Consider the following 558083-nt stretch of genomic DNA (forward strand, 5'->3'; position numbering starts at 1 on the left):
CTTTGCTTCCCTGGAGAGAGAAGCAGTGCCAGTGATAGAGGGAAGTCCACTTCCTGTGACCACAAGTCAAGACAGAGGTCAGTGAGGACCCAGGCAGGTGCCCTGCACAAAAACGGAGAGCCTCGAGTCGGGAGCAGGGCACGATGCCCCAGCTGACAGATAATCAGAGCCTCTGCCGGCACCACCTGGCCAGCAGCTTCCCCATCAGAGCTTCCCCTGGACTCCCCTGTGAGGGTGAGGACGCCTACCTGATCCTCCTCTCCAGTCAGGCTTTGCTCTGATCCTCCTGCGCCCAGCTGTGCCCCCCAAACCTGGGCACCAGGCCGTCCCTGCTGCCCCCTGGGAATTCCCACAGCACCCACCCACCTGGATGGGCATATTTTTACTGCATGCCCTCTTGGTGCTAAAAGTCTCCAGGGTATCTGATTCTTCCCTCCAGGGGAGGAAGCCCCCTGAAGGCTGCATGTACTCGTTTCCTCCACTGTGTCTAGAATCAGGCCTGGAAAACAGCCATTTTTGATACATGTATACTGAGTATGGCTGAGTCCTTTCACTGTTTAGCTGATGTTATCACAACATTGCTGATCGGCTATACCCCAATACAAAATAAAAAGTTAAAAAAAATAAAGGTGAAAAAATAAACAAAGCCATTTTCTCACTCACTCAATGTTAGTGAAGATAATGTGAGAGCAGGACCCCAGTAGATGAGAAGGATTGCCAGGAAAGAGGTGGAATTGGCAAGAGTAACCATCAATTATCAAAAGTAACTCAAAGGAGGTGGGGGATGTTGAGTAACTTTGGAAGGACCCAGCCAAGTGGGTGGGGTTAGAAGCAAGAGGACCTGAGGAGAAGGAGCTGGTGGCAAATTTAGCTCTGGGTGGGAATGGGTTAGTCACTGATAGGCACAAAAGATTTAGAGAGAACTTTATCCTGTGCTCCAGGCAAGAGCTGGGAAAAGCAGCTTTGGCAACAGCACCAGGCAGGCAGCAGGCCATTCATTGCTGGAGGCTGGATTCCTGCAGCAAAACTCACATAGTCAGTGCTTTGCCCTGTGAGCGGGAGAGAAGGAACAAGGAGAACCTGGGGAAGGGATTTCCCACTGGACAGTGGCTAGGACTCCACACTCCCGAGGCAGGGGGCTCGGGTTTGATCCCTGGTCAGGGAACCAGATCTAAGAGTTTGTATGCTACAACTAAAGATCCTGATGGCTGAAACTAAGACTCGGCACAACCAAATAAAATTTGAAAAAAGCAAAGCTGGTGAACATTGCATTTACTAGTGGTCCCCCTCCAACCCTATTCAAAGACATTGTTCCTAAAAGTACCCCAGGCTCTCTATCTTGGAGACCCCTTGTTGGTGGTCTCCTCTCTGCGGAAACTGAAGGGGCCAGGCCCTCAGCCCCTCACCTCGTGCAGCTAGGGGTGGCTTGTGTCGTAGGTTTGACCCAGCAGGCCCTCTCTTGCACGATGTTGACACCCAAGCAGGAGACTTTAGGACGTGGGGGAAAGCGGAGATCATTCCTACTAAGTCACTGGCAATGGGGTCACAGAGCTCCAGAGCTTCCTACCAAGCCAAACCTGGTCCCTCAGCCCCCAGTCCATTCTGGGAGCCATGGCTACCACCACCTCCAGTACCCTTGCACATGCTCACAGCCATGAAATTCCTCTCTGCTTTGGTTAGCTGGAGTCAATCTCTATGGTTTGCACCCAGGAACTCTGACAAGCTGAGGGTTTCATCCTGTTAATTAAAGGCTGAGAACGCTGTCAGGCTCCCATGCAGATGCGGAATCCGTGGACGAATTTGGAAGGATTGCACTACGGTTCTTAGTGCCAGGTGCTGTAGTGAGCACTGGGCGTAGAAAGACAAGCACAGCCGGCCCTGGTCTTCACGTAAGCAACTGTGTCTGTCTTAGTTTGAGTTCATGCTAAGTTGATTGATTCATATCCGACTCTTTGTGACCCTATGGTCACCAGGCTCCTCTGTCCATGGGATTTTCCAGGCAAAAATTCTGGAGTGGGTTGCCATTCCCTTCTCCAGGGGATCTTCCTGACCCAGGTATAGAACTCACGTCTCTTACGTCTCCTGCATTGGCAGGTGGGTTTTTTACCACTAGCAACACCTGAGTTTGAGTTCATCTGGAAGCACACCTTGAGACAAAGATTCAAGTATAAGTTTATTTGGGAAGTGGTCCTGGGGAGCCCAGACAGGGGAGGAGGATGAATAGACAAGGAAGGAAAGAAGACCCTTAATAGAGGGCCTGTCATCAAAACCACCGCACAGGGGATGTCTCTAGTGGCCCAGTGGTTAAGAATCTGCCTGCCAATGTAGGGGACATGGGTTCAATCCCTGGTCTGGGAAGATTCCATATCCCCTGGGGTTACTGGCTGCATGGTGCTGGAGCGACTGTGAGGAGATACCCCATGTCCAAGGGCAAAGGAGAAGCCCCAGCAAGATGGTAGGAGGGGCAAAATCATGTTTAGAATCAAACCCCATCCCGCCAGAGACGCTCAGAGGGCTCAAACAAACCTTGTGCACACCAGGACCCAGAGGCCCCATAGAGACTGAGACAGAACTGTGTTCGAGTATCTCCTATGGAGGTAGGGGTCAGCAGTGAACTGCTCCAGAGGCAGGGGCTCTGGGCGCAGCAGACTTGGGTATGGCATAAGCCCTCTTGGAGGAGGTCGCCATTAACCCCACAGTAGAGCTGCCAGAACTTACCCAGGACTGGGGAAGTAGACTGTTGGAGGGCACAAACAGAACTTTGTGTGCACCAAGGCCCAGGAGAGGATCAGTGATCCCACAAGAGACTGATCCAGACTTGTCCATGAGTGTCCGGGAGTCTCCAGCGGAGGCGTGGGTCGGTGGTGGCCTGCTGCAGGGTCAGGGGCACTGAGTATAGCAGTGCATGCATGGGACCTTTTGAAGGAGGTCACCATTATCTTCATTACCTCCATTATAGTTTGGCCCCAGGTAAATGAGAGGGAGGGAACACAGCCCCACCCATCAACAGAAAATTGGGTTAAAGATTTACTGAGCATGGCCCCATCCATCACAACAAGACCCAGTTTCCCCCTCAGTCAGTCTCTGCCATCAGGAAGCTTCCATAAGCCTCCTATCCTTCTCCATAGAGTGCAGACAGACTGAAAACCACAATCACAGAAAATTAACCATTCTGATCACATGGACCACAGCCTTGTCTAACTCAATGAAACTATGAGCCATGCCATGTAGGGCCACCCAAGATGGACAGGTCATGGTGGAGAGTTCTGACAAAATAGGATCCACTGGGGAAGGGAATGGCCAACCACTTCAGTATTCTTGCCTTGAGAACCCCATGAACAGTATGAAAAAGCAAAAAGATAGGACACTGAAAGATGAACTCCCCAGGTTGGTAGGTGCCCAATATGCTACTGGAGGTCAGTGGAGAAATAACTCTAGAAAGACTGAAGAGACAGAGCCAAAGCAAAACCAATCCCCAGTTGTAGATGTATCTGGTGATGGAAGTAAAGTCTGATGCTGTAAAGAGCAATATTGCATAGGAACCTGGAATGTCAGTTCCATGAATCAAGGCAAATTGGAAGTGTTCAAACAGGAGATGGCAAGAGTGAACATCGACATTTTAGGAGTCAACAAACTAAAATGGAGTGGAATGGATGAATTTAACTCAGAGACCATTAAATCTACTACTGTGGGCAAGAATCCCTTAGAAGAAATGGAGTAGCCATCATAGTCAACAAAAGAGTCTGAAATGCAGTACTTGGATGCAATCTCAAAAATGACAGAATGATCTCTGTTCGTTTCCAAGGCAAACCATTCAATATTACAGTAATCCAAGTCTATACCCTGACCAGTAATGCTGAAGAAGCTGAAGTTGAACGGTTCTATGAAGACCTATAAGACCTTCTAGAACTAACACCCAAAAAAGATGTCCTTTTCATTATAGAGGACTGGAATGCAAAAGTAAGAAGTCAAGAAATACCTGGAGTGACAGGCAAACTTGGCCTTGGAGTACAGAATGAAGCAGGGCAAAGGCTAATAGAGTTTTGCCAAGAGAACACACTGGTCATAGCAAACACCCTCTTCCCACAACACAAGAGAAGACTCTACACATGGATATTACCAGATGGTCAATACCGAAACAGATCAATTATATTCTTTGCAGCCAAAGATGGAGAAGCTCTATACAGTCAGCAAAAACAAGACCGGGAGCTGACTGTGGCTCAGATCATGAACTTCTTAATGCCAAATTCAGATTTAAATTGAAGAAAGTAGGGAAAACCACTAGACCATTCAGGTATGACCTTAATCAAATGCCTTAGGATTATACAGTGGAAGTGAGAAATAGACTCAAGGAATTAGATCTGATAGACAGAGTGCCTGAGGAACTATGGATGGAGATTCCTGACATTGTACTGGAGGCGGGGATCAAGACCATCCCCAGGAAAAAGAAATGCAAAAAGGCAAAACAGTTGTCTGAGGAGATCTTACAAATAGCTGTGAAAACAAGAGAAGTGAAAGGCAAAGGAGAAAAGGAAAGATATACCCATTTGAATGCAGATTTACAAAGAATGGCAAGAAGAGATAAGAAAGCCTTCCTCAGTGATTAACGCAAAGAAATAGAGGAAAGTAATAGAATGGGAAAGACTAGAGATCTCTTCAAGAAAATTAAATTTATATGCAGAGTACATCATGAGAAATGCTGGACTGGAAGAAACACAAGCTGGAATCAAGAGTGCCTGGAGAAATATCAATAACCTCAGATATGCAGATGACACCACCCTTATGGCAGAAAGTGAAGAGGAACTAAAAAGCCTCTTGACGAAAGTGAAAGTGGAGAGTGAAAAAGTTGGCTTAAAGCTCAACATTCAGAAAACGAAGATCATGGCATCTGGTCCCATCACTTCATGGCAAATAGATGGGGAAACGGTGGAAACAGTGTCAGACTTTATTTTTGGGGCTCCAAAATCACTGCAGATGGTGACTGCAGCCATGAAATTAAAAGACGCCTACTCCTTGTGTTAGGTAGGTAGAATAGGGAAAAGGAGTCCAAAATGGCGGTGGCTAAAAGACAAGGAAGGTCAAAGAAAGGTCCGACGACCACAGTGAAAACTTCAGGCAGAACAAACAGCACTCCTGGCTAAGCCCAATTTGCATAGGGCAGGCCCAGGTGGAAGAAAAAACATATAAAAGGAGGAGCCAAAGCGCTTTCTCTGGGACTCTCTCTCCCGCGTGCATGCGCGGGCTCGCGCTCTCTCTCTCTTTCTCTCTCTCTCTCTCTCTCTCTCTCTGTCTCTTGTGACGAGACAAAGAACGGAGGAACATACACTTGCGTGACACTTGGAAGGAAAGTTATGACTAACCTAGACAGCATATTGAAAAGCAGAGACATTACTTTGTCAACAAAGGTCCGGCTAGTCAGGGCTATGGTTTTTCCTGTGGTCATGTATGGATGTGAGAGTTGGACTGTGAAGAAGGCTGAGCGCCGAAGAATTGATGCTTTTGAAATGTGGTGTTGGAGAAGACTCTTGAAGAGTCCCTTGGACTGCAAGGCGATCCAACCAGTCCATTCTGAAGGAGATCAGCCCTGGGATTTCTTTGGAAGGAATGATGCTAAAGCTGAAACTCCAATACTTTGGCCACCTCATGCAAAGAGTTGACTCATTGGAAAAGACACTGATGCTGGGAGGGATTGGGAGCAAGAGGAGAAGGGGACGTCAGAGGATGAGATGCCTGGATGGCATCACTGACTTGATGGACGTGAGTCTCAGTGAACTCCAGGAGTTGGTGATGGACAGGGAGGCCTGGCGTGCTGCAATTCATGGGGTCGCAAAGAGTAGAACATGACTGAGCGACTGAACTGAACTGAACTGACTGAGGGAACATTTCATGCAAAGATGGGCAAAATAAAGGACAGAAATGGCATGGACCTAACAGAAGCAGAAGATATTAAGAAAAAGTGGAAAGAATACACAGAAGAACTATGCAAAAAAGATCTTCATGACCCAGATAATCACAATGGAATGATCACTCGCCTAGAGCCAGACATCCTGGAATGCGAAGTCAAGGGGGCCTTAGGAAGCATCACTATGAACAAAGCTAGTGGAGGTGATGGAATTCCAGTTGAGCTATTTCAAATCCTAAAAGATTTGTGAAAGTGCTGCACTCAATATGCCAGCAAATTTGGAAAACTCAGCAGTGCCCACAGGACTGGAAAAGGTCAGTTTTCATCCCAATCCCAAAGAAAGGCAATGCCAAAGAATGCTCAAACTACCGCACAATTGCACTCATCTCACACGCTAGCAAAGTAATGCTCAAAATTCTCCAAGCCAGGCTTCAACAGTACATGAACTGTGAACTTCCAAATGTTCAAGCTGGTTTTAGAAAAGGCAGAGGAACCACAGATCAAGTTGCCAGCATCCGTTGGATCATTGAAAAAGCAAGAGAGTTCCAGAAAAACATCTACTTATGCTTTATTGACTATGCCAAAGCCTTTGACTGTGTGGATCACAACAAACTGGAAAATTCTGAAAGAGATGGGAATACCAGACCACCTGACCTGCCTCTTGAGAAATCTGTATGCAACAGATTAGAACTGGACATGGAACAACAGACTGGTTCCTAATCAGGAAAGGAGTACGTCAAGGCTGTATATTGTCACCTTGCTTATTTAACTTATATGTAGAGTACATCATGAGAAATGCTGGCCTGGATGAAGCACAAGCTGGAATCAAGATTGCTGGGAGAAATATCAAAACCTCAAATATGCAGATGACACCACCCTTATAGCAGAAAGTGAAGAACTAAAGAGTCTCTTGATGAAAGTGAAAAAGGAGAGTGAAAAAGCTGGCTTAAAACTCAACGTGCAGAAAACTAAGATCATGGCATCTGGTCCCATCACTTCATGGCAAATAGATGGGGAGTCAGTAGAAACAGTGACAGATTTTATTTTTGGGGGCTCCAAAATCACTGCAGATGGTGACTGTAGCCATGAAATTAAAAGACGCTTGCTCCTTGGAAGAAAAGTTATGACCAACCTAGACAGCGTATTAAAAAGCATAGACATTGCTTTGCCAACAAAGGTCTGTTTAGTCAAAGCTATGGTTTTTCCAGTAGTCATGTATGGATGTGAGAGTTGGACTATAAATAAAGCTGAGCACTTAAGAATAGATACTTTTGAACTGTGGTGCTAGAGAAGACTCTTGAGAGTCCCTTGGACTACAAGGAGATCCAACCAGTCCATCCTAAAGAAAATCAGTCCTGAATATTCATTGGAAGGACTGATGCTGGAGCTGCAGCTCCAATACTTTGGCCACCTAATGCAAAGAGCTGACTCATTTGAAAAGACCCTAATGCTGGGAAAGATTGAAGGCGGGAGGAGAAGGGGACGACCAAGGATGAGATGGTTGGATGGCATCACTGACACAATGGACATGAGTGAGTAAACTCCAGGAGTTGGTGATGGACAGTGAGGCCCGGCGTGCTGCAGTCCATGGGGTCGCAGAGTCAGACACAACTGAGTGAATGGAACTGTGGGGCTGCTGAGGCAGCGTGCCCTAGAGCCTGTGCTCTGTAACAAGAGAAAGCACGGCAAGAGAAGCCCACACATCGCAACGAAGAGTAGCCCCCACTGTTGCAACTGGAGAAAACACATGTGCAGCCACGGAGGCCCAGTGCAGCCACAGATAAATTAAAAAACAACAGCAACAAAAAAACTACCACAGAGGGCCACGGAGGTCAGCCTGGCTGCGGCCTGTGGGAGATGGTAGCCCAGGCCTCATAGTGTCACCTACCCACCAGCTGCCCCCTGTCATTGGCTGAGCGCTGCCTCCAGGGGCAGTTCGCAGCCTGGGCAGCCCCCCAGGCAGAGGTACAGAATGGGGACTGCCCAGGGGCTGTGGGCGGGTGCCCTGTCCAGGACAGCAGAATGCAGTGGAGAGAAAGTTCTAGGAGAGAGAGAACTAGGGCAGGCGGCACCTGAGGAGAGCTGTCAGTTCCCAAAAGAAAGTGTCATCAGACAAGCAATGTCCTTCGCTAAGGCTTTCTAGGCATGAGGGGCTGCAGGGGTCTGCAGGTGTGTCAAGGCATGTCCTCTGGAGAGAAAACCCGCCCCAGGGTCCCACCCCAAAAGGAGCCAGCCTGGCTGGAGGCACCCGCTGAGCTCTGACGAGAGTGAGTGGAGGCCAGAGGGCGGCAGCATCTCACCAGACCCCCTGTTCCCAGAGGACCCCCCGCTGCCACCATCTGGTCCCCACCAGCTGCTAGAGATGCTCTCTAAACCATTCACGTGTACTGAGGGCCCAGCCCTGTTCCGGTCTTCACGCTGATCCTAAACTCCCCATGAGGAGGTGTGACGTTTACTCTGCTTCAGAGACTGAAGGACAAGCACTTGGTCTTACCTAAGGTCACATGGCTTGAACAGACAGAACTAGGGTTTGAACCCAGATAACAGGGTTCCCAGGCCCGTGTTCCCCAGGCCAGCCTCCCCAGAAGGATGTACCGACCAGGCGGCACAGTGGTAAAGAGTCCGCCTGCCAATGCAGGAGACACGGGGTCAGGAAGTTCTCCTGGAGAAGAGAATGGCAACCCACTCCAGTATTCTTGCCTGGGAAATCCCATGGACAGAGACTGGCGGGCTACAGTCTATGGGGTTGCAAAGAGTCGGACACAACTTAGCAACTAACACCACACTTCCCAGAAGGATTATTTAAACGTACAACCAGGGCTTCCCTGGTGTCCAGTGGCTGAGAGTCCAGGTTCCCAATGCAGGGCGCCCAGGTGCGGTCTCTGGTCAGGGAACTAGATCCCACGTGCTGCAACTGAAAAAAGATCCTACATGCCTCAACTAAAGGTTCTATGTGTTTCAACTAAAAGCCAGTGCAGCGAAAACAACGAAAAACGTAAGAGAGCAATGCTCCCGCTCTGTTAACACACAGATGGCTGAGTGTGCAGTGAAGGACAAGTGAGGTAAAATGAAGTTCTCAGAGGGCGGGTGGCTGCTTTGATGGCTACAGAGCGATGGTCAGGCACGGGTGGAGTGTGGGGCATTGTGAGGAGCATTCCCTGGGTGCTGGGCACAGCTACAGGCTGGGGGATGAGACATGTCACGTGACGTGACTGAGGAGGCAAACTGGGGGTCACCGTCAGACCCCCAGCATGCACGAAGTTTGCAAAGGCCAAGGAAGGCCCTGCCTGGCGTCTCTCTTAAACAGAACCACAGACCAGTGGAGGAGATCAAAAAGGCCACAACAAATGCCAGAGGGAGGTGACAGCTGCCACGCAGGGCGTGACAGCAGCCTGGGAGGGGAGGAGGACCCGGGAAGCAGGAGGGCGGTATGGTATGAGTCCTCCTCCAGAAAAGCAGGCCCTGCTCCCCGCCCTCCCCCTCCATATACCCGCTCCGTCCTGCCTGCCAGCTTCCGTCCACCCAGCCCGCAGGCTAAAGGCACCTGCCCCCTCCAGGCCCAGTAACCACAGTTGCCTGCCCCCCACCCACTCCGTGCAAGTTTCAGCAGGCTGCAGGTGACACCAGAGCACTACAGTTAGCAGCTGGAAAATGCCCCCACGCCCCACCACCCGGATGTCCTCGGATCAATGCTGGGCATGGGGATGTTGAGTTTCAGGCAAGGGGCCAGCAGCAGCATGCTCTCAGGTGCCCAGCCGCGACCTCAAAGCTCACAGTTTTGTGACAAGTCTGAGGACACCAATCCCTGGGATGAAGTCCTGAGCCTTTGCAGCTTAGCTGTGCCTGGGGTGACGCTATGGCTCTGTAGGTGCTGAGATGACGCACTCACAAAGCTGAGCCTGGTGGGGCGATCTTCTGGAGCTACTTCCAACTGCCCAGCTCAAGCTTACTTTCCTCTTGAGGTTCTCCAGGGTAGGCATGAGGCAATGCTGCTAAACTGAAGTTCTGCTTCCTTCTGAGAGAGAGAACGAGAGCTCAGCCAGGGGGCCAAGGTACCTTGAGCTCCTGCAGCAATTGTGGTGGGATGGGTGGTGGGTTTGCAGGGGCTGCAGCCACAGGCCGGCAGCAGAAGGGGGCCTCCGCTGTGAGAAGCTGCTCCCTGCCTAGGACATACGACTCTCTGCAGTGGCCCCTGCACCTGAGGGACTGGAGCGGAAGCTGCCTCTAAGGGAGGAGAGGAAGGAGGTGGGGCAACAGGGCAGGCTTGTCTTCGAGTCTCAGGCAGCTTATGTGACTGGAGCAGATGCCCCAAAGGGGGTTCAGGGAGTTCCCTTTGGTCCAGTGGTTAAAAATCCACCTTCCAATGCAGGCGACGCAGGTTCAATCTCTGGTCAGGGAGCTGAGATCCCACGTGCTGCGGGGCAACAAACCTGCGCCCTGGAACTAAGCCTGCGTGCTCTGGAGCCCACACGCAGCAACTAGAGAGAAGCCAGAGCACCGCAACAAAAGATCCCGCAAGCCGCAGCAAAGACCTGATGCAACCAAATCCATAGATGTATCATCGTCATTGTTCAGTCGCTAAGTCATGTCTGACTCTTGTCGTGCCCATGGACTGCAGCGAGCCACAGGCTCCTCTGTCCTTCACTATCTCCTGGAGCTTGCTCAAACTCATGTCCACTGAGTCGCTGGTGCTTTCTAACACTCTCATCCTCTGCTGCCCCCTTCTCCTGTTGCCTTCCATCTTTCCCAGCAACAGGGCTCGTTTCCCATGAGTCAGCTCTTCGCATCAGATGACCAAAGTAATGGAGCTTCAGCTTCAACATCAGTTAAAGATAGATAGATATATATATATATAGATATAGATATATTTAAATTAATCAAAGTTGATGCCTGGATAAATCCTCAGAGTTGGCTGCTGCCGCCTTGTTGCTTCAGTCATGGACTGAAGCATGGACTGCAGTCCGCCAGGCTCCTCTACTGGAGTGGGCTAGTCATTTCCTTCTCCAGGGGATCTTCCCCACCCAGAGATCAAACCTGAGTCTCCTGCATTGCAGGCAGATTCTTTACCGTGTGAGCCACTAGGGAAGCCCTGGACTTGCTGGATACTCTATTACCTATGCCAGGGCGGGGGACCCATATTCTTTCAGCTGAGAGCCCCTAAAGACTAACCATCAGGGTCTGAGCAAACCCCCCTGTCCAACCTAGATGGCAAAATGGCTGAGGGCAGGTCCCAGAGGCTTGGTGACACCCCTGGTGACATCCCTCAGTACAAACAATATTTATTGAATGCCTGTGGACTGTCTAAAGCCCGAACTGCTCTACTTTCAGGCAAGACAGATAAGATGGGTGTAATTCACACATACTTGTGAAATTCAAGTTCCCAACTGCAGCAAAGACCCAAATGAACCCGCAAGAGACCTCCTGAAGTTTAAACAAACAGACACTGGCTTCAGACAATGGAGAGGTAAACAACCCCTAATGGGTTTGCTCACACATTCTCACTCTCGCTGTGCCAGGTCTGCCAGAGCCCAAGTTCCCTTGGCCCAGGAGTCAGGGTCAGTCAGTTATCCAAACACAGTTTGGAATCACATCTAAGCCCTTGGTCCCAGTGAACTCAATTCGGAGTCCCAGGGCACGGCCCCGCCCCTGGGCTGACGGCCTGCCTGAGTGACCCTGGTTTTTAAGGGCCCAGGACACCAGTTCACTCCTCCCAGGGTCTCTGGGTGTCCAGCGGAGCTGCTCCCAAGGCTCTTCCAGCTCACTGGCCCCTCTTCACACCCCATAGCGGGCCTCCTCAGCAGAAAGGATTATGCAGGTATCAAAGGCCTGCCAGGGCAGGGCACAAACTGCAGGGCTCCTGTCAGGGAGGCCAGGGCATCTGCTGGGGACAAGACAATAAGACACAGCTATCCACCGGCCAGAAGCGGCCCTGATCCCCGGACCACCTGGCTACAGCCTCCCTATATGTTGTTCAGTCGCTAAGTTGTGTCTGACTCTTTGCAACCCCCACGGACTGACACCAGGCTTCCCTGTCCTTCACTATATCCCAGAGTTTCCTAAAACTCGTGTCCATCGAGTCAGTGATGCCATCCAAGCATCTTATCTTCTGCCACTCCCTTCTCATGCCTTCAATCTTTCCCAGCATCAGGGTCTTTTCTAATGAATTGACTCTTCGTATCAGGTGGCCAAAGTATTAGAGCTTCAGCTTCAGCATCAGTTCTACCAATGAATATTCAGGGTTGATTTCCTTTAGGATTGACTGGTTAGATCTCCTTGCTATCCAAGGGGCTCTCAAGAGTCTTCTCCAGAACCACAATTAGCCTCCTTCTGCCTCTGGCCAAAATTCTATCCAGATCAGCCTTACGGGGCAGTGGTCTCTGGTCACCTGTGCATGAGGCTGGGCCCTGGCATGGGGCATTGTGGTGGAGGTGAGAGAAGAATTTCAGGCAAAGCCAGGTAGGATGGGGGAACCCTGGAGAATTTCTGCAGCTGGGCTGAAGACGGAGCGGGGCAATGCAAGAGCCACTGGTGGGATGGTCTCTGTTGCGGCATTCGGGATGGGCTTCTCTCCACTTGTGGCGAGCAGGCTCCAGAGTGTCAGGGCTCAGTAGTTGTGCCACTTGGGCCTAGTTGCCCCATGGCACGAGGAATCTTAGTTCCCCAACCACTGATTGAACCCGTGTCCCCTGCGTTGGAAGGCGGATTCTTAACCACTGGACCATCAGGGATGTCCTGGACTAATTTTTAAATAACCTTTTTATTTTAGAAACTGTATGTTATATTAACAAAGAATAAGATCATACAGAGAATTTTATTTACACTTGCATCTTGTTTTCCCCCGTTAGCACCTTATATTTGTCTGTACAAATATAAGGTGCATTTGTTACATTTGGTGGCTCAGACGGTAAAGCATCTGTCTGCAATGCAGGAGACCCGGGTTCGATCCCTGGGTTGGGAAGATCCCCTGGAGAAGGAAATGGCAGCCCACTCCAGTATTCTTGCCTGGAAAATCCCATGGACGGCATAGCCTGGTAGGCTACAGTCCATGGGGTCGCAAAGAGTCGGACGCGACTGAGCGACTTCACTTCACTTCAATGAACCAACACTGATACATTAGCAGATTTCCTTAGTTTTACCTAATATCTAATACCTAATATAGGAGACGGAGAAGGCAATGGCAACCCACTCCAGTATTCTTGCCTGGAAAATCCCATGGACGGAGGAGCTTGGTAGGCTGCAGTCCATGGGGTCGATAAAAGTCAGACATGACTGAGCGACTTCACTTTCACTTTTCACTTTCATGCATTGGAGAAGGAAATGGCAACCCACTCCAGTATTCTTGCTTGGAGAATCCCAGGGACAGAGGAGCCTGGTGGGCTGCCGTCTATGGGGTCTCACAGAGTCGGAAACAACTGAAGTGACTTAGCAGCAATATAGGAGAAGGCAATGGCACCCCACTCCAGTACTCTTGCCTGGAAAATCCCATGGACAGAAGAGCCTGGTGGGCTGCAGTCCATGGGGTCGCTAAGAGTCGGACATGACTGAGCGACTTCACTTTCACTTTTCACTTTCCTGCATTGGAGAAGGAAATGGCAACCCACTCCAGAGTTCTTGCCTGGAGAATCCAAGGGACGGGGGATCCTGGTGGGCTGCCGTCTATGGGGTCCCACAGAGTCCGACACGACTGAAGCGATTTAGCAGCAGCAGCAGCAATACCTAATATATCAGTTTTTACCTTTTTATCTTTTTCTATCCCAGGGTCTCATCCAGCACACCACACGTTTGGCTGGCTTTTTTTTTTTTTTGGCCACGCTGTGCACTTTGCAGTTTATGAGATCTTAGTTCCCCAACCAGGGACTGAACCTGGGTCCTTGACAGTAAAAGCGTGGAGTCCTAACCACTGGGTTGCCAGGGAATTCTTGGTTTTCCTATCTCCTTGGGCTCCTCTGTGTTGCAGTTTCTCAGAGTTTCCTCATTTTTGATGACCTTGGCAGTTTTGAGGACAACCTCTCAGATAGCTTATGAAATATCTGTCCACTGGGGTTTTTTCTCATGATTAGGTTAGGGAAGGAAGATCATGGAGGCAAAGTGCTTTGATTAATTTTTGTTATAAAAATAAAATTATTTCCCAAATTGTTCATTCTCTCTCGCTTCCCTCCCTTCCTTCCCTATTTCCTTCCTTTCCTTTTTCACCCTGGTGCCTCTGCTTTGCTGCTCCCGCCCCCCTCCCCCCCTCCCCCCCTCCCCCCCACCGAGTGCTTCCTCTGTTGGTCAGTGAGCCCTGAGCCTGGCAGCACAGCTCAGATGTTGAGAGGCGGGGCACTCAGTGGACCGGAGAGCTCCAGGAAGGCTGCTGGGGGCAGAAAGGGGGTTGGTGTATTGCAGCAGTTGAGATCATGGAATTCCTGGAGATTTGAATCCCAAGGAGCTTTGCATTCCTCACTTCTCTGTTAAAGAGAACCCTTGAAAAGTGAAAGTGAAATTTGCTCAGTCCTGTCTGACTCTGCGACCCCATGGACTATAGCCTGGCAGGTTCCTCTGTCCATGGAATTCTCCAGGCCAGAATACTGAAGTGGGTAGCCATTCCCTTCTCCAGGGATCTTCCCAACCCAGGGATTGAACCCAACGCTACTGCATTGCAGGTGGATTCTTTACCGTCTGAGCCACCAGGGAAGCCCAAATATGGAATTCTTTAGGCAAGAATACTGGAGTGGGATGCCATTCCCTTCTCCAGGGGATCTTCCCAACCCAGGGATCGAACCCAGGGCTCCCACATTGCAGACGGATTCTTTACTCTCTGAGCCATTAGGGTTGCTGGGAGCACTGGGAGCTGGTAGAGAGTGGCCCCCCAAAGGGGGTGTTCAAGGTGAGCCCTAAACAGTCCTGGGTGACTGGAGTGGTGGGAGACATGGAGCAGCATTCCCACCCACAAAGACCCCTCAGTAGCTGGTGTTAAGTGATGCTGCAAGCTCAGCTTCTCTGTGCACCCGTGCTGAATCAAATCTCAGGGACGGGGTTTTGGGTGAAGTAGAAAAGGATAACTTTATTGCATTGCCAGGCAAAGGATGACACAGTGGGCTCATGCCCTTTAAATATCCCCACTTGGGGAAGATAGTGACAAGTTTTATAGAAATTGTTCAAAGAGGGTGTGATCAGCTCCTGGACACTCTTCTGATGGCTTGGTGGTGAGGTCAGCAGGAGTCCGCATTTTCAACCTTCAGATCCAACTGGTTGGGATCTACATCCTTGTGGGCAGTTAGTCAGTTCGGTTGCTCAGTCGTGTCCGACTCTTTGGAACCCCATGGACAGCAGCACGCCAGGCTTCCCTGTTGTTCACCAACTCCTGGAGCTTGCTCAAACTCATGTCCATTGAATCAGTGATGCCATCCAACCATCTCATCTTCTGTCATCCCCTTCTCCTCCCGCCTTCAATCCTTCCCAGCATCAGGGTCTTTTCCAATGAGTCAGTTCTCCGCATCAGGTGGCCAAAGTATTGGAGCTTTAGTTTGAGCATCAGTCCTTCCAATGAATATTCAGGACTGATTTCCTTTAGGATTGACGGGTTGGATCTCCTTGCAGTCCAAGGGACTCTCAAGGGTCTTCTCTAACACCACAGTTCAAAAGCATCAGTTCTTTGGCACTCAGCTTTCTTTATGGTCCAACTCTCAAATCCATACATGATTACTGGAAAAAACATAGCTTTGACTAGATGGACTTGGTCAGCAAAGTAATGTCTCTGCTTTTTAATATGCTGTCTAGGTTGATCATAGCTTTTCTTCCAAAGAACAAGCGTCTTTTAGTTTCATGGCTGCAGTCACCATCTGCAGTGATTTTGGAGCCCAAGAAAATGAAGTCTTTCACTATTTTCCATTGTTTCCCCATCTATTTGCCATGATGTGATGGGACCAGATGTCGTGATCTTCATTTTTTAAATGTTGAGTTTTAAGACAGCTTTTTCACTTTCCTCTTTCACTTTCATCAAGAGGCTTTTTAGTTCCTCTTCCCTTCCTGCCTTAAGGTTGTGTCATCTACATACTTGTGGGCAGTATATCATCATTAATCATTAACTTCTCCCATCCCTTCTTGACCTTTTGGCTAAAATCAAGTGTAGTATGAAGGCTTTCCAGGTTGCACAGTGGTAAAGAACCCGCCTGCCAATGCAGGAGATGCAAGAAAGGCAGGTTTGATCTCTGGGTTGGGACGATTCCCCTGGAGTGGGGAATGGGAACCTACTTCAGTATTCTTGCCTGAAAAATTTCAAGGACAGAGGAGCCTGGTGGGCTACAGTCCTTGGGGTCGAAAAGACTTGGACTTGACTGAGCATACACATACCTGGAGGGGGTTTCAGTATCTGCAAAATAGCTCAAAGACATTGTTGTGTGTATCCTTTGATGGGGAAACAAGATCTTACCCCAAGGCTGCTCTTGACTGTTTCTACCCCAACCCCTCCCTTCCCTGATTAACAACTGCTTGGATCTGCCCATCAGAACTCAGGGAAGGTCATGGAGGCTGAATGAAGGCTCTTCCCTATAATCAAAGACATGGGGGACACAGAAAGGGCCTGTGCCCAGGAGCCCCACAGGGCCCTCCACAGTGTCATAAGCTCTGCAGCAGAGCTGCCCTCTGGGTTGGCTCTGGCCTGCAAGATGCCAATAATGATGTCACTAATCACACCCACTGGGCTCATCTGCTGCACAGTCACTAGGCTGGGAGTTATGACCCCTTCCAACCTGTGAGCCAGCAATGGTATTACCACTGCCCCTTCACAGAAGAGGAAGCCCAGGCATCACCCATTTAGTTAGTCACTGTTACTAATCTCGATCTGACAATGAATCAATGTATCTGAAACCAAGAGTGTCATAGAATAATCCAGAAAGAGTTCGTTTACTGATTCCTGGATCCCCGTTAACAATTCTGAATAAAAACCTCGCTAGCACTTTGATGGAACAGAGCTTCAGTCTGAGGAGTCACCCCAGTCCTTCAGGAAGACCTGTGTCCTGTTGGTACTGTGTGATCTTGGGCAGGTGTCCTCACTTCTCTTCCTTATTAGCACACTGGGGTGTGTGCATGGGTGTGTGGGGAGTGGTTCAGAGCCCTTGATTGATTAACTGCTGTCGTTCAGTCCATCAGTCATGTCCAACTCTTGGCGACCCCATGGACTGCAGCACGCCAGGCTTCCCTATCCTTCACCATCTCTTTGAGCTTGCTCAAACTCATGCCCATTGAGTCAGTGATGCCATCCAACCATCTCATCCTCTGTCTTCCCCTTCTCCTCCTGCCTTCAATCTTTCCTAGCATCAGGTCTTTTCTCATGAGCTGGCTCTTGGCCACATCAGGTGGCCAAAGTATTGAAGCTTCAGTTTCAGTATCAGTCCTTCCAATGAATATTCAGGGTTGGTTTCCTTTAGGATTGATTGGTTTGATCTCCTTGCTGTCCAAGGGACTCTCAAGAGTCTTCTCCAACACCACAGTTCAAAAGCATCAATTCTTCAGCCCTCAGCCTTCTTTACGGTCCAACTCTTACATCCATACATGACTACTGGAAAAGCTATGGCTTTGACTATACAGACTTTGATTGGCAAAGTGATGTCTCTGTTTTTTAATATGCTATCTAGGTTTGTCATAGCTTTTCTTTCAAGGAGCAAGTGTCTTTTAATTATGTGGCTGCAGTCATTGTTCGCAGTGATTTTGTAGCCCAAGAAAATAAAATCGGTCACTGCTTTCATTTCTTCCCCTTCTATTTGCCATTAAGTGATAGAACTGGACGCCATGACCTTAGTTTTCTGATTGTTGAGTTTTAAGCCAGCTTTTTAATGCTCCTCTTTCACTTTCATCAAGAGGCTCTTTGGTTCCTCTTCACTTTCTGCCATTAGAGCGGTAGCATCTGCCTATCTGAGGTTGTTGATGTTTTTCCTGGCAGTCTTGGTTCCAGCTTGTGATTCATTCAGCTTGGCATTTAGCATGGTGTACCCTGCACAAAATAAGCAGGGTGACAATATACAGCCTTGACTTATTCATTTCCCAGTTTTGAACCAGTCCTTCACATGACTTAACGCCTTCAGCTAGGAGGAGATCCGGAAGAAGAGAGTCAGCAACTCCACTGTCTTTCCTCAGCGCTGTCCCACCCCCTCACAGGGTCTGGGTCTCCTTGTGGGCTGGTTCTCCAGCAGGAAGGACCCCAGGAGGACCCCAGTTCCTCTGGATTCTCCCCTTCCCTCCTCCTCTGGCCAGCCCCCAGGCTGGTTCTGACTGCAGAGGTGGGGAGGGCATGCCCCCACCTCCTGACTCACAGCACCTTACTTTCTGGCAGCACTCCCTGGTGCTACCTTGACATTCTTAAGGGTTTTAAAAAGATATTTATTTATTGATTTGGTTGCTCTGGGTCTTGGTTGCAGAATGCCAGATCTTCGATCTTTATTTCACCATGAGGGATCTAGTTCCCTGACCAGAGGATCAAACCTGGTCTCCCTGCTTTGGGGGTGTGGAGTCTTAGTCACTGTACCAACAGGGAAGTCCCAACATTCTTAAGTATTTTAATCATCTCCTGAACTATAAATTCTGGGTTGGGATCAGGGGTGAGGAGGGCAGACAGGAGACCCCTCAGTTCCAAGCCGCCTCCCCAGGGGTATCACAGAGGAGATTAAATGGGGCTGGGTTACATGTCCCCATGGGAAACACGTTGCTTCGATCTCACTCCAGCCCATGCACTCAACTATAATCCTGTGAGCAGGATCGGGATTTGAATCCTAGGTTCCGACCCTAGAACCATGACAGACTCCAGACAGCATCACTTTCATTCTAGTTCTGCTCAGATTGGCCAAATGCTCAAGTCACATGGCCTGTCTGAGCTTATCTTTTCTTCACTGAAATGTTAGGATCCGTCCTGTTCGGTGGGCGGTGGCTGGAGGGAGCGGTGTGCCCCGAGGCAGGAGCGGATGAAAGGTAGCTCTCCGCACCTGGCCTGCCCTGCGGACTAGTCTCCTCTCCCTGGGCCCTGCTGCCCTCTGCTGGTCGAGGTCCAGCTGCCTGGCCAGTGCCCAAGGGGTGGTCAGGAGCCAGGGCTGGGAGTTCCCATTCTATCCTGCCCCGTGTCCAAGTGCCCAGCTCTGCCACTCACTGCTGTGGGTCCCTCTTTCCAACTTCCTGAAACTGTTTCCTCAGCTGCAAAGCGTGGGCTTGGAAGTGCTGACCGGGGGAGGACGTGCGGTATGTCACGTACAGCGCCTGGCCAGACAGGACTCTGTGATGCTGATCTGGTGGGCAGACAGGAGCAGGAGTTCCAGAACAACAGCGCGGCAGAGGCGTGGGTGCAAGAGGTGAGCTCTAGTGTCTTTCGTTCATTGATGCCCCACCCCCGCCCTGGAATCCCCAGCTCCCTTCCTGTTTATCTCAATGGCAGGTGCACTCTGCTCGGCAAACTTGGGACACTCCCCTCCCCTGCTGCTTGTTCCCGTATCCCGCTCACTCCCTCACCCTCCTCTTGGTGTGCAATGGCTGGAACAGGGCCTCACGTAGTAGACAACCAGTATTTCCTAATCCAGAAAAGCTATGACAAACCTAGACAGCGTATTCAAAAGCAGAGACATCCATTTGCTGACAAAGGTCCATAGAGTCAAAACCATGGTTTTTCCAGTAATGTATGGATGTGAGAGTTGGACCATATGGAAGGCTGAGTGCCAAAGAATTGATGCTTTTGTATTGTGGTGCTAGAGAAGACTCTTGAGAGTCCCTTGGACTGCAAGGAGATCAAACCAGTCAATCCTAAAGGAAATCAACCCTGAATATTCACTGGAAGGACTGATACTGATGCTGAAGCTCCAGTACTTTGGGCACCTGATGTGAAGAGCTGACTCATTGGAAAAGACCCTGATGCTGGGAAAGATTGAGGGCAAGAGAAAGGGGCGGCAGAGGATGAGATGGTTGGATGGATGGCATCATCAACTACTCAATAGACATAAGTTCGAGCCAACTCTGTGAGATAGTGAAGGAGAGGGAAGCCTGGTGTGCCACAGGTCGCAAAGACGGAACATGACTTTGCAACTGAACAGCAACAATCCAACACATGGAGCGTGTGCCCTGCCCTCAGTCCTGGACCAGGCTCAGTGTCCCCTCAGCAAACAGGAGCCGAGGAGGAAATTCTAACCTATCTTCGGGGCTCCCCTCCGAGGGTCCAGCCTGCCCTGCCGAGAGCCGTCTGCCGCGTACACCACGTCCACTCCCCTCTGAGGCTGCCTGTCCTTGGCATCGGGATCCCTCTCAGGCCTGGGATCACATTGAGAAGAGGGGACAGACACCCATCTAACACTTCCATGCTTGCCCCTGCTTTACAGCCTCTGCAACAATGTTGTATAGCAAATAACCCCCATGAGTGCGTGCTAAGTCGCTTCAGTTGTGTCTGACTCTTCGTGACGTCATGGATGGTAGTCCACCAGGCTCCTCTGTCCACGGGTGGGTTTTCATTTCTTTCTCCAGGGGATCTTCCCAACCCAGGGGTTGAACCCATGTCTGTCATGTCCCCTGCGTTGGCAGGCAGATTCTTTACCACGAGTGCCACCGATCACTCTAGTTAGTAGTTAACACTGACTACTGAGTGAGTAGGCAACAGCTGAGCGACTTCACTTTCACTTTTCACTTTCCTGCATTGGAGAAGGAAATGGCAACCCACTCCAGTGTTCTTGCCTGGAGAATCCCAGGGACAGAGGAGCCTAGTGGGCTGCTGTCTATGGGGTCGCACAGAGTCGGACACAACTGAAGCGACTTAGCAGCAGCAGCAGCAACATTAACTCACATAATCCACCTCCCGGGGGGAGGACCTCCTCTGCCCTTCATTTTGTTCTTCACTTGTCTAGTCGTGTCTGATTCTGTGGGACCCCATGGACTGCAGATGGCAGCTGGCCCTGTCCTTCACTATCTCCCGGAGTTTGCATAAACTCCTTTTACAGATAAGGAAACTGACACAGAGACAGCCCTGGTGACTCCTCCAAGGTCACAGAACTGGTAAATCACAGAATCAGAATTGAAAACAAGGGAAATCCCTGGCTTTCCACAATCTGACCGATTTATCAGAGGCATGGAGCTTGGAGATCAAGCCCAGGAATGTAGGGTGGGTGGTCAGCTCTTCCACTCTGCTTTGGATCTCTCTGCCCCTCTGTCTGGTCTCAGGCTCTGTTGGAGCCCTAGCTAGTGGCTTCGGGGTGACTCCCGGGGAACTGTGAGTTTTCGATCCTCCAAAGGAGGGGCCCCCAAGAGCAGGAGGCAGGAGAGAGCAAAGAGGGTGGCCTGAAGTGGCTGATCAGCCAGCCACCAACCCCCTCCCACGCCCAGATGTGGGGCCCCGGGGGCGTGTCTTGGGGGGGAGCGGAGAGTAAAGCTACGTGACTCAGAGAGTGTGCCCCACCCTCCCTGCCCAGGGATGCCAGGGAGTGGCCCCTCCCGGGGAATATGACTTGGGGTCCCCACCCCTTCCCCTCGCCTTCCCGGCAGACACCCCCAAGGCTGGGTGGAGGCAGGGTAGAAAAATGAAGACACTTGATTGTCTATGGCTCCTGGCCCCAGCTGGCCTCCGGGCTGCACCTTCCCCAGGCTCCCACTCGTCTGGCCGCGCCCACCCTGCCAGGCGGGTTGGGAGGAATTGAAAGCCTGGCTTGATGGGTGAGGAGGAGAAAGAGGCGGACAACCCACAACAACAACCCCGGCTCCAGGGATGCCCCGCACCCTGCCCCCACCCCGGGACCCCTGAGATGGCTGGCGGGCTGAAGCTAGAAACCAGCCGCCCGATGGTTCCCACCTCTGGTGGTTCCCACCTCTGGCAGCCGCGCAGGTGTCTCAAGCTGAGGGTGAGGCCTGCATTCTTCCCTAGCTCTCAGCATCCCCACCCTCCCCGTGGTCCACCCTCCTGGCAGCCATGGCTTCCCAGCCCAAAAGTCCCCCGGCCTTGACTTGTGGTGGCTTGTTCCTCGTGTCTGGGTGTCTGCAGCTGCCCAACTGGGTCCTGCTCCCGCCTCCGCCCTCCCGGCCACCCTGCCTGGTCCCGCCACCAACTGCAGGATCCTAAGGCATCCAATCTGGCCTCTCCCACTGCATGGGGAATGAAGACCCAGTTCCTTCACCCAGGGGCCCACGCACAGACAGCACACGCTCTGGTGTGCAGGCGGGTTCGTTTGAGTGCAGTGAAGCAGGAGCCGGGAAGCCAGCAGGTCCACCGGTGTTCTGCAGAAGGTGGCCTCTGAGCCGGACTCTGAAGGATCTGGGGGTAGAGGGGGGCTTGGAACAAGCAGTGACCGGGAAGAAGGGTGGGCCAGGGTGGGGAAAGCGCTCCAGCAGGAGACTTCGAGGCTGGGCCAGCTATCAGGGTGCGACTGGAGCATCAGGTGTGCTAGGCATAAGGTGGGGAGGGTGGGCTTCGGTCGGGTGCAAGCAACCTCCCACGTCCCCACCTAGGAAGTTAGACCTCCTCTGGGCAGGGGTGTGCAGAAGGCTCAAGCGACTGGATCCATGCTTTGGAAGGTGTGTGGTGGTGAGGAGGATGAAGGAGGCTGAGAGGCTGGAGGCTGGGAGATGGGAGAGGTCCAGGCAGGAGCAGCTGAGGTCCCGAAGTGGGGCATTGCTTCGCGGCATCCGTCCATTCATTCATCATAGATTTCTTCAGTGCTTCCTCTATGTGAGCGCTGGTGTTTTTTACTTTTTTTGAAGTTTCTTGGCTGTCGCTGGGTCTTTGTTGCCGCGGGAGGGCTTCTTGGGGGTCTCTCATTGCAGGGTGCAGGCTTAGTTACAGGCTTAGGATCTTGAGGGCTTCCGAGGTGGTGCTAGTGGTAAAGAACCTGCCTGCCAAGGGAGGAGACAAGAGACGTGGGTTTGATCCTTGGGTGGGGAAGATCCCCTGGAGGAGGGCATGGCAACCCACTCCAATATTTGCACCTGGAAAATCCCCATGGGCAGAGAAGCCTGGTAGGCTCACAGTCCATAGGGTTAAAGAGATTTGGACATGACTGAAGCGACTTAACACACACACAAACACGTGGGATCTTAGTTCACTGACCAGGGATGGAATTCACGTCCCCTGCACTGGAAGGTGGATTCTTAACCACCTGACCTCCAGCAAAGTCTCCTTGTAAGGCATTGTTTGAGGCACTGCATTGTGCTGAGTCGTTCAGTCGTGTCCAGCTCTTTGCGACACCATGGATTGTAACCTGCCAGGCTCCTCTGAACCGTGAACTTCCTGATGTGCAAGCTGGTTTTAGAAAAGGCAGAGGAACCAGAGATCAAATTGCCAACATCCGCTGGATCATGGAAAAAGCAAGAGAGTTCCAGAAAAACATCTACTTATGGTTTATTGACTATGCCAAAGCCTTTGACTGTGTGGATCACAATAAACTGTGGGAAATTCTTCAAGAGATGGGAATACCAGACCACCTGACCTGCCTCTTGAGAAATTTGTATGCAGGTCAGGAAGCAACAGTTAGAACTGGACATGGAACAACAGACTGGTTCCAAATAGGAAAAGGAATATGTCAAGGCTGTATATTGTCACCCTGTTTATTTAACTTATATGCAGAGTACATCATGAGAAACGCTGGGCTGGAGGAAGCACAGGCTGGAATCAAGATTGCCGGGAGAAATATCAATAACCTCAGATATGCAGATGACACCACCCTTATGGCAGAAAGTGAAGAGGAACTATAAAGCCTCTTGATAAAAGTGAAAGTGGAGAGTGAAAAAGTTGGCTTAAAGCTCAACATTCAGAAAACGAAGATCATGGCATCCCGTCCCACCACTTCATGGGAAATAGATGGGGAAACAATGGAAACAGTGTCAGACTTTATTTTTCTGGGCTCCAAAATCACTGCAGATGGTGACTGCAGCCATGAAATTAAAAGACGCTTACTCCTTGGAAGGAAAGTTAGGACCAACCTAGGTAGCATATTCAAAAGCAGAGACATTACTTTGCCAACAAAGGTCCAGACGTCTAGTCAAGGCTATGGTTTTTCCTGTGGTCATGTATGGATGTGAGAGTTGGACTGTGAAGAAGGCTGAGCGCCGAAGAATTGATGCTTTTGAAATGTGGTGTTGGAGAAGACTCTTGAAGAGTCCCTTGGACTGCAAGGAGATCCAACCAGTCCATTCTGAAGGAGATCAGCCCTGGGATTTCTTTGGAAGGAATGATGCTAAAGCTGAAACTCCAATACTTTGGCCACCTCATGCAAAGAGTTGACTCATTGGAAAAGACACTGATGCTGGGAGAGACTTGGGGCAAGAGGAGAAGGGGACGACAGAGGATGAGACGGCTGGATGGTATCACTGACTTGATGGATGTGAGTCTCAGTGAACTCCGGGAATTGGTGTTGGACAGGGAGGCCTGGCGTGCTGCGATTCATGGGGTTGCAAAGAGTTGGACACGACTGAGCAACTGATCTGATCTGAGGCTCCTCTGTCCATGGAGTTCTCCAGGCAAGAATACTGGAATGGGTTGCCATGCCCTCCTTCAGGGGATCTTCCCAACCCAGGGATTGAGCCCATGCATTGCAGGTAGATTCGGTACCATCTGAGTCAGCAGGGAAGCCCATTGGAGGCACAGAGGATCCCAACAAATCCAGCCTGCGCTCTCAAGGAGCTGGCAATTCAGTGAGAGACCCGATTGCATCAGTGACGAGCTCTCCAAGAACACAAGGGAGTGCAACCCAGGGTAGGGGGCTGGGGTCTGGCTGGAGAGAAGTGGGTATATGAGCTCTGGACCAAACTGCTCCCTGGCAGGGACCCTCCTCCCCAGTGGCCCCATCAGACCAGGCACGTGCCCTCTCCCCTCTCTCATCAGGCCAGGAATGTGCCCGCTCCCCCCCTCTCATCAGGCCAGGTACGTGCCCACTCCCCACTCTCATCAGACCAGGCACGTGCCCGCTTCCCCCTCTCATTAGGCCAGGAACGTGCCTGCTCTCCCCCCCATCAGGCCAGGTACGTGCCCACTCCCCCCTTTCATCAGGCCCGGCACGTGCCCGCTCCCCGCTTTCATCAGGCCAGGCACGTGCCCGCTCCCCACTCTGTGTGGTGTGGCCCCAGGAGCCCTTCCCCTGCCTCTGCACACCTGTGGCTCTCCCACCTCCTTGACCCCATTCTGCTTCTGCTCTGCCTACGGAAAGCAGTTCTTCCCAGACCTTGGCCTCCCAGCCCATGTCCTGGGCGAAGTGCAGCAATGGTCTGAGATGAACTTCAGTCCTCTTCTGGCCATGTGACCCTTTTCTTCAGGAAACCTCAACGTTTGAAGGCCTTCCACTGATTGGATGAGGCCCACACAGGTTATGCAAAGTAATCTATTTTACTCAAAATCTACTAACTGAAAAGTAATCACATTGAATAAATACCTTCACAGCCTCTAGACTGGCATCAGCCCTGTTAACCTCATCAAGTGGACATTTAAATTTTTGCTTTCTGGGTGCACCGAGCAACATGCGAGATCTTCATCCCCTGACAAGGGGTCACGCCCGGGACCACAGCAGTGAAAGCGCCGAGTCCTAACCACTGGACCGCCAGGGAAGTCCCAACACTGATTATTTAAAACGTTTTGTAAATTGTATTAATTTTCGACTGTGCTGGGTGTTCATCGTTGCTCAGAGTGAATCTCTACGCTGGGTCTTAGCTGTGGCCTGAGGGGTCTATTCTCCTGACCAGAGATCGAACCCAGGCCCCTGCATTGCGAGCGCTGAGTCTTATCCACTGGGCCACCAAGGATGTCCTAACAAGGCAGAATTTATTCTTCCTATTTATCAGGTGAGAAGGTTGACTCTCCAGGACCAAGCCCATCAGTCCATCATCTTCTTTTTAATACTCTCAGCCTCCTTGTCCTGAGTCTCTTGTCTGCCTTGTAAAACTTCACACAGCATCTGATGGACTCTCAAGGGACCACGAGGCACTCATTGCCTCCATGCTCACTGGGCAGTCTCTCTTTCCAGGGAAGTGCCTTCTCTCTCTTGGTAGCTTCCCAACCACCCTGCATGCTGGAGTTAAGATGCCGTTCTCCATGGCATTGCACACAGACTTGGCTTTAAGGGCACAAACTGTGGGTTCCCTGTTACACCCGTAGTTCTTGTCATGGTGCTGGGTACCTCATAGAGCTCCCTGGACACCAGGCTGTTGAAGGCATGGATGATGGAGCCTCTGGTTATCCGAGGGAGGGAGCATGATCCAGACATCTTGTTCAGTATCTCGCTGTCCCGTAAAGAATATACTGGGCAGCCCCACCCTACTCCACACGATCAGTCCATGTTTCCTCATTCCTCCTTTATTCCTGGCACTGTGCTAGGCATCTGACAAGCATTTTGCCACTTCACCCCCACAGCAACCCTCTAGGGTGGGCAGGATGCTCTCTGGCTGCCAGATGGAATTGTTAAGGCTGGAGGAGTGTCACGCTTATAAAATCACCTGGCTCTGGAAAATGATGGAACTAGGATTCGAACCCAGATCTGAGACTGACTCCAGAGACAGAGCACTCTGCCCGTCTGCAATGCCAAGGGGCCAAGCCACATCCCCAAGAAAGGGATGAGGGAGACAGACAGCCTTCTTCAGGGATGCCCAGGTCTGGTGCAAAAAGTCAGTGTGACAAGCTTCTTTGCAAAATAACTACCAAGGGTTGCAGGGACTCACATTTCGGGAAATCAGAAATGTGCGAGCTGGGCTTAGCTCACTGGGTTGGGGAGGGCAGGAAGGGGAGAAGAGAAAGAACATTCTGGGCTGGAGTGGGCTTGGGGGAGGAGCAACCAGGCCAGAAATCTAGGCCAGGAACAGTTGTTTCCTACTCCTGAGCAGCTTATGTTAAGACCCTGGAGTAGAGCCTGTAATCCAGGTGGGGTTTTCTGAGCAGATCCCTAACATCACTCCCCCTGTCTCAGCTCAGCTCTGTAACCTGAGCCAGGAGCCCTCACCTGGAGGAAGCAGTCCCACCCCTGGAGCTGTTTCTAATGAAACTGAGCGGGTGGGCTGTTAGTGGCTGGTTCTGTGTGGGTGGACCGCACACAATCAGTCAAAGGTCTTAGAAGGTCTTAAGAGAAGAGACTGAGGTTTCCCAAGGAAGAAGGAATTCTGCCTCAGGTCAGCAACACAGAAACCCTGCCTGAAATTTCCAGCCTGCTGCCCTTCAGAATTCAGACTCAGGACAGCAACATCCAACATCGACCTCCAACCTGTCCTACAGGTTTCGGACTTGTCAGTCCTCAAAATTGTGTTTTTAAGCCGATTCCTTAAAATCACTCTCTGAATATATATCCCATTGGTTCTGTTTCTCTGGAGAACTCTGTACAATATTATAGACTGTACTATGTACATTACACCCATGGAATAATATCTATTGTATTTATCATAAATAAAAGCGATACTTGTGAACCTTTTGTGAGCACCCTCTGTGTGCCAGGCACCCGCCTCTTTCACAGGCAAGAGGCCCAGGTAACTTGCCCAAGGTCCTAAAGTGATAGCCTGGTTTGGATCCAGGTAGTCATACTGGACCCAGTGCCTACACAGGGTGTGCTTTTATCCCCCACATGGAACACGTGTGTAAAGGCATTTCAAAACAAGAGGCATGATGCAACGGACAAGTGATGTCATCTGAACGTGTTTACCGCTGGGATGGGCAGGGTGAAGGAGGGGGTGGGTGGGGTGGGTACAGCCCTAAGAAGAGCCACAAGGTGGCGCCAGGGCACACAGGCGGCTCCAGGATGTGTGGTCCAGGGCTGGGAGATGGGAGTGAGTCAGGGGTCTCCAGGACCAGCCCTCCATAGGACTGGTGAGCCTCGGACCCCCCTTCCTCAGGCCTCAGAGGGGTTTTGCTGCAATCCAGGATCCCAGCCCCAGGGTCAGGGGGGCTGGCCTCAGGGGTGCCCATCTGTTTGAGGTATAGTTCGGTGGTCACAGCCTGGGGACTGGGTCCGGCCCAGCCAACTGGGCAGAAGGTCAGCAACCAGCTCCTTCCTGTGCTGCCAGGGCAGTCGGGCGGGGAGGGCCCCAGGCCCTCAGGTCACCACACAAAAGCTCCGGGTGATCCGCCTCCAGAAGTTGCGACCGCGGCTGCTGAGGGCCACCTCGGCTGCCTCCTGGAAGACGGCGTGGACGTTCTCCTGGAGTAGAGCCGAGCATTCGAGGTAGGCCACGGCGCCCACGGCCCGCGCCATCTCCTGGCCCTAGCAGAGAGCGCGACAGGGCTGCTGTCAGCTGGCCACTGCCGGGGGCCTCGCGTCCAGCCGCCCCCTCCCCCACCGGGCCCCTTGCCACCCTAGACGTGCTCTCCTAGGGCGCCCTCAGCTCCTGCCCCCTGGCCTGACCAAGCACCCTGATGGGTTCACACAGTTTCCTGCCTCAGTTCTCGGCCAGGTCTCTGCCTCTCCAGGTACCAACTAATTACCTTCCCAGCCTGACCCAGGCGCGCCACAGAGAGGGGCCTGCAGACTAAAGAGTTGGAGGGGTCCCCCTGGCTGTGAAGTAGGGGGGCAGGACCATCTGATGTGCACTCCACTTGCTCTCCATCCTCACTGGAAACTTCTAAGCCTGGCAGTTCTTGACCACGTCTGCTTCCCAAACACCCCCCACCCTGCTCCACATCCTGTGTGTGCTGAGAGGCTGGGCCAGAGTGGCATCCTCCCAGGGGTGCCCTCTCCTGCCCCCCACCCCACCCCACCCTAGGCTGCGTCTCCTACCCTGTGGTAGGTCACAGGTTCCAACCCGTTTTTCCGCAGCTTCTTCACCAGCATCTTGTCCTTGCGCAGGTCGGTCTTGCAGCCCACGACGATGATGGGCACCTCCTTGCAGAAGTGATTCACCTCTGGGTACCACTGTGGGGAGAGGGGTGGTGAGGACACGTGTGTGAGCCATCAGGGGAGTGGGCTGCTGTCCTGAACTCCGGGTAAACTCTGACAACGATACTTAGCACAGCCAGCTTAGGGAGCACTCTTGGCGCTAGTGGTAATGCAGTGCCGATGCAGGAGACATGGGTTCAATCCCTGGGTCAGGGAAGATCCCCTGAAGAAGGAAATGGCAACCTGCTTCAGTATTCTTGCCTGGAGAATTCCATGGACAGAGGACACTGGCGGGTTACAGTCCATGGGGCTGCAAAGAGTCAGACATGACTGAGCGACTGAGTAAGGGAACAACTCACTGGCACTAAGAAGACAAGGTACTCCAAGCCAGGCTAAGACTTTACACATAATGAGCACACGAAGCCTCTGTCTCTGTGAGGCAAGTTCTATCATCAGTCCCACTGCACAGATGCACTCACTGAGGCGCAGAGAGGCTCTGTAACTTGGCCTTGGTCACAAGACCGGAAGTGTTAGAATTTGAACCCAGAGGTTAGCGCCCAGAGCCCTGTCCCCACCTACTCTAGAATCCTACCTCTGCAAGGTAAGGGGTCCCAGGACCGTCTCCCCAGTGGGGCAACATTCATAAATAAATAGTGAGGCTCTAAAACTAAAGCAGCTCACGAAATGCTTGCAGCAGCTGTTGGCCTTTCGGAGGGGGCACTCCTGTCCTGCCAGCTGCTCTCTGGAATGCGAGGCCTCACGGCTGGGTTATTTCAGTCTGGACTATAACCCAGGAGCCTGGAACCAGCAGCGCACGCCAGCTCAGTTTCGGGGAAAACCGGCATCAAACTGTCTGGCTTCTGGAGACATATGGGGCCTGTTTGGGGTCCCAGCGACCCTTCCATCCGCAAAACTGCCCTTGACAAGGGTCTTCTCTCTGACGCTGCTTTGCTAAGTCCAACAGGGCATCTCATCAGACCTCGTCCTAGCTAAGCCCTGGCATCAGCGATCATGCCATCCTCCGAAAGCTGGTTGGCATGGTGCCCCAGGGCCCCACACTCCTGGTTGTCCTCAGGTCTCCAGGTGACAGCTCCCCTCCGCCTCCCACCCCCAATCCACAGCTCTTCCCCACCAGCAGCTCCTAAATGGATCTGCCCAGCCCTGTCCTCTCTCAGGAACCGCAGACTCAGACTTCTGCCTGCCCCTCCACCGGGATGTCCAAGGGGCCTCCACTGCCCACCTCCCTGCCCTCAGCCTGCTCCTCCTCGTCTTGGGAAACGGCAAGTCTACCTTCCAGGTGCTCTGAGCAAGTGTCTCTCTCCCACCCATGTCCAATCCATCTGCAAACCCTGGTGGTTTGGTTCTACCTTCCAGATTTGGTACCCACTCACCTCTCACCATCCCCTCTGCCGGTACCCTGGTCCCAGCCTTGGTGCCTAGAACAGTCCTGGCACATAGAGGTACCTTCCAAATGCATACCAGTCTGCATGGAGCAGACTGGTTCAAGTCCCAGGGTTACCACCTTAATAGATGCGTATCTTGGAGCAAGGGCCCCAATCTGGGAACGATAGTATCTGCTCCATAAATTGTTTGTTTTTGTTTTTTTCCACTTTTTGGTTATACTGTGGGGTATGCAGGATCTAAGTTCCCCAACCAGGGATTGAACCTGCGCCCCCTGCAGTAGAAGTGCAGAGTGTTAATCACTAGACCACCAGGGAAGTTCCTTTGTAACATTTCTAGGTTAGCTGAGTAAGTATGTCAGTGCCCAGAACTGCACCTGCCCGTATTAAGTCCTCAGTAAACACTGCCATCGTTGTGGTTATTGTTACTACAGCTGTCACTGGTTGTGCTCTGATGGACCCTGGAGCACGCCCTTCACACACGCCTGGAGGCGCTGGCGGTAGGAGCTGCTGGCTGGAACAGAGCAACTCCAGGGACCATGTCCCCACCACCTGTGAGCAGCCCTGGGGACCTCTACCGTGATCAGCGGATGTCCTGGGCGGCCACTGGGAGCCAGCGGTCACGTTGCGGGAGGCTGGCAGTTCCTGTGACCTCGGACAGGCCGGGGCTGGGGAGAGGCAGGGGTCTCTGGGTTGCCCTGCATCCTTAGGCAGAGTCATGGTGGAAAGGCCTCAGCATTTTGAGTCTGCAGCATGGGCAGGCAGGAAGTACTGGATGGGGAGTCAGAGTCTCGTCCAGACCCTGCCACCAGATCCCCGTGGGACCTTGGGTAAGCCGCTCTGGACCTCCGTTTCCCCACGGTTACGCCAAACACATTGGACCACACATCATCCAGGGCCTGCCAGGTTCTGACAGTCAGCTGGGTCCAGGGCAGGGGCGGAGCGGAGTGGCCTGGCTATGGGGCTTTGCCTCCCTGTCCATCCCCACCTCCACCCCGCTGCCACCTACCCGGTTAGAGATGTTGTCGAAGCTGTGTGGACTGGTGACGTCAAAGCAGAGGAGCAGGACGCTGGCATCAGGGTAGAACAGGGGCCGCAGGCGGTCATAGTCCACTTGCCCTGGTAGGGTGGGGGCCGGTCACTCCCTCCAGATCTCCTGCCCACTGTCAGCACGTCCCCAACATCAGAGCGGTCACCCCAACCAAGACCAGGGGAGGGTGTGAGCTGAGCGGGTGAATTAGACCAGGGCCTAGTTCGTGCCTCGGAGTCCAGCCCGTGAATGATCCCCTTGGGGCCGTGTCCCCCTGGCTGGCCTGTGGGATGTGCCAGCCCCCGCCTGGGTGAGACCACTTGCTGAGAGAGCCCTGCTCTGGCAGAAGTAGGGGGTTTCTGAGGCCCCCACTCAGAACCTGCTTTGCCCTAGGCTTGGGGGAACTGGGGGAGGAGAAGAAAGAGGCAGGCGGGACCTGGGCCAAGATGTCACAGCCCAACAAGGTAAGGGGGTTGTGGGATTCCCTGAGTTTGGCTTTGAATTCTTTTTTTTTTTTGACCTGTGGGATCTTAGTTCCCTGACCAGGGATCAAACCCAGGCCCTGCAGTGGAAGGCACAGTCGTTAACTACTGGCCTGCCAGGGAAGTCTCCTAGCTTTGAGTTCTGATGTACTTGACTCTGAACCTTCTTGTGGGCAAGGTCAGGAGGCTGGGGGTCAGAAGTCAAGGTCGAACAATCTTATAGGAGCTAAAGCCAGGGTGGAACGCTCAGGAGGCCAGAAACAGTCTGCCTCTTGAGAGCCAAGAGTTCCGCCTTGTCTCCAGGACCCCGTTGGCTGCTCTGGGTCAGGGGGCTACAGTGAGGAGGGTTCAGGCCAACACCCGTCCCCTGGAGACTGCTTGGCCTCCCTGGTTCAGAAGGAAGGGGGTGGGGTCCCTCCTGCCACCCTGCCCCTCCCCCAGCCCTGCACCCACCTGCCGTGTCCCAGATTTGGAGGTGGACGGGTTTGCCCTTCACCTGCAGATTCACGCCGAGCCGCTCAAACACCGTGGGGGTGTAGCTCTGGGGAAGAAGGGGTTGGGGGTGGTTAAGAGGGCAGCTTCTGAAGGGCGGTGGTCCTGGCAACCAGGTCAGAGCCCACGAATGCGCGCGGCACAGCCCCTTTGGCAGTCAGCAGAGCGGATGGTTTCTGGGAGGGAGCTGGCTGGTGGCGTTGCGGCCACTTTGCAGCTGAGTGCCCCCTGCCCCGTCGAGGCACTGAACCTCCCTGGGCCCCTCCGAGACTGTAGAGTGGGTCTCCTGGAGCACCCACCGCAGGTGCTGCTGTAAGGAGCTTCACATGGAGCCCCGAGCCCAGGGCCTGGTACAGACTAACATTCTACAGGTGCCAGGACCGCTATTTTTATCTTTGTCCTTGTCCAGACTGTCCCATTTCCGAGCCTTCCTTCCTGCTGTCCCCGCCTCCTAGAATGACATTAACCTACGTTTGTTCATTCACTTATTCATTCATTCATTCACAAGCACCTTCTCCGGGTCTGATTCTGGACATTCAGGAACAAGTAATAGAGACTCACTGCCTAGCCTGGGGAGCTCCTAGCTTTCGGGGGTGGGGGAGTCCCCTCTTTTGCCTCTCAACCTCTCATAATCCAACCAGGATGCTCCCATTTCTGTCTCTCTTACCTGCCCTGCCTGGCCCCAGGTGGAGGTCACCTGCCAGGGGCCCCTCCACCCCAGGCCCGCTAAGCCTGAGCTCGCCCCCTCCCCACAAAGGCCAGATGAGTGGGAGCAGGAGGGGCTTTTACACAAGTGCAGGAAGGAAGAGGGGAGCTTGTGCAGAGGGGAGCCGAGCAACAGGGGGCAGGTTTTCACACCACAAGCCCTCTGCACCAAGCGGCATGCTGGCCCCCTTGCCTTCTGGGTAGCCAAGTCTTGCCCCCTTGCTCAGGGCTGGGCAGTGGGACCATAGCCCGGGGGGACCCTGTTTTTCCCTCTTCCCATGCCAGGTGGGGCCCCCACCTGCCCGTGACTCAGGAGGACTTCAAGGCTGCCTGCGTGCTGGTCCTCTGAGTCAGGGCCTGGCCACTGGGAAGGGCAGTCCCCTAGCAGAGGGTCAGCAACGTCCTTCAAGGGCACTTAGGAAGCGGTGGTGGGGAGGGTGGGAAGAAAGGTGGGTCACAGAGCAGGCAACCAGGCAGGATGGAGAAGTCAAGGATGGCCCTGGGGTCAGCCACCCTGGACTCTAGTCACTGGCACTTCCTCTACTCAGATTAGGGCTGCCCCCTCCTTCCCATGCCCCCTCCTTGCCCCCTCCTCTCAGGCCTGGTAGGGGACAGTGTGACATGTGCCATGGTGGCTATGAACGCTGGCTTTCTTTTTTTTTGGCTGTGCCACACAGCATGTAGGATCTTAGCTCCCCAACGAGGGATCGAACCTGCACCTCCTGTGATGGAAGAGGAGAGTCTTAACCACTGGACCACGAGAGAAGTCCAAGGAGCACAGGCTTTGGAATGAGATGCACCTGGCTTAGGACGGGCTCTGGCACTCACTGTGTGACCTTGGGCCAGTGCCCTCGCTGGTTAAAGGAGGCGAGTATCTGTGTGTGACAGCGAAGGCCGGCTGGCAGGCGAGGTCAAACGCCCACCGCTTAGGAAACTGGGCGCCAGGGGCAGCATCCACCCCTCCAGGAGGTGCCCCTTCCCCAGCCCCTCCCCAGCCTGTCACCATGGAGGTGCTGACATCTGTAGAGCTCCCAGCTGGGCTGCCCACCGTGGCAGGACCCCTCCTGATCTGAGGCGCAGGGCGACCTGCCGTGAAGTTCTTGGGAGCCACGCTTCTGGACTCTGCAAGTGTCTGTGGAGATAACACCGTCACCCACATTCTCGAGGGATCTGCTCTGCGAGGCTCTTTACCTGCACCATCTCTGATCCTGGTAACCTTAGAAAGTCGACACTATCCCCATTTTCTCTTTTTTGGCCTCACTCCACATGTGGGATCTTAGTTCCTTGACCAAGGATTGAACCTGCGTCTCCCACAGTGACAGCGTGTGGTTCTAACCACTGGACCGCCAGGGAAGTTCCCCTCACCGCGTTTTCCTGTTGAAGACACTGAGGCCCAGAGAGGGGAAGTGACTGGCCCACGGTAACATACTAGACAGATGGCTGAGGATGGGGCCAGGTCTCTCAGGCTCCAGGAGCTAGGCTCTGACCCTCCTTACCTGTCTCTCCTGAGGTCACCCACTCTAGCCCCTGGCACCAGAGCTGAGCAGGAAAGCCCCATTCACGGAGTGGGACTGGGTTCTCCCCTCTGGAATGTCATCCCGCAGACTCCATCGACACCTTCTGTCTTGTTCTTTGGACCCCCCCAGGCAGGGTCACTCTCTGCCTGCAGGACCAATAAGCACCTAATCTTATCTGCGGCGTCCTCCTGCAGAAAGACAGGGCTGGACCCAGCTAGACCAGGGCAGATGACTCATGCTTGGGTCTGACCGCACAGCGTTCACAGACAGACAGATGGACCATTATAGCATGGGAGACACAGCTCCAGAGAGGAGACCCAGGAGTTTCCCCGGGGAAGCACACTCATGGGAGTCCCTGCCGGGGGCCAGGAAGAACTCGGCTGGCCCTGGAAGGTCAGCTGGTGTGCCCTGCCCTGTTCCACCCTGACCCTGCTGTGGGGGCCCTGGGCTTCTGGCCCTGTGGTTGTGGTTGTTGCCCTAAGTGTCAGGGGCCAGTGCCCAGCTAGGAGTCCCCCTGCCTCGGGAGCTTTCTCTCTACTCTCCAGCCCTGAACTCAAGGTCAGGCCACAGCCAGACAAGGCTCACTGAAGCCCTCCAGACCCCCGAGGCCCTCCAGATCCCAGCCTGCTCTTCACTGCAGGCAGGAAGCCTGGCACGTGGGATCCCAAGTCTCCTAGCTGTTGGCTCCCCGGGCTTGCAGGGCTGTCAAGAGGAGGCGTCCAAGGCCAGGACAGGAGGAGGCTGCTCTGGCTCGCAAAGCTCTGGGCTGCGGAGGATATCCTGATCACGGCCAGGAAGACCTGGGTTCTAGGCCAGGGCTCTCACAGGCGGGCCCTGTGCCCCGAGGCCAGACTCTTCTCTCCGGCCACTGTCTTTCCAGCTATAAACTGAAGGCCTTTTCCGCTCTCAGATCTTGTGCTTCTTTAAATGAAGTGTTTCTCTTGTGCCTGGAGGCAGACGGGTCCCTGGGAATGCGGGTCTCCAAACGGGAGGACCGGTGGCAGGCCGGCCCCCTGGTGACAGGCGTGTGCTCCCTTTCCCTGGCCACCCCGAGTGTCCTTCACCCTTCAACACACACTTCGTTCACATCAGCCAGAAATGCCTATTTCCACACTGCAGCCTCTGCAGTCGGGATGGGTCTCACCCTTGAGGATGTCTCAGAGCCCAGGACAGTGGCAGTGAGGTACCCCCACCCCCTCACCCCCATCCATCCAGGCCCCTCTCACAGGCCCCTTTCCCAGGCCTCAGGTCGCCCAGCTTCTCTGTGGAGCTCCCCGCAACTCTGCCATAATTGTTGGGTTTGGGTTCTCACAGGCAGCATCTGGGGGCCCGGAAACACATCCCTCCCCCCAACTAAAAAAAAAAAGTGAGTGGCCAAAGGACATGACGTCAGCTCCCAAAACCACACAGCAAGAGTTGGCTTGATGCTGCCACAGTGGAAAGAAAGGCTGACTCCGTTAGCAGGCCCGGTCTCCTCAGCCTCCCCCATCCAACTCCCACCCCCCTCCCCGTCCCCCCGGGTCGGAGGGTGCAGGGATCCACTGGAGGGGGCGGTGGTGCTGCAAGGGGACCCATGGGCTCCAGGGGAACTGGGCTGAGGGGGCGCACAGTGGGTGGGTCTCACCCTGCCCTGGGGCTGACAAATCCGCCTGGACAGGCAGTGGGCATGCTGGTGGGGGAAAGACAGTCCACGTGCCCAGGCATCGACGACATGCCAGGTACCACCCGGGGCCATGTCTTAGCCTTGCCTTAATGCTACCTCACCACCACCCTTGGGTCTCTCCACCCAGGGAGGTCTCATGAGGGATTGGAGGCTCACAGAGGCTGAGCAAGGCACGGTGGCCCCCAGCTGGGGGAGACTGAGGTGCCAACCCAGCTGTCTGACGAGGTGGTTGTGTTCTGACCCTCTAAGGCTGAGCCCACAGGACAGCCATCGTAGGGGCAAGAGCTGGGTGAAGACGTGATGTCTCCCAAGAAGAACGTTTGCCACTTTTCAGTGGGTCCTTCCTGCTGCAGCTCAGCCCCTGACTTGTGTGAACTCACTCATCGCTGCGACCCTGAGAGCTGGGCACCACAGCTATTCCTATTATGCAGTTGAGCCAACAGGCACAGAGAGGGTAAGGGGCCTGCCTGAGGGCACACAGCTGTGAGTCCCGAAGCCAGGATTTGAAGCCAGGAGATCTAGCTTCACCACCCCAGAGTGGTCAGTCCTCTTAGCCAAGGGGTGCCACCGAGGGTTCTCTTAGGACCCACAACGTCCCCAGGCCGCCCAAGTCATTCCCCCCGCACACCTCCCCCGGGTAGGTGCCGTTCTTGGCACTTTACAGACGATGCCACTGAGTCACTCCTGGGGCCACGGTGAGAGCTGCCTTGGACCCCAGGCTCTGCGGGGAGGCAGGATGGGCGCCTGTCCCTCCCTCCTCGGGGGGCAGGAGGCGCCGGGGGCCGCACTCACCTCGGGGAAGGCCCCCTCCGCGAAGACCATCAGCAGTGACGTCTTCCCGCAGCCGCCGTCGCCCACGAGGACCACCTTGACCGACCGCGCGCCGCCCGGCGCCTCCTCGCTCGGGGCCTGGGCCGCCTTCATCGCGGGGCGCGGAGGGACGGAGGGAGGGAGGGAGGCAGGGCCGGGGCGCGCGGAGCGGCGGCCGCGGGGCCGGCGGGGCAGGAATGTGGAAGGGGCGGGGCGGCGGGAGGAAGTGCGGGCGGCGGGCGGCCCAGGTGAGGGGCCGGCCGGGCACATTCCGCGGCCCTGCCCCTCCCGTCCCACGGCCCGGGACCCAGGCGGCCCGAGACAAACTCTTCTTGAATCTCTGCTCTGTGGGGCCCTCAGGGTGCAGGAAGTGGAGGACCCAGATCGGCCTAGGTCCCTCAGGAGCGCACCCCGGTCTGATGCGGAGAAGACTCGTAGTTGGGCAGTGACCCCATGGACGGGGACAGACGAGGCTCCTGGCCCACTTCTCGCCGAGCAGGGAGGTGGGGGTCAGCCCTGTTGGCCCACCAGCTTGGTGGGGGGCAGGGACGGGGTCCCTAGTGCCTAGTCTCTGCGGGCCCGGAGCAGGAACTGGTGACTTTTGGTGGATGAATGAATGAGTGAATGAATGAATATGCATCCCTTCCCCCCATCTCCCTGGAGACAGAACACCCCACAGCCCTCCTGCAGGTGTTCCAGGAAAGGTGGGAAGGGGGTGACCCGGGCAGGCCCTTATGGGCGAGTCCGTGGCACTGCCAGCTGGACCTCCCCTCCCCCAGCCAGTACCAGGAAGTCTCACTAGCAGTGGGTCTCCCCTCTGCCTGGGGCATGGCCTGGTGAAAGCGATGGAACCTTCCATCTGTAAAGTGCTTAGAGCAGGGTCCGGTACATGGTGGTGATGCCATGTATAATTCTTGCTATTTCCTGTGCTCAAGGGCTTGGGGACCCTGAACTGCAGAAGCTCAAGTCTCTCACAGGGACTTCCCTGGTGGTTCAGTGATTGAGAATCTGCCTTCCAATGCTAGGGATGTGAGTTCAATCCCTGGGTGGGGAACTTAAGATCCCACATGTGGGGCGACTAAGCCCCTCGCGCCACAACGAAAGACCCTGCATGCTGCAACTAAGACGTGATGCAGACAAAAAAAAAACGTCTCTCACAGCCTAGAACGGGAGACAAGCGGGACATATTAGTGTGATGAGAGCTCCAGCCGTGGCAGGGACAGGCAGTGGACGAGAGGAAGAGGGGCCCCACACTCAGGCTGGGGGTGGTTTGAGAGAGGGGCCAGAGTCTTGAGGAAAAAGCGAAACGCAGTTAGATGGGGGAAGAGAAGAGGGTTCCAAACTGAGGGGACAGCATGTGTAAGGTATAGAGGTGTGTGTGGGGGGTTGTTTGCAGTGGCCGGGGCGGGGGGCAGGGGGTGCTGCAGTTCTTCCCTATGATGAAGGGTGAGGTTGGATGAGGGAGCTGGTCCTGGGGGTGAATCTGAGGATTAAATGGGGCCTGGATAGTGGAGCACTTTGGGTGCCAGGAATTAATACCGAATTGAACTGGAAACTCCCTGTCACCTGACCGCCTACTCCAGTTACGCGTGCTCAGTCACTCGATCGTGTGAACCCATGGACTGTGGCCCGCCAGGCTCCTCTGTCCATGGAATTTTTCAGGCAAGAATACTGGAGTGGGTTGCCATTTTCCTCCTCTGAGGGACCTTTCTGACCCAGGAATCCAACTGCGTCGTCTTCTGGATTGGCAGGTAGATTCTTTACCACTAGTGACATCTGGGAAGGCCTCCTACTCCTATTAGCAGCCAGAATTGAAATATATATTTATAAGATGGGCACAAAGGCCGCCCCAGATCATGGACTGTTTCCACTGAAGCTCAGAGAAACAGAGGGCAGGAGTCTCGGGGTTTTTCACCTTCCCCCACACAGGTCATGACATCATTCCTCAAGCAGTTCAAAGCCAGGAGGTGAAAAACCACTCTCAGCCCCCTTAAACCTCACCATGGCCCAAAGAGGCAGCTAGGTCAAGAGTCACCACCCCTCTGCTGAGCAGCAGAGTCCAGGCCGCTGACTCCTGTTCCAGGCTCAGCCAGGGCCACAGTCAGCAGGCCAAATGAAGCCTCACCTGGATGGAGCGAGCACCCCAGGACATCCCCTCCCACCTGTCAGTTGCCCCTTCCTCCCCGAAACTGCCAAAGGGCTGGGCAGTGACTTGGCACCGGACTGGGTGTGTAGCCACTGATCAGGGCTCCCCGCCCCAAGGAGTGGTGGGGAGGAACCCCACCCCCAACAATCAGCTGTTGGCCTCGTCATCCCCTAGGCTCCCCTGATGACTGCTGTCATCAGGCGTTGGGTGGCAAGGCTGGGAGGCAGGTGGGGCCAGACTAGGGGTGGAGGGAGCTAAGAGTCAGGCAGAGGTGTTTGGCCTTTGTTGCTATGGGGATAATCACTCTAATGACACTCTTGATGTGTGTCATGCTTTAGAGTTTCACTGAACATTTCCTAATAGTAACAGCGCCCATCAATGGACTGCCAACCGTGTGGAGGCTCTTCTGTCCCCTAGCAGGTGGGGAGTGTTAGCCCCATTTTACAGATGGGGCACTTGAGGCCCAAAGAAGTTTAAGCTCTTGTCTAAGATCCACAGCCAGTGTGAGGCAGGGCTCTAACAAGAACCCGGTTCTGACTGCAGAGCCGGGCTTTCTCCCAACATCACACCTCATATGCATCATTTCCTCTAGCGCTCAGACTGTGAGCGGGGCAGAGTGAGGGATTGGATTCCCCCATTCTGCAGATCTGGGAACTGAAGCTCAGAGAAAGGCAGTGGCTTGTGTCAGGCTAGCACGATCCTGAGCCAAGATTTCAACCCACGTCCCCTGATGTTAAACCCAGGGGTTCACTCTCACTCTATGCTCCTGCTTCTGCCAGAGGGAGATTTAGTCACTGGCCAGAGAGTCTGCCCTGCTGCCAGGGAATTTCCCCAAATCTCAGACATTGCTGGACCCAGGATGGTGCTGTTTTCTTGGGGCTTGTTTTGGATGAAGAGGTGGCCCAGGTCACAGTTGGCCTGAAAAGGGTACTGTTTGCTGTTTTACAGTTTTCTGTGGCTGCTGTTCACCACCAGCTTGTGGGTGACAGCCCTTTGAGGCCCAGCAGTCCCAGGCCCAGAATCCTCCAGCACCCTGCTCAGTGGGTCATTGACCTGCAGACCCCAGGTCCTCGGCCTGAGGCGGAAGTCCTTCCTTCAAATGTAATAGCCAAGCAGGCTCTCCCAGCCGAGCCCTGAGCACCTCAGTGGCAGGGACTGAGGCCCACCCACCTCTGTCCCCTAGATGGGAGTCCTGCCCCAGACTGGAACCTAGCCGTGGCTCAGGATGTTATGTCCAGTTGACTGGCTGGACAAACAGGGAAAAGGAAGGCAGGTGAAGGAGCAAGGGAGAGACAAGGAAAGGAAGATGGGCTGATGCAAAAGAATAAACCAAAGAAATAAATGAAGGAACAACAGTTGCTTGGCTGAGTGAATTCAGAACATGACCTGAGCGCGGGGTCAGCAGACAGGTGACTACCCTCCGGCCCCCATCTGCTCCAAGGACCCCCATGGCCCTGGCCCATCTGCCCCATTTTCCGACGTCCCACCCCCATCCTCAGTGAGACCGGAACTCCCTGCTGTCGGGGCCGAGTCTCTGCTGCCCCCGTGTGGCCACTCTGCTCCCTGCACCGACAATACGCAGGGCTGCGGGCACTGCTTGGTGTTCCTGGCTTGCAGTGTGGGGCGTTCATGGAGCCGGGTGGAGGCACCTGGAGTGGGTGCCAGAGGAGGTGGAACTTCAGAGGCGTGGTCCTGCGTCCTGCCCTTTGGGATGTCTTGGCAGGGGACACAGATGCTTTGCTCTTCAAACCTCCCAATGTACCCCCCGCAAGTCCTTTTCATCCCAAACACCAGATCCCAGAGCTCCAGGACCCCTTCACCCAAAGCCTTGGTCTCAATGTTTACTGAGCATCCACTGTGTGCCAGACACTTGACCTGTCGCATTTCATGAGCTTCCTATGTGGCTCAGCTGGTAAAGAATCCTCCTGCAACGCAGGAGACCTGGATTCGATCCCTGGGTTGGGAAGATCCCCTGGAGAAAGGAAAGGCTATCCACTCTAGTATTCTGGCTTGGAGAATTCCTATGAAATGTGTTTAATTCCTATCCTCCTTTGATGAATGAGGAAACTGAGGCCCAAAGGAGACAGATAATTTGCCCAAGATCCCACAACTGGTATGTGGGGGTGCGGGTGCCTTCAGAGACCTTCTTGACCAATATGCCCATTCTTCAGATGGGGTAATTGAGGCTCTTGAGGGGAAGGAATTTGTCTCACAACAAGTAAGCAGCAGACTCAGTCTGTGGCACGTGGAACCCAGAAGGGCTTCTTGTCCTAAGTTTCCTTGGGTCTGGCCTCCCCAGACCCACACAATTCCGGTCGCCATTTAACTGAAGCTCAGGGCTGGAGGCACAGGCCTCTCGTCCCTGCTTTGCTATTACTGATCCCTCTGGCTGGGACGGGAAGGTTGATAGTGGGGTGGGAGGGGTGGAGAGTGAGGCAGCCCTGTGGCCCAGCCCGAGTGTGCATTTGGCTTTTTGGTCTGCCCTTCAGGTGTCTGCAGGCGTAGGCGACAGGGCGGAGAGAGGAAGGGAGAGTCTGAGCCGCTGTCACCCGTGGCTGCTGCCGGCTCCTCCCGCCCCTCCCACGTGCAGGCCTGGCCCCCCACTGCCGCTGTCAGGCAGGCGACCTGCACACCTGGCCTCTTGGGTGGGGCTCGGCCTATCCCTGAGGGCTCCCAGACAGAGGGGGCTTGGCACCCTTGAGGCCTGGGGCTGGAGGAGCAGGGGAAGGCGGGGTGGGAGGGGAGGAAGGGGCAGGAAGAGACAGGAGGATCGTGGTTTGGGCCCTGCTGAATGACCTAAAAGCAGTGGGGAGAGCAGGGCTTGCTCACATTCCTCTTCATGACCCCCAAAGCTGCTTAGGGTGCCCCGCCCCCGCCCCTGGTCTCCCTCCCTCTGGCCCGCTCCCGCCCAGGACCTCACTGCCAGCTGGCCAAGGACATTCAGACTCACCCTGGACAGGAAGCCTCCCCAGCTCAGCCCCACCTGGCCTTTCCAGCCCCAGCTGGCCGTCTGGCTCCCCAGACACCTGCGCAGGTGGTTTCCCTGCCTTGAGGCTCTCTCCCTCCTCCACGCGCTCAGTCCTTCCCACTCTGCCGTCTCCTCCAGGAAGTCTTCCCTGATTTCACTCTTTCTGAGCTCCTGCAGGGCCTGTTACCACTGTCTACTGGGCGTGGGGGGGTGGGGGGCAGGAATTCTACAGAAGCTCTTCACTTAGGCCCTGAGGTGGGCAGGCCTCCTGGGAACCCTCCCCCAGTGCCCCCCTTCTGCTCCCTGGCCCAGATTCTCCTTCTCCCATGCTTGCTGTGATCTTCCAGGACAGGAGAGGGGGAAACCAGAGCAGCCTGGGATCCGGAGGGGCGTCTCTGCTGCCCCTCAACCCCGCCCTTGAGAAGCTGGGGAAGGAGGCAGTGTGGTTTAGTAGTTGAGTCCTAAGTTCAAGAGCCAGAGAGCTTGAGCTCGAACCCCAGCTCTGAGATGCTCTGGCTGTGTGACCTTGGGCTAGTTACCTAACCTCTCTGAGTTTCAGTTTCCACATCTGCAAAAAAAAAAAGAAGAAGAAGAAGCAGACAACAGTCCCTGCCTCTTAAGTCTGCAGGGTTGCAGGCCGGGCACCGGCGCTCACTGAATGCACCTGGCCCATCTCCCCTCCAAGCCCTTGCTCTGGTTCCCTTCTCCCCATTCTCCCTGAGTTTGCTCTAGCAAGGCTGATAAGTTGACCAAGGTTTTTCCACTCCTGCCCTTTTCCACATGCTGTTTCTACTACCAGGAAGGCTCTTTGGGTCTTATCCACCTTTTTTTGGCCTTATTTCTCTTGCCAGGTGGTGCTGGTGGTAAAGAAGAACTCGCCGGCCAGTGCAGGAGACATAAGAGATGTAAGCTTGATTCCTGGGTCAGGAAGATCCTGTGGAGAAGAAAATGGCAACCCACTCCAGAATCCTTGTCTGGAGAATCCCATGGACAGAGGAGCTTGGCAGGCTACAGTCCATGGGGTCGCAAAGAGTCAGACACGAGTGGAGTGACTTGTCCCTCTTGCCCTGAGGGACTTGTGCCCTCTTGCCTTGATCTTGCTGAGACAGCTTAGCGACACTCCTGAGTGGCCTTCCTTGAGACTCCTGACGGCCATTCTCCCGGCCAGGGGGGCTCAGGGCCCCTTCTCAGAGCCGCCCTGACAGCCTGAGGGCATTGGTCCTTGGGATGACCTCCCCATGGGGGAGCCTCCTGCTCCTCTGGCGTCCAAGCAGCAGGGGAAGGCGTGCTTTCAGCAACCCTCACGGAGGCCTGAGTGCCTGATTTCCGGAGACAAAGGTGATTTGGGGCGAGCGGGGCTCCCTGGCAGCCCCCTCCTTCCTGCCCCAGCTTTATTTTGGTTCTAGAATCATTCCAGTCAACATACTTGGTCCCCACCACGCCCATCCAGGTGCAGAGTCAGCATTTCATGCAGTTAGGGGAGGGGCGGAGGGGGTCCAGAAGGGGGGGTACATGACACGGCCTGCAAGGCAGAGCCACTGGGTTGAATAATGGAGGGTCTCCCAGGCTGCAGGGGCTGGCCAGCTGCGTGTCCCCAGGCCCTGGGCTGGCCTGGGGCACGCAGACCTCCACCCAGTGGACGGCCTGGCCCCAGGGCTGGGCCACAGCCGTGTCAGGTGGGGAGAGACACTGACTGGCCTCCAGTCCTGTGACCACCCCGGGGCCCCCCAGCCTCACTGGGGGCCCCTCAACCTACTTGGGTGAGCCTGGGTCTCCAGAGGCAGCCAGCCGGAGAACCCACCTCTCACCCGAGGGTGGGCCCGGGGGCATGTTTCCTCCCCCTCCATCCCTGTGGCCTGGGGGCCCCTCCCCACCCCTCAGGGCAAGAGGCGCACCCCCCCGCCTGCTTCTCTGGGGCTGCCTTGGTGACGCCTGGAAGGCACGCCTCCCCTCCAGCTAGGGTAGGGTAGGGTAGGAGCTAAAGACTCCTGTGAGCCTGTAACAGCCCCACCCTGGCATCCAGGCTGGAGCCCCCTGGGGTGCCATCCACACAGCAGAGCACCCCCTCCCCACAGGGCTGAAGCTGGGCTCCCCTGAAGCCACAGCCTGCCGGCCTCTTCTCTTGCCCCAGAGCTCCGTCCTGGCCTTAAATGTTTCTCCTGATGGCTCTCCCCCTGTCAACCCCTTGCCTGAGAATCTCAGGGTCTGCTTCTGGAGCTCAGCCTTGGACATCTGGTGTTCTGATGGTTTGAACTGGGCTCCAGAGCCACCTCCTTCCTTCCCTGGGCTTCAAACCTGTCCCCCCACTCCATCCTGACCCCCTTCAACGTCCTCCCCGACCACCGCTCCTGCCACCCCTTCTCCAAGGTCCCGCCCCGGGGACTCCACCTCGTCCTCCCAGGAACCTGTGCCCACAGAGGCCTCGCCCAGGCCCCCAGCAGTCTGTATTTTGTCCACCCCATTGCCCCCCAGCCCCTCTCAGCCGAGGCGTCTCTTTTCCCCACAGGGCCTGGCCTGGAGGGACGCCAACCAACATGGTGGAGCCGGTGCCTGATTTGTGTGGGGCTAGACACAGATCTTGGGTTGCAAAGAGTCAGACACGACTGAGCGACTGATCTGATCTGATCTGAAACACAGATCTGGGTTGAAAAGAGTGGAGGGTGTCCCAGGCTGCAGGGGCTGGCCAGCTGCATGTCCCCTGGCCCTGGGCTGGCCTGGGCTGGGGCTGGGCCTCTTTGGATCCCTGGGCCTTATGAGGGTTATGGTTATAGGGATTAGATTTCACAGAGGATGAGGCTGGAGGCGCTGTGCCAGGTGGCCTGCGGGCCACCGCTTGGCCTGGTCCCTCGGTCCCTCCTCCTGCCCAGAGAGAGGCCCTTGTGTCCACGGCAGCAGGTGGAGGACTGCGTTTGTGGCGCGGTCACAATCCTACCCAGCTAGGCCAAGGCTGGGCTGTGGCCCGGGACTCAGCTCTCTCCCTGCCCCTCCCAGTGCAGCTCCCATGTTGCCCCCCACTCCCCCCGGTCCCTCTGAGCCCTCCACAGGTCCTGGTGGCAGGGCCGCCATCTGCACCGAGCAGATCACCGGGGCAGGGGGATCTCGTTCACGTCACCCCAGCCTGTGCCTCGCACAGCATCTGGCCCCCAAGACTCACAGGGTCCCTGTGCATGGCTTCCCAGCAGGGGTGGGGTGTGGGGAGCTCTGAGAGGCCAAGGCCCCTGCAGGCCGAGGGACAGACCTGCTGGGGATCTGAAAATGGGAGCACAGGAGGCCGATGCCTGGCTGTGCTCCCAGGGTCCCTGCCCAGCCACAGCCGGTCCTCAGTGGGAGACAGCCCTGGGTCCCCTGACATCCAGCCAGGCCAGTTCCTCCACCGCAGCCTGCACAGAGGGATCATGATGGCTCACGGGGACTCCACCAGGGACCCCAGCGTTCATAGTTCCAGCCGGATGACAGAGAAGGGTGTCAGAGCTCGGCTCGTGCCGGTCTCCAGTGCCCGCCCTGGCCCTGCCTGGCTGTTAGTTTCGCCGGACGGGGTGCCACATGGACACGGGCCTGCGCAGCGTGGCCAGCATCTGGTTCCAGTGGGTGGTGCCCATGCCACTGGCTGACGGCCCGATGATGACATGGCCCACGTTGTCCCCACGGCCGTCACTGCCGCTCTCAGCCACCGTCACACGGAGAGACAGGTCCTGGGGAGGAAGTGACATGGGTGTTGGGGACCAGGGGCGATGCCAGAGGTCCCCCATGGCCCCCAGACCCCAGCCAGGTGCCAGGCACGGCTCCCCTGAATCTTCACCTCTGACCTGTCTGACCCCACAGCCCCGCCCCAATGCCTGCTTGGTGGGTGACCTTGGGTAATGACTTGGGCTCTTTCTACCTCAGTTTCCCCATCTCTAAAACGGTGGTAATCATAGTTCCTATCCGTTCCAGGAACAAAACGAGTTAAAAGTGTACAGTCAGAGCGTTATGGATGTCTGATGTTGTGCCTGAGATAATATGTTGGACTCATAATTTAGGAAGGGAGGAAAGAAGTTGCTTGAGATCAAAGTAGTGAAGCTGAGACTGGAACCCAGCCGGACTTCTCTCCTTCCTCTCCCCCAGCCCTCAGCACCCCCTCACCCCGCTTTGTCCCAAGAGTCAGCCCGCTCCAAGAGGCTGTGAAGCAGGAGAAGTGTCAGGATGACCTCCCAGGGGAAGCAGGGGGCAGAGGGGTGGCCTGCCCCAGGAGAGTGGAGGGGAGGACCAGCCAGGGACACTGAGATGTCTGCCTGGATTTGAAACACCCAGAGTGAGGCAGAGTTCTGGGTTTTCAAATTCAGACAGTGTCCCAGGAAGGGAGACCAGGGGATTTCTGTATAGCCCCAGGGCCAAGGGGCAGGTTTGGGCTTAAGGCACAAAAAAAGACGGATGGAAGGAAAGAGTAAGAGAAGGTGATGAGCTCCCCGTCCTCTGCGGCAGGCAAGCCAGCTTACCAGCATGGCCCAGGCCACATCCTCTGCAGTCCTCCCACCCTTGGTCTGGGATATCTGTGCTGGGAAGGGGGTCTCCCTGGAGAATATTGCCTTCTGAAGGCCAAGGGCCTCTGGGGAGGTCAGCCAGGCCTCGGTAGGCAGAACCTCAGGAGACTGGGGGCCTGACCTCCGGGCCTTGGCCCAGCCCTGGCTCATCCCTAGGGCTCCCTGGGAACTGTCTTCCCCCAGATCTCAGCTTAGCTATCCCCACCTGCCAAGCCGAGCCTGACTGCCAAGGTCTGGGTGTTCCTTGTGGGCTGGCACTGTCTGGGGACTTCCCTGCTTATCCGCTGTGAGCTCCCAGGAAGCTGTGCCCGTATCCCCGGCACCCACCAGAGGGCAGGTACCTAGCGGGTGCTCAGTACATGCTGCTCGACTAGAAAGGGGATGACTTAGGGCCAACCATCACCGCCTGCAAGAGGCCTGAGGATCGAGGCTGGAGGGAGTGGAGGGCCCCTCCCCTGTGCTATCCCCCCTCACCTGGAGCACAATGGCTGGCACAGAGAAGATCATGGCTTCATTGAACACTGGGTTAGGGTCGTCCCTCTTCACAGCTGTCTTCTTTTTGCTCATCTTCCTCCCATCCTGCAGCAGGTACACCTTGACAAAGGGATCTGTGGGTAGGGAGGGGGTGGGGTGAGGGCCAGTGGCACACTCACTTGGCATAGACCTGCCCATTCACGGCAATGCACTGGTTCCAAACTCCCCAAGCATTCACCATTTTTTTTTTAAACAAAGCTCTTTGGCTGTGCCAGATCTTAGTTGCAGCAGGCACGATCTTCAATTTTCTTTGTGGCCTGTGAACTCTGAGTTGCGACATGTAGGACCTAGTTCCCTGACCAGGGATCGAACCTAGACCGCCTGGATTGGGAATTCAGAATAGTAGCTGCTGGACCACCAGGGGAGTCCCCCCAAACCTTCACCATCACCATTCTCTCCTGAAGTTCTGCCATCAGTCCTTGATTTCTTTCCTATTTTACAGATGAGAAAACTGAGGCTCACACGCACGTCAAGAGAGGAGCTGAGCTTTGGACTCTGGCAGCCTGCATCCCAGCCCATGTGCACGCTCCCCTCGCATGATGCTGGGGGAGCTCCTCAGAGCCATCATTTTTCACTCTATAAATGGCCCAAACGCAAACGTCAGCTCTGAGTCACCCGGCGCCCAATCAGTGGAGCCTGACTCAAGGACGTGCGGCTCTGGAATAACGAGTCGCTATCTGCTTGTCACTTACCACCCACTGGGTGTCCTTGCTACACCTGCCGGGACCAAGGGTCCCCCAGGCTCCCAGTCAGGCTCCTGCAGCCCCTAGAGACGTCAGGCCCCGCCTGATACCCACACCGACTCAGTGGCCCTGGTCCCCGTTTGGGATCTGGGATGCAGTCCAGCCTCTGGGATTGCCCACTGTGGTTTCACAACCAGTGCCCCAGCCTCCTGCTCTCAGAGTCACATCCCTCCCCCAGGAGCTCCCTGTCCCCGTCCATGGGTCCCATGTTTCCTCAGCTAGATTAATCTTCCCACCATGCAGAGCTCCTGAGCCCAGCCTAGGCCAGAGATGGTGAGCCTGGCGCTGGGCCCTACACCTGCTGATGCCCCCAGGTGCCCAGGGCTTAGCAGCTAGGGTGCAGCTCCCACCTGCCACACAGAGGAGGAGCCAGGCAGCCAGCGGGGCCTTACCTGCCGTGGTCTTGTCGTTGGCCCAGATGAGATTCTTGGCTTTCACCACGACCACGGTAAGGCGCTCGGCTGTTGGGAGGTAGCTGAGGGACAACAGGATCTCGCCCACAGCGTCAGCAGCCTGAGGACGAGTGTGTGGCTCAGAGGGCTTCCGCCCTTCCTTCTCCATTGAGAAGTTGCTGCTCTTGGGGCTCTTTACCCCAGGGCACCAAGCTGGTGGGATTGAGAGAGGGACCCCTCCCCTACTGCATGGCACCCTCCCCACCTCCCACAGGGTGTGGTCCGGCCTTGGAAGGAGGACCAGAGGTTGCCTGTCAAATGTAGCAACAAACGCATTCCCTCATTCCAGACCGAAGAAATCATTCTGTGGTGGTAGCGCTTAGAGGGTCCCAGTGGACTGGAATGAGCAGATCCTTTGCTTCAATATTGGCTCAGATGGTAAAGAATCTGCCTGCAAGGCAGGAGGCCTGGGTTCGATCCGTGGGTCAGGAAGACCCCCTGGAGAAGGGAGTGGCAACCCACACCAGTATTCTTGTCTGGAGAATTTCATGGACAGAGGAGCCTGGCGGGCTACAGTCGATGGGGTCGCAAAAACTGAGCGACGAACGCTATCACATTCACTTGCTTGAATAACAGTGATGCTCACCAAGCACTACTACACTTAGGAAGTTGAACTTCAGCTTGGCCTGCGTCTGAAATAACTCACTGGAGGGCCAGAGAGCTACTTCCCAAACAGAACCTCTACACGAGTAGAGCTTCTTAAGGTTTGGTGGTAGGAGCAGCAGAAGAGCTGTAAGCAGTGGTCAGGGAGCCATTCATTTGCACGCAGTAACCTGAGTTTCTTTGAATGTTGCTCTCTTTCTCTAATCTCCTAAAAGTGAAAGTCTCTCAGTCGTGTCCAACTCTTTCCGATCCCATGGACTATAGTCCATGGAATTCTCTCAGCCAGAATACTGGAGTGGGTAGCCTTTCCCTTCTGCAGGGGATCTTCCCAACCCAGGGATCGAATCCAGGTCTCCCGCACTGCAGGCAAATTCTTTACCAGCTGAGCCACAAGGGAAGCCCAAGAATACTGGAGTGGGTAACCTTCTCCAGCGGATCTTCCTGACCTAGGAATTGAACTGGGGTCTCCTGTGTTGCAGGCAGATTCTTTACCAACTGACCTAATCTCCTAAAGATGCTGGCACTCAGGCTGTTTTGAGGACAGTGGATTCCCTCATCTAAAGTATACACCCGTGAGGCCATCCTGGCACATGCAGGTGGGCAGACCAACCTTGTTCTGGTCCTGCAGGTAGAGCCAGCCGCTGAAGGGCTGTAGCGGGAGGTCGAGGACAGACAGCTTCAGCTCCACCACCCCCGTGCTCACATTCCTCTCATCTTCATCGATGCCAAACACCGAAAACCGCAGGCTCTTCTCCTCCAGGGCTGCGGGGTCCAACGGGATGGAGAACTTCTCATCGAAGAAGATGGAGTAGGCATTCCTCTGGATCTGCAGAGAGGAAGGGTGGTGGAAGGAGGTCTGATGCTGGGGAAGAGGCGGCAGAAGATGCCAGAGGGGCCATGGTAGGGAGAGAGCACTGGATGGGGGAGTCCGGAGACCTGGGCTACCATCAGGCTCTGTTGACCCCACACCTCATTGTCAATCCTTTCTTTGGTGGCTCAGCCCTGATGATATAAAAGCCCCCTGTCTTCCTCTCAGAGGTGGGCATCTCGTGGGCTTGCATTCAAAGCTTGACAAGCTGACCCCAACTAATTCCCCTCCTCAGTGCCCATGGCTCCACAGAACCCTTGCCAAGTGCCAGCTGAGATGGCCATCTTTTTGGCACATGTTCAAGTCCAGCCCTGGGGCCAGGCATACAGTGAGGAGGGATAACTGTGAAGCTGAGAGCCTTAGATGTCCAGCCCCCATGGGGCCTGGCCCAGGATGGTCTGAATGTCATGGGGCAGATGGATGGATGGAATGATGAGGCCAGGCTGGGAAGACTCTGTTTCTAAGCCTAGTCCTGCCTGGTGGGCGCCACTGGCCTCCTCCCAGGAAGCCGTGGGAAGTCCCCCGGGCAGGTGCATGAGCAGGCCCTGCTCCCCACTCCGTGGGGGGCTGCCTTAGTCACTGCCTGGCGATATTTTAAGAGAGGAGCTGTCATCCCTGGTACCTCGCCTGAAGCCGGGGAGCTGCTCCTCTATTCACTGGGATTGGCTGGGCTGGGGTGCTAAGGCGCCTGCATTTCTGGGAATAAACCTGTCGGCACCTCCAAGTGTCCTAAGCCACACTCTCTGGTCACGCTCTGGGCTGAGGATAGGCTCTTACACCACCCTGGGAGCTACATCCTTGACCCGGTCACCTGCTCAAGCATCAAGGGCTCCTCCCCAGTCAGACAAAGCCCACCTCCTGATCCTGACCCTGGCATTCAGGCTCTCCATGATCTTCAGCCCTAAATTCCTTCCTCTGGCCAAACCAGCCTCTTGATTGTCCCCTGCCCATAGGAGTGCAGGCTCCCTGATCACCCATGTACTCTATGGGAATGTAGATGGAGAACTCTGGGGTCGAGTTCTGGATCTCCAGCTCACTTGCTGGGGTTCTCGTGGGCAAAGGACTTCCATGAGCCTCAGTTTCCTCATCTGTAAGATGCCCTCAATCCATCCCCCATCCCTGGGGCTAATGAGAGGGATGCAGATGGGCCGGGTGCTGTGGACTAGGTTCTCAGTGCACATCAGGCTGTGGCGGCAGCTGTCAACCTGTCCCCTCAAGGGATGGACCCAGAACCACCCAGGGTCCTCCAGGCAGCTGAGGCCACAGGCAGCATGGCTCTGGGCTCAAGAGAAACACTTCACGGTCCTGACAGACAATCCATGGAGAGCTGACCAAGGAAGGAAATGACAACCCACTCCAGTATTCTTGCTTGGAAAATCCCATGGACAGAGGAGCCTGGCAGGCTATAGTCCATGGGGTCGAAAAGAGTCGGACATGACTAAGCACTGTATATATTTGGCTGTGCTGGGTCTTAGTTGCAGCGTGTGGGATCTAGTTCCCTGCTGTCAAACCCAGGCCCCTGCTTTGGGAGCACAATCGTAGCTGCTGGACCACCAGGGAAGTCCCAGGACTTTGCAGATATTAATGCATTCCTTCCTCAAACATGATGATGCCCATCTGACAGATGGGGAAACTGAGTCACAGAGTGTTGAAGTGACTCACTCCAAGTCACACTTCAAGGAAGCAGAGAAGCAGGATTTGAACCTAGGCAGTCAGGCTCCAGGGCGCTGCTCCTAACCATCCCCTGGACTGCCTCTTTGAAGCCGGCCTCCCCTTCTCAGCCCTACGTTGGTTCTAGACCCTGCTGGAGTGAGGGGGCAGGGTGGGACAGGAGGGGAACGACAGTCTTCACCGCTGAGCACAGGAAGCAGGACTGGACACTGGGCCCTGGACCTCAGACTCCTGCTGTGGTCAGAGGCCGTGCTGGGCTGACCTTGTCCGCTGGTGCCAGGCAGTATGGCGGCTCGTGTAGACCTCGCTCTCTCTTGACAAGGCAGGGTGCCATCTGGAGCGGAAGCCTGGAGCAGGTTGCTGGGCCCCTCTTCGTGCCCTTTCCAGCTTACTCTGCACCCTCCCCCCCACTGCTTTCAGCCCCAGGAGCTGACCTCCCAGGGCTACATCGGCAGGCTCCCTTGGGGTTGGCCAGGAGGGGTCACTGGAGGGAAAACAGAAGCTGGAGGGAGGTCAGGGTGCTTATTCCCCCAGTCCTTCTCGGCAGGATGGCTACGAGTTGGCCACGCCCCTTAACCAAAGGACATAGTCCTTATCCAGATGGCCCTCGGCACACAGTGGTCTCTGGGTAACTTCCCCTGCCCCCATCCCCTCGGACCAGGGTACCACGCCATCCGGGGTCGCCCTACATACCACCACAGCTTTATAACAGTCCTGTTACCAAACCCTCCCCAAATGAGCCAGCATGAACCTGTCATCCCTTCCCTGCCAGGACCTGAAGCTGACACAATTGACAAATGGACAATTACACTGGATTCCTGTGGTAGGTTTGCTGGAGGCCCCAGACTCTCCGGTCTGTCCTCCCTATAGCCAGCACCTTCCACTCTGGGATCAGCGTCCAAACTCTCTAGCGCCCTCCTCAGATCCTGCCTGGACCAGCAGCCCTGCCAGCCTGGGCCCGACTCCTGCGAGCCCGGGGGCACACCCAGCCCCGCCCCCACCCTTTGCCCCGCCCCCAAGCCTCCACTCACCCGGGAAATGCCCACGATCTGCTCGTCCGGCAGCAGGCTGACTCGCATGAAACAAGACTCGAAGCTGGCTTCCTCCCGCTCCAGGAGGTCCTTGCCTTGCAGCACAGCCACGTGGAGGGTGTGGGAGGCGGCGTCGTAGTCCATGCTCACCTCCACCTGGCCCAGCGTGAAGTCCTGCCCGAAGTTGTTGCTCACGGAGGAGACGGAGTTCAGGGAGTCGGCCGACTGGGATTTCCGGAGGGTGCCGTAGGGGGCCAGGTCCAGCTCCCGGCCCATCAGCTCCAGGGGCCCCAGCTCGCTGATGCTTTCAAAGGTGTCCTCGATGCTGAGGCTGCCTTTGCGACTGGGGGGCCCCCTAGAGCTGGCGCGCTGCGCGTTCCAGGCCGGCACTCTCTAGGGCGAGAACGGGCATGGGAGCATCGGGGGGCAATAGGCTTGGTCTTGAAGACATGTGGTTAGTCCCATTCACGCAAGACACCTCCTAGCTCTCCTTTTGCAAAAACGGGGCATGCCTTAGAAACATCCTTCTTTAATATTATTTCATGTTACTTAGTTTTCTCTCTCTATCCAAGATACAAGAGAGCCTTTTCTCAAAATGTTTATTTATTATATGAACTGAATTTCATTAATAAAGATGTTCACTGAGATGATGTGTATGAAAAGGAAAAATAATTAGCAATCTAAGTGTCCAGCAGAGGGGAATGGAGAAGAAAACTAGACACAGACACTCAACAGACAATGGAGCAGCCTCCAAGGAAGCTGAGAAAAAGTCCACCATAAGAGAAAGCTTTCATGCTGGATAACACTAACTCTAATAGACAAATTTTTCTTTTCTCTAAATTGATCTTGGGATTTGAGAAAACAAAAGCTTGTGTACAGTAAGTATGTCCCTTGGTGGTGGTCCTCGTTACCGTATTTTTTAATGGCTCCATTAATTTGCTGTTAAGTGGGTAGCCATAGTTTATGTTACTATTCCCCTACTGCTGGACATTTATCTTGTGTTTCACAGACGTAAACCAGGAAGCACTGAATAGCTTTCTTAAAATCTCAACTTAAAGGACACAGTCCCTTTGACAGCTTTTGACACATGTTTCCAAAACGCTCTTTGAAAAAGTTGTGCCAATTTACAGTCCTCCCAACAGAGTAAGAGAACATTCCTTCCAAAACCTCAAATGAGTGAAGCATGAGGGGCCCTTGTCTGGTAACAGGTTCTGGCTGTGCTTTCTGGAACTCTCCATGATGTTAGCAAAATCCTCTGCCAAGTGTCAAGTGATGAAATGTTTAGCAATATGTAGAGAGCCCTAAAAATGTTTACACTCCCTGATACAGTAATTTCACATCTGGGCATCTTTTCAAAGTACATAATTCCACACGAAGACAAAGTTTTACATATAAACCACTTACTGTATTATTTATGGTGGCATTTAGTAAATCATGGCACATACATAAAAAAGAATCTTATGCAGTCATTAAAATGATGTTTTTGATCAACAATATGAGAAAGTGCTTCAACTTTAAGTGAGATGAAAAGAGTAGGGTGTTAAATTCTACGGGGAAATGACATCCATTGTATAAAAACTATGCATGGAAAAAAGATTGGGGCGGGGCCTAGATTTAAAATATTGGAAAATAATTCACAGTAGCCTGCCTCTGGGTTGCGGCTTTTGGGGAGGTTTTTCTTGTTTTTATTTTCCTGTATTTTTCACAGGATGGTGGGGAGGATTTGTTTGGGGGTTTTTTGCTTTGCTTTTAAAATTTGGCCACACCGCATCACTTGCGGGATCCCAGATTACCCAGTTTACGCAGGCACGCAGGCCGGGGGAGTGAAGGCACAAACTCCTAACCCCTGGCCCACAAGGGAATTCCCAGGGGTGTTTTAAATGGAAAGCATTCATTCATTCACCAAGTATTCATTGATTACCTAGCTGGGCTCTGTTGGAGATGTGGAGGAGGACAAAGGACCCTGTCACAGGAGGAAATTAACCAGCAGCGAGTTGGGGAGGGAGTGAGGTCAATCCTGAGAGTGGATGGTGGAGGCGGGGGCGGGGGCTGTGCACCCACGAGCACAGAAGCCTCACCTTCTGCCTGGCCTCCGCGTAGGTCTCGCCATACTTCTGCTGAAGGTATCTGTAGTCATAGTTTGGGAACGGGGAGGGGCTGGGGAAGCTCCCCGACGTCCAGAGCTTCCACAGGCTCACGGCTGCAATTCCCAGCAGAGCCAGTGCCCCAGCGGCGTAGACACCCACCTCCCAGTCAGGGGGGCTCTTGATGACTGAAGGCAAGAGCAGAGTAGTCTCTCATTAATGGGCCTTGGGGCCTCTCAATCATTATACATCCCCACCAGGGAGTCCCCAGTTCAGCACCGACTTGCTTATTCATTGAATATATATATATATATATATATATATATATATATATATATATTTAGTCTTTATTGAATTTGTTATGATGTTACTTCTGTTTTATGGTTTGGTTTTTTGGCTTTGAGGCATGTAGGATCTTTGCTCCCCAGTCAGGGATTGAACCTGAACCCCTGCAGGTGAAGTCTTAACCACCAGGAAAGTCCCTGAATAAATATTTATTTATTCAGGTTTCGTGCTGGCTGCTGGGGGTCCAGTGTTGAACGAGATATACACTTTCTAATTCCTGCTTTTGGCCACTCTCCACAAAAACATGTTTCTAGCAGGAGCGACACTTGGTTAGAGCAGGTGAAGAGCTGCGAACAATAGTTAAATATTCCTTAGGCTTTACACGGATAGGGTTGTTCTTGCCTCTCTGAGTTCTCTCAACCTTCAGAGGACTGCTGCTTCTGGATAATCAAAGCAGAGTTTTGGGATCTGGGGGGAAGCGGAAGGGGGCTTGGGGGAGAAAAAGAAATGATTCCCCTTTATGCCTCAACCTTCATCAAGAAGAACCCAATGTCTATCAGTCGATGAATGGAAAAATAAAATGTAGTACCTTCTTACAGTGGAATATTATTCATCAATAAACAGGAATGAAGTACTGATACATGCTACAACATGGATGAACCTTGAAAACATGCTGAGTGAAGGGAGCTAGTCCCAAAAGACCTATGTTGTATGATTCTATTTCTATGAAATGTCCAAAATAGGGAAATCTCTACAGACAGAGAGTAAATTAGTGTCAGGGGCTGGTGGGGGACGGTGGGGGGTGTGGAGTATGGGGATTCTTTTTGGGGTGATGAATATATTCTAAAAATTGATTGTGCTCATGCTTGCACAATAGACTACAGCCCACTGAACTGTACCTTTTAAGTGAGTGAGTGTACGGCATGTGAGTTTCATCTCCATAAAACTATTACTGGAAAACAAACAACATACAAATACAAACACTCCAGCCAGAAGTGAGAGGTGGCTGTACGCTGTGCAGGGCTCGGGGACAAATCTAGATGCTCAGATGCTTTTTGTGCACTGGTGAGTCAATAACTTTCCTTATCTGAGCCTCACTGTCCCCAAATGGTAATTAACCACCCCCTCAGCTGTGCTGGGCAGGTCCTCACCTAGCACAGTGCTTGGCCCATGGCAGAACCATAAATGTTAAGTCACTCTACTGGGAAACCTGGCTCTTCAATCCCCCAGAGAAGTCAACGAGATAGTAAGGTTCATTTTGCAAAAGACTGAACTGTTGGCAAACACAATCCTCTAAAGCATTCTCAGTGTTGCCTCTACACTGGATTCAACTGGGGACACCCAGGCACACAAGAACTTGCCCAAGGTCACAGAACCAGGAAGGGGTGATGCTGGGACTCCAGTTCTGGCAGCCAGACTCCAGAGCAAGCATGGGTAACCATTGCCCACCCGGCCTCTGCCCGCACAGGTCCCCAGCAGCAGGGTGCAGAGACGTGAGGAGGGTGTTTCAGGAGTGGAGGTTTCTCATCACACAGCTGTTGAGCACTTACTATGTGCGAGCACCCCCTGGAGCCCCAGGCTCAGTCCCTTAAGTGGGTCACAGTCCCCGGGGTGGGCAAATCCATACAGGACAGTGCTGGGTGTCATGATGAGAACAGCCCAGGAGGGTTTTGCAAAGAGGGACGCCCAAGCTGGGACATGCAGGAGCAGCAAGGAGTGTGCAGCCAAGGGACTTCCCTGGTGCTCCAGTGGCTAAGCCTCTCCGCTCTCAATGCAGGGTGCCGGGGTTCGATCCCTGGTTGGGCAGGAGGCCCGTGTGCAAAGCTCAGAGAGTTCAGAGCACCGGGTTAACAGTGAGGGAAGGGGGCGTTTGGGGCGGAATCATGCAGCGCTGGGAGGCCCCAGCCCACCCTCGCTGTGCTGAACCCAGCCAGCTCCACCAGAATTTACAACACTCACTCCAGAGAAGGGCAGGGCCCAGCCTTCAGCCCTGGCATTTATCCAGCTCTCAGCACCCTACAGGGTCCCTTCCTCCACTTTGGGGATCTTCCTGACCCAGGGATTGAACCCAGGTCTCCTGCACTGCGGTCTGATTCTTTACCATCTGAGCCACCTGGGAAGTCTCTAGAGGGGAACTGAGGCTAACAGAAGCTAAAGAACACATCTATTAATATTTCTGGGCTCAAGGCCACTGGGGTGAGAAATGGAGAGTCTGGTGTAGGTGCCTCGGCTCCCGGAGGCCACCTCGCCTCCCTGGCTCCTGTCTCCTCATCCAGAAAGAGGGCATGACACCAAAATCACCCACCATCTGGTGCATCCGGTGGTCCCCCTTGGGGGTGGGGGCATGGTTATTCTAAGGGAAAAATCTCAACAAGTTTCCTGTCTGCAGTGAGTCAGCGAGTCTGTATTTATAACAGCAGAAATCTGAAAACAGCCCCAAGGTCTGACCGAGGGGGCCAGTGGGGGCCGGTGGCGCTGTCTCAGGAGGGACTGTCAGTGGGCTTTGAGAATGACAATTGAGGTCATCAGGACATCGCCGTGGCAATGCAGAGAACTGTCTCAGGCATTGTTAAGAGAAGAAAAAAAAATCAATCCCCGACACGGTATAACCACATGATTTTGATGTAAAAATCACACAGCGTGTAGGCAAGGGCTGGGCAGACCAGAGAGAGGACAGAAGAGGCAGAAGAAACGCAGATGGAGAGACAGCGAGCAAGCCTGTGTGCTCCTGACTTCTGTTGTGAGAATGCAATTTGTGGGATAAATAAAACCACAACAAGGAGCTACGGAGGGCCCAGAGCAGGCCAGGCTCTCAGGGAGTCCAGTGAATGGGGGAAGGGAAGGGGCCGGACCTGGTGACTGGAGGGTGAGGGGTGTGTGTGTGTGTTGGGGTGGGTAGCGGGGGGCGGGTCTCCCACGCAGACGCACAGGCAGCCCAGCAGGCTCACTGGGGCCTGGGTGCTGGCAGGGGGCGGACACAGTCCACACAGGCAGTGGACACGGCAAGGGGGCTAAGCATCACCAGGCTCCCCTGAGAGTGAGGATCCCGGGGGCTGAGGGCCTGAAGCCAGCACCCTGGTTGGCACAAATGGAGGGCAGGACAGACAAATCCCCAGGAAGCTGACATGAAACTATGACAGTTAATGCTCATTTATTTATTAATTTTATTGCGTACCAGGACCGTATGGGAAGAATTCCCCTGGTGAAGTGAGGTCTGAGCTGAGACCAGGAATGAAGAGAAGCAGCCTTAGGAATAATTGTTCCCTCACTTTGCCAGGCTCTGTTCCAAATACTTTCTGTATATTAAACCACTGAGTCCTCAGAACAACCCTGAGAGGATGGTTCTATTATTATCCCTATTTTACAGACTGGGAAGCTGAGAGATAGACAACCTGGCTCCAGCTCTGTGCTCGTAATCTCATACGGGTCTTGAGCACTCAGCCAGGCAGAAGCAGCGAGCGCTCCAGGTGAAGGCACAGCATGTGGGGCGAGAGCTGTGTTTGCACAGTTGGGCACTTCACACATGTTAGCTCACAGAGGCTGGCAGCATCACCCCCAGTTTACAGATGAGTAAGTAGAGGCTCAGAGAGGTTTCATCACTCACCGAAGGCCACTCCAGGGCCTGGGCCAAGGCCTGTGAGCCTGCAGGTGGAAAGTGAAAATTCCTGGCTGGGAGTTGGGAGAGGTGGTCTGCCCTTCAGCTCTGCCCTGGGCTGGCTGGGGACTGAGCTAGGGGCTGAGCTAGGGAAGGAGGTGGAGGGATAGGGAGCTGTGGCCTGGGAGACCTGGGTCCATGTCCTGGGTCTGTTACTTGGTCACTGTCCCTTTCCTTAGCCTCCCTTCTCCCATCTGTAAACGGGCAGGGGAACAGAAGGAGAAAATATGGCGAGTGCATTTCCGCTGTGACACCATCCGCCATCAGCCTGAGTGCGTCTGGTGTCTTGAGGCTGTTCCCAAGGGAGCTGCCTTTGCTCGACAGCAGACTAGACTGGACGACCACTGAGTTCAGTATCCTATGCATCTAATATCAGCCTTCCTGGTTTTCCCTGCATTTGGCTCCAGAAACGGCCCTAGGGCAGTGGGTTCCACACGGCAGGCTCAACCTTAGGGAGCAGCAGGACAGGGGCCTCCTGGGGGATGCCCTCAAGTCCTTCCACAGGAAGGCAAGCGACTGGAACAGACAGAAGAGACCTCAGACTGGTCCCAATCCAGTGTGAAAGCGATAGTGTCAGTTGCTCTGTCGTGTCTGACTCTTTGCAACCCCATCGACTGTAGCCTGTTAGGCCCCTCCATCCATGGAATTCTCCAGGCAAGAATATTGGAGTGGGTGGCCCTTTCCCTTCTCCAGGGCATCTTCCCGACTCAGGGATCGAACCCAGGTCTCCCACATGGTGGGCAGATTCTTTACCATCTGAGCCCCCAGGGCTGTGTGACCTCGGGCAACTCTCTGACTATCCTTGTCAGTAGAACGGGGCTGTTACTGGGGTCCCACTGACACCCCTACCCCTGGCCTGGCGGGAGGGTCCTGTGAGATGGCTCACTGGCCGCTGGGACTCACCGCTCAAGTGATACTCTGCCACGTCCACGGCCATGCCGCCTGCCGCCGGGGGTGAGACTGGAAGGGAGAAGAGAGTCAGTGGAGGGGGCTTCAGAGGGTCACCACCCCCCCGCCACGCCACACATGCCCAGCATCCAGTGCTCACACTCAGGTGGAGGGGGCCTGGGCAAATGTAGTGGGCTTTTATTTATTTTCAACTTTTATTTTGTATTGGGGTATAGCTGATGAGCAAACAATGTTGTAATAGATGCAGGTGAACAATGAGGGGACTCAGCCATACATGTACATGGATCCATTCTCCCCCAAACCTCTGTCCTATCCAGGCTGCCACATCACACTGAGCAGAGTTCCATGTGCTATACAGTAAGACCTTGTTTGTTATCCATTTAAAATACAGCAGTGTGTACATGCCCATCCCAAACTCCCTAACTATCCCTTCCCCCGATCCTTCCACCCCCTGGCAACAATAAGCTCCTTCTCAGCAATGGCAACCCACTCCAGTACTCTTGCCTGGAGAATCCCACGGATGGGGGAGCCTGGTGGGCTGCTGTCTCTGGGGTTGCACAGAGTCGGACACAACTGAAGTGACTTAGCAGCAGCAAAGTCTATGAGTCTGTTTCTCTTTTGTAAATAAGTTCATTTGTATCATTTAAAAGTAGCAGCTTTTTAAAATAGCATTTTATTTCTTTTTGGCCACTCCGTGTGGCTTTTCAGATCTTAGTTTCCAGACCATGGACGGAACCTGGGCCCTCCTCAGTGAAAATGTGGAGTCCTAACAAACCACTGGACTTCCAAGGATGTCTCTAACAAATAGCATAGAAAATGTACCTTAAAAAAAAAAAAAAAAAAAGTAGTGTTTAAAGCACTTTTCAAGCACTCTGAAACCTCATTTCAGAGTTCTTGTTGTTCAGTCGCTAAGTTGTGTCTGACTCTGCGATCCCATGGACTGCAGCACACCAGGCTTCCCTGTCCCTCACTATCTCTTGGAGTTTGCCCAAGTTCATGTCCATTGAATCGGTGATGCTCTCCAACCATCTCATCTTCTACCACCCTCTTCTCCATTTCAGGGCTGCCAGACGCAAAAAATGTAAGATGCCCAGGGACATGTCAATTTCTGATTGATTGTTGGTAAAAGTATGTCTAAATAGTGCATGGGACATGCTTATACTAAAAAAAAAAAAAAAAATTCCCTATTTATCTGAAACTCAAAAGCCACCAACATCCCATATTTGTATTTGCTAAATCTGGCAACCCTATTTCATTTCCATCCTACCAACAACAGGCTGACCATCAGCGACTTGGTTACTCATTACAGCGGCCCCCTCAGGTGTTCCCCAGGACTGAGTTCAAATGCTTTTGTTTAAATTGAACCGGAAATACTACATTTCTGCAATATTCTGTTATCAGTCCTTTCTCTGCTTAGGACAGTTTCCTCCCCATCCTTTACTCTCAAGTTTTACGAACCACTGAAGGTTTGATTAAGTTATTCTAGAAAGGTCTAGAAGCTCATACAACCCATTACCTGAAGCCAGGCGACTGATCATGGTTTTATTACTGTGTTTGCTAACAAGTAAACTGGCTCGCAGACAGGTTCTAAATGGGGTGGGGGTTTGGTAAAGGAAGGCTGGGGTGATCTGTAAGGATCTCAGCTCAAGGGACACGGAGGACAGGATAGTTTCCACCCTCTGCGTTCCTTTGGGGTTCTGAGAGGTGGTTACAAGCAGGTGAGTTGGGGTGCCTGCGGGTCGGGGGGTGCGGATGAGGTGGGTGGTCAGACCTTCAGAGTGTCTGTCTACCCAAGGGCAGCTGCTTTTCTGTTCCCACAGGAAAGCCAATCTAGCCTGGCTAGATCTTCTGAAAAGCCAGATAATGGTATTTGTTTAACGTGCAGTTTCTTGATTTTTAAATGTTGCAAACAATTCACAAAAAATCTAAACACCATTCAGTAGAAAGTAAAAGCTCCTGGGTGGTAACCTGTTTACAACTCCTCAAGGATGCTGTGGGCTCCCATTGGGACTGGGGTCCAATCAGGGAGTGAGCATTTTCTAGAATCCTAGGGTTCTCCCCAATTTGTAGCTTTGAAGTCAAGAAGCGGGGTGCCTTGATCCAGACAGGGTATTCCAGCACATGTAGAAGTGCAATGGGTCCCAGGGCAGGAGGCCTAGAGAAGTCGGGGAGGATAGGGCTCTGGGGCGAAGCCTGCCCAGGTCCACAGACAGCTCCTTGGTCCCTCCCAGTTCCCTGACGATGTCCCTACTCCCATGGTGAGATGTAAGTTGTCATGGTGATGGGAGGGCCATAGTAACCAGGAAGGGCTTCACCCATGCCAGTTCAAGTGGAAGCTCATTCCTGGAACCTGGGCTGGAGATGGTGATAAGGACCTTGCCAAGTACTTCTTATACTCAAGCGGTAAGCACTTTGCATATACATTACCTCATTTAATCCTCTAACAACCCCTTGAGGTAAGTACTATTATTATCTCTGGTTTGCAGAAGAGAGCCCTGAGGTAGGGAAGTGAAGTCATTTGCCTAGGCAACACAGCTAGGAAACTGTTCAGTGCAGGCCATTCTGTTCCGCACTTGCTCCCTAACCCCTGTGCCTTGCTGCAGGGGGCATATTCTTTCAAAAGGTGTCTGAGAACCTGCCGGCCAAACCCGGCACTGTGTACACGCCCGAGGTACACAAGAATTAGGTACACGCCCTAATTCCTGGCAGAAGGGGTTCTGGGTATGTTGAAACACACATGTTAATATGAACACTCATGTCCCGGCCTGCCTCTGTCTTGCTGGGAATCTGATCATATTATCGGCTTTAGTTCCCGCTTACCTGGCCCAAGCTGACTTCCTGCACTGGGACAGCCCATGCCAGCAGCATATTAGAGTGAGCTGAGGACATCTTAGTGGCAAGTTCCTATAGTTGGGGACAGAACCCTGTATCTGCCATATTGGGCGTCTGACTGTCAAGAAGAAGTCTTTCTGAGGCTCCCACATGGCCCACCCTTCCCCCTCCCCTAATCACAACACCCCGGGAGCTGTGCATTCACTGAAGGCACCAATGACTCTAGGCTCAGCCAGGCCAGAAGGTCACACACAGAACCCCTGTGAAGGGGCGGAGGCCAAAGCACCTCTGCCTGAGAGGAGGGAGGAGAGGAAACAGAGAGGCTGAGGTTCTTGGGAGGAGGGCAGCCTGAGAAAGCTTTGAACCCCAGATTTTCCCCCTCACTAGCCCTGAGCCTCAGTTGTCCCATCTATAAAATGGGGTTTATGACTGCCTTATCAGGGTGTCAAGAGGGAGGAAGGAGAAGGAAGTGAGGTGGGGTCTGGCAAACCTTAGCTGCTGTGATTATTAGCCTGTAAATCGTCCAGTGAAAGTGAAAGTGTTAGTTGCTCAGTTGCGTCCGACTCTTTGCGACCTCGTGGACTGTAGCCCACCAGGCTCCTCTGTCCATGGCATTCTCCAGGTAAGAATACTGGCCTGGGTAGCCTTTCCTTTCCTCAGGGGATTGAACCCGGGTCTCCTGCACTGCAGGCAGATTCTTTACCATCTGAGCCACCAGGGTCCAAAAGGCCCCCAAGCCCCCTACTTTGAGCAGTGGAATCGTGTGGGCAGCACTGCCAGCCTGCAGATGGGGTATGTTTGTCTCAAAGTGAGTTGGCAGCATTCAAACACTGGGGAGAGTTCCCATTGAAAAATGGGTTTGTTTACAAGAAAATAGATTTTCAGCTTCCCTTTAAAAGTTAGATTTAGGAATAATGGGTCTCAGCCTCCCCCACCCCAGAGCCAGAGCCGGAGCTGAGTAGGCTGCGCCCTTCAGATGGGGCATCTGCTCTTTGGACCTGGCATCTTCTACCCTCGCATTCACTTCCAGAACCTGCTGGCCCCTGGAAGCATCTCAGTTCATGAGCGTGGTAAGCAGGCTTTTGGATGAGTTAGGGAAGGTTCAGAAAGGTTAAGTGACTTGCCCAAAGCTGCACAGCCAAGAGGGATGGAGCTGTGCCTGCCATGCCGTCCAGCACCTTGTCTATTAGTAGCCACAGCCCCGTATGGACTTCAAAGATGCCCTCCCCATGGCCTTGCTCAAAACCCCTAGGGAGCAGAGCCTGTCCTCATTCCCACTCCACAGAGGATGAAAGTGAGGCTCAGAGAAGGTCAGTGACTCTGCCCAAGGTCACCAACCAGTAAGCAGAGAGCTGAGACCGAGCCAAAGCTGGCTCTGCAGCCAGCGCCCTTCTTAGTGGCTTTACTTACCACTCCCAAGACCCTCTGACCCCATCCCACCCACTACGACAACCTCAGCAGACTCCTGCTGGCAGCCTGGAGGTTTGTCAGGCAGAGGGGCTGCGGCTCCAGCTTGGAACAAGATGCTGACACGGCACACCCGAGGCCAGGGCAGCCCGTGACTAGAGCTGCCCTGAGTTCTGACACGCAGGAAATGGGGCACAGCGGGGGTGGGTCAGAGCCATTCCAAACCCTCATTTGAACCTCCTTCTGACACCCTTCGTCACTCCATCCATTCATTCTGGCCCCAACTCTCCAAAACCTAAATTGCAGGGAGCTTGCTCACTGAAAACCCCTCTAAGTTCAAATGCAGTCTTAATTATACCTACCCAGCAACACCTACCTTTTGCTGTAAGAATCAGACATAGTCCATGCTAACTGCCTCCCATGGTGCCTGGCTCGTCGTATGCAAGTGATATAAACCTGACCACTGAATGGGTAAACGGATCTCCCTTTGACAGATGAGGAAGCCAGGCTGGAGTCACTCAGCCTATGAGTAGCAACACTGGGACTGACTCCAAGGTGCGATGGATCTGGGCCTGGGCTCCTGGCCACCATGCCACCTCCTAAGCAGGCCTTTCAGGGGTGGAGATGGGTGGGAAGACCTACCACGAGACTTACTGGAATCTGACCACTAGTTGAGGACCCCTCCTGGGCTTATCAAGATGTGGCTTTCCAGGAATTTGGTGACTCTGGCAGGGGAGGGGCTCCCCCTCACCCCATGTCCTTGCTCAGTGCCCTGAGCTAGCAAGCTTTTGGCTCCCTTCACCCGGAAGCCAGCAGGCAATGGGAAGGATCAGGGGGTGGGGACAGGGGAGCCCTCAATCTCTAAGACTGGGAGCCTCTTTAGGAGCTCCAGGCTTGAGATTCTTTTCAGGGGCTCCCTCCCACTTTCTGGAATAACCATATCCTGCCACCGTCCCCTCCCTAAAGCCCACAAAACCACAGTACAAACAGGAGAGGGTGGTGGGAGCTGGCATTTCCTGGGCACATTTGTGTGCTGAGTTCTGTACCAAGGGCTCACCAGGTGTTATTTCAGCACACCCTCCCTGCTGCCCTCTGAGAGGGCTGCTCCTCTGCCCAAGGCACTGGTAAGAGCACTGAAGGGCAGGACGCTACTTGCCCGTCGTCACGAGCGCTGACGAGAAGCAGGGTCCAAGCTGGAACCCCAGGCTGGGAGACCCCACTCTCCCCAAGTTGCTTGGGGAAGGCTTCAGATTTCAGGATGGGGAGGCCGGGGACTTGGGTCTTGACCCTTCTCCAGACTGGCTGTGTTTCTTTTGGTGAGTCTCATGCCCTCTCTGAGCCTCAGTTTCCCTACTTCCAGTAAGAGGCATAGCTGCTGCTGCTGCGGCTGTCCAACCTGTTACCCACTCCCTAGCTTCGGGAAGAGGTGCACATTCCAGGGTACAGGCTTGCCAGGTGCTTTGTGGGGAGGGTAGCCTCATTGGCTGAGGGGGGGGGGCACCCAGTCCCTCTGCAGCCCATGGAAGAGGGGTCACTAGGATGGCTGGCTAAGGGATCCTCCACCCACAGGCCTGGCTCCAGGTACCCCTGTTTGGCCCCAGCTCGCCCCCACCTTCAGCCCAAATCTACAGCCCCAGGACCTCGAGACTGGCAGGCTTCCTCTCCCAAAATGCAATGGCATCAAAGGTTGGCAGAGAGACCCTGGACAGCTCCTCACCCAGGCTGGTGATAGCAGACAGAGGCCGAGGATCCTCTTGGTTCCCCGGGGGCCTCCTGGCAATGGGGTGCGACATGGGGCATTTCCTGAAAACCCAGCACCTATGCTGCGGGGACCCCCAGGATATTTGGGGACCGAAGTGTTGGGGGGGGTGACCCTGGAGCTGGGAAGGAGGTGCGAGGCGGGGCCGGGGCAGCGGGGGCAGGCAAGGCGCTGGGAGCGTGAGAGGTGTGCGTGCAGCGCGGGCGCCGGGGAGGCGTGTAAATGGCCGAGAGAGCCGCGTGTGTGCACACGCGGGGCGGGCGTGCGGGGCGCGAGGCGATGCGCAGTGCGCGGAGTGGCCGGGCCGGGGAAGGGCGCCCGGCGTGCGCTGTGCCGGCCGTGTGTGTGCAAGCGCGGCGCGGGTGTGCGATCCGCGCAAGTGTGCAGATGACCGGGGCGCGCGGAGCCCGGGGGGTCCCCGGCGCTGCGAGGGGGCACTGCGTTCATCCGCGCTCGGGGCGCGTACTCACCCGGGCTCTGCGGAGGGGCCGCCGCTCCGGTTCGGGTTCAGGCTCGGGCTCCGGGCTCCGGGCTCCCGGCTCCCGCCGGCCTCCCGCAGCGCGCACGCACCGGCGCCAAGCCCGGCGGTCGCCGGCGGAGCCACCCCTGCAGTGTCGCCCCGCGCCCGCCTGGGAGGAGCGCGGCGCGGGCCGGGGGCTCGGCCGGGCCGGGGCGGCAGTCGGGAACTGCGCCGCAGTCCGGGCACGCTCCCAGGAGCCCGTCGCGCGCTCCCTGGCGCTCGCCCGCCCGCTCTCTCTTTAATTTAAAGTGACAACCCCGAGCGCTCTCTCCGCTCCCGGGAGCTGCGCGGCGCTTCCGGGGTCTGAGCCGAAGATCCCCAAGCGCTCCCCGGATCCCAGGGGTCGTGCGAGGCCGAGACCAGCCCCGCGCTCCCAGGCCCAGGATGAGTCGGAGTGGGGGCTGGGGATGTGCTGACCGTGAGCTCCGGGAGCACTGGGCTCCGAGTCCACAGGCCCCGGTTCTAGCCCGAGCGGCCGCACCCCCAGTTATCCTGTTCCCTTTCTAGGGCCTCAGTTTCTTTTTATGTAAATAGGACTTGATACTGTGCGCCTCCTAAGTACCGGTCAGAAAACAGGAAGCTGCAGGTGGCCCCTTCTCTGAATGGTAAAACGTCATCTCACTCCTCACAATGACCTAATGGGGTCGTGGTCATTCCTCTCTCTCTCTCTCTTTTTCCCCTTTTTTAGCAGAAAGAAACAGCCTCAGAGAGGTGAGATGACCTTCCCAAGGTCACAGAGCCAAGAGTCAGCTAAGATTTGAACCTAGGTGGATGTGACTTCAAAGTCCATACTCTTAGGACATACCACTTAGGGGTCTGTGCTTTCTTTCCAAAGGAATGAATGAATCATTCAGGAGATATTTAGGACGCCCCCGCTGGATGCTAGGCACAGTGCCAGGTGTGGGCGATCTTCCATCTTCCGGGAACAGGGGGACAGGTCCCTCTCTGCCGGCGCAGTCTGGCAGGGAGGCGCACACGCATTAGAAAGGGCTGGGATGTGCGCTGGAAGGTGCCACGTGCTGTGGGTGCAGTAACCCTGAGAGCAGGCTGGGTGCGTCACTGGTGGGGCTTCTCAGGGGATCTGTAGGATCTGGGGTGGGATGGGGTGGGGAGGGGGCAAGGTTCTCAGGTGGCAAGCCAGAGTGCTAAGGCAGGAGTGGTTTCTGGATCATCTACCCTCTGGGACTTAGAGACTGAGAGCAACCTGTGGGGTCCAGGAGCTGGGTCTGTGCTGGTTTTGGGGCAGGGAGGGGACACCCTTGATCTAGAAGGCAGGAGGACCCCGGGAAGCCAGGGAGGCAGTTTCACTCTCACTCACAGGGGGCACCCTCTTTTCAGTTCATTTTATGGATTCTGAAGAAAAAGGAGACAAAGGGCATTCATTATGCTCCTTGGAAGGAGGAAGGGCCATGGGCTCTCACTGACATTTCTCATTTAACTTAATCTTCATAGCCAGCCACCTGCAGTTCGGGATGACTGACCCATTTTCCACATGAGGACACTGAGCCACTAAAGGGTTCCCGATTCAGGAGGGAGCATTGAATTAAACACACCATCAGCACAGAAAATGGCATACCCTGATACTAGCTTCTGTTGGAGCAGCAAAAAGGTGAGATTGGTCAACAACAACAACAAAAAATCCAAATAACCCAATTGAAAAATGGGCAGAAGACATTATTAGACATTTCTCCAAAGAAAACATACAGATGGTGACCAGTAGACACATGAAAAGATGCTCAACATCGCTAATTATTAGAGAAATGCAAGTCAAAACTACAGTGAGGTACTACCAATACCTCACACCAGTCAGAATGGCCATCATTAAAATAAGTCTACAAATAACAGATGCTGGAGAAGGTGTAGAGAAAAGGGACCCTCCTACACTGTTGGTAGGGAGTGCAAGTTGGTACAGCTACTATGAAAAGCAGTATGGAGGTTCCTCAGAAAACTAAAAATAAAACTACCATATGACCCTGAAGTCTTACTCCTGAGCATATACCTGAACAAAACTATAACTCAAAAAGATGCAGGCACCCCTATGTTCATAGCAACATTATTCACAATAGCCAAGACAGGGAAACACCTAAAAGTCCATTGACAGACAAATGGATGAAAAAGCCATGGTACGTATATACAATGGAATACTATTCAGCCTTAAAAAAGAATGAAATAATGGTATTTGCAGCAATATGGATGCAACTGGAGATTATCATATTGAATGAAGTAAGTCATAAAGAGAAAGACAAATACCCTATGATATGACTTATCTGTGGAATCTGAAATACGGCAGAAATGAACCTATCTAAGAAACAGGAACAGACTCACAGACACAGAGAACAGACTTGTGGGTTGCAAAGAGAGTGGGGAGGGAGAAGGATGGACTGAGAGTTTGGGCTTAGGAGATGAAAATTATTACATTTAGAATGGATAAACAACAAGATCCTACTGTATAGCACAGGGAACTATATCTAATCTCCTGGGATAAACCATAGCAGCCAAGAATGTTAAAAAAGAATGTATACATGTGTATATCTGAGTCACTTTGCTGTAGAGCAGAAATTAGCGCAACATTGTAAATCAACTACACTTCAATAAAAAGAAAATGTTTGAAAAAGATGAAGGGGCTTCCCTGGTGGTAGAGTGGTTAAGAATTCGCCTTGCCATGCCTGGGACACCGGCTCAATCCCTGGTACAGGAAGATCCCACGTGCTTCCAGGCAACTGAGCCCGTGCTTCACAGCTACTGAAGTCCGAGTGCCCTAGGGCCCGTGCTCCGAAACAAGAGAAGCCACCGCGACGAGAAGCCTGCACACCACACCTAGAGAGTAGCCTCCACTCACCAAAAGTATGCACGCAGTAATGAAGACCCAGCACAGCCAAAAATTTAAAAAATAACAAAAGGTGAGGTTGAAGCTGGTCTGCTTCTGGTGTCAGTGTGGCGGGCTGATGTGGGAACTGGAGTCTGGAGTGAAGTTGAAAGAAGGTCTTGTCAATTTCATGTTAAAAAAAACCTTTCAGTGACCAGAAAAAAACAGAAGTACAGGCACCAAAGACAGGGGTTACAGGTGCCTGCCCACAGGTGAGCATCTAAGTGTGCGGTGGGACAGCCACGGCGATGCACTGCACAGCAAAGAGAGCCACCACCATCTGCAATGGGTGGATGAGTGTTACTTGTAATGTTGAGCGAAAGCAACCAGTCATGGGAGATCACATAGTGTATGGTTCCATTCACAGAGAGCTCAAAAAGCAGGCAGAACTACCCTCTGCTGTTAAAAGTCAGCATGGAGGTTACCCCGGGGGTGGTGGTGCCTGGACGGGGGATTCCAGGGTGCTGCTCATGTTCTGGTTTTGATCTCAGAGCTGGTTCCACACCCCCATCCCCCACTCCTGCTCTGTTGTGTGTGTTTGTGTGTGTGAAAATTTGTGGCACTGCACACTTCTGATTAGTATGCATTTCTTTCTTTTTAAAAATATTTATTTGTCTGGCTTTGCAAGGCCTTAGTTGCGGCCTGCAGGATTTCTCTGGGGCATGAGGTGTCTTTAGTTGCAGCGTGTGGGACCTAGTTCCCTGACCAGTGATCAACCCAAACCCCCTGAATTGGGAACACGGAGTCTTCGACACTGGACCACCAGGGAAGTCCCTGATCCATGTACTTTTCGACATGTGTGATACACTCCAGTACGACTTACAGAAACACCCGAAAACCTTGTGTGGCTGCCCATCACACTGGAATAAAAGCCAAACTCCTTTCTGGGGTTTACAAGGACCTGCCACGCTCTCCTCGCCCTCCGATCTCCTGCCTCTCCGCCTTCTGCTGCTCCCAACACCTGCCAAGCCGTTGCCACCTCAGGGATTCTCACTTGCTGGCCTCTCTGCCTGGAAAGCACTTTCCTTGCTCTTGCCAAGACTGTTTCCTCCTCCGTTGGCACCCCAAAGAAATCACCTCCTCAGAGAGACCCTCCTGACCACCCCACCTACTCCTCCACCCACAGCACACCGTTTATTCCCTGCAGAACACCAGCCATAATTGGCAATTATTTTATTTGTTTACAGTTCATTTTATGCATCTACCATGAGACTAATAACCACAAACACGCAGCACACTTACCATGAGCCAAGTGCTTTTCGAGCGTTGTATTAAGGCATCGAATCTTCACCCCAACTCCATGGGGAGATACTATTCTTAGCCCTATTTTACAGTTGAGGCAATTGGGGTTTGTAATACTTGTTCATGGTCACACAGCTGGAAAGTAGCAGAGCCAGGGCTTGAACCCCCTGGCTCCAGAGTCCTTTCTTTTAACTCTACACTTTGACAGATCTGTTTTATTCCCCTGTAGTATATCTGATACAGTACCTGGCACACAGTAGGTACTTAATAAATGTGTGGAGTGGTCCAGTGGTTAATGATCCGCCTTCTAATGCAGGGGACATGGGTTCGATCCCTGGTCAGGGAAGATTCCACATGCCTCAGAGCAACAAGCCTGTGTTTGTTGGAGCCCACATATGCTGAAACAGGAGAAGCCTGCGTGCCACAACGAACACCCAGCAGCAGCCAAAAGAAGATGTTCTGTGCATGAATGAGTGAATGGAGTGCTAGGGAGAGGCGGTGGCGGAGGGACGGGTGGATTCCGGCGTGGGTGTTGAGGGGAGGGGTCGTGTCACAGAATCCGGAGTCCCAGTAGCAAGATAACCGGGGAACTGACAGCAGGCGGAGGTTCCCAGACAGCTGGAATTAACTGCAAGCAGCAGTCAGGGCCCACGTCTTACCTGGGTCTGGACACATCTCCTGCTCAAGGGCAGCCCACCTTCAGCCCCCACTATAAACCCTACGAGACATATAGTCATTCATGGAGCGGGGTCTGCCTTGAGGGCATACACCTTATCTGGGGTCCCTTGCAAGATGTAAGCCCCCCAGTGAGTGATGACCCACCAGGTGCCCGGGCTGGGGTGGCCCTGGGGAGAGGGACACAGCTCACATAAATCACCTGCCTCTGGCTGGAAACTCTCTGGACCTTAGAACCTCCCCAGGAATGAGAAGGTCCCGTGTGACTCAGAGTCTAAGGTATGGCTACGGGGCCAGTTGGTGAAGGCCACATCCTGCTTCATCCTCCCTTTGCACATCACCCTAAAGAGGTCACCTCCCTTGAGCCTGTCATGAAGTCCCTGCACCCTAGTAACTGGAGCCAGCTGCATCACTGGTTCCCCACCATCTTCTCCACTACCGGGTCCTGAAGGAACTGCCATGGCTGTGGGCTTGCTCACCCTGTCTCCCAGCAGGGACCCTCCACATTCTTCATCAGCCCCTCGGACAATTGTGACCACTTCCTGAAGATCCAAGGGCGTCTTAGTTGAGGAATCACCCTGAGGTCGGTTTGGCCCAAAGGATGCTGCACCTCTGGGATGTTGTGTGTGGAGTCAGCCCGTCTACAGATCAAAGAGCTAAGACCCAGAGAAAGGAAGGACTGGCCCAGGCTGCCCGGTGGGGGAGCTTCGGAGACAAGTTGGAAACCTGGGCCCCGAGGCCAGTGCTCCGGCGGCAACTCCACATTCTCCAGGCCCTGGCCAGGAGCTTGTCTGCTCTGCGTCTTGAGGCTTGTTCCACCTGCAGGCCCAACTCTTCTGTGTTTGGAGGCTCAGCCTAAGTCTCGTAGGCATGAGCTCTGAGGTCAGGCAGAATTGAACCTGAATTTCCATCCCTGACAAGTGGTTTCACATCTCTGAGCAAAATGTCCTGGTCAGTAAAATAGGGATGAAGCTGCTCTCAGCTCACAAGCTTTGTTGTTGTTCAGTCGTTCAGTCATGTCTGACACTTTGCGACCCCATGGACTGCAGCACACCAGGCTTCCTTCACGATCTCCTGGAGCTTACTCAAACTCATGTCCATTGAGTCGATGATGCCATCCAACCATCTCATCCTCTGTTGCCCCCTTCTCCTCCTACCTTCAATCTTTCCCAGCATCAGGGTCTTTTTCAGCTCTTTGTATCAGGTGGCCAAAGTATTGGAGCTCCAGCGTTAGCCCCAGTCCTTCCAATGAATATTCAGGGTTGATTTCCTTTAGGAGGGACTGGTTTGTTCTCCTTGGTCTCCAAGGGACTCTCAAGAGTCTTCTCCAGCACCACTATTTGAAAGCATCAACTCTTCGGCGCTCAGCCTTCTTTATGGTCCAACTCTCACATCCAGACATGACAACTCACAAGCTTGGAGGAGTATTAAAGGAGCTGGTGGCCGGTGCACAGCAAGTCCTCAGCGAACGGGAGCTGCCTCTACTACCCACTCTTTCTCGAGCTCTCTGTTCAGGCCTTCCCTCTTCTGCCTTCACACCGTTGTTCTCCAGCCATGAGCTCTCTGGCCTCCCTTTGGTCTGTCCCACCCAGCTCCCTTCTCCTCCCACCCTCTAGAGGTCCAGAGCCCTTCTTGCCAGCAAAGGAGGTCGGGACCACTGGACACTTCTGTGTTCACAGTTCTTTTTTTTCCTGGTGACGTACAGGAAGGGACTTTTTAAAGATCAGAACATTAGACACAAAGGGATTCTAGCAGCAAAGCCACACAGCTGAGATCTGTCAGGCGTGTTCCAAAACCTCTTTATATTCATTATCCCCGTTGATCCTGCCAGGCTGCTGCTGCTATTGTTTTGCTGATGAGGAAATTCAAGTCCAGGAGAGCTGAAATCACGGGCCATGTCGAGCCCACGAGTCCTGGCCCCAAATCCCAAGCTCTTTCTGTCTCCAAGGAGCCCTTTAACTTCTCTTTGCTTCCAGTGGGGACTCCCATCACCCCATCACCTGAGGGCACCCACGTTGCCTCATCCTACCTGCCTCCCTGATCTATGCCAGGTAAGGAAGTGGCCCCTTGAGCAATTGCTACCAACACAGTTCCTTGGAGAGTTGTCAACTGAGATGCGGAGAGCAAGAGGCAAGAGGCTGGGCAAGTGTTGATGAGGGTGATCTTGTGGGGTGCCTCGTTGTTCAGCCACTAAGTCATGTTCAACTCTTTGTGACCCCATGGACTGTAGCATGTCAGGCTCTCCTGTCCTTCACCATCTCCCAGAGTTTGCTCAGATTCATGTCCATTGATCAGTGATGCTATCTAACCACCTCATCCTCTGTCGTCCCCTTTTCCTCCTGCCTTCAATCTTTCCTAGCATCAGGGGGTTTTCCAATGAGTCAGTTCTTTGCATCCGATGGCAGAAATATTGGAACTTCAGCTTCAGCTTCAGTCCTTTCAGTGAATATTCAGGGTTGATTCCCTTTAGGATTGACTGGTTTGATCTCCTTGCTGTCCAAGGGACTCGTAAGAGTTTTCTCTAGCACCACAATTTGAAAGCATCAATTCTTCGGGGCTCAACCTTCTCTATGGTCCAGCTGGGCTGCCTCCTTCCCCTGCAACTAAGAGCTCCTTGCTTGCGGAGGAAGCTGCCACTGGCATTAGGGCAGAGGAAACCTCAGAAGGAGCTGTAGCTCTGGATGGAGGGGCCCCCGCCCAGCACATGCTCAGGGCGACCTGTCTGCCAGCCCCTTCTCTGCTTCTGGGTCTCAACCTGTCCACCTACCCCTGAGGCTCAGACGCCCAGGGGTGCTGGGATTGTCCCCACCTGACTGTCAGGCCCATCAGCTCTCCGGGTCCACATTCAAGGGCTGAGACGGTCCCTCCATTGCTCCCATCACTGCCTTTGGCAGTCCCAGCCTCCAGGGAATGCCGGGAGGCCACGAGGATCCCAGCTGCCTGTGGGGGCCAGGAGAGGACACTACCCGCATCCGTGTCCTGAGACTCCCAGGTCAAAAGCCTTGTTGCTGCCGCCCCCCATCCTCTCCCCTCCCCCACCCCCTGCTGTAATTCTCCAGCCTGGGTGCTGCCCACAAGGCCCCAGGTTCTCACCAGGTCCCAGTTGCTGGGGGCCAGGCTGAGCTCACAGCTCAGCCTCAGTGCTTAGACACAGGGCAGCCAGGCCTTTCCTCAGTCCTCTCCAGAGAGGCTGGTGCTGCGGGAGGCAGGGATGCTGGCCTGCGGTATCTGTGGTCCCCTTTCATCCACTCCATCCGCCGAGCCCCCCAGGCATCTGTTCTGGGCATACTGTTTGTACCCCCAGTCACTGAGTCCTGTAACCAACACCTTTTCTGTTTCAATGAGTATTTTCTGTGGAGATGTGTAGGTGAGCTTGACACCGTCGCTGACCCCTGATGGGATGATGTGGTGGGATGAATTGTGTCCCCTCCAAAGAATACCCAAAATATATCCAAGTCCTTATCCTGGTACCTGTGACGGCAACCTTATTTGGAAAAATAAGGAAATATATTTTCTGAGGTAATTAAGGACCTCAAGGTGAGATCACATTGGATACAGTTACTGTTGTCCAGTGGCTCAGTCCTGTCTGACTCTTTGTGACCCCAGGGACTGCAACACGCCAGGCTTCCCTGTCCTTCACCGTCTCCCGGAGTTTGCCCAAACTCATATCCACTGAATCAATGATACCATCCAACTCTCTTATCCTCTACCACCCCTTCTCCTCCTGCCCTCAATCTTTCCCAGCATCAGGGTCTTTTCCAACAAGTCGGCTCTTGGCATCAGGTGGCCAAAAAATTGGAGCTTCAGCATCAGTCCTTCCAATGACTATTAAGGGTTGATTTCCTTGAGGAAATCACAGTCTTGTAGAGGAGGTCGACTTATGACCAACTTACAAGATGATGTGATGAAGGGAGTACAGAGCACTGTAGGAACTCAAAAGAAGAGTGGCTCATCCAGTCTAAGTAGGGAGGGCTTCCTGGAGGAGGTGACCTTTTAAGTCAAAACCTGAAAGATGACCAGGTATAGGCTAGGCAAAGGGGGCTAGAGAAGGCATCCCAAGCGGGAGAAACCGAAGATACCAAGGAGCTGCAGCTTGGTAGGCGGTAAACTCCGGAAAAGCAGGGAGGGCATCTGATCTGACCAACCTTGCATGTCCAGCACCCGGGAGGTGCCCATAAATACTTGCTGAGGGAATGAAATTCACTTGGGGAGGGAAAGGAGCCACGTGGGTTTGCGGAGGAGGGGAAGGGCCAAGCAGGGTCTTGTGGGTCCCAGAGTTCGGACTTTATCTCGAGGGCTTAAATGCAAGTCGGAAGTGTTTCTTCTGCTGGGGTGAGACGGTGGAAGCAGAGGGGTGTGGGAAGGAGATCTGGGGGCTTTGCCACCCGCATGGGTCCCTGGGCCTCAGGTCCACGCTCCTAGCCTGCTGACCTGTCCAGCCCTGGGGCCTCCTTCCCGGGGCCCAGGCTTCCCCCCAGCCCGTTCTGTCCCTGAAACTCTGTGCCCTTCCGGTGCTGCGCCCACCCCTCAGCACAACCCCAGACCCCGAGCCTCTGTCCCTACTGTCAGCCCTGCTGCTGAGGCAGTGCGGGCTCCCTCTGTCTTTTGCAATAGGTTTCTTTCTTCTTCTTCTTCAATATTTTTTGTTTGTTTGCTTTTGCTATTGTCACTCTCTGTAAATCCATGAAAGTGTTTATAAGCAATTATTTATTTACGTATCTTTGTGCTGAACTTCGTTGCTTCACACGGGCTTTCTCGAGTTGGGCCGAGTGGGGGCTACTCTTCACCGCGGTGCACCGGCTTTCCATCGCGGTGGCTTCTCTTGTAGTGAAGCACAGGCTCTAGGCGTATGGACTCTGGTAGTCATTAATGCTCGGGTTCTAGAACTCAAACAGTGGTTGCAGCCCACAGGCTTTAGTTACTCAGAGGCATGTGGGATCTTCCTGGACCAGGGATTGAACCCGTGTCCTCTGCATTGGCAGGCAGATTCTTATCCACTGTACTGCCAGGGAAGTCCTGTAATAAATGTCTTGTCACTAGGGATCTGACGTAAGAACCTCAGTGTTCCCATCTGTACAATGGGTGTTCCCCGTCCTGTCTCTCTCACAGGCTCAGCACGAGGAGCAGTGAGACGGTGCATCTGAAATGAACGGAAGCACAGACTACACAAGGTTTTCATTTTTCCCCTCTCACCATTGGAGCAGTCAGACATGTTCATGAGAGAAAAATCCTAAAACACTAGTAAACACGAAAACAAAACCAAACGTGATTCCCTGAAGTCCTGTTACCCAAGCGGAACATCTTGGTTTCTGCCTCGAGTGTGTGTTGTGACCATTCTGAAGGGGGACCCAGCCCCGGGAAAGCACGGGGCAGGTCAGGCCAGCCCTCCCAGCCCCGGGTCAGGTTCTCCCCATCTCTAGACCTTCTTCCAGGAGGAAAGGGTACAGGGAAGCCAGGCAAAGTGCATGTACTAAGCACCCACTGTGTGCTGCGTTAGACTGGGAGACAAGTCCCTCATTTTTAGTGAGAATGTTGACTTCCCAGGTTTGTCACTAAGGGTGGGATCGTGCCAGGGGCCACTGGGAAGCTCAGAGCGGGAGGCTCCAGAAGGCTGAGGGGTTGGGAGCTTCTTTGAGAGGCTCTTCAAAAACAGCCTGGGTTGGTCCTTCCCTGGAGGGGCAGTGGTTAAGACTCTGTGTTTCCACTGCAGGAGGCATGGGTTCAGTCCCTGGTCAGGGGACTAAGATCTGGCATGCTGCACAGAGAAACCAAAAAGATAGGGGAAAAAAAAAAGCCTATTGCCTCCAACCTAGTTTGGCAAGGGCCCTACAACATCTGACACCTGGGAAAATTACTGCCTTCAAAATAAGGAAAGAAAATCAAAGCTAATATTTGATCTCACAGAAATATTTTGTCAACTAGTAAACTGCAGGTCAATATAACATGATAAAGAATTCTATTTACTGTCAAGAGTAGACCCATTTTGTATGATGTGTTGGTATGTGGCCTTCAGGAGAAACAGGCCCTGGGGCCTAAAGTCTTAAATGGGCCTGGTCCTCAAACTCCTTCCCACTGCCCCAGGCCTGGAATTGTCTTGGCTCAGCCTCTTCTGAGGCTTCCCTCATAGCTTCTTCCCTCATAGCTCAGCTGGTAAAGAATCCGCCTGCAATGCAGGAGACCTGGGTTCGATCCCTGGGTTGGGAAGATCCCCTGGAGAAGGGAAAGGCTACCCACTCCAGTATTCTGGCCTGGAGAATTCCATGGACTGTATAATCCATGGGTTGCAAAGAGTCAGACAGACTGAGTGACTTTCACTTTCACAGCCTCTTCTAGGGATTGAGACCAGAAAAACATGGGCACCATTGCCAAGAAGTCCCTGCTAATGCAGGGCAAAAGAGGAAATTCTCTGGCGGTCCACTGGTTAGGGCTCTGCACTTTCAGTGCAGGGGGCATGGGTTCGATCCCAAGTCCTGGAACTCAGATCCCACAAGCTGTGCAGCAGAGCCAAAAAAGAAAAGAAAAGAAAAAATAGGGCAGAAGAACCACAGGAATGCATCTCTTGATCACTGCTCCCCCCACCCCCAGGGCCCTGAGATGCAGCCAAGGCTGCCCTCCCCAGGGAACACCCGGTGAGGGGCATAGGGGCCTTATGGAAGTGAGCAGGGTGTGGGGTAGCTGCGGAAAGCCTTTGGAGGTGGTGGCAGGTGTCACCAGGGGGATACTGGGCAGAAGCCAACAGAGAACTGGAACCGCCCTGGTGAGACGAAAGGGGATGAGCTCAGTGTTGGGCACGGAGCCCAGGAAGGGCTGGACACTCACTGTCCACCTCCAGCTCCATCACAAAACCTCCTGTCTTGACACTGGCTCCCACTCCCCACTTTGCTATAACCTGTCCTGCCCACCCCTCAGAGACCAGCAGTCAGAGCTCCAAAACTATGCCATGCCCTCCCCCTCAAGGCAGCCTGGGATAGAGCTGGCATGGATGCTTCCATGGAGGAGGAATGAATGACTGAAGATTCTTCCTCAGGGTAATTCTTAAGACTTTGCTCTTTCTTTTTTTAGCCTGGGAGGTGGCGGAGTATTTTCTCTAAATATCTCAGTAAGGCAGAAATCAGGTCAGATATTTTCATTGTATTTTCTCACCCATCATTTCAGCCTCTTGTCTAGTCCTCATCATCCCCTCAGGCCACACACTAAGCTTCATCCATGATGCCCTACTATTTCCCAAACACACCAAGGCCTTTCTTGATTCCAAGCTTTTGCTCAATCCAATTCCTTTTCCCTGAAATGCCCTCTATTTGCTTTGCTCCATGTGAACTCCTCTTCATCCTTCAAAACCCTGTCCTGTGAAGCCTTCTATGATTGTGCCAGCAGGTCAGTCAGTCTCCTTGCCCACAGTGCCTGGACCCTCCCTCTACCACATCACATAGAGTGCCTTTCCTGGAAGTATCTCTTTCCATGCCTGTCCCTGCTGGATGCTGGCCACTGTAAGAGTAGAAGCCATTTCTTAGTCATCTCTCAATCCTTCAGGCCCAGCCTATAACCCTAACCCTAACTCTTGTCAATATTTAAAAATCAAGAACTCATATTTTCTAAAACATGTTTTGATGTGGACCATTTTTAAGGTCGTTATTGATTTTGTTAAACAATATTGCTTTCTATTTATGTTTTGTTGTTGTTGTTGTTGTTTTGGCTGCAAGGCATATCCATATCTTAGCTCCCCCAACAGGGATCTAACTCACACTCCTTGCATTACAAGGTGAAGCCTTAACCAGTGGGCCACCAGGAAGTCCCAAGAACCCACATTAAAGAAGGTCTCCAGCGCCAGGCACAGGTTTTGGAGCATTACACGTGTCTACTCATTTAAGCTTCCAGCACCCCTACAGGGTGCTTCCCGGGTGGTGTTAGTGGTAAAGAATCCACCTGCCAATACAGGAGGTGCAAGAGACATGGGTTCTGTCCTTGGGCCTAGAAGACCCCTTGGAAGTAGGCATAAGGAGTGGGAGCGACCACTCCAGTATTCCTGCCTGGAAAATTCCATGGACAGAAAATCCTGGTAGGCTACAGTCCATGGGGTCGCAAAGAGTTGGACACAACTGAGTGACTGAGCACAGAACTCCCCTACAATAAGGACTGCTTTAGCAGTCCCAACTCAGTGTATTCAGAAATACAGGCATAGAGAGGTTAAGAAATGTGGCCAGCAAGATATGGAAATAAGCTAAGTGTTTGCCAAGGGATAAATGATTAAAAATGTGATAGCTATATACAATGGAATGTTATTCAACCATGAAAAGGAAGGAAATCCTGCCATTTGTGACAACACGTATGAAATCCAAGGGCATTATGCTAAGTGAAATGAGTCAGACAGAGAAAGACAAATACTTTATGGTACCACCACGTGTGGAATTAAAATAGTCAGACTCATAGAAGCAGAGAATACAGTGCTGATTACCAGGGCCTGGGGGAAGGTGGGGATGAGCGGGAGATGTTGGTCAAAGGGTACACACTTTTGGTTACAGATGAGTAAGTTCTGGGGAGTCTAATGCACAACATGGTGATTATAGCTAATACTACTGTATTCTATACTTGAAAGCTGCTGTGAGAATAAATCTTCAACATTCTCACCACAAAAAAGAAATGGTAATTACCTGATGTGATGGAGTTGTCAGCTAACTTTGTGGATCACTGGCAATACATGAGTGTATTAAATCAACACCTTAAATTTACACAATGTTATATGTCAATTATACTTCAGTAAAGCTGGGGAAAAGCTATTTTTAAAGAAACAGAATGGTTTCTGACAAATATAAATGAGACCTGATGAAGGCGTTCATGTATTTGATGCTCCTATAATTAGATTCTACTTTTATCTGGTGGGGGGTGCTAATACAATAATTTTTCTACCAAAAGAAAGAAAGGAAGGAAGAAAGAAGAAATATGACCAAGAACAAACACTAGCAAGAGGCAGAGGTGGGATTTCAAAGAGTAACAAGTTGCAATAATATTACAATAAGTCACGAGTTGATGAATGAACACACGGAGTAAACGGACTGAAAGCAGGAGAAAATCAAACAGGAGGCTGACCTCAGGATCGGGCGAAGCAGTCCCCTTCAGATATGCAGAGAAACCTTCTGATCCAAATCCTTTAATAAAGAAATATATTCTTCCTTCTCTGACTCCCTCCTATTATTGCCTCCCACTCCGGAACTGAGAACTCTCATGTAAAAATAGCAAACCTGAAGGAGTGTGAAGGAACTGCTCAGCAGAACACCCCACCAGGAACTCCACTCTCCTATCATGTCATCCACTCCCTACTTCTTGCTCAACCTTCAGGGCTGAGCTGAATACCTCCCCCTCCTCTGTGAACCCTTTCCCAGAAAGTAACAGAAACTCAAGAAAACTACTGGAAAGCAAAAGAGGGTAATTTAAGAAAAAGATCCAGTGTTTCAAGGCATCTCAGGGCATCAGTGGTACCAGAAGTCCATAAAGAACAAGAATCAGAGACTGAAACACTTCTCACAAGCCCTAATGGCTCCCCTCTGTGGCTCAGCATCTGTCTTCCTCTTCTTTCTTTTCTCAGCCTATTTATGGGTGAGAAGACCCACCCACACCTACCTGGTTAACAGAATCTTTAGAATTTCTATCTGGGCCACAGTCTCAGGGAAGAGCTCTGATTGGCTGTTGTGGATCAGGTGATCAGCCCTACTCCAATCCCTTTGGCCAGGAGTGCCGTCACATGGTACAAATATGGCGGCTGGAGGCCTGCCCTCAGAGACTGAGGGGAGGAGCCAAGGGTGTTGAGGACATCTCATGGAGGTGTCTCTGCTGCCTGCTCACTCATCACCCTCACTCTTCCTGAGGAATTACTCTCTCTCTGACTGTGCTTCCTGCACTTCCTCTGTAATTCCATTTAAGCTCTGATCACGTTCTTCTGCTTGCTGAGTTGGTGCGTGTGTAGCTGTCTCTGTGTAAAAACCCACAGGAAGGTGCCAGCATGCAGTGTAGGCTGATCCTCCACCCCTGTGTTACTTTAAGGCCTCCATGCTGATCCTCTCTTCAGGCCCAACTTCATGGGTGTATAACCTGTGCCTGGTATAATATCCAGCTTTTGCCCTCTTGAAATGCTCAATAACTTTTTTTTTTTTTTTGCACGATAATTTTTGAATTGAGTCCAGGGTTTTCGTGTTGCATAAGGCCCTGCAAATTAAGTTGCTGGGACTGTGTCTCTTCTTGCCCCACCTTGAGCTCTTGCTCCCAATCCATCTAAGTCTCCTTGGGCTGCAATAATAAAATGCCACAGACTGGGTGACTTAAACAACAAAAATTGACTTTGTCATATGTCTGGAGATGTTAAGTTCAAACCGAAGTGTTGGCAGGGTTGGTTTCTGGTGAAACTCCTCTTTCTAGCATGTTTAGAGCTGCCTTCTAGCTATGTCCTTAGTGGCCTTGTGCCTATAGAGAGACAGTATGTGCTAGTGTCTTATAAAGGTGCCAGAGACTTTCCTGGCAGTCAAGTGGCTAAGACTCCACACTCCCAATTCAGGGGTTCATGGTTGACCCCCGCCCCAATCAGGGAACTAGATTCCACATGCTGCAACTGAGTTTGCATGCTGCAAGTAAAGATCCTGTATGCTGCCAATAAGACCTAGCACAGCCAAATAAATAAGTAGATATTAAATATTAGCTACTATATTGAAGGTTTCCAGCCTCTCGGATTAGAGTCCACCCTAGTGACCTCATTTAACTTTAGTTACCTCGGAATACAGTCACACTGGGGGATTAGAGCTTCTGCATATGACTTGTTGGGAGACCCCGTTTTCTAACACAACCTTCTGACGCGTCTAACACGGAGCTTCTTGCGTCCTGGTCCCTTTGCCCGAGCACAGCCTCATGCCTGTTCCTTGGACCTGCTTAGTGACACTGTCCCTTGGAGTTGGCTCTGGCTTTCCTCTTTAGTGATGACCCACCTTCTCTTGGATTCCTCACCCTGGGACAGCACTGTGCCCTATCCAGTCTATTCCTTTTTTTGGACCTACCAAGTAGGCTCTTAGTTCCCCAACCAGGGATGGCACCCATGCCACCCTGCATTGGAAGTGTGGAGTCCTACCCACTGGATCTCCAGGAAGGTCCCTTTATTTTCAGCCTACTCCTGATCTTGTCTGTTACCACCCTTTAGGGCCAGGGGATTCCCCAGGCCTGGAGGAAGGTGGAGTCAGACAGTCTACTCCACCAGGTGGGGGGCACACACACCCTTCAGAGACTTAGTCAACTGCCTGGATGGTGCTTTCCTACTTGCCTAACTCATGCGCAACCTTCAGAATGTGCCGAGAGCCCTCCTGTTCTTGCATGCTATTTCTGCCCACCTCCCTCGGTCCCCATGGCTGGGATCTGATTGGAGTTCAGACCCCATTGGAGTTCCCACCATGTCGCATCACAGTGGTCAATACCTATCAGTCCCTTTCAGGTGTCTTGGCAATGACAGGGACTCTTGTCATCATCTTCACCCTGGTGCCTTGCACAGGTTGGCACAGAGCGGGTACAATAAATGATAAGCTCCACTGAAGGCAAGGCTTAGGCTTGTCACCTTGGATGGTTTCCCCCCAGATCCTTTCTGACTGTACCCAGGAGGTGTGTAGGAAGGATCACGTGCTGGAACAGAGAGGCAGTTGGCCACTTCTAGGTCAGATGAGAGACTGATCTTTTGGATTCTCAATCATTTGGCTTTTAAAAAACTCAATCAGTCAAAACCCCAGATAATCTAAAGACTTTGGTCCTTTTTTCTTTTTATTTCCAGTCATGATAGCCTTTAAGAAATACATGCGTTGTTTTTTTTTAATTAAGGAAGACATATAATCAAATCCTCCCTGTACAAAAATCAAACAAATGGCTGTAGTTTAAGATCTGAAGGGACTTCTCTGGTGGTCCAGTGGCTAAGACTTCACAATGCAGATCCCAATGCAGGGGCCCCAGGTTTGATCCCTGGTCAGAGAACTAGAGCCTGCATGCTTCAATTAAGAGTTTGCCAGCTACAACTAAAGCTCCTACGTGCTGCAATGAAGCTTGAAGATCTCACATGCCTCAACTAAGACCTCTGGTGCGGTTAAATAAATAAATATATATTTTAAAAAATATTTGAAAATTGGAATTTGGAAAATTTGTACCAGTTGAAAATTGGTACAAAAAAACTCTGCAATAACTGAACTCAGTTCCCTAGCCCACAATTCTGATCAGTAGCAGCAAAATCCCCAATAGTGTCAAGTTTACCACTGGGCACTTTCCATGTACACAAGTTTGTCATCTTTGAGAAAAGTTTCTCTACTATCTTTGACCTTGGTCAACAGTAGGAAACTCATTGCAATTTGGAACCCAGTGCAACGTTGGATCAATAATCAGGAGCAAAAGTTTCATAAGATAAAACCTGATCAGAGGGATGGTATGGGGAGGGAGAAGGGAGGAGGGTTCAGAATGGGGAACACATGTATACCTGTGGCGGATTCATTTTGATATATGGCAAAACCAATACAATATTGTAAAGTTAAAATAAAATAAAATTAAATTAAAAAAAAAAACCTGATTTGGTACTCTCTGATATTTTCTATCCTGTTTCTATTTTCTATTCCATTCTGTGTTGTTTTATTTGATTCTAGTCTGTTGTCTGACTTACTGAATTTTAAGAACCACTGATGAGTAATAAGCCAGTTTCTCCCCCTGTCTTTTTCCTCTTCTTCTAGTGTTTCCTGAAAACCAAGTTTGCCTCTTGATGGGGATTGAATCAAAAGACACAGCCAAGCCAAAGATCAGGAGAAGGAAGGATTTATCACTTGCACCAAATGATGAGAACAGGAGAGATCTTTTCCAAAGCAGTATCTCCCTGAACAGCAAAATTAGGGAAGTTGTAAGCTAAGCATATATACATATTCATGAAGGGGGCTTGAATGATGTATGCATATTCATGAAAGTATTTGAATAGAGGAGAATTCAATACAGAATTGAGGCAAAGGTTGACAGAGTCCAAGTCTTAGTTGACTGTTGGAAGGTCAATGTCATCATTCTTTAGGTTCCCAACAGTCTGGTGTCTGGGGTATTAGCGTGTAGTTCACAACTCGAAGATGTGTATCAGAGTGTTGCTTTTCTTTCTTTTTTGTTTTGATTAAAGTACGATTGATCTACAATGTTGTGTTAATTTCTGCTGTACAGCAAAGTGATTGAGTTTTATAAATAAACATATAATCTTTTATATATTCTTTCCCAGTACGGTTTATCACAGGATATTGTATATAGTTCCCTGCGCTATACAGGAGTATGTATTGAGGAAGGAGACAGACGCCCCCCATCCCCCAGGGTAAAGGGATTGGAGGTTCGTTCCCTGTGGATTGAAACTCCAAGATGAGAATGCTGCTGCTGCTGCTAAGTCGATTCAGTCGTGTCCGACTCTCTGCGACCCCATAGACCGCAGCCCACCAGGCTCCCCCGTCCCTGGGATTCTCCAGGCAAGATCACTGGAGTGGGTTGCCATTTCCTTCTCCAAGATGAGAATAGCAGAACAATTAAGACAGGAGGCTAGGCCTTGCCCAAACCACATATTTTTCATTCCTGAAGTCAGGAGAACTCCCCGACTACACATGCACAGAAAGGCTTCTTGAGGGTCAAAGGGCAGTGATGTTAACTAATGCCAGGCTACCCACAGGCCTCTTCCGTAGAATCCATCTTGGCTAAGAGATGCCTGTGCACCATGGGAGGATCCTGAGTTATACCAAGTATGGACTGTGAACCAGGCAAATCAAAATTATTGGCCAAAGGAAACAGGGAAGAAATATCTCATAAAAGTAGTTCAAACTGCCATGAAGGCGCGACTCAGCAACTCTCTCTCCCCGAGTCTTCGTGTGTCTATACACACGTACTGTACTTTTTTCCTTATAACAAATACTTCACTTGTCTCACTACTTTCCATCTTTGTGGGAACTCTTTTCCACAAAGCCAAAGGGCCAGGATCTTTGTCACTGACCACTGGCCTAGTGGCTAGGATCTGGTGTTCTCACAGCCACCACCTGGCCTCAATGGCTGGCTGGAAGCCCAAGTCCCGCTCCAAGCTGCTGCAGGCCCAGGTCACCTGAGGTCAGTGTCAGATTGTTCTGTGTAGCCCTTAGGAAGGAGCTGCTGCTGCTAAGTCGCTTCAGTTGTGTCTGACTCTGTGCGACCCCATAGACGGCGGCCCACCAGGCTCCCCCGTCCCTGGGATTCTCCAGGCAAGAACACTGGAGTGAGTTGCCATTTCCTTCTCCAATGCATGAAAGGGAAAAGTGAAAGTGAAGTCGCTCAGTCGTGTCCGACTCTTCGAGACCCCATGGTCTGCAGCCTACCAGGCTCCTCCATCCATGGGATTTTCCAGGCAAGAGTACTGGAGTGGGGTGCTATTGCCTTCTCCAAGGAAGGAACTGGGACCCTTTAATCGCTGAACTGTTGTTTCTTGACTGCTTTGACTGCTTTTCCTCCGTTTCTGCATTCCTTGGTTCCCGTAAGATCAGTAATTACTGAGAGTTGCTCAAGGGCAAGCACTGTGGCCAGGTTTAGACTGCAAAATGTCTTAGGCCAAAATTGGCTTCTCTTATGTCAAGAAAGCCATGACTGGTTCTCTTTCCCTGGGGACCCTCTGTCCTATCTGCTTACACCAGGGCAGAGCGAAGCTCTGGGTTTGGGTATGGCGCCAAAGCCAGGAAAAGTATGCCAGGTCCCCACTTGGCACCCTTCTGTCTCCACCTGAGGGAGGCTTGCCCCGCATCTCCTGGACCTCGGCCGCTGTCTACTGTTAGCTGCCGCTGACCAGGGCCTGACCAGGCCTCTGTCAAGGGGCCCAGGGGCTCAGGGCAACCTCCTTGCTGGTCTCGTGCATGTGTGCATGCTAAGTGGCTTCATTCATGTCTGATTCTTTGAGACCCTATGGACCGCAACCCGCCAGGCTCCTCTGTCCATGGAATTCTCCAGGCAAGAATACTGGAGTGGGTTGCCATGCCCTCCCTCAGGGGATCTTCCTGACCCAGGGGTCCAACCTGAGTTTCTTTTGTCTTCTGCGTTGGCAGGTGGGTTCTTTACCACTTGCACCACCTGGGAAACCTGGGAAGCCCCCTGGTCTCACCTGAGGCCTCACAGCTCTCCTGGGAGGCGGGGATGGGGGCAGGTGGAAGCCCCCTGGTCTCACCTGAGGCCTCACAGCTCTCCTGGGAGGAGGGGATGGGGGGCAGGTGCTGGGGAGGTGGGCAGCAATGGAGGTGTGTGTGGGGTTGGGGCCTGTCTCAGGCCCCTAGATCTGCTCTTTCTACCTGCTGGGCACATGGAACACCCCCAGGCCCCTCTTTCCCACTGCAGAAAACTTTACTGTGAGTCCTCCAAGGCCTGAAGCCCTTCTTTTCTCAACAAACCTCTTCTCCCACAGAAAGCTCCACAATAGAAAGCCCCTTCGGGGAGATGCTTGTATTATTTCTGTTGTGAGTTTTGAAAAGTCTAATTTGAAACCTAAAGCTGATCGAGGATTTCTTTGTTCCTCTGCACCCACCTCCCACCCCCCACCCCCACCCCCACCAGGAATTGGTGCCAAGGAGCCAATTCCAGAGGTCAGTGTGGAGGTGGTGGGAGGGGGGAGGGAAGAGTTAAATGAAAGGGAAAACAAAAACCACTGCAGGATCAAATACACTCTACTACACAGATGGAGTGGATGCCTCCCCCACCCATCCCCCATGCTGCTGTCTGAAGGTAAGTATCTCCATCAAGTGTTGTTTATATGTTTGCATATACATATATGCACAGGCTTCCCAGGTGGCTCTAGTGGTAGAGAACCTGCCTGCCAGTGCAGAAGACATAAGAGGCACGGCTTCCATCCCTGGAGGAGGGTGTGGCAACCCACTCCAGAATTCTTGCCTGGAGAGTCCCACAGACAGATGAGCCTGGTGGGCTATAGTCTATGGGTTGCAAAGAGTCAAAATGACTTAGCATGCACACATGCACTTATGCACACAGATTTGTGACTGTACATGTATATTTTGCTGTTATTTTTGTCATTTAGAGCCAGCCTGCTTGGATGCAAATCCTCATTCTGCTATTTCCTCAAGTGTTACCTTGAGGAAGTTACTTAATCTCTCTGTGACTCAATTTCCTCATCTGTAAAATGGGAATAGCATTATAATTAACCCAGATGACATTTAAGAGAGTCAAATATGCGATGAACTACACAGTGACTATTACACTCAATGTGCAATTGGTCTACTTCATGCTTTTTCTTTAAAAAAAAAAAAACAACAAACATTTATTTATTTGTCTGGCTGCGCTGGGTTCTTAGTTGTGGCTTGTGGGATCTTAGTTATCTGATCAGGGATCCAACCCAAGCCCCCTGCACTAGAAGTGAAGAGTCTTAACCATTGGCCCACCAGGGAAATTCCCACACTTTTTCTTTATTGCAGAATATTCCATTGTGTGGGTGCACCATGTTGCTGTTGCTTCTAAGTTGCTTCAGTCGTGTCCGACTCTGTGCACCATAGTCTCCTATTAAAGGGTCAAATTTATTCTTAAGTTTCGTTATTACGAATAATGTTACAGTGAACCCACTCAGCACTGGCATTTTTATTTTAAAAGTTACAGCCCGAGGGACTTCCCTGGTGGTCCAGCGGTTGAGACTGTGCTTCCAGTGAAGGGGGCCCAGGTTTGATCCCTGGTCAGAAAACTAAGATCCCACATGCCTCAAGTAAATGTGCGTGCTGCAAGTAGAGAGCATGTGTACTGCAGAGAAGAGCCCTCACTCTGCAATGAAGATCCAGTGCAGCCAAATCAATAAATAAAAAGTTACAGCCCAATTGCCTGCACCAAAGCTTGTACCAATTTATACTCTGGCCAGCACCACGAGTTTCCCTACACTCTCATCAACACCGGGCACCATCTGTTTGATAGGTGAGAGGATGACGTGGTATTGGGCAGGCTTCTCCACTGCCGAGTTACTTTTTGTTTCCACATCTCTTGTGGCATCTCTTGTAGCACTGGAGGTAAAGAGCCCACCTGCCAATGCAGGAGATGTAAGATCCCTGGGCTGCGACGATCCCCTGGAGCAGAAAATGGCAACCCACTCCAGTATTTTCACCTGGAGAATCCCATGGACAGGGGACCCTGGTGGGTTATAGTCCACGGAGTCACAAACAGCCGGACACGACTGAGACTGAGCACACTCTTGTTCGTGAGCGGTGTTTATGGTGCCGTCCATGGGGTCGCTAAGAGTCGGACACGACTGAGCGACTTCAGTTTCACTTTTCATTTTCATGCATTGGAGAAGGAAATGGCAACCCACTCCTGTGTTCTTGCCTGGAGAATCCCAGGGATGGGGGAGCCTGGTGGGCTGCTGTGTGTGGGGTCGCACAGAGTTGGACACGACTGAAGTGACTTAGTAGTAGTAGTATAGATATGTAGCAAGCATTCCTGGAGCCCTTAGCCCATCCTAAGAGCTTCTGCAGGTCACCTCCCCGATTTCTGAGAACAAACTGTCACGCTGGCCCCCTTATTGTCTCCATTTCATGGATGAGAAAGCAGAATCATCCCTGCAATGAGCCCCACTGGATTGCCATGCCCTTCTCCAGGGGGTCTTCCCAATCCAGGGATCGAGAACCCTTGTCTCAGGCATCTCCTGCATTGGTGGGTGGGTTCTTTACCACTAGTGCCACCTGGGAAGACCACACCAGAGCGAGCAAGTGGCAAAACCAGGATTCCTACCTGATCTGTCTGACCTGCACATAACTGCTTAGATGTAGAAACTGAGGTCCCGGGGGGGACGCTTAACTGAGGCCACCCAGCAAGTCGGTGGCGCTGCCCAGGCCCTCCCACACCGCCTAAGCCACTTCCGACCCCACCAAGTCTGCGACTGTTTCACACCCACCACGCCCTGCCCTGGCCTCAGCCCACCCCACGCTGCCAACTCTAGACCCACCTCCAGTTTGTGTTCTTTGGCTACTGTGGCTTCTAGCACCCCCAGAGGAAGGGACCCAGACTTCCCCGCAAATAAACACCGCCCACAGATTTCCAAATATACAGAGATAAGTGGTCCCTCCTGCCTTGGCCAGGACGGTCTGGAAGTCCACACATCCGGCCCTTCTTTTCTGCTCCTCCTGGTGTCAGGTTCAGGGTCTCAGTCCTAGTGGGAAGTAGCACATGTCTTCCACCGTGTGGGGGAGGGGAAGCCTGTACCAAGCCTGTACCTCGGGCATCACCGTCATCAACAATAGCAGAGTAGCTAACAGTCACATCCTGCTTTGGATACATTTTCCAACGTTCACATTTTATGAAACACTTGGGAACAGAGTCTCCCCAAACATCTTGGACAACAGCGTCTTTGTCACCAGACATAGCCCTTTTGAGAGCCATCTACCAGGCTGTCACTAGCACCCTGCCCCCAGCCTCACATCCAGGAGGGTAAATTGGGGTCCAGAGCTGTTCAGGTACGTTAACCATCTCCATGTGGTCACCACTTACACAGAGGACTGCTTTTCAAAAACTTGATTATAAAGACTCTTGAAATATACAAAATTAAGCAGAACGCCCACCCTCATCCAGTCCCCATCACCCCAATTCACAATTATCAGCTCAGGGCTGATTTTGCTTCATCTTCATTCCTGTCCACTTCCCTCACCTTTAAAGTAAGTAATGTATCATTTTATCCACAAAAGGTAAGAGTAATCTTAAAGATGGAAAGTCTTTTGTCAGTATATCTATAGTATCATTTTCACTGCCAAAAAAGGAATTGTTCTCAATGTCATTAAAAATTTGGTCAATATTCAAAGTTCCAGATACTTCATAAATCTTTTCTTTCTGTATAGTTTGGATTAGTATCCAAATAAAGTGAATATGGGACTTCCCAAGTGGCTCAGTGGCAAAGAATCTGGTTGAAAAGGGCTTATGAAAAATAACAAAAGATGCTCCTAACACCTCTATCACTCAGGAAATCCCTAGGGTTTTAGGAGCTCTGTGCCAGGAAATAGGGACAGAGACCAAATATATATTTCTTATGCCACACCATCAAATTCAGGGAACATTACAAAGATGGCGTTCTATTATGTAGTGTCTTGACCATACTCCAAATTTGCCAATTGTCCTGTGTTACTTTTTAAAGTGATTTTAGGGAATTCCCTGGCAGTCCAGTAGTTAGGACTCTGAGCTTTCATTGCTGAGGGCTCAGGTTCAATCTGTGGTCAAAAGAGAAATCTACATTAAATGTATTTTTTCATTTATTTCATTTTTTAAAAATTATTGAAGCAATAAATGTACTTAGTTCAAAAAATAGAAGTCTACACTTATGAAGAGAGTTGGACCATAAAGAAGGCTGAGCGCTGAAGAACTGATGCTTATTTTATTTTTAAACTTTACAATATTGTATTAGTTTTGCCAAATATCGAAATGAATCTGCTACAGGTATACCTGTGTTCCCCATCCTGAACCCTCCTCCCTCCTCCCTCCCCATACCCTCCCTCTGGGTCGTCCCAGTGCACCAGCCCCAAGCATCCAGTATCGTGCATCGAACCTGGACTGGCGACTCGTTTCATACGTGATATTATACATGTTTCACTGCTATTCTCCCAAATCTCCCCACTCTCTCCCTCTCCCACAGAGTCCATAAGACTGATCTATACATCAGTGTCTCTTTTGCTGTCTCGTACACAGGGTTATTGTTACCGTCTTTCTAAATTCCATATATATGCATTAGTATACTGTATTGGTGTTTTTCCTTCTGGCTTACTTCACTCTGTATAATAGGCTCCAGTTTCATCCACCTCATTAGAACTGATTCAAATGTATTCTTTTTAATGGCTGAGTAATACTCCATTGTGTATATGTACCACAGCTTTCTTATCCATTCATCTGCTGACGGGCATCTAGGTTGCTTCCATGTCCTGGCTATTATAAACAGTGCTGCAATGAACATTGGGGTACACGTGTCTCTTTCCCTTCTGGTTTCCTCAGTGTGTATGCCCAGCAGTGGGATTGCTGGATCATAAGGCAGTTCTATTTCCAGTTTTTTAAGGAATCTCCACACTGTTCTCCATAGTGGCTGTACTAGTTTGCATTCCCACCAACAGTGTAAGAGAGTTCCCTTTTCTCCACACCCTCTCCAGCATTTATTGCTTGTAGACTTATGGATCGCAGCCATTCTGACTGGCGTGAAATGGTACCTCATAGTGGTTTTGATTTGCATTTCTCTGATAATGAGTGATGTTGAGCATCTTTTCATGTGTTTGTTAGCCATCTGTATGTCTTCTTTGGAGAAATGTCTATTTAGTTCTTTGGCCCATTTTTTGATTGGGTCATTTATTTTTCTGGAGTTGAGCTGTAGGAGTTGCTTGTATATTTTTGAGATTAGTTGTTTGTCCATTGCTTCATTTGCTATTATTTTCTCCCATTCTGAAGGCTGCCTTTTCACCTTGCTAATAGTTCCCTTTGTTGTGCAGAAGCTTTTAAGTTTAATTAGGTCCCATTTGTTTATTTTTGCTTTTATTTCCAATATTCTGGGAGGTGGGTCATAGAGGATCCTGCTGTGATGTATGTCGGAGAGTGTTTTGCCTATGTTCTCCTCTAGGAGTTTTATAGTTTCTGGTCTTACGTTGAGATCAGAACTGATGCTTTTGAACTGTGGTGTTGGAGAAGACTCTTGAGAGTAGAGTCCCTTGGACAGCAAGGAGATCAAACCACTTAATCCTAAGGGAAATCAACCATGAATATTCATTGGAAGGACTGATGCTGAAGTTGAAGCTCCAACCCTTTGGCTATCTGATGCAGAGTCAACTCACTGGAAGAGACCCTGATGCTGGGAAAGATTGAGGGCAGGAGGAGAAGAGGGTGGCAGAGGATGTGATGGTTAGATAGCATCACTGACTCATTGGATGTGAATTTGAGCAAACTCTGGGAGATGGTGAAGCACAGGGAAGCCTGACATGCCGTAGTCCTTGGGGTCACAAAGAGTTGGACACGACTGAGTGACTGAACAACAAGCTTATGAGGATTCGAGCATTTCTTTGCTTTCTCCCACTCCACTCCCCAACCCCACCCCCCACCCCCCACCCCCGACCACACACACACACACAGCTTCAGCTTGGGTAGGTGTTTCCTCTGGGATTTACCTCTGGATTTCTAGATAATATGCTTTTCTGGCAATTTCTTGGTTTTTCAAGTGTAGACATCATCCCTGGGCTTTCTACAATGGAAGAGAAGCCCTTCTTGATCACCTCTCAACCACCCTCCCAGTAGAGTTAGACCGCAAACTGTGGTTAGATGTGCATTGATTACATTGTTTTTATTTTGTAACACTTCTTTATTTATTTGGCTGTTCTGCGGGGTCTTTGGTTGCAGCACGTGGAAACTTCGATCTTCGTTGCAGCCTGCAGAATCTTTAGTTTCGGCATGCGAACTCTGAGTTATGGCTTGTAGGATCTAATTCCCTAAAACCCAGGCCCCCTGCGTTGGGAGCGCTGAGCTGTAGCCACTGGACTCCCGGGTAAGTCCTGGTTACATTGTGTTGACTCTGTCAATACTGTCCACGTCTGAGCCACCTCCCTCCCTCCAACACCCCTGAGATTCTAAGCTGTAATGTGGGAATATTTGGTTTGCTCGCCTCCGCATCCTCCCAGGATCACAGGGAATGTCTCTATGTTATAGAAGCCGGTCCCGGCTCCCTGGGGCTCCTCAGGTGGAGTGCCATCCCAGGTCCTTTGAGCCCTCTGCCTTGTCTGTCTGTTCTCACCTCCCCGACCCCCTTTTCTCCCCAGCAAAACTGAGTCATGCCTGATCTCCAAACGCTCCATCTGGTCCAGGTCTCCATGCCTCACATGTGCTGTTCCCTCTTCCTGGCACGCCCTGTCCAACCCTCCACGGGGGTGAACCACACTCAGCTCTTCTGTCCCCTATTCAGGAAGCCGGCTCTGATGCCCACCTGCCAACAGCTAACCTCGCCTTTCTCTGGGCACTTCTGCTCCCTAGCTGGCTCTGGAGTGCTGGATCACTGCCGACTGTCACCCCTGGGGGCATGGAGGGCGACGCGTGTCATCCTTTCCGAAGTCCTCGCAGGAGCAGGGCTCCGAGTGAGCCTTGCTGAGTGTTGGTTGAATGGATTGCTTGTCCCTGGTGCTCAGAGCTGAGAGCCACAGCCTGGCAGTGGGTGGGGGCAGGAAGAGTTCAGCAACAGCCACAGTAGCGGGTGGGGTGCAGTGTGCAAGGAGACAGGCCCTCCTCCCACGCCCATCTCAGCCCTGGCGCTAAAGGAGAGCCCACCTCCTGGGAGGCCCCAGGACGGCCGTCTGGTCTGCGGTCGGGCCCACGTTCTTGGATCCTGACGCCGGCGGGCCTGCCAAGGTCCGTCTCAGCCAAGGTGAGCTGAGGATACGCCAGGCTCCTTGGACTCTCATGGAGAGGGTGCTTCTGTGGCATGGCCCTGGGCTCAGGGTGTGTGTGCTTTGACCCATCTCTTCCCCAAGACACCTTGAACCAGGTGTTATTATTAGCATCCTCATTTCCCAGAGGAGACTGCTGAGGCTCAGAAAAGGGACCTGCCAAGGGTCACACTGGAAGAATGTCCTGGAACTTGCTACTAAGAACCAAGGGCTACCTGCCCCAAGTGCTTTACATGCATTAACTTGGGTGAGGGGGGACCGTTACTATTTCTGTGGAACAGATGAGGAAACCAAAGCACAGAGAGGTTAAGTCACTTGCCCAAGGTCACACCAGTATCACGTGGCAGAACTCGGGCATTTAGCCACAGAGCGTTTACACGCTTTGCTCTCAGCCTGACGATGAGGGTGCTGAGCAGGACGGTGATGCTGGCATTCCCTCTCAGGACACGACACACTCCAGTTTGCAAAGATTTTGCACACTTGCCACCTCCCTGCCATTCAGCCCAAAGAAAGGCACAGCGATCATCATCCGCATTTTGCAGAGGAGAAAATCAAGGCCAGAGGAGGACTGGAGTAAGGTCACAGAGGAAGTTAGTTGCTGGATAGGGGCTTGGGTCCCAGGTTTGACACCAAGGCCTGGGCCTTCCCTGGCCCCCTGACTGGCTGGACACACTGAGTTTGGAGACCCTGACGAAGGGGATTTGGAGCACAAAGGGCAGGTGGGTGCAGAATTCCCACCTGGCAGTTCTAGAGGGGAGCCTAAGTCTGGCCTCCAGCTTGCTGCGGGGTCCCTTGGTTTCCTCATCTGTAAAGTAAACAGCCTGGACCTCTGTGCCCCCGAGGCCTTTCCAGCCTGAATTCGCTGCCTTCGCTCTGAGAGGTGCCTGGGGATACAGTGTCCCCTGCTTTCCCCATTAGTGCAGTGGCCGCCCCATTTTAGCTGCAGGGTAATCTTTCCCGCCTGCTTGCAGCCTCCTCCCATCTGGTGTGGCTGCAGGCCTCAGGAAGCTGAGGGAGAGACGTCCGGCCAAGCCCAGAGCGCTTCACACTGGTTCAGGAATCAGGGCCTCCTGCTCAACCTGCCTCACCACCCAGCCCAGGGAGCACTTACTCAGCTCTGCTTTGAAGCAGAGTAGCCGGTCGTCTGTCTGTTTCCCTCTGCCTCAGGACTGCGAGCCCCTTGAGGGCAGAGGTCACGTGGAGAGAGCAGAGCTTGACAAGCAATGAGCCTTCCAGTTCTGGGAGCAGGCACAGAGAGGCTGCGTGTGGCAGGGATGTTGAACAGGAAAGGGAATGGAGCTGGGTGTAGAGGTGAAGGAAATCAGGCCCCTTCAGTTCCAGGCTCGGGCTCTGAGACCCCTGTGAGCACGGGAGAGGCCTGGAGGCTCTGCCCTCTGGGGGCAGTGGGAACAGAACAAAGAAGCATGAAATTGACTCAGCAAGGATGTCTTTTATTTTTTTCCCATGTAAAATTTCCATATTGTATTTATTTATTTTTTTTTATTAAAAAATTTTTTTTAACTTTATTTGACTGCTTCCAGTCTTTGTTACATTGTGCAAGATCTTTTGTTATGGCACGTGGGCTTAGCTGCTCCAAGGCTTGTGGAGTCTTAGTTCCCAGACAAGGGGCTGAACCCACATCACCTTGCAATGCCCTGGACCACCAGGAAAGTCCCTCGGTGAGGATGACTTTCTGTGATCTTTGGGCAGATGCTGGCCTAAGGATGGATAGACTCGGAGCCCCTGGGCTTCTGCCCTTCTGGAGTCCCCTCTCTGCTTGGGCCACGTTGACTGCCCATGTCGGGAGGGCTCCCTGGGGAGCCACATCCCTCCATGAATACCCATGATGTGGGCAACGTCCTCTGGGGTCTGCTTGCCAATGGCCTGCCCAGCTGGTGATAGTGAAGGCTTCTGTGCTGATGAAACCAGGATGGGCAAGGCCTGGTACGTCAGGGGAGACAGGCAGACGGGGAGGCGGGGGTGGGTGTTCGTTGCTCAGTCGTGTCCGACCCCATGGACCACAGCCCTCCAGGCTCTTCTATCCGTGGAATTTTCCTGGCAAGAATACTGGAGTGGGTTGCCATGGAGGGGGACCATTTGCTGTAAATACGTGTAGAGCCAAAGCCAGGGGCACCTGCTGTGTCCTGGCCCATTCACATGGTCTAACCCTCTGACCGTGAGGCCTTCGCCCAGCCCTCTTCCTCCATGGAAACACTCATGCCCTCTCTTGTCTGGGCTAACTCCTACTCATCCTCCAGGTGTCCGTTTCATAATTCGACAACTGCTTCATGAGACCTACAATAAGGTGTAGCTGTTGGCGGTGAGTGAATAGTCCTGCCTTCTCCGAGTTTCCAGGAGATGCTAATAGGCGTGACGGTAACAAGTGGCCTCCAAATCAGTGGCTTAACCCAGTGAAGGTTTATTTTGCATTCATATCACAGTCCAAATGAGTGGTAAGGGGGCTCTACTTCAGTGCCACTGCCACCCCGAGCCTTGGCTGGGGTCCCATTGGACGCTCAGCATCAGGCCGGCCGATGAGGAAAGACGGAGAGCTTGGAGGCTTGGTCTGGAAAGGCGGGACTCTCTGGGACAAAATTTTGCCAGGACCGTTCTTGTTCCCGAATGGCCCTGCAGGGTTCCGGGCTCTGGGGAACAAGGAAGCCTCCCCTCTGTCACTTGGGCCCTCAGGTCCCCCCTCCACCCCAGGACACACCCAGGCTGCTTACAGCTGCTCCCTCACCTTGGACCTTGGGTCTACTTGACCTGGGAGAGCCCCAGGGACCCCACAGGAAGTACCAGTGTCTCTCAAGGAGCTTAGGCCCTTTGGGGTCAGACCCTCCCCTCGGTGTGGCCCTGAGTGGGCCCCTTGCCCTCTCTGATCCTCAAGGTGAGCCCTGCCTCGGGGGTGAGCGCAAAGACAGGGAGCTGGCGAGATCTAGGCCCTCCGAAGCTGGCCTGAGGTCAGCACAGGGAGAATCAGGTTAAGACAAGTAGCAGCTGAGGCCCAGCCTCCTGGAGACCACCCCTCCCCCGCCACTCCCACCCCCAGGGCTTCTGCTCTATCCTCTGGGAAGCTCTGGACACCACCTGCCCCCAGGGGGTTGGGAGAGCACTGGGGGCCAGTTCGTCAGCAGGAAATCATTTACTTCAGCTCGGCAACCTTTATTCCTGTGTTCAACGCAGTGTTGGGCATTGGGTGCGGGTGTGGCCCGAGATGCCAATGGCAGCAATCCCTTCCCCTATCCGGGCCTTAGTTCTCCCCTGTCAAGCAGGGAGGGACTTCCTTCATCGGGAGACTGTGAGGAGAGCGACAACACGTGACAAGACACAGGCCAGACGTGGTCCTTGCCCTGGGGAAGGGCTCACCGTTGGGGAGGGAGGCCCAGGCCCCACCCACCACTGGCAGCTGCTGAGAAGGGTGGGTCGGGCATGGCCCAGTGACCAGGCGATGTGCCAGAGCTGCTCAGCCATGGGTCTGGCTTCACCGAGCTCTGTCCTGGTGGCGGAGGCCTGGGCGTGCCACTAGGGAAGGCGGGAACAGTCCACAGAGAGGCGGTCACCCCATCCACACAGTCCAGAGGGCCACGGAGAGGTAGGGCAGCAGGCGTGCCATCTCATCTGGGTGCAGCGAGGGTCCCCACCGCTCGTGGCCTCCTTAGCTGGTGGTGCCCAGCGGGGGCTGTGGGGAGGCTGACCGGCTCAGGGTCACGTTGGGGAAGCTGGTGACAAAGCTCTCCCACCTTCTCCTGATCTTCTGGAAGACAGAGGAGGGGTTGCGATCAGAGCCCACCTGAGGGGTGGGCTTCAGGTGCTGTTCCACCTATAGCCAGGAGGGGGTGGTAGACCCCAGAGACAGAAGCCCCTTCACTAGGCACCCTTTCTCCCGGAAGGCAGGAGCCCAGCGGGCAGCGCCCACCCAGGGGTCCTGATCCTCTCTTTTCTGGGGTTAGAAGGGACCACAAGATGTAACCCTGGGGAAGCTGTACTGACTCATCTCGTGCCTCCAGCAAAATCCACCGTCCAACACACTGACAGACTGGTCATCTCAGAACAGCTTTGACTATATCACCCATCAGCTCCAAAACCTTCCCTGACTCCCCAGTGCCCACGGGATAAATCCCAAATACCTTCAGACCCCTCTGGAATACCTCTCTCTGCAGCCGCTGCCCCGACAGCTCTCTGTCTTCTTGGTCTATAGCCCCATCCGTTTCTCCCTCTGAGCCTTTGCTCCCCTGGGTCCCTCTGCTTGGGATCTTGCCCCTTCCCTGTCGTACCCCTCCACCCACCAGCCCTCAGCCAAACCTGCTGATACTGCCTCAGCCACCTCTGGCTGCCTTCTTGCTCCGCTTGGATCAGCTGCTCCGTGTCCCCCAGGCTCCCGGGCAGCCGCTCCTGACCGGGGGTGTCCAGCCATTCTGGGCCTCCATCTGAGGACCGGGACTTCTCACGGCCCTGCCTGAGGCTCAGCGCCCGGCGCAGTCGGCCTTCCGTGGGCCTCCCCCAGGGCTCCTGGAGCTTGCCGTAGGAGGGCCGTGGTCCTCGCAAGGACTGACTGCGTAGCCCTGTCCCCATGGTTCTGGAGGCTGCAGGTGCGTCTGCTTCACCCTTCGGCGAGCCACTGGCCTTCTGAGATGGCCTGGTGCCCCCACCCACCTGACGGGAGCTCCCTTGGGGACAAAGGTTGGTGCTGGTGAGGTGGCTGTCGTAATCCAAAGGGCAGGCCACCAGGGTCAAGCATCCCTGAGTCACCCACGCAGCACACTCTCCACCTCCCAGGGAAGCGGGTACAGGCTTCCTCTCCTCCTTCCCCCTCTTCCTCCTCCACGCAGCCTTTCCTGACTAACCCATCCTAAAGATCTTAGCCTCTCCTGAACTCTTGTAGCCCTGGCTGTCCAAACATTTTGTTGACAGTGAGAACAGATGGCCCAACAGCAAAACAGACACGGGCTTTTAAGAAACAGGACAGCTCCAACCTAGAATGGTCAAATTCACAGAGACAGAAAGTAGCATGGTGGTCGCCAGGGCCTGGTGGGGTGGGGAGGTGGGAGGATTGGGGGAATGGGGGCGGTGGTAGGTTGTTTAATGGCTCCAGGGCATCAGTTTTGCTAGGTGAGAAACTTCCGAAGTTTGGCTGTACAGCAATCTGAATGAATATAACACTCCCGAATTGTACATGTAAAAATCTAAGGTGGTACATTTTATGTTTCTGTATATTTTTACTACAATCAGAAATTTAAAAAAAGAAAGAAAAAAAAGAGGCTAGTTCTGGGGCTGAAAGTTCGGAGTGTGAGGTGTTTTCCAGGTCTAACTCTGCCCATAATTTTCTACGAGAGAATAGGGTTAACAGCTCAGGCTCTGAGGACCAGCTGCTCCTAGGAAAACACTGGTTCCATCACCCACAGCTGTGCAACGCTGGGCGCCTCCCCCCGCCTGGTTTCCTTGTCTGTAACAGGGACGGATAACTCATGTGTTGTCAGGAGGACTAAATGCAATGACGCTGTGCCAAGCCCAGGGCTTGGCCTGCAGCAAGTGCTCAATAAAAGTAAGCCAGTGTTAGTCAGTACTCGAGGCAAATCCTTTCCCCTCTTTGTCAGTCTTCTCATCTGTAAAGTGGGTTGTTGTGAACAGTAAATGAAATCGTGAATGCAGGTCCCTCCAAGGGCAAGACTACCAGGAGCAGCTCTTTCTCCTAAGATTGGTGGGGAGGAGAAAGGTACTTGGGCTGGGCCAGCCAATCCTTCGCATCCTAGAATTTCAGGGTTGTGAGGGATCTCACACATCTGGTCCATGCTCCTTTTTGCTTTTACCACTATTTTTTGAGCATTTTTACTGGTTCTGGAGCTAATTCCTCCCTATATTTCCTTTAAACCTTATGATAGTCCTACAAAATGGGAATCATTATCTTCATTTGCTAGCTCCCCATTTTGTAGGTTGGCAAACTGAGGCTCAGATTAAGCACACCCAGTAGGCAGCAGAGCTGGGCCTCCTGCTCTGGCCAGCCTGGCTTTAGAGCCTGTGCTCCAACCACTCTGCTCTCCTGTCCTGGTGTTGGTAGCAGGGGCAGATGTCCTGCGTCCTCTGTGTCTGGGGTGATGCTGGGGTGCCCTGTCTGAGGTCAGGGAAGTGCTGGCTGCAAGAGCTCTTGTTGGCGCATCCCATACCCCTGGTCTTGCTCCTTCTCCTCTCTCAGAATTTCTAGGCCTTCCTTGCGTTCAGGATCTCTTGCTGTCTGCCAGGCTCGCTCCCCACCCTCCCCCCCACTCCCCGCCAGAGGAGCCAAGGGAGGGCCAATGTGAAGAAGGGAATTCATGAAAGGGACCCTGACCCTCTGCCCAGCCTGTCTTAGAGGTGGACTGTGACCATCACTGCAACCCTACCCACACCTCTAGCGCCTGAGCCACAGAGCAACCCTGACCCTGGTTAAAAAGCAACGGAACCATTACACAATCATCAACACCTTCCCTGCAGCACAGTTAGGTCGGATCCTCCTGTTCACCCCAGTCTGGGCTGGGAAGAGCTTGCCGATGACTCACAGGCTTCTGAGACGTGTCAGGGTGAATCACACGCTCTTGCGTCACGCCTATAGCTGCCAGATACCCTCTTGCCAAGTGTGTAATCTTACAACAATTTCCCAAATCCACAAATCCGTGGAGGACCAGGAGAAAATATATTCTCTTCCTTCCCTCCCCTCTGCCTCCCTGCCTCTGTCACCGGGTGGGTGAGCTCTCACCTTTCCAGAACCTGCTGGTTGGCAGCTCCCTGGAAGCGGGCCTGACCCTTCAGCTGGGTTAGGGAGGCAGCCCCCTTTCTGGCCCTCCCAGTACACATGGTAGCAGCAGTCACACCCTGCCACGCTTGATATCCTTTGACAGCTAGGACAACATCTCTTTTATCTCTGCCCCAAGACATGATAGAGTCAATGCTTGGCCTTCAATATCAGAGATTATTATGCGTCTATTGCTCTGTAACTATCTACCCCCAAACGTGGCGGCTTAAAGCAGCACTCAGGTATGACCTCACTTCCTGTAGGTCTGGGATCCAGGCACGGCTTAGCGGGGGCCTCCGACCCAGGGTCCCTCGCAGGCTTCAGTCAGGAGGCTACAGTCACGTCCAGGTTTGACTGAGGGTGGATATACTTCTTTGTGAGTTGTCGTACTGAGGGTCTTAGTTTCTTGCTGATTGTTGGCAGTTACCAAGGATAACTCATATCACAGCAGCTGGCTTCAGTGGGAGCCAGCAAGTGAGAGGGCTAGAGATGGCAGGTGGGCAGAGGTCGGATTCTTTGCAGAATTTAAAACTTGGAAATAACCTCCCATCACTTTTGCCGTGTTCTGCTCCTCCAAGGCAACTCACCAAGTCCAGTTGGTACCCAAGGGAGGGGACCCACAAGGGCATGAACACAAGGGGAGGCTGGGTCATGGGGGTCATCATAGTGGCTGTGACAGCTATGTGCTTTTTTACAAAACTGTTTATTTATTTGGCTGTGTTAGATCTTAGTTGCGATACATGGACTCTTCCTTGAGGCACAGGGGCTGAGTTGCCCTTAGCATGTTGGATCTTGGTTCCCCAACTAGGGGTCAAACTCACGTCCCTTGCATTTGAAGGCAGATTCTTAACCACTGGACCACCAGGGAAGTCCTGCTAGGTGCTTTGAGTGAGCAGCTTAACCTCATGCGCCTAGACTTACTCAGCTATTAAAAGGGATGCTATTTTATCTCATCAAATCTAAGATGGTGTTGATGGAAAGGTGGCATTATTTTATACATCAGTAAGAAAGGATATCCACTGCCCATTCATTGAAGATGTAGCCCCGTTTTAGAAGTCGAAGTCTGTGTGTACTGGCGGGGGGGTGGTACAGAATGTATGCCTTAACATGAAACACAGTCTTCCCTAAGGTGGTCTGAGACTTAAATGTCTGGTGTCATTTGAGGTTGCTGTGAGGTTTAGATACATGCAAGGCTGCAAACTGGGGCAGGCTGCCTAGTTCTTTCTTACTACTGATCTAGTGAAATTGCTCCAAACCCACACACTGTGAGCAAGATCTTGTTTTGATGATGTCTAGGCTAGAAGGGAGGCCAAGGGGAGCAGGGTAGAACTTCCACCCCCAGAAAAGGAGGAATTCTCATGTACATCAGGAAGGTACCTTAAAACAGACAGCCAGTGCTGAGGGAGCACAGAAGAGAATGGGAGACCCTATCTGGTTTGGGAGAATCCCGGCAGGCTCCCTGGAGGAGGTGGCAATGGAGCCCAGCCTCAAGGGCGTGGAGGACTGTTGCAGTAGAGATGCGGGCAGGCTCCTGTGGGTGACCAAAGCCTGGGAACAGAAGAAAGAGTTACCCTTTGAATGGGAAAAGCCTGGAAAGGCAGACTGGCTGCTGCTCTTCCTTCCAGGGCCAGGAAGAAGAATCTGACTGATCCTGAAGACAATGGGGATGGAGTGGGCCCTCCACTCCGGGAGCTTTACCTCTGTGATCACGGTTTCAGATGAAATAACAGAGGCTCAGAGAGGTGAAGAAACTTACCCAGTGAGACACAGTCAGTAGTGGGCCCTGAATGCAGTCCTGCAGAGTCAGGTCAGCAAACAGAGTCCTCAGCAAATGTGCGTTCCACCCCCATCGGCCCCCATTTTTCACCCGTCTTCATGCACCCTTCAGGATGATCAGACAGAACCGTGAGCCTAATGGTTAGTGCCACTAGACTTTTCCTTGAAAATGTGATGCCCACCAGAAACAGGGCAGGGGGCTGTGCAGGTATACATTTGTTGTTTGCTTGTTGTTTTAGTCGCTAAGCCCTGTCCGACTCTTTTGCGACCCCATGGATTATAGCCTGCCAGGCTCCTCTGTCCATGGGATTTCCCAGACAAGAAGAATTAGAAGGAATACATTTCCTTCTCCAAGGGCATCTTCTTGACCCAGGGACCAAACTGTGATGTCTGCACTGGCAGGCGAATTCTTTACCACTGAGCCACCTGGGAAGCCCACAGATATACATATTTAATTTTAAGTGTTTGCGTGTGTTTCAACTGATAATATAAATTATTTCTTTGCCTGAGCAGGTCTTGTAATACAGTACATTTGGGGTGGGGACTAGTTCTTTTACTTCAGAACAATGGTCTATTGTTTTGGTCTTCATTTCTCCAGAGGAAGCTGGAATGCCAGGGTGTTAGGTTCAACAAGAGATTTTGGTCAATTTAGCACTTGGAGAAATCAGAGAAACAGAAGGATAAATATTAGCTTGGCCAAAAAGTTCATTCGGGATTCTCCATGCCATCTTGCTGCTGCTGTGGCTAAGTCGCTTCAGTTGTGTCCGACTCTGTGTGACCCCATAGACGGCAGCCCACCAGGCTCCTCCATCCCTGGGATTCTCCAGGCAAGAACACTGGAGTGGGTTGCCATTTCCTTCTCTAATGCATGAAAGTGAAAAGTGAAAGTGAAGTCGCTCAGTCGTGTCCGACTCTTAGCGACCCCATGGACTGCAGCCTACCAGGCTCCTCCATCCATGGGATTTTCCAGGCAAGAGTACTGGAGTGGGGTGCCACTGCCTTCTCCCCGTACCATCTTACCCAACAGTAAAAACGCTTGCAAAACCTCCCGCACTCTGAGCCAGGCATGGCGCTTAGGGCTTTGTGTATGTGGTCCTGGCCTCATGCCGAGGAATCAGGGGAGGATTAATCTCAGTTTCCAATTTTATTTATTTATTTTGTCTGTGCTGGGTCTTCATCGCTGGGTAAGCTTTTCCCTAGTTGCGGCGAGCAGGGGCTACTCTCTGGCTGCAGGGCATTTGCTCACGGTGGTGGCTTCTCTTGGTGCAGAGCACGGGCTCTGGAACGTGCGGGCTCAGAAGCTTCGGATCCCGAGCACTGAGCGCAGGCTGAGTGGTGGAGCACAGCCTTAGTTGCTCTGCAGTGGGGGGTCTTCCCGGATCAGGATGGTACCTGTGTCTCCTGCATTGCCAGGTGGATTCTTTACCACTGAGCCACCAGGGAAGCCCCTAGTCTTAGTTTAGACAAAGCATGTATCAATAATTGCAGGGTCCCAGCGCTGGTCACATGGGTGCTCTTGCATTTTTTTCCTCCAAATATGCAGGACCTGATGACTATCAGTGGTGGGTCTGCCCCTTCTCCTGTCTGAGCCTGTCTCCTGGTCTGTAAAATGGAGCTGGGCGGGTCTAGCTAGGGTACCTCAGACTTTCCTTGTTGAAAAAATACCAGTTGCTGAGCCCCATCACAAGCCCCTGGCATAGACAGGTCTGGGCAGTGGCCTGAAAAGCTGTCTGTACAATCACATTCCAGGAGATCTATTTCTCCTGGGAAGTCTTGGAAATATTATTGCTCAAGGCCCTCCCCCCTCTGAGGACTGTGATCTTACGAGTCAAATTTCAAACCAAAGTTCTTCCTCTGAAATTTGAAGTCTAAACATTTTTGTCTTCTGTTTTATACCGAGGTGGCCAGTGGAGCAGAAAGAATACAATCTGGGGGTCAGTGAACTGGAGGTTCCATCCCAGCTCTGCCTCTGAATAACTCTGTGATCCAGAGAGGCATCGGTTTGTTTCTCCGAGCCTCAGTATCCACACCTGCTTTAAAATGGGTACAGCCTACCTGTTCAGGGATGGTGGGAGGTCCAGGGGAGTATGGCTCAGAGCTAGGAGGAGGACCTTACCCTTCTCTGCCTCAGCCTATGGGCAGAGCCCTTGATATGGACCTGGAGAGGTGCTAGACCTGGAACTACCTTGGCAGGTGGAAGGTCTGACTGACTTGTAGAGACCCTGTAGAGACCGACTTGTAGAATCCCCCTGTCTGGGGGATTCATCACAAAAGCGTGGGTGGAGTGGCCTGGGCCCCTTGAGGATTCGGGGGTGGTGAGGCGAGGGAAACTTACAAAGAAGAACAGAAGAGCTACTCCTAAACCATCCCCAGCCCATTGAGGGTTCCCTGTTGCCTAGAAAGAAGACACCATCCAGCCTGCAGAGAAGGGCTGTTCTTCAGGCAATGAGGGGGCACGTTCTTCACAGCCTAACGCCCCACCCTGTCTTTCCATCAGTAAGAGTTTATCCTGGGATCTCACCAGCCGTGAGGCTGGGTTTCAGCTCGAACTGCTAGAATTTAATTAAAAAAAAAAAAGTGATTTTCTTGTGTCATCTCAGGACAGGAGATCTGGGACATCCAGGTTGTCCTTGTGAGCTCTCAGGGCAAATCTGGCTTTCTGAATAGAAAACACAGAGGGGTGGGCTGTTTCTGGGTTTATAGTGACTGCTACAGTTTGAGGGGTTCATGGCTTTATCTGGGAGCCCCCACTGACCCGGATGCTTCTGCTTACCCAAGCCTTCTCAGTCCTTCTCTTGGCCTTCCCCACAGGCCCTCTCAGGTTGCACTTGCTGGCGAGCTGTCCTCGCTGACCCTCTCCATGCCTTGACCCCAACATGCTGCCCCTCACCTTTGCTTGGGCGATGTGTGGGGTCCTTTTTATCAATATCTTCATCTGATAAAAGCTTGGTTTATGTGTGTATGTATCTGTCTAGCTATCAACTTTGCCTCCCCCAGGAAGTCCTCCAAGCCTCCTCTCATGGAGTAAGGAGTTCTTTGGACGGTCAGAGCATTCTGACCATTATCTCTAGAATAGCACCAGACTGTTTTGAAATGGAGTGCTTTGAGTTTTGTGTGCCTTCACTGGTCTGGGAGCAGCCAGGGGATGGGAAAGTACCTTGTTCTCACTGTATGTCTCTTGGTGCAGCTAAAATGACTGTGGAGTGAAGGAATCGCACTGTCCCCATCACCTCATTTTCCTTCCTGGCCCTGTTGACAATCCCCTCCTCCCTGTTAGCCCGTGCCTCCCTCTCTCTAACTTTCCCCTTCCCCTTAAGAGTGGTGCCGTCTGGACTCCCCTCTCTACCGGACTCTACTCGGCCTCTGGAGATGGTCCCATTCCCTCTGTAGTTTCAAACACTACGTGTGGGCTGATGATTTCCATTCCTTCATTTGCAAACTATATATTAAGCATCTACAGTGTGCCAAACTCATCTTTTGTAGAAGTGATGTTCGAGTGTGAGGAGGGGATGGGAGTACAGAAGATAAAAACCAAGAACTTTCCCAAAAGTAAGTTACTTAGGAACACTAAAGCAAGCGATTTCCTGGTGGTTCGCTGGTTAAGAATCTGCCTGCCAATGCCAGGGACATGGGTTCGATCCTTGATCCAGGAAGATCCCACATGTAGGGAGCAACTAAGCCTGTGCCCCTAGAGTCCATGCAACAAGAGAAAGCACTGCAATAAGAAACCCATGCACTGCAACGAGAGAAAGCCCCTGCAGCAGTGAAGACCAGCACAGCCATAAATTAATAAAAAAATAATTTTTAAATTAAAAACAAACAAACGCCGGAGCAGACATGCTCCCAGACTAATAGAAGCCTTGAGCTGCTCTGCAGTTGCCCCGGGACCACTCCCTCCAGAGGCCTGTGCGCCTCCCGGCCAGCCCTCCACAGGCTGGTCTCAGCCTGTCTCTCCCACATCATCTTCCCCTGCATCTCCCAGGAACTCAGCCAAGTTCCCCAAGCTTCCTAGGCCTCAAGAATCAATTTCACAGGTTGTGGTTTGTTTAAAAAAATAAACTAAATAGATTCTTGGGGCCCACCCTGTGACTCAGAATCCAGAGAGGCCTGGGGTCCAGGAATCCCTTTCATTTTTAAAGAGCCCCAGGGGATTCTTATCACCAGGGAAGTCTGGGTAATAACTTCTCTAGGTCTCTCTGCGAGTCTCAACACTGACCCACATTAGAGCCATTTGGAGAGCTTCTAATACTAGCAATGCAATATAGAGGATTCCATTCCCTAGAGAGGGACTTAAGTGGTGTCAACTACAGACTGGCGCTTGCCAAGGGCATTTTCCGTCTGCTTCGGAGGAGACTGAATCCCGTGTGGCTGCAGCTGCTGACCATCGACGTGCCCTGAAAGGAGTCCAGTGTGGAGAAGGAGCACTTTGTGCTCCAGGGAAACTGGTTCAGGTCTTTCAGCTCAGTTCAGTTCAGTCGCTCAGTTGTGTCTGACAATTTGTGACCCCATGGACTGCAGCACACCAGGCTTCCCTGTCCATCACCAATTCCCAGAGCTTACTCACACTCATGCCCATTGAGTCGTGATGCCATCCAGCCATCTCATCCTCTGTCGTCCCCTTCTCCTCCTGCCTTCGATCTTTCCCAGGGTTTTTTCAAATGAGTCAGTTCTTCCAATCAGGTGGCCAAAGTACTGGAGTTTCAGCTTTAGCATTAGTCCTTCCAATGAATATTCAGGACCGATTTCCTTTAGGATGGACTGGTTGGATCTTCTTGCTGTCCAAGGGACTCTCAAGAGTTTTCTCCAACACCGAAGTTCAAAAGTATCAATTCTTCAGCACTCAACTTTCTTCACAGTCCAACTCTCACATCCATACATGACTACTGGAAAAACCATAGCCTTGCCTAGATGGACCTTTGTTGGCAAAGTAATGTCTCTGCTTTTTAATATGCTGTCTAGGTTGGTCATAACTTTTCTTCCAAGGAGTAAGCATCTTAATTTCATGGCTGCAGTCACCATCTGCAGTGATTTTGGAGCCCCCCAAAATAAAGTCTGACACTGTTTCCACTGTTTCCCCATCTATTTGCCATGAAGTGATGGAACCAGATGCCATGATCTTAGTTTTCTGAATGTTGAGTTTTACGCCAACTTTTTCACTCTCCTCTTTCACTTTCATCGAGAGACTCTTTAGTTCTTCTCTTTCTGCCATAAGAGTGGTGTCATCTGCATATCTGAGGTTATTGATTTCTCCTGGCAACCTTGATTCCAGTTTGTGCTTCATCCAGTCCAGCATTTCTCATGATGTACTCTGCATATAAGTTTAATGAGCAGGGTGACAAAATACAGCCTTGACGTACTCCTATCCGATTTGGAACCAGTCTGTTGTTCCATGTCCAGTTCTAACTGTTGCTTCTTGACCTCCAAACAGGTTTCTCAGGAGGCAGGTCAGGTGGTCTGGCATTCCCATCTCTTTCAGAATTTTCCACAGTTCGTTGTGATCCACACAAAGGCTCTGGCAGTCAATAAAGCAGAAGTCGATGTTTTTCTTGTATTCTCTTGCTTTTTCGATGATCAAGCGGATGTTGGCAATTTGATCTCTGGCTCCTCTGCCTTTTCTAAATCCAGCTTGAATGTCTGGAAATTCATGGTTCATGTACTGTTGCAGCCTGGCTTGGAGAATTTTGAGCATTACTTTACTAGCATGTGAGATGAGTGCAATTGTGTGGTAGTTTGAGCATTCTTTGGCATTGCCTTTCTTAGCAATTGGAATGAAAACTGACCTTTTCCGGTCCTGTAGCCACTGCTGATTTTTTCAAATTTGCTGGCATATTGAGTGCAGCACCTTCACAGCATCATCTTTTAAGATTTGAGATAACTCAACTGGAATTCCAGCACCTCCAACTAGTTTTGTTTGTAGTGATGCTTCTTAGGGCCCACTTGACTTCACATTCCAGGATGTCTGGCTCTAGGTGACTGATCACACCATCATGATTATCTGGGTCGTGAAGATCTTTTTTGTATAGTTCTTCTGTGTATTCTTGCCACCTCTTCTTAATATCTTCTTTCTGTTAGGTCCATGCCATTTCTGTCCTTTATTGTGCCCATCTTTGCATGAAATATTCCCTTGGTATCTCTAATTTTCTTGAAGAGATCTGTAGTCTTTCCCATTCTATTATTTTCCTCTATTTCTTTGCATTGATCACTGAGTAAGGCTTTCTTATCTCTCCTTGCTATTCTTTGGAACTCTGCATTCAAATGGATATATCTTTCCTTTTCTCCTTTGCCTTTTGATTCTCTTCTTTTCACAGTTATTTGTAAGGCCTCCTCAGACAACCATTTTGCCTTTTTGCATTTCTTTTTCTTGGGGATGGTCTTGATCCCTGCCTCCTGTACAATGTCACAAACCTCTATCCATAGTTCTTCAGGCACTCTATCAGATCTAATAAACAGGTCTTTAGATAGATACTGTCAGGAAGTGATTTCATGACCCCAATCCTTGCATCTCCTCATATCTGTGTGTGTTGGTCACTCAGCTGTGTCTGACTTTTTGCAACCCCATGGACTGTCGCCCACCAGAATCTTCTGTCCATGGGATTCTCCAGGCAAGAATACGGGATGGGTAGTCATTGCCCCCTCCAGGGGATCTTCCCAACAGGGATCAAACCAAGGTTTCCTGCATTGCAGGCAGATTCTTTACTGTCTGAGCCACCAGGGGAGCTTATCATATCTAGAAAAGCACTAAATCCCTTCATGATGACATCAGCTCTTCATGACAAGCAGAAAACTTTTTGTAAGATAAGTGCTTGATTGCATTGAACTCCCCGTTCACCAAAATCTTATGTTGACTTAAAAAAAAGATGTATAACTTGAGAGTGGTGAGTTAAGTTTTATTTGGGGCAAAATGAGGACTGGAGCCCGGGAGGCAGCATCTCACATAGCTCTGAGAGACTGCTCCAAAGCGGCAGTGGGGGAAAGTCAAAATATAAGGTTTTGGTGAAGATACCATGAAGCACTCAATTTACAAAAGGTTTTTTGTTAGTCATGAGGATCTGATGTCACCATGAAGGGATTTAGTGCTTCTCTAGATATGAGGAGATGCAAGGATTGAGGTCATTAAATCTGTTTCTAAAAACATCCAACTATCTAAAGACCTGTCCACCAGATTCCCTGGAGCACAGAGTGCCTGACTCCACCCTGAACTCCCTTGGGGGTTTTTGAAGGTCGACAGTTATAGCAGCAAGGGATTCAATCTCATAGAGGCAGATGGCAAATGCCTTTGTTGTTCAGTCATTGGCAGTGTTCTTGGTAAGTGGCAATTTGTAGTTGACACATATATTGACCTCCCCCCACTAATTCTTTGGAGCAGTTTCTCAGAGCTATCTGGGGTGCTGTCTCCTGGGCTGCAGTCCTCATTTTGCCCCAAATAAAACTTCACATGCAACTCTCACTCTGTGCATCTTTTTTCAGTTGACAGTAATATTGTGCTGGAGATTCTAAGACCTCTGAGTTGGTGGATAATATGCGTAAGAACAGTTTGGGGTGGGAGGGAAGGTGGGGGTTCAGCAGTCTGTGTTTCCCACCAGCACCTTGTCCAAATTAGATTCTGTCTCTAGTATTACAGATGCCCGCACGGAGGAATGCATTTTCTAGCCACGTTGGACTCCCCACTCGGGCTTTTGCCTGGGCCGTATTCTCTATCTGGGGTAGAACACCCCTTCCAACTTCGGCCTCCAGGGGAACTCAACCTGGAGGTAGGAGAGAGCCTGGATGGAGGAATGTCTTGCTTCCTAACCAGACTTCAACTCATTTATATGTCTGAGCTAACTGTCCAAAATCCATACTACTTTTGTTCACAGCAGTCCATTTTCTGAAAATGGTGCTTTCCTGGGGGCTCAGATGGTAAGGAGAAGGCAATGGCAACCCACTCCAGTACTCTTGCCTGGAAAATCCCATGGACGGAGGAGCCTGGTGGGCTACAGTCCATGGGGTCGCTAGGAGTCGGACACGACTGAGCGACTTCACTTTCACTTTTCATTTTCATGGATTGGAGAAGGAAATGGCAACCCACTCCAGTACTCTTGCCTGGAGAATCCCAGGGACAGAGGAGCCTGGTAGGCTGCCGTCTATGGGGTCGCACAGAGTCGGACACGACTGAAGCGACTTAGCAGCAGCAGCAGCAGCAGCAGATGGTAAAGAATCTAGCCTACGCGGCAGGAAACTGGGTTCAATCCCTGGGTCGGGAAGATCCCCCTGGAGAAGGGAATGGCAACCCACTCCAGTATTCTTGCTTGGAGAATTCCAGAGGAGCCTGGCAGGCTACAGTCCATGGGGTCGCAGAGTCAGACACGACTGAGTAACTAACACTTTCACTTTGTTCACAGCGGTCCATATCTAGTTCTCAATTAGTTTCTTTGTTCAGACCTCCACCTGGTGGTATTGACATGAGATTCACCTGAACCTGAGCGAAGCCATCAGACTCAGAATTTCACAGGGACCAGCCAGCACTGAGCCCATGTTCCCTGAAAATGGGGTCCATCTCTTGGTTCAGCCAAAAGATCTGGAGAAGGAAGAATTTATTACTTGCAGCAAGAACACTGGGGATTTTTCTCAGAGTGAGTGATGTATCCCTGAACAGCAAAATTGGGAAAGCTTTAAGCTAAGGGTACCTACATATTCATGAACTGGCTTGGGTCGTATATGCCTGTTCATGAAGGGGCGTGAATGGAGGGGAATTCACCGTAGAACTGGGGCAAAGGTTGACAGCTTCCAGTTGATCTACTGGTTGAGCACCTGGGGTGGTGAGGTGGGGCAGCGGTGAGGTGTTAAATCCTGCAAAATAGCTCGGGAAAGTGCTTTAGGCTAATCTTTATCATTGAAACAAAAGTGGAAGTTTACAACTGATTTATTTTCTTTGCAGTTGTTAATTCTCTTACCTGATAACAGTGTTTGCGCCCTTAAGAGCATTATTGCTGAGACCTGTTCAGGGCCGCACTTTTTTTTTAAGTCATCTATCTTCTCTCACTGGCAGTAATTTTGGTTTGTTTTGGTCACTTTTGCATCCTCTGGTTGGCACAGAGCCCCATTTTGGAAACTTTCCGTTCAACCAAGCCAACTCTCTAGGTCCTGAGTGGCCTCGATTTACAGACTAGGAAACTGAGGTTCAGAGAAGGGAAGTCACTTGTCCAAGGTCACACCGAGATTCCTCCCCATCGCCATCACCTCCCACCACCCCCCCACCACCACAGCTGCTAAAAGACACAATCACATCAAGTCGTGTGGCACAAGCGCCATTTCCTTCCTCCTGCCCTTCGCAAACCCTTTTTCTCCGACTTCTCCTCCACCCACTAGCGCATATCTGAGTGTACCCGAACCCAGAGCCGGGTTGCTATCTGTTATGCTTGCGGCTTTGGGAGACACGTGCTACTCGAGTGAATGAATCGCATGGCCCCACCCCCGCCGACAGCCAATCACAGCCTGTCAAAGCACGGCCACTTCCGCCTATTGCGGGACGCGGCTGGGGCCTTGCGGCCCACGTGGGGCTCTGGAGACAAGGGAGTAGGCGGTGGTGTACCAGAGGCGGGCTCCCCCAGCCTCATCACCAATCAAGTGGCCCGCCGGGGACGCGAGGGGCGGGGCTAACGTGGGGCGCCAAGGCTTAAACGTGACGGGCGGGCGGGCGTAGGGAGGAGTCCTGGGCAGGGAGCGGTGAGTGACGGAGGATGCTGTCCAATAGCAGGAGGGGTTGGGCTGCCTGAGCCAATAGGAAGTCCGTAAGGCGGGACTGGGCCTGCAGCAAGTTCGGTTGCGCGGAGACCGCAGCTGTTCCCTGTCAGTGGAGGCAGCGGCCGTAGAGGCGGTGGCGACGACTTGCGGCGGCAGCGAGGAGGTGAGTGCCGCCGGCGCTGTGCATCTCCCGCTTCCCGCAGCGGGTCGGAGCGGGTGGGCGTGCGCCGGCGCTGCCGCGGGGGACGCTTATGTAAGGGTCGCGCGCGCCAAGGCGGCTCGGGCTCCACGAGTGACGGCTGGAGGAGACGGCGGCGGGCGGCGCGCGACGCGGCGCGACGTGCGCCGCCCCTCCCCTCCCCCTCCGGCGGGGGACTGCCTGCGCGAGCCCTCCGCCCAGCCCTGGGACCCCTCCTCGCGGATCCCTCGCCCCAGTCCTCCAGGCTCGCCAGCCGGCGAGCATCTTCCCCGCGCGGGCACCGCCCGGCCTTGTCCGCCCCGCGCCCAGGGGGGCCGCTGGCGGCCTTATTCCTGCTCTCGGGCCCATTTTGCAGATGGAGAAGCTGAGGGCACGGAGCCCTCAGATGCCTCGCGCGAGGTCCCTGAGGGTTCGAACCCAGGTCTGTCAGAGTCCGGAGCCCAAGTGTCCCCCATCATACTGGAAGTTGCTCAGCTCTGAAGAAAGCCGCGGCGTGTAAGGAGAGGGTTTTCCGTGTTCCGAGTGCCTGCACTCTGCTTCCCGTAGGATCCTCCTAGTAACCCCTGGGGGGCATTCTTAGAATTCCACTTAGTTGCAGAGGTGGAGGCCTGGGGCGCCCAGGAGCAGTGATTAGGAGGAGGTGGGGCTGGGCTCAGTCCGTTATTTCTACAGCTTTTAGCAGTTTACGAAGTGCAGTGAGTAGCAGCTGGGCCTGGGGAAATGCCCTCCTGGGCATGCAGGCTGAAGCCCCGTCTGGGAGGACCTCCCATACAGGTTTCTCCCAGCTTGTCCTGAATTGTGTACTCTGAGTGAGTTCTTTCACTTCTGGGGATTCCTTTCCTCATTTCACAAGTGCTGGGGCCAGGTCAGGTCCCTCGGCCCCTGGCACCTTTGAAATTCTTACAAATCTGATTTTTAAGAGAGAAAGAGTAGGCCAGGAATCCCCATTCTTTAGCTGAGAAAACTGAGGCTCACAGAGGTGCCAATATTTGCCAGATCATAACCAGAGCCTCCCCAGTCTTTACCAAGAGGTCAACCTTCCGCTTGCTCCCTCACCCCCTGCACCCACAGCCTTGGCTTCCCCCTCACTCTTCCCCTGCCTGTGTTGCAAACACTTACTCTGGGATGGATGTGCTCAGCATTTCTATCTGCTTGCAGCTACGGCTTTTCTGCTTGCCTGCTCTTCATCTAAACTCTTGAACCCTTGCTCGCATTCTCTGCACACTTGTCATGTTCAGAGCCCTAGACTGGGTGCTGCATGAACCAAGACCTGGGAGATGAGGTGCCCCAGGACTGCCAACAAACTGGTTGGGGGAGAGGAAAAGAAACAGAACGTAAGCAGCCAATCAGCATGCCGTAGATGTTTGTGGAGAGTGGGTGTGGGCGAGGTATGGCCCAAGGAGGACGTGGAGGAGGAAGTTTTGTAGAGGCTGGCACACCAGGGTGAGAGATACCAAGGCCAGGGAGAGGATAACTGGACTGGCTGGGGGCTGGATGGGCATGGATTGGGGAAGGCTCCATGGAAGAGGTGAATTGCGAGCCTGAAGAAGCAGTGATGGATTCGAGCGGCCAGGGTTTTACGATGAAGTAGAGGTGAGTGTTAAGTAACTAGAGCCTACCAGAGGAAGGCTGAGGAAGGTGGAAGGAGAATGTGGAAGAAACAGGTTCCCAGTAGAGTGAGACGCTTGGTTGGTCCCCGAGCAGAGACCTCTGCAGGAGACGGAACAAGGCGAGGGCGCTCCCTAAGTCAGAAGTGAGGTTGGGTCCAGAGGCGCCAGGGGGCTTGGCTGGGCTCTGAGGGCCCAGAAGCAGCAGGCCTGAGCTACAGTTTGCTATGTTTGTATTCTGATAAGCAACCTGTGAGCAGGCGTCCTTGTGAGAAGTTTCTTAGTGGCTGCTCGGCCTGTCCTGAAGGAAAGGGCTTTGCTCACTGTAGTTGCTCAATATCTGTTGTTTAAATTAGGCATCCATTCAGACTTTCCCCAGCTTGCCCCAAGTCCCCTCTGCACCTTATGTCTCTCTCTTTCTCTACTGAAGCCTGCTGCAGCTCGATCGACTCTCACCGCCAGCATCACCCCTCAGAGGGGTTTGCCGTGGGGTTGTGAGCCCAGTGGATCCCTCCTGCCTTTGATGCACCTGTACAGGCGGCTTGCCTTTTTCTTCCTTTCTGGTCCGCTGCCTTATTTTCTTCTGTCTCACTTCCAGAGCCCTGGGTGCTGTGCTAGGTGTCTGTCCTGACACTGGCGTGGGGAGTAGGGCTCTGCGGGACTGCAGACCGAGGTCTCGTTCCAAGTTGCAGCCCATTCTGGTGCTGCAAGAATGATTGTCACAAATCGGAGGATCTGGGCGGAGGGCCTGGGCAGCCCAGGGCCGTCCACATCCCTCTCCAGCACCCTTCTGTGTGAGCGGGACACCTCACGCACCTCGGCGTTGCCCTTGAGGATAGATGGGCCTTCTCTCTGGCTGCCTCCCAGGAGCACCTTACTCTTCTGAGCGGGGCCTCCTCCCCCGGTCCGGAAAGTGTGCCTGTTCGGGGGCTAGTTTCTCTCCTGGAGACGTCCTTCACAGAAGTGGGGCGTTTTGCCTGCTCTCTTGAAGCTTCACCTGGGCCCGCTTGACCCTGTCTTCCCCTCTGTCCTAACTGCCTCTAGTCTCAGCTGTGGAAACTTTGCCAAACTGTCAAAGGAGTGGGGCCTGATAGTGGAGGGTGGGAAGATGACGAAAAGAGGAAACCATGTCCTCTTACTGAAGGGAAAGGTGGGACCCCACCTCCTGGGCTTTTTCTTCCACTTGGCCCGCAGGTACCCTCTTCTGCCTCAGCCTCATCTGAGACGACTCGCTGTTGCCCCCTCTTCTGCTTTTATTCCTCGTGACCTTGTTCTCTGCAGGCCTTTTCCTCTTATCTTGTCCTGGCAAAATTACTCTTCAGACTTTTCTGCATTAAGCCTTGCTGAATCTATTGAGTTGGACCTGGGTTCTCTCTTTTAATCATAATGATGATAAATAATGATTTCTCGTCATAGTAAAAGCCAGCCTTTGTTGAGCTCTTACTACGAGGTGGCAGGGACCTTGCTAAGCCCCTTTTATGAGTTATTTATCACAACAACCCTACAACAAAAGTACTGTTAGCTCCTTGTTTACAGATGAGGAGCTGTGGGTGCATAGCTCCCCCAGAGCCACACAGCTAGCAGAGAGTGCAGCTGGGGTCCGCTGCACACCGTCAGGCTCAGGGTACCTGCTTGGGTCCCTCTCGTGTGTTATCCTGTTGTTAACCTCTCTTTGCTCGCCTCCAACAACCTGCTTTTTGGCGCTTGGGGAGCAGAGCCTGTGCCTTCTGGCACGGTGCCTATGCAGGGTATGTGCTCAAGAAGTATTTTAATAAATTGAATGGCCCAAATATTCATTTTTAGTCTTGACCTAATCTACCAAGGCAATTGCTTTTCTCGGAATACGGACTTAGTTCATCTGATGGTGCGTTGGCCTGTGTCTCCATTTTGCTCTTTCCTGGCTGGTAGTTAAAGCTGACGGACAGGTGTGGTCATTCAAAATCAAGCAGTCAGTCTGTAAACTCCAGAAAGTGGTCAGGAGCCACTGTCTGGGCTCCCATGGGCCTGAGCACAGAGTGTGCTCTTCGTGTGTGTGGAGTGGGCGGGGGAGGGGTGCTGCTCTCTGCAGGAAAGGATCTGAGGACCTAGTCAGTGAAATAGGAGACGTGATGGCTTCTTCCTTTGGGTGTCAGGTTGCAGAGAAGACAGGAACCAGGCTCAGAGAACCGGACAGGAGGCAGTGCCTAGGGGTTGGAGAAGGCTCTGCAGAGAAGATAGGCCTGGGGCTAGATGGAGTGGGCAGGAGGACCAGGCACTTCAGATCAAAGAAGAGAAGTTTCTGGAACTTCTTCTTCTTGTGTAGGGGGTGCCAGAAAACTTGCTTAAATGCTTCTTACTGGGCCCATCGGCTAAGATCTGAGCACGTCCTCTGTACCAGGCAGGGTGCCAGCCCTTGGAGCGTGTGTGGCCTCCTCAGCAACCCTCCGGCCTGGGTGGAGGTGTCGCTCCTATTTCACGGAGGAGGAGACAAGCCTTGAGTGGTCCTGGGAGTGGGTGGCCAAGCAGCGGAGCCCAGGCAGTTGTATGGCAGAGCGTGGGTGCTCTTGGCCATGTGTGGCCTGGTGTTCCCCCCAACTCCGCCCGCCCCCAGGTACCCCTCCCTGAGATCAGGGGGCAGGCCCGGGGCGGCGGGGCAGAAGCACAGCAGCAGGTCTGCTGTGGGTTCTAAGTGTGTGCTTCTGTCTCGCCTGGGTTCTCTGGGGAGCACTTGGAGAGAAACGAGGTAACACTGTCTTCTTCTTTTATTTAGATAGTGCCTGCCTCCCAAGAGCCGACAAAACACTGAGGGTAAGTCTGTGCCTGGATCCAGGTCAGTGGGATGTGCGTGGGTCGTCTCCAGGAGCAGCCGCTGTAGATGTTAGCAGCCCTGGCACGTCAGTGATCAAGCGCAATCAATAAAAAAGGCCAAGCAGTCCGATTTTTGGAAAATATAAGCAGTCTTTGTCTGTTCCCAGCGCTCTTGGTTTTCACAAGACCGTGGTGTCTGGCTCCCTGCTGGCCCCAGTTGGCAGCTAGCCTGCCTCAGCAGGAGGCCCAACTTCTGGAAGGGTGTGGCTTGGGAGGCCTGTCAGGGGGAGACGGGTGTGGCTCCTCAGGACCTCAGGAAGCCCCCCTGTAGGGCCAGGCAGCCTCTGAGGAGACCCCTTGAGTCCATGTGGAGGGCAGGCAGCTGGGCAGAGGGACCTGGGGAGGCTGCAGCCGAGCACAGGGGTGGCTCTGTTGGCTGGCTGAAGCAGCACCGGACGCGTGTCCCCAAAACGATGCAGGCGGGGGCGGTGGACTTGCCCCCTTCCCCCGGTGGCCCTCCGTGTGGCAGCACAGCCCTTGACAGCCTCCTGCTCTTGAGGTTGCCCCCCCTGCAGGAAACGCCACTGATTGCACCGACCCTGGCGCCTCTCCTCAGCCTGAATTCCGAGGCCCCTGATGGTCTGAGAGCGCGCCCTGGCCGGGCATGGTCCTGGCTCCATGCAGCGGCCCGCCTGCATTTCAGACGCTGATATGCCTCCCTGCTCCACCCAGAGGCTGGCCAGCCGCTGCCCCCGTTTCGCAGCCAGGTTCCTGGCTCAGGGACTGCGTTGCCCAGAGCTCAGGCCAGTGCTCAGCATGGGGATTCCTTTGCCCGGGGATTTTTCTCAGATGACCCTTCAAGACCCATAAGCTCTTCTCCATCCTGAGATTTTTCCATGTCCTCACATATCCTAGGTCTTGGGCCAGCAGTGGCTGTTTTCCACCCCGAGATGGCATTTGCTTGGGAAAGCAGGCCGAGTGTAAAGGCAGATGGCATGAGTGGAAATGCCCCTGGACCTTTGACAGACTCCACCCTCCTCAGACTCCATGGCCTGTCCTCTCTGCTCTCGGCCTCCCGTCTTGGCTGACAGAGTGAATGTTGTCACTCTTACTGGCATCCCTGTGGGAGAAGAGGGGCAGCTGGGTGACGGTCCCAAACCACCTCCCTTATGGAACTGAGAAACTGGGGCCCAGAGGAAGCTAATGAGCAAAATCCAAGATTCCGACCCCTTTCCTCTCCCTCCCAAACCCCCACCAGACTGTCATCTTTTATTGTGTGTCTTCCCTAAATCCATCCGTTGGAAAGGAAAGTTAGTCGCCAGGAAGGGCCTTCTCCCAGATCATCTAATTTGTTAAAGCTTGCTTGGCTTCTCAGTCCCTGCATCCTTCCTGAGTCCCCAGAGCTTTGCTTAGTTACCGTAACTAAGACTCTGCCATTGAAGGTTCCTGCCCTCCCCTGTCCTCCTCCTCTCTGTCTCCTTGGTGATCTGGAGGGAGGTGGATGTGGCTTTTTTTTTTAATGCCAGAAGGCATAACTCCTGGTCATCTCCACATGCCACATTGCTGCCATTGCTCACCCCTCATCCTGATTTGCCTGCAGGCCAGGGGCAGGCTGGGGCAGGCTGGGGTGTCCAGGGCTGCTTTAAGTACATGTCCACCAGCTGTGTGTTGCAGGGGCCAGATGCCATGCCGCAGCTCCTCTCCTTATTGACATCCTGGCTGACGCCTGGGGAAAATTCCACGGTCTGGCCGTGCTGAGTCATTGCTGAGTCATGCTTTGTCTCTGAGGATGTGAGCGTCACCTCCTGCAATGCCTGTCACTGGTCAGCCCAGGATCTGGCTGCAGTTACTATATACTGAGATCCGTGTTGCTAATCTTTTCGATTTGCCCATCACTGTATGCTTCTCCGAGTGCTTTTTCTAACGTGCTGTTTTATCAATACAAAATTTATTAATCTTAAATCATTCATAATAAGTAGATTCTTTATCCTGGAAAACATTCCTCTCATAAATGAGGAAACTGAGGTTTGGAGAGACTAAGTGACTTGGTTAGTTTTGGGTGATTGGTGAGTGGCATGTTGGGGTGAGTTTTTTTTATCCCCTTACCCTGGATTTCCGTGTAATGCAAAGATTTTTCAGAAGTAACTTTGGTTGAAAAAATTGAGTTTCAGTTTGTTTAAGTCACAGACTCAAAAATCTCATTCTTCCTTTAAGGGCCAGTCTTTTACATCTAACTTTGAAGTGTAGCCTACAAATCTTTCTGTTCTATTTGTGATTCTAGAAAATGTTCACAATCATTTTAAGGGGCCTTTGGGTTAACACTTGATCCATTTGCAATCTTAACTCATATGAAGATTTTAAATTGAGTTTATGAATTATATTCAGTGTCCTTTAGTTACTGCAGTTTTCTGATTAACAAAATCTTCCATAGTCCTGTAAATCTAATAAACTGACTCTTAAATTTTCTTATACATTCCTATACTGTCTTGTCTTATTCTTTTTACACAGCTTGATTGAGGTATTTTTAACATAAAAATTGCACATTTGAAGTGTATGATTTATATTTTGACATATGCATGCTCTTGTGAAATCATGAGCACAGTTAAGATAGTGATTGTCCAAAAGTGTCCCTTGGTTATCCCTCCCAGTCACTCCTCTCTGCTTCCGCCATCTCCAAGTAGTCACTAATTGCTTTCTGTTGTTATAAATTAGTTGGCACTTTTTGGAATGTTGTGTAAGTGAACTCGTATGGTATGTATTCCATTTTTGTCTGGCTTCATTCACTCAGCATAATTATTTTGAGCTTTGCCCGTGTTGCGTGTTTCCACAGTTCTTTCAACGGCTGAGTAATATTCCGTTAGTGGACATCCCACGATTTGTCTGTTTACCTCTTGTTGGTCATTTTAGTTGTTTCCAGTTTTTGGCAATTTTAAATAAAGCTGCTCTGACCCTCTGTGTACAAGTCTTTGTATGGTCATATACTCCTTTTCTTCTGGGCGCAGGCGTAGGAGTGGAGTGGCCGGATGGTGTGGTAGGTGTGTTTAACTTAGACTGCCGAGCCGTTTTCCAAAGCGCTCGTGTCATTTTACAGTCCTGCCTGCAGCGAGTGAGCTGGTACCTCCATCCTCACCAACTCTGGAGATGGTCAGTGTTTTGCATTTTAGCCATTTTAAAAGGTATGTAGTAGTATCTCATGGTGGTTTCAATTTGAATTTCTCTGGTGACTAATGATGTTGAGCATCTTTTCATATGCTTACTTGTCATCTGCTAATACTGATTTTAAACAGTAAAATTCCAACTTAAGAGAGGAAAATGTGCTCCACTACAGGGCAGGGCATTAAGTGGCAGAGGATAGTTGACACCTAAGCCTAAAAAAATACATTTGACATGGCAATTTCAGCTCTAAAAATGTCACCTAAGCTATAATGGGACAAGCACACAGACATACCCGGCTGTTCGGACCAGCACTTTTATGGCAAAAAGAAATGTGAAACTGGTACTTCCCTGGTGGTCCAGTGGTTAAGATACTGCACTTCCAGTGCAGGGGTTGCAGGTTCAAACCCTGGTTGGTTTGAACAACCAACATGCCATGCAGCCAAAAAAAAAAAAGACTCTTTAAGGGCTTCCCTGGTGGCTCAGTGGTTAAGAATCTGCCTGCAGGTGACAAGGGACACCAGTTCAACCCCTGGTTCTGGAAGATTCCACATGCTATGGAGCAATTAAGCCTGTGTGCCACAACCACTGAGCCCACCCCAATGAGAAGCCTAGAGAGTAGTCCTTGCTCCCCACAACTAGAGAAAGCCCAAGTGCAGCAGTGAAGACCCAGCACAGCCCATAAATAAATAACTCTTTTTAAAAAAAGTGAAACCACCAAAAGGTACACGAGAAAAGAATTGCAACATGTAATCTTTTATTGCCTCATACAGTGCAGCTTTAGAAATAGCCCACATACCTTATCAAACTGTGGCTCTGATCTGTTCCCACAGAACAGGAGCCATGATGCTTTTACTCGAGAAAGGTAAAACAAGGTGTATAACACCTTACTTTTGGTTATCTGGGAATGTCAACACCTCATTTGTTACTTGGAAATGTTATTCCAGTTTTTTTTTCTGGATGCTGGGATTATAAAATTATGTGTTTAAAAAAATTTTGCTGTGTCTTTTAAATCAGAGTTTTGAAAAATTTAGAGCAATATGGCATTTATAACACTATTTGGAGCTTAAGATCAAGTATAGAGTATTTAAGTATCAGCCTTCTTTTACCCATATATATTTCAAAAAGTTGTTTGTGGGGATGAAAACCTCTTTAAATGCCATATGAGATTTAGATTCCTGGGGAATGGTGTAATAAGGACTTCTGAAAGATACTCCTCTGTATAAGAAAAGAAAACTGGCAATAACTGGCAAAATCAACTTGTTCAGAACTCTGTAAATTAACCAAAGGCTTGCAGCAACCCAAGGTACATTTATTCAAGAAAAATGGCTGAATCTTGTTTTCAACAAAAAATTATGAGGCATGTAAAAACAAGAAAGAATGGCATGTACAACTGGAAAAGATGCAATCAGTAGAAACCATCCCTTGAGGAAACTCAGACCTTGGACTTTAAGCAGAAGATTTTAAATCATCTGCTGAAAAATATGTTTAAAGAACTAAAAAAGTATGAGAACAGTACCTCATCAAATATGATCAGTAAGTGATAGAAATAAAATTCTGGAGTTGAAAATTATGGTAACTAACGTGAAAAAAGTCACTAGAGAAGCTCAACAGCACAGTTGGGCAAGTGGAAGAAATGGCAAACTTTGTTTTGCCCTTTTTTTTTGTTTTCTTTCTTAAAGGCCTTGCCATGCAGCTTGTGGGATCTTGGTTCCCTGACCAGGGACTGAACCCACACCCTTAGCAGTGAAAGTGTGGAGTCCTAACCACTGGACCGCCAGGGAACTCTCAGGATCAGCAAACTTGAAGATAGGTGTATTGAGATTAAACACTGAGGAACAAAAGGGAAAAAGAGTGAAGGAAAACAAACAGAGCCTCAGACATCTGCAACATATACATGATGGGAGTCCTAGAAAGAGGGTAGAGAAAAAGGAGAAGAATGAAGTTTGAAGAAATAATAGCCCCAAACTTCTCAAATTTGATGAAAAATAATAATTTAGGTACCCAAGAAGCTCAGTGAACTCCAAGTAGGATAAAATTAAAGAGATTCACACACAGACACGCCATGATCAAAGAATCTTGAAAGCAGAAATAGATAAGCAATTCATCAGAAGGGTTGTTTTTTTTTTTAAATGATACAACCACTTTAATTAAAAAACATTTTGTCGTCATTCCACAGCTTGTGGGACCTTAGTTTCCTGACCAAGGAACATGTCAATATAGTCCCTGAATGACAATTACTCAAGCTACTTTCATACTTAACCTGTAGGAATTCTTTTACCAAGTTCTCTCTGCAAGTACTTTTAGAAATACCTAAGGAGTGCTTTGGAGAAGGCAATGGCACCCCACTCCAGCACTCTTGCCTGGAAAATCCCATGGATGGAGGAGCCTGGTGGGCTGCAGTCCATGGGGTCGCTAAGAGTCGGACAAGACTCAGTGACTTCACTTTCTCTTTTCACTTCAGGCATTGGAGAAGGAATTGGCAACCCACACCAGTGTCCTTGCCTGGAGAATCCCAGGGACGGGGGAGCCTGGTGGGCTGCCGTCTGTGGGGTCGCACAGAGTCGGACACAACTGACTCGACTTAGCAGCAGCAGCAAGGAGTGCTTGTTGTGTGTTCCACCAAACCTGGACATAGTTGGGGCTCAAAAAATATTTGTTGAATGAAATCTACCTGGATTACTTATTTTCCTGGCCAGCTGTCTATTTACTCTTCTTCATGTAACCTAGTTCTACCCGTCTCAGCTGTGTCCTCTTTCCTCATACTGTTGATATTTTGCGTTCAGATCTACGCAAACAGATCTATCACATAACTTCTCAAAGTACATCTTTTGAAAATACTATCAGATATTTCACAAAGTTTTACTGAATGCTTGGGAATAGCAGAATGGAATTACAACACAGGAAAGAAAACAAAAGTTTGTTTTTTTTTTCCCGTAAAGGTGAATTCAACCTTTACCTCTAGAAAAACGGAACAACTACTATCATATGCTAATAACAGCCTCACTTCTACCCGTTGGCCATCAAGTTTCAACAAATACTGGGGTCTAATCTCAGCGTACCCCAGGATGCTATGGAACCAACTGCTGATGTTCTGTTGCTTTTGTTGTTAATAATATTCCTTATAGTTTTATTCTTTATTGGACATTTCTCCCTGGGACAGGTGAAGGTCATGATTTCATTGTCAGGGATGATGGATCAGAGGTTCGGAGGGGTCCAGAGACTTATGTAAGAGGCAGAGCCATGTTTCAGTTCAGTTGTTCAGTCATGTCCGACCCTTTGTGGCCCCATGAATCGCAGCACACCAGGCCTCCCTGTCCATCACCAACTCCCGGAGTTCACTCAGACTCAACGTCCATCGGGTCAGTGATGCCATCCAGCCATCTCATCCTCTGTCGTCCCCTTCTCCTCCTGCCCCCAGTCCCTCCCAGCATCAGAGTCTTTTCTGCTGAGTCAACTCTTCGCATGAGGTGGCCAAAGTACTGGAGTTTCAGCTTTAGCATCATTCCTTCCAAAGAAATCCCAGGGCTGATCTCTTTCAGAATGGACTGGTTGGATCTCCTTGCAGTCCAAGGGACTCTCAAGAGTCTTCTCCAACACCACAGTTCAAAAGCATCGATTCTTCGGCGCTCAGCTTTCTTCACAGTCTAACTCTCACATCCATACGTGACCACTGGAAAAACCATAGCTCTGACTAGACGGACCTTTGTTGGCAAAGTAATGTTTGGGAAGCAGCAATTCTGATTCCTGGCCTTGAGTTCTTCCTGCTGTCCCAACAGAATATCAGAGCATGATGTCTCAGTGTCCCTGCGCACAGGTCTGAAAAGACCAACCTGAAACTCTCCGACTTCCTATTTGATCTCCTGATTGGTGATCACTTGGGCTGTCACTTGGGCTTGTGGGAGTCTTCACTCAGGGCAGGGCTCTCCCCCCTGCCATGTTGCCTAAGACCTTACGGCTTTCCTCAGCCTTTCTGGATTTTGACTATTTTATTCTAGTTGGTTGCTAAACAGCTGTTTTTGTTTTTGCTGATCTGAACCATCTTTCCACCCCTTTTTACTTCTGGTATTCTTAAATGGCAGTTTCAGTATTTGGCAGAATAAATCTCCCGTGATCTAATCCTGACTTTTTGCAACTGACTGAATGGTTTAAGAAAGGCGGAAGTTGCTACTGTGCATTATTCCAAGGAACCGTTTGTCCCCTCCTCGAGCCTTTGCTGAGCATCTGTGGCAGGCACAGCTGCTGGATGCTGTGAGGCCACAGAGCATCTGACGACATGGCCCCGGCCGAGGTGGCTTGTCCTGTGGTTGAGACAAGGATGTGTGTGCCGAAACAGAACTCACGCTCACTCTCGTGGTGACTGGTTGAGAACAGTCACAGTTGCCATTTACTGAGCACAGTTTCTGTGGCCAGTGAGGTGCTCCATGCAAAGATGAGTGTAGAAAATTACCAGGGAGGTGGTATAGCCATAGTTGAGTCAGGGAGCTTGGGCTTAGCCTTTTACCACTTAGCCTGTCACTTCTGGCAAGTTCGGTAGGCTCTGCGAGCCTTGGTTTCCTCATCTGTAAAATAGGGGCAGTAAGACCTTCCTCATGGGCTGTTGGTGGGAATGTAAATTGGTACAACCACTATGGAAAACAGTATGGAGATTCCTTAGAAAACTAAAAATCGAGTTATGATACGACCCTGCAGTCCCACTCCTGGGCATATGTATCTGGAGAAAATCATGATCCGAAAGGATACGTGCACCCCGCTGTTGATTGCAGCACTGTTTTACGATAGCCGAGAAATGGAAGCAGCCTAAAATGTCATTGACGGAGGAATGGATAAAGACGATGTGACACGTAAACACACAGTAGAATACTAGCCATTAAGCAGAATGAAATAATGCCATTTGCAGCAACTCGGATGGACCTAGAGAGTGTCATACTGAGTCCAGTAAGTCAGAAAGAGAAGGAGAAATATATGACATCCCTTATATGTGGAATCTAAAAAAAAAATGATGCAAATAAACTTACGAAACAGAAAGAAACTCATAGACTTAGAAAACGAACTTATGGTTGCCAAGAGAAGGGATAGTTAGGAGGTTTGGGAAGGTCATGTACACACTGCGGTATTCAAAATGGGTAACCAACAAGGACCTAGCAGATAGCACAGAGAACTCTGCTGAGTGTTATGTACCAGCCTGGATGGGAGGGGGATTTCGGGGAGAATGGATACATGTATATGTACGGCTGAGTCCCTTCGCTGTTCACCTGAAACTACCACAGCATTGTGAATCAGCTATTTCCCAAAACAAAACGAAAAGTTTAAAACTTGAGAAAAAAAAAAAAAGACCTTCCTCCAGGGGCTTATTGGAGGGATATAGTGAAATAATGTGAACCAGCACTTAGTGGACGCGTCCTGGTGGTGGCTATGGGGATGGGGCCTGTGAGGGACAGTTCTGGGAGGATTCACTGTGGAGAGCAGAACATGTGAGGCCAGGGGCCTGTGGGTTGCAGGGACTGGGTGGGAGGAGGACTGGTCAGGAAGAATGTCTTGGGAGAATTGGCCCAGAGTCACATCTGGGTTGGTGGAGAGGCAGACACGGCACCCAGGCAGTGGTGCAGGGAGCAAAGTCATGTGCTGAGAAAAGCCAGGCTTTGAAGGGGTGATGCTCCCAGCCTCACTGGCAGGAGGCAGGCGATGGATGATCTATGAGGATGGAGATTTGTGTCTGCTTTGTTTTCCGCTGAACCCGCAGGACCCTGGCACTTAGTTGATAGAACGGATACTGTTGAGGAGTAGTGAGCATCAGGGCTGGGGGTTCTGTGTGTGTCTAGCTGCCTGTTGGCATTTTAGGCGAGAAGCCGTGGAGATGCTTAAGCTGGTGACCACTGCCCACCCCCACCCCCCGCCAAAGGTGAATGGGGTTTTGAGAAAACTCTGGCGGCAGTGTACTGGTTGACTTGGCATAGGGAGAGGCAAGAGGTCGGCGGGGGAGGGGGGAACCAGTTCTGAGAGGCCATTGCTGCAATTCAGACCTGCTGTTGCTGCGTGCATGGACCAGGGAAGGGGTGGCGATGGGAAGGAGGAAGCGAACACAAAAGAATGGTTGTCGTGGGGCAGAGTGGAGAAAGGACTTGGAGAGCTCTAATTTGCAACTCTGCCTCCATCCTGAAATGCTAAGCAGGAAAAGCAACCCATTCATACAGTCAAAGGACTGACGTCAGGGGAAGAGGTCATTGCTGCTGTTCAGTCACTCAGTCATGTTCAACTCTTTGCTACCCCGTGGATTGCAGCACACCAGGCTTCCCTCTCCTTCACTGTCTCCTGGAGTTTGCTCGAACTCATGTCCATTGAGTCGGTGATGCCCTCCAACCGTCTCATCCTCTGCAGGGGAAGTGGAAAGGCATAGAAATAGGGAGTTGGAATGGGGTGCCATCTTTGGAGATGAGCTATTAAGCCCAACTCAGAATTCCCTGAGCAGACTGAGTTTTCTTGAGACTAAGTTAATCTTGAGAAAACTCACCTGGAGAAAACACTAGAATAGACCAGGGTGGGGAGTGGCATGCGTGCTGATGAGAGGGAAGTGCACGGAGCCTGAAGTCACAAGTTAGAAAAGGTCTGGGTCTAGTCCTGTGGTTGGCCTGTCTCTGTAGTTTTTACAACCCCAGTCAGTTTTCTTTCCCTTCATGGCTCGCTTCTCCAGCTGGAGAGCACGCACAGCTTAAAGAGGCTTTCTCTCCGGTGGGCGGATGAAGGACGTTTCTGGGGCAGAGGGTTTTGGATTTGGAATGTAGCTGTTTCTAGCAGCCGCATGGCCCCAGAGGGACGATTCAGTCACTGCCTTTTTGAAATTTTTGTCCCAGATCAGCCAGCCCAGCAGAGTAAACCCAAGTGGCTGATGGGATCCCAGTCAGGGATCTTTGATGGTTTTTAACCTACAACATTTCAGACACCAAATGTGTGCTGTTTTTTCCAAAGCCAACAAATTCTCTGACATCAACTGGGTGATCTATACTTGAGTTTGGTTCTGATACTAACCACCTGGAGTTAGTGCAGATACCACAGGTTAAGGGTTCAGTCCCACAAGACTGTCCCTACTTCAGCCACCTGTATAGTAGCTACTACCTGTATTTCTGACCAACCGGTTATAAATAGGGGATTCCCACCTAGGTTTGATAATTTGCTATAATGGCTCACCAATTCAGTTCAGTCACTCAGTTGTCTCTGACTCTTTGCAACCCCATGGACTGCAGCATGCCAGGCTTCCCTGTCCATCACCAACTCCCCGAGCTTGCTCGGACTCATGTCCATCGAGTCAGTGATGCTGTTGTAGCCACACGTTCCGGGAAACAAACTCACTCAGCAGGACAATGCAGATAGTGGAGTGCAGTTTATTACACCGGCGGGCCCAAGGCAGTCTCCTCTTAGCCAAGGATCCCGACCAGTTTTTGTGAAAACTTTATATACCCTAAGTGTACTTGCTCAAACCCATCTCCCCAGATTCCTTGAAACTAGTCTGGACAAGGTAAAAGAGAGATATGATCAAAGTTAACCCATGATTCATGTGTCACAAGACTAGGTAAACAGTGGATATTTATCAACAGGCCTGTGGTCATATCCCGATAAACATAATGGAATTTATGACTTTGTTCTGTTACAGAGATAATTAGCATATTCTTTTAGGCAAGAATAAAGGAGAGTCCAAGTCCTGAGGTTCTTTTATCTGGGGTTTTGATTTTCCATTGGTATGCCATTTCTATAGACACCGGGCACAAAGTTCAGAGTCCGCTGGGAGGGTGACCATGTGTGTAGCCTAATGTTCGCAGCCTGGCCTACGATGGAGTCCAGCTCTGTCTGTTTCCTCCTTCAATGCCATTCAACCATCTCATCCTCTGTCGTCCCCTTCTCCTCTGTAATGGCTCATAGAACTCAGAAAAGCACCTTACTTATATTTACTGATTTAATTTAAAGGTTACAAATAAACTGCCAGATACAGGGGTACTTTAGGTGAGGTCTGGAAGGATCCAGGAATAGGATTTTCTGTCCCCATGGAGCTGGGGTGCCTCACCCTTCTGGCAGTCACCAACCAGGAAGTTCCTAGAACCCTGTTGTTTAGGGTATCTATGGAGATTCCATTGTGTGGGCATCATGGCCATTGGTGCTTAACTCAATCTCCAGTTCCTCTCCCTTTCCTAGAAGTCTGGCGAGAAGGGCGGAAAATTCCAGTCCTCTAGTCACGTGGTTGCTTCCTCTGGCAACCTGCCTGCATCCTGAAGCTGTATCTAGGGGCTCACCTAGAGTCAGTGTGTTACCATAAATGCAGGTGGTTGAAAAGGAGTTTTGCGAATAGCAAAAGATGCTCCTCTCACCTCATCATGCAGGAAATTCCAAGGGTTTTAGAAACTCTTGCGCCAGGAACCTAGGACAAAGACCAAACATGTATTTCTTATTATATCACAACATCACAGGATCTTTGTAGGATTCTGGGTTTGGATGGGCTGGAATTGTACCCTTGCCATGAAATCTTGTGAGATGACAGAGGACCTTCCACTCTGAAACCTGAGATTTGGTGAAACAGTTACTGATAAGGCAAAGGAAGCTCAGGTGTGACCCAGGGAACAGCTTTAGAGGCACCACACGTGGACCTGGTAGTTTTTTAACCGGTTACCAAGCAGCAACCCAAAGGATTAGGACTTGACTTTAAAAAGTTACATATTTTAGCTCAGTACTACTTGCGCCTGGTACAAATGTCTAAATGTAGAATAATCTTTTGCTTTCTCTATCTTATAACCTGGTTCAGCTCCTTAGAGCTGGTTAAAGTGTCGTATCCTTTTAGAGATAATGTGGCCATTTAAAATAGAGTATATTTCCGTTCTTTTTTCCCTCCTGCGTCCTCTCTGCGTGTGTGCTTTTCATTAATCAGTGTGTCTTGGAGATCTTCCCATATCAGGACAGATGTCTGCCTCACTCTTTAACAGCTGTGTAGCATTCCATAGTTTTTTTTTTCTTTTTGTCGTATGTTTATTGCAAAATATATCACACAGAAGACTTTTTTTTTTTTTTTGGCCATACCACTGGGCAAGTGGGATCTTGGTTCCCCAAATAGGGATGGAACCCACATCCCTTGCATTGGAAATACACAGAGTCTTAAGCACCAGACCGCCAGGGAAGTCCCCAGAAGACATATGTTAAACAAGTACACACACACACAACAAAATGATACAATGAACATATATGTTCCCTTCCTCCAAGTTAAGGAATAAAAGGTTATGACCACAGAAGTCCCCTGAGTGCCCTGACCCCCGAGACTGTTCTGCTTTTGTAGTAATCATTCTTTTGATCTTCTCGCTAGTTCTGCCACTCATGAACAATTTCTAGATAATGTATTATTTAGCTGTACCTGGCTTTGAACATCATAGACCTGGAGTTGTGCTGTAGTTTTCGCGTTGCGTTTGGATTCCCGTCCAGGAACACGTGTGACTCCTTTGGTTTTCATGGCCATGCAGCTTTCCTGAGTGAGTGCACTGCGTGCGCCCATCCTTCTGCTGCCGGGAAGCCTGTCGGCCGCTCCCATGGGTTTGCTCTTAGGAGTAACCCTGCTGTGCACATTCTTATGTGGTTTCTCCAAGTTGTAAACCGGAAGTGGAATTTCTGCCATGTCTAACTCTTCCTGGTTATGCAAAACTCTATTTGTGGTTGTACTAATTTATGCTTCTTCCCACCAACAGTATAGAGCATTGTTTTCTGACCACCTGTGTGGTGGGAATTTGAACCACAAATCTGTGATGGTTGTCTTGTGATTGCAACTTCTTAGGGTGAGTTTTTTTGTTTCTCCAACTGCTCAGTGCCCAAGAGAGAGACACTTGATTTTTCATGCAGGTAGCTTTTGGGGGTGAGGAGGAGTAGGTCAGATTTATTTCTGCTTGCCTCATTTTCTGAGGGAGCACCCTTGGCAGTCCCAGCTTCACTGGCGTAAGGTCTTCTTTGACTTCCCACCTTGGGTGGGCTCTGGGCTCTGCCCATGTGCCCTTTGACACTTTGAAAGCTGAATCACAGGTTTGCCTTGATTCTGCCAGTGCCCTCAGGGCAAAATATCAATGTTTACTTGCCTGTCTGGGTTTCTGTCTCTGTTCAGATTTTGGTCCAAGTGGTGTTCCTTAGGTTCTTGCTAACTTGTCTATGCTTTTAAGAAATAAAAATTAAATGTATATATATAAAGGTATTTTAGATACCTTTAGATAAAAGGTATTTTATCTAGCATTTTTAGTTGTTTTTAGCAGGAGAGATGAATGGTTATCTAGCCCAGGTAGAACATCTCTTGTTTAAAGTAGTGATTCTGAGATGGAGTCCCTAGGGATATGGCTTCCATTCCCATGGGTCTTCGGGTTTCACATTTGAGAATAAGACCACCAGCATCACAGTGATATTTTGGAGGTGGTTTGGGCTGTTTCATCAGAATTGCAGTACATTGATGCTGGGGTCCAGCCAGGTAATCTGACTCACTCGTTTCAAACTCACATGACACTGATTTGTCCAAGAGGCCACTTTGTGAGTTTATAATGGACGATGGAATCCCTAGGGTCTGCCCCTCCTGGTTTTGTAGACATTTGAACCAGAGATCAAATTGTCAACATCCGTTCGATCACAGAAAAAGCAAGAGGATTCCAGAAAAACATCTACTTCTGCTTCATTGACTACACTAAAGCCTTTGACTGTGGATCACAACAATCTGTGGAAAATTCTTCTTCTTCATTCTCTAAAGAGGTGGGAATACCAGACCACCTTACCTGCCTGCTGAGAAACCTAGATGCAGGTCAAGAAGCAACAGTTAGAACCGGACATGGAACAACAGACTGGTTCAAAATTGGGAAGGAGTACATTAAGGCTGTATATTGTTACCCTGCTTATTTAACTTATATGCAAAGTACATCATGAGAAACACTGGGCTGGATGGAGCGTAAGTCAAAATCAACATTGCCGGGAGAAATATCAATAACCTTAGATATACAGATAACACCACCCTTATGGCAGAAAGTGAAGAGGAACTAAAGAGCCTTGAAGAAGGTGGAAGAGAGGAGTGAAAAAGCTGGCTTAAAACTCAACATTCAAAAAACAAAGATCATGGCATCTGGTCCCATCACTTCATGGCAAATAGATGGGGAAATATTGGAAACAGTGACAGACTTTATTTTCTTGGGCTGCAAAATCACTGCAGAAGGTGACTGCAGCTATGAAATTAAAAGACGCTTACTCCTTGGAAGAAAGCTATGACCAACCTAGACAGCATATTAAAAAAGCAGAGATATTACTTTGCCAACAAAGGTCTGTCTAGTCAAAGCTTTGGTTTTTCCCGGTAGTCATGTATAGATGTGAGAGTTGGACCATAAAGAAGGCTGAGGGCTGAAGAATTGATGCTTTTTAACTGTGGTGTTGAAGACTCTTGAGAGTCCCTTGGACTGCAAGGAGATCAAAACAGTCAATCTGAAAAGGAAATCAACCCTGAATACTCATTGGAAGGACTGATACTGAAGCTCCAATACTTTGGCCACCTGATGCCAAGAGTCTACTCATTGGAAAAGACCTTGATGCTGGGAAAGATTGAAAGCAGGAGGAGAATGGGACGACAGAGGATGAGATGGTGGGATGGCATCACCGATTCCATGGGCGTGAGTTTGAGCAAGCTCCTGGAGCTGGTGATGGACAGGGAACCCTGGCGTGCTGCAGTCCATGGTGTTGCAAAGAGTCGGATACGACTGAGCAACTGAACAACAGCATCTGTACCAGGTGGGTCTTGCCAGGGGCTAGGTCCACTCTAGCATTCACTATGTAGATAGAGCTGCTTTTGATAGCAGGATAGCACAGTTATTAATGGCACAATGTATTCAGTGATTTTCAAAATGAAATTATCCTATTTCAGTCCCCAGTCCCCTTTGACTCTGGCTGCAGATTCCTACTTTCACATAGATCTTTTTTTTTTTTTTTTTCCCGCCTTTGCCCTCACATAGATCTTTTTCTAACTATTTTGGCCTTCCCATTTCTGAAATTGCCCATAGTTCATACATTTTTTGCATTCCTGGGGAGACTGAATATCCTGCTGTCATTCTGCAACTGCCAAATTGATCTTTCAGGCTGACCTCAGTCTTGTTTGTTTTTGTATTTCTTAAAAACTTTTTAATATTGTCCTTTTGTTGCCTGGGGTTTCTCTGATGGCTCAGATGGTAAAGAATTTGCTTGCAGTGCGGGATACCTGGGTTTGATCTCTGGGTCAGGAAAATCCCGTGGAGAAGGAAATGGCAACCCACTCTAGTATTCTTACCTGGAGAATTCCACGGACAGCCAGACAGTCCATGGGGTCGCAAAGTCAGACGTGACTGGGGGACTAACACACACTATGTTGTCTGAATAAGGCTACTTATTTATTTTTCCTTTTTTTTTTTATTGTGGTAAAATACATACAAACTTTCTCCTCCCACCCATTTTTAAGTATAAAGTTCAGTGGTATTAAGTCCATTTCACATTGTTGTGCAACCGACCTCACAATCTCTCCCCATTAACTCTTTTCCTCTTGTAAAACAGAAACTCTCTCCATTAAACAGTAACTTTCATTTTCCCCTCCCTGCCAGGCCCTGACAACTGTCATTATACTTTCCATCTTTTCATGTGCTCATTGGCCATTTATGCATCTACTTTGAGTAGATGTGTATCCAAGTCCTTTACCCATTTTTGAATTGACTTGTTTGTTTTTTGTCATTGAGTTTTAGGAGTTTCTCTCTGTATTCTGGTTGCATGCATGCCCAGTCATGTCTCTTTGAGACCACATGAATTGCAGCTTGCAGGCTCCTCGGTCCATGGAATTTTCCTGGCAAAAATACTGGAGTGAGTTGCCGTTTCCTACTCCAGGGGATCTTAACCCAGGGATCTAACCCACGTCTTCTGTGTCTCCTGCATTGGCAGGCGGATTCTTTACCACCCAACCACCTGATTATTAACCCTTTATCAGATATATGATTTGCAAATATTGTCTACCTTTCTGTGGGTTGCCTTTTTATTCTGTGAATAATGTCTTCTGATACACAAAATTTTAAAATTTTCATGAAGTTGAATTTGTTTTTTCTTTTGTTATTTGTGAGTTTGATGTCATATCAGAGAATCCAATGTCCAAAGTCATGAAGCTTTTGTCCTGTTTTCTTCTAAGAGTTTTGTTGTTGTGGGTTTTACATTTAGGTCCTTGATCCATATATGGTATGGGTAGGGATCTAACTTCATCCTTTGGGATATGGATATCCAGTTTTCCTCACACTATTAGTTGAAAAGACTGTCCTTTCCGTGATTAACACTCTTGAGACAGCCTTGTCAAAAATCTTTTGACCATACATGTGAGAATTTATTTCTGGGCTCTCTATTCCCTTCCATTGGTCTGTATGTCTTTCTTTATGCCAATGATGCTGCTGCTACTGCTAAGTCACTTCAGTCATGTCCGACTCTGTGTGACCCCAGAGACAGCAGCCCACCAGGCTCTCCCGTCCCTGGGATTCTACAGGCAAGAACACTGGAGTGGGTTGCCATTTCCTTCTCCAGTAACACACTGTAATTGGTTACTATAGCTTTGTGATAGGCCAGTTTTATTCTTCTTTTTCAAGATTGTGTTGTCTATTTGTGGTCACTTGAGATACCATTAGGATGGGTTTTTCTATTTTTACCAAAAAATATGCCATTAGGACTTTGATAGGGATTGCTTTGAATATGTAGATTGCTTTGGGTAGTATTGACATTTTAACAATATTAAGTCTTGAGAATGAGACGGTTGGGTGGCATCACCGATTCAGTGGACATAAGCTGAGCAAACTCCAGGAGATGGCGAAGGACAGGGAAGCCTGGTGTGTTGCTGTCCTTGGAGTCACAGAGTCGGACACAACTGAGCAACTGAACGACAACAACAAAAGTCTTTCAATCCATGAACATGGGATGAGTTTCCATTTATTTATGTCTTCTTTAATTTCTTTCAGCAGTGTTTTATAGTTTCCATTGTACCAGTCTTTCACCTCCTTGGTTAATTCCTAAGTGTTTTATTCTTCTGGATGCTATTGTAAATGGAGTTGGTTTTGTAATTTTCTTTTTAGATTATTAATTGTTCATGTATACAAATACAGCTGTCTTTTGTGTGCTGACTTTGTAAGCTGAATTCATTTATTAGCTCTAACAGTTTTTTGGTAGAACCTTTTGAATTTTTATATGTAAGATCATATCTGCAAACATCTTCTTCCTTTCCAGTTTGGAGGCCTTTAATTTTCCTTTCTTTCCTAAATACTGTGGCTAGAACTCCTAGTAACTATGTTGAATAGGGTGGAGAAAGTGGCATCCTTCTTGATTTTAGGAAAAGCTTTAAGTCTTCACCATTGTGTATGGTATTTGCTGTGGTTTTGTCATGAATAGATTTTATTATGTGGTGGTATTTTACTTCTATTACTATTTTGTTGAGTGTTTTTTACTCTGAAAGGGTACTGAGTTTTAGTAAATGCTTTTTTGCATCAATTGAGATGATCGTGTGGCTTTTCTTCCTTTTTGTTAATGTGGCATATTACATTGATATATACTGAGCCATCCTTACATTCCAGGAGTAAATCCTACTGTGTTCTGGTGTATAATCCTTTTAATATGCCTCTAAATTCTGTTTGTTAATATTTTTCTAGGATTTTTACATGAGTGTTCATAAGGGATATTGATCTGTAGTTTTCTTTTCTTGTAGGGTCTTTTTCTGACTTTGTTTTTAGGATTGCGCTAGCCTCATAGAATGAGTTAGGAAGTGTCCCCTCCTCTTCAATTTTTTGGAAAGTTTTAGGAGGATTGGTATTCCTTCTTTAAATGTTTGGTAGAATTCACCAGTAAAGCCATCAGATCTAGGATTTTTTTTTGTTGGAGATTTTTGAATACTGAGTCAATCTCCTTACTAGTTATAGGTCAATGCAGATTTTCTATTTTTTTGTGATTTAATCTTGATGATTTTATGTTTCTAGGAATTTATCCATGTCATCTAGGTGATTCAGTTTGTTGGTATACTGTTGTTCATAGTTATCTGTCACAATCCTCTTTATTTCTGTAGGATTGGTAGTAATGTCCCCCTTTTCATTTCTGATTTCAAATAATTTGAGTTTTTGTACTTTTTCTCAGTTCATCTAGCTAAAGGTTTGTTAATTTTGTTGATCTTTTTCTAGGAAGCAACTTTTTGTTTCATTGATTTTCTTTATTGTTTTTCTGTTATCAATTTCATTTATCTCTGCTCTTAATCTTTATTATTTTCTTCCTTCTGCTGCTTTGGGCTTAGCTGCTCTTCTCTTTTTTTTTTGTTCCATAAGTTATACAGTTGGAGAAGGCAATGGCAACCCACTCCAGTACTCTTGCCTGGAAAATCCCATGGACAGAGGAGCCTGGTGGGCTGCACTCCATGGGGTCGCTAAGAGTCGGACACAACTAAAGTGACTTAGCAGCAGCAGCAGCAGCAAGTTATGCAGTTAAGTTGTTGATTGAGGTCTTTCTTGTTTTGTTTTTTTTGGAAATAATTTTGTTTATTTATTTTTGGCTGTGCTGGGTCTTCCTTGCTGCACTTGGGCTTCTCTCTCTTTGGAGCAAGCAGGAGCTGCTCTCTGCTGCAGTGCACAGACCTCTCGCTGCGGTGTGTTTCTTATTGTAGAGCGCGGGCTCTAGGGGCTGGGGCTTCATTACTTTCAGTACGTGGTCTCAGCAGTTGAGGTTCCCAGCCTCAGTTGTTATGGTACACGGGCTTAGTTGCTTCGTGGCATGTGGGCTCTTCCTGGATCAGGGATTGAACCGAGGTCTCTTGCATTGGCAGCTGGATTCTCTGCCACTGAGCTACCAGGGAAGCTGGTCTTTCTTGTTTTTTAATGTAAGCATTTGTAGCTATACATTCCCCCCAGTCCTGCTTTCACTGCATCACATAAGTTTTGGTATGTCATGTTTTTGGTTTCATTTGTCTCTGCGCATTTTATTTCCCTTGTGATTTCTTCTTTGAATAATGGATTGTTTAAAAGTATGTGGTTTAATTTCCATAAATGTGTGAGTTTTCCAGTTTCCCTTTTGTTATTTTTAACTTCCATCTTGTTATGGTAGGAGAAAATAACTTTGTATGAATTATTAACTGAGTATAAATTATACTGTTATTAACTGAGTATAAACCAGTTGAGACTTAATCAGTGTCCTAATACGTGCTGTGTCCTGGAAGATGTCCCACGTACACTTGAGAGAAATGGGTATTATGTTGTTGTTGGGTAGTGTGATTTTTATGTCTATTCCATCTGCCTGGTTTATTGTGTTGCGTAAGTCCTCTATGTCCTCTGGTTGGTTGTTTTATCTCTTGCTGGTACTGAAGTCTCTAACTATTATTGTAGAACTCTTTACATACCTCTTCAGTTTTGTCAGTTTTTGCTTCACATATTTTGATGGTCTCTTATTAGCTGTGTAAATGTTTACAATTGTTATATTTCCTTGCTATATTGAACTTTTTATTAACATATAATATCCTTCTTTGTCTTTTAACTTTTTTTAAAATTTAGAGTCTGTTTTGTCTGATATTAGAATAGCTACTTCTTTTCTGTTTTGGTTACTATACATGAAATATCTTGTTCCCATCCTGTCACTTTGAACATGTTTGTGTCTTTGGATCTCAAGTGACTCTCTTATAGGCTGCATACAGTTGGATCATGTGTTTTTAATCCATTCTGCCAATTCCAGTCTTTTGATTGAAGAGTTTAATCCATGTACATTTAAAGAAATTACTCATAAGGAGGGACTTAAATTTCTATCATTGTGCTGTCTGTTCTCTATATGACTTATACCTTTTTTGCCCCTCATTTCCTGTGTTACTGTTTTCTTAGTATTTAGTAGCTTTTTGGTAGTGAAATGTTGAAATTCCTAACTCATTTGCTTTTGTGTGTATTCTGTATCTATTTTCTTTATGGTTACCATGGAGATTACATTTAAAATCCAAAAGTTGTAACATTAATTTGAATTTATACCAGTTTAACTTCAACACCATACAAAAACTGCTCCTTTATAGCTCCCTTCCTACCACTTTTTAGTTGGTTTGTCATAAGATTACATTTTTATATGTTGTGTGCCCCCAAACTTAAACTAATAATTTTGTAATTGAATTTGTCTACTAAATTATGTAGAAAACAAGATTTGATGTTACAGAGTTACAGTAATACTAGTTTTTTTTCACTAATAATTTTCTTTCTTAAAATGTATTACAGTTGACCCTTGAACAGTACAGAGATTAACCTGTGTGTAACTTAAAGCTGGCCCTTTGTATCTCTGGTTCCTTTGTATCCATGATTCAACCAACCATGGACTGTGTAATATTGTAGTTTTTACAATTGAAAAATATTTTTATATAACTGGACCCATACAGTTCAAACCCATGTTGTTCAGGGTCCATTGTAGTCTCTTAAATCATGTAGAAAAAGAAAATTATAGTCACAAACTATTGTTAGGATAGTACTAGATTTATAATTGCCAGTGTTCTTAACTTTATTGAGATCTTGATTTCTTCATATGACTTTGAGTTACTGTCTAGTATACTTTTATTTCATCTTGTAGGATTTCCTTGAGCATCTCTTAAAAGGCAACTCCAGTGGTCACAGACTTTTTCAGCTTTCATTTATCTGGGAATATCTTAGTTTCCCCCTCATTTTCTAAGGACAGTTTTTCTGGATATAGAATTTATGGTTGATAGGTTTGTTTTGTTTTTTTAGCTCTTTGAATGTATTGAACCACTGCCTTTGGCGCCCAAAGTTTCTGTGTGAGAAATCTGCAGTTCATCTTATTGATGATGCTTTGTATGTGACAGTTTGCTTCTGTCTTGCTGCTTTCAGAGTTCTCTTTGCTTTTTGAAAGTTTGATTACAGTGAGTCTTGGTATGGGTCTCTGACTTGATCTTATTTGGAGCTTGTTGAGCTTCTTGAATGTTTATGTCTTTCACCAAGTGTAGGACATTTACAGATATTATTCTTCAGATGTTCTCTCTGTCCTTTTCTCTCTTTTCCGTCTGAGATGCCTACAGGGTGTATATTGGCATGCTTGAGGGGGTCCCACAGCTCCCTTACCCTCTGTTCACCTTTATTCAGCCTTTATTTATTCTTCCTGTTCATCAGGCTTGATAATTTCCTTTGCCTTACCTTCAATTTCAGATTCTGTCCTCTGCTGAAATCTACTTTGGATTCCTCTAGTGAGTTTTTCATTTCAGTTATGGTGCTTTTCAGCTCCAGACTTCTTTTGTTTGTTTCTTTTAAGGTTTTCTGTCTTTCTTGATATGGTATTTTCATTTATTTTTTGGCTTTCTCCACATATTCTATTAGTTCTTTGAGCATCTTTAAGACACTTGTTTTAAAGTCTTTGTCTAGTTTATATGTACATATGTACATCTTTTTCAGGGACAGGTTTTATTAGTTTTTTCCCCTTTGAATGGGTCATATTTCTTCTTTCTTTGTATGCCTTGTGATTTTTTAGTTGAACACCAGACAGTTGATTCTAATAATGTAGTAACTCTGGAAATCATTCTCTCCTTTTCCCAGGGTTTTCTGTTTTTATTTGTTTGATTGTTGTGGGCTGTCTCTGTGCCAAGCATCAGCCTTAGGTGTAAACCAAAAGTCTTTCCAGATGTTTTCCCTGGAAAAGCCCTTTCCCTGGGCATGCACAATCACTTTCTATTTTTTCTTGTAAATACAATTTAAAAAATTTCCTAGTCTTGAATGTCTGGCTCCCAAAAGAAGAAAGAACCAAAAATGAAGTAGGGGAAAAGACGGTGCAGGCTCTTTAAAATTCCCTGGCAGTCATTTCAGCTGGAGGAGGAGGGCCTTGTAGCAGTGGGGCAGCGTTGAGGGGAGTGGGGGGTGGGGGGGTGGGGGGGGTGGGGGGGTGGGGGGGAGTGGGGGGGTGGGGGGGAGTGGGGGGGTGGGATGCAACGGCAATGGCTGTCTGCTGCTTAGCCTGCACCTCTATGATAAGAAGCAGCAGTTGTAATTGTCCTATCCTCAGTATTTGGAGGACAGAGTGCTTTCTACCCACCCTGACTCCATAAGCTCTGTGCAAGGTACTGCAAGAACAATGGCATAGTTGCCTGCTTTTGGGGTGGGTAGATACTACTGTGCTAGGAGCTGAAATTCACCACAATTGGGCTTTCCCGATGGCTCAAGAGTCAGACACGATCTGATCTGATCTGATCTGATGGCTCAGCAAAGACCAACATCTATTGGATTATAGAAAAGCTAGAGAATTCCAGAAAAACATCTGCTTCATTGACTACGCTTTAGCTTTTGTCTTTGTGGATCACAACAAACTATGAAAAATTCTTAAGGAGTTGGGAATACCAGACCACCTTACCTGCCTCTTGCGAAACCTGTATGCAGGTCAAGAAGCAACAGTTAGAACTGGACATGGAACATGGACTGGTTCCAAATTGGGAAAGGAGTACTTCAAGGCTCTATGTTGTCACCCTGCTTATTTAATTTACATGCAGAGTACATCATGTGAAATGCTGGGCTGGATGATGCATATGCTGAAATCAAGATTGCCGGGAGAAATATCAATAATCTCAGATATGCAGATAACACCACCCTTATGACAGAAAGTGAAGAGGAACTAAAGAGCCTCTTGATGAAGGTGAAAGAGGAGAGTGAAAAAGCTGGCTTGGCATCCGGTCCCATCACTTCATGGCAAATAGATGGGGTAAAAATGGAAACAGTGACAGACTTTTATTTACTTGAGGTCCAAAATCACTGTGGACAGTAGATGCAGCCATGAAATTAAAGGACGCTGTTCCTTAGAAGAAAAGCAATGACAAATGTAGACATTGTATTAAAAAGCAGAGACATTACTTTGCTGACAAATGTCCATATAGTCAAAGCTGTGGTTTTTTTCAGTAGTCACATACAGATGTGAGAGCTGGACAGCAAAAAAGGCTGAGTGCCGAAGAATTGATGCCTTCAAACTGTGGTGCTGAAGAAGACTCTTGAGAGTCCCTTGGACAGCAAGGAGATCCAACCAGTCAATCCTAAAAGAAATCAACCTTGAATATTCATTGGATACTGAAGCTGAAGCTCCAGTACTTTGGCCACCTGATGCAAAAAGCTGACTCATTGGAAAAGACCCTGATGCTGGGAAAAATTGAGGGCAGGAGAAGGGAGTAACAGAGAATGAGATGGTTGAATGGAATCACCAGTTCAATGGACATGAGTTTGAGAAAACCCTGGGAGATAGTGAACGACAGGGAAGCCTGGCATGCTGCAGTCCATGGAGTCACAATGAGCTGGACATGATGAGCAGCCAAACAACAATAGGAGATTCGGTTCAACCCCCCCGGTCAGGAAGATCCCCTGGAGGAGGAAATGGCTACCCACTCAATAATTTTGCCTGGAAAAAAATCCATGGACAGAGGAGCCTGGTAGACTACAGTCCATGGGAGTCTCAAAGAGTCAGGCATGACTGAGCAGCTAAGCACACATGCAGCATGCGTATGATCGAGTCTAACCACAATTGACCAAATCTAACTGCAGTTTACCCTGTATGTATACAAAATAAAATAAGTAGGAGGATCCTGGGAAGGTTCCCATCTCTCAATGGTGCGTTCATAAGTATACAGGTATTATTTCCCACGTTTATATTACTTTCTGTAGAACTCCGTTTTATAATTACATAAAAAAAGTAAAAGACAACTTTCCTCTGAAATACCTGTTTCTTTTTCATCTTCTCCTTTATTCATGCTCCTTTATCCGCCTCCCACTTTCTTCACATGAATTTTGCATTTTTTATTGCCTCAGTTCTATAAATTGCCTTCCGAGTTTCGCAGTTGTAGCATCACATTTCTGGCATGTTCCGGGCTGTGGAGCGTTGCCTTTTTCAGTCATCGGTTGCCCTCTCCCTTGTCCTGCCTGCAGGGGGTCTCATTCCCCCACTGGGTCTTAGCTCTCCAGCTCCCTCCCCTCTGGCAGGGAGAGGCCCCAGAAGCTCTCATGCCTCCTCAGTGGTTCTGTCCCTCTCCAGGTGGTCCTCTTTGGTCCCTCTGATGTCTGCCTGTCGTGCTGTGCTCACCACAGGCCATCAGTCTGTTCTCTGGGCCATTGTGGACATAGGTCCTCATGTTTGTTGTCATTCTCTTAGGCTTTCCCCTTCCTGTTTCTTCACGTAACTTTCTTCTGTTCTTTCTGAGTCCTAATTCTACAAACATTTCTATTTTTTCATGCTCTGGTTTTCCTGCCTTCCTCACCACTCTTTCATCTTAAGTAGGTTTGACATCATCCAACTCTTCCAGATGGGCAGAGCAGAACCCAAAGTTAGCACCCTAAATTCTATACTTTATTATGAACAGATGAGCCTTCACTGAAAGCCTATTGTGTGCTGGAGGTTGAGGAAGCACTTGCCCACCTGTCAGTCCTTGTTTCATTTAGCAGCATGAATACGCATCACAGCTTCATTGTTTCATCAGAGGACCTAAAAGGTCAGCCCGTGGAATTTACCACTGATTATCTGTAAACTCCATTCTGCTGGGTCGTGGGGACAGGAAGGAGTGCAGTCAAGTGGTTTTCTATCCATGCTGTGGTTCTTCACGTTTGTAGATCTTTGACAATGGCTTTTAAATTTCCGAGGCTTTCCTCTGCCAGCTAGCCCATTTCTGGATTGCTGTTACCTTCCAGATCAGAGAATGAAAATGAAGGAGTACAGTGGTGTGATTGGGAGCCAAACTCTGGAGTGACTATAGGGTTCAAGTTCTTGACTAATTAAAGCATAACTAGGGAGGCCAGCCTGGATGGTTAAAATGTCTTTAAAATGTATTTTAAAATGTCACATATGCATGAACGTTCAAAGTAGCATTATTCATAGTAGCCCCAAAGTGGAAACAGCCTGGATGTGTATCAGGTGAGGAGTGGATAAACAAATGTGGTCTATCCAGAACTGATGGAATGGTATTCAGCCAGAAAAAGGAATGATACATGTTACAGCCATGATGAACATGAAAACATTATGCTGCATTAAAGAGGTCAGACACAAAAGGCTGCACACTGTATGAGACTTACACGAAATGTCCAGAATAGGCAGGTTTATGGAGACAGCAAGGAGACTGGTGGTTGCTAGGAGGCGGGGAGGTGGGGAGAATGGGGTGAAAGGTACCAGATGTCTTGGTGGGTGATGAATGCGTTCTGGTTGCACAGCCTTTTGAATATACTAAAAACCACTGAGGTGTGTACTTTAAAGTGGTTAAAATAGGGACAGAAAACTAAGAAACGGTTCTAAAGTAGCAAAATGAAAGCCTACTCCCGTCACACTGGACTGACCCCTGCTGTTTGGCAGTGCGCCTGTACGCTTTACACGCGCTTGTACTCACTTTTTATGTACATTTTCAGGCCCACGTGCTAAACAGTTCTCTTTGGTCATGTGCTGTCTCTGACCATTTCAATTTACCATGATTCAATACAATTTTTAAAAAAAATTCTACTTCCCCTACCTTGCCAGGCACTTAAGAAGTATGCTATAAATATTTGTTGAATTACCTATGCTTGCTATTCCCACTTCATTAGTGTGGGCAGTTGCACGTTAGCTATAATTACCTATTGTTCCAGATTGTTTCAAAATATAATATCCCCTAAAGTATGCGCCTTTGAGTAAGAGCTCTACATGTTACATTTGTAAGCTGTGTATATTCTTTTTTCCTGGCTTGCCTTTTCTGATCACAAAGGTAGTATCTAATGATAAGAAATTCATATCATGGTCTTGCCTGGACTGTGGCCTTTAGCTTTTAGAGGCCTCCAAACAATTCCATATATCTGCAAAGGAGCTGCTGCTTTTTAAAAAAATGTTATTGATTTATTTATTTATGGCTGTGCTCGTCTTCACTGCTGTGCAGGCTTTGCTCTGGTTGCGCTGAGCCGGGCCTGCTCTCTCGCTGAGGCCCACGGGCTTCCCTTGGCTTCTCCTGTCGTGGAGCACGGGCTCCAGGTGCGTCGGCTTCAGTAGCTGGAGCACCCGGCTCAGTAGCTGCGGCTCCTGGGCCCTAGGGCACGGACTCAGTAGTTGCAGCGCGTGGGCTTAGTTGCTCCACAGCGTGTGGGATCTTTCTGGACCAGAGATCAAACCCGGGCCTCCTGCATTGGCAGGACGATTCTTTACCACTGAGCCACCGGGGAAGCCCAGGAGCTTCGACTTGAAGTCTCTTTGCCCTGTCATTTTCATCTTCTTCCCCGCATCTGGAGTTTGCTTGGTTTCATCATTTCCTGCCAAAACTTCTCGCTCACCTTCTCCAAGGCAGGAGCCTAGGATGCATCTTGCCCGAATACCTTGTCTATCTTTTGCAAATAAGAAGGGAGAAGAGTGTTAGCTTTTCTCCTGCTAAGTCAACATCCCTTTAATTCCTAACTTTTTTCTTTCTGTCTCTCTCTCACTTTTTTTTTGGCCTCGTCATTTTCTGAATTCCAAAACTGTGTGCTTTTCTGTGACCCATGTAAAACCACCTGTGACACAGCTCTTGCAGAAAGGAAGTGGGAGGCTTCTAAGACGCCTCCTTTTCTCTCTGTGCACGGCAGAGACGCTCACCGGTCTGCCTTCGCAGTGGCAGCCGGTCCTCTTGCCCCGTTGCCCCGTAGCCCAGCAGCCTCGAGCTGAGACCTGGTAGCAGTGATTGGCCATTCTGTCTGTGCAGCTAATGCCATTGACCTGTGCCTTGCTTTTCTCTTGGGAGTTATTTTCTAGGCGTGAGGATGCTGTCATACTCTCTGCATCCTTGTCTGAAACGCCCTTTGTAGATAACAGCAAACTTGGGCAGGACAGTTCTTCAGAGTGAGGGGAGAACCCAGGACCTGGAGTGAAACTAACAAGTCTCAGTGATGGAGAGGCCAGTGGCTCTCGGCTCCCTGGGGACAGCAGATGATTCACGCCCATGTCACCTGCAGCCAGGTGGGAATGTGGGCCGGAGACGGGAGGTGAAAGGGTGGAGCAGAGACCAGGCATTTCTCCCTGGGGGTGTGGATGCAGGGGCCGCAGAGCTGATGGCCACTGCTCTTCCTGCCTGAGCTGGTGAGCAAGAGGACGTTTTAATCGTCGGATGAAGCAGTTGTGTTTTGAATGAAAATACATCTCTCTATAGCTGCCTCTTTGTCCTTCTTATCATTATTTTGTTTATTTAGATTTCAAGCCCCAAAGCCTATTTCTGTCCTTTCCCCTCTGAGTTAAATTAATACTGTCTGAGGTCCTTTTTCTTCAGAAAGTCTGTTCTGGGGTTGTAGATGCTGGGTGGGCTTTATGCAGACGAAAGGACCCCCAGCCTCATTCACAAGCACAGAGAAATTATAATTAAGAAGATGGTGGGTCTCTTTTTTTCCTATTTAACTGAGCTGGGGGTTAGGGAACAACCCCATTTGTGAGTGATGTAGAGGGGGGTAACTTTCTCTTTGTGGAGCCTTGTCAGGCTAAAACTCTCAGGGAGAGTTCCTAAGTGTGGGCAAAATGAGGTCAGAATTCTTGGGTGATTTGTATCTGCGGGTTTATTGTTTTTCCTCATTTAGAACTTAATTTATATAAAAGAATACAACAGTGAAATAGTAATGGCAACTCCATTCATTCCGCTCTGCTCTGCTCTCTTCTGGAGGTAGAAGGTGTTACCTTCAGGAAACTGGGACTCCAGGGGGTGAACTACTTGCCCAAAGTTGTCCAGCCACGAAGCGGCAGAGCCCAGGTTCAGACTCGCCTCTCTGCCCGTTACCCAAGCCGTGCCCTGGCGCTGGGCACTGCCAGCAGGACACAGCACTCCCTGCCGCGGCGTGCTGCGCGTGGTATGTTCCCCTTGATCGTTGCTGTGCTTTGAGTCCTTCGCAAAGCCTGTGGCTTCCTTTTATTTTCCCTCCCCCAATGCCCCAGCCTCTGAGTGATGCCTGGGGTCCTAAAGCAGGGTTCTCTGCTCAAACATCTTGGTTCTCATCTCTTTTACAAGATCATCCTTGGCCTCTGTTCTCTTTTGCTTTTGTCTCCTTTCTGGAATACTTCTTTTAGGCCATAACAAAGATAAAGATAATCCTGCCCAAGGGCTTGAAGAAATGGAGTGGAGAAATTTTCTTAGCAAGCAGCTGAGGTTTCCAGCTAGGTTCGTGGTGGCCACAGTCCTCGATGCCCTGGGGGTCGTCTTCCTCAGAAGCAGAGCGGACAGGTGTATAAATGTACGCAGGTGGGGGCCAGTCGTGCCAAGGACTCAGTACGAGGCATCCTGCCCACACTTCCTCTATCTCATTTCTCTGCACTGAGCAAAGCAAATGTGAGCCCAAGGCCGTTCCCTGAGGAGGTCAGAATTCTGACCCAGGTAGAAGGAAGACAGCCAGTTGGGCGAGGCTACCTACAGGACGGTGGGATGAAGACAGGAGGGGCTCTGAGAGGCCCGGGATTGACAGGAAGCCGTCGCTTAGAGCAGCCCCGTGCCTTTTCTGAAGTTGGGAGACAGGCCTTCTGGTGACTGCCACTTTTGTGCACGCGGTTTTAGGTCCGTGCCATTTCTGCCAGTCTCTTGTACTTGTCCCAGCCCCATATTCCCAGAGCTGGGGCTGACGGCCCTGCTGGTGTGCAGCTGGGCACCTCTCTTCAGGGCGTCTCCTGAGCCAGCTGGGGTTCCCCTTGTTGGCAGGTAGAGCCCACAAGCACCTCTCCCTTGCGTTTCCCCCTCCTCCTCCCCTTCACTCTGTGCCCCAGCTGCGGGCCTAGGGACGTGAGGGGTCCTGGCTCCATGGTAAAATAAGCTTAGTTGTCCCTGATAATTCTGCATACACACCCTCTTTCTGCCTCTGCTGCTCTGACTATTCCAGACAGAACCAACCTCAATCCGAATTCATTCCCCACATGGTATTCATTCAACCAGCGCCAGGCACTGTGGTAACCTACGTCCTCACGGCTGTATCTGATGTGGTCAATCCAGTATCACATGCGGAAGTTTGTGTCACCGATCTGCCTTTGACCTAATGCCTGTTTTATAAACTCATTTTCCTCGTGAGTGACACAGTCCTTCTTCCCCAAAGGGCTGAGGCCTAGATTTCAATTTTGACCTCAACTCCAGGGGGAGCAGGGACCAGGCCCCTTGCTGCCAAGTCTCATTGTTTTCTCGGTGATGGGAGTTAGGGCCTCCTTCATCTGTCTCCTTTTCCTAGCAGTAATCCTCAGGATCGGCTGTCCACTGCCTCTGGCCAGGAGCCCATTGGGCTGTTGTCACTACCTTGTCCCCCCCGCCCCTCGCTCCTCCCCCCGGGCAACGGCTCCTCCTTCCTTCCCACCTTGTCCAGCTGTTGGAGGTCTCTGGAGAGTCCCTGACTGAGCACAGGAAGACTCATCCAGGGTTCTGCACAGATGCCCTTGAAGGGTGTGAGTGAAGGGGAATCTGAAAATAGGAAAAGCATCTGCATGTATTTACCTGTTGAAGGTCTAGCGGTTTTGTTTTTGTTTTGGCTGCGCCGCGTGTTAGCTGGGGCACACAGGATCTTCACTGCGCATGTGGGGTCTAGTGTCCCACCCAGGAACAGAACCCAGGCCCCTGCACTGGGAGCACAGAGTCTTAACCACTGGACCACTGGGGAAGTCCCGCCATTCATTTATTTTACCTGGTGGCTTGAAACAGTCCACTCCACTGCCAGCCTTGTCTGAGTCTTTCGCAGGGACTCTCCTGAAGTTCTCTGGTTTCTGTGGGTGTTGGAGGCCCATGTGGGTGCTGGAGGCTTGCGGGGCTCGGCCTCGCTCCTCTCTGAACTGCTGTGTTAGAGGCGCTTCTGGACTGGAGAGCTTGTCCTGGGCGCTCTCCATGTGGTGGGGGCTCTGCTCTGAGGCCAGGGTGAGCAGATCATGTGGAGGCTTAGGGGGCCGGGAAGGCTTTTATTCATACTCTTACTTATTTGTTCTTTTGCCTCTCATCTTCTCACCCATCACATCTCTCCATCCCCGAAAGAGACTAGAAGTATTAGCAGCAGAGCAGGCTTTTGTAGACTCAGGCCTGGTGGTTTATTTACCTCCCTTCTACAGGAACTGCAGGTGGAAACAGGAGTTCTGATTGCCTTACGAGAATTTTCCTTTAATGGAGAAGTACTCAGGAGGAGGAAAGAAGATTTTACTTGCTATTTTCCTTAACCACCTAGAGAGCTCACAGGCTTTAGAGACTGGGACATTTTGACTCAAGATTTTTCAGAGGAGGCTGGGCACTCACAGGCGGACAGGAATACGTGCTAACTTAGGGGAGAGCTGCCAGGATTCCTGTTTCTCCTCTCCCTTAGCAAGAGGTCCTCAGACCGTCCCAGGCTCTAGGCAGCCCTTCCACCGACCTTCCCCACCACCTGCCCTGGGCTGCGAGTACTGCTGTTGCCTGGAAGGTTGAGGTGGGGGTGGGGGTGGGGGCTGAGGTGCCCCAGGTCACCCAAGTTCAGGCCAAAACATCATCTCCCTGGTTATACAGAATGCCGACAGCTTTCCGGACCCTTTCCCTTTGTCAGCAGCTTCCTTATTTCAGAGCAGTTGACGTGAATTTATGTAGGTGTTAGATTACTCTGAAGCTTAGGTCTAGCTTAGGCAAAACACAGACATACCAGACAAAGCCTGAGAACAATGTACAAAGCAGCAAACACATCAACCACTAGAAAATGTGATCAGCCCTTGCAGGCCTGGTTCCTGTTTTCCTTGCAGCTTACTTCTGGAATTTCAGACCTGACCTCTTTTCTTGGCTTATCAATTTTCCACATCCTGGAACTCCTTATCCCAGGTAGGAAAGGGGGAGGGGCCATCTCTGGAAATCTACACTGGTTTGAGTTGGCCTTTACTATAAGCAGGGGACCCATGACATTCCTCAGGGGGTCAGGGAGCTCATTTTGCAGATGGTTTGCCCGAGGTCACAAAGAACCGGGCCTGGGACCCTGGTGCTCTGCCACCATGTCTTCCGTACATTCGGAGTGCCGTGTTCTCTTCTTTCAGGGTTTATTTGTTCTCTAAACATTTAGCCAGTGCCTGCCCGGGTTCCTGCCCTGCTGGGCTTGGGATACCAAGATTAGTAAGCCATGGTCTCAGGCCTGGCTGTGTAGGGAGCTACTCGCTGCCCATGACCAGCCACATCAGTTGGGGTGTCAGGCTTCACTGAACCGTCTTTGGAGCACAGACTGCATGAATAAATGTGCTTGGCAACCAGCAGAACAAGTGCTCCATCCGTAGCCATGAACCTGACCTGCCCATCGCCAGGGAAAGACAGTGGGCTGGGTGGGGTGGTGGGGGCACTCAGGAAGGATTCAGTGAATGAGATCTGGGTGCCTTCCCTGGAAAGCGGGGCCCATGCACAGAAAGCCTAGGGGCTGACGGGAGAGCGAAGGAGGCGGTCTGGGCCCCTCAGAAAGCTCATTGGTTTTAGCCTGTCCCACCGGCCGTAGGGGGAGTTCTAGCAGAATCTATTGGTGGCTAAAAGCAGTGCTGGTTGATGTGTTAGTTTAGGGGATGAGGAACAGGAGCGACTGGAGCAGAGGTGGATGGCTACTGGTATGAGAGCATCTGGGAGAGACTGAGCTGCTATGGGGAGGAAGGGTGGTTAGCACTTAGCTTGAAATGCTGAAAGATGAAGCAATAGCTGGTGCCTAGGCGAGGGCCGAGAAAGGAGAGTGAGCTGAATCTGGGGTCTCGGTGGCCCAGAACCATCCTTACCCCTCCCCTGTGCTCGCGTCTCAAGGTCAGGAAATCCCACCTGATCACTCACGTCAGTATATTTGTCACGGAAAGCCTCAGAACCTGGCCGGTGCCTCTCGAAGAACTGTTCCCCACGAGGCCAGCTGAGGCCTACTGCCCTTTCCCACCAGCCCCCATGGAGGGGAGGACCCCTGCACTGGGCCCTGAGTTGTCAGCAGCCAGCCCCAGCTGCAGGGGCCACTGTGTAGCTGAGAGACTTGCACTTGCTACCCAGCGGTTTACCGAGTGCTCACCCTCTCCTTGGCCCCTTGCTGCTTGCTGGAGTCACAGCAGGGAACCAGAAAGACGACCCTGATCTCCTGTCCTCAGGGAGACAGACAAGAGGGCCAGGAGAAGCCTCCCCCGCTGTGCTGTTATCTGCTTCCCAGCAGGCAGCCTCTGGGTGTGGATCTTCCCAGAACACGGAGCTGTGGGCAGGTTTCATGGCTCAAACTCTCAGTGAACCGGAGTGGGGGTTCACTGTGGCAGCCACACCCTCCTTGGCTGGAGCCACGCCCCATCTCTGTCTAACCGATCTGTCTTCCAGGTGAGCCCCTTACCTTCCCGCGCACCCTAGGACCCCGGGTTACTGCTTCTAAGCAGCCCACGGTATTGCCATGGTATCGGGTGAAGGTCCTCTCCTTACATCAGGGCTGCAGTTACGCAGCAGCTGGCCTTCTGTCTGTCTCCCTGAGGACAGGAGATCAGGGTCGTCTTTCTGGTTCCCTGCTGTGACTCCAGCAAGGAGCAAGGGGCCATTCCACCTGATGGTCTTCTCCAGTCCTTTAGCAGAGACTTTGGGATATTTGTCATGGAAGCCTTAGTACTTGGCTCAGTGCCTCTCAAGGAATTGTTCTCTGTGAGGTAACATTCCGAACCCAGACTGGGATCCACATCAGTCCCTTTGTGGTGCTCTCAACCCTCTACCCTGTGCAGGGACAACCAGATGTCCTGTGGGGTTGTCCCTGGGCCCAAAGTCCAGTCTCCATTCCAGGAGGGCAGCTTCCACTGCTGACCACAGTATTTCATATGTAGGATTGTGTTAGGTTGCGTGGCCAAAATAGTTTTGACATACTCCTTTTGAGTGACTCAAGTTTTTTTATATAGTGTGGGGAATTTCCCCTGCCCCCTCTCCACCCCCCCCACCCCCCACCCCCGCTCCCAAGTATTTGCCTCGGACTCCACGTATCCTAGGGCAGCTGGGGGCTTCCCCTCAGGGCTTCCAGCTCTGCCTAGCTGCTCTCAGCCTGGATTGGAAAATAGGATAAAGGCCTATTGTTTGTCCCTTGGGCCTGAATGGCACTGTTTTCTTCTTTCAGCTCCCAGGCCAGCAGCTTTTCTGCCGCTGCAGTTCTAACAGTCTAGTCACAAATGAGAAATCCGTTCCCACCCTGACATCACATTGTTTTACTGGGATCCTGGGAGGATAAGGCTTTGAGCCAACATGCCGTCTTGTGTTGGTTGCTGCTGGGTGGGAGCGGATAGCTAAGGTGCTGAGAGGGGGGCCTTTCCTACCAAGAGACCTTAGTTTGCAGAAAGGAAAAGGGGGAAAACCCTTCTGTTCACGTTGACCTAAGGGGCTGGTTGGTAGGAATCTGGGCTAGCTCTGACTGGCAGGAAGGGGCTGGGAGGGAATGCAGAGAACTGGTAGGAAGGCCCCCCTGCCAGGTGAACTGGGACCGAGGGCAGCTGGGCAGAGTCATGGTGATGCATTTGCTGCCCTCTTGTCTTTCTTCTTTGCCTCCTGCCATCCTTCCCCAGCCGCACGCATCCTGCTTCACCCAGTCTAGTGCTGAGCTGGAGAACAATCCTAAGACTGAAGGCACCTCTTTTGTGTCGAGGGCAAAGGAATGAAAAAGTGGCATGGGGCCGAGAGAAAACAAGCAGAGAGTTTGTCTATGAGACTTTGAAATCACAGGAAGCGATCTGCTCAGCTGCAATGCTTTGGCCCTTTAAGCCTGTCAAATATAAGGTACTGAGGTCAGCCCTCCTGCCCTGACCCAGTGCGGGAATCACAGCACTGCGCTGACCTCTGCTACCTCCTCTGTCACAAAGTGAAGAATCCTGTTTGCTTGATTTTAAAGTTGTTTTTCCTTCTCTCAGTCCACAGGGAGTGGCCTCCTAGACCTAGTTCCTCAAGTGGGGTCCCCAGGTCCCTGCTGGTCCTCAGAGGGGCCCCTGAGTCAGATTTTCATATAATACTAGGAAATTACTTGCCTTTTTCACTGTGTTCACGTTTGCACCAATGGTGCATAAGAAATGGTGGGTAAATGGCTGGCGGCTTGAGAAGAATTGGGGTGGATCTATTCACCTCCACACACTTGCAGTTCAAAAGAGCCAGCTTATGGGACTTCCCTGGCGATCCAGTGGTTAAGGCTTTGCATTTTCAATGCAGAGGGTGCGGGTTTGATCACTGGTCAGAGAACTAAGATCCCGCATGCAATGTGGCGTGGCCAAAAAAAAGCCAGCTTCAGTTAAGACTGGTCTTGATGAAGCAGTAAAATGAACACATTTTATTACCTCTGTATGCTTTTGTGCAGGTCTTTGACATTCTGTGTGTTGAGATGGGAAGTAAATGAACTGTATTCGTTGGCTCAAGGGAAAGCACTTCTGGGGTTTTTGAGTTACAAGCTGAAAACTTGTAACTTTAGTTCAGCTTGTAACTCAAAACCCCCTTTTTCCAGGAGATGCTATTTTTACTTGCAAATAACTAGTAGCCATGGTTATTCAGACTTGGGTACTTGACAAAACTTTCTCTTGAAAATGAATCTAGTGAGTCTGTTGCTTCAAAGAAAACAACTAACAGTATTTGTTGCCAATGGTAAAATTAGAGCTTTCAAGCCAAAATTAGAATTTTGGAAAGCTTATATCCATCCTCTTGAGCTTGACAGCTTCTCAATACTTAAAAGTTTTCTGATGAGATTGGTGATATGACACCTATGACATCTTGGCATTTTATTATAAAGTGTGTCAACATCTTGAAGATCAGCATAATTCAGTAAACTGATGTTTTCCAAATGACCAGGATATGAATTTACAAAATTACGTTGGGAAGAGGCCCGCTTGGAATTTAAGAAAAGCCAGTGGATTTTAACATAACAGTAAAATTCATAGGGTTTCATATTTCACACTATAATTTAGTATTTGTCAAGTTTTGATATAGTACCAAACATTGGTATCCACAATTGTCTGAAAAAGCTATGAAAATATTGCTGCTGTTATTCAGTCGCTCAGTGATGTCCTACTCTTGATGACCCCATGGACTGCAGCATGCCAGGCTTCCCTGTCCTTCATCATCTCCCGGAGCTTGCTCAAACTCACGTCCATTGAGTCGGTGAAGCCATCCAACCATCTCATCCTCTGTCATCCCTTTCTCCTGACTTCAATCGTTCCCAGCATCAGGGTCACTTCTAATGAGTTGGCTCATTAGCATAGTCAGTGAAGCAGAAGTAGATGTTTTTTGGAATTCTCTTGCTTTTTCTATGATCCAGCGGATGTTGGCAATTTGATCTCTGGTTCCTCTGCCTTTTCTAAATCCAGCTTGAACACCTGGGAGTTCTCAGTTCACTTTCTGTTGAAGCCTAGCTTGGAGAATTTTGATCATTACCTTGCTAGTATGCGAAATGAGTGCAATTGTACCATAGTTTGAGCATTCTTTAGCATTGCTTTTCTTTGGAATTGGAATGAAAACTGACCTTTTCGAGTCCTGTGGCCACTGATAAGTTTTCCAAATTTGCTGGCTTGTTGAGTGCTAATTTCCAAATTAGCACGTTCACAGCGTCGTCTTTTACAATTTGACATAACTCAGCTGGAATTCCATCATCTCCAGTAGCTTTGTTTGTAGTGATGCTCCCTGAAGCCCACTTGACTTCGTACTCCAAGATGTCTGGCTCTAGGTGAGTAATCACACCATCGTGGTTATCTGGGTCATGAAGATCTTTTTTGTGTAGTGTGTAGTTCTTCTGTGTGTTCTTGCCACTTCTTAATCTCTTCTGCTTCTGTTAGGTCCATACCGTTTCTGTCCTTTATTGTGTCCGTCTTTGCATGAAGTGTTCCATGGTATCTCTAATTTCCATGAAGAGATGTCTGGTCTTTCCCATTCTATTGTTGTCCTCTATTTCTTTGCATTCTTCACTTAGGAAGGCTTTCTTATCTATCTTTGTTATTCTTTGGAACTCTCTGTTCAGATGGATATGTCTTCCCTTTTCTCCTTTGCCTTTGGCTTCTTTTCTTTTCTCAGCTATTTGTAAGGCCTCCTCAGACAACCATGTTGCCCTTTTGCATTTCTTTTTCTTAGGAATGGTTTTGATCACCACCTCCTGTACAGTGTTATGAACCTTTGTCCATAGTTCTTCAGGCACTCTATCATATCTAATCCCTTGAATCTATTTGTCACTTCACTATATAATCGTAAGGGATTTGATTTAGGTCATACCTGAATGGGCTAGTGGTTTTCCCTACTTTCTTCAATTTAAGTCTGAATTTTGCAATAACGAGTTCATGATCTGAGCCACAGTCAGCTCCCAATCTTGTTTTTGCTGACTGTATAGAGCTTCTCCGTCTTCAGCTGCAAAGAATATAATCAGTATGATTTCAGTCTGATTTCACCTGTATTGACTATCTGGTGATATCCATGTGTAGAGTCATCTCTTGTGTTGTTGGAAGAGGGTGTTTGCTACGACTAACGTGTTGTCTTGGCAAAATCTCTGTTAGCCTTTGTCCTGCTTCATTTTGTACTCCAGGGCCAGACTTGCCTGTTACTCCAGGTATGTCTGGCCTTCCTGCTTCTGCATTCCAGTTCCCCTTTTATGAAAAGGACATCTTTTTTTGATGTTAGTTCTAGAATATGAAAATATTACTTCCTAAAAAAGGAAATTACTCCCATTTGCATTTTCTTAAGACTAATTATATTAAGCATCTTTTCTCATGCTTACCGCCCATTTGTACGTCTTCTTTGGAGAAATGTATATTCAAATCTGTTGCCCATTTTTAGTTGTGTTGTTTTTGTTTTGAGTTATGAGAGTTCTTTATATATCCTGGATATCAGACCCTTATCCGATTATGTGATTTATAAAACTATTCTCCCATTCTGTGGTTTGTCTTTTTCACTTTCTCGCTGGGGTCCTTGAAAGCACACAAAAGTTTCATTTTGACAAAGCCAGTTTATCTTTTTTTTTTTTTTTTTGATTGCTTGTGCTTTTGATGTCATAGCTAAGAAACCATTGCTTAATCCAAAGCCACAAGGATTTATATTTGTTTCTAAGATTTTTAGACCTTTGTTTCTAAGTTTTAGACCTTAAATTTAAGTCTTTGATTCATTTTGTGTGAGTTTCTGTAGATGGTGTTAGATAGGGGTGCAGTTTCATTCTTTTGCATCTGTATATCTAGGTGTTTTCCAGCACCATTTGTTGAATTGTCTTGATGCCCTGTTGAAGATCAGTTGACTGTAAATGTGAGAGTTTTCTGGACCCTCATTTCCGCTCCACTGATCTCTGTCCATATCCCAGTTCCACGCTGTTTTCGATTACTGTAACCTTGTAGTGGGTTTTGAAATTGGCAAGTATGAGTCCTTCAACTGTGTGCGTTTTCATTATTATTATTATTTTTTTTTTTTGCTGTTCTAGTTCCTTTGCATTTAAATGTGGATTTTATTTTTTTTAAGAGTTTTTTTTATGTGGACCATTTGAGCTATTTAAAATCTTAAAAGATGATTCTGTGAAAGTGCTGCACGCAATATGCCAGCAAATTTGGAAAACTCAGTGATGGCCACAGGACTGGGAAAGGTCCATTTTCATCCCCATCGCAAAGAAAAGCAATGCCAAAGAATGTTCAAACTACATACAATCGCGCTCATTTCACATGATAGCAAGGTAATACTCAAAATCCTTCAAGTTAGGCATCAGCAGTACATGAACTGAGAACTACCAGATGTTCAAGCTGAATTTAGAAGGGGCAGAGGAGCCAGAGATCAAATTGCCAACATCTGTTGGATCGTAGAAAAAGGAAGGGAATCACAGAAAAACATCTAGTTCTATTTCATTGACTATGCTAAAGCATTCAACAGTGTGGATCACAACAAACTGTGGAAAATCCTTAAAGAGATGGGGATACCAGACCTCCTTATCTGTCTCCTGAGAAACCTGTATGCAGGTCAAGAAGCAACAGTTAGAACCAGACATGGAACAATGGACTGGTTCCAAATTGGGAACAGAGTACATCACATCTCTATATTGTCTCCCTGCTTAGTTAACTTTTATGCAGAATATATCATGCAAAATGCTGGGCTGGATGAATCACAAGCTGGAATCAAGGTTGCTGGGAGAAATATCGACAAGCTCAGAAATGCAGATGATACCTCTCTAATGGCATCAAGCAAAGGAGGAGCTAAAGAGACTTGATGAGGGTGAAAGGAGAGTGAAAAAGCTGGCTTAAAACTCAACATTCAAAAAACTAAGATCATGGCAACCAGTCCCATCACTTCATTGCAAAAAGATGGGGGGAAAGTGGAAACAGTGGCAAATCTTATTTTCTTGGGCTCCAAAATCACTGCAGGTGGTGACTTAAGCCATGAAATTAAGACACTGGCTCCTTGGAAGAAAAGCTATGACAAACCCAGTCAATGTATTAAAAAGTAGAGACATTACTTTGCTGACAAAGGTCTGTATGGTCCTTTGGTTTTTCCAGTAGTCATGTATGGATGTGAGAGTTGGACAATAAAGAAGGCTGAACATCAAAGAATTGATGCTTTTGAACTGTGGAGTTGGAGAAGACTCTTGAGAGTTCCTTGGACTGCAAGGAGAACAAACCAGTCAATCCTAAAGGAAATTAACTCTAAATATTCATTGGAAGGACTAATGCTGAAGCTGAAGCTCCAGTATTTTGGCCACCTGATTTGAAGAGCTGATTCATTGGAAAATACCCTGATGTTGGGAAAAATTGAGGGCAGGAGAAGGGGGCAACAGAGGATGAGATGGTTGGATGGCATCACTGATTCAATGGACATGAGTTTGAGCAAACTCAGGGAGATAGTGAAGGATAGGGAAGCCTGGCATGCTGCAGTCTGTGGGGTCACAAAGAAGAGTCAGACATGACTTAGAAATTGAACAATGACAGTTTTTTTAAAGACTTGATTTGAATTTGTTACAATATTGGTTTTGTTTTTTATTTTTTGGCCAAGCAGCATGTGGGATCCTAGCTTCCCAACCAGGGATCAAACTCTTGCACTCCCTGTGTTGGAAGGCGAAGTCTTAACCACTGGACCACCAGGGAAGTCCCCTCATGTAGATTTTCTAATCGTCTTGTCAGTTTCCAGTAAAGTCAGCTGTTGTTTTGGATAGAGATGGCAGGCATTGAAACTGTAGATCAATGCGGGGAGTATTGCCATTTTAACACTTAAGTCTCTGATCCATGAACGTGATGAGTTTTTCCTTTTGATTAGGTCTCTACAGCCATTCAATGATACTTTTGTAGTTTTCAGCAAACCAGCCTGCATTTCTTTCATTACATTTGTTCCTCTGAATTTTATTCTTTTTGATACTTGTCTTACTGTGTATTGATTTACCTTTATCTTGTTTACCCCTTATCCCCACTCTCTCCTCTCAACTAGGCTGAGTCTCCATAGGGCCTGGCACTTGGGTAGCACAGTGCACTGCAGTAAAGGTTTTATGGTTTATTATTTTTTAAAATCCACACTGCCTTTGTGAAGGAGGCGTGGTTATTACTATCCCTGGCCTAATTGGTTGAAGAAACTGAAGCCCGGTATGCAGTGACTCTCAGCCCAACACTGTTAAGGGTAGCAGAGGGAGGACCAGGGTTGTTCTGACTCACAGCTCCTTCCAGTCATCATCCTGCGTGAGACTGATGCTCTGTTCTTGGCTCCCAGGCTTGTTTCTGTGTCACTGCCTCTTTTATCTTGAGCCCAGGATGTAATGAGAAGAGAGAAGGATTAACTCTGATATTATAAGGACTGACCCTTGGGATCACTTTTCTGGTCATCTCTAATGTGCCAGGCTCTCTAGGCATTTCAAAAACCCATGACCTCATTAAGCCCTCAGAGTAGCTTTATAAGATGACTCAGAACATTCTGCGTTTTATAGATGAGGAAACTAAGGTTCGAAGGGTCATGTCAACTTTTAAGCCAAAGTGGGAATTACGTGCTGGAGCTGCAGCTCAGCACAGTTCCCAGAGCTCAGGGTGCGGCGCTGGGTGAGGGGAGGTGTGGTGCTGGATGGTGTGTGCAGTGGAGGAGGAGGAGAATGCGGGTTTCATGGAAATTGTGAGGCTCTTTAACACTAGTGTTGGGTTAGGTCCATCCAGAAACATTTGCTCATTGGCCTAGAACTGACATCTCAAAGTGGTGGGTTTGTCGAATCCTTCCGAGGGTGTGAAGAGCTCACAGAGGCCTGGAGACAGCCCCTGGGACCTTACGCCCTGTGGTGTAATCCATCGTGATTAACTGGTGGTGGAAGCTCGTTTGCCACGTCTAGGTCTTGTCTCTACCTTCCGCATGGTGAATTCTTAAAGTGCAGGGGTCATCACCTTCTGTCTTGGTTTCTCCATAGCACGTAGCACTGTTTCTGTTACCTGGTGGGCATTCCTTATTAGCTCTCTCTCTCTTTTTCTTTCAAACTTTAAACTTTTTGTTTTGTGTTGGGGTATAGCCAATTAACTATGTCGTGGTAGTTTTAGGTGAACAGCAAAGGGACTCACGTGTATCCATTCTCCCCCAAACTTCCCTTCCAGCCAAACTGCCACAGAACAGTGAGCAGAGTTACTGGATACTGCGCTATCCAGTAGGTCCCTGTTGTTACCCATTTTGAAAATAGCAGTGTGTACATGACCCGACTTCCTCTTTGCATAAGTGGAAGACAGTCTGTCTGCTTGCTTTTGCTCCATAGACGTCGCAGACTTGCAGTGCCTCTGTGGCTGGATTTGGTAGAGAACAGGGGACCAAGGCCATTAGCCATACAGGGGCCCAGCCGCTCTGGTGGTACGAGACAAGAGGCTTGGGACGGAAGCAGGATCTGCCTCTTGTTGCCCACCTTTCCGCATCCAGGGAGCCGAGTGCAGACCAGTGTCTTTCCTCTGTAGAGTCCCTGGTGGGAAGTCTGTCTGTCACACCGTGGTCAACAGCGTTGTTTCCATGTCCGAGCAACCCTTATGAACCAGAGCAGCAGTGAGTAACTTTGCCATCAGTTTACCTGAGGCAGACCCTTCCTCCCCTCCTCCACTTCCGTTTCCTAAGTTAAAGAAAACAGCCATGAAGAAGTAGTAATTGGTGGCCTTGGTGGTGTTTCACAACTGCGTAGGAAGTTAGTTGCTGCAATTTCCAGTGCTGGAAGTTCTGTTCCGCTTAGACTGAAAACAGCAGGAAGGATGATTTCGTGTCTCTGTGATGCAGGTGAGGTGGGGGGGAGCCCGCCTTTCTCTCCAGCCTTGTTGTGGCAACTGGTGTCCCTGCCACACCAAGCCGTGCGTGGCTTGTGAACTCGTAAGGCCAGGTGGCCTCCCCGTCACAACTCTCCCTCTTCCCGGAACACTTCTTCCTGCTTCCCTACCAGGCCACCTGTCAGCCTCTTCCTTATCCTCCAGGGTTAGCTCTGGATCCCTTTCCTGCTGCTGTTGAATAGAACGTGGCTATTCATAATAACCAGATCCTTTGAGCTCCCACAAACAACTGTGCAAGGTATGTGTTGTTAATCCCCGTTTTACAGATGACGAACCATTTTTCTGTTCCCAGACAGAGCCTTTCACTGGAATGTCATTCCGGCCTCATCTCCCAGGATCTCCAGCTGCCTATAATTTGCAGGGTCTAGGAGTGGTTCTCACCCTGCCTTGGTGGGCTGGAGGGGAGTCACGAGGCTACTTGTTGTCAGCTCTGGAGAAAGATGGAGAAGAGGTGGAAACAGAAGTACCTGTGTGGGTCAGGATCTGGATCCTAGAGGAGTGAGCAAGCTCCCTGCCTCTCTGTGCTTTCACTTAATTTGTGGGCTCCTGGAGGCTCCTGCGATGTGGACCTCTGCCTGACGTAGGGGCCAGCGTGCCCCCATTTCATTAGCAGGCTCAGCACACCACGTTAGCTGGGCACCACTCGCCATGACACGTGGAGTCAGAGAAAGCCCTCTCTGACTAATTAACCTTGGGTTCTGGACACTAAGCAAAGTGTTAGGACAGTGAGTTATTGACTCTGCTTCCTCCAAGAACGCGGCAGGGCTGAGGCCGGTTTGTCTGTTGTTTTGGTGGTAGCGGGTGGCGCCCAGGGGGTGGGCGCTCTGTTCCTGTTCTTGATTGGCCTAGTCTTGGGAGAATAGTACCTTAAATGGACTGGCCTGGGTGGGCTCAGTAGTGTGGGCAAGCATTTTAAAACCTTGCTAAGGGAGTTCCCTGGTTGCCTAGTGGTTAGGATTCGGTGCTTTCACTGCTGTTGCCCAGGTTCAATCCCTGGTCGGGGGCAAGCTGCACGGTGTGGCCAAAAATTAAATTTAAAAATTAAAACCCTTGCTCACACCAGGTCAACAGCCCGTAAGAGCCACGAGGTTGACATATGCCCTTGCGAGAAATCCAGTCTCCTGGCCACATGATGTCACCTGTTCCCAGGGGACAGCCTGAGACATCCCGAGGACTCAGCAGGAGGAGAAGGACATTAGATGCCTCAGTTTTTCTTCTCCCGGGGGATCCTCTGCCTCTTTTCTTAGGCCAGAAGGTCCCTCTCCTGCCCAGCTCTCCATCCCTGGCCTGCCCCTCCGCCCCCTGTAAAACCCAAACACACTGCCCTTTAATCCTTCCGCCAGAACCCTCGGGCAGCGGCTTTTCACCGCCTCCTCCCAGCTCACCCCTGACCTGATTTTGTGTTTTTTGCCTTTTCTCAAACAGTCTGTTCAAGGTCTAGTCATGAGCTGGAGGTTGGCTCATAAGCAGCCTCTCTCTCCCCTGAGCTGTAAGGGAGGGGGCAATTCTGGAAAGTCATTGACAGAGGCTTAACCCAGAACGTCACTTATAAACAGGCAGCGGGCAGAGGGCCCAGACTTGGGTGTTCGCTCCGGCACCGAGGACAGTGTGGCCTCCCTGGGCCCTGCGGACCAGCTGCTGCGGTAAGGGGACCACCCTCAGCACCTCCAGGTTGCTCTCCTGGGGGGGCGTGCATGCACTGTGGCCGCCGTTTCTCTCCTCTCTAGAAGTTGGCAGCCTTCTCATACTTGGGAAAGGAGACGGCAGGTGGGTTCTGGGGCAGGAACCCGGGAGGGCTGGGCTGGACTGGTGGGGACACTGGTCAGGGGTGGGCAAAACCGAGGAGCCCGAGGAAGACAAACCCTACCGACGGTCAGAAGGGGTTCTGCCCAAGACCTAGGGACAGAGGAAGATGGACCATGGGCCCTGGAGCTCTGGGCTAGAACGCCTTTGTGTGGTGGCTGCATTTAGGGGAAAGGCCACCTGGTTCCTTTGCCTGTGTCCCTTGCGGAGATGGTGCAGCTGGTGGCAGTCAGGGGGAGCGTCCGCTCTGAGCACAGCACCAGGCCAGGGGCCTGAAGCAGACACATGCTGAGATGCACGTCCTTGGCTCACTCGGGTCTGGATGAAGAGCGCTGGAGCCCCGAGCCGGAAGGCCTGGCTCTCCCTTAGGAGCCTGGGAAAGATCAGCTCTCCTCTGGACGTGAGTCTGTGATTGTATCCTAGACAGCAATGAATGGAAAGCAGGTGGCACCGCTTCCTGGGAGGCCAGCTTTCTGGCGTTTGAGCAGACTCACAGTTTAGGTGTAAGCAGGGAGGACTTCTCCCATTTGCTTAGAAGAAAACCTTTCCCTCAGTTTACGGGGAGGAAAAACAGAAACGGGCCCCAGATGGCTTCTGGTTCTTATCTTCAACTGCAAACAGGCCAAACTCTCCTCCAGGTCACAGGGTAAAGACTCATGGAGAAGGGAGACACTGGCTGTGTGTGGTGTGTTTGTGTTTCAAGGAATAGATGAAGGGGACGGACATGCAGTTCCCTTTGTTTTGTCCCGAACTTCCCAGGAGCAGAAGTGAATAAGGAATGTGCCTTTTCTCCCTAGTGTCCTGGACCAGGGATGAAGGGATGTGGTTCCTCTGACTTTATTCTTGGTCAGGCAACTCGAAGAGACGCCTGTCATGAGGAGGAATCAGAGATGAGGCCGTCAGTACTTACTAATCTGGATGGATCTGGAACAATCTTGTTTGTGTATTTGGTCTCCTGACTGGAATGAAGTGTCAGTTTCATGATGGCAGGGACCTCTTCTCTCTGTCCAAGTGCCTGCTGCTACTGCTGCTGCTAAGTCGCTTCAGTCGTGTCCGACTCTTTGCGACTCCATAGGCGACAGCCCACCAGGCTCCCCCGTCCCTGGGATTCTCCAGGCAAGAACACTGGAGTGGGTTGCCATTTCCTTCTCCAATGCATGAAAGTGAAAAGTGAAAGTGAAGTCGCTCAGTCGTGTCCGACTCTCAGCAGCCTCATGGACTGCAGCACACCAGGCTCCTCCATCCATGGGACTCTCCAGGCAAGAGTACTGGAGTGGGGTGCCGTTGCCTTCGGCGTGTTACAAACTCTCAATCAATAGCGAATGAATGAATGAGTGCCTTTTCTTTGCTTCTCATTTCACTGAACCTCTCCAACTTCATTTTCTGTTGATTCCATGCCAGACTTTTCACTTGATCAGCATCTACTTGGTGATGCCTGACCCTGACCCTAAACTAGTCAGGCTTGCAGGAAGAGGAGGCCCACCAACACCCCAGGTGCCAGGTGCTGCAACCTGCCAGGACCTCTCGAGTGGATCCTTCCTCTGAGCACGAGTCAAATCCCCTCCCCTGTGGCACCGTACCCAGCTCTCCTTAGCTGCCTTCCGCCACCTCCTTTGCGTACACCAGTGTTAAATAGTTCTTATATTTCAAACGTACTGGTCTTGTCTCCTCGCCAGACAGAAAGTTTCTTGAAGACACAGGTCATGTTCTGTATTATCCTCTGTCCATCGAGTATGTGTTACAGGCAATCAGTGCTTGATAAACACTTGATGGCTCTGGTTGTATGAAATCTAATCATTGAGGACATTTCGCAGTTTACACTTTATGAAACCGAAGGGATGGCCTGCAGTTTCAGATACAACAGGTCACTCACTCATCAGCCTTCTGTGTTGGGCAGATTGTTGTTCCGTCGCTCAGTCGTGATCGACTCTTTGCGACCCCATGGACTGCAGCATGCCAGGCTTCCCATCCTTCACCATCTCCCAGAGCTTGCTCAAGCTCATGTCCATTGAGTCAATGAAGCCATCCAACCATCTTATCCTCTGTCATCCCCTTCTCCTCCTGCCTTCAGTCTTTCCCGGCATCAGGGTCTTTTCTATGTGAGTCTGCTCTTGGTTGGGCAGGTAAGCTTGCTTTATAGGTGGACTGACGGGTGTGAACTGCTTTTCACTCATAACACTTCTGACATTGAATATGTGGGGTTCTCCCCTGTACTAACCAGTTCTCCAGTTCTCTGCAGACATCGACTAGGTATCCTCCCATTCAGTTCAGTTCTGACACTGAGAGTTGGTGCCGGTGCCACAGGCGAAGGGCTCAGTCACACATGAAGCCCCTGCTTCAGACACTAATTGTAAGAGCTGGCCTTCTGGATGTCCAGCCAGCCAGCTGTGCATCAGATTCCCCTGACTCCTCCTCAGGTTCCGTAATTTGCTAGAACTGCTCACAGAATTGAGAAGAGTACTTTGCTATTAGCAGTTTTACTATAAAGGATGCCGTGAACAGTCTGTCTGAGGTGCACAGGACGTACATAGGGCAAGATCTGAAAGGATGCGGGGTGCAGGGGCTTCCGTCCCACGGATGGGGGTGCACCACCTCTTGGCACACGGGTGGATTCACCAACCTGGAAGTTCTCTGAAGTCCATGGCTTGGAGTTTTTATGGAGGTTCCCTTACACAGGTCTGGTAGGCCAGTCCCGCCCCTCCCTGTAGGGGAGTAGGGCCGAAAGTTCCCTTCTAATCACAGGGTTGATTCCTCTGGCAACCAGCCCCCATCCTGACGCTGTCTAGGGGCTCCCCAGGAGTCACCGCATTAGCATAATCCCAGGTGTGATTGAAAGGGGCTAATTATGAATGAGAAAAGTTGCTTCTGTCTCCCCTGCCACTCAGGAAATTCCAGGGGCTTTAGGAGCTCTGCCCTCTGGAACCTGGAAAAAACAACAAACAAAAAAACACCCAGGTTATATGATTCTTATAGATTACAGTATCACACAGGTGCTGAGAGGTCGATTGATCCTCAAGGTTATATGGTGGCAAAGCTGGAAATTGAACCTGAGTTTTCTGACTGTCAGACCTTGCCCTTTGCGTGGAATCAGGTGGTGTTGGGTCCACAGCTGGTGTATGAGGGTGTGTGGGCCCCGCCTTCACTTCACCAGGGCTCTGCCCTCAATGCGGGGAGGCTTCTGCCTGACTTCACCCAACTGTCACCTACTCCCCCTCGCCCCCAGATCCTGGCTGTTTTTCCCCTTTATCTTGCCAAAGCTCCAGCTCCCGAGGTGCTGGCGCAGTGAGCAGAAATGGTAAGTGGGCTTCAGGACAGAACACGGAGGCAGTGCTGGAGTGAGGGGGCAGATGGGGCCAGAAAGGCCATTCTCCTTGACTCGAAAATGAAACTGTGAAGATGCTGCTGGCCATTCGGCTAGTCAAGGTTCCTGTTAGTAGCAAATGAGAGCGTCTGAAAGTGAAAGTTGCTTATTCATGTCCGACTCTTTGCGATCCCATGGACTGTACTGGACTGTACGGTCCATGGAATTCTTCAGGCCAGAATACTGGAGTAGGTAGCCTTTCCCTTCTCCAGGGGATCTTTCCAACCCAGGGATCGAACCCAGGTTTCCCACGTTGCAGGCAGATTCTTTACCAGCTGAGCCACCAGGGAAGCCCAATGGGAGTGTCCATTAAAGTACTTTAGGAGCTCGCCTGGTGGCCCAGCGGTTAAGGCTTCACCTTCCGAAAGGGGTGTCGGCTAGATCCCATGTGCTTTGCAGCCAAGAAACCAAACCACAAAGCAAACGATATTGTAACACACTCAATAAAGGCCTAAAATATCGCCCACATCAAAAAATAATCTTAAAAAAGATAAAGCACTTTATAAACTGCAGAGAGCTATAAGAATGTTGTTAAATGTGATTATAGTATGCAAGCTGCTGAACAACAGCAACAAAGTTGCCACTCAGTAAAGTTCCAGGTGGGATAACGCCCACCTCCTAAGGTTCGGGAGAGCTGGCTGCTGCCTCGTCCGGACCTGGCACTTGTGCGTGCTTAGTCGCGTCCGACTCTTTGCAACCCCATGGACTGTAGCCCGCCGGCTCCTCTGTCCATGGGATTTTTCAGGCAAGAATACTGGAGCGGGTTGCCATTTCCTCCTCCAGGGGATCTTCCTGACTCAGGGGTCAAAATGTGTCTCCTGCGTCTCCAGCATTAATCCATTGGCAGGTGGGCTCCTTACCCTTTTGCCACCTGGGAAGCCCAGCAGACACTTGTAGCTATTATTATTATTGTTTTTGTAATTATCGTAAGACATGACGTCTTCCCTCAGAGAGGGATGGGGGGCACTGAGAGGGCCTCCAGGAGAAGGACCTTTAGGCTGGGACTGAGAAGGTGGGAAAGGCAGTCTGTCGCCCAGGTTTTCGTAATTCATTTACTACCTTAGGTCCCCAAACTGTTTTTCCATGAAGTCTAAAGTCCTCAGCTGGAATGCTTCTTCCTCCCTGGAGGATTTTCAGCAATCTAACTTCTCGATGTTGAAGGAGACACTGTTATCTTCAAGGGATCACGCCTGCTGCTGTTGGAGGGCAGAGAGGGAGTCTTGGTTCCTCAGAACCTGCCCAGTAGGCAAAAGGGCCTGCGGTTGTAGGGGACCAGCTGGCGGCCGCCCTGCCCCCTCCCCTCCCCGGGCGTGCCCTGCAGGGTAAAGGCCGGTGTGTGGCTGTAAGCCTGTGGCCATCGCTGCAAAACTTCAAAACAACCCGGGGGAGGTTTCCTGCTCTGCTCAGCTGGGTGCTCAGTCAGGCTTTCACCACCAATGGGCACAGGACCAGTGGGCACAGTTCGCCTGCGGGAGAAGCTGTGCTGGAGGGACGACGCGTGGGTGTGATGCTGGCCCGGCTGGTGGGGGAAGCAGCCCTACCTGCCCACAGTGAGGGAAGCGTGATGGTCAGGGAGGAACAGTTTGGGGGTGGCAGGCAGGGGCGAGAGAGGGTGGTGACGGATAATCTAGGGAGGATGGTAGATCTTTTTACAAAATATTTTATTTTCATTATTTTTTATTTGGCTGTGCTGAGTCTCAGTTGAGGCATACAGGATCTTTAGGTGCGGCATGTGGGATCTGGTTCCCTGACCAGGTATTGAATCCTGGCCCCCTGCGCTGGGAGTGCAGAGCCTTAGCCACTGGACCGCCAGGGAAATCCCAGGATGGTAGACCTTAAATCTGTCCACAGCAGACTCCTGGGGAGCAGGGCCACGACTGAGACACGGCTTAGGATGATGGAAAGAATGGAAGGCGAGCGCCTTTGAGCTTGGAGACCATGGCCAACCTACTGAATCTTGAGTTTCTGTTCCCTTACTTACATAGCTGGGGCTCTACTACTCACTCTACAAGGTTCTCAGTGGTTAAATGAGGTAACCTGAAGCTCTTAGTGCCATGGCTGGCACTCGGCAGCAAGCCTGCACAAACGGTATCTGTGCTCCTGACGCTTTGCCAGGTGACTGTGGTCATTAGCATTAAACCAGCAGTAGCGGATGCCTAGGACTTGGTCTCTGGGAAGCCTCTGGACAGTTTTTGTGCTCAAATTCCAAAGCAGAGTGAAAGGTCAGATCAAGGGGCCGCAAAGGAATATCTTTTCTAGGGAATCAAGAAAAAGGAGAGAAAGCAGCAGCAGCCATAGTCAAGGTCATGTCCTGTCTGGGTTGCTGTTCACTTTCCTCCTTCCAGGAACGGAAGCTTTTTGCCACAGAATTCCCTCACCATCTCCTCAGCTCGTGGAGCCTGCATGTTGGTGATCAGTTTACCAGGGAACCAGGTTTTAACACTGAGCGAGGTTCTGGGCCTCCCTCTGTAGGAATGTTTGGGGTGTGGGTGTTTAGCAGAATAGCAGTAAAGGCTGCCGGGAATGGTTGATGGTCATGCACTGATTCTGAGAAACTGAATTAATCAGCCAAGACAATCAGGAACCCAACAAGGGAGGTTGAGGCACCCAGGGACGAGCCACAGTGGGAAGTCATTGCAACCTCTAGGCTTGGTTGGGTCGGAGAGGAAATCGTGAGTGTTTCCTCCAGCCTCCGGGGCGGGTTGACAGTGTGGAGGCAAGAGCGCCCAGCCGGGACTGCCAGAGCAGCTGGATGCATCCCGAGTCAGGACTGTGGCATCAAGGGCAGTAAAGACTGGGGAAGATCAGAACCCATGTTTCTCTGCTCCCAGGCTCCTTTCTCCTTCAGGCCTCCCATTGGCTGAACCTGCAGGATGCCAGCCAGTGGGGGGACCCAGGTGCCTCCATCCACAGGCCTCAGCTTCCCTGGCTTGGAGCAGAGAAGGGGGATACAGGGAGGTGAGAGGAGAGGAACCAACCAGGAAACCTCCCAAAGGCTCGTTCCTGGTGGAAACAAATCAACAGGTGTGACAAGCAGAGTGTGGCCCTCCTAAGGGTCATGGCAGCTGCTGCCCTTTGGGCAGAGGCTGTCTCCAAATCAAAATTAGTCACCAGTTCAGATTTAGTCATTAAGGGCAATTAGGAAAGATAATGAAATGAAAGGCATACAGATTGGCAAGGAAGGAGTAAAAGTATCTTTACAGCTGACACAATCTTATATAGGAAAATCTAAGGAAGTCACTAAAATCTTTTAAAGCTAATAAAGGAGTTCAGCAAGGTTGCAGGACACAAGGTCAATACACAGAAGTCAATTGTATTTCTATATAGAGACAGTCAATGGGAAAGGAGGAAAATTCCATTTATAGTATCATCAAAAAGAATAAAATATTCAGGAATAAATTTAACAAGTGAAAAACTTCTAAGCATATAAAACATTATTGAAAAATGAAAGAAAACAAATAAATAAATGGACTCCCTATGTTCATGATGAGAAGGCTTAATATTGTTAAGATGGCGACATTCCTTAAATTGATCTACAGATTCAATGTCATATTTTTCACAGTTCCAGCTGCCTTTACTTGCAGATGACAGAATGTGCCGAAAATTCACATGGAAATGCAAGGGAACCAGACAGCCAAAAAAATCTTGAAAGAGAACGTAGAGAACTCACAGAAAGCTTACCACAAAGCTACAGTAATCAAGGCACTGTGGCAGTCACATAAGGACTGACATACAGATCGATGGACTAGAATTGAGAGCTCAGGAACAAACCCTTAGGTTTATAGCCAGCTGAGCTCTAACAAGAGCCCAATTAATGCCAAGATAATTTAAAATAGGGAAAGAATAGTCTTTTCAACAAATGGTGCTGAAACAGCTGGACATCCAGATGCAAAAGAATGAAGCTGAACCCCAACCTCATACCACACATGAAATTCAAGGTGGATCAAAGTCATAAATGTAAGAGCTAAAGGTATAAAACTCTCAGAAGAAAACACACTCATAAATCTTTGTGATATTGGGTTAGGCAGTGGTTTCTTAGATACGACAGCAAAAACACACACAATAAAATTTTAAAAATAGATAAATGAGGCTTCATCAATATTAAAAACATTTGTGCAGCAAAGAACAGTATCAAAGTGAAAAGGCAGTTCAAAGAATGGGAGAAAGTTTTTGCGAACCATGTATCTGATCGGCACTCGTGTCTAGAATATATATTTTTTTAAACTCTTACAGCTCAACAAGAGAGATATAAATAATCCAAACCCAGGGACTCAGAGTAGACATTTTGCCAAAGGAGATGTCCACATGGCCAGTGTGCTCAACATCATTGGTCATCAGGGAAATGTAGATCAAAACCACACTGAGATATCACTTCATACCCACTGGAATGGCTGATCACAAAGACAGATGGCAACAAGTTTTGGCGAGGATGTAGAGTTGGAGCACCTACATGTTGCTGGTGAAATAGAAAATGGAGCCCCAACTGTGGAGAACAGTCTGCCTGTTCCTCAAGTGGTTAATCATAGAGTTACCATACCATCCAGCAGTATATACCCAAGAGAGGGAAACACACGTGCGCTTGAAGCTTGTACACCAGTGCTCACCACGGTGTTATTCATAATAGCCAAAAAGCAGGAACAACCGAATGTCTACTCAATGGGTTGGCAAAACGTGGTGTGTCTGTACAGTGGGATGTTCTTTGGCAATTAAATGGACTCCTGTTACCCATGACAACACGGGTCAACCTTGGGAACATTGAAAGAAGCAGTCACGGAGGAGCACTGTGTCAGTTAGGGGCAAGGCCTCGGGCCTCAGGTGTCCCTCATGCTGCCTTCATCACAGGTTCACCCAGAGGCCGCATCCCATCAGTGGGCATACTGGCTCGGTTCTCCCTCAGGGCCCCTGGAGGAAGCGGCCCGGGAAGCGGCTCTGAGTAGTCCACGCCTCACTTGGTGCCCCCTCTATGTGCTGCGCTGCGGGCACCTCTGCCTTCCTCTTCTCACAGCTCCTGCTCCCTTCCGGCCTGTTCGCCCCTTGTTTGGGGTGGGGGCTCATCCACAGCAGCTCCTTGAGAAGCATCACCTGGAGGTCAGTCGTAGCAGCCCTGTTCTTTCTTTTTATTTCACCTTCACACATAATTGATGGTTCTGCTGGATGGAGAGTTTCAGGCTGGAAATCATTTTCCCTTTGCAGTTTTGAAGACTGCTTTGTACCTTTCTATCTTCCCAAGTTGCTGTTGAGAAATCCCAAACCTTGCTGATTTCGGGTTCTTTGTGCCCCCTTTCCCCCACTTTCTGAAAGCTTACAGCGTCTGACATGTCACGCCTTGCATGGTGTGGGTCTGCATGCGTCCATCCTGTTGGCCCAATGCATACTTGCGTGTGGAAACGTGACCTCCTGTCCTGGGGGTGTGTTGAATTATTTCTTCCCCTGTGTTTTCCCTGTCCTCTCTTTCTGAAACTGTTATTTAATTTTTGGATCTCTTGAATGGCCTCACATTTTTCCCCCTTTCTTGCCTACTTTCCATTTCTTTGTCCTTTGGTTTCAGTCTCTAGGAGATTTCCTTAACCTAATCGTCCAACCCTTCTATTGATTTTTTTTTTTTTTGTCTTTCCCATCATATTTTTTCTTTCCAAGAGCTTTTCTTGCTCTCTGACTAGGTCTTTAAAAATATATGCAAGCATCCTATTGTCTCACCTGTGTAATCTCTTGCTTCTTTGAGGATATTAGTACTGTGTTTAAGTTTTTTCCTCCTTGCATTAACTGTTTCCTCCAAATTGCTTTTTTTCTGCTGCTTTTCTTTGGTCTCTGTCTTTGAAGGAATCTGTTTTCAGCTGCACAGGGATCTTTGGTTGCCTGCTCACAATTAGTAGTAGGGGCTAAAAACTGCCTGGGAGTCCAGCTTCCCGCATGCACAGTGGTAATGAGGCATGCTGTTTGTTGGGGAACCTCAGTGGCAATATCCTGAGGTCTTCCCTCTTGGGCTGGGTCAGGTATTGGAGGAGGGGAAGGGCTGGTTGCTTGTGCTCTAGGGGCTGAGGGGGCTAGGGGACGGGATGAACAGGCTCACTTAACCTTCCCCTCCTGTTTCTGACAGAGTACCCCGGCCCTCAGATGTGCGTTGCACCCCCAGTGCAGACCCTGAGCTTTGCTCTCTCCAGAGAGCAGACCTCTGTTCTTCAGGAGAGGGCAGGGGAGGGTGGTCTCCAGCAGCGTGAGGATCTAGGGACTAACTGCTTCTCAGAAGCTCTCACCAGCTTCCACTGTACGTATCAGCCCGTTCATCCCAGGACCTGGCTCACAGTTCCCTGCCCTTTCTTGGATTCTGTGGTGGACACTGGTAGATGATCAGCCTTCCCACTGCCAGGTAGGGCCATGATGTTCCTGTGGTCTCCCCTCCTGGTCTCCCTGTCTTTGGGGATTGACAGCTTAAAAGACAAAAACCTGTTGGGACTTCCCTGGTTGGCCATTGGTTAAGACTTTGCCTCCTGATGCAGCGGGTGTGTGGGTTCAGTCCCTGGTTGGGGAGCCAAGATCCACCATACCTCAGAGCCAATAAACCAAAACATAAAACAGAAGCAATATTGTAACAAATTCAGTAAAGACTTGGAAAAACAAGTGGTCCAATTTAAAAAAAAAATCTAAAAACAAAAATCTCTTTTACTCAGTCCATCCTAAAGGAAATCAACCCTAAATATTCATTGGAAGGACTGATGCTGAAGCTGAGGCTCCAATTTGGCCACCTGATGTGAAGAACAGACTTATTGGAAAAGACCCTGATGCTGGGAAAGATTGAGGGCAAAAGGAGAAGAGGGCGGCAGAGGAGATGGACATGAATGTGAGCACACTCTGGGAGATAGTGAAGGACGGAGAAACCTGGTGGGCTACAATCCATGGGGTTGCAAAGAGTCAGAAACGACTTAGCAACAACAAAGTTTTGGTGGGATTTTGGGCGGGAGAGAAAAAAAAAATTACCCAGACAGGAGCAGGCTTTGTGCAGAGAAAAGGGCGTCCAGGTGGGGAGCGTCTCAGGGGAAGGAGTGCTCTGATGGGAGACGGGAGCGTGCTTGGACCACTTGGGAACGAGGAGGAGGCAGTTTGGCTGGTGTTAGGACCCCAGAGGCTGAGGGATGGTGGGAAGTGAGGCTTGATAGGCAGGTGGGACTAATGACGGGAGGCAAGATTCTTACCGGTGGGCAATAAAGGTCATAGCAGGGTTTTTTAAAAAGAGAGTGAAAGGAATCCTGCATTTGGGGTGTTCTCCCTGGTATACAGCATGAATTGCTAGCTAAAGCCAGCCAGTGGCAATGAATGGTCATGGATAGGGGGCTTTTACAGTAGTTCAGGTAGTCAAAAGGGTGCCATCAGGGTGGGTTAGTGGAAATGAAAGGAAGGAGGATGTGAGTGACTTCAGAGGAAGAACTGATGGGCCTTCTTGACCGGATGTAGGAAAGGGAAGGGCAAAAGCGAACCCAGACTGAAGCCCTAGTTCTCTGGGGACAGAGGACAAGGGGTATTGGGTTTTGGGAGTGTGTCATCTGGGATGGGGGAGGGACAGGGTAAGCTCTGTTACAGAATCGACATTTGACGTGTATGTCCAACAGCTGATTTCATTTCAACCTGCAAATGCCTCTGCTGCTTAAGAGAGAGAGGAAGGGGGGGTGGGGGTGGGGAGGGAAAAGATATCGAGGTTATGTGAACCAGGAGATCAGTTCCCTAAAAAGCAAGGACTCATTTTCACATTGTTAAATGAGATTACCAAAGGAATCTTTATCGTAATGTTCTCACAGTTTCATTAGTGTTGCAGAATGGTTTCTGAACTGCCTTGAGTGTAGGGAGAGTTTCTGATTCATTTCTTCCTTAGCTCATCCTCATGTTTTGACCGAATTAAGCACTCTGTACAAGAGACTTTTACAACAGACACAGAGGCCTCTTTTTATATTTATATATGTATATATTGGAGTATAGTTGATTTGGGCTTCCCAGGAGACTCAGAGGTAAAGAATCAGCTGCCAAGCAGGAGGTGCAGGTTCAGTCCCTGGGTTGGGAAGATCCCCTGGAGAAGGAAATGACAACCCACTCCAGTATTCTTGCCTAGGAAATCTTGTCCAGGCTCCTGGCCAGAGGAGCCTGGGGGCTGCAGTTCCTGGGGTTACAAAGAGCTGGACACACCTCCGCTTCGAAACAGCAGCGCAGCTGATTTACCATGCTGTGTTAATTTCAGGTGTTCGGGAAGGTGATTCAGTTATACACGTACATCATCCACTCCTTCTAGCTTCTTTTCCCCCATAGGTTATTACCGAATGTTGAGTAGAGTTTCCTGTATTGTACAGCAGGTCCTTGTTGATGGTCTAGTTTACATATAATAGTGTGTCCTGTGTTAGTCCCAAATCCCTGATTTGTCCCTCCCCGCGGCCTTCCCCTTGGTAACCGTGAGTTCGTTTTCTGTTTTGTACATAGATCACTTGTATCATTTTTTCAGATCCCACATATAACCAGTATCACATGATATTTGTCTGACTTACTTCACTCAGTGTGACCTCTCTAGGCCCAGCCATGTTGCTGCAGATGGCATCACTTCACTCTTCTTACGGCTGAGTAGTATTCCCTGGTGTATCTGCGCTGCGTCCCTTTCGTCCGTTCCTTGGCAGATGGGCATTTGGGTTGTTTCCGTGTCCTGGCCGTTGAAAGCAGTGCTGCAGTGGACGCTGGGGTGCACGCGTCTTTTTGAATTGCGGTTTTCTGCAGATGAATACCCAGCAGCGGGACTGCCGAATCATCTGGCAGCTCCGCGTTTCATTTTTTAAGGACCCTCCGTAGTGTTTTCCATCGTGGCTCTGCCAGTTTACGTTCCCACCCCCAGGGTAGGAGGGTGGCCTTTTCTCCATACCCTCTCTAGCTATGGTTTCTAGATTTTCTGATGATGGCCATTTTGACCAGTGTTAGGAGGCATCTCACTGTAGTTTTGATTTGCATTTCTCTGGTAATTAGCATGATGGACAGGGAAGCCTGGTGTTGCTGCAGTCCATGGGGTCTCAAAGAGTCGGATATGACTGGGTGACTGAACTGAACTGATGATTAGTGATGTTGAGCATCTTTTCATGTGCTTTTTGGTCACCTGTACATCTTATTTGAAGAAATATTTAGATCTTCTGGCTTCTCTGTGGCTCAGATGGTAAAGAATCTGTCTGCAATGTGGGAGACCAGGGTTCGATCCCAGGGTTGGGGGATCCCCTGGAGGAGGGCATGGTGACCCACGCAAGTATTCTTACCTGGAGAATCCCCATGGACAGAGGAGGGTGGCGGGCTACCGTCCATGGGGTCACAGAGTCAGACACGACTGAGTGACTAAGCACAGCACAGCACACAGCCAATTTTATGATGGGATTTTTTTATATTGAGCTGCATGAACTGTTTGTGTATTTTGGAGATTAATCCTTTATTGGTAGCTTCGTTTGCAAATATTTTCTCCCATTCTGTGGGCTTTTTAGTTTGTTTATGGTTTCCTTTGCTGTGCAAAAGCTTTTAAGTTTAACTAGATCCCATTTGTTTGTTGTTATTTTCATTATTCTAAGAGGTGGATCTGAAAAGATATTGCTGTGATTTATGTCTAAGAGTGTTCTGCCTATGTTTTCCTCTAAGAGTTTTACAGTATCTGATCTTATATTTGGGTCTTTAATACATCTTGAGTGTTTTTGTGTGTATATAGTACTGGGGAATGTTGTAATTTATTCTTTTACAGCTAATTGTCCAGTTTTCCCAGCACCACTTATTGAAGAGACTTTCTTTTCTCCATTGTATACTTTTGTCTCCTTTGTTGTAGATTAATTGACCACAGGTGGTGGTGGTTGTTCAGTCGCTAAGTCGTGTCTGACACTTTGCAACCCCACAGACTGCAGCTCGCTGAGCTCCTCTGTCCTCCATTGTCTCCCAGAGGTTGCTCAAATTCGTGTCCATTGAGTCAGTGATGCTATCTAACCATCTCATCCACTGCTGCCGTCTTCTCCTTTTGCCTTCAATCTTTCCCAGCATCAGGGTCTTTTCCATTGAGTAGGCTCTTTGCATCAGGTGGCCAAAGCATTGGAGCCTCAGCTTCAGCATCAGTCCTTCCAATGAATATTCAGAGTTGATTTCAACTCTTCTCTAAATATTTGATAGAATTCACCTGTGAAGCCATCTGGTCCTGGACTTCTGTTTGTGGAAGTTTGAAAATCACGGTTTCAGTTACAGTACTTGTGACTGGTCTGTTCATATTTTATATTTCTTCTTAGTTCAGACTTGGAAGATTATACTTTTCTAAGAATTTGTCCATTTCTTCTAGGCTGTCCATTTTATTGGCATACAGTTTCTTGCAGTGTTCTCTTATGATCCTCAGTATTCTGTGGTGTCACCTGTAACTTCTCCTTTTTCATTTCTAATTTTATTGATTTGAGCCCTCCCCCCCTTTTTATGGCTAAAGGCTTATCAATTTTGCTTATCTTTTCAAAGAACTAGCTTTTCGTTTCATCAACCTCTTCTATTGTTACCTTTTCTATTATTTTTCATCTCTATTTCATTTATTTTTACTCTGATCTTTATAATTTCTTTCCTTCTACTAACTTTGAGTTTTGTTTGTTCTTCTTTCTCTAATTGCTTTAGGTGTAAGTTAGACTGCTTATCTGAGAGTTTTCTTGTTTCCTGAAGTAAGACTGTATCGCTATCAACTTCCCCCAGAAGCCTCTTTATTTGAGTTCTGTAGCCTAAAGGGAAAGTGGAGAAGGGTACCCCTCACCCAGGCCACGCTTAATGCCTTTCTTTAGGTCACTGTGGGATGCTTAGCCCGTCTGGGTGTTCTTTGAACTGTGGGTCCCAGGGAGGTGAGGAAAGGGCCCTAGTTGTAGCATTTGCCGATTTCTGTCATGTACAGACGCCCACTGGGGTCAGTTTCACATTGCCAGTTCACTGTTACCGAGCCCAGCGTTGGAAAGGGCAGCGCCAGGGAGCCAGTAGGGCCAGCAGCACCTGTGTGGACGGCTCACAGGTCTTCACCCAGAGGATGTGCCTGAGTGGGATGACCTCATTTCTTAGGTGGTCCAGCTTGCTTTGACTGAGGAGGCTATGGGGGTCCGGTTGTGCTTCAAAGCATCGTCTTCACAAACAAGGTGCTTCTTGCATAGCCCGGCCTCACCCGGCTGCCTCTGGTGCCCCTTCACGACCCCAGCCCCGCCTACCTCTGCCCATCAGAAGCAGGGCCAGTCCCCACTTCAGCCTCTGTACTGCTGATGCTGAAAACTGACATTTATAATAAAGGCCAATTTATGTGCCAGACACTCTTCTGAGCCGCTACACACATTAACCCGTTTGATCTTTGCACGCAGGCTGTGCACATGACTGTCATTAATGCTGATTTTACAGATGAAGAAATCAAGGCCTGGAAGTTATGTAGCCTGCCCAGAGCTAGGTGGGCTTGGTGGAGCCCCGATTGGAACCCAGGCTGGTGGACCCCTGAGGTCTTCTTGCTGTGTTCTCCCTGCCCTGTTAGGTCACATCTGGGAATTCTCTTCACATGTTTTTTTCTCAGATCCAGTCAGGGTCTCAGCACTGCTGGTGCACTGGGGTTGCCAGATAAAATACAGGCTAGCTAATTAAGTTCAAATTTCAGGTAAACCAGTAACTTAATACTGTAAGTATGTGCCGTATATTGCATGGGATATACTTGTACATTTTTCTAAGAATGCAGTTTAGTTGAAATTCAAATTCTCACTGAACAGTTTGCATTTCAGTTGGCTGAATCTGGAGGCCCTTAGCTCAGTGGCTTTATCTTGGTTGAGAAGAGAGTCAGGTGCCCAGGAGGAGACTGAAGTAATCAGTCTTGCCACTCACATTTCTCTGCCAAGGTTGTGCTAAGAACTACCAGTCTCTGACTCACGTACACTTTATTTAAATTATTATTATTTTTAATTTTTTGGCAATGCACACGGGATCCTGGTTACCCAATGAGGGATCGAACCCATGCCCCCTGCAGGGGAAGCATGGAGGGAAGTCTGTCATGGCACATCTTAAACTGAAATACATTCGTGCTTCAGGTGTGTCCAACTCTGTGTGACCCCAGGAACCGCAGCCCACCAAGCTCCGCTGTTCATAGGATTTCCCAGGCATGAATACTGGAGTGGGTTGCCATTCCCTTTTCAGGGGGATCTTCCTACCCAGGGATTGAACCTGTGTCTCCTGCATTGGCAGGCAGATTCTTTACCACCACACCACCAGGGAAGCCCAAAGTAAAATATACTTAATATCTAAATTCCAAATATATCTAACTTTTGCTTTTCTTCTTTAAAGAAAGAATATTAACACAACCTGTTATAGGAAGACGCCAAGATACAGCTAAATCACAAGAGAAACTTAAGAAATCTCGTGGTGTGTGTGTGCTCAGGTGCTCAGTTGTCGGATACAACTGTGGACATCTCTTAAGTTTCCTGTATTAGCAGGCAGATTCTTTACCACTGGTGTCACCTGAGAAGCCCAAGAAATCGCATAAATCAGTCTAATGTTTTGTTATTCCAGAAGACGCACTTGACCTAAATCAACTCATTCAGAAAAAAGTTTTAAACCTCCTCAGAGGGAAATGTCATTTCTTTTTCTAATCAGTCTCTTTTCCTGACCTGACCAGCCAGCTATTTTTCTTAAAGCTTATCTCATCCTGTCTTTATTAAAAAGACTTTCTTAAAGTCTCATCCTGTCTCTCGGAGCAGCCGTGGCTAACCAGGAGTTCGGGTGTGAACAAGGAGCACACTTCAGGTCCAACTGCAGGTCCACCGTCCCTGGGCTGCTCCTTCCCTGGCTGTGCCTCTCAGAATGTGATGTCTTAGCCTAGAGAGCTGGGACACAGAAGCCACTGGTCATTTCAGCCTTTGGCGGGGTCAGTGCCTCAGATGGTCCCCTGGGTCCCAACCAGCCACACCCTCCTGGCTGCCCACGGCCGTCACCGGGTTGTTCTACACTGGGACTCAGAGCAGGGGGCGCTGTTCATCCAGTTCAAGGCCCGTCTTTCACCTGAGCGGAACTCCTGGGGGTGCTCCGTCCTTTAACTCCTCGTAGCCCACCCTCCTGTCTCCATACAGCATTGGCTCTATTTCCTGAGCTCCTCCTCTGCAAGGTATGCTGCTGCTGCTAAGTCACTTCAATCGTGTCCGACTCTGTGTGACCCCATAGACGGCAGCCACCAGGCTCCCCTATCCCTGGGATTCTCCAGGCAAGAACACTGGAGTGGGTTGCCATTTCCTTCTCCAATGCAGGAAAGTGAAAAATGAAAGTGAAGTCGCTCAGTCGTGTCCGACTCTTAGTGACCCCATGGACTGCAGCCTACCAGGCCCTCCGTCCGTGGGGTTCTCCAGGCAGGAGTACTGGAGTTGGGTGCCGCAAGGTATAGCCTGCTTTTACTCCCACCCCAACAGCTCACTTTCCCTGCCCCACTCCTTCCCGCATGGTCATGTAACCATTTTAAAGTGCACTTTCAGTTTTAACCTTATTAAAATGAAGTAAATTTTGACCATTGAGACCACTGAGTGTATACATGATAACACTTCCCTGTACAACTTCTGTTTCCCTGAGTTACTTTTTACCTCATACCTTCTTCCCCAGACCAGCTGTAACTTGCCACCTCCTCCGTGTTCTTTCAGAGATATCAGGTAATCCAGCCTTTTGGTCTGGTGTAGAGCCCCCATCCCCCTTGGAGGAGCCGCACGCCGGGAAGCTTCCTGGCCTGTGCTGTTGTCTGGAGCAGCCGTTCCCGCAGCCGCCGGGGCCTGCGTCATCCCCTGAGGACCCCGGCTTCCTTCCGTGCCCCCCAGGCCTCTCGTCTTGGTTTGTGTACTCCCTTGGTTCATCAGCATGCGTCCCCCAGGGACTTCCTGGACAGACGCACACGCGGGTGGGAAGACTTCCTTGGCCAAGTCCTGTCTGAACACACCTTTGTTTTGCCCCCACACTTGATTGACAGTCTAACTGGGTAGAGAATTCTAGGTTGGAGAGTGTGTCAACTTTTAAAAGATGCATATTGTGAGAACTGTGAGTTAAATTTTCTCTGGAGCAAAATGCGGACTGCAGCCCTGGAGACAGCACCTCAGGTGGCCCTGAGACTGCCATGAAGAGTTGGAGGGAAAGTGTGATTTTGGTGAAGGGGGATTACATGCAATGAGGCACATACTTTCCAGAAGGTTTCTACTGTCTCATAAAGCTTTGCTAGTCAGGAGAAACAGTCGTCACCATGAAGGATATTAGCCCTTTTCCAGATATGGGGAGAATTGGGTTCATAAAATCAGCTCCTGAAAATATCTAACCGTCTGAAGACCTGTCCTGCCAGTTTCTCCTGGAGCACAGAATGCCTCATTCCTGTTCTCCACCTGAACTCCTTTCAGGACATGTTGAAGGTCACCAGCTGCAGCAGCACACGATTTCATCCTTGTAGAGGTAGATGACAAATGCCCGTGGCAAGTGCCAATTTATAGTTGATAAGAGTTTCCCTCAGAAGTGTCTCCGTGCCACCACGACCTCCTCCTTGTCTTCGGGAGTCTAGTGTGCTGCATGGTGGCCCCTAGAGATGTCCAGGTCATCACCCGTGGCACATTAGCAAGGAGAAATGACCAAGTGAAGGATTCTGACAGGGGAGGTGACCCTGGCTTATCCGGGGACCATAAATGCCGTCTCAGTTGTCCTCAAAAGAGAGGTGCGGTTCTAGGAGACACACTGCGGTTCTAGAAGTGATGACAGAGGCAGAGACAGGAGTGATGCAGCCACAAGCAGAGGTGCCCGGAAGCTGGGGGAGGCGAGGAAGGACGCTGCCCTGCGGCCTCCGGAGTGGGTGTGACTGCCTGCGCCTCGGTCTGGGCCCAACGGAGCAGATGCGGAACGTCCGGCCTCCAGAAGTGAGCATCTCGGTTATTTTAAGCCACCGAGAATGAATACAGGAAGCTAACAGGATGCCCCAGTCTTACTCGGAGGCAGCACTCTTCGCGTCGGCTGGGGCTCAGAGGGTCTGCGCCACCCAAGGGTGCGTCCCTCGGCTCCAGGAGGCGCTGCCGGCTGACTCTGCCCTGCATCCCCCATCAGGGGCTCCCTGAGAGTGGGCTCCCTGGACTCAGTCTCCCATTTTCTCACCTCACCTCCGATTTGCCACGTGTCAGTCTTTTTGTAATACTTTCTGGGTGATGTCCTCGACTGTCTCCTGATTCTTCTATTTATTATGTTTAAAAATGTCTGCGATGCTATTTTTAATCCCCTAGAGCTCTTTCTCGTTGCCTTTTTAAAATAGCTGCCGCCTCTTAATGCAATAGCTTCTCTTACTTCTCTGAGATTAATTATAGTTGTTTTTTTTTTTCCACTCCTCTAAGTATCTGCTCTCTCTATTACTTTCTCTTCAGAGTTCCGTGTTTTTATTCCCAATTTGTTTTCGGGGGTTTTTCAGCTCTGTCCTCAGACATCTGATGACTTGGGCTGTCCCTTCATGCTAAAGCTGATTGGAAAGTCTGGGCACGGCGGGGCTTGTGGACCAGTGGTCCTTACCCTGAGAGAAGGCTGCAGGCCACCCTTTCTTCGGGCACCCAGTGCATGACAGTAGCCACGGGACGTCCACCCTGGGCTGGTGGGCTCCTGGAGAGGAGCCCTCAGGGTGCTCCCTGGCCATCCGCGTGAGAGCCGCTTTGTAGAGTGAGGACTCTGTGGTCTACCCTGCTATCCTCGTCCGTGAGGTACCCTTCTGGGTCGCATGCCACGGGGGTGCCTTTCCAGGGACCCAGTCTCTCTTCTTCTGAAAGGCACCGGTGCCTGGTGGGTCAGGAGTAGGGCTCTGGATGCCTGTGACCACTCCACCCAGCTCTGAACTTCCTAGCAGCACGCCCTGGGCACGTGACTCCATCTGTCCTGCCTGAGTCCCAGTGTCCACAACTCTAGACTGGGGAACGCAGGTGGACAGTCGCAGGGGTCGATGCGAGGATTCAGGGAGTGACTGTCCCAGACTCAGCAGGGCTGAGGCCGTTTGCTGTTCCTGTGGCTCTGCTGGCACGTGGTGGGGAGGGGGGTTCGGGCCCCTCAGCCCCTTAGATTATAGCTACATGTGAAAGGGAAAGTCGCTCAGCCGTGTCTGACTCTTTGCGACCCCATGGACAATACAGTCCGTGGAATTCTCCAGCCCAGAATGCTGGAGTGGGCAGCCTTTTCTTTCTCCAGGGCATCTTCCCAACCCAGGGAATGAACCCAGGTCTCCCGCATTACAGGTGGATTCTTTACCAGCTGAGCCACAAGGGAAGCCCGAGAATACTGGAGTGGGTAGCCTATCCCTTCTCCAGCAGATCTTCCTGACCCAGGAATCGAACCAGGGTCTCCTGCATTGCAGGTGGATTCTTTACCAACTGAGCTACCAGGGAAGCCCTTCGACCCAGTGAATCCTGAGCCTCCCAGGCGGCTGCGGCTCACATTCGCTCGTGCTGTGACTGCCTCTGCATGCTCCCCACCCCCTAGCTCATTGTCACTTGCCCACATGCCGTGCATCGTCCAGTTTCACGGCCTCTCTTATCTGCTGCCCTGGGCTTTCCCATTCTTTATCCTTGAGGGTTTGTACTGTTTAAAGAAAGATCCTTTGGGGACTTTCCTGGCGGTCCAGTGGTTAGGACTCCACTCTTTCACTGCCGAGGGCCCAGGTCTGATCCCTAGTCGAGGAACTTAATTTCCCACCAGCCGCACAATGCAGCACACAACAACAAAAAAGATCCTTCCGCTGATGGGCTTCTCTGAAGGCTCAGCTGGTAAAGAATCCGCCTGCACTGCGGGAGACCTGGGTTCGATCCCTGGGTTGGGACGATCCCCTGGAGAAGGAAAAAGCTACCCACTCCAGTATTCTGGCCTGGAGAATTCCGTGGACTGTATAGTCCATGTGGTCGCAAAGAGTCGGACACGACCGAGTGACTTTCCCTTTCACTGATGTTTTAGTGGGATTGCAGAAGGGTAGAAATGAACCCCTGTGTTTGATTCATACATTCACCAGACCTAACTGTTACCACAGAACTTTAAGTCAGTGAAGGGATAACAGTTTATTCTGGGGTTATCGGTCTTATATTACTGGCTATATTGTCTGTATTTTTCAAATGTTTCATAAAAGAAAGAAAAAAAAGGAAAGTGTCTCTTGATCCTAGTACCCTCTAGCTCATCCTGCACCTCTCTTCTTATTTCCACCTTCCTAACATGTTTGTCCAGACATTCAGTTCAGTTCAGTTGCTTAGTCGTGTCCCACTCTTTGCGACCCCATGGACTGCAACATGCAAGGCTTCCGTGTCCATCACCAACTCCTGGAGTTAACTCAAACTCATGTCCATTGAGTTGGTGATGGCATCCACCCATCTCATCCTCTGTCGTCCCCTTCTCCTCCCACCTTCAATCTTTCCCAGCATCAGGGACTTTTCCAATGAGTCAGTTCTTTGAATCAGGTGGCCAAAGTATTGGAGTTTCAGCTTTAATATCAGTCCTTCCAATGAATATTCAGGACTGATTTTCTTTTGGACGGACTGGTTGGATCTCCTTGCAGTCCAAGGGACTCTCAAGAGTCTTCTCCAACACCACAGTTCAAAACCACAGTCCAGACATTGAGGGTTTGCAGTGGACACCACCTCGCCTCCCACTGACTCTTGTTGCCTTAGACACTGAACGTTCCTCGGAACCCCAGCTCTCGCGACACCTCCGTGGACCTGGCTGGTCCCAGTTAGCGGGTGTTTCTGGCCACCCCATCCGTCCATCCTGCTCTCTTCTACCAGCAGGAGGGCCCAGACCTTCTCCTGCTCAGGACGCGGCAGACTCACGCCTAGCAGCCTCTTTGGCTTCCCCAGCTGAAGAGCTCGCGGTTAATTCCAGCTCATCAGGGTCAAAGTGGAAGTTGCGTGCCTCTGCCTACTTCCGCGTCTATGTTCCTTAACTTGGCATCGCCCCTGTTCACCCCTCCCCTTAAACAGGAATCGAGAGCCATCCTCGCCGGTGGCCTCTTCACTGTTGTTTGACAGGTCCAGAGGCGATACCCTCAGTGTGTTTCTTGCCCTCATTTTCTCTTGCCTGTGTTAGAATGGCTTCCCTGGGGGCTCAGACGGCACAGAACCTGCCTGTGATGCAGCAGACCCAGGTTCAATCCCTGGGTTGAGAAGATCCCCTGGAGAAGGAAATGGCAATCCACTCCAGTATTCTTGCCTGGAAAATTCCATGGGCAGACGAGCCTGGTGGGCTACAGTCCATGGGCTCGCAAAGAATCGGACATGACTTAGCCACTAACATGCGTGTTAGAACATCTTCCTTGTTCCTCCTCCACCTCTAGTCTTTCCTCCTCAAATTCAGGCTCCTCAGAGCGGCCCCTCTAAACTGCAAATCCCTCCTCCCCTGCCTGGCCTCCTGGGTCGTATTCCCTGACGTTGAGGGTGAGTCTGCGCCCCTTGCTATACATGCAGGCTGGTGACCTGGAGTCCGAGTGTCTGCCCTTCATCTCCAGGCTCACTCCCTGCCTCTGGCCTCAGTGGACGCTTGCCAGGCTGTTTGCTCCTTTGCCTTTGCTCCTGATGTCCCCATGCCTGACCTGCCTCCTTCCTTATCCTTTGGTTTATCCCCTTGGTGTCTTTCTTCAGGAGGTCTTCCTGCCGAGTCTGCCCACTCTCAATGCAGCTGTATGTTGGCATCGGCACCGTTCAGCACAGACTCGTTTTTGCTGCCACCCACTCGGCCTTCCCTGTCCCAGAGGGGGTGCTGATCACAGTCCTAAATAGCTCCATGCTCTGAAGGCCCCTGCTGTGACCTGCTTGAAACTGAGCAGGTGAGAGAAGGGTTGTTTTTTATTTTTTGGCTGTGTACCTGTCAGCTTGTGGGACCTTAATTCCCTGACAGGGGTGGAACCCGTTCCCGCTGTGGTGGAAGCCCAGAGTCCTCACCGCTGGACCTCCGGGGAAGCCCAAGGGGGCATTTTTAACACAGCGTGCTCCCCAGTCCCTAGTTTTAGGGTCTCTGCAGGTTCCAGTCTTTTGTGGGCAACACGGGTCTGTTTGTTTCCCTGGGCTGCCTTAGCAAAGTACCAAACCTGGGATGGCTTCCACCAGCAGAGATGTGTGGTCTCAGTCTGGAGACCGGAAGTCCAAAGTCAAGGTGTCTGCAGCGCCACGCTCCCTCTGACAGTTCTAGGGGAGGATCTTTCCTTATCTCTTCCAGCTTCCGGTGTTTCCCGCAGCCCTTGGCATTCTCTCCAGGCACGAGGTTGTCTTCTCGCTGAGTCTCCACGTCTTCACCTGTGTCTCTCTGTGTTCACATTTCCTCTTTTATAAGGGCACCAAGCAGACTGAATGAGGCCCACCCTAACAACCTCATTGTTGTGGATTACATTTCCAGCGAGTCACCTTCTGAAGCTCTGGGCTTGGCACTCTCACATATTTCGGGGGGAACAAAAATTCAGCCCAAACGCTGGTGTCTACTTTCCTCCACCTTGAAACTGGGGTGACCTCGGTGAGCGAGGGGGGACAGAGGGGGTCCTCTGTGACTCTCCAGCTGGGGTGAGTGTGCCATGGAGGTGTTGGGGAGTTTTCTGGACCACCTGTACGCCTGCTGTGCTTAGGTGTCTCCCTGCAGAGCATTGTCCAGCCATGTTTAGAATCTAGGCTTTAGTGCCTGTCACCCCACTCGGCCCTGAAACACTGTCCTGGTTTCCACTGTCCGTCTGGGAGCTATTTTGTTTGCTGACCTTGTCCCTTTGACCTTCCTTGTCAACACTTTGGGCTCTTATCTGTGTCAGGGACAGTCCCAGTGGCTTGCATGTACTGCTCCCAGGAGGGGCCATGCCTTATTTATCTTCGTCTAGGCGCTCACATTACTCTGCAAGTTCGTGTGGCCTGGAGTACTCGTTCATTCATTCACTCATTCATTTCCCAGACAGCTCATTTTGGTGTCGGGCACTGAACAGGGTGCTAGGGAGACAGTGAGGGGCAAAATAGAGAATCCCGTCCAGGAAGTCCTCACAGCATCTGGTGAGACGGTCAGTGAATTGTTGGAGCATCAAGTTCCCAGACACAACCTCGCCGAGAACGCACACAAGCCAGAGGACGGTGGATTGTGGCAGGGAGAGTGACCGAGCTTTGCTCAAGACGAATGGCCGCCTGAAGAAGGGTATCTGAGCTGTCTGGGGAGGTGGGGGTGTGCAGGAAGGCCTTCCTGTGTGGTCTGGAAGCATGTGGAGAATTTCAGGCGACTGCCTTCCCTCCGTGAGCCAGCCGGCGTTCGGGTGCCTGTGCAGGTCGGCAGTAGCGCTCCTTTCGCACCAGGGGGCAGTGTTTTCCCTGCAAGTCTGCATGTGTGCGTGGTGACTCTTCAGCTGTGTCTGACTTTGTGACCGCATGGACTATTGCCCACCAGGCTCCTCTGTCCCTGGGATTCTCCAGGCAAGAATACTGGGGCGGGTGGCCATGCCCTCCTCTGAGGGATTTTCCTGACCCAGGGGTTGAACCCGCGTCTCTTAGGTCTCCTGCATTGGCAGGCAGGTTCTTTACCACTAGCACCACCTGGTCTCCCTACCCACATATGAGGCTGGGACGGGGCAGCCTCTGCTGTGCCCACAAGCCCTCTCCTCACCCTCGCCTGCCTGCCGGGATCCTCAGAACCTCTCCCTGAACCTCCCCGCTTCCCCGTCCACAGGCCCCTTTGGCCCAGACGGGGCCCGTGGTTGGTTGTCACTGTACGGCCCTCTCCCCTCTGCCTGCCCCCTGACTCAAAGATTGACCAGGGCGATACGGAGACACGGTGGCGGGGCAGCTTGGAACTGCCTCTCGGGGTGGGGGCCGGGCCGTGCTGCCCCGGGCCCTGTGCGTTTCCGCTCCGCGTCTGCTCCCGCCTTTGGCATCCCCACGCCCCTTTCTTCTTCTGTCACCTTCCCTGTTTCTCGGATCCTCCCTTCAACTGCCCCTACTCCGAAATCGCAGCCTCGGTCTGTCCTCTCGCGGGTGCTTTGATGTCAGCTGCTGCAGCCTGGCAGCTCAGGCGGTCTTCCCCTTGTATCTGTCCCGCTGGCCGCCAGCCCGGGGCCTCCATCGGACACAGTTAGGACAGCACGGAGCTGCTTGGAAGGAAGGCTCCCAAGAGCGGGCCCCATCCGTCAGCGGCTCGCTTCTGCCACAGCGTGGAGCCCTCTGCCAAGAACTCTTTTTCCGGTTCTGACCTGCTTTTTTGCTGGCAGCCAGCCACTGGGGGCCTCTGGGGGCCGGGGACAGAGCCCGGTGGGGGTGCCGGTGTAGGGGGCAGGGGGTAGGAAGTCACTGTGTGGGAAGGGGCCTCCTTAATTAATTTTGAGATTCCGGGGTCTGTTTCTGACCCACTCTCCCCTCTGCCCCCTCCCCACCTCCCGTCTGGCGCCTCCAGCCCCTGTCTGAGGTGGATATGCCGAAGGACTTGTGGCCTGGGGGTGGGCAGGGCAGGCTGTGGGCTTCCAAAGCTGACACACCAGCTAGTCACCCCCGGAGCAGGCCTGTGGCTCTCCTTTCCTCTGTCTGCCGCCCACAGTTGCCCACGGCGTCTGCAGGAGATGCTGTGTGAAGAACAGGGGTATTTAGGGCGGAAGTAATACAACCTCTCTGAGGAGCACTCCTGGGCCCGCCACTTGGCCACAGCGGTCATTCAGGTGGCCGCTGACCCTGACCCCAGCGTGGCTGCCCTAGCCCCGCGGCCGTATTGTCTGGACCACCATTTGGGTGGTGATGGCTCAACAGCGGAATTTTTCACTGCTCCTGGTTGCAAGAGGCAGCCTGGGAGATGTAGTTTAGGTTACGACATAGTGGGACTTCTAGAGACATCTTGATGATTTATTGGACAAATTGAAACTGCCCTAGCTCAGCAGGGACACACCGTTGCCAGCGCCGTTAGCCTGCTGTCTGGTGGGAAGTGCTGAGACCGCTGGGATTCCTGCCCAAGTTGAGGCAGTGACACGTTTTCATCAGGAGTGGGCTTTTGGCTTTTGGTTTTCAAGTGCCTGCAGGCTGTGCTTCTGATGAAAGCCATGACTTCCTCCCTTAGTGAGGTGAGGACTCCCTCTGCCCTGACACAGCTGTCCCCAGTGTGTTCGGCACCAGGGACCGGTTTCACGGAAGACAGTTTTTCCATGGACGGGGTGTCGGGGGCTGGTTTCAGGATGATTCGTGTATCGTGCACCTTATTTCTATTAAGTCCACTTTACCTCAGATCATCAGGCATCCGAGCCCGGAGGTTGGGGACCCTTGCCCTAAAGAGTCAGCACTCTTGCTCTGGAGGGAGGCGTACACAGATCGGGGTCAGAACTGGCCTTGCTGGGTGACCTGGAGCGTGACTTGACCTCACGATGTCTGGTTCCTTCTGTTAAAGCTGTGAGGACGACCTGGTTCCTTCTGTTAAAGCTGTGAGGACGACCTGAGTGAGTACATGCAGATCCCAGGGCCTGGGAAAGAGTAGAGACCCTTCCAGCTGTGCTGATCCCCGCGCCGCCTGGCACAGATAGAGGTGGAGCTTGGCCAGCGTTGGAGGCCGTAGAAGCCGCAGGGGCAGGTCAGCGCAGAGCAGGTCAGCAGGCCGGCCCACGAGGTCGAGACCTCCCCCGCCTCGAGCCGCAGGTTGTTGTCGGCACGCTCCTGACCGGACCGTCGGATGGATTGTCGCCGTTGTTCCTTCTGGAAGGAGAACACTGAGCTGATCCACCCAGTGCCGGGGAGGGACTGAGCTGGAAGCGAAGCCGACTGTCTGGGGAGTCACGCTGAGCGGAGCAGGGGAGAGACGGGTGCTCCCAGCTCCCCGCTGCTCTTGCTGGTCCCAAGTGAGAGTCAAAGCCGCCTCACTCCCTGTCTCTAACTTACACGCCCGGGGCCAAGGAAAGGGATCTGTCAGCTGGCATTTGCAAAAATAGCAGACGGGCCGCTCTGGGCCTGTCGGCTCTCTGGAACGGCAGCCAGGTAAGGGATCTTGGGGCCGTGGCTGTGGCCTTCTCTTGCTTGTCACTCTCCCACCTCTGAGATCAGAAAGGGAGATTTTTCACTCAGGTGTATCCCCAGCACTAACCGAGGCCATGTGGTGTCCCTGCGGCAGGTGACCTGAGGCTGGCTGGTCCCTGGCCACCCCTGAGGGTCCTCTCCCTGCCGAGAGACCCAGCCCGTGAGGGAGTCCCATCTGCAGCAGCCTGGGGAGGGTCCACTGACGCGATGGAACACCAGGGCTTCCCGAGGCGTCAAGTTTGGTTAACGGGGGCCTCGGAGTTTTTGTTTTTTTTTTTAATTTTAATTGGAGGCTAATTACTTTACAATATTGTATTGGTTTTGCCATACATCAACATGAATCCGCCACTGGTGTACATGTGTTCCCAATCCTGAACCCCCCTCCCACCTCCCTCCCCACTTGGAGTTTTTTAAGGACAATTCTCCACTAAACTGTCAACGACCTTGAGGACTTTTGGGTTCCCATCCTGTAACCAAAACCCCAAAGCAAGGTGCCGTGTGGCTCTGCAGTGAGCGCCTGGCCCTGCCCACACCGCCCTCCTGTGACGGGGGCCGCCACCGGGTCCCTACCCTGTGGTGAGGTGATGAGGATGCTCTCGGAGCGGTGCTCGAGGGGAGGCCAGTGCGCTGAGAAAGTGGCGCTGTGAGGAGAGCCTGGTACCAGGTCCCTCCAGGGTGCCAGAGCCTGATCTCAGTCTGGGAGCCCCTCTGAACACCAGAGGCAGCTCCTGCCTCTAGAACTAGGGGAAGGGAGTCGGTGCCCTGAGGCCTTCCCCACTGTTCCCTCCCCCGCAGGCCCTCTGTTTCCATGCGGGTCTCACCAGGTGTTGAGTCTCAGCAGGTGCCTGGCTTCCTGCCTTGCCACCCTGAGCTCTGTCCACCCGGCTCCTCCCGTCAGCCCAACCCACACCCCCAGACTCAGCACACCCCGAGTGAACCATCACACGCTCAACCCACGAGGGACCCACTTCCCAGAAGGGAGACCTCTGGGGCGGCCCAGTCTGTCCTGAGGTTTTCTCCCAGCTGGAGCTGGTTTAGGAAAGGCCTTCGGAGGCGCCGGGCAGCCGGACCTCCTGGGCCTCAGGTCTGGGAGGCGAGGGGGATTTGACGCAGGAGAAGGCTGGGTGCTGGGTTGACCAAGTTCTGAGATGTTCTGGGAACGCAGAGGTGGTTTTAGTCACTGTTATGTCCTCAAGACCCAGGCCTGGCTTTGCCGGTCGGGTGTGGGGTCGCGTGTGGCTGAGCCGGGAACTGAGCTGCAGGGCTGCGTCCAGGCTGCGAGGGGCTGTGACCCATGCCCTCTGTCGTCCACGAGAGCCCCATCCGGCCAGCCGCCCAGACCCGCTCCGCCTGCAGGCTGACCCCCACCGCTAGCCTCGGGACGCCTCCTCTTTGGTCTGTCCGGGTCCCTGGGGATAGAGGAGCTGGGCCTTGGGCTGCGAAGCTCCTGCTGCCCGCGTGACCCAGCCTCCCTACCTCCCCTGCGCTCCCAGGCATCTGACACCCCTGCTCCGGGCGCCCCTTCCCCCAGTTTCAGCCTTGGCAGCTGCCCCAGCCTCCGGCAGCCTGGGCGGGAGAACTTTGTATTCTGGGCCAGTGACCACCTCAGGCAGAGCAGAAGCAGCACCAGTCCTGGCTGGTGAGGGGTGAGTGCTCCGGGCCCCCTTGTCGGCTGGCGGTCTTCCATGTGTCTGCGTGTATGCCCTTGTCCAGCGAGACCCCCTGGGCCGGTGCTGCCTTGCTGGTCTGGATGGGAATGAGCACCCTGCAGGGTGGGCAACAGAGGGCCTTCCTTCACGCACCCCACACTCGTCTGGGAGGAAGGACCAGGGGGGAGATGGTGATGGTAGCCCCTGTCAGTGACCCCCAGGTCGACCTGCCCAGTTTGGGGGTGGTGTCGCCCTCTTTCACAGAGGACGAATTGGGGTGCCTGGGTCTCCCAAGGTCAGATGGCGCGGGGGCAGGCCCAGCTTGCTGACCCCGGGTTCACGCGGGGTTGCCGCCGGTGGACGTGGCTGCCCCCTGCCCACTCTCAACCACCACTCTGACTTCAGCGAACGATCGTGACCTTTCCCCTTCTGCAAACATCTGCCTGCCTGCCCCCGAACCCCAGGTCAAGTCCAGGCCTGTGCTTGTTTCCCTCTGCACGGGACACAGGGCGCCAGGGCGTTCAGAGGCCCCCCACCTCCAGTGCCCAGAACCCAGGTTCTTGATTTGTAAAGCAGGACGCCAAGGAAATCCTTGCTGTCTAGAGCACGTGTGAGGGTCAAATGCAAAGAGTATGAGAGTCTTGGGCTGGATGGTTCTTGTTTCCTGACTGAGCTGGGGAGGCTCTTGGTCCTCCCTCCCCACCCCCACCCTCTGACCAGAGCCTCTAGGGATCTCTCTTTTCATTGGAAAAGGGATCAGGAAGTGTGTGTGGTAGGGGTTGGGGGAGAGTATGACCTATTTACTCATAAGACATGCGTAAGTGCCTGATGGTCCGAAGGGATAAACCCACCCACGTGGAAGAAAAGAGCAGGCCTCCCTACCCAGGATGACATGTCCCTGGGGATGGAGAGTCTCCGTGCCAGTGGAACCCGCTGTGAGGCTGCTCACCTGCAGACAGGGAGGAAGACCTGTAGCAGGCTTCCCTGGCCAACCGGTGAGGAAGATGCAGTCGGCGGTGGGATGAGCCTTCTGGGAGGCCGGCCCCCCCAGAAGGGGTTGTTTCACAGGATGGAAGCCAAAGCCAGTCACCTCACTGAGAGGGATGCTTCAGGAACTCCTCTTGGCTTTTTTCTGTAAAGGTCTTCTGTTTCCTCTATATATTTCTTTCTTTTCTGATTATAAATAATAATCCCCACTGGAGAAAATACAGAACGTATCAGTTCGGTTCAGTTCTTAAGTCGTGTCCAACTCTTTGCGACCCCATGGACTACAGCACGCCAGGCTTCCCTGTCCACTATCTCCTGGAGTTTGCTCAAAGTCACGTCCGTTGAATCAGTGATGCCATCCAACCATCTCATCCTCTGCTGTCCCCTTCTCCTCCTGCTTTCAGTCTTTCCCAGCATCAGGGTCTTTTCCAGTGAGTCGGCTCTTCGCATCAGGTGACCAAAGTATTTGAGCTTTAGCTTCAGCATCAGTCCTTTCAATGAGTGTTCAGGACTGATTTCCTTTAGGATTGACTGGTTTGATCTCCTTACAGTCCAAAGGACTCTCAAGAGTCTTCTCCAACACCACAGTTCAAAAGCATTGATTCTTTAGCACTCAGCCTTCTTTATGGTCCAACTCTTGCATCCTTCGGAGAAGACAATGGCACCCCACTCCAGTACTCTTGCCTGGAAAATCCCATGGATGGAGGAGCCTGGAAGGCTGCAGTCCATGAGGCCGAGAAGAGTCAGACATGACTTAGCGACTTCACTTTCACCTTTCACTTTCATGCATTGCAGAAGGACATGGCAACCCACTCCAGTGTTCTTGCCCGGAGAGTCGCAGGGACGGGGGAGCCTGGTGGGCTGCCGTCTATGGGGTCGCACAGAGTCGGACATGACTGAAGCGACTTAGCAGCAGCAGCTTGCATCCTTATATGACTACTGGAAAAACTGTAGCATAGAACATGTAGAGAAAGAGAAGGAATAAGGAAGAAAATAAATACCTTGCCAATTCTAGAACATAGGAGTGAGTGAATGCTGAGTTCCTGCTAGTTATTTTTCTTGCTCTAAATAAAACTTCATGAGATCGTATTATTTGTCTTTTTTTAAAAGCATCATATTATATCATAAGCATTTCCCATGTCATCAAAACTCTGCCACCATTTTCCATGGTTATATAATGTCCGTTTGTATTGATGCCCTAATATTGGCTCTTTAAGTGGCTTCTAGTCATTTGCTATTGTAAATAATGCTGATCTGAACATCTTTCTGCATCCATCTTGGTTCCCATTTTAGAATATTTTGGGGTTGGATTCCTAGATTGGTAATGGCCTGACCAAGGGGCATACATATTTTAAAGGCTCTTGGTAGGTTTTGTGAATTGCTTTCAGAGAGCTGCCCTGATCTCTAGACCTCGCCTGTGGGCCTGCTTCCCAGTGGGCTGTTGTTGTTGTTCAGCTGCTAAGTTGTGTCTGACTCTTTGCTACCCCGTGGAGGGCAGCACACCAGACTCCTCTCTCCTCCACTATCTCCCAGAGTTTGCTCAGATTCGTGTCCATTGAGTCAGTGATGCTATCTAACCATCTCATCCTGTCGTCCCCTTCTCTTCCTGCCTTCAGTCTTTCCCAGCATCAGGGTCTTTTCCAGTGAGTCAGCTCTTCGAATCAGGTGGCCAAAGTATTGGAGCTTCAACTTCGACGTCAGTCCTTCCAATAAATATTCAGGGTTGATTTCCTTTAGGATTGAGTGGTTTGATCTCCTTGCAGTCCAAGGGACTCCAAGAGTCTTCTCCCCACCATAGTTTGAAAGCATCGATTCTTCATCACTCAGCCTTCTTTATGGCCCAACTCTCACGTCCGTACATGACTCTTGGAAAAAGCATAGTTTTGAGTAGATGGACCTTTGTTGGCAAAGTAGTGTCTCTGTTTTTAATACACTTTGTAGGTTTGTCACAGTTTTCCTTCCGAGAAGCAGGCATCTTTTAATTTCATGGCTGCAGTCACTGTCCACAGTGATTTCTTGAAGCCCAAGAAAATAAGGCCCAGAGGCCTTAGCAGCACTAAATCTGATTGTTCACAGCTCTGTTGCTAGTTTCATAGGCACAAGCAACACCCCCTGTTCCCCTTTGAACGTGGTGATTTCTGGTGAGGTGGGACTGTCAACAGTTCGCTAGCCACTTGTATCTGCTGTTCACACTTGTCCCGGAGAACACTTTGCCTTTCTTCACTTGACCCTCATGGCCATTTGGGCTCTTTCTGCTCTGCCTCGTCCCACAGATTCCTGCCTGCAGCCCTGAGCAGAGCAGGCATCTGGTGCCCAGGATGGGGGCAAGATCCATCCCCACACTGGCTCCCTGGGGTGTGCGCCATTGACCACCAGGGCCTGCCCTCTCCAGGCTGCTTTGCCGGGAAAGCACTTCCCTCCAGCTGGGTGGGCAGCTGAAGCCGGAAGCTGGTGCAGCCGGTGCTGCTGGTAGACCTGTGAGGGGGAGCTGACAGGAGAGCGTTGGAAGCTCAGTGGTTTTCAGGAAGGTGTGGAAGTCACATGTCCGAGGCCCAGCTGGTACTTTGGCACTGACTGTGAGCAGATCCTGGGGGCTCCCGCTGTGATCTCCTCCACTGGTGTCAGCTGGACCTTGGCTTATTTCCCTCGGACCCACAGACAGGTTGAAGAGGTGGCCCTCGAGTCCTTGGCCGTGGCTGTTACTCTCCTGGGGTGCGTGCCCTGCAGCTCAGATCTGGACGTGGCTGCTGCTTCCCCCGTTCAGGTTCCTGCCCAGTAATTCGCCAAAAAATTACCTGTTTTCTTGCCCATGAGGCACTAATCGTGATCTGAAAGGACCTATTTCTGTCTGGTTTTGCCCTTTTCTTTTCTCCTTCCCGGGGTCAGCCTCCTGTGAGAGCTGAGACGTTCCTGCCCTGGCCTGGTGCTGTGCCTGGCGCGGTTGATGCTTGAAGGGCTGCCTTCTCTCCCCCTGGTTGAAGGGCTTCCCTCTTTTTCTCTTTCTTCTATTTATCTCATTTCTTTTCTCCTCTTTTCTTTCTACTTGGTCTTTATTTCCCCTTCTCCATCTTGTTGGCCACGATATGACACTGTGAGGTTTTAGCAGTATCTGATTTATTGAATAGATTTTTATGTTCTTTGGTGGTGATTTAGTCGCTCGGTTGTGTCCGACTCTTTTGTGACCCCATGGACTGTAGCCCGCCAGGCTCCTATGTCCATGGGAGTTCTCCTGGTAAGAATACTGGAGTGGGTTGCCATTTCCTTCTCCAGAGGTCTTCCCAACCCAGGCATCAAACCTGCATCTCTTATGTCTCCTGCATTGCATTACAGGTGGAGTCTTTACTACCTCAGCTACCAGGGTTGCTTATTGTGTTTCTTACTTAAAATGGATGAGTCAGGCATTTAAACTTTGTGAAGAAATAGATGACAGGCTTAGCTGGGTGGAGGCCCTGGAGCAGGCGAAAAGGACCGAATGCCAGTTTGGGCTCTGCTGTAAAAGCTGTGTGACTCTGACCACATCTTTTAAAGCTTTTCCGGGCCTTGGTTTTCTTCATTTGTGAAATGAGGGGTATGGTCTATCTCTGAAGATGTTTTGCATTCTGGGAGGGAGATTGCCCTGTTGGCTTTTTAAAAATTCTTTTCATTCTGAAAAAATGTGTGTGATGTAATTTGCTCTCGTAACTGATTTTAAGTGTATAGTTAGGCCAGTGGCGTTACATCCACTCACATCTTTGTGCAACCGTCACCTCTGGCCATTTCCAGAACTTCTAAATCTCACAGAATGGAAACTCTGTCCCCTTTATTATTTTTTAATGAATGAATGAATTAATCTGTGGCTGCGCTAGGTCTTCTTTGCTGCACGTGGGCCCTTTCCAGTTGAGGTGAGAGGGGGGCTCTGCGTGCGGTGCGTGGGCTTAGCTGTCCTGCGGCACTGAAACCCTGTCCCCTTTAAACACTAACTCCCCCACCGCCCGCCCCTGGCCCCCACCCTCCCGCTGTCTGCCTCTGTGAATGTGGTGACTCTGGGAACCTCATCTAAGTGGAATCACGCAGTATTTGTCTTTTTGTGACTGGCCGGTTTCACTGGCCCTCAGCTGGCTTTCATGACTAATTTACTGAGTAGCCCTTGTAGAAAGGACAGTTCCTGCAGTTTGAAGAAATCTGCATTTTATCTGAGCAGAGGCTGCGCTTCCGGAGGGCACATTGTTGCAGCTTCTCTCCTGGGGAGCTCCACTGTCACCCTCCCTGCCCAGCCAGACAGACCTTGAGGGAGGGCCGAAGGGGTCAGTGTGGGGCCGGAGGTTCTAAAGCCCGGGGCAGCCTGGACTGACACTGGCCTTACACACCGCAGTCACGCAGGGCTGCTTGCTGGCCTCTGAAATTGTTGTAAAAGTTTGAAGTGTGGTGCTTTAGGATTCAGAGTACGAGAGTATGAGGGTGAGCTTGGGATGCAAGTTGGGGATGACTCTCTTCCTTCGCTATGGCCGGTCAGCCTTCAGGAAATGCTGGGTCTGGCCAGGAACTGAGGCAGCGGTGGTGCTGGCCGCCGTGGGGCTGCTCTAAGCAGGCTCTGACCTCCCTCCCTAGATGCTGAAGTTTCAGACTGTCCGGGGGAGCCTGAGGCTCCTGGCTATCCGCCGGACCTCCACCGCAACCGCTGCCTCTCCCAATGTCCGGCGCCTGGAGTACAAGCCCATCAAGAAGGTCATGGTGGCCAACAGAGGTGAGCACGGGGGGAGCCTGCCCTAGCTTCCTGCCCCTGTTGCTGCGTCTCTTGGGACCCCAGGATCACTTCTTGTCCTGTTACCCTGTGCCCACCCCCAGGCGAGATCGCCATCCGTGTGTTCCGGGCCTGCACGGAGCTGGGCATCCGCACGGTGGCTGTCTACTCGGAGCAGGACACGGGCCAAATGCACCGACAGAAAGCTGACGAAGCCTACCTCATCGGCCGGGGTCTCGCCCCGGTGCAGGCCTATCTGCACATTCCAGACATCATTAAGGTCGCCAAGGTGAGGGGGCTAGGTGGGGATGGGGAACTCTTGAGAGCTGAGACTGGGTCCTGTGCCTGCCCAGCTCTCCCTCCCATTTCCAATGCTCTCTGGCCGAAAGTCCCTGTGAAAAGGTGAATGAATGAGTGAATGAATGTGTGAGTGACTACATGAATGAGTGAATGAGTGAATGAATGACTGACTGTGTGCATGGGTGACTAAGCAAATGAATGAGCAAATGAGGGACTGAATGAGTGAGGAATGAATGAGTGAATGAGTAAATGAGCGAGTGAATGGAGCGAGTGAGGTGAGACAGGTGGGAGGGCCTCAGGGCTGGGGGGCTGTGTAAAGGGCTTTGAGGGGTGCTCATCCCTCTGACCACCCCCACCCGCCACCAGGAGAACAACGTGGACGCTGTGCACCCAGGCTACGGGTTCCTGTCGGAGCGGGCCGACTTTGCCCAGGCCTGCCAGGATGCTGGGGTCCGGTTCATTGGGCCAAGCCCCGAGGTGGTCCGCAAGATGGGCGACAAGGTGGAGGCCCGGGCCATCGCCATCGCCGCAGGTGAGGGTGGGGGCTGCCTAGCTCCCGCGAGGGGCTGTCTGGGTGGGGCTGGCAGGCTGTGGCCTGACCTGCCTGTCTGCCAACAGGAGTGCCCGTGGTGCCCGGCACAGATGCCCCCATCACTTCCCTGCACGAGGCCCACGAGTTCTCCAACACCTACGGCTTCCCCATCATCTTCAAGGCCGCCTACGGGGGCGGGGGCCGCGGCATGAGGGTCGTGCACAGCTACGAGGTGAGCGGAAGCTGAGGCTGGGCGGCCACCTGCCGAGGGGCCGGGGGAGGGGTGCTGGGGGAAAGGCAGAGCTCAGGCCCCACCGTCTCCTGGGCCCCCGCCTGCCCTCCCAGGAGCTGGAGGAGAACTACACCCGGGCCTACTCGGAGGCTCTGGCCGCCTTCGGGAACGGGGCGCTGTTCGTGGAGAAGTTCATCGAGAAGCCACGCCACATCGAGGTGCAGATCCTGGGTGAGTAGGGCGTCCGGGGGCGGCAGCATGAGGCAGTGGGGGCCCCTGGTCTTCCTGGGCTTTGGGAAAGCTACCGGAGCTCTCCCTCTGTGGGACCTTTCCCAGGAAGGTGGGCTGCGGGTGCCGGGCTGGTCAGACCTGAGGCCTGGTGTGCTGTTTGGAGCCGCTGCTGAGCCACCCTGGGAGCAGTGCTGAACAGCCATGGTGCTCTTCTGGAGATTGGGGTGTCCAGACCCCCCGGGGCTGAGCCCGGCTTACCGCATCCCAGGGGACCAGTACGGGAACATCCTTCACCTCTACGAGCGGGACTGCTCCATCCAGCGGCGGCACCAGAAAGTGGTGGAGATCGCCCCGGCTGCCCACTTGGACCCCCAGCTGCGCACCCGGCTCACTAGCGACTCCGTCAAGCTTGCAAAGCAGGTGAGGGGCAGGGGACAGAGCTGAGAGCCACGGCGCAGTGGCCTTCTCCCCACGTGGAGACAAGGAGCCTACTCCTGGCTCGCTTTGAGCTCCCGCGGACACAGCCTCACACCTGGCGGTCACGGGGGGCCCAGGGTGGCCAGCTGCTGCAGGGCAGGGCGGCCCAGGGTGACCGACTCCGGAAGGACAGGAGGCGGAGGGCTGATGCCAGGCCCTTGGGATCTGTGCTGTGCGGTCGCGGAGGCACTGGGTCCAGAGGCCTGGCCTGGAGACTGGAAGGGCCGTGAGGAGGAGGGGGAGAGAGAGCCGCTGGCCTTGCCTCAGTGCCCTTCAGCACAGACCGAGCTTCCGGGGGGCAGCAGGGGCTTCCGTCAGGATTAAGGAACGGTGTTCAGGCGTTTCTTCCTCACTCATGCCCAACCGTCCCCGGCATCCTGTCTCCTGCACCCCGTTCACGCCCCAGGGCCGCCGCCTCCTGTCTGCACTCTGGGGGCTGCGGAGTGAGCGCCCATGGGCTGGCCAGGCTGGAGCAGGGGCCCCGCTCTCTCTTCTTCTGGTACCCCTGACCCCAGCCCTACTCAGAGGCCAGGCACCCTGCCCCAGCCTCGGCCTCCCAGAGCCCTGAGGGGGCGTATTTTCAGGTCCGCCGTCCCCTCCGCCCGGCGGGCCCCTGGGCCTCTCTCCTCCAGGGCTGAGCCCCCTCAGGCTCCCGGGAAGCCCAGGCCCCAGACTACAGACGCTGCTGGGACCTTCCCCAAACAGAGAGCCAGTGAGGCTCCAGCCATGGCTAACATGAGGCGTTGATTAGGGTCTGATTATAGTTGAGGTTTTGCTTCCTTCATAGGAGTTTTCTTGCCTTGAGTTTGGTCTTATTTATTGGTTTATGAAGTGTCTCATTCTAGAACAGATTTGAGGGAGTGAAGTCTAGGGTGTGGTTTTGGTGGGACTGGAAGTGAAGCTAGAATGAGGCGTGCGTTTTGAGGTACAGCCTCATCTGTCGATGAGGTCCCTCTCAGATGGCATCTCTGGGTAGTAACCAGAGGCGATGGCGGAGTAAAGCTGAGGGGAGCTTTCTGAAGACCCTCTAAGCGTCAGGAAGATCCAGGAGAGGCCAGGGTACACACGGGTGGGGCCCATGTCCCAAAGCTGAGGAACCGCTGGGGGCGAGGGTGGCGTCTGGGCTGGTGGGAGCTCTGCTCAGGTCTCACCTGGACAAGCTGGGTGCAGCCTTCAGAGGCTCCCGGGAGGCCTGGGGAGACGTCCAGGCCGGGCCCAGCTGCGGGGGCTGGGCGCTCACCCCCCGGGGGCAGGGCTGGCCCTCTGCCTGCCGTCGGGTGGGGTGGGGTTGGCCAGTCTGTTTTACTATGGAAGCAGCCCAGTGGGTGAGCCTGCGCCCCCACTGGGCGCTCACCACAGACCCCTGCTTAACGAGGCCGCCCCACAGGTGGGCTACGAGAACGCGGGCACCGTGGAGTTCCTGGTGGACAGGCACGGCAAGCACTACTTCATCGAGGTCAACTCGCGCCTGCAAGTGGAGCACACGGTGACCGAGGAGGTCACAGAGTGAGCAGGGGCGCGGCCGGCGGGGTGGGCGGGGCAGGCATGGGAAGGGCGTCTCCCACATCTTGTGTAAGACCCGGTCGCGGGTTCCTGGGGAGCTCACTGTCCACTGATGGAGAATAGTTAGGGACCCGTGTACTTTGTTTTTTATGAAAAGTATTATTATACAAGCATCACATGCCATTGTGAGAGTTTGTACAAGGGAGCAAACGAACAGGCCTCAGGCCCCACTGCTCAGAACCAGGACGCTGGGAGGCTCCCAGCGGGCGGCTCTGTGTGCTGCGCATCCCCAAGGCATCAGTCAGCCCCAATTTCAGATGACAAAACCGGGGCTCAGAGAGGTTAAGAGAGTGGCCCGAGGTCGCACAGCTGGTCCTCTCAAGCCCTGTGCTGTATCTCCTAAGCCCACGCTAAATCGTTTGGTTTCTTTCCATCTTTATTTACTTAACTGTATAAGTAGTTTGACACAATTGAGATGTTTTGTATATGACTTTCATTCTACGTTTCAAATGTCATATTTGTCTAAGGCATTCCCATTATTTTTTCAATTCTTGGAAGTGGCTGCACACTGTTCCATCTTCTGGGAGGTTTCCAACTGATCTCCATAGTCCTCTATTTTTAAACAATCAGGTGGTTTTTTACTTTTGTGGCTTTTAAGGGTGTGTCACTTAACATCTTTGGGCCTAAATCTTTGCCCACCTCTCTGAAGAGTTCTGAGGACACGCATCTTTAGTAGGATTACCTGAGCGATAAATAAGCAACATCTCACCTAGAGAGAGAGTGAAGGAGAGGGAAGCCTGGCACACTGCAGTTCATGGGGTCACAGAGAGTGACCAACTAGTGGACACTACTTAGCAACTGAACAACACCACCACCTAAAGAGCTTTCTAGATCACCTGTACCGATTGGTCCTCCCACAAGCATTGCGTAGAGACATTTCCCCAAAAAACCTGCCCATTTTATAAACAATTAATATGGCCTCTCTTCGTTTCAAAATACGTATGTTGAGTCGTCGAAGTGTTATGCCCTGGCCTTGGGCCAGTCCCTCCCACCATGGAACTTTCCTGACAGCTCCTTCTTCAACCTCTGATCCAACCTGAGACTGAGGATGCTGCTGGGGCACCTGCCCTCACCTGGTAGGTGTGAGAGCCCCCAGAGTCCTCCCTGTCTCCAGGTCAGGGCTGATTGACCACATGCTCCAGCCTCACCCTCTGGCCCCGTGAGACTTTCCCCTTCACGATGCTGGAAATTTTTCGTCAATCTTGAGCCTGCCCTGAGCCGGTCCTGCTAAGGGTCAAGCTCTTTGCTTGCTCCCAAGCAGAGGTTCTTCTGTGTCAGAGAGACACAGACTCGGGCGCAGGTTCTTCCCAGGTCACGAGCCACGTAGAGCTTGGTTGGGCTGCAGCCTCTCTGACCCTCGGGCTCGTCCTCTGATGGGATGTTGGCGGCTCTCAGAGCATTTCTGTGGAGGTGAAGCTTGGGAAGGGCACAGCCACAGTCCACGGCGTGGATGCGTAGCGATGCAGTGATCATCATCGCTGCTGACGTACAAACACTGAGGAAGGTCTGCCAACGGCGTTTCCCGGCTGTCCTTACCACAAGCCTCAGTGACAATAAATTTAAAACCCGGGCTTTTTTAACAGCTGTTCCATTTGAATTTGTTGCTGTCCTTAGGAGCATGGCAGTCAGGGAGGGTGTGCTTAGAAAACCAGGCTCGTGTGGAGGTTGTATTCTGAGATCTTCTCTGGGGCAGGGTGGGGGGTCTTGGGGACAAGCCGAGCTGCAACGCAGGTCCTAGGAGGGTGGCACCTGACCACAACGATCACAAGTGTGGAGCCTCCATTAGCTGCGGCCCCATTCATTCATTACAGACCTGTTCTCTGGCAAACCGACCCCCACCCCACCCACCACATACAGAGTAGCAGTACCGCTCTGAGAGGGAGGGTCTGACCTCGGGAGGGTCTGGGGGAGGCAGGGGGACAGGGAGGGCTCAGGGCAGAGTTGGGGGAGGAGCTGGGGGGCAAGCCCAGGGCGCTGCTAACATCTCAGCTGCTCTTCCAGCCACTGTCCTCCTCAGGCGGACCCTGCAGGGCTCCCAGCCGGGCATGGTCAGGAGGAGGCTGGTGAGGGCCAGCAGGCAGGGCCAGGGGCCTCATGCTGTTCCCCTCCCCGTCCCTCCCCCCACCTGCAGTGTGGACCTGGTCCACGCCCAGATCCACGTGGCCGAGGGCCGGAGCCTGCCTGACCTGGGCCTCCGGCAGGAGAACATCCGCATCAACGGCTGTGCCATCCAGTGCCGGGTTACCACCGAGGACCCCGCGCGCAGCTTCCAGCCCGACACCGGCCGCATCGAGGTAGGCTGCCTCCGCCGGAGCCCGCTGCCTGGCTCGGTCTGCGCGAAGGCGCTTCTCTGGGGGGCATGAGGGAGCCTGTGGGCCCAGCAGTGAAGGGGGGCGCCTCACTGGAGCTGATCGGAAGCTGACTTAGAATACGCGGGAGCCAGGCGCTGTCCAGCACTAAAGGGGAGAGTATTCCTGGGAGAGGCTGCCATGGAGGCCAGAAAGGCCACCGGCTGGGACAGGGAGGTCAGCTGGGTGGAGCCAAGTGCGGGATCCCTGGGAACAGAGCCCAGGGTCCTCGACTCGTCTCACAAGGACCCAAAGCTTCGCTGCCCACTGAGCAGTCCCGCTGGCTTCGGCCTTCAGCCTGGCGGAGGAGCCAGGCGCACGAGGGATGATGACCCGGAGGTCTCAGCGGAGGGGCTGGGCTGGGCCAGGGGACCCGTCAGGGATGCATGCGGGAGTCCGGGAGATGGTGGGGACAGGGAGGAGACCGAGCAGGGGCATGGGGGGCCAGGGGCTGAGAGGGGGCCTGGGGGGCTCCCCCCACCCCCACCTCTGGGCTGGCTGGGGCCCCTGGCCCCTGGCCCCTGGCCCTGCCTCACGCCCCGGCTAGGAATACCTCTGGCCCCAAGTCAGCACTCTGCGGCCCTCCCGCTGCCCCCTCTGCCCAGGCCTCTGGGGAAGCAGACCGGCGGGGGGACAGGAGGGTGATTCTCAGTCACTGAGCCCGAGAGGAGAGACTGGGGCGGCCGGGTGGGGTGGGGCGGGGCGGGGAGCAATCTGGTTCTGAGAGTCGCATCAGCTGCTCAGCTTGAGGCAGAGCTGCCGCCAAGGCTGTTTCTGGAAGGATCCAGGTCCACAGGTTGGGGCCAGCTCCCAGGCCAGAGCGCTGTCCAGCGGGCGCCCCCATCGAGCCTGCCCTCGGCGGGCAGGGGCAGCCCCGCTCCAGCTCCACCTCCGAGGCCTGGCTCCTCCGAGCCTGGTTTACCACAGAATATTTTTAGCTGACAGTTCCTGCTCACAGCTGAGTGTTCACGCTTAAATATTTTATTAAGTTCCTTTTTATCGAGCACAGGCTGTGTCCCTTAGACGCGGAAACGCGGTGCAGTGCGTGTCCCCAGGCCCCCTGCTTGTCCCTCCCGCTCCCCGTCTCCCTGGCCGGTGCTGCTCACGAGGCCCCCACCCCGGGCATTCACAGCCAAAGCCCCTTCCCCCACCCTGAGTCTCTACCGTGGGACTCCTGGGAGCCCCTGAACGTGCCCTGAGCCGCCCTCACTTCCCTGTCGGCCTGTGGGCTCACGTGCGTCTCCTTGCGTCTGGTCCCAGCGTTTCTCATCGGCTCACTGCTCCTCCGTCTCCCTCTTGACAGGGAGGGGAGGCGGGGACCCCGAGGCCTTCCCTGTCACTGGATGTTAAGGGCTCCTCGGCCTGCCTCCCCTGCCTGGCTCCGTCCTGCCGCACCCTGGTCACTCGTCTGTGTATTTCCTCCTTCATCTGTCCCCTTGACCCGCAGGCTGGGAGCCCTGCTCAAGCAGGGCCTCTGTTTTAGCTGCTGTGTCCCCAGTGCCTGGCGTGAGGTGGGCACACACGCTGTGGACTGAATGAATGAAAAAATGAATCTGAAAGGCAAGAGGGCTGGTCAAGCAGGCGGGTGGCAGGTCTGGCCCATCCGTGTCCTGCTGGCTCCGCGTCAGCCCTGTGAGCGGGGCCTCGAGCCTGGGGCTGGTGGAGCCCATGCTCCCCACCCTGCCAGCTCTCTCAGAGAGGAGGAAACCGTGACTGTGGCCCTTAGAGCCGGTGGGGTGCCCCTCGGTGGGGTGCTGGCAGAAATGAAGCAGAACTCCTCAAACCAGAGTTGGGGGTCACCTTTGCGTGACTCTTGGCGCCCTGCCGGCCCATGCTGGTCCAGCCTGGGGCCACGGGGGTGCCGCATCTCGACTCCGGCTTCAGACCTGGACCTGACTGGGCCACCTCTGCCCGCAGGTGTTCCGGAGCGGGGAGGGCATGGGCATCCGCCTGGACAACGCCTCTGCCTTCCAAGGCGCCGTCATCTCCCCCCACTACGACTCCCTGCTGGTCAAGGTCATCGCTCACGGCAAGGACCACCCCACGGCCGCCACCAAGATGAGCAGAGCCCTGGCCGAGTTCCGAGTCCGAGGCGTGAAGGTGAGCGGCTGCAGGCCCGAGATGCCCCTGGCCTCTGGGTCGTCCTTGCCACTCGCGTCCATAGCTGGAGGTGAAGTCACTGTGCAGGCTGTCTGTGTCTGAGGCCAGTGCCTCTGCATAGCCGTGGGCCTGCCCTGGGCATACGCCACTTTAGACCTGCTGCAGGGCCGGGGGCAGGGAACCACACTGCCCAGCCCACGGTGGGGGAGCTGCCCCCCAAGTCCCCACACTGCACACGGCACCCCGCAGCCCCTGCCTTCTCAGTGGCTCCCGCTCTGCTGGGTCCAGGCTGGGCACCGGGTCTGGGCCACGTGGGCAGCGCTGTCCTCGCTCAGCCCTGCTCCATCCCCTTCACCTTTTCAAAAAGCAGGCGGGAGGGAGGAGCCCACGGGGCAGTGGCCCCTCTCAGCCCGCCTCACAGGACAGGGCTGTCTCCCGGCGCTGGGGCACCTGTGCTTCCGTGAGGAGCCTTCGGGCACCCAGTCAGGGGCTGTTTCCTGCACATGTGGCCAGAATGTGGCATGGTGGCAGGCCGCGTCTGGGGCTGCTCCGGGCCAGGTGACTGGTGACTGGGGGGCCCGGCCACCCCACCCCCCTCGCCTGCCCACCCCTGTGGTCTTGTCCTGCTGGTGACCCCGGGCCAGAGGACTGTCCACCCATCCGACAGGCTAGGGGGCTCCCAAGCTCCCATTGCCTTCACGCCAGAAGGTGGAGGAGGGAGCCAGGGCCACAGAGGCCAAGGAAGGTGGGAGGCTGGCAGCAAGCTGGGGCCCCAGTGCCCCCCGGTGCGTGCCCAGACCGGGCACCGGCCCTGCCGCCCTCCACACTGCCCTGGCACGGCTCATGCTCTCCTGCTCCTCTTGGCTGAAGCCCTTGTTTCACTTTATTTAAACCAGGATCTCTCTTGGACCACATCCAGGTATGTGTTCCGGGGCTGGGCGGGCAGGCACACGTGTGTCTCAGCGCCACGCACACGTGTGTGAGCTCAGCCAGCACACGCGTACACGCGCACCTTACCATACCAGCTCTCACCAGGCTGCCCATCAGAGGCACAGCAGACCTTAGGCAGAAACGTGCACCACCCCTCAGCACAGGTACAGCCCCGTGGGCCGGGGTGCCACACCCCCCTCCACAGCGGGGCCCGGGCACCTGCATGCTCTCAAAGCGCCTGGGTGCTCCTGGCACCAGCGGAGAACCACGCGTGCCTGGGGTGTGTTTGCAGCTTCCTCCCAGCCGACGCTTGGGAGCAGTGGTTGTTTGAAGGCTGCTCCCAGAGGAGGCCGTCTGGGCCATGGGCTGGTGGGGACGTGGGCCTGGAGAGGGTGGGACAGGGCAGGGCACGCCACCCCGAGCCTGGTTCCTCAAGGTGGGGACCAGAGCTGTGGCCATGGGGGCCTGGTACCCCCTGGTGTTTGCCCCGGGGTGTCCAGCAAGAGGGGCGTCGGGAGCAGCTGAGAGCCAAGGCCCCACTCGGGGCCTGCACCCCCGACAGGAGCCCTCCGGGGGTCCCAGACCGAGAGCAGGGTGGTACGATTCCAGCCCCTTTGGTTTGACATTACAAATCCTGAAGGCACCTTGGCCAATGGGGAAAGATGCTGTCACCAGCAGGGGCCAGTGGGGACTTTCTGAGTTACCAGCCCAGGTCCCGTTGCCCGGAAGAGCTGGGCCGTCCCCCACGGGCTCCCGCTGCTGCCCTGCATGCTCTGATGCCCACGCCAGGCGAGCGTCCTGGCTGCACGCTCCAGGAAGGGGCGTCCTCTGCATATAGATGTGGGCACATAGCCGCCTGCTCTCTGGGGCACCCTAGGGCCCGCAGGCACCCAGGCTGCTGGGGCCGCCTCCACAGGGCTGGGAGCCCCTGCCTGACCCCGCTTGTCTGTGCTTCCACAGGCCCCTCAGGGAGCCGGGCAGGACAAGACCAGAGACTAGCACTGAGGTGACCCCAATAATTTTATTATAAAGACAAACAAGACTTCCACTTGGCGGCTGCAGCCCCCGCTTGGAGGCCGTGAGCACCTGTCACAGAGACCTGTCCTGTTTTGCCTGACTGGAGGCCAGAACCAGGGCAAGGGCCCCTGTCCTGCCTGAGGCACCGAGGGGAGGGCCGGGGGGGGGTGCTCTCTGGCCACGCTGACCCACCAGGCCAGGAGGCCGCCCGCCTGTACCCTCCGCCCCCCAGGCAGTCTCCCAGCCCTCAGACCACGCTCTCCTCCAGCCGCTCGGCGCTGCCCCCCGCCCCCCGGCCCCCGGCCCCGAGCAGCCCCCCGTGCACAGAGTGGCTCCGTCGGGCCCAGGCCCCTCCGAGGCGCCTGGCATAACCGTAGCACCCGCCGCTGTCCCCCAGGTCCAGGGAGCAGCTGCGCTGGGGGCGAGGCGGCGGGCTGCGTGGGGGGTGCGCCTTGGGTGTGGGGCTGGGGCCTCCGTTGGTCTGCGACTGCACGTGGCTGAGCTTGAGGGGGAGACGGCCGTTCCCGGCCCCCCGGCCCCGAACCAGCAAGGCCACAGTGAAGACCAGTAAGGCAGCCACCAGCACGCCCCCCACGGCCACAGTCAGGGTCCCGCCCAGCACGTGGGCCTGCAGGGCGCGGCACAGGGGTGTGGCTGGCAGCGTGGAGAAGTGGGCACAGCCCAGCAGCCGGGTGGCAGTGAGGTCAGAGGGCCCAGCGGCGGGTGTCAGCGCCAGCAGACAGAGGTCGTAGTCGGCACCCGGGACCAGGTGCTTCAGCAGGAAGTGATGGCTGGAGGCTGGGACGATCCTGCAGGCAAGGGCAGGGGATCAGAGAGCAGGCCTGGGGTCCAAGCCCCCGTCCCCGCCCCCTCCCCCTGCCAAGGGCCACAAGGCCTTGAAGCTCCCTTCACTGCCCACTGCCCTCCCCCAACCACACGCCCCCAGGTCCCAGCTCTGAAGAGCCTCTTCCCTAGGCCCACAGGAGCCTGTGTGTTCACTTCAGAAGGCAGAGAAAACAGACAGGCACGTGTGGCCCTGGAGATGGTGCAGGGCAGACAGGTGTGCCCGTCAACACCCAGGCCTACCCCGGGCCGGCCTCAGAGGCTGTGAAGAATCACAGAGCAGTGCCCGAGTGGCTAAGCCCGCGTGCCTAAAACACAGACGCCAGCACCCTGGGCCCCGCCTGCCAGCCTCGCCTGAGACCATGCAGGGCACAGCCTCCCCCCTTCCCCCCTCCCCTCCCCCTGCAGCCCCCACGACCCCCAGGCAGCTCGGAAGCTGAGAAGGGGTACATGGAAGCCCCAGGAGAGAGCAGAGGCAGGAGAGGTGGCCAGCCCTCCCTGGAGGGGGCAGAGCCAGCTCAGAGGAGGGCAGCTCCCGAGCTGGGGGCCCCGGACTGCAGAGCACCCCCTCACCGGTAGATGAGGGTCTCGTCCTCGCTGCTGTTGTACTGGAGCTGGAACATCCACACGGGGTCCGCTGGCCGCCCCGGCCCCCAGCTCACCAGCCCCGAGGTGGCGGTCACCTCCGTCACCTGCACGGCCGGCTCCGACTCGGGCGTGCCCTCGCCCTCCGCGGCCGTGCGGGCTGAGGCCGCGATGTCCGAGGGCCCCGGGCGGCCCCTCTCGGTGCTGCCGTTCCCTCCATGGGGCAGAGCCAGCACCCGCAGTTCGACACGGGCCGTGGCCTCACCGGCCGGGTTGGTAGCAATGCAGGTGTAGGCCCCCGCGTCCCCGGAGCCCGTCACCCCGATCTCCAGGGTCCCGTTGGGAAAAGCCCGGGCCCGGGAGGAGTTGCCCACCAGCCGGTCATCGGGGCCAACCCAGTGCATGGTGGGCACTGGGTCGCCAAGGGCCCGGCACCGCAGCGTGGCCCGCTGGCCCTCCAGCACCCAGAGGCGCTGCGTGTGGCGGGCGATGAGGGGCGGCTCACAGGAGAACTCGCCCTCGGGCACCGTCCAGAAGTAGCGGCCAGCCAGGCCGGGCGGGGAGGCACAGGTCTCCAGGTCGTCGGGCCGCGCCAGCCGCCGCAGCCAAAGCAGCTCGCAGTTGCAGTGCAGGGGGTTCCCACTGAAGCTCAGCACCAGCGGCGCAGGCGAGGCCTCAGCGTGGCGGCCCCGGGAGAAGAGCGGGTCAGGTGCCAGCGTGGCCAGGCGGTTGGAGGTGAGGTCAAGGCGGGAGAGCTGGCTGAGCTGGGCAAAGGCGCCCGGGGGCAGCGCGTCGATGAGGTTGTGGTCCAGGTTGAGGGTGTGCAGGGCGGGCATGGCGCCGATGCCGGCCCAGGGCACCTGCCGCAGGTTGTTGTAGGACAGGTCCAGGTCCTCCAAGCTGCCCAGGAAGTCGTCGAAGGCGCCCGGCGCGATTCGGCCCAGCTGGTTGCCGCTGAGGATGAGGTGCTGCAGGTTGGCGGGGCCCCGCAGGCTGCCCGCGCCCAGCTCCGCCAGCCTGTTGCCGTCCAGGTGCAGGGAGCGCAGGCTCTCCAGGTCCCCGAAGGCGCGGGCCCCGATGCGGGTGATGGCGTTGCGGGACAGCGTCAGGTCCACCAGCCCGGTCATGTTGCGGAAGTCCGGCGGCCCCAGGGCCTGGATGAAGTTGTCGGCCAGCCGCAGCTCCACCGTGCGCCGGTCCACGTTGGGCGGCACGAACAGCAGGCCTCGGTGGGCACAGAGGGTGCTGAGCGACTCCGACAGGTTCTGGCAGATGCAGAGCAGTGGGCAGGCGGCCGCTCCACTGGCCAGCAGCAGCAGCAGGAGTGGCGGGGCCATGGCGAGCGCCCTGTAGGAAGGGCCACAGCCCAGGCACAAGTGGGGCTGGCACCACTGCCCACTTGCCCCCAGGCCGATCTTGGGTGGGGGGGGCAGCTTCCAGAGCCTGGCCTGGGGGTGGGGTCAGGGTCAAAGGCCCAAGGGGTCCCCCAAAGCTGAGATCAGGCTGGGGCCTGCAGAGCCAGGCCCCCCGAATAAAGGTCACATTTCCCGAGCCGTGAGAGGGAACCCAGGCTCTGGGGACAAGGTGAGGCGTGAGCAGGAAGCGGAGGTGGCCGGGAGCGCAGGGAGGGTCCCGGAACTTCCTTCCCCTGGCGTCCCCTGGACTCGCCAGCATCCCTTCGGCGCCATCCCCTCCCCCGCCGGCTAAGGCGCCTCCCCAAGCCCTCCCGGGGCCCCCGCCCCTCCCCGGCCGCTCCCCACACTTCCCCCCACGGCCCCTCACCTGGTGTCCGTAGCTCAGGGGGCGCGGGCCGGCCTCCCCGTGGGCCCGGCCGGCCCCTGCCGACTCCAGGCGGCTCTCCCGCGGGGATGAGGCCCGGGGCTGACCAGCCGCGCTCCGCGCGCCTTCCGGCCCATGGCGCTCGGGCCCGCGGCCCCGGCTCACTCGGTTCCCGGCACCTTTTCCCGGAGCGATTCGCGGCGGCGGCGGCGGCAGCGACAGGCAGGCGGGTGCGCGCCAACGAGCACGCGCACCGCGGACACGCACGTGGAGAGCGGACGGGGAGGGGCGCGCGGGGATCCACCCGGGTCCAGGCCGGCTCCCGAGGTCACGCGGACACGCGGCCACTGCAGCGCCCACGGGTGGCTCCTGGTCACGCCCGAGGCCCGGGCCGGCGCGGACCCGCAGCGCAGCCCCCCGGTGCTGCCGCAGCGCACTCACCCGGGCACAGGCGCGCGCGCCCCCGGCCACCCTGGCGCCCCGGCATCCTGCACCGCACGGGCGCCTGCTGCCGCTGCGCGAACCGTCACTCTGCAGACAGGCAGACAAAGCGCCAGCTCGCGGGCCCCTTCACCATCTCCCAGAGACGAGAGTCTTTGTCACATGTCGCTGGGCACCCTCCCCAACACACCCACACATGCCCACACTCCCACACATCCCCGCACCCACCGGCAGGGCCGGGTGCAAACCCGCACTGTTGCTGGGACCCTCGCGTTCACAGACACACGGTGAAGGTCATAACCGTTCTGCATCACCAAGTCACGTGGAGGGTCCCCAACAGGCACGGGCCCTGCGGGGGGAGGGGTGGGCTGGGCGATGCCCCCCGGCCGGGCTCCCGCGGGGTGGGGCGGAGAGGGCTCGGCCTCGGGCTGGCGCCGCGCCCCGCCCCCGCTGCCGGCCCCTCCCTCCTCGTCCCAGGCTCCCCGCCCCACCGGGCGAGCTCGGGAACCAACCGGTCTCCGCCTCCGGCCCGATTGGTCTGCGCAGCGCGCTTTCCCGGCAGGCCGGCGGTGGCACGCCGTTTGAAGCTGTGCGTCAGGGGTCCTGGCCTGGCCCGCGGCCCCTCCTTCCCCTTCTGTTCCTACCGGGCCATTTCCGTGGAAGAGTAGCCCGGAACGAGACGGGGCTCCCGCGGTGTGTCGGGGCGGGGTCGAGTTCCCCGCTTTTTGCCTCCGAGATCCGGGCTCGGCTGGGAGCGCTGAGAGCTCTGAAGCAGAACGCGCACCCTCGTCTTTCGTCTGGGCCCAGCAGGGAAACAAGGAAGTTACCACCTCCCCCAAGTATCTCCTAGCCCTCAGGCTACTCAGGGAAACAGTGGTGGTGGTTTAGTCGCTAAGTCGTGTGCAGCTCTTGCGACCCCATGGACTGTACCCCGCCAGGCTTCCCTGTCCATGGGATTTCCCAGGCAAGAATACTGGAGTGGGTTTCCATTTCCTTGGATTTCTAATCCTGCCTGGTACACCCGGTCACCTTGGGCAAGTTCTTTAACCACTGAGACAGTTTTCTTATTCAGGCTGAGGAGTGTTGATTGTTGGCGCTTCATGGGGTGAGAGGGGAAGAGAGGAGGTGACCTGTGAGGGGGCTCAGGCAGCTGGAAAGCATGCTTTTTGTTGCCACTCCTCAGACCTCCCCGGCTGTTGAATTTGTAAAATGAAGGCGCTGGATCCTTGCCCAGGTCACCTCTTGCTCAGTGGCATCAGATACTCCCTTGTCCTTCTCCCCATCAAGAACGTTTTTATTCACTCTCAACACGTTAATGGCATCCACCACGTGCCACTCGGCGGGGAGCTAGGATAGATCTGGAACCAGAGGGGCCTGCCTGCCCTCATGGAGCTTACTCCCCCACGGAGGACGGATGGCGTGACATCCTCCAGAAATTACAGAGGAGGAGGGGTCTACCCAAGGGAAACGCAGGGTGGGACGTGGAGGCCTCTTAGCATCCTTGCCACCCCTAGGATGCGCTAGGTTCTTTAGCTGGTTGAACTGGTTTTCTTGTCTCAGATTCCATGCCTTGGCACAGCTGAAATGTCCCCATTTTAGGAGGAGCACAGACTAGTCTCAGGGACAGATAGGCAGGCTGGTCACACCCGGCAGGCATGAGGCAATGTTGGCCAGCCCCAATGTGCGGTGGCTGCCATGGATGCTGGTAGGGGAGGAGACGAGAGCCCTGGGGACAGGAAGAATCTCTCAGAGCAGCCTCAGGGCCTGGGGCCTGCTGGGCCTGGGCTTCCTATCGAAGGTGCCAGAGGATCGCGCGTGTGCAACCCACAAAGTTGCCTTGTCTGAAGTGACAGCCAGGCCACAGCCGCAGGCACACACACATTGAAGTCACATCCACTAACCTCGAAGTCATGTCCTGGGGCAGCTCCCGCGGCGCGGGCTCCCAGGCGCTCCCACCCCACCCCTGCTTGGCCTCTAGGTAGGGCTCAGCCCTGCCGTGGCTTCACGCTGTCACCCAGCTGTTTAATGAGCAGAATGGAGGGCCCTTGTGCGCAGAGCACGTGGGCACCAGCCCCTCAGATGGCACCCCTGCCTCTAAAGTGCTCCCAGGTCTGAGAGCATTGCAAATGACAAGGCTGAGCGAGGCTTTCCCACAGCTGGTCCTGTGGAGTCCTAGAAAGGGAGTGTCCGGCTCCACGTGAGGGCGGGAGATGAGGACCGGGAAGGTCTTTGAGTTCAGGCCTCCAGGAGGAGCTCAGCTAGCAGGCGGGGCGGTGTGAGCGCACAGAGCAAGTCTGGAGTGACCAGAGGTGGCCGTGCCGGCGGAGCCCGGCAGAAGGCACGGCCTGAGGCCGAGGGGACACGGAGTCCAGAGATGGCTGTGATAGGGTCGTCTGGTGTGCCCAGTGGCACAGGAGTGGTGAAGGCGATGAGCGCAGGTGTTGGGAACCGGGTGGGTGGTGAGGCACGCAGCGGAAGGTAGGGGAGGCCTGGGGGAGACAGGCCGACTTGGGACTGGAAGAGCTTGTGTGAGGAGCACTCGGGAAGAGGTGCCCAGGAGGCACTTCCACGTGGGGTCTGGAGCTGGTGGCCAGGACAGGCCACCCCGGGACAGAGTGCTGGGTGAGGAGGAGGGGCCGGGTGACAGCCCCCGTCTTGCAGGGGTGGGAGGAGCCCCGGGGGAACCAGGGAGGAGGCAGAGGGGAGCGAAAAGTCTTGGAAGCTCAGGGAGAGGGCATCCCGGCGGGGGTGACTGGCAGGAGGAAGGTGGATTTAACTGGAAGCGGGGACGCGTGCTGCGTGTGGTGGTGGGGTCCCTGGAGGTTGGGGCCCCTTTGAGGAAGCATGGCGGGGAGGGGTGGTGCTGCAGGAAAGGCTGAATCCAAGGATCCCTGAGGAGTGGGGACATGGGACTCAGCACAGGCTCCAAGGCGAGCAGGGTAGGGGGGTGGGCTCAGGCCCCTGACGGCCTGGGGGCTCCGCCAAGAGCGGGGTGGGGTGGTGAGGCGGGGCAGGACCGCCACTTCACGGGGAGGCTTGCGCCGCAGCCTGGGGAGCCCTGCCCCCGGGGCGGCACGTCCAGCCCCTCCTGTCCCTGGCCAAACTGCATGGTGACACCCTCCCACCCGCTCTGTCCTGCAGACCAACATCCCCTTCCTGCAGAACGTGCTCAACAACCAGCAGTTCCTGGCAGGCACCGTGGACACGCAGTTCATCGATGAGAACCCAGAGCTGTTCCAGCTGCGGCCCGCACAGAACCGGGCCCAGAAGCTGCTGCACTACCTCGGTCCGCCCGAGTCTCCCTTCTCTCCCCACCAGATGCCTTGCTTCCGCCCCCACCCAGAGAGCCGCCTGGCCGCCCCACCCCATCCTCAGCCTGGCCACGCGCCTCCTCCTCTGCTTCATACCCCGACCCCGACCCCGACCCCGACCCCTCGCCCCTGCTCCTGATCTCAGAGGCTGCTTCTCCATCTGTGTGGCTGTCACTAGGTCCCCACTGCCTTGACCCAGGAGGCCCTGGCTCTGGAGAGGACAGGGGCCAGCTGGAGGACCCGGGGTCCTGGAGGAGTGCCCCCAGCCCCAGGCCCAGCCACTCTAACTTCTGCCCTTGACTCAGGCTTGGGCCAGCCTGCCCTGACCCTCGCCCACTCTCTCCCCAGGACACGTCATGGTGAATGGCCCAACTACTCCGATCCCCGTCAAGGCCAGCCCCAGCCCCACGGACCCCATCGTCCCCGTGGTGCCCATAGGTAGGTGAGATCCCTTCTGCCACCTCACAGCGGTGACACAGAGGCCGCCACTTGCAGGGTGGGTGCTAATGCCCCGCTCTGCCCTAGGCCCACCCCCAACGGGTTTCAGAGACATCCTGCTACGGGAGGGGCCCGAGGGCTTTGCTCGAGCGGTGCGGAACCATGAGGGGCTGCTGCTGATGGACACGACCTTCAGGGACGCCCACCAGTCACTGCTGGCCACTCGAGTGCGCACCCACGATCTCAAAAAGATCTCCCCCTACGTTGCCCACAGCTTCAACAAACTCTTCAGCATAGAGAACTGGGGAGGTAGGCTGGAAGAGGGAGGGGTGTGGGCCCCACAGTGCAGGCGGGTCACTCTCTGGGACAAGCTGGAGGTGGGAACCCTGGGGGAATCCGTGGGAACTGAACAAGGCAAGGCGTTCGCGGGTTTAGCAAATGGTGACCCGTGTCCCTTCTCCTGGACCTGGTGCCGGACCTGAGGTCACAGAGCTGAAACCCTGGCAGCTCAGGGTGAGAGAGGAGATGCCAGCCTGTTGGCGCGCTGTGGCACAGAGAAGGGGGGTAAGGGCTGTGAGGGGGGCGCAGAGAGGACACTGTGAGCCCGAGTGGTCCCAAGGGGCCAGCAAAGGAAAGTCTGCAGGGGTCAGGGCCAGGATGTGAGGGACCCTGATGGGCAGGGCGCTGTTAAGACCGGAGTCGCAGGCTGCAGGGCGTGGTGGGGCCTCCAGGACGCGAGGGACCCTGATGGGCAGGGTGCTGTCAGGACAGGAGGCCCAGGCTGCGGGGCGTGGCAGGGCCCCCAGGATGCGAGGGACCCTGATGGGCAGGGCGCTGTCAGGACTGGAGGCCCAGGCCGCGGGGCGTGGCGGGGCCCCCGGGACGAGAGGGGCTGACCTGGGCCTCTTGGTCTCGGTGCAGGAGCCACCTTTGACGTCGCCATGCGCTTCCTGTACGAGTGCCCCTGGCGACGGCTGCAGGAGCTCCGGGAGCTCGTCCCCAACATCCCATTCCAGATGCTGCTTCGGGGGGCCAACGCCGTGGGCTACACCAACTACCCCGACAATGTGGTCTTCAAGTGAGCCTGGGCGGGGTGTGTCATTCGGGCCCCGGTGCGAGGCCTGTGCACCCCACAGTGGGCCGGAAACCAAGCCTCTCAGTAGCTGTGCCCAGCCAGGGCGGCAAACGAGAGAACTGGGAGGGCTCCAGGGAGGCCCCCGGAGGGCAGACGAGCCCCAGCGCACGTGTGCAGAGCTGCGGCTGGAACCCAGGCCTCCGTCTCCTCAGCCTGCCATGCCTTGGCAAAGCAAACAATCCCCAGTAGTCCTTCTGACTCGGGCAGACGGAGCTGCACTGCACGTGACTGGCACCGGGCGGCTCTGCTGCTTGCCGGATGCTGCTCGGGTGACCCCCCCTGGCCCAGGCTGCCCCAGAGAGGCTTATCCACGCCATGGACATGCCCTGGTGCCCCCGCCAGACCCGGCCCTTATCTCACTCCCCAGGGCCTGCAAGAGGGCCAGGAGCCGGCAAAGGATGTGCTGAGGGGGTGGGCTGGCGCTAACCCTGAGCACTCCTACCACTCAGGTTCTGCGAGGTGGCCAAGGAGAATGGCATGGACATCTTCCGGGTCTTTGACTCCCTCAACTACCTGCCCAACCTGCTGCTGGGCATGGAGGCGGCGGGCAGTGCTGGTGGCGTGGTGGAGGCCGCCATCTCCTACACGGGTGACGTGTCCGACCCCAGCCGCACCAAGTACTCGCTGCAGTACTACATGGGCTTGGCCGAGGAGCTGGTGCGAGCCGGCACCCACATCCTGTGCATCAAGGTGCCCGCCCAGCCCACCCCTGGGAGCCTGCCCCCTGCCCCGCCTCCCCGCTGTGACGCTCCTCACCCCCGCCGGGCACACTGCGTGCCCGCCCCTCACTGTCTCCTCCCCGCTCCCCTCAGGACATGGCTGGGCTGCTGAAGCCCACGGCCTGCACCATGCTGGTCAGCTCCCTCCGGGACCGCTTCCCTGACCTCCCGCTGCACATCCACACCCACGACACGTCAGGGGCGGGCGTGGCAGCCATGCTGGCCTGTGCTCACGCAGGGGCTGATGTGGTGGATGTGGCGGCTGACTCCATGTCTGGAATGACATCACAGCCCAGCATGGGGGCCTTGGTGGCCTGTACCCGAGGGACACCCCTGGACACAGGTAGGCACAGCCACAGCCCTGCCCGTCCTGGAGGTCAGGGTGGCCTCTCCAGGCCAGGCCTTCCATCACCCACGTCTGCGATGGGGCCTGATTGACCTGGGGCCCCAGGAGGGGCCTCTGGGACTCAGCACACCCGAGCCTCCCCCTCTGGTGTCCCTGCAGGCGTGCCCCTGGAGCGTGTGTTCGACTACAGCGAGTACTGGGAGGGGGCCCGGGGGCTGTACGCGGCCTTTGACTGCACAGCCACCATGAAGTCTGGCAACTCGGACGTGTACGAGAACGAGATCCCAGGGGGCCAGTACACCAACCTGCACTTCCAGGCGCACAGCATGGGGCTCGGCTCCAAGTTCAAGGAGGTCAAGAAGGCCTACGTGGAGGCCAACCAGATGCTGGGCGACCTCATCAAGGTGAGCCAGGCGCGCCCACCCTTGCCGCGGGGTCTCCGTAAGGTGCCTGGCCCCCTAAACCCAGGGGTCCCCTCTCCTCAGGTGACGCCCTCCTCCAAGATCGTGGGGGACCTGGCCCAGTTCATGGTGCAGAACGGGCTGACCCGAGCCGAGGCTGAAGCGCAGGCAGAGGAGTTGTCCTTCCCCCGCTCGGTGGTGGAGTTCCTGCAGGGCTACATCGGCATCCCCCACGGGGGCTTCCCAGAGCCCCTTCGCTCCAAGGTCAGGAAGGCCCGGCTCCATGGTGGGGGGCGGCGCAGTGCAAGGGCGTCTGGGAGCCAGGCCTGACCATCCGCTCTGCATCCCAGGTGCTGAAAGACCTGCCGAGGGTGGAGGGCCGGCCAGGAGCCTCCCTCCCACCCCTGGACCTGCAGGCGCTGGAGAAGGAGCTGACGGAACGGCACGGGGAGGAGGTGACCCCGGAGGACGTGCTCTCAGCCGCCATGTACCCCGACGTCTTTGCCCACTTCAAGGACTTCACTGCCACCTTCGGCCCCCTGGACAGCCTCAATACGCGCCTCTTCCTGCAGGGACCCAAGATTGCAGAGGAGTTTGAGGTCAGTGGCTCTGGCACCTACCTGCGCTGCACAGCGGCCACCCCTAGGGACCCCAGCACTTCCAGGGTGCCAGGGCTCTGATGTGCCTGTCCCTTGGCCTCGTGAGCTGGGGGTTCACACAATACCCTTAAGAGACTGGGGAGCTAGGTCTTTACAAGTGTGGAGCTCAGACTCGGGGAGGTGGGCGGCCTGCCTGGGACTGGGTCAGGGGCTGCTCTCCTCGCCTGCCCCTTGCCCCGCCCAGCTCTGAGCCTCCTGGCGGCCTCCCTGCAGGTGGAGCTGGAGCGAGGCAAGACGCTGCACATCAAAGCCTTGGCCATAAGTGACCTCAACCGGGCGGGCCAGAGGCAGGTCTTCTTCGAGCTCAACGGACAGCTGCGGTCCATCCTGGTCAAGGACACCCAGGCCATGAAGGTACAGCTGCCCCGGGCCAGCCAGGTGGTGGGGACGGGCAGGGCTGAGGCCTCACGTGCTGTCCGCCCTGCCTGCAGGAGATGCACTTCCACCCCAAGGCCCTGAAGGACGTCAAGGGCCAGATTGGGGCACCCATGCCCGGGAAGGTGATAGACATCAAGGTGGCAGCAGGGGCCAAGGTGACCAAGGGCCAACCCCTGTGTGTGCTCAGCGCCATGAAGATGGAGACTGTAGTGACCTCGCCCGTGGAGGGCACTGTCCGCAAGGTCCACGTGACTAAGGACATGACGCTGGAGGGTGACGACCTCATCCTGGAGATCGAGTGACCACGCTGAGACTGGCAGCCTGACCATCCCCGCCCCTGCCTTCAGGACACTGTGCTGCCAGGGCAGGCCCAGGCCGGCCAGTGCCCGAGGCCAGGAAGGCCTGGCCCTGCAGCTCCTGTCCGCGGCTCTTCACGGCAGGACAGACTGCCTGTGGCGGTCCATTCCCACCTCCCACCATCTGTGCTTTCCCTGCGGTCGACAGTCGCTCACGTATTCATCTCCTGCCAAATAAGGGTCCCCTCCTTGCTGGAGACTGCAGGTGGGCGTGCAGGTGGGCCTGGGGCCCGTGGGAGCAGACCTAGGGGTGCTACCTCCTGCAGGGGAGACCTGAGGCCCAGGTTGAAGAACTTTGCTCAATAAAACTGGCTTCCCCGCCCTCCACTCTGGGTCTTAGTGCCACTGAGCACAGGCAGCAGGGCTGCCCCAGACGCGAGTGGGGGGCTGTCCCCTCCTCCTAGGAAGGCGCCGAGGACACCAGTGACGACTGTCAGCCGCTCAGTCATGTCTGCCTCTGACCCCACAGACCGTAGCCCACCAGCCTCCTCTGTCCATGGGATTCTCCAGGCAAGAATACTGGAGTGGGTTGCCATTACCTTCTCCAGGGGATCTTCCCCACCCAGGGATCAAACCCTGGCCTTGAATCAGGTCTCCTGCACTGCAGGTGGATTCTTAAGTGCCTGTTGTATACACACCCCAAATGGGGTGTTAGCTAGTTACTAAGAGCCTGGGCTGGGCAAGGGGTTGTTCTACATACTTAACACCTATTAACTCAAGGAGTCAACTTTTGCCCATTTTATAGACGCAGAAATGGAATCACAGGCAGGTTAAATAACTTGTCCAGGACCCACAGCTGGTAAGAGGCAGCGTTCAAGCCCAGGCTGTTGGTAGACTTGCTTCTCAACTACACACTGCTTTATTCCCCTGGGAAGCAGGGACTAACTTCCCATCCGATTCAGAATTAGATGCAGATGCGCCTTCTGGAGACAGACAAGACCCTTGGGTGTGGGAAGCTCAGGAGCACTGGATTGAGCCCTAGGGTCTAGCCCTGTCCACACCCCCCACAACCAGGCCTCAGGAGACCCCCGAGCCCATCCCACAGTGCCCTCACCTGGGGGGGGACAGCAGCCCCGCCTGCCTGGGTCACTAATGTGCCCCCACAGGGAGGTCAGGAAGTGAGTCGTGGTGGGGTGGGGCCCGGGCAGTTCCTGAGCAGACGTGGAGGGACAGCCCCAGCCTGACCTCAGGGCCCGGCCCCTGCCAGCACCTGCCAAGAGTGCTGAGGGCTGCTCCGAGGCTCCGGGCTGGGCCTGAACTGCCTCTTCTGGACTCTCAGATCCCAAACATGCCCTCTGAAACCCGCCTGTGCACAATTCCTTGGCTTCCTTGACAATGGTTACACAGGCTTGGGGAGAGAAAAATTCACGAGCGAGGTCAGTACACGCCTGTCACAAGGCCCGTTCAGCGCCAGTATAGTCATAGCCAACCTGGGGGCACCCTGGGGAGTGACGTACATCCAAATCCTTTTCTTCAACTGCCAGCCTCAGGGAAGGGGACTCACGACAACCTCAAGTCTAGAATGGGACCTAAAGAGATAATACTCTATCACGAATGTTTTTAGAAAGTGTGTGTGGCGGGGAGAGGTGTCCTAGAGGCAGAGGAATAAGAACATAAGGACCATTCTAAAAACAAGAGGAAGAGCAAATAAAATACTGCCAGGTTCTAGAAAGAGCCCTGAGTTACAGCGTTGCTGGGCAGGGCTGCGCATGCTCTCTGGGCCTTTGCTCTGGGTTCCTCCAGGGGCCAAAGGAGCACAGCGCGTGGCAGAGTGAGGTGGAGAGCGCCAGAAGGGCCACCCCTCCCCGCTGCCTGGGCGGACTCCTCTTCGGGTTAGACTTGCTTCCTCTGTGGCGTGAGGCTGGCAGATGCCGGGAGGTCCTGGTGGAAGGCCCGCAGTGGACGATCCACCCTCTGAGGCTGGAGGCTCCATCGCTGGGGGCAGGGCACGGGCCCAACTCTGACCCGGGTAGAAGGCAGTGGCCCAGATGAGCTGAGCCTGCACGTGCCACCTAGTCCCGCATGGTGAGGACCCGGGGCCTGGCTCAGGAAGCACACTGCAGACTGAGGGCAGCCAGAGGCCCCCATCCTGTCCAGGGCTCCAGGGACCCAGGCACAGGCGGACCTGCCTAGAGGTTAGTGTTCAGGGCAGGCTGGGGGCACGGGGCATATTCCCAAGACTCCACACAGACTAATCCCCAAAGGTCCAAGGCCATGTTACCCAAGTTAAATCTCTTTAATATCCCAATACAAAGTCCTGATGCAAAAAGACAATGAGAAAACCCTGGGAAGTTGGGGGGTTTCTGTAAATTCCACCCCCGAGCAGCTTTTCAGAGGCAGGGGGGACAGAGCAGCTCAGGGAAGCAGCAGTCCCAGGTGAGGCAGGAGTGCTCGGCTCCAGGGCCCAGCCCCGTGGCCCCTCACTCCCGGCTGCTCCTCGACCCTTTCAGGAGGGGCCACATCCTGGGATGTCTGCTCCTTTCTCTTGGTCCCTGGGATTCAACTAGCTCTGGCTTCAATCCCCTACAAAAATTCCTGAGTTCTCGGGGCCTCCCGCCAGCTCCTCCCCTGAAGTTCCCCTTGACGGGGAGGGGCTGGGAAGCCTGTGAGAGTTCATAGGAGTGTGTACGGAGCGTGGGTCAGGAGCACAGGGGAGCCTCTGAGTCCCCTGCCCGCTCCAAAAGCACACAAAGGGGAAGGCTGCCGTAGAGCTTAGGGTCCGTGAGGGGCTGGAGCAGAAGCAGGAAGAGTCCCACACCCAGGGCATAGCCTGCCAGCAGGGGCCGCCTCTGCGGATGCTCCAGGGCTGCACACACGGCAGGAAAGCCCATGTAATTGCAGAAGGAGTGGCAGAGAACCGGCCCAATCAGGTGTCCTGGGAAGGGGAGACAGAGAAGCTCATGGAGCAGCCCCACTACCTCCCCAGGCCCTTCCAGGGCTAAGACCCTCATCCCCCGAAACAGGAGATCAACAGCCACCCATCCACCCTCACACACGGCCTCTGCTTCCACCTCTCAAACCGCACCAGGCAGAGGACCCTGGCTCAGCCTGTCTCAAGGACTGTGGGAGAAGAAAACTTGTTGCTCCTAGAACAAACAGATTCCCGTTTTCCCACCCACTCCTGTGGGCCCTTGAGCCCCAGGGGACCCGTGAGAGACTGAGACCAACCTGTGCGGATGAAGAGGAAAGCAGTGTAGGCACCGAAGACAGCTGTGTAGGAGAACTGGAACGCTGGAGACGGGGAGGCCTCGAGTGACCACACCTGCATGCCCTTCCTGCCCCAGCACTGCACACCCATCAGCCAGAGACACCCCCTTCCCCTGGCTGCCTGCCCCAACACCTAGGCTGTTCTTTACACCCCAAGCCCGTGGTCAGCAGCCCCTCCAATACTAGAGCCCTCAGTTCCCAACTCTTCCTCCAGAGTGACTATCAGGGGCACCCTCACACACCCAACCCAGGACTGCCCCAGGCCAGCTCTCTAGGACTCACCTGCAGACAGAAAGATGCTCCCCACACTGCTCTGGCGGAAACGAAGCTGCTCAAAAATGTGGTGAAAATGGGCTGAGAGGAAGATGAGAACCAGGTCACACTCCTCCCAGCCTGCTGGACAGGCCCTCCCCTGGCCCCCATTTCCCATTCTTGGTTCCCTGCTAGGACCATCTCAACAGGACCAGGCACAACAAACTCACCAACTCCAAAGAAGAGTGGGCAGGTGAACACAGCAGGGCCCAGGCCTGTGCACGGCGCTAACATGGGCAGCATGCAGGCCCGGAACACCAGCTCCTCTGTCAGGGGGGCGATCACTTGGTTTCGCAGCCAACGCATGTCTGTGAGGCAGCGGGCCCAGGAGCGAGGGGCTAGGGAGGGGATTCAAGACAAGCCATGAGAGACTAGCTGTTGAACCAAGTGACCCAGAGGCCTCAAGGGCCCCTCTCCCACAACCTTCCCTGGCCATAAATACTTGGGAGAACAGATTAACATTCAAACTTTATCAGACCTAGTATAAAACAATATCTCAAGGAAAATGAAAGGGAAAAGCAATAGTAGCTGAGGCAAAGTGTCCTGACAGTAAATTCTGGAACCATCAAAATTTGCCCAAGACCAGCTCTCTTTTAGGAAACCAAGGTCAAGGGAAGCAACGGACAAGCTTTCTTGTGCATCCCAAATACTGCTAGGGGTTCCTACAGGCTTCACTGGACATTAGGAACTAACTCCTAGAGGCCACCCAATATGTGTTCCCATTTTACTGGTGAGAAACAGAACATCTCAGGTCCCACCATAGTGCACTGATCCCTTCTCGTCATTATCCTGGACTGCCTACTTTTTCCCTTGGCCCTGAGGACTCACCTAGGACAAACTTCAGGCCATCTGCCAGGTCACAGGGGCAATCCATGGAAAGCTGCATCAGTGGGCCCAAGAAAACATAGTGCACTGATCCCTTCTCCTCATTATCCTGGACTGCCTACTTTTTCCCTTGGCCCTGAGGACTCACCTAGGACAACCTTCAGGCCATCTGCCAGGTCACAGGGGCAATCCATGGAAAGCTGCATCAGTGGGCCCAAGAAAAGGATCTGAGGACAGAAAAACAGGAGCGATCAAAGGAAAGGCTCATAATCCACTGCCCTTGTGGATTGTCCAGACACAGCCTCAGATTTCAAGCTTCCTGTTTTCTGCCAGGATTTCCCACCTATGCATACCCGAGGGCCCTGGGCCATCTCACAATTCTTGTCTCTCATCAATCAACAGCTGGGCACAATCAGGATTAGGAAAAAAAGGAGGGTCTCACTAACGAAGAGCAGAGAAGGAAAGATACAGCACGAGCACTCACCATGGTCAGCAGCAGGGGCAGCAGCGCTGCTGGGAAAATGCCCTCCAGCCTGAATCCCATCAGGGTGAGCAGGGATGTGCCTGGCTGAGCCACAGGAAAGGGGGCATCAGTCTCGCTCCCTCCCCTAGAGTCCCGAGATCGCTCGCCCGCCGCCCTCTGCCCCGCCTCCCTCGCACCTGGATGCCTGTAAGTTCCCTCCAGAGTAGCACGCAGAGGGGCGAGAGACTTGACACCACCAGGACACTGGTGAAGCGCCGCTTTATGACTGCAGGATGGTCCCTAAGAAGGAGGCAGTAAGTTCAGAGGACCCACGGCCACCCTTGAAGGCGCGGCCCCGCCCTCTGTCCGCCAAGTCCCGCCCACAGCCCCGCCCCGTGGAGGCGCGGATTCCGGCAGCGCGCGCAGCCCCCGCACCTGGGCAACTCGCTCTTCCAGACGTAGAGGCTGCCCACGTAGGAGCAGGCGAGGCTGAGACAAGAGAACACAGACACCCAGCAGCACAGCCCGGGGCCTGGACCGCCCAGAGCCGCCGACTCGGGCTGCCGCTCTGGCCGCGACACCGACAGCAGGCGAAACCCGTCCCCGCCCAGCGCCGCCATCGCGCCTGGACCCGCGGCGCGCCGCAGTGACGCGATCCCGCGCCTGCCGGAAGCGTGGCTGACGTCATCCGACGGCGCGGTCCCCGGCCCCGCCCCCGACTCCGCCCCCACACTGAAGCAGAAGCTGCGCGTGCGGAGCAGGTTTATTGAAAAACACAGAACAGGCGACCCGGGTGGCGGCTGGGTGGGCGTGGAGGCGCGGGGAAGGGGGCAGGTTCAGGGCCCAGGCCCAGAACTCAGCCATTCGGACAGATTGGAAATTTCCTGCAGCCATAGCGCGTCCTGCAGGAGGAAAGGGGACCCGGGTGAGGACCCCTCGGCCGTGGCCGGGTCCCCGCCCTCCCGACTCGACCTTAGCTCGGTTACCTCCAGGCCGCTCCCGGAGCCCGTCCTGCTTCTGCTAAAGGTCAGCGGGGCCGCGGTGGGCTCGGCGCGGCGCGAGGCGGCCTCTGAAGGGTTCAAGGCCCCAGCAGAGCGGAAGGCCCGCGTCGCCTCCATGCCTTGGCTGCCTCTCTTAAGCCTCTTGTTTTCTGTTTGCTCGCCGGTCCCTAGGAGAAAACAAACCCGCTCATCTCACTCCCCTGTCCTGTGCTTGGGGAAACCTGGGAGAAAGGGAGGAGTTAGATTCAGACTCTCTTAGCTCTCCCACCTCAGAACCCTTTCATCTGGTCCTGTCCGCATTAAAACTTGGCAGCACCGGGTCTACAGGATCAGGCTGAGGCTGCACATTGGCTTCGGGTCTCCCTGTCCCCACAGAGCTGGGCCTGGGAAGACATCTGGGATTGAACCAAGCCCTTACTTGGGGCTCGCACCAAGTCGGTCACTTGACACGTTCCTCGTGGAGTCTGCACCATCCAGCTCCTCCCTACTTGCCGGAAAGCCTGGCCTCACCTCTCTCCCCCTTTGTTGCTCAGGCTTCAGTTGGCAGTGCAAACTTTAAGTTTGCATCTATAGCGTTTGGATCTATAGCTTCTTCCTGAGCAGGTCCTGGGAACGTAGATCAACAAGCTGTTCCCTAGGTGCAGCTCACAGGTACTAGGAAGGGTGCAGTAGTGTGTACAAAGTCCAGGGGGTAAAACAGAAAGAAGCTGTTAACCATCTCTGTAAGTGAAGAATGGTTTCCTTGAGGAGATGTCTGAGCTGGGTTTTGAAGGATGAAGAGAAATACACTGGACTGACAGGTAGAGGAAGGGAATTGGCTGAAAGAGGCAAACACGCAAATGCATTAAGCAGTATCCTACATAAAATGCAAGATGGGGATTCAAGGAGATGAATCTGAATGGGTCAGTGGGAATCAGGGCAGGCTAAGAAATGGATTTTTATTTATAGGAAACTGGAAGGCAGTGAAGACTTTTAAACATGAGGTACATTGTTAATTTTGTATTTCAGAATGATCATTTGTCAAACATGTGGCTTAGAGTCAAGTTAGAGGAGGGAAGACCTCAAGAGCCCAGAAGTGAAGGCAGTGAGGATGGAGGAGTCAGAAGTATTCATAAGGCTGAATCGACAGGCCTTGGTGGTAGACTGGATGTGAATCATTAGAATGAAGGCCATCTCACATGAATCTCAGGATTCTAATGTGAAAAACTAGATATGTCGACTGTGGTGCTACTAATCCTGACACAGACTAAAGAAAGAAGAACTGATCTTGGGTGTGTGTGCAGAGGGCAAGATACCAGGAGAGAGGAAGTTGACCATATGGGCCACCATATGGAGCAGACAGGTCTCCATCTAAGGCTCAGGAGAGACCTGGACTTGTCATACCAACTGATGAGTCTCGTTCCCAGAGGCAGCGGTCAGTGCCTGGGATGGAAGAGAGCAGCTAGGGAGGGGGTGTGGTGTGAGCACTGTTTGGGGGTGGCCAGAGGAAGCTAGTCAAAGAGAAAAGGTAAGCGATGAGGAGAACCTGGTGCATCACAGTCTCACAGTGCCAAGTGCTGCAAATAGTCCAGGTATGATACAGATAAATGCACAATCAATTTGGTAATTAAGAGGCCTTCCCAAACGAGAGCCGTGCAGTTCAGAGGCACAGGAAAAGCAGTGCCCTGGCTTAGAGAGGGAACAAGAGAGAGAGACGGAAACAGAATGCAGCTTGCTCCTTTGAGAATCCTGATTGCGGCGTGAGGGGATGGTGGGAGAAGGTCAAGATCAGGGCGATGTCCTTCTGAAGATGGACCTCCTGATGGAGAGAACTCAGAAAAGGAGCTGAAGGTGCGGAAGGAATAACTGATGGCACCAAGAAAATAGGAGTAATGCCCCCTGAAGGGGTGGGCCCTGTGCTGATAAGGGTCTGGCAGTGGGCGGAGTACAAGTTGGGTGAGTTTCATGCAAAGATGGGTTCGATAAAGGACAGAAATGGTATGGACCTAACAGAAGCAGAAGATATTAAGAAGAGATGGCAAGAATACACAGAAGAACTGTACAAAAAAGATCTTCACGACACAGATAATCACGATGGTGTGATCACTGACCTAGAGCCAGACATCCTGGAATGTGAAGTCAAGTGGGCCTTAGAAAGCATCACTACGAACAAAGCTAGTGGAGGTGATGGAATTCCAGTTGAGCTATTCCAAATCCTGAAAGAGGATGCTGTGAAAGTGCTGCACTCAATATGCCAGCAAATTTGGAAAACTCAGCAGTGGCCACAGGACTGCAAAAGGTCAGTTTTCATTCTAATCCCAAAGAAAGGCAATGCCAAAGAATGCTCAAGCTACTGCACAATTGCATTCATCTCACACGCTAGTAAAGTAATGCTCAAAATTCTCCAAGCCAGGCTTCAGCAATAGGTGAACCGTGAACTTCCAGATGTTCAAGCTGGTTTTAGAAAAGGCAGAGGAACCAGAGATCAAATTGCCAACATCTGCTGGATCATCAAAAAAGCGAGAGAGTTCCAGAAAAACATATATTTCTGCTTTATTGACTATGCCAAAGCCTTTGACTGTGTGGATCACAATAAACTGTGGGAAATTCTTCAAGAGATGGGAATACCAGACCACCTGATCTGCCTCTTGAGAAATTTGTATGCAGGTCAGGAAGCAACAGTTAGAACTGGACATGGAACAACAGACTGGTTCCAAATAGGAAAGGGAGTATGTCAAGGCTGTATATTGTCACCCTGTTTATTTAACTTATATGCAGAGTACATCATGAGAAACGCTGGACTGGAAGAAACACAAGCTGGAATCAAGATTGCCGGGAGAAATATCAATAACCTCAGATATGCAGATGACACCACCCTTATGGCAGAAAGTGAAGAGGAACTAAAAAGCCTCTTGATGAAAGTGAAAGTGGAGAGTGAAAAAGTTGGCTTAAAGCTCAACATTCAGAAAACGAAGATCATGGCATCCGGTCCCATCACTTCATGGGAAACAGATGGGGAAACAGTGGAAATAGTGTCAGACTTTATTTTTTTGGGCTCCAAAATCACTGCAGATTGTGACTGCAGCCATGAAATTAAAAGATGCTTACTCCTTGGAAGGAAAGTTATGACCAACCTAGACACCATATTCAAAAGCAGAGACATTACTTTGCCAACAAAGGTCCGTCTAGTCAAGGCTATGGTTTTTCCAGTGGTCATGTATGGATGTGAGAGTTGGACTGTGAAGAAGGCTGAGCGCCGAAGAACTGATGCTTTTGAACTGTGGTGTTGGAGAAGACTCTTGAGAGTCCCTTGGACTGCAAGGAGATCCAACCAGTCCATTCTGAAGGAGATCAGCCCTGGGATTTCTTTGGAAGGAATGATGCTAAAGCTGAAACTCCAGTACTTTGGCCACCTCATGCGAAGAGTCGACTCATTGGAAAAGACTCTGATGCTGGGAGGGATTGGGGGCAAGAGGAGAAGGGGACGACAGAGGATGAGATGGCTGGATGGCATCACTGACTCGATGGACGTGAGTCTGAGTGAACTCCGGGAGTTGGTGATGGACAGGGAGGCCTGGCGTGCTGCGATTCATGGGGTCGCAAAGGGTTGGACACGACTGAGCGACTGATCTGATCTGATGGAAAAAAGAGATTAGTAAGTGAAGTAGGAGGCTAAGTGAGGAGGTTGGGTAGAGGTTGGGTAGATTTTTAAAAGAATGGAGGAGCCACTGAGGAGAAAGCCAGGAAGACTGGGAAGCACTGACAAACTGAAGGCTCTTCAGGGAATGGACCTGAGGCATCACACACTGTTGATCTTCTTCAGCATAGCTGCCAACGTGGGACACAGGACTCACGGCAACTAGAGTTGAAGCTCTGTAAGGCAGAGCAGCTCAAACACTCTTCTGGGTGGGTCCACCAGAGCATAAATACTCAGTAGAGAAAGCATGGGCTTTAAGGGCAGCAGGCTGAAATTCAGATCTTCCTCCTGCTAAGTACATCAGTGTTCCCCACCGCAAAGCGTCACTGTGAAAGACTGGTAACTAAAAGCTTCGCATCTCCCTGGGTCCACAGAAGGTACTGAATTAAATGTTAATTTCTTTCTTCTAAAGAAAGTGAAAGTGTTGCTCAGTCGTGTCCCACTCTGAGACCCCATGGACTGTAGCCCGCCAGGCTCCTCTGTCCATTGGATTCTCCAGGCAAGAGTACTGGAGTGAGTTGCCATTTCCTCCTCCCTGGGATCTTCCTGACCCAGGGATTGAACCCGGGTCTCCCAAATTGCAGGCAGATTCTTTACCATCTGAGCCACCAGGGAAGCCCTCTTTCTTCTAAGGAAACTTACTCTTTTATCTTTTCACTGCACAAATACTGACTTGTATGTGGTGAATACTAAATTGTGTTTGGTGATACACTTCCATTCTTTTAAATTGCCAAATCTAAATTTATACAAGCCTTCACTGCACAGTTCTTTTCAGGAGGAATAGCCCCCACATTTAAAATATAATTCAATAGAATGATTCAGAAACACATCTTAAGACCTTAGCATAGACACCATGCACCATGTTGCTGTTAGCCTGGCAAGTTTCACCAACAAAGCACGATGCTGAAACCAGTCCCCCAGCTCCCTCAAGCCTAGGCACTGTTTCGTCTGACAGTACATCCCCACGGGTCTGGCTCTGTTAGCCAGACTAGGCTGGCTGGGTTCGAGTTCTGGCTCTGTCATTTACAAGCTGTGCGAACTCAGGTAGGTTTACTGACATCTCTGGGCCTCAGCTTCCTCATCTGTAAAATGAGGATAATAATAGTACCATAGTATCATTTTGAGAATTAAGAGCATTACTATATATAATACTTTCAGAATTCAGACTAGTGCCTGGCTCCTGCACCATACAGGTTCAGACACCAGTGGCTAGGATTCTTTTCACAAGCACACCTGCTGCTGCAGGCCCTGAGGGGTAAAGACAGTAGAATCATTGCTACATCACACACACGCTCACCTCCCCCATAACATTCATGGAGGTTGAGGGGGTGTCTGCACTCAGGAGCAGATTCCATAGCCCTAAACAGAGTAGTAACCCAACCAGGGAGAGCCACAGTATCAACACGAATGACTGAGAAAAGACACAAAAGAACTGACTGCATTGAGGGCCTCACCCCATCGTGTGCAGCTATCTGTAACTATGCCAACAAATTTCCAGACCTATTGTACCAGCTTTCGGTACAATAGCCGCTGCCCCAAAATACCCTACTTGTGGGAGCCAGCCATGTCCTGGAAGACATGTGGTGTAAGGCACAGTCTGAAATTCTGAAGTCACGTTTTTTACTTCCCAGCTTTGATCCAGGGCTCCCCTGAAAAGCTGGAATCCTACCTGCAAGGAGCTCCAGGCTGCTGTTCTCATGTGCCTCGTCTGTGTTCTGCTCTGCCTCATTTTTCTCTGGGAGCAGCTGCTTAAAAAATTAGAAGTCCTAGGTGAGTTCTGCAGAAGCATGAACAAGCCCCAGTGAGGCCTGGTGGCTTTGTGGACCCCAGGGGCTTTCCTGCCTCACCTGGACCCTCTCTTCCTCCTGGCTCGTGAACCCCCTCCCCAGCTCCCACCATCAAGGCTCCCTCCTTCCTTCCGAGCTCTCGCAGCTGACTCCAGGCAGTTCCTTCCTCCCTGAGGCCCAGTCGCTCATCTACTATCTGCTCTGCTCCTTGGGCTCTGAGATAGGCACTGCATGCCCCCTTTCATCATTTTACGTGTTCACGTCCATTTTCTACATCTTAAATTCCTTGAAGAGTAAGGAAGTGGCACCCCACTCCAGTACTTTTGCCTGGAAAATCCCATGGACGGAAGAGCCTGGTAGGCTACAGTCCATGGGGTCGCAGAGTCAGACACGACTGGGCGACTCCACTTTCATCACCTCTGTATCTCTTAACGCTAGCATAGTGCCTTGCACAGGCCAAGTGATAAACGAATGACTGACTGAGGTCAAACACGGGAAGCCACAGGGCACATTTTATAGTCTTGTATAGCCTGCAGTGCAGGAGACCTGGGCTCGATTCCTGGGTCGGGAAGATCCCCTGGAGAAGGAACTGGCAACCCACTCCAGTATTCTTGCCTAGAGAATCCCCATGGACAGAGGAGGCTGGCAGGCTGCAGTCCACGGGGTCGCAAGAGTCAGACACGACTTAGCGACTAAACCACCACCACCACCATAGCCTTTCAGAGCCCTGCTATTTGGTTCAATTTGGACAGGGAAACAAAGGTCAGAACCCAATCCTCTGAGCTACTTGTTTTTCAATACAAGTATATAAAAACAGGTATCCTCTGCATCAAAATTAAAAACTTTTGTGCTTCAAGGGACACTTAAAGGGAAGTAAAAAGTCAACACACAAGAATGGGAGAAAATATTTGAAGATCATATCTGATAAGGGACTTGTATCCAGAATAAAGAACTCCTAGTTCAACTGTAAAATAACAACCTAATTTAAAAATGGGTTTGACAAAATTTGAATAGACATTTCTCCAAAGAGAGGTAAATGGCCAATAAGCACATGAAAAGATGCTCAGCATTATTGTTCTTTAGGAATATGCAGATCAAAGCCACTATGAGGTACCACTTCACACCCAGTGTGATGGTAGTAATAGTAATAAATAATAACTATTGATAAGGATGTGGAAAAATTGGAACCATTATACAGTGCTGGTGGGAAAGTAAAGTAATGCAGCCAGTTTGGAAAACAGTTTTGAGTTATCATGAAAAAGTGAAAAAAGTGTTAGTTGCTCAGTCGTGTCTTGACTCTTTGCAACTGCATGAACTGTGGCCCACCAGGCTCCTTGGTCCATGGAATTCTCCAGGCAAGAATACTGGAGTGGGTAGCCATTTCCTTCTCCAGGGGATCTTCCCCACCCAGGGATCAAACCCAACGTCTCCTGCACTGCAGGCAGATTCTTTATTGTCTGAGCCACCAGGTTATATCATATGACCCGGCAATTCTCCTCCTAGCTATCTGCTAAACAATTATAAACATATGTCTACACACAAAAAATGTTACAGCAGCATTATTCATAATAGCCAAAAAGTGGAAATAACATGTCCATCAGCTGATAAATGGATTTTAAAATGTGGTATGGACTATTACTAAAATGAGTAATGGACTATTACTCAACTGTAAAAAGGAACGAAGTACTATTACCTGTTATAACGTGGATGATGAGCCTTGAAAACATTACACTAAGTGAAAAAAGCCAGACACAAAAATCCACTCATTGTACAATTCCATTTGTATGAAATACCCAGTATAGGCAAATCCATTGAGAGAAAAGTAAATTAGTGGTTCCCAGGGGACAAGAGATGGGAGAACTGAGACTGACTACAAATTAGGTACAGTTTATATTTTTTTTTTTGGTATGATGGAGATGTTCTGGAATTTAGTGGTGATGGCTGGAAAACACAGTGAATATACTTAAAATCACTGAACTACTGAATTTGTATAAATGGTAAATTTTATAGTATGTGAATTATAGCTCAATGCATTCCATCATATATTGTTTACTAAAGCCAGTTTTAATTTTTAAGTAATTATACTCCAAGGAACATAGAAGAGTTAAAGATGGCCTTAAAGGTTTGAAAAAAAGAAATAGTATTAGGAAAATTTCCAAACATTTTTTTCCTTCTTTGAAAGAAAGCTTATTCTACTTCACTCCAGCCTAGAAAATCTCATGTAATAGACAAACCTTTACCTTATCTTGAAACTGGTAACACCAAAGAAATATCTAAATTCAGATATAAATCTCAGAGTTCCAGGGGAATCTTGCACACCCCCCATTCATCATCAGTTCCCCAGGTGAGGCAGCCCTCTCCACAGGATAGACCTCCTTGAATTTAACACTCTATCAGACATTATTCTGATCTACCACCAGGAAATGATACCTTTCCTTAGAAAGTTCTTCCTGCTACTGCTCCTATTTATTCTGGATTTAAGTTTTTAGTCCCCACACTCAAATGTGACAGTTAGCCCAAGATTACTGTCTTGTCTCATGGCCAGCTGTCCTCTGTTCCAACACCGAGGCTTAAAATCTCCACTCCTGGAGTGACCTTTCCACAAGTATCTTCTATAAGACTCTAAATATTCTTTGATTTCTTCCATTTCTCCATAAACGACACAATAACCATAGATGGTTTCATTCTGTATTACTCAGAGGTCAGCTCTTCTACTTCGCCTGCTTAGAAGTGGAAACTGAGGGACTGGTCCAGAGGTAAAAGAACTGGACCTAGCATCATCGTTCTTGTAGTTCTTAGCCATAGCCACTAGGTGCCACTCGTGTGCCAGTAACAAGCTGTCACTAAATGGCCATTATCAGAGGGAGCAGGTAACGATCTTGAGTAAAGTAGTATGGATTCTACTTGATGCCTTTGGTCACTGTTCATCTTCCCAGGCTTGTGATCCAGTCCTATATGGTAAAAATGTTACTAGGCTTCAGATCTAGGAGCCCTCATTATAAATCCTAGACTTGTCACTTACTGACTGTGTGATTCTGGGCAAATTAGAGAAGTTGTCTAACCAGTTTCTTCATCTATAAAATGGGAAAACTACAACCTACCTCATAGGGTTTTTGTGGAGACTAAAGTGGAAATCTTGGCACAGATTAGGGATTCAATGTTTCCTCCTTCCAAGACCTATGACTACTGTGTAAGACTAGCCATCTGCCAAGTTTACTGGGCTATAAATGGCCCTGAGGCTATGAGCCATCACTATAGCAACACAAAGGGGCAAAGGAGGTCAGATCATCTCCTTTTCAGATCTCACTGGGTTATCAGAGAGACCCAAGCAAAAGGACTTCCCAGGCTGGAACACTTTTAGATCTTGCCTGTTTCCCAGGTGCCGTGATAATGCCATACACCTTACCCTCGATCTATGCCTAGAAACTTGAAGCTGTGGATGGCTGTAGTGAATTGAGTAGTGGCTCCCCCAAAGATATGTTCAGGTCTTGACCACCAGTACTTGTGAATGTGACCTTATTTGGGAAAAGGGTCTTTGACATAATTAAGGATCTCAAGATAGGATCATTGTGGATTTACAGAGGGCCCCAAGTCCAATGACAGGTGTCCTTACCAGAGAAAGGCGGAGGGATGTTTGAGAGACAAAGAGGAACAGCCATATGGAGTTGTGTGACCACAAGTCAAGGAACAGCTGGGGCCACCAGGGCTGGAAGGGGTAAGGAAGGATTCTCCCCTTGAGCCAGTGGAGGGAGCGTGGTCCTGCCAACACCTTGTTTCACACTTCTGGACTCCAGACTGAGAGATAATAAATTCCTTTTGTTTTTAAGTTCCCAAATTTATGGTAATTTGTTACAATATCCATGGGAAACTGATAGAATGGGTAATAGCCTTTATTTGCTCAGGTTGTGGGCAGCAGTTTCCCAAGTTGCAGGGAAACCAGAAAGAGTATTTGCAGTGAACCAACTGATGCTTTCCTAGGAAGGTGCTTCGAGCCGGGATGTACAGCCAAGAAAACCCAGTGTGGTGAAGGCGGCTCTTAGAGGGGCTTCCCTGTTACAAAGCAGAGGAGGGTGGGCAAACCCATGAGATGCTGCGGTCTCTGGGTGTCTCGGTGTCTAAACCTTCCCATCCGATCGGGCAAACAGGAGAGGGAGAGAAGCAGAAGAGGTGTTACTCTCTCAGAAACAGTGTCTGTAATTTTTTTTACAGCAACTCTACTGAGATATAACTTGCATACAAATAATAAATTGCATCTTTATAAAATACAATTTGATAGGTTCTGGCATATGTATTAATACATGTGAAACATCACTATATCAAGATAATGAGCATATCCATCACCCTGAAAAGTTTCTTCTGCTCTTCATAACTCCTCATTCCTTCCAACTCCTATACCTCCCATCTGTAAACAACCACTGGTCTGTAACTATACAGTAACAGGCATTTTATAGAATTGTGTATAAATTCAGTCAAGCACTATGTACTCTTGTATTTTCAGGTTTTCTCATTCAGCATGGCTGTTTAGAGATTCATCCAGCCTACTGTATATCAAAAGTTCATTCCTTTTATTGCTGAGTAGTATTCCATTGAATGGATATGCCAGTTTGTTTATTCATTTACCTGTTGACACTGGGTTGTTCCCCGTTTGGGGCTATTACAGAAATGGCAGACGTGCCGTAAACGCTGGTGCAGACACTTCTGTGTGGACACGCGCTCTCATCTCTCTTGGGTGAACACCCAGCAGCAGAACGGCTAGGCTGTGTGGTGAGTTACATAAACCTTTTCAAGAAACTGCCAACTGTTCTTCAAAGTGGTGGTACCATTTTTCATTCCTACAATTAGGGTATAACAGTTCCAGTTCTTGTTCCTGCACATTCTTGCCAGCACCTGGTATGGTTAGTCTTCTTATTCTAAGTACATGTGAAATGTTACTCAGTTGTGGATTTGATTTGCACGTCCCTAATGACTAATAATGGCACCCCACTCCAGTACTCTTGCCTGGAAAATCCCACGGACAGAGGAGCCTGGTGGGCTGCAGTCCCACCGAAGAGTCGGACACGACTGAGCGACTTCACTTTCACTTTTCACTTTCATGCATTGGAGAAGGAAATGGCAACCCACTCCAGTGTTCTTGCCTGGAGAATCCCAGGGACGGGGGAGCCTGGTGGGCTGCCTTCTATGGGGTCGCACAGAGTCGGACATGACTGAAGCGACTTAGCAGCAGCAGCAGCAGCAATGACTAATAATGTTGAGCATATTTTTGTATGTTTATTTGCTGTGATATATCTTCTTTTGTAAAACGTGTGTTCAAATATTTTGCCAATTAAACAAACTGGGTTGTTTATTTTCTTACTAGTGAGCTTTGAGAGTTTTAAAATAATCTGAATATGATGGTAAGATTTTTAACTAAAAATTCAATTTCTTTAATAGTATAAAGCTACCAGGTATAGAAGCTTTTTCTTCTTGTGTGAACTTTGGTAATTTATATCTTTCAAGGAAATTTCCCTTTAATCTAAATTGTCAAATTTATTGTAATATTCATAATATTCCCTGATAATTCTTTTAATATTTGATGCCACTTCTCTAATTTGCGATATTAGTGGCAATTTGTGTCTTCTCTCTTATTAATCATCTTTCTCAATGAATCACCTTTATGTTTCATTGATTTTTTTTCTCTATTGTTTTTCTATTTTACTGACTTCCAACTCTAATCTTTTATTGTTTCATGCTTCTCTTTATGTTTAATTTGCTCTTCGTATTCTAGTTGGAAGCTTCACTGTATGTCATTGTTTTTATTTGTTTTTAAGGACACTTATTTGTTTTTTTTTCATATTTGATTTTTGGGACACTTTTGTTGGATAAAGAATCCTAGGTTGACAGGTTATTTTTTTCAGTATTATAACTCCATTTTCTTCTAGCTTATACAGTTTATGACGAGAAACTTGCTGTAACCCTTATCTTTGTAACAAAAGAAGGGTTTTGGTGTTTTGTTCTTGTTGGGGTTTTTCTGGTCTCTGTTTTTAAGATTTTCTTTTTACCACTGGTTTTAACCAATTTAATTATGATGTACCTTGGTGTAGTTTTCCTTGTTTCTTGGGCTTGGTTTAAGATTCTTTGATCTGTATAATTTATACATTCCATCGAATTTGGAAACATTTCCACCATTATTTCTTCAAACATGTTTTCTGCCTCTGCTGCTTCTTCAGATTCTCTAACTATACATGGGTTAGGCTATGCAAAGTTACCCTACAGCTCGCAGAGGCTTAGTGCTCTATTATTGTTATTTTAACCTCTGTGTCCAGTTTCAGTTTTTACTGCTATATGTTTTCCTTAAGTAATGTGCCGCTGATGCTAGTGGTGTAGTCAGTATAATTTTCACCTTGGAGACATTAGCTTTCACTTTAGAATTTGTTTGGGGCCTTTTTTATACCATTCATATCTCTAACTAATATGTTGAACCTTTTATCTAGCTTCCTGAGGTCTAACTAATATGTTCAACCTTTTATCTAGCTTCCGATCATATGGAATACAATTTTAAGAATAAATGTTTTTTTACTAATTTTATCTTGCATGTCAGTTCTGGATCAGTTTTGACTGACTGATCAATCCACTGAGTTTTCTCTTCATGTGGGCTGTATTTTCCGGCTTCATAGCATGCTTGTGAATTTTTTTTATCAGATTCAAGGCGGTATGAACATTATCTTGGTGGGTGCTGGATATTTTTGTATTCTTATATTCTTTAAGAATACATTCATTTGGCTGCGTCGGGTCCTCGTTGCGGCGCGTGGGATCTCCCTGTGGGACGTGGGCTCCAGCGCACACGGGCCTCAGCAGGTGCAGCGCTTGTGCTCTCTAGTCGTGGCACAGGCTCTGGAGCACATGTGGGCTTGACAGCTGCAGCAGGGCGTTATCTGCTCTGTGGCTTGAGGGTTCTGAGTTCCCTGACCAGGGACTGAACCCGTGTTTCCGCATGGCAAGGCAGATTCTTAACCACTGGACCATCAGGGAAGTCCCCCTTATAAATATTTTTGAACTTTTCTCTGAAATGCCACTGAATTAGTTGGAAACCACTTTATCCTTTTAGGTCTTGCTTCTGCTTTTGAGCTTTGTTAAGCAGAACCAAGGAGTGCTTATTGTGGATGTAATTTCTCTCCATTTCTGAGGCAAGACTATTCTTGGCATTTTACCTGTGTGCTAAGTTGCTTCAGTTGTGTCCAACTCTTTGTGACCCCATGGATTGTAGCTGCCAGGCTCCTCTGTCCATAGGATTTCCCAGACAAGAATACTGGAGTGAGTCGCCACGCCCTTCTCCAGGGGGCTTTCTCAACCCAGCCATCTCCTGTGAGAGAACCCACATCTTCTGTGTCTCCTGCACTGCAGGCAGTGTTCTTTACCACTGAGCCACCAGGGAAGCCCAGTATCTTACCTGGTGCTTATAAATTATAAGACTTTCCTCTCTGGTTGATGGGAATAAGCACTATTCCTGGCCCTGTGTAAACTTTGCTTATTGTTCCCTTTAATCCTTCTGAGTGGTTCTTTACCTGGACAGTTTTTTCACATGAATGGACTGACCAGTATTCAACTGAATACTCAAGAGAGGAACCTCAGTGAGCTCTCTCTTCTCTGCTACTCTGCCCTGAAAACTTGAGCTGCACTGGCATCCCTGGATCCCCAGCTTCATCTACTCAATTCAGGGAGACCATTGGGCTCTGCCTGGATTCCTTCTCCCTGTTCCACGGCCTCTGTGCTTTCTCTAGGTGGTGTGTGAGGGCAATCATAAAGCTCAATTCATTTGCTTTCTGTCTCTCAAGAATGACTATCCCATCCATTTTCTGAGGTCCAATGTCTTCAGAACCATTGTTTCATATGTTGTACTTTTTGTTACTGTCCAGATTTTTGGTTGTTTCAGGCAAGAGGGTAAATCTGGTCCCTGTTACTCTATCTTGGCCAAATGCCACAGCATAATAATTTCCCCCTTAATCTCTTTTATTTACTCATCTTATACTTCAATTCCAAAAAAGTCAATACTGCTGATTATTGCCAAGAAAGTCAGAAAGGTGGGCTTCAGCTTGAACACTATTACTACCTACACCTAGAATCAGAAAACATAAAATATCCCAAATATGATTTCTCTTCACTCAGTAGAGAAGCCGGTAACTATTTGACCCCCCTGAGGGCAGAAACGCCAACTAATATAATTCTATATCTCTGGTATCCAAAAAGGTGAACAGATAAAAGTATGTTTTTTATTTGGCAAAACTAAACATAAGAATTCCATCATATCATCATCATCATAAAAGTAGCTATATGCTGGTAGTTCACATAATTCTCTTATTCAGACCTTACAACAATCATTTTAGGTATGCATCATTTTTATTTTACTGCTACAGAAACTGAGAGTTGGAATAAATAGCTTCTATATTAATACCATGCAAACTAGGTAGTGGCAGAAATGGAATTCAAGTGACATTGCTAATCATGCTCTTAACCTCTATGTAATACTATGTTCTATGAAGTTTTTCTAAACCACAGGCTTCCTTACTGAAAGGCTACCCTCAGACTGTGCAGTCTAAAGCAGTACACCTAACCCCTGTGTATTCAGGTTTCTCATATATCAAATGGGAGATTTGCACCAAAGTACTGATTATTACTTTAGACTTACCTGCTTCACCGCCTGTGAGCAGTGGTAAATAAATCGGTGCTGGGTGACCTCATGAAATGATTTATGCAGCTTGGTCCCAAATTCCTGTGTGTCAGCTGCCTAAAAAGGGCCAGAAATAGAACATGCTGAGTTCCACTACTGGCAACCAAAGGGTGAGTACCCACAGGAAGTTTATACGGGGAGAGGACGAGACAGATAGAAAGGCAAACCAATGACATCCTCATGTTGTGTTAGAAGTTTCCCTAGTTCCTGTGGACACAGGGTAAGCAGAAGGAAGGTTGGGGATACTTGACATGGGACAGGCAGTTGTGGCTCCTATATATCTTCCAGATTCTGTTACCTAAGCGAGATCGATCACACAAGGTCTTTGTTCTCCTATCTCTATAGGAGATTATATATCCCAGAGAGCCATCTGTCTGTGAAGAGGTTATATAAACTGCTTTCCTCTAAAACAAGTTCCAAGAGAGCAAAGGTATCTACTGAACAATGAAGGCTGATATAGGAACTTTTTCCCCCAGATAAATCTTTCAGGGAGGAAAGGAACAGTAATAAGTTTGCATCTATAAGGAATGGGTAACAACCTCAACTTTAGTATAGAATTGTAAGATATTAAAGGGGACCTGAGTAGTCTCCTAATACAACACACTGTAATAGATGAGAAAACTGAAATTCAAACAGGAGAGGTGACCTACTTAAGATCTCATAGCCAGTTAGTATGAAAGTTAGGGCTAACTTTAGGACTGCCAGTATAGTGTCCTTCTTAATACCTTGTGCTACCTACATGACCCAGAAAGGTGAAGCTGTGAGAAGAATCACTAGATTATAAAGGTGTTATACACTTTGACCCATTAATTCCATTTATAGAAATTTTTTCTAGGAGATGATTCAAAAGAAGTAAGATATCACATACAGGTATTAACTGAACTATTTATTGGCAGAAAGAATGTAAACAGCTTAAATATCTGTCAGTAGGGGAATGGTTTATTAAGTTATATTAAACCAACACAGTGGAATAGTGGTTAACCAGTATTTAAGACTGTTGAAACAAGGGAAAAGGTCAAATTATATATTAATATAGAATACTTTGGCTATAATTATATAATATATATGAGATAAATATGCAAAAGTTAAGTGATAAATTTTATTAATTATATTACACTATTTTCTCAAGAGAAAAGTACACAAAATGAAGCAACTGACACGGAATGAATGTGTTACCCCACTGATAATACCAGTTGGTCAACACACATTGGAAGGGAGGAAGGGAGGAAAGAAACCAACATTTATTAAAGAATCTACCATGTGTTACACACATTCACATTTAGCCCTCAACTTCATAATAGCCCTGTGACATACTACTATTCTAATTTGTAGATGAACCACAGAAAAGTCCACATAGCTAATAAGTAAATGAGTCAAGATTTGAACTCAGGCCTCTGATTCCAAACCTTGTTACATTATTCCAAACTGCCAAACATATGTAATGCTTATCGTTGCTCAGTTATTTCCAATGTATTCTGTCACCATGATGTAATAGAACACTCTTCAGTAAGAAACTGGGACTCATGACCTAATCCTAGCTCTGCTTGTAACTATCTGTATGACCTAAAGGAAACAGAAATCCTAAATAACTTGTTTTCTCATTTATAAAATAGTATATACATCACTCTCTATTCAATGAACACATCATAAAACACTTACTTAGGTAGAATCATAGTAGGATCAAAGTAAATAATGTTTCTAAGAGCACTGCACATATTACGAAGAGAGGCAGCAGAATGTCATTAAAACCCCACACCTTTAAGCATCTCCAATCCTTACCAACCTGAAGCGTCTGGAGGCAGGTCTTCCGGAAGGTGCTATTTGTGCTTCCAGTCATAATACTCATGATGGAATCCACAGCCACTGACAGTGAGGCCTGTAGTTTCTGATGAGCCTAGGGAACGAAACAAGAAGGGGGAGACCATAGTTTATAATAATCCAAAACTGCTGGTTCAGAGAATCCTAAAGGGACCAAATATTTGAGTCAGAGCAGGATTTCAATAATGCTTCCCCTTCCACCAACAATACTTACTAAGATCGTGACATATAAAGGACACTTAAGGAATTTAAATACATTAAAAATGTTATCTCCTTTCACAGAGGTGACTTATTGACATAGATACATTCAGAAAAGACAAGCAGTAAGACACTGAGCAATAAAGCAGATATACTTACCATTAAAAAATACAACGCTTCAAGCTTTACTCTTAGTGTGGTTGTTTTTTGCTTGAAAAGGAGGGAATGTTAAGTAATAAATGTGTTACCAAAAGTATACAAGATGGAGGAATTCAGAAAGCCAGATATGAAGACAAAGTGATGCTATAAAGGATTAGCAAATGGAGGGAGAATTTAAGATTTACTGAAACAGTAGCTCTAGAAGCATGTGTGAGAAGGGGAAATATAGATAAGAGAGAGGTGCATTGATGTAAACTTTTATGTATAGAATAGATAAATAACGAGGTCCTACTATATAACCCAGAGAATGATATTCAATATCCTGTGATAAACCATAATGGAATAGGATTTTTCTTTAAAAAAGCATGTATATGTATGTATAACTGAATCATTCTGCTGTACAGCAGTAATACAACCTTATAAATTAACTATACTTCAGTTAAATTTCAGGCTAAGTGCATGCATGTGCTATCAATTTGTCTAGAACTTATGGTTAGAATAATAAAGCACTTTGGTGTGTGAAAGAGAGAAGACATTAATGGCACTATAAATTAATATACAATGACAGTTCAATGTGTAGAACTACCTAAAATAAATATTCTAGGGCCCCTCTGGTAGTTTAGACAGTAAAGAATCTGCCTGCAATGCAGGAGACTTGGATTCAGTCTCTGAGTTGGGAAGATCCCCTGGAGAAGGAAATGGCAACCCACTCCAGTATTCTTGCCTGGAGAATTCCATGGATAGAGGAGCCTGGCAGGCCACAGTCCTTGGGGTCACAAAGAGTTGGACATGACTGAGTGACTTTCACTTCACTATGGTTAGAATAATAAAGCACCTCAGTGTGTGAGAGAGAAGACATTAATGGCACTGTAAGTTAATATACAAGTTAGTTCAATGTGTAAAACTACCTCGAATTAATATGGAGTCCTGAGTTCAGTGTGTACTGTTCCTCCGTTATAAATGTTTTCCTGTTCCCTGGCATATAGGAGTGCTGAAAACCAACTGACAGGCAGGCAGAACCAAGCCCGTTCTGCTTGTGAAGAAACACAATGAAGTCAGTCACATGTTCCAAAAAGAACATAAAACTTGCTCTCAAAAAAAAAAAAGAGGTTTATTGTCAGTCATTTTCCCCGTCTATTATTTTGCCCCTCTTTACTCAAACTCACCTACAAGGAGGTAAGACTAAGCAAGTGGTTACAGTGATCGGTCTAGACTAAAGCCTGAGTTCCAAGGCTAGAGGCAGTTTATAAGATCAGCCTAGGTGACAGAAGAGGAAGAAGCATTAAGGGAGGAAGGGCTCTCAGCCCCTGTCTGCCAGATACTCTATCTTTCTCTGAGAGAGAGGAGGAGAAAGGGAGCTGTGAATTTCTTATTACCTTGACAGCCTGGTGATGCTGCTCCAAGGCCCGGTCCACAGCGGCCTGGATGCAACCCTGAACCACGCTGTGGCTCTCCCTGAGGATGGCCCTGAGATGAGTTGAGAGCAAAGTGTGGACTCCTAAGGAGAGGGAGAATGTTGGTAACCTTGAGTGAGAATGACCACTTCAAGACTGCTGTTCATGTGCTCTGAGTCAGGGCTAAGGATGGGAAAGAGGCCTCTTCACAGAAGAGGCCACTTCCACCCATACACAAATAATTCCTTTTTTAGACACACACACACACACACACACACACAAAACCCCAAAACTTACAAACCTACCCAATTTCCACTTACAAAGGACAGAAAGTTCACTAAAAGTGCAGAATATTATGTTTTAAGAATCAGACGAAGGATCCTCTTTAATTCACATCAGAAACAGAAGTATACACCACATACTCTAAACAGTGATACCAGTGACTCCGAAAGGAAAGGCAAAGCCTCCCGGAGAGTATGTCAATTCTATTTAGAGTGTCGCTGCTGGTGAGCACCACTGTCACTGTCAGGGTATCAAAGATGACTCCGAGAACTGCCGGTATAGTCTTTTTACTTTTTTTGTTTTGTTTTGTTTTCAGCTGGGTCATCACTGATGCGCTGCTTTTTCTCTAGCTGTGCTGAGTGGGGGTTACTCTTCGTTGCGGTGCACCAGCTCTAGGCACAGGCTTCAGTGGTCGCAGCACATGGGCTCTGTAGTTGTGGCTCCCAGGCTCCAGGGCACAGGCTCAGTAGTCATGGAGCATGGGCTCAGTTGCTCCACAGCAAGTGGGATCTTCCCCAACCAGGGATCAAACCTGTGTCCCCTGCATTGGCAGGCAGATTTTTAACCACTGGACCACCAGGGAAGTTCTGGTATAGTCTTTTTAAATGGTGGATTATCTCTGATAAAGTAACCACAGGCACCATTGCTCAGCATCCTTCAGAAAAGCTAACACGTGAGGTTGATGGGCAAAATACATTATTAAACAATACTTTAGCATTGATGATCCTGATATAGAGGAAGAATATAATAGAGGAAGACAAATTTACTTTTCAGGGTATCTGGAGAAAATGCTTCTTAATCTTTCTTTTTTGGTGCTTTTCTACTCTCTGGATGGTCTGCTCAAAAGTAAGGCTGGCGTGCTTTTCTCAGGGCTGTGTTTAAAATGGAAGTCAGAAGGAACATTTTCTACCACAAGGCACCGTGATGCTTTCCTGGAGGGGAAGGTAGTATGTGCTGTGCTCAAAAGGGGTCTGGAACTGGAGTCAACACAGACTCCACGGTCGATTCTACCACCAACTAATAGTGACCACGTCACTTCAAACATTTCTCATTTTATTGCAGAAAGTGGCTTTTACCACTTGCTATCATGGGTATTCTGTGCAGATAAACTGGGATAATACATAGCAAGTGTTTTGGGATGTACATTGCAATACTCAGAAAATACCACTATTGCTATGACGGTATCATTTGGATTACTATTTTCTATAGTTTGGTCCTAAGAATAGCCTTAAGAAATCAGTTAGACCTCCTTTGAAAGCAGTCATTTAATTGAAAAGCTATAGTTTCATTCCTAAAACTGCTTATACCACCAGATGCCTTTAACACTGTGGCAAAATAATGAGTTAATCATAGAAAAGTTACCATGACAAGGTAGGCAGAAGGCCAATTCAGGGATTTTTTTTAAGATACATGGAAACAGACTGTAGTTCTGCACAATCTGTTTCCTAAAAGGAGCTCTGGAGAAAGCTTTCAAGGATATGAAAAAGAAGAGGGGGAAAAGAAAATAAAATCACTACATAATCTATAAAATTACTACATGTGTCTATATCTACCTGCCCTTACAGTGCATCTTCTTCAAAAGCTAGTCCTAAACTCTCAGATGTCTAAGGAAATTTTATTTATTTTTAAAAATTTATTTTTTGCTGCACCCCATGGCATGCAGAACTTCCCTGACCAGGGACTGAACCCCAATCTGCTGCAGTGGAAGCACAGCATCTGAACCACTGGACCAGCAGGGAAGCCCCAGGAATTTTAAGATAATAACTGCTCTGTTTACTGATGCAGTGATGAATTTCAATTTAATCTAATACTTAGTACAACTACCTGAAATGCTGCAGGCCTTCAGAGTCAAGCTAAACAGAGGTGTGCAAACCAGTACAGTTCTAGAAGAACGATAGGTAACCCTGGTTTCTGAGGAAATATGTTTAATAGGATTCAGAATGGGGTACCAGGACTTTATGTCATCCTAGGGAAGGCTGAACATAGCAGACCTAAAAAAAAAAAAAAAAAAAAAAGCCTAAAAATACTAGATCTTACATCTTAAGAGGGTCTTTAGACTTGGAAGTGCTTTGATAGCACCTCGCCCAACAATCTCATGTTAAATATATGAAAAGGATCAGATAATTCATGTGACTTGCTTCCCAAAAGTCATTAAGGAATTTGATAGCAGAACTAAAAATTAACCCCAGGTCTCTTGATTGTACCCTGAAGTCCTTTCCACCATACTTAGCTGCTTCTTTTAAGAGCCTCTGTCCAGGCGAGCAGAAGCAGGTAACCAACAGCCCTAGGCATTTTCACGTTTGACCTCCTAGTTGTAAGCCTCACAGACTGCTCTATGTTTCCATTCCAGCATCTTAATGAATGGAACAGTGGGGCACCAGGGAACACCAGCTCTTCAAAGAGCTGCAAGCCGGAGCCCAGGAAAGCAGTGCTTCTCTCCTAATGAATATCTACATGGTGGGGAAAAGTAGGAGAGGCATGGAAGCTTGGCAGCAGGAAGAATCCCACAGGTTCAACAAATAACTGGCACCAGTCAATGTCAGCTCTTTTGATCTGGGGTTGTAAGCTGTCTCATTTCTCTTATGACTCAGTGGGAACAGGGCCACACCAAGCAGCACTGGAATGCCTAGAGAGTAAAGTCTTAAGAAAAAACACTGGCCCACAAAGGAAGGATAACACAGAAACAAGTCAGGAGCCCTGAAAGGGAGGCTTGTGAACATTTCCCCAGACATTCAGAAGCTCCACTTCTTGCTACTTCCTTCAGAGTTTCCGAGGGCACTGAGGAACACTTAACTTTATGTCTCAGACTTTACTGGATTCAAATGCATAAGCCACTCTTATTTGTTCAGTCACTAAGTCATGTCCGACTCTTTGCAACCCCATGGACTACAGCACGCCAGGTTTCTCTGTCCTTCACTATCTCCCAGAGTTCGCTCAAACTCATGTCCACTGAGTTACTGATGCCATCCAATCATCTCACACTCTGTCATCCCCTTCGCCTCCTGCCCTCAATCTTTCCTAGCATCAGGGTCTTTTCCAATGAGCTGGCTCTTCACATCAGGCAGCCAAAGTACTGGAGCTTCAGCTTCAGCATCAGTCCTTCCAATGAGTATTCAGGGTTGATTTCCTTTAGGATTGACTGGTTTGATCTCCTTGCAGCCCAAGGTACTCTCAAGAGTTCTCCAGCACCACAATTCAAAAGCATCAACTCTTATATTCAGTGGTTTTCAAATTGTACCATGTTTAGGAATCACCTGAGAATTTTGTTAAAAACATATTCCTGAGCCATACAGATATTTACATTAGCAAAACTGAGTAAATCCTTGCCCGGGAAGCTGCACATTTTCAAATACTCCAGGTGATTCTGATGCACGTGTTTCATGGAGCACAAAACAGGATGTAAATCACAGCTTTAACAGAGAGAACCTTCTGATAGCAGGTTATTACCTATCTGTTAGATAAATGCCAAAGGCATCTGTATGCCTGAACAAGGACTCTTTGTCCTATTCCAGAAGTCGATGTGGCAATCCCACAAAGCCATTCATACCAATGCACTCCCACACCTCGTGCTGAATTTGAGATGTTGCGTTAAGGCCAAGACTGATAGCTTTTCTTGATTGTACTTGGGAAAGCAGGAGGATGGTGAATAGTACTCCAACCTGAGAAGCTTTAAAAACATACTGATACCTGAAGCCCACTTCAGTCCAAGGAAACCCAAATCTCTAGGGATGAGACGTGGGCATTTTTTAGAAGCTCCTCAGGTAATATATTGTGCAGCTGAGGTTGAGAACTACCCGTCTAAGGTAATACACTCTGTAGGGACCAACAGGAAGTGTCTGCTGATTTCTGGTCAACCAAATCTGGGATTGTCATCATCTAGGTGATGCTTCAAGATATAGATCTTTCTCACAGAGCATATAATTTAACTTATTTAAGTTTTTCACTGAAATGTGTTATTCTACAGAAGCACATCTATTCAGATTTATGCTTCATGTAAAGTCTCCTTTCTTTTAAAAATATTTTTATTGATTTATTTGGCTGCACCAGGTCTTAGCTGCAGCACATGGGATCTTTGATCTTTGTTGTGGGATCTTTAGTCATAGCATGTGAACTCTTAGTTGACATATGTGGGATCTAGTTCCCCAACCAGGGATTGCACTGGAGAGTTTAGGAGCATCGAGTCTTAGCCACTGGACCACCAGGGAAGTCCCCAAGTCTCTTTTATTTATTCTCTTAACATTTAAGCACATCCAAGGTGGCAGCCCCATTCTTCTATACCTACCCCAGAGTTCCATTTTCTGGCCTGGAAATTCTCTGTGGAAATCCACAAAGAGAAAAAGCAGCACAGTTTGTCCCTGGGAGCCCATATCCTGAGACTGATCTTCTCCCTCACTGGATTCCACCTGATAACTCACATCTGGAAGCACCGAACCTAGAGGATGAGATATTACAGAATATCCTAAGATAGGTAAAGCCCTCAAAAAGCTAAGTGAATAAACAACCCATGCTTCAAACAAAGAGGGGCCTGAGACAGATCTAAATTTGAACACTCCCTTCTCCTCCTGAATCTGTTTCTCTACCCACATGATGGAAGCAAATAATAGTGACTCACAAGAAGAACATCAAAATAACAACTGGGTGTGTAAAATGCAAACCGAACAGCATTCCTTAGAATTTACTGAGAAGCATTATATAATCAATTCATTCATTCCTCAAGTTACTTTCTAAGGTAGGTATCAGCAGTAACAGGCTAGTAAGATGTGGGTATCACTAGTAAAAGAGCTAACTTGTATTGAATGCCGACTTCATGCCATGTACCACATGAAATTGGCGTGAACTATCTCAACATTTAGATTTCACCACACTATAGTATGGGACCTAGTCTTAGGTTCTTTTACGGACAAGAAAAGAGGCACAGATAGGTTAAATACATTGCCCAACATGAGACAGTAGGTGATGGAACTGTTTAGACTAATCCCCAAATCTCTGCTCTTAACCACAATGCTATCTGATATTTGTATTCCCGTGTAATCTGATCCCTACAGTCACTTTCTAGCACCTTAATCTTTTAAAGTACAATCCAGGTGGTCCAATTCAGTTTAAATAAAAACATTAACAGACAATAACACATGTCATTCATTCACTTGCCTCACTTTCAGAGGAACATGAATCACCATTCAAGTTACTAAGACCCCCTAACAAGGGTCAAAGCCAGGAAGAGAAAATGGAATTTGGACTCGGGTACCAAGACAGCAGAGAAAACCCTTCACCCCCACTGATGGCGTTATATAAGTGCTGCCAGAGGTCTGAGTTAGTGACAGAGGCCATCGTTGTCATTTCTTGGCCAGTTAAACATAATGTCTTCCTCAACGCCTGGGCACCTAATCTTCACCTCCACTGTTAGCTCAGTGTCTGTGGCCTTTCTTAATATAAAAAACAAGAGCCAGCCCACAGTTGTGGCCACAGCCTTATTAAGACCAAACATTCTTTCCTCACGAAACCACTTACCTACAGGAGTCCAAGGATACCTCCTTTCATGCCACCCTCTGGAAAAACTACCTACTCAAGAGAAAAGAGCCTCACCATGAGGCCTTCTTCCTAGATGAAGATTCTTTCTCTCAGAGATACATCCCTGTATCAGGAAGCTTCAATCTTCTCATACCAGTTATAACTCTAGAATAACTCCTCCCTGAATACCTCTTCCCTACTGGTGAAATTCCTCAGGATCCAGTTGAACAGACTGTCTTTTAAATATCAAAGGATTCTGGCTAACAACAGTCAAGTTCAAGAATATAAAGCTCCTAGACATCAGCTTATGGTTGCATATTCCTACTTCTCAGTTTCATTTGTTGGTCGAATTATTAAGTATCCAATTTTCAGCATGGTTCACCCAAAGCCAATGTGGTTAGGCTCTATATGAATAGGACAGTCAGTTTCCCAGGTATATTACTATACGGCTGATACTTCTGCCTTGCCTTTATGTATTATTATATTTTTTCTAAGTAATTTTATATGGATTTTTCTGATTTCATTGGGAAATGTTTCTCTTCCACAATAGGTCAAAGATGTGACTGCAACTTTAATAACCTTTTTAAAACTCCAGAGTTGACAGATTAAGGTACAACAGAAACCTTCTGAACAAATCCCTAGAAAGTAAAGGCCCATTGCCTACTTCAAGGAGACCAGGAATAGAGGAGGCAGTAGAAATGAGAGGGGAACCAGCATTAACACGTAATACCAAAACAGTTAGGCTCTGGTGGGGCTTTGCCTGTTGACACCTGTATGACTCACTTCACATGGACTCTCAGACTTAGCCAGACTCCTACCTGTACCCTCAACCTAAGCCATCAGATCACTAGGTCCTATTCTTATATATATTTGCTATTTATATTTTCTTGCATTTCTCTAATATTTTACAGAGTTCTTTATTCCTATGCAAACAAAGACAGAGAGAGAGATTTACCCCTGTCTAAACTGAGATCCCAATTGGGCACCATACACAAGTGGTGTTTCTTCCAGTCAATGAAATAAGAGGCGTCTTTGAAGACAGGAGTAGTTGGCTGCTCTGAATTTGGAAATATCAGAGGCAGACCTGAAGGTCCATACAGAAATATGTATAGTGGCTAAAGAAAACTCCAAAATGTTAGTTTTTTGTGATTATGTATTCATTTGCAAAAAACAAATGCAACACTGACCTGGTTCACACTCTCAGAAATAAACTAGCAAGCTAGGCAATTACATATTAAGCCCTTTCCACATTAAGGATAGATGTGAGTCACCAAAGATTGAACCACTAGAATCTTCAGAAATCTATTCCACGTTTAACGAGTGTGAGGTACCAGTACAGTATTGGGACAATTTGTTTATTTATTGATCCTACTCATTAAATCATAGGTTTGAATGGTATTAATAACACAGGCTAAACACAATACTATACTAAATTCTGGGGATACAAACATGAATATACAGATTTAACACCTACCTTCAAGTCAGATTTACAGTATGGGAGATACACATAAAAACCAATAAACTGTAATACTATGTGATGCATCCTAGATTAAAAACATATACCAAAGAATATTTTCCAGTGAGAATGAGTATGTTCAGATTGAGAAGGAAATGCTTCACCTTCTCCAACCTACTCTCTAACCAGGACTAAGAAAGACAGGCCCCTAAAATGGTTTCCTGCCCTTGACTTTCCAGTCCCACCCACACCCTCCCTATAACCCAGTGTTTCTCGACCTTGGCACACTGACACTCTGGGCCGGATGCTTCTTTACTGCGGGGCTGTCCCGTGCACTACAGGATGCTCAAGCAGCATCCCTGGCTTCTACCCACTCCCACTAGATGCCAGTATCACCTCTGCCTCCACTCATAAGGATCAAAATGTCTCCAGACATTGCCAGATGTCCTCTGAGGGCAAAAGTACCCAGTTAGGAACCACTGCATAAGCTTTTTTTGTCCCCCTGGACCAAAGCTAATAAGCCCAGAATATATATTTTCTTTCATCTTTCTGTTTTAATCCTCTTTTTAATAAGGTAAACAGGAGGCACTAAGTGTGAAGATTAAAATCCAGTGGGCACGGGGACATTATTGAAAGTCACAACAGAGCAAAGGGAGGGAGTGTCTATAAGTGAAGTCTCCGTCACAAACTCAAGAAGGCGTTAATGCACGAGCTGAGGCCAACACATTCGCTGTTTAGAGCCAGGGAGCTTTGAAGTGTTGCAAACTAAGAATAAGGGTGGCGTATCTGAACAGTCAGGATGTGTGAATGTCTTTTAATTAATTGGGTTGTTTAAACTATTTACATTTAATATGAATTCTGTTATGGTTGCATTTAAATCTATCATCTTGTTATGTATTTTCTGTTTGTTCCTTGTATTTTATTTCCTTTTTCTTCTTTTCTATTTTTGGATTCTATTTTTGCTTGGGTATTTTTAATAATTCCATTTTATCCCCCTTTTTGACTTACTAGTTATAACTCTTTGTGGTATTAACTTAGGGATTGCTTTAGGTTTTATAGTACACAACTACACCTTATCCAGTCTGCCTTCAAGGAAAAGAAAATAAAATACAAGGAATAAGCAGAACACAGGTAAGGAGATAGATTTAAACTCAACCATAACAGTATTCATAGTAAATGTAAATATCACTTAAAGTTCACACACTTATAGTGTGAGAATCCTTCAAACAATATACTTGTTTACTCCTGTGTCATTCTAGCCATAGCATATACTATACCATAATCACTCACCTATGGAAAAAACACTGAGGCTCTATATCTCTAAAAATCTGACCACTTCCAAATTCCAGACCAAAATTTCTATATGGCTATTTTTAAAACATGTTCTGCAGGCAACATAAATGCAACATATGTAAAGCTAAACTAATCTTCTTTACTCCTCAGATCTGCTATTTATAATTTTCATCTTGTTGCCAGCATCATTATTCTGTCAGCCATCCATGGAAATCTTTTCCAACAGCTTTACTGAGATTTAATTTACATATCATACAAATCACCCATTTAAAGTGTACAATTAAATTGGTTTCAGTATATTCAAAAAGTTGTGCAACCATCACCACCATCAGTTTTAGGATATTTTTTATCACCCCCAAAAGAATCCTTCCCCATCTATTTTCTGTTTCCATATATCTATATCTCCATATATCTATATCCACCCTGTATCTTCTACATATAGGGCTGTTGACAGCAACTTTAGCTACTTCTTGCCCCTAATCTCTCCCTAGCCAAAACGGGGAACTGGTTACCTCGTTTTGTTGATTCCTTCCAGTGATAACCTCTCCTTTCCATGCTCATCACACCTTTAGTTCATGCACTTAATATCTCTCACCCAGTTCACTTACTTATGTACTTAGTGATTACTGACTTTTCTCTCCCACCCACCCTGTACAAGGCTGCTGGCGATTCCTAAAACATTAACTGGTTTCCCATTATACACACAATAAAATTCACATTCCTTAGTGTGGCACTCAAGATCCAAAATATTCAACTCCAAACTACTTTTCCAGCCTCACTGCTCCTACTTGCATCATTCACTCCTGCTCCGGTCACACTGGACCGTAAGAAAACCGGGTGGCACATGCGTCATATTTTATAGTTTTCAGTTTCTTGAACAAATTTGCAAGCTTAGCTTTCATATTGGATTTTTGTTTTTATACAAATCATACCAGCTTCTACATACAGAGTTTATGTTCTAGCAGCTTTCCTAGGATTGAAATATAAAAATCCATTTTCAAAGACAAGGAATTTGAAAATTTTCATGGACTCTGTCATCAAAAGGATATGGAAACGGAAGAGATCCTGTTCAGCTGGTTGGAAAAGACCTTCGGGCAAGGACACAGAGCCACGGCTGGAGTCAGCGTCAGCTCTCCCAACAAGCCCATTCCTACCACATCATCAGGGATGAAGAGCATCACTGGGTGTCCCAGCACAGGATGGATTCTGCTGCAGGGTAATTCAGTTGTGTCAAATTTTGGTGTACTGTCAAAAAAAAAGCAGATAAGACAAATTTCGCCTTTTTCCCTCTTAAGAAATTATTTTAAAGGGAATTCAAGATTCTTTTTATAACCTCTAGCATATGCATAACCATATAATCCACCACATAAATTTTGCTGGAATAAGTAACTTGTGTCCCACTCAGTGAATCACAGGCAATGGAAAAAGTAGACAAATTGGCATTTCAGGAATTGCAGCGTGGCTCCTGCTTTTGCTCAAAAGTCTATTTCCTCTACTAAAACTACTCTGTGGTTCTGAGCAGAAGTTTCCAAGATAATTCAAAGATCAGCATGGTGGAGGTGGGGTATGGGTCAGCGGTCCCTGAATCACAAATGGCCTAAAACTGGCCTCGTGATTCTTAGATGTCTGCTTTTACATATGCTGCACTTTCCCCTGAAGAAGTCTTAGGTTACTATTTGGTAGGAGTGATGAGAAAAAACTGGAACATCTTCCACTCCTAGAAAGAATCTTGTGAAATCTGGTATTTGCTTACTTTCTGAGAGCTCTTTTATAAACAGAAAAGAAATATTAATAAACCTTTCCCCCTTTCTCTAATCAGGTCACCCAGGGAAATATGTCCACAAACACTGGCTTAGAGGCTTAAACTCTTTCAGTAAATCTATGATAGCAAGCTGTCTACCTGCAGGGATTGTACGATGCTAGAAGATTACTAAAGAAAGATATGGGATGAGGGTTTTATTTCCTGCAAATATTAAAGAATAAACATATTCTAATTGGAGAGGTAATTTTGAGGAAGAGTAAGAAAACAGATTGAGAAACCACAGGCAGCCTCTTCAAGCCTTAAGATCCTATGGCTACCAGTATTGATTCAGGGGATAAAGCAGAGGCAGAAACTACTGAAGAAAGAATAAATTAGCTGGACTTAAACGTAAGTTAGGCTTAGTCTTGCTATAAATTGGACAGCACAGGAAGGCAAAGCACAGGGTTCTATTCCATTTATTTTCCACCTCCTCCATGGATTTTTTCTTTTTTTTTTTGTAGTCTGAAAAAGGTGGAGGTGGGAAGAAAGATGATTTCTAAGTCTATGTAAAATGCTAACACACAAACAATAACATACAAAGAATTCCTTTGTATTCATAGTATCTCTCTACCCAAGAGTGCAAGTAACCTTTTAAAGTAATTTCTCTCTTCTCATGCCTAAATGGAATTGGAATTAGCAGTTTGTTTTGATTTATTCACAGAAGAAACTAAGGCTTGGAGAGAAGAAGGAACATGCATGCCCTCAGGTAAATAAGAATACATTCAAGGAGCCAGGAATAATAACAATTTTCAATACAGATGGCTTAAATTTTTTTACTTTCACTTTTCTTACAGAGATTCTGACACTTGGCACTAAGAATTGACAACTGAGACCATTTTCAATTTCTTCCCACATTCATACTCATAATAAGAGTAAAACATGGAGCGGGACAACAAGGCTTTCCCCTTCACCTCAGGTAATGCTGACAGTTTACGACAAGAGCAATTCCATTCGACAGGTTCAAAGTAGGTTCCTTCTCTGCCCTGCAAAGTAAAGAAAAGCTAAGCCATATATTAAAGACTCTAAGACCAATTTCTGCCTGATACAAATTTAGGTGCATTAGTACCAATTCCAGAGATGACTGAAATTTGGTAACCAATTAACCAAGGGGAAGGAGCTTCCCTGATAGCTCAATTGGTAAAGAATCTGCCTGCAATGCAGGAGACCCTGGTTTGATTCCTGGGTCAGGAAGATCCCCTGGAGGAGGGATAGGCTACCCACTCCAGTATTCTTGGGCTTCCCTTATGGCTCAACTGGTAAAGAATCCGCCTGCAGTGCGAGAGACCTGGGTTCAATCCCTGGGTTGGGAAGATCCCCTGGAGAAGGGAAAGGCTGCCCATTCCAGTATTCTGGCCTAGAGAATTCCATGGACTGCATAGTCCATGGGGTTGCAAAGAGTTGGACACAACTGAGTGACTTTCACTTCACTAACCAAGGGGAATGGCGCAGTGGTCTGCCAATGCAGGAGACTCAAGAGATACAGGTTCAATCCCTGGGTCAGGAAGATTCCCTGGAATAGGAAATGGCAACCCACTCCAGTATTCTCGCCTGGGAAATTCCATGTACAACAAGTTTGGCTGGCTACAGTCCATGAGGTCACAAAGAGTTGGACACAACTGAGTGACTGAGTGCACACAACCAAGAGGAAATGGTTATTTTTAAGTTTACTCATTCCAGTGACAGGGAAAGGCATGAAAGGTTTAATCTACTTATTCATTAAAAAACTAATCTAGAAAATAAGAAAATGTGGGGGTCTTGGAAAATAAGTTTCAAAGTGACTTTGAGTCAAGAAATCAAACTGTGAACCCACTGGAAATAGGACAATAATAACAGAAAAACTGTAGAACCATTGCATAAACTTAAGTCAGGGATTAAGGACTTACCCAAAGATCTCCATGGAGAGGATTCCATTTACCTTTACACTGAAATTAAATCTAATCTGCAAAATAAATGGGGTGTGATATTTAACATGAACCAGAACAAGGATTAAAAGCTTCCATACTCAATTCCTAAAGAAGATACTCTTTATATCATCTTCCCCTCCTCCACTGCAATTTCCCTAAACATAGTTAACACCTGTCTGTGTTCAAATTCTGAATCCTAAATACACTGAGTTCTACCTTAGAATTCTAATTAGTCACAGATTATGTACATCATGCAAAATGCTGGGCTGGATGAAGAACAAGCTGGAATTAAGACTGCTGGGAGAAATATCAATAAACTCAGATATGCAGATGACACCACCCTTAAGGCAGAAAGTGAGGAAGAACTAAAGAGCCTCTTGATGAAAGTGAAAGAGGACAGTGAAGAAGTTGGCTTAAAACTCAACATTCAGAAAACTAAGATCATGGCATCCGGCCCCATCACTTTATGGCAAAGAGATGGGGAAACAACGGAAACAGTGAGAAACTTTATTTTCAGATCAGATCAGTCGCTCAGTCGTGTCTGACTCTTTGCGTCCCCATGAATCTCAGCACGCCAGGCCTCCCTGTCCATCACCAACTCCCAGAGTTCACCCAGACTCAGTCCATTGAGTCAGCGATGCCATCCAGCCATCTCATCCTCTGTTGTCCCCTTCTCCTCTTGCCCCCAATCCCTCCCAGCATCAGAGTCTTTTCCAATGAGTCAACTCTTCGCATGAGGTGGCCAAAGTACTGGAGTTTCAGCTTTAGCATCATTCCTTCCAAAGAAATCCCAGGGCTGATCTCCTTCAGAATGGACTGGTTGGATCTCTTTGCAGTCCAAGGGACTCTGAAGAGTCTTCTCCAACACCACAGTTCAAAAGCATCAATTCTTCGGCGCTCAGCCTTCTTCACAGTCCAACTCTCACATCCATACATGACCGCAGGAAAAACCATAGCCTTGACTAGACGAACCTTTGTTGGCAAAGTAATGTCTCTGCTTTTAAACATGCTATCTAGGTTGGTCATAACTTTATTTTGGGGGGCTCCAAAATCACTGCAGATGGTGACTGCAGCCATGAAATTAAAAGACGCTTGCTCCTTGGAAAAAAGCTATGACCAACCTAGACAGCATATTAAAAAGCAGAGACAATACTTTGCCAACAAAGGTCCATCTAGTCAAAGCTATGGTTTATCCAGTAGTCATGTATGGATGTGAGAGTTGGACTATAAAGAAAGCTGAGCGCTGAAGAATTGATGCTTTCAAACTGTGGGGTTAGAGAAGACTCTTGAGAGTCCCTTGGACTGCAAGGAAATCCAACCAGTCCATCCTAAAGGAAATCAGTCCTGAATATTCATTGGAGGGACTGATGCTGAAGCTGAAACTCCAATACTTTGGCCACCTGGCCAACTGATGCAAAGAGCTGACTCATTTGAAAAGATCCTGATGCTGGGAAAGACTCAAGGCGGGAGGAGAAGGGGATGATAGAGGATGAGATGGTTGGATGGCATCACCAACTCGACAGACATGAGTTTGAGTAAGCTCCAGGAGCTGGTGATAGACAGGGAAGTCTGGCGTGCTGCAGTCCGTAGGGCTGCACAATTGAACTATTGAACTCAACTGATGAGGAAATATTACCCTTTGTCCTCTGCTGTTCTCCTAATGTATTTCTTCTCCCCTTCTTAAAGAACTATCCGTTTCTCTCTCTATTGCTTCCATTGTTTTCATATATGGAAATTCCATGCTTTTTTCTTTGTTTTTTTTCTCCTATCCCCATCAGACTCTTATGTTCTCCCTCCAGTTTACTTTACTGTTGTAATTATTTTCTACCTTCAACCTATACTTTTTCTTTCTACATAATATCATGGGTAATAAGAGACTCTAGGGCCAGACTGTATCCTTTCAAATTGTGGCTCTGCAAGTTATTTAACTTCAGCACCACAGTTTCCTGGGCTGTAAAATGGGGATGATGATGATAAAACCTACTTCACAAGGGGTACTGGGAGAGCTGAATGAATGAATATGTGGTGAACACTTGGAATAGAGACTGGCTAACAATAAATACTGAATCTTGCTTAAGACAGAAATAGTAGGAAACCTGCAAGAAAAACCGGGAAAGTTATACAGCATACTTTATTGCTGTGACTTTATGAACATTTCTAACTACAGGTAATAATAAAAATTTTAGCTCTCCTGAGTTTAAAGTCAGAATTTCCTTATTTACTGTTATAGTCACTTTAGAAAAGGAGGAGATAATCAGCAGTTTATTATCCAGGTTTAAAAGAAAAAAGAAGCACAGAGGAGGGAAATGAGGTATTCAAAGTGATACAATAAAACAGTAAGGCAGTGAAAATATGAATCTAAAACAAAGTTCTCTCTATATCCACAGGCTCTCAAAGATGTCACATGGCCAATACCAAGCCTGCCTTAGAGATACAGGAACCAAACCAATTCAATATTAAAACTTTTAATCACTGTCATAAAAAGAAAGAGAACCAATCAGATGTTCCCATGCCCTACAGAGTAGAGGTCTCTTAAAAACACATGACTTAAACAAGAGAATCATTATTGTGCAGAAAGAACAGCTTACCTTGGGGAGCACAGTGATGACTTTGCGTAAAAAATTCTTTATAACCAGACTGTCTGTCATCAAAGTCCTGGGCTTTACATCAGCCTATAACAAAAACATCCACCACATAAGCACAAACTCAAGGGCACAAATGAATTAAATTATGATATTTCTTCTTATAAAAATAACTACACCTCAGACATCCAGGGGGAAAAAAGTAATTTAGATTGGAGCTGAGAAGAGTAATCCTAGCTTAACTCTACTATCCTAATGAGGGTCAATCTGTATTAAGAATTTCAATGGGGCTTTCCTGGAGGCTCAGTGGTAAAGAATCCACCTGCCAGTGCAGAAGACATGGGTTCAATCCCTGATCCGGGAATATCCCACATGCCATGGAGCAATAAGCCTGTGCACCACAACTGTTGAGCCTGTGCTCTAGAGCCCAGGCACTGCCACTACTGAAGCTCATGTGCTTCAGAGCCTGTGCTCCACTCCAACATAAGTCACCGCAGTTAGCCCACGCACCACAGCTAGAGAGTAGCCCCTGTTTGCAACTACTAGAGAAAAGCCCATATCAGCAATGAAGACTCAGCACAGCCAAAAGTTAATAAATAAAATTTAAAAAACCAAAGAATCTCAATGGAGTCAAAGGAGCAGACATTAAAAAGACCCTATTTTTAAACCTTAATCTGTTCATCCATTTATTTTTAAGGAAAAGCTGTAAAGCAGAAGCTCATAAGTCAGAAGGTCTGTGTTCTGTGAAAGTGAATGAAACTAGGATTGAACCAGGTCTCCCACGCATAGAAGATGGATTCTTTACCAGTTGAGCCACAAGGGAAGCCCTCCATAAAAAAAAAAAAAAAAAAAAAGGTTCAAAGAGATTAAACAACCTTGCCAAGGTCTTGCTGATCTGGCTCCAAAGCTTTAGCTTTAACCACTTTCCTACACTACAAGCCAGTGATCAAATTCGGGTCTCCCACATTGCAGGTGGATTCTTTACCAGCTGAGCCACAAGGGAAGCCCAAGAACACTGGAGAGGGTATCCTATCCCTTCTCCAGAAGATCTTCCTGACCCAAGAATTGAACTGGGGTCTCCTGCCTTGCAGGTGGATTCTTTACCAACTGAGCTATCAGGGAAGCTCTTTACATTTAATATAATGTCCTTAAAACCATAGTTAGAAGGTGTCTCCTAAAAACTAGAGAAGTTAATGAAGAGGAAATAGAGTCAGAAATCAGTAAGTTTTTATTAGTGGCTCAGAGAATACAAACTCATGTACTAGGTACATATTAAAGGAGAAAAAAGGTCCCAAATCTCAAAATCTCAACACAATAAAGAAAAAACATGTAAATAGCTAATAAAGAAGAATAAATTATTATAATACTTTTTTATAAGTTCACTGAAAAAAGATCAATAACTGTGCAATGGGTGGGGATGATTAGAATAACTATTATAAAAATATTTTAAAATATTAGAAAAATGGATGGGGATTATTAGAAAATTTGGAAGCAAATCTAGGATTATTGACATGTGTAAGTAGTAGTAAGTAAACACTAACTGTAGCATACATATCAGTCATATCCTTATTTTTAAAATGTTTATTATAAAATGTTCAAATGCAGAAAAGCAATGGTCTCTTTAAAGCATTTTCCATACTTAACACTTCAAAAACAACTTCTTGGAACAGTTTCAAACTTCTGTAACCTTAGTGATTATAGGGTGTATCATATAAAGGGCTTAATTATATCTAGCAGTAAGGCAACCAAACAAGTGAAAGTTCCTTGAAAAGCTACCAGGGAGGGTCTACCATTAATAATGATGGGAACTATCATTTACTGAACACCTGCTACATGCCAAGCAGTTTACATACAAGTAGAAGATATCCCCATTTTATGGGTGAGGATAATGAGACTAAAGAAGTTAATTAATTTGTCCAAGGTCACACATAGCTAATTAGCTCACAGAATTGGGATTCAAACCTAGATCTGAGAACTCCAAAGCCCACCTTTCACTATACAATGCTACCTCTCCAAGAAAGCTCATTTTCTGTACATAGCTATCTGAATCAGATATTATGTAATCTATCATTATTTCTTATGGAACCTTATGGGCAATGCTTACATATGATTACTGAATATGTATATGTATTTACTCATTGATAAAACACTTAATGTTTATTATGTGCCTAGGTTTACAGAGATAAGTAAAACCATCTCTAAATTTGAAGAGGTTACACTTAAGTAGAAGAGAAAGAGGAAATAAATAATTTATATGATAATGTGAAGAAGCTTTATGATTTAAACATATAAGAGAAGCTAAAAAAATACACAAGAATGATTGGCACCTAATCCAGACTGAGAATATAAAGTGAAATAATGTCAGGTCAGCAGAGGATAGTTAACACAAAACAAATAGCTCCTTTTAAGACCTACTGATAAATTATTGAAAGAGAGAGATGGGGGGAGGGAGGAAGAGACACTACACAATCTTTTACAGCCAGTACCCAGGCCTAATGTACCTTCAGAAACAGTGAACTTATATGTTATCAGGAAAAAAATATGCTGCCAGTCCTGGGCAGCAGAAATTACCACTGAATCATATGTTTCAGTCATTATCCTTAAATACAAGTCTAATCATATGATAGATTATGGGAGGGATTTTATATTTTTAAATATAAACTTATGCAGTTATGGGCTCTATATGACTTTGTAAGAGAATATCAGTGTCTCTTTCTTTGCTTAAATAGGTAAGTACCCAGATGATGGATAATAAGAGAAACACAGAGATAGATGTTTTTATGTCTACATGTATATCTCTAGTCATTGTATCATTTACTATTATAACAAAAATGAATACAAAAATGGATAAATCTGTCAAGATCTTGCAAAATCAAATTGTTTTTTGAAGGACATATCACCCAGCCTAATGGACTCCAAGGTGCAGGACTGAGCATAAACACAAACCCAGCAACCTTTTTTTTGGCCACCTGGCACTGCATGTGGGATCTCAGTTTCCAGCCCAGGGATTCAATGCACGGCCCCTGCAGTGGGAGCACTGGAAGTGCAGCGTTTTAACCACTGGACCACCAGGGAAGTCCCACCAGCATCTCTCTTAAATGAAGTTTTCCCTCAGTCTTCCCTGGAATTAGCTTTCCCCACATGCCCAAAGCAGTGGATCACTTGTTACTGCCTTTTCACGGATGTCTCCATTCACTAGCCTTTGCTGTAAACCTTGCTACCTGGCCCTTCTCCCCACCTGAAGTATACACGTATGATGAAATCTTTTCACAACCTCCCCTTTTCCTCTCCCCATTCTCTTCATTCAAGTATCAAAGACCATCAGATAGAACAAATGCTTTCAGAAATCCTTGTTCCTCTGAGGTTATACTACTCTTACCTCTCCCCACCTATCACCAACTGATTACCTGGCACTAAGCACAGCTGTCCTCTGTACTCTAAGTCCTGTCATCATCTTGGTTGACTTCCACATCCAAGCAGATGACCAGTCTAAGTGAGGACTTGGTCCCAAAATTCTCTGACCTTCTCAACTCCAATGACCTTGACCTCTACTTATTTCCAATCACCAATTTCCACAGCCAGACTGGAGGTGTACTGTTCTGGAAACCTTAAACTGAAACATCCCATTCTTATGTGAAAAGATATGAACCCAGACATGCACCTTGATTAAGTCAAATTATCTGTGCTCTCAATGTACACTTTGACTTGCTTGAGAGAAACACTGCTTTTGCAATAGGGAAAAAAAAAGAAATTTTATCACTCTGATGATAATTTTTTATTCTTTCATGAACTCCTTATACCCAGAAAAATCTCTATTACACTGTATTGTAATTATTTGTTTACTTATCTATCATTTCCTTGATATTCCAAGATTGCAAGTTCCTTGGGATCAAGTAACATCTTGGGACTCTTTCTAGGACAGTGAAGCTATCGTGAACAAACAGAGGTATCTAACGGAATGAATAAATATTGAAACAGCACTAATCAATATGAGTAAGGCTTTGATTCAGATTCTGTCACTTAACTATGGAATGACCTTGGGAAAGACAGTCAAATTCTCTGAAATTCTTGTCCTAGCCACTTCACAGAGTTGTCAGGAGGCTTAAATAATACATATGCTAGGTGTAAGAATGATCACTTTTTGTTCAGACTGAGTAAAACACATGATTTCCTTTTCTAGCACTGTTTTCCTTGGTTCACTGGAATCAAGTGGCTTTTTTGGGTTTTTTTTTTTTTTGCTACCTGACAATAATGGTTTTATAACTGTTGTTGTTCTTCTTCAGTAGCTAAGTCCCCTCCGATTCTTTGCAACCCCATGGACTGCATCATGCCAGGTTCCTCTGTCCTCCACTATCTCCCAGAATTTGCTCAGATTCAAGAAATGCAATAAGGCAAAGTGGTTTCCTGAGGAGGCCTTACAAACAGCTGAGAAAAGAAGAGAATCGAAATGCAAAGGAGAAAGGGAAAGATATACTCATCTGAATGCAGAGTTCCAAAGAATAGCAAGGAGAGATAAAAAGCCTTCTTAAGTGAAAAGTCCAAAGAAATAGAGGAAAACAATAGAATGGGAAAGACTAGAGATCTCTTCAAGAAAATTACAGATACCAAGGGAATATTTCATGCAAATATGGGCACAAAAAAGGACAGGAACATCAAGGACCTGACAGAAACAGAAGATATTAAGAGGTGACAAGAAAACACAGAAGAACAGTACAAAAAAGGTCTTAATGACTTGGATGACTACGATGGTGTGGTCATTCACCTGCAGTGTGAGGTCAAGCAGGCCTTAGGAAGCATCACTACAAACAAAGCTAGTGGAGGTGATGGAATTCCAGCTGAGATATTTCAAATCCTAAAAGATGACACTGCTAAAGTGCTACACTCAATATGCTAGCAAGTTTGGAAAACTAAGCAGTGGCCACTGGACTGAAAAGGTCAGTTTTCATTCCACTCCCAAAGAAGGACAATGCCAAAGAATGTTCAAGCGAAAGTGACAGTGAAAGTCCCTGACTCTGCGACCCCATGGACTATACAGTCCATGGAATTCTCCAGGCCGGAATACTGGAGCAGTAGCCTTTACCTTCTCCAGGGGATCGTCCCAACCCAGGGATCGAACCCAGGTCTCCCTCACTGCAGGTGGATTCTTCACCAGCTGAGTCACAAGGGAAACCCAAGAATGTTTGAACTACCGTACACTGTGCTCATTTCACATGCTAGCAAGGTAATGCTCAAAATCCTTCAAGCTAGGCTTCAACAGTACATGAACTGAGAGCTTCTAGATGTACAAGCTGGATTTAGAAAAGGCAGAGGAACCAGAGATCAAATTGCCAACATCTGTTGGATCATAGAAAAATCGAGGGAATTCCAGAAAAACATCTACTTCTGCTTCATTGACTATGCTAAAGACTATGCTAAATCACAACAAACTGGAACATTTTTAAAGAGATGGGAATACCAGACGACCTTACCTGTCTCCTGAGAAACCTGTATTTGGGTCAAGAAGCAACAGTTCGAACCAGACATGGAACACTGGACTGGTTCAAATTGGGAAAGGAGTATGTCAAGACTGTATATTGTCATCCTGCTTATTTAACTTACATGCAGAGGATATCATGTGAAATGCGGGGCTGGATGAATCACAAGCTGGAATCAAGATCGCCAGGAGAAATACCAACAACCTCAGATATGCAGATAACACCACCCTAATGGCAGAAAGTGAAAAGGAACTAAAGAGCCTCTTGATGAAAGTGAAAGGAGAGTGAAAAAGGTGGCTTAAAACTCAATATTCAAAAAATGAAGATCATGGCATCCAGTCCCATCACTTTATGGCAAATAGATGGGGAAACAATGGAAACAGTGATAGACTTTATTTCCTTGGGCTCCAAAATCACTGCAGATGGTGACTGCAGCCCTGAAATTAAAAGCTCCTTGGAAGAAGAGCTATGACAAATCTATACAGTGTACTAAAAAGCAGAGACATCACTTTGCCAACAAAGGTCCATATAGGCAAAGCAATGGTTTTTCCAATAGTCATGTATGTATGTGACAGTTGGACCATAAAAAAGTCTGAGCTGATACTTTTGAACTGTGGTGCTGGAGAAGACTCTTGCGAGTCTCTTGGACAGCAAGATCAAGCCAGTCAATCCTAAAGGAAATCAAGCCTGAATATGCATTGGAAGGACTGATGCTGAAGCTCCAATATTTTGGCCACCTGATGGGAAGAACTGACTCACTGAAAAAGACCCTGATGCTGGGAAAGACTGAAAGCAGGAGAAGAAGGGGCGACAGAGGATGAGATGGTTGGATGGCATCACTGACTCAGTGGACATGAGTTTGAGCAAACTCCAGGAGGAAGTGAAGGAGAGAGAAGCCTGGAATGCTGCAGTCCATGGGATTGCAAAGAGTTGGACACGACTAAGGGACTGGACAACAACATGTCCACTGAGTCGGTGATGCTAGTCAATCATCTCATCCTCTGCTGCCCCCTTCTCCTTTTGCCTCTGTTTGACTAACCATTAACTGCTCCAAATTGTTTACCCTTCATTCCCCTAAACAAGATACGGCACAGCCAAGGATATCTATTGTCCTGATTCCATGTTCATTTCCTTTTAGAAGAAGGATATAATTGTTCCAACATGGAGAATAGCCTCCCATGTGCTTTTTGGGAGAGTGTTTAACATATTCTTTGTCTCCACCAGTTCAAAGAAAGGAAAGATCAGAGAATTGATAATGGGAATGGAGGACTCAATTGTCACTCTCACAAATCAGGGCTACAAACAAATCAATAAAAATCTTTAAACCAACCTAATAAAAATATTTAAATAGGATCTGCACTGGGCATCCATTCTTGCTTTCTTCTTCAGGAGGTCCAAAATCAAATAGTGGTTTATTTCAGTGGTTTTCAAATTCACCTGCACATTAGGAATTATCTGGGATTCTAAAAATATCCCAAAGCCCAGGCCACACCTCTATGGACCAGATTATATTCCCCCAAATTCATTTGTTGCAGCCTTAGCCACCATTTTGATTTATTTGGAGACAGGGCCTTAGGGATGTCATAAGGTTAAATGAGGTCATAAGTGTGGACCTCTAATCTGATAGGACTGTCCATGTAAGAAGAGGAAGAGATACCAGAAAGCTCTCTCTCCACATACATACAGAGGAAAGATCATGTGAGCAAATGGTGACAAGATACCTTGAACTTGGACTTCTAACTTCATAAAGAAGCATGAGAAAATAAGTTTCTGTTGTTTAAGCCACCCAACATGTGGTATTTTTTTTTTATGGCAGCCCAAGCAGACTAATCCAACACCCAAGACCAATTAAATGACAACCTCTTAGAGTAAAACACAAACATCACTATTTTCAAAGCTTCCAAGTGATTTAAAATCTGTTCAGGGAAGTCTGGGAACCAATACCTTATTTCAACTTTATTCTATAAAGGACCTACGCTTTTATTTTCTGTTATTACATTTGTAGAAAAATAAGAATCAAAACATCATTAATTTATAGAACCACAGCAAAACTTGCCTCAAAAATCATCTGGAAGGGTCTTAGCCCTGATGTGTCCTGAGAATGGCTGGCCTCCTCTGAAGTCCAGTTCAGGTTCGCAAAGAATCCAGGCAGTACGGATTGCATATCTGTATGAGAAGAAATGGCAACAACAGAGAACAAGCAGTTTGGATAAGCACCAGAGTTTCTGGAGTTGTCCGTTAAACTGATGAGCCAAGTAGGCTTTTCCCTGATGAAAAGATTATCTGCAAAATTTTAAATACAACTGGAAATGGCTATGAATCAGCAAATTGATTGAACATTTAGAATTACTTTATGGGGTTAAGACATTTAATCTCATGTTTTCAATTTTACACAAATTGAAAATTCACTAAATCAGTTTGTATTTTCAGTTCATTTCCACAAGGTCATATCCAATGCCAGAAATCTGAGCTGCTAGTTCTAACTGATAGTCTTATACTTTTTAATAAATCAGTTCAGTTCAGTTGCTCAGTCGTGTCCGACTCTTTGTGACCTCATGAATTGCAGCATGCCAGGCCTCCCTGTCCATCACCAACTCTCGGAGTTCACCCAGACTCATGTCCATCGGGTCAGTGATGCCATCCAGCCATCTCATCCTCTGTCATCCCCTTCTCCTCCTGCCCCCAATCCCTCCCAGCATCAGGGTCTTTTACAATAAGTCAACTCTTCGCATGAGGTGGCCAAAGTACTGGAGTTTCAGCTTCAGCATCAGTCCTTCCAATGAATACCCAGGACTGATGTCCTTTAGGATGGACTGGTTGGATCTCCTTGCAGTCCAAGGGACTCTCAAGAGTCTCTCCAACACCACGGTTCAAAAGCATCAATTCTTCGGCGCTCAGCTTTCTTCACAGTCCAACTCTCACATCCATACATGACCACTGGAAAAACCATAGCCTTGACTAGACGTCTGGACCTTTGTTGGCAAAGTAGTATCTCTGCTTTTGAATATGCTATCTAGGTTGGTCATAACTTTCCTTCCAAGAAGTAAGTGTCTTTTAATTTCATGGGTGCAATCACCATCTGCAATGATTTTGGAGCCCCCCAAAAAGAAAGTCTGACACTGTTTTCACTGTTTCCCCATCTATGTCCCATCAAGTGATGGGACCAGATGCCATAATCTTCGTTTTCTGAATGCTGAGCTTTAAGCCAACTTTTTCACTCTCCTCTTTCACTGTTCTTCCTCACTTTCTGCCAAAAGGGTGGTGTCATCTGCATATCTGAGGTTATTGATATTTCTCCCGGCAGTCTTGATACCAGCTTGTGCTTCTTCCAGCCCAGCGTTTCTCATGATATACGCTGCATGTAAGTTAAATAAGCAGGGTGACAATATACAGCCTTGACGTACTCCCTTTCCTATTTGGAACCAGTCTGTTGTTCCATGTCCAGTTTTAACTGCATATAGGTTTCTCAAGAGGCAGATCAGTTGGCCTGGTATTCCCATCTCTTTCAGAATTTTCCACAGTTTATTGTGGTCCACACAGTCAAAGGCTTTGGCATAGTCAACAAAGCAGAAATAGATGTTTTTCTGGAACTCTCTCGCTTTTTTGATGATCCAGCAGATGTTGGCAATTTGATCTCTGGTTCCTCTGCCTTTTCTAAATCCAGCTTGAACATCTGGAAGTTCACAGTTCATGTACTGCTGAAGCCTGGCTTGAAGAATTTTGAGCATTACTTTACTAGCGTGTGAGATGAGTGCAACTGTGCGGTAGCTTGAGCATTCTTTGGCATTGCCTTTCCTTGGGATTAGAATGAAAACTGATCTTTTCCAGTCCTGTGGCCACTGCTGAGTTTTCCAAATTTGCTGGCATATAGAGTGCAGCACTTTCACAGCATCATCTTTCAGGATTTGAAACAGCTCAACTGGAATTCCGTCACCTCCACTAGCTTTGTTCATAGTGATGCTTTCTTTTTTTTTTTTTTTTCAGTGTTACAGCTCTATTTTATTTAGAAGATAGCAGGAGAGAGAGAGAAAAAGCGCATGCACGTGGGAGAGAGAGAGTCGTGAGAAATCGCTTTGGCTCCTCCTTTTATAAGTTTTCCTCCACCCGGGCCTGCCCTATGCAAACTGGGGTTAGCCAGGAGTTCTGTTTGTTCTGCCTGAAGTCTTCACTCTGGTCCTCTGACCTTCCTTTGACCTTCCTTGTCTTTTAGCCACTGCCATTTTGGACTCCTTTTTCCTATTTACCTACCTAACATTCCCCCCTCAAGAGATGGGAGGCCCAATTCTTTGGGAATGTGGGCATAGAGGTCTTTCTGGCTACTTCTTGCTGAACTGGGATGGTGAGGGGTATTGGGCCTCCCCCTCTTGCTAGTCTCAATCCTCAGAGTCCTTATAGCGGTGTCCAAGGGTGTGTGATATTTTCCATGGTTGGCTGTAGTTTTATATCTTTGTTGAACTGGCACTGCATGTTGTAGCTGGTTGACCTTAACTGGAGGTCTTCTGGAATCTGAGACTGGGCCGCCTGAGCTTTCTGAGTTCGTTTTTCGCTGTCCCGGTTTCCAGCACGATGAGCCTTCCCCTGCGTTGGGTTTCTTCGCCTTCCGCTTCTAGCGCAGGAGCTTTGCTGAGTTGGGCTCTTGCTATGCTTGGCCTCTTCCGCGTGGAGGTTGTTTCAGCCAGGTTAAACCCGAGTCACGGCACCATAGATGTCACGCGAGTGTAGGTTCCTCGGTTCTGTGTCCCCTCACAACAAAGATTTGGAGCAACGGACATTAAAGCCCTCAGCGCGTCACAGCTCTCGGGTCTTGGACAAACCGTGTTATAGCTCTTAGGCAAATCAGTGTTACAGCTCTATTTTATTTAGAAGATAGCAGGAGAGAGAGAGAGAGAGAGAGAGAGAGAGCGCGCGCGAGCCCACGCACGCGGGAGAGAGAGTCCCATAGTGATGCTTTCTAAGGCCCACTCGACTTCACATGCCAGGATGCCTGGCTCTAGGTGAGTGATCACACCATCATGATTATCTGGGTCGTGAAGATCTTTTTTGTACAGTTCTTCTGTGTATTCTTGCCACCTCTTCTTAATATCTTCTGCTTCTGTTAGGTCCATACCATTTCTGTCCCTTATCGAGCCCATCTTTGCATGAAATGTTCCCTAATTTTCTTATCTCTAATTTTCTTGAAGAGATCTCTAGTCTTTTCCATTCTGTTGTTTTCCTCTATTTCTTTGCATTAATCGCTGAGGAAGGTTTTCTTATCTCTCCTTGCTATTCTTTGGAACTCTGCATTCAGATGCTTATATCTTTCCTTTTCTCCTTTGCTTTTCGCTTCTCTTCTTTTCACAGCTATCTGTAAGGCCTCCTCAGACAGCCATGTTGCTTTTTTGCGTTTCTTTTCCATGGGGATGGTCTTGATCACTGTCTCCTGTACAATGTCAAGAACCTCTGTCCATAGTTCATCAGGCACTCTGTCTATCAGATCTATTTCTCACTTCACTGTTTAATAATACAAATCCAGGAAGTGAGCTAACTTAGAACTTAAAGCAGAAAAATTCAAGAATAGCCCTTTCAGGCATTGATCTAATACTGTATGGTCTGTCCTTTAAGAGGTAGTCTTTAATAAAGAAAAGCAAACTCTCGCTAATTTGTCAATTAACTACTTGGTATATTTATATACATCAATTTAGAACTCTTTACACAAAGCATCAGTGTGTCCTGGATCATAGTCAACAAACAGAACCTCAAAGTATTCACTATCTTTCCTACTTTCTGTACTCTGGCAGTAATATTATAAAGGGGGAAAAAACCCAAATTTTTCATTTTATAAAATGCTATCCCTTAGTCCCCCTCTACAATAGTGTTAAATGGAAAATTAAATATGAATAAAGATATATCAGTCTCTACAAGTTCTACCTTATAAATGAGGCTGACAGTGTTGATACTACACAAGAATTCAAAATATATCCTATAATAATGGCACAACTTTTTTCTAAAGCATTCATACTATGTATCTAATAAAGTTTTAACCATCTCAGAAAGTATGAACTTTACCAAGATCAAGTTCTAGCTACCAGTCTTAATGGGTACTATTTTTCTTGCCATTAGTTTGTTTTTCAAGGACAATTCAGTCACAAAGCCCAAGATAATATGGCAGCAAGGTTATGCTGCACTGAAGTTTAATGAAGTTGGCACTAAACCAGGATGAGTTGCATCAGTCCTCGGTTTTACCACTGACTCACTTTCTGACCTAGGGCAATGCCCTTTTTTTTTTTTTCCTGTGATTCAATTACCTTTCTGTGAAATAATAAAAAATTTTCCTGAATCCTATAAAGTAGTAATACAATACAGAATGGGGAAAACAAATGTAGATACATGAGAAAAAGTTTTGTCAATAAATTGGAATTCTCTAGAAATCTTAACAATTTCCTTAAAGAATGAGTAGCTATTTGGGGGGAAATCAATTTTAATTAATCAAACCAGTCAATCTTCAAGGAAATCAGTCCTGAATTTTCATGGCTGCAGTCACCATCTGCAGTGATTTTGGAGCCCAGGAAAATAAAATCTGTCATTGTTTCCCCATCTATTTGCCATGAAGTGATGGGACTGGATGCCATGATCTTAGTTTTTTGAATGTTGAGTTTTAAGCCAGCCTTTCACTTTCCTCTTTCACCTTCATCAAGAGGCTCTTTAGTTCCTCTTCACTTTCTGCCATTAGGGTGGTATCATCTGCATATCTGAGGTTATTGATATTTCTCCTGGCAATCTTGATTTCAGCTTGTGATTCATCCAGCCTGGCATTTCACATGATGTACTCTGCATATAAGTTAAATAAGCAGGGTACAATATACAGCCTTGACATACTCTTTTCCCAGTTTGAACCAGCCCGTTGTTCCATGTCCGGTTCTAACTGTTGCTTCTTGACCCAAATACAGGTTTCTCAGGAGACAGGTAAGGTGGTCTAGTATTCCCATCTCTTTAAGAATTTTCCACAGTTTGTTGTGGTCCACACAGTCAAAGGCTTTAGCATAGTCAATGAAGCAGATGTTTTTCTGGAATTCCCTCGATTTTTCTATGATCCAACGGATGTTGGCAATTTGATCTCTGGTTCCTCTGCCTTTTCTAAATCCAGCTTGAACATCTGAAAGTTCTCAGTTCACGTATGGTTGAAGCCTGGTTTGGAGAATTTTGAGCATTACTTTGTTAGTGTGTGAAATCAGCACAGTTGTACGGCAGTTTGAACATTCTTTGGCATTGTCCTTCTTTGGAAGTGGAATGAAAACTGACCTTTTCCAGTCCCATGGCCACTGCTGAGTTTTCCAAACTTGCTGGTATATTGAGTGCAGCACTTTAAGAGCATCATCTTTTAGGATTTGAAATAGCTCGGCTGGAATTCCATCACCCCCACCTGCTTTGTTTGTAGTAATGCTTCCTAAGGCCCATTTGACTTCACGCTCCAAGATGTCTGGCTCTTGGTGAGTAATCACATCATTGTGGTTATCTGGGTCATTAACATCTTTTCTGTATAGTTCTTCTCTGTGTCCTTGCCACCTCTTCTTAATCTCTTTTGTTTCTATTAGGTCCATACCGTTTCTGTCCTTAATTGTGCCCATCTTTGCATGAAATGTTCCCTTGGTATCTTTAATTTTCTTGAAGAGATCTCTGCATTGTTCATTTAGGAAGGCTTTCTTATCTCTCCTTGCTATTGTTTGGAATGCTGCATTCAGATGGGTATATCTTTCCTTTTTCCTTTGCCTTTAGTTTCTCTTCTTTTCTCAGCTATTTGTAAGGCCTCCTCAGACAACCATTTTGCCTTGTTGCATTTCTTTTTCTTTGGGATGGTTTGATCATTGCCTCCTGTGTAATGTAACAAACCTCCATACATAGTTCTTCAGGCACTCTGCCTATCAGATCTAATCCCTTGAATCTATTTGTCATTTCCACTGCATAATCATAAGGGATTTGATTTAAGTCATACCTGAATGGTCTACTGGTTTTCCCTACTTTCTTCAATTTAAGTCTGAATTTGGCAATAAGGAGTTCATGATCTGAGCCACAGTCAGCTCCCGGTCTTGTTTTTTCTGACCATATAGAGCTTCTCCATCTTTGGCTACAAAGAACAGAATCAATCTGGTTTTGGTACTGACCATCTGGTGATGTCCATGTGTACAGTCATCTCTTATGTTGCTGGAAGAGGGTGTTTGCTATGACCAGTGTATTCTCTTCGCAAAACTCTGTTAGCCTTTGCCCTGCTTCATTTTGTATTCCAAGGTATACATTTGTACTTCATTTTGTACTCCGTTTTGTATTCTTCCCTGATCTTCAGAAATGAAAAAGAGAGTCCACAGTGGTAAGTAAGGACAAGAGATGTCCCATGTTTGGGGCACGGACTGGAAAAAAAAAACATAGGCCCAATATTGCAACAACAGGTTTAAAAGCAAGAGCTACAGAGGCCACAGATAGAACAAAACATGAACAAAAGCCAAAGATTTGGTACCTGTCTACCTGAGGGTTGGTTACAAGTCAAGTGATGCAGGATAAGCGCCTTAGAGCCAAGGAATGTAAATGCAGATGAGACTCAGAACAGTATATTCTATTAAGATACAAGAGCTTTTTTATCTTGCCACTTAAGCAAAGTTTTAGTCCAAGATATATGCCCTGCCAATAAGGGCTCAGCAATCCAGAGAACCTCCTACTGGAAGGCTGCAATGTAGGATGTGTCCAGGACAAAAGGATCATGGAAAATCAGCTCTTAACTAAAAATTACCAACCAACAAAGACCAATAACATGAAAAATATGACATATATCAACCAACAGAGGGTATACCAGAGGAAACAGAATTAATAAAACAACCTGAAAGGAACTTTAAAATAAGTGCTCTAGGACTTGCCTGATGGTATAGTGGATAGGAGTTCATCTGCCATTGCAGGGGACATAGGTTTGATCCCTTGTCCAAGAAGATTCCACTTGCCGCAGAGCAAGTAAGCCCATGAGCCACAACAACTGAGTCCTCATGCCCTAGAGTCCATGACTTTTTGTTAAAAATAGCCCTCGCGTGGGATGATTTGAGAGAATAGCATTGAAACATGTATATTATCATATGTGAAATAGATTGCCAGTCCAGGTTCGATGCATGAGACAGGGTAGGGTGCTCAGGGCTGGTGCACTGGGATGACCCAGAGGGATGGGATGGGGAGAGAGGTGGGAGGGGGATTCAGGATGAGGAACACATGTATACCCATGGCTGATTCATGTGAATGTATGGCAAAAACCACCACAATATTGTAAAGTAATTAGCCTCCAATTAAAATAAAAAAGAAAAGTAGCACTCACTCACTACAATCAAAGAAAGTCCATGCGCAGCAACAAAGACCCAGCATGCCAAAAATAAATAAATATATATATATTTTTTAAAATAGCTGCTCTATATTTTATATCCTCAAATAGAAAAAGAAGTCATGAAATAAGAATACACTGCCATTGATTAAACAGAAATCAATGGCAAAAAAACTCTATTAGAAATCTTGGAAATTAAAGATAGTGTTTGAAATGAAAGCCCTATGGATGGCAGATACTCTAAGAGCATATTTAAAAGGGAGAAGGAAACAGCAACCCACTCCAGTGTTCCTGCCTGGAGAATCCCAGGGACGGCGGAGCCTAGTGGGCTGCCATCTATGGGGTCGCACAGAGTCAGACACGACTAAAGTGACTTAGCAGCAGTTGAAAGTTCATAGAAGCATGACTCATAATAGGAAAAAGTGGAAACAACCTAAATGTCCAACAAATGATGAACAGATTAACAAAACATAGAATATTATTCAGCCATAGGAAGAAATGAAGTACTGTTACATGCTACATACAAACATGAATGAATCTTGAAAACATTATGCTTCATTAAGCCAGACACAAAAGGCCGCATATCATATTATTTTGTTTATATGAAATATCTAGAATAGGCAAATCCATAAAGACTGAAAGTAGATTAGTATTTGCCAAAGGACAGGGGGTAAGGGTAAGAGGAATGACTGCTAATGGGTACAGGATTTCTTTTGGGGATGATGAAAATGTAATGTTATGAATAGCAATGATAGTTGTACAACTTTGTGCATATACTTAAAACCTCTGAACTGTACTCTTTAAAATGGTATGTTTTATGACATCTGAATTATATATCAATTAAAAGAAGGAAAAGATAAAAGACATTAAGAATAGATTTTTAAAAGACAAAAACACTAAAAAAATTAAAATTAAAAAAATTTCAGAATAATGACTGAATCACACAGCTACACATATCACAATGAAACCCAGAATAACAAGGATAAAGAGGAAACCTTAAAAGCTACAAAAGAGAATCAAATTAGCCAAAAGAAACATGAGTTGGACTTCTCATCAACAATGCCAGATGCCAGAGGATAACTGAGTACTATTTTCAAACATCTGAAGGAAATTAATTTTGAATCTGGACTTTTAGAGAGCCAAACTACTATTAAAGACTGAGAAACTTAAAATGTTTCTATTCCATCAGTTCAGTTCAGTCGCTCAGTCATGTCCGACTCTTTGCATAAGCCTTTGCTTAAAGAACTACTAAATAAACCAGCATGCCCTTTGAAAAAATGAGTTTACACTTGCACCACTTTGCTAAGATAGGAAGGACATAGAGGGGAAAGAATGACATAATCATTAACATCAAACTACCTCTTGATACAACTGTTCAATTATTAAAGAAAAGTAGATAGAAAATTTTCAATCTTGTGGCACTGTGAACATACATCAAAATCATATATTGGGACTTCTTCTTCCAATGATGAAATAACAGTACCAAATAAGTCCTCCCACCAAAAACTATTATAAAACTGGAGGAAATACACTAGGCACTGGATAATAAATAGCACAGGACTGTGACCCTTGAGAGAAGGGAAACTCATGAGATGAACCTCTGGATGTCTGCCTGGGGAAATTTTCCTCCTCATGGAGGACAGACCTGGAGCTCAGGCAGAGCACAGTGGTTTCATGAAGCTGAGGAGACGGGGAATAGAGTTCATGGTTGTGAGAGTACCTGAAATCTGCAAGGCAGGGCACTGGAGAGGAAGGAGCTACACAGAATTGGGTACCAAAAGTTGGTGTGGAAGTTCCCTGTGTTCTCCATGAGCCCTTGACCAAGGGCTGGGCTATGCATGCGCAGGTGACCACAATGGGGTGGTCAGTTACCTTCAGCCAGACATCCTGGAGTGTGATGTGGGCCTTAGGAAGCATTACTGCAAACCAAGTTAGTGGAGGTGATGGAATTCCAGCTGGGCTGTTTCAAGTCCTAAAAGATGATGCTGTGAAAGTGCTGCACTCAATATGCCAGCAAATCTGGAAAACTCAGCAGTGGCCACAGGACTGGAAAAGGTCAGTTTTCATTCCAATCCCAAAGAAGGGCGATGCCAAAGAACGTTCAAACTACCATACAATTGTGCTCATTTCAGACATCAGCAAGGTTATGCTCAAAATCCTTCAAGCTAGGCTTCAGCAATATGTGAACTGAGAACTTGCAGATGTATAGGCTGGGTTTAGAAAAGGAAGAGGAACCAGAGATCAAATTGCCAACATTTGCCAGATCATGGAGAAAGCAAGGGAATTCCAGAAAAACATCTGCTTCATTGACTATGCTAAAGCCTTTGACTGTGTGGATCACAACAAACTGTGGAAAATTCTTAGAGATGAGAATACCAGACCACCTAACCTGTCTCCTGAGAAACCTGTATTTGGGTCAAGAAGCAACAGTTAGAACCAGACATGGAACAACGGGCTGGTTCAAATTGGGGAAAGAGTATGTCCAGGCTGTATATTGTACCCTGCTTATTTAACTTATATGCAGAGTACATCATGTGAAATGCCAGGCTGGATGATCACAAGCTGAAATCAAGATTGCCAGGAGAAATATCAACAATATCAATATGCAGATGACATCACCCTAATGGCAAAAAGTGAAGAGGAACTAAAGAGTCTCTTGATGAAAGAGAAAGAGGACAGTGAAAAAGGTAGCTTAAAACTGAACACTCAAAAAAACTAAGATCATGGCGTCTGGTCCCATCACTTCATGGCAAATAGACGGGAAAACGATGGAAATAGTGACAGACTTTATTTTCTTGGGCTTTAAAATCACTGCAGATGGTGACTGCAGCCATGAAATTAAAAGATGCTTGCTCCTTGGAAGAAAAGCTATGACAAACCCAGTTCAGTTCAGTTCAGTCGCTCAGTCACATCCGACTCTTTGCGACCCCATGAATCACAGCATGCCAGGCCTCCCTGTCCATCACCATCTCCCAGAGTTCACTCAAACTCACATCCATCAAGTCGGTGATGCCATCCAGCCATATCATCCTCTGTTGTCCCCTTTTCCTCCTGCCCCCAATCCCTCCCAGAATCAGAGTCTTTTCCAATGAGTCAACTCTTCACATGAGGTGGCCAAAGTACCGGAGTTTCAGCTTTAGCATCATTCCTTCCAAAGAAATCCCAGGGCTGATCTCCTTCAGAATGGACTGGTTGGATCTCCTTGCAGTCCGAGGGACTCTCAAGAGTCTTCTCCAACACCACAGTTCAAAAGCATCAGTTCTTCAGCACTCAGCTTTCTTCACAGTCCAACTCTCACATCCATACATGACAAACCCAGACAGGGTATTAAAAAGCAGAGACATCACTTTGCCAACAAAGGTCCATATAGTCAAAGATATGGTTTTTCCAGTAGTCGTGTACGGATGTGAGAGCTGGACCATAAAGAAGGTTGAGTGCCAAAGAATTGATGCTTTTGAACTGTGGTGTGAGAGAAGACTCTTGACAGTCCCTTGCACAGCAAGGAGATCAACCAGTCAATCACAAAGGAAATAAACCCTAAATATTCATTGGAAGGACTGATGTTGAAGCTGAAGCTCCAATACTTTGGCCATCTGATGCAAAGAGCCGATTCATTGGAAAAGTTGGGAAAGATTAAGGGCAGGAAGAGAAGGGGGCAAGAGAGTATGAGATGGTTGGATGCATCACAAAATCAATGGACATGAGTTTGAGCAACTCCCAGGAGACAGTGAAGGACATGGAAGCCTGGTGTGCTGCAGTCCGTGGGGTCACAAAGAATCAGACAGGACTGAGCAACTGAACAACAACAATAAAACCATTCTCCCTAAATTGACCTATGGAGTCAACACAATCATAATATCAGGAGACTTTTTGTAGATATTAGCAAACTGGTTTAAAAAATTTACATGAACTAATAAGCCGTTATAGCAAGCTTGCAGGACACAAGGTTAATACACAGAAGTCAACTGGTTTCCTATATGCAAGCAATGAACAAGTGGAATTTTAAATTAGAAACACATTACCATTTACATTAGCACTGTTAAAAACCAAAATATTAATACTTAGATATAAGGCAAAAAAAAACACAAAAAACCCAAAACCTATGTGTAAGAGCTATATGACGAAAACTATAAAGCTCTGATGAAAGAGAGTAGAACTGAATGGAGAGATGTTCCATGTCATGGATAGGAAGATTAAATAAATATTGTCAAGATGTCAGTCTTCGCAACTTGATCTTTAGATATAGTTCAGTTCAGTTCAGTCGCTCTGTCGTGTCTGACTCTTCACAACCCCATGAATCACAGCACACCAGGCCTCCCTGTCCATCACCAACTTCCAGAGTTCACCCAGATTCACGTTCATCGAGTCAGTGATGCCATCCAGCCATCTCATCCTCTGTCATCCCCTTCTCCTCCTGCCCCCAATCCCTCCCAGCATCAGAGTCTTTTCCAATGAGTCAACTCTTCACATGAGGTGGCCAAAGTACCGGAGTTTCAGCTTTAGCATCATTCCTTCCAAAGAAATCCCAGGGCTGATCTCCTTCAGAATGGACTGGTTGGATCTCCTTGCAGTCCAAGGGACTCTTCAAGAGTCTTCTCCAACACCACAGTTCAAAAGCATCAATTCTTCTGCGCTCAGCCTTCTTCACAGTCCAACTCTCACATCCATACATGACCACTGGAAAAACCATAGCCTTGACTAGACGGACCTTTGTTGGCAAAGTAATGTCTCTGCTTTTGAATATGCTATCTAGATTGGTCATAACTTTCCTTCCAAGGAGTAAGCATCTTTTAATTTCATGGCTGCAGTCACAATCTGCAGTGATTTTGGAGCCCAGAAAAATAAAGTCTGACACTGTTTCCACTGTTTCCCCATCTATTTCCCATGAAGTGATGGGGCCAGATGCCATGATCTTTGTTTTCTGAATGTTGAGCTTTAAGCCAACTTTTTCACTCTCCACTTTCACTTTCATCAAGAGGCTTTTTAGTTCCTCTTCACTTTCTGCCATAAGGGTGGTGTCATCTGCACATCTGAGGTTATTGATATTTCTCCCGGCAATCTTGATTCCAGCTTGTGTTTCTTCCAGTCCAGCGTTTATGATGTACTCTGCATATAAGTTAAATAAGCAGGGTGACAATATACAGCCTTGACGTACTCCTTTTCCTATTTGGAACCAGTCTGTTGTTCCATGTCCAGTTCTAACTGTTGCTTTCTGACCTGCATACAAATTTCTCAAGAGGCAGATCAGGTGGTCTGGTATTCCTATCTCTTTCAGAATTTTCCACAGTTTATTGTGATCCACACAGTCAAAGGCTTTGGCATAGTCAACAAAGCAGGAATAGATGTTTTTCTGGAACTCCCTTGCTTTTTCCATGATCCAGTGGATGTTGGCAATTTGATCTCTGGTTCCTCTGCCTTTTCTAAAACCAGCTTGAACATCTGGAAGTTCACGGTTCACGTATTGCTGAAGCCTGGCTTGGAGAATTTTGAGCATTACTTTACTAGTGTGTGAGATGAGTGCAATTGTGCGGTAGCTTGAGCATTCTTTGGCATTGCCTTTCTTTGGGATTGGAATGAAAACTGACCTTTTCCAGTCCTGTGGCCACTGCTGAGTTTTCCAAATTTGCTGGCATATTGAGTGCAGTACTTTCACAGCATCATCTTTCAGGATTTGAAATAGCTCAACTGGAATTCCATCACCTCCACTAGCTTTGTTTGTAGTGATGCTTTCTAAGGCCCACTTGACTTCACATTCCAGGATGTCTGGCTCTAGGTGAGTGATCACAATCCAAATAAAAATTCCAGCAAGTTATTTTGTGAATATCAACCAGCTGACTCTGAAGTTTATGTGGAGCAGCAGAAGAACCAAAGTAGCCAATTCCATATTAAAGGAGAAGAACAAAGTCAGAAGACCAACACTATTTGACATAAAGACTTTTAAATCTACAGTAATCAGGACAGTGTGGTGTTGGGAAAAAACAGAGAAATAGATCAATGGAACAGAATAACATGTTAGCTACATCATCAAAGGCATGATCCATGAAAGAAATAATTCATAAACTGAGCCTCAGTAAAATTAAAAAGTTCTGCTCTATGGAAGACAATCTCAGGGCAAGTCAGAGTGGAAATATTTGCAAAAGATGTATCTGATAAAGTACTTATCTAAAATATACAAAGAGCTCTTAAAATTCAACAATAAGAAAACACCCCAGTTTTTAAAAAATGAGTAGAAGACTTGAACAGGCACCTCACCAAAGAAGATATACAGAGGGCAAGTAAGCAAATGAAAAAATGCTTCCCATTATTATGTCATTAGACACATGCAAGTTAAAACAGGGTACCACTGCACATCTATCAGAATGGCCAAAACCCACTGATGACATTGACAACAAATGCTGACAAAGATGTGGAGCAATAGGAACTCTCACTCACTGCTGCAACCACTATGGAAAACAGTTTTGCATTTTTATATGAAAATACATGATCCAATAATCATGCTTCTTGGTACTTACCCAAATGAATTGAAAACTTAAGTCCCAAAATGGGAATATGGGCTTATTCTTGGTACTTCCCCTCAACTTTCCTCTCAAACCACTTGAGAAAATAATGGTTATTTTTCAAAAAATAGGACAATATATGGTAATGAGAAGGAGTCAGAAATAGGTTCACACTTAACATGGTCATTTGTTTTTTTTAAATAAAAGCAAGAAAAGAATCCAATGAGGAAAAGAAAATCTCCAAAAAAATGTTCCTAGAATGACCAGATGTCTATAAAGGAAGAAAATGAATCTTGACATCTCCGATAGATCCCACACAAAAATTAGAGATGGAAGATAGACCTAAAAATAAAAGCTAAGAAGATTCTTAAAGAAAACAAAGGAGAATATCCTTTAACCTAAGAGCAGGGGAAGATCTTAGGGCATAGAAATAAGTAACTATAAAAGAAAAAATTTTATAAACTTCATCAAATTAAAAAAAAAAAAAAACTTTTGCTCATCAAAAGACTGTTAAGAAATGAGTAACTTAGCCAGGCTGTAAGAAAATACTTGTAAAACATGTAAGGCAACAGGATTTCATCCTTAATATAAAAACAGCTTTAAATCTTCATAATAAAAATCATCCTGATTTAGAAAAAAGACAAGGAGGGCCAAACATTACACAGCTACTAGGATGGTGATGATGATGATGATGATGGTGATGGGAGGAGGATGGGAAGTGGGTGGAATAAGTGAAGGGGATTAAGAAATACAAGCCTTACTTATAAGATAAGTCACAGGAATGTAATGCACAGCGTAGGAAATATAAAGTCTTGTAATAACTTTTTATGGTAACAGAATATTAGTAGACTTATTGTGATCAATTTGTAATGTATATAAATTCAAATCACTATGTTGTATGCCTGAAAGTAATAACTGTATGTCAACTATCCTTCAGTGAAATAATAATGAAAATAGCAAAGGTTGACAAGTATGTGGTAAAACTAGAACCTCTGAACGTTGTTGACGGGAATGTAAAATAATGGAAAAAAGTTTGAGTTCCTCAAAAAGCTAAACATAGAATTGCCATACAACAATTTCACTTCTATGGATATGCCTAAAGGAGTTGAAAGCAGAGATTTAAAATAGACACTTGTACACCAATTTTCATGGCAGCATTATTCACAGTGATCCAACAGTGGAAGCAACCCAGTGTCCATCAACTTATGAATAAACAAACAAGCTGTGATACGCCTGTTCAGCTGCTTCAGTCATGTCCAACTCTTTGTGATCCCATGGACTGACTGCAGCCCACCAGGCTCCTGTCCGTGGGGTTTTCCCGGCAAGAATACTAGAGTGAGATACCGTGCCCTCCTCCAGGGGATATTTCTGACCCAGGGATCAAACTTGCATCTCCTGCATTGCAGCTGCTGCTGCTGCTGCTAAATCACTTCAGTCATGTCTGACTCTGTGTGACCCCATGGATGGCAGCCCACCAGGCTCCCCCGTCCCTGGGATTCTCCAGGCAAGAACACTGGAGTGGGTTGCCATTTCCTTCTCCAATGCATGAAAGTGAAAAGTGAAAGCGAAGTCGCTCAAGTCGTGTCCAACTCTTTGCAATTCCATGGACTGCAGCCTACCAGGCTCCTCCGTCCATGGGATTTTCCAGGCAAGAGTACATGGACTCTTTACTGATGAGCCACCAGGGAAGCCTGTGATATATATGTGAATTTTATTCAGCCATGAAAAGGAATGAAGTTCTGATATGTGTTATAACGTGGATCAACCTTGAAAACATTATGCTAAGTGAAATATGCCATATAAAGGACCAATATTATAGGATTCTACAAATAGGAACTATCTAGACTAGGCAAGTTCATAGCAACAGAAAGTGGATTAGAGGTTACCAGAGAATGGTTGCAGAGTTTCCGTTTGGAATGATGAAGTTTTAGAAATAATGGTGTTGGTTGTACAACCTTGTGAGTATAATTAGTGACGCTGAATTGTATACTTTAAGACAGTTAAAGTGGCAAATTTTATGTCAGATGTGTATTTTACCACAACTTAAAAACTAATAATATACCCCCAAACCACTGAATTGTGTATTATAAATGAATAAATTGTATGAAACATGAATTAGATTTCAATAAAGCTGTTTTTTTCTTAGTGGGCCAAAGACTTGAATAGATACTTCACAAAAGAAGATATCTGAGTGGCCATTAAGCACATGAAGAAGTGCTTAACATCATCAGTCACCAGAGAATGTAAATTAAATTCACAATCCACCAGAATAGTTAAAATTAAAAAACACCAGATGTTACTTAGCAAAGATACAGAACAATCAGAACTCTGATATAATGCTGGTGGGAGTGTAAAATGGTACAACCACTTTGGAAAATTGACAGCTTCTTATGAAACTGTCATAAGAAACCCATGACATAGGTCATACCTATGCCATGACCCATCGATTTCATTTTACAGGTATTTACCCAAGAGAAATGAAAGTATGTGTCCAAAACAAGATTTACAACAGCTGTTCATAGCAGCTTTATTACAAATAGACAAAAACTGGAAAAATCCAAATGTCCAACAACAGAATGGATAAGAAGAGTGTATACATGTAATGGAATGCTAGTCAGATATAAAAAGAAATTAATTACAGGCATACCTTGGATATTTTGCAAGTTTGGTTTCAGAAAACGCCAATAAAAAAAATCTCAATAAGTGAGTCACATAAATTTTTTGCCTTCCTGCGTATAAAAATTCTATTTACACTAAGTATTAGTCACTCAGTCACGTCTGACTCTTCACGACCCCATGGACTATATATATATATAGCCTGCCAGGCTCCTGTGTCCATGGACTTCTCCAGGCAAGAATACTGGAGTAGGTAGCCATTCCCTTATCCAGGGGATCTTTCTGATCCAGGGATCAAACCTGGGGCTTCCACACTGCAGGTGGGTTCTTTACTATCTGAGCCACCAGTTGTTATAGTTGTTCAGTCGCTCAGTTGTGTCCGATTCTTTGTGACCCCATGGACTGCAGCACATTAGGCTTCCCTGCTCTTCAAGATCTCCCGGAGTTTGCTCAAACTCATTTCCATTGAGTCGATGATGCCATCCAGCCATCTCATACTCTGTCACCCCCTTCTCCTCCCGCCTTCAATCTTTTCCAGCATCAGTTGTTGTTTGGTTGCTCAGCCGTGTCTGACTCTTTGTGACCCCATGGACTGCAGACCAATAGGCTCCTTTGTCCATGGAATTCTCCAGGCAAGAATACTGGAGTGGGTTGCCATTTTCTTCTCCAGGGGATCTTTGGGACCCAGGGATTGAACCCATGTGTCTTATGTGTCCTGCATCGGCAGGCAGATTATTTACCCACTGAACCACCTGGGAAGCCCTGTATGAGGGTCTTTTCCAATGAGTTGGCTCTTCACATCAGGTGGCCAAAGTATTGGAGCTTCAGCTTCAACATCAGTCCTTCCAATGCACATTCAAGGTTGATTTCCTTTAGGAGTGACTGGTTTGATCTCCTTACTCTGCAAGGGACTCTCAAAAGTCTTCTCCAGCACCACAGTTCAAAAGCATCAGTTCTTCAGTGCTCAGCCTTCTTTATGGTCCAACTCTTACATCTGTGCATGCTGCTGCTGCTGCTAAATCACTTCAGTCGTGTCCAACTCTGTGCGACCCCATAGACGGCAGCCCACCAGGCTCCTCCATCCCTGGGATTCTCCAGGCAAGAACACTGGAGTGGGTTGCCATTTCCTTCTCCAATGCATGAAAGTGAAAAGTGAAAGTGAAGTCGCTCAGTCGTGTCTGACTCTTAGCAACCCCAGGGACTGTAGCCTACCAGGCTCCTCCGTCCATGGGATTTTCCAGGCAAGAGTACTGGAGTGGGTTGCCATTTCCTTCTCCACATCTGTGCATGACTACTGGAAAACCCATAGCTTTGAACGGACATTTGTCAGCAAAGTGATGTCTCTGCTTTTAATACCCTGTCTAGGTTTGTCATAATTTGTCTTCCAAGGAGCAAGCATCTTTTAACTTCATGGCTGCAGTCACTGTCTGCACTGATTTTGGAGCCCAAGAAAATAAAATCTGTCACTGTTTCCATTTTTTCCCCAAGTCACTGTTTCCATTTTTTCCATTTTTCATAAAATGATAGGACCAGATGCCATGATTTTCATTTTTTCAATGTTGAGTTTTAAGCCAGTTTTTTCATTCTCCTCTTTCACCTTTATCAAGCTCTTTAATTTCTCTTTGCTTTGCCATAAGGGTGGTGTCATCTGCATATCTGAGGTTATTGATATTTCCCTTGGCAATCTTGATTCCCACTTGTGATTCATCCAGTCTGGCATTTTGCATGATGTACTCTGCATATAAGTTAAATAAGCAGAGTGACAGTATACAGCCTTGACATACTCCTTCCAGATTTGAACCAGTCCAGTGTTTCACATCTGGTTCTAACTGTTGCTTCTTGACCCACATACAGGTTTCTCAGGAGGCAGGTAAGGTGGTCTGGTACTCCCATCTCTTCAAGAATTTTCCAGTTTGTTGAGATCCACACAGTCAAAGGCTTTAGCATAGTCAATGAAGCAAATGTTTTTCTGGAATTATCTTGCTTTTTCTATGATCCAACGGATGCTGACAATTTAATTTCTGGTTCCTCTGCCTTTTCTAAATCCAGTTTGTATATCTGGAAGTTCTCAGTTCAAGTACTGTTGAAGCCTAGCCTGAAGGATTTTGAGCAGTATCTTGCTACCATGTGAAATGAGCACAACAGTATGGTAGTCTGAACATTCTTTGGCACTGCTCTTCTTTGGGATTGAAATGAAAACTGAAAACTGACCTTTTCCAGTCCTGTGGCCACTGCTGAGTTTTCCAAATTCACTAGCATATTGAGAACAGTTTTAAGAGCATCATCTTTTTGGATCTGAAATGGCTCAGCTAGAATTCCATCATCTTCATTAGCTTTTTTTGTAGTAAGGCCCACTTGACTTCACACTCCAGGATGTCTGGCTCTAGGTAAGTGACCACACCATTGTAGTTAACCAAGTCATTAAGACCTTTTTTGTAGTTTTGTGTATTCTTGCCACCTCTTCTTAATCTCTTCTGCTTCTGTTAGGTCCATAATGCTTTCGTCCTTTATTGTGCATATCTTTGCATGAAATGTTCCCTTGGTATCTTTAATTTTCATGAAGAGATCTCTAGACTTTCCCATTCCGTTGTTTTCCTCTATTTCTTTGCATTGTTCACTTAAGGCAGAAGGTTTTTATCTCTCCTTGCTATTCTTTGGAATTTTGCATTCAACTGGATATATCTTTCCCTTTCTCCTTTGCCTGACATCTTAGCAGTATTGAACTATCCAATCTATAAACATGATATATCTCTCCAAATACTGTTTAATTTCTCTTGGCAATGCTTTACAGTTCTCAGCAGAGATCTTTTATTTTTTTATGTTAAATCTATCCCTATGTGTTTCATGTATTTTGATACTATTACAAACAGAACTATTTTAAATAGTGTGTAAAAGTTGAGATTTAAGACTAGGGCTGGCTGACTCTAAAGCTTTTGTTTTTAATCACTATATATGCCTATTTAGAGTTAATTAAATTCTATGAATATTATATGTAGAGAGAGACATTCAGTATATATGTATAGACAGTTTTCATTTGGAAAAGAACATCATCAAACAAATAGCTGTTGTTTAAAGCAGGGGTCCCCAACCTCGAGGATCTAATAATGTCTGATCATCTGAGGTGGTGCTGATATAATAATAAGAGAAATAAAGTACATAATAAGTGTAATGCATGTGAATCATCCTGAAACCATCTCCCCACCCCTGGTCCATGGAAAAACTGTCTTTCATGAAACCAGTCCCTGGTGCCAAAAAGGCTGGGGACCACTGATTTAAAGGACATTTTTAGATAATATTCCGATTCTTGAAGAACATCCACAGTGATATTCATGTATCAGTAAAGTATTAGAAGAAAATGAGATTCAGGAAGTCATTACATTAGCTCTATCATTCCATAGCCAACTGTGCAAAACGGCATTATAACAGTGAATCTGAATCATTTGTACAGTATGGTATCAAGCCTAAAAATACAACTTACACAGTATCTTATTCCATTTGTGCTGCTATAATGAAATACCACAGACTGAATGGCTTATAAACAACAAAAATTTATTTCTCACAGTTCTGGAGTCTGGAAGTCCAAGATCATAGTGCCAGCATGGCCAGGTTCTGGGCTCTCATTTTTGGATTGCAGACTTCTCATTGTATTCTTTTATGGAAAAAGAACCTAGGGAATTCTATCAAGTCTTTTTTCTAAGTGCACTAATCCAATTTGTGAGGGCTCCACTCTCATGACTTAAGCTACTCCCATAGGTCCCGTCTCCTAATACCATCACACTGGCCATTAGGATTTCAAAAATGAATTTAAGGGGGACACAAACATTCAAACCGTAGCACACAGACAATGACTAAATTTATTTTAAACTAGAAGTTTTTCCCTGAAAATATGGGAAAAGTTCAGAAAAAAAGAAAGAATAGATAGTAAACACATAAAAAGTTTCAAAAAATATACAAATTAAAACTACAGGGATTTCTCTGATGGTCCAGTAGCTAAGACTCTGCACTCCCAATGCAGGGAGCCTGTGTTCGATCCCTGGTCAGGGAACTACATCCCACATGCCCCAACTAAAATATCCTGCATGCCTCAACTAAGATGTGGCACAGCCAAACAAGTATTTCACAAAAACTATATACTTGTTCATTAACTAGTAAACTGGCTGAAATAGTTTTAAGTCATTGAAATTCCTAATGCTAGCAAAGTACAGGAAGTTAATGTCTCATATTGCTGTTGTTTAGTTGCTAAGTTATGTTGGACTCTTTTGTGACCCTATGAACTGTAGCCCACCAAGCTCTTCTGTCCATGGAATTTCCCAGGCAAGAATACTGGAGTGGATTGCCAGTTCCTTCTCTAGGAAATCTCCCCGACCCAGGGATCAAACCCACGTCTCCTGCATTACAGGCAGATTCTTTACCACTGAGATACTGGGGAAGCCCAGTATCTCATTTACAAACGCTATTACATGATGCAACCCTTTTAAAAGCCATTTCAAGAGCCATAAAAATATAGACTTTGATCAAATTAAATCTACTTTGGGAAATTAATCCTAAATTTTTCAATTAAGCAAAAAGCTGTATGCATTAAGATGCTTATCCCAGGGACATTAACATTAATTATCACTTATTGAAAACTATTTACTCAGAATAATCACTATGCTACATGCATTATGTGTATTATTTCATGTAATCCTCAAAACAGCTTTATGAGGTAGGTACTTTCAAAGATCAAATAACTTGTTCAAGGACATACAGTATCAGTTCTTAATCACTACAATATACAGATATTCATAGTAATGGTAAAAAAGAAAGAAGCCTAAAAGCTTAAATATAAAATGGTTAATTAATTTATGATTTATCTTCTTACGGACAACTTATCCATTAAAAATAATTACTAGGAGACTGTCATAACATGAAAAATGCTCACATGTTAAGTGGAAAAAAGTAGTAGGACAAAATTGTGTATGTATTGTGATGACAGCTATATTAAAAATGCATGCGATGGAAGTTTATGAGAAGTTTTTACCTTTTCCCTATTTTCCCCTAATTTTCTAAAATGGGCTATGTTGCTCTGTAACAAAAAGTTCCACTTAAAAATAATTTCTCTGATGATGGCAAAAGTTAAGATTTGGTTGTTTATCATCGTTATTTCCCAAGAGACACAGCAGACAAATTAACTATTTGGTTTTCTTGCCTTTAACCAGTGAACAAAGTAGTAATACCAAGCATTTTAAAGAAATGAGGTGAATTAAGCCAAAAGATGAAAATTTCTTTGGTTGGCTCTGTGGCTTGTTGTCATTAGTTAAATTGGCTAATTATTTCCACATTGAGAAACAATTCCAGACATGCTTTAAAGAAGGAAATAGAAAGCAGGACATTTTAACAGAGAATCAGCAAACTTTCAGAAATAATGTCAAATCTTCATTAACTCCCTCAAAAAGCAGAGATGAAGAGCTGTCACTGCATAACCTGTTGGCTCAGCAGCAAGCAAATGAGTCAACAAGGATGTGCTCACTAAAGTCCCTAACAAAGGAATATGCACCCAAGCCTCACACTACTCCAAACAAAAAGATGCAGACTGAAAATGGGAGGAAAACACGATCATTCTTCCAAGCTTACACGTGCCTCTTCACATAACCTTGAACCACCAAATACGACCCAAGCTGTAGATTTCTTCAAGTGGTATGAGAATGAAGTGAGAAGTTGTCAAAGGAAAAAAGAAATTAATATCTAATCATTTGTTGAGCATAAACAGAGTTGATTATCTGAAAAGCTAATATAGTAGTCAAACTTCTAGCAAAACAGTATACTGTAAAATAGACCAAAATACTACAGAACAGTGCCTAAGACAAAGCCTCTGGACCCAGTCTGTCTAGGCTCATATATCCCACTCAATCACTTACTAGATTTGTGACTTTGAACAGGTCTTGAAATATTTGCTATTAGTGTTATATTATCACCATCAAGAGAAAGAGAAGGCAAAAAACTCACAAAAACCAAGATAAGAACCCCAAAGAGATGAGTACAAATATTTTTAAATAAAAAAGGAATACTATGAATAACTTAATATCAATTAATTTGAAAATTAAGATGAAATACCTAACATATAGCAGGTGCTCAATAAATATGTACTGAATGAATGAATAATGAATGAAAAGAATAGAATATAATATGTGTGTGCAAGCATGCATTTTTAAAAAGAAATATACATACAGTTGATCATTGAACAACATGCATTTGAACTGTGTGGGCCCACTTACACACCTTTTTTTTTTCAATAACTATAGTATCTGCATTTTCATTTTACAGGTCTTTACTTAAGTGTAGGGGAAAGTCTGCATCTGATTAGCAATTGCAATATGTGAAATCAGAAGAACTAGGGTTTGAGTCCTAATTTTATCTAAACTGTTTCAACTTCCTGTCCTTGGATGAGTCATTTATCCATTCATCTGTTTTTGAAGCAGAGATAATAGTATGAAGATTTTCAATTGTGTGGGGGGTTGGCACAACAACCTCCACATTGTTCAAGGATACACCCAAAACTGACTCTGGGAGAAATAGAAAACTTAACATGAAAACTGGAGAAGGCAATAGCAACCCACTCCAGTACTCTTGCCTGGAAAATCCTATGGACAGAGGAGCCTGGTGGGCTGCAGTCTATGGGGTTGCTACAAGTAGGACATGACTGAGTGACTTCACTTTCATTTTTCACTTTCACGCATTGGAGAAGGAAATGGTAACCCACTCCAGTGTTCTTACCTGGAGAATCCCAGTGACGGAGGAGCCTGGTGGGCTGCCGTATACGGGATCGCACAGAGTCGGACACGACTGAAGTAACTTAGCAGCAACATGAAAACACGCTCCTTATCAAAAAGAATTCCTTTCTTGCCTCTACCCACCCTCAAAATACCAGGTTCAAATTTTTTTTTTTACAGGGTTCAGTTCAGTTCAGTCACTCAGTCGTGTCCGACTCTTTGCGACCCCATGAATCACAGCACACCAAGCCTCCCTGTCCATCACCAACTCCCGGAGTTCACCCAGATTCACGTTCATCGAGTCCGTGATGCCATCCAGCCATCTCATCCTCTGTCGTCCCCTTCTCCTCTTGCCCCCAATCCCTCCCAGCATCAGAGTCTTTTCCAATGAGTCAACTCTTCGCATGAGGTGGCCAAAGTACTGGAGTTTCAGCTTTAGCATCATTCCTTCCAAAGAACACCCAGGGCTGATCTCCTTTAGAATGGACTGGTTGGATCTCCTTGCAGTCCAAGGGACTCTGAAGAGTCTTCTCCAACACCACAGTTCAAAAGCATCAATTCTTTGCTGCTCAGCCTGCTTCACAGTCCAACTCTCACGTCCATACGTGACCACTGGAAAAACCATAGCCTTGACTAGACGGACCTTTGTTGGCAAAGTAATGTCTCTGCTTTTGAATATGCTATCTAGATTGGTCATAACTTTCCTTCCAAGGAGTAAGCGTCTTTTAATTTCACGGCTGCAATCACCATCTGCAGTGATTTTGGAGCCCCCAAAAATAAAGTCTGAGACTGTTTCCACTGTTTCCCCATCTATTTCCCATGAAGTGATGGGACCAGGTGCCATGATCTTCATTTTCTGAATGTTGAGCTTTAAGCCAACTTTTTCACTCTCTTTCACTTTCAAGAGGCTTTTTAGTTCCTCTTCACTTTCTGCCATAAGGGTGGTGTCATCTGCATATCTGAGGTTATTGATACTTCTCCTGGCAATCTTGATTCCAGCTTGTGCTTCTTCCAGCCCAGCGTTTCTCATGATGTACTCTGCATATAAGTTAAATAAGCAGGGTGACAATATACAGCCTTGACATACTCCTTTTCCTATTTGGAACCAGTCTGTTGTTCCATGTCCAGTTCTAACTGTTGCTTCCTGACCTGCATATAGGTTTCTCAAGAGGCAGATCAGGTGGTCCGGTATTCCCATCTCTTTCAGAATTTTCCAGTTTATTGTGGTCCACACAGTCAAAGGCTTTGGCATAGTCAATAAAGCAGAAGTAGATGTTTTTCTGGAATTCTCTTGCTTTTTCCATGATGCAGCGGATGTTGGCAATTTGATCTCTGGTTCCTCTGCTTTTTCTAAATCCAGCTTGAACATCTGGAAGTTCACGGTTCACGTATTGCTGAAGCCTGACTTGGAGAATTTTGAGCATTACTTTACTAGCGTGTGAGATGAGTGCAACTGTGCGATAGCTTGAGCATTCTTTGGCATTGCCTTTCTTTGGGATTGGAATGAAAATTGACCTTTTCCAGTCCTGTGGCCACTGCTGAGTTTTCCAAATTTGCTGGCATATTGAGTGCAGCACTTTCACAGCATCATCTTTCAGGATTTGAAATAGCTCCACTGGAATTCCATCACCACTACTAGCTTTGTTCGTAGTGATGCTTTCTAAGGACACTTGACTTCACATTCCAGGATATCTGGCTCTAGGTGAGTGATCACACCATCGTGATTATCTGGGTCGTGAAGATCTTTTTTGTACAATTCTGTGTATTCTTGCCACCTCTTCTTAATATCTTCTGCTTCTGTTAGGTCCATACGATTTCTGTCCTTTACAGAGCCCATCTTTGCATGAAATGTTCCTTTGGTATCTCTAATTTTCTTGAAGAGATCTCTAGTCTTTCCCATTCTGTTGTTTCCCTCTATTTCTTTGCATTGATGGCTGAGGAAGGCTTTCTTATCTCTCCTTGCTATTCTTTGGAACTCTGCATTCAGATGCTTATATCTTTCCCTTTCTCCTCTGCTTTTCGCTTCTCTTCTTTTCATAGCTATCTGTAAGGCCTCCTCAGACAGCCATTTTGCTTTTTTGCATTTCTTTTCCATGGGGATGGTCTTGATCCTTGTCTCCTGTACAATGTCACGAACCTCCGTCCATAGTTCATCAGGCACTCTATCTATCAGATCTAGTCCCTTAAATCTATTTCTCACTTCCACTGTATAATCATAAGGGATTTGATTTAGGTCATACCTGAATGGCCTAGTGGTTTTCCCCACTTTCTTCATTTTAAGTCTGAATTTGGCAATAAGGAGTTCATGATCTGAGCCACAGTTCAGCTCCCGGTCTTGTTTTTGCTGACTGTATAGAGCTTCTCCATCTTTGGCTGAAAAGAATATAATCAATCTGATTTCGGTGTTGACCATCTGGTGATGTCCATGTGTAGAGTCTTCTCTTATGTTGTTGGAAGAGTGTGTTTGCTATGACCAGTGTGTTCTCTTGGCAAAACCCTATTAGCCTTTGTCCTGCTTCATTCCGTATTCCAAGGCTAAATTTGCCTGTTACTCCAGGTGTATCTTGACTTCCTACTTTTGCATTCCAGTCCCCTATAATGAAAAGGACATCTTTTTGGGGTGTTAGTTCTAAAAGGTCTTGTAGGTCTTCATAGAACCGTTCAACTTCAGCTTCTTCAGCGTTACTGGTTGGGGCATAGACTTGGATTACTGTGATATTGAATGGTTTACCTTGGAAACGAACAGAGATCATTCTGTTGGTTTTGAGACTGCATCCAAGTACTGCATTTCAGACTCTTTTGTTGACCATGATGGCCACTCCATTTGTGCTGCTGCTGCTGCTAAGTCACTTCAGTCGTGTCTGACTCTGTGCGACCCCATAGACGGCAGCCCACCAAGCTCCCCCATCCCTGGGATCCTCCAGGCAAGAACACTGGAGTGGGTTGCCATTTCCTTCTCCAGTGCATGAAAGTGATATGTGAAAGTGAAGTCGCTCAGTCGTGTCCAACTCTTAGCAACCCCACGGACTGCAGCCTACCAGGCTCCTGCGTCCATGGGATTCTCCACGCAAGAGTACTAGAGTGGGGGCCCATTGCGTTCTCCTCATTTGTGCTACTACTACCATTACTATCTCGCTAATAGAGACACCATCATCTCCTTTTACAGGGTAGTTTTACCAAATTTTCACAAAACAGATACAAAAGGTTTGATAACAGAAATGGATAAATCTATCCAACTCATTTTACAAAGCTAGTATAATCTTGATACCAAAATAGGCAAGGACAGTATAAACCAATCTCACCAGGAATACAAATACAAAAGCTAAATCTAGGATATGTAATAATTATATGATAAAATTGTTATACAACCCACAAGACTTTTTTATCAGAAAGTCTATCACCATAATCATAATTAGTAGATTAAAGATTTGTGAAGTAAGCCAGAAGGGAAAACACCAATACAGTATACTAACGCGTATATATGGAATTTAGAAAGATGCTAACAATAACCCTGTGTACGAGACAGCAAAAGTGACGCTGATGTATGGAACAGTCTTATGGACTCTGTGGGAGAGGGAGAGGGTGGGAAGATGTGGGAGAATGGCATTGAAACATGTAAAATATCACGTATGAAACGAGATGCCAGTCCAGGTTCAATGCACGATACTGGATGCTTGGGGCTGGTGCACTGGGATGACCTGGAGGGATGGTATGGGGAGGGAGGAGGGAGGAGGGTTCAGGAGGGGGAGCACATGTATACCTGTGATGGATTCATTTTGATGTTTGGCAAAACTAATACAATTACATAAAGTTTAAAAATAAAATAAAATTTAAAAAAAAGATTTAAAATACCATATCATAATCCCAAAAGATGTAGAAAAAGCACTTTAAAAATACAATGCTCATTTCTAACAAACACTATTGACAAATTAAAAATAGAAGACAAATTCCTTAACCTGACAAGGAGCAAATACCAAGAAACTATATAAAATCATACTTAATAATAGAATTTTAAGTAATCTCATTAAAGAAAGGCAAGACACAGATGCCTAATATCACCTGTGCCCTTCTACCCAGTACTAATATTGTTCTATCTAATGCAATAAGACAAGAAAAAGAAATGTCATACGAGAAGTTAAAATGAAAAGGAAAAAACAGTAAGAATTCAGAGATGCACTGATTGTCCTTACAGAAAATCCAAGAGAACCTACAGATAAATTATCAAGATTTGTAACAGCTGAAGTCATCAATACTGAAAAAATGAATACCACTCACAATAGCAACAAAAACTATAAGACGTTAGGAATAAATACAACAAAAGATGTCTAGGACTTACGAAAAGAATTACAAGGTGTTAACATAAAAGTGAAGTGTTAGTTGCTCAGTCCTGTCCAACTCTTTGTGACCCCATGGACTGTAGCCTGCCAGGCTTCTCTGTCCTTGGAATTCTCCAGGCAAGAATACTGAAGTGGGTAGCCACTCCCTTCTCCAGGGGATCTCCCCCACCCAGGGATTGAACCCAGGTCTCCTGAACTGCAAGTGGATTCTTTACTGTCTGAGCCACCAGGGAAGTTAACATTTAAAAAGCTCTAAATAGGATTGATGTCTGCAAGATGGCAGAAGAGCATGTCTCAGGCTCTCAGTCCCGCCTGGAGATACCAAACTTAACAACAATATCAAATCGCCTTTTTGAGACCTCTAGAAACTAATTAAGAGGTTGCAGCACACCAGGCAAAACAAAAAGGAGCCACCCTAAAGCAGGATCCAGGCTAAAGAAGCACATTCCATTGTAGACATCCTAGCCTCATGGCGGAAGAAAAGGAGCTACGACACTGGCTCTTAAATCTTCTCCCAGGAGGTGGTACACATTACTTCCACTCACATTTCACTGGCCCAAGCAAGTTACATGGCCCAGCTTTATATCAATGGGGCAAGAAGTGTAATTCTTTCATAGGGAGAGCAGAAAAATACTTTAAGCAAATAATAACATCTAGCAAAATGGCCTCTGGAATCGGGTAGGCTTTGGCTTTACTAGCCAGGTGCTCCTGGGAAAGTCCCTTATTCTCCTATAGAACCTATATACTGGAGATGATAGTGCCTACCTCCCAGTTGTGACAAAGTTAAATAACATTTTTTAAAAAAGAAGATCTAAATAAGTGATAAGGTATACCAACTCAGACAGAAACACTTAGTACTATAAAAATGCTAACTGCTACCAAATTAACCTAAAAATTCAGAATATGTGTGTGTGTGCTAAGTCACTTCAGTCACATCTGACTCTGCGACCTTACGGACTGTAGCCCACCAGGCTTGTGTCCATGGGATTCTCCAGGAAAGAAAACTGGAATGGGCTGTCATGACCTCCTCCATGGGCTCTTCCTGACCCAGTCACTGAACCTGCATCTCTTATTCTCCTGCATTGGCAGGGGGGGTTCTTTACCATTAGCACCAGCTGGGAAGCCCCAAAATTCAAAATAACAACAATCAAGATCACAATAAGATTTTTCATAAAAATTAATTTTAAAGTTCACAGGCAAGATACTGGTTTTAAAAAACAAAGACAATTTTGGAAAAGAACAAAAACAGTGCTCTGTGCCAACCTAGAGGGACAAGGTGGGGAGGGGGTGGCAGGGAGGTTCAAGAGGGAGGAGACATGTATACTTATGGCTGATTCACGTAGTGTATGGCAGAAACCAACACAACACTGTAAAGCAATTATCCTCCAATTAAAAATTTTAAAAAAGAATAGAAGTAAAAAAAGAACAAGGAGGGGGAATTGGCTCTACCATAGAACAAGATTAATTCTAAAGCTTTAGGAAATAAGGATTCTATGATACTGGCCTCAGTTCAGTTCAGTTGCTCAGTCGTGTCCGACTCTTTGCAACCCCATGAATCGCAGCATGCCAGGCCTCCCTGTCCATCACCAACTCTCAAGAGTTCACCCAGACTCATGTCCATTGAGTCAGTGATGTTATCCAGCCATCTCATCCTCTGTCGTCCCCTTCTCTTCCTGCCCCCAATCCCTCCCAGCATCAGGGTCTTTTACAATGAGCCAACTCTTTGCATGAGGTGGCCAAAGTATTGGAGTTTCAGCTTCAGCATCAGTCCTTCCAATGAACACCCAGGACTGGTCTCCTTTAAGATGGACTGGTTGGATCTCCTCACAGTCCAAGGGACTCTCAAGAGTCTTCTCCAACACCACAGTTCAAAAGCATCAATTCTTCGGTGCTCAGCTTTCTTCACAGTCCAACTCTCACATCCATATATGATCACTGGAAAAACCATAGCCTTGACTAGACGGACCTTTGTTGGCAAAGTTATATCTCTGCTTTTGAATATGCTATCTAGGTTGGTCATAACTTTCCTTCCAAGGAGCAAGCGTCTTTTAATTTCATGGCTGCAATCACCATCTGCAGTGATTTTGGAGCCCCCCCCAAAAAATAAAGTCTGACACTGTTTCCCCATCTATTTCCCATGAAGTGATGGGACCAGATGCCATGATCTTAGTTTTCTGAATGTTGAGCTTTAAGCCAACTTTTTCACTCTCCTCTTTCACTTTCATCAAGAGGCTTTTTAGTTCCTCTTCACTTTCTGTCATAAGGGTGGTATCATCTGCATATCTGAGGTTATTGATATTTCTCCCTAGGGACAGACATAAACACTAGAACACCCAGAAACAAATCCAAGCATATACAGAGCCCTGGTTTGTGACAGAAAAATAACACAAATTATTGGGGAAAGGAAAAGATTTAAATTAGATTCCTAACTTGTATGATGAATAAAAATAAACTCCAGATTAATCATAATAATAATAAAAAATAGAATTTTAAAACTTTGGAACTATTTAAAAGAGTATCATGACTTCAGTGTAAAAAGCAATTGTCTCAAATCAATGATTACAGCTTCCACTTTAAAAAACTAGCAACAGAAAAGCAAAAGAAATCCAAAACAAGCAGAAGAAAGGAAAGAATAAAAGATCAGAGTGAAAATCAATGAAATAGAGCAGAAAGAATATGGTTCTAGCCAGACTGGCTAAGAAAAGAGGAAGCGAGGAAGAGAGAGAACAAAAATAAAATACCAACACCAGAAGTAAGAGAGGTGATATTCTACAAGTGTTAGAAGGATAGAAGGATAATAAGGGTATATCATGAACAATTTTATGCCAATAAATATAACAACTTAGATGAAATGAGCAAATTCCTTGAAAGGTAAACTCTACCCACACTGACTCAAAATAAATAAATAACCTCCATAGACCTGGAATTATCTAAGAAATTGAATTTGTAGTTAAAATATTTCCCACAAATGAAAAATCAAGCTCAGATAGCTTCATCTGATGAATTGCACCAAATATTTAAAGAAGAAATAATACTTTCCACACAAATTCTTCTAGACAATTGAAGACCAGAGAATAAATCTCAACTGACTCCATGAAGTCATTATTACTCTGATACCAAAATAAGACAAAGTCATTACAAGAAGACTATAAGTATCTCTTATGAACACAGATGGAAAAATTATTTTAAAAATGTCAGCAAATCAAATCCAACAATACATAAAAAGGATACATAATGCATCATGGCCAACTGGGATGTATCCCAGAAATGCAAAGTTGGTTTAACATTTGAAAATCAACGTAATTCAGCATATTAACACTCTAGAAGAAAAATCATATGATCTTCTCAATAAATGCAAAAAAATATTTGATAAAGGCCCACATCCAATAAAAACTCAGCAAGCTAGGACTAAAAGAGAACTTCCTCAAGCCAATTAAAGGGCATATTTAAATATTAAAGAAACAGGAGAAATTCATTTATTCTAACTTCTTTTGATCTTCAATCTTCTCTTTATAAAATCTTGCCATGTGTTATGCAAATTTAGCATCAAGAGACTATTTAGAATGTATCAAAAACTTGCAGATTAAGTGTGGACTCACAGGATAAACAATGACCTAAGTCCACAAACCCTTCCCTGACTTCTAAACTTAATATCAGAGACTGAGGTAAGTCGCAGTTTCCTCATCTCTGAAATAGAAATGGTGACAACTTATGTCTGACCTGTCTCTCGAGAATGAGGTCATGTCTACAGAACACATATGTGGGAGAAAAATGTGTTAGATAAGTAGTGAGATTTAGAGCTGTTGACCTTGTAAGATATAACATTATAATAGACTTTAAATTTTTGAATATGAGAATCTTGGATTTTAAAAATATACACCGAACCAGACATTTAAGAGTTCACCACTCTGTGTTTCTCACTCAACACTGAGCAAGCCTGGACACATCAGCATCTCTAATGTATGAAAAGCACAACTCCTCACCTCCATTCCCAACAAATTAACAAAAGAAGACAAAACTGAAGTCTTCTCCCTGATGCCCAAATGGGGGAATGCAGGAAAAGAGGCAAAAGCTGAACTATCATAACCATATAACCATACAGCAACAGCAAAGTCATCTTCCCTGCTTTCAAGGGCTGGTATTCCTATCTAGTCTTTTGAAGGGGAAAGGAAAAAAAAAAAAAAACAGCTGTAAATTTTCTTATTTGGGAAAAATATACGAACATTTTTTAAAAATAACTGGCCAAACTATATTTTAGCAAAGAGCTAAATTATGTCAATAAACATGAGAGTGATGAAATATTTAAAATAAGATTAAAAAACAAGTAAAAATAATATGCTTAGAAGAGACAGTGAAATAAAGACCTTTTATATGCCTTTTTTCATATTCCTCCATCTCATCACTTTCTTCTACCTTTCTTTTCCTTCTTTTCTTCACTAAGGACATGTTAGGAAGTAGTTTCTAGATTCTGGGCAAGAATAAGTTAAAACTATCATGTTTCACAAAATAGATATTTATGATAGAATTAATTCTACATACATGGATAAGTATACTCATAAAGGAATATGTAAATGATTTCTACATAAATGGATAACTATGAAGAATAGTAGTACATATATTGATATGAAAGGATATGAATTTTTAAACACATAAGAATTTATCTTAATGAGCATCATCCTTCAAAGTACAGAAGATTATTCTAATTAACAGAGAACCTCAAATAGAGTCTGAGGTGTTTTATTTTAATAAGCAATTGGGAGTCATTAAGAGAGGAACATGGGGCTTCCCTGATGGCTCAGCAGTAAAGAATCTGCCTACAATGCAGAAGACACAGGAGATGTGGGTTTGATCCCTGGGTCAGGAAGATCCCCTGGAAAAGGAAATGGCTACCCACTCCAGTATTCTTTCCTGAAAAATCCCATGGACAGAGGAGCCTGGCAAGCTACAGTCCAAAGGATCGCAAAGACACTGACTGAGCAATTGGGCACAGAACAGCACAAGGGAGGGACATAAAGCTGTTTAAATTAATATATAATTTAATAAATAATGCTACACTATAAAAGCAGAACTAACCAAAAATTCAATTATGTTAGATAATGGACAAAAGAAAAGGAGAAGCCTCCCCCTCCCCTCAAAAACAAAAAGCTGAAAATTTTAAGCCTGGAGAATCATGAAAATGTTAGTATCAATGGAGATACTAACATCAATGGAGATTACACAGCAAGTGAAACAAAATGAACCCTGTTTTAGATACGCTGCATATGATATTTCAGAGGAACCCTCAAACGGAATAATTTAATTGACAATCAAAGCTGGAAACACATTAGAGACACAGAAAAAATAAGCCTTGTCAACACAGAAATGACAGTTAAAGCCTTAAAACTAGAAGATTATCTGAAGTAAACGTAGAATAATGACGAAGAATAATAAAGGGAAGAAAGGCATATTGGTGACTAAACTTTAGGCAATACCCTCTGTGTTACCAAAGAAGAACTACATAGTACTTATCACACAATATTTTATTTTCACACTGTATTTTGTTATAATGTCCTTGTGGCAAGGCAGAGATTCAATAAAGGTTTACTGGACAAAAGTACAGATCATTAGGGACAGAGAAGAAAGAAAATTTTAAAAGAACATAAACTATTAGAGAGGTAGGAACCAGGGAGATTATCTTGGTCATAGTTTATTGCTGTTGCTCAGTCACTAAGCTGCGTCCGATTCTTTGCAACCCCATGGACTGCAGCATATCAGGCTCCTCTGTCTTCCACTATCTCCTGGAGCTTGCTCAAATTCATGTCCATTGAGTCAGTGATGCTATCTAATCATCTCATCTGTTGTTTATTAATCCAGCATAAAGAAAACACCCAGAAATAGGAGCCTGTTTGTACAGGAATTGATCTAATGTATTCAAGTGCCAGAGAAAAAGTTCCCCTAGAGAGAGGGGAGACCTTATTTTTGGACACTGAAAGAAATCATCTGAGCAATGAAAAGGATTTAACAGCTAACAAATTGAATTCGGAGGCATACTATTAATTTTGTACAGGTATGTGATTCTTTATCACCAGGAAATCTGATGGTTAATCCATCAGCCACCAGAGACATACTGATGAAGTTAATTAATAGTGAAAAGATTTGTGAAAGGACCAATTTAAAGCAGTTTGCTAATGTTATAGTAATGTTAAATAACAATAGTAATAAAGGCATAATTAATGGTACATAAACCAGAGAGCTAAGGGATTCAAATCTTAATCTTAGACAATTTCCTTTGTGAGCTTCACTGAGTTATTTTTGTTACTAATTAGTAAGAATAAATAGCATTATCGAGTGGAAGCTAATATTATGAGGCCTAACAGCTGCAGAGAAGACAGGCTACAGTTGGCCACTAAATGTGATGACGGTGAGCAAATGACTCAACTTTTATTGTGTACTTGATGTGCAGTGCTTCCTCTTTATACAAACATTAGCCACCTCAACTTTATCACAAGGATATGAAAATAGTTTAAATAAATATGCACAAAATTTGTTAAAATAACAAATTTAAATAAAAAAGACACAAACTGTCTAAAGTTTGTATTAGCATAATAAATAGATGGTTATTCCATAAACTATACCCAACACCTTCTCCCGAGTGTTAACAATTACCATAAAACCATTTCCTTGTACTTAGATGGCTCTTCACTTTTTTCAAAGCACTTTCACAAATATTAGTCAAAGATTAGTCAAAGATCATACATTATGTATGATCTAACCACTCGTTGTGCCATTCAGGTTTATGTTGCAGGAAACAATCTTTCTCCTCTCTGGTGTTAATGACATATTCTCTTTTATTTTTATGAATTTTCATTTCTTTCAAAGCACTTTCACACACTTAAATGGAGCAGCAGCATTAAGAATGATCTTTCCACTCTTTGCATCATCTCAATGGCATAATCCAAAAAAGCAGAGAACTAAAAGACTGATAAATGGACTGGATGATTTTGAGGCAGTCAATTCATGATTCTTAAAGTTGAATTTAGATTTCCTAAAAGTCTTAGAATTGCAGCAAACTCTCCAGGACAGTAAGCCAATCCTCTCTTTCTTCCAGGCATTGGCTTTGGAAGGCAGTATAATTAAATAATTAAGATATCTTAAATGTGGGATTAAGGGGAGAAACCAAATATATCATGTTTACCAGTGTAACCCCTCTATGTCAAGCACATAGCTAAGTAAACAGTAAGTACTCAATAAATCATCATTTTGATTGTCACTACAGGGAGAAAAATCTACCCAAGCTCCCACAGAATATCTCCTATAGAGTGAAGAACAAAAATCTCAATTTATTTTTTTATTACATTTCCTTACTAATTACTGCTTTTAAATGTGTGCACACCAAGCAGAATATAAACAAATTAAAACCACAGAGCAAAAAGCTGAAGTCTATTAGAGATCCAGGGTACAGACAGGTGGAAAATATCAATAGATTCAGAGGGCCAAGAAAATTTCAAAGGCAAATGGGAATACACCTGATGACCCTGAAATTAACAAATAAGCACTTTAAAATCCCCATGGTTAAACTAAAAATTACTTCAAAAAAGAATTTCAAAAGGCAGAATGTTTCCTATATGTTTATGTCTTTATATTTTTTTTTCTTTGATATGACCAAGATAAAGGCAGGTACTTTGGTTTTAGCAATTGAATTACTGGAAATCTAGGTATAAATTAAAATTTTAAATTGATTGTATTTTAAAAAGCATTAAGAAACCATGCCATTTTAAAAAGTCCAATGGTGATACATTTCACAAACATTTATTTTATAACATTATACCCTTCTAATGTAGCTTTTTGGTTGTTTCTACATTTAATACATGGCATATTTTCTTAAAGAAAGACAACATAAGTTTAAAAAAACACTACAATCTACTCATACTTCAAATTTAATTGGGAAGAGTTTCTTTTAAAAAATTATTTTGTAAAAGTTGTAAATTTAGCACTCAGGAAAAGACAGGCCCATTGGATAATAGTTACAAACCACACAGCCAGAAAAGATAAAAAGGAAAGCACAGTGGTTCTCAAATCATTCTGGTCTCCTTAAACTAATGCATGTCCTTTGGTTGTAGATTATTCTCAAGTCAAAGGAAAAAAAACTTCTAAAATCAAGGTCACTGAAAATGCCTAAACCATACCAACTTTGACATGTGTAAAACAGTGTTAAAACTGGCCAAAATGATTTATAGTAAAAGTATTTTCCATATACTATTTCTCTGAGATAGATGGAAACAAATACTTAAGATTGTATTTCATATCTGGGAAAACTTTGCTTGAGGGTGTACAGAAAGTATTCAGAGAACAGTGACCTAGGTATCTTGCCTTAGCCTAGACAATTTTTTTCCTGTATCTATACAATTTTATAGATCATCTTTCAGTAGGATTCTAGATAAACTACAGGATAAACTATTGCATAAAACATATGTATACTAAAAAGGTATTTACTGTTCATCTGAAATTCCAATGTAAGTGGGAGTCAGTTTTATTTGCTGTATCTGACAACCCTATCTTTCAGTATATATTGTTTGTTTCAGAAAATACCAAATTTATTGACTGGAAGAGACTTAATCTTGTGGAAGCTGGGTATAATTCTTTACCTTTAAGGAACTTCTTGAGGACCAAACCACCATCAATGCTTCCTGCAGCAGCAACTGCAAGAAACAGAACACAAAGTATCACAAATGAAGCAATTAAATGGATTTTATCTAAAGAATCATATGGGAGCCTGAAATCACTGCTGATAGATACAGAATATCTAAAAGTTGGTCACTAATAATGAGCATCATACAGATCATAGAGAAAGCCAGGAATTCCCAAAAAACATCTACTTCTGCTTCACTGACTACACTAAAGCTTTTGTGTGAATCACAACTGTGGAAAATTCTTAATAGACATAGGACTATTAGACCATCTTATCTGTCTCCTGAGAAACTAATATTTGGGCCAAGAAGCAACAGTTAGAACAGGACATGGAACAACTGACTGGTTCAAAATTGAGAAAGGAGTACGTCAAGGCTGTGTATTGTCATCCTGCTTATTTAACTTCTTTGCAGAGTACATCATGCAAAATGCTGGCCTGGATGACTCACAAGCTAGAATCAAGATTGCTGGGAGAAATATCAACAACCTCAGATATGCAGATGATACCACTCTAATGGCAGGAAGTGAAGAGAAACTAAAGAGCCTCTTGATGAGGCTGAAAGAGGAGTGAAAAGGCTGGTTAAAACTGAATATTCAAAAAACTAAGATCCCGGCATCAGGTCCTGTCTTGCTGTATCTCACTGTTCGCTGAGGCATGAGCCGGGAAGCTGCAAGAAAACTCAAGGAGCCGTAGGAACTGCAGACATGTTTATTCTCTCCTGACTGGCACGGCAGCCATAGCAGCAGCAGACATGCTGTAGTCGCTCATGGTTGACCCAGTGGACACACCATAACTCAGCCACAACACAGCCATAATGCGGACACAATGGTGTTTCAGGTGGAGCTTATGTATGTTTACAGAACAAAAGTAGCCTGTGTGGCCAAGCCGGTACATTGTGACGTGCATGCACAGAGCTCTTACAAGTGATCTCAGCTGTTACATAACCAGGTATTTACAGAACGTGGGGTGAGAGCATGAGAGTCCATGGGGCGAGAGAGCTTGACCATCGCTCTCTTGGCTAATTCATCGCTTTCTTGGCTAATTTGCTCTTTCCCTAAAGGTCCCACCATTTCATGGCAAATAGAAGGGGGAAAAGTGGAAACCGTGACAGATTTTCTTGGGCTCCAAAGTCATTGCAGACAATGACTGCAGCTGTGAAATTAAAAGACGCTTGCTCCTTGCAAGAAAAGCTGTAACAAACCTAGATAGTGTATTAAAAAGCAAAGATATCACTTTGTTGACAAAGGTCCATATAGTCAAAGCTATAGTTTTTCCAGTAGTCAAGTATGGATGTTGAGAGTTGGACCAAAAGAAGACTGAATGCTGAAGAACTGATGCTTTCAAATTGTGGTGCTGGAAAAGGCTCTTGAGGGTCCCTTAGGATTGCAAGGAAATCAAACCAGTCAATCCGAAAGGAAATCAATCCTGAATGTTCATTGGAAGGGCTGAAGCTGAAGCTCCAATACTCTGGTCAGCTGAGGCGAAGAGCTGACTCATTGGAAAATACCCCGATGCTGGGAAAGATTGAAGGCAAAAGGAGAAGGAGGCAGCAGAGGATAAGATGGTTAGATGGCATCACCGACTCAATAGATATGAATCTGAGCAAACATTGGGAGATAGTGAAGGACAGGGAAGCCTGGCTTGCTGCAGTCCACGGGGTCAAAAAGAGTTGGCCACGACTTAAGTGACTGAACAACAACTAACAAAAAGCACCAAAGAAGTACTGGAGGCTCCAACTGTTCAGGGGCAGAATAACTTCATCGAGAGGAGAACCAAACAGCAACTCCTTTACCCATATTAAATACCAGGGCTGCCTCTTGGATATTACTATTCCTGATAGAAAAAAAATCACAGGAAGACTGCAAACTGTGGCTAATAACCAGAGTATCTCATGCCAATAAGTCATATTCCAGTATAAGATTCAATTAACATTTTTGGTCTTTCTTTTAACCAATTCCGTCTTTAGTAAATTTATTCCTTACCAGACTATCAGGTAAGAATCTTCTGTACGCAGAGTTCTAAATCAGAACATTAGAACACCTAGAACAATAATTCTTCAGGGAAAGAGGGTAAGTGAGGAAACAGGCCCCTAAGAGGGTGGGGAAGATCTCAACCACCTGGATGCTTTTTTCCCCAAATAGAACGTGCCTTCCCCCAGAGTGATGTGACCCCATAGTTAAGAATCTAAGAATCACTGCCGTAAGAACCAATGGAAACGTGTCTATACCTCAAGAAATATGTATTCTTCTGGCAGGGAAAAAAGGTTGAGAATCTAGATCTAGAGTAAGAGGCAATATCATTCTCCAAATGTGTGCTGTCCAATACAGTAGCTGTGCGTGCGGGCATGCTAAGTCACTCAGTCATGTCCAACTCTTTGCAACCGTATGGACTGCAGCCCACCAGGCTCCTCTGTCCATGGGATTCTCCAGGCGAGAAGACTGGAGTGGGTTGCTGTGCCCTCCTCCAAAGGATCTTCTCAACCCAGGGATCAAATCCAGCGGCTTAAGCCTCCTGCTACTTTTTTATCACTAGCGCCACCTGGGAAGCCCAATACAGTAGCTACTAGCCATTAATACATGAGGCTATTTCAATTTAGTTAAATGAAAAATTCCTTTAACAAAAATTTAACAGTTTTTTAATTTAACAAAAAGCATTTTTAAACTTAGTGTTCTTCACAGGCATACACTAGTTCTGACCTAAAGGAGTAAGTAACTTGCCACTGGGACATGGATTGGGACGCTGCTGGCAGGCTGACACTGGAGATCAATGAGGAGCTAGAATGTTTACAAGAAACAAACCACAACCTGTGTGTCCCACAGTGTGTCCATGATGCTTCTCAACTGCACATCTCACACTGTTTCCTCTAACATCCTTTCTTAGTTTTAACAAGTATCCTATCAACAAATTGTTGGAAATAGATCACCTGGGGTGAACACGTGCAGGGAAAACAATCATCCTGCCTGCTTCACAGATTTTCAGCTATGCTTCCAATCTTTCTGTACTAAAGTAATAAAGTGCTATCCTTCAAATGCAAAGATGACAGAACAGGTATTTTTAAGTAACAACATTGCCCAAATTCTCTTTACAGAACAGAAGATGACTTAAGGGCTTCCCTGGTGGTTCACTGGTAAAGAATCCACCTGCCAATGCAGAACACACAGGTTCAATCCCTGATCTGGGAAAATACCACCTGGCTCGGAGCAACTAAGCCTATGCTCCACACCTATTGAGCCTGTGCTCTAGAGCCTGGCAGCTGCAACTACTGAGCTCATTACTGACGCCTGCACACCCTAGAGCCCATGCTCCACAACAAAAGAAGCCAATGCAATGAGAAGCCTGTGTACTGCAACTGGAGAGTAACCTCCGCTTTCTGCAACTAGAGAAAAGCCCACGCAGCAATGAAGACCCAGAGCATCAAAAAATTAAATAAAGCTTTTTTTAAAAGTCAGGTTATAAAAACAAACAAAAAAAGATAATTAAAAAAAAAAAACTACAAGGTTACATATGTTTGGGAAATGCTATGTACTACAGCCCATTTTTAAAGATTCACAGTCCATGCTGGCATATTAAAAGTTCGGAGATCTAAAATGACAAAATGCATTTGATTTTAACCAGAAAACCCCAAGTTTAGATGACTGCATAACTCCTTTCTCAAAATTCATATAAACATCCTGTAACACACATTTTGGAAAACACTGGAATTGTTAAAGCCTTCAACAATGATAGGAAAAATTATATATAGTCATTTCTCAGCTTCTCACAGATGGATCATTCCAGCAATAAAATTTTCTGATTTGTTGTGAGTTGCATTATGTACCTCTGAAAGAGATTGTGAAGACCTAAGACCCAACACTTGTGAATATGACCTTATTTGGACATAGGGTCTTCACGCTGCTGCTAAGTCACTTCAGTTGTGTCCGACTCTGTGCGACCCCATAGACGGCAACCCACCAGGCTCCCCTGTCCCTGGGATTCTCCAGGCAAGAACACTGGAGTGGGTTTCCATTTCCTTCTCCAGTGCATGAAAGTGAAAAGTGAAAGTGAAGTCGCTCAGTCGTATCCGACTCTTAGCGACCCCATGGACTACAGCCTACCAGGCTCCTCTGTCCATAGGATTTTCCAGGCAAGAGTACTGGAGTGGGGTGAGGATCTTCATAGACGTTATCAAGTTAAGATGAAGTCATACTGGATTAAGGTGGCTCTAAATCCAACTGGTGTCCTTATAAGAAGGCCATGTGAAGACACAGATATACACAAGGGAGAACATTATATGAAGACAGAGATGGAGGCTGGAGCAATATATCTGCAAGTCAAGAACACCAAGGCCTTGTTGGCAACTACAAGAAGGTAGGAGGGAACTAAGGAATCGATTTCTCCCTCAGAGCCTCCAGAAGGAACCAATCCTACTGATGTCTTGACTGTGGACTTCTGGCCTTCATAACTATAAGAGAATAAATTTACTTTAAACCACCCAGTTTGTGGTACTTTGTTACAGCAACACTAGGTAATGAATATGTCATTCTTCATCATCAGAGATTTCAGGCCAATGACATCACTCACTTTCAGATAAAGATGGCAGATTGAACATACATATCTACTTTCACTCCCTCCTGAAATCTCAATAAAACAATAGAAAAGGAATATTTTTAGAAGTAGTAAACCCACAAAGATACAGAATAAGAGAGATGACTTTAATAAAATTGTATTAGGTTGGTGCAAAAGCTACTGCAGGTTTGCATTGTTGCCATTTGATACTGGAAAAGAAAAAAAAGTGAAAATGTTAGTCGCTCAGTCATATCCAACAACCCTTTTCGACCCCACAGATGTAGCCCACCAGGCTTCTCTGTCCATAGAATTTTCCAGGCAAGAATACTGGATTGGTAGCCATTCCCTTCTCCAGGGAATCTTCTGGACCCAGGAATCAACCTGAGTCTTCTGCACTGCAGGCAGATTCTTTACCATCTGATATTGGGATACATTTTTAAATAAATGAAGTTATGTTATACATTGTTTTAATGCTAATTTCTTGGTTTGGTTTTTTCCTAATGACATTACTTGCTGTTTATTTTATATTTATTTGAGACTATGGAAATGATGTTAGACAAAAAGCAAATTCAAGCAATTTTCTTGAGTTCAAAATGGATTGTAAAGCAATGAAGACAACTCACGACATCAACAATGCATGTGGCCCAGGAACTGCAAACGAACGGACTGTGCAGTGGTGGTTCAAGAAGTTTTGCAAAGGAGACAAGAGCCTTGAAGAAAAGGACTACAGTAGCCGGCCATCAGAAGTTGACAACAACCAATTGAGAGTCATCATCAAAGCTGATCCTCTTACAACTACAGAAGTTGCCAAAGAACTCAATGTCATCCTTTCTATGATTGCTTGACATCTGAAGCAAATTGGAACAAAGAAGAAGCTTGATAAGTGGGTGCTTCATGAGCTGACCAAAAATCAAAAAAATTGTCATTTTGAAGGGTCGTCTTCTCTTATTCTATGCAACAATGAATCATTTCTCGATCAGATTGTGATGTGCAATGAAAACTGGATTTTATATGACAACCAGCTCAGTGTCTGAACTGAGAAGCTCCAAAGCACTTCCCAAAGCTAAACTTGCAACAAAAAAAGGTCTCGGTCACTGGTGGTCTGCTGCCGATCTGATCCACTGCAGCTTTCCTGGGGCTTCCCAGGTGGTGCTAGTGGTAAAGAATCCGCCTGTCAATGAAGGAGATGTTAAGAGACATTGGTTTGATCCCTGGGTTGGGACAATCCCTTCTGAACCCCAGCAAAAACCATTACATCTGAGAAGTACGCTCAGCAAATCGATGAGGATGCACAGAAAACTGCAACACCTGCAGCCCGCGTTGGTCACCAAAAAGGGCCCAATTCTCCACGACAACGCCTGACTGCACGTCTCACAACAAATACTTCAAAAGGTGAATGACTGGACCACCACATTTTGCCTCATCCACCATATTCACCTGATGCTGCTAAGTCGCTCCAGTCGTGTCCAACTCTGTGCAACCCCATAGACGGCAGCCCACCAGGCCCTGCCATCCCTGGGATTCTCCAGGCAAGAACACTGGAGTGGGTTGCCATTTCCTTCTTCAGTGCATGAAAGTGAAAAGTGAAAGTGAAGTCGCTCAGTCACGTCCGACTCTTCTCAACCCCATGGACTGCAGCCCACCAGGCTCCTCTGTCCATGGGATTCTCCAGGCAAGAGTACTGGAGTGGGCTGCCATATTCACCTGACCTCTTGCCAATCAACTACCACTTCTTCAAGCATCTTAACAAGTTTTTGCAGGGAAAACGCCTCCACAACCAGCAGGAGGAAGAAAATGCTTTCCAAGAGTTCATCGAAGCCTGAAGCACAGATTTTTACACTATAGGAATAAACAAACTTATTTCTCATTTGGCAGAAATCTGTTGATTGTAATGGTTCCGATTTCTATTAATAAAGATGTGTTTGAGCCTAGTTGTAAGGATTTAAAATTCATGGTCCAAAACTGCAATTAGATTTGCACCAACCAAATAGAAACAGAAAAGCCAGAGAACTAGTGGGAAAGGATTTAGGTCTTAAGAACCAAAAAACTGACTTATAAGCCAAAAAAGGCAAAGGTAAAGAAACAATACCAAATATACAAAAAAATCCCCCCAAACTAAAAACTGGCAGTATCAGGAAACTCTGGAAGTAGAGGTGGGATCCAAAATAAGGAGTCAGGTGAAAAAATGAATTTAAGAAGTAGGCAAATCTTTAAATTCCCTTCTCCACTCAGCCTTCTAAGGACTGGTCCCTCCTAAATTTGGTAAGGGGTTGGGGAGAAGTTATTCTGTGAAAAGATAGAAGCAAGGGCTGGGAACTTAAGTTGTACATTAAAAACAAATGGACTGAGTGAATATAAACACTGAATGCTAAGATACAACCTCCCACCCCCGATCTCTCAAATTCCAGAATGCTGGCAATCTGCTTTTTATCCACTTGGTGAGAGACTCTGAACATATGCATAGAAAAATCTAGAAGAATATATACTGCATGTTAATCATTATCTCATGCGGTAAGATTACTGAAGAGTCTCACTTTCCATAATACGAAGTGAAGTCAAAGTCATTCAGTCATGTCTGACTCTTTGCGATCCCATGGACTATATAGTCCATGGAATTCTCCAGGCCAGACTACTGGAGTGAGTAGCCTTTCCGTTCTCCAGGGAATCTTCCCAACCCAGGGATCAAACCCAGGTCTCCCGTACTTCGGGCAGATTCTTTACCAGCTGAACCACAAGGAGAGCCCAAGAGTACTGGCGTGGGTAGCCTATCCCTTCTCCAGTGGATCTTCCCAACCCAGGAATTGAACTGGAGTCTCCTGCAGGTGAATTCTCTACCAACTGAGCTATGAGGGAAGCCCCCATCCATAGAATATGTTTCTAAAATGTTATAATGTTTCATGACAAGCACATATCACCTTTCTTCCTGCAAAAAAGAATAAAAATATAAAGATCAGAGAGAATAAACAGAAGAGAAATGCTCCTTATACTAGATGGACTGAAGAGGTCCATTAGGCTCAAAATGTCTATGTAATTCAGTTTCTTGCCAAAAGCTGTGTGGCTCAAGTCCTTTGCTTGGAGTGAAATCACCCTGCCACTCTGACCGCAGTTTATTGGATCATGATCAGTGCACAAGCTAATACAACCATATGCAGAAAAGCATCACTCTCGCCGTGTAGCTAACTACCTCTCTCAGGAATGGTGGGAACTCTGTCCAGTCAGAAGGGAGTTCACACAGAGTTAACAGCAAACCAAACTATCACACCCTCTTGAAGATGTTTACTGCTAGGTACACAAAGAGAAGACAGGTCATTCAGTTCAAGTGTGAAATGTCTTAGAGCCTAACCTACTATCCAGTCTCAACTGGGACTCAGGGTGACTCCTCTAAGGCTAACAGGACAACTTCACTCCAAAATATCCTTCAATAAACTTACACACACACCAAAAAAGCAAGACAAAAAAGTTTTCACTTCACAAATTCAAGAAAATTAGTTATCAGGGCCACTCAATGCATCAGCTTTCCAAGAATACAGGCAAAAAATGACAAAATAATAAGAGCCAAATGGAAGAAACATATATTTTCAAATTAACTGCAAATTAAATGACAAAATAATAAGAGCCAAATGGAAGAAACATGTATTTTCAAATTAATCATCAAAGTATGCACCATTCATCATTTCATTTCTTTTCATTTTTTGGTTCTTTTCCAACTACCAAAGGCTGGGTATAAAAGAGATAAAATTCAATGTAATGTAATTTAGCTGTGAAAAAGGAAGTTAAAACCAAGAGCAAAAGTTAGATGGTTTCTGAGTAATCGGAATTTAAACCAGTAAAATAAATAATCTTCTGATAAGTCATTCTACTCACCTTTCCTGTACGACAGATTTGTAAATCTATTACCAGATACTTATTTCATAATCATTTAAGTTTAATTATGGAACAATTTAAGTTTAATTATGGAACAATTTAAGTTTAATTATGGAATAATTCTGAAGATGATAAAACACTAATTGAAACTTTTCAATAAAATATAACATAAAACATGACAAAACAGATTGAAATTAATATTTTTTCTTCCTCCACTTACTAGTTGTTACACAGTGAAGAGTATTTGCTTGGTGCTTAGAATTTAATGCTTCTATGGAAATCACTAGCTGTCCTTCTAGCAATGCTCCCTTTGATACTCCTGCTGTTTCACACCTCTGGTAAATTATTAAATATTTCAAAATCTGGAAAGGGCACAATTCAAAGAAACCACAATCGTCTTTAAAAATCATGGTAACAATAAATTTGTATGATACAGTTAATAATTCTCATTTCCAAAAAATAATATTCTTGCTTGCAAAATGTCAGATTTACATTTGTTAAGAACAAAGCATTGTGTCTAAACAGAAGACATAGCTAGGTGAGTGACATAAAAAGGAGACAGTGAAATTCAAAACAATGTCCAAAACAGGAAATGAAGACAACAAATTGCTTTATTCAAAGGATAAATTCATCTGGAAATAATAAGTTGGAAAAATTAAGTGGGAGTTTGTTTTTCCTGTTTCTTTTTTTCTTTCCAAACAAAAGTCAACATGAAGATTATGAATAATAATGGCATCTGCTTGTGAATCTTTACTTTTCATTGTATCAACATTTCCCAGGGTTAGAATACTAGTTAAGAGCACTGACTTTGGAAGCAGATACCTGGGTTTGAAACCCTGATGAGTCAAATACTAGCACGTGACCCTATGCAAGTTGCTTAACTTCTCTGTAGCACTGCTTCCTCACTTATAAAAGTGAGGGCAAATCTACCACATACGATGGCTGCCGAACGTAAGCAAAACAATACGTTCAAAATGTTTAACACGGTGCCTGGCAGATAGTAAATGCTTAATAAATATTAGCTATTATTTCTAATAAAGTCATCTGCACACAATATTCTAAGTTGAACAGGTCTCCAAGGTATCTTGGTAAAACATTCAATCTTGATAATTTTAAAATAAAATATATTGTATTTAATTTCCATGATTATTTATGAAAGTAGACTCCCACTTCCACACTGAGGTACCTGCAGCAAAAATTATTAACCCCCCTTTTTTTAAAGGCAGAAAGAACTCAGCATGAGAACATGGGAACTAAGATCCTAATTTGTACCAGTTTGTAAGGATGGTTTTCAGGCTTTTCTACAGTCTAACACTTTCCCTCACATATCCTCTGACTTACTGTGCTCCCTCTGTTCAGATTTTTCCGCAGTTTCTTTATCCATAATGAGAGAGCAGTAGGGAAAAGCAGTAGGGAAAAAGCCTGTGAGTCAGAAGCTCTGGGTTCTATCCTAGGTTCTGTCATCTGTAAAATCTAAACCTCCAACTTTCTTTGACAACAAAGGCAGGAAAATTGGGAAAACTCGAGGTGACTTCAGGTCAACTTCTTGTAGCCTATGGTTCTATTTGATCTGTCTCTGTGGTAAAGAATCTGCCTGCCAATGCAGGAGACCTGGGTTCCACCCATGGGTCAGGAAGATCCCCTGAAGGAAGACATGGCAACCCACTTCAGTATTCTTGCCTGGGAAATTCCATAGACAGAGGAGCATGGCCGGCCACAGTCCACAGGGTCGCAAGAGAGTCCGACATGACTCAGTGATTAAACAACAAACAAGTAATTAAGTACTAGCTAGCAGTGGTTTTCCCAATCTTCCTGGATTCTTTGTCAAAGAAAGTTGGAGGTTTAGATTTTACAGACAACAGAACCTAGGATAGAACCCAGAGCTTATGAGTTCCGCTTCTATGAAGAACCGACTCATTGGAATAAGACCCTGATGCTGGGAAAGAGCGAAGGCAGGAGGAGAAGGGGACGACAGAGGATGAGATGGTTGGATAGCATCACCGACTCGATGGACGTGAGTTTCAGCAAGCTCCGTGACTTGGCGGTGGACAGGGAGGCCTGGCGTGCTGCAGTCCACGGGTCGCAGAGTCGGACACGACTGAGCGACCGAACTGAATGCCTAGTAATTAATCCGTCTACGGTTTACAGTTAACTACGAGGTCAGTAGTTAAGAATTCAATCAGGTAAGGCTATGAAAACTCTGTCACGAATGAACGAAAGCGGCCACTCTGTGCGAGGTGTTCAGTCCCGCCCTCCAGAGCATCTCGGGTCCACGGTGGCCTGAACTAGGTTACTGAGGCGTCCGAACCGCAGGTTCTCATCACCCCGCTGCTCTGGGCCCTGACCCAGGAATCCCCTTCACACCTCTGGTGACCCGCGGGCCTGACCCGGCTTTCCCTCGCCCCCACTTTAGCACAAGTTGGCCTCGACTCCCCCCGCCCAGCGCGCCCATCCCTGCTGTCCGTGCGCTCTCCCGGCACAGGCTGCCATCCGAGCTCGAACCCTAGCGTCCTCTGAGGTGTGGCAAACCCTTGAGCTTCCTTAGCAGCTTTCTTAGGCGTCAGATGGGGGCGACACCCGCGCTCAGCGGACAGCCATGCCCCTCCCCACACACACTAAATACTTCTGAGCGCCCCCAGGTTTGACTGCCCAGGCGCTCCCACGCCTCGCGTCTCATCTGTACCTCACAACCCCGCGAGGGACAGGCTGACTTGAACCGAATCCTACCATTCCCGAACCTTCCTTCTCCCTCAGGCAACGCCAGACCCCTCTGCCCAAACTTCTCGGCCTCCTCACAAGACCCGTCTCCTCAGAGTGTCCTCCTTTGCTTTCTCTCCCTTCCCGGCATCACCTCGCAAACTGCCACGGCCGGCCCCTCCATTCCGCACCCGGAGCAGCAACCACGCCCAGTGGCGGGGCGCCCACTGGGGCTACGACCTCCGCCTGCGCCCACGCCCACGCCCTCGTCAGGCCGCCCAACGCCGTCCCTTCCCCTTCCCCCGCCCCCGCGCGCGCGCGCCCCGCCCACCGGCCCACCGCGCCTGCGCACTCGGCCTCCCTCTCCCAGACACTGAGCGCAGCCGGGACCTGCCTGACGTGGCGGGGAGGGCCCCGCAGTGGCGGCGGCGGCCCGTGGGCGGATGGCTGGGCTCGCGGCGGCGATGGGGAGAGCCCGCGGGTGGCAGCCGAGGCTGTGGGCGAGCAGGAATGAGGCCAGGCCACGACTCCTCCTTCCTCCCGAAAGAACTTTCCCACGGTCCCGCCGCGAGGTGCAGCCCTCAGCCCTTTGCCTCCGCCTGGAGAGGGGCTGAAGTGCCGGATGCGGGATACCCAAGCCGGTGCCTGACCTCCGAACAAACAGTCTCACCTTCTGGTGGGGCTGCTCCAGGTGCCCCAAGCCAGCCTCTGGTTCCCAGACTTTAGCAAATAAAAAGGAGTTACGTGTTAATTTCAGGTTTTAAACATATTTTAATCATACCTGTATCCTATGCAACATTTGGGACATATATGTACTAAAAAGGGCTTCCCTGGTGGCTCAGAGATTAAAGCGTCTGCCTGGAATGTGGGAGACCTGGGTTCGATCCCTGGGTCGGGAAGATCCCCTGGAGAAGGAAATGGCAACCCACTCCAGTCCTCTTGCCTGGAGAATCCCATGGAGGGAGGAGGCTGGCAGGCTACAGTCTGAAATTCAAAACTGGACTTTTGAAATTCAAGACTTGTATTTTGTCTGGCAACCTGTCCCGAGCAGGTCCCCAGCTTAATCCCGGGCTGCCAGCAAGCGATAGTCAGGATCTGGAAAGGAACAAGCCCCCCCCACGTTTGTGCATTAAATATGCCAATGACAGGACCAGGGTTTCTTAGTCTCTAGCTCACAAGAGAAGCTTCGGGAGAGCATTCCCAGCTGATGGAAAAGAAGGTAGTCCTCCAGACTGGCCAGTGAGCTCAGGGCTGGTCAGGGAGGGGCAGGTAAGAGGGGCTTGAGCCCAAACTGTCAGTTTGGCAGCTGGTTCCTCAGACATCCAAAAGAAAACTAGTGAGAGAGAGTCCTGCCTGGCAGAGTTGCCCAAGGAGGAGGGTGGGGCAGGGTGTTGGCTGCTTTCCTTCAGGGAAAATTCTTCCACCCCAGCTCCAAGAAGCCAGGACTGGGCAAAACAGGCAGGGGAGCTGGCAGAGTGCCTGTCCCATACACAGCTTTGGTCCTGCTCCAGAGTATATGTCTACTGAGACCTGGGTCATAGCCTTCTTCCTCTTTGTTCAGTGCTGTGGACCACCCTCCCCACCTCTGTTGCTCACAGGTAGACCTAGTAGAGAAAAATGGCTTTTATTATATTTATGGAAAGTTCATCATAATACCATCTGGGATTTGCTAAGAGAGCTGACATTTGGGAAATCATTGGTGCCTTCCTCTCCCTCACTCTCTTCTCTCTCAGGTGTCCCCTTTAGGAAGGTGATTGCAAGGGGAAGGGAGCTAAGATTGAATGACTGACAGCCTGTTGTCAGATAGCACTGGCTCTTTACATAATGTTTATCTTACTCTCGCAAGTACCTTGTGAGATCGTTGTTATCTTCACTATTTGATGGGTGAGAAACCAAGATACTGAAGACGGCTATTTAAAATATTTCCTATGGCAAGATGGCTATTTAAAATATTCCCTATGGCAAGTGTTGGCTCAGCAGAAAATGCCCCACCTTGAGAATGACACTGGGATTCTCAGGAAGGGTGGAGAACCAGTGCCAGTGTAGAAGTACTTCAGATGAGTTGGTCTTCAAGCCCTTGTCCTTGGAGTGAACTTCAGGGGTGAACAGGCACTGGAACATCGAGCATCATCCTAGAGTTAACGAATGCCTAACAGAGGTAGCCAGGGACCAGACACAGGCAGACGTGAGGAAGGGAGCCTGTGATCTGAGGGCCTGCCATCAGGATTGCTGCCATATAAACCACTGTAGTCAGCAGAGTTTGATGGGGACTTGCTGTGCTAATTGGCCTTCACCTTGCATTTATCTTAAGTAGTTCTCCCAACCTTATAAGGGAGGTATGGTTGTAGTTGTTTTACAAATGATGAAACTGAAGTTCAAAGAGGAGGTTGTATGACACTGAGTTTGTAAATGGCAGAGCCAGAATATGAAATAATAAACTCTTTATTTGCTGCATTGGGTCTTAGTTGCATCACCCATGGCATGTGGACTCTTAGTTCCTCAACCAGGGGTTGCACCTGCATCCCCTGCATTGCAAAGCAGACTTTTAACCACTGGACCACCGGGGAAGCCCCTGAAATAAAAATCTCTTAACCACTCCTTCCACTTCTGTACAGCTATGCAGTGCATCTCTCACATGGTTGTGACCTGCCTAACTGCTTGTCTCAGGATTCTGCAGTATAGGGACATCAACATGACCAGGAGAAGCCAACCCCTCCGTGCAAAAGCTGAGGCAATGACCTCAGATACATTCATCTCCCTACAAACTAAGGCTTGAATGAGCCACAGCTCCCACCCTTATTTCACCCATCAGTGTGTGCCCCCATTCTGTTTGGGGTCTAGAACCTTATATACTATTGGACTGACTCCACTTTATTAAAACTGTATTTACTCAGAGCCCATCCTCAAACTAGTGGAGTGTTAGAGCCAAAAAGGATTATAGAGGTTATCAGTGATACCCAATAGATGAAAAAATTGAGGCCCAAAGAAATGAAATGGTCTTTGTGAGGTTAAGTTCATTTTAGTCAACCAGGTCAATGAAGGAGCTTTTGGATGCTGCTCCGAACATGTTCAGTCTTATGAGCAGTGTCTTCAGGGGGCCAGTTCTCCCCAGTCTTTAGTTGTTGTTGTCTTTAAGTGGCTAAGTCGTGTCCAACTCTTTGCAGCCCCATGGCCTGCAGCACACCAGGCTCCTCTGTCCTTCACTATCTCCTGGAGTTTGCTCAAATTCATGTCCATTGAGTAGGTGATGCCATCCAACCATCTCATCTTCTGCCCACCCCTCTTCTCCTTTTGCCTTCAATCTTTCCCAGTGTCAGGGTCTTTTCCAGTGAGTCAGCTCTTTGAATCAGATGACCAAAGTATTGGAGCTTCAGTTTCAGCATCAGTCCTTTTAATGAGTATTCAGGATTGATTTCCTTTAGGATTGACAGATTGGATCTCCTTGCAGTTCAAGGGACTCTCAAGAGTCTTCATCAGCACAATTTGAAAGCACTGATTTTCAGCACTCAGTCTTCTTTATGGTCCAGCAACAACCAGTCCTTAGACTTAGTGGCATATTGACTGCTTGCATTCATCTACTTACCTCAGGATTTGGGTCACTGTTTGGGCACTGCATGCCCACTTTACACATGCTGTTTATTCTGAGAAGAAATCCCCAGTCTGGCCAAAGAGACCCCATCTGAAGAGCCCCAGATTGATTCTGACCCAAACCCAAGGGTTTGAGTAGAACCAGAACACCCAAGGAAATGCTACCAGGTGGACAGTGATATTTTAGGAACTGTGGAACTGCCTTTCCCTTTTGAGTGTGCCCTCTCTGGGCATATCATTCCTGGATACTTAGGAACTAACTTGTTCCCACCCTCTTGAATAGCATCACCAACTCAATGGACATGAGTTAGAGCAAACTCCAGGAGATAGCAAAGGACGAGGAAGGCTCGCGTGCTGAAGTCCATGGGGTCGCAAAGAATCAGACATGACTTATGGACCGAACAGCAACCACCTTGTTCCCAGGCTCCCCTAGAGCATTCAAAGGCCCTGAAGGAATGACCCTGGGCGCTTAAATGCAAAATATTCTCCTTCTCAGGCTGTTGCAAAACTAACCCCCCTTGAGCAGTTTCTTTCCCCCAGGGAAACAGTTAAGAGAGCCTATTTCTCATGCAGGCAATAGAGAAGGGTTAACTGCTTCTCTCGGGTCCTGAGTCAAGTCTGTGTCCCACCAGTTCCCATAACCGGGTTTCCTGAAATGGAGCAGGTCCCAGGTGCCTCTCCACTAATCACTTCCTTGGAAATGGGGCCAGAAAGCTCAGATTAGCTCATCCCTTCACCTTCTTGAGGCCTTCTCCACCCGGAGCACAGAATCTGGGGCAGCTTCACGACTCCCCTCCCTCTGCTTCCCTCTCAGGGGTCACACAGGGATGTTCTTGCAGAGGCAGGTTAGGTTATGGAGGGCACTGGAGGCCATAGGCATGCTGCCTTTTGTGCCAATTCTTGGACTACAGCAAAGGAAAGATTCTCCCCCCAGGACAGTATCAGTGTTTGTATAACTAGAGTATTTCTTCACCCCCACCCCCATGTTTTCTTCCTCTCCTTCTTAGAATGACTGATGACACCAGGTAGCTTCCTGCTTTTCCTGGCTGACAATCACCCTTTGCACTGATTTCTCATCTACTAGTAGCAGGTTCTGTGGCCATCCCAGGAGGTAGCATTCCATTCCTGTTAGTGTCCAGTTTCTCCACTTCCTAGGTAACCAATGAAATCTATGTCACAAAGTAGTTCTCCTCTCATAACTGGCTTTTTACTTTCTCTCTAGGCAGGGCTGCCTTTGTCCTGCCAGCTGGTGTCCACCGCAAGGGAAGTAGTCTTTGTATAACAGAAGACTTGGGAATGAAAACAGCCGTGTGATCTGGGCACGTATGGCCAAAGTAAACTTATTGGTTCAAAGCCCAGATGATCAGCTTTATTTGAAAGACACGTAGGTTGACCAGGTCAAAGATTCTTCTTCTAGGCACTTCATTAAAAAAGGACACTGATTCCATACGTTCAGTCTTGGTTTAGTTGTACGATTACAGATGTCGTTCAGTCGCTCAGTCATGTTCGACTCTGCGACCCCAGGGACTGCACATCTGTACATGACTACTGCAGAAACTACGGCTTTGACCATATGGCCCTTTGTCAGCAAGTGACATCTCTGCTCTTTAATATGCTGTCTAGGTTGGTCATAGCTTTCCTTCCAAGGAGCAAACGTCTTTTAATTTCATGGCTGCAATCCCCATCTGCAGTGAGTTTGGAGCCCAAGAAAATAAAGTCTGTCGCTGTTTCCATTTTTTCCCCATATGTTGCCACGAAGTGATGGGACCAGATGCCATGATCTTAGTTTTTTGAATGTTGAGTTTTCAGCCAGCTTTTTCACTCTCCTCATTCACCTTCATCAAGAGGCTCTTTAGTTCCTCTTCACTTTCTGCCATAAGGGTGGTATCATCTGCATACCTGAGGTTATTGCTATTTCTCCTGGCAACCTTGGTTCCAGCTTGTGCTTCATCCAGCCCAGCATTCCACATGATGTTCTCTGTATATAAGTTAAATAAACAGGGTGACAATATACAGCCTTGATATACTCCTTTTCTGATTTTGAACCAGTCCATTGTTTCATGTCTAGTTCTACCTGTTGCTTCTTGACCTGCATACAGATTTCTCAAGAGGCAGGTAAGATGGCCTGGTATTCCCATCTCTTTAAGAATTTTTCACTGTTTGTTGTGATCCACACAGTCAAAGGCTTTGGCATAGTCAATGAAACAGAAGTAGATGCTTTTCTGAAATTCTCTTGCTTTTTCTATGATCCAACAGATGTTGGCAATTTGATCTCTGGTTCCTCTGCCTTTTCCAAGCTCAGCTTGTACATCTGGACACACTCAGTTCACATACTGCTGAAGCCTAGCTTGAAGGCTTTTGAGCATTACCTTGCTAGCATGTGAAATGAGTACGATTATCCAGTAGTTTGAACATTTTTTGGCGTTGCCTTTCTTTGGTATTGGAACGAAAACTGACCTTTTCCAGTCCTGTGACCACTGCTGAGTTTTGCAAATTTATTGACCTATTGAATGCAGCACTTTAACATCATAATTTTTTAGAATTTGAAATAGCTCAGCTGGAATTACATCACCTCTACTAGTTTTGTTCCCGGGTGGTTCAGTTGGTAAAGCATTCGCCTGCCAATGCAAGAGACACGGGTTCAACCCCTGGGTCAGGAAGATCTCCTGGAGAAGGAAATGGCAACCCACTCCGGTATTCTTGCCTGGGAAATCCCATGGACAGAGGAGCCAGGCGGGCTACAGTCCTATGGGGATCACAAAGAGTTGGACACGACTTAGCGACTGAACAACAACAATGCTTAAGGCCCTCTTGACTTCACACTCCAGGATGTCTGGCTCCAGATGAGTGATTACACCAACATGTTTATCTAGGTCATTAAGACTTTTTTGTACAGTTCTTCTGTGTATTCTGCCACTTCTTAATCTCTTCTGCTTCTGTTAGGTGCTTGCCATTTCTGTCCTTTGTTGTGCATATTTTTGCATCAAATGTTCTCTTGGTATCTCCAGTTTTCTTGAGGAAATCTCTAGTCTTTACCATTCTATTGTTAGCCTCTATTTCTTTGCATTGTTCACTTAAGAAGGCTGATTATAGTACTCTGAAGTATTTTTCCAGGAATGGTGCTATACCTTTAAAGCTAGTAATATGGAAACTTGATTGAGCTTATTTTTCACTGCGCTCCAAGTTGACTTGATTTTCACCCTTTCTAGCTTTAAGACCACTTTTATCTTCTGTTTACCCAACTCTCATTCTCATAGCTGAGAAAAGGCTGTGAGATCAAAAATCAAAAAATCGGGATATCTTAATTCTTTTCCCATTTTACCACTTACTTTAGGTGTTATGTTCTAGTTTTCCACGACTAAAATAGGAAAATTCTCCCAGGAATATGGTTAAAATAGCATCTGTGAAACAATTTGGGGGCTTCCCAGGTGGCGCCAGTGGTACAGAATCCACCTGCCAGTGAGAGACTTGGGTTCAATCCCTGGGTCAGGAAGATCCCCTGGAGTAGGAAATGGCAACCTACTCCAATATTCTTGACTGGAAAATTCCATGGACAAAGAAGCCTGGCAGGTTACAGTCCATAGGGCCACAGAGAATCAGACATGACTGAGTGACTGAACAGTAAACAGCAGTGAAATAATTTGAGAGTTTCAAAATCTTTAAGTTAGAAGAAATCTTAGAAGTCATTTAATCTAGTACTTCCAAACCAGAGGAGCAATATTTTTTCCAGCTCATTTCCTTTATCTCCACCCCTCCTCCCAAACAGCCTCTCTCTACCTCCTTCCTCAACCTATTCCTGGTATTCAAGGCAGAGAGTCAATCTATTAATAGTTGCATATTTTGAGTGTTTAGGATTAGGAAACACCTCCCTAATATCATGCAATAGTCTTTCCAACTGTCCTGACAAGTTAATATCTAGTTTTTACTTGAAATGTTGAATTTACTTGAACAGATGAATTTGCATGAATTGTTGGAAATATGCCACCTTAGAGACAGTCCATTCGGGTTTTGGACAGCAGTAGTTTGGTAGTGTTCCTATATATTGAACTGAAACCTGCCCTGCTGTGTCTTCGACCCATTGTTCCCAGCCTTGCCCTTTGAAATCACTGAGAATTCATCTAATCCTTTTATAAAGGGTAGAGGGACATACCCACGGCTGTTACTGTTAACTTGACATAGTGGTTCAGACCTGTCCTGAGTGATTGTATATTACAGATGTCCTTTGCCTTGTACACTATGTTCCTCAAATGTATAAACCCTGTTTTGTGTGAATCAAATCATTTTAAACATACTGGCACGAGGTAGGGGGAGGAACTGAGAGAGTCAGACTGACATATACACACCACCATGTGTAAATGGATCATTAGTGGGTACCTGCTGTATAGCACAGGGGACTCAGCTCCGTGCTCCGCAATGACCCAGTGAATGGCATGAGGAGGGGTGGGAGGGAGGCTCAAGAGGGAAAGGATATGTGTGTACGTATAGCTGATTCAGTAAAGCAATTATACTCCAATAAAAAATAAATAAAAATTATTTTTAAAAGTTAAAAAGATAAACATACTGGGAAATGGACTGCCTGAAAGAAATCCTGTTATTAGTTCTTTCATTAACTGAAGAATCCTTTTGTAATGCAAACAACCCCCATTTAACCTTTTTTGCAAATCTAGATTTTCATACATTATGTTTTACTTAAGGCAAGATTTGCCTACATACAAAACAAGTAAAATAATGATCGCAGCAATAGCTAACATTTATTAAGTCCTTATCTGGCACCAGCTGTCACAAACCTGACATGCATTGTTTCATTTCTCATCACAACTTCATTTAAAGGTATCCCCTATTTTCAGGGGAATCTAGGCTTAGAGAAATTAAATAACTTGTCCAAGGTCACACAATTGGAAAGCAATGGCCTAGAATTTCAACAAGGTCGCAAGACTCCAGGACCTTGGGTCCTGATCACCAGAAAGTCTCAGGTTGCCAATACTAATTGAAATGACTAGCTCCTAGCTATGTGTCACAGCACAGGTAAGTCAGGCTCCAATATAGAAAACTGACCTGAGATCTATAACTTCAGAGATGGATGTAGAATCTACCCTTTTTGAGTTCTGGCACTGTCGATTTCCCCACACAACTCACATTTTCCAGTGCAATTTGATCAAGGAGCCCCCAAGATATCCCTTCAGTTATTAGCACTAAGCACATGCTGCAAATTTTATTTCAGGTATACGGGTATCATCAGACATTTTTCTCACGGCCTATTCCCAGGAGTTTGTGGCATAAGCTTCTTAGAAGAAAAAGGTAGTTCATTATTGACAAGTAAGTGTTTCCCAGGTGGCTCGGTGATGAAGAATCTGCCTGGCAGTGCAGGAAACACAGGAGTTCGATCCCTGGGTCAGGAAGATTCCCTGGAGGAGGAAGATTCCCTGGAAGAAATCCCTGCTCCGATATTCTTGCTTGGAAGATCCCATGGACAGAGGAGCCTGGCAGGCTACAGTTCGTGGGGTTGCAAAGAGTCAGACATGACTGGGCACTCACGCACCATACATATTGACGGGTAAGATCAAAAATATTGAGAATCATGGTTGATCCCAGCCTGTTCCTAGGTGAGCTGGAATCATTCAAATGTGTTTTTAGGCCCAGTTTTTAATGGTGCTTAGGTTTGCAAGTTAAAAATAGTTTAGGACGGATGGTCCATAAATAAGTACTGTTTTGAATCCAAACTGGACAAAGATAAATGGATGTAATACTTCTATGTCCTCAAATCAGTTCCAGTTTCTCCAGTTTAGTCAGCACGCACGTAAGGGCATTGCTCAGCTCAGAACACATCCTGCGAGGCTCCTAGAACCCCAGACTCTTCCACACTGTAGAAGGGAGCTCCAGGTAGGGCTCCTCCCTCCTCCGCACCCCTCCTCTACCCACAGACATCAGATACCCTATTTGACTTTATCTTGGCTCATTGGCAGACCTTTGCTTTCAATTACATGATCTTTGCAAATTATGTCTGAGTTGGTGTTACAACTCTGAGTTGGCCTCCAACTCAGTCTCGAGAAATCAGGTCATTCCTTGCAAGGTGCTGGAGCTCCCCTCACAAGCCCACCGTTCTGACCTTTCCTTGTACAGCAGGCTTGTTTACAACCTCAGGTCACAGACTTAGGTGAGGAAATACATTATTTTCTTTACTTCTCAACCTGGTTCTTCAGCCTCCATTTCTACTAATGGCAGATAAATAATAAACCATGCCAATTCACGACAACGCAATCATTTCAAGTTTTAAACTCACTCTCTTAGGACTCTCCTCCCAGTCTTCTTCTCGCGGTGTTCTGTGTTGAGGTTTATGTATTATTCGGATACCAGGGAAGGGGCTTCAAGGTCAAGTGTCATCTTCGGTCTCTCTTGCCTAACTGCCAACTTGGTTTTAGCCATTGGGCACTGCAGCTACTGCAGTCGCTGTTCTCTGGTGGGTGGAAGCTGTGGTCTTGGTATAAACAGACAGCAGTGATTGCTTCATAGGAAGCTCAGTGGCTCCCATTTCAGCTCTTCCTGGTATACTGAGCCCCCAGTGGGTCACTGACTTGGGTCACAGACTCCTCAGCATCTACCCTGGGGTTCTTACCACTCCCCCACCCCACAGCAGTCCCCAGAATCACCCAGTTCTCAGCTCGCTCCCACACTCCTCTCAGGGGCTGGGCACCAGGGAACTTTCCCGAATCCCTCCAAAGGTCAAGGCGCCAAGAAGACTTGGACTTAGGGGATGAGAAGGCTGGGGGTGGTGAGGAGATGAAGTCTATGTCAGGCCTACTTTACCTACACAGGTGACGGTACCACTTCTGCTGTGCCAGTTGCTCTTGTTAGCACAGGGGACTTCAGTTTTATTTATTCTGGGCCATGCTAGGTCTTGGTTGCTGCGAAGGGCTTTTCTCTAGTTGCGCCGAGCAGGGGCCACTCTCTAGTTGCGATGCTTGGGCTTCTCATTGCAGTGCTCTTCTCATTGCTCTTGTTGCAGAGCACGGGCTCTGGAGTGCGAGGGCTTCAGTAATTGCAGCACGTGGGCTCAGTGAGTTGCGGCTCCTAGGCTCTAGAGCACAGGCTCAATAGTTGCAGCAATCGGGCTTAGTCGCCCAAGGCATGTGGGATCTTCCCCAGTCAGGGATCAAGCCCATGTCTCTTGCATTGGCAGGTAGATTCTTGACCACTGAGCCACCAGGGAAGCCCCAGCACAGGGTGCTTTGAAAGGCTGTGTCTTCTCAGAGTTCCAGTAATGAAGTGGATTATGAGCCTCTTCTGTCCCCTATTGTTTGGTGGTGGGAACAGAAAACGAAGTCCCACAGTTGCATCTGAACTCTCTTGCTCTCCTTTCCCAATCTGTTTCAATTTTGCTCCAAGCTCAAAAAGGATTATATCTTCTGTGTGGAAGGAAAATTCACGTATGCTTTCCAATTAGACAGTTGATGGCATAAACTCCAAACTTTAGGTTCATTGGGTTCTGTCTCTTGAGATTTAAGGGGAAGAAAAAAAACTAAAAAAGAAAAAAGAAATCCCTGTCAAGAATCTGGCTCTCACAATGTTTTTAAAAGACTGCAGCTTTCAAAAACATCTTCTCTGCAACAGATTTGAAAAGATCTAATTAAGAGTCAAAAACCAAGACTTTCATCTTCTGTATCATTTTTCTGCAGAGGACAGTATCCAGAAAGCACTTGCTGTTGCTCAAGTGATGGGAGATAGATCAGGGGTAGAAGAAATTTAAAACACATTGTTTGGTATGAAAACATCTTAGTTGCTTCTGTTTACAACAAGGAATCACCTTCTCCCTCAAGGTCTTTTCTGTTATTCACTAATTTATTGCACAGATATCTACATGTCTGCTCTGCTGGGGATACAACTATGAACTGGACTTCCAGTGGTTAAGACGCCATGCTTCTACTACAAAAGGTGTGGGTTCAATCCCTGGTCAGGGAACTAAGATCCCGCATGCCACACAAGCTATGGGCGGTGACAGTGCAGTGATGCCAGAAGGTCCCTGCCCCAGATTTGGAACCCAGGGAAGGCTTTGTGTAGGAAGAACAGCAGGAAGTTTAGGCTTTATCCCAAAGATGTTGGGGAGCCATTGAAGGGTTTTCAGCAAAGTGATCTGTCAGATTGTTGTGTTAAGAAAAAAAAAAACAAAAACACTCTAGGGGATTTCTCTGGTGCCTCAGTGGTGAAGAATCTGCCTGCCAATGTAGGAGACATGAGTTCTATCCCTGGTCCAGGAAGATCCCACATGCCACAGAGCAACTAAACCGCCACACCATAACTATTAAGCCTGTACCCTAGAGCACGGGAGCTGCAGCTACTGAAGCCCCTGGGCCCCAGAGCCCATGCTCAGCAGCAAGAGAAGCCACTGCAATGAGAAGCTTGCACATCACAGCTAGAGAGTAGCCCCTCTTCTCTGCGACTAGAGAAAAGCACGCGGGCAGCCAAGAAGACCCAGCAGAGCCAAAAATAAATAAGTAAGGGGAGAAAATGAAAAGACCATGTCAGCTGCAGCGTGGTAGATAAAATGGCCCAGGAAGATGAGGGAAGGGCCCAGAGCAGAACACCGTCACCAACAATAACAACAAAACTACCTGACAAACAGAAAGGAACTCACAAAAGAAACAAAGGAGGGACCGCAAGGGTTGACGGAAAAGCAGGAGAGGGTGGCAGCCCTAAACCAAAGGAAGAACACTTCAAGAAGCAGGTACAACTAGAGTCCAGTGCTGCCAAGAGAGATAAGATAGCAATTGGAAGTCGACACTGCATTGAACAGTAGGATTACTGACAACCCGGTTGAAAGCAGCTTTAGAGGAGCAGAAGTTACGTTTATATTAAATCAGTTGCACCAATGCTTATCTATCCCCTGCACTTACTGTCTGTCCCTACACTAACTTCTTCCAAATGCACATCTTCAGTCCAGACCTTCTCTTTGAGCTCCACACCCAGATACAGTTGATGACTCAATATCTCCAAGACCAGCACTCTCTTCACCCAAACCTCATCTCAGCAAATGGTACCTCCCTCCCTTCCTCCAGTTGCACAGTCCATCCACAGCAAATCCTTTTTCCTCACCACCGCCCCTAGATCTAACCCATCACCACATCTTGTCAGTCCTTTATCCCTGTGTGTTCCTCTGTCTCCATTGTCCAGTTCAGGCTACCATCTTCTCTCTCAACTGAACCATGGTGGTAGGCTTCTAACTGGTTCTCACATCAAACTGAATACCCACTCCAACATGTTCCCCACACAGCAGCTGGAATAATCTTTTTTTTTTTTTTTTTGGAATAATCTTTAAAAAAAAAAAGTAATTTAAAGCTGCCGTGTCTTAGTTGGAGCACCCGGGATCTTTGATCTTTGATGGGACATGTGGGATCTAGTTCCCTGACCAGGGATTGAACCTGGGCCCCCCGCACTGGGAGTGCAGAGTCTTGGCCACTGGATCACCAGAAAAGTCCGCTGGAGTAATCTTTTAAAAATACAAAGTTGATCACTTCACTTCCTTGTTTGAAATCCTTCAGTAGCTGCCAGGATTCTAAAGGTAGAAACCAAAATTCTTTCAATGACCTCATAAGCCGTGTGTGGTTTAACCATTGCCTCTCTCCCAGTCACAATGCACCACATGTTTCCTCTGTTTTCCCTCCACTGGACTTCTGTTTCTCACATGCAGCCTGCAGCATCAGGCTTGCTGTCCGCCAAGACCTTGGGCAAGGCACTGCATCTCTCAATGCTTCCATTTCCACTTCTGTAAACTGGGGTTAATACATACCTCCAGATTTGATACAGAATTAAATGAAATGTTATGCATAAAGAATACAAACAGGGAACTCCCTGGCAGTCCAGTGGTTAGGACTCTACCCCTTCACTGTCAGAGCCCCAGGTTTGATACCTGGTCAGGGAACTAAGATCCCACAAGCAAACCACTTTGGCATGGCCAAATAAATGAATATAGAAATATAGTCCCCAGTTAACATTGGTAACTGCTAATATTATTCCCCATTCTCTACCTGGTTAACATTTCTCATATTTCAGATTTCAGCTCAAATTATTTGAGGGACATCTCCCTTGAACCCCCACCACCCCCCAACTCCCTGAGCAGGCTATGACTCTTAAATTCTCACAGAGCATCCTGAACTTTTCATTCATTCTACAGTTCTTTGTGATTATATATCTGAGGGTTATTTTATTAATGTCTGTCAACCCCGCCAGCCTGTAAGCTCCAAGAGGACAGAGATAGTGTTCATTCTACTCGTGATTAGAGATCCCCAGATCCCAGCACGGTGCCTGGCATATAAACCAGGTTGGTTTTGAATGAATGTTTGATTGAAAAAGAGGCAGAGAAGTGGAGCCAATGAGCTCTGATGACTCAAGAAGACTGTCATTGTAAAGATTAAGGGCAAGACATGGAGAAGGATCCAGATTTCTGACTTGTTTTTTTAAGCTGGCAGATACTTGAGCATGTTTAAATGTTGATGGGAAGGAGCCAGAAGAGAGGGAACTCACCAGAAGGAATGAGAGTCATGGGGCTTTGTGCAGGAGGGAATGGGACTTGGGGCAGGTGCCAGAAGAATCAGTCTCAGAGGAGGGACGTTTTCGATGGCACAGGAACGAAAGCTGAGACTTCAGTCATGTCTGTATGTTTGGTGGCGGGAAGTCATACCAAGACCTTTCAGGAATCTTGGTAACATTAAGTCGCAAATCTGGATTCTCCAAGAAGCTCAGCATATATAGTAGACATCATTCCATTCATTTTCACCACTCATGTAAAAAGGAAGCAGGCATTTTCTTCATCATTGACTGTACTGACGCACTGCAGAGCAAAATAGCAAGTTTCCAAAGCAACTCAGTAACAGAGCTGAGACCAGCGATCTCAGTGTTCTCTTTATTGAACATGCCTCCTCCCCAAATTGGGAAACAGTATGGTAAAAATGACAATACAGTAAAATAATAGCTGGCACTGAGTGCTTACTATGCACGGGCACTGTTCTAGTACTTCATCTGCAATAACTCATTTGATCCCCACATTATGATATATTTTAAGATAGGAAGCTGAATTCCAGGGAGGTTAAGTAGTTTGCCCAAGGCAGAGATGGCCAAAGTAGATTTTAAACCCAGAAGTCTGACTCCAAAACTGATGCTTTTTAAAGATATATATATTTTTTATTGACATATAGTTGATTTTCAATGTTGTGTTAAGTTCTGATGTACAGAAAAGTGATTCAGTTATACATATATATTCTTTCTCATTTTCCTTTCCATTACGGTTTATTACAGGATATTAAATATAGTTCTCTGTGTTATATAGTAGGACCTTGTTGTTTATCCATTCTACATATAATATTTTGTATCTATTAATCCCAAACTTTTAAAAAAAAGTCTTTATTGAACTTGTTACAGCACTGCTTCTGTTTCATGGTTTGGTTTGGTTTTTTGGCCCCAAGCCTGTGAGATCTTAGCTGCCCGACCAGGGATCAAACCTGTACCCTCTGGATTGGAAAGTGAAATCTTAACCACTGGACCACCAGGGAAGTCCCCTCAAACTGATGCTTTTAAACCACTCTTCTATACTCCTTCGCTGCTGCTACTGCTGCTGCTAAGTCGCTTCAGTCGTGTCCGACTCTGTGCGACTCCTGCTCTAGCAAAAGGGAAAGAACATACACGGAATCAGAAGACTTGGTGTCTCTATCATGAACTGACTCTATGTGCTTGGCTTTCACTTAGGTGTCTAAACATCAGTTTGCTCATCAATAAAATGAGAATGAGAATGTTCACTTATGAGGCTTTTAAAAGAATGATGAAATGTTGAAAAGGGGAAATCACTATACGCATGCGTGCTAAGTCGTTTCATTCATTTCTGACTCTCTTCTCTGTCCATGGGATTCTCCAGGCAAGAATACTGGAGTTACTGGTTGCCATTTCCTTCTCCAGGAGATCTTCCCGACCCAGGGATCAAGCCTGCATCTCATTCCGTCGCCCACATTAGCAGGCAAGTTCTTTACCACTAGCACCACCTGGGAAACCCAAATCGCTATATACAAGATATTATCGTCTTGCTCATTGGTTCGATTCCTGGGTGGGGAAGATTGGCTGGAGAAGGGATAGGCTACCCACTCCAGTATTCTTGGGCTTCCCCTCGTGGCTCAGCTGGTAAAGAATCTGCCCGCAATGCGGGAGACCTGGGTTCGATCCCTGGGTTGAGAAGATACCCTGGAAAAGGGAAGGCTACCCACTCCAGTCTTCTGGCCTGGAGAATTCCATGGACTGTACAGTCTGTGGGGTCACAAAGAGTCGAACATGACTTAGCCACAGCTAAGATCGACACAGTCAAATTAAAAAAATAAAATAAAAGCCTGAAATTACAGCTAATGGTGAAGTATACCCCAGAAGGCCAAGTTACAGTTTGGTGGTAGAATACTGATTCCAGTTTACTGATGGAATCTGACTATCAGAGCTGGGAGAGAACTTCAAGCTCTTTTTTTAGTGCAACTCACACACCAAGCCCTCTCCCAACCCATTTGATAGTCTAGGAAGACGGAGGCCAAGTAGGTGACATGACACAACTAGTTTGGATTAGTAGCAGGACTCTTTTTTTAAACCTTGAATTTGTTTTCAAGTGGGTTTAACACAAACGATTTCACTTTACCAAAATCTTATCTGGAAAGTACTTCAATTACTTACACATTTGTTTCACTATGTATACCTTTACCTAAAGGAGCAAAATCCTAAAATGCCATTACCCATAAATAAACAAAGCCTTAAACCAATAATTCATACAAAGCCCATTCTTCACATTGCCCTTATTTGGCCATTTCAGGCATATCCCAGGTAGAGACAGGCCCACATGTTCAGGGGCAATAAAATTGAATAGTTATATCCAGACTGCTCTGTGCAAAGTTCAACTGACTGTTATTAGTTTATCTCTGAGCTTCGATTTCAAGTCAGAAAGAACTGTACGCTACCTCTTAGAGCTGGGGAGGGGGTGGCAGTTGGGGAGGGAATCACCCGAGAAAATTCACTTTTAGCACCTACCTGGCACTCTTTACTATTTGGGTATAATTCTTTTCTCTCTTAGGAGATAGCAGTTCACCTTGGTTAATGACCTCAGATCATTAGACCACTCGGATGCCACTAAACCAAGGAGAAACCCAGCTGTGCCAGGCCTAGACATGTCCGTCCCCACCCCCATTCCCTTTTAAGACAGTGAGTAGGCCGGAATTCTGGTTGATAAATGAGAGGAGCTGAGAAGGAGCTGAGAGGAGCTGCAGTGATGACTGTTCTGAGAATCTGATCTGCGAGGAGACGAATCTCCACCACATGGTACCATGGAGATGCTTTGGGAAAGAGAGCCGGCCTCCCTGACCGAAGGAGGACCAGAGAGGGAAGGGATGGATGAAAGAAATGCTTAAAGGGAGATGGACTGACCGGAGGTGCCCAAAGAGGAAAAAATCGGGACGGAAAAGAGGCTGAATACTGGGAAACCTTCTGGGCGGTGAGTGTCGTTAAAGGAAAGATCGCATGTTCCGGGGATGTAGATTTTGTGCGAAAAGCGGAGCAGGGACAAAGGTGGGGTACTCAAACAGCGGAGACAGCCCCGCAAGCGGTGGGGGGTACCCAGACGGCCAGAGGGTGACCAGGGCCGGCGAGGAACGGAAGGCGGGGCTCTGGGGGCACTCACGGGGTAGGCGGTGGGGGGTCGGGAGCCGGCGGAGGAGCCGACGCCGCGTTCGCCCCGGGGAAGGTCAGCGACCCCGGGCCGGGGAGCTAAGCAGAGACCCGAGAGGGGCCGTGGTTGCCATGGCGCCGGGCGGGGAGGGGGTGACTCGTGCCCCGCCTGGAGCCCCGCGGGGCCGCCGGCTCCAGATGGTCCCCGGCCTCCCGCGGGAGCCGGCGGCCTGCGGCAGGGGGAGGCTATTGTCCTCCTTCCGCGGCGCCGCAGTCCCGCCGCTCGCGCCCGCGCACCTCCACGCGCCCCACCGCCGCCGGCCCCGCGCGCCCCCCGTGCGGCTCGCGCCCCGTGACAGCGCCCGCCCGCCGCCTGCCGTGCGCCCGGCCGCCGCCCGCAACCGCCCCACGCGGCCGGGCTGCGGGCGCGGCGACTCCCGGTGCGCCCCCGCCCGCCGCCCTCCCGCCTGTCGGGCCAGCGCTCCGCACCGAGGTAGGTGCCGGCGCCGGGGCGCGCTTTGTCCCGGCCGGCTGGGCGGTGCGCTTTGTGCAGACGCGCGCGGGCGGCGGGGTCGGGGTCGGGGTCGGGACGGGTCGGGGGAGCCGGGGCGGGAGGATGCGGCCCCGGGTGCTCGCACCCTCAGGGTCCCTGGGACTGGATGGAGAGTCAAGCGCCAGCCAACCAGGTACCCGTGTGCGGCCGGTGGGGATCGTGGCGTGCGGGACGCGGGCCTCTCCGGAGCCCAGAGAAGAGTCTGGAAGAGTTGGGGCTGACAAACGCGTTAGGGGAGCAGGTCGCCGGGCTCTGCGCGTGTGTGACAGCGCCAGCTGTTCGCGTCGCGGAGGCGGGCCGGCCGGCGCCGGTCCAGGCGCTGCGGGCGCGCTCGGCGGTCCCTGCCCCGAGGCTGCCAGCGCCCGACTCCCTCTCGCTAGCCGGCCGGGGGCTCCCTGGGGAGCCGGGTGGGCTTCTCCTCGCCTCTTTGGTAGCTAGCTCCACGCTCTCCTTTATGCTCCCCCACAGTGTGTGAGAGAAGGGGACACGGTTGGCCGTGGTGAGGGGAACGCTGCCAGAGGAAGAAAGGAGAATGAAACCCCTGCGGGTGGCGGGGAAGTGGCAGCGAAAGGTGTCCCTGTGGCCAAGATGTGTGCGTTCGGCTTGGAGTCCGTGGGCGCAGAGCTAGCGGGCAAGGCCTCCTTCTGGGGTGTTCCAGCGCCAGCGCCACAATCGGGCCTTTGCCATCCCTTCTGGCTCGGAACGACTTCAGCCCATTAACCCCGTGGCATTGCATGCTTGTCTGAGCTGCAGGCTTGCCCCTGTCCTAACCTGCTACATGCTGTCTCCATGGGTTGTTTCTCAGCGGCCCTCCTCCCCTCCGAGGGCAGCTACAATTTCAGCGCTAGTCGGTTCAGGCACCGGCAGGGTATCTACAAACCAGTTTTCCTTGAGGGTGAAGGGGGCAGAGTGAGTCCCAAATCTGTGTCTCAGCTTGAGGTGCGGGGCAACCTCTTGGCATATTCAGAAGAGCAAAGGAGTAAGGAGGAAAAAGCTAATAGGGATCTTAAATTTGTTCCTTAGGGAAACTGATGTAACCCATGGGTTACAGACTTGGGGGAGGGGCGTAGCAAGGGAGTGAAAAGTAGTCTGAATAATTCTGCCCTGAGTGGAGGATTCTGAAGGACAAGATGAAGCAAAAATCCATTCCCACTCTCCAGCCCAATTCTTAAGTTGCTTGGAGGAGAGTTCCCCGTGCTTTATCAAGAACACAGCCTTGAGGGAATAGGCTGGGGTTTTGTCTCTTGCTTGTCTTGTCTCCCTGTGTGCATCTTCCTTTTGCTATCTTAGCAGCCCTGAGTTTGTGATTTCTTTCTCCTTTTATCTCTTTGCTCGTCCATTCATACTTTGAGTCCCAAAAGATTTTTACTTTGCCAAAGTCCCCACTCCTTCTCATCTGTTATCCCTCCTGCTGTCATTGGTTCAACTCCGCCTCCCAGCCCCGTCTCCAGCCATATCGCCCTCCTTCCGGGCCTCTGATTCGCCTGTGTCCGGCCATCAGCTCTATTTGTCTCATTAGATCTCAAACCCACTCCATCTTCATTTTCCTCTCTCCTTGCCTGAGGCTTCCGGCTCTTTGTGGGTCTTGGGGTTTCTCGGGGGAAGTTGTATTTGAGTTTAGCATGGGATAGAGCCTAAACAGACCCAGAAGCTAACCTCAGGTCACACTCACTCCTAAAACGTTGTGTCTTCTCTGCTCTCGTAGCTTTTCTAATTCTAACTGCTCCTCATCTTTGGACAGCAGTGGTCCTCAAAATGTGGTCTCTAGGCCAGTAGATTTAGTGTGCCCTGGGAACAGTTTAGAAATGCAGATTCCCAGGCCCCACCCCCAGATCTCTTGCATCGGAAGCTCTGGGGAACAGGGCCCACTGGTCTGTGTTTTAATAGCCCTCCAAGTAACTGTTATTCATGCAAGTTTGAGAATAATCCTGAACTTTAGAGATGAGGAGCAGAGGCTCTTCTCTGATGCCATTTTCATTCTTTCCTTGTGTTTTTTCTCTAGACCTAAAAAAAAAAGAAATGCATTTGATGAGAGTGGGGAGGAATGCTAGCCCATTCATTCAATATCTCTTTATTGAATAGCTATCATACTAGGAAAATACAAAGGTGAGTAAAACCCAACCCTTGTCCTCAATGGGTTAAAAAGGGAGCAGGCAGAGAGACACATAAACAACTAACTGTAATACAATGTGATAAGCGTAATAATAGCAGCATCCTGAAGTGCTGTGGGAGCACAGAGGAGGGAATGATCAACTGTCTCTGAGGGAGGTAGAGAATTAATCAGGAGGAGGATGTGGCGAGAGAGGGAATTAGGGTACAAGACAGACTCTAGCCGGAGGGATTGGATTTCTAGCTTTACATGCCAGCAAAACGGAGGAAAGGGGAGGGGGCAGCTGCCCTGGAAGACAGGCACTAGGCTGAGCAGTGCTTGGGCGGAGAACCTAGCAGGACCCCAAGCTTGCAGCTGGCGAGAGTTGGCTTTCTCGTAGCATGAACAATGTAAGCTACTCAGGTCTGGCCTCCAGGTCAGCGGCTAAGAATAAGGCGTTGGTGAAACTGTAATCTGGATTAGCTGCTGTACTGTCCTCTTGCCAGAGTCCAGGAATCCATGGAGAACAATCAGGTAGATGATTCTCCAGCAAAGAGAGAGACGTAGGTGAGCATGAGGCTAGGGGTACAGGCTGACTAAGGAAATAAGTACGGAGACCCAGATCACAAGCAAGGAATGATAAATCAGAGAAAAGAAACCAGGGTGGGATCTATCTAAAGAAACAGAAATCTGTAGGACTCTGAAGATGGTAGCAGGGAACACAGCATATTGTCCAAAAGGCCAGGGGGCTCCAGAGCCCAAATGCTTGGAAACCAAAACTCAGAGGCCCTCAGAACTGCTGTGCTTAAGGACACCAGAAAGCACCCTATGGGGACCTGTGATCTAAGGACACCAGTGCCATCTTGGTTCCTTACCCATACAATGGCAGGCATCCCTGGAAACTCAGGGATGAAAAGCATGTATGTCTCGAATTGGATTTGGCCAGAGGGCCATTTTATCTGGGAGAAGGGGAGGCTCCAGCTTCACATTTTCTCCCCCAAGTTATAGGAGCAGCTCTAACAGCTGGACCTCACTGAGAGGTCTGGATCCCACACCTCAGTCCCATCAAGGGGACCAAGTTGGATTAGCAAAAAGAAGCCAATACATGTTTGGTTTTGTGCAGCTTCCAGGGGTCCTGGGGACACACAGTTTGGAAACGGGGTCACAGTCTGCTGCTTTGCGTTTCTGCTTTCTGTGGAGTACAAAGACGAAGCAGGGTTTGAAAACCTCAGAGGCCTTCAGGGACCAAGTAGGTAATAAAAATGTGTGACAAAGCTGGGAAGGAGCCAACAGGGAGTGGCGGGGTCTGGAGAGAAATGGCAAGCATAGGCCCACCTGAAGAATCCCAAATTAGTGGGGTTTTTTTTTTTTTTTGGTTGCACCACACGGCTTACATGAACTTACCCCCACCAGGGATTGAACCTGGGTCATGGCAGCGAAAGCCCAGAATCCTAACCGCTAGGCCACCAGGGAGCTCCCCCAAATTAGTTCTTTTACAACAGCTCATTGGCCATACCCCTGGAGACTGGTTTTAGGAGGTTTGTGATTTCTGATAAAAGAAAAAAAGGGTCACAGAATAGAAGGGGAGCATCATATATGGCAGGGGTCCCCAACTTTCAGGATCTAATACCTGATGATCTGAGGTGGAATTGATGTAATAATAATAGAAATAAAGTGTATAATAAATGCTTGAATCATCCCCAAACCATCCCCTCCACCCCCAGTCCATGGAAAAATTGTCTTCCACAAAACTGGTCCCTGGTGCCCAAAAGGTTGGGGACTTCTGGTATATAGGGATTTTTTCAGGCAGGTCTATGCAGGGAGGGGCTTACCAGGAGGCACTGGTGGTAAAGAACCTGCCTGCCAATGCAGGAGCCATTAGAGACTAGGGTTCAATCCCTGGGAAGGGAAGATCCCCTAGAGGAGAGCATGGCAACCCACTCCAGTATTCTTGCCTGGAGAATCCCATGGACAGAGGAGCCTGGTGGGCTGCAGTCCAATGGTCTCAAAGAGCATGGTCACACACACTATGCAGAGAGAGCGGGCATGCTGGGAATGTCCATCCCAGAGCTAAGTGTTTGCATGGCTGCTGGTGGGGAAGCCCTAAGCTGAGGGGCCCAGAGAAACGGAATTCGAATTGGTCCTGGGCTTTGGACTGCTTCCCTGTCCCATGGTTGAGAGTGTTAGGGGACTCTAGCTCAGGTCGCACCTTGCCTACAGCATTCTCTCCTCAGGATGCCCTGACTCTGCCCTAGAATTTATTTTTATATAAATATTTACAGAGCAAATTGAAAGACTCTGCTGGGGATTAGGGGAAAGGATGGATTTTAAATGAGAAAGGAGTCCTAAGCTTAGTGGAAATGAAGCTCTCTTTCCTACTGGTGGTGGTTTAGTTGCTAAGTCGTGTCCCACTCTTGTGACCCCATGGACTATAGCCTGCCAGGCTCCTCTGTTCATGGGATTCTCCAGGCAAGAATACTGGAGTGGGTTGCTAGTTCCTTCTCCAGGGGATCTTCCTAACGCAGGAATTGAACTGGGGTCTCCTGCATTGCAGGCAGATTCTTTATCGACTGAGCTATGAAGGAAGCCCCTCTTTCCTATTAAAGGGAATGAAAAGCCCAAATCTAGGAACCTGAGACCTGAGCTCCCAGGGAAATCCTTGCTGTTTTCCCTTTGGGAGAAAGGGGAGGGGTAGGCAGTCCTGGCCTTCAGGTGCCTCAGGTTCCGTTTCGTGGAACCACTTAATGACAGAAGCCAAGTTCTGCCCTGTGCACCCATGGGAACACATCTCCCTCCCCACCCACATGTCACCACCCATTCTTTCTTCTGTCCCCCCAAACCACACAGGAGGTAAGGTACTTCCTTTCCAGAACAAGAGACTGCCAAGGTCATAGCCTCAACCCTCTGAAGTGGCGCTAAGGATTAAAATATCTTTGTATTTGAGAGGCACTAGGAAAATGAGAAATGCAGAATTTGGGGTTCAGTTACAGAGCCAGCCCCCTCCATGCTCTTGAATGAGTGCTGAATTACTCGAGAACTTTGAACTGTAGAGTTTTGTTTTAAAAAAAAAAAAAATCCCTAGAAACTAATCTGAAGCTCATTTGTTAGTTTTGAGAAGGACAGGGTTGTTTGTGTAACACAGAGCCGTGAGTTGTGCTGGCAAGCATCCATGGTCCCAGTTTCCCCAGCCTGAGCCCTGGAAGGGAGGGATGGCTGTTGATCTCTCTCAGGGAGCTCTGAGGGCTCCAGGAAATGCGAGGAACATGTAAATATTGTGATTAACAGCTTGTCCTCCAGGGACTTCCTTGGTGGTCCAGCAGTTAAGACTCTGCACTTCCAATGCTGGGATGCGCAGGTTTGATCCCTAGTTGGGGAACTAGGATCCCACATGCTGCCCAGGGAGGCAAAAAAAAAAAAGCTTGTCCTCCAGCGTCAGAAAGAATCCTGCTTCAAAACCTAACTCTACTCCTTCCAGTGACCTTGAACCCTGGTTTAACTTTTACGGAGCAACCTCCTCATCTATGAAATAGGGATGATAGTGGTCCCTCGCCCCACAGAGGTGATGCATGTAAGTGACGAGGACACATATCACAACTGATACTCATCGAGCACCTATTAAGTATTCTCTGTCCCACACAAAAGAAAGAAACCAGGGAGAGAACCATTCTGTGTCCTCCGTAAAACTCCTGGGCTCTGTATCCATACTTGCTAGCAGTGCATCAGGCTTGGCCTGAGAGCAGGATCTGGGTCTTTCCATCTTAAATCGCTTCCAGGGTACAGGAAGCCACCTTGTGGGAGGCAGTAGGGGAGGTGCAGGGCTCTGAACAGTTTGTGGAACCAAGAATGAAAGGACTCTGGCTTGTACTCCCTATTGCCCATGGGGTCCCAGGCCTGCTTCTCGCATTGCCCTGGAGTTTACACACTGCTGTCCAGAGCCACCCCGATGGCCATCGCCACCTTCAGCTCCCTGCCTCCTGCCCGTCTCTGGCCTGAGGCTCTGGAGCCCTTTGTCTCCACTATGTCACTCTGAGACACCGCCGCCTTCCGACCTCACTCCATATGTGTCTGTTGTGTTCCTGTCTCTCAGCTTCTCCACCATGGCTTCTCCTCTCCCACCGGGGGTGATTTCCACTGGCAAAGAAAGCAACCACAGTCTTTGGTCATCAGTAGAGTGGAGCAGATCTAGGGCAGGAGGAGAGGAAGACATATTGAGTGGTGGGCTCAGTGGCTTCGAGATGCCCCTTACCGGCCCCATTTCCCCTTGCAGGAGCAGGAGGCCACCCACCACCATGAGCAGCACCCTGTCGCCCACAGACTTTGACAGCTTGGAGATCCAGGGCCAGTACAGTGACATCAACAACCGCTGGGACCTGCCCGACTCGGACTGGGACAATGACAGCAGCTCTGCCCGCCTCTTTGAGAGGTCCCGAATTAAGGCCCTGGCAGGTGAGGTCAGGGGAGGGCTGGGGGAAATGTTGAGGATGCCGGGGAGGGAAGCTTGTCTTGAAGAGTCCTTCAACTTCATGGGAAGACCGACGCTCTTTCTAAGCTACTGCACTAGAGTGGGAAATCCAGATCACTCTACCAAGTCCTACTCCGCAATGCCAGCCTCAAGAACAAACCACATGCAATCCACAAAGTGCCCCAGCTTCCTTCCCCCCAAGCAGGGAGAAGCCGTGCTGATGCTGAGACTCAGCCATGCTCCGCTCTGCGCTCAGCTGACTGCCTGGCCCCTGTCCCTGAGTCACGTTCCTTAATTCTTTTGCATTCTTAGTCTTGCTGTTCTATTTCCACCCACCTCTCCCTCCCTTTCATCCTCTCCTGTCTTCCTTGATTCTCACTGTCATCTCTCACACCTGTTCCCCCTCCCTGTTCAGTAGCCGCTCCTCTCCCTCCCCACCTGTTCCTTCCACCTGCCTGCTGCCTGTTCCTCCCTTTAGTTCATCTACCCGTTCCCTGAAGCAGGTTCCTTCCACCCACCGCTGGTTTCCACCGCCCATCCTCCTGGGTTGCTCTCCACCCACCTCAGCCCCTGCCTTCCACTATGGCCTGGGTTCTCCCCTTCAAGCTCCTCTGAGCACCAGCAAACCCGTTCGACGGGCCTCCCTGCGTTCTGGGGAGGAGTTGCCATGGCAACAAGAGTGCAGCTGCCAGCTGACACCACCAGCGGCTGGCGTGGGGCTGAGTCACCCACACACTCCAAGGCCACCCACCCTGTTTGGTTTCCCTCCTCCACGCCACCCTCATCTTTTCCACTGACCTGCTGGCCTCCCAGCCCAGTGCAGTGGAAGAGGTCACAGCTACTCCTCCCCGAGAGGCAGTGCTCCCAGCGTGGTTGGGGTGGCCTCCTGGATGAAGGGAGACACTGGCAGGGGGGCGGTTCCCAACCTTGGCTGCACTTTTGACAGGATCACTCAGGGATATTTCCACAAATACAGCTTCTCAAACCCCTTTCTGGACACAATGAATTAGAGTCTTTGGACCTATGGTCCAGAACTCGGGGTTTAAAGCTCTTCGGGTAATTCCATTACTTCTGGGAATCCCTCATCATTTTCTCCTGTGCTCCCCTGTCTTTCTGGTTAGGGCTACACTCAGGCTTGTGAAACACTCATCACTGTTTCTATCGCTGAGCGAAGGCAGAAGACATGGGTCATAGAGAATACTAAGTCTTTGGGATACTTTGGTACCCTGATTTTGGGTAGGAGTAGCCTCTAGAATGTCATGACAGCTGTGTGCACATGACGTGTGATACCCAGGACTATTTCGATGTGTGCTCAATGCATGCCAACCCAGGCTGACGGTAGGCGTTTATCTGTACTACTAAACCGGGCTCTTCTTAGGAGGCCTTGCTGTATGGGCTTTACCCAGCCCTACGCCTTGCACCAGCAGGTGCCAGAAAATACTGAATGAAGGAGGATGGGAGGGGACAGGAGTGGGCTGTAAGTGACAAGGGCTGAAGCCCATAGAAAGGTGGGACGGGAAGGCTTCCCTGGTGGTCCAGTGGCTAAGACTCTGCTCTCCCAAGGGGGAGAACCAGGGAGAACCTGGCTCTCCCAAGGAAGAGTCGGGGGACCTGGGTTCAATCCCTCATCAGGGAACAAGATCCCCATGCCACAACTCAAGATCCCACTGCAGTAACTAAGACCCAGAGCAGCCAAATATATATATATATATATATATATATATATATATATATATATATGGAGAAGGCAATGGCACCCCACTCCAGTACCCTTGCCTGGAAAATCCCATGGACAGAGAAGCCTGGTAAGCTGCAGTCCATGGGGTCGCTATATATATATATATTTAAGTGGGAAGGGAGTCAGGTAGATGTGCCCAGCTGTGGGTGTACTGGGGGCCTGGGATGGCCTGGCCCCAGGACGGCCTGATGGGCCCCAGGGCAGGGAAGGATCTGGAACTGGAGGTGAGAATGACAAACAAGGGAGGAAGATAACACCATCTATTTCACAAATGAAGGAAAGTAAGCAACCAGCATAGCCCCGTGCCTGGCTAGTACTGAGCTGGCTTGGCCCTTCCCGGGATTTCTTTTTCTCGGGGCTCTCGGAGCTGGGGATCAAAGCCCACGTCCTGAGCGGGACCTCCCAGAGTCACAGCCAGGGGGCATCCTCAACACCCCTGCAAACCTTCGGAAGCAGGACTTGACCTGGGGCGCGGGGGAGGCGAGGGATGCGGGTGGGGACCGGCCCTCTCGGGTCTGGTGCACTCCGAGGCAACTCCAGGCCAGACCGGCAGGTCTCGAGGGCGCTGGCGGTTCCCTCCTCCGGCCCGGGGGCCCGGCCCTGCCCCAGCCGGCCGGCTCCGCCCCGCCCCTCCCCCGTCACTGTCCGACCTGTTTGTCTGGAGCTGCCTCCGTCTCCTCTCGCCGCACCAGGTGCGCTCTGCCGACGGGTGCCGGAGCGCTCGGGGGCTCGGACCTCCCGCCGCTCCTTTTTCACCCAACTCCTCGAAACTTCCACCGCCCTCGGGCCACACGGCCTGCTAGCCGGGACCCCCGGCTCGCGGGGGAGCGGATCCTCGACGCCCCGCCCCGGCGCGGGCAGAGCATGGACTCTGGGCCGCGGGCGATCGAGAGGCAGCGGCACCATGAATGGGCACGGGGTGGGCAGGGCGCCCGGGTACGGCCTGAACGGGGCCGGCGAGTTTTACTGTGAGGCGGTGGAGGGGGCTCAGAACCCCGGGGGGCTCCTGCTCTCGCCCGCTGCCTTCATCAACCCGGCTCAGTACGCCAGCGTGCTGGAGGGACGCTTCAAGCAGCTTCAAGGTGGGCTCCGGGGGTGGGGTGGTGGGCTCCGAGAGGAGGGCTCGGGGGGCGGGGGCCACGGCTGGAGCCGCCCGGAGAGGGGGCCCCCACGGAGAGAGCGGCTGGGGGCGTGGGAGAGGAGCCGGAGCCAGGCCCCCGGGGTAGGGGGAGCATCTTCTGTGACTCAGACGGTTTGTGTTGGGAGACAAAGTGCCGGGGGAATAATTACAAGTGGCCGGGAAATCCGCGGACGCTGACAGAGCCGGAGAGGCTTGGACCCTCTGGAGTGGCGGCGGTGCCCCGCTGGGCGTGTGTCCCCGGGGGCGCGGAGCGCGGAGGCGCGGCCCGGTCTCCCTGAGACTCTCGGGGGTTGGGGAGGACGCGCCTGCCGGGGTGGTCCGAGAAGGAGGCAGGGGACTGAACCAACGGGGGAGGGGCCCAGGGCGTTTTGCTGTCCTGGATTTCTGAATGGGTGTTTGAGTGTGTGGAAACCGGGGAGTGTGTCAAAGGGATCTGGTGCAGACGGGTTCAAGTATGGGTCTGAGGCGGCTGTGTTCACTCTAGCACGCATAGGCCAGTGTGTTTCTCCTGGGGGCCGTGGTGTTCTGTGTGCCTGCGGATGTTTTGGACACCTGGTAAAGTTACGCTGTGTCGCTGGTGGTCGGCTTTGCACATTTTTTTTTTTCCTAGCTGCCCCCTGTTTCCACATCTTCCCCCTTTTATGCTGCCTGTGAGCCAAAATGGCCTCAGCCTCGTGTGTCTGGCATGAGGGCAGACTCCCTGGATCCAGTCGTGGCTGGTGATCAGGTAGTCCCTGGCTCCCACAGGGCCTGTGGATCCTAAGAGGAGGCCCACAGGGCATCAGGCCCTCTGAGCACTTGGTAGGACGCTGAGGTTGTCCCAGGTCCCCTGTTGGAGGTAAGAAAGACAGGAACAGACATGGGTGTGTCGCTGTGTTTTATGGGTGAGGTGCATAGGAATGTGAGATTAAGGGGTGAGTCTTTTCGGTTTCTGAGATGCTGGTGCTAAGAAAAGACAAATGAGTCTTCAGCCCTGGCCACTTGGGTTGGGTCCTTGCACTGGGCCTCTCCAGGGGGGACATGAGGAAATCCCAGTGGCCAGAGCAACTTCCAATGGGCTGAGCCTCTTCCCTCACTTTGTCATTTGTATTTTTTCTTTTTTTTTTACTGGAAGAAATTAATTTATCAGTCGTGGATATTACCATAAATAATGAGGCAAGAGTAGAATGTACTCATATACTGAAACCCAGGCTATAAAAATGTCGGGTCCAAGGCTTAACACTCCTGTCCAATTCAACAAACCTTTGTAAACGTCTCCAATGTGTCAGGGTCAGTGGTATTCTCTATGTCATTTATAATAATTTCAATTTTTGTTTTTCTGGGAAATGTAACAGCATCCCGTCTCTCAGCAGCAGCTCCCCCTGTGGACAGGCAGTGGGCATCTCGTCACTTTTTGTGAGATTGACACTGAACTCTGCCTGGCTTTCCCCTGCCCCACCCTGTGTTTCCCGGGTTCACTTTTTACCTGTTTCCAACTTCCACGATGATGTATTCACTCTTGACTTTGGAATGTTGGTGTCCTGGGACAGGATCCTCTTGCAACCAGTTGAATGAACCAGCCCAGAAATAGAGGAGCCCGTCTTTTCTTTAAATTATCCCAGGAGGGCAAGCTGACTCAGGAGACCCGCAGGCTCTATAATGTCACATCCTTCTAATGACCACTTGGAAGAGCTGCTGCTGTAATTGAAGTCCATACCCTCTCCTTTGCCCACTACCAAATGGGAACAGCCATAGCTCCTGCTGGACCGACCGGAGCAACTCTTACTCTTTCCTTCGGGTTAGATCATGCCTGAATAACAGTAACTCATCCAGGAGACATTTCGTGCGGCATCTTACATGCAGTGTCTCAGTCAACACCATGACTTGTTGAAAGAGAAAGTAATGTGCCCATTTTACAGATGAGAAAAGTGAGGCCTTAATGGATTAAACAACAGGATTTCACCACTGATACACAGCAGAGCGCTGATCCCAGGCCTTCCCTGCATGTCCCCTGCTGTAATTTCTTTCATCCTTCCTTCTCAAAGCCTGTTTTCCGTCTCTCTGTCTCTCATTTTTGTTCTTGACCCTGGTCATGAACTCATTCCAATTTATTTCCCGACTTTTCAAGTTGTGGGTTTTCCCCTCGGCTATATTCCTTCCCTTCCTCCTCCCCAGACCTCACTTCCCCAACCCCACCAACTGATGTTTAGAAGCAGGCTCCCGGTTCTTGAAGGGCAGAAATGACCCCATGTTGCCGCCACAGATGAGCGAGAAGCTGTGCAGAAGAAAACCTTCACCAAGTGGGTCAACTCGCACCTGGCCCGGGTGACGTGCCGGGTGGGCGACCTGTACAGCGACCTCCGGGACGGACGGAACCTCCTGAGGCTCCTCGAGGTGCTCTCAGGGGAGACGCTGGTGAGCTGGGGTCGCCAGGGAGGAGGTGGCCTGAGAGACAGTGGCCAGGGGGACAAGCCCTGGGGGTGGCCCTGAGCGAGAAGAGTGACACCACAGAGCAGAAAGCAGTGGCTGCCTTCTGCTCAGAGGATGGTTTCAGTTTGAGAGGCTTTGCTGTGTGGATTAAACCAGGAACATTGCTTCAGGGAGACAGGAACAGTGGCCCCATTGAAAACATTTTTTTTCCCCACTCACTCTGGGTGCAATTAATTCCCTTGGGAATCTTAATCTGCTCCAAACCTCATCTGCAACTCAGCTTTAGCTTCCCCGGGTGGTGCCTGTGTTCCTGAGGGAGGTCATGGGGAAGCCGTAGGAGGCAGGGCCCCGGGAAAGCTAGGAGGGAAGGAGGAGGAGGAGGCCCACAGGCCCACGGCTTTGTGTCCCCTCCCTCCATAGCCAAAGCCCACGAAGGGCCGCATGCGGATCCACTGCCTGGAGAATGTGGACAAGGCGCTGCAGTTCCTGAAGGAGCAAAAAGTGCATTTGGAAAACATGGGCTCACATGACATCGTGGACGGGAACCACCGCCTGACCCTTGGGCTGGTGTGGACCATCATCCTTCGATTCCAGGTACCCGCATGGTGTCAACTGGCGTGTGCCCTGCACACCAGTGCAGCATCTCCCATGGTCACTGTACACATGGGGGGCCCAGAACCTCACACACTGGGGCAGGGGACCCTCATCATTAAACAGCACAGAGGCCAGCGTGGGTGTTGTCAAACTGCTATGGCAAATTCCCTGTGGCCTGGTCCGATGCTGCTGCTGCTGCTGCTGCTGAGTCGCTTCAGTCGTGTCCGACTCTGCGACGCCATAGACAGCAGCCCACCAGGCTCCCCCGTCCCTGGGATTCTCCAGGCAAGAACACTGGAGTGGGTTGCCATTTTCTTCTCCGGTGCGTGAAAGTGAAAAGTGAAAGTGAAGTCGCTCAGTCGTGTCTGACTCTTAGCGACCCCGTGGACTGCAGCCTACCAGGCTCCTCCGCCCAGGGGATTTTCCAGGCAAGAGGACTGGAGTCGGGTACCATTGCCTAGTCCACTGGAGGACCACATTTGGGGGCACAAAAAACCACAGAGAGCGTTAGAACTGCATTTGGGGTCTGGTTACCAGTCCACTCCTCTACCTCAAACTCTGCTCGCCTCTGTCAAAAGAATAGCCACCCAGCTCCTTCTTATGCTCTGAGCATCGCCAGTCCAGGGTCCTGATGCCATCACAGCTCTCCTGATCGCCTGCTTACACCCTGAGTGTAACTCCCTGCTCCTTCCAGCCCTAAGCAGAGCTCCATCAGCTTCACCTTTGAAGCCCAGCTCTCAGGAAATGTTCACTTCTCCACCTGTAGTTTTCCCCTCAGCAAGAACCAGCATCTTTGCCTTCAAGGCACTTCCTCTTCTGAATTCCCACCCCTTTCTGCTGCCTCAAATCCTTTTGACCTGGAGTTCTGTGGTCATTAGTCCGAGAAGAAAGGCCCTAGGCTGTATCCCTAGGCCCCTAATTGAGGAGTCTAAGGAGCTTCTGAGCATCTCTGATAACTCCAGGACATCTCTGATAACTGAGCATCTCTGATAACTCCAGGAGCTATCGGAAAGGAAGCTGTTCAGGAAGTGAGGGCCTTCCTTCCTTCCTTCCCTCTTAGATCCAAGACATAAGTGTGGAAACAGAAGACAACAAGGAGAAGAAGTCAGCCAAGGATGCCTTGCTACTCTGGTGCCAGATGAAGACTGCTGGGTGAGGCTGCCAGAGAACATGGCCTTGGAGGGCTGGATGCACCAAGGCTGTGCAGTAGGAAGGAAGGACGGGGGCCCAGGAACTATGAGCTGCGGATCCATCCTGGAGGCCTACTCACTGTCTATCCCGGCCTCTGTTTATAGGTACCCCAATGTCAACGTGAACAACTTCACCACCAGCTGGAGAGATGGGCTGGCCTTCAACGCCATCGTGCATAAACACCGGTGAGAAGACGGGGGTTGGCCATCCTGTCTGAGCTGCTGGATGGGTTGATGACCCAGGGGCCCGCACACACACGTAGACAAAGCAGTGAGACAAGCTGAGCTCCACGGCAGTCAGGAGGCGTGAATGTTCAGAGAAGAGCCCAGAATGTGGGGGTGCTTCCTGCACAGAGGTCTTGCGATGGGAAGTCGAGGTGGGGAGGTGCAGTGGGGGTGGAGGGCTTGGGAACTTAGAGATCAAGATGGGGTGGCTTTCCTTTTCCTCTTTAGGCTCTCATGTGCCCTTGATTCCTTCTCTATTCCCTCCCCACCCAGGCCAGACCTGCTGGATTTCGAGTCCCTGAAGAAGTGTAATGCACACTACAATCTGCAGAATGCCTTCAATCTGGCTGAGAAGGAGCTGGGACTTACGAAGCTGCTGGATCCTGAAGGTGGGACAGAGCTATGTGAAAGAGCGGCTGTGGGCTAGAGACAGAAGGTGGATGACGGATGCCAAGAGCTGAGGGCGGGGAGAACGGAAGTCCCTGCTGGAGGTTTACCTGGTTTCTTTGGGGGGGGCAGTGATGGAAATGATCTGGAATTAGATCACGGTGATGGTTGCACAACCCTGTGAATATACAAAAATCCACGGAACGGTGTACTTCAAAAAGGTGAATTTTATGGCATAAAAATTCTATTTCAGTGTAGGAAGAAAGGCAGCCCTGTGTGGGGTTTGGTTCTATCCCAGCCCTCCATGAAGCAGCTCTGTAACACAGAGCTGGTTGCTTGGCCTCTCTGTGGCTCAGTTTCCTCACCTCTAAAATGAGAATATTTAAAAAAAATAAAAATAAAAAAGGACTTCCCTGGCAGACCAGCAGTTAAGACTCCACACTCCCAACGCAAGGGGCATGAAGAACTAAGATCCTGCAATGCCCCATGGGGTGGCCAAAACATTAATCTTAGTCTACAAGGTCTCTAAGGGCCCCAAAATTCTAGGGTTCTAAATTAAGCTCTGTGACCTTGAGATCTCACCAAGCACTGGTATCATGGTCAGTTGACCCTGCTGGTTGGTCCCTATGGTTCTGATCTAATGCCCATGAGACTGGGAATGGCCACCGGGCTTTGTTCTGTACCTGACATTGCGCTTGCATGCTAAGCCACTTCAGTCGTGTCCGACTCTTTGCGACCCTATGGACTGAAGCCCACCAGGCTCTTCTGTCCATGGGGATTCTCCAGGCAAGAGGACTGGAGTGGGTTGCCATTTCCTCCTCCAGGGGATCTTCCTGACCCAGGGATCAAACCCACCTGTCTTAAATCTCCTACATCTGCAGGCGTGTTCTTTACCACTAGTGCCACCTACCTGACATGCTTTAACTAACTGAATTCTCACAACACCCCTCTTTGAAATCAGTTTCATCATTACACCATTTATGGAAGAAAAAACAGGGTTCTGTAAAGATTATGTGACTCCCCCAAGGTCACACTGCTGAAGGAGCTGAGATTTGAATTCAGGCAGCCTAGCTCTAGAGCCTGTTTCCTGAGCTGCCTCCCTGGGAGAGCAGAGAACAGTCTTGGTACAGAAAAGAGCAGGACAGAAGGGCCAAGGAAATTTCCAGCATTTCCTTGTTGGAAATGCTCCTTCTGAGGTTCCCTGGGCAGATTTGGGACTTGGCTGTTTTCTCCCTGTTTTCCATCCCACCAGTAGCCCCTTTTCCCATGCCCTCTTAGTCCAAAATGACAAATATCAGCTTAACAATGATTGAAGCAGGCCAAACACAAGTCTCCTTGGAGAGCATTTGAGAAGCATAGTGATGATAAAGAACGTGGAAGTAAAACTTAGTGTCCTAAAAAAAAAAAAAAACAACTTAGTGTCCTGTAACTTTCTGAGGTGATTTTCACAGCTCCCACCTGGCTGTGGGTCGGCCAAGGTGGTCAGGAGGGCTTCTAGTCTCAGTCTTCCCTGGAGGTAGGATACAATCTGGCCTAATTAAGAGAACCTGGGGATTTCAAGTCATAGTCAGCCTTGCTGTCCTCGAGGTAGACGCTAGTATGGCTTGAAGGACACTCACGTCCTGGGCCCACAACTGAACTTTGAGAGTGGGGTCAGAAATAGCCATGCTGGGGGCTTCCCTGGTGGTCCAGTGGTTAAGGTTCTTCTTCTATTGCAGAGGGTGAGGGTTCGACCCCTGATCAGGGAAGCTCCACATGCTGTGAGGTGCAGCCAAAAATAATTTTTTTAATTAAAAAAGAAGAAATAGCCATGCCTGTGTCCTGAGATGGCCCTGAGAATTGGCCTCTGTCCCTGCTCCCAGGGCTCCCTGGGTCCATCCCTCTGGACATCCCAGGCTTCATTCGTGCCTTCTGTCTTGGTGCCCCTAAACTGCATGACTTCTTGGACATTTTTCCAGCCCACAAGCCCACAATCCAGCCCCAAGTAGGAATGCTGTTTCTTGTCTCTCTTCCTCCAAGCAACTCCTTTTGGTCTCCCCATTGGGAAAACTGGGTAAAAGCCTCTTTGGGCATCTGGGTTTTATTCTCTGCTTGTTTCTTAGAGGAAAGAAGTTAGCTTTTCATGCCCTTTTAGTCCAAATGGTTAATCTGTCATTTTTCCTCTGAAGGGAGCTGGAGAGATAACCTCGTGGAGCTGGGAGGGGAGTAAGTGATTGGGATTGGGACTGGAGTAAGTGATTCAGATTGTGGGCCTACTTCTGGGAGGCAGGATTCTAATCTTTGTCTGACCTGAGTGATCCTTTTTCTCAGATGTGAATGTGGACCAACCAGATGAGAAATCAATTATTACCTATGTGGCTACTTACTACCACTACTTCTCCAAGATGAAAGCCCTGGCCGTGGAAGGCAAAAGAATTGGCAAGGTACACTCCAGCATGGGGTTGATGGGCGTACAGTCCAGAGGAGGCCTGACCTGGGGTCCTGTTCCCCTGAAGCAGGGGCAGGGGAGGGCTGGGCCGGTGACCCCACGTCGCGGTCTCACAGGTGCTGGACCACGCCATGGAGGCAGAGCGCCTGGTGGAGAAGTATGAATCCCTGGCCTCCGAGCTGCTCCAGTGGATCGAGCAGACCATCGTGACCCTCAATGACCGGCAGCTGGCCAACTCCCTGAGCGGAGTCCAGAACCAGCTCCAGTCCTTTAATTCCTACCGCACCGTGGAGAAGCCACCCAAGTAGGTGTCCCTGGGCGTCACCCAGCCTCGGCTGGCCTGCCCTGAGCTGTGCTCACACACAGGAAGCCTAAATTAGGGGGGCCTTTTGGGAGAGAAATTTGGCAGCACAGAAATTCAGTGGCTGCTCATTCCCCCAGCTCAGAGTGCCAGGAGCAGCACCAAAGCAATTTTTTAAAAAATAATTATCCATTACACGAAATCATGCTATGGAAATGATTGCTGTAGTACATAGAGCTGGTGCAGTCCGCTCAGATAAGATTGGTCTGGGTGTTGCAACAACCCAATCCTAGTTTAAGGACAGGGCATTGGACCTGACAGGTGGTCACTGCTGGCAATACAGGTGTGTGGCTTGTCACTTCCGCGCTGCACAGCTTCTTATCATTTATGTATTTTAGCAGTCGACTGTTGAAGTGTGGCTTGACTGTTGGGCAGTTCTACACAGAACATGCTAAAACTTCGATTTTTTATTTGTGACCTCTTTCGGAGTTAACGTGTTTTGGCTCCAAAACTAGTATTATTCCAGAAACACCCTTTTCTGCGCTTTCCGGGGAATGATTTGAGGTGTGCCCTTTGACCCAGAAAGTCCTCTTCTGGGCATTAAACAAAAATGTAGCTTTAAGGATTTTCACGAAGGTGACCTTTGTAAAAGAAAAATAAGTCATGGGACAGCCACTGAAAACAATATTGAAGAAACGTGTTTATTGACCTGAAAAGATGTCCATGGAACATAATAGAAGACAGCAGAGAGCAAAGGGTTAAGCGACCAAGGTTCAGAGTACCTGAGTTCAAATCTTAGCTCTGCCATCTAGCCCTGGTGAGCATTGGGCATCTTATTTAGCCTGCCTGTGCCTCGGTTTTCTCATCGGGAAAATGAGGGTTATGGGAGCATGTAGTGAGAGCTAAGAGTTAATGTATGCAAAGCCCTGAAAGCAGGGCCTGGCGGTCAGCGAGCGAGTCCTCAACAAATGTTAGTCATGGTTCTCATATGATCCCGTCTGCAGACTCGCCTGCCCAGGGGGACGGTGCTTGCGTCTGTGTAGTTTTCAGTTGTTTCAAAATTAGGTTCTTGGGACTTCCCTGGTGGTCCTAGGACTTCGCAGTCCCAATGCTGGGGGCCTGGTTCTATCCCTGGTCAGGGAACTGGATCCCAGATGCCACAACTAAGAGTTCGAATACCGCAGCTAAAGAACTGGAGTCCAGCACGGTCCAATCAGTTAATTAAAGTAAATCCTTAAAAAATAATAAATAAAATTAGGTTCTTTTTAAACGAGGATTTTGCCAGGATTTTCTGGCTTTCCCACAAAGCTTTTCCGAGAAGAAAAGCAACACGAGACACTTCATTTTGAAACATAATGAGACCCCAGGCCCCTCAAGGGCTTTGCCTCTGACCCGACTCGGCCTCCTGCCTCAGGTTCACCGAGAAAGGCAACTTGGAAGTGCTGCTCTTCACCATCCAGAGCAAGCTGCGGGCCAACAACCAGAAGGTCTACACGCCCCGCGAGGGCCGGCTCATCTCCGACATCAACAAGGTCCACAGCCTCCCTTCTGTGTCCCGGTCGACCCACCCTCAGCAGCAGCCCCTCCTGTCCCCACCTGAACCCTCAGCCCGGCTGCCCCCCATGGAACTCCCGTGGTCATGGACTCCCATGACCTCTCCCAGTCCCGCACGTCCTCCCCTCTGCCTCCGTCTGTCTCTCTACGAAAATTAGATCCCAGCCCCTTATCTTGCTCAGCATGTCCCCAGATCTCTGGCCCTACTTTTATTTCATTTTTTTTTTTCACAAACAACGTAAGATTAACAGAAGTAACAGACTTCACCCCCCAGTCCCACCACCGCAGACAAGTCCAGCGATTTCCACTCGTCCCCACGCCCCTCCCATCTCTGTCCCCAGCAGACGTGTTTCTCACGTGGTTCTGTGGCACAGCCACCACCTGCCCGGCTCCTCACACTTCCCTGCACAGGCATCTGATCGCATTCCACAGACCCACTAGACCGAGCTGCCCTGGGACCCACCCTGCGCACCACCCCCAATCCCCCTCAGCCCTCCCCACCCTCACTTCCTAAGCCCTGGTTCCTGGGCGCTAACCTGGTCTCCACGGTCTCCACCTTGCAGGCCTGGGAGCGGCTCGAGAAAGCCGAGCACGAGCGCGAGCTAGCCCTGCGCACAGAGCTCATCCGCCAGGAGAAGCTGGAGCAGCTGGCCGCCCGCTTCGACCGCAAGGCTGCCATGCGGGAGACCTGGCTCAGTGAGAACCAGCGCTTGGTGTCCCAGGTAGGACGCACGGCGCTCCTGGCCCACCCAGGCAGGTCTGGAGACACGGGGAGTTAGAGAGACAGAGGTGGATAAGGAGCCCTGCCGCGTGGGGAGCTAATGAAACAAGAACTCCATGGCTCAGATGAGCAGACCAAGAACCCGGGAACTGGAGGCTTGAACGGGAATAGGGCTGATGAGCCAGGATGGGGTGGGACAGATGGGACGCCTAGAACCACCCCCTGGAGCTGGTGTCTTGCAGCAGAAGTGCTCTAGGGAGGGCAGGGGGTGAGCAGAGCGGTGGCCCCCAGCCCCCAGACCTCCCTCCCTGCCCCGCCCCAGGACAACTTCGGCCTGGAGCTGGCCGCCGTGGAGGCAGCGGTGCGGAAGCACGAAGCCATCGAGACGGACATCGTGGCCTACAGCGGCCGGGTGCAGGCGGTGGACGCCGTGGCCGCAGAGCTGGCCGCTGAGCGCTACCACGACATCAAGCGCATCGCCGCGCGGCAGCACAATGTATCACGGCTCTGGGACTTCCTGCGGCAGATGGTGGCCGCCCGGCGGGAGCGGCTCCTCCTCAACCTGGAGCTGCAGAAGGTGTTCCAGGACCTGCTCTACCTCATGGACTGGATGGAAGAGATGAAGGTACCCGCAGATGCTGCGGTCGGGCCGAGATGGTCGGGACCGTGCTGGGGGGTGGCGATGAGCAGGTTCCCTCAGCTGCTCAGCCAGGTCTTTGCAGAGTGTACACCACTTTGGGGCCCTGTCCTCGGTTCAGATAAGCAGACTGCTCCCTGTCCTCATGGGGCTCACGTTCCAGGGGGAGGAGACTGATGATAAAACCCTTGGCCTGTCCATAAACAATATAGCAGCTGGGTGTGAAACCTATGAGGAAACAGCAACAGGCCATGTGATGGAGTGGTCCAGGACGGCCTCCCTGAAAAATGCCTTTTATGCTGAGAGCAGAGTGGAGCTCTGAGGAAAGAATGTTCCAGGCCAAAGGAACAGAAAGGCCCTGGGCCTGCTCATGTGTGGCACGTTCCAATGAGAAGGGAGGCCCGCGGGGACAGTAAGAACAGGTGCCAGGGGGGTGGGGCACAGGGGATAAGGTCAGAGAGGAAGTAGCCAGCTCACTTAAGGCACACAGGCCTGGTCAAGGAGTTTGGGTGTTACTCAGAGTAACGTGGAGCACTGAAGGTGCTTAGAAGGTTTTGAAAAGGGGGAGAGACATGATTCTGCATTTTCACATTTTTTAAAAATGTCACTTTGGCTGCTATTTGAAGAAGGGCTGTGGGCAGCCAGAGTGGGAGCTGAGAGACCAGTCCGAGGCTGTTGCAGTGATCCAGGCGAGAGATGGGGACCCGGATAGGCCAGGAGAGACAATGACGTTCTCTGGGGGGCTGGGGATGGAGCCGCGACCATAGGAGGGCGGGGATAATTCTGGGGCTGAGAAAATGAGTCAGCGCAGAGATTCCTGGAGCAGGATTTAGTAAGAAAGTCGTTCCGCAGGAGGGGAGTTGAGTGCAGAGGCCAGGGTGCCAGGACAGAGCTCAGGGGTCCCTATGTGTGTGAGTGAAGGCCGACGGACGGACGGAAGCAGGCTTGCTCACGTGGGTGCGATCAAGTGGAGCTGCCCAAAGAGTCAGGTTGTGTGGTTGATCCTTGGAAGACAGGGCGAGGGGTGTGTGTGTGTGTGTGTGCGCGCGCGCGCGCGCGTGCGCGTGTGGGGTGGGGCAAGAGCCTCAGCTCAGAGGGAACTGTGCAGCTCTCAGACGGGCATCGACATGCCCGGCGTGCCCCACAGGGCCGGCTGCAGTCCCAAGACCTGGGCAAACACCTGACGGGAGTGGAGGACCTGCTGCAGCTGCACGAGCTGGTGGAAGCCGACATCGCCGTGCAGGCCGAGAGGGTGCGGGCGGTCAGCGCCTCTGCGCTGCGCTTCTGCGACCCCGGGAAAGGTGACAGCGGGGGAAGGGACTGGGAAAGGGAGGGGCTGGAAGGAGGACAGTAAGAGCCGAAGCAGCAAGACGGGAAGAACCTGGGGACAGGAAAGGCGATGGGTGGTTGGTGGGTGGCAGAGTGAGAGGTGTGGGGTGAGGGGGTTAGAACTGGGGGGCACACACAAGAGGCGGAGGGCTGGGCCACAGCTCTTGGCCCTCTGGTGTGACCTTTGCAGAGTACAAACCCTGTGACCCCCAGCTGGTGTCGGAGCGGGTGGCTGCCCTGGAGAAGAGCTATGAGTCGCTGTGCGAACTGGCAGCGGCTCGCAGGGCCCGGCTGGAAGAGTCCCGGCGGCTCTGGCGCTTCCTCTGGGAGGTGGGCGAGGCCGAGGCCTGGGTGCGGGAACAGCAGCACCTCCTGGCCTCGGCAGAAACCGGCCGGGACCTGACCGGCGTCCTCCGCCTGCTCAACAAGCACACCGCCCTGCGGGGCGAGATGAGCGGCCGCCTGGGGCCCCTGAAGCTCACCCTGGAGCAGGGCCAGCAGTTAGTGGCTGAGGGCCACCCTGGGGCCGGCCAGGCAGCCGCCCGCACCGCCGAGCTCCAAGCCCAGTGGGAGCGGCTGGAAGCCCTGGCGGAGGAGCGGGCCCAGCGGCTCGCCCAGGCCGCCAGCCTCTACCAGTTCCAGGCGGACGCCAACGACATGGAGGCCTGGCTGGTGGATGCGCTACGCCTGGTGTCCAGCCCTGAGCTGGGGCACGACGAGTTCTCCACGCAGGCCCTGGCCCGGCAGCACCGGGCCCTGGAGGAAGAGATCCGGGGCCACCGGCCCACGCTGGACGCACTGAGGGAGCAGGCGGCCGCCCTGCCGCTCGCGCTGAGCCGCGCGCCCGAGGTGCAGGGCCGCGTGCCCGCCCTGCAGCGGCACTACGAGGAGCTGCGGGCCCGGGCGGGCGAGCGTGCCCGCGCCCTGGAGGCCGCCCTGGCGCTCTACACCATGCTCAGCGAGGCCGGGGCCTGCGGGCTCTGGGTGGAGGAGAAGGAGCAGTGGCTCAACGGGCTCGCCCTGCCCGAGCGCCTGGAGGACCTGGAGGTCGTGCAGCAGAGGTAGGCGCCCTGCCCCTGCCCCCTGCCCCCCGCCCCCCACCCCCGCCTCCAGACTGGCCTTGTGAGCTGGGGGCCAGCGTGTGGGGTGAGGTCCCGCCATAACCCGCCTGCTCCTGCTACCCTACTTTGAGTCTTAGCAGGCGTCTGTTTTTGGTTTTAATGAAAAATGTTAAACATACTCAGAAATAGAAACCTTATTCAACAGACTCAGCCAGATTTCAATAATCATCAGCATCATGCTCTGTTAGACTGATTTTCCTTTTCAAAAGCAAATCCCCAATGGGAACATTTCACCCCTGTACTTTCCAGGAACATAGAAGTTTGTGATATGAGTAAATTGTTTTATCACTGTCTGTGCAGACTTAAAATAGCTAAGCCTTTGAAGTTATAAGCCTTTTAGACAGAGACACAGATTAATCTCTCATAAAGTAGCTTTATTTACAGAATAAGAAATCTTAAAATTTAGAAAGCATGTTTTTCTCATAGAACCACCCACAATACCATTATCAGATAAAACAAAATTAGGAATTCCGTGATATCATCTACTACTCAAACTGTAGTCAGATTTTTTGGTGGTTTTTAAAATATAATGAAAGATTTTTTTTTTCTTGTTTTCAAGATATCCCATGACAGGAGTCAGGAAGGTACCACCCCTGTGTCAAATTGAGCCTCAGCCTGTTTTTATAAATAAAGCTTTATCAGAACATGGCTATACCCATTCATTTACATATCATCCCTTAGCATTAAAGGATGCATTAAGGATGCCTTAGCATTAAAACAGCCTGGTTGAATACATGTGAGAAAGATCAAATGGTTCACCAAACCTAAAATATTTACTTCCTGACCCAGGGATCAAAACTGGGTCTCTCGCATTGCAGGCAGATTCCTTACCATCTGAGCCACCAGGAAAGCCCCAAAATATTTACTGTCTGACCCATTTGCAGAATCTGCTCTAGGAAAATATGAAATGTTTCTGGGGAAAGATATGCTTCACTTACTTATCACTTAAATTTTTTTAGTCCTCGGTTCGGTTCAGTTCAGTCGCTCAGTCGTGTCCGACTCTTTGCGACCCCATGAATCGCAGCACGCCAGGCCTCCCTGTCCATCACCAACTCCAGGAGTTCACCCAGACTCACGTCCAACGAGTCAGTGATGCCATCCAGCCATCTCATCCTCTGTCGTCCCCTTCTCCTCCTGCCCCCAATCCCTCCCAGCATCAGGGTCTTTTCCAATGAGTCAACTCTTCTCATGAGGTGGCCAAAGTACTGGAATTTCAGCTTTAGCATCATTCCTTCCAAAGAAATCCCAGGGCTGATCTTCAGAATGGACTGGTTGGATCTCCTTGCAGTCCAAGGGACTCTCAAGAGTCTTCTCCAACACCACAGTTCAAAAGCATCAATTCTTAGGTGCTCATCTTTCTTCACAGTCCAACTCTCACATCCATACATGACCACAGGAAAAACCATAGCCTTGACTAGATGGACCTCTGTTGGTAAAGTAATGTCTCTGTTTTGGAATATGCTATCTAGGTTGGTCATAACTTTTCTTCCAAGGAGTAAGCGTCTTTTAATTTCATGGCTACAGTCACCATCTGCAGTGATTTTGGAGCCCCCCAAAAATAAAGTCTGACACTGTTTCCACTGTTTCCCCATCTATTTCCCATGAAGTGATGGGACCGGATGCCATGATCAGTTCATCTTTTAACACATATTAGTAAGGTGGGACCCACGTAGGCAGCTAAGGGGTAAGTCCCAGGAGGAATAAGGGAGCTTGTGCTGAAGGGTGAGGTCCGCTGCTAGGGATTAGTTTGACTTGTTGTCCAGCTGTTCCTGACCTTTAATTTTCAGCACGTTTTTGAGCAGCTCTAGAGGTGACAGTTTTTCTAGTTGATTAGTGGGAGTGGGGGGCTCCCCCTTGATCCACAGATGCTGTGAACCATGTAGGGAAGAGATGCAGAGGCCCCTATACATAAACCTCATGTTGACAGAGAGGAGTTCTCTTGGGCACCTAAGGGAGGTGGCCCAGTGCACCGCTGCCTCCTGCCGCTCACCTCCAGCTCTTCCACCCATCAGGTTTGAGACCCTGGAGCCCGAAATGAACGCACTTGCTGCACGAATTACTGCCGTGAATGACATCGCAGAACAGTTGCTGAAGGCCAACCCGCCAGGGAAGGACAGCATTGTCAACACCCAGAAGCAGCTCAACCACAGGTGGGGTGAGAAAGCACGCAGCAGACAGGATGGCAGCCGGAAGGGAGTCGGTAGGGATGAGATGGAGGCTAAAGGCGAGGAGAGAAAGCCATCTGGAATATGTCCAGGGGAAGGGGGCTGGTGATGAAAGAGATGGAAATGGGTTAAAGGTTGCCTGGGGCTTCCCTGGCAGCTCAGTGGTAAAGAATTCACCTGCCAATGCAGGAGATGCAGGTTCGATCCCTGGGTCAGGAAGATCCCCTGGAGAAGGAAATGGCAACCCACTCTGGTATTCTTGCCTGGGAAGTCCCATGGGCTGGGGAGCCTGGCAGGCTATACAGTCCATAGCGTCGCAAAGAGCCAGACATGACAGCGATTAAACAGCAACACCAAAAAAAGGTCGTTTGAAGAGGCTTGGGCCTGGACTGGGGGCAGACAAGGAGTTGAGGGCAGACGAGTGGGGAGCAGCCTCTGCAAACAGCAGGTGGTAGCATAAATCAAGGGAGAGAGAAGCAGGAAGAGGCTGCAGAATATACCTGGAAAGGGCAGGGAAGCTGAGCAACTCCAGACACCCCCTCGGCCCTCAGGTGGCAGCAGTTTCGGTCTCTGGCGGACGGCAAGAAGGCGGCCCTGACGTCAGCCCTGAGCATCCAGAACTACCACCTAGAGTGCACGGAGACACAGGCTTGGATGAGAGAAAAGACCAAGGTCATTGAGTCCACCCAGGGCCTGGGTAATGACCTGGCTGGCGTGCTGGCGCTGCAGCGCAAGCTGGCTGGCACTGAGCGGGACCTGGAGGCCATCGCCGCCCGGGTGGGCGAACTGACCCGAGAGGCAAATGCCCTGGCTGCTGGCCACCCTGCCCAAGCCCCTGCCATCAACGCCCGGCTTGGAGAGGTGCAGGCCGGCTGGGAGGACCTCAGGGCCACCATGCGGCGGCGAGAGGAGTCGCTGGGCGAGGCGCGGCGGCTGCAGGACTTCCTGCGCAGCTTGGATGACTTCCAGGCCTGGCTCGGCCGCACGCAGACCTCCGTGGCCTCTGAAGAAGGACCTGCCACCCTGCCTGAAGCCGAGGCCCTCCTGGCCCAACACGCAGCCCTGCGGGGAGAGGTGGAACGGGCCCGGAGCGAGTACAGCCAGCTGCGGGCTGTGGGTGAGGAGGTGACCCGGGACCAGGCTGATCCCCAGTGCCTCTTCCTGCGGCAGCGACTGGAAGCACTGGGAACTGGCTGGGAGGAGCTGGGCCGCATGTGGGAGAGCCGGCAAGGCCGCCTGGCCCAGGCCCACGGTTTCCAGGGCTTCTTGCGGGATGCTCGCCAGGCCGAAGGCGTACTCAGCAGTCAGGTAAGAGTCCGGGGGGCAGCGTCCGAACCAGGAAGAAGTGGGTCAGGGGAATGTGAGGGACTGATGGATGGGGAGAGAAATGGCAGCAGGTGGAATAGCTGAGCAAACAGGATGAGCAGGGGGAACACAGCCAAAAGGGTGAGGGACTTCCCTGGCAGCTCAGTGGTTAAGACTCTGCACTTTTGCTGCAAGGGGCACAGGTTTGATCTTTGGTCAGGAAAGTTCCACATGCCATGAGGTGTGGCCCCCACCAAAAAAAAAGGAATGAAAAAAAAAAAGATGTAAATGTAACTTGACCAAACTGACATAAGAAGAAATAGAAAACCTAGCTTGTCATAACTATTAAGGAAATGTAAACAGCAGCTATCAATAAGATGGGGCAGGATTTGGAGCATTGAAGGCACTCCAGCCCAGCTCCCTTTTAACCTGAGATTTCCACATAGTCAGTACCATCCCTCTGTCTCTGAGCCAGTCTCCTGTCCCACCCTGGGCAGCGTCCATGTCTCAGATGGCCGCCCTTCGAAGATTCCTTCTGGGAAGCTGGGCAGTGAGCTCAGTGTCTCCCCTCCCACAGGAGTATGTCTTGTCTCACACGGAGATGCCAGGGACCCTCCAGGCAGCCGATGCCACCATTAAAAAGCTGGAAGACTTCATGAGCACCATGGAGGCGAACGGTGAGCGGATCCGTGGTCTTCTGGAAGCCGGACGCCAGCTGGTGTCAGAAGGCAACGTCCATGCAGAGAAGATCCAGGAGAAGGCGGACTCGGTGGAGAGGAGGTACCGTGAGGACGGTGGGCAGGTGGGGGGCCCTAAAGGGAACCAGGTGCAAACGGGATGAACACGGCACTCAGATCCACAGACGGGGGTCAGGAGCTGACCAAACCTAGAGAAGGAGGAACCAAGTGGTTGCAGAGCTTCTGGGTGGAGAAGTTCTGCCTCCCTGACACTGGGGTGAAATGAAGCCCCTAAGGTAGCCAGACACTGGACCTCAGGATTCCTGGGTTGTCACGTGGTTCTCCTGGAAGGTATTGTCCCCATAGGAGGAGGACCGAAAGCATCTAGGTTAGATAGAACAGGGGTTCCCAACCTCCAGGATCTGATGCCTGATGATCTGAGGTGCAGCAATGCAATAATAATAGAAATAAAGTGCAGAGTAAATGTAACGTGTTTAAATCATTCCCAAACCATCCCCCGCACCCACCCTGGCCCATGGAAAAAAAATTGTCTTTCACAAAAACAATCCCTGGTGCCAAAAAAGGTTGGGGACTGCTGAATTAGAGGGTTGTAACCCTTTCAGAGCAAGTTCAAGGGCTCCACAAAGGCCTGTCATTTCAGACACAAGAAGAATCAAGAAGCAGTGCAGCAGCTTTTGGGCCGTCTTCGGGACAACCGAGAGCAGCAGCACTTCTTACAAGACTGTCACGAGGTGAAGCTCCCTGCCCCCGCGTCACCTCTGACACTGCCTGGCCACCCCTTTCCCACAGCACTCTCACTCTCTGAGCCTAGAATAAGGCCCCTGCAGTGTCAGCTGAGCAAGTGAACCCCTGCCTGGCTTCTCCCGGCGTCCCCCAGCTCCCCCGATGCACCCTCGCCCCTTCTAGCCTCACGCTACCCTCCCTCTGAAATGCTCTCTGCCCTCCTCCATCCCCGCTCGCCACCCTGTCCAGCTGAAGCTCTGGATTGATGAGAAGATGCTGACGGCGCAGGACGTGTCCTATGACGAGGCCCGCAACCTGCACACCAAGTGGCAGAAGCACCAGGCGTTCATGGCCGAGCTGGCCGCCAACAAAGACTGGTTGGACAAGGTGGACAAGGTGAGCGAGGGGACGGCAGCAGCAAGAAGGGAGCATCCGGGGCCTCCTGCCGTCAGCATCCCAGCCTCTGTGCAGGGGAGGGTCCCGGCTTCAGGATCAGGCTTAGAGATCATGGAGCCCTAGAAGCCAAACCTCCAAGGTCTAGAGGACAAATGTCTTAGGCCTATGGGCCAGTGACTCCAAAACTTTGAAAAAGGACAAATCAGCAGGGAGCCAGCCTGCAGCTTGGGCTTCCCAGGTGGCACTAGTAGTAAAGAATCGCCTGCCAATGCAAGAGACGTGAGAGACACAGGTTCCGTCCCTGGGTCAGGAAGATCCCCTGGAGGAGGGCACAGCAACCCCCTCCAGTAGTCTTGCCTGGAGAATCCCATGGACAATGGATGGCCTGTGGTCCATAGGATCACAATGAGTCAGACACTACTATGCAACTTAGCACACATGCGGCCTGCAGCTTTGGGTCAGCATGATATCTATTCTTGGTCCAGAAGAGGATGATACTCTTCAACAGGGTCAGCAAACTTCTGTAAAAGGGGCAGGAAGTAAATATTTTAGGTTGTATGGGCCACACAGTTTCTGCTGCAACTACTTGACTCTGCCAGTGTCACAAAGCAGCCAAAGAGAATACATAGATGAATGAGCACGGCTGAGTTCCAATAAAACTTTATTTATAAAGACAAGTGGTGGGCCAGATTTGGCCCTTGGGCCGCAGTTTGTCAACGGTGCTTTAGAGTCTTGCTTTCCTGGCACTTGGTCTCCACACCCAGCTCTTCTTCAAGAGCTGAGCACAGGTAAAACTTAATTTCCACTCAGTGGGTATTCCTGGACAACATCCTGTGTGCTCAGCGCTCTGCTAGGTACTGCAAGGTACATAAAAAGACTCTTTCCTTCCCTCAAGGGCGTGACGGTTGGGAAGAGGAGGAGACCAGTGTGGATCTGGTTTCTTCATTTGTTCGGCAAATATTTACTCGGTGCTAGGCCTGGTGCAAGGCCTGGTGTTCGCTGCTGAATGGGGAACAAAGGTGATTCCACTGCGTGCTCCACCCTCAAGGGATGACGCTGGAGCCAGGATCTGAGACATGCACATAAACTGCCAAATTCAGCCCAAAGCAGAACATGAGGAATGTAATCAGAGAGAGCCCAGTAAGCTAAGGAGAGAGGAGATGTGGGAATCCTGGAAGCAGGAGCCTGCAGGGAAGTTCATGAAGGATGGGTAGAATTTGTACAGGCAGAGATGTTGGGGGAAAGATGTTTCTTGGTAGAGAAACCGGAAACCAGGGGTGTGGACATGGGGCACCTGTATGGGGGCAAGGATGCAAGTCCTTTTGGCAGGAGCACAGGATGTGTGAAGGGGCTATGGGGGTGAAAGTGGGCTGGGACATGAAAAACCCGGATCACCACGTAAGGACTGCACAAGAGGGTGTGTGAAGTTACCCAGCTGAGCTTGGCTCTGGCGCTCTTCATCCTGGCAGCATATGGAAAACGGCCTGAAGGCAGTGTCTCGGTTCTGTTTACCTAGTAGCAGGGCTTCCAGCGCAAGCCGCTTCCATGGGAGGTAATCCAGGGAAGCCAGTAGGGGGTGGGGAGACGAGGTGGAGAAGGGAAGGCGGTCAGCGAAGGGTCCACTACCATGCCGGTGACCCAGGGGGCACCTGGCGCTCAGTCGTCATGGGACACCTGGGAGACCGTGTGGAACAGACATAGTTATCCCCGCCAAAGCAAGCACGCCCAGTATTCATCCACCAATTTCCTGTCGCTGGTTGAGGGCCGTTTCAGGGGGCAGTAACTCCTTGGCACATCCAGGCCACCTGGCATGCGGACCACACCATGCTGGCCTCACCGTCCCAGAAACCAGAGTCCCCACGCAGAAAGGATGGGAGTGGGGAAACCAGGCGAGACTCGCTCGGTGAAGGGGGATGAGCTGAGAAACGTGAAATGATGGCCAGTGACGTGTGACCGTGTGCAGTGTGCCCCTGGGCACCACAAGCACCACGAGACACCAGAACTCACAATAAGGAGAGAGTGCAATGGCCTCTGAACCAAGATAAGTTCTGACCTTGAAGAAGCCCGGAGGGTTTACTCAGCAGCGAGGGCAGGGAAGTTCAGGAAGCTTGGAGAACACCCGAGAACTTGGTGTGGTTGCCCTCACTTCAGGTCTCTGCTGTCCTTTGGATCTCGTTCTGCTACTGGCCCGTGAAGTCCAGTGGCATCTAATTCTGACACTGACCCCTTCCTTGTCGCACACCCAGGAAGGGCGGGAGCTGACTCTGGAAAAGCCTGAGCTGAAAGCTCTGGTGTGGGAGAAGCTGGAGGACCTGCACCGGCGCTGGGACGAGCTGGAGACCACCACCCAGGCCAAAGCCCGCAGCCTCTTTGATGCCAACCGAGCTGAGCTGTTTGCCCAGAGCTGCTCCGCCCTGGAGAGCTGGCTGGAGAGCTTGCAGGCCCAGCTGCACTCGGACGACTACGGCAAGGACCTCACCAGCGTCAACATCCTGCTCAAGAAGCAGCAGGTACGCCGCGGGCCTTCGGTGGGGCTGGTGAGCGGGAAATGAGGAGATGGGAGTCAGCAGCTCTGAGATTCACGAGGCCGTGCCCAGGCCTCACAGACTTCTTAACTGGCATCTCTCAAAGCAATTTCCATGGGTCACCAGTGTTGGAATCTCTAGGAATGTGTGTCAGTCAGAGTAAAGTTGGGAGATGGACAGCACATTCTAACTTGAACAAGGAAATTTTAGGGGAAAGAACTCTTAATTAATAAAAGGCGGTTACCTCCCAATGGGGTAAAAAGTACTCCAAAGCAAGGATCAGAAAAAAGCTTTTCTGTAAATGGCCAAATGATATTGGGTTGGCCAAAAAGTTCATCCCGCTTTCTCTAAGATGTTGTGGAAAAATCCAAACAAATCCAGTATTTTGAGTTCTAAGGGTCATATAGTCTCTGTCGGATGAGATGGTTAGATGGCATCACCGACTCAGTGGACATGAACTTGAGCAAACCCCGGAGATGGTGAAGGACAGGGAAGCCTGGCGTGCTGCAGTCCATGGGGTTGCAAAGAGTCAGACATGACTTAGTGATTTAACAACAGCAACAGTCTCTGTCGTAACTGTTCAACTCTGTCCTTGTAGGGTAAAAGCAGCCACAGGTGATGTGTAAGAAAGAATAGTGTGGTGTGTGCCAATAAAACTTTACTTACAAAAACAGGCAAGGGACAGGGTTTGCTGACCCCTGCTCTAATGAATACAGGAATAGCAAATGTAGGGAAGAGTTAGGTCCCTAGGACTGGGGAGGGGGTCCCCAGGAAGGACTGAGATGCCCTCTCCCTACCCCAAGGCTGAGTTTCAGACCTTGTTAGAGAAGGCACAGGCCTGCTGGATGGCATAGAAATTTGCTGGGGTATCACAAACCAGAGAGGTCTGAAGCTGGCAGGCCAAGGCTGGACGGCATGGCACTGGGATGCCAGCAAAACTTGGTGTAGGGTAAGAGCCACCACGTCTCCTATAGGAGCTAGAAGAAAAACAGGCTGGAACCATAAATAGAAGCCCATGCCTCGCCTTTTCATAGTGGTGTCCCTCCAGCGCCCTCTGTGGACAAGTCCTAGTATTGCACCAGCGGACCAAGGAAAAGTCTTTACAGGGTCAGGTTCCAAGACTCAAAATGGGCAAAGGTGTACTTGAAACTGAGATGGATTGGAGAAGACCAAGAGACCATAAGTTGATTACTGGCACAGATAGCACACCCCCTGGATTCTTAGATATATTGAAGTTTGAGATCCATTGATGTAGGCGAGGAAGAGATACTCTCCCTGGGTTGAGCTCTATGGATAAGAATTCATGATCAGCTTGATATAGACTAGTGTCTCGGCTGACTTTGAAGGTGGAAGCACGGTGCTAACATCTGCTTCCTCTTCCGGTTGGCAGATGCTGGAAAGGGAGATGGCTGTGCGAGAGAAGGAGGTGGAGGCGATCCAGGCGCAGGCAAAAGCACTGGCCCAGGAAGACCAGGGTGCGGGGGAGGTGGAGAGGACCTCGAGGGCAGTGGAGGAGAAGTTCAGGGCCTTGTGCCAGCCCATGGAGGAGCGCTGCCGGCGCCTGCAGGCCTCCCGCGAGCAGCACCAGTTCCACCGGGACGTGGAGGATGAGATCGTGAGTCTCTGGGACCTGGGACAGGGTTAGAGTCTGCATCGGGGTAAATGGCCCCCTGCCTTTGGCTTTCTGTCTCCTTCCTGGGTGCTGGGGGTGGATGCCAGCAGGGCTCTGTTGTCTCTTCCCTTGGGCATTGGAAGTCAACCCTCTGGCAACACCCAGGGATACCCTCTAGGCCCCTTGCCCCCAGAACCAGAGCCCTGGAAAACGTTCCACCGGGAACCCCTTCCCAGCCAACCCCTGGCTCTTACTTTGCCCTCTGGACCTCCACGGACCCCTCCTCTTTCTCATCCAGTTGTGGGTGACGGAGCGGCTACCCATGGCTAGCTCCATGGAACACGGCAAGGACCTGCCCAGTGTCCAGCTCCTCATGAAGAAGAACCAGGTGAGGCAGAGCTTAAAGGCAAAAGAAGGGGTCCCAAGAGCCTCCCCAGACTTGAATGTTTGTTTGTTTGGCTGCCCTGGGGTCTTAGTTGCAGCACGAGGGATCTTTTAACTCTTAGTTGCAGTATGTAGGATGTAGTTCCCTGACCAGGGATTGAACCCAGGCGCCCTGCATTAGGAGCACTGAGGCTTAGCCACTGGACCACCAGGGAAGTCCGAAAAGTTTGTTTTCTTGAGACCTGGAGTTTCCCTGGCTGCCCCTGATGCTGGGCATAATCCGAGACTTCAGTGGGTCTCCTTTCCTCGCCTCAGGAGGGTGGGTTCCCCTAGTAGTAGATCCTGAGGATTGAAGGGGCACCTTCATCACATCCTTGGGCCAGAAAAGAGGGGAAGTGAAGAGGACTCAGGGAGGACGAGAAGCAGAAGTGTGAAGGGGGGCTTGTGTGGAGTAAGTGTAGGGTGAGGGGGTTCCCTCAGCAAGCCTTTCAGCGTCTCCTCTGTTGCTGTGGACAGACCCTGCAGAAGGAGATCCAGGGCCACGAGCCCCGGATTGCGGACCTGACGGAGCGGCAGCGCACTCTGGGCGTGGCAGCAGCAGGCCCTGAGCTGGCGGAGCTCCAGGAAATGTGGAAGCGCCTGGGCCATGAGCTGGAGCTGCGAGGGAAGCGACTGGAGGAGGCCCTGCGGGCTCAACAGTTCTACCGCGATGCTGCAGAGGCTGAGGCCTGGATGGGCGAGCAGGAGTTACACATGATGGGCCAGGAGAAGGCCAAGGTGAGAGCCAGGACAGAGCTCAGGCTGAGTCTTCCCCCCACCCCCCACCCCGACCCTTACCCCCTGCTGCCCCTGTCCCCTTCCTCAGGACGAGCTGAGCGCCCAGGCGGAGGTGAAGAAGCATCAGGTATTGGAACAAGCCCTGGCCGACTATGCCCAGACCATCCACCAGCTGGCAGCCAGCAGCCAAGACATGATTGACCACGAGCATCCAGAGAAGTGAGTCCAGCAGGCAGCAAGGGGGCCAGTCCCGGGGGCTGCAGCGGGGAGGGGTAGGGAGTAGGGGGAGGGGGAGGGGCAGCCAGGTTCAGGAAGGCCAGGAGACTGCAGAGCCCTCTGACCTGTGTGTGTACAGAACCATCTAGAAAGCTGGGGAAGCGGGACGGGGCAAGTCGTTGGGGGGCCAAGAGGGGGGCCAAGAGGGCCAGGACTCCGCGGCCTAGGCCGGGGGTCAGAGCGGTGTGTCCTCTCCACGCCCCGCAGCACCCGGCTGTCAATCCGCCAAGCCCAGGTGGACAAGCTGTACGCCGGCCTGAAGGAGCTGGCGGGCGAGCGGCGGGAGCGTCTGCAGGAGCACCTCCGGCTGTGCCAGCTGCGCCGGGAGCTGGACGACCTGGAGCAGTGGATCCAGGAGCGTGAGGTGGTGGCCGCCTCTCACGAGCTGGGCCAGGACTACGAGCACGTGACCGTGAGTGCGGGGAGGACGGCGGCCACACGTGGGCTTCCGGGGTGAGGGCTAGCACCTCATCCTGGGTGGAGCCCCAAGGGGCAGGGGTGCAAGACCAGGGGCTGCAGATGCTGTTCGTTGAATTTCGAGGTGTTTTGTTGAAAGAATTGTGCAGAGAGGAGGAGGCAGGACTGCACATAGACGTGGGCAAGAGAAGAGTGACCAGTCACTCTTTTCCAACAGAACTCAGCGGTATAGGGGGCATGAGGTTCCCCTCCGTGGTTTGGGGGTGGGGGTTTGGACCCTCACTGGTGCAGAAATATAGACCGTACTTAGGGTACCCTTGTCAGAAGACTAAAGGTTCCAAGCACCCCTTTACTGGGGGCTGGAGGCTGGGGGTGTGTCAAAGACAGGGTCAGTGGGAACCAGTTGCTTTTGCTCACCAACTTGGCCCTGCTGAAGTGGCCCAGGGCAAGAAATGGGTTCTCAGTGTGAAAGGACTTGCCCCCCCACCACCCCCGAGGTAGGTACCACACTCTCCAGCCTCACAGCACTGTCCGGGCAATGGCTTCCTCCACCAGATGCTCCGGGACAAATTCCGCGAGTTCTCGAGGGACACGAGCACCATCGGCCAGGAGCGCGTGGATGGTGCCAATGCACTGGCCAACGGGCTCATCGCTGGGGGCCACGCCGCCCGGGCCACGGTGGCCGAGTGGAAGGACAGCCTCAACGAGGCCTGGGCTGACCTGCTGGAGCTGCTGGACACGCGGGGCCAGGTGCTGGCGGCCGCACACGAGCTGCAGCGCTTCCTGCACGGGGCGCGCCAAGCACTGGCGCGCGTGCAGCACAAGCAGCAGCAGCTTCCCGATGGGACCGGCCGGGACCTCAACGCCGCCGAGGCCCTGCAGCGCCGACACTGTGCCTTCGAGCACGACATCCAGGCCCTCAGCGCCCAGGTCTGACCCAAGCATGGGTGGGGGCGACGGTGTCTGAGGACACTCAGTGGGGAATGCAGCGGGGGGACTGGAGGGTGGGCATGCCCTGCAGGGCCACATAAGCACGCGCTTGGAGTGCTTCCAGGGAACCATCTCTGGCCAGGGGACATCTAGCCACTGTGTCCACACCCAGAATGACAAGGCTCTTTGAGGGCCCGTGACATTTTCTTTTTTTAAGTTTATTTTTATTTTGGGCTGCACTGGGTCTTGGTTGCTGCGTGCGGGCTTTCTCTAGTTGTGGCAAATGGGGGCTGCTCTTCGTTGCAGAGCACGGCATGTGGGGCCTTCCCAGACCAGGGGTGGAACCCAGGTGGATTCTTAACCACCAGGGAAGTCCGGCCCCATGACATTTTCAAGTGGTTCCAGGAGCTAGAAGATTCTTCCCTTTGTACTAAAATCCATCTATTGCTCCCACTCAGACATTAGCCCTACGAAAAATAAGCATAGTTCCTTCTTCCAGCCATTTAAACCCAGGAGGGCCCCCCCACCCTAGTCCCTTCTTCAGGCTGAAAATCTCCTTCTAGCAATCTCTGAGGTCCTCCACGTGCTGGACAGGCTTCTGAAAGCTCAGCCAGCTAGTGGCCCTTTTAAAGCATTGACCCCCAGGCTAAGCCCAGGCCCCCCAGTAGGGCTCCACAGGGCAGCGTGTGACAGGGCTGACTCTGAGTACCAGCCCCCATCTTTCCCAGTGGCCCCCTCACCCCCATCCCACTTCTCCCCCTGCTTCCCCGGCTGGTGAACTGGGCAGGAGGTGAAGAGCAGGGGCCAGGACCGAGGGAGGCTGCAGCCCCTCGGAGTCTCCTGGCTCGCCTTAACTTTGACCTGGGCCCCTGCAGGTCCAGCAGGTGCAGGACGACGGCCACCGGCTCCAGAAGGCCTACGCCGGCGACAAGGCCGAGGAGATCGGCCGCCACATGCAGGCCGTGGCCGAGGCCTGGGCGCAGCTTCAGGGGAGCTCTGCTGCCCGCCGCCAGCTGCTGCTGGACACCACGGATAAGTTCCGCTTCTTCAAGGCCGTCCGGGAGCTGATGCTGTGGATGGACGGGGTGAACCTGCAGATGGACGCCCAGGAGCGGCCCCGGTGAGACCCACAGTGCCTGGTGGCCTCCAAGGGCTACAGGTTCGTGGCTGGGAGAGGGTGGTGGGCAGCGGGTGATTCGGTTTCTGTGCCCCCAGGGACGTGTCTTCCGCAGACCTGGTCATCAAGAACCACCAAGGCATCAAGGCCGAGATTGAGGCCAGGGCCGACCGCTTCTCCTCCTGTGTCGATATGGGGCAGGGGCTGCTGGCCAGGAGCCACTACGCGGCAGAGGAGGTGGGTGAGGCCAGGGCAGAGCCGGTCACCCTCACCGGGGAGGCCTGAATGCTGGGTTCTCCTCGGAGTCTTCCTGCTTCTTCTCATTCTTTCTGTGCTGAAACCTTTCACCGTCCCCTCAGGGTTGTTCAGGGATTTCCCCATTTGATTTTTCTGTCTGCCTCTTGAAATAAAAAAACTACCAGTGAGGACTTACTATACGGCACGTGGAATTCTGGTCAACGTTGTGCGGTGGCCTGGATGGGAGCGGGGTTGGGGGAGAATGGATACCCGTTTATATATGGCTGAGTCCCGTCCATATATTGTTGTTGTTCACCTGAAGCTGTCACAACACCGTTCATCAGCTATACCCCAATACAAAATAAATAGTTAAAAAAAAAAGATATCGTTAGTAAGACCCCCTGGAAAGGCCCTGCTGAGTGCTAATTCGCATCTCTGCCTCCCCAGATCTCAGAGAAGCTGTCTCAGCTTCAGGCACGGCGCCAAGAGACAGCTGACAAGTGGCAGGAGAAGATGGACTGGCTGCAGCTTGGTGAGCCGCTGTAGAAAAACCACCAGGGGCTCCGGGCCCTGGGGGGCGCACCGGGGGCCTTGTACCCTGTAGTTTCCAGAGTAGGTGAGACCAGGAATCCTGGGTGTGGAACCCAAGACCTCTGCCCTGGGCTGCCTGGCTCTGCGCTGAGCTCCTGCTCTGGGGCGGTGTCCTTCTTGGTGTCCCTGTTCCCAAAGTGGCCATAGTGCCCTGCCATTGCCCACTCTGACTTGCCACCTCTCTGCAACCCGCCCCCCCTGCAGTTTTGGAGGTGCTGGTGTTCGGGAGAGACGCAGGTGTGGCGGAGGCTTGGCTGTGTAGTCAGGAACCGCTGGTGCGAAGCGCTGAGCTGGGCTGCACCGTCGATGAAGTCGAGAGCCTCATCAAGCGGCACGAGGCCTTCCAGAAGTCCGCGGTGGCCTGGGAGGAGCGGTTCAGCGCGCTGGAGAAGCTCACGGCGGTGAGGGCAACCAGGACCCCAGGAACACCAGCCCCCTCCCTCTGCCCCAGGCCCCGCACACTCTCCTGCATGAGGAGGACATTTCTCTTCCCATTGCTCCAGGCTCTCCTAGATGTGAGCCAAAGGTACCCTGTGGTCACCTCACCTCTGGGAGCCATCATTTTCCCTGGGTGGCGCTAAGAGACAGCATCTCCCCCATGGCTCCTCATCCCCACCTTCTTCTGGTTTTCTCTTCTCATCCTTCCTGTTTCGTCAGACCAGAGCTGAGACACTTCAGCTTTCCCCAGCACCCTGGACCTTCTATGTTCTGACCTCAGAATTTCTTGGCAGCTGGAGGAACAGGAGAAGGAGCGGAAAAGAAAGAGGGAGGAAGAGGAACGGAGGAAGCTGCCCCCTCCTCCAGAACCCCCGGCCAGTCCTCCCGAAGGGCACCTGGTGGACAGCCGCACGGCCCCTGCCACTGCCCGGGACGGGTGAGAGCTGGGACACCTTGGGGAGGAAAAGGAGGCTGAGCCACAGCCACCCCACCACTTAGCGTTCTCTGTCGCCCCTGCCGTTCCAGAGTGCACCCCCGCCTACCGGCCAGTGTGAACGGCGTCTGCACAGATGCAGAGGGCCCCCAGGTGAGTCCTCCCATCCAAGCACCCTGTCAGAATCTTAGCCCCTCCCCCTCTTGCATCTGCTTAACAGCATCTTGTCCTTGCAGCCCCTGATGGAACAGCAGAGACTTGAGCAGGGCGGCCTCCCAGAAGGGCCTGTGAGTTACTCCTGGGGGTGTGGGTGTTGATAACTAGGAGATAAGGGACGCAAAGGGGTGTGAGCCGGGCGGTGGGGACACTGGGGTCAGGAGAGGGCAGAGGCTCACAGGAAACATGGGGGTGGGAAGACCCGCTCCTGGACTTCAAGCTTCACACCCTTCAAGCCAGATGTCTCCCGTCTCACCTTTTGTGACACAGGCACCACTGTTTTCACAGGGGTCCAGTGCTGGGGACGAGGCCAACGGGCCACGGGGAGAGAAGCAGGCCCGGACACAGGGCCCAACCCCTCCGATAATGCCCCAGAGCAGGTCATCCGAGTCCGCCCGGGTCGCCACCTTGCCCACTCGAGGCCCGGAGCTCTCCGCCCAGGAACAGATGGAGGGGTTGCTGTGCCGCAAACAGGAGATGGAGGCCTTTGGCAAGAAGGCCGCCAACAGGTATTGGGTCTGGCCACACCACGCAGAGGCCCTTTCGGCTCCTGGTTCCAGACAGGCTTGCCCAGAACCTCTTCCTAGACTGGGGGAAGGGGTAGGACTCAGGAGCAGTGTGGGGCCTCGGTGGGGGCAGGAGGGCCAGGAAACTATAAACAAGATGGGCTAAGGTGGCGCTAGTGGTAAAGAACCCACCTGCCAGTGCAGGAGACGTAAGAGAGGCGGGTTCGATCCCTGGGTCAGGAAGATCCCCTGGAGGAAGGCATGGCAACCCACTCCAGTATTCTTGCCTGGAGAATCCCCTTGGACAGAGGAGCCTGGTGGGCTACAGTCCATAGGGTTGCAAAGAGTCACACACGACTGAAGCAACTTAGCAATGACAGCAGTGGCCCTGGGAGTCCTGGGACCACCAGGCTGTTCCCGGGGTGGCTGGCCCCTCAAAGGCCGGCCAGGCACCTGCGTTTCCTCTTCACCTGCACCACGTTCCCCACCCCCCAACCCCCAGGTCGTGGCAGAATGTGTACTGTGTCCTGCGGCGCGGGAGCCTTGGCTTTTACAAGGATGCGAAGGCAGCCAGTGCAGGAGTGCCGTACCATGGAGAAGTGCCTGTCAGCCTGGCCAGGGCCCAGGGCAGCGTGGCCTTTGATTATCGAAAGCGCAAGCATGTCTTCAAGCTGGGGTAGGAATGGACAGGAGGGAGGCTCCCAGTGATACAGCCGCGAGGGCACTGGGCCAGGCATTTGGGAACAGCAACATCGACGAGGGAGAGGCGGGGGCTCTGGTTGTGCTCACACGCAGGGTAGCAGGAGCACCACGGCGCAAGCCTGTCAAGCTGAGCAATATACAGCAGGGGAGAGTTGTCAGCAGGATGCGGGCACTGCCCTGTCTCCGAGGCCCCCGCGGGCCTGCCCCTGCCTGCCAGTCACCAGGGCAGAAGTGAGCGTGCCCTTGTCCTCAGCAGCCAATCAGGAAGGAGCTGCTTTGGCCCCACCCCCGGTCCTGAGACTCGGAAGAAGGTGCAGAAAGGGTCTAGACGAGTTGGCTCTGAGCATCTGAGGCTGTTCTCCCATCTGGTCTCTGGAGGATAAGGCCGTCTTGCCAGCCCTGAGCTGGCCGGTCAGAGTCTCAGCTCTGCCCTGAGTTTTCTCTCTTTCCCAACAGCTTACAAGATGGGAAGGAATATCTGTTCCAGGCCAAGGATGAGGTGAGCTGTCCCCTTCCCTCTGTGCTGCCTTGGAGCCCTTCAGATGTACTCTTTATTTCCTCACCTCTCTCTCGTTTTGCTTGTCTGAAGTGTTTCCTTCTTTGATGTCGGACAACCCACATTGTGCCAACTGGATGTTTGTGAAGGCTGCACCAAAACATGTTCCCTCCCTTAAAGGGGTCTTTTTCTCCAGAGAGATGGGGCAGGCATCTCTGCCTCCTCTCTTACCCTTCCCCACTGAGTGCGAGCCACAGCCGCCAGTAGCACAGCCTCCAAGCTGACCAGGTGTCTTTCCGCGCCCCTTGCAGGCAGAAATGAGCTCGTGGCTGAGGGTGGTGAATGCAGCCATTGCCGCCGCATCCTCCGCCTCCGGAGAGCCTGAAGAGCCAGCGGTGCCCAGTGCCACGCGGGGCATGACCCGGGCCATGACCATGCCCCCGGTGTCACCGGCCGGGGCTGAGGGACCTGTCGTGCTTCGCAGCAAGGATGGCAGAGAACGAGAGCGAGAAAAGCGCTTCAGCTTCTTCAAGAAGAACAAGTAGTTGGGGGCGAGACTCCCAGGCCAACTGCCTCCCTCTGTCCAGGAAACTGCCAGGGACCGTGGACAAGGATCACCCTCTTGTCAGGACAACTGCCTGCTGCTAGGGTCTGTTGCCAAGGTCAGCCCATCACCAGGAACTGTCTCTGGGGACAAGTCAGTGTTCCCAAAGGCAACCCTTCTTATCTGCTATTTAATTCTAGACTGGTGGTGGGGCGCAGGCAACCCCCAATTCCACTCCTCCCCCTCCCCTCTTTCCCCAGCCTTACGCCTCTGTCCCCACCACGGGCGCAGGCAGCGCCACACCCTCTACGAGGCCATGTGGGGAATGGCTCCCCTGCCCAGGGTCCTTCTCCCACCACAGCTAGGGCATGCCATCCAGTCCTCGCCCCTGGGGACCAGCCAGGAACCTCTCAGAGCGGAAGCAGGACCTGGGGGCTAGATTGCCAGATGACGGGTCAGAAACTCTGAAGCTGCCCCTTCCCATCCTCCCTCGTCCTCTGACTCAAGCAGCCCCTCTATCTCCGGCAACTCTCGACAGCTTCCAAGTGTGAGTTGTTTGGGGCCAACCACAGCCTTGAGTCTGGCCAAGGAGGTGATTAAACAGCTCAGCTTCTCTTACTGCCTCTGGGTGTCTTTGATTTCCTGACCACAGACCTCTCTAGCCGTGCCCAAGTCCTTCCCTCTGGCCCAGATCTCCTGTGTGTCAGGTGTCCACCAGCATCCAAGCCCACCAAGAACCATATTAGTCTGTGAGCCTCCCTACCATGGTCTCATTTCCCCATGGTAATGGCCGCCACTTTGCTGGGTTGACCAGTGTCAAGCCTCTTTTTAGACCAGAGAAGTTCTCCATGACGTTAACAAGCAGTATCCACGTTAGAAGGCACTGCAGGACCGCTGCTGTGGTGCACAACTTTCTTCACTCATGATCCTCCCAACTGTTTTCAAAAATGGAAGGCGGCGGACTTCCCTAGTGGGTCAGTAGCAAAGGTGCCATGCTCCCGATGCATGGGGACTGGGTTTGGTCCCTGGTCAGGGAACTAGATCCCATATGCTGCAACAAAGATTGAATATCCCATGTGTCACAAGTAAGACCTAGCACAGCCAAATAAGTAAATATTTAAAAAAAAATGGAAGGCAGTAGAGCCCTGTCACACCTAGTATCAGCCACGGCTCCGCCTGACGGTGGAAAGTGGATACAGGCAGTGATTACTGGCCTCGCCTTCTGTCTCGATGGAGAGGACCCCAATAAGGGGTCAAGGGAGTTCAGGTTCTCAATCCACTGACCAATAGAATGGTATCACCCTGGGAAGCCATGAGGCACGTCCTAAGTGCAAAACAAACACACAGGAAAGTGTATTCTAGATCCAGTGAGGTATTAAAGTCGATGACTTTCCCCGTGGTCTCTGGCTCGGCCACTGAAGGTTTCAGGGCAATAGTATTTGCCTTGGTGGCCTCCTATAGGAAAAGCTTTGCTCTTTCATTGTTTCCCATCTATACACAAACAACCATTTTCGGGGCTCAGAGATCTTTCCAGGAAAGCAAGCCCCATCATTAGCATAGTAGGCCAAGGGCCCTAGCTGAGCAGACCCTCCCATCAGCCATGATAAAGACAGGGTCAGGTGTGTGCAGGCCCAGAAAGTTCCCAAACATGAGCTGTAGTAGATTAGACAGCTCACAGAATAATTACCACTTTCTCTCAAGAAGAGCAGACTCAGTACTTAAAAGCAGACATGTGATAACATAACTGGAACACTCTGTCGTGAGACATCAGCACTACACGGATACCTTCTTTTGTTCTCCAGGTATAACTGAGATCTCCACTGTAGGAAGAGAAAGTCACACATTGTGGGGTGCTCGGGGAGGCTGGGTGGATGCACTCCTTGGTGGCAAGCCTAGGCATTGGGAGAGAAAGCAATAATTGGAGATTTTAGAAGGGAAAAAACGTGTATTAGGGTGAGAAAACAGTGGAGAAATTAGCGTTTTAACTCGTAAACAGGGCAGCCAAATGAAGCAGTCCTGCAGAATGCAGTCAGACACAGTGAGTGGAGATGTAATAAAAATATGGTTTGAGCATTTACATACACGGTAGCTGAAGCTACCTGAGTCCACGAATCGTTAAGGACAGGACGTAGAAGAGGATAAGCATAAAGTCAGGAAGTTAAGTCTCGTAAGGGAGACACCTTCGGAAACGAGTGGACGAAAGTTCCAGGAAGGATGAGAGAATGGAATGGAGCAGTGGTGGATATGAAGCAGATTAGAGCACAAAAATACAATAATGCAGGCTCCACGAATCAATGGGGAAATAGGGACAGACAAAAATGGATTAATTATTTAGAGGAAAATGTTTGCATTCTTACCTAACCCCACTTCCAAGGGCAAACTCGAGATATGTGCTGACCAGTGTGGCAGGCACGAGTCACGTGCAGCCACTGAGCGTGTGAAATCTGGCTAGTCCCACTGAGGTGTGCTCTAAGTGTAGAATGCTTTCTGGATTTTGAAGACTGAAAAGGAAAAAAGAATTTAAAACATCTCAATAATTTGTATTTGATGATACATTGCAATATTTTAGCTATATTGGATCTCAAAAATATTAAAGTCAATTTCAACTATTTCCTTTTGTTTCTTAAATGTGTTTACTAGAAAATTTTGTATATGTTTCTCACATTATATTTCTATTTGGATAGCACTGCTCTAAATGGACTACATACAGACCTGAATGTGAAAGGTAAAAACATTAATGTTAATAGAAGAAAATGTAGGAGAATATACTTATGACCCAAGGGGACAGAAAAGGCCATTCTGTACAAAACTTCAAAAGCACACACTTTAAGGCAAAAATTGATTGTCAATCACATAAACAAATTAAGGATTTCTGTTCAATGAAGGACTCCATGGACAAAATTAATAATTAGATAGGATGAGAGAAGATACTTGAAACTGACCTCTGGTGACCTCAGCCTGCAGCAGCTTGGAGTGGGGCTTGGGTTCCCAGCCAGAGACTGAGGCTGGATCGCAGCGGTGAGAACACCAAATCCTAGCCACTAGACCAATGGTCAGTGACAAGGGCCCTGGCGCTTCAGCTTTGCAGAAAAGAATTCCCACAAAGACAGAAAGTAATGAAAAAGGTAACGTGTTTCTATTAGGAGGAAAAGGGTACAATACATGGCAGAAAGTGAAGAACTAAAGAGCCTCTTGATGAAAGTGAAAGAGGAGAGTGAAAAAGTTGGCTTAAAACTCAATATTCAAATAACGAAGATCATGGTATCCAGTCCCATCACTTCATGGCAAATAGATGAGGAAACAATGGAAAGTGATAGACTTTATTTTCTTGGGCTCCAAAATCACTGCAGATGATGACTTCAGCCATAAAATTAAAAGACGCTTGCTCCTTGGAAGAAAAGCTATGACCAACCTAGACAGCATATTCAAAAGCAGAGACATTACTTTGCCAACAAAGGTCTGTCTAGTCAAAGCTATGGTTTGTCCAGTAGTCATGTATGGATGTGAGAGTTGGACTATAAAGAAAGCTGAGCACCAAAGAATTGATGCTTTTGAACTGTGGTGTTGGAGAAGACTCTTGAGAGTCCCTTGGACTGCAAGGAGATCCAACCAGTCCATCCTAAAGGAAATAAGTTCTGAATATTCATTGGAAGGACTGATGCTGAAGCTGAAGCTGCAATACCTTGGCCACCTGGTGTGAAGAACTGACTCATTGGAAAAGACCCTGATGCTGGGAAAGATTGAAGGTGGGAGGAGAGGGGACAACAGAGGGTGAGATGGTTGGATGGCATCACCGACTCAATGGACATGAGTTTGAGTAAGCTCCATAACTCAGTAACCCTAACTTGAGTAAGTTGGTGACAGACAGGGAAGCCTGGTGTGCTGCAGTCCATTGAGTCGCAAAGAATCGGACACAATTGAGCACCTGAACTGACTGACAACGGACACACAAGTGGACTCAGAGACCATGTTGCTGAGTTGCATCCTTGTGGCAGTTTGAATTACTTTTATGGGACATTTCCTTCAGATTTCCTTTGGCCAGTCATTCTGATTTGCCTGGTTCACAGTCCATATTTTGTGCATCTCAGGATCCTCCCATGGATTCTACCGCAAAGGCCTGTGGGTAGAGCATCCCTTGACATCACTCCCCTTTGACCTCCAAGGAGCCTTTCTGCGTGTGTGTGGTCATAGAGGTCTCCTGTCTTCGAAAATGAGAAACATGTGTTCTGCGCAGGGCCCAGCCTTCTCCCTTAGTTGTCCTGCTAGTCTTGTCTTGGAGTTTCAGTCCACAGGGAATGAATCCCCTATCACTTTACTACAGAGAGATCCATCTACCTCCTGCCTCAAAACGAGTAATATCTAGAGTAATATCTAGAATATCTAGAATAGACAAGAAAATCCTGCAAATCAGCAACAAAAAAGAGACTGTAACCTGACAAGAAACATGGGGAAAAGATATAAACAGGAAAGTTACAGAAGAGTAAACCTCCCAAACTCAAGAGAAACAAGAGATGTTTAGGATCATTAGTAATGAGAGAAATGCAAATTAAAGCAACAATGATACAGCATTTTATACCTGGCAAAAATTAGAAAACTGGATCATGTCCAACACTGGCAGAGACACTGAGATGCAGGATCCCTCGGGTGGGAGGTAGACTGGTTTCCAGAGGACAACCTGACACTACTTAGTCAAGTTAGTTCTGAGACAGTCCTGGGATCCCGGACCTTTTGCTGCAGTGCTACAGTGCTTGTGCCTGGACACAACTCTCCTCAGATGACACTAAAAATAACTGCGTGCAGGCACAATTTGGGCAAATTCTGGGCCAAAAAGATACAAAGAGACCAAAAAACCCAACTGCCACTTTTGAGGTGCCTGAAGCAAAAAGCAAAAGCAGGATACTGCCCATGCTCCCTGCACTCAACACCACCTACTGCTAAGTCGCTTCAGTCATGTCTGACTCTGTGTGACCCTATAGAAGGCAGCCCACCAGGCTCCGCCATCCCTGGGATTCTCCACGCAAGAACACTGGAGTGGGTTGCCATTTCCTTCTCCAATGCATGAAAGTGAAAGTGAAGTCGCTCATTCATGTCCACCTCCCAACGACCCCATGGACTGCAGCCCACCAGGCTCCTCCATCCATGGGATTTTCCAGGCAAGAGTACTGGAGTGGGGCGCCATTGCACCACCTAAGGAGGGGGCAAAACACCTAAGCCATCCCTCCAACCCAACCCCTGGACACACCCCTACCCTCACCCCATATAAAGAACAAGCTTGCGCCTCCCTGGGGAGCAAGCCAGCAAGGGGACCTGTTTGTTCTCACTTCCCCCTGCTGCAACAGGGGCCTCAGTAAAGTCTCGCCTGAATTTCTTGTCTGACCTCTGATCAATTTCTGTTAATCGGAGAAAGCCAAGAACCCTGGTTGGTAACAGTTTAATGTATACCCTATGACTCAGCAACCCAGAAATTCCATCCCAGTCCTAACTCCCCTCAAATTTTCACACCAATCTATTAGGGTACACATAATTAACATAAGGATGTCAACTGCAAGCTTATTTATAACAAGAATAAGGATTTAGAAGCAACGTGAGTGTCCTATGCTGGGAGATAGACAGATAAAATATGGTAGTTGCACACTGTGGAGTATTGCTCAGTAGTTAGATACCACACAATAATACAGGGCTTCCCTGGTGGCTCAGTGGTAAACAATCTGCCTGCCAATGAAGGAGACATGGGTTTGATCCCTCGGTTAGGAAGATCCCCTTGGAGAAGGAAGTGGTAACCTGCTCCAGTATTCTTGCCTGGAAAATCCCATGTACAGAGGAGCTTGGCAGGCTACAGTCCATGGGGTCGCTAAGAGTCAGACATGACTGAGTGACTTCACTTTCACTTTTCACTTTCATGCATTGGAGAAGGAAATGGCAACCCACTCCAGTGTTCTTGCCTGGAGAATCCCAGAGAAAGAGGAGCCTGGTGGGCTTCCATCTATGGGGTTGCGCAGAGTCGGACACGACTGACACGACTTAGCAGCAGCAGTAGCAGCAGCTGCATAGATTTACCCAAATAAAATTTACCCAAATGAACAAGGGTGGACTTTGTTTAGATCCATATTAGGAGAAACCAGATGTAAAAACAGATACTTGGGACAATCCAGTAGAAATTTAAATATAAGGATCAGATGATATTAGCGTAAAAAATTAGAGCTGATTTTTTAGAGGCAGTTAGTGAAAAACTTATAGGTGACTATATGACTGGAATTTGCCTTAAAAAAAACTCTAGCTCACCTGCCCCCAACACACACACACACAAAGCAAAGGGGCTGCATGAAATCAGATGAGCAAATGTTGATAATTGTCAAAGCTGAGTAAGGGGCCCAGGAGATTTCATAATATTCTCTATTTGTGCCTTTTTGAAAATGTCCACAATGAAACATTGTTTGTAATGGAAAAAGCAAATGTGCATTAAAAAGATGTGTCTTACAGAAAACAAACTTATAGTTACCAAAGAGGAAGGTAGGGGAGGGAAAATTAGGAGTTTGGGAATGGCAGATGCAAACTGCTATATATAAAGTAGACAAACAACAAGGTTCTAAGGGATAGCACAGGTGACTATATTCAATATCTTGTAGGGACCTTCCTGATGGTCCAGTGATTGAGATTCCGAGCTTCCAATGAGGGGGCCTGGGTTCCATTCCTGGCCAGGGAACGAGATCCTACATGCTGCAACTAAATGTTTCCATGCCCCACTAAAAAGATCCTTCATGCCACACCTAAGACAAATAAACAAAGAGCTTGTAATAACCTGAGGTGGAAAAGAATATGAAAATGAGTAAATGTATACGTACAACTGAATCACTTTGCTGTATACCAGAAACTAACACATGGTAAATATACTTTAATTTTTAAAAAAATATGTATCTTGAAAGAACACAAAATAATACATTCTGAATTCATTTAACGCTTGCCTATGAGGCTTCGATCCTTGAGTTGGGAAGATCCCCTGGAGAAGGGAACGGCTACCCACTTCAGCATTCTGGCCTGGAGAATTCCATGGACTGTATAGTCCATGGGGTTGCAAACAGTCGGACATGACTGAGCGGCTTTCACTTTCAAAAAATGAGGGAAAGGGAAGGGGAGGTAAAAGGGAATAGATAAGAATAGGGAAATAGATGGGGGAGAAGATGGAATAGTATGGTCAGAGCTATGAGGAGAAACAGTATAAAATATAAAAACACAGGAGGAAAGGATGGTGAACGAACGAAAAATTTTAGAGGGGTGCAAACTGTTAAAAGGATATTAGTTTTGGTAACCTCAGAAAACTTGCTCAATTGGAGAGGAAGACAGAACCCAAAACACAGGCATAAAGGTGGGCAACAGCGGGTTCACACTGTTTGCAAAAATCCATCCTGAAACACTGGGAAGAAATCCAAGCTAGAAATCATTCATAGCAAAGATGAGTAAAAACTATTTCAGAAATGGGCAAAGGGGTCCCTCGCTGGTGTTTTAAAAGTCTGACTATAGAGAGAAACTGGAAATGATGAAGAGAAGAAGGGAAGATCAGATCAGATCAGATCAGTCGCTCAGTCGTGTCCGACTCTTCTCAATCCCATGAATCGCAGCACGCCAGGCCTCCCTGTCCATCACCAACCCCCAGAGTTCACTCAGACTCACGTCCATCGAGTCAGTGATGCCATCCAGCCATCTCATCCTCTGTTGTCCCCTTCTCCTCCTGCCCCCAATCCCTCCCAGCATCAGAGTCTTTTCCAATGAGTCAACTCTTCACATGAGGTGGCCAAAGTACTGGAGTTTCAGCTTTAGCATCATTGCTTCCAAAGAAATCCCAGGGCTGATCTCCTTCAGAATGGACTGGTTGGATCTCCTTGCAGTCCAAGGGACTCTCAAGAGTCTTCTCCAACACCACAGTTCAAAAGCATCAATTCTTAGGCGCTCAGCCTTCTTCACAGTCCAACTCTCACATCCATACATGACCACAGGAAAAACCATAGCCTTGACTAGACGGACCTTTGTTGGCAAAGTAATGTCTCTGCTTTTGAATATGCTGTCTAGGTTGGTCATAACTTTCCTTCCAAGGAGTAAGCGTCTTTTCATTTCATGGCTGCAGTCACCATCTGCAGTGATTTTGGAGCCCAGAAAAATAAAGTCTGACACTGTTTCCACTGTTTCCCCATCTACTTCCCATGAAGTGATGGGACCGGATGCCATGATCTTCGTTTTCTGAATGTTGAGCTTTAAGCCAACTTTTTCACTCTCCACTTTCACCTTCATCAACAGGCTTTTTAGTTCCTCTTCACTTTCTGCCATAAGGGTGGTGTCATCTGCATATCTGAGGTTATTGATATTTCTTCCGGCAATCTTGATTCCAGCTTGTGTTTCTTCCAGTCCAGCGTTTCTCATGATGTACTCTGCATATAAGTTAAATAAACAGGGTGACAATATACAGCCTTGACGTACTCCCTTTCCTATTTGGAACCAGTCTGTTGTTCCATGTCCAGTTCTAACTGTTGCTTCCTGACCTGCATACAAATTTCTCAAGAGGCAGATCAGGTGGTCTGGTATTCCCATCTCTTTCAGAATTTCCCACAGTTTATTGTGATCCACACAGTCAAAGGCTCTGGCATAGTCAATAAAGCAGAAATAGATGTTTTTCTGGAACTCTCTTGCTTTTTCTATGATCCAGCGGATGTTGGCAATTTGATCTCTGGTTCCTCTGCCTTTTCTAAAACCAGCTTGAACATCTGGAAGTTCACGGTTCACGTACTGCTGAAGCCTGGCTTGGAGAATTTTAAGCATTACCTTACTAGCGTGTGAGATGAGTGCAATTGTGCAGTTGTTTGAGCATTCTTTGGCATTGCCTTTCTTTGGGATTGGAATGAAAACTGACCTTTTCCAGTCCTGTGGCCACTGCTGAGTTTTCCAAATTTGCTGGCATATTGAGTGCAGCACTTTCACAGCATCATCTTTCAGGACCTGGAACAGCTCAACTGGAATTCCATCACCTCCACTAGCTTTGTTCATAGTGATGCTTTCTAAGGCCCACTTGACTTCACATTCCAGGATGTCTGGCTCTAGGTCAGTGATCACACCATCATGATTATCTGGGTCGTGAAGATCTTTTTTGTACAGTTCTTCTGTGTATTCTTAATATCTTCTTAATCTCTTCTTAATCTCTTCTGCTTCTGTTAGGTCCATACCATTTCTGTCCTTTACAGAGCCCATCTTTGCATGAAATGTTCCTTTGGTATCTCTGATTTTCTTGAAGAGATCTCTAGTCTTTCCCAGTCTTTTGTTTTCCTCTATTTCTTTGCATTGATCGCTGAAGAAGGCTTTCTTATCTTTTCTTGCTATTCTTTGGAACTCTGCATTCAGATGTTTATATCTTTCCTTTTCTCCTTTGCTTTTCGCTTCTCTTCTTTTCACAGCTATTTGTAAGGCCTCCTCAGACACCCATTTTGCTTTTTTGCATTTCTTTTCCATGGGGATGGTCTTGATCCCTGTCTCATGTACAATGTCACGAACCTCATTCCATAGCTCATCAGGCACTCTATGTATCAGATCTAGGCCCTTAAATCTATTTCTCACTTCCACTCTATAATCATAAGGGATTTGATTTAGGTCATACCTGAATGGTCTAGTGGTTTTCCCTACTTTCTTCAATTTAAGTCTGAATTTGGCAATAAGGAGTTAATGGTTTGAGCCACAGTCAGCTCCTGGTCTTGTTTTTGTTGACTGTATAGAGCTTCTCCATCTTTGGCTGGAAAGAATATAATCAATCTGATTTCGGTATTGACCATCTGGTGATGTCCATGTGTAGAGTCTTCTCTTGTGTTGTTGGAAGAGGGTGTTTGTTATGACCAGTGCATTTTCTTGGCAAAACTCTATTAGTCTTTGCCCTGCTTCATTCCGTATTCCAAGGCCAAATTTGCCTGTTACTCCAGGTGTTTCTTGACTTCCTACTTTTGCATTCCAGTCCGCTATAATGAAAAGGACATCTCTTTGGGGTGTTAGTTCTAAAACGTCTTGTAGGTCTTCATAGAACCGTTCAACTTCAGCTTCTTCAGCGTTACTGGTTGGGGCATAGACTTGGATTACTGTGATATTGAATGGTTTGTCTTGGAAACGAACAGAGATCATTCTGTCGTTTTTGAGATTGCATCCAAGTACTGCATTTCGGACTCTTTTGTTGACCATGATGGCTACTCAAGGGGAGGGTTAAATAGAATTAGGTGGGAGATAAGCATGAATGTTATCAGAATTGGAAGAACAGTGCCTCTTCTGAAATTGGTGGAAAACAAAGAATTCAGTAAAAGAAATGTAACCGAGTAGCTGGAGAGGAAGAGGACAGCATGCAGTTTGTGCCTGATAGTATCAGAAAAGATACCAAGGAGGAATGGTGACTGGACAAACATCCTGGCATGCTCTACTTGGAGATAAGCTAAGTCCATCAATCTCCATAAACGTCTATTCTTTGTCCAAAGGTGTCAGTGAGTAATCCCCCTTAGTAACTTCCTTTTTGCCAGCAGGAGGTGCCCTTGGACCACAGTTGAATTCTGAAAGCTGGAAAATGCCCCGGTCAGTTGCCCTGTCCTCCAGCAGCTTGGTCTGGAGGTGGAGACCCTGGCCTGTCCCCAAAACAAGAAACCTCTCTGATTCTCTTATACCAAGCATTCGTTGGTGTGCTCACCACGAATCAGGAACTGTTAAGGACACATAATTAGAACTTAATTCTCTAGCTAGGGAGAGAAAACCAGCCTTCGTGTATGTGACAAACAAAACCCAACTGATTTGAGAGTAGCCTGGATAGAATGCCTCTACGAGCTATCTCAGCTCTGCCATCTTCGGTTCTGTTTCCTCACCAATGAAGTACATGTTTGCAATTAAAATTTTTTTAATTATCTTACAAAGCTCTACCAAAAAAAAAAAAAAAAAGCCAGGTTTGCTTGAAATGTGGCCCACCTGTATTCCTAAAATGTTGCCCCAAGCTACCATACAGGCTGGCCGATTGCTAAGAAAACCCGCTTATCGGGGACTCAGTGGGATAACCCTTTGTCATCAGCGGCGGCCGTCCTTCCCCACCTCCGCCCCCCCGACACGGCCCAATAGCACGATCCATTGTGAATAGATCCATTATGATCGACTATGACTCCCGGGCTTCCGATTTCACCAAGGCAGTGGTTGCGCCCAGAGCCTTCTGACGCGTGAGCGCCGACCCCCACCCACACCACCGTCCAAGGTGTTGATTGGCTAGCCGGGCCAGGGGGCGGGCTGACCTCCGCTCCGCCGCGCCGACAGCAGCGGGCCCCGCCCCGTATCGGGGCGACTGGGAGCCGAGCCCGGGGCAGCCATTTGTACGCGGCCGCGGGATTGGTCGCCTGGCTCCCGCGAGGGTGAGGAGGGGGTGGGCAGCGCGCACTCGCGCGTGCGTCAGGTGGCGCGCGAGAAAGGCCCGGTCGCGCCGAGGTTTGAGCGGCCGTCGCCATTTTGTAGGGTTCTCTCTGACGCGGGAGCCGCCGCCAGCGCTGCTGCCACCCGGAGGTGCGCAAGGTTCTTGTGGGTGTGTGGGGAGCCTGAGAGCCGGGCCGCCGGGCCTCTGGCGGACGGGGATGGCCCAGGGTTTGGGTTTCTTCTCTTGGTGCGGGAGGTCCGGGGAAGACAACGGGAGGAGGCGGGGCCGGGTCTCCGGAGGGGGCGGGGCAGGGGTCGAGTCGAGTCTTTGTTGGGGAGAAGGCACTGGAGTTGGGTCGCCAGGGCGGGCGTGGGGGTTCCCAGTTGGGGCAGAGGGGGCCTTTTTATTCTTAAAAGTATTTTGAACGGTGATGCTTCACGGAAGAGAGGTACACAGATTTCCCTCCAAAACCTCGTTACGAGGGACAGTTAGATATATGTATGCCTTTTCCCCACATTTGGATTCTTCTCTTACCTGCCCCAAAACAGGAGTATATCAAGCTAACCCTGTTACTTAAAATGCGCCTTATTCCACGAGGGACTATGCAATGCATGCTGACAACCGACCCGTTCGCGTGTTACACACAGCTCACACTACTCCTTAAGAGCTAACCTTTCTCCCGCTACTGAAAAAAGAAGGAACGTCTGTGTGAGCATCTTGAAGGTGCCAAGAACTTAGGAGGATTAATCCAAAATGCAGTGCATTGAAACTTTCGCCTCTAACTTCTGAAAATCTCCTTTCTTCTCTTTCAGGCTCTTGTCAGGATGGTGAAGCTGTTCATCGGAAACCTGCCCCGGGAGGCCACAGAGCAGGAGATCCGCTCACTCTTCGAGCAGTATGGGAAGGTGCTGGAATGTGACATCATTAAGAACTACGGCTTTGTGCACATAGAGGACAAGACGGCGGCCGAGGATGCCATCCGCAACCTGCACCACTACAAGCTGCACGGGGTGAACATCAACGTGGAAGCCAGCAAGAATAAGAGCAAAGCTTCAACCAAGTTGCATGTAGGCAACATCAGTCCTACTTGTACCAACCAAGAGCTCCGGGCCAAGTTTGAGGAGTACGGTCCAGTTATCGAATGTGACATCGTGAAAGATTATGCCTTTGTACACATGGAGCGGGCTGAGGATGCAGTGGAGGCCATCAGGGGCCTTGACAACACAGAGTTTCAAGGTGAACTGCTCTGGGGCCTGGGTGGCAAAACCGAGTGGGGTCTAGGTGTAGACAGAGGCAAGAACACAGGACCATGGGGCTGGCAGGGTGGTGTCTTCCATTCTACTTTAGCTGGAAATAATAGAACGATTGTATGTTTACCATGCTTAAACACAACTTAACTCTTGGAGAAGCAAACACTTCTCCTTTTCAGATTTGCCAAGATGTTTCTCAACTTTGTAGAATCACAAACGGTAGGTCACTTTTTTCTGCAAGCGTCATTCATTTGGGTGCTGTTGGAAGTTTAATCTGCAAATGGGAGAAGAGGATAAAGGTCTGTGGCTTACTTGCTGCTTTTGTTAGGATGAGGAAGCCTTATATATTTGAGAGTTTAAATGCATAGGGCTTATACTCCTTACTGCCCTGGGCAATGGGCCCTGATGGGAAAGAACAAAGACATCTTTAAGAATCTCTGTATTATAAATCTGGGTGGTGAATCTGATTTTGGGGGGTTATCTTTTGAGTACTCAAATTTGTTCAGTATGTGATGAACTATATGAGCAGAGTCAAAAACTGTGCTATGTATTCTGCTCCACATACTATTATTTAATCCTAAAGGGAAAAAAGGACATTTCTAAAAATGTTAGGTTGAATGGGAATTACGGTTCTGCCTCTGAGAAGATTCCTATTAGAGTGTCATATCGAATTATTTATATCATTAATAAAAGTACATACGTTGTCATTAGTACTACAGGAGGTTGAAGACTCTCTGGAACTGTGCTGATATGGTAGCCACTAGCCCCGTGTAGCTATTAAGTTGAAATTAAATAAATTTTAAAGTTCCGTTTCTCGGTTGTGCTGCACACATTTCAAGTACTCAGAAGCCATACAGGCTAGTGGTGACTGTATCGGTGCAGATACAGAACATTTACATCATCACAGGAAGTTCTGTCGTACAGCGCTGTTCTACAAGCTTTTTGTTGATAGTGTCATCTTAGACCACATGTTTACATCCACTTTTCAGGTTTATAAATTAAGATCATTTTTTTTCTCTGAGTACCCTTAAAAGGGTTGTAAAGACGTACTTAAGGGTCCTCTACTAAACCTAGAGAACAGAAAAGAAATGGAGAAGAGGAAAAGTTGACCAGAAAAGGGTAAGAAAGTTTGCAGATAGTAGAGATTGCAAATAATACATCAGATATTTCTGGCTTCAGCCAGTGGTGTCCTGGCTTTTAGCTGCTCTTTAAAGCACAGGGCAAAAATTGTAGACTTGCTACCATTTACTTGTCATATGATCTTGGACAAGCGTTTTAACCTCTTTGTGCTTCATTTCCCCACTTGTAAAATAGAGTTATAATGATCCCTGCCGTACCTCCCTCACAGGACGGTAGTGAGGCTAGAATGAGGCAATAGATGTGAAAGTGCTTTGACAGTAAAGCACTGTGTGATAAAAGGTGAGTGGTGTTCGCAACAACAAATGTTTCTATGATGGTTAGAAGCTTTAAAATGTAATACCTTTCCTCATTTATATTTGGTTTTCTTTTATTATTTTGGAAAGCTTTTGCGCTTCAGATACCTTTAAAAATACCCTGAATTATTTTCATTGGATGAAGGAGGGCATCATGAATGGACAGTGTTGGAGGAAATGGGAGTTCTCTCTTGATAGGTAACAAGCAAAATGTGAAAGAATGCAGTTAAAGTCTGGTACAAACTGCAGCGATGTTCTAGTATAATACTGCTTGTCTTTACCTTTTTAATATGCTATTGAGTAAAAGAATAGGATCAGAAATAGGTATATGGACGTCAGTTAATTGAGAGGGGGTTGGCTTGAAAGAAATGTGTTTTAATACAGTGGGTTTCATTCAGGATGTAATAACACAATGATCCATGAGATTTTTTTTAAACGTCATTATTGGGGGGAAAAAAAGTATCCTTTATTTGGTTTTCATGTTCTTAGCCTGGGCCCTCTAGAGAAAGCACCCAACTTTTCGTTATGTTTTACGTACAGACATTTTTATAACCAGCTCTGTTTTTTTTCCAGATGACAAGAGAAAGTTTAGCATTGGATAATAAGTTGCAGTCTTACAGAAAATACAATCTAGATACCAATTTGTCACATTTTTTTCATAAAGCCTTTTTACTCATCTCCTAATAAAGGGGACCTCTTAAGAGTGCCACTTTGGTCATCTTTTGAACCTTTATATGTTAATGGCTGCTACTGAGGCGTCCTGACTTGTACGACTTAAAAAGAAAGGAGCAAAATCTGAGTTTACCTGAGTCTCTGGGGATCTGTTTCCTCCCCATAAACAGCAGTGAACTGAACCGCTACTGACTTAGCAAACAGTTTGCATTGAAAGACCCTGAAGAAGCTATTCCCAAGTAATAACTCAGGCAGCTGAGCTGGGAAGCTGGTTATATGAGTTTATGTGTTTTGTTTTTAACCAATGTGTAAATAAACATTAAATTGGAGTACAGTTGTATATCAAGCTATATCCCTAATCTCTGGGTCCTGTTACTTGGTAGGAGCTCAGCATTGAGGATCTCAGGTTGCCCACCTCTTTCTTTCAAAAGAAAACACTTGTGGGCGGTGGAGGCTGGTTTTCTGGGAAATGTTGGCAACATACCTCAGTAATTTTTTTGGAGATTTCAGAAAATTTTTAAGCTTTTGGCCTCTCCAGGTGTAGTAGAGTAGTAGAATTTAATCTTCTTTCAGTTTTCTTTGCATTAGTTCCTTAAGGTAATAAAGAAGCACAGTATATTTCAATTATAAGAATTTTAGGAAATTTAAATTAAATGCCTGGTTACCACCTTTGGAAAGATCATGTGAAAAAAATCTATCACTTCTGTTGTAGATCTTTTTTAAAGAGTTGTTTACCTGAATCCTTTTTACAGCTACTACAGATGTTTATAAACTTCTGAATTCCACTCTAAAAGCAGTGGTGGAGATTGTATGTAGTAATAGAAACATCAAGGGGGAAAAAATCACTGGGTTTTGTTTCTCAAAAAAAATGGACCCATAATCTGTAAAGGACTAAGTTACATATTTTCCTTGAAAATGTACTTCTAGGTCTCTGGATTGGCTGCTTTTTAGATTGGCATGGTTACACTGACTTCAGAATTGAAACAGTTTGTGTCTATCACACAAGTTTAATGTCACCATGCATGTTTGAAAGCCAAGTAGCTTGTAATCCCTCCAGTACAAATTATAGGGAGTTCTACATTTGGGATATAAGTTGGGGCAAAACTCCGTGTGCTTCTGTTCTAAGCACAGTTAGCATTTGACCTGTAATAACTTATAAGAATGGGAGTATCTGTATCTGAAAATAATGGGATGGCTAAATGCTGCTTTCATATTAAATTGCTGTTTGGTATCTTGCTGACTTATCAGTGTTTATGGTGGGTGCTGCCTCTCTACTAGCAGCTGGAAGTAAAAACCTGAGCACCTTTGTTTCTGCTAAAGAAAGGGTTTTAAGTTTGAGGCAGCAGCTACTAGAAACTGGGGTGGTAGGAATGTTGGACGTCGGGCAGAACTGAGTTTGACTAAAGTGATGTTACCGCACTAACCCGCTCCCCTCTCAGGGTCAGTGCATGGCGCTGTTCTGGCTGCCGTCCTGAATCGGGCTGTTTCCAACAGGATGGTGGAGCACGAGGCCTCCTACCGCATAGCTGCATCCAGAACAAGGTCTGTTATAGAGAGAGCAACCTGCTGATCGCGGAGGGGGGATTTGTCCTGAGCAGCCCTTTAGTGATGCAAAGCCCCAGTTCCTCTCCATCTGTACTGGCTGCTTTTGGCTATGATCTGTAAAGCATTGACTTGATCTCCAAAGTCTTAGGCAGTTTGGCACCAAATGCTGCCAAGAATATGCCTTTTCTCAAACTGCTTTTAAAGACCTCGGATGCTTTCATTAGCAAGGGTCCCTGGGCTTGGTTGTACACAAGCCCGGGCAAAGATTGTTTCTTCTCTTAGCTGTTCCTGTGCTGGTCATTTCCTGCAAGTATGGATGTGGCTTGTTTGTACGGGTGCCCTGAAGCCTTTAGCCCAGTGCTGCATTTTTCTAACAAGTAGACAATTCCCTGTAAAGAACTGTTTACAGGTTTATGTAGTTTACTGCATAACAGGATGAAATGCCAATCATTCCATTGTATGAAAACACACTGTCCCTAAGAAACCAGTACCGCTTCAAGAACCATCTCTTGCTGCTGAGAGACCTGGGTAGATGGTTTTCTTTCCACAGCAGGCGTGGATTCACCTTTGCTTAAAAAGCAATGTGGGGGTGGGGTTGAAGTCTGGAAGGTCTTACAGCTAACTCTTAAGAGGTCCTGGAGTTGAAGCAGATGATGCGCCAGGTATGATTTGTGTACCCAGCATAGCCTTCTGGTGACACTTACAAAAACGGCTGGAAGAAACAAGACAGACAGCGTATGCTGTGGTTTTTTAAGCTGCAGTACATGGTTAGGCCTTATGTGGCCCTGAGTACATCAGTGAGAGGTTGGTAAGATGCTTTACTACGCAGACCATAACTGAGGTGGTGTTGGATATTTGATTTGGAAAAATTGTCAGGTTTTGATAATAGTATTGAAAAGTGGAAACTCTCAATTGCTGTGCTGGGGAGAAGAAAGTCTTGGAGACGGAAGTAGGAGGGAATCCCGGTCTACTGGTGTAAGTAGAAAGTATTGACTGGTTTCTGAGGACTCAGATTTTCTAAGTCTCCTCTGTTAAAACTTCAGCTTCTTTTTTGGAGGGGATTGTTGAAATAGGGTTGTAGGAGTGTGTGTTTGTATGTTTGTGTGTCTTTTGCCAACTAGTTGATTTTGGGGAAGACAAGGAAGGTTAATGAGTTATAATAAATCTTCTTACATCTATTTCCTAAAGGCAAACGAATGCACGTGCAGTTGTCCACCAGCCGGCTTCGCACTGCCCCTGGGATGGGAGACCAGAGTGGCTGCTATCGGTGTGGGAAAGAGGGGCACTGGTCCAAAGAGTGTCCAGTAGATCGTTCGGGCCGTGTGGCGGACTTTACTGAGCAGTATAATGAACAGTATGGAGCGGTGCGCACACCTTACACCATGGGCTACGGGGAATCCGTGTATTACAACGACGCATACGGAGCACTTGACTACTATAAGCGTTACCGAGTCCGCTCTTACGAGGCAGTGGCAGCAGCAGCAGCAGCTTCCGCATACAACTATGCAGAGCAGACCATGTCTCATCTGCCTCAAGTCCAGAACACAGCTGTGACCAGTCACCTCAACTCCACTTCCGTTGATCCCTACGACAGACACCTGTTGCCAAACTCAGGCGCTGCTGCCACCTCGGCTGCTATGGCTGCTGCCGCTGCCACCACTTCCTCCTATTACGGAAGGGACAGGAGCCCCCTGCGTCGTGGTGCAGCTGTACTCCCCACGGTCGGAGAGGGCTACGGTTATGGGCCAGAGAGCGAGCTGTCTCAGGCTTCAGCAGCTGCACGGAATTCTCTGTATGACATGGCCCGGTATGAACGGGAGCAGTATGTGGACCGAGCACGGTACTCAGCCTTTTAAAAACTGGAGGTGAGAGTGGGGTGGGTGTGGTTAAGAGAGTCCACTTAGTTCCCCAGAAAGGAGACCTTGCCACATAGAGGAGGCTAAAGCCACCTGTTTGCTGTCAGGACAGTATCCAAAAGGTAGTCACTGCATTTTAGTCTTAAATATTTCTCTAGGCCAGAGCTTCATTTGGCCTGTTGAGGTCTTCGTTTACAACTCCAACCAACTTGTCCATCCCGGGAAAACAACAACTCAGATTATTAGGATATTGTTCTTTAATCAAATGTAAGCAGATCCAGGTTACAGGAAACATAGTTGAAGAGAACACTTGAGTACTCTTTGCACATACATTGTCCAATGATACAGCGAGGTTTTAAGACATTTCCTTTTATGGAGAAAGGAACCTAAGGCCCAGAGAGGTTAAGTGCTTTGTCTGATGTCATCTGGTGATTGAGAGGTAAAGCCAGAATTCATAGTCAGGCCTACCTGAGTCCAAAACCACTTTCTCTTTCCACCACAAAAGTCACTGTGATGTACGTGGAAGAGTACGGGTTCAGAAGTTAATAATTAATGTCACCAATGAGGATTTAAAGTAACTTCAGATTTCCAATTTGCTAATAAAACTACTACTTAGCTCATGAGCCTTTATCAGAAAAAACTCTTCTAATATATAAGCCAAATAAAATCCTCTGAGTTTTAGGCATTTAGTTCCAAGACACTTGCTGGAAAGCAATGTTTTGATGCCACTGTCTGCTCTGGATTCCGTGGGTCCCTTCCTTAATAGTAAGCATCTTGTTCTCCATGGGCACTTAGCTGTATTTCTGCATGGCTTATGATGCTACTCTCAAGAGCCTGACACTTCCCATTGCTTCCAGCAAATTTGGGGGATTTTTTTGTTTGAGAACATGTAAAGAGCTAGATTAAACAGGTAATTTTCTGAAGTGTATGAAATCCCATTGATGGTAACCCTGGCAGTTTAATTTTTCCTCCTTTAGGTAATGTAAGCAAAGATGTTGGAATGTCAAGAATAATTGGAGTATCTAGAGATTGATACTTAGTACCTTGAAATTGAGCATCAGCAGAACTGGAGGCCCAGTAGGAAAGTTAAACTGAGTTACCACCGAGTTTCCAGGGTTCTTAACAGACCTCTTTGATGTATGAATAGAAGAAAACCAAGTGACAGGAATTTTCCCTTTTGCTTAGTGAGAAGCAAATGTATGAACCTGTGATGTTATATCCTGTGTGACTGTGACAAGACAGGGATGCGCTGTGACTCCTGTGTAGCAGTGAGTGTCCATGTGCACCAAGTAGATAGTCTTAACAACTAGTGTAGTCTGCCATTCATCTCTTAATGCTGCTGGTCTTCCATGAAGTGAGGATATGCCTCTAGAGTAAGGTGGTGTCTTCTAGATAACTGTACATTTCTCTCAACTGTGTTCCAAAGTTGAACATTAAATAGTATATATTGTGGTCTGTAAAATATTACTAAGGTATGTTTACGTGGTTTTTGACTGCTAGCAGTGGTTGTTCAACTAACCTCTTTTTAGTGATGACTGTTAAAGAAACTTACCTTCCAGGTATGAACCTCATATGGACTGAATAACCCTGAGTTGGTTGCAGTCCCAGGAGCCTGATGTTAATGAGGCTGCCAGGATGAAATACTCCAGAACTGTTGGGGATCCAAATTCGGGTCTCACCCTAGCAGAACTGATTCAAGAACGTCACAACTTTTGAAGTCGATTGGCACAGATCAAGACCAAGATTTGGCCCTTTGTCTGTAATAAGTAGAGGAACTTGGTGTGAGTTAACTTTCTTTTTCCCCCAGCCGTTGGTGTCTGGCGTTCCCATCACCAATGGAAGAATTAGAGAATTTAGGGTTTCTTCTCTTGTTTTGGTAAGGGAGATTTGGTCAACTAAAGGAACTGCTGTAACTGGGACTCTAAATCTGTGACAGTGTGGTAATGCAGGTGTGTTGGAGGATGAATGAACCACTCCTTGAAACCCTTTATGATGGTCACTTCTGAAAACGTGTTTATATGAAAGATTAAAATGAGACATATTTAGAATAGTATAACTGACCATATTTGAGACCTAGCATCTTCTGATTTTTTGAAACCAAAAATTAAATTATGGTTCTTGGTATCTGTATGCCCTTGGTTTCAGTGACAGTAGTTTTACCTAAAAGATGGGTAAACAAATGAGAAAGATACATTCCTCACCAATACAGCAGTCTTCCAGACAGATTGCTTCTTGTTCTGTATATAAGTAGACTCCTATATATAGCCATAGTAGAAAGGTAATTACATGAGATGTAACTTTGACCCAGTCTGACTTGGTTTTGTTTTGTTCTGTTCTTTTTCCCCCTGGAATACAGGACGGGACCAGGGCCCTTGTACTCGGAGCCAAGCTGCTCTCCAGGCATTGTGTAAGCCTCTTGTGTTGTGCTCTCTTTCAGGTAGGATAATTGCGGACTGAACCCTCGGGCTGCGGTCATATATGAGAACTTGCTCCGCGCGGTCCCCTTTGCCGGGATGTTTCCATTGCTTCATGTTTCAGTAAACAAAGGAGTTTGTGACCAACTATGTTTTCTTTCTTAATTTAATTCTTCTACATTCACTTTTCTCTCCTCCTGGTACTAGTCTCTGTAGCCTTTCTGTTCCTCTCGTTCCCAGCCTCTGAGCAGCCCTAGGTAAGGATTATGTTGGCGTCCCCTTTCTCCTGTACAGTGGGATCCCTCTTATCTTGCTTTCCTTAGGAGTTGACCCCTTCTCCCTGTCTACCTGCAACATCTCCTTTCCCTTCCACGTAGAGGCAAGCAACCTTTTACTCTTCTCTGTTAGCTCTGGACTCTTAACACTGAAGCTAATCTTCTGAAATTGCTAGGACCATTGGGGTTTTGGTTGTTGTTTTGTTTGTTTTGTTTTGTTTTATGTCTGACCTGTGATCGTGGTACAGCAGTAGCTGAAATTTAGCCTTGTTTTACTCCACTTCTCCCACTTTTTTTTTTTTATATATATATTTTGACAAATAAACGTTTCTAACACTTAAGTATCTTTTTGTATTTGTATGACTTAATTTACCACAAATGTCTTCTGGTTCTTTCTCAGTTGTGCTCAAACTACAAACTTCAGTGGAAGAACAGAAATCTGAAATTTACATGAAAAGTATTTAGTGAGATAAGTACTACAGCCTCAGCACTGAGTGGAGATGAATTAGCCAGCATCTTGAGACATTAGTAAGTATGCTACACCTAGAGGTCAGGCTCCTCCTCTGTAAATAACCAGTGCTGCTTTTTCCCGTTCATACACCAGCAAACCCAGGTTAGTAGTGATAAAAGCCCCACAGGAGAACCCTGTGTCAGGAAAAGGTTGAGTCAGAACAGGGACCTGTCATATTGACTCAGTTTGACTTCACAGTATATGTTCATTTAAATTCACAATTTAAACTAGAATTAGACTTTGGCTAAAATGAATAAAATAGTTATGATGATGTGGGGATATTTATATATATGGCGTCTTAGCCAGTGGGACACTAGGGAAGTCACAACATAGCAACTTAACATGTCTTGATTCCGTATCACTGGCAGAAAAAGCCAGAAAAAAATGATTCAGTACAGTTCTACATCAGCACTGTCCAGTACAACTTTTGGCATTGTTGAACGTGTTCTATATCTGTGGTCCAATTTATAGCTACTAGATACATGTGGCTATTAAAAGTACTTGAAACGTGCCCAGTGAAGCTGAGAAACTGAAGTCTTTAAATTAGCTTCGTGTGACTAGTGGTTACTGTACTGCACAGCACAGTCTAACCTGAAGGACGGACCTCCCGGGGGTCCAGTGGTTAAACCACCATCCCTGTACTGCGGGGGACTCAGGTTTGATCCCTGGTTGGGGAACTAAGTTCCTGCATGCTGCATGTTGTGGCCAAAAAAATTAATTTAAAAAAAAAGGTAAAGGAGAAAAAGCCTTGAAGAATCATATAAAATACTTTTCCCCTAGAAAATCCTTTCACTCTCCCCAAAACAGATGACACTGCAAAGGGGTTAGTTTTCAGACAACATAAGAGGACTGTTGAAACAGGTTTATTTCTAAACCTCAGTTTAAAAACTCCATGTGGGGGTACATAATTCCTTTTATCCACCAAGACCAAATTCTCATTATAGACCATTTTAAAGTGCCACAAGGCATCTCACACTAAAAGTTCCTGAACTGATTCATCAGTGATTTGAATTCCAAACCAGGATTTTGATGAATGAGATGTGATTTTCGCTGTAAGCACTGCAGAGGGACGAGTACAGGGTACTTTGAAAACGTAAATAGTGGCTGACTTTAGGGGCTGGGTGGAGCGGGGCAACTGCTATTCCAAGTTGAGGAAACCGCATATGTAAAGGCCCCTGATCAGCAAAAGTGTGGTAACCATTAGGAAGCAAAGTCTATACAACAGAAATCTGAAGAGGTAAGTTCCAGCACAGTTACAAGCGCCTTATGGGCTATGTTAAGGAATTTCATCTTTAACTGGAAACTGGAGAAGGAAATAGCGTCCCAATCCACTATTCTTGCCTGGGAAATCCAAGGACAGAGGAGCCTGGTGGGCTACAGTGCGTAGGGCCACAAGAGAGACGTAGTGACTAAAGAACAACAACAATGACTAATGATAGTGAGCACCTTTTCTTGTACTTACGGACCATTTGTGTATTTTTTCAATGAAATGTCTGGTTCAAGTCTGCATATTTTTAAAAAATGAGTTGTGAAAACCACCCAAATGTTTGTCAACTGATGAATGAATAAGTACAATGTGATAACATCTGTATAACCCATTAATTATCTAATAACAGAATGAAGTACTAATATATGCTACAACATGGATAATGCTGAAAACCTAATTGAAAGACACCAGACACACAAGGACCACATGCTGCCTGATGCTGTGCACATGAGACGTCCAGAATACGTAGATCTACAGGGACAGTGACAGGTGCTCAGTCACGTCTGGCTGTTTGTGACCCCATGGACTATATGGTCCATGGAATTCTCCAGACCAGAGTACTGCAATGGGTAGCCTTTCCCCTCTCTAGGGGATCTTCCCAACCCAGGCCTCCCACGTTGTGGACAAATTCTTCACCAACTGAGCCACAAGGGAAACCCAAGAATGCTGGAGTGGGTAGGGTAGCCTTTCCCTCAGGGGCTCTTCCTGACCCAGGAATCGAACTGGGGTCTCCTGCATTGCAGGCAGATTCTTTACCAACTGAGATATCAGGGAAGCCCACTCATCTACTTACCATCACAGGGATAGTAAGTATATGAGTGGTTGCCTAGGCCTAGAGAAGGGTGTGTTTTGGGGGTGGCGGGGGGGACAGGGGGTTGGGGGTAGACAACCAAAATGAGCAAGATTTCTTTTTGGAGTAATGTACATGTGCTCTAGAATAAATTGAGGATGGATGTACAGCTTTGTGAATATACTAAGAGCCACTGAATTATTATTAAATGGGTGAATTGGGAACTTCAGAGCACATGCAATTCAGAGGATATGGGTTTGATCCCTGGTCAGGGAACTAAGATTCCCCCAAGTCCTAAAGCAACTAAGCCCATGGTGCTGCAACTGCTGAGCCCACTCAGCACTACTAGAAAGTGTGTGCACCACAATGAAAGCCTCTGCATAATGCAACGAAGATCTGGCATGCTGCAACCAAGACCTCATGAAGCCAAGTAAATATTTTTTAAATGGGTAAATTGTACGGCATGTGAATTACATCTCAATAAAGCTGTTAGACATGAAAAAAAATTGTGTATAGTCATAGGCTGGCTAAGGAGAAAAAAATCTGGAAGCTATAAAAGGGCTTTAAGTTTGAGGATAATAGGATCAGATTCATTTTTCATGAAAGATCACTATGACTGGACAGGAATAAAAGGGAGTAGCATTATACTTCAATGTTCACAACAGCATTATCTACAGTTATTATACCAAGGTATGGAAGCAACCTGTGTCCATCAACAGATGAATGGACAAAGATGATGTGTGGAGTGTGTGTGTGTGTAGATGGTGGTATTCCTATAACACTACTCTGCCATAAAAAAACAGATTTTGCCATTTGCAGCAACATAGATGAACTTTATGACTAAGTGAGGCCTTCCCTAGTGGCTCAGAAAATGAATCTGCCTGCAATGCAGGGAACCTGGGTTCAATCCCTGGATCAGGAGAAAGATCCCCTGGAGAAAAAAATGGCTACCCACTCCAGTATTCTTGCCTGGAGAATTCCATGGACAGAGGAGCCTGGTGAGAGTCAGACACAACAGTGACTAACACTTTCACTTCACTGTCATGCTAAGTGAAATAAGAAAACAAATACTGGATGATATCACTTACATGTTGAATCTAAAACTACAACTGAGTGACTAAAATAAGAAGACTTATATAGAAAAGCCAACTGGTGGTTACCAGTGGGGAGACAGAAGCTGGAGGGGCAGCACAGGGGTAGGGGGAAAAAAGTTACAGGATTATATGAAATTGTGTGACTCTCTTGAAAACTGTAAAGCACTACAGAATTTAAAGAATCATCCAAAATTTTAAATATTTTTTAAAAGTTTAAAAGAGAATAGTGAGATTTGCCTGGTACATGATAGAGGTCTCTCACCTAATCATGAAGCCAACAGAGTTCATGTTTTGTTTTAAAGGAAGAAAAAGTACTTCACAGAAAAATAACCACACATACACAATTCCAGGGCACAGGGTTTAACTCCCTGAGGATGACTGGTCAAGCCTTTGCCACGGATGGGCTGTGCCTCTCCACTCTACCACCACCGAGCACCTGCTCCAGGCCAGGCCCTACCTAAAGGCTGTACACCAGGCACTGCTGAGTGCTGAGGGGCAAGGGAGATGAGGTCAGTCTCAGAGATCTTAAGAGAGAAGAAAGTATGACTACAACGGTAATTGCTATAAGAAATGTAACAGCACTGTAAGAGTTCAGAGAAGAATTATTTGTGCAATTCTACCAACAAAACTGACTCATCTCACACGTTAGCAAAGTAATGCTCAAAATTCTCCAAGTGAGACTTCAACAGAACGTGAACCGAGAACTTCCAGATGTTCAAACTGGGTTTAGAAAAGGCAGAGGAACCAAAGATCAAATTGCCAGCGTCCATTGGATCATTGAAAAAGCAAGAGAGTTCCAGAAAAACAAAGCCTTTGGGTGGATCACAACAAACTGGAAAATTCAAGAGATGGGAGTACCAGACTACATTACCTGACTACTGAGAAATTTGTATGCAGGTCAAGAAGCAACAAACCAGACGTGGAACAATGGACTGGTTCCAAATTGGGAAAGGAATATGTCAAGACTGTATACTGTCACCCTGCTTATTTAACTTACATGCAGAGTACATCATGCAAAATGCTGGGCTGGATGAAGCACAAGCTGGAATCAAGATTGCCAGGAGAAATATCAATTACCTGATACACAGATGACATCTGATACACAGATGATACCACCTTATGGCAGAAAGCAAAGAGGACTAAAGAGTGTTGTGATGAAAGTGAAAGGAGAGTGAAAAAGCTGGCTTAAAACTCAACATTCAAAAAACAAAGATCATGGCATCCAGTCCCATCACTTCATGGCAAATAGATGGGGAAACAATAGAAACAATGACAGACTATTTTCCTGGGCTCCAAAATCACTACAGATGGTAACTGCAGCCATGAAATTAAAAGATGCTTGCTCCTTGGAAGAAAAGCTATGACCAACCTAGACAGCATATTCAAAAGCTGAGACATTACTTTGCTGACAAATGCCATCTAGTCAAAGCTATGGTTTTTCCAGTGGTAACGTATGTATGTGAGAGTTGGACCATAAAGAGAGCTGAGCACCAAAGAATTGAATCTTTTGAACTGTGGTGTTGAAGACTCTTGAGAGTCCCTTGGACTACAAGGAGATCAAACCAGTCAGTCCTAAAGGAAATCAGTCCTGAATATTCATTGGAAGTACTGATGCTGAAGCTGAAGCTCCAATAGTTTGGTCACCTGATGTGAAGAACTGACACTGAAAAAGACCCTGATGCTGGGAAAGATTGAAGGCAGGAGGAGAGGGGGACGACAGAGGATGAGACAGCTGGATGACATCACCGACTCAATGGACATGAGTTTGAGCAAGCTCCAGGAGTTGGTGATGGACAGGGAAGCCTGGCATGCTGCAGTTCATGGGGTTGCAAAGAGTTGGACATAACTGAGCAACTCAACTGACTGACCAAAACTCTACAGCTTATTTTTTGTGCTTTTTTTTTTTTTTTGAATAGTACATAGAGTTTTTTTTTTTTTTTTTTTTTTGCATTGATTGATTTTATTTTTAAACTTTACATAATTGTATTAGTTTTGCCAAATATCAAAATGAATCTGCCACAGGTGCTTTAAGATTAAAACTTTAAGAATATTTCTTTCCTTTGAAATGAAAATATACTCATCAGGAGTCCACAAAGTGAGTGAAATGTTTGTGAGGGATGAAGGCCGAGAACATGTCCCTAACCCAGTTTGGAGAAAAGAAAAAGGAAGGATAATACCCAAGGCCTTCCGTTTCCATAAATTTCTTCCTGAGCAGTCAGCTATCTGAGGTGGAGTTTCTAGGCACCACTCAAGCAAGGCCCAGCCATAACAGCAGCACCTTAAGGTACTTCAAGTACAAGGCAAAAGAACCCCAGCCTAACTGAAATACTACAGCCGGAGAAAAGCATGCAGATTCCCCTCAGATGGTGTCTCAGAACCCCCTGGGTTTTATTCCTAGGGTGGTGGGGGAGATAAACTATTGAGCCACAGCTCCAATTTAGCAAAAGCTTAGACTTCTGCAGCCCAAGCCCCGCCTTTCAGGCCTGGGGCAGACTCAGATCTATCATTTCCTCTAATTTCTGGCCACACAATGAAGTTAGTGTGGCATAAAAGATGTAAGGTCCTCTGGGGACTCAAGGCACTGCTCAGAGGTTGTCCAAGGGTAGGAAAAGGTTTCCTGGCTGCAAAGTAGCCCAGAAAAGGGAAGGAACTAGCCTAAGATTGGCCTCATGGCCTTTGGCTCACAAATCTGGGCCTCAGAGATGAAGTGTCTCTGGGACATTTGGGAGGAAGAAGATAAAAATACATTCCTAGGAAGAGTTGTCAGTTTTGTCAGAAGAATCCATCTCAAGGCTTTCTTAAGGTCAGGGCTATTTCTATTGCCAAGAGAACTGAAGAGCAAGAAATTACAGTTCAGTCCCAGGAACCCACAAAGGAAGAGGGAACGGTCCGGCAGGATGATTTCAAATAGTAGTATCTTAGATTTGCAGATCCTTTGAGGATCCAGGCCAAATTTAAACTGCACAGTGGCCCAGGTTTAATGACTCATCCATCATCTGTGCTAATCCACAAGAACTCAATGAGGTAGTAATCAAAGCAAGTACGGTTTAAAAAGGGGCTTCTTTGGTAGCTGTTATTTGATAAAGAATCTGCCTGTAAGGCAAGAGCCATAGGAAACTCAGGTTCGATCCCTGGGTCAGATCCCCTGGAAGAGGGCATGGCAACCCACCCCAATATCCCTGCCTGGAGAATCCTATGGACAGTGGAGATTGGCGGGTCACAGTCCATAGTGTTGCAAAGAACTGAAGCGACTTAGCACACACACCATGTATGCAGGGTTCAAAAAGGTTAAATAGGACTTCCCTGGTGGTCCAGTGGATAACAGTCCATCTGCCAATGTAGGAGACATGGGTTTGATCCCTGGTCAGGGAAGATCCCACATGCTGAGGGGCAACCAACCTGTGTACCACAACTACCAAAGCCCAGGTGCCCAGAGCCCGTGTTCCCCAACAAGAGAAGCCACCACGGTGAGGAGGCCTGAGCACAGGACAGCAGCCCCCACTTGCTGCGACTAGAAAGCCCTCACACAGCAGCGAAGACCCAGTGCAGCCAAAACTCAATAAAATAAAAACACCCGCCCCACAGACACACAACAGTGAGGAAAAAGACCCCCAACTCCTACTTCTTGTTCACCACGGGAGAAAGCCAAAGAAAGCAGCTACCGAAATGAAGAGGAACAGCTGGCAAAGGCACCAGCAGCCCTAAGGCCAGACGCGAGATCTACCCTGCATGGAACGAGTGTGGTGAGGGGGCAAGTTCCCTCTGCACTGGGCGAGGTGAACTAACTTCCAGTGACCGTGGCCCTGCCCACCCTTGGCTCTGGTGTCCTAGAGGAAGGACAGGGGCTATGAGAATTAGGAAAATGAGTGGTTAGGGGAAAAGACCCTCCCCACCCTAAGTGCCATTATATTTCCTCCAAGTTGGGGCACAGCCGGTACGCTTCAGTGGCCATGTTTGTGAATCATGTGTCCACGTTTGCGCCTCTCCATAGGGACACAATGAGGCATTTGTGCCAATATCCTTAGCAGAGCAACTGGCCAACAATCCAGAGACCAGGCCACCACTGCCACAGGCCCCCTTCCACCCCTCACCTGGAACCACACCGTACTGGACAAGGTGAACCAAGTTCAAGACGGACAAGTGCAGGGCTGGCCAGAAGAGGCTCAAAGGTCTGGACGCTGCAGCAAAGACAGAACCTTGAGTGCAACTGAGAAAGGAGCTCACAGTGCCACAGGTCTCAGGACAGACTGACCAGACTAAAGGTTGAAATTCATGCTCCAGAGCTGGGTTGCCAGAACTTAAATCCATGCTCTTTCTATAGTCCTAGACTTGCTACTTAACCTCTCTGAGACTGCTGCCTCATAATAAGCTTCCTCTTAAAGAGCTGTCTGGAGTAAATGCAAAGCCCTCAATTGGTTATCATCACAGAGAGCTGTGATGTGTACAAGCAAAAGAGACGTTCCACCCTATCCATGAAGGGAGCTAGAGGGAGAGCAGTCATCACTTCCTCTTCAGTCTTAAGGGATTCCAGCTCCCCTTTTCTTGCCCAGCTGTGGAATGCTGGGCACCCAGCATGGCACCCAGACGTGGAACCCAGACACAAACCTGCTCAAGCTCTGCCCCGAGGGTTCATCAGGTCTCAAAGCTAAAGGGCTTTCCTAAGTTATCAGTTTCACTGTTTGTCTTTGCTGACTTACGGGATGGGGCATAACACCAACCCTAACGGGCCATCCAGGAATCCTCTGGTCCTGCCCAAGTCTGGTCCTAAGCTGGCACTCAGCTTCTTGAATGACTGGTGACTGCTAAGGCAAGAAATGAATGGGGACAAGGGCAGAGGGTAGTAAGTTTCCAAGAAGAGCACATCATTCAAATGCAAGCTTACACATATCAGGTCTGAGTGTGTGCTCAGTCACATCCAACTCTTTGCGACCCCATGGACTGCAGCCCACCAGGCTCCTCTGTTCATAGAATTTTCTAGCTAAGAATAGTGGAGTGGGTTGCCATTTCCTCCTCCAGGGGATCATCTCAACCCAGGAATTAAACCTGCATCTCCTGTGTCTTCTGCATTGGCAGGCAGATTCTTTATCCCTGAGCCATCCGGGAAACCCACACATATACACATGTATTATTAAACGCCTGTTTACATGTCAGGCACTGTTGCTAGGCACTGGGGCAGTTTCCTAGCCTCCTAACTTACCATTTTGTGAGGCAAAAATTCAATAAATGAGTAAGCAAAGACACTGAGATAAGTACCACAAAATACACAAACTGGGCACAATGGTGGGAAGAACGGGGTCGGGGAGGGCCCTCCAACGCTTGATCCTGAACCTAAGACCTGAAGGTAAGAAATTAGCCCTAAAGTGGTCAAGGGAAAGGCCCTTCCAGGTAGAAAGGCCGAGAGGCAGGAAAGTCTTTGGTGAATAGGATCTGAAAGGGCGGCCCATGTGGTTAGAAAAATGTGTATGAGGGGAAAGGGCCTGAGACAGGGAGCGCGTTGAACTGAGTTGTGATGGTGTCTGATTTCCATTTTAAAAGGATCAATCTGGCTGTTATATTAACTGGATGGTAGAAGCAGGCACATTATTTAGTAAAGAACTTAGGAAATCCAGGTGAGAGATGCTTGATGCTGGCTCTGACTTGAGAGTACTACTGGGAATTCTGAGTAGACCCAAGACTGATAGGCTGAATGCGGGTAGAACCATCATTACAACCTCCATTTTCAGCCAGGTGCATCACATCATGATACTCCTCTGCTTAAGAATGATGAAAGACTCCTTTCAGAGTAAAGGCCAAAAGGACCCCTCAGATTATCATTTAACTGTCTCACCTCTTCTACCTCCCCCACCACTCTGGCCTCCTTACTGTTACAATCTGACCTTGAGGCCCTTGCTCAAGCTGTTCTCTTTACTTGAAATACTAGAGGACTGTCTGGCCAACTTCTGCCTCATTCAAGACTGCTTAAATCTCAATGTCAGTATTCTTCACACATACACAATGCTCTCGCTCTCCCAATCCTTACTCAACCCTACCCTCTTTAATACAAAGCTCTTATTTCCTAACATACTATTTGCTTGTTTACTATGTTTACTGTCTCGGGCTGGAGTGGAAGTTCCAGAATGTGGAGCCTCCATTAGCTTGGGTGATGAGATGAGACTAATAGAGAGGAGAAACCAGCATACAACAATAAGGGACAAGTAGCAGAGCCTTCACCTTTTAAGTTTAAAAAAAAAAATCATTTTGGAAAAAAGTAAATTTCTTCAGTCAAAAAACAAAAAAGATCCTTTCGTGATTTAGCATGAAATCACTAGCAACATTCCTATGGAATGGTAGGGGTGAATGCCTGATTAAAAGTTTAAGAGAAATGAAAAGCAATCATTACATAGGGACAGAAACCATATAAAACATTTTTGAGTTTTGTACAAAAGAAGTGTAGAAATAAAGTGATAACCAGCAGGGAAAACAAAGCTATTTTTTATTATTTTTTTTGTAGAGGTGCTGAGGATTGAAGACATGTTAAAAATGGGAATAACAGAATGTTTGTAATGCAAATAGGACTGACTTAATAAGGAAAAATGGATGACCTAAGAGGAAAAGGTCATCCTCCACAAGAGCAAGAGGCTGGGCACTCACGCATGCGCAGAACCACCACCCTCAGACAAATGCAGCTAACTGGGCTGCTGGAAGGTGGGCAGGTGTGCTGATTAATTCTCTTCGGACTGCTTCAGTTTCTTCTGCAAGGTATGAAGCAGGTCATTCATTATATGAATAAGCAAGACAGGAGAGGAACTGAATGGGAAGGCAAATAGACCAAGGATCTATTTTCCAATTCTGCCTGGCAGAATTAGAATTATGGGTCTACACAAGATATGAGGTTTGTAGTAACTTATTTAAAATGAAAGCAGTCACTGAGATTGTTTTTCTCCAGTAACCTTCAGCCTCATCAGTCAGACAAATGAATAGATGAATTGTATTTAACCTGGGAAGTTTTTCCAAGTATAACAGAGCCTTGGGGCTTGCAAGAAAAATGGTGCAGCAAAGAAGTGAGTGACTGGCACAGTTTTCAAGTTGGATAAGGAGGTGAAACAGCAGAGGGTGAAGGACACTGAAAAGTAAAATCAACAGATGGTTAAGTTCCAGTGAGTCAAAAGGGTTGGCATACTAAACAAAGCAATCTGGAAAGACAGACGATGGCTGATTTGACAGTAAGAAATAAATTACAAAAGATTAAAAGGATGGCATTTTTGAAGGGCTGTCTCCAAACCACAACAAACCCCCTCCCGGCACTTCCATTTCATCTGGTGTTTTAGTACACCATGGAGGTGCTTTACCCATTCCCTCTTGGTGAAAACACTACTAGTCAATTTCTTATCCATGTTATCTTAAAGAGACATTCAACACTAAAACCTAAAGAAACTTGCTTAGAGAAATCGTTTTATGACAAATCTATGACTAGCTTTTGAGGATGCCCAGGTACTATTTATATTCATTCTTTACTTTGGTAAAGCAAATCAGTATGGTTCTAAACAAGACTCAAAATCCGAAGTTTTAGGAAGTACCTAAGAGTTCATCTCTGATGAAAAACTGGATCAAACAGTAGAAATGCCTGTCTACATATACCAAGTCAAATATAAAATCAGGGGTTTTAAAAAAAAAACAACCTATAGCTTGACCTACACAACCATCAGAGAAAACCAGTTGGGTAAAGGTTCCACAAGTCTTCCACCCAGTAGAAAACATGGGGAAGATCTCTGCTGAGGCCAACATAGTGGCCCCATAACTTGTTAAGTCTAAGGTATGTCCTGCAGCCAGGGAACTACACATTCTTGGCCACCGGACCACCAGGGAGTCCCTCATATAGTAAGCTTTAAACTCAGTCTGAGTCATTCCATTCTAGAACTCAACCTTCTCCTGTTTCAACCTAGAGTACCGTTCTCCAAACCCAAGTAGAAAAGCAGTGCTGGGAACTCCTAGCACAAGACCACACGGAGAATTCTAGTATTAAGTAACCTTTAGGAATTTGCACCAGAATGTAATACTATGTAATGCAAATGGTCTACCTCTCATGATTCCATCCCCCTAAAATCTAACTTATTGCTGAGATCACTCTGGAATAAGGAACTCGGTTTAATTAAGCATTCACCCAATTCAACCCCAATTTTGAGGGTGTCTGGAAGACTTTTGGAGAAGGCAATGGCACCCCACTCCAGTACTCTTGCCTGGAGAATCCCAGGGACGGGGGAGCCTGGTGGGCTGCTGTCTCTGGGGTCGCACAGTCGGACGTGACTGAAGTGACTTAACAGCAGGAAGACTTTTAAGTCAAAGTTACGAAGTCTGACACCAAATCAATATCCTGAAAACTGCATTCCTAAGTCCTCTGACCTCCAGAATCAGGCTGGGTCAAATATGTGGCAACAGAAGTGTAGCCACCCCCATCCCCACCTATCTCACAATGATGTGCCAGTTACTTGCACACCCAAACTGCCAAGGCAGAAAGCTGCCTGTGGAGGTAGAGAGTTAGGACATAAAATTAAAAAAATTAAAAAAAAATTAACTGGAAAAAAAAAAAAAATAGAGTGCAGAGGTATAGTAAAAAAGAAAAATAAAGTAAAATTTAAAAAATAAAAAAAAAATTAACTGGAGAATTAGGACAGGCACCCATTCCTCTTTGTATTCTCCACATGGTACTTACACATAGGAGGCAACCAGTGAGTACATCACGAAGTGCAAAGCAAACTCTCAGGTGAATGCTAACCAGTTTACTGAACAGGATAAAAAGTGGAAGGCTACATGGGAGCTCCCCAGTGGTCCAGTGGTTAGGACTTGGTGCTCTCACCCCTGAGGGCCCAGGTTCAATCCCTGGGCAGGAAATAAAAATCCAAGATACAAGGCACAGCCCAAAAAAAAAAAAAAAAAGGCGAAAGGCTACAGAAAGCCAGTGTATTAAAGCTTCACTTTAAAAAAAAACTATTGTACAACTACTGAGTCTAAGTGAGGACAGTATAACTTTGTTAATTACACAGAGCAGAGACTATGATGTGGCCTCAACTCAGATACACCTGATTTTAAGTTTACACAAAAATAATTTCAAACAATGTAAGGCTGAAATATTAGCAAGTTAAAATCAATCATTTCAAAAGACTTTTTTTTTTTTCCGCCCCCCCAAAGACTTAAGGTTGGTTTCAGAACTTGGGTCTTTTCCCACTGCTTTTTTCTTCCTTTTAACAGTGGTTTTTTAAAAACCACTCTAGGAATGCAACAGTAAACCAGCACAGATTCAGTCATGAAAAACTACTTGTCTGTTGTAGGGAGATTGTGTTCTCAAATGGAGAAAGACTCCCTTTTCAAGTTTAACCAGACAGCATGCTTTATAATGCAAAACTATATTACCCCCCACACTCCAGTATGACATCACCATCTTTGCTGACCATTCCCACGTAAATAAAATTCTCTACTTGACACTCTTAGAACACAAGTTCTAGAACTACACCTAGGTACCTTTCAGAGTATCACTCAAAATGTTTTATTTGTTCAATCAAGAAAGTTAGCTTCCATCTTTTGAAGTTTGCCAACCCCACCCATCAGACCAAGGGGTATGTTTGATTAAAAACAGACCAAAGCAGGCAAACCCTCCAAGTGGCAGAAATCCAACCCAGCCAGGGAAGATAAAGACAGATGCAAAGAAAGGACCTAGCCTAGATGTAATAATCCTCTTTGTTGATCACTTATCTGTAGGAGCTAATAGTTTTAAGTTTTCCTGGAACTGCTGTCTTTTTTTTCTCACCACAGACAACTTCCATATTCAATAAAATGGTGGCTGGGAGATAACACATAGAACACCTCACAGGGTTTCAGCGAGCAAATATCCAATAAATTACAAGCTGTACTGATAGTTACTCCCATCTCAGGCTTCTGTGAATTAGAAACTAGTAGGAAAACCTGAGATTACCAAAAATTAGCTCATTTTTCTTACCTCCCAGTACCACAATTCACCATTCCTAAAACCATAATGATTGGCATAGAGTGAAATATTAGTCACTTAGTCATGCCCAGCTCTGAGACCCCCATGGACTATAGCCTGCCAGGCTCCTCTGTCCATGAAATGATCTGGACAATTATACTGGAATGGATAGCCATACCCTTCTCCAGGGCATCTTCCCCATCTAGAGATTGAACTGGGGTCTCCAGCGTTGCAGGTAGATTCTTTGCCAACTAAGCCACCAGGGAAGCCCATAATGCTTGGCAGTTAGGTGCTCATGATTCTTCAAATGATGCTAGGAAATGCCCTAACCAGACACAACCCCACTGTATTTACGCTAAAACTGGAGCAAGAAGGTATAGACAAAAAGTATCTTCAAGACAGTCTATTTTGATAGATGCATACAACTAAGAGGCAGTGGCTCTTCCTCGTACCCTGCCCCCTCTACTCATCCTTGTTGTTAAATAATCTAAAGCTCACTTCTGGGTCCTTCTGTGCCTATCATTCTAAAGACAATGAGGTACTAGTGGGACCACTGAGGTATTCCTTGAATTCCAACAGAACTATACATTTTGGGGCTGCTCTGGTAACTCAAATGGTAAATAATCCATCCCCAAGGCAGGAGGATTTGGGTTCAATTACTGGATTGGGAAGATCCCCTGAAGAAGGGAATGGCTACCCACTCAGGTATTCTTGCCTGGAGAATTTAATGGACAGGGAAGGCTGGTGGGCAACAGCCCACGGGGTCACAAAGTCAGACACGACTGAGTGACTAAGCACACACATACAGATGGTGAAAGGCATCAAAAAGCTTTACTTGCTGACCTACAAAATAAAGCCACAGCTTAATTTTCCACATGTCATGAAGTGAAAGCTAACCTCCTGGTCCCTCAAACCCTTCATTTTCCTAGACCTATCCCTTGGAAAATAAGTCAAGCTAGATGTAGTGACTGGGCAGTTTGAATGGTAGTACTAAGGGGTGGATGAGGATTGTTTTGCAAGCATGGAAAAGTCCCACATTTCAAAACTGCTAGTAGGTACATGGTTTTCTAACAACGGTGTGATCAAGTGAAGGCAGTCTTTAATGGAGTAAGGCTGCCTGCCTGGGTTCTTCCACATAACCCCTCTCTTTCCTTTGGCACCTATAAATTCTCTCTATGATAAAGAAAGTAATGGCAGTGATGTTCACCCAGAACTGAATGTCAGACTCTACCCACTCCCCTTCTCTTCTAGGGACAAATAAAGAACCCAGACACAAGTCTAAGTAAGAATTCTCTCAAAGCACACATTTCCTAAGTTGAAAAACCATTTATTTCACCGGAAAGAAAAAAGTGATTCAACTCTATGTGTCCACCCGCTACAAGCCTTTGGGTCAAAAAGACTCAGGAGCGGTGACACTCTCACAACACCCACTGGAAGCAGGAGGTGGGGCGACAGCACAACCCCTACCCGTTTCTGCACACAGTGAGGCCTGCTGGGAGAAAAGAACATAACGGGGAGCTACAGAAGTACTGAAGGACAGAAAGAAATGGGAAACGGGCAGGAGAGAGGAGAGGAAGAGGTGGTCTGAACTTTTCAAGATAAATTTTAAGGTCCACGTTTCCTGAGGGACTGAACGCACAGAGCCGTCCCGGAGATGGGGTACCACGAAGGGTGTATTCTCATGCACAACCGCAGCTCGGAATTTCAGCCCACACACATCCCACCTGAAAGAGAGCAAAATACAGGGGCTTTACAGCAAAGCTCACAAGGGCGTTTCCACTTAACCCTTCAAAGAACATCCATAAAGTATGGTAACTTGACACTCTTTTTAAATTTACTTGTATCCATCCACAGTATCACAATAATCTCTCAAAGTGAAAAAGAGCCTGAAGGCCAGAGTAACTGGGAAGGTCAAGTAACCCCAGATTGGGCTCTTTTCTCTCAATTAACTGGCAAACTTTCTTTTATGACAGTAGATAAGACACTGCATTTCTCTTGATGTTAACGTATCAGCATTCCTCAAAGAAGGTAATTTCCACATTTAAAAACTGTCATTGAAGGGCAGGAAAAAGGAAAAGGTTCCAATTAGCTCTCTGGAAAAAAAAATATGTTTGAATCTTGGGGCTGCAAGTTAAAAACCATTTAAAGTTCAGGAAAAAGTAACATCAATTTGAGTAAGTTGTAAGACCTGAGGGCATCCAACTCTGCCTAGGGAATAAAAGAATGTACTGGAGAGCGTGTGTAAGCTAAACATAAAGTCTCTCAAGTTTCTTTTCCACTAGTTTTATTCCCTATCCCAAAACCCTGGGCAAGTCACGTATTTTCTGCCCTAATGGGAAAAGGTGGCAGTACCACCCATCCTGTTACCTCAGGATCATGGATCAGTGGGAATGTCTGGGCCACAATGAGAGCTACTCAAGACAAAGGGTGTTGTGAAACACCCCTAAATACAACAGCAATCTCATACACCTAGAGCCCAAAGCTGGCAAGCGTCAGAAGAGAATACAGTCAAGTAGAGCCAAATGGATCATGAGGCTCAAACTGTATAGGAAAAAGCCAGAGGACTCAAGGCACAGCTGGTGGTTCAAGAGTGTTAACTGCCCAAACCTGGTGGGAAGATGAAGGGAGTGATCCGCTTAAGGCAAAGCTCCCAACCTTGGATTTCAACATTACTGAAGAGTAGAACTGGCAGGGGTGCATACATTATTTACATTATTATGTACCTTAAAGAGATGGAGAGGATGTCAAATCTAACACTGTGGGGACAGTGGGGAAAAAAAAAACTAGACAAAGTAAACAGGCTCTCACAGAACAGATTCAAAGATAAAGCAATGGAGTGGGCATCCTATTCAGCTCAGAGAATGAATGTGAACTGAGGAGAGAAGTTGAATTTGAGTCTATGCCCCAGACTCCGTGTTGAAATTAACTTCATAAATTGAAAGATCTTTTTCTATTCCTCTCTACCCCAACTTACCATCAAGTAAGTTTTTTCTCTAAAGCTCATTGGGGATTAACTTCAGAAATGTCAGAAACACACTGCTTCAAGATTAAGATGATACCATTGGGTAGTCTTCATAGTAACTGGAACTTGAGCAGTGATGACCAATTATAACTACAATTACAGATTTTAACTGTGCAGGTCCTAGCAGACCTTTCACATAGCATGAAGGAGAAGAGGAACCCTGCAAACATTAATAATGTCACACACCTAGGAATTCCAACAAAGGCTCTGAGAAACGACACACCTGGGTCTGATGTCCGGGTTCCAGGTTCAGTTCAATTACAGCACACAGGTGTGACCCGAGATTCATCACGTCACACTGTTTGCTTTTCCAGACACAAATGGAATCAGGTTGACTCCTGGGACTAGGAGTCCTGGAAAAACAGCCATGGCGGCTAAAGATGTTTGTCTATTTCAGAAAAATTAAATAATTAGGACTTCTCCCTAATCCCCTGAACCATTAGCATCCTTACCCTAACCCTGCAAAAGCAAGCAAGCAGGGCAGCCTAATTGGAGCCTTTAGGCTGCGGGAGGGACGGCAAAACCAGAACCAGGGACACCCCACCGCTCTCACCTCAAGCTTTAAAAGGCTGAATACCGCGCCCGATCCGCATACTGCTCCCGCTCATACCGGGCCATGTCGTACAGGGAATTCCGCGCAGCCGACGAACCTTGGGACAACTCACTCTCATGCCCGTAACCGTAGCCCTCTCCAACAGTAGGGACTGGGCCTGTAGCGCGACGCAGGGGGCTCCGATCCCGCCCGTAATATGAAGAGGAAGCTGCAGTAACAGCAGCAGCAGCTGCTGCAGCAGCAGCAGCAGCAGCTCCCGAGGTCGGCAACAGGTGTCTATCGTAGGGGTCGAGAGAGGTGGAGGTGAGGTGACTGGCCATGGCTGTGTTCTGGACTTGTGGCAGCTGGGACAAGGTCTGCTCTGCGTAATTATACGCAGAGGCAGCTGCAGCAGCCACCGCCTCATAGGACCGGGCAGCACGGCAGCGCTTGTAGTAGGCATCGAGCGCTCCGTACGCGTTGTTGTAATACAATGAATCCCCGTAGCCCATGGTGTAAGGTGTACGCACTGCTCCGTATTGCTCATTATATTGCTCGGTAAAGTCTGCCACGCGGCCCGAACGATCTACTGGACACTCTTTGGACCAGTGCCCCTCTTTCCCGCACCGATAGCAGCCGCTCTGGTCTCCCATCCCGGGCGCAGTCCTAAGCCGGCTGGTGGACAACTGCACGTGCATTCTTTTGCCTTGAAGAAACAGACGCAAGAAGGGTTGCTATACTCTTAGTCATAGCCCCAGCCCCTACCCCAGACACTGGTCATAGCTGGCTTTACCTAGACAACTGTAATGCAGGACTCACTGCCATTTTAAAATGGTTTTTTAAAGGTCCAGTATAAATTCAGTATGATGACCTGACTTCAGGCAAAGATAAATGAAGAAATGTTTCCGCTCAAACATCAGTCTAATGCTTAAGAAAAACTACTCTCGTTCAAAAATAGGCATTTCATTTTTTGCCAAGTAACTACGGACACAAACTGCTCTGAACAGGGGCCCAATGTCAGAAGACACCACAATTAAGAGTGCTCTACAACATTCTGACACCTCCAATCTTCACTATTAAGACTCCTGACTTCATTAAGCAGGAAAATGCAAAGGTCAGTCCTCCATATCACCCCAAAATCAAAGACAATAGAGCAAGACACTGAAGTTACCACTGATAGTGATCCAGACTTGATCCATGGCTGAATGCTGTAGGGAAGTTTCAAGATTTTTTTGGGGGGAAAAAAAACCTCACAAATGCGTGAAGAGGGGCAAAATACAAGTTGACAGGCTGCTTTATCCTTAACTGGGTCCTTTAAATTGCTAGTTCTGATATTCATTATAACAAGAATTACTTAAAATCTTCAGCGACCTCTTAAAGTAGGGGGTCAAAGAAAACAGGGCAGGCAGTTCACAAGATGGCTGAATTTTCAAAAAGGGTTATTACGAAAAATGTGGAAGAAAGGGGGAAGGATGAGAAAAGTGGAGAATGAATACTTATGTTAGTGGATCAAACTGTTCATTTCAGCAAGATTAAAGTACTTTTCCTCAAAAAACCCAAGATCCCAACAACATGTACTTAACACTATTTTTTTGCTCAAAATTAGAACTTGTATTCTGGAAATGGAAAAATATTACTTTTGAAAATCTAACAGAAGAAACATTTCTTAGAAAGTTTAAGTTTTAAACCTTCTCACAGAAGCAGTGTCCACCTAACATGATCTACCATTTTAACAGTAAGCAAAATTCCAGCAAAACCTTTCCAATACAACTGGTTATCACGCCCCCAAGCATGCAAATGGCAAAGAACAGTGGCCCCATGCTTAAAAATGCTTAATCAGGGGGGTAAACAGAGAGGTCGGGTCATCTATGCACCTAACATTACAGAAGGTGGTACAATTTCACCTACAAAGTTCAAGGTAAATTCTTAAAGACTAGAAAAGGGATAGGGGATGGAAGGATCAAACTATCAAAAAAAAGTTCTGGTTCAAACAAACTTTCTGGTAGGTGCAGATTGCCAGTTAAGAGATAGGATATGCAATTAAGTACTTTTAAGTGCTAACCCACGTTCCTTGCATTTGCCCAAGTGGCCACTTTGGCACCTAACAAAACCAGACATAACAAGAGCAATTAAGGAACCAATCATGTACCTTCAAGGCATGAAGGTCACTAATAAATGTCCTGATCTAAAAATTCTCCAGGAAAAAAAAAAAATCCGCAAAAGTAACTAAGCATCAAAGAGCCTACAGTTCAGAAGCCAAGAGTCATGGTCCAAGGATTTATCCTGTATTAGCTCACACTGTCCTTCCCTTACATGTGGTAGCAAGGAGACACCACCACCTCTTCTGTAACTTGGTTAAAGTGTAGAAGAGTATTAAAACCTCCACAAGAGCAGCCTTTGCGCCCAATTACACTGTTGACACAAGGTAATTCTCAACTTACCAATTAAAAAAGGAAAATGAGACCTGAGAGACCTGTGACATTTGTCTTTAATAATGCACAGTAACACCCATGACACAAGGCACCCATTAACTTAGGGGGAATGATGATCAGACTTCCAGATCTAAGAAAGTTCAATTTATATAAACATCAAAGATAGCCAAAATGATTCTTAAGAGGAGTGCTCAGGAAAAGCAGCAGCCACTACCTTGTTTGGCTGAAAAAGTGGAATATAGGTTAAAAATATAGCAAGGAGTTATGGGAATAACCTGTAATTTAGAAGCAGCTGCACCAAAGGTGAAAGGCTCATCACTGACTTCCATATGGGAACCCAAAGCAGGTGGGAGAAGACTAAGGTCAGCAACTCACCATGGTCACCATCCCCTTCATGACTGCCACTCTTGCCACAGAAGCTCAGATCATAAACCACCAAAATATATTCCAAATAAACTATCATCCATAGCATACTGCCTTCCAGGCACACTATTACTCTCGTCAAGGCTCCAAGATATCACCCATCTAAGTGGTCTTTCCACCAAAGATGTGAGAGCCCACTCCTCAAACCAGCAAAAGGCATCAACTTTATCGCCCCCTCCCTGATGACTCCCCCTCCCCCGCAGATCCCCATACCTTCTCCTCAGACACTCCTGAAACTATCCTTTAATCCCACAGTGCCCTCATCCTCCAAACTGAACCTCTGGTGCATGCATAATAAAAAAGTAGTAAGAGATAAAGCCCTTTAAACACACTAGCTCTCTAAAGACTTGTTTAACAATGAATTATATTTACTAAGAAGCTATGAGTTGGGATGAAGTTGGGAAGCTTAACTGGTATTTTGCTTCTGAACGGGTGGCTTAAGGCAGCTTTTGCCAAGTCCTTCATATGCAACATGGTGTGCTGAGGCAATAAATTTCAGAGTGAAATACCATTCTGCGCTTTACTACTACCGTTACTACTACTGCTGCTACTGCTAAGTCGCTTCAGTCATGTCCGACTGTGCGACCCCATAGACGGCAGCCCAACAGGCTGCCCCTTCTCTGGGATTCTCCAGGCAAGAACACTGGAGTGGGTTGCCATTTCCTTCACCAGTGCATGAAAGTGAAAAGTGAAAGTGAAGTCTCTCAGTCGTGTCCGACTCTTAGCAACCCCATGGACTGCAGCCCACCAGGCTCCTCTGTCCATGGGATTTTCCAGGCAAGAGTACTGGAGTGGGGTGCCATTGCCTTCTCCCTTACTACTACTACTGCCAAAAAAAAAAAAGAACAAACAAATCTTCAGTGGAAAGATTTCTGCACTAATAGATAAAAATGCCTAGGGGTTCCAATCTAAAGCCAAGTGATTTTTCTCCCAAACTTGATTTGCCTGAGGTAAAGCCTCTAAATCCCATGCATTCTCCATTTAAGTTCATCATCCACTCTTAATCCTCACCATCCATCAGCCAACCAACAGCTGTCTCTACCCATGACCCCTCCCTTCTACTTATCCAATCTATTCTCTACACAAGCCTTGTGTTCAGCCCTCTTTCCCAAAAAGGATGGTTCACCTTGAAACTCTGTGTTGTCAAGGCCCCTGATGGCCTCCACTGCATCCTCAGCCCGCTCCATGTGTACAAAGGCATAATCTTTCACGATGTCACATTCGATAACTGGACCGTACTCCTCAAACTTGGCTCGGAGCTCTTTGTTGGTACAAGTAGGGCTGATATTGCCTACATGTAACTTTGTAGAGGTTTTGCTCTTATTCTTGCTGGCTTCCACGTTGATGTTCACCCCGTGCAGCTTGTAGTGGTGCAGGTTGCGGATGGCATCCTCGGCCGCCGTCTTGTCCTCTATGTGCACAAAGCCGTAGTTCTTAATGATGTCACATTCCAGCACCTTCCCATACTGCTCGAAGAGAGAGCGGATCTCCTGCTCTGTGGCCTCCCGGGGCAGGTTTCCGATGAACAGCTTCACCATCTCGGACACAGCCTGGGCGAAAAGAAACAAAATTTCTAACGAAAGATCTCAGGCCCACATCAGCTTTAAAAAAAACCCAATACCGCCATCTCCTTTCTGTCTGGCAAATATTTCCAGTTTTCTCTCACGTCCCACACGCACACTTCTACACAATTATCAAAGGGAATCGGGAATAAGAAGGCCCGCTACAGAACCAACAGATACAAGAAAGCATCTGTAATAAAAATCCTTGGTAGTCAAATACGGTTTGATAAGACTTGAATAATTTTAAACGGTAATGGAAATGAAAGTGAGGGCATAAATGTAGCCGAGAGAATAGTGGACTTTCTAACTACTATAAAGACAATCAGGGGGACTTCCTTGGTGGGTCCAGTGGTTCGGACTCCACGCTTGAACCGCAGAGAGCTCAGGTTCAATTCCCGGCCGGGAACTAAGATCCGCAAGACGTGCGGTAGAGCCGCCAAAATATTTTTTTAAAAGAAAACAAAGGTCTAACTGGATTGACCGTCTGAAACTATGCACTGTCTCTTCCTCTCGTAACCGAAGAATCAGCCACCATTTCCGGAAAGGTGGACCTTAAAAGTAGGTTTTAGGGTTTCCTTTAGAAGCAGTGAACCGCTGACTTAGGCCGGAGAGTCAGGCGTTCCAAGAGTATATAAGTGTAGAACTGGGAACGCCTCTCTTGGGGTGCCGTCCTACGAATTCCTGGAGAATTGGAGAAATGCATGGTTGGAAAAGGGGGCTTGAACCTCATCGGCCTGACAACCAAGTCTCAGGGCCTAAGAGATCCTTAAAACGTGGTTAATTCCTAAATCTAACGGAAGCGCGGTTACTCGATGGAAACCTCGAGGCAGTGGGCCGAGCCTAGTCGGGCAGAGGGCAGGGTGGGGAGAAAGTATATTCTCAGGGGAGGTTGTGGGGGAAGGGCTGCTTCAGGCTTACCGCGCAACGCCGAGCAGAGGTCGGCTCTCAGTGACGGGTGTGGAGGCCACTACCCCACAAGGATACCCTTGAAGCCCAAGGAATGAGATTTAACAAGGCAAAAGAAACAGTGAAAAGGCTCGGAGTCTCTCACCCGCACGAAAAGCAGCAGATGCTCTTCCTCGCGGCGCGGACGCTTCTGACAAAACGCTAAAATGGCGACGGCCGCAGTAGTGACTCTGGGTAGAGAGGGGGAGGAGAACCTACCACCGGATTGGCCGTTCAACAAAATAAAAGGCAGGCGTTCCTGTAGATGCTCTTCCTGATTGGTTATCACGAACGCCAATTACCTGAGGCCGGGAAGAGGTGGAAACGTCAGTAACCTCGGAGCGTTTACTCGAAAGCCAATGAGCAACACCCTCATGAAGCCGAGGTCATTGATTGGGTAGGAGGTCGGCATGACGGCGGGCCTACCAACGTAAGCTTCGCAGGCGGGGTTCCGCCCGCCATTAGGCGGAGCGAGTTAGGACTCCGGTGTGGGGGTCGGTGTTTAGCGTCATGGCGCCAACTTTTGTTAAGTCTCCACTTCTCGCCAATCCACGTGCGTTCCATTTTGCCTTCTACTCCGAACTTCTCCCTCTAAATTCCCAAACGCCACCCCTTCGCAGCTCGGATGCTACGAAGGACGCTTACGCAGACCCAGAAGCCAGGTAAGAAAAACAGCGAAGCGTCCCATCTGAAGAAACCAACCTCCTTCGGCCGAGTCCACAGTGGCGCCCTGGAAGTCCCAGAGCTACCCTCCAATTGAAACTGCTCTCATAGGTGGTGAAAGGACTCTCAAAACGGTTAATGGGCTCAGCTTCAATTAGGCTATAAAGGTCCACGAATTCGACTCGGTTGAGGGTTCCCTCAAGAAACCACCCTCCTGGGATTCAAGATGAGGAAAAGGTTTCTCTGTGGAGGTTGAGAAAACACCCCCACCCTGCCCTGAGAAAAAAACTAGAGCAGCGAAGTTTTTTGTTTTATTTTATTGGGCGCCATCAGTCAGAGATGTTAGGTTTAAACTAGAACCGACCTTAAAGGGAATAAAGAACCTAATAAATCACAACCAGCTAAACAAGCAAAAATACAATCCAAAACAGAGTCCTCCAGGGCGTCCATTTGGCTTTTTAAAAAATCATCCTTTGGTTTCTTCACATTAATCCCATATTATGAATATGACCCTTTTGCAGGCAGTTCTTGAAGAGGGAGTTTAAAGGGGAGAATGGAAGAACTTAAAAACATGATAAAAGCAGTGGTTTGAGGAAAGGGATCCTCAGGAGTGGAGATAATACAAATACAACACAGCACCAGTTCAAAGGAGCTCACCACCCCCACCCCCCGCCAAAAGGGGTGGGGATCATAGCGAGAAAAGCGAAGTCAAAGTAGAAACATTTTTAAAACCTGACGACTCAGAAATAAATGGTGGTCAAGAATTTATGCTAGGGTTCAGTTCGGTCATGTCCTACTCTTTGCGACCCCCATATGGACTGCAGCACACCAGGCTTACTCTAGGGTAGTAAAAGATAATCTAAAAAATGTGAAAATGTTGTATTTACAAATGGGATCACTAATCGTGGTCCATTTTCATTGTGCATCCTGATGCTGACACTCCAGCTGTGAGTAAAGGGCAAAGGATCAATGATGGAAAAAAAACAACTGCGTGTTAGTCTGCTGCAAGTTGGAGGCAGTCACAACTCCATTTGGGCAGGGAAACACATCCGGTCTAGAAATCCTTTAAGCTCCTTTGTTTGATCTTCCAAAATTTTTGCCCTGAGTGGCCTTGGAGATAAACCTTTCAAAATACCAAAGCATATGAGGTCAGCTTACTCTACCGGCAATCTCTCCCAAGTCCAAAGGTGAAAAACTGGGAATATAATTCTCAGGATCACAGTTCAGGCCAGTTTGCAGACCACCAACCACACCCACTCCCTAATCGGATTTACCTTTTGAAAGCCCTCTAGATTTGAGTTGTATTTGATTTTGCTCCAACTGAGCAAACCACATTAAATCATTTAATCAAATCCATCACATCATGGGTTTTAAATTAAAACCCATGGCAACTGGAAAAGCTTCAATGCACACTACCCAATCTGGATTTCCAAAATCTCCAATCTCTTTAACAGTGCTCCTACCACCCCCACACACACCCCACACCCCACCCCCACTCCCACTAGGCTCCTGCACAGTAGCCTATGTCCCAAGCTCATTCAGGCTGAATGAAATGTTCTTTTTCTCCAGGTCCTAAGCTGGTCACCCCATCTAGACATCTCCCCACTCCAACCCTACATACACCTTGGAGTTCTACCCCATGAACTCCACAGTAGTTTTCCAAATACTTACCACCACTTGAAATCCTACTTGTTGATTCATTTTCTCACTTCCTCCTACCCCCTGCCCCCAGCAAATACTCGTTCTACAAGGGCAAGGACATTTTCTTACTGCCTACTAATTTAGTTGCTAAGCCATGTACGACTCTTTTGCAACCCCATGGTAGTCCGCCAGGCTCCTCTATCCATAGGATTTTCCAGGCAAGATTACTGAAGAACGCTGTCATTCCCTTCTCCAGGGGATCTTCCAGACCCAGGGATCGAACCCAGGTCTCCTACTTTGCAGGCAGATTCTTTACCATCTGAGCCTAAATCTCATCAAAGGAAAATGAATTTTAGAAACAATGTGTGCCCTTCTGCACTAGGCATTTTGAGAGAATGGGTATGTGAGTATGCAGATTATTTCTCCTTCCTAATGTATTTATCCTGTGTTAAAACCGTACCTGGTACATGGCAAGCACTCAAGTATTTGTTAACAAATGGACAAATGAACACATGAGTTAAATTCTTGATAACCAAGAGGAAAGAAATAACTTTGGATTTTTAGTCAACACCAGCTTGAAAACATGGACACTTAGTACTAACAAGCAGATGCTCAAAAGCCAGGGGGAAACATTCTCTGGGAGTGTTCAGAGGGAGCCACTAGGCCTCCAACACCACTGCCAGCTACACCCTCTAGTTTCAGTTCAGTCGCATCTGACTCTTTGCGACCCCATGAACTGCAGCACACCAGGCCTCCCAGTTCATCACCAACTCCCAGAGTTTACTCAAACTCACGTCCATTCAGTCGGTGATGCCCTCTAAGCCTCCCATTAATGTCTGGGGAGGTCCTCTTATCTTCATGGTTCCCAGCCTTTTTGGCACCAGGGACCAGTTCCACGGAAGACAGTTTTTCCACAGACCACGGCTTGGGGATGGATTTGGATTCAGGATGATTCAAGTGCGGTACACTCACTGTGCACTTTTTTTTTTTCACTTTTTTTTCTATCATTACATCAGCTCCACTTCAGATCATCAGACATTAGATCCTGGAGGTTGGGAACCTCTGCCCTACCCCATACCTTTCTTCTCCATACCTAGAAGAATCTGATCCCCAGGATACAACAGTGTTGTCTGAAACCAGAGGTGACCAAAACTGGTACGGTCCAGTGGCCTACATCACACAGGTACCACTTACTACAGAAGTTTCCTTCCTTCACTGTTACTCACATGCTGCACTCACACCCATATCCAAAGTCCTTTCCTCAGCTGTGTGCTTTCAGTAGGCCATCCCAACCTCCCCAAAATGTTCTAACTCCTTACTTCTGAGATGGCTAGCAGTGACTATATATGAGGCCCTATACCTGATACATGCTATTTGCTCCTTCCAACAGTATTACAAGCAAAATCCTGGATGGCTCAAAATGGCTGATTCAATTCCTTGATCCACTACTTTTCAGCCTTGTGAAGTTACTTAACCTACACACTCAATTTCCCAATTAATCAAAGGTTTATAAGTACCTAATACATTTGAGTTGCAATAAAGTTATGTTCAGTAGATGTGAGCTATTATCCCCATTTTATAGATGAAAATACTGAGGTAGAATTCCTGACATGTCCAAGACCACACGGATACATGGCAGAACCAAGATCCAAACTCAGAAAGTCTTTTTTTTTTTTAAATATTTATTTGGCTGTGTCAAGTTGCATGGGCCCTCTAGTTGGGGCACACAGGCTTAGTTGTCCCACAGCATGTGGGATTTTACTTTCCCAACTATCAATCAAAGCCACGTCCCCTGCATTTCAAGGCAGACTCTTAACTACTGGACCACCAGTGAAGTCCCAGGAAGTCTGACTTTAGAGCCAGCACCCTCAGTAATTCTCTCTGCCAAGTCAGTTTCAAAGCAAACAAATTCTAGCTCCAGTTTTCTCTAATGGGACTGCACCATCCTCGCTCCTCCTTTACCTACAACCTCCCTAGTGTTATTTGTTTTGTCTCCCAGCACGTACAGGGATCTTAGTTCTCCCACTAGGGATCAAATCCACACTGCTCTGCAGCAGAAGTGCAGTGCAAACCACTGGACTGCCAGGGAAGGCCTGGCACTGCTATTAACTGTATGTAACTAGGTCATCGAGGCAGGTCCTGCCTCCCCTGGGCTACCCATTCCCCAAGATCAGCCCAAGGGTGATCACTGCATTTCATCTCAGCTGCCTCAACACTATTTCCAACAATACAGACACCGTATTTCTAATGATTTACAGACTTGAAATCATTTTAAGAACTTTTTTCCTGGAAAACTAGATTCTACCCTTAATGTTCTCTTAAAGGCACCTAAAGAAAGAAACAAGGTAAGTATTTCCCACCTATCCTATCCATCTTATCGTTATTACCCAAACCTCCTATTAAATACATTACACACTGGTCCATAAATCTAGGAAATTTATTTTCATTATGACATTATAGTCAACTTACTTGGCTTAACAGGACAAAATGACTGGAACCAACCATCTGTGTACAGACTTTGGCAGAGCTTAACTAATGGACAATGACTAGAAAGGCAGCCTACTATAGAGGCTGACCACTCAGTGAGTCCCATTCCCGCCAGTACAGGGGTAGCAGCCCCAGACCCACCCCAGACAATCTGAAACAAGGTCCAAACCTCAGAGAACAGACTGATGAGGTGAGAAGACTTTAGTCTTGTTCCAGGAATAAATCATTTAAAACTTCTCCAATGAAGGTCAAGTTAGAGCTGATAGATCAAGCTACAAGGACCTGAAGGATATTGTGAGCCCATATTCCCACCCCCTTTTCCCAAAACACACAGTAAATGTCTATCCTCCCATTCACTCAACCCAACCGTCTTCAAGTTATAGGACCCTGGAAATCAGAAACCCACAAAAAGCAAAGTAGGAGAAGCTGGCTATAGGATTAACACAGGTAGCATAATTTAAATAAAAAAGGGGAAGAGAATTTTAAAACCATCTGCAAGGAAGAGGAAAATGACAAGTGATTTGGCTTTAGAGCTCTTCAGAGCTTAAACCAGAAGCCTGGCAGCAGAGGCAGCAAGGGCATCAGTACCTAGCGATGACAAGTTGGGTGATCATCTCGGCCAGGTTGCTCTGAAGAACTAAAGCTGTAATAAAGAAATATCAATACTGGCCCTGAGAGCACATTAGGCTATTTTTCACACGAACTGTGGGACTGGGACAGTGGCTGAACGCTCACTGTAGAGAAAGATGACAGAAAATCACACTGACAAAGAAGTAATTACAAATACACAGGCCACAATCACAGCACTACAATTAAACAACCCTTGATTTTCCAGGGAAATAACCAGAGCTAAGTCTGTTAGGTTGGCCCTGTGATAACCCCACTCTCACTGCAGAAAACTGACAAGAAACCTATTAGATTCCCCCTCTTCCCAGTCCTTAAAAGAAACGGAAAGCAGCAGCAAAGCAGTGAGCAGAAAGAAAAGTGAGAGAGCCATGGCCTCAGCACCCCTGAGATCACTCCAGTTTGCATCCGCAAGTAGTTCATACTTAATACAGAGCCTGTGCTTTTGGCCCACTGGGCAGAGGGAAGAGAACACCTGGGGCAAACTACTGTGTCATAAGCAAGTTCGAAAGAAACCAGTGGAGGCAGAAGAGAACCAACCTGAACTCCACTTGACAACACACCTCCCCAAAATCACCGTGCCCAAAGACTCCCAAATCAAATCTCTAAAGCCCCTTTCCCAAAGGAATGTTAGGAGGTTTCCCGTTACCACCCTACCCAACCAGTCTTCCATTCACCCATCAGGAAGGCCAAGCTTCCATCTTGTCATGGCTAGAATCATCTTATTTTGTGCCCAGGTCCTCTGAACCCCTAGTCCCAGAGTAAAAGTATAGGAAGACTCAATTCCTTACCCTGTCCCAGCGCCCTTCTTAGTTATGTTTGCACCTTGCCCCCTTCCCATGGTCTACCGTAACACCTTCAAATATAAACCCAGCCAGAAAACATCTGGAAACCCTAACAGATGGAGAGAAGGAATTTGCAGTCGCCGGTGACTATGATGGCAGGGGTTGGCAGGACGCAGGCAGGACGCTCCAGGATGATGTTCAACAGGCAAAATACCAGGTCTATGGCCAGAATCCCCCCATATTGGCTTCCAAATGTCCCAACCACAGAGACACCGCCACAGTTAACGTGACCGCCTGAACCCAACTGACCCTTTTCCAGGTCCCAGCCCCAGTACTCACTGGAGCCCACTACCTGAAGGCCCTACTAGTCTTCTAAGCACCAAAGGAGCCCATTCCCCACTTCTCACCTGAGAAGTCAAACCCCAGAACCACCCTGCTGGAGTCCAGGTTGTTTCTGAACTGGAGACAAGTCAAGGAAACAGCCAAGCATGGGCGAGGAAAATGGGCAATAAATTTACTGCATTTTGGTGTGATTAACCCAAGTCGAAGCAACTTTGTCCAGATTCTCCAGTCCTTAAGATGGCAGACTAGCAGAGAAAGGAGTTAAATCCCTCTGGCAGCAGGGAAATCATTCTAATTCCCAGGTTCAGACCCCTTTCCTCATCTGCCCTGGGTCCTCTGGCCACCTTCCCTTCAGCTGTCATGTATTCCTGGATGTCAAACTGGCTTCTCTGAAACTGAGTGCAATCAAGACAATGACAACCAGGTTTCCAAACTGCAAATCGCCCCAAGTTTTATTTGTAGTCCATACAAAAGGGAAAAAAAATTAAGGTTTTCTAACACCACCTACTTGGGGAGATGGGGAAGTGCACTGTGGCGCACAGCATCAGCTAGAACGTCAGGGGTCAGTAGGGACTGGACATGTACCAACCGACTGTCCCAACAGGAACTCAGTCTCAACACAGTCTATAGAGGGACACAGTCAGGGCCCCCTGGACACCTGGCACAGCTTGGCGCATAGGAAATGGTTAAGCTAACCCTTTCCTGGCCTCCCTCACATCTAAAAAGAAAAAGGCGCCGCCGACCTCAGCTGCAGGTTGCTTCCCCATCCAGACGACCTTAAATATCGCGCACAAAAATAAAAGGGAGCCAGGAAAAAAAATCAAAACATAAAAGAGATTCCCATCCTAGGGAGATGGGGCAGGGGAGAGGGGAACCGCAGATCTAGAGCCAGTAGCAAGATTTGCTGCTGAGGCGAAGGAACAAAGTAGGTTACTGCCGAACACTCAAAAGGATAGTCTCCTGGGGAAGGCCCACATGGTAGAGGGGATGAAAAACCACCAACAGGAGAGGTATGGGCCAGCAGTTATAACCTGGATCTGCACCCGACCCCATCTCTCCTCTCCTTCCCTCCCTGTGGTGCCCCATCCCAGGACGGCCCTACATGCGGCGCTGGTAGCCAGAGTGCATCTGAGCTGCCCGCAGGTAATCATTATAGGAGCCCGAATAGCGTGCGTAATCGGAATGGGCATCGGGCAGGCGACGGTAATCCAGCGAGGACTTTGTCGGCGAGCGGCGGAACGAAAGCTGCGACTCTGATAAACGGCGGTAATCAGAGAGCTCGGCTAAACGCCGGTCGGAACCATACCTAGTCGAGAGAAGAAGACAGTTGGTGAATGAGACAATCGAGGGGAGGGCTCCAGGTGGGCACTGGGGAAATGCCAATGGGGGCAGGGAGGGCGTAATCAGACTGGTCTCCAACAAACAAGATTTTTCAGAAGGCTCATCACCTTATCCAGGGCAAGAAATCAAGCCTGGTCCAACTGTGGGAAACCAAGCCCACCACTGAAGCCCTCCCTTCTGAACTGGCCAAGGTGGACGCTGGCCTACATTCCCAAACCACAAACAAATTATCCCCACCCCTGGGCCCTGCAGAGAAAAGACCTTGGTTGTTTACCAACAGAACGGCGGACGAAAGCAAGGTCCCCAATTTCCCAAAGAGTGGACGCACCACATACACCCTGCCTTCAGCCAGTGAGTGCCAAAGGGACTACTCTTTCAAACCCACCCCCACCAAAGGCCAGGACAACCACGTTAACAGGCTTAAGGATCCTTGAGACAGTGGGAGAGGCTATGGGCCACAATCTTGCAGGCAATAGCTCCAATAGCACTTGGGCTAGTCTAGACAGGTGACACTCCTCCCAGCCTGACTAGCTGGTACCACCCCAGGCTGAGCACGAAGCTCCACCTGAACCCTGGTGACCAGGAAGTTCACAGACATCACCCACTTCGGCCTCTGGACATCCCACAGGAGTAGAGAAGGCCAAGGGAGGGGCCGATGGCTCCAGTTTCCCTCCCATGCCAACCTCAGCCCCTTGCCCTGAGCCCCAGCTGGGGGCAGAGGCGGGGGGGCATACAGTACCTTTTCGACATGGCGACAGCCTTTTTGTACGGATCGTCGTAGCTGGCCCGGGGTGGGGAGAGGCGGGTACGCTCATAGGGCGGCGGGGTGCTGTTGGCGTTGGCAACGGCCCCCTGGGACATGGACAGGTAGGCTGCAGACGGCTGACCTGTCCCGTCGTAGGCATTGCCCGGCTGGCCACGGTAGGAGGCAGCAGCCTGGGGATGCTGCTGTGCAGCATAGGAAGCAGCCAATGAGGCTGACGACTGAGTGCGGTAAGGAGCTGCCAGGGTGGCAGAAGGTTGGGCCCCATAGGCAGCTGCAGCGCCATAGGAGCCGGTGGCCGCAGCAGCTGACTGAGCCCCATAGGAGCCTGACAGGCCCATCGATGCTTGGGCCCCATAACTATTCAGCTGGGTCTGAACAACTGGCTGGGCCCCATAGGAGCCAGCCATCGGGGTGGTGGCTTGTGCGGCATAGGCAGCTGGCTGGCTCGCGTAAGCAGCAGCTGTAGCTGGTTGTGCCACATAGGCAGCAGGTTGGGAAGAATAGGAAGCAGCCTGCTGTGCAGCATATGGGGCAGACTGGGCATTATAAGAGGCTGAAGGCTGGGCATTGTAAGAAGCTGCCTGGGCCCCATAAGCTAGTGATGAAGCTGCAGACTGGGCCCCATACGAGGCTGCCTGGGCCCCATAGGAGCCTAGGGAGTTAGCTGCTCCCTGGGTGTTGTAGGAGGATGCAGCTGCACGAACCCCGTAGGAAGAAGCAGCCTGTGCCCCGTAAGAGGATGGTTGGTTACCATAGGAGGCAAGGGAGGAGCCCTGAGCCCCATAGGAGTTGAGCGAAGAAGCTGCAGCTGGCTGACCCCCATAAGAGGAGAGGGCCGAGGCCGAGGGCTGGGCTCCACCGTATGGGCCAAGCGAGGAAGCTGCGGCCGATTGGGAGCTAGGGCTAGCCAGCTGGCCCCTGTATGGGGCCCCAAGGGAAACAGAGGGCTGAGCGCGGTAAGAGGCTGCCTGGGCTGTCATGGGCTGAGTCCGATAGCCGACACCCAAAGAGGCAGAAGGCTGGGCCCTGTAGGCAGCGCCCAGTGACACTGAGGGCTGGGCCCGGTAGGTGGCTGGCTGGGCCGTCAGAGGAGCCACATACGAGGCTCGGGGAGGTGAACGGCGCAGGGGGCTGCGGTCGCGACCAAAGAAGGGTGGTGTGGGCTGACGGGCTTGCCCATCAAAGCCACCAGTGCTGTTGCCAAAAGCCTGCTGGTAGTCGAAGGTGGCAGAGAAGCCACCAGTTCCAGGGAATGCCGTATCCCCAGCCCCTGGTTTCTTGGTCTTGTCCCCAGACTGGATAGCCAGGCCAGGCCCCTTCTTCTGACCCTTGGTTGAGAGTTCCACGTTGATGCGCTTGCCCTTCACTTCTTTGCCGTTGAGCTGCGCGATGGCGGCTTTGGCATCTGCTTCCTTCTCCATGTGAACAAACGCGTAGTCTGATAAAGCAGCAGACAGAGGGTTAGCAATTAGGGGGGCAGGGCACGCTACCTGATGGGTCCCAAACTGGACACACCAACAGCACCCAGCTGTTGCCAGCTACCTCCAGGCCTCCAAACCCTCCTCTCCAGGAGTAGGTCATAAAATGTAATTCCCATATAACAAAGCTTCTGACTGTCCCAAATAGCTTTGCCTATGGCTTTCTTCCTGTACTCCCCAATTCCCCTGCCACCTCACCCAATTGCCTGCTCAGAAAAGAAAGAGCAAAGATGAACTGCAACAGAGGATAAAAATCTTCACTAATCTTCATCTTCTATTAAGTACAAATCCGCAGACAAAAATGCAGACAGCATTCCTGGATCACTCAATTATTCAGTATTCTCTAACCCAAGACCACCGAACACTTCTGTTCACCTTTGAGGCTTAACTCTCAAACACTGGAAATGACCATTTATGTCTCGACATGACCCATGTCTCAGCCCAGGGTCCAATTAAGGCAGAGCTACATAGCAATACACGATCTGTGACAGTCCTCCAATATGATCTCCCCTCAGTACTTCCCAATTCTCAAAGCATTCCATGCACAAGATCCCATCTGAGCCTCACAACAATCCCAGGAGGCAGGCAGAGCAAAGGATCATTATCCCCATTTTACAGGTGGGCAAACCCACTCAAGAGAATTTATATGGCTTGCCCCAAATTCACTTGTGAGAGCCAGAAACAGAATCCCAGCTCTCCATGCCTCTTCACGACACCAGTCTATCCCTAAGAAGTCAATGTATAAGGCAGGATTGTGTATTAAGACTAGACACTTAAGCTGAGAAAGGGAGACGCTGGACCCCATGTAAGCCAATGAAATGTGGGAATGGAAACTGAGCCGCCCAGTCTAAGCCAGGCCCTACTCAGTTCAGGCACAAGCCACTCCCCACTCCTAGGCCACATTACCTTCTCCACTGATACTTGTATCAAGAGACATCCCTTACTCCTTGGGCTTCTGTTCAGAGAAAAGATTTAGTTTCTCAGCTTCATGGAAGAAGCTGCAATTCCTGCAGCTACCAGGCTCTGCTAAGAGGTTATCCCACAGGCCCTCAATTAGGATCTGAATGAGCTGTGGGAGGACAGGCTCTAAGACAGGATGTTGATCTCAAAGTCCTACTCATCAACTACACAGAACAGGAAACCTTCAAGAAAGGAATAGGAAGAAATTCTTGTCCAAATCCAATCTCACAAATCACAATAGTGCAAGCAGAATCTGAAGAACAATGAGATCATGCCTGTGGTAACGCGGGATCATGTACTTACCACCACTTGGACCTGAGGCTACTTTTAAAGTTCAAGTATCAGAACCCCATCTTTCTTACATCACTTTAGGAAATGAAAAATTACCTACATGAAATTACTAAGGTTCCATTCTTGATTTTAAAAAATCCTTTTAAATGTCCTCTAAACAAGTGTCCTAATATTCAGAAACTTCCACACTGGGACTGGCTCTATAGCTACTTCTATAAAGCAAGTAATTTTCCTGGATGTAACGCAATGCAACCGAAGTGACTCTTACAAAAATGAGAATAAAGATATAATCAACAGGTAGAAGTCAGAAGTGTGGTATGGCAAAAGAATTCTGGAACTAGCTGCTAAAATTTAGCCTCAATTGAAGATTCAGATCACTGACTTGCTTTATTAAGTTCTTACAGAACTTAAAATTTATTTCTCCCCTCTTCCTGCCCACCTCAGAGTTTCAAGATTCAACAAATGTGTTTAGGCACTCAGTCATGTCCAACTCTTTGCAACCCCATGGACTGTAGCCTGCCAGGATCCTCTCTGTTCATGGAATTCTCCAGGCGAGAATACTGGAGTGGGTTGCCATTTCCTTCTCCAGGGGATGTTCCTGACCCAGGGAATGAACCCAGGTCTCTTGCATTACAGGTGGATTCTTTACCATCTGAGCCACCAGGCAAGCCCAAATCATTCAAATGAGATGATAAAAATGCCTTATAAAGTATAAATATGGAGAGGGAAATGGCAACCTACTCCAGTATTCTTGCCTGAGAAATTCCACAGACAAAAGAGCCTGGGGGCACAACCCACAGGGGTCGCAAAGAGTCAGACACAACTTAGTGATTGAACAACAGCTGAAAGTATAAATAGCTCTATGATAAAAATCATGATACTTATTCAAGCCTAGGAATAACCATAGGCTTATTTCCTTACAGGATATGATCCTTCATTTCTAATAAAACACAAGAGACACAACGCCATCTGTAAATGCAACTTTGGAACTTGCCAGAGATGATAAAGAAACAAGATGAACTATCACAACTGTCTTCACTCTCTTACGGCCCAAACCTGATTCATCTACCAATTGTGAAAAGCAGAAGTGTTCTTTAGACCTAGCCACAGGGCACTAAAACTGTCCTCTGATCTCTCACCTCCACTCTGGGTAGAGTGAGCTAAAAATCAATGCTGGTAGTCCCAGATTTCTTCAAAAGAAAAGACTGAGTTGAGCCTAGCACCAGGGGAATGCAATGGTAAGTAGAAAGCAAGTTTGTAGGCAGATTAAAGGGAATTACCAAAAAAAAAAAAAAAAGCCTCCAGGAACTACAAGGGAATCATACTATATTCCTGGTTAACCTATCCACAAATTCCTAGGACTATATGAAACTAGGGAAAAAAACACCCAACAAAAATGTTTCAATGGGTTTACAAGAGCAATAGGATATCACATTGTCTATTTCCTACTTAGCTAGGTTTTATTTAGAGACCAACTTGTGAAACTTGAAAACCGAAATTTCATAGGTACAATTCAATTGACCACACAGATGAACATATAGTTCAGAAAGCCATGAGATACAATTATAACCAATTTATATCAGGAAGTTTCTAAGCCTGATACTGGAGGGAAGTGTGAAAAGGTTGTCCAGTTGACTCAAACACCTGAGGCCTAGCCAACCCTGAGCAGCTAAACCCAGGCCTAGCCCTATCAAAGACACCCAGGAACCCAACTCCTCTTACTTAGGATGATTTCAACAACAACAACAACAACAACAACAAAGAACTAGCAAACTCCAGGGACTCAATGGCCTGAATTGAATTAGTTCAAGGAAACTGACCTCTGAAGTAATTCATCTCATTTAAAAGGACTACCAGGCAATGATTTACAGAGATCCCCTAATGATCTGGCATCACAATTCCTCCAATACCCAACTTAACAGAATGTGGAAACATGAGTTTTCCTATTCTCAGAGTAAAAACTTCTAAAGTGAAACTACAGAGCTATACATAGAAGGAAAGAATGGCCACCCACAACATAGGAAACAGTTTCCTCTTCTGCCTTTCAGACTTCTGAAATCTGACTGGTTCCTAAAGCTGTCAGCAACACTTGAGACTTCATCCTTTAACACCCAATAGAATTTAACTGTGGAGAGTGGCTACAATCTGCTGTTGCTATGGAGATTTTTACTCTCTCCAAATCAAATCATATCTAAGGTCCCGGAACCAAGCAACTAAATTTTCCCCCTGTGAAATAAAACAGAACTGGCTGCCCTGTGCAATACTAAGCTTCTGTGCTTTTCAAAGACCTGACAATCAACATAAGACACCTCAAATGTCCTTTCCCAGACCAAGAAATAAGTAAGCTATTTATAGAGCCAAAGCCAGTCTCCTCTACTACAGTCCTAACTTAAAAACCTCATTTTCCTTCACTCTAAATAGAAAGGCATGGGGGGCGGGGGGGCCGCATACGATCCTCAAACCTTTCTCAGAGTCCTTTGTATCAAAATATTATCCTGAGCTCACATATCAGCATAACTATAAATAACAGCTAACCACCACTCCCTGAAGAAGTCAAAGCACTTGGCAAATCAAATGTTCACAAAGGGACAAAATGCACAAAACTTTCACAAGGAAACAAAATTTCTAAAAACCAGACCCAGTTACACAGTTCACCCCACTCCACCCCCACATCCACTGTCACTGTGTCAGTCCCAAGCAATTCAAGCAAATATTCAGCTCTCTCTACCACCCCAAAGGAGGCTCCTTGACCAATGAGTTCCATAGACAGTCCCCTCAGATGCAAGTTTCAGAACTCTCAATCTAGTAGACTGCCTGCTTAAAGAACTACACACAAAAACGTAGTAGGTCAAAACACAGAACTCTCGTATACCCCTATCCAATTCCTGGCCAGGAGCCCAATCTGGGGCCTTTCCCATTCTTTCACTCTAAATAAAAGCAAAAATCCATGCACCATACAGCCTGCCTGGATAGTCATGAACTTGTACAGCCTGAGTTGAGGAAAATAGAACGCAGTATTAATGCAGAAGAAGGAATTACTCCTAATGGTGACTACCAGCCTTTACACTTCCCCCAGTAGAAAGGCTAAGGAATGACCCAAAAGATGCGCCTTTCAAGGACAGCAAATGATGCATCTTGGAGGAAATGAATAAAGCACCTGCCCCCAAATTTATTTACTATCCTCACAACTTCTTACACAGGTTATGAGCAGGTACGAATTCAAAACCAGCAGCCAGGAACCAGATACTTACTCCTAGGTTGCATCCTTGAAGATACAGCAAGGCAAAGTTAACTCTCATCTGTTTCCAAGTGGAACACAGACTGGACACACACAAAGACTGTATTCCTGATCTTGCCAACAAAACAGAAAAAGAGCCTAAGGGGTAAGAACCCAGACTATGAAAAGAAGTCACCTGGGTCCAAAAAAGGAAGTCAGGCCTAAACTATGATGATACATTCTTCTCAGGATCTACCCCGATCATGAAGACTACTCAAGCAAAGACGACTACTAAGTCCCCATGTTTCCTCAGCCACAGAGTGTGCCCCCTTGCAAAATCACCGTGTTTAGAAAAGAAGGACATTGCTCCGGGGCACCGGCTTGACAAGTTAGCGGCTCAGAAGAGGCCTTTTCATAAAACAAGCCTTCTTCCACAGGTCAAAGGTCGGGGCTTCCAGTTTACGGATGTAAAATCGGTCTCAAAGCGGGGGGTGGGGGACGGGACAAGTTTGAGGGAGCTGGAAAGCGCAGAGTTGCCAGGCCTAACCCACCTAACAATACTGAAAGGCCAAAGTAGTTCGGAAGCCCTCGCCTCCCGCCCGGTACCCAGGAGTTAACTATGCCCATGAGCAGACCCACGCCACACAGTACTAAAAGATCCCAGCCCGAAAAACTTCCAAGGGCCCCGTTACCTTCCGCTCGGGAGCATTCACCGGGAGGGAACACGAGGATGGCTTTTGGTGGGGGGCGGGGGGATCAGCCCCCACCTTTTCCCTTGCTCTGACAGACGTCTGGAGAGGAAGTGGGGAAGTGGCAAAATCTTCCCCGCTCCATGATCCGGCCTGCGCCCGTCACTTCCCAATTTCCGCTCGGTGCCAGGCCCAGGAGACCAGTAGAAGGCGCGCCCCCGGTATACTCCCAAGTATCTCAGGCGCGTCCCCGGCCCCGTAGCTCGGCTCTCAGTGGCCGCCGCACCCACCCTGAGCCGCTTCCTCCCATTTGGTTAATGGTGCCTGGACCGCACGGGAGGACGGTGGCTCTACCCAACGCGCCCCCAACACCTCCGGCCTCACTCCCGCGGACTTCGCCCCACCCCCGCCCCACCAACCGCGCTGTGACCGGCCCCCGGGAAAGGGGCGTGGCTAACAAGCAGAGTGCCCCGAGCGCGCCCCCGCCTGCACGTTACCTTTTACCACGTCACACTCGATGACGCGTCCGCGGCGCTCGAAGAGGCTGCGCAATTCCTGGCTCGTGCACGCTGCCGATACATTGCCCACGAATATCTTCCAAGTGTTAAGAGGCCGTGGGCGCGACATCTCCACCACGAGCGCGCGCCCCGGCCGCAGCTCGTGGCCATGCAGGGCCTCGATGGCGCGCACCGCGCCCGCGTTCTCGCGCATGTGCACGAAGGCGAACTGTTTCATGACGGCGCAGCTCATGACCGTGCCGTAGGGCGCGAAGAGAGCTGCCAGTTCCTCCGGCGTCGTATCGGCCCCATCAACGTTTCCCACAAATATCTTCATTTTGCCGCCGCAGCCGCCTTCCCGGAGAGCCGGGACCTCTCCTCCAGCGACAGGCGAAACGTCCGAACGGCCGGCAGTCCTCCCTAGGAATGGCTGGCGACCGAGAACCCCGCCGCGCAGGCGCCCTGACCTAGCCAATCGGAGCCCGGATCCCGCGCGTCATGCAGCCAATCAGAGAGGCTGAGAGAAAATGCTCTCAGACGCAGCCAATCCCAGAGGGTCTGGAGCCCGCTCGTTAGCGGAGGGGGTGGGAGAGGGACGACGGCGCGCGACCAACGGCCACTGCCGGGGGGAGGGGAAGAAAAGGGGTTACGCGCGCAGGGAGCGCCGGGGCAGCTGAGAGGCCTAGGGAGCTAGGCGGCCTCTGGCCAGGGTGGGGCGGGATCGGCAGGCCCAGAGGAAAAACTTAGTTCAGTCGTAAGTCAGAGCCTCTCCCATTCTGGCCGCCTAGGCCAAACCCGCGCCTAGCTAGGGGTAGCAGCGAGAGTGTCCACGGGAAGACCTGGCCTGGCGGGAGAAACCAGGACAAACGCCTTCCTTCAGCAGAAGACTCCCGGGACTGGCTCCCAGGACTGCCGCTTGTGCTGGGCCGTCTGAGGGGGCCCTGAGCGGCATCTGCCCCATAGAAACCCTCGTGCTATTAATTTCTTTGGAAACACATTCCTTGAGGTTGCTGAGGTCCAGGCAGACGCTGGAGACACTGAAAAGCCAATCAGACCCCACCTCTGCCTTTATGGACATTAAAAACAAGGAATAAGATATATCAATCTTGATATATGTTTGAAATTTTCCACAACAAAAAGTTTAATAAAATCGGAAATTGAGTCAAAAGAACAGTCCTTGAGGGGATGAAAGTTGAGCCTTTAAAAAAGAGGAAAAGATTTTGCATGGCAGAAGATGTCAAAAATGTAAGAACATGTGACAAGTTCAGGAAAATGTTTGCTTGCAAGTTCATTCTACAAATTTTATTCAGCGCCCACCCTGTTGGGACAAGACCAAAAATAAAGCAGTGAACAAAAAGTGACAAAAATCCCGACCTTGGAGCTTGTATTACTGTGGAGAGAGGCAGATAATAAGTAAAACATAATAGCCTGTTAGGTAGTGATAAAGACTTGAAATAACTGAGGGAGCCATGCTATGGGGGAATCATTCCAGCCTGTAAGAACATGTCAGAAAGTCCTGGGGCAGGAGTGTGTCTGTCCAAAGAATCACAAGAGCTAGTATGGCTGGAGGGTGGAACACAGTGAATAATAGATCAGGACAGGGAGGAGGTATAGCACCTGGTGGGCCATTTAAATAATTTTGGCTTTCAGTCTTAGTGAGGCTGAAAGTCTATAGAGAGAAGAGGGGTTTTCCTGATAGGACTTAGCTTTCATAGTTTTATAAGTATCATTCTGGCGGCTCTTGAAATGGGCAAAAACAGAAGATAGTCATTTGCTCAGAACAGTTATCACTGCAGCAAAAATCCAGGAGAAAGGGACCTGCTTGGCAGTCCAGTGATGAGGACTCTGCATGTCCACTGCAGGGGGTAGGGGTTTAATCTTTGGTCTGCTGCAGGGCGCGGTCAAAAAAAAATCCAGGTGAGAAGTGAGAGTGGATTAGGGTGGCTGTAGTAAAATTCAGCAGAAGTGCTTAGATTTGGATATACTTTGACTGTAGAGCCAACACAGTATGTGATAGGATGTGAATTGTGAGAGAAAGAAGTCAAAGATGACACCAGGAAAAGGGAAGCATAAAGTTGCCATTTATTGATATGGGGAACATTGTAGATGGCCATAAATTTATTTTTGGACATAAAAATTTGGGGGCTTGTTTTGTTTACTTGTTTCTTTGTTTTTGGCGGTTCATTGCCACTTTCAGGATCTTAGCTCCACAACCAGGGATAGATGGAACCCAGGCCCGCAGTAGTGGGCACAGAGTCCTAACCACTGGACTGCCAAGGAGTTCCCTGGACATGATAAGTTTGAGATGCCTGCAAGTCATCAAATGGAGGTACCAATGGACAATTAGATATGTCTGGAGTTCAGGGAGAAGTCTGGACTGAAGATATTGATACAAATTTGTGAATCTATAGAGTTAATATCTATGGGGCTTCCCTGATAGCTCAGTTGGTAAAGAATCTGCCTGCCACGCAAGACACCTGGATTCAGTCCCTTGGTTGGGAAGATCCACTGGAGAAGGGAAAGATTACCCACTCCAATATTCTGGCCTGGAGAATTCCGTGAACTGTATAGTCCATGGGGTCGCAAAGAGTCAGACATGACTGAGCAAATATCTGTACTGTACAAGAACTCCTACAAATTGATAGGGGGAAAAAGATGAGATAAATAGGCCAAGGATGCTAACTGGTAATTCTATAGGAAAAGAAGTACAAATAATAAAAAGAAACTTCATTGCTAATCAGGGAAATGCAATTTTGTGAGAAAATGAGAACATTTTCATGCCTCATATTTGCAAAAAAAAAAAGATTTATATCTGTTGGTCTTATGGGTGTGAGGAAATTACACTTACAGATTGTATGTATGAGTTACATATGTAGTGTGATCTCTATATCCTTCCTGGTAAGTATTCTGGCAATATCAAAACTTTAAATGTAGTGAGCCTTTAACATGGTAATCCTGCTTTGGAAATCTAGCTTACAGAAAACTCATCAATAAGGATATTGATATAAATTTATTTATTGTAGCATTATTTGTAGTAGCAAGTAATGGAAGCAACCTGAATGTCCATAAATAAGGGAATATTGGATGGAATATCATGTTGCTATTAAAGGTATGTCAGAGGGTACTTCCCTGCCGGTCCAGTGGTTAAGAAGTCTCCATGCAATGCAAGGGATTGCATGTACCCTTTGATGGGAACTACGATCACATGCCTCAGAGCAACTAACCCTGTGAGTTGCAGCTACTGAACCTACTCACCACAATTAGAGTCCATATGTTTCGTGAAAGATCCCACATGATGCAACAAAGTCCTGCCTGCCACAGCTAACACCTGATGCAGGCAAATAAATTATTTAAATAAATAAAATAGGTCAAGGGACTTCCCTGTCAGTCCAGTGGTTAAGACTCTAAAAACTAAAAATAGGTCAGAATTGATGAGGAAGGATGATGTGGAAGGAGGACCATAATTTAAGAGGGAAAAAATGTGATTATATAACATTACCTATTTCTAAGATATAGATTAAAAAAAAAAACTTCATATGATACACATGTTTTTCAGCAGAGGAAAAATAATATGGATTACCTCAAGGGAATGAGATGGGGTTTAATGTTTTTTTTTACTTTTCCATATCATTAGACTTTCAGCAATGAGCATCTAATTCTTTTATAATTTAAAAAAGTACATTATAAGGAGGAAAAGAGGGGCATCACTTTGATACCACTCTGATATCTCCACAAATCCAAACTGCTGGCAGTACTCTCAGAGCAGGGTATCAGCAGGCCTCTAGACACCCAGGGCACATAGCCATTTAAAAGGTATCATGTGCATGAGACAGGGTGCTCAGGGTTGGTGCCCTTACTGGGATGACCCTGAGGGATGGGATTGGAAGGGAGGTGGGAGGGAGGTTCAGGATGGGGAACACATGTACACCCATGGCTGATTCATGTGAATGTATGGCAAAAACAACCACAATGTTCTAAAGTGATTAGCCTCCAATTAAATAAATTAAAAAAAATAAAGGTATCGTGGTGGCACTTCCCTGGTGGTCCAGTGATTAAGACTTCACCTTCCGATGCAGGGAGTGCAGGTTCAATCCCTGCTTAGGGAGCTAAGAACCGGCATGCTCAAGTCAAAACTATTAAGACCCAAGGCTACAGCTAAAGAAAGCCTTCACATGGCTCGGCAAGGAAGACCCAGTGCAGCCAAAATTTAAAAATAAATGAAATTTTAAAAGTAGAAAAACTCTTGAAACTTGACTTTCAGATCAGTCGCTCAGTTGTGTCCGACTCTTTGCGACCCCATGAATTGCAGCACGCCAGGCCTCCCTGTCCATAACCAACTCCCAGAGTTCACTCAGACTCACGTCCATCGAGTCAGTGATGCCATCCAGCCATCTCATCCTCTGTCGTCCCCTTCTCCTCTTGCCCCCAATCCCTCCCAGCATCAGAGTCTTTTCCAATGAGTCAACTCTTCACATGAGGTGGCCAAAGTACTGGAGTTTCAGCTTTAGCATCATTCCTTCCAAAGAAATCCCAAGGCTGATCTCCTTCAGAATGGACTGGTTGGATCTCCTTGCAGTCCAAGGGACTCTCAAGAGTCTTCTCCAACACCACAGTTCAAAAGCATCAATTCTTAGGCGCTCAGCCTTCTTCACAGTCCAACTCTCACATCCATACATGACCACTGGAAAAACCATAGCCTTGACTAGACGGACCTTTGTTGGCAAAGTAATGTCTCTGCTTTTGAATATGCCATCTAGGTTGGTCATAACTTTCCTTCCAAGGAGTAAGCGTCTTTTCATTTCATGGCTGCAATCACCATCTGCAGTGATTTTGGAGCCCAGAAAAATAAAGTCTGACACTGTTTCCACTGTTTCCCCATCTATTTCCCATGAAGTGATGGGACCGGATGCCATGATCTTCGTTTTCTGAATGTTGAGCTTTAAGCCAACTTTTTCACTCTCCACTTTCACCTTCATCAACAGGCTTTTTAGTTCCTCTTCACTTTCTGCCATAAGGGTGGTGTCATCTGCATATCTGAGGTTATTGATATTTCTTCCGGCAATCTTGATTCCAGCTTGTGCTTCTTCCAGCCCAGCATTTCTCATGATGTACTCTGCATATTTATTTAACTCTGCATAAGTTAAATAAGCAGGGTGACAATATACAGCCTTGACGTACTCCCTTTCCTATTTGGAACCAGTCTGTTGTTCCATGTCCAGTTCTAACTGTTGCTTCCTGACCTGCATACAGGTTTCTCAAGAGGCAGGTCAGATGGTCTGGTATTCCCATCTCTTTCAGAATTTTCCACAGTTTATTGTGATCCACACAGTCAAAGGCTTTGGCATAGTCAATAAAGCAGAAATAGATGTTTTTCTGGAACTCTCTTGCTTTTTCCATGATGCAGCGGATGTTGGCAATTTGATCTCTGGTTCCTCTGCCTTTTCTAAAACCAGCTTGAACATCTGGAAGTTCACGGTTCACATATTGCTGAAGCCTGGCTTGGAGAATTTTGAGCATTACTTTACTAGCGTGTGAGATGAGGGCAATTGTGCGATAGTCTGAGCATTCTTTGGCATTGCCTTTCTTTGGGATTGGAATGAAAACTGACCTTTTCCAGTCCTGTGGCCACTGCTGAGTTTTCCAAATTTGCTGGCATATTGAGTGCAGCACTTTCACAGCATCATCTTTCAGGATTTGGAATAGCTCAACTGGAATTCCATCACCTCCACTAGCTTTGTTCGTAGTGATGCTTTCTAAGGCCCACTTGACTTCACATTCCAGGATGTCTGGCTTTAGGTCAGTGATCACACCATCGTGATTATCTGGGTCGTGAAGATCTTTTTTGTACAGTTCTTCTGTTATTCTTGCCATCTCTTCTTAATATCTTCTGCTTCTGTTAGGTCCATACCATTTCTGTCCTTTACAGAGCCCATCTTTGCATGAAATGTTCCTTTGGTATCTCTGATTTTCTTGAAGAGATCTCTAGTCTTTCCCATTCTGTTGTTTTCCTCTATTTCTTTGCATTGATCACTGAAGAAGGCTTTCTTATCTCTTCTTGCTATTCTTTGGAACTCTGCCTTCAGATGTTTGTATCTTTCCTTTTCTCCTTTGCTTTTCGCTTCTCTTCTTTTCACAGCTATTTGTAAGGCCACCTCAGACAGCCATTTTGCTTTTTTACATTTCTTTTCCATGGGGATGGTCTTGATCCCTGTCTCATGTACAATGTCACGAACCTCATTCCATAGTTCATCAGGCAGTCCATCTATCAGATCTAGGCCCTTAAATCTATTTCTCACTTCCACTCTATAATCATAAGGGATTTGATTTAGGTCATACCTGAATGGTCTAGTGGTTTTCCCTACTTTCTTCAATTTAAGTCTGAATTTGGCAATAAGGAGTTCATGGTCTGAGCCTCAGTCACCTCCTGGTCTTGTTTTTGCTGACTGTATAGAGCTTCTCCATCTTTGGCTGCAAAGAATATAATCAATCTGATTTTGGTGTTGACCATCTGGTGATGTCCATGCATAGAGTCTTCTCTTGTGTTGTTGGAAGAGGGTGTTTGTTATGACCAGTGGGTTGCAATTTTTAGCTAAAATGTATAATTTTTGTTAAGTCTGTAAACAGTTATAGAGTAATTTCACTGTATAAGACTTATCAGGAAGTTTGTTGTGAAGTTTACATTTAAGTCAGGGGTCTGTGGTAGTTAAGAATATTAAACAAATATACAAATGCAACTTTTTTAAAGTCTGAGGGAATTTAAGTTGCAAATGGGTATGATTTTAGGAGTCCAATGTAGTCTGCCAGCATTTATCAAAGAAAATGTGAAGATAATAACTCTTATTTTACTAGATTTATAAACAGATCAATAAACCTTGTAGAGTTAAAGCCTTAAGGAAACTAGGCTTTAAGTGTGTTACTTTAATGTGATTGAATAGTAACTGTATTAGTTTCCCGTGGATGCTGTAACAAAACCTGGGTCGGTTAAAACAATAGAATGTGATGTGGCAAGGGCTTCCTGGTGGCTCAGCGCTAAAGAATCCACCTGACAATGCGGGAGACACCGGTTTGACCCTAGTCTGGGAAGATCCTACACAGCAAGGAGCAACGAAGCCCATGAACCACAGCTACTGAGTCTGTGCTCTAGAAGCTGGGGACTGTGACCACTGAGCCCATGTACCCTACAGCACTCAGCAACATGCAGGAGAAGCCCCCGCTCGCTGCGACAGAGAAAAGCCCATGTGGCAACGAAGACCCAGTACAGCCAGTAAATAAATTATATGTCAAAAAAAGCTATTCTTTCACAGTTCTGCAGGCTGAAAGTCCAAAATTAGTAGCACTGGGCTGAAATCAAGTGTCAGCAGGGCCTTGTTCCTTTAAGACTAAGAGAGAAACCATTGCTCGCTTCTTCCAGCTGTTGTAGCTTCCGGTGGTTGCTGGCATCCTTAGGAATCCCTCTAGTCTCCAGGGTCAACATCATTAAATTTCTCTCAGGACTTCCCTAGTGGTCTAATGGTTAAGGCTCCACGCTTCCATTGCAGGGGGTGAGAGTTCAATCTCTGCTCAGGGAGCTAAGATCCTACATGCTCTGCAGTGGGGGGAAAAAAAAACAACTTGCTAGGCCTTCTTGTAAGAATACAGGTGCTTACATTTAGGGCCTATCCAGATCATCCAGGATAACCTCATCTCAAAATCTGTAATTCAGCCATATCTGCCAAGATCCTTTTCTCCAATAAGGTAATATAGCATCCAGAGATTAAGACCTGATAATCTGGAGGGCCATTATGAGCCAATCGCAGTAACTTGACAAAAAAGCATAATCACAGTCTCTTCATGTCCACTAAAACCACTAAAATGCATAATAGACACAGTGACAGGATTCTATCCTGCTGATATTGTTAGTTGTATTATTAAGCAATTAGACCCAGGAACCCAGAGCACTTTCCTCTTTGCCTCAAAGCTGAGCCCTCTCTCTGTATTGGTGCTTCCCTCATCTGAATTTTTAGTTATTATCTGCTCTTTCTCTCTGGCTAAGACACCTCAAGTCCTTTTCGGAAATAGGTGCCTTGTATGTATTTAAATTAGAGGGGAAGGGACTTCCCTGATGGTTCAGTGGCTGAGACGCCATGCTCACAAAGCAAGGGGCTGGGGTTCGATCCCTGGTCAGGGAACTAGATCCCATGTGTCACAACTAAAGATCCCAAGTTCCCCAACTAAATAAATCCAGTGCAGCAACCACATAAATAAATAAAAAGCTAACAGCAGTAGCAATTCCCGGTAACTAGAAAAATTCTTTACAGTAAATAAAAACTAGAGGTGAAGATTTGGGGGGCTAGAGGATGGTTCTGACCTCTACTGCAACACATCATTCCAATTTTTTTTTTAGGGGGGTGGGTGTGCCCTGGGGCATGCAAGATCTTAGTTCCTGAACCAGGGATTGAACCTGGGCCATGACAGTGAAAGTGCCGAGTCCTAATCACTGTACCACCAGGGAATATCCCGAGCTAACCAGTTTTTATAACTTGCAACTAGTAGTTCTCAAACTTTAGTGTGCTTCAAAATCACATACAAGGCATTAAAAATTTTTTTATTGAAGTTCAGTTGCTTTATAATGTTGTATTATTAATAGTTTGTGCTGTGCAGCAAAGTGAATCCGTTATACATGCGGATGCATACATGCTCAATTGTTCAGTCCTGTTTGACTCTTTTCGACCCCGTGGACTGTAGCCCTCCAGGCTCCTCTGTTCATGGGATTCTCCAGGCAAGAATACTGGAGTGGGTTGCCATTCCCTTCTCTAGGGGATCTTCCCAACCCAGGGATTGAACCTGCTTCTTCTGCATTGGCAGGCAGACCTAACCACCGGACCTCCAAGGAATTCCCTGCAAACTTATAACAAGTGACTCTTGCTTTTCATACTTTATAATGAGAACCAATATAGCCTTAACGCCAGAGTACCTGGGTCTGAATCTAGATCTGGCCATGTCACTAGCTGTGTGATCTTGGGCAAGTTGCATAATCACTCTGTGTTTCTCTTTTCTCATCTGTAACTTGGGACAATAACAGAACCTACTAGGAATTCCCTGGCGGTCCACTGGTTAGGACTCCACCCTTTCATTGCTAAGATCCCATAAGCCGTAAGGTGTGGCTAAGAAAAATAAAGAAGATTTATTATTATTATTATTTTATTTATTTATTATTATTAAGAAAATATAGCAGAATCTACCTTGTGGTTTTGTCATGAGGATTCAATGAATTACCGCATGTAAAGTGTTCAGGATAGAACCTGGCACTTAATCATCATTATATAGGTATTAGCTAATATGACTAAGTTTTCTTTTCTTTTTTGTGAGGTAAGAAGTGGATTTATTTAGAGAGAAACACACTTCCCACACAGAGTACAGGCCATCTCAGAAGGTAAGAGGTCAAACTTTAACCCCACTTGGACTTGAACCCCACAGTCTTTTTAAAATTAGAATCACTCACCTGGGGTAAATTTTCCTTTTTAAGTAAGTTTAAAAGTGAGTTAAAGAACAGTATTTGGTTAATGATAGAACAGATGGTTTGTGAACACAGCAGAAGTTGGGAGATAACACAAAAATGCCTGAATTTGGCAAAGATTTTCCAACTGGACCAGGAAGTTGGAAGCCTCCCTGGTGGCTCAGACAGTAAAGAACCTGCCTGCAATGCAGGAGAGCATTGGTTTGGGAATCAATCCCTGGTTTGGGAAGATCCCCTGGAGAAGGAAATGGCAACACACTCCAGTATTCTTGCCTGGAGAATCCCATGGACAGAGGAGCCTGGACGGCCAGTCCATGGGGTTGCAGAGAGTCAGACATGACTGATTAACACTTTCACTTTCCAGCTGTGCTCCCTAGAGCTCCAGGGCTTTGGGGGAGCTTAGTCACAACTAAGCAGCTTTGGTTGTAGTTCCACTTCTGCTTTACAGATGCGGTTTCAAGGTATTTGAACAGTATTCTGTGATTTAAAAACAAAGTTCAAAGTTTGAAAACCACACAGCTGAGAATTTCAAGGAGAGAAAAGCTAATGGGAATACTGATCCCTTAGGAGTAGAAACAGAGTGGCAGGGGATGGTGAGCAGCTTAGCCATAAATGGGTGAAACTAGCTAGAATTCCAGATGAAGGTGAGAGGAGGCCAGGGGTTGGCTGTGGGTAGAGTCCAGGAGGACATTCTGCAATGATTCTGAGGTGGAGAAACACAGCCTGGGCCTAGGTTTAAAAGGACTTGGTTCCCCAGGAACCAAAGAAAGCTGGAAAGCAACCAATGTAGATTTGGTGAGAAAGAACAGGGCTAGAGGCAGAGCCAGCAGCCTTGATGGGGAAACAGGCAGGGCCTGGGGAATGGGAGCAGAGCCAGGCACATCTAAGCCAAGGCCAACAGACTGTGAAACCACCCACCCAGCTCCAAGCAGTCCGTGTAAGGGGCAAAGTTTGCACCCTGCCAGCCTAGCTACCTGGGCACGAAAGCAGCTTTGTCATGGATAAGCAAGAGAGACACAGTCCAGTGGGGGCAGGTGGGCAGAACAGATGAGTGGGGAGCCCCAGAGTTCCTGGCCTCATACACCGGTCCTTGGATGTTGGCCATCTGTGTGAGACAGGAGCTTGGCTCAGTCTGCCTCTAGGCACCCCACGGAGCCTCAGATTCACCACCACTGCTCCCTTAACCTACCGTGTGCTAGGCCCTGTGCCAAGCACTTTATTTATTCCATTAATTAAGAGTCTTTTACTCATGAATAAAGAAATCAACTCAAGCCAGATTTTAAAAAAATAGGTGGTGATGCATTGGAAGGGATACAGAACTGTCTCTTGACTTCCAGGTAGCTGGCCTCAGGGAAGGACCAGACTGGGGACTCTGGAGCATCTGGCATTCTCCTGCGATTCTTAGGTTCTTCCTGTGAATCTGCCTTATTCCTCCTCCCCAGCAGATCAATCAGCTTTTTCTGATATTCAGTCCCTAAGGCAGGGAGAAGGAATGAAGCGGCTGGGCCAAAGCGGAAACAATGCTCAATTGTGAATGTGTCTGGTGGTGACAGTAAAGTCTGATGCTGTAAAGAACAATATTGCCTAGGGACCTGGAATGTTAGGTCCATGAATCAAGGTAAATTGGATGTGGTCAAGCAGATGGCCAGCATGAACATCAACATCTTAGGGAATCAGTGAACCAAGCTCCAGTACTTTAGCCACTTGATACAAAGAGCCGACTCATTGGAAAAGACCCTGATGCTGAGAGATTGACAGCAAAAGGAAAAGAGGGCTGCAGAGGATGAGATAGCTGTTGTCTCATCGGCATCATAGCATAGATATGCATAGATAGCATCATCAACTCAATGGACATAAATCTGAGCAAACTCCAGGAGACAGTGAAGGGCAGGGGAGACCTGGCATGCTGCAGTCCATGGGGTCACAAAGAGTCAGACGTGACTTGGGACTGAACAGTGACAAAGGCAGGGAGAAAAGGCCCACCCACAGCTCCCATACGCTCAGGGGGAAACTAAAGCTGGATCTGCTTTGATTTCTTCAGGAAAGCAAGGCCCTGAATGGGTCAGGTGTCCATCTTGGTTCCAACTGGCCATAGTGAAGGGAGAGGGGTCAGGCCACAAACAGAAATACGTCTGCTATGGTCTTTCGCTGTTACCCTGAGGAAAAGGAAGTGGCCCTCAGGAACTGTGTGGATTTTCTCTTCTTTTCTTTTTGGCCGTTCCATGCGCATGCAAACTTCCCTGACCAGGAATCAAAACCATGCCCCCTGCAGTGGAAGCATGGAGTCTTAACCACTGGACCACTGGGTAGTCCCAGAACTGTGTGGATTTGAATCCAGTTTTCTTTGCCTACAAAGCCAAGAGGTGGCCCTCAACAGGGAGGACAGAGGCAGAGGGACTGTGTTTACTAAGCCCATTAAGGGAGGAGGGGACACAGACAAAACGCAAAGTTCCATGTGAAAATAAAACTTTAATTTGCCAAGGGAAGAGCAAGCAACCCTTTGAGATCAAACATAGCCTGCACACTGGTTCTCCCAGGACTGGGTGAGCAGGGCCTCCCTCTGGAAGTGGACGGTGCTCAGCAGGGAGGACGGTGACAGACCCGAGGCGGAGGCTGCGCTCAGAGGTGGGCAGGGGGCTGGGCAGGCTCCTTCCGTCCCTGGCCAGCGATGGGCCGGCCCCGCTCCTCCCAGATGGTGAGGCCATCACAGGAGCAGATCTGCTTGGGGTTCTGGAAGAGGCCAGCAGAGCGTGCGATGATGCCACAGGCCAACCTGCAGAAGAGCGTGGGGTCGAACTGAGCACCCACCAGGACCCTCCAGGTCTCTGTGTACACCGCGGGCAGAGCACTCACCTCTCTCCTGAGTTTCCTGTGATCATGGACAAGGGATGCCCGCCCCGGCCCAGGTCATCTTCTCCCTCATCGATGACCAGGCTTCGGCCAATCACATCCCACACCTTTGAGGGGAGACAACAGCCTCAGACATTGGATCTGTTAGGAAAGGTCCCTGCCTTCTCCTCCACCTCACCTTCAGCTGCTCGTCCTCAATCCTGAAGACAGCTCGGCCATCCTCATCGGCACGGACATTCCCCAGGTCTCCGCGGTGCTGCAGTGAGAGCCGGGGGAAGAGGGCATGTGGGACACGGCAGCTGACTTCTGGCTTCCCAGTGTCTGATTCCCCGTCCCCAGGGTACCAGTGTCCTCCTACAGGTTCAGTCTGGTAGGATGAAGGGACAGCCCAGGACACACAGAAGGCAACTGGACTCTCTCCCCCTGGAACTAAAATCCTGGGTCGGGTGATGGCACACTGGACATAGCCAGTGGCCCTCTTCCTAGGAAGTCACGCCACTACCCAGCCTGCTTTCCCCTAGGAGGCATCTGCCCATTGTGCATCCCAGCCTCAGAATGCTTCCTGCTTCTTTGTAAGCCCAGTTCTCCAGCCTCCCAATGACTCTGTCAGCCCCTGGCAGTCTGCAGTTCCCCTGCACTTAAGTTGGCCAAGCTTGGCTTCTTGACCATCAGAGGCAGCCAGCATCCCTTCCCTGATGTCCAGCCTCCAGGAACAGAGAGAAGAAACACAGGAGCAGAGGGCATATCCTGCCCCCAAGACTGTTTCTGCCCACCTTTCCTCTTGAAGGTATAAAAATGTGCTAACACAGCTACTGGGGGCTTCCCTGGTGGCTCAGTGGTGAAGAATCCGCCTCCCAGTGAAGGAGAAATGGGTTCGATCCTTGGGTTGGCAAGATCTCCTGGAGAAGGAAATGGCAACTGATTCCAGTATTCTTGCCTGGGAAATCCCATGGACAGAGGAGCCTGGCGGGCTACAGTTTGTACAAAGAGTCGATCTCGACTTAGTGACTAAAATAACAACAACACAGCTACTGAGCACCTCCTACGTCAGACACCCTCTGCCAGGTGGGATTTGGGGGTCGGGGATGCGTACGTGGTCAAACACCCTCAGGGGTCTGGAACACTGTGGGGAGCCAGACATGGAGCAGACTAGTGGCTGCAAAGCACAGGGTTACAACAGTGAGTGTGCTTCCCTGTGACAAGACTACTGGAGAGTCACAGTAGGATCTGTGCAAATAAATCGTCCCCAACCTGACACTTTGGGCAGAAGGATCCCTGCCAACATGGACTGGTACTCATGGCCTTGCCTTGGGCTGGTCACAAAGGATGTTGCCACGTGATGGGGCTGATGAGCAAGCGGCGAGAAGAGCCACCTCTGCTTTATCTTGTTTCCCTGGGGGACCTCTGTTGCCGACACCTGGCACTTTTTGCTGCACCTGGTGTTGGGGCCTTTTGTGGTGGGAAGGTAAAGGATGGGGAGGAGTTTATAGGACCAGACAGAGGATGCGAGCGCCCGGTGTGTGGCTCAGAGGTATCATCAGGCAGTGGTGGCACCGAATGTCACACCATGCAGCCACGTGGGATCTGTACCCTCGGGGACTGGGGAGCCAAGAAGGGTTTCAGGAGGGGTGTGACATGGTTACCCCATGCTTTGGAGCAATTTCTCAAATGCAGCGCACGGAGAGGGAGGGGAAGGACTGGAGCGGGGCAGGGGGAGGGCGGAAGGAAGCATGGAAACCAGCTAGGAGACGTGCAAAGGGACAACCAGGCTTGGATATAAATCCCCTCACTGAATTCACTTCCATTTGGGCAAAACCAGACGCTGAAATCCCAAAGGAACATGCCAGTCACCATGGTGGCTTGGTTATGGAGCCCTTGCTCAAGTTTTCCTCCATCTGTACAAGGGCTTGGGTACAATGGAGCAGCTGGCACCAGACCCTTCAGATGCCCTACCCCTAGCAGGCCCAGGCCAAGGCAAGGTAGTCTCTTGCCCTTCGAAACTCCACTTCCTCCCAGAACCCAGTCTCGAGGGTTCATGCCTCCGGGGCTCGCTCTGTGGGGCGGCCCCGTGCTGAGCCTCTGCTCCCACTCTCCCCACTTCACCTGCTCAGCACCTTTCAAGGCTCATGAGGAAGACAGCCTTGAAGGAGCGCCCCCGGATTCACACCTGCTGAGTGTGGGCTGGACCAGGCATCACCTCCGAGCTGAGGTTTCAAAAGGAGTGTGGCTGGGGTCTTGGACGCCTTCTCTCTCTGGCTCTGAGGACAGGCAGCTGCAGTGCTGTGTGCTGCCCTAGGGAAAGGCTCATGGGGCACAGGACTGAGGTCTCTGGCCGACACCCAGCGAGGCCTGCCAATAGCAACATGCACAAGTGTGGAAGTGGGTCTTCCCCAAATCAGGCCTTGAGAGACACTCAGCCAGAAGCTCCAACTAGGCTGTGTCCAGATTCCTGCCCCAGAGAAACTGTGAGATGACAAATGCTTGCTGTTTTAAACCCCTAAATTTGGGGAGTCCCTGGCGGTCCAGTGGTTAGGACTTGGTGCTTTCACTGCCAAGGGCCCCAGTTTAATCCCTGGTTGGGGAATTAAGATCCTGCAAGCCTCGCGCCACTAACAAAAAACCAAAACTCTTATGTTTAAAGTAATTTGATTCTCAGCAATAGATAACTGACGCAGGGAACACAAGCATGGCGCTATGCAATGGACCCCATAGAAAGGCTTCCTCAGCTCCCTAGGGGGTGGCGGGTGAGAAGTAAAAACTTTTGACTGTTAGAAATGTAACAGAGCAGTCAGAAGTGCAAAAAAGAGAGAATTATCACTTACATGAATTAAGAAACACACACCACATTTTCACCTGTTTGCCCTGGTACTGAATTCGCAAGGAGGGGAACACACCACCACAAGTGGAAGAGACGGAATTAGGCGTATGTCGATGGGCCATTAAGAAATATCCCCAGGTGGCAGGGGGAGGAGAGCAAAGCTATCGAGTCAGCGAGGAGCGAAGCTGAGCCTGACCTCACACGCTCCCAGAGGACCACCTCCTGAGACAGAGCTCTTTTTCCCCCTTCTTCTTCTTTCTCCAAGCTCCCCTCCTTCCCTCCCTCCCTGCCCAGTAAGTAAAAAAAAAAAAAAAAAGAAATATCCCCAGGAGAGAAGGCGGTCCTCCTGGACAACACCCAGGACCTCTCTTAACATTCACTAAGCACTCTAACAAAGATAACTCTAACAAAGATTTCTTTTTTTGGTCACACTGAATGGTTTGCAGGATCTTAGTTCCCCAACCAGGGATCGAACCCATGCCCCCTGAAGCAGAAATGTAGAGTCCTAACAACTGGACCGTCAGGGAATTCCCCTGATGACACTTTTAAGGTCTGCACTGATGTATTTTTACAAGGATCCTTCTCTTGGAGCTAGAAGTACTGGTTTCTGTGGCAGTATCGTTTCTTGTTCAAAATAAATCTACTTGAATTACATGAATGACGTCTTGATTTTCTTCAAAATAATGGAGAAGGGCCAGGGGTGTAGATGGAATGGGGACTGGCCACAAGCTGGCAACTGTTAAAGCTGGGTGACAGGGACACAGGGGTTTGGGACCCTAGTCTGTCCACTTCAGAACATGTTTGAAATCATGTTCCGTGATAGATTAAAATGTTAAAAATAAATTAAATTTACTTAAGGGGGAAAAAAAATCAGCCAGTTTAAATCAAAACATTGAGTAACTAGCAGAACAAGAAGGACTCAGATAAGGCAAAAATCATTAAGGTGGCATGTGACTCACAGCCGAGGGGGGCCAATTCTCTGGTGTAAAATGAAAGTCCAGGGCCAGGAGCTGCAGAGTCAGGAATGGCCTTTTTAAAAAATTATTATTATTTGGCTGTGCCAGGTCTTAGTTGCAGCACGAGGGATTTTTAGTTGCAGCATGTGAGATCTGGTTCCCTGACCGGGATTGAACCCAAGCCCCCTGCATTGGGAGCCCGGAATCTTAGCCCTTGGACATCCAGGAAAGTCCCAGGAACAGCCGTTTTACTTAAGGTAAAACCTTTAACTTCCACACCATCACCTTCTCTGGGAAGCTCTCTCCCACAGCCTGTGCCCTTCGGACTGGATCTGGAGCTTGCTCTGGGTTCCCAGGGCCTCCCGGAGGCTCCTGCAAAGATGTTCTGGCTATGCTGCAACCACAGAGTTCTAAGTGTCTCCCTCGCCAGGCTGTGAGACGGGGTCAGGCCTTGAGCACAGGAAGTGCCTATAAATGTTTCTAACCCGAACAAGATAAAGTGAGGGAGAAAGACTCCCCCCAAATGGAATTACACTCTCAGGCTCCAAGAGCTGCCTGCCCTGCCTCTGAGATCTCCGGTTCTCTCCCAGCCCAAGATCAACACTTACCCGTTCAGAGTCCTGGGGGCCCCCATGGGACATTCCATCAGGGTTAAAGTGGTCCCCACAGCTAAGAAGAAAAGATAGCAGGTAGGCAGTGAAACAGCTCACGACCAGGTGATCCATCCTTTTACTTTAACTACATTTGTTCCATTCATTGACTCATTCATTCATTCATCCACTCATTCAACAAATGGACCCACTCTGTACCAGGCTCTGGGTTGAGATCAGTAAGAAGAATCAGTCATGGGACCTGTCCTCAGCAGGCCTCCAGGGTAAACATGGGTGAGTAAATACTAATTGCAGCATGATAAACACCATGACACTCGCGGAGAACTGATCCTCCCATGTTCAGGAGTCACCTTCCATTTGGGAGCTAGGAGCAGGAGTGTCAAGGTCAGATTTTGGTTCAAATTCCCACTCTGTCATTTACATGCTCTAGGGCTTTTGACAAGTCATGTAACCTTTCTGAGCCTCAGTTTTCTCATGTGTAGACTGGGCTTGTGTGTATACGCCTCCCAGGGTACTTGTGAGGACCATATGTGAATGTATGTGTAAAAAGCTGAGTATAGCCCCCTGTGCACAGTGGGTGCACAACCAGGGCAATGAGGATGCTCCAGGGAGGTTCCAGAGGACTCACCTGTTGCAGTTCCTCGTGAGGTCCCCGAACTGATGGACGTGGAGTCCATGCAGCCCAGGCTGCAGGCCATCAATGGTCCCCTCGATTAGGCAGCGCTCAGGGGTCAGCTGCAGGAAGCGCACCACTCCCTGCACAGGGCCAGGCCCCCCGAGAATGGCCACGGCTGCCCCTAAATTCTCTGTAAGGTATCAGACACCAGGGTTGGCTTGCCACCTCACCCAGCCCCACCCGTTCATCAGCTTGGAAAGGGCAGGGAGAGAGCCCCATGTAACCTTCACATGGTCCCCGAAGCCTCTCCAACCCAAAGCCCCCAGATCCTATGGTTGGTTAGAGCTGTACCACACCCAGGCCACCTCCCTCCCAGATAGTCCAAGGCCATAGTGGTTACTCACGCAACAGGCCACTGCCCATGCCCTTGAGGACCGCCTGCCTCCCAGTGCCTTCTAGAAGGGCCTGCACCTCCTGGCTGGGCAGGGTGGTCTGCACCAGGACCATCTGGTTCTCCAACTGCACCTCCACACTTTGGATGCCTAGAAGACAGGGGGCAGAGGGGGGCAGAGGGCAGCAGAGGGCTAGCACCCCTCTGCTGGGAGCAGGGAAGAAAGAAACAGTCGGTGATTCACCATCTCCATCTTCATCACCTTTTTGTGGCCAGAGGCAAGCTCTGAAGCCGCCTTCTAGCTGTAAGGCCCTTAACCTCTCTCTTTTATTTTCCCGGCTGTGCCAAGCAGCATATGGGGTCTTAGCTGCCCAATCAGGGATCAAACCCTCGGGTCCTGCAGTGGAAGATTCAAATCTTAGCCACTGGACCCCCAGGGAAGTCCAGGCCCTTAAACTCTCTGAGCTTGTTTCTTTACAAAGTGAGGATAAAGTCACATTGCCCCCAGGACTGTTGTGAGTTCTTATTTTGTGCCAAGAGTTATTCATCTATGTTTGAAGCATAGATGCATGTGATCATGCTCAGTCACTTCATTTGTGTCCAACTCTTTGCAACCCTATGAACTGTGGCCCATCAGGCTCCTCTGTCCATGGGATTCTCCAGGCAAGAATACTGGAGTGGGTTGCCATGCCCTCCTCTAGAAGATCTTCCCAACCCAAGGGATCGCACTGGCATCTCCTCTATCTCCTGCATTGCATGTGGATTCTTTACCCACTGAGCCACCTGGGTAGCCCTTTGAAACATAGATAGTTCTTTTAAAAATATTTGAACACAATATCATAAATCAACTGTACTTCAATTTTGAAAAAATAAATGATGAAAAAATGTTTACATAAAAGTGGGCTATCAGGCTTCCCTGGTGGTCCAGTAGTTAAGAATATGCCTTCAATGCAAGGTACACTGGCTTGGTCCCTGGTCTGGGAGGATCCCACATGCCGCAGAGCAACTAAGCCTCTGTGCCACGACTACTGAGCCCACGTGCTCCAACTGCTGAAGCCCAAGCACCTAGAGCCTATGCTCTGCAACAAGAGAAGCCTCTGCAATAAGAAGCCCAAGTACCACAAGAAAGAGTAGCCCACACTCATTGCAACTAGAGAAAGCCTGCAGGCAGCAACAAAGACCCACCACAGCCAAAAAATAAATCTTAAAAAAAGAGTTGGCTATCCATAGTCACAATATTCATGATAGTCAAAAGGTGAAAACAACTCAAAAGCCCATCAAATGATGAATGAATAAACCAAATGTACAGCCATACGATGGTAGACGTTCAGCCATAAAAAGGAATGAAGCACTGATACCTGCCGTGATGTGGATGAACCTTAAAAACATTAAGTGAAAGCCAGTTACCAAGACTACATATTGGATGATGTCACTGTGGATGAAATATCCAGAATGGGTAAATCTACAGAGACTGAAAGTAGATGAGGGGGCAGGAGAACAGGAGGGTGATAGTCGAAGGGTATAATTTCTTTTTTTTTTAAGATTTATTTATTGTATTTTTGGCTGTACTGGGTCTTCAGTGCTGCGCTCGGGCTTTCGCTCGTTGTAGTGAGAGGGACCGCTCTCTAGTCGTGGCGCACAGGCGTGGTGCATTGCGGCGGCTGCACTTGTGAAATGCAGGCTCTATGTATCTGGGCTTCAGGTAATTGCGAGCTGTAGGCACCTGGGCTTTAGTAACTGCAGAACGTTGTCTCAATAGTTGTGGCTCATGGGCTTAGTTGCTAAGTGGCATGTGGGATCTTCCCACAGGGACTGAACCCGTGTCCCCTGCATTGTCAGGCAGATTCTTAACCCCTGCACCACCAGGGAAGCCCCTGAAGGGTACACTTTCTTCATGAGGTGATGAAATACAAAAATTGTTAGTGGTAATGGCTGCACAACTCTGTGAATATACTAAAAACCACTGAATTGTATACTTTAATGGATGAATTTTATAACACATGAATTATATCTCAATAAAGCCGGCACACATTAAAAAAAAAGATGGGGCTATCACCATCATTATGAAAGCTAACATTCACTGAGCATGCACTGTGGGCTTTCTCATACTGTACCTGTATTAACACAAGTAACCTTAGGAGTTGAGCACTGTTATCCCCACTTTACAGGTGAGAAAACTGAGCCACAGCGAAGTTAAGAACTTCAAGTTCAGTTAAGAACGCTCCAAGTTCAGTTCAGTTCAGTCATGTCCAACTCTTTGAGACCCCATGTTTCAGCACGCCAGATCTCCCTGTCCATCACCAACTCCCAGATCTTGCTCAAACTCATTGCACTGTAGTAAATGGAGGGACTCGAACTCATCCCAGGCAGCCTAGCTCCAGCTTCCAAGCACTTCGCCTGGACACTGCTCACCCTGAGAAGCAGCTCCAGCCTCCAGCTTTGGGGCCCCCTCCCCCGTCCTCCTGCGGCAGCTCCCACTTCCCCCACATAACTCAAGCTGTGTGGACTGCAATCCTGTGTGGCCCACAAGCGTCAGGTTCAAAAGTCAGTGGCTCTCAACTGCCCTCCAAATCCCTGAGTCACCCTGCTGTGAACACAGCCTGCAGGGTGATTCTGACACACACTCAGCTTAGAGGGCTGTCGGGCCAAGAGAAGGACAAGAAGGGGCTTCTCTTCCATTCAGATCTTCAGGGCTCACAAACCTTTCAAGAGGACATTTGAATTCTGAACCAGAATACAGGGGATGGTTGGGAACTCTGAACATTGACCTCACCTGTGGAGCTTACAAACATCCTGCTCTGATCTTAGTGTGTTTGCTGTTCTGGGTGAGAGTAAAGCCCACCGGAGCCAGGAGCCCTGGGCAGCCCAGCAAACGCAGGTTAAACGAGGCATTTCCCTCTGCTGAGCCAGCGCTCTGTGGACTGAAGGCTAAGCCATCCAATTTCCCTCCATCCTTGGTTTCCCTCTCTCCCCTGCCAGCAAGGGTATAATCATCCCTGAGGCACAGACAAGGAACGTCAGCTGTTCAGATTCCCTCCAACTCGAAGCAACACGGAAATGGTACTGGGAAGAGGCAGCATCCAAGAGGCAGGACTATCTGGCCTGTGTTACAAAAGGTCCCATGGGCTTGCGTCCATAGATCCCAGCCGCATCGGTTGGGGGAGGGGCCGGATTTGTAAACAGACACACCTATATCCTCCCCAGCAAGTACAGGGCAATTCTGCCAGAAGAAAATTCTCCAAAGAACCCAAATGCCATCACTTCACACAACATCTCATACTGGGCCACCTGGCGTGAAGCCTTGGCGCTCTGGGTTCACCCAGAGGTGCTTCTGGGTGCCAAGGGGCTGTAGGGAGAATGGCAGGGAACTCCTGGGGCCTGAGCCTCTAGGGAATGCCACAAACTGTGTGCTCCGCTTTACACACATCAGGATGGTGATACTGTCCTCCTTGGGCAAGTGAAATGAGGCAGGGGGGTTACGCAGCTGGCTCGAGATCACAAAGCTCAGAAGGCAGCCGGTCCAACCCCAAAGCTGACTGTTTGGTCCCTTCGTCCCACAGGAAGTAGAACTGGGCCCCAAAGGACTGACTGTCTGAGGCTCCCAGGGCTCAAAGAGACATGAAGTGCAAGGGATTCACATGCCTATTCAGTCATTTAACAAATGTACACTAAGCATCTCTCATGCGCCCTGTTCAGGGCAGCAGGGATGCAGCAGGGAACAAGTCAGGCGATGTCCCTGCCCCACAGAGCAGCATGTATTCCAGGGCAGGAGCATGCATATCAAACACACGCTCAGGGAGATTCGGGTAGTGCAATGTGTGCTCAATGAAGCAGGTCTGAGGGAACAACTCGGGGACGAACACTTAGACAGGCTTGGTCAAGGAAGGTGCAGGGAAAAAGCAAACTAGCCAAGATGGCGTGGTCAGGACCTTTTGTGAATAATGATTACGTAACAGCTGAGATCACTAACAGCACTGCGCACGTGCGTCACAAGGTACTCGCTTGGCCACAGGCTACTTTTGTTCTGTAAGCATACATAAGCTCCAACTGGAAAGTCCTTGTTGGGGAGGTTATGTTACGTTAGGCTATGTTATCTTATGTCTGCTGCTACAGTTGCAGCACCAGCCAGGAGAGAATAAACACGTCTGCAGTTCCTTCAGCTCCTTGAGTTTTCTTCCAGCTTCCCTACATGCACCTTGCCTACCATGGGTTCAGTGAACAGCACGCACAGTGAGATACAGAGGGACAGAAGGTCTCTCTGACCCTTGAAGCAAATGCCTGAATGTAGTCAGGGAAGAACATTCCAGCAGAGGACACAGTCTGGGCAAAGACCCTGAGACAGGAACGACATCTATGTGTCTGAGAAAGGCCAGAGTGGCTGCAGCTGGAGTAAAGATGTGAAGGTACAAGTGGAGACCAATCAAACAAAGCCCTGCAGACAACAGGGAAGAATCTGGATTTAATTTTAATGCAGGGGAGGCCGCTGGGAGAGGCCACGGAGTATAGTGGTTGAGGGTATGGGCTCTGGAGTTGAAATCCTGAGTCTGCCATGTACTAGCTGTGTGGCCTTAAGACAACTTACTCAACCTTTCTGTGTTGAGTTTTCTTTTCAGCTTCTGTATCTGCAAATGGAGATGATAATACAACCTATTTCAGAGGGCTACTGAAGGCCTAAATGAGTCATCTCACACAGAGCACTTAGAACAGTGCCTGGCCTATGGGAAGCTCTCAATATTATTACTGTTTGAGGATTTTAAGCAGAGCAATGACATCTCTTAAGAGCTGCTTTTCTGCATTGGAAGGGAAGGGCCCCGGTGAGAAGCTCCCTGTGACTGTACATTTCCTGAACTTTTGACGTGGGTCTGAACCAGGAGGGCTGGCTCCCTAGCAGAGTAGTTCAGTCTGGCTGGTGTGGAGTGTGGCCAGGCCCGTGTCTGTTTAGCTCAGAGAGGGAGAAAAAACAAGGCCATAGGGGGCTCTAGGGTAGTGATGATAAGGATTCAAGGGAGTGAGCCTTGGGCTGGGAGGGCCTCCCACTTATCCCTAGGAGGAAAGCAGAGCCTTCGTCCCCAAACCCAGGCCTCCTGGAGAGAGCAAATCAACCAACCCATCTCTCTCTCTCCTCTGCATTCGAGGGAGCCAGCCCATGAGAAAGCCAAGCTGATTCCAGTTACCCAGGCTAGGAAACAGAGAGTCACTGGAAGTCTTTATCTGGTCACTAAGAAATCTGCTAACAGCTAGAAACTGCCCTATGTTCAGCAGAAGTCCAGCTGTCTGCTTTCCCAGCAAGAATGTTTTACAGGAGGTAGAGAGCCTAACAGCCTTGGAAATCTGTGGTCAGAACACTACTCACAGTGGAATGGTTCGGTTTTCTTGGACCCTCACCCACCACCCTCAAACACACAGTCTAAGCAAACCCAGCTTTAGGATCTCTACCCTCTGTGAAAGTGGCGCTGGGAGCTGCCATGGAGCACTCTGGGGGCTGAGGGCAGACAGCGCCTGGGCGCTCTGTTCTCCATGCGTAAATTCACAGGCAAACACACATGACGAACAACAGAAAACGGTGTTGGAACAATGAGAATCAGCGTATTTGCACAGGAAGCTTTGGGAGACGTCATTTCCTATAGTCTGCCTGGAGTGGGGACAAAATTGAACAAACAAGAGGAGTCTGGTGCTGTAGAAAGTGTGAAAGCTGTTAGTTCTCCTCCATCAGGAGAAGTTACTTAAATGAATGAAGCTCCTGCAGAAAATCCAGGACTTGTCAACAGATGCTGTTATGAAGATGGTTGGCTGATCAAGATCACATTCAGTAACCCTTCAGAACTAGATGAACTAATGAGTGAAGAAGCCTATGAGAAATACATAAAATCTATATTGAGTGAAAATGGAACCCCAAAGTAAACCAATTTGAATAACTTTAAACAAAGACGTGTCCCCTCATTCCCCTGCCCAACCAGCTTACCCCCTATAAGCCCTTCCTCTCACAGGTCCTAAGATTCAATGGGCTCTCACTATATGCCAAAGTCCTTTTCTAAAGTGCTTTTACACATATTAACTAATTTACTCTTCTTGATGATTTTCTGGGGTAGCTTCCATTATCTTGCACATATGCCTGAAGAAACAGGCATAAAAAGTAACATGTGGGACTTCCCTGGGGGTCCAGTGGTTAAGAATCCCCCTTCCAGTGCAGGGGACATGGGTTCAATCCCTGGTCAGGGAACTAAGATTCCACATGCCATAAAGCAACTAAGCCAATGAGCCGCAACGAAAAATCCTGCATGCCGCAACAAAGATCTGAGGCAGTCAGATAAATAAATATTAAAAAAAAAAAAAAGATAAAGGTCTAAGACTTCCATTTTGGAAAAAAAGAAAAAAAAAGTAACATGCATGAGGCCTTAGTGCCATTAAATGGCAAAGGCGGGATTTGAATCTGAACAGTCTGACTCTGGAACACATACCCCTAACGCCAGCGACATACAACCGCCTGATACAGAGCCAAGCGCCATCAGTCTCAGCTTCAGAAGCAGGAGTTCTTCAAGAACTGCTCTTCCCAGCACAACGCTCAAGTGCTCATTTTACCTGAGGGCAGGGGCTGTGCCTGAAACTCTTGTGAACCCTTCTCCCTAAAAAGCTCCCAGGGTCTGGTCTATACCTGCTGAATCACTGAATAAACCTTTAACAGACTCAAAGACAGGCAGTTCTCCAGGCCATGTTGGTGGCCTTGCCTTCACAGAGCTTGCTGATCATGCCAGATCAAGGACCTTCCTCATGGTCCAGTGGTTGAGACTCCGCACTTCCACTGCTGGTAACACAGGTTTGATACCTGATTGGGAAAGTTCCACATACCGGGCAGTGTGGGGGGAAAAAAAAATCCAGGGCTACCTGGATAGAACATGGCCAGGGCTGCTGTTTGCTTTGTCAAGATTATGCTGCTTTTCAAGCAAGAACTAACTGTCTATTTTCCAGGGAACACCCTGTAGGGGGACTACTCTCTGCCTACCTCCTTACTTTTCAGGCACCTGAGGTTAAGACACCAGAAAGGCAGGAAGTTAGGGCCAGTAGAAAAATCTGGCAGAGCAGGCCTGAGACCTGCATACTAGACTCCATTTCTGGGTCTCAGTGTGACTCTGAGAACATTCTTTCCTCTCTCCAGGTTTTCATTTCTGTTTCTGTAAACGGGAGCGGGGTAGGCCTAAGAGATTTGCCAACCCCTCCCCGAGGTCTCCGGTTTGCTTTCACAAAAGTTCATCTGGTTCTTACCTGCGATCCCTTGCAGGGACGTGCGCACCGCGTCCACGCAGCTCTGACAGGTCATCTGCACCGCGAACTCCAGCTGCAAGGGTGGCAGGGACGGGCTGATAGGAGCTGGGGAAACTTCTTGCGTGACCCTGTTTCACTACCTCCCCTAGGACCACCCCTAAAGGCCTATAGTAACGCCCCATGTGACCCCTCCTCAAGCGCCTTCTTCACTGTCGCTCACGATCATTCCAGGAGCAACACCCCGTAACATTAACGCCAAGCGTCCTGCTACTCTCACAGTCCAGCCCTGGCCCCAGGCCCCAGTCCAGCCCTGGCCCCAGGCCCCAGCCCAGGTGTCTGCTCCTTCCCTCATTCTCAAGTTAACGATCGCTCTCCAGGGGCCGAAGTTCTCTGCCCTGCGAGGCTCCCACACGAGGCCTCGGCCCTCACCGTGCAGGCAGTCCCGCGGTCCTCCGAGTCCGAAGCCATCCAGGATCCAGCTATCGCCCGAGGGCAGAAACTGAAGAGCCAGCCCAGAGCCGCGCCGTGGGAGGGGGAGGCGGAGCCCCTGAAGCCACTCCTTGCCCCGCCTTCCGGTGCGCGCGCACGCAAGGCTCTGCTCCTTCCCGCATCCACGCGACGGTGGGCGGGGATTGCGCAGGCGCACTTGGGCCCGCTGGCCCCTCGTTACCTTAGTAACCGCTAGAGCCGCCGGCGCTGTCGGCACCGCCTCGTCTTAAGATGGAGCCGTATAAGCTGGACCCCGAATTCCAGCGGATTTACCACCGGTTGCTGCGTCCGTTGTCGCTCTTCCCCCGCAGGACGACACGCACAGCGTCTCAGGAGCACCTCTCGCAGGAGGTCCCGATGCTACTGCCTTTACCGGTTCCACGGCTAACGGCGGAGTTGGTCTGCCGCCAGGTAGCCGAGCGGCTGACCAAAAGCGGCCTGGAGGCGCGGGCGCCTCACAAGGTACGGCTCCGTTTCACCGAGGTCATCCTGGACGAGCTAAAGTGCAGCTGGCAGGAGCCCCCCACCGAACTTGGCATGAATCACCTGAACAATCAGAGGCTACGAAAGCGGCTCCTGATCTACGTGCTGCTCAGCTGCGAGCAGCTCTTCGTACGCTACCTGCACCTCCAGAAGCTCATGTCGACCTCCGCAGTTGTCTTCACTGAATCAGCCACGCTTACCCGCTTGGCCGCCAGCCTCGCCAGGGACTGCACAGTTTTCCTCACCGGCCCCGACGTCTACCGGAGCCTGCTCTCTGACTTCCTTGCCCTGCTCAAAGAAGAGCAGGCCCGAGTCTCCGCGCCCAGAGTGCGCGCCGCTGGCCTTGGGGCTTACAGGCTCTTCCAGGTCCCATGGCATCACATCACTGGCGTCACCCAAGTGCCGCATTTCAACCTCAGCCTGAACTACCTCATCCAACTCAGCCGCCCGCGAGACCTTGTCAGTGAGCCTGAAAAGGATCCAATGAAGGAATTGAAGTCCATTCCCCAGCTGAAGAAGAAGAAGCCTCTGCGCTGGCTGTCCTCCATGCAAAAGAGGAGAGAAAGCACCTTCACTTCACAGATTGCATCACTGCCTGGGACCTCTGTGGCTCCCCGCAGCCGGGCTCCCCCCACCTCGCACTTGCCCCTGTACTCCCAGGTCCAGAGGGGCCAGTCCATGCCCTCTCTGCGTGAGGGTTGGAGGCTAGCAGATGAGCTGGGCCTTCCTCCACTCAGTCCTCGCCCCTTAACCCCACTGGTCCTGGTGGCAGAGAGCAAACCAGAGCTGGCAAGGGACACGGTGGCTGAGGACCTGAAGCAAATGATGAAGCATATGCAGCTGGGGTGGTCTCAGTACTCACCGCTGGACTCAGGGCTGCCCCCACTCCTGGGGGCCCTGACCTACCGCCCAGCTACTACCCATCACCTAGAAGAGCTGCAGAGAAAGTTGAACAGCCTCGAGGAGCAAGAGGCCTCGGAACATCGGGGCCTCCAATCCCCTAAACCCCCTCCACTTGAACCACAGCCAGTGACTGTTACTTTGAAGCTAAAAAATCAGATGGTCCAGATAGCTGCTGTACAGGTCTCAGGAAGAAATTTTTTGGATTCCTTCCACATTGAGCCGGCTGGTGTGCTATACAACCACCTGGCTGGTGAACTGGAACCCAAACTTATCGAGCAAATGGATATAGATCGCACTTTTGGCAGTAGCATCAGGGAAGTCTACAAGGAGCTGATGAGCCGTGTCTCTAACAACCACTTCACTTTTGACCAGGGGCCCCTGGTTGAGCCTGCAGCCAATAAAGACTGGTCAGCCTTCCTGTCCTCAGCCTTCCTACGTCAAGAAAAACAGCATCGTATCATCAACACCAAGCTGGCTGAACTTTATCCCCAGAAAGCAAGCACTTTACAGTCCAATGCAGATAAGATATCCTCCTTCACATCACTCCAAGCAAGTAAAAGCTGGGACAGGTGGTCAAACAGGGCCAGATGGCTGAACTGGTGGAAAAGCACTTTGTCTGTGGGTGACTACTTTAAGTACCTCACCACCCAGGAGACAGATTTCCTCCATGTCATCTTCCAAATGTATGAAGAGGAGGGTCCTGTGGAGACCGTGGCCCCTATCAAAGAGTCCATAAAGATCCAACACCCACCCCCCTTGCTAGAAGATGACGAACCAGATTTTGTGCCAGGAGAGTGGGATTGGGACACGGTGCTGGAACACAGGCTAGAAACTAAGAGCAGCCTCCTGGAAGATTCTCACAAAATCCTGAGCCTGCAGAAGCGTCTAGAGCGGGTTTGGTCCATGCTTGACGTTCCAGAGAAGGACCGGCTGGACATGGCCATCAAATACAGCTCCAACGCCCGCCTGAGGCAGCTGCCGGCACTGGTGAGTGCCTGGGAGCGGGCCTTGCAGCCCATCCAGCTGCGGGAGATACTGCTGGGGAGACTGGAGTGGTTTGAGCGGCAAGCCTCTGACCCTAACCGCTTCTTCCAAAAGACTGATGTGGGCCTGAGTCGCTTCCTGGAGGAGAATCAGATCCGCGGCCGTCTCCAAAGGAAGCTCAGTATGGTGGAGGCTCCTTTGGTTCCCCTCCTGGAGGAGATCGAATTAGTCTTTGGTGAGCCGGTGACCTTCAAGGGGCGGCGCTACCTGGACAAGATGAAGCACGACAAAGTGGAGATGCTCTACTGGCTGCAGCAGCAGCGGCGGGTCCGCCACCTAACCCGGGCCAAAAGGGCCTCCCATCAGTCAGTCCTGTCCAGGAAGCTCAGCAGCCAGCCTTTAGTAGCCCCGGGGAATACTCCCATTACTCTTTGACCGGATCAAGCGCCCTCGGATCTCTCTGTCACCCCCATACACACAGCAACTCATCCAGACCTCTTGACTCCTTTGAAAGAAGAAATATCTGGGAGGGTAGAGTTCAGGAAACCTGCATTCCAGCTACCAAGGGACTGACATTAACACTGTATTTTGACCAAGAAGTTCTCATAAAAGAAGCCCCAAGCCCAGTAGTCCCATTTCTGTCAAACCATGCACATTACAGCCAAAGTCTCATGTATCAAAAGAACTAAGACCATCCCTTGAAGTTCATTGTAATAGGAAATGTTAGACAGACAGAAACCATGCCCCGTGAAACACCTCAGCTCAGCGTTTCTATCACGAGCCATTAGATTGACTGATTAGAAAACCAAGCCAAGAGGCTCAATGGCATGGTGACTAAGAGCTAATGCTCTGGGTTAGTAGATGTAGATTTAAGTCCTGCCTGTGTAACCTTGGGCAAAGTACCTAACTGCTGTATATCTGGACCTTCCTGTGTCAGATAAAGGAGTTGGCTGTCACTTCTTCCAGGTCTAGCACACCCTTGGCAGAGCTAAAATTTTCCATTAAATTTATTTACCAATTCATACAAGCACCTGGTACAAATTACACAAGGGTGTGCACTGAAAAGTATTTCTTCCCATCCTTCCCTTCAGTAACCCCATTCTCCTTGTGGTGACAACTGTTGCCAGTTGCTTGTGTATCTTTCCATTCCCTTATTCAAAAGCAGATATTTACTGAGCACCAGCTAGGTACTCAGGCTGGGTCTTTATCACTGAACAAAACCAAGACCCTTACCCTTTGTAAAGTTTACATTCTCCTGAGGGAACACAGACTGTAGACCATAAACACAGTACGGAAGCACATTGAATAATAGAATGGAGGATGATGATACGTACTCTGGAAAAAAGAAAAGGCAGAGGAGGGCAAGAGGAAACAGGGTGAAGGATGTGATTTTACTGGGGTAGTCCACGCAGGCCTCGCCGGGAAGGGGAGATTTGAGCAGAGGCTTGAAGGAGGGGAAGAAGTGAGCCCTGTGGACATCCGGGACAACAGTGTTCCCGCCAGCTAAGGCAGGCGGATGCTTGGGGTGTTCCAGAAAGGCAAAGTGGCCAGTGTGGGTGGAGCAGAGCGAGGAGGAGAAAGACATGAGTCAGAGGGGTCATGGCAAGGAAGGGGGGCAGGTTGGATTATGTGAAAATTATTTTAGAGAGAGCCGATGTGTGTATGAACACGCGTGAATATATTGTTCGTACTTGTGTCCGCAGCGGCACCAGCAGTAGCATTGTCTCCTGTTTCGCCCCTTTCAATTTTATCCTAATTTGCCCCAAGCTCATTCCACATTGATACACATAGAGCTGCTTTATTTGTTTTGGTTGCTATAGAATATCCTACTGTGTGTATTTTTATTTTGCTTAATCAGCCCCTTATTACAAACAAAGACATGGGCTTCTTTGGCTGTCCAGTGATTCAGACTGAGCTTCCAATGCAAGGGGCGCAGGTTTTATTCCTGATCAGAGAACTAAGATCTTACACACACACACACACACAGACAATGCTCTAAAAAAATCCTTGTTTGTTTATTTACTATGTGCAGCTGTTTCTATGGTTTAAAGTTTCTCGAAGCGGAATTATATCTAAGCATAAGTATATATATATATATATATATTTTTTTTTTTTCTTCTATTTGGCCATGCCATGCGGCATGTGGGATCTTAGTTCCCCCACCAGGGAGCCAGCCTCACCCCCTGCTTTGGAAATGCAGCGTCTTAACCACTGGACTGCCGGGAAAGTCCCAGCATTTGTAGTTTTGATAGGTATTACTGAGGCTACACAAAGGCTGTAAGCATTTGCATTATCAGCCACACTGCCTGACAATAGTAATAATTCCCCACTCTCACTAGAAGTATTATCAGAAAGTTTCATCTTTGTCATGTAATAAGTGAAAAAATAGGATCTCATTTGAGTTGTGTTCTCACCTCTCTCTGAGTGAAGTTGCATCTTTTTTAACTTTAAAGGCGTTTTTTCTCTTCTAAGTACTTTATTGTTTGGCTGTGCTGGGTGTCTCTAGTTTCGGCAAGCAGGGGCTCATCTGATTGTGGAGTGCGGGCTTCTCCTTGTGGTGGCTTCTCTTGAGCACAGGCTTTAGGGTGCTAAGGCTTCAGTAGTTGTGCCACTCGGGCCCTAGAGCACAGGCTCAATGGTTGCAGCACGGGGGCTTCGTTGTTCCTTGCGTGTAGGATCTTCCTGCGCCAGAGATCGAATCCATGTCTCCTGCATTGGCTGGCAGATTTTTTTACCACTGAATCACCAGGGAAGCCCTAGTTGGTTGGTTGGTTGGTTTTTTTCTGTAAAATACTCAAGCCCTTTGCCTACTTTTCTATTGTTTTTGACTATTTTGCTTTCTTGATTTTTCTGAGCTCTTTACCTATTCAGGAAATTTAGCTGACATGTTAGTAGTGAGTTAGCACTTACTGAGTTCAGTGAGAACACTCTCTCTGCACAATCTCCTAGACTTCTCGTGAAGCATGTATTTTAATCACCATTTTACCCCTGAGAAAATGAAGACTCAGTTAGATAACGTGACTAACCCAAGATCATAAAGATAGTTAATGGGAGAGCCAGGCTCCAAGCCCAGGTCTGTCTTGGTGCACTGATTCTGTGAGTTATGGTAAGAAAGCTCTTACACACAGCCTGCCTCACCTGCCTGCACAAGTAAGGTAAAGCCCCTGGTCCAGAAGTTCTCCATTCATTCTTTGCTGATATGGATGCATGCACTTCTACTTTGTTTTCCTAACAAAGCAGCACTTCTCAAACTTTTCCACCCAGGTAACTCTTAGAATTGAGGAACAGAAGCAAGCATCTTGGTCAGGTATGAGGGATTGGGGTGGAGGCCGAGAGCAGGGAGGGTAAAGCAGTGCTAGCCTGAGAGGCCTGAGAAATTTGAAGTTTTTATTTTTGAAATCTATGCAAGATTTGCATTCTTCTGTGTAATATGTACTTTTTTTTTTTTTGGCCACACCTTATGGCTTGCAGGATCTTAATTCCCCTACCAGGAATCTTGGCCCCAGCAGTGAAAGCCCTGAATCCTAATCACTGGACCACCAGGGAATTCCCTGTCCATGTTTTGTTTTTGTATTTTTTTAAAATATAAACCGTGAAGTGAAGTCATTCAGTTGTGTCTGACTCTTTGCGACCCCACGGACCGTAGCCCACCAGGCTCCTCTGTCCATGGGATTTTCCAGGCAATAGTACTGGAGTGGATTGCCATTTGGTGCTTTGAATGAAACTGGCCCTCCAGGCAGATACGCTATAGTCAGCCTTTGTAGTATGGTTTCCCTCCTGGTCTGCTGTTGTGTTCTCTAGAGGTTACACAGAACCCAGGTGAGCAACACTAGAGCAGGGGTCCACAAGCTTTTTAAAGGGCCAGACAGTACCAACTATTTTAGGGTTTGTGAGTGATATGGTTTCTGTCCCAAGGCTCGACTTTGATTTTGTTGTGTGAAAGCAGTTATAACAGTATATAAGTAAATGAGCAGGCTGCTGCTAAGCTGCTAAGTCGCTTCAGTCGTGTCCGACTCTGTGCAACTCCAGAGACAGCAGCCCACCAGGCTCCCCTGTCCCTGGGATTCTCCAGGCAAGAACACTGGACTGGGTTGCCATTTCCTTCTCCAGTGCATGAAAGTGAAAAGGGAAAGTGAAGTCGCTCTGTCGTGCCCGACTCTTAGTGACCCCATGGACTGCAGCCTACCAGGTTCCTCCATCCATGGGATTTTCCAGGCAAGAGTTCTGGAGTGGGTTGCCATTGCCTTCTCCGATGAGCAGGCTGTGTTCCATTAAAACTTTATTTACAAAAACAGGCTGCTGCCTCAGGGTGTAGTTTGCTAATTGAAGCTCTACAGTATCGGCCTCTTTAAGAAGCAAACACACAGGAGGAGGAAGCCAACAGGCTTAGTGCAGCATTTCCCAAAGTGTGTGCCAAGTAAGCTAGTCCTGAGTGATAGTCCTGGGAAAAGGGTTCCACCGTCAGATAACCTTGGGGAACATTACATACTGCATTCCTGAAATTCCTCAGAGTTTCACAGTACATAGGAGCGCATTGGGAGCTTGGATGGGTCTTACAAAAAATACAAAGAATGCTTTTATTCCTTCATGGCCATTATGGTCATTGGGAAGTTAATTTTGGGAAACAGCTCACATGAATTAGTCCTTGGAAATCACCACTGATCGTCTGGATGGGAATAGTACACAGAGATAGGACGGGGAGGGTATAGTCCTAGACACACAGGTACAGTTGGGATATCTGGGCCTCAGGGGACGTGAAAGGACATCATGAAGCCCTGGACAGGCTCAAGAAGGAGCCACAGGAGACCTGGAGACTCTTGCAGCTGCCTCAAAACACTGCCTCTCGGATCCTCCCTTTCATCCTAGTCCCTGGATCTGAGACTCTGAAGGCCTAGGACTGACTTTCCTGAAGTTCCAGGCCTAAATCCATGGCTTAGTGACCCCTCCCTGCTGATCCTATATATAGATTTGGTGAATTATTACCATTATTACATATATGTGAGTATTACATATGGAATAATAATAATGATAACTAATAATGATGATAATTCATATTAATCCTTGTTCTACTGATTAAAAAGTGCTGTTTACGGTCATTCTACTGAGAATCAGTCGAATGTAACTTGCCTCTGAACTGGTGGAATTGTGACTTAAACCCAGATCTAGAGTAAGTCCTTTGCCTGGGGGGTCTGGTTGCCAGTGGGGGCTCCTGCTCGGTGCCAGGCCTCCATGCAGCTGGAGTTTCCAGGTCCCATGCCAGCAAACTCAACTGTGTTGAGAACCAGTTACGCTGAAGTGCTTTAAGGATATTATTTCCTTTAATCTTCATGGCAACCTTGCAAAGAAAGAGAGGGCAGTGATACCTCCCTCTGGGGAAACTGGACTCTAGGATAATTGGACAAAATTAATTCTCTAAATTACTGAGGATTTTTGTGGATGTTTTAGTTTTGGGCCTTCCCCAAACCCAGAGGCCATCAGAAAAATACTTTAAAATCTGGGCTGTGATCATTTGCTGCAGCCCTGTTGTTGTCAAGGCAGGGCTAGGGTCTAAACCCATGAAAGTCCAATATGTTCTGTATTCATTATTACATTAAAGGGATGGATCATTCATTTGCACATTTTAATATATAGAGAGAATATATTTTATAATATATCTATTATATATATATATTTGTTATTTATTTATTTATTTATTTATATTTGTTATTTAATGCTGGGACTTCCCTGGTGATCCAGTCAGTAAGAATCCACCTTCCAATGCAGGGGGCACAGGTTCGATCCCTGCTTGGGGAACTAAGATCCCACATGCCACAGGGTAACAAAGGAACTAGAGAAGCCTGCGTGCCGCAGCTGAGACCTGACACAGCCAGATAAATTGATAAACATTTTTAAAAAATAAATAAACACGAATCCCATTATACGTTTACAGAGATAATGTATTTTATGAAAAATGACTTTAAGTGGTGAAGGGTGGCCATTTTACTGTCTTGCAAGTCTTCTGAGTGTCTGGCTTAATAGAAGACAGCCAGATTTTCATTTGTGTTTCTGCTGCATCTGTTGCAATGTCGGACTTCACACAGCCTGTGGAAAACACACTACTCAGGAGACAGTGAGGGGAGAAAAGGCAGATAACATGTTGGCAGTATTACCAAAAATGGTTTGGACATCATGAAAACCCCAGAAAGGGTCTGGGGGGCCCTATTTGTATTTTTTGCATGAAGGGACAGAGGTGGGGGGCAAAGACAGTAGTGGGGATGGAGGCAGAGACAGTGAGACTTGAGTCAGGGGTGGGCAGGGGCTGGGGCAAGGGCAGTAAACATGGCGGAAGGGTTTGTTGACCAGCTTGTTTGCTTATAAAATGTCAAGGGCAAAGCCAGAGGCAAAACCGCAACTTAAAAACAGTCGGCAGCTCAGCACATTGGTCATCCAGCTGCGGACAAGCTGACGGGCTTGGGGTGACCCGGTCACTCTGGGAAACTGAGACCCACAGGACGGAGCCAAGATCCGATGGTTCACAGGTGCTGATGGAAGCTGGATTTGGGCCCATGTACTTCTGATTCCACTAAGCCTACAGTCCCACCCCTCTTGGTCTTGGGGTTTCTGTGTTTGGTCCACCTCTTCCTTGTACTGTTGTTTGCCAAATGATTTTTTTTGGCCACACTGTGGGTACGCAGGATCTTAGTTTTTTGACAAGGGATTGAAACCATGCTCCCTGCATTCGGAGCGAGGAGTCTTAACCATTGGTCTGTCAGGGAAGGCCCCAAACAATTTTCTTTATATTGACTCACTGTAAAAAAAATTTTTATTGAAGTATATTTGATGTACAATGTTATGTTAATTTCTGCTGTACAGCAAAGTGACTCAGTTATACATACATATATTCATATTCTTTCCCTTTATAGTTCACCATGATATTGAATAGAGTTCCGTGTGCTGCAAGTACTTTGTTCTTTATCCATCCTATATACCCTAGTTTGCATCTGCAAATCCCAAACTCCCAATCCTCCCCTCCCCCGCCTTCCTTCACCCTCGACAACCACAAGCCTGTTGTCTATGTCTCTGCGTGAGTATATTGACTCACTTTTCTTCTGGCTGAGCCAACTGGCTGCTGCTGCTGCTGCTAAGTCGCTTCAGTCTTGTCTGACTCTGTGCGACCCCATAGACAGCAGCCTACCAGGCTCCCCGTCCCTGGGATTCTCCAGGCAAGAACACTGGAGTGGGTTGCCATTTCCTTCTCCAGTGCTTGAAAGTGAAAAGTGAAAGTGAAGTCGCTCAGTCGTGTCTGACTCTAGCTAATACTATATAATGATTATTAAGTGCCAGGCTCCATTCTAAACACTTTTCACGCAGTAATTCATTTAGTCCTCATAGAATGTAGTGAGGTAGAGGTAGGTACTATGATCATTTCATGGTCCAGATGAGGAAACTGAGGCACAAGTGGTTATATAACCTGCTCAAGTCACACCGCTAGGAACATTTCAGAGTCTCGATTCTGACCCAGACGTCTTGACACCAAGCACATGCTCTTAAGCGTTTTACTGTTTCTCATCACAAATACCAAAAACAAGTCTGCCTAGTTGAGGCCCTTGGGAAGAAGCTGAATATGATCACATTCTTGGCTTTCATCATCACTTGGACCTGGGGGAACTCAGGCCTTGGGCACAGCCCACTTGATTCCCAGCAGTGACTCAGGCCACATCATTCTTCTTCCAGGCCCAGAGCACTTTCCCTGAACTCCTCCCAAGTGCCAGACACAGCTGGGGGGTTGGTTGGCGGGTGGAGTGAGGAGGGTAGAGCCAGAGGAAACCAAAGAGAACCAGTCCCTGTTGCTGAGGAATTTCAGGTTTACTAAGGAAGATAATTTCAATCATATGGCATGTGAAGGGTACAGTGGGAGCCCACAAAAGGAATATTCAACAGAGCCCAGGAGAGGGAGGGTGATCAGGGAGAGCTTCCTGGAAGAGGCCACACTCAAGCAGTCTAAAGTCTAGAAGGTTGAGTGGGAGTCATCAGGCACGTGGTGGCAGAGGAGAAAACTTTCTCAGCCCAGCATGAGCAGAAGTATGGGAGAGGAGCATAGTGTATGTGGGAGAACTACAAGCACTTTGGCATTAACCAGCCTTTAAAAAGCCTGGAAGGGAGTGGGGTTGGAGGGGGAGGGAGGGCCAGGTCCAGCATGGGCTTTATTCCGTAGTATTCATCAGCAGAGTCCTACTGAATAGTATAGTTAGTAAGTGACAGATAAAAATTTAGAACTTGCGCATCCATGGATTCTGTCGAGAAAATGGAAGACACCCCACAGGTTACTTCATGTAACTTGTTTAAATTATGATTTGAGGGGCTTTCCTAGTGGCACAGACAGTAAAGAATCTGCCTGCAGTGAGGGAGACCTGGGTTCGATTCCTGGGTCGGGAAGATCCCCTGGAGAAGGAAATGACAGCCCACTCCAGTATTTTTGCCTGGAGGATCCCATGGGCAGAGGAGCCTGGCGAGCTACAGTCCGTGGGGTCACAAAGAGTCAGACACAACTGAACGACTAAAAGACACACGGAAAACAATTTTTAAAAAGAAACAAAAATACTCAAAAAAAAAAAAAAAAAACCCCAAAGCTCTTACAAAAAAAAAAATATATGATTTACTGTGATGTTTTTAAACAATCAGCCTGTATACACCAGATGGGCTTGGGTTGAGAAACTCTAACTCATAAATCCTTCTCAGTTGTACCAAAATTTTTGTGAATATTGAATTTAATAATAAAGTCAACGAGATGACTTCAGGCATTTAATTAAATATGTAGCAAATTCCATTAAAAATTTTTTTGGACTCAATAAAAGTTTTTTTCCAGACTCTAACATTTTCACAGCCTCTGAAGAGCTCAGAAGTCTCTGGTGTCTAGGGGGAGAAAATGGCCCTGAGGGTCCGGCATATCAGGGCTAGAAACACCGCAATAAGACAGTCAAGGTCCCTGCTCTCAGAAGTTTACACAGCCCAGTGGGAATAAGCGGAATAAGGACAGAGTGTGATGGGTGCTGACAAATATAGTGCTTTGAGGAAGCAGGAGGGTCCTTACTCCGAAGAAACAGTATTTAGGCTGACTGGACCGCTGGGTAGGAGCCTGCCCCCTACAGAGCAGGCGGAGTCTCTCCAGGCAGAAGGAACAGCCAGTGCAAAAGCCCTGAACCTGAAAATCACTTGCCTTGTGGCCAGGAAGAGGATCATTGTGGTGGGGGCTTAGTGCGGGGCAGCGAGAGAGCATGAGGTGAGTTCAGATAGGGGGACAGGGACCAGGCGATGCCCAGCCTTATGGAGATGAGATTTTATTCTAAGTGGACGGTGCCGGTTGGGTTGTGTTCCCTGGGGGAGCAGATTTGGAGAGAGTGACTGGCGGGCGGGAAGTCTGCTGGGAGCACTCTGAGGATCAATAGCCGGGGAAGAGAAGGGAAGGAGGCGAGGCTGGGCAGCGGGAGAGTTTTCGCTGCCCTGCAATCTCAAGGGACACCTCTTCCCACCCAGCAGGGAGCTCTGAAGCTGGGATGACCCTTCAGATTTGTCATTAGATGCAGCTGCCTGAGGAAGTGGGCATGACTCGGCAGCCGAGGCAGTCCTCGAGGGGCTGACAGCGGAGGGCGGCATTCCCAGCCGCTGGACACCGAGTCCGTCCCTGACCCTGAAAGGGGCTCTGCTCTGTGGACGCCCTGGGAGTGGCCAGGACCGAGCTTCAACAGCGCCATCGTGTGGCGATAATAAGTCACAACAGCAGTGAACTCAGGACTTCCGGTTACCTTGCTCGGTGGAGAAAGCGATAAGACCACAGGCAGTAGCCTCAGAAACTAGCCTCACCGCACCTCTTTGGGACTGAGTAAATCACTGCGGATTTTGGACAACTCAGAATGGGAGGGACATGCGGAGCCTCAAAAGAAAGAGCTAGCTAGGCATCAGAGTTTGAGGACTTATTTGAGAAAGATAGAACAGTGTTATTGCCTCTTGTGTCATCAAGGAATCGGTCAACATAATAATGTCCACCACAGCTGCCATTCAGTGAGCAGATAGGAGGAACTGCATGATCTTAGGTAATCTAACGCATCAATACAAAGAGGCTCAGAGCGGGGAAAAGACGCGTCCCAGGTATGGAGTCCTGTACCAAGGTCACAGGTGCAAGGCCTGTACCAAGGCCACAGACGCAGAGCCCAAAACCAAAGTCACTTCCAGAACTTACCGAGTCCCACTGTAACTGTTGCCAAAAGTCCCCCGAGCCTTACCAGCCAGCTTCATGACCCTAAATTAGGCAAAAATGCCCATCCCAGTAATCACCCTAGAGCACCCTAACTACTCACCTAATGCCACCCTTCCAGCAGGAATTTCCTTTGTCTTGGCTATAACAATTGGCTACTAGCCCAAGAAAAGCACAGATCCCCCTTGAGCTGGTCCATTGTTCTAACAGCATCCGGCCGCCTCTCCCTGGCCAGGCCGGAGGTCAGCCCGCTGTGCCTGCAGCGCCCACATTATCTCTGCTCTTTGTTCTTAATAAACTCACTCCTTTCTGAAATACTCTATGTCTGGAAATTCTTTTCCAACTCACTCTCAGGCTGACATGACACCAGATTACATAATAGTAGACTGTGGTGGAATTAGGATTAAAACCCAGATGGGCCTATCAGTGGATCTCACCTCTGTCAGGCCCAACATGCCGTTTTAACAGTAAATATTTTACAATGCCCTCTTTACATCCCCAGCATCTGGACTGTGCCTGATCAATAGTTGTGCACTCCATCAATAGTTGTTAAATGAATGAGATGAAGTTCATGGATAATAGCCTACCTACCAACATAATTTTTAAAGTCAAGGAAAAAGAAAATCAAAGCAGTTTATGCTAAATACATCTGCAGTTCCACATGGACATGCTCAGTCAGGATCACACTGAAAGCTGTAACAAAGTGATTATTATGAACTGTGGTGGTTTAATCTCTAGGTTGTGTCTGACTCTTTTGCAACCTCACGGACTGGAGCCCACCAGGCTCCCCTGTCAACGGGATTGTCCAGGTAAGAATACTGGAGTGGGTTGCCATTTCCTCCTCTAAGTGATCCTCCCAACCCAGGGGTTGAACCTGCATCTCTTATGTCTCATGCATTGGCAGGTGGGTTCTTTACCACTTAGCGCCACCTGGGAACCCCACTGTGAACAGAGATCACCCCAAATACTGATCTTTAGAGATGTGATCTTCTGAAATGGTGAATATCCTTCATAAAGATCTGAACTCATACAAAGAAAATTCCCCCCGGATTTTCATTTTAGTAGACTTCCTGGAAAACTGTTTACATATACAACAGAGTTAAGGGTTCTTGGTGCAGATAACTATAAACAGATTTTTCCTCTTTTAGAAATTGTAAGGCGAGCGCGAAGAAAAAGAGAGCAAGCCGGGCATTCAGGCAGAGAAAGATTTATTATAGGAAGAAAGAAAGAAAGTGACAGGCTTTAGAGAGAAAAAACCAGTGCTCTCTTTTTACAGCTAACCCTTCTTATATCCTATCGATGGGAAATTGTGCCCCGGAGGGAGGGGGCCTCAGTTTATCTTTAGCCCACAGCTGGGGTCTTGCGGTCACATAGTCGAAGGGGTCTTACGGTTGGGTGGTCATGTAGTCTTGAGAAACTGGCACCAGCAGGGAAAAACAGGATATTTCCTTAAGGAAAACACAGGATGCCCACCAGAGCAATGTGGCCACTGTGACCTCATCCCTTGTTTGTCAGGTCACCACAGGGGGCCATTTTTAACTACATGGTATGAGGCCCTTGTAAACCCCAACAGAAATAATCAGTGGCACATTAGACAGCTGTGCAGGACATGGAACTATTCTCAGTAACGTGGGACTGTCTTGAACATTGAAGAATGTCTAGCACTGCTGGCCCCTGTCTACTAAGGACCAGAAGAGCTCCTGCTAAGTCACTTCAGTCGTGTCCAACTCTGTGCGACCCCATAGATGGCAGCCCACCAGGCTCCCCTGTCCCTGGGATTCTCCAGGCAAGGACACTGGAGTGGGTTGCCATTTCCTTCTCCAATGCATGAAAGTGAAAGGTGAAAGTGAAGTCGCTCAGTCGTGTCCGACCCTTAGCGACCCCATGGACTGCAGCCTACCAGGCTCCTCCATCCATGGGGTTTTCTAGGCAAGAGTATTGGAGTGGGGTGCCATTGCCTTCTCCGAAGATCTCCTATCAATGTGATAAACAAAAATGCCCCTACAAACGTCCAAATTCAAATTTCCAGGGATGGTAGATCTCCTTTTGAGACCTTTGGTGTATGTGAAAGCCTAGCCATCTAAGCTCTGCTTTATTGGCCTTCTCTTTCTGAGTTCCCCTTCTCCACCAAACACCTGGGCTTTCACACTCTCATTTCTCATTCCACCCTTTAGGACTCTCTCTGTAAATATTCGTTTGCTGCTAGAAGGTTAGAACTGATGTGATAAATGAGGTGCATTTCTATCTTCTTCCTATGTCTACAAAAAGGCTCAGGGGGGATTCTAGTAAAAGATAGCAGAGTAGATGGACGTGTGCTCATTTCCTCCTGCAAGAGCACCAAAATCACAACTAGCTGTTGAACAACCATCGACAGGACACTGGAAGCCACCAAAAAAAGATACTCCAGGTCCAAAGAGAAAGAAGAAGCGAGACGGTAGGAGGGGCACAATCACAACAAAATCAAATCCCAGTCCTGCCGGGTGGGTGACCCACAAACTGGAGAACAGTAATACCAAGAAGTCCTCGCACTGTTGTGAAGGTTCTGAGCCCCACATTACTTTGCCAACAAAGGTCCATCTATCAAAGCTAGACAGAGATAAAATATTAAAAGCAACAAAGGGAAAACAACAAATAACATACAAGATAACTACCATCAGATTTCTCAACAGAAACTCTACATGCCAGAAGGAAATGGCATAATATATTTAAAGTGATGAAAGGGAAGAAACTTCAACTAAGAATACTCTACCCAGCAAGACTCTACTTCAGATTTGATGGAGAAATCAAAAGCTTTCCAGACAAGCAAAAGTTAAGAGAATTCAGCACCACCAAATCAGCTTTACACCAAATGCTAAAGGAACTTCTCTAGGCAGAAAACAAGAGAAGGAAAAGACCTACCTACAGAAAATAAACCCAAAGCAATTAAGAAACTGGTAATAGGATCATATGCGGGGAGCGAGCTCCGCCTGTGGCAACGGTCATGAGGAAGGAGGCTCGGCACACGCAAAGGTGGGATCGAGCCTCAGGAGTCCCCCTGGAAATTCTAGAGCAGCTACCCCCAAAACCAGAGTCTGCCTACTTTCTGCTTTGTGCTTTCACCTACACCTCTGACTTTACGGGGGGCTGTCTCCCACTACCTCTCTCTGAAAAAAGAGTTAGCTTACTGCTCCAGTTAATGATTCTTGGGTGTGACAGTGTTTCAACCTACAAACTCCTTTGGAAATCCTCTAGCCTGCCTGAATAGGTTTTTCCGGCCACATGTGATTGTTCAGAGCCTCCCAACTGTGAGAGGCAGGAGATGTTCTAAACTGTCTAAACACAGATTCCTTTGAGTAGTTAAAAGATTGATTAGAAATTGTATTGGTGAAGGGTTTTTCACTTATTGAGCCAATGTTTGCTGCTAAGTCTCCATACCCCTTACCTACTATGTCCTTGGCAGTGTATTGATTAATATAATTGGTGTAAGTAGTAGCTTTAATGTTTGTAACCTGGGACCCTTGAGTTAATTCTTTTTCTTGTTGTAGCCCACCACACCTTTGCTCTGTAGGAATGCAACTTTATCTAATGCTTTTGGAGGGTGGCTCCTGACCAGTCACCTTTAGAAAAAAATAAGTTTTCTGAAGAAAGGGTCTTAAAATGTTAACAGGCCTCCGGGCCAGAAGATGATGCAAATCACCTAAGCTTTTGCATATGATAAGTTTGCAGGAAGAAAGCCTGGCTTGCTGCACAACTCTACCCCTTCCCCCATTATCCTCTGTGCATAACTTAAGGTATAAAAACTACTTGGGAAAATAAAGTGCGGGCCTTGTTCACCGAAACTTGGTCTCCCCATGTCGCGCTCTCTCCCAAATTCTGGCTGAGTCTCCATCTGGAGCGCGGAACCCGCCATGCTTGCTAATTATGCCTGGGCTTCTAAGATCCGACCAGGGAGGCCTCAGTGTCTCCTCTTCTTCGGGAGAACGGAAGGACGCCTGTGGTCTACGTAAGTGGTGCAAACTTCTTGTCTTGAAGTTTTATTGGTCTCCCGCGTAAACCAAGCTACTCAGCCTCTTTTCTCCACTGAATTTTCCTACTGAGCTATCCTCATCCTATTACTCTTTATATCTTTGATAAAATATTTAAATAAATAGGTCGCCGATGCCGTCCCCGCTTCGAATACCCTGGATCAGCCGGGGCTGGTCCCCGGCAATCATACATATTGATAACTATCTTAAATGTAAATGGATTAAACGCACCAACCAAGAAGCATGGACTGACTAAGCAGATGAAAACATGTGCATGTAGGCACTTCCACTAACCGCATCACTCTGCCTGACCCCTCAGATTGTATGTAATTATCTTATATTGTTAGGTTAATCATGTTCCTGTTATGGCTTGCAGTTGTAATTATCTTTTATTTTTTGTCTGGCTGTTGATTGTGAAAACTGATGAACATTCGTCACTGTTATATTATGTAACTATTACTTAATACCACAGTATCATGATTAGTCAACACAAAAATAAAAGAATTCTATATCACCAAAACTATCATTTAATAGAAAAACCTGTAATCACTTTTAAAAATCTAGATGCATATCAGAATTATCTTTGAATGTTTTGAAAAATACTATGCCCAGGTATTGCTTTTTTTCCTCCAAAGCACCAGGTATGTTTCTAACGAGCAGCCCTGTTTAAAAATACTGGACTGTGTGTGGATCTTTTACTTTTCTCTAGTCGGTTTCACTTTTTCTACTTCATATTCAGTCGTCTCACTTCATTTAGTTTATGTTTCCCAATTTCTCCATCTCTTCTTTTTTTTTATATATTCTTTCTCAAGCCTTTCTCAAGCATAGTAGAAAAACTTGTATACATGTATACAAAAATAATATGTACTATATATATATAAGAAAACATGAATTTTTGCCAAACTAAAAAATTTATGACATTTTTATTCCACTTGTTTGACTTAGTATGAATATAAGGCTACATTTCTAATTAAAAAAAGATATGCAACAAGCAACAAAGATTTATTGTATAACATAGGGGACTATAGTCAATATCTTATAATAACCTATAATGAAAAATAATTGGAAAAATAATATATTGTATATGTATAACTCAATAATACAAAAAAAGAATTCTACTTTTTGATATTTAGTAATGTCTATCTTTCTGCCAGCTTTTCTAATGTCCTATGGATATCTAATAACAATGCATGAGATACAAATTTTTAAATATACTTGTGTAGGATATAAGCTTAATATAAATTAATATAAATAGAGATCTATTATATTTAACTTGTTAATGACATCATTCAAGATGCTCCTATTTTTATTTTTCTGCACTTGATAAAATATTTTCAGAGAAATGTTAATATGTCTATGATTATATATACATTTCTTCTGATTTTTGCTTTATGTATCTTTGTTTCTTTGTTGTTAAGTGTCTAACTGAAAGTTGCTCAGTCATGTCTGACTCTTTGTGACCCCATGGACTAGTCCATGGAATTTTCCAGGCTAGAATACTGGAGTGGGTAGCTGTTCCCTTCTCCAGGGGATCTTCCCAACCCAGGAATCAAACCCAGGTCTCCCGCATTGCAGGTGGATTCTTTATCAGCTGAGCTACTAAGCCTGGTTTTGATGGTTTGGAAATAGATGGGGAAACAGTGTCAGACTTTATTTTTGGGGGCTCCAAAATCACTGCAGATGGTGACTGCAGCCATGAAATTAAAACACGCTTACTCCTTGGAAGGAAAGTTGTGACCAACTTAGATAGCATATTGAAAAGCAGAGATATTACTTTACCAACAAAGGTCTGTCTAGTCAAGGCTATGGTTTTTCCTGTAGTCATGTATGGATGTGAGAGTTGGACTGTGAAGAAAGCTGAGCACCGAAGAATTGATGCTTTTGAACTGTGGTGTTGGAGAAGACTCTTGAGAGTCCCTTGGATTGCAAGGAGATCCAACCAGTCCATTCTGAAGGAGATCAGTCCTGGGTATTCTTTGGAAGGACTGATGCTGAAGCTGAAATTCCAATACTTTGGCCACCTCATGCAAAGAGTTGACTCACTGGAAAAGACTCTGATGCTGGGAGGGACTGGGGGCAGGAGGAGAAGGGGACGACAGAGGATGAGATGGGTGGATAGCATCACCAACTCGATGGACGTGAATCTGAGTGAACTCCAGGAGTTGGTGATGGACAGGGAGGCCTGGCGTGCTGCGATTCATGGGGTCGCAAAGAGTCGGACACGACTGAGTGGCTGAACTGAACTGAACTGATGTCTATCTTCTTTGTGAATTGTACTTTTTATCATTAAAAATATTCATCTTTGCAGCATTTTAAAATACATAATTTAATAAATTGAAAAAAAAGACTCACAGGGGCTCCCCTGGTGTCTCAGTGGTAAAGAATCTGCCTGCCAGTGCAGGAGACTCGGGTTCAATCCCTGTTCCAGGAAGATCCCACATGCCCTGGAGCAATTAAGCCCGTGGGCCACAACTACTGAGCCCACGTGTGGCAACTACTGAAGCCCACTCACCCTAAAGTTCGTGCTCCACAGTAAGAGAAGCCACTGAAATAAGAAGACCTCGCACGGCAAGCAGAGAGTAGCCCCACTTGCTGCAACTAGATAAAAGCCCACAAGCAACGGAGACCCAGCACAATAAAAAATAAAATAAAGTAAAACCTTCTCAAAAAGGCTCAGAGAGGTAATTTTCTCATAGTCTCACAGCCAATTTGAAGTGGCCAAGCCAGAACTAAAAGCTGGTCAGTCAGTCTGAACCAAAAATCTATGCTTTTGCCCTCTTTCCTCCTCACTGTCTCCTACCTCTCAGGCTTGGGGAAACAAGTCTTATGAAACTGAAGTATTTCACTTACTGGGTAAAATTTTGATAAGTTGCCCACCATTCCTGAAGGTCAGGAGGTGAGTTGGTGATATCTGGAAATGAGTCAGATCATACAGTTGTCAACTACCATTTTCATAAATCAGGTGAAATTCCCAGAAGGAAACCCTGCTGTTTGCCTCACCTTGTCCTAGAAAGTCCAGTTCCATCCCACCATGTCCTGGCTATTGGGGCATCCCCTGGACACTTTCATTTCTGGGCAGCATTTGCTTCAGTGTAAACGCAGACTTTCTCAAACCCTAGTGGCACAAGAAGGTAACATCCACCCCTTATCCTGGGACTTAGGGATGAGCGGCCATTCACTGAAAATTCGGGTCTTTCAAGACGTGCCTCGGGAATGCTCTGGCAGTCCAGGGTTAGGACTCCGTGCTTTCACTGCCGTGGTTCAATCCCTGGTTGGGGAACAAAGATCCTGCAAGCTACATAGCGTGGCCAAAAAAAAAAAAAAGTGCTTCAAATTTTGCACGCCATTCCTAACATCTGGGGGATGTTCAAAGAGAAAATAAATAAACTTCATCTCAGTGTAGACATTGACATAAAAGGGCATACTTTTCCAGCAAAAGTATTCCAAAGATTCACCCACATACCCCAAGATCCTTACCTAGACCTACTGAAGCAGAAGCCGGGACCGTGCATGGTCAGCTACCCCCCACCTCTCACTCTAGACCCCGGGCCACTGGCGATCGATCACTTTAGTTCATGAGTGTGCCTGGAGGAACAACACTCTGTTTATCCTGACTTTCAGCGGCACCCCTCTTGTACTCCAGGGTCGGCAGAGGCCATTTGAGAAACAGAATCTCTGTCTCCATTAGAACTGGATTCAAATCCTGTTTCCAACTTCACCCTTTCTGCAACTTGGGCAAGTAACTGAATCTCTTGTTTTATTTTAAATTAATTTGGCTGCACCGGGTCTTAGCACGAGGTATCTTTGTTGTTGTTGTTGTTTTAAGATTTACTTATTGATATATTTTTCACTTTTGGCTCCATGAGCCCTGCATTGAGAGCCCACAGTCTTAGCCACTGGACCACCAGGGAAGTCCTTGAATCTTGTTGTCTTAGTTTCCTTATCTGCATCATAGCTGTGGGGTGGTTTTGTGGGGTGGTTGTGGGGTTCAACGGGCTGATACATGTACATGTGCTGCAAATGCTGAGTGCCTAGCATGTAGATATGCTGTGCTGACTTCAGTCACTTAAGTTGTGTCTGACTCTTTGCGACCCTATGGACTGTAGCCCACAAGGCTTCTCTGTCCATGAGACTCTCCAGGCAAGAATACTAGAGTGGGTTGCCATGCCCTCCTCCAGGAGATCTTCCCAACCCAGGGATCGAACCTGGATCTCTTTAAGTTTCCTGTATTGCAGGTGAATTTTTGTACCACTGAGCCACCGGGGAAGCCCAAGCATGTATTATTTTTACTGAAAGCATGTATTATTTTTACTGTTGTTAATATTTTGAGGTACTGGGAGCACACCTGGGGAACACTCGTGGCAGACAGACTCCTGAGGTGACCTCCATGACCCCCACCTCCTGATGGCCACATCTTTGTATACTCCCCTTCCCACCCCTTGTGTATGGAGAGACCCATGACTTGCTTCTAACCAACAGAATTCAGCAGAGGTGATGGGTACATGTGATCACGTGTGTGACTGTATTAGACAAGATTTTAATAGCCTCGCTTTCCCTCACTGCTTTGGGGAAGCAAGCAGCCATGGTGGGAAGATCCACATGGTGAGGAGCTAAGGGTGGCAGACAGCCACCAGCCAGGAAACAGCTGAGGCACCAGACTGAGGTCCCATGAGGGACTGAGTGCTGCCAGCAGCCGCACTGGGGCAGGAGATTGATGGGTCCCGGGGCAGACAGTTGGAGTTTAGTTTCTGTGGACTGATATTCCAAGATGAAAACAGCAGGACAATCGGGGGAGGAGGTCGGGCTCTGCCCAGACAGAAGATAAAAGACCCCATATTTCTCATCCTTGAAGTCAGGAGACCTCTCCAACTACACATGTGCAGAAAGACTCCTTGGAGGTCATAAGGGGAGTGATGCCAAGTGATGCTAACTACCCATAGACCTCCTGGGTAGAATCCATCTTGGCTAAGGGATGTGTATGCACACATGGGAGGATCCTGAGTTATACCAAATATGGACTCTGAACCAGGTAAATCAAAATGACTGGCCAAAGGAAACGTGGAAGAAATGTCCCACAAAGCTACGAGGGCACGACTCTGTCTTTCTCTTGAGTCCACCCATGTGTCTATCCACATGTACTATACTCTCTTTCCTCCTAATGAACACTTTACTTGTTTCTCTACTGCAGGGAGCCAGCGGGAGGACCTCCACCCATGGCAAAGGTCATGAGGAAGGAGGCTCGACATACGCAAAGGCGGGATCGAGCCTCAGGAGTCCCCCTGGAAATTCTCGAGCATCTACCCCCATAACCAGAGCCTGCCTACTTTACTACTTTGTGCTCTCACCTACACCTCTGACTTTACGGGGGGTTGTCCCCCACCACCTCTTTCAGAGAAGGAGTTAACCTAGAGCGCCAGTTAATAATAATTCCTGGGCGTGACAGGAGTGTTCCAAACTTACAAACTCCTCTGAAGGTTCTCTATCCTGCCTGACAGGCTTGTCCAGCCACATGTGATTGCTCACAGCCTCCCAACCGTGAGAGGCATGAGATGCTTTAAACCTTCTAAAAACATGTTCCTTAGAAAAGTTAGAAAACCATTAGTATAAGTATAGTGGGCTGATTAGAAATTGTATTGGTGAAGGGTTTTTCATTTGTTGAGCCAATGTTTGTTGCTAAGTCTCCACATCCCCTGCCCTTACACACATTAATGAATATATAGAAGAAATAAGTATTAATCTTTGATATAAATCACGTTAGACCTTAGGCTAAGTAAATTCTTTCCTTAACTAAAACCCACTACACCCTCACCCTATAGGAATGTAACTTTATTTGGGTGGCATCTGTTTCAAAAATAATCACCCCTGGAGAAATAAGTGTTCTGGTTGACTGACCGCTGTCACAAGGAGAGGGTCATAAATTGTCAACAGGCCCCCCTGGCCAGAAGATGATGTAACACCCCTAAGACCTCTGTATACATTTGTATGAAGCACCTGACTTTAATAAAATTCAGGACTGCTGTCCCCGCGTGACTTTTGCATAACATGTCAGTGTATAAAAGTAGACCATGGAAAATAAAGAATTGGGATCAGTTCCTCGAAAGACTGGTCTCCCCGTGTCTCTCTCTCTCTCAAACTCTGGCTGAGTCTCCATCTGGAGCGCAGAGCCCGCCATGCTTACTAATTATGCCTGGGCTTCTAAGATCCGACTGGGGAGGCCTCAGTGTCTCCTCTCCTTCGGGATAACGGAAGGATGCCTGCGGCCTATGTAAGTGGTGCAAGCTTCTTGTCTTGAAGTTTTATTGGTTTCCCGCATAAACCAAGCTACTCAGCCTCTTTTCTCCACTGAATTTTCCTGCTGAGCTATCCTCATTCTATTACTCTTTATATCTTTGATGAATATTTAAATTAATCACCGAAGCCGTCTCCCCTTCGAATACCCTGGATCAGCCGGGGCTGGACCCCGGCACTCTACTTGCTGTCTTTATGGGAATTCTTTTCTGCAAAGCCAAAGGGCCAGGGCCTTGTCACTGACCGCTGATCTGGTAGCGGGATTTGGTGCTCTCATCACCCCTACCCAACCTCAGTCTCTGGCCAGGAACTGAACCCTTACTTCAAACCACTGCAGGCCAAGCTACCCAGGATCAACATGAGCTTGGAAGCAGATCCTTCCTCAGTCCAGCCTTCAATGAGACTGCAGCCCTAACCATTCATTTTGTGGCAGTGTTCCACACAGCAGTAGAGAACTACCACCCCTCTCCTTTCAAGTTCTTCATTCCTATAATTCTCCCCTTTCTCTCCTGAATCATCAATATCTCCCTTCCTATTTCATTAAGTCATAAGCATGCTCTAGGGTCTCTCATCTTAAAAACGCCTTTTTTTTTTTTTTTACTGAGCCCTGTGGCATGCAGGATCTTAGTTCCCTGATCACAGATAGAACTTGTGTCTCCTGCAGTGGAAGTGCAGGGTCTTAACCACTGGACAGCATGCCCCGCGCCGCCCCCCGCCCCCCAGTACTGTATTTCTCTACTCTCCTCCATGGCAAAAATTATTGAAATCTTTGTCTCCATTCATGCCCATATTTCTCATATTATCTCCTCTGCTTCTTCTTTCTTTCTTTCTTTTTTTTTTTTGCTGCACAATATGGCTTATAGGATCCTAGTTCCCCTAACAGAGATTGAATCCGGGCCTCTGAGTGGAAGCTCAGAGTCTCAATCACTGGACTACTAGGGAAGTCTCAAGCCGACACTCTTTAAAAAAAATTTTTGTTTTAAATTTAGTTGTTTATTTCATTTTTGGCTGTGTTGGGTCTTTGTTGCTGTGCGTGACTTTCTCTAGTTGTAGTGAGCAGGGGCTACTCTCCAGCTGCGGTTCTTGGGCTTCTCATCGCACTGACATCTCTTGCTGTGGAGCCCGGGCTCCAGGACACACAGACTTCAGGAGTTGTGGTGCCAGACTTAGTTGCTCCTTTGCATGTGGAATCTTCCTGGACCAGGGATCGAACCTGTGTCCCCTGCATTGGCACACAGGTTCTTAACCACTGGACAGTCAGGAAAGTCCCCAGTCAAGCACTCTTAATGAGGTCCCCAGTGACCTACCTGTTGCCCAATCCCCTCATCTTGTCCTCTCCATGGCATTCAACGCAACCAGCCACTTCCTCTTTCTTGAAACCCACTCTCTTCCTCTACTTTCTTGACATCACTCTTTCTTCATCTTCCTCCTCACGCAGTGTCCATTTCTTCCCAGTCTCCTCTGCTGTCTCCCTCTTTTCAGCTCAGCTTCAGGAGGCCCAGGTTTGATCCCTGGGTCGGGAAAATCCCCTGGAGAAGGAAATGGCAACCCACTCCAGTGTTTACTTGCCTGGAAAATTCCAGGGACAGCGGAGCCTGGCAGGCTATGTCCATGGGGTCGTAAAGAGTCAGACACGACTGAGTAACTAACACTCACTTTTTATGAATGTTGACACATCCCTGGTTCACTTTCCTCATGTGTAATCATACAGTTTCTCTCTTGAAGGCTGTTGTGAGAATTGCCTGAGATGCCATACATGTGGCTTAAAAAAAATTCCTCCTTTCCTTCCATGAATTATAAGTATGCTGTCTTCCCTTATTCTGATGAGATGAGCCACCCTTTCCTCTAGACACTTGTCAGGTGTCTCCAGTGACCAAGAAACAGACTTTGGGGAAGATGACTGTTTCCCATGAGGGTGAACTATGACACCAATCTCTGGAAACTCAGATCTAAGAAAAGTCTCACTGCTTCTGCTGGGCCTAAGAAATTCCTGTTTTTAATTCATTTGGCTTTAGATCTTTCAGAAGGAGGAAGTTCACGGGGCTAGGAGTCTAGGAGTACAGAGACAGTGCCATTGAGCTTAGTCAAGGGCAATGGGCGTGGGTCAGGAAAGCCTCCCTGAGAGCAGCAAAGTGTCTAGGAGTTTGAGCAGTGTGAAGGTTCCAGGGTGTGCAAGAGCTTGAATTTCTGCAAATAGAGTGTCACTGGAGTGTCAAGTGCACAGCAGAGGATAAGGTCTAAGGCCTGACTGGAGCTTGAAGGGCCTTGGAAGTGAAAGTGTTAGTCGCTCACTCATGTCCCACTCTTTGCAACCCCATAGACTGTAGCCCTCCAGGTTCCTCTGTCCATGGGATTTCCCAGACAAGAAAATTGGAGTGGGTTGCCAAAAACTCTCTTCTGTTTCCCCTCCCACAGTTGGTAACACCTTGGAGGAAAATTCCTTTTTCTCATCTGTCTCTCCACTAGACTGTGAGCTGCTAGCAGGCAGTATTATGCCCAGAGTATCTGCTCATGCTTCCTGTTGCTACGCCCTGGAACACAGCAGTGAATGCTTGAAGGAATGAAAGAAGGGTCCCAACCCTGTGCACTGTTGACATGTTTGTGTTTGATCTGCGCAACAGCCTGTGACACTGCCAGTCCAGGGAATATTAGCTGCCATTCTGCTGATAAGAGGGGCCTCAAAGAGGTGATGGAGCTGTGAGCTCAAGCTCTGAAGTCCACTCCCTGTGTTCAAGTCCAGCCCTTTTACTTAGCAGATGTTTGACAAGCCACTTAGTTTCTCTAAACCTATATTTCCTCAATTACTAGATGGGGATAATAACATTTATTACTTCACAGGATTGCTACAAAGATTAAAGGGAGAGGGCATATAACCTGCAACATAATAGTAGGTATGCAATAAGTGGTAGTTGTTTTAATTCTCTGGCCAGTATTGTTTCCTCTCCTCAAACAGCAGTTCCCAGACCTAAGAAGATCATTTCAAGGTCGGGGATCGGGCCACGTCTCCCCAGATGACGCTGGTTTTGCAAGACTGCCTACGGTCGAAACTGGGTCCAGCCCGCCAGTCTTGCACAGCCAGCGCACCCACGTGCCTGGCATAAATAAGCGAGCGCGCAGGCGCCCCCGGCCGGCGCCCATTGGCCGGCGCCCCGCCGGAGCTTGGGGAGGACTAGGGGCCCCCAGCCGCGGGCTGCTACGCCCCGTCGGTTGGTCCGCGCGTCCGTCCGTGCGTGAGTCCGGGCCGCCAGCTTCGCCCTCACCATGGCACCCTGGCTGCAGCTGCTGTTGCTGCTGGGGCTGCTCCCGGCCGCCGCTCCGGCCTCCAGCAAGCCCCCGGCGGCCGGCGCGCAGGCCTGGGAACTGGCGTCCCCGGAGCTGCGGGAGCCCGCCCGCTTCGCCTTGGAGATGTACAACCGCGGCCGGGCTGCCGGGACGAGGGCCGCGCTGGGGGCCGTGCGCGGTCGCGTCCGCCGGGTGAGGATGCGCTCGGGGCGGGGCTCCTGGGTCCGCAGTGAGCGGGGCTCTAGTCCGAGGGTTGGGAACTTTGGGCCTGACTTGGGGCGGGGACGTTGGACTTCTAGTAATGGGGAAGGGGGAAGAGGGCACGGTGGGGCTGCGGGCCCCATGAAGGCTGGACAGATGAGAGGGTGGCCGTGCCGTCACTCACTCGCCCTTCCGTCCAGGCGGGCCGGGGGTCCCTGTACTCGCTGAAGGCGACCCTGGTGGAGCCGCCCTGCAACGACCCCACGGTGTGCCAGCTCCCGGTGTCCAAGAAGACCCTGGTGAGTGATGGGGTTCCTGCCATTCCCTTGCCCCCAGATTGAGTCTGGCTGTAGTTGGGAGATCTGTCAAGTCAAGGGGGCGGGATCTGAGGCCGCATCTACCCCACCCTGTCACTACCCAGGCCTGGAAGGATAAAGGGAGGGGGTCTGGATTCTCGCTCCTGGACGGTGCCTCGCTTTCCACTGTGGGCGAGATTGCCTTAGAGATTGTCCTCATCTGAGGACCCTCCTCCATCTTGCCTTGCTCTCCTCGCAGCCCCCTGACTGGCATCCTCCTTCCTTTTCCTGCAGCTCTGCAGCTTCGAAGTCCTAGATGAGCTAGGAAAACACATGCTACTGAGGCGGGACTGTGGCCCAGTCGACACCAAGACTACAGGTGCTGGGAGGGCCCCGGGGTGCTGGGATGGTTCAGATCAGACTTCACTCAGGGTTCAGTCCTGCTTCTCCTCTCTTCCAACTCTCTCCAGATGACAGAAATGAGACTTTCAGTTCATTCCTTCCGCTGCTGAACAAGGATCCCCTCCCCCAGGTGAGGAGCCTTGTCTGTCTGGGGAACTGGCTGCACGTTTGGTTCACTCTCTTCCCTCCACCCTGGCCTGGGGCTCCCACGTCTGTCTGAGAAGGACTGCTTGTAAAGACTCCCTCTCTCTGTCTTTCCAGGACTTTTCTGTGAAGATGGCTTCGATCTTCAAGGACTTTGTCACCACCTATAACCGGACATATGATTCGCAGGAAGGTGGGGACCTAGCCTTGGCTGGATGTGTCCTGATCAGATCAGGACCTCCCCTCCAACTTGGCACCTTAGTGTTGGAGTAGGGAAAGGGCAGAGGGACCCCTAAGTTCCCCCATGTTCTTGTTTAGCCTCCAAGGACTTGGCAGTCACCTCAGGGAGCTGGCGCTTCTCCCATCTGATTTTCCTAGTCAGAAACCATAGATCTCCATCATTCTGGGTAGAGTGGGATGGGGCAAAGGCCATATTTTCTCTGCTGGCAGACCTTTGGCTTGGTGGCCTTTTCCCATGACCTTCTGTCTTTGGAGCCCTGAGCCCTGGGTTGGGAAGATCCCCTGGAGAAGGAAATGGCAATCCACTGCAGTACTACTGCCTGGAAAATCCCATGGACAGAGGAGCCTGGTGGGCTACAGTCTGTGGGGTCACAAAGAGTCGGACTCGACTGAGCAGTTTCACTTTTCATACCTGGGGAGTCATCGCCCCATTTTGGCCTCACTTTTATCACTTGCAGATCTGCTCCTAACACCCACTCCAGGGTTCTGCCCTTTTCTCTTTAAAAAAAAATTTTTTTATTTATTTAATAATAAATAAATATTATGTAAATAATAAAATATAATACTATATTATTAACATAATATATCGATAATAAACATGTTTATAGTATTAAGTATTATAAACATTTAACTACTTATTTTATAAATAAAATTAAATATTAAATTATAGTATTTAAATATAATAATTTAACTATTATTATAAATAGTAAAGACCTGGCTGCACCAGGTCTTAGTTGCAGCATGCAGGATCTTTAAAGTGTGGAATACGGGATTTAGTTCCCTGACCAGGGATTGAATTCAGGCCTCCTCCTTGGGAGCGTGGCATCTTAGCCACTAGACCACAGGGACGTCCCTTGCCCTTCTTGAAATAAACTTCAGACATGATCCAGGGCCACTGTTCCCCATGGAAACCTCTGCCTCTTATCCCCAAGCACCTCTCCTCTATGATCTGCCTGGGGTCCAAGCCTCACTTCTGCTTGTTGGTCCTCAGAAGCCAGTTGGCGCATGTCCGTCTTTGCCAATAATATGGTGCGAGCGCAGAAGATCCAGGCCCTGGACCGTGGCACAGCTCGGTATGGGGTCACCAAGTTCAGTGACCTGACAGGTAGGGGTGGTGGCCAGAGCCCTCACGGTGCCTGGAAGAGACAGGGCCTGCTCCCAAGGCCCCTGGGTAGGACTGGCTTCGAATACTCTTTTCCCACCCCCACCCACCTCTGTCCACAGAGGAGGAGTTCCGCACCATCTACCTGAATCCCCTCCTGAAAGATGCGCCTGGCAGGAACATGCGCCCGGCCCAGCCTGTCACCGACGTTCCTCCGCCTCAGTGGGACTGGAGGAATAAGGGGGCTGTCACCAATGTCAAGGACCAGGTTGGACCCCGAAGAGGCGAGGGTGGGATGAGCGGGCTGCACTGGCCTTTGAGAGGGACCCAGCCCTGACCTGCCTGTCTCTTGCAGGGTATGTGCGGCTCCTGCTGGGCCTTCTCAGTCACAGGCAACGTGGAGGGCCAGTGGTTCCTCAAACGGGGGACCCTGCTCTCCCTGTCTGAGCAGGGTGAGCATCCCGCTGTGCCCCCTCCCCCGTCCCCAGCCCAGCCTCTCCGGAGGGCTCCTTGGGACCAGTCTTCTGTCTCCTAGAGCTCTTGGACTGTGACAAGACTGACAAGGCCTGCCTGGGCGGCTTGCCCTCTAACGCCTACTCCGCCATACGGACTCTGGGTATGCATTCACGGGGCTTCAGGAGCAGGGCAGCAGCACAGCTCCTTCCCCCGGAAGTCACTTTGTGAGGGAGGGAGACGAGCATGGCAGTCCTGTGACCTGGGTTCAAGTCTTAATGCTGACCCCTAACTGGCTGAAGACCTTGGGCAGGTCAGCTCTTTCAGAGCCTCACTTATCTCACCTGTGAAATGGGCTTCCTTGGACTCACTTGGTAGGATTGTCTTGAGGGTCAAGTGAGGGGAAGGTATGTCACGTTCCTGGTGCATAGCAGGGGTCTTGCTATTTTCACTGCTTGGAGGCCTGTATTTCTAGTGCTGCTAAACTGAAGAGCAGAACAGCGCCCCCTTGAGGGGAGGTGTTGACCTAACCTGGCAGTTCTGTTGAGCAGTGGGCTGCAGTGGTGGGAAGAGGAGGGCTGAGGGATTGAGGTGGCCTACAAAGACTGGGGAGGGAGCCTGGCAGGGGTCTGGGCCAGACTGGGAGCAGATGGTCAGGGCAGGACAAGAAAGCCAAGATCAGGAGTCCTAGGAACACTGAGGGGAGTCAGGACTCAGAAGTTGGGAGCTGGGTTCCCTCTCTGCCACACGTCTCACTGGAGGCTGCCTCATGCCTGTGGGCCTCAGCTGAGCCATCTCGAGAAAGAGGCCCCTTTCAGAGAGGATGGCCTGTGGCCTGGGGTAGATGGAGAACATGAGGCCTTGTGTATGAGGGGCTCAGCACAGCCGCTGGCCAGGAGCAGACAAGTACGGAGAGTAGAGCCCACCTTTCCTCTAACTTCTGATCTGCCGGCCCCCCTCCCCACAATCCCAGGAGGGCTGGAGACGGAGGATGACTACAGCTACCGAGGCCGCTTGCAGACCTGCAGCTTCTCTGCAGAGAAGGCCAAGGTCTACATCAACGACTCAGTGGAGCTGAGCAAGAATGAGCAAAGTAAGGAAGGCCGGGGGGTGAGGAGAGGCCTGGGTCGGGAGGCTGGGGCCTGGATGCCCCCTGACGCTGGCCCTCCCCCGTCTCAGAGCTGGCGGCCTGGCTGGCCAAGAACGGCCCCGTCTCCATTGCCATCAACGCCTTTGGCATGCAGGTAGGGCTCCAGCCTTGTTGCTCCGGCTCTGACTCTTCCCCTACTTCTTGGAGCTGGCCCCTGATTTTTTTTTTTTAATGATTTTATGTATTTATTTTTGGCTGTGCTGGGTCTTCGTTGCTGTGTAGACTTCTCTAGTTGTAGCACACGGACTTCCCGTTGCAGTGGCTTCTCTTGCTGCGGAGCATGGGCTCTAGGCGCTCGGGCTGCAGTAATTGCAGCACGTTGGCCCCCCTGCTCTTACTCTCCCCCCTCAGTTCTACCGCCACGGGATCTCCCACCCCCTGCGCCCCCTCTGCAGCCCTTGGCTCATCGACCATGCCGTGCTGCTCGTGGGCTATGGCAACCGTGAGTTCTGCTTGCCCCTCTGCCCATCCAGCCCGGGCCACAGCATCTCAGGAAGCTTGTCCTACCCCCTGTCTCCGGCTGTGGGCCAGGCAGGATCACCCATCCTCTCTGTGAATGGGAGAGCCCAGGGGGTGGGAGGTGTGAGCAGTTGTGGATGGGTGGGCGTCTTCCCCAAGCCCCAGAGCTGCTCCTGGTTTCTGGGAGCGTGGTAGGTGGGCCTGTCTTGCTTTCTGCTCTTCCCCTAGTACCTGTCGCCCAGTAGGCCCACAGCAGACAGTGAAGAGTGCCTAGTGCCTGGGGCCCTGGCTGGAGACTCGGGGGGCCCTGACTCTCCCTGCGCTCCGCACTGCCCTGCCCCCAGGCTCTGCCATTCCCTTCTGGGCCATCAAGAACAGCTGGGGCACTGACTGGGGTGAGGAGGTGAGTCTTGGCTGCTTGGCCCCTAGCCCTCCAGCCCCCGTCCTGCCCTGGCGCCCTCACCGACGCCCCTCTCCCCCCCAGGGTTACTACTACTTGCACCGTGGCTCCGGGGCCTGTGGCGTGAACATCATGGCCAGCTCAGCGGTGATAAACTGAGGCGCACCAGTGCAGGATCTGGTGCGGACCAGAACGGCCCCTCCCCAGGAGGCACAGCTGGCCAAGGGACGGGCACCGGGGACCCCAGGGTGAGCAAAGGCCACAGGGACACAGGCCCTCCCCCCACTCCCACCCTGAAGTTCCCCAACAGCACCTTTGTTGAATGGCGGTAGCTAGGAGGACTGGGGTGAAGGATGATGTCTTGGCAGCCGAAGCTGGGGCAAGAACCCTAGGCTTGGGCAAGGAGCAGGTGGGAAGAAAATACTCTGGTCTTAAAGCCAGCTCTGTCCTCAGCAGGCTCTGTCTTCCCACCCCAGTTTTCCTCTGAAGCTGTAAATTTTCTGGTTCCCCTGGACTGGGGGACCACGTTGCCTTCTACATCTAGAGAAACTTGTCACCGACCTTTTCTAACACAATAAAGAGGTGTCCTGGACCCCAGCGTGGTGTGAATGCTCAGACCCTGAGGGCCAGGAGGGGTGCTGGGGAACCCCTGGAGGGTCAACGTGGGGCAGCTGATCCTGCTCAAAAACCTGAGGGCCCAAGCTTCTGCCTTAGGAATCAATCGGAGATGGAGAGGGGCCCACGATGGATCTTTATTGAGAAACACTCGGCTCTGTGGCCATGGCTCCAAGGGATGGGTGGGATCAGCCAGAGGGAGCACCCTCTCTCCGGACTTGAGTAGGGAAGCTCTGGGGTCAAGGTCAGAGGTCACTCTCCCCGTAGAGGGCACTGGAGAAGGCCACGTAGTCCAGGGCTCCAGCTGGAGCCCCAGCCCCCTTGTAGGGCGCCATGCGGCGGATGCAGTACTCAGCCTGCTCCGCCGGGAGTTCCCGCCGTAGCTCCTCGGCGGTGATGTAGTTCTGGGGGAGAAGAGGGTTTGAGGGCCCCCAGGTCCCAGTCCCTACCCTCCACGCACCAGCTCCCCCGACCCCCGCCAGGGACTCACCTTGTCTCCTGCCAGGATCTTGAACGAGGCCACAACCTGCTCAGCCGTGTCCGTCTCGGCTGTCTCTCGGGTCATAAAGTCGATGAAGGCTTGGAAGGTCACAACCCCAGCTGCGTTGGGGTCCACCATGGTCATGATGCGAGCGAACTCCACCTCCCCCTGCAGGGTTAAAGGCCGGGCACCGTGCCCGGGCGGTGCTTAAGCCAGGAGGGTTCCTGGTGTCCCCCTGGCTTGATGACCCCTGTGACAAGGCAGCCCCCTTTTTCCGTAGACGGTCCACTGCAGCCTTAGCTCTGACTCTGGGAAATCCTTTCCACTGGGCAGAACTCTGCTTCCTGCCCATGGCAATGCCCTGCTCCTGCTGGTCCTGACCTCTTCCCCACACCCCTGTAGTGCTCTCTCTCTGAGGTGGACATGTTGCAAGCTCAGGCTCTGGAGTCACACAGAACCAGCTCCAAATTAATTTACCTCTTTGAACTTTTGTTAGGTGCCCCCCTAGGAAATGGGATAATTCTCCCCAGCCCCAGGAGGTGGATGAGGAGGAAATGAAGATGTGAAGGTGGGAGGGACACAGTGGGTGATCAATATGTAGGAAGGGCCACGGAGGGAACCCCTGGACAGGGCTGGAGGACACTTACCAGGTCATAGCCCATGGAGATGAGGCAGGCCCGGAAGTCATCAGGCTCCATCATGCCATTCCGCTTCTGTAGTTGGGGAGCAGATGTCAGGCTCTGGCCCCGATCTCCGCCTCCCAGCCAGCCCCCAAGTCCACCACCCCACAGGGCGAGGCCCCTGCTGACCCGGTCAAAGTGGTTGAAAGATGCCCGGAACTCGTTGAGCTGCTCCTGACTCAGGCCCTTGGCGTCTCGGGTCAGTACCTGGTTCTCCACCTCGTTGATGGTGCGTGCGATGGAGGTGAGCAGCTGCTCCCAGCCCACGCGGATGTGCTATGAAAGCAGGAGACAGGCCGGGTCAGTGGGCGGCCAGTGCCTGGCCACGAGCTCTGGCTCCACCCCCAATTCACCGTCTGACCCCGGGCAAGTCCTCCCCCTTGCTGGACCCCATCGGGAGGGTCCACTGAGTGACACCCAGCGGCCCTTCCTGCCATAAAGTTTGATGATTTATTACGTATTGATCAACCAGCCATGGCCGCCCCAGGCTTGCCCACAGCACCGCCTTCCCCTCGGTCCTAAGCGGCGTGGTCCCACCTCCATGCTGTAGACCGTGTGCTTGTTGTCAAACACCAGACTCTCCTGCAGCAGCTGGTGGTCTCCCTCCAGCCGGTCGATGTTGCTCTTGTAGTTGATGATATTCTGCTCCTGCTGCCGCAGGCCCGCCATCTGCTCCTCCAGAGAGCCGGCCATCCCCGCGGCTAGGCGCCCCACTTCCTACAGGGGGACCGGGCAGGATGAAGGCTTCCAGCCCCTGGCGGCCCCCGGCCCCCGTCTCCCAGGTTGGCTCCCTGATCCAAGCCTTACCTCCACCTTCCCCTGGATCCAGGGCCCGATGGCGTTGGCCTGGGCTGCAAACTGCCGCCGGAGCCTCTCGTTCACCTGCTGCCGCGTCAGCTCCTCCTGCAGCATCTGGTCACGGCTGGGTACCAGCTTTCGGACCTGGAGGGAGGGTGGTGGTGTCAGGGGCAGCTCAGGAGTGAGGGGAGGGGTCCAGCCCCTCACAGGGCTCCTTACTCTGAGCCTGGGGCTCTGCGGAGGGGGCAAGCTCTGAGCAGGTCACTCAGCCTCTCTCTGCTCATTTCCTGGCTGTAAATGAGGGCCCATGCCGACACTCTTAACAAACTTAGATTGTTCTGTACAACAATCTGGCCCCCACACCAGATCTAATTCTGCTTCAATCAGGCCCAACAGGAAAATGCTGTTACGGCCATTTTACAGAGAGGGCCAAGTCAGGCAAGGGGACCTGTCCAATGCCACGTACAGTCTGTGGCAGACCACAGATCCGGAGGCGGACTTGATCCTCTGTGTCTCAGACACCTGAGATTCTCAGGGTGGTTTAGAAGGTGTCTGAGCAGGAGGGAGGCGGGGAAAGGCCACTGGCGGCACTGACCGTGTCCCACTTGGTGTTGATGTCCTGCGGGGTGAGGGCGATGTAGGGGTTGGTGGAGCTGGGCCGCAGTCCGTACGTTTGGCAGATCTTCTGGATCTCACCCTGGATGCCCAGGATGGCACCCCTCTCTCGGTCGGCCTCGGGCAGTGTTGCCTTGAACTGGTCGTGTGCTGTCACCAAGCTCTGGGGACGACAGGCAGGAAGCATCAATCAGCGCCCCTACCTCCCGCAGGCAACAAAGGATGGCCAGGGGCTCTGGGCCATTCACCGGGGGCCAGGGCAGCACTGGCCAGAGAACCCAGGCCTCCTGACTCCTGGCACTCTAGAGCTGGGCTTCTTCTCTGGCCCCCCATTCCCCAGGAGCCCAAAGGGGTGGCCGACAGAAGACAGGCCACTTCCTTGTCATCCCATCCAACCCTGGCACACCTGGAGCCCCCGCACCCACCTGGGTCTCCTCCACCGAGTGCACCAGCCACACGTCCTGCAGGTCCTCCACGGCGCCGTCCAGCCAGTTGTTGAAGGGCGCTGCCCGCCGGGCAAACTCCAGCTGTAGCTGATCGATGGTCTCCAGGAGCTTCTCCATCCGCTGGGGGCCACAGGGATGGCCAGTTAGCAGCCCGCCCAGCAGGCCCCTCACCCTCCTCCAGCGTCCAGCCTTCACCTCCGGGTCCCCAGCTTCACCTCCAGTGCATCCCGCCTCTTCTGGGTCAGCGTGCCCAGGTTGTCCCACTGGTCACAGATGGCCTGGCAGCGGCTGTTCACCGAGGCTGCCTCGTGGTAGTCCAGCTCACTGGGAATGGGAAGGGGGTTGTTCGCGGAGCCAGATTCCAGCCCAGATTTCTGCCTGACTGTCCCTTCAGGTAGGACTCTGGGCCCAGGGGTGGTGAAGGCATAAAGGAGCCAGGGTAGATGGGGGTGAAACAGGGCTTTCCTAGAGCAGGGCCTTCTCAGTGCGTGCCTAGGAGAAGGGGGTCCTCAGCTCCAGTCCCTGGAAAAGTTTGGGAGGAGGGGCAGGGCCTGGAGTTTCCGGGACAGGTTTACAGGAAGGACGTGGCAGGAGGCCAAGGCTATGGTGAAGGCCTGGCCGGCCCAAAGCTGCAAGGAGACGCCAGCTTAGGGGACAGGGTTACAGGAGGAGGGCAGAGCAAGTGGTGCTGGGAAGGACAGGGGTACCAAGGTAGGGTTATTAAAGAGTGAAAGGTCTGGAGGGCTTTGGGAGCAGGGGCGGGGCTTGAGGCCGAGGGGCGGGGCTTGAGGCCGAGGGGTGTTGTTCCCTGCCCTGGGTGGGCCCAGCAGACTCCATGCCTACTTGAGCTCCTGGGCCAGCGCAGCGATGTGCTCCACGCGGTCCTGGTGCGCCGCCAGGTCGCTCTCGAAGGCCTCGTGGCGCCGCAGCAAGGCCCGCACCTCCTGCAGCGAAGCCGTCTCGTAGTCCCTCTGGCTCAGCATGTCCTCCTTTCCTGCATGGAGAGAAGCCCGGCTTGCGTCACCCAGGGACGGATACGCAGGAGCAGGGGGTCCGAACCCCGTGTGTGACACTGGAGATTCCCCATCCGTGAACGTAGGTGATCATTCCTGCCCAGCCTACACCTAGGGGTCTGCTCTGAGACGCCAATGAGATAAAGTGAAGGGACGCTCCTGTTCCAGGGCATGGCTCCTGCGTGACGTCAGGGTCCTTGAGCTTACATGATCTGGAGTGGCCCTTGGTTCCCTTCCGGTATTATTTGATTGCAAATACCAGAAGGGACTAGAAAACAGGTCTCCAGCTTCCTTGCAGAACCCCTACCCCTGACCTGTGCCTTCTACCAGGACCCCGTCCCCCTCCCACCAGGCTCCCCGCAATCTGCACAGGACACATTCAGGCCCCAGAGCCACCTACCCCGGGTCCAGGCTTCATGCAGGGAGGCCTTCTGCTGGAACTTCTCCGCCAGGTGCTGCAGCCGCTGTAGGCGCCGGATCTCGGAGAGCAGCCAATCCTCATAGCCCTTCTCTGCTTGCTCCAGGCCCCGCCATGCGTTGGCGATGTCCTGCAGGCCAAGCAGAGAGAGGCGCCCTCCATCATGGTTCACCCATTATACAGATGGGAACAGAGAGTCCAAGGGGATGTAGGCAGGGCCGGGGGTCCCCCTCTGCCCCCGTGCCCCGGCTCACCGAGACCAGCTTGCCCTCAGATGGCATGAAGGCTGGCCGGTGGCTCAGCCGCAGCTTGGTCTGCAGCGTGTTGAAGTTAATCTCCAGCTGGCACTTCTCCTGCACGCGGGGCGGCTTGTGCAGGCGCCGGTAGTCCCGGAAGTCTTCCAGCTTGCGCTGCATGGCGCTCATGCTGGGCTCGCCCACGCGGTTCTCCAGCCACGGCACGGTCCGGCGGATCCATTCCAGCAGCTAAGGGGTCCAGGCAGGGGCAGAGCACAGAGGGCTGAGTGGGCCTGCTCACCTTGCCTGTCTCTAGCCACGCCCAGGCTGTGGCCAACAGGCTGGGCCTTGAGCAGAGAAGGGGTCCCCAGTAGTCAGAGAAGGAGCAGGATGGTTATATTCTGAGTCCAGGGGCCAGCGTAGTTGGCCCAGAGCAAAGGGCCGTGAGACTGTCTAGAGATGAGTGACTGAATGGATGAATGAGTGGATGGCAGGAGCCTGGATGGGCAGAAGGGGGCAGGAGGTGGGTAAAGATGGCAGGAGGAGGCTGGAGGAGGCCAAGGCTACTCTGAGGAGAGGTGGGCTCTGCAGTCCAGGCTGGGGGTCAGCTGGGATGGGAGGAACAGCAGGGCTGGGATGGGGGAGCAAGGGCGGGAGGGGGAGGCCTCTGTGGCCTGTCTTACCTCACTGGCCAGCTTTTCATATTCCTCCATCAGCTTCTCGTTCTCCTGGTTCACGGCCAGCACTTTGCAGATCCTGTTGGCGGCTGTCTCTGCCTTTGGTGGGAATGGGCAGAAAAGCTGGTATTAAAACAGGACACCCCCGACCCAGACTCCCTCTAAACCCCTAAACCCTGAGTCCATGCAAACCGAGAGGATGAAGGCCTCATGCCTTGTAGGGTGAGGAGGGAGCTTCCAGGCCAGAGGCTTCTGTGCCTGAGTGCCCCAGGGGTCAAGTGTGTGCAGCTGGGACAGTGGTGCCCCAGTGGGGCCTGGCACCTCCAAATGTTGAGGGGCTGCCAAGGGTGGGCCCCTGGGCCACACGCCCAGCCCAGGTGGCAACTGTTGAGCCCATTACCTGCTCTGCCCCGGCGAAGGCGTGGTAGAAGCAGGAGACATAGGTCATGATGGCCTTCTCATCAGGCTTTGGGGTGTTCACAATGTCTGCGGAATGGCAGCCAGGTGTCAGTTGGGCAAAGCCAGGGGTGGGGAGTGGGCTCATGCGCCCACCCAGGCAGAGAGCTCCCTCGGGATGGGAAGGGGCAGAGACATCTAATCATGGCCACCAGCTGCCCCAAAGCCAGCTCTTCCCTGGAGCCTTCTCGGATCACCCCAGGCTCCAGCGACCTCCTCCTCGGTGGGGTGAGGACAGTATCAAGGTGTGGCTAAGTGAGCAGACCCTGTAGCCCTCATGAACCGCCAGTGTCCACTGCCTGCTGTCTCTAAACAGGCCATGCCTCTGGCTGGCTGGCTGGCTGGCTTTCCTCCAAGTTCACATCCAGGGTACCAGGCACAGTACCAGAAAAGGTTTGCTGGTTCAACTACTAAAGCCTTTATGGGCACAGGGACAGGAGGCAGGACTCCCCTCAAAGGAGCTCCCAGCATGAGTGACTATCATGTCACCAAGTGACCCAGGTAACTGGGATGTGAGGGTAGAGCCATTACATAAGGGCCAAGGCGGGAGAGGCTGGTTCCACTGGATGAGAGGGACAGGGGACCAGATAAGGGCTCCTGGAGAAGGGGAACTGTTGGCAGGAAGGGTTCTGCCCAGGGAGCAGGGGGAGGGGTGGGGCGGAGCATCCCGGGAGGAGGGAGGAGCAGGGACAAAGGGGTGGAGGTGGTACAGTGCTGCCTGGTGTGGAAGTGGAGTCCTCGCCCGGGTGAGGCTTACTCTCACCTTCTGCATCCAGCATCTTAGGGATGTCCAGGTACTTCTCGGCCACCTCAAAGGCGGTGTTCAAGTTGCCGATGGGGTCGTCCTAGGTGGTGTGAGGGGAGAGAGGTGAAAGGTCATCTGGGACAGAGACTGGGGATTCGGGGCTGGGACTAGGGGGGCCTACCTTGCGCAGTTTGGCATAGTCAATGAGGTCGGGGCGGTGTCGGTGGATGAGAGCACAGAGGGCCAGCCCATCCTTCCAGCTGGACAGAGAGAAGGGGGGTCAGGCCTGGGTTCAGGCCAGGGCCCTGCCCTACCCTGGTCCCAGGAGCCCTCCTATATGGATGGCCTCATCTGTGAAATGGAGTCAGGTTCTAATTCCTTGCTTGGCATTTAAGGCCCTGATTACCAGCCATGGACCATTTCCTCCAAGCTCATCATGATTCCCTTACCCTGGGCTTACGCTACACCACTTTCTAGGAATTTTTGGCCTCTGGGTCTTTGCTCACAAGGCTCCCTCTGGCTGGAACACCCTTCCTGGGATGTCTCCGGTGCTCCCTCCTCCAGGAATTCCCCCTCACCCTCCTGGATTCAGTTCAGCATTGACTGAGTCCTGCCATTCTCAGACGCTGCTGCAGGAGCTTGGCTGTGACCTCTCCCCTCCCTGGCTCTCCGGGGCCAGACTCCAGCTCTCTGGCCCAGACCCCAGCAGAGGCCCCACATGCTGGCTGGAGGGCGGACCTGGTGTGGAAGTTCTGCACGTTGACGTTGCGGTACGGCGCCGTCTTCCGCTGACACCACAGGAGCAAGCCTTCCTTGGCCGAGGTTTCTGGGCAGGGATGGGGGTGAGTGTTGGTTGGGGAGGGGTTGGGGCCAGTCCTCATCCTCCCCACCTCCCCACCACTCACCTTCCACGGAGATGTCCTGGATGGCAAAGCGAAGGATGATGGTCCAGATCATGCCCAGGGTCATCTTCAGGTTCCCGTCAACAATCTCTGCGGGGTGGGGGGGTGGGGACATGCTCCACCTGACCACCAGGCCTCAGCCCCCCTCCCCCTTGCCCTGCCCTCTGGCCCCTTGTCTGCATTTCAAGGCTGGCACCGACTTGGTAGATGCTCAATCATTTTACTTCAAAAGGATTCACTGAACACCTCCTGGGTGCCAGGGCCAGCACTGTGGGTACCTTTGCTCCTTACAGTTGCTCCTGTGAGGTGCAGATAGTTGTCCCTGTGGTTGAGATGAGGAACCGCGCCCCCAGCCCCACCTGCCACCTCCTGCCACCTCCTCACCTTCAGCACCGATGGACACCAGCTTCACCCCCTTGCTGGCAATGAAATCCAGGGCCTTGTTGACATTGGCGATCTTGTGGAAGCGCATCTTGCCTTTGTCTGGTCTGGGCAGCCTCTCTCCTGGGTGTGAGAGGAGAGGTCAAGGGTCAAAGGTCACAAGAGGAAGCTGAAGACACGGTCCTCAAACTTCCCCCTCCCTCAGCACATCCCCTCCAGCACTCGGCTGGCACTGCTCCCCCAGCTCTCTGGGTTCCCCTGGGTCCTGGGGTCCCTGTGCGCTGATTTGCACCCCTCACCTGAAATAACCTCCAGGAGCAACATGAGTTTGAGGCCATTGCGGAAATCCTCCTCGATGTTCTCGATCTGGGTGCCAGCCTTGCGCAGGTGTGAGTTGCACCAGGCAGTGAAGGTCTGGGGGCAGAGGACAGTACTCAGACCCTAGTGCTGAGGACAGGGCTCTGGCTCCTTGGTCAGGGTAGATCTCAGAGCCCGAGGCCCTGGATGCAAGTTCCAGCTCAGCCACTCACTTGCTGTGCATCTGGGGCCAGCCCCTGTCCCTCTCTGAGCTTTAATTCTCCTGAAAATGGGGAGAAATGGGGTCTGGGTCCCATTCAGATCCCAGTGTGGATGCTGCCAGGACAACAACAGCTTTGGCCAGTCTCCAGCCAGTGTGGGGCCCCCTGAGACACCAGGGACACTGCCTTACTAAAATCGGAAACATTCCAGGTCGCAGCACAGATGGCTTGGTGGGTTTTGTCTGAGGGACTGTGCATCTGTGTTATTATCGTCTCAGCCCCACCGACCTCCTAAGGCTATTGTGAATTGGCCCCCAAGCAGACCATGAGGCTGCCGGAGCTTTGCAGGCCCTCGAGGAACAGCGGGACACTGAGGCACAGCCTGACCTGGTTTCTGGAGGAGACTATCCGCCCTCTCCGGCCAGGGCGTGCTTCAGCCTCAGCCTCTGTCTGAGATGGGAGGGGTGATATATGCTGTGTGCCTTTGGGGGATGGCAGTGCTTTAGAGCCTGGTATACAAGTTTCTACAACCTCCCAAGGCCTCAGGCCCCGGATTCTGCCCTCAGCTGGCAGTCCTTGGTAGAATCCATACTCGGACTCCCACCCCAACTGAGCTACTGTGACCTGGGATGTGCCCCTCGCCCTCTCCTGGGCTCAGTCTCTCTGTACAATTACAGTTCAGAGTCAATGATGTCTCAGGTTCTTCCTCCCCTGATCTTGCAGGATCCTGGAATTCAAAGCATTTCCCCCTCCCATCCCCCCTCCAAAGCAGACACCCCAAGGAAGTTATTTGGAATTCTTTCCCTCAGGTGTATAAGTGGGTGCTGAGCACTGATTGATGCCACCCCGAGCACAGGAGAGTGCTGTTGGATTCTCTGTAGATCCTGGAGTCTCAGATGCTCTGGTCCAGACAGGGCAGGGCGAAAGGCAGGTCTGGGCGAGGCCTCCATAGTGATGGAAGCAGATTCCCTCAGAGGACAAACATGACTTTTAATGAGATTTGGTTCCTACCCTAAAGGAACTTACAGGCAATCAAAGAGTCCTGTGGGCCTGCGAAGTGCTAGGAGAGACTAGCATTGAGGAGCTTAGGGGAGGTGTTCTTCAAACCTCTTGGGGAAAGTGAGTAACAGATCAGAACTGTGATGGAAGAGCAGGAGTTACTCAGACAGGGAAGGACGGGCAAGGGCATTCCAGGCAGGGATAGCCGCAAGGGCTTGGTGATGAGCAACAGTTGCTAGGATTGTAGGGCCACAGCTATCTGGGCACCGCTCTGGGGATGTTGGGGTATAAATGGTGAGAGGCGGGCCGGAGGGGCGGCAGAGGCCAGGTCATGCACCATCTTGAGTGTTAAGCCAGGGAGTGTGAACTTGATCCTGAGGGCAACAGGGAGGGAGAGGGGCAGAACTGTGTTTTAGAAAGTTCATTCTTGTTGCAGAGAATGGCTTGGCAGAGCAGAAGGGAGAAGTGAGGAGGTGGCGACTGAGACCGGGGTGAGGGAGGGTGTCAGTGAGTGGGACGGGTCAGGAGCGAGGGGGTGAGATGGAAACATTTGTCCTTGCTAGACTCTAAGCTCTCTGAAGCAGGGGCTTTATTTCATCCCCTGCTGAATTTCTGACACCTGACACAGTGCCTGGCACATACCAGGACCTCCCTAAGAAATATTAAACAACTGTTTTCAAATGAGGCTGAATAAAGAGGACTCTGGTGTCAGACGGGAGGAGACAGGAGTGCTCTAAGATATGGGGGAAAAGCAGGGATGGGGCGGGGCTAAATTTGAGCACAGAGATGTTCATTACATTGTAATAAACACTGCTGGATGAGAAACAACTGGATTATCCAACTTCAGGGAACACTAATGAATTTACAGAGTGTCTACACGGGTGCAATCACTGAGTAAGTGGATGAAGTGGGTGGCTGTAAGTTGGGTTGGAAGGATGTTCCTGATACTTTGATGAAAGCGAGGTACAGACTAGCCTGTGTCTTAAGAGGAGCCTGTGAGCCTGGATCTGGGAGAGTCCTGGGTGGATGGGGGTGGGGTGGGGAGAGGAGTTGCAGAGCAGGTGGCAGCGGGAGCCAGGGGCAGGGATGACATCACTGGGAGACTGCTGGACCCGAGGACCACAGCCCTGCTTGGAGACAGGTGCAGAAGGAGCCTGGGGGGAGGCGGATCACCCGGCGCACCCTAGCCGAGTCAGCTGAGCCTCCCAGCCCCTGGGGTCACCTCCTGTCATCTAACTCAGAGGAAGTGCTCTGATTCTAAATCCGGGATTCTCTAAATCCTGCAAATTCCACCAAGCACCCCTGTTCCCCGCCCTTTCCTGCGGTCACACACCGTTGGCAAGTGATGAGTCTAATGACCTCACAGTACCCCCTACCCCCAGCCTGCCACTCCCCAGCGTTTCCTCACTCCAGGCCCAGATCACTTTCTCTTCTGGGTCCCCAGGTGTCATGCCCCCTCCATCTGGGAAAGTCTAGGAGTGAAAATAGATTGGGGAGGGGAGGCCTGAGTGCCCTACAAGGCTGGACCTGGGTAGCAGCTGCCCTTTCAGCTCCTCCAAGGCGCTGCCTCAGCACAAAGTGTCCATCTGGCCTGAGAGTCAGGTTACCTACCGCGAAAGGGAAGCCAGGGCTCCCCTCCTTCCCGACCTTGTGGCCTTTTCAGCAGATTCAGGGCCCCTGGAGTGGGGAGGGGTATCTTGGGAAAGAATGGGGGAGGGACAAGCAATGGGCAAAGACCCCCAGGTTGCCTAGGGAGGGGGACTGTTTTCAGACAGTATATGATGTGGGTCCTACCTCAGCCTCAGTTTCCTCACCTGACAATTGGGATAGAGTGGCCATGGACATCACGCTGGACAGAATATAGCGAGGGTGGGTAGGAAGTCTGGGATGGTTACCACTTCCCCCATACTCTTAAGTCCACTAGTTGCCTAGCTGCATGTCCTCAGGTGGGGTCTGGGAATATTTCAGAAAAGGGGGGCGGTGTGTGGAGAAAGGTTGATTTTTCCCGACCCCACCCCACCCAAACTTGGATCCCCAGGGCTTTACCCAAACCATATTCTTTAGCAAAAATGGGCCCAGGTGAATGAACCCTTGCGGGGGTGGGGATCCCAGAAATCTTTCTTGTCATCCTAAACCCCTCATGAGGGTCCCGAGCTCTCTCATCGGGCTCTGGTGGACAGCAGAGGATTGATGGCCAGAGCCCGGGCTAGGAAGTGGCACTGAGGGTAAGACAGGCTTTTGCCCCTGACCTACTGAGATGCCAAGAACAAACCGCCTGGCTTCTCAGGCCTCAGTTTTGCCATCAGGAAATGGGCTAGCACTCACTTTCCGCTGCTGCTTCTCCCAGGCGGGGTCCAACAGCAGGTCGCGGTCCCAGTCCTCCTCCTGTTCCATGTATTCGCCGCCCCCACGGCCGCCCGCGAAGGGCCCCTCCCCGGTCCCCAGACCCTCGGGCTGCAGAACCATCATCATCTTGTTCGGGCTCCTGGCTCCGCTCTGCTCGGCGCGCTCCAGAACACGGGGGCCGCGTTAAGTAGCGCCCGGCCCAGCCCCGGATCGGATTCGCGCTAAATATGGGGGAGGAGGGTGGGGCCGGATCCGGGCGAGGGCGCTCGGGTCGGGACCAGGCAGAAGTTTGGCCTGGGGCTAAGAGACTGCCGAATTTTGAGGCTCTGGGATGAATCCCGTGGCGGAGATCCGGGATTCGCGTTCTGGCTCCGCCGCTTGGGCGCTGTGTTGACTTTGAGAAAGCCACGGGCCCTTTCTGAGTCTCTTTCCCTATGTGTACAATGAAGATGACGAGAATAATCGTGGTTGCAGATCGCTCTAGAAGCTGCCTTTTGGACCTCCTCCTGACCCTTTTCCTGAGCCGCGCTGGTGGGAAACAGGGACCACTATTCCCATTTCACAGTCAGAAACACCGAAGCGCCGAGCTGTTTTGAATGTTTTCTGGGGTGATGAAGGGAGACAACTCGAGCATGAAGAGGGATTCCAAGCCAGCTGGATGGGCCGAGGCAGGGCTATTAATATCGGGGCTACTGAGGGAAGAGGGGGAATGTGCTGAGCCGGGAATCCCCGACGCCACCAAGGCTGCAACTCAATCCTGGCTTGCTGGCCACCTCTGCCAGCTTGCCCGGTGGCCGCGGGCGGGCTGGACGTCCGCGGGAGGGGCGGGGCTATACCAGCGCTCTACCCGGCTCCAGCGCCAATGAGATTCCAAGCATCTCTTTGGTTCGTTCGGCCGTCCAATCACATCTCCGTACCTGTGGGCCCGCCCAGTAAACCGGAACGCTCACGAGCCCCTTCCGAGCTTCTATTGGTTGTAGCAGACGTCCGTTTGCCACTATCCCTGCCTCAATACGGAAGCGGCGGGGTACTAGGGGGCTCCTACCGCTAGTGGGTGCAGGCCATGGGGCAGCCCTGGGCGGTGGGGACCGCGGAGGCGAGTCCCGCGCGGCTGCCCCTCGTGCTCACCGCGCTTTGGGCCGCGGCGGTGGGCCTGGAGCTGGCTTACGTGTTAGTGCTAGGCCCCGGGCCACCTCCGCTGGGACCCTTGGCCCGGACCCTGCAGGTTGCGCTGGCAGCCTTCCAGCTGCTCAACCTACTGGGCAACGTGGGGCTGTTCCTGCGCTCGGACCCCAGCATCCGGGGTGTGATGCTGGCCGGCCGTGGTCTGGGCCAGGGCTGGGCGTGAGTGGGGCTCGGGATCTGGCGCGGGGGAGAAGCGGGAGCTTGGCGCAGGGGGAGGGCCCTAGGACCTGAAGATGTTTGAGCCGCTTGTTAGAACCAGAGAATTCTTTTACAACCAGAAGGCAGAACGAGTTTCATTCATTCACTTACGAATATTGTTGAGTACATTATTATGTGCAGGGTACTATTCCAGGCACTGGAGGTACAATAAAACGTATTCCTGATTTCAGTGGGGGAGGGGACAGATGATAAACTTCAGGCTCGTAAATAAATAATGTAGAATGTTAGAAGGTGTTGGTGGTCAGGAAACAGAAAGAGTGCAGTCTCAAATAGGGTGGTCAAGGTAGGCTTCATAGAGAAGGTGGCGTTTGAGCAAAGACTTGAAGGAGAGGGGAAAGTTAGCCTTATTCATCTGGGGTAAGAATGTGCCAGGCAGCAGGGACAGGCAATGCAAAGGCTCTGAGGCAGTTGTATACCCAGCATGTTCAGGGAACAGTAAGACAGCCAGTGTGGCTGAGGTGGTGTGTGGGGGCCGGGGGAGGAGGTGGGGGGGGGTGGTGGAGAAGAGAGATTAGAGATATAAAGACTTTGTAAACAGACTTTGAAGGCTTTGCTTTTTACCAGAAGTAAAATGGAGAGCCATCTCGGGGTTTTGAGCAGAGGAGGCATATGATTGAGATTTTATTTTATTATTTCTTTTTCTTGGTCTCCCTGCCAGGCTTGTGGGATTTTACTTCCTGGACCAGGAATGGGCCAGTAGTTGCCGCCCATCGAACCCAGGCCCTCAGCAATGAAAGCGAGGAGTCCTAACCATTGGATTGCCAGGGAATTCCCGATTTAGATTTTTAACAGATCAGTCTGGCTGCTGGGGCAAGACTACAGTAGAGGGGATAAAGGTGGAATCAGGGAGACCGACCAGTCAAGAGGCTGTTGCAATAATTCAGGGCAGAGTTCATGGTGACTTGGACCAAGCTGGTAACAGTGGAGGACAAACATTTGCTCCCGGATGTTAGAAACCAGCCGAAGACCTCAGGACAGGGGTTGTCAGACCTGCTGTGCTAGAAGTGGAAAGGCTTGGGAAGTGATGTCCAGCCTGCATTTACTCCCCCGTGAGGGACCTGGGGCTTAGCGAGGGCAGAGGCTGTGCCTGGTTCTCCAGGATGTGCTCAGGGGCTGATCTGGGCACCATGAGGGGCTCTCCGAGCTGCTGGAGGGACTGACCCTGTGGTTCCTTCCCTGCAGTTACTGCTACCAGTGCCAAAGCCAGGTGCCGCCGCGCAGTGGGCACTGCTCCGCCTGCCGTATCTGCATCCTTCGCCGGGACCACCACTGCCGCCTGCTGGGCCGCTGCGTGGGCTTCCGCAACTACCGGCCCTTCCTGTGTCTCCTGCTCCACGGCGCGGGCGTCCTGCTGCACGCCTCTGTGCTGCTGGGCCCGGCCCTGTCGGCCCTGCTGCGAGCCCACACACCCCTCCATACCGCCGCCCTGCTCCTGCTGCCCTGGCTCATGTTGCTCACAGGTGGGGAGCCCTGGATGCGGGGGAGTGTGTGTATGGGGGTGGGGTCAGGGGGAACCTCCCCACAGAGGCCGAGGCCCATCCTGGCGGGCAGTGGAATTCCTGGAGGCTTCTCCAGGTAGTGCCCTAGAGACCCAGTCCCAAGGTCAGTTTCAGGAGGCAGGGGCAGCTGGGTATTCACGTGGGTGTGCAGTCTGGTAAAACACAGGGCCTGGACACAGGTACAGAGTTCTAGCTGAGAGTCAGGGGAGGAAATACTGGTGGGATTTCACTGGGCAGATGGGACGGTGAGGAAGTATTCTCAGTAGGGAGGTGGCATTCATACCTACAGAAGCAGCGTGAACACAGGCTTGGAGGTTGGGAGCAGGGAAGACATTTGGTGGGAAACGTGAGGATTAAGGCTAGGATGGTCGATGAGGACTGGTGGTGGAGGGCCTTGAATGTGGCATGAGGATATGGCCCTCACTTGGCTGGGCAGTGGGGAGCCAGTGAAGGTTACAGGCAGGCGGAGGTCCAGTGTTTGGAAGTTGGGAAGGGACATCTTGGATCAGGAGGCTGCTTGAGAGGCTGTGTTCTGGATGAACACACTCTCCTCCAACACCACTGAAAACAGAAACCCCACTGGTTTTTCACGCTTTGTCCTCCACCCCGTGCGATGCTTCAGGCTTCCTCTCCCTGACCCTTTCCTCCTGAGCTGTCCACAGTCCTCTCTGTAACCTTGTCCTGCAGTTACTAAACTTCCAGACCACTCCGAACAGCGAGTATGTCTCCTTATCCTGTCCAGGCCCAGCTCTGTCCCCAGGACCCCCTCCTTGTGGCCCTGGGGAGACCTTGGGAGAAGGCCCAGTGGGGTGGTCAGGGCCTTCCTCTGCCGACCCTGGCTTCCTGCACTGCCCTCCTCAGTGACCTCCCTGCCTCCGTGGACACTCAGGCCCTCAGCTGCTCCTCTCTGAACGCATGACCCCTCTTGGTCATCCACGGTCTTCCACTTGCTCCCCACAGTCACTGAAGACAGTCCAGCACCAAGTCTCTCTCAGCCCTGGGCCTTGTTGAGTGCATCGGCATCCGAAAGTCTGGGTGAATGGCCCCAGTGGCCCAATTTCTTATCTTCTCCTCCCACATCCCACCCCAGCCCATCAGAATCCAAAATGTGTCACCTCCCAAATCACCCCATCAGTCACCCCCTCTCTGCTCCCACCTCCTCTCCTACCCAGCTCTCACTCTTTACTCCGTGACATCCGCTCCGGAGCTCCTGGGCCTCAACTTCCTGTCCATCAGCAACTTCCACATTACCGCCCCAGGTACGTGGTACCTTCCACCAACCTCCTGCAGCATCTCCGGCCTCTCACCTCCATCTTCCTTCCGCTGTGCCTTCCTGGCTTCTCTGTGTCAGCCCTTGTGTCTGCTGAGAGCTGCCAGACATGCCTGGTCCTTCGTGACAGCTGACACCATGTCACGTCATGGCTGCTGACCTCAGCAGACCCTCAGTAGTTCCTGGTTGTCCTCCACTGCAGCTCAAACCTTCTCACTTTCCTGTCTTCCAAACCCCCATCTCTCTTAAAAATCCATCACAGAGCAAAGTAGTTCCGAATTGGCTGTCCTGTCCGGGGGTGGAAGCTGCCTGCCCCAGTGTCCCCGGGTGCCCGGCCCCTCCTGCCCATTCGGAGGCCTCACACTGTGGGTCGCCTCTCCTCCGGCCGCTCCAGGCTCCCTCCCTGGGCTTCCTTTGGGTTTTCCACCTGGCACCAAGCCTCTGTCATCCCATGTCCTCCTCCTCCAGCTCACCCTTTCTGTCTTCCATTAGCTGCCAAATCAAAGAACTCGCCTGGGCTCAGAGGCTACTTTTCCTTGCCTCTCCCCACCCCTGTTCTAAACTGGCCCTGCCCCACCCATTCTCCAAGATTGCCACAGTCCCCCAGCCTCTGTCTCCACGAAACCCAGAGGAGGCTTCTGAGTTATCTTCTTGCTTCAAGAGACCTTTCAGCCTCATACCACTGATGGCCTTCTATCTCCTGAAAGGGCTCTACCTGGACGTCACCAACAGCTTGTACTTTGAGTTCCCTCCTTCCTTTCTGGTTTTCCTCTCTCTGGTCCCCAAGGACCTGGTTTCCTGGCTGAGGCACCGTTCTCATCTCTCTACACACTCTGCCGGGTCCAGACTGCCTGGGTACCAACCACTCACAAATCTGCACATCCAAGCTGGGCTTCTCTCCTGAGCTTCCAGAACCATCCACTCACTTGTTTTGCAGACATCTCTCCATCCTGCCTCAGGACCTTCAAACAGAATATTTTCTTCCCTCTTCAGCTAGCAAATACCTCCTCAACTTTCAGTTGTTGTTCAGTCACTCAGCTGTGTCCCATAGACTGCAGCACGCCAGGCTTCACTGTCCTTCACTATCTTCCAGAGTTTGCTCAAACTCATGTCCATTGAGTCGGTGATGCCATCCAACCATCTCATCCTCTGTTGTCCCCTTCTCCTCCTGCCTTCAATCTTTCCCAGTATCAGGGTCTTTTCCAGTGAGTCGGATCTTCGTATCAGGTGGCCAAAGTATTGGAGCTTCAGCTTCAGCATCAGTCCTTTTAATGAATATTCAGGATTGATTTCCTTTAGGATTGACTGGTTTGACAAAACGTGGCCCACTGCAGAAGGGAATGGCGAATCACTTCAGCATTCTTGCCTTGAGAACCCCATGAACAGTATGAAAAGGCAAACTTCAGACACCACCCGAAATAGACAACACTCTCAAAATAGATGGTTTATTTCCCTGAGCCTCTTAGTAAGTTTGCCTGTCATCTACCCACCCCACCAATAGGCTTTTTTATAAGCTAATATTTGCGTTTTAATTCACTCACTCATTGTTTCTGGCTGCACTGGGTCTTCTTTGCCTCAGCAGGCTCTCTAGTTGTGGTGAACAGCGGCTACTTTCTAGTTGCGTGCGGGCTTCTCATTGCAGTAGCTTCTCTCATTGCAGAGCAAAGGCTCTAGAGGGTATGAGCTTCAGCTGTTGCAGCGCCCAGGCTCTAGAGCACAGGCTTAGTTGCTCCATGACATGTGGAATCTTCCTGGACCAGGGATTGAACCCTGCATTGGCAGGGAGATTCTTTACCATTGAGTCACCAGAGAAGCCCAGCTCTATTTTTTTTTGAACTTTTTATTTTGTATTGAGCTATAGACGATTACAATGTTGTGACAGTTTCAGGTGAACAGTGAAGCCAGCTCTTTTTTTTTTACTGAAGGAAAATTCACATAGCATAATTGTAACTACAGTTACTAATTGTAACTACAATTACAATTACTCATAATTGTAACCATCCTCAACTGCACAATTGTCTCTAGTATACTCACAGTGTAGTCCAGCCATCACAACTGTCTAATTCTAGACCATTTTCATTGCCCTCAAAAGAAAGCCTCTACCCCTTAAGCAGTCACTCCCCAGCCCCTGGCAACCACTGATCTTCTATCTCCATGGATTGCCTGTTTGGGACATTTCATATAAATGGCACCGTACAATACATGACCTTTTGTGTCAGGCTTCTCTTGCTTGGCAAAACATTTCATGGCATCTTGCAGTTCATTGGTTCAGCTGATACTTATTACCTGTTATAGATGAGGATGGTCCAAGATGTTTTTTCTGTCGTCATGCCCATCACAGCTGTCATTAAGTAACTGAGACATGATCTCTTGAATCTCTTGTGAGTTCCCTGAGATCGGAGATGCTAGCCTGGCATTCGTGGGGGTGCTCACAAGGGTGTGGTGCAGGAGTGAAGGTGTGTCTAGGGCAGGGGGCCATGTGTGTCCTGTTCACTGCTGTGTTCCCGTTAGCCAGCATGGGCTGGCCAGGGAGCAGCGACTCTGCAGGTTGCTGAGCAGAGGAACGCGCCCTGCTTCATAGAGGGAGGGAACGGGAGGAGGGCAGGAGCCGGCTCTGGGAGGGCTAGGCCTGCTGCTACTCCCTTACCCTCTCTGCTCTCTCCCTGCAGGCAGAGTGTCTCTGGCACAGTTCGCCCTGGCCTTCGTGACCGACACGTGCGTGGCGGGTGCGCTGTTGTGTGGGGCCGGACTGCTCTTCCACGGGATGCTGCTGCTCAGGGGCCAGACCACGTGGGAGTGGGCTCGGGGCCAGCATGCGTACGACCTGGGCCCCTGCCACAACCTGCAGGCAGCTCTAGGGCCCCGCTGGGTCCTCGTCTGGCTCTGGCCCTTCCTGGCCTCCCCGTTGCCAGGGGACGGCATCACCTTCCAGACCGCAGCCGATGTGGGACTCATGGCTTCCTGACTCCAGGAAGCGCCTGAGCTTGTACAAGCTGCACAAGGCGAGCAGGAGAGGGGACTCGTAACTCGTTTCAGGCCCACCCCCACCCCCAGCTTCAGAGGGAGCCAGGTTGGTACTTGATGCCTGCTTTCAGCAACTCCCATTGCCACCCTTGGGGTTGCCCTTGCCCAGCTTGGACTCCTAGGGTCCAGGGCTTGGGCCCCGGGATTCGGCCTCTGCCAGTGGCCCCTGAGGACCATGAAAGGTCTGGGAAGGGGCTGCTTGGCCTGCCTGGCTGCCCCACTGCCAGGTTAATAAAGTGCCCACTTGGTTCTGGGACTCCCTCCAGCTTTGTGGGTTTTTGGTCCTCCTCGGTGGCCCAGGCTGCTGTTTTTCTTTCCTTTGACTGTCAGGCCTGGGAACCACAGAATGCCTGAGAGTGTGAGGATCCAGAGCTCTGCCTCCTGTGGCCTTGGGGCAGGGGGGCTGGGGAGTTGGGGTGCAGCAGGCTAAGGCAGAATGTGGTGATCCAGGGTATGAGAACCCACAATTCTTCCCCAGGTTGAGTGCTTTATAGTGAGGAGCTTTTCAACAGCCACAACCTCACTGAACTTGTCTCCAGCTAACCCGGTACCCTGGGCAGCAATTATGCCAGTGAAGAACTTAACGCTGTGAGAGTTGACATGATAAGATTTCACAGGGTAGTAAATGGAGGAGTCTGGATATGAACCCAGATCTTTGCACTTTGTACTTCACCCTTTTTTGCCTGACCAAAAAAATCAAAGGCAAGAAATCGGGGTGGTGGGGGGAGGGATGTTCAAGCATCTGTGCAGGATGGTGCTGAGATGGCTAAGCTCCTCTTCTCTGGTCTCTTCAGGAGCTCCTTGTTAATCACTTATTTAAATATAGTAAGTAGACACTTCCAGTTACATGTGGCAAGTTTAGCTTTGTGAGTTTACTTGTTTCCTCTTAAAATCTAAAATGATAAGGAAATGAAAAATGATGTAAATTTACAAAGAGAAAATAGGGAGACAGCAGTAGACCAAAAAACCTGACATTTTGAGAGATGAAAAGCGGATAGAGGCTCATTTACTTTCCTAGAGAACCAGACACTGCAATTAAGTGTTCCCCGAGGGAGGGGCTGAGAGGCCACCAAATCCCCCACCCCCCACCCTGAGCCCTGGAGAGGCTCTGGGGTTCCACCAGCACCATGGAAGGCGAGGTCGGGCTGACAAGAGGGACTGTGAGGAGCAGCTAGGATGTCCCTCCCCCCAGGACCCCCCTGACCCCTTGCAGCCAAGCAGCTACCCCACTGGGGTGGAGGTGTGGGCTTCTGAAGCAGCTTTGTGTCTTGGGGGAACTGGGGAGGGTGGGGGTGAGGGGCTGGACCAAAGGTGGGGTTAAGTGAAAATCTGCAAATGCTGCCGGGGCAGGGGGTAGCCCTCCACTGACATGGCAGGTTGCCTTCCAAGAACCCTCAGAGAAGCCCAAGGCTCTGCCCACGCCCCTGAAGGTTTGAGCTGCTAGGACTTCTTTGCTTTTCTAAACAGTGTGCACTATTACTATTTAACTCTGGTAGAACTTGGTGTAGCTGTCTCTTTGTACAAGCACTGGCAGACTTCCCGTTTCCTTCTCTGCTTTTCCCCCATCCTCTAGAATCTTTTCTTGTTCTTTTGGTTTTGAATTAAATAGTGAAGAGGTGCAAGGAAATATTTCAAGAAAAACACCCTCCCTACCCCCATTTCAGAAATGGATACCTCGACTTCCCTGGCAGCCCCGTGGTTAAGGCTCCACGCTCCCAATGGATACCCTGGTGGTCCCTGCTGTGCCTCTCCCTGGTAGAGGACACGCTGTGCTGTCTCAATCATTCCCTTGCTTGCTCTGTGATTTTATTATAGATGTTTTGTTTTGCATGTTTCTTTTATATAAATGAAACTATACCATGTTTATTTTACTGCAATTTGCTTTTTCCTTTAATACCATGTGTCTGAGATTTATCCAAATTAACATGTGTAGCTCTAAGGCATTCCTTTTCCTTGCTGTATAGTGATCCATCGAATATACAATTTATTTTTCTCTTTTGTCCCACTGCTCATTTCATCTACCTGTGTGTGTTCCCCTAAGATCTATACTTGGCCCTTGCTCTTCCATATAAATTTTAGGATCAGCTTGTTACATCCTATCAATAAAAACCCCTTTGAAATTGTGATGGAACCCAACTGAATCTATATATGTTTGGGGAAAATCAACATCAGCATGAGATTGAAGTTTCCAGTCGTGAACATGGTGTATCTCTCCATTTAATGTTTTCAATAAAGTTGCTTTTTCTCATAAATTGGTTAAACTTAAGTACTTGATATTGTGCTGCTGTTATTCACGGCTTATGAAAATAATTTTTTATGTCCAAGAAACCTAAAATTTATGATTTGCTTGAAAATTTTGAGTTTTCTGTATGTATAATCATCTCTATGAAAAGGTATTTTTTATATCTCTTATTTTTCTTGCCTCTCTCTGTCTGGGTGGAGGAAAGTGTGGGCACCCTTGACTTGTTTCTGACATTAGAGGGAATAATTTCAATATTTCACCATAAAATATATTTGCTGGTTTTTGTAAAAAAGTCTTTCATTAGGCTGAGAAATTTCCCTTCTATTCCAAATATGTTGAGTTTTTATCCTTTTATTTCATTCTCTGCCTCCTAAGAATGGCCTGAACATAGATTTTTACATGTTTTCTATTTGAAGTATTTAGTCACTTTTATCTATTTTAATTAAGTTATTGGATAAATTTCTACCCCTTTATTTTGTGCCATCGCCTGTCTTTTCTAGTTTTTTACTTTTTTATTTAAAGTTATTTTTTGCTAGATGTAGAATTCCAGGCTAATAGTTATTTCCTGTCAATATATTGAAAACTTGGCTCTGTCTTCATGGTCTCCATTTTGTTGTCCTTACTGTTCCTTTCAAGATACTTTTTGTCTCCAACCGTTTTAAAGGTTTTTTCCTCTTTGGTATTCTGCAGGTTTACTGTGATGTGTCCCAGTGTGGTTTTCTTTGTGCTTATCTTAATGGGATTCCTTAGGTTTCCCGATTCTATGAATTGATGTCTTTCATCTGTTCTAGAAAACTGTCTTCTCTTCAATTCTCAGTCATCTCTCTGTCCCCACTGGGACTCTGATTAGACCTTCCTACTCCATCCTCCTTGCCTCTTATATAACACATATTTTCTGTTTCTGGCATTCTGGATAATTTCTACAAATCTGTCTCCCAGTTAAGTCTTTCTTCAGCTTCTAAACCAGCCTACTGAAGTTTTTTTGTTTCTGTTTTTAGTGGTTGTACCCACTTATCTGTTGAGTTTTACATGTCAAATATTTTATCATTTCTAGAAATTGTTTGGTTCCTTTTCAGATTTATTTTATATACTCTTGCTGTCTTACATTTTAAGTTTCCTTTTTCTTTAAATATATTGAAAACACATATATTGTTTGGTAATTCCAGTACCTTAAGTTTTTGAGGCCTGATTATGCAGGTTTATTGTTTGCTCTTGCTCACAGTGCCATATTTTCTTGCAATTCATGAGTTTTGACTGTGAATTCATACTTTTTGGAATTTTATCAATGGGGATTTTTTGAGATTAAGAGTAAATTCCTCCGCAGAGGAAACATGTTTATCAGTTGCCTGATGACAAACCAACCCGGCACTTTAAATTCTCAACTAGGGGTGGTTTGGATCACCCAGGTATTGTCAATTCAGGTTGCAGACTTACTCAGGCAGGCATGTGGTTAAAAATTCTCAGGAGAGATTCCCCCAACCCTGCCACCCCCACCCTTCTACCCAGTACTAGACTTGGAAATAGGCAGTTTCTCTTGTTGATTCTATTAAGATTTCAAAGAACCAGCTTTTGGTTTTCATTGCTTTTTCTCTATTGATTTCCTATTTTCGATCTCATTGATTTCTGCTCTTTTTCTTTTATTTTGGATTTACTTTTGCTCTTCTTTTTCTAGCTTCCCATGGTGGAAATGTAGATTATTGATTTTAGGTCTTTCGTCTTTTCTAATGTATCCATTCAGTGCTATAAATTTCCCTCTAAGCAATGCTTTCACTGCACCCACAAATTTTGATAAGTTGTTTTCATTTCAATTTAGTTCAAAATATTTTAAAACTTGAGATTTCCTCTTTGACCCATGTGTTACTTAGAAGACTACTGTTTAATGTGCACGTATTTTTAAATTTTCCAATTATTTTTCTGTTACTGATTTACATTTTGGTGTGAGAGCAGACACTTCATGATTTCTATTAAATCTGTTAAAGTGTTTTTTATGGTCCAGAATATGATCTGTCTTGGTGAATGTTCTATGTGAGCTCCAAAAAATGTGTATTTTAGTGTTGCTGAAGTAGTCTGTAGATGTCAATTAAATCCAGTTGATTGATGGTGTTGAACTCAACTATGTCCTTGAAAAGGTACCATAATTAAAGACTGAACAGAGAACAAAAAGAGCTGAGAATTAAAATAACAGAGTTTTAGGGAATTCCCTGGTGGTCCAGCAGTTAAGACTCTGTGCTTCCACTAAAGAGGGTGCGGGTTCGATCCCCTGCTGGGGAACTGAGATATACATGCCATGTGGTGCAGCCAAAAAATAAAATAGAATTTTAAGAACCATTCCAGAGAAGAGCTGAAAGGTAAACACCTCTCAGAAAATAGAACCAAAAGATAATAGAAGACAGAAGAAAATCAGAGGATTCAGTTCTATTCTCTCTGGAATTATCATTTATAAGATGCTGGGTTTCATCAGGATTCCAGAGAGAACAGAGAAAATGGGAAGAAATCACTCAAGAAACAATTTTCTGGAATTGAAGGATGCAAGCCTCCACCCCGCAGCGTAACAACTAAAGACACACGGTAACGTGTCAGATGTTTCAGAACCTCAGAGCAAAGTCAGAAGCAAAAGTGCCATGGAACCTCTCAATGGCATTACCAAAAATCAGAATACAAGGGCGCACTACCTTAAAAATTACTTCCTTACATAAAAATGACTTTCACCTTCAAATTTTCGACCCAAACTATCACATACATGTATGAACTAAATAAAATCTTCAGACGAATGGTGTCTTAAAATTTTTAACTCTAGTGAGTTTTTTTAAAAAGATTCTTTTAAAAGAAATTATTTTTTGGCTGTGCTGGGTCTCTATTGCTGCGTGGCATTTCCCTAGTTGGAGCGAGCGGGGCTACTCTCGAGTTGCAGTGTGCAGGCTTCTCTCTGCGGTGGCTTCTCTTGTGGAACACAGGCTCTGGGGCATGTGGGATTCAGCACTTGCGGTTCGGGCTCTAGAGCGCAGGCTCAGTAGTTGTGCGTGGGCTTAGTTGCTCTGTGGCATGTGGGATTCTCCCGGATCAGCGGTCAGACCCAGGTCTCCTGCATTTGCAGGCTGATTCTTTATCACTGAGCCACCAGGAAAGCCGAACTTTAGTGACTTTTTAGAGAAGGTACCCCTGGATGTGCTTCACCAGGTGAGGGGTAAAAGAACTACGAAAAAGGACAAAAGAACTACGAAAAAGGACACAGGGTCCAGGAATTAAGGAATCTGGCCCAGAACTTGGCAAACAGAATTCCCAGAAGTGCTTGCTGCAGTTCTAGTGAACAAATGGCACTCCCTTAAGCAGGGGATGAAGGAACGCACCCAGAGGACCTGTCAGACCCGGTCGGAGAAGAACCAGCAGTTGGTACACATAGAAACTAAGCAAAGGAGAAAAAAACAGGGCAACTATTAACTCCATGAAAAATAATACACTAAAAGGTAATTTAATTACAGCCCCATTCTTGGCTCTGCAGTGGACAGTCACGTAGTAATCTAAATAGTGAATATGGATTTACCTAACGGGACAAAAGGAGAGGGCAGGGTGCTGCCACAAGAGAGCTAAAGCCCCATCTATTATGACAGGGAGCCAACAAAGATTGTATAAGCATATTTACAGAATAGCTAACAGAGCAGGAAATGATTGTAGCAGGGCACAGTACTGAGGAATGGGAAGAGGCTGTTTCCTTGTTATAAATTGCCTGATGCCATAGTACCCAGTGGGGCTTCTCTGGTCGCTCAGACAGTAAAGAATCTGCCCACAGTGTGTGAGACCCAGGTTCGATCCCTGCATCGGGAAGGTTCTCTGGAGGAGGAAATGGCAACCCACTCCAGTATTCTTGCCTGGAGAATTCCATGGACAGAGGAACCTGGCAGACGACAGTCATGGGGTTGCGAAGAGTCAGACGTGACTGAGCGACTCAGTACAAATAGAGTACTAAGTAGGTACATGTTTTTTGACATTAAAAAAAGGCACCACTCTCCTCATCCTTAATGTCGTTTCTCAGAGCTCTAGCGAGGGCACTGGGATCGTGCAGTCTTCCTACTGCTTTATTTACACTGTCCACATCACGCGGTTCATGTGTTTTTAAGTAATAGGTCCGTCTAGTCAAAGCTATGGTTTTTCCAGTAGTCATGTATGGATGTGAGAGCTGGACCATAAAGAAGGCTGAGCGGCAAAGAATTGATGCTTTTGAACTGTGGTGCTGGAGAAGACTCTTGAGAGTCCCTTGGACAGCAAAGAGATCAAACCAGTCAATCCTAAAGGATATCGGTCGTGACTATTCACTGGAAGGACTGATGCTGAAGCTGAAGCTCCAATACCTTGACCACCTGGTGTGAAGAACTGACTCATTGGAAAAGACCCTGATGCCAGGAAAGACTGAAGGCAGGAGGAGAAGGGGATGACAGAGGACGAGATGGTTGGATGGCATCACGACTCAATGGACCTGAGTTTGAGCAAGCTCTGGGAGATGGTGAAGGACAGGGAAGCCTGACGTGTTGCAGTCCATGGGGCTGCAGAGTCGGACACGACTGAGTGACTGAACAACGACACAGTATCACATCATGTAAATTCATATTAGCGGTTGGGCCTCGGGATCGTTTCTCCACTTGCATCATCATGGATAACTATGAGGAGACCCCGGTTGAGACTTCTTCGTTCCGAGTTCACACAGTTCATCACTTCACGGGGGTGAAAGGGACTGTGAGGTCATCTGGCCTCACCACAGTGACACAGCTCCAGTGACAAGGGGCTTGATACCTTCTGGGGCAGGGCCTTCCATCTCTGATGAGCTCTCTTGGAAAACCCTTCAGGTTTGATTGAAATCTGACTGACAGTGACGATCCCTCTACCTGTCTTTCCATTTCCATACTGAACTTGCTCCTCATTCCCCCGAGCCTCAGTCAGCTTGATTGAGGAACCCCAGGCCACCCCGACCTAACTGGTCTATGTTTGCGAGTGGCTGGACCGTGCAGACAGGAGGGGGATGGGCTCTTGCTTTGGTCCAGACCCCTTAATTCTCTTAACCTCACCCCAAATGCATTCCCTGCGGAGAGCGTGGCTATGGGCTGTCCCTCACCATTTCCAGCACAGAGGCTGTTGTCCAGCAGAATCCATCAACGTGGGGCCCTTGGTCTCAAGAGCAAAAGTTCTGTGCTTATTCCTGCCAAGTATCCCCTTTCTGGAGCTGACTCCTGGTTTCTTTACAGGGGCTGCCAAACGCTAGGATATTAGAGCAGAATCTAGTCAAACCGCCTCCTTTTACACTTGGGGAAATGGAAACACCAGAAACTTGGTTACTTCCCACAAGCCTGAGCTGTCTGCCACGTGCTAGGCTGTACCTGGTCAGAAGGCATAGGCCCTTCCTCAGCGAACAGGACTCCTGGCTTACAAATGGCTCAGGGCAGCCGTGGGTAGCACTGACCCGAAAGACAGCTGGCAGGTCAGCCAGGCAGACTAGCTAGGGGACTCCAGGAGGCACCAAGGGCCCAGACTGTGCGTCTCTGACCCCTAAGATCTTAACATGCACCTTCATTCGATGCCTGATTCAACACCTAAGGGCTATGCTTTTCCAGCAAATCTCACACATAATGGCCACTGCCCAGTGAACTTGCCACTCACCTGACTGATCTGGGCTCCAGGGCATAGAGGAGCATTTTGTTTGGCAGTTCTAGGCTTCTGCCTCCCAAGCCCCCTCCCCAGGACCCCAGAGATGCCCCTCCTGTGTGCCCTGACCCCATCTCTGCTGTGTCAAGCTGAGCCTTCCTCTCCTCGGGCCGCTAGCTCCCTGCCCAGGCACTCTCTGCCTCCTGCGCCAGCCTCTTCCTTGGCAATCTTCATGGAGCATCACAGGCCTGAGACCTTGGCTGAGCCCAACACTTCAGAAAGGCCCCCTGTGGGAAGGCAGCTATTCCCGGGGCCCCTGAATAGAAAGAGAGGGAGATCAGAGCATGTGCTTTGCCTGCAAGCTGAGCTGGCAACAGCCAAGCCTCTGGCACCCCAGGGAGCAATAGGGGGCTCAGTCTCACTGAGAAAAGCCTCTGACTGTCTGGGGCCAGGCCCCTGCCAACTCTGCAGCAACAGCAAAGAGACGTGCTCAAGGAGAGTGGCAGAGGAGAAGGTGGGGCCTATGCCCTCATCTCAGCGTAACTGCTGCAGAACTCTTCCTTGGGACCTGGGGGTTCTTTCTGGAGGAAAGTGGGGACAAGACCAGAGTGGCAGGAGCCCACAGGGCCAGCGCCTGGGTTTTCCTGAGGAGGAAGGAGCTCACTGACCTGTGCTGCAGGTCACCCGGTGGTCGGGGTAGTGAGGGAGGGGCGCTAGGAGAGGAGAGGGAGGCGGCGGCCCGGCGTGGTGCCACACAGGAGCGAACCTGGGACTATGGACTCTGCCCAGCGCAGTGGAGGCGGCTGGATCCTCCTGGTTCTGGTTCCACTGGGGTCAGTCAGCTGCCAGCCCCTCACTCATGGGCATGTTGATGTGGGCACTCAGCAGGGGTGTGCTCTGGCCTTCTCGAAGCACCAGCACCTACAGAGAAGGTGGCCATGGCAGTAGGGGGCATTCTGCCTCCCCCCCTACTCCCTGAGGCCAGCACAGCCTGGTCTGTACCAGCCCCAGTGCAGGGCTCGGTCCAAGGAGAGGGGAGCCTCTGCTGTGCAGATACCCAGCCCTTCTTGGCAGCCACCCGGGGCCTTATCCACACTCACTCACACTCTCCCCTGCACTAGTACCAACTGGCAACCTACCTTGATGATGTCTGAGATGCCCTTGTCACTAAGACTCTTCACAAAGGTCTCCAGGGGGTAGTTGAGCCCTGGCACCAGCAATGGGACCTAAGTTTGGGGACAAAGAGGTGAGGAAGTCAGCCCTCACACCCAGCCAGTGTTGGGTAGATTTCAAAGCTCTGTCACCCTGCTGTCCCAGCTGAACATCACTGCCTGGCAGGGCGGGCAGGGGTGACAGGCCCGTTCGAGGGGCACACGGCTCAGCGGGGGAGTGAACGCCCCAAGGCTGCATGTGTGTCCATAATTAAAGGTAAACTTTTTTTCTTTTTAGCTGTGAGGCACAGCATGCTGGATTTTAGTTCCCTGGCCAGGGATCAAACCCTGCAGGGAAGTGTGGAGTCTCAATCACTGGGCTGCCAGGCAAGTCCCTAAACCTCTTGACCTCCAACCAAGTCTAGGGCTATTTCTTCCACATACCGAAGTCCTTCTTGGTTTTTGGTCCTTTCAACTAAGGCTCAAATGTGGACCTGGGGAACACCAGGTGCTTCACTCTGGAAGGTTCTCTTTTGGGTCCCCATTCTCGTTGTGGGAGGGCTGGGCAGCAGGGCGGCTCTGGGACCCCCAGCACCAACAGGCTTCTGAGGGAGGCACAGGTGGGGCCCAGACTCTTACTGTTGTCCCGGCACCTTCCAAGTGCCACCCTCAGACCCACGCAGGCGGGGAGAAAAGCAGCTGGGGCAGGCAAACTTGGGGGCTCTCCTCAGGGCCCCTGCTGCGCCCTAGCCTGCCCTGTAGCTGCAGCCACTTGCCAGCCCCCTCACCTCTGACCTGTGGGCATCTGATCAGGCCCCACCCCACCCTTTGTCACACCAGTACCTTGAAGAAGGCCCGGGGCAGAGCATAGAGCACCTCGTTGTACAGGAAGCAGACCACTAGCCCCAGGATGGGGCGGGCTGTTGATGTGTTCTGCAGGTGAAGGGTGAGCTTGAAGGTGGGGCCCAGGCCCTGGACCTGTGGAGAGGGTGGGGAGGGGAGAAAGCACTTAGGACCTTGTGGGCTTGGGTCCTGAGAAGGTCGACCCTGGACCTGCCTGCCTGCTTCCTCATCCGCATCAAGTCACCCTCCTCCAACTGCTCTAAAGCATTGTCCATCAGAAGGCCCAGAGCTCAGAAGCTTGGCTCCGTGGGTACAGAGTTGAGCGGTGGCCTCAGGAGAAGGCGGGCGGGAGGCAGAGCTGGCCTGGGCAAGCAGGCCTGGCTCTTGCCTGCGCCGCCCTGCGGCCCTGCCCGCCTCGACCGCACGTTCTCTGGGGGCTGCGGTGATTTCACTTTCTCCCTCTTCCCCCCTGTGCTCTGTAGCCTCTTCCTCTCTGGATCTCTCCACTGTCTTCAGACAAAGAGAGACTAGAACCCCAACTGGATCAGACCGAACACCTCAGGGAGCCACTCAGAGCTGGCTGGAGGCCTGAGGACCTTGAGGTCAGCGTGTCTAAGGGCTCCTCGTCCTCCTCGTGCCTGTGGAAGTCCCAGGGCGCCCCATCCCTGCACCAGGCAGTCCGACCTCCTCGGGCTGCCGGCAGTTACTGAAGTGAACAGACTCCTGAAGAGTCCCTCCAGGCTCCTGGGAAGAAACGTCCCAATGTGACCACCTGGGGGCCAGGTCCCACATCTGGGGGCTCGTCTGAGGTCCCACGTGGAATGAGGGGGCTGGAGAGTGTGCCTGCTCTGCGGCCAGCTGAGTGGAAGAGGCGGCACAGGTGAGAGAAGGCGAGAGCGCCCACAGAGGAGGTCTTGGTCCCTGAGTCTGTGGGCAGGTGACAAGGGGCATAGGGCCTAGTTGCCTTGGAACTGGCTCTGGCCTGAGGGGTTCCCGCCCACCCCTGACTTCTGCCCCTCTGGCCCTGAGGTGGCCCACCACCCCCAACCCAAGAGCTCACCACAGCGTGCAGCTTGAGCGGCTCCCGGGCCGTCAGAGACACGGGGCTCAGGCTGGACTCAAGGGCCTGCACGTAGGCACGGGCCGCCCGGAGGCGCAGCAGGTAGAGGTCCGCCTGGAAGGTCCGGTGCATGGCTGAGGGGAGGGACACGAGGGGCTGACGGTGAGGCGGGAGGGGGGCAGCGCGGGGAGGAGGCTCCCGCTCGGGCTGCCGTGGGGAGAGGGTGAGAGGAAGGCACGGTGAGCAGAGGCTGGGAGCGTGCAACAGGAGGCCGAGGTCCCACAGCCAGCCTCTGGATGCTGCGGACCGCTCCCTGCCCCTCTGCCCGGCTTCTCCCACCACCTGGCCGCCCGCGCAGTCTTGGCCTCCTTTGTTGGCTCCTGGTTGAACCCAGGCAGGGCCCTGTGCCTTTACCCAGGCCTCTGCCAAAATCGCCCTTCCCTGTCCCTGTCTGGCTGGTGGACTTGTAATCATCTTTTAGAGTCAAATCCAATGTCATCTCTCTCTAAAGCCTTTGCTAGGCTCCCAGGCAAACACATTCTCTTGTGCGCCTCAAAAGCACTCCGCAGAGACTTCCGCACCTGTCATGCAATGTGAAGTTAGCAAGGTCTACTGAGCTCTTTAGGTAGGGACTGGCCTAATCCAAGGCACCTGGCACAAGGCCTGGCATAATCATAGGTACTGAACGAACAAAAGAGCATGAAAGATAAAACAGGAAAAGGAAGAACCTTGATCAAATTCTACTGCTCTTACGAGAATTTCTGCACCTAGAAGCGGCTGCTCCCTCCTCTGAACTCGAAGGGCAGCCGCAGCACCCTCTACCTTGAGCTCTAGTTCTTTGTTGGCAGGGTGTACCTCCTAGGCTGTCTCTGGGACTCTATAGGCATGAGACCTGCCTGGTTCGCCCAGGTCTCCTCCTGCTGCTCAGGGCACCCGGGTGGCATTCAGCCAGTTGCTGCCACTTTGGACCAATTGAGGAGGAGGAGGGGAGGGACTCGGCCTGAGCCTCACCGGTACCGGCTTCCCGCTCTCGCAGTGTCTGGTCCACGTACAGCCGGGTCTTCCGGGGCACGTTGAGTTTTATGGCCTGGCTTGGTGGGGGGCCGACCTCACCGCCCCCCTCGGCAAACACCGCTGTGCGCTTGAGGATCTTGATGATCAGGCCACCACCTAGGCAAGAGGGCAGACGGCATATGTGTCCTCCCCAGGCCCACCCGACAGTCCCATTCTTTCTCCCCAGTCTGCCTCGTGTTGATCCTCTTCTGTCTTCTCGTTGAGACTGTGGGTCTCTGAAAGGAATGAAGTATGTCCTGCCAGTAATGCATTCATTCATTTAGCAGTTATTTAGTTGCTTGGGAAAGCCACTTGGCTTGCGGGATCTTAGTTCCCTGACCAGGGATCAAACCTGGGTCGCCCGCAGTGGAAGCATGGAGTTCTAACCACTGGACCGCCAGGAGAGTTCCTAGCAATTATTTACTGACTATTTTGATGTTCCTGGCATTGTGGCAGATACTGGGGTGAACTGGAGACACAGCCAGGGCCTGGCCCCAGGTAGTGACATCAAACTGCTAATGAGCTGTCCCCAGTGAAGGCCCAGCCCCAGACGGGATGGTGTCTGCAGGCAGGCCTTGCTTCCCAAACCCAGGCCTGCCCGTGTTCACGTGCACCTCTTCCTTCCCAGGGTCTGGCCTGTCCCGCAGACGCCCACCTCTAAAACCCTCACCAGGCCTGACCCCCTTACCTAGTGTAGTCATGATAAGGGTGTTATCCTCCCGCCCATAGCGGCCAAAGCAAAGGCTGGTCACTGCCTCCTATGGTGGAAACACCAGAGTTCAGCTGGGAAAAGATCTCAGTGAAGAGAACAGGACTGGGAGGAGGGGGGACAAAGGTGGGAGACCCCACATATGATGTACGAGGTGAAATGTGAGGTGAGGCCAGGGGCTATGCTGCCTCTGAAATATTTCCTGTGCTAATCCCCCACCCCGCCCCCTGCTCAGTCATGGCCATAGTTCGAGACTGAACATCACTGGCCTCTGAGTTCAGCTTTCTAACACATCTCCCAGCCATCTTTCTCCCCAGTCTGTCCTTCAAACAGCTGCTTCCGTTGCCTTTCAAAATACAAATATGACCATGTCTATTCTTGGCTGAAAAACCTCCAATGGTTTTTGCCCTCCTCGTTTACATTCAAGGCCTTCCATATTTGACTCCAACCTGCCTTTTCTCTTTGTCCTTTCCCCAACCTGTACACCACACCGCCTGCGCTCCCGAGAGCCTGTGGTCCAAACCAGCTGCTTTCAAATTTTATATTGCGACATATGATACTTTACACATACATATACACAAAAGTTTCACATGTGATACACTCTGAACTTTTTTCTGGTTCTCATACTGGTTCATTAAATCGATCTGATGACTCAAAACTCTGTTTGAAAAACTCTGGTCCAAATTCATCAAACTACCTGGATTCCTTTATCAAGAACACTCATGCCTCTCAGCCGCTGTTCATGTTATTTCCAGTCTGGAATATTGCACCTTCATTTATCCACTCCATTTCTCAAAGCAAACTGCTTCGAGGACCAGCTGAATTGTCATTTGCTCTGTGAAATGGCTCCTGAGTTCCATCCCTATGTATCTCTCACCACCCCACCCTGCCATCCCCCGTCCCCAGTCACTATAGTCTGTCTCTGTGCCTTTTCTGGGCTTTGGTCTGCTTTAGTCTGTCTTGTATTTGAATCAGCTGTGTTTCTGGCTGGCTCGCACCTTAGACTACAAGTCCCTCGACAATAAGGATTCGGTCATTGTTTTATCCTTTCAATATAGTGAGTTGTGCATAAACGTTTTCAAAATACATCAAAAGTTAAGGGTGGCAGGGGAGTGGGATCAGAGAGGCAGTGAGTGAGCCCCAAAGGTGGGAGCGGGGCAGGGAGGAGTCAGCAGCTCACCGGCGTGCGGATGACGTTGAGTAGGACCTTGTCATGGTAAATGCGGACCTCTTCGTTGGCCAGCGCAGCCATGACGGCCTGCAGACCCCGGGAGTGCTGCTCCAGGAGGTTCATGGCCAGGATGGCTGCAGGCATCTGCACTGTCCACAGCCTCTTACCCTGGGAGGGAACAGCTAAGTGTCTGCTGGGGGCTCAGCGCTGAGAAGGGGAAAGAAGGGGTGGCTGGAGTTGCTGGGAAGGGAATGCCAGAAGGGCTCGCCTGCTGAGGGGGACTGAGGAGACGCAGGTGGAAGGCTTTGGGGGTGCTTGCCGTGCGATCACACCTTGTAGGTGAAGCCGTGCAGGCTGTCTTGGTTGCTGCCCACCACCAGGACTTTGTGTACACCGACAAGCCCCACAGGCTGGGCGCCCAGCTCGATGCAGTACTTGGGACGCTTGGAGTCTCTGTGGAATGAAGACACACACTCCCAGCCCCAGGGCTTCCCTGGTGGCTCATATGGTAAAAAACCTGCTTGCAATGCAGGAGACTCAGGTTCTATCCCTGGGTTGGGAAGATCCCCAGGAGGAGGGCATTGCAACCCACTCCAGTACTCTTGCCTGGAGAATCCCCATGGACAGAGGAGCCTGGAGGGCTACAGTCCATGGGATCGCAGAGTAACTGAGTGACTAACGCTCACTCACTCACTCACTCTCAGCCCAGAAACCTTCTCTCCTGCCCTGGCTGACCCTCCTCTTTCCAGGCCCCACAGATGATCCTGGGAGCAGCCTTGGCCCACAAGCAGAGGACCCAGGAACGAGTTCCACCTCTAGGACTTAGTAGCTGCATGACCATGGATAACAGAATGTGTATTTTCCCTCCTGGTCTTCCTCCCAACTTCACTATGGTGATCTGTGTGATAACTTGGCATTAACCAGTTTACAGCGAGTGTACCTCAGGTGAGACGAAGTAATGGACTGAGATTCCATTTAATATAATAGTTTAGTAATTTATCAGAAAAGCAGGAGGAGTTTGCTCTGTGTGGATGCAGAGTTTTCAGTTTCCTGGCATCTGAATCTTATTTCTCTTATCCAGAAAGACTCTGGCCCACCTTTCTTAAGTCTAAGCCAGAGACATCGCCCATCTGAAGACTCATCTGAAGAGGTTTCCATTGGTCTCTGGGCCTAATCCCAATCTACCCTCCGAAATGGACGTGGATCATGTCATTCATCGCATCTCCTGAGTCAAACCCCATAATGGTTTTCCATTCCCCTGCAGATGAAACCCAGAATCTTCACCATGTCCTAATAGGTCCTGCGTGAGTCGACCTGATCGCTATGTCATCTCTTGCCACCAAGCTCAAGTGGCACATGCCAATGCCTTTCCCACCGAGTTCGCTTACGTGCTCTCTGCCTGTAACTCTTGCTCCACTTTTTTGAACTGGATCCTTCTTAACCTTCAAGTAATCTCTTCAGACAGGCATTTGCTGATCACCCTGACCCCCTTTTATCCCTCACTGAGCCAGTACTTTTCCTCCATAGCACGTATCCAGTTTGTAATATAATCTTGGTCTTAATATGTCTTCCCACAAGGGTAGGGACTACGTATTTTGTTCATCAATATATCCCCAATACCTCATGCAATGCTTAATTCATAGCAGGTACTCAAAAACATTTCTTGAATTAAAAGAATGACTGTTAAGAAACATCAAACTAATGCATAAGGAAATTTCCCGTAACTATAAAAGCAATAGAACAAATAGGAAAGACCATTTTTATCTAATATCTGACTGCACTGCTAGTGTCACAGCCACCCAGCCTAGTCTCTCACTTTGCCAGGCCCCACGGGACAAGCCTCCAGACATCCCTTACGCTCAAGGGCTCTGCCTCCTATGAAGTTCTGGGCTCTTTCCAGTCCCACATTCTCGCTCCAAAGCCCTGCTCATCTTGCCAGCCCTCGAAACCACTAGGTTTCTGAGATGTTGCTTCTGACCCTAGAGAGCTCGGATGTGGCTACCTTCTCAGTATATAGATGCTCCCGTTGCGGCAGGCAGCGGCAAGACGGAACTCCACATCAAACTGGCCAGAAGCCTCCAGGAAGACAGGGACGCTGGGGAGGCTCATCTGCAGAGAGACTCAAACACCCCAGTTTCTCTGGAGCCCCGGCCCCTCCCTGACCTGACACCACTCCTCTAAGTGCCCCTCTCCTCACTCACACCCTCCTGGGCACAGTTTAAAACAAACAGTTTCTCTGGAGGGGAACAGGTAGCAAAACTTTTAAGTCTACTTTAGGAATGCATGTAAGGAGGTATTTAGATAAGCACACAAAGATGTTTGGCAAGGAAGCCTGCTGTGGTGGTGGTTAATGATAGCAAGAAACTGAAAATAACTTAAACATACAATTGGCAACAGGGTAAAGAAATTGCAGAATATTTATATAATCAATGTTAAGCGGCCTCTGCAAAGGCTGACGTGGTTTAATATGGACATGGAAAGATACTGATGAGCTACTGCTGCTTGAAAATAGCAGGTTTCAGGATCCTACAGCATGGGCTGTTTTTGTAAAAAAAAGAAAAAAATATTGAAAGTTATATACCTGTGTCTAAATATGAAAATGTCTACAAGGACTTGTGCCAAAACTTTCACAGAAGACATGCGTGAGTTGTAGGATTTGGGGTTGTCTGTCTTCTTTATGCCCGTCTACATTTTATAACTTCTACAATGAACAGGTATCACCAAGAACTAACTAACTGGGGCAGGAGACTTGGGGGAGGGGAGGGCATGGAGCCTGGGCCTTGGGTGTGCACAGGGCCAGAACCCCCACACTGACCTTGGCCAGGATGGTGAAGGCCTCCGGGTCTAGCACCAGGAGCTCCTTGTTCTCAGTGCCCAGCACCAGGCAGGACACAGCGTCCTCGTCAGCCAGGTTCTTCTTTAAGGTGGTCATGGTGGTGATGACTGTCTGCAGAAGGACTCCAGGGTCACCCAGGAGATCCCCTCACACCATCTCCCACCCCAGCTCCTCCCAGGACGCCCCAGAAAGAAAGAGGGCAAAGGAGGAAGAAGAGTCTTAGAGTTGTGACAGAAGATTTATCTACAAAAGTGTTGATTGTAGCAAACCTAATTTCCTAACAAAACAGGATTCTCTAAGTCAATTATAAACTGTATGATCAAAAACCACACAGTCATTTACCAAAATCAGATTTTAAAAGAAGATTCAATGACAGAGAGAATGTTTCTAATGTATTAAGAGAAAATACAGATTAAAAGTTACATTAGTATTATCACAGTTTAAAAAACATATATATGAATAAAAAGAACCGTGGAAAGCTAAACCTTTAAATACAAACACTGGTTATCTCTGGACAATGACATCACAGGCAGGGTTTAATTTCTTCATTGGGCTTTTCTGCAGTTTCTACAGTGGGCATATGTTCTTCTAATTGTGATTGGAGAGAAAACAAGAGAGGAGATGATCCCCTTTTTAGGAATTTCTCCCATGGAAATAATTTAGCAGGACTAAGATGTTTCTCTGGATAAAGCTGTTCACTGAATGACTACCTTTAAGATAAAAAAAAGAAGAATCCTCAAAGCCTAGTGGAAGGAGAAAAGTTACAGAAATGTGGATGCTAGTGGCTCCCAACCAGGTAGCCACGATGCATACCCGGGAGGATGGCCTCCCCCACACTGCATCTTTTAAGCAATACTTAACTCACTTCCTCATTTTAAAAGTACTCAGAGATAGTCACAATTGTGGATCTGAGCTGCTGATCAGCAGGAGAGAACAATGTTTCTCAGGGAACGATCTACAGCTAGCCAAACATGGAGGCATGCGTTGGTCAACGTGTTCAGCTCAAATGTCCTCTATAGCAAGTGGGTGGTTCCTATGCGGCTCTGAAATGCAGGGACAGCTCTGAAAGCCCATCCCTGGACAAGGCTCAGCCCCCGAGGTCAGGAACCACTGGAGCTCATCAATGAGTAGGTCTATCAATAAAGTCATTAAAATCCTAACTAAGAAAAATATGAAGTGAATAAAAAGGAAACACTTCTTGACCAATGATCTGTACCGAATAGTTAAATTATGAATGAATAATGAATCATCAATGAAATGATCAAGGGGCCACTAAAAATGGAGTTCTTCAAGACTAATGCTCAAGATACAATGTTATGTGCTCAAGGGAAGCAGGATATAAAGGCCTACTTATGAACGAAATGTATCAAAATGGTAAGAGTACTCTGAGTAGTAAGAATATAGTCACTTTTATTTTTCCTTTGTATTTCTATTTTCAAAATTTTCCCTAATGAAAATATTTTACCTTTACTACCAAGATGATAAAAGTTATGTAAGTTACATAACTGTATCTATCAACTCAAAGCTGTCACTGCTAACTGAATGGAGAAGCCCTGCAGACTACATAGGCAGCACAGGCTGGAAGGAAAACTGCAAAGTAAAACTCGTCAGGTTTGGCTTTATATGGTCTGTTTATAAAACTGTATTTTTTACAGGGAAATGAGAGGGGGCAGTACCTGCCGCCTGATGGACTTGGATTTGTGCTGGTTCACAAACGCCTCCATTTCACTCAGCTCCAGCGGCAGAAACCTGGACACACAGAGTAGGGGCATCTGTGCGCCCGGGGCCTGCCTGCCCTCCAAGGCCACTCCACAGCCTCTCCCCCTGCCCTCCCAGGGAGCTTCTGGAGCCCTGGCCGTCCAGAGGGCCCTTACCTGAGTGACTGTACAGACAAAGGCACCTCTGCCTTCTCCCTGTAAGGAGAGGGACCATCCCAGCAGGTTGAGTTGAGAAACAGGCCCAGTGTTGGGGGAGGGGGGTGTCAGACAGTGGGCTCTGGGATGAAGGAGTAGGAACTGGGGGGTAAGGGAGGCACATGAAGGGGACAGTGGGCTCTCACCTGATGCCCTCCAGCATCTCCTTCAGGGTCAAGGGGTCAATCTGGTCCTGTGCCACCATGGGAAGAAGGTAGAGCCTGTGAGCTCCAGAGCCAGGCAGGGAATGAGGCCCACCTGCAGCAGCCACCTCTGCCTTCTTGCTCTCATCCCCCGTGCCACTTACCTCTTTGGCCTGATTCCAAAGGTCTTGTTCCAGGGGGTTTGTAGGCAGCGAGGGCAGGCTGAACTTGAAGTAGGGCTTGAGATTCTTATACACATACACACAAGGGCCTGATGCGATTGCCAGTGCTGGAGTCCGGGGCTCGTGTGACGCCATGAGGAAGGTGACAGCAGCGGCTGGCAGGTCGGGTAGTGGTTTCTGGCTCACCAGTGTGTGTCCTTTAAGCACCTTCAGGCGGGGCTGCCGCCCATCTGGGCCAAGGTCTCCCATGGCCAGCTGCAGAGAGAGGCTGGCTGATTCCAGGCTTAGGGGCTAAAGACACCCCTACTGCCCCTCTTCTTGGGCTTAGCTTTTTGCTGGTGCACATCCATATATACTCAGAGTGTACCACAGGTGGGTGGGAGGAGGGCAAAGGCTTTGCAAGCTGTGTGACCTTGGGAAAAATGACTTCCTGAGCCAGTTTTCCCACCTGCAAAATGGGAATACCTACCACATGACAGGGCTTCCCAAGTCGTGCTAGTGGTTAAAAAAATAAAAAATAAACCTGCTCGCCAATGCAGGAGACCAAAAAGACTCAGGCTCAATCCCTGCTGGGTCAGGAAGATCCCCTGGAGGAGGGCATGGCAACCCACTCCAGTATTCATGCCTGGAGAATTCCATGGACAGAGGACCCTGACAGGCTAGTCCATGGGGTCGCACAGAGTTGGACACAACTATAGCAACTTAACACGCACCCGTGCACACTGCAGGACACTTGTAGTGCAAGTCAAAGGAGACAGCGAACCACAGAGCCTAGTGAGGAACAGGGGGCAGCTGATACTTTCAGTATTTGTTCAGTAAGTGTTTCTTCAGGGCTTGCTCCATGCCAGACACTGTTCTACACACTGGGACAATGACTGAGGTCACTGGGGGGCCTGAAACTCATATGTGGGCTCTGAGGCCTGGCTTTCAAACGGCAAAGGAGCAGAACCAAGTGCACAGAGTGGGACGTGCAACCCACAAAGGAGACGTGCAACCCACAAAGGAGAAACGAGCTCTTGTATTTCTACCCGCCAAGCCGCTGCAGCTGCCATGCAAGCCCATTCTCCTGAGTGAAGCCTGCAAGGCCCCTCTGATCTGGATCCCAACAGGTTTTCTATCACTTCCCCATCCATGCTATGCTCCAGCCAGAATGCAGGCTGCCACAGAATGCCTGGATTCTGAGCATGCTCAGTGTGCCAGAAGCCACACCAGTAACTTCATGTACTCTTTTATTTAATCTGAGCAACAACCTGTGAGGTAGATAAAATTATTAGCCCCAATTCACAAATGAGGAAACTATAAGGCTTAGAGATGTTAGGTCAAAGTCACACAGCTAGTAGGTGGTACAGTTAGGTCTTGAACCTAGGTCTGTCTGAATCCAAAGCCAGTGGTCTTGGGACTTCCCTGGAAGTCCAGTGTTTAAGACTCTGCCTTCCAATGCAGGGGGCATGAGTTTGATTCCTGGTTGGGGAACTAGGGTCCCACATGCTGCAGGGTACAGCCAAAAATTAAAAAAAACAAAGCCAGTGGTTTTAACTACTATTTTATATTGGCCTCAACTTTCTAATGTTCAATTTGAGTTCAGTTCAGTCGCTCAGTTGTGTCCGACTCTTTGCGACCCCATGAACCGCAGCACGCCAGGCCTCCCTGTCCATCACCAACTCTTGGAGTACACCCAAACCCATGTCCATTGAGTTGGTGATGCCATCTAACCATCTCATCCTCTGCCGTCCCCTTCTCCTCCTGCCCTCAATCTTTCCCAGCATCAGAGTCTTTTCCAATGAGTCAGCTCTTCGCATGAGGTGGCCAAAGTACTGGAGTCTCAGCTTCAACATCAGTCCTTCTAATGAACACCCAGGACTGATCTCCTTAGGGTGGACTGGTTGGATCTCCTCGCAGTCCAAGGGACTCTCAAGAGTCTTCTCCAACACCACAGTTCGAAAGCAATTTCCTCTCTACAAATACGCTGTGAGTTTGCAAGCGTCTCTGCCTCTGTCTGTGCAGTTCCCTCTGCCTGATGCCCTCCCCTCTTCCGTGCCTTCTTGACACACTTCATTCATCCTTCAGCACAGTTCACGTAGCACTGCCTCCTCCTGCCTCCAGTTTAGGGCAGAGGAGCCTGGCAGGCTGCAGCCCGTGGGGCTGCAAAGAGTAGGACACAACTGAGCAACTAAGCACATGCGGTCTGTGATTTCTCTACCCGTCACTGCCGTCAACCCAGCACCAAGGATACACCAGGTGTTCAGTCAACACTGTGGATGAATCAAGGACAGTATCCGTATTTCCTTCTGACTATGGACTGATTCATTTCTCAGTTTAGTGTCTGCACAACAACTTACACACAGGAGAGGTTCACTGTGTGTGTTAGTAGCTCAGTTGTGTCCGACTCTTTGCAATCCCATGGACTGTACCCCGTCAGGCTTCTCTGTCCATGGGATTCTCCAGGCAAGAATACTGGAGCGGACTGCCATTCCCTTAAACAAGGGGTTCACTGTATGCTTGCTAATTGTTGAATGCTCTATGGACAGAGATTTGGGGGCCAAAGCCATGAATCTTACTGCACTGTCCAAGCAGGATATGACTCCTTTCTAGCTGCCATCATAACATATCCATTGTAGGTTCACTGCCCTTGGTGAGGGCTGAGCTGTAATGGAACATGTGATGGGGAATTTGACAGGCCCAGGTCTGCCACCTTTTACAAACTTGGTAAACTCAGCCTCTTGGAATCTATTTTCCCACTAACAAAATAGAGATAAACAGTATCTATGTATGTGAAAATGCCTCAAAGAGGGTCTAGTCCAGAAATGATTACTCAATATATGTTAACTTCCTTTCTTTTAGATCAATAATTTCTCAACCTTTAAAAAAATCTGTGCCTTTAAAATTTTTTATTTCTTTACTTATCTTTATATTTTTATCTTAATTTTAATCTTTTTATTATGAAAAATTTCAGTCATATACAAAACTAGAGACTCATATAACAAACCCCCAAATAGCCATCATCCAGCTTCAAGATGATCAGCTCACGGCTAACCTTAAAATGCATACCCTTTTGATAAACATAAAACTCTCAGTTTCCTCCATGTCTAAATTCCCTCCAGATTCTAATGCCCCACCCCCAACCATGGGATGCACCCTTCCAGCCAAGAATTAACGTCAACAAAATGAAAAGGCTTTGTCTTAGTATAATCTCCAGCAGCATTTTGTTTAGCTGTACTTTCTGCAGTCTGTCATATGAAATCAACAGGTTCTCTCCACTTCCACGTTAAAAATAAAGTGTAACACTAAACGTGCTTTTTCAAAGTGCACATGAATTCCAGATTACGTTGAGCTTCTTTGGAACTATCAGGAAACCTCACTTCTGGGGTGACAGGCTTACCTTGTACTCCCCGTCCCCGTGAAAATCGGCCAGCGCTGGAAAACATAAAAAGGGCCATAAACCAGGGTCTCAGCATCCTAGAAGCTTAACTCTAGGACCATCTGACACCCCGGTCTCCCCAGAACCAGGGTTCCTGGTCCCAGAGACTCACCCAGGCAGGCGGAAAAGGTGTGGATGTTCGCCATGGAATCGCTGAGTGAGTCCAGCCATTTCGAATTGGCCTCACTGCTGGGAGAAGAGGGACAGAGTTGGGGGACGGGGGCGAGGGCGGGGCAGATGATGAATTCCAAGGGAAGGAAGAACATTTTGCGGGAACTTGTTTCTGGGAATGAGGTATGTAGGGAGCTCTGAACTAGGGGTATAGAGTCTGGGTCCAAGTTCCGGCTCCCCCATCGCAGCTCTCGAGTCACCCACACACACCCATTCACTCCCTGGGTCTCAGTTTCCCTATGTGATCTTTAAAGGACTGCCAGCGCTGCTGAGACTCGCAGGACCCCAGATCCCAGGGACCGGGGCACCTTCTTTACATATGTAGGAAAAGGGGTCTCAAGGATCGCAGCCTTCACCTCTCGCCTTTGCCGCCGTCTGAATCCGACGAAGACGTAGCAGCCATCTTTCCAGGCGTCACCCTGGCAACCGGCTGTGGCCAGCCGCCGCGCAGTGCCCAAAAGCTTCCGGGTTGGGGGGAAGCTCGCGTGTCAAGGTTCCGGGCGCTCAACTTTCCGGCCCGGGACAGAGAGGCTCCTGAGCAAGTTGCGCTGGTCCTTGCCGGGGTTTCTACCAGCTGAGATGCAATCCCTCGTTCCGACTTATATAATTTATCTCTGATTCTTCCCATCAGGAGCTTCTAGGCCCTGCACCTCTGGCTCAGCCATGGGCCCCTTGAGCTTTGAGGCCTGGAGAGGTGCCCTTCTCCGGTTTATCAACAGCAAAACTAACTCGTCCGCTCATCCTCACGGTTACCTGGGTGGAAAAGGGGCCGCGTCCTTTCTTCCGTGCTTACTCTCGAGGTCTAGGATAGAGAAACAAAACCCAAAGTTTAAGGGATTAACTCCTGGGCTTCCCTGGTGGCTCAGTGGTAAAGAAGCCATCTGTCTGCCAATGAAGGAAACACCTGTTCCATTTAGAAAAAGATCTGGTCTGGGAAGATCCCACATGCCACAGAGCAACTGTGTCGGCCACAACTTCTGACTCTGCCCCTCTGTGGCAAGTATTGAAGCCCCAGTCCTAGAGCCTGTACTCCAGCAGCGAAAAATAAATTAAAAGGAAAAAAGACAGATTAAATTCTAGGATTGAGGTGTTTCAATTTTTTTTGTTGTTGCTGTTCAGTCACTCAGTTCTGTCCAACTCTTTGCGACCCCACAGACCACAGTAAGCCAGGCTTCCCTGTCCTTCACTATCTGCTGGAGTTTGCTCAAACTCATGTCCATTGAATCAGTGATGCCATCCAACTATCTCATCCTCTGTTGCCCCCTCTTCCTCCTGCTTTCAATCTTTCCCAGCATCAGAGTCTTTTCTAATGAGTCGGCATTTCACATCAGGTGGCCAAAGTAATGGAGCTTCAGCTTCAGCACCAGTCCTTTCAATGAATATTCGGGATTGATTTCCTTACGGAATGACTGGTTTGATCTCCTTGCTGTCCAAGGAATTCTCAAGAGTCTTCTCCAACACCACTATCAGAAAGCATTGGTTTTTCAGCTCTTAGCCTTCTTTATGGTCCAACTCTCACATCCATACATGACTACTGGAAAAACCATAAGTGAAGTCACTTCAGTCATGTCCGACTCTGTGCGACCCCATAGACAGCAGCCCAACAGGCTCCCCCGTCCCTGGGATTCTCCAGGCAAGAACACTGGAGTGGGTTGCCATTTCCTTCTCCAATGCGTGAAAGTGAAAAGTGAAAGTGAAGTTGCTCAACCGTGTCCGACTCTCCGAGACCCCATGGACTGCAGCCTTCCAGGCTCCTCCATCCATGGGATTTTCCAGGCAAGAGTACTGGAGTGAGGTGCCATTGCCTTCTCCAGAAAAACCATAGCTTTGACTATACAGACTTTTGTTGGCAAAGTGATGTCTCTGCTTTTTAATATGCTATCTAGGTTTGTCATATCTTTTCTTTCAAGGAGCAAACATCTTTTAATTTCATGGCTACAGTCATGATCTTAGTTCCAGTTTTTAGGTTCTTCTTTAAAATAGAAGAAAAGCCATGAGGGAGGATGGCAAAAATCATATTATGTTCACCCATGTGACTCTCTGCATATCCAGATTTAGAGGTGATGGCAAAATCCTGTTGCAGATGGGAGCCTAAAAATGACCCTCCTTCCCCCTCCCTAGGACTTGATCCCACCACCCTGCTGGGAGCAAATGAGACGTGAGGCCAAGGCCAGAAAGAACCACACAAATTGCGAAGATGGTGGTGGTTTCCAATATTTATTTTTCTGGTTATAAAAGTAATACATGAAGAGCACTGGATTGGGAGAGGTTTTGAATCCTGCAGGATTTAGACAGGTCACTTTCTCACAACTTGTATTTCCTCATCTGGGAATCCGGACAAGGAGCCTTGCCCACCCCGCAGAAGGCAGTGTAGATCAAATGAGATAACACAAGGGAACCACTGATAAGCTGGAAAGTGCTGACAAATGGAAGGGCTTAGTGTCACCACCCCTGGCTGAGGTAGCACCAAGGTCCAGGCTCCTGCCCCTCTCCTGGGCCCACAAAAAGGGGGCCACTTACAGCCTTGGTTTGATCGAGTCGGGGAAGGGCCTCACAGGTGCCTTAAGCCTGGCCAGATGGGGCTTCACTGGGGCCCCTTCCAGCACTGGGCATCAGCTGTGGCCAGCTGGGTGAGGATCTTCTCCAACTCGGGCCCATCCTCTAGGAAGCGCTCAGAGAAGGATCGGATGAGGCCTGCAGCTGAGGCCTCATACTCAAGAAGTTGTACTTCTGAGCCTGGGGAGGAGATGGAGAAAAAACAGCAGCAGGAAAAGGTTTTAATAGGGAAACAGAATCATAGTCGTAATCACAGAAGCAGCTAGTTGTCTTCCTGAGTTTTTACCATGTGCCAAAAATTGTGCTCAATATTTCATTATCTAACTGACTCCATAATCCTATGAGATAGGAAACGTTAAAGGGGGAGTATTCAATGAATTGCTGCATTCATTCATTCACTTAATAGAGATTTACAACAGTGCCATGTTAGGTGAAACAGACACAGTCCTTGGCTTCCAGGAGGAACTGCTTCATCTCCATCTACTGTGGGGCCCTGGTCAAGTTTCTTAACCTAAGCCCTAGTTTCCTCATCTGGAAAGTGGGGGCAAGCACAGTACATCTCTCAAGAAGCTGCGATGATTAAATATAATATAATGGGTGGAAGGCACACTCACCAAGTGCCAGCTATCATAAGCATCGCGATCTCTGAACCTACTTCCTCATCTGTCAACTGGGGCTGTTCCAAGGGCACCCATCTAACCTATGTGGTGTTCCTGAATACTCATGGGAAGCACTTCCTTCTAACATCCCTCCACTTCTCTACCTGCTCACAGTGCCTCATTGTACTCTGTGGCCTTATGGGATGTATGCAGCTAAGGGCACAGGCTCTGAGCTCGGATGGCCCGAGTTCAAATCCTGATCCTGCCAGCCACTCCCTGTGTGACTTCAAATATACGGCCCCTCTGTGTCTCAGTTTCCAGCTGAAAAAGGGGAAACTTCCTCATTTAAGTTGTTGGGAGTTGATCCATGGAGAGTTTTTACCCAGACTCTGGCCCATGGAAGTCCTCAAAAGTGAGCTATTAATACAATCACCACCACCATCACCACCACCTTTGAAAATTCAACCTGTTCTTTGGGCCTCAAAGTTTACCCCCTACTTCCTCCCCAGACCCACCTTTCCCCAGTTCTCTCAAAGGTAGATATGATCTTCTCTTCTCTAAGTGTTCAGACCACTGTTTGTGTCTTTTGGGCACCCATGAACACTTCCCTTGTAAGACCATTTCTCTCTCTGTCTTATTTCTAATGGGCTGAGAACAACTTGAGGTGAGGAGTCCATCCCCAATGCCTGCCCAGAGCTGGACAGTCAAAGCAATGATGATCTTGTCCATGTAATGAGCACTTGCTGGGAGCCTGGTATAATCCACTCACTCACTCACTGACAGGCACTGAGTGGCTCCCGGCCCTGTGCTAGGTGCTGGGGACATGCTGTTCCTGTTGCCATGGAGAGGAGCAGACAGGAAAATGGCAGAGTGACAGCCACCATGAAGAAGAGGAAGCTGGGTGATAGCTCAGAGAGTGTGCCTGCAGGGTGGTGAGCCAGGGGAGAGGGCTGGCAAATCCATGACACCTCTGGAGCACAGAGTGGAGTTTATATTGTTTTTTAACTAAAGTGTTTTTTATTTTAATTATTCTTATTTTTTTGGCTGCACCATGCAGCCTGCATGGGGGATTGAAACCAAGCCTCGGCAGTGGAAGCACTAAGTCCCAACCACTGGGCCACCAGGGAATTCTCTAGAATTTGGAATAAACATTTTACATGCTTTTTCCTCACCAGGAGGAGGTAATTATTTCATTTAACCCTCACAGCTTCCCATGAAGTTCCACTTCCTAGCATAGTGAGGAGCAAATGCTCTTGATCTGACTCTTGGTTCCTCCAGTAAAAAGCTGTAAGCCTTGAGTAACTGACTCTCTGTGCCTCAGTTTCCTTACCTGTAATAATACCTATACCTTACTGGGTATTATTGAGTATTTAAAGGGTTAATCCCTGGAATACACTTAGAACTTGAAGGAAGTACTCAGGTTCACTAGAGTCAGCGCACAATCCACACGGGCTTTATGAATGAAGACACCCAAGCTCAGAAAGGTTAAGTGAATAGGCCAAGGATGCAGCGCAGTTCTGAAGCTCATGTTTTAACCACAGCCTGGCACCACCTCGTCTCAAGTGCCTCACATGCCAGTGTCGGGAAACGTGAGGCAAGGGATGAGAAGAGAGTGAATGCAGCAGGGTGCTGGCACCCCCAGGATTGAACACAGGCCCCGGGAATGAAAGCGCTGTCTTAACCGCTGGGATGCCAGGGAATTCCCCAGAGTAGAGTTTAGGCTAAACCTCTGAAATGCTCTCTCCTCACTAGGAGCAGGTAATTATTGCATTTAACTCTCACACTTACCCATGGAGGTGCAAACGCTCTTAGTACAAAAGGTACAAGTGCGTGGCTTTTGGAAACGGCAGCATCACTTGAGGAGGGGAGAGGGACCATGGGGCTGCTGACCTCTGCTCTGACTTGACTGCTCTCAGCCTGCTGGGTGCCTCCTCTCTGCCTCACCTGACCTCACTCCTGGGCCCCACCAGGCCTGACTCTCCAGCATGATGCCCGGCCTCCTCCAAGGCCCGGGGTGTGTCTGTTTCACTAGCCCCTGCTCTGCTGGCCGCCCTCAACCTTCTGTTGCCATCTCACAAGCAGCCTGACCCTGTGTGTGTGTGTGTGTGTGTGTTGGGGGGTGGCCTATGGTGGTGGTGGATGTGAAGGTGTGGGCCTGAGGTTTGGCATGGGGAGGACTGGGCCGGGAGGGAGGGGGGAGACAGGAGCCACCTCGAGTAGCCTTTCCCGAGCTCCGGGGTCAGTTCCAGGCCTCCTCTGTGCTCCCCGAGGGCCCTCTATCACAGGGGGCCCAGGAGTCCATTACCTTCGAGGCGAGTGTTGGGCTGAACGATGAGCTTCCGGGCTTCCTTGCGGAGCAGCACCGTGTCCCTGAGGGAGAGGAAGCACTCGGGGGGCGCATCGGTGACCGCCGCATACCCCTCATACAGGGCCCGGCCTCCGGCCACATCCCCCGTGGACTTCAGCACCTGTGGGAAGGCAGGAGTCAGTGCCTTTGGATGGACGCCCTCCATGAATTCACGGGGCTTTGCCAAGAGCCATGGCCAGCAGCACCCTGCCCCGGACCACGTCTGCTGTCTCGTGGGCATGCAGATCACGTGTTAGCACTGAGCAGGGTCCATATTAAAGTGAAGCTAATGGTTGCTTTTGATTGTCTCACTTGAACTGTACACAAGGAGGATAGTATCATTATTTTCTTTTTAAAAACATTTTTTTTTTAATTTTTACCGTGACAAATGTTCAGACAATATATTCTTGAGTGAAATTCGCTCAGTTGTGTCCAACTTCTTACAACTCTGTGGACTATGGCCCGCCAGACTCCTTTGTCCATGGAATTTTCCAGGTAAGAATATTGGAGTGGGTAGCCAGTCCTTTCTCCAGGGATCTTCCCGACCCAGGGATCGAACCCAGGTCTCCTGCACTGCCAGCAGATTCTTTACCACCTGAGCCACCAGGGAAGCCCAATATATTCTTAGTGTTCAATAAATACTTTTTCTTGGTTGCATGGTATGTGGGATTTTATTTCCCCAACCAGAAATTGAACTCTCACTCCGTGCAGTAGGAGCTCAGAGTCAACCACGAAGTCCCCACCCTCTTTTTAAAATAAAACATTTCATATAAAAAACATTTCATTTCAAATAAAAAACGTACAGTACCTACCTTATAAAGAATGACACCCACACCACCACCACCCAGCTTAACAGTCATTCACATCATCCCTCCCTGACTGCACCTCGTAGCCTCCCCCGCCTGAGGAATCAGCACTTGACTTTGTGCTTATTAGCCTCTTGTTTTCCCTGAGTTCTACTCTCAATTCATGTTACATTTTTGCCCACATCCTGTGATTTGCTCTTTCTGCTCGAACTACGTCTGAGATCCACGTGTTTGTGAGTGCAGTATATAGTCCCGTGGCTATACTTACAAACTTACACTTACAAACATGCCACAGTCCTGTCTCTTGCACTGTTGCTGTATAACCTGTGATTTTTGCCCTCCGAGGCTGTTCTGGACATATTGTACGTCTCCTGGCGATCAGGGGCAGGTTTTCCCAGGAGAATCGAGGTCTGGATAATAATCCTTAAAGGATGATGCCCCCATTGTTTTCCAGATTCGCTGCACCTGTTTTCACTCCCAGAGGCAGGGGGGTGGCGGTCCATCCGGCTCGGCTCACCAGGGTGATGTTGACAGTTTTTCACGTTGCCGAGCTGGTGGGTGGAAATCTCATGTGGGTTGTGTTTTCCTGATGACTAATGAGATGGAACAACATCCCACAAGTTGGTGGGTTATTTATTTTCTTCTTCGGTTCATGAGTTTTGCCTATTTTTCTGTTAGGCTGTTTTTTCTTCACTTTTTTTGGAAAGTTCTTTATATATTTAGCTGCTAACCTTTTGTTAACTCATATGTGATAAATACCCTATCCCAGTTTAAGATGCATCTTCTTACCTTCTTTATGGTAAGTTTTGATGAAGTTATCATTATCAGTATTACTTATCCACATGGTGCAGCTTGTGAAATCTTAGTTCCCTGACCAGGGATTGAAACCGTGTCCCTGAGGTGGAAGTGCAGAGTCCTATCCACTGGGCCACCAAGGAATTTCTATTCTATGATATTTCTAGACACATGTTTTGCTTGTCATTCTTGGAATTTCTTGAGCTTCTTTGGATTTCTGAGTTGGGTCTTTCATCAGTTCTATGAAGTGCTCAGTCATTATCTCTTCTAAAATTCCTTCTTTTCTCTCTCCTTTCTTCTTGGAACTTCAGTTCATGTACAGTAGATCTTTTCACACTGTCCTCCGTGTCTTTTTTTTTTTTAATGTTATTTATTTCATGCACTGGGTCTTAGTTGTGATCTTTTATCTTTCTTGTGGCATTTGGGGTCTTTATTTGTGGCATGTGAGATCTAGTTCCCCAACCAGGGATTAAACCCAGGCCCCCAGTATTGGGAGTGCAGAGTCTTAGCCACTGGACCCCCAGGGAAGTCTCCCTCCTCCGTGTCTCTTAATTTCTTCTAAATTTTCTATCTTTGTGTCTCTGTACTACATACTCTGGGCATCCCTGGTGGCTCAGATGGTAAAGAATCCACCTGCAATGCAGGAGACCTACGTTCAATTCCTGGGTCGGGAAGATCCCCTGGAGAAGGGCATGTCTACCTACTCCAGTATTCTTGCCTGGAGAATCCCATGGACAGAGGAGCCTGGCGGGCTCCAGTCCATGGGGTCGCACAGAGCTGGACACCACTGAAGTGCCTTAGCACACACGATGCACTCTCTGTAACTTCTCTTATCTTCAGCTGGATCTAAAATCTGTTTAAGCTGCCTATTTTTAGTTTCAGTGATTATAAAGATTAGGACTAAGAGATCTAGTTGGCTCTCTTCCAAATAACTGACATCTGTGGCTCTGATCCTTATTTATTCTGCCAATTTGCCACTGGCAAAGTAGGACTCCTCCTCTTAGGCCCAGGGGTAGAATGATTTTCCCTAGCTCTGCAGGAATTAAAACTGACTGGGAACTCCTGGGGGAAGGTTAGAGAGACTGTCTCACCTTTCTCTCTTTTGCATAATACTTAACACCCAGCATGGGAACATAGATTCATGAAGTAGACATGTTAGCCACCAGGAGCTTCAACCAGAGAGCTGGCGACAGGGGTATCCACGGGAGCCAGGTGGTATCATGAGTGAGTGACTAAGGCAGGTACAGGAAACAGGAAGTGGACCTGGCGGACTGGAGAGTGGAGCACGTGTAGATAGCCAAACGCAGTGGCCACGGCTCGGTTCCAGGGAATTAAGTCTATTGATGGCAGGCCCTCCAAGAAGCCAGAAATACAGATTTATATCTCACCTCATCAGTTTTTACAATGTGGGTGAGCCAAAGCTATGACTATTTGTAATCCCGTGGCTGAAGGCTTTCCCTGTGGAAAAGACTCCATCTTCCCTGCTGGCTAGGTCTTTGCTGTGCTCTTGGGTTTCCCTAGGGGGCTAATGAAAGAAACAGCCGCACCAAAAAATGCCTCCATGTTCTGTATCTCCTGTTCCATGTTCCATATGTTCTGTAAAGCCACCACTGTGGCACTGTCCATTCTGCTGAATGAATGATCCTGGACAAAGATCCACCTGCTTCAGTCTCTAAGACGGAACGCCCTGTGTTCAGTCACCACTAAGTCACAGTTCGATACTGGCCAAGGGTTTGGTGGATTTGATTCCTCTATCTAGTGACTTATTATTATTATTAATAAACTGTTTTGGAATAATTTTAGATTTACAGAAAAGCCACAAAGATAGCCCAGAGAGTTCCCATGGGCTCCTGGCCCAGTTTCATCTGTTGTCAACATTGGGCAAAATGTGTACGTTACTCTTAACCAAACTCTAGACTTTATTGAGAGTTCACTCATTTTCCCATGAATATCTGTTTTCTATTCCAGAATCTAATCTGGGACATGGCACTGCCTTGGGCATCTAATATTTTTTCATTTCTAATTTTATTTTACTTTCATGGTCAAACACATATCTTTTAAGGAAAAATGCCTTAAATCCCTTCTGGAAATAGGTGGGAGTATAATCGTAGAGAGATATTTGCTGAATTGAAGGCTGGGCCTTTTTCAGGTTGGCAAAGCCAGCAGAACCCTGTTCTGATGGAAGGCACTACCCAGTAAGGAGTGGGTCACCATCAGGGGTTCTCCAGCCTTGCTGTGTGTCAGGATCACCTGGAAGGTTAGTAAGCATGCAGGTTTTGGGGCCTCACGCTCAGAGTTTCTGAATCAGGGGGTCTGGGGTGGGGCCTGAGAATCTGCATGTTCTGGGTGCTGCTGCTGCTGCTAGTCCCTGGACCACACTTGGTGTCACACTGGGTTGGATAACATGATTTTTATTGCTTTGCTGGTGCTGCTGCTAAGTCGCTTCAGTCGTGTCCAACTCTGTGTGACCCCATAGACGGCAGCACACCAGGCTCCCCCGTCCCTGGGATTCTCCAGGCAAGAACACGGGAGTGGGTTGCCATTTCCTTCTCCAATTCATGAAAATGAAAAGTGAAAGTGAAGTTGCTCAGTCGTGTCAGACTCTTAGTGACCCCATGGACTGCAGCCTACCAGGCTCCTCCATCCATGGGATTTTCCAGGCAAGAGTACTGGAGTAGGGTGCCATCGCCTTCTCCATTTTATTGCTCAGTTCCGTATATATGTTGCTTCATTGAATTCCTGCCAGTGAGGCAGGTGATGTATTTAACAGATGAGAAAAGTGGAGGCCAGCAAGGCAATTACACAGCTGGTTAGTCCTGGCACCAGAATCCCAAAAGGTCTCCTGACTCTAAACATCCCAACATGGGAGAGAAACCAGGACTGCAGTGAACACCATCCTTCCCTCCTTCACTCACCAAGCTCCAGGCTTCCCCCTTCTTGTCCCTCAACCCACTAAGCTCCTTCCAGTCCCAAGACCAGCCTTTATGCTCTGTTTCTTCTGCACTCAGACCTTTTCACAGTTGCTTCCTCCTTGGCATTCTCATTTCCGGCTTAAACACAACCTACTCCAAGAAGCCTTCCCTGTTACAGAGTGTGCAGACAGGCTGAGTTGGAGGGGGCCTCTGAGGCAAGAGGCCCCTGCTTACCTGGAGTCTCCGCAGGAACCTCTCCAGCGCGGGTTTGCCCACTGTCCGGATCTTGTCCCGGTCAAGGCGGACCCGGGCATCCGGGCGCCCATCAGAGCCTGTGGTAGGAGTGACGGTAACCAGTCCCTCGCCAGCCTCCAGCAAGACCCTCAGGATCACAAACCGGGCCTGCATGTGGGCCTGCCAGGGCCGAAGAGAAAGGAATCATTTGTAGGCCCAAGGCAAGAAGTGTTGAGTTGGCCAAAAAGCTCGTTGAGGTTTCTCCTTAAGATGTTACGGGAATGATCTTTTTAGCCAACCCAGTATCAAGAGTTCATTCCAAGGCCTGATGTATCATATGTGCTTGCTAACTGTCAATTTTTATTGTTGTTTTATTCTCCCCCACCCTGTGGGTCCTTTGGTGTTTAATTCCTCCCTCCTCAAATGCTTCCCTTCTCCTCTCACAAGGAAGGGCAGGCTGCCCTGGGGCACGAGGAGGCCATTTCCAGGCAGGACCCAGAGCCTTGCGGCCCCTCGTCACCCACCCTGCCCTCTTCTGCTCCACACCCCGCCCTGATGACAGCAGTTACCCCAGAGGGTCCCTTGCCACCCTGAGCCACTTTCTCCTCCATAATCCTGTTTGCAGTCAGTTCTGTGGGATCAAGAGGGCATCATAATCCCCAGTTTACAGATGACAAGACAGAGGCCCAGAGAGGTGAAGTGCTCAGGGTCACACAGCTGGTAAGAGAGAACAAGGACTAACCCAAGTTTCCTGATTCTAAAACGTGTGTTCTTTCGATGACCCAATATCGCCTCCTCAAAACAGACTTAGGTGACTTTTTAAAAGATTTCTATTGCTTACCCTGTTTCTTTTTTTTTTTTTAATTTTTGCTTTGAATTTCTTTTTTAAAAAAATTAATTAATCAATTACTTTGGCTGCACCAGGTCTTCATTGCGGCATGCAGAATCTTTAGTCGTGGCATGCGGGATCTAGTGCCCCAACCAGGTATTGAACCCAGGCCCTCTGAAGTGGAAGTGCAGAGTCTTAGCCACTGGAACACCGGGGAAGTCCCTGCCTACCCTGTCTCCAAAGTACATCTCACAGCCAAACAGCGTAGCCTAATGGCTCTGGAGCCAGTTTGCTTGGATTCAAATTCTGACTCTGTTACTTGCCAGCAAGTTACTTAATCTCTTTGTGCCTCCATTCCCTCATCTCTAAAACGAAGGTGATAACATACCTACCACCTAGGTTGACACTGGGGACAAAGGGGTCAGTTCATATAAACTGGTTAGAACCAAGCGGCACAGACGGAGTCCTGTGTATCACCTGTTAGTGGTCACAGTAACATCATCTCATCTGATTCTCCCTTAAAGGGGGCAAAAAGACGATTACTCCCATTCTACAGGCAGGAACACTGAGGCTTACAACAGTGATGTGACTTGCCCTCACATGTGGTAGAGTTTGGGATCAACCCGGTTCATGTGCCTCGTAGGTACAGTTGTCCCATCCCTACACCCAGAATCCTGGTCTTGGTCCCCAGGAGAGACCCTTCCCTCTGAGGGGTCCCCCAGCCCCTACCTGTCTCCAGCTGGAGGCCTCAGGGGTGTAGAACTCCAGAGCAAGCAGCCCAGCCCGAACCATGTTGAGCCAGTTTACGTAGACCACATCTTCTGCATCAGCCCCCTCAAAGCCAAAGATCCTGCGGGAGGGAGAGAAGAGGTGGGGGAGCAGGGTCAGAGGCTGCCTGGGCCCTGCCCTCCCTGCCAGCACCCCCCCATCCACAGAGGAGCACCCCCCACCCCCCACCCCAGGTCTGCGGCTCGTACTCCAGCACTCGGGGGTGGAGGCAGAGATAGAGGCCCACGCTCTCTGCTCGGCACTCTTCATAGCTGGAGGCGATGGTGCTGAACTTGCTGTCCCAGGTCTCCCCGCTCCGGTACCAGGTCTGGATCTGGGAGGGGGAGCCCAGGAAGCAGGCTTTAGGGGAGGCTGCCACTTTACCTAGGCCCCCCTCCCTGTACCCTGGAGCTCTACCCAGGCCACCCTCACCTGCTCCCCCGTCTCCGGGTTGATCACGGTCTCCTGGTCGAAATTGAATGCTCCTTTCTCGTCCTGCAGGAGAAGGGTCACGAACGTGGGGCAGGTGAGGGTGGGGTACCCGGGGCCCAGGTTAGGCCTTCAGCCCGGGATCCAAGGGGCTCAGAAAGGCAGCCAGGGAGCAGCAAGCAGATGGCAGGGGCAGCAGGTGCCTGACACGTGGTGGCTCCACACCTGCTTTGTGACACCTCTCAGAGCCCCCAGAGGTGGAAGAACCTGAGACACCTACCCCGCTGCACAGAGAGCGACACTGTGGGCCGGGGATCAGGGAGAGGGATGTGCAGAAAGTCACGTGAAGACCCAGACCCGGTATCTCCAGACCCAGCTGGAGATGTCCCAGTGCGTGGGCCATGAGGCCTGGCGGCTCCTCACCTTTGTGGCCCCTCTGCTGCAGAGAAGCCACAGCACGTGATTCTCACCCTCACCATCCTCTCCAGGTGCCAGCCTTTTAACCCTTTAAGTCATCTTCCTAGGAAGGTTCTATTATTATCCCGCTTCACAAAGGAGGAACCTAAGGCTCGGAGACTAAGAACCCCAGAGCAGAATTAGAGCACACAATATCTGTGCACAATGTCTCTTAACAACAATACCAATTTCCAGAGGGCCTTATGGATGCCAGGAAAATCCCAGGGCTTCACCTTTATTTCTCACAAGAGCCATACGGTAGGGGTCAGGAAACCCATTTACAGATGGGCCAACTGAGGCTCAGGGAGGGGACCTGACTGAAGAAGACCACAGAGGGGCTATGTTTGTTGCTGCTTCCCTGGGACTTCGAAGCTAAGACAAAGCCTGATGCTCCCCCCATCAGCTGCCCTCTGGATCTTTCTGACTTCCAAGCCCAACTGATCCCCATTCAGGGAGGCAGCCATGGCCCCAAGAGGAGCAGACCCCACCCCACCTGCCTCCAGTCCTCTCATCTGCACAGTCCACAGTGGGCTCCGCCTGGCCTGCTAACATGTTTCTCATATTCCCTGAGTAGGTGTTGAGGGGGCTCCAGCCACTTTGGCTGGCCCACAGGAAGGGGTAGCTCCCTACAATACCTAGAAAAGTACAGGGTCCAGGGAACAGCAATGCAAAGACAGTGCTGCAGCCTCAGGACTGGGGTCGTCCAGATACCGCCCCTGCCCCGCTTTTCTGCCCCTGGAGCTGCCTGGGTCATACCCTCAGGGCAGGTTTCCTGGGCCTGAGCCAAGCAAGTCCTTCTGTGTGGGAGACTCTGTGTGGGGGCCTCCGCTGGCCTGTCCTACGGATCTCACTCAATCCTGGGACATCTTAGGGGAGGGTGAGACACTGAGAGCCAAGACTGGACCAGCTTCCCCGCCCCGGGGGGCTGATTATGGGGAAGGGGAGCCATAGGCCTAGAACTGAGGAGGGTCCCACTGGTATCAGCACTAGCCCTTTATTCTTTTTTTTTTAATTTATTTATTTGGCTGTGCTGGGTCTTAGTTTTGGCATGCAGGATCTTTTAGTCGTGGGATCCTTAGCAGTAAGAAGGATCTTTAGTTGTGGCATGTAAACTCAGTTTTGGCACGTGGATCTAGTTCCCTGACCAGGGATTGAACCCAGGCCCCTGCACTGGGAGCATGGAGTCTTAGCCACTGGACTGCTGGGGAAGCCCCTGGTCTCGAGTTCTTACCTGCATGAAGAGCTTGCCACTGCCATGGCCCAGCAGCTCGTGCAGCCCCACCTGCACGTCAAAGGAGGGTCCCTTCCAGCGGATGTACAGGTCCTGCCAAGACAAGCAGAGACCCACGCTGCCCACTGCCCCACCACGGTCACACAGCCTGCCCACAGCCCCCGTGCCAGCCCGAGGGCCCATTGTGAGGCACACATCTGCTAAAGGTCTACCACCTGCCAGTCCTACTCTGGGCACTGCAGAGCCCATCTCATCCTGGCAACAACCCACGAGGAAGGGGCTTCCTCCACCACCAGCTGGGGAAACAGGCTCCAAGGACCCGAGGTCACACCGCGGGGAAGCAGCAGAGCCGGGCCTGAAGCCCCGTCCTTTTCCCTGTTCTGGCCTGTTCCGCCCTCCTGAGTCAGCTGAGGTCAGGCCAGGCCCCACGCCAGTGCCCACCTTGTCCTCCTCCTCCAGGAAGGTGAGTTTCTCCCGCTGCGTGGCGTAGGCCACGGCCAGCACATTCCCCAGGGACACGTTCTTAAAGCCTTCTGTCTGCCTCAGGTCATCATCTGGAGAAGGTGGGAAGGAGACCAGGGAGAAAAGGGCAAGGGCAAAGGTCAAGGGTCACAGGCAAGGAGTCTAACCAGAGGGACAGGCTGGGAATGTAAGTGGAGCAGGGTGCTATGTGGCCAGGGCGAGTGTGTGGAGGGGGAGGGGGTGACTCTCAGTGGCATCTCCTAGGGGGTTTGGGGAGCCTCTGTCTTGTTCAGGTGGGGATAGGGGGCGGGCAGGACCCTCCGGGGAAGCTCACAGTTGGGGATGTTGATGCCGGCGGGAATGCCGGAGCCAGCGAAGGTGAGAACATCCAGGGAGGTGAAGTCGGGGGTGAGGAACTTGTCCTTCTCGAAGGCTGGGGGCCAGGGCAGCTCCTTCAGCAGCTGCTCCGCACTTGCCACCAGCCACTCAAACTTGGCACTCATGGCCTTGTTCACCATGGCCACGAAGCCTGTGGGGGACAGAGTGGGCTGTGAGTGGGCAGGGTTGGGGGATCCCACACCCTCCTCCTCTCCTGTAATAGCCCTCCAGCCATTATGCAGGCATTGACTGCCTGCTGGGCGCAGTGAGCCTGTGCTGGCCACTCGGGAGAACCTGGGCCTGTGCTTTGCCTTCATGGAGGCCCCTGTTTTGGGGAGAGTAGGGTACAGAGAAAAGGCTTCACTGAGTAACACCTGAGATGGATCTTTTTAAACTTCTTAAAAATTTTTTTGGCAATGCCAGGTGGCTTGTAGGATCTTAGTTCCCTGATCAGGGGCCACAGCAGGGAAAGCATGGAGTCCTAACCCACTGGATTGCCAGGGAGTGCCCTGAGATGGATCTTAAAGGTGTATGTGGGGAGTACCTAGTGGGTGATGGGGAAAGGATCAAGGATCAGATGCCCAGTGGAAGGGACTATGTGAGCGAAAAAAAATGCTCTTCTTTTTGGGGGAACTGTGAGCTGTCCTGCATGGCTAGAGCGCCTGGCTTACATGGTGGTGAGTGAGGCTGCTGCACTGGAGGGCTGGGGCTGATCCTTTCAGATTTAATACAGTTAAGAGTTCCTGGCTCAAAGCAGTATTTTCAAAATTGCACTCTACAGAACACATTTTCTATGAGAGCCTTCAAAAAGAAAGACCTCCCTGGTCAAAGAAGTTTGGGCAACACTATATACTCTATTTCCAACTTCTTAAAGGCTCTCAATGCACATTTGCATATTAAAGGTACTGAGGAGTCCTGCAAGCAGAGACTCTCTGCTGCTCCATGCTGAATCTTTCTTCTTCTTTTTTGGCTGTAGCATGCAGGATCTTAGTTCCCTGACTAGGGATCAAACCCATGTCCCCTGCAGTGGAAGCATAGAGTCTGAACTACCGGACCACCAGGGAAGTCCCTGAATAATTCCTGCTAACTCTGCATAGACTACACCCTGGAAAAGCCTGACCTAGACTAAGGAAGGGGACAACCTTGGCTAAGGGATGGGCTTGGCAAAGGCTCCCTATCTGGATTCACTCTGTCTGATGAAACCACCACACCAGGGCAAGAAGAAAGGATGATTAAAATAGCAAAGCACAAAAAGCAACCTAAATGCCCAACAACTGGGGATTATTAAAAAATCAGGGGACAGCTATGTGATGGCACACCCTGCAGTTGGCAGACATGGAGTACAATATCAAATGTTATGGGAAATTATTTATGATATATTATGAACACTGTACACCTGTTTAAAAGAATGTGGTAGGTCTATATATACTGATAGGAAAAGATATCCGAGATACATGACTAAGTGAAAAAAGCAAGTGACAGAATATACAGAATATAATCTCATTTACCTAGATGACTTAAAAGGAACATGTATGTGTATGTGTGTGTGTGTGAATGCTTAGATAAAGGTCTAGAAGGACCTGTACTCAACTGTGAACTCTGGTCACCTTTGGAGGGGAGCGATATAGGAGAGGTAGTGAAAGAAGGATTTCACATTTTACCCTACACACGACTGTACTTTTCCAATTACTTACAAGTGTGGATTTTTAAATTATACACATACATTTCTAAGCATCGCTCTCTATAAAAACAAAAGACAAAAAGTACATTCCAAACTTTAATCTTGGGGTGGGTGCAGTCACAATTGATTATTTTTGGTGTGTGTTTTCATAATTTTTGACCATGAACATGGCTTACTTTTCTAATAATCATTATGAGTTATGTACAAAGGGGGAACCTCCGAGACTGAGGCTGCTGCGACTTGGGCTTGGGCACAGGGGCCGAGGCAGCCTGCGACCTGCCCTGGGATGACAGCAGCCAAGTTCACAGTCACAGCGTTAATTCTGCTCTCATAGACCCAGCACCACTGACATGCCTGGCACTGTGCTGAGCTGTCTGCATGTAATACCTCACTTTCCATGACACCTGAAAAGGAGTGATGGAGGCTCAGAGGTGGGGTTAAGTGACAAAGCTGGAGCCTGGGCCTGGACCAGACACAGGGGACAGCACGGCAAAGTGACTCAGAGCCGAGGTGCCTGGGGTGGGTCACCCCCCCAATTCTGCCTCAGTTCCCACCTCTGTGAAGTGAGGAGGGAAATCCTCATAGGACGACGGTTATCAAAATGAGTGAAGATAGCTAGGTGTCCAGTCCACAGCAAATCACTGATGGCTGTTGCTATGACTCTCTACTACGGGAGACTCATCAGGCGGAAGGGGGAAGGGTTTCATCTTGACCTCCCACCTCCCAGAAGTTACCTTCAAACTCTCCACGGGAACCAAAGGGGTCTCGGTAGCTCTCGATGAACCCGATGTAACTGGGGGAGAGAAGGGCTGAGATGGAGGAGGGGCGGGCAGGGAGGCAGGGCAGGGCGGAATGGAGGCTGGCGCCTCACCTCTCCACGATGGGGCCTTTGTCCTGGATCCAGAAGCGAGAGCCCTTCTTGTGGGCCTCGATGGAGCCCTGGGTGAAGCTTTCTATATACTGGGCCAGCATCTGTTCCTGGTGGCTGTTGGCTGCATACGCCTGGGGGTGAGCAGGGGCTGGTCAGCCTCAGGCTGCCCCCCTATCCTGGTACCCGCCTTTGCTGCCCAGAGGGGCAGGGAGTGGCACACCTCAGCCCTGAGCGCCCCCTACCTTGGCTTTCTCCAGCTGCTCCACCACCTTCTGGAGGATGGGGGCATAGTCCCCGCGGGTCACCCGAAAATGGCTTCCCTGGAATTCGTAGCTCTTCAGCTTGGAATTCATTTCGGAGTCCAGGTTAGGCTCTGAGGGAAGAAGGATCATCGCTCAGGGGAAAGGCGAGTGTGAGACATCCCAGCAGGCTTCTCACTGTGACATTCATTTACTCTAACATCCTCGAGGGCTCCCCATTGCTCACAGAAAATATAAACTTTTATCTTCAAAAATATATATATTTGGGGGACTTCCCTGATGGTCCAGTGGCTAACACTTTGCACTCCCAACACGGGGGGCCAGGGTTTGATTCCTGGTCAGGGAACTAGACCCCATGTGCCGCAACTAAGGGTTCGCATGCTACAACTAAAGATCTTACATGCTCAACGAAGATGAAAGATCCTGAGTGCCACAAATAAGACCTCGCACAATCAAATAAATAGTAATATATATATGTTCTGTAACATGATATGTTTTAAGTGATTTATATGTGTTAACTCAATGAAACCTCATATCAACTCTGTGGGGAGAGGGAAATTATCATCTCTTTTCTACAGATGGGGAAACTAAGGCACCAAGAAGTTAAGTTAGGTTTTGAAGGTCACACAGCAGCAAGTAGCAGAGTTGGATTCAAACCCAGGGTGGCAAATTGTATTTAAAAAGTTAGCCCCACCCTAGACATAATCACAAGGGTCCCTCTAAGAAGGAGACAAGAGGGTGAAGGGAAGTAGGAGATGTGATGAGAGAAGAAAGGAGGGGGCAAGACGTGAGGAAGAGGCCATGGGGCGAGGGATGCAGGCAGCTTCTAGAAGCTGAAAGAGGCAGGGAAGAAGATTTCCCCAGAAGAGACTCCAGTTTGGACCTCCAGAACTATAAGAGAATAAATCTGCGGGGTCTTTTAATTTCTCACTTTATTTTTATTTTGGCTGCACTCCGTCTTCATTGCAGAACGCAGTCTTAGCCCTGCAGCATGTGGGGTCTTAGTTCCCCGAGCAGGAATCAAACCCATGTCCCCTGCATTGGAAGGCGGACTCTTCACCACTGGGCCACCAAGGAAGTCCCTAAATTTGAGTTTTTCATGCTGCTACCTTTGTGGCTATTTGTTAGAGAAGCAATGGCATATTAATACTGTTGTATCTTGCCTGTTATCTTTGATCCATATAACACGCTTCTACATTATATTTTAAAATACATATATTTATTTACATATATATGGTCATGGTATTTCCTATCTCCTGATGTGAGATATGCTTCCAGATTGTATTTTTAAATATATGTATATATGGCCATATATGGCCACAGTATTTCCTATCTCCCAATGTGACTTCTCTCGTGAGAATGTGGGGGCTTTATTCCCTCTTCTTGAAGAGGGGCAGGCAGGCTTGTGACTACAGCAGAAGTGACACTGGCTGCCAAGGGCCAGGTCGTAGAAGGCAACAGAGCTTCCGCTTGGCTCTCTTGGGATGTTCACTCTGGAGCACAGCTGCCATGAACAGTATGAAGATGCCGCGTGAGGCATTTCGGTTGACAGCCCTGGTCAAGTCAATCTACATACATGCTGAACCCTAAACTTCCCCACCACCTCGCTTTGGCTCTTGCTGTTCCCTCCACCAGGAGTGCAGTCCCCGACCCGGCCTCATTTGCCTGGCATCTGAGGATCTACCAAGGCCGGGCCGCTGGGGAGACACCGGTGAATGAAACACAAAGGTCCTCCTCTCAAGGAGCTTGCAGTCAACAGAAAATAACCGGGAAATTACTGGGTATGCTGATGGGCAAAGAGGCTATGAGAAGACAGGGAAGGGTCCTGGGAAGGTGAGGTCCAAGCCTGGCCTCCAGGACGAGTGGGTGCTCGTCAGGTGAACACCTGGAGGGGAAGGAGACATTCTGGGGGGAACAGGGAACAGACTGTGCAAAGGCCTGGAGTGGGTAGGTAAGACATGGGGTTTTCAGGAAATTGGAAGTTGCTGAGCATGGCTGTGGCCCAGAGTCTAAGTGGGAGGCTGGGGGCTAGGAGGTGGGAGGTTGTTGGGGAAGGGAGGGCCAGATTACATAGGTCCTCATAGAGGCCTGGATTCTTGTCTCAATACTGCATCTATATCCCCCTCACCTGGTAACAGACTCCAGTTTTCCTTTGGGACCTACCCGCCCACAACCACCCCGAGTCCAGGCAGTGGGAGGAGCTGATCTTATCACCTGACTGTGAGGTAGGCTTGGAACCAGGTCTAGACAATCAGAGACCAGTCCTTTAACCACAAGGATTGGTTCATATAAATGGGAGACCCAAAACAGAGAAACTTGAGCCACTTCCAGACCTTCAGACACTACTTCTGGGAGAAAAGGGCCCTCTTTTTACTGAAACGGCCAGGCTAGTGGTTATCAGGCTCTGTGGGAGCAGCCTGCTGTGGATAAAGTCGAAGGGAGTTGAGCCAAGAGACAGAAAAATTTCTGAGAATGCTATCTGAGCAACTGGATCCAGCTGTGCCTGAAGCCCTTCTATTCTGGGCTTCTTAATTACTCAAGCCTATAAAGTCCCCTTTTGCTTGAGGCAAATAGGTTTCTTCACTTATAACCAAGAAATTCCGAATGATGGAGCCCTTAGAAGTGAATCTCGGCTTTACCCTGAAGGTACTACTTTGAGAGATATTTAGGAAGCAGGTTTAGCAATGAGAGGGTAACAGGCAGGAAGGCCAGGGGTCTCCAAATGGAGGAAATAAGCTGCAAGTGTCAGACATTTTTTCTCTCTCTCTTAAGCGGCAGGAGGAAACAAACCATGAGGGTTAGATTTTTTTCCCCTTCTCTGTACAGATTTAAAAAGAGGTTTCTCTTAAAATTCTGTGTTACCATAAGGACACCTGGTTCCACCTGAACTTAACTTTTCTCAAACCTAGAGCTAACCAATGCATTTTTCTTATGGAAATGTTTGTCTTAAGCTATATTAATGTGCTATATATTTACCCTAGACTCTGTCTTCAAGTCGGTTCCACCTAAAGGCTCAGAACTGACTTGACAAACCAGTATGTTATACTCACACATTGTTCTCCTAATCTATGTTAATGAAACTATGTATTTGCTTGGAAATCTGCCTTTCTTCAAGATTCATGTCAATCATGTTATGGCCCAGGACAACTCACCTTGAGCCAATGTTATCTCAAAATGCATGTTGTAGGTAAGGGGCCTGGTGCCAGTCTCTGAGTTTTGAGACATTTCCTTTCTCTAATTAGCAGACTGCTATTAGCTATATAACATCCGGCTAAAGATTAGCAGGGGGGCACTCTTTCTGCCCGCTTCTAATGTCTATGTAGAGGCTTTCTCTATCTCTCTTATACTTTAATAAAACTTGATTACACAAAAGCTCTGAGTGATCAAGCCTTGTGTCTGGCCCCAGATTGAATTCCTCTCCTCTGGAGGCCAAGAATCCCGGCATCTTTCACGGCTCAGCAAAAACCTTTCAGCAAGTTCACCGCCCCACCTTTCTATATTCTCCCCAACCTCCAGGACACTTTTTCCATTAAGCCTTCACTGACGTGCAGTTTGGATTTCCTCTCTAGGCCATCATGAGACATGTGGTCCAGCCTCTGTTTCCATTGTTTACATGAATTGTTATCTTCTGCACCACTGCCTGGAGGATGGGGACCACAGCCAACACTCGGGGCCTATCAGAGGCTTGCTGCAGTGATGTTCACCAGTGAAATAGGGCCCTTCCTCTGCCCTCGGGTCTCCCCTAGCTTTACATCACCACCAGCTCCAGGGCTAGGGGTGCTCACCATATGCTGAGCATGGCACAGGGCTCGGCACCCAATAAGCCTCCATCAGCATCCACCATAGCTAGAATGACTGTTGTTACTCCCTGTGGCTATTCAGGCAGCTAACCCCTGTCCTGGGTTCCTGCCCCATCCACGCTGGTCCAGGAACACTAAAGAGGGAAAAGAAGGGGGTTGTGAGCTCACCTGTGCCCAGCACGGAAGCCAACCGCACCTCGTAGCTCGGCTTCCCGTCCTGGCCAACCTCCTTGAAGAGCCGTGTGTTGTAGGCACTGAGGTTCTGGAAGAGAAAGGGCAGGGTTTGGGGGAGAGTAAATCCAGAGTGGGTGGTGGGGTGGGAGGGAGGGAGAGTGGGCACACCCGGGGGAGAAGACACAGAGGCAAAGCGGGCTGGGCCTCAGGGGGACCAGCCGGAGTCTTCTGGGAGGGAAGGGAGCAGGGTGGGCGGGCCAGGGCAGACTTCTGCTCGGCTCAGTACACTGAGTACTCAGTACACAGCACTTTTACTAAGTGCTGCGCCAGACAGTGAGCTTCCCAGGTGGCTTGGGGGTAAAGAATCTACCTGCCAACGCAAGAGACACAGGAGACACAGGTTTGACCTCTAGGTTGGGAAGATCCCCTGGAGGAGGAAATGGCAACCCACTCCAGTATTCTTGCCTGGAAAATTCCATGGACAGAGGAGCCTGGCGGGCTATAGTCCACGAGGTCACAAAGAGTTGGACCTGTCTGAGCACGCACATATGCACATACGATCACACCTGCCAGACACTTCATGACCTCAGCTAACTTGGGCTATAGGAGGCAGACCTCAAGCCACAGATAAGGGATATCACTGAGTGGCTGAGCTGGGAGGTGAAACTGACACATGGATACCAGAGCTCTGTTGAAGCAGGTCTGATATTCTGTGTCCTCCTTCCCTGAGGCTGTCACAAGGCCCTTCAGCCTGGGGTGGGGTGGGGGTGGCTCCATCAGGGCACTCATGCTGACCCTTAGGTAAGGGTTCCTCAGTCTTCTCCACCTCAAGGACCCCCAATGCCTGTGCCTCTGGGCTCAAGCTGAGACCAGGGAGTGGCCGCCAGTGCCAAGGGGACCCCAACAAGCCACTACCCCGAGCTGCCCATCCCCCAAACCTGTGAGTCCAGAAAATCTTGGGCTAGTTTGGCATCTTCCATGGTACAGTTCCCAGAGAAATAGGTGGTGATGCCCTGTCGGGGAAGGGGCAGAATGGAAATAGGAATTGTTGCTGAGGTTGGAGCTGCAGGGTCAGCTGGTAAATTCCTTCCTGGCCACCCTCTCCAGCCTCAGACTTCCTGCACCTCCTCTTAGCACCCTCCGAGGTCCCTCTCCATCTCTTTCCAGGGGAAGAATATTGGAACACAAACAACACACAGGGCCATCCCCAGCCTTCCTACAGCTCTGCGCCAGCCTCTCACAGATCCACCCTAAGGTTCACTGCGTCCCTCACCCCAAGCGACTCCTAAGCAGCATCCAGATGTGGGAAGCTTGGATCCCCTCCTTTCCACCGCCACCCCCCCCCCCGCCCCCAGCTCCCTTCAGCTCTCAGCTCATCTCTCCTTCCCTCCTGGCACACAACATCCCAGGATGTCAGAACTGGGAGGGCGTTCAGAAAGCATTCCATCCAACCCACTTACTGAGGACAACGCTGAGACCCGCTGTGGACAGAAGCTTGGCCTCAGGCATGATGGACAGCCCGCTGTCTCCCCATCGGTTGCCCCTTCCTCCAGGCCAGGTGCCCCTCAACGATGCCCCCCACCCCCTAGCGTGGCTGGGGCCTCACCTCTTTCCCCAGCCCGAGGTGTCGAAGCCTCGATTCCAGTGAGAACATGAGCTCCCCGCAGATCTGCCAGAGGCCCCTAACTTCTTCCGGGTGCTGCTGAGCGGCCTCACTCCCCAGGATCACACGTTCCAGCTTCTCCTGCAGGGGAAGGGAGGTCCTTGGCCTGGCCAAGGCCGCACCACCCAACCTGCCTCCTGGAGCCCCCCAGCCACCCCCAAGCTCTTCTCCCATAGTCTAAGACCTTCTGGCTCAGAGGGTGGTCAACAGACTGGCAGCATCGACCTTGCCGGAGAAAAGCAGAACCTCACACCTGCCTGCTCAAGCTGGCTGAGTCAGAGGCTGTATTTCAATAAGATCGTCAGGCCAGTCATGTGCAGAGTAGGGACTGAAAGCCCTGGTGTAAGATCTGGGTCTGCCCCAGAAGGGCCTGAGCCCTGTGGTCCAGAGAAGGACTCCTTGCGTCCACTCTCCTCCACTGTCTCCAGGGGTGACCAACAGCCCCATCTCTGCAGCACTGAACGGTGCTCAGAACTCTTCCACAGCCTCCCTTCATTTGTCCCATGGTCAGCACGGTCGGGAGGTCGCTGCAGCACCCGGGAGGGTGGCTGACCCAAGGCTGTGCGGCATGGTGGTGACAAGGTCAAAGCCCGACTCCTGCGGGGGCTCCATCTGCTGCTTTCCCCGCTCCACCCTACCAGCCCGAAACTGCCCACTTTTCCCAGCCCTCCTCAGCTCACCTTGGGCAGGTTGGGAACAAACTTGGTGTCACCAAAGGACTTGTAGTTGCCCATGTTGGAGTAGACGCCCGCGGCGTAGACCAGGAACGCCTGGAGGAAGGCAGTGTCAGAGGAAACGCAGCCTCCCCACCCCATGGAGGGGCCCTCCTGGGATGTTAACACCCCAGAGGAAGCTGTATGGGTGAGGTGGGGAGATCTAGGGGGCAGGACCCACATCCCAGGAGGTGCCAGTCTGGGCTGCTTTCACGGCCCAATCTTCATACACCCATGGTCCAGCCAAATGGGTCTCCTCAACAGCTTCCAAATATTGATACACCCAAGCCCTCATCCACCTTGTTCCCTTCATATCAGCAGCCTCTCAGCCACCTGCATCTCATCTGACTTTGAAGGCCCAGCGCAGACACCACCTCCTGTAGGAAGCCTGTCCTTAGCCCCCATCTGATAGGCAGCTGGCGCTAGAGGCATCAAAATGTTAGGGATGGAGGGGCCTTGGTTGACGACTCTATGGCTTTTGCAGGCTCCAAATCTACTCTCCCTTCCTCTGATAATATGGCCTCAGCTTCCTTTTGGGATGGGGCAAAATCTCCCTTCCCCAACTCCAGGTAGGCACAGGCCCAAGCTGGCCAGCCAGAGCCTGACCAAGAAGTTTCCCAGCGGTTGAAGAGCTACTGTTTCATACCAGGAATCATCAAGTCCAAAGCCCCTAGAGCTCCCCTACTAAGGTCACAAAAGAAAGCAAAGCTGAGCGATGAAGACTGCATCGCAATGGTATCCCTGAGTCTCTGAATCCAGCCATGACTGAAGCCTCTCTAGCCCTGGACTTTTCAATTATGTGAGCCCATAATTCTCTTTTTTAAAAATAGACTTTATTCTATAGAGTAGTTTTAGGTTCACAGCAAAACTGAGTGGAAAGTAGAGATTACCCCAAAGCACTCCCCCCCACACCCTGCCACCCCACTGCCAGGCACAGCCTCCACCTCATTAATATTCTTCACGAGTCTGGTACATTTCTTACAATTGAGGAATGTACCTTGGCAGCTCATCACCCAAAGATCATAGTTTACATTAGGGACCACTCTTGGCATTGTATATTCTATGGGTTTGGATAGATGTATAAAGACACATATCTGCCATTACACATGATACACTACTCTGTAGTATACAGGGCAGTTTCAGTGTCTGAAAAATCCTCTGTGCTCTATATCCCCTCCCAGCGCCTGCCAACTACCCATCTTCTTACTAGCTGCATAGTTTTGCCTTTTCCACATAGCTGGAATCATACAGTATGTACCCTTTTCGTGATGGTTTCTTTCACCCAGTAATATCCATTTAACTTTCTCCGTGTCTTTTCATGGCTTAATCGCTCACTTCTTTTTAGCACTAATGTTCCATTGTCTGATATACCACGGTTTGTTTATTGACTCAGCTACCGAAGGGCATCTTTATCAGATATATCTTTTGCAAACATTTTCTCCCATTCATGACTTATCTTTTCATTCTCTTGACCGTGTCTTACACAGAGCAGAAAACTTTAATTTTAGGGACATCTTTGGAGGTCCAGTGGTTAAAACTCTGTGCTTCCAATGCAGAGGGCGTGGGTTCGATCCCTGGTCGAGGAACTAAGATCCCACATGCCACATAACATGGCCAAGAAAAAGAAAAATTAAATTTTAATAAGTTCAGCTTATCAATTATTTCTATCACGGATCATGCTTGGTGTTATAACTAAAAAGTCAACTGCATACCCAAGGTCATCTAAATTTTCTCCTATGTTATTTTCTGGGAGTTTTAGTTTTGTATTTAAGACTGTGATTCATTTTGAGTTAATTTTTGTGAAGGATATAAGATCTGTGTCTAGATTTTTTTTTTTTTTTTTTTTACCATGTGGATGTCTAGTTATTCTAGCACCATCTATTGGAAAGACTATATTTGTTTCATTACATTACCTTTGTTCTTTGTCAAAGATTTGTACTAAATTTGTGGGGGTCTGTTTCTAGACTCTCTATTTTATTGCACTGATCTATTGTCTATTATTTTGCCAACAGAAGACTGTCCTGATTACTGTAGCTTAATAGTAAGTCTTTTTTTTTTTAATAGTAAGTCTTGAACTAGAGTAGCGTGAGTCCTTCAACTTTGTTCTTCTCCTTCATTACTGTATTGACTATTCTGAGTCTTTTGCCTCTCCGTATTAAGTTTAGAATAAGTTTGTTGGTATCCACAAAACAACTTGCTGGGATTTCGACTGGGATTGCACTGAATTTATAGATACAGTTGGGAAGAAGTGATATCTTGACAATATTGAATCTTTCTATCCATGAACATGGAGTATCTCTCCATTTATTTAGTTCTTCTTTGATATTTTTCATCAGAGTTTTATAGTTTTCTGCATATACGTCTTCTCCACATTGTTAGATTTATCACTATTTCAACTTTTTTGGGTGCTATTGTAAATGGAATTGTGTCTTAATTTCAAATTCTATGTTCTCATTGCTGGAATACAGGAAAGCAATTGACTTTCATGTACTAACTTTGCATCCTGCAACCTTGCTATAATCACTTATGTGTTCTAGGAGTTTTTGTTGATTCTTTCAGATTTTCCACTTAAACAATCATGTCATCTGTGAACAAAGACAGTATTATGTCTTCCTTTACAATATGTATACCTGTAATTTCTTTTTCTTGTCTTATTGCATTAGGTAGAATTTCCAGTACAACATTGAAAAGTAGTGGTGAGAAGGAAGAAACTTGCTTTATTCCTGATGTTAGTGGGGAAGTTTTTCACCATAAATATGATATTAACTCTAAGTTTTCTAGTTACAATTTGTTTTTTTTAATCATGAATGGGTGTTCAGATCAGATCAGATCAGTCGCTCAGTCGTGTCCGACTCTTTGCGACCCCATGAATCGCAGCACGCCAGGCCTCCCTGTCCATCACCAACTCCCAGAGTTCACTCAGACTCACATCCATCGAGTCAGTGATGCCATCCAGCTATCTCATCCTCTGTCATCCCCTTCTCCTTCTGCCCCCAATCCCTCCCAGCATCAGAGTCTTTTCCAGTGAGTCAACTCTTCGCATGAGGTGGCCAAAGTACTGGAGTTTCAGCTTCAGCATCATTCCCTCCAAAGAAATCCCAGGGCTGATCTCCTTCAGAATGGACTGGTTGGATCTCCTTGCAGTCCAAGGGACTCTCAACAGTCTTCTCCAACACCACAGTTCAAAAGCATCAATTCTTCGGCGCTCAGCCTTCTTCACAGTCCAACTCTCACATCCATACATGACCACAGGAAAAACCATAGCCTTGACTAGACGAACCTTTGTTGGCAAAGTAATGTCTCTGCTTTTCAATATGCTATCTAGGTTGGTCATAACTTTCCTTCCAAGGAGTAAGCGTCTTTTAATTTCATGGCTGCAGTCACCATCTGTAGTGATTTTGGAGCCCAGAAAAATAAAGTCTGACACTGTTTCCACTGTTTCCCCATCTATTTCCCATGAAGTGGTGGGACCGGGTGCCATGATCTTTGTTTTCTGAATGTTGAGCTTTAAGCCAACTTTTTCACTCTCCACTTTCACTTTCATCAAGAGGCTTTTGAGTTCCTCTTCACTTTCTGCCATAAGGGTGGTATCATCTGCGTATCTGAGGTTATTGATATTTCTCCCGGCAATCTTAGAATTTGTCAAATGCCAAATGCTTCTTCTTCTGCATCTATTGATATGATTGTGTGATTTTTCTTCTTTAGTCTATCGATGTGATGATTTATATTTATTGATTTTTGAATGCTGAACCAGATTGGCACAGCTGGGATAAATCCCACTTGGTCATGGTACATAATTCTTTTTATACATTGTTGGATTCAATTTACTATTTTGTTGAGGACTTTTGCATCTATGGTCTTGAGGCATATTAATCTGTAGTTTTCTTTCATTGTAATCTTTGTCTGATTTTGGTGTTAGGGTAATACTGGCCTCATGGATGAGTTAGAAAGTATTCCCTCTGCTTTTCTCTTCTGAAAGATTGTAGAGAGTTGGTATAATGTCAACCTTAAATGTCTAGTAGTGAACTTATCTTGGCTTGATGTTTTCTGTTTTGGAAGGTTGTTTATTAATTATTGATTCTATTTCTTTGATACAGGCTTTGCAGATTATCTATTTCTTCTTGTGTATTTTAGCAGATTGTCTTTCAAGGAATTGGTCCATTTCATATAGGTTATCAAATTTGTGCATATGAGCTTTTTTAGAGTATTCTTTGATTATCATTGGAAGGATATTGCCCATGAATATTCACTGCCCATGAATTTGTAGTGATAGCCCTTCTTTAATTTCTTTTTCTTTTTCCTTCTTTCATTCCTGATACTAGTAGTTTGTGACCTCTCACCTTTTATCTTAGTCTAGCTAGAGGTTTCGGAGAAGGCAATGGCAACCCACTCCAGTACTCTTGCCTGGAAAATCCCATGGATGGAGGAGCCTGGTGGGCTGCAGTCCATGGGGTTGCTAGGAGTCCAACAGGACTGAGCGACTTCACTTTCACTTTTCACTTTCATGCATTGGAGAAGAAAATGGCAACCCATTCCAGTGTTCTTGCCTGGAGAATCCCAGGGACGGGGGAGCCCGGTGGGCTGCCATCTATGGGGTCGCACAGAGTCGGATACGACTGAAGTGACTTAGCAGCAGCAGCAGCAGCAGCTAGAGGTTTATTGATTGCTATGATCTGAATGTTTGTGTCCCTCCAAAACCAGTATGCTGAAACCTAACCTCCAAGGTGATGGCTATCAAGAGAGGGAGCCTTTGGGAGGAGATTAGATCATGAATGACGGCATAGCCCTCCTCATTGAGATTTATGTGTTTACTAAGTAGACCCCAGATAGCTAGCTCATATGATCCACCATGTGAAAACACAGCGAGAAGGTAGCAATCTGCAGCCCGGAAGAGGAGTGTCACCAGAGCCCGACCATGCTGGCACCTGTCGTCCATTCTTATTCTACCTTGGTGGTTGGAACTTAGCCTTGTATACAATTTCATTTTCTCTTCTTTCTTAGCATATCAATTGCACTTCTTTTTTTACTTTTTTTAGTGGTTGACTTTGCAATAGACATTTTAGTGGTTGACTTTGCAATATACATTTACAACTAATCCAAGTCCATTTCATGGTCCATTTATAATAAAATAATCCTAATTCTTGCCTTCCCTCCCTCATATCACTGCTGTCATTCATTTCACTTGTACATAAGCATACACAGTTGGATATATTGCTGGTATTATTATTTTGGATAAATGTATCTCTTAGATCAGTTAAGAATAAGAAATATAAAAGTTTTTATTTTACCTTCACTTATTCCTTCACCACAGCTTTTCCTTTCTTTTTTAATGTACATCTGAGTTTCTGACCTATATCATTTCCCTTCTCTCTAGAGAACTTCTTTTAACATTTCCTGCAAAACAGGTCTATTGGCAACACATTCCCTCAATTTTTGTTTGTCTGAGAAAGTCTTTATTTCCACTACACTTTAAAGGATAATTTCACAGGGCATACAATTCTAGATTGGTGGCTTTTTATCTCGACACTATAAATATTTCAGTCTACTCTTCTTGCTTGCAAGATTTCTGAAAGATTAGATGTAATTATTATCTTTGTTCCTCTGTAGATATTTTTTTCCATCTAGGTTCTTTCTTTCTCTTTGATTTTTTTCTTTCTCTTTGATTTTCTGTAGTTTAAACATGATATGCCTCTATGGAGGTTTGTTTCTTTTTTGTTTTGCATTTAGTATCCTATTCAGTGTTCTCTGAACTTCCTGGATCTGTGGTTTGGTATCTGACATTACTTTGGGGAAATTCTCTGTCATTACTATTTCAGATATTTCTTCTGTTTTTTTTTTCTTCTTCTGGTTTTATCACTATATATATGTTATATTCCTTATAGCTGTCCCGTGGTTCTTGGATATCCTATTCTGTTTTCTTCAGTCTTTTTTCATTTTGCTTTTCAATTTTGGAGGTTTCTATTGAGATACCCTTAAGCTCAGAGATTCTTTCCTCTGCTGTGTCGTCTACTAATAAGCCCATCAAAAGTGCCCTTCCTTTCTGGTAATATTTTTTGACCTCTAGCATTCTTTTAGACTCCTTCTCAGACTCTTTTCCATTATAGGATATTATAAGATACTGAGTATCATTTCCTGTGCTATATACTATGTCCTTGTTATTTACCTATTTTATATATAGTACTGTATATATGTTAATCCCAAACTGCCCATCTGTTCTTACATGCTGTCTACTTTATCCATTAGAGCCCTTAGAATATTAGTCATAGTTGTTTTAACTCCTGGTCTGATGAGTCCAACATCCCTGCCGTATCTGAGTCTGGTTCTGATACTTGCTCTGTCTCTTCAAGCTGTGTTTTCTGCCTTTAAGAATGTTTTGTAATTTTTTTCTTGATAGCCAGACATGATGTGCTGAGTAAAAGGAACTGTCTTAAATAGGCCTTTAGTAGTGGGATGGTAAGGAATGGTGGCAGGGGAAGTGTTCTAGAGTCCCATGATTTTAGTGAGCCTTTGCTGCTGGACTTTGAACTTGACATGTTCTTCTCAGCCCCATATTCCCACTCCTTTTAGATGGGACCGGATGGTCAGAGCTGTCTAGAGTTGTGTGTTTCCCTTCTTCCAGATTAGTTAGGCTCCAATAAATCCCTAACAGGTTTGGTTCTGGTTAAATAGTTTCTCCTGAGGGCAGATCATGTTAAGAAGAACAGAATGCTCTAGCATATTTTGAAAATGGCTCCTTCTCACCTCCCTCTGCCCGAAGCAAGAGGGATTTTTTTCCTCTGAAATTCACTGTGAGAACCAGGTGAAGCTCCTGAAGGTAAAACCCCCCAAAGTGTGGGGACCCCTTATGTCCAGTTCCCCCTGGAGTTTTCAACTCTCAGAATTGTCCACACTGAGCCTTTAGCAATTCACCAATTACAGTTCCAATTTTCCTACCCCAGCACTGTTCCATGGAGGTTTCTGTTCATGAGTTTTTGCTCTGGTAAGTTGTGACTCTCTGTACCTGCCTGTCTGTTTCTCCAATTTTCGGGGCTGCAGTTTGCTCTGGAACCTCACTTCTCTTAAGGATCTAAGAAGAGTTGTTGGTTTTTCAATTTCTTCAGCTTTTTACTTGTTAGAAGAGATGGGCAACATCTAAGCTCCCAACATGCCAGACCAGAAACTGGGAGTCATGATTTTTTTTCCCTCCCATTTAAGCCAATTTGAGGTGGGTTTCTGCTACTTCCAAACAAAACAATCCCACTGTAAACAGTGAATACTTGGGTAGCACTTTTCCATTAACTTTCCCAGCTATTCTCTCTTTTAATGAGGAAATCAAGGCCTAGAGATAGGATGTGATTACTCAAAGTTCAAACAAAAAATAGAAGAAACAGCCTGGGCCTCAGCACAGAGATAAGCAATCTAATCCCTTTATTTTACATATAGAGAAACTGTATCCTTATACATTCTTGGAGAAGCTTTTTCAGAAAATGATTTAACAACACTAGTCAACTGTCAATGCACAGAGCCTTTGACCCAGCAATTCTGCTTCTAAAAATAGATCCTAGTCACACACATGCTTAAGGATGCTTATTTGTCTTGTTTGTAAGAATGACAAACAACCTAAATGTCCATCAATATACAAAGGACTAAACTGATTACATTGTACAAAGCTATGGAATGCTTCACAGTCAATAAAAGAAAACGAGGTGGATTTCTATGTACCCCATGGAAGTTCTCCAAGATACAGTGTTCAGTGAAAAAAAGCAGAACTCATAAGAATCTATAGAATGTGATCTCATATGTGAAAGAGAAAATAAGCAACTAACACATGTGTATTTCTACTTGTACAGGTATGCAGTGTAGACAGAGGACTGAAAAGGCTATATACCCACCATCTTTGGTGGTTACCTCTGGGCTGGGCATTGAGAAAAAATGATCTTCGTGTTTTATTTTGTGCCTTTCTGCAATGCTGTAAAGCATTAAGAATGCATTCATGTATTCCTTGGCCAACAGACCCACAGATGAGATAAAAACAAGATGACAGGCAGAACATTCTGCCCAGGGACATGCAACATGGTAGAGGAAGATCTGGTCCAGATCTCAGACCTCCAGATTCCTACACTGGACTCATTCCTCTACTGTCTCCGAACCTCCACAGCTGTTTCCTCTACTCCACAGCTCTCGTGATCATCATAACAGCCATCATTTATCTCATCAGGGGGCCACAACCCTAAGAGGTACAGACGACCCTCAGGCATACTTTGTAGATGAGAAGACTGAGACTCCAGGAGGGGATGTCCCTGTGTTTAAAATCTTTGATCTAATTCAGAGAGAGACAGAGAGTCCATTGGACCCCTGCTTCCCGGCCCCTCACACCCAGAATGCAAGTTGGCCTGGAAGAACTAACCTGATATTCCTCCTCAGTAAGGCCTTCGGCCAGGGCATGCTGGCGCAGCTGGTCGGGATCCTGGGCACGGAAGAGGCGGCTGAGCAGGGCATAGATGTAGGGGGCCTCAGGGGAGGTCTGCAGCAGCACTGCCAGGCCTCCGTACCAGGCGGCCCGTGACAGGTAGTGGGCATAGAGACGCTCTGTGGACGACAGCAGGCGGAAGGCCTCTCGGCAGTCCAGGCTTGACACGCCGATGTCATTGGGGAGAATGTACTGGGTGTCCGCCATGGGCCCTGCTGAGAACCATCACCGTGATCACAGGCATCATTTATCCCACACCAACGGCATGTACATCTGAGTCTGCATGCTCACGGTCTGAATGAGGAAGGGAATACCATTGCATCCATGCACCAGATATGCCAAGTGAGACTCAGAGATGGTTAGGTGACTCACCCCAGAAGATTACACAATATTCTGGCAGGCAATATTCAGCCTGTGGCCTCCCAAACTTAAAGACTGAATCCAACTACCTAGTATTACAGATTGGAGAAGGCAATGGCAGCCCACTCCAGTACTTTTGCCAGGAGAATCCCATGGATGGAGGAGCCTGGTGGGCTGCAGTCCATGGGGTCACTACGAGTCGGACACGACTAAGCGACTTCACTTTCACTTTTCACTTTCACTTTTCACTTTCATGCATTGGAGAAGGACATGGCAACCCACTCCAGTATTCTTGCCTGGAGAATCCCAGGGACGAGGGAGCCCGGTGGGCTGCTGTCTATGGGGTCACAGAGAGTCGGACACGACTGAAGCGACTTGGCAGCAGCAGCAATATTACAGATGGAGAGACCAGGGCCAGGGAGGTGGGGTGCTTTGCCTAATAACACAAGGGAGGGGTCAAAAGCGAGCTTCCACATCTCTGGGCTCCCAGGCCCCTCTCCGTGGTCACCCCTCTTCCCTCTCTGATCTCCTAGCCTTCCCTTCAGAATTATCCTGCATGTTCTTCAATTCTGCCCACCACTGTGTTCACAAGGACAGAGTCCCAGCTGGAAGACCCCGGTTCCAAGACTGGCTCACCCCAGACTCCAAATGTCAAGTCAGCTTTACTTTTCTACCTCTAGAAGACAGCCTCTGATAATAACCCCAACCTCACTGGGTGGCTATGCAAATTAGATGAGGTCACAAGGTCAGCCTGATCGACAGAAGGTACCTACAGCAGTACAAGATTTTCCCTGTACTCTTCAGTTCTCACTGCTGGCAGGATCAGTCCCACTCTTATCCCCCTGACCTCTCCCTGTGCTCAGCCAGGGGACCCTCCCTAGCTGCAGAAGCTCAGAGCGGAGAGAAAACTCATTTTACAGATAGGGAGACTGAGGCTTAGAGACGCCAAGCAGCTTATCGATAGTCTTGCTGCCTAGTTAGGACCTGGGTGTCTCCCAACCCAGAGTATTCACAACGCCCTCTCTTACTCTGAAAGAGTTTCCTACCACCCCCGCCACTCCCGAAGCTGCTCCCAAATGGCACAAGCCCCTGGGTTCCGAAAGGGACGTTAACCCTTTGCTGTCCGGAGCGATCCTTGGCTTCGGGGCCGCGATTAATTTGGAATGGGGGGCAGAAAAGGAATGATCTTGAGCTCGGCCCAGACGCGCCCTGTCCCCCGAGGATAACACATGGTGACCCCCAAACCCGGTCGCCGCGCCTCACCTGCAGCAGCTGCTCCGATCGCACACTCACTTCCTGCTTCCGGCTCCCCCATTCATTGGGGCTCCGCCAACTCCGCCTCCACCAGCCAATTGCCGAGCCTCGGGGCCCGGACGGGCATCGCCTCCAGCCAATAGAAGCTCTGAGCCGGCCAGCCGGCTCCCCGCCCCCCAGGCGCTACGAGGTGGAGAGCGGAATGGCCCCTGCGGCCTTGGCCTTTTGTCCGCAGGCGGTACACGCGCTGGGGTCAGAAACCTCCGTGTTCAGCCTGGCCCAGGCCTAGTCCGAACAGACGGCGCAGAGAAGGTACCCCGAAACCAGGCGGGGCAGCGTGGCTGTTACGAACCGAGCACCGGCGACAACCCCCGCACAGTCCTGACCCCCGCTCTCCTTTGGAGTTAGATTTCTGAGTCCCCCGACTTCAGTTTTGGGTATAGGAACCCAGGACCATGGGTAGTGACGAGACTCCCGTTTAGGGAGTCGAGGCCACAGTCCAGCGGGCTCCAGCCGGGGCTGAGATGGTCCCACCGTGCGGGTCGGGGGTGGGGGGGGGAGGGGAGGCGGGGGACATGGAGAAACGCCCGCAGGTGCTGCCTTGTACCCTGTCGGATTCGCCATGGACCTGGCTAGGGCAGCAGTTAAATATCTTCGCGTCTCAGTTTCTTCTGAACAAGGGGCGAGGGGCCTGGCAGTTTCGGGGTGCTTGTCAGGTGCCGGATGGATGAGAAGGCCGACCACAACCCCAAAAGGCTGCCCAGGGCAGAGCCGAGGCTGCATGTCTGGAGAAACTCACAAGAGGATGGGATGGGTGGGGGAATGGCATGTGAAAGTGCCTAGCACCTGGCCTGGGCCAAGTGGGGAACATTTTGAGGGTCCCATATCAGAAATGGAGCAGAGCCAGGCCATCTAAGGTTGAGGCGGGCCTCCACTGCCTGGTAGCTGTGTGTCCTTCGATGAGTCTCTTTACCTCTGTGAGTCTTGACTTCCTCAGTCAGAAAACCGGGCTAAAAATCTGTCTTTCCTGGAGGGAAGTTGTAAGCTTGAGGGAAGTGTTGACAGTGTTGACGCCCCCGGGTGCAGTGCAGAGAAGTGTGGAGGAGAGGGTCTACCCTGAAATCCATACACCCTCCTTGCCAGTTTTTGCCACGCCTGTGTCTAGGCCCAGAGCAGCTGTGTCCACCACCCACACCAGTTTCTCATTCACAAAAGGTGCCCAAGGCCCTGTTTGGCACAACAGTGCTGTTGGCACTGATGGTGATGATCATGACAGGGAGGAACTCAATAAATTGGTCTATGTACCTAGAAAATAGCCCCTCTTCTTCCCTGTGCCCCAATTTTTATTGTCTTTAAAACAGGTGTAAAGTCTTCCCTGACACTCGGGAGAGGTTGACATGTACACGGATAAAGGAGGAAGTGCCGTCCATTGCCACCAGTGGGCAGCTCAGGCCAAGGAAAGATCCCAGTACTCCTGGGAAACCCCCAGCCAAGCTGCATTTTCATCAAGACAGCTAATAAGAGCACTTCCTGAAGTTCTATGCTAGCAGCTTGACATGGAGGATCTCATTTAATTCCTGCAAAAAACCTGAGTTAGGATATAATTTAATCTAGAGTACATATGGGGAAACGGAGGCTAATGGATTCACTGACTTCCCTAAGGCCACCCAGGAAGTCCTCTGGTGTCCCTGAACCGGGGTCCAGCCTTCCACCACATTGTCCCCTCCACCTGCTCAACACATGTGTGTGCGCACATGCACACACACACACACACACACACACACACACACAGAGAATTACATGCAACAG

At 49.3% G+C, this 558083-nt stretch overlaps 18 protein-coding genes, 5 long non-coding RNA genes and 1 pseudogene across 92 annotated transcripts; 10 read left to right on the forward strand and 14 right to left on the reverse strand.

Moving 5' to 3' along the window:
* Positions 1-22457: 22457 nt before the first annotated feature.
* RHOD (ras homolog family member D) lies at positions 22458-36992 on the reverse strand. Of its 2 annotated transcripts, none has more exons than XM_086385630.1 (5): positions 36756-36992; positions 32040-32127; positions 31084-31193; positions 28576-28710; positions 22458-22726 (listed from the first exon to the last, which is right to left on the reverse strand). In XM_086385630.1, the coding sequence occupies exons 1-5, from the start codon at positions 36885-36887 to the stop codon at positions 22679-22681; spliced, it is 513 nt and encodes a 170-aa protein (XP_086241756.1). In that variant the 5' UTR covers positions 36888-36992; the 3' UTR covers positions 22458-22678. The 2 variants fall into 2 exon arrangements, with proteins under 2 accessions (XP_086241756.1, XP_086241755.1); XM_086385629.1 differs by lacking the exon at positions 22458-22726 and adding an exon at positions 27482-28062 and having other exon boundaries at positions 36756-36985.
* Positions 36993-43225: 6233 nt separating this feature from the next.
* Positions 43226-65993, reverse strand: SYT12 (synaptotagmin 12). Of its 2 annotated transcripts, none has more exons than XM_086385632.1 (8): positions 65711-65993; positions 59237-59293; positions 54388-54581; positions 52310-52702; positions 49350-49565; positions 48077-48197; positions 46882-47015; positions 43226-45579 (listed from the first exon to the last, which is right to left on the reverse strand). In XM_086385632.1, exons 2-8 carry the CDS (start codon positions 59268-59270, stop codon positions 45406-45408), a joined length of 1266 nt encoding a protein of 421 aa, XP_086241758.1. In that variant the 5' UTR covers positions 59271-59293; positions 65711-65993; the 3' UTR covers positions 43226-45405. The 2 variants fall into 2 exon arrangements, with proteins under 2 accessions (XP_086241758.1, XP_086241757.1); XM_086385631.1 differs by lacking the exon at positions 65711-65993 and adding an exon at positions 63858-63995 and having other exon boundaries at positions 45289-45579.
* Positions 65994-94473: 28480 nt separating this feature from the next.
* C29H11orf86 (chromosome 29 C11orf86 homolog) lies at positions 94474-99942 on the reverse strand. 3 transcript variants are annotated; one of them, XM_086385635.1, is made up of 3 exons: positions 99680-99942; positions 97252-97616; positions 94474-96700 (listed from the first exon to the last, which is right to left on the reverse strand). In XM_086385635.1, exons 2-3 carry the CDS (start codon positions 97519-97521, stop codon positions 96605-96607), a joined length of 366 nt encoding a protein of 121 aa, XP_086241761.1. In that variant the 5' UTR covers positions 97522-97616; positions 99680-99942; the 3' UTR covers positions 94474-96604. The 3 variants fall into 3 exon arrangements, with proteins under 3 accessions (XP_086241761.1, XP_086241759.1, XP_086241760.1); XM_086385633.1 differs by having other exon boundaries at positions 94476-96703; positions 99680-99936; XM_086385634.1 differs by lacking the exon at positions 99680-99942 and having other exon boundaries at positions 94476-96703; positions 97252-98201.
* An 11370-nt stretch (positions 99943-111312) lies between these two features.
* On the forward strand, positions 111313-214082 carry PC (pyruvate carboxylase). Of its 13 annotated transcripts, none has more exons than XM_086385643.1 (23): positions 111313-111377; positions 111769-111908; positions 115770-115807; positions 192502-192637; positions 192739-192923; positions 193301-193466; positions 193553-193698; positions 193812-193929; positions 194198-194349; positions 195794-195912; positions 198101-198263; positions 200235-200417; positions 209154-209298; positions 209672-209761; positions 209849-210070; positions 210683-210839; positions 211346-211586; positions 211709-211958; positions 212121-212365; positions 212447-212626; positions 212713-212961; positions 213235-213375; positions 213453-214082. In XM_086385643.1, exons 4-23 carry the CDS (start codon positions 192502-192504, stop codon positions 213699-213701), a joined length of 3537 nt encoding a protein of 1178 aa, XP_086241769.1. In that variant the 5' UTR covers positions 111313-111377; positions 111769-111908; positions 115770-115807; the 3' UTR covers positions 213702-214082. The 13 variants fall into 13 exon arrangements, with proteins under 13 accessions (XP_086241769.1, XP_086241767.1, XP_086241771.1 ...); XM_086385641.1 differs by lacking the exon at positions 111769-111908 and adding an exon at positions 158677-158763; XM_086385645.1 differs by lacking the exon at positions 111769-111908 and adding an exon at positions 180917-181101.
* On the forward strand, positions 118816-123085 carry LOC147341807 (uncharacterized). Its single transcript, XR_015158093.1, has 2 exons — positions 118816-118983; positions 121425-123085. It is a non-coding gene; the product is annotated as an uncharacterized LOC147341807 (long non-coding RNA).
* On the reverse strand, positions 202350-205715 carry LRFN4 (leucine rich repeat and fibronectin type III domain containing 4). 2 transcript variants are annotated; one of them, XM_086385651.1, is made up of 3 exons: positions 205575-205715; positions 203781-205139; positions 202350-203173 (listed from the first exon to the last, which is right to left on the reverse strand). In XM_086385651.1, the coding sequence occupies exons 2-3, from the start codon at positions 205127-205129 to the stop codon at positions 202612-202614; spliced, it is 1911 nt and encodes a 636-aa protein (XP_086241777.1). In that variant the 5' UTR covers positions 205130-205139; positions 205575-205715; the 3' UTR covers positions 202350-202611. The 2 variants fall into 2 exon arrangements, with proteins under 2 accessions (XP_086241777.1, XP_086241778.1); XM_086385652.1 differs by lacking the exon at positions 205575-205715 and having other exon boundaries at positions 203781-205268.
* On the forward strand, positions 205707-206813 carry LOC147341809 (uncharacterized; annotated as a pseudogene).
* Positions 214083-215972: 1890 nt separating the features above from the next.
* On the reverse strand, positions 215973-219189 carry RCE1 (Ras converting CAAX endopeptidase 1). Of its 11 annotated transcripts, none has more exons than XM_086385664.1 (8): positions 218998-219189; positions 218760-218862; positions 218584-218663; positions 218248-218326; positions 217445-217612; positions 217245-217290; positions 216924-216986; positions 215973-216630 (listed from the first exon to the last, which is right to left on the reverse strand). In XM_086385664.1, exons 3-8 carry the CDS (start codon positions 218641-218643, stop codon positions 216468-216470), a joined length of 579 nt encoding a protein of 192 aa, XP_086241790.1. In that variant the 5' UTR covers positions 218644-218663; positions 218760-218862; positions 218998-219189; the 3' UTR covers positions 215973-216467. The 11 variants fall into 11 exon arrangements, with proteins under 11 accessions (XP_086241790.1, XP_086241785.1, XP_086241789.1 ...); XM_086385659.1 differs by having other exon boundaries at positions 217245-217316; XM_086385663.1 differs by having other exon boundaries at positions 217245-217316; positions 218103-218326.
* A 118-nt stretch (positions 219190-219307) lies between these two features.
* TOP6BL (TOP6B like initiator of meiotic double strand breaks) lies at positions 219308-307193 on the reverse strand. Of its 2 annotated transcripts, XM_086385653.1 has the most exons (15): positions 307055-307193; positions 304424-304565; positions 295751-295804; positions 259656-259765; positions 252132-252215; positions 249523-249578; positions 248551-248622; positions 246884-247083; positions 244045-244191; positions 241864-242013; positions 237282-237403; positions 235514-235624; positions 233689-233787; positions 224909-224987; positions 219308-219730 (listed from the first exon to the last, which is right to left on the reverse strand). In XM_086385653.1, the coding sequence occupies exons 1-15, from the start codon at positions 307082-307084 to the stop codon at positions 219399-219401; spliced, it is 1788 nt and encodes a 595-aa protein (XP_086241779.1). In that variant the 5' UTR covers positions 307085-307193; the 3' UTR covers positions 219308-219398. The 2 variants fall into 2 exon arrangements, with proteins under 2 accessions (XP_086241779.1, XP_086241780.1); XM_086385654.1 differs by lacking the exons at positions 244045-244191; positions 246884-247083; positions 248551-248622; ... (4 more) ...; positions 304424-304565; positions 307055-307193 and having other exon boundaries at positions 219308-219464; positions 219549-219730; positions 241864-242315.
* On the forward strand, positions 224870-250000 carry LOC147341812 (uncharacterized). 2 transcript variants are annotated; one of them, XR_015158091.1, is made up of 5 exons: positions 224871-225009; positions 229687-229790; positions 246883-247054; positions 248301-248345; positions 248434-250000. It is a non-coding gene; the product is annotated as an uncharacterized LOC147341812 (long non-coding RNA). The 2 variants fall into 2 exon arrangements; XR_015158092.1 differs by lacking the exon at positions 229687-229790 and having other exon boundaries at positions 224870-225009.
* A 16672-nt stretch (positions 307194-323865) lies between the features above and the next one.
* SPTBN2 (spectrin beta, non-erythrocytic 2) lies at positions 323866-365144 on the forward strand. Of its 2 annotated transcripts, XM_086385668.1 has the most exons (37): positions 323866-323989; positions 331072-331250; positions 336388-336539; positions 336975-337148; positions 338209-338300; positions 338444-338524; positions 338837-338952; positions 341261-341373; positions 341495-341682; positions 343094-343211; positions 343797-343955; positions 344277-344579; positions 345739-345892; positions 346111-346981; positions 349054-349191; positions 349758-350514; positions 351089-351291; positions 351850-351940; positions 352182-352328; positions 354575-354838; positions 356244-356468; positions 356764-356853; positions 357366-357626; positions 357715-357845; positions 358110-358314; positions 358875-359249; positions 360125-360369; positions 360465-360603; positions 361051-361135; positions 361399-361595; positions 361926-362068; positions 362158-362218; positions 362302-362352; positions 362570-362790; positions 363290-363463; positions 363946-363988; positions 364297-365144. In XM_086385668.1, exons 2-37 carry the CDS (start codon positions 331094-331096, stop codon positions 364528-364530), a joined length of 7158 nt encoding a protein of 2385 aa, XP_086241794.1. In that variant the 5' UTR covers positions 323866-323989; positions 331072-331093; the 3' UTR covers positions 364531-365144. The 2 variants fall into 2 exon arrangements, with proteins under 2 accessions (XP_086241794.1, XP_086241793.1); XM_086385667.1 differs by lacking the exons at positions 323866-323989; positions 331072-331250 and adding an exon at positions 333909-334086.
* Positions 326573-333863, reverse strand: LOC147341814 (uncharacterized). The gene is made up of 3 exons (XR_015158109.1): positions 333655-333863; positions 330854-330986; positions 326573-326719 (listed from the first exon to the last, which is right to left on the reverse strand). It is a non-coding gene; the product is annotated as an uncharacterized LOC147341814 (long non-coding RNA).
* LOC147341815 (uncharacterized) lies at positions 365122-367030 on the reverse strand. The gene is made up of 4 exons (XR_015158108.1): positions 366887-367030; positions 366315-366421; positions 365684-365853; positions 365122-365580 (listed from the first exon to the last, which is right to left on the reverse strand). It is a non-coding gene; the product is annotated as an uncharacterized LOC147341815 (long non-coding RNA).
* An 8940-nt stretch (positions 367031-375970) lies between these two features.
* LOC147341816 (RNA-binding protein 4B) lies at positions 375971-385247 on the forward strand. 16 transcript variants are annotated; one of them, XR_015158102.1, is made up of 6 exons: positions 375971-376079; positions 376743-377166; positions 380725-380827; positions 382019-382695; positions 384246-384467; positions 385043-385247. XR_015158102.1 is itself a non-coding variant. In XM_086385674.1 (4 exons), the coding sequence occupies exons 2-3, from the start codon at positions 376755-376757 to the stop codon at positions 382684-382686; spliced, it is 1080 nt and encodes a 359-aa protein (XP_086241800.1). In that variant the 5' UTR covers positions 375971-376079; positions 376743-376754; the 3' UTR covers positions 382687-382695; positions 385124-385247. The 16 variants fall into 16 exon arrangements, 4 of the variants coding, with proteins under 4 accessions (XP_086241800.1, XP_086241803.1, XP_086241799.1 ...); XR_015158103.1 differs by having other exon boundaries at positions 385124-385247; XR_015158099.1 differs by lacking the exon at positions 375971-376079 and adding an exon at positions 376088-376378.
* Positions 385248-400306: 15059 nt separating this feature from the next.
* LOC147341817 (RNA-binding protein 4) lies at positions 400307-408067 on the reverse strand. 6 transcript variants are annotated; one of them, XR_015158106.1, is made up of 5 exons: positions 408018-408067; positions 406531-406954; positions 402571-403255; positions 402241-402405; positions 400307-400719 (listed from the first exon to the last, which is right to left on the reverse strand). XR_015158106.1 is itself a non-coding variant. In XM_086385678.1 (4 exons), exons 2-3 carry the CDS (start codon positions 406940-406942, stop codon positions 402579-402581), a joined length of 1089 nt encoding a protein of 362 aa, XP_086241804.1. In that variant the 5' UTR covers positions 406943-406954; positions 408018-408067; the 3' UTR covers positions 400307-400719; positions 402571-402578. The 6 variants fall into 6 exon arrangements, 4 of the variants coding, with proteins under 4 accessions (XP_086241804.1, XP_086241805.1, XP_086241806.1 ...); XR_015158107.1 differs by having other exon boundaries at positions 407885-408067; XM_086385678.1 differs by lacking the exon at positions 402241-402405.
* Positions 408068-414878: 6811 nt separating this feature from the next.
* On the reverse strand, positions 414879-424124 carry RBM14 (RNA binding motif protein 14). 3 transcript variants are annotated; one of them, XM_086385672.1, is made up of 3 exons: positions 423693-424124; positions 417888-417998; positions 414879-415759 (listed from the first exon to the last, which is right to left on the reverse strand). In XM_086385672.1, the coding sequence occupies exons 1-3, from the start codon at positions 424027-424029 to the stop codon at positions 415737-415739; spliced, it is 471 nt and encodes a 156-aa protein (XP_086241798.1). In that variant the 5' UTR covers positions 424030-424124; the 3' UTR covers positions 414879-415736. The 3 variants fall into 3 exon arrangements, with proteins under 3 accessions (XP_086241798.1, XP_086241796.1, XP_086241797.1); XM_086385670.1 differs by having other exon boundaries at positions 416534-417998; XM_086385671.1 differs by lacking the exon at positions 423693-424124 and adding an exon at positions 423199-423673 and having other exon boundaries at positions 416534-417998.
* An 11263-nt stretch (positions 424125-435387) lies between these two features.
* CCS (copper chaperone for superoxide dismutase) lies at positions 435388-449222 on the reverse strand. Of its 6 annotated transcripts, none has more exons than XR_015158113.1 (10): positions 449120-449222; positions 448691-448763; positions 441444-441581; positions 441052-441229; positions 440421-440481; positions 438206-438387; positions 436812-436937; positions 436217-436294; positions 436042-436145; positions 435638-435918 (listed from the first exon to the last, which is right to left on the reverse strand). XR_015158113.1 is itself a non-coding variant. In XM_086385683.1 (8 exons), exons 1-8 carry the CDS (start codon positions 449156-449158, stop codon positions 435537-435539), a joined length of 1053 nt encoding a protein of 350 aa, XP_086241809.1. In that variant the 5' UTR covers positions 449159-449222; the 3' UTR covers positions 435388-435536. The 6 variants fall into 6 exon arrangements, 2 of the variants coding, with proteins under 2 accessions (XP_086241809.1, XP_086241811.1); XR_015158112.1 differs by having other exon boundaries at positions 435638-435961; XR_015158111.1 differs by lacking the exon at positions 438206-438387.
* A 141-nt stretch (positions 449223-449363) lies between these two features.
* Positions 449364-452571, forward strand: CCDC87 (coiled-coil domain containing 87). Its single transcript, XM_086385682.1, has one exon. It carries the CDS (start codon positions 449411-449413, stop codon positions 451982-451984), a length of 2574 nt encoding a protein of 857 aa, XP_086241808.1. The 5' UTR covers positions 449364-449410; the 3' UTR covers positions 451985-452571.
* Positions 452572-460701: 8130 nt separating this feature from the next.
* Positions 460702-462095, forward strand: LOC147341821 (uncharacterized). The gene is made up of 2 exons (XR_015158114.1): positions 460702-460808; positions 461063-462095. It is a non-coding gene; the product is annotated as an uncharacterized LOC147341821 (long non-coding RNA).
* Positions 462096-475269: 13174 nt separating this feature from the next.
* Positions 475270-480793, forward strand: CTSF (cathepsin F). Of its 2 annotated transcripts, none has more exons than XM_086385698.1 (14): positions 475270-475546; positions 475756-475854; positions 476146-476230; positions 476322-476383; positions 476515-476590; positions 477629-477742; positions 477862-478007; positions 478095-478191; positions 478275-478355; positions 479166-479285; positions 479372-479436; positions 479694-479784; positions 480146-480204; positions 480286-480793. In XM_086385698.1, exons 1-14 carry the CDS (start codon positions 475334-475336, stop codon positions 480358-480360), a joined length of 1383 nt encoding a protein of 460 aa, XP_086241824.1. In that variant the 5' UTR covers positions 475270-475333; the 3' UTR covers positions 480361-480793. The 2 variants fall into 2 exon arrangements, with proteins under 2 accessions (XP_086241824.1, XP_086241825.1); XM_086385699.1 differs by having other exon boundaries at positions 477632-477742.
* A 138-nt stretch (positions 480794-480931) lies between these two features.
* ACTN3 (actinin alpha 3) lies at positions 480932-492688 on the reverse strand. 2 transcript variants are annotated; one of them, XM_086385687.1, is made up of 21 exons: positions 492507-492688; positions 488964-489078; positions 488668-488787; positions 488287-488373; positions 488120-488207; positions 487563-487641; positions 487400-487481; positions 486581-486666; positions 486187-486279; positions 485522-485752; positions 485250-485397; positions 484680-484830; positions 484052-484160; positions 483816-483956; positions 483371-483553; positions 482785-482919; positions 482515-482694; positions 482107-482253; positions 481945-482010; positions 481307-481465; positions 480932-481220 (listed from the first exon to the last, which is right to left on the reverse strand). In XM_086385687.1, exons 1-21 carry the CDS (start codon positions 492651-492653, stop codon positions 481062-481064), a joined length of 2706 nt encoding a protein of 901 aa, XP_086241813.1. In that variant the 5' UTR covers positions 492654-492688; the 3' UTR covers positions 480932-481061. The 2 variants fall into 2 exon arrangements, with proteins under 2 accessions (XP_086241813.1, XP_086241812.1); XM_086385686.1 differs by having other exon boundaries at positions 481945-482253.
* An 863-nt stretch (positions 492689-493551) lies between these two features.
* ZDHHC24 (zDHHC palmitoyltransferase 24) lies at positions 493552-501990 on the forward strand. 3 transcript variants are annotated; one of them, XM_086385701.1, is made up of 3 exons: positions 493552-494073; positions 495114-495391; positions 499370-501990. In XM_086385701.1, the coding sequence occupies exons 1-3, from the start codon at positions 493946-493948 to the stop codon at positions 499663-499665; spliced, it is 702 nt and encodes a 233-aa protein (XP_086241827.1). In that variant the 5' UTR covers positions 493552-493945; the 3' UTR covers positions 499666-501990. The 3 variants fall into 3 exon arrangements, with proteins under 3 accessions (XP_086241827.1, XP_086241826.1, XP_086241829.1); XM_086385700.1 differs by having other exon boundaries at positions 493552-493871; XM_086385703.1 differs by having other exon boundaries at positions 493552-493697.
* BBS1 (Bardet-Biedl syndrome 1) lies at positions 500365-523323 on the reverse strand. 9 transcript variants are annotated; one of them, XR_015158117.1, is made up of 18 exons: positions 522604-523323; positions 522189-522262; positions 522038-522072; positions 518641-518913; positions 518480-518526; positions 518295-518333; positions 518097-518169; positions 516400-516531; positions 515587-515693; positions 513917-514037; positions 513594-513752; positions 512393-512462; positions 511663-511821; positions 510652-510785; positions 509592-509726; positions 508737-508823; positions 508364-508518; positions 500365-500617 (listed from the first exon to the last, which is right to left on the reverse strand). XR_015158117.1 is itself a non-coding variant. In XM_086385690.1 (17 exons), the coding sequence occupies exons 1-17, from the start codon at positions 522873-522875 to the stop codon at positions 508432-508434; spliced, it is 2004 nt and encodes a 667-aa protein (XP_086241816.1). In that variant the 5' UTR covers positions 522876-523323; the 3' UTR covers positions 506549-508431. The 9 variants fall into 9 exon arrangements, 2 of the variants coding, with proteins under 2 accessions (XP_086241816.1, XP_086241815.1); XR_015158115.1 differs by having other exon boundaries at positions 522189-522265; XR_015158120.1 differs by having other exon boundaries at positions 500577-500617; positions 510652-510858; positions 522189-522265.
* A 1125-nt stretch (positions 523324-524448) lies between these two features.
* Positions 524449-556340, reverse strand: DPP3 (dipeptidyl peptidase 3). Its single transcript, XM_086385688.1, has 18 exons — positions 556284-556340; positions 554598-554872; positions 546179-546268; positions 545442-545579; positions 544774-544848; positions 543830-543923; positions 539844-539974; positions 539602-539732; positions 539465-539523; positions 537006-537200; positions 536651-536763; positions 536210-536302; positions 534526-534588; positions 534303-534427; positions 534055-534175; positions 532497-532676; positions 527708-527870; positions 524449-524983 (listed from the first exon to the last, which is right to left on the reverse strand). Exons 1-18 carry the CDS (start codon positions 556333-556335, stop codon positions 524832-524834), a joined length of 2250 nt encoding a protein of 749 aa, XP_086241814.1. The 5' UTR covers positions 556336-556340; the 3' UTR covers positions 524449-524831.
* Positions 556341-558083: the final 1743 nt, after the last annotated feature.

This window comes from Bos grunniens, chromosome 29 (genome assembly GCF_055505025.1).
Source record: "Bos grunniens cultivar Pamir isolate PY7600 chromosome 29, Bosgru_T2T1.0, whole genome shotgun sequence".
NCBI classification, from domain to species: domain Eukaryota; kingdom Metazoa; phylum Chordata; class Mammalia; order Artiodactyla; family Bovidae; genus Bos; species Bos grunniens.

What these genes read in the sequence shown, in the direction of transcription:
- RHOD (XM_086385629.1), bottom strand. Translation starts at nt 36,887, where the DNA reads ATGAAGGCGGCCCAGGCCCCGAGCGAGGAGGCGCCGGGCGGCGCGCGG. An exon ending in CGGAGGGGGCCTTCCCCGAG is followed by an intron (nt 32,128 to 36,755) that starts GTGAGTGCGGCC and finishes CTTCTTCCCCAG; the next exon opens with AGCTACACCCCCACGGTGTT. An exon ending in AACCTGTGACCTACCACAGG is followed by an intron (nt 28,063 to 28,575) that starts GTAGGAGACGCA and finishes GCTCTCTGCTAG; the next exon opens with GGCCAGGAGATGGCGCGGGC.
- SYT12 (XM_086385632.1), bottom strand. Translation starts at nt 59,270, where the DNA reads ATGGCCGTGGACGTGGCAGAGTATCACTTGAGCG. An exon ending in ACGCGGAGGCCAGGCAGAAG is followed by an intron (nt 52,703 to 54,387) that starts GTGAGGCTTCTG and finishes TTCTCGCCCTAG; the next exon opens with AGAGTGCCGGCCTGGAACGC. An exon ending in CAACGACAAGACCACGGCAG is followed by an intron (nt 47,016 to 48,076) that starts GTAAGGCCCCGC and finishes CCCTACCCACAG; the next exon opens with ATCCCTTTGTCAAGGTGTAC.
- C29H11orf86 (XM_086385633.1), bottom strand. Translation starts at nt 97,521, where the DNA reads ATGGGGACAGGGCTACGCAGTCAGTCCTTGCGAGGACCACGGCCCTCC. An exon ending in GGCTGAGGCAGTATCAGCAG is followed by an intron (nt 96,704 to 97,251) that starts GTTTGGCTGAGG and finishes TCTGTCTTCCAG; the next exon opens with AAGATCAGGAGAAGGTGGGA.
- PC (XM_086385636.1), top strand. Translation starts at nt 115,544, where the DNA reads ATGGCAGAGCGTGGGTGCTCTTGGCCATGTGTGGCCTGGTGTTCCCCC. An exon ending in CCAACTCCGCCCGCCCCCAG is followed by an intron (nt 115,611 to 115,769) that starts GTACCCCTCCCT and finishes TCTTTTATTTAG; the next exon opens with ATAGTGCCTGCCTCCCAAGA. An exon ending in TGCTGGGCGACCTCATCAAG is followed by an intron (nt 212,366 to 212,446) that starts GTGAGCCAGGCG and finishes CCCTCTCCTCAG; the next exon opens with GTGACGCCCTCCTCCAAGAT.
- LRFN4 (XM_086385651.1), bottom strand. Translation starts at nt 205,129, where the DNA reads ATGGCCCCGCCACTCCTGCTGCTGCTGCTGGCCAGTGGAGCGGCCGCC. An exon ending in GACGAGACCCTCATCTACCG is followed by an intron (nt 203,174 to 203,780) that starts GTGAGGGGGTGC and finishes CCTTGCCTGCAG; the next exon opens with GATCGTCCCAGCCTCCAGCC.
- RCE1 (XM_086385655.1), bottom strand. Translation starts at nt 219,182, where the DNA reads ATGGCGGCGCTGGGCGGGGACGGGTTTCGCCTGCTGTCGGTGTCGCGG. An exon ending in TGGCCTGAAGGTTGTCCTAG is followed by an intron (nt 217,613 to 218,247) that starts GTGAGTCCTCAG and finishes TCCCCTCCCTAG; the next exon opens with CCCCTCGCTCCTGGGCCCGC. An exon ending in TTTCCTCTTCATCCGCACAG is followed by an intron (nt 216,631 to 216,923) that starts GTTGGTCTCAGT and finishes TCCCCTTCCCAG; the next exon opens with GACACCTGATTGGGCCGGTT.
- TOP6BL (XM_086385653.1), bottom strand. Translation starts at nt 307,084, where the DNA reads ATGGAGGGGCCGGCCGTGGCAGTTTGCGAG. An exon ending in AACTGTCAGCATTACCTGAG is followed by an intron (nt 247,084 to 248,550) that starts GTGAAGGGGAAA and finishes TTTTTTTGACAG; the next exon opens with TACACCAAAATTTGACACAA. An exon ending in CCTGCCTCCAGACGCTTCAG is followed by an intron (nt 233,788 to 235,513) that starts GTTGGTAAGGAT and finishes GGCCCTTTTTAG; the next exon opens with GCAGCTGACACACAGGAATT.
- SPTBN2 (XM_086385667.1), top strand. Translation starts at nt 333,909, where the DNA reads ATGAATGGGCACGGGGTGGGCAGGGCGCCCGGGTACGGCCTGAACGGG. An exon ending in GCCACTACGCGGCAGAGGAG is followed by an intron (nt 360,604 to 361,050) that starts GTGGGTGAGGCC and finishes CTGCCTCCCCAG; the next exon opens with ATCTCAGAGAAGCTGTCTCA. An exon ending in TGTTCCAGGCCAAGGATGAG is followed by an intron (nt 363,989 to 364,296) that starts GTGAGCTGTCCC and finishes CGCCCCTTGCAG; the next exon opens with GCAGAAATGAGCTCGTGGCT.
- LOC147341816 (XM_086385673.1), top strand. An exon ending in TGACAACACAGAGTTTCAAG is followed by an intron (nt 377,167 to 382,018) that starts GTGAACTGCTCT and finishes TATTTCCTAAAG; the next exon opens with GCAAACGAATGCACGTGCAG.
- LOC147341817 (XM_086385678.1), bottom strand. Translation starts at nt 406,942, where the DNA reads ATGGTGAAGCTGTTCATCGGAAACCTGCCCCGGGAGGCCACAGAGCAG. An exon ending in TGACAACACAGAGTTTCAAG is followed by an intron (nt 403,256 to 406,530) that starts GTGAACCATCCT and finishes TGTTTCTTCAAG; the next exon opens with GCAAAAGAATGCACGTGCAG.
- RBM14 (XM_086385670.1), bottom strand. Translation starts at nt 424,029, where the DNA reads ATGAAGATATTTGTGGGAAACGTTGATGGGGCCGATACGACGCCGGAG. An exon ending in CGAGTGTGACGTGGTAAAAG is followed by an intron (nt 417,999 to 423,692) that starts GTAACGTGCAGG and finishes CTGCTTTATCAG; the next exon opens with ACTACGCGTTTGTTCACATG. An exon ending in GCTGTCGCCATGTCGAAAAG is followed by an intron (nt 415,760 to 416,533) that starts GTACTGTATGCC and finishes TCTCTCGACTAG; the next exon opens with GTATGGTTCCGACCGGCGTT.
- CCS (XM_086385683.1), bottom strand. Translation starts at nt 449,158, where the DNA reads ATGGCTTCGGACTCGGAGGACCGCGGGACTGCCTGCACG. An exon ending in ACCGCGGGACTGCCTGCACG is followed by an intron (nt 448,764 to 449,119) that starts GTGAGGGCCGAG and finishes CCACCCTTGCAG; the next exon opens with CTGGAGTTCGCGGTGCAGAT. An exon ending in TTGAGGACGAGCAGCTGAAG is followed by an intron (nt 436,146 to 436,216) that starts GTGAGGTGGAGG and finishes CTCCCCTCAAAG; the next exon opens with GTGTGGGATGTGATTGGCCG.
- CCDC87 (XM_086385682.1), top strand. Translation starts at nt 449,411, where the DNA reads ATGGAGCCGTATAAGCTGGACCCCGAATTCCAGCGGATTTACCACCGG.
- CTSF (XM_086385698.1), top strand. Translation starts at nt 475,334, where the DNA reads ATGGCACCCTGGCTGCAGCTGCTGTTGCTGCTGGGGCTGCTCCCGGCC. An exon ending in CAAGTTCAGTGACCTGACAG is followed by an intron (nt 477,743 to 477,861) that starts GTAGGGGTGGTG and finishes CTCTGTCCACAG; the next exon opens with AGGAGGAGTTCCGCACCATC. An exon ending in TCAACGCCTTTGGCATGCAG is followed by an intron (nt 479,437 to 479,693) that starts GTAGGGCTCCAG and finishes CTCCCCCCTCAG; the next exon opens with TTCTACCGCCACGGGATCTC.
- ACTN3 (XM_086385686.1), bottom strand. Translation starts at nt 492,653, where the DNA reads ATGATGATGGTTCTGCAGCCCGAGGGTCTGGGGACCGGGGAGGGGCCC. An exon ending in ACTATGCCAAACTGCGCAAG is followed by an intron (nt 487,482 to 487,562) that starts GTAGGCCCCCCT and finishes CACACCACCTAG; the next exon opens with GACGACCCCATCGGCAACTT. An exon ending in AGAGGCGGGATGCACTGGAG is followed by an intron (nt 483,957 to 484,051) that starts GTGAAGCTGGGG and finishes TGTGGCCCCCAG; the next exon opens with CGGATGGAGAAGCTCCTGGA.
- ZDHHC24 (XM_086385700.1), top strand. Translation starts at nt 493,591, where the DNA reads ATGGGGCAGCCCTGGGCGGTGGGGACCGCGGAGGCGAGTCCCGCGCGG. An exon ending in GGTCTGGGCCAGGGCTGGGC is followed by an intron (nt 493,872 to 495,113) that starts GTGAGTGGGGCT and finishes CCTTCCCTGCAG; the next exon opens with TTACTGCTACCAGTGCCAAA. An exon ending in CTGGCTCATGTTGCTCACAG is followed by an intron (nt 495,392 to 499,369) that starts GTGGGGAGCCCT and finishes CTCTCCCTGCAG; the next exon opens with GCAGAGTGTCTCTGGCACAG.
- BBS1 (XM_086385689.1), bottom strand. Translation starts at nt 522,875, where the DNA reads ATGGGAAGAATCAGAGATAAATTATATAAGTCGGAACGAGGGATTGCA. An exon ending in CCAAGTCCATCAGGCGGCAG is followed by an intron (nt 516,532 to 518,096) that starts GTACTGCCCCCT and finishes GTCCTTCTGCAG; the next exon opens with ACAGTCATCACCACCATGAC. An exon ending in TGCACGGCTTCACCTACAAG is followed by an intron (nt 513,753 to 513,916) that starts GTGTGATCGCAC and finishes GTTCCCTCCCAG; the next exon opens with GGTAAGAGGCTGTGGACAGT.
- DPP3 (XM_086385688.1), bottom strand. Translation starts at nt 556,335, where the DNA reads ATGGGGGAGCCGGAAGCAGGAAGTGAGTGTGCGATCGGAGCAGCTGCT. An exon ending in ACCTCGGGCTGGGGAAAGAG is followed by an intron (nt 544,849 to 545,441) that starts GTGAGGCCCCAG and finishes CTTCCCCGACAG; the next exon opens with GGCATCACCACCTATTTCTC. An exon ending in GGTTCCTGCGGAGACTCCAG is followed by an intron (nt 527,871 to 532,496) that starts GTAAGCAGGGGC and finishes GCCTTCCCACAG; the next exon opens with GTGCTGAAGTCCACGGGGGA.